Here is a 529,310-nt window from a genome sequence, read left to right as displayed (position 1 = left end):
TATAAGAGCTAGAGACTTGAATTTTTTTTATTTTTTTAAATGACCGTATATACAGCGCGGACGTCGAGTTTGCTTTTAAAATTCGATAAATCATCCCGTTATGTTTTTATCGAGTAAAAACATTCAAGTTCAAATCAGATGCCACAATAGGTAATTGTGAATGATTTTATTTTTTTTTAAATTTCTCAAATATTCAATATAATATGTAGATCATATGCTGAAAGTTTCATTAAATTCCGTTCAGAATTAATAAAAAATAATCAAATATTTGGCCAATTAACAAACGCACGTGCAGCAGCTTCAACAGCATCGTATGCGTGTGCACACATACATTCAAACTTCTTCTAGAAACATTCGTTGAATCACATCAGCTGTTAGTTTCGTTTAGTTTTGGTAGATGGCGCAGCAGCAGTGAATCTATTTGAGTTTTGCCAGCGCCACTAGCAGAAGTGAGGTGGCGTAGTGTGTTAGCTGCATGACGCTCGATCGAGAAGTCGCGGTTCGAATCCCGATCTCCCGATCGATGCAACTGATGTTAACTTTTTTAATTGTTTCGAAATATTTTTTGGTATTTTATTTATATTTTTATTTTCGGACAAAAATTAAAGCCAATTTAAACAATATTACATCGTAGGCTTCTCATTATGTGGATAACGTAGATTGTTTACGTAATATTGAATTAGCAGAGTTTTGTCAAGAACCTTCAACTGCTGGGCAGTTATCAACTCTGGCAGCTTACGATTCTTAAATTTTACGGCAAACATAAGATCATTTTCGTAGGGAAATGCGGCTAAGATCATTTCTGGCTTGAGACCGCGTTCGAAGCCATTATTGACAGTGGCAACAAGCTTCTTGTGTTTCTTTATCGAACGCAGCATTACCTTTTTTGTGACATTCGTGTTATTGACGCTGTCTTCTCCCATAACCACCGAGTTCAACTGACTGTTGCGTGGACGTCCCTGCAATAAGAATCAATGGTAGCTGGCGCATTGACACAAAAAGGAAAACTTACCCGCCGACGCGGTAGAGTACGTTCTGGTGGTTCTGGTGGTACTGCTCCTGCAATAGATGGAGCCGCAGCAGCGCTAGTAGCACTGGCAGCAGAAACCGCTGTTGGAAGACAAAATATGTAAAATGTATCCATATATTAATTAAATGTATACATATTAATTAAATATTTAAATTTAACACTTACGTTGCATATTCTGAGCGGGAGAAACCCTTCCGTCGAGTATCTAAATTAATTCACATTTAAAATAATTAATTAATTTACATTTAGTTAATATTCGAAAATGTAAAAATGTAAAAAATATAAAAAATTACCGATTCAGCTTTTAAATTTCGTTTTCCCATTTTATTGTAAGACGGTTAACTTTTACAATATATTTGAAGCTATATCAGCATATTTGAGTTGACATACAAGTGTGACATCAACCACGCAGACTACTAGATTGTTTGATGCTGAGCAAGGCACGAACATATTTCAGAGGTGCGCAAGCGAACTTTCGTTATCGGATTTTAAAAGAACTAGTTCGATTTTTATACCCTGAACCCATTGAAAATGGGAAGTCAGGGTATAATGGTTTTGTGAAAAGTATGTAACAGGCAGAAGGAATCATCGCAGACCCCATAAAGTATATATATTCTTGATCAGGATGACGAGCTGAGTCGATATAGCCCTGTCCGTCTGTCCATCCGTCCGTCCGTCCGTCCGTATGAGCAAAAGGATCTCAGAAGATATAAGAGCTAAAGAGCTGAAATTTGGCATGCATACTCGTGTATACCATAGGCAGAACAAGTTTATCTTATTTTTTTCGATAACTCGTCCAATAACTTTTTTATCGAGAATAATCGAAAAATCGACATTGTTTACTTTTAGACTTGGAGACTTCAAATTTGCGTTGTATATAAAGTTAATGGATACAAAGATTTTGAAACTTACAGAGTTTATATACCACGCCCCCTTCGCCCCCAATTTGTAAAAAACGCATTTCAAGTACTAGAGACTTGTGCTTAGGAATGTGCACACCATATGATTACGCTCTGAAGTTTCAATAAGATTGCATGTCTATAAAAGAAATTATTCGACAAATAAATTCTCATAATATTGCCCACACTGCAGCGCAGCCCAAGCGCAGCCGCTGCTAACTGCGCAGTCAGCAGGGCGCGTGCTTATAAGTGCATGTGTATGCATAAAAGAAGTCCAGAATGATTAGAATATTAGCTTGGAGAGTTCAGGGTATTTCCTAGTCGAGCAGTCTCGACTGGAGCCTTCTTACTTGTTTTTTTTTTTTTTTTTTTGTGACCATGGAACCGATTGTGGCCCACTCTTCCTGTAGCCATATCTTTAGGTAAGATATTGAAGATATCGATGTTTTGTGACCTATGCATTCTGCCTGGCCCCAAAATTTTTGTATAGTGGTCAGGTCTGGGGCTGGGGAGGTGTTTCCAAAAAGTTTTGGGTAACTGAGCAGTAGCCAGGACTCGATTTTGTTCTTGTTTTATGGGCGGTTGAAATAAAAAAAAAAAAAAAAACTGAATATTAATGTTATCTACTGTATGTATATATTGTTATTTTATATATTTCACAACAGCTTGTAATAATAAAAGATCTCCAATTACTTAAAGCTTCACAAGAACATGACAAATTCAACTTTAACTACTCAAAGCGTATTTCACAACTATTTGTCAACTCTCTCTCTCTCTCTCTCTCTCTTCCTCTCTCTCCCTCTCTCTCTCTCTCTCTCTCTCTCTCTCTCTCTCTCTCTCTCTCTTAGCGCAATCTAGATCTAAAGATGCAGCTGGCTGGCAGAAGACCTCCCAGTTAGCTGCCATGAGTCAAGCTTCTTAGAGGCATTTACACGCTGATAGCAACAATTTGAAATGTAAATGCGAGAGGCACTAGAAGGTAAATATTGAAATGTCTCAACGAGCGAGGCTCAAGGCGACTTTGTTGGCAGCGGCTTCTGTTTGTTTAGGCAGTTTATTATTTTTTTTATTCTTTATTTAGGCTTTTGTTTTTTGTTGTTGTTTTGTTTTGGTTTTCGTTTTGGTTTTTTTCATCACGACGCTAAACATTCGCATTTAAGCCTTTCACAGTCGCTAGACACTGTGATGGCTACCCTGATGGCAGCTAGCATATTTAACGTAGCCATCAGTTTGTTGCCAACTAATGCAAATAAATTGTGAACAGTCACTGCCAACAGCAGCAGCAGCAACAGCAACAGCAGCAGCAGAAAAACAAAACGAAAACAAAAACAAAAAGCACGGCGTGCTCATCATCATCCCGAAATGTTGTCGCAGTTGCAGCTTAAAGTCAGCGACGTCTTCGTCTCAGTAATCGCAATCGTCGCAGTCAATCCACAAGCGTCATCCCCATCATTGTCGTCGTGGGGCACAGTGCGGCAAAGATTTGTGCGATGCATTTGAACAACGCTTAACAAATGATTGCTGTGACATTATTACCCAACAACAACAGCGACAACAGCAACAATAAAAGTAACTGCAACAACAGCAACGACAACTACTGTAGCCAACCAATATGAATCACCCAAAAAATACCCTTTAAAATTGCTAGAAAGGCGAAGGGCGATTCGAGCTGAAGCTGAAAATTGAACATCGATTGATGGGCTTATAAAATTGTAATCGATAAATCATAGCTCATAAATGAAATCGATTTAAGTGGCGATATGGAACAGTTATTAGTTGATCGATAAAGGGCAATCGAATAAATGTATATGTTTATCGATGATCGCAGCTGAGTTCGATTTGCTTATTGATGAACAGATAAATATAAGATAATAATCAATCAGGCAGCTGAAATCGATATGTGAACGATATCATAAATATCAAAAGTCTATTCATATACATAACCATAATAGGCATTACTTATCTATATATAGCGAAAGCGGAAATTATTTTCCTAAAATGACATTTAATATCTATTGTCTATCGATACACTAAAATCGATTTTATTCATCGATCAACTTAAAGTAGTTTCAATTCGACAGTCCTTAATGGCAATCGCCGAATTCACAATATACCATTAGACAGTCAATATAGGATATCTACAACATGAGCAAACGTTAAGCTAAAAACGAATTCTACAATGAATGTAATTATCGATAAATAGCAGTGATTAAAATCAGCAGCTAGCTCAATATCAACAATCAGCAGCCGGAATTCCAACCGGTTCAAGTCTTGAGTTAGAATGAAGAATAAAATTAGTCAACAATGCGATTATCGATAAATGGCAAATAGCTAAAGCCGATAGCTGTATATAAATATGTTGGGATAACTATCTGAAATGCATTCAGCACTCGTATCAAGTCATTTGCAGGGTATTAAGAGGCCGTTTAAATTCTTTCTCTCCATTTGCTGCACTGCTGGGCTACCGTTCGCTGTTCGTGGCTGTCGCTGTTGCTGTTGCTGATGCTGTTCTCGTTTAGCTTTTGCATGTTTCCTCTTTGGCAACTGTCAATGTTATGCTGGAAACTTGAAAATTCAGCAGCAGCAGCAGCAACAACAACAACAATCAAATGTTGCTGTTTGCGTTTGTCGCTTCGTAATGATTTTAATGCCAAACATAAACAATTATTTTCAATTGCAACACATTCTTATTGTTATTTTGTACAAAGGCAATGGCCGCCATTCGATATTGCTGCTGTTGTTGCAGTTGCCGTTTGCCTCAATTGTAATCGCATGTGCGCGCATTTTGAAGTCAACGCTGCAGATGCCGCCGCTGCAACAGATGTTCAGAAGAGACGCTGTCAGCGCACAATTAGCGCGGAGCCAGCTTAGGCCTAGTATTGATAAAACGTCAGTCACTCACTCACTCAATCACTCGCATCACTCAAGCTACTAGTTGAAGACGGAGCGCGTGGCATGCCCGAGCAGAGTTCGTGGGCCAAGTCTTTTGTTTTGATTGAAAGTGCTTGAGCAGCTGGCATTTGTTGTTGTTGTTGTCGTTGTTGTTGTTGTTGAGCCGCAGCTTGTGCCGTGTTAATTATGCAATCGCTTTTTGGCCAAACGGCAAAGTGCGATTGGAGCATGCCACACGCATGCAGAAATCGCTGCGCAGCAGCAGAAGCTAGAGATACACATAGAGAATCTTGATTCTGCATGCTTGCAATGGGCAATATGAATGCAGTGACCGGACCTGCATGCCAAGTGCTTGACAAGAATACACCTACAACAACAATAACAACAGCAGCCAGCTCTTGCAATTGATCAAGCATGCTGCAAGTGACAGCAGACCAGTGTGCATATGTGTGTGTTTATTTATCAAGTCGAATTTTGCATACACTCTACAATTGTTTACCCTTTTTGGCTCTGTCAGTCTGTTTGAGCAATGCAAGCGAGCGAGCGAGAGGGAGAGAGAGAGAGAGAGAGAGGCAGTTCAAGCTTAACTCAAGCACAGCTCATTCCTGAAGCAACTCGCATTTTGATTATTTATTGTCTAGCGCTGTGAGTGACATAATAACTATTTTCCAAGTACCCAGATGTACGGCGATGCCTATGGCCTCAGGCTCAAGTGCCATGTTCTAAGTAATAGATGCTAAAGACATATTCATATGTGCGCCATGAGCGACTACATTGAGTTGTCGAGCTTGGCTTAGCTCTTTGTTTGCACTGGCTGTGCGGGGCTCTGTGATAATGAAGTTGATGATGACGATGATGACGATGATGATGATGTTGTTGTTGCTGTTATTGGTTACGATGATAACTCATGTCAATTATTATATAAGACTATTGCACGGTCCAACGCTGTCTCTCTCTCTATCTCTCTCTCTCTCTCCCGTGTTGTTGTCGGCGAAAGCCTCAAAGAGATTCAACAGCAAGAAAAAAATGTTTATATATATGTGTGTACAAGCGGTGGCAGCAAAATGCAATTGATTTTGTTGTATAATTTCTACAGCTTCATCTGTCGGCAGCTGCATTCAATTTATTGAAGATGCGCGGTGCTTTATTGCTGCCAGCGCTCCAGAGTCCAGATCTGAGTGCCGCGCGTCAAGTATGGCGAGTCAAGAGGCGAGTTGTTAAACGAGCTGCAAACAGCGACAATGCGACACAGAGGCACTAGCACACACGCACACACACACACACACACACACATACATACACTTGCACACCTCAGTTATTCATGTGTTTCGCAAACGAAAGACTTAAGACACGAACTGTTTTTTTTTTCTTTTTTTTTAATATGAGCAACGGCGGCAAAAAATAAATTTATAGGGCGCGCTCGTGTCATAAAATTTATCAACCATGATCTAAATTACAATGTGAGCTTGCAATTTTTGTTTTCTTTCTTCATGCATATAGTTAAGAGTTTGTACTTCATATATATATACTAATACATACATAGCTATAGTTATATACTTGTGTTGAGATTTTGCGCTTGTTATTTATGACTGACTCGCTAAGGACTTGCCGTGAATAATGCAAACAATAAACATGTCTGGCTGTCTGTCAGGTCCGGCAATGAATTGCTTTAATCAGTTGTCACTTCATGACCAGCATACTCGGTGCCCTCTGTGTGCCACCGCAGTGGGGCTCAAGTGGTGCAGAGTCATGGTCGTATCGTGTTCTATTTATGTAACGCCCCCTATAACGCTTGCCCCAGCCAGTTGCCCATATACATATACATATATTGTCTCCTATAATTGCCTCGCTTTCTTTTTCCACAAAGGACAAGGCAAAGCACGTCAGCTGTCAATTTTGACTTGGCGGATTCGTTAGATTCGTTTTCTTCTGTTGTCTCTGGCGCGAGCGAAAGTGGAAAATGGCCTGGATGATGTTGTGGCGGCGTTGTATGCGCCTCATGAGCCATGCAAATGGCAAAGCCAAAATACATACATACGTAGTACTCGTAGATGTTGACAATTTTGCATAGTATCCGAAAAATAACAACAACTAGCTGACAACAACAGCAACAACAACAACTGGCGCACGATTTGCTGTGGAGCAGGAAACATTTTATGCGACTGCAAATGCGGCTGGAGCTCGAGAGAGGCGAAGCGGAGTGGACAGCAGCTGAGCTCATTGCAACGTTAACCGGCCATGAAAGAGGAAATCAATGTTGCTGAGAAAAGCAGCACGACGGCCAACGAAAACAGCAGAAAGCAAAAGCCAACAACGAAAAATAAATCCAAAAAGAAAAGTCGCACGCTTTTACTGGAAAGCCAAACCAATTTCACTTGCCGTCTATTCAATTGCGTTAGTTATGAGTGCAACACACAGCAGCAGCAGCAGCAGCAGCAGCTGAGGCAGAGGCAGAGCCAGAGCCAGAGTCTAGAGACAACAGTCCAGCGACAACATAATCATGCCAATTGACAAAATGTGTCAACCCAAACAACAACAGCAACAACAACAACTCAGTTCGGAGAAGGAAAGCGTCTGTTGCACTTAACTGCATTGCAATGCCCCAAACAAATTTCCTGTTGGCCAAAAACGCGTAAATTGCCGCCCCTCTTGCTGCGGCGGCAACAGTTGCTGCCGCTGCTGCTGCTGTCGGTTAGCAATTTTTCACAATTTGCAATTATTGAATTTCTTCGATGACATCAGCGAGACTTCCTGTCATTTGATTTCGTTTCGCTAATGTGCTATTAATTTGCATTTGCATTTGCATTTGCATTATGTCGCAGCAACAGTTGCTGCCGCTAATTAGTTATTGCTGATGTTGCTGTTGCTGTTACAACACGATAATATTGCAGTTGCAACAGTTGCTGTTGCTGCCGCTGCTGCTGCTGTTGATGTGCCATTTGGCGGGACTTGCAGAGCTCTCGATTTAGGTTTGATGTATGTTAAGTGGAAGATGTCAGCTGAACTGGTTCGCAACTGAACTGGTTCAATTCGATAAGGCCCAAATAAGTAAAATCACTTTAACTGCAATTTCTTTTTGCCGACAGCAGACAGACGTTTATTTACAGATCAAGATATAATTGATTCACAATTGAACTGGTTCACAAAGTGGTTCAAATAATATGTCACGTAATATAAAGAGATATGGAATTGAGGAGATTAATTTAAGAGGAATAAATAAGTATGTGGTACATAATGGAACTAGTTCACAATGAAGTTGGCATATTTCATTTGGAAATATCAGAAAATATCCTGAAGCTGAAATATATTCTGTGTTGCGAAGGCGAATCATACTTACGTATGTAACTGGTTCATAATTGAACTGATTGGTATATATTTCAGGATTTTGCTTTTCAGCCAATTGTTATACCCTGAACCCATTATCAATGGGAAATCAGGGTATAATGGTTTTGTTGAAATGTATGTAACAGGCAGAAGAAGGCGACGAGCTGAGTCGATTTGGCCCTGTCCGTCTGTCTGTCTGTCCGTCTGTCCGTCTGCCCGTCCGTCCGTCTGTCCGTATGTTTGAACGCGTCGATTTCCGAAGATATAAGAGCTAGAGACTTCAATTTTTTTTATTTTTTTAAATGACCGTATATACAGCGCGGACGTCGAGTTTGCTTGTAAAATTCGATAAATCATCCCGTTATGTTTTTATCGAGTAAAAACATTCAAGTTAAAGTCAGATGCCACTATAGCTAATTGTGAATGATTTTTCTTTTTTTTTAAATTTCTCAAATATTCAATATAATATGTAGATCATATGCTGAAAGTTTCATTAAATTCCGTTCAGTCAAAAATTAATAAAAAATAATCAAATATTTGGCCAATTAACAAACGCACGTGCAGCAGCTTCAACAGCATCGTATGCGTGTGCACACATACATTCAAACTTCTTCTAGAAACATTCGTTGAATCACATCAGCTGTTAGTTTTGGTAGATGGCGCAGCAGCAGTGAATCTATTTGAGTTTTGCCAGCGCCACTAGCAGAAGTGAGGTGGCGTAGTGTGTTAGCTACATGACGCTCGATCGAGAAGTCGCGGTTCGAATCCCGATCTCCCGATCGATGCAACTGATGTTAACTTTTTTAATTGTTTCGAAATATTTTTACATTTTATTAAATGAGTTTTATTTATATTTTTATTTTCGGGCAATAATTAAAGCCAATTTAAACAATATTACATCGTAGGCTTCTCATTATGTGGATAACGTAGATTGATTACGTAATATTGAATTAGCAGACTTATGTCAAGCACCTTCAACTGCTGGGCAGTTATCAATTCTGGCAGCTTACGTTTCTTAAATTTTAGCGCAAACATTAAATCATTTTCGTAAGGAAATGCGGCTAAGATAATGTCTGGCTTGAGACCGCGTGCAAAGCCATTATTGACAGTGGCAACAAGCTTCTTGTGTTGCTTTATAGAACGCAGCATTACTTTTATTGTGACATTCGTGTTATTGACACTGTCTTCTCCCATAACCACCGAGTTCAACTGACTTTTACGTGGACGTCCCTGCAATAAGAATCAATGGTAGCTGGCGCATTGACATAAAAAGGAAAACTTACCCGCCGACGCGGTAGAGTACGTTCTGGTGGTTCGGAGTCTGCTCCTGCAATAGATGGAGCCGCAGCAGCGCTAGTAGCACTGGCAGCAGAAACCGCTGTTGGAAGACAAAATATGTAAAATGTATCCATATATTATATATATGTATACATATTAATTAAATATCTAAATTTAACACTTACGTTGCATATTCTTGGCGGGAGAAACCCTTCCGTCGAGTATCTAAATTAATTCATCATTTAAAATTAATTAATTAATTTACATTTAGTTAATATTCGAATATGTAAAAATGTAAAAAATATAAAAAATTACCAATTGAGCTTTTAAATTTCGTCTTCCCATTTTATTGTAAGACGGTTAATTTTTACAATGTTGAAGCTATATCAGCATATTTGACTTGACATACAAGTGTGACATCAACCACGCAGACTACTAGATTGTTTGATGCTGAGCAAGGCACGAACATATTTCAGAGCTGCGCAAGCGAACTTTCGTTATCGGATTTTAAAAGAACTAGTTCGATTTTTATACCCTGAACCCATTGAAAATGGGAAGTCAGGGTATAATGGTTTTGTGAAAAGTATGTAACAGGCAGAAGGAATCATCGCAGACCCCATAAAGTATATATATTCTTGATCAGGATGGCGAGCTGAGTCGATATAGCCCAGTCCGTCTGTCCGTCCGTCCGTCCGTCCGTCCGTATGAGCAAAAGGATCTCAGAAGATATAAGAGCTAGAGAGCTGAAATTTGGCATGCATACTCGTGTATACCATAGGCAGAACAAGTTTATCTTATTTTTTCGATAACTCGTCCAATAACTTTTTTATCGAGAATAATCGAAAAATCGACATTGTTTTTCAGCCTAATTTGAACACTTTTAGACCTGGAGATTTCAAATTTGCGTTGTATATAAAGTTTATGGATACAAAGATTTTGCAATCTACAGAGTTTATATGCCACGCCCCCTTCGCCACCAATTTGTTGCATTTCAAGTACTAGAGACTTGTGCTTTGGAATGAGCACACATTTTAACCATATGATTACGCTCTGAAAGTTTCAATAAGATTGTATGTCTATAAAAGAAATTATTCAAGAAATAAATTCTCATAATATTCCTCACATTGCAGCGCAGCCCAAGCGCAGCCGCTGCTAACTGCGCAGTCAGCAGAGCGCGTGCTTATAAGTGCATGTGTATGCATAAAAGAAGTCCAGAATGATTAGAATATTAGCTTTGAGGGTTCAGGGTATCTCCTAGTCGAGCAGTCTCGACTGGAGCCTTCTTACTTGTTATTGAAATATCCCAAACAAATATTTAATATATTAGATATGAAATTATTATATAAAAAATAACTATAATTCATATTCAATTCAAACAATTTACAGATGAACTGAGCTGGTTCCCATAGTATTTCAATTTAGCAATTGCAAAATAAGCAAAGGCTTTTAGCTAGCTAGTTCCAGCAGATGATTTTATCGGCTGAATTGGTTCATAATTTTTATACAGTAAATTTCCAAAAATTTGTAGCTTGGGCAGTAATAGAAAATAATTAGTTGGAGCTTCAACTGGTTCACTAAAGGTTTATTAAAAATATATTAGAATGTAACTAGGCTTACTTTGATCCAACTCTAGCTGGAACTGCATTAGATATTGATACAGTTAGCAGAATAATCTTTAGTTGATTCTAATCTTTTATCTACTTTGTGAACGGAGCCACAGATGATATCTGAATGTAGTTAGAGTGTAGAGGTCTTAATTTATAGCCAGATTGGTGCAAATTGAACGATCTATAATGATATGTTAATGGCCGAGCTATTGTATTAAATTGTTTTCAAGTTTGGCATCATAATATTTGATTTGCAGATTGCAGACGTTTATGGAGTCGAATGCTTTCATGCTGGCAAAAATGGCATTAGATTTGGCAAAATTTTGATGAACTGAAATGGGTTTGGCAAATCATGTGACGGCGGCGCGTTGCACAAATTCAAAAAGTATAATCATTTCGGCGCTTGACGCAAGCCGATGTTGCAAGAGCTCCGCCACTCAACGGCAAAGGCAGCGGCAGCGGCAAGTGTCATTGACTAATGTTGCATGAAGCGCATAAAGCAAGCAGCAAACCACAATAGCCAAAATCAAAACCAAAACCAAAAACAAAACCAAAAGCCCGAAAACTAAAACCAAAACCAAAAACCAATCTAAAGGCAAACAAAACAATAGAACCAAGCAGCTTCCAGTTGCGGCAACAGTTGCTGCGGTTTCTGATGCGGCCCAGGCCCAGCCCCAGCCCCAGCCGCAGCCGCAGCCGCAGCGACTGTTGCAGTTGCAGCTCCCAAAAGACGACCCAGCCACCGAATGGCAATTTTGATGGCATGCCTATAATTTAATGCGGCTTTGTGTGGCATGCATCCATACAAAGTCAGCTGAGCCGAAATGTGAATAGGTTGGCAGGGTCAGCCATAACTTTGCCAGCGCTGGGGCGAAGCGGATGGGCGAGGGCTGGGCCTAGGCTAGGTGCACAGCTGTTAGGCTGACGGAGGGGGATGGGAGGGTGCGCTGCTTGAGGCATGTGGCAATTAATTTGAGCGGCTGCCACGGACTGACATTTGCGGCAAACGTGAAAGGGCGCAATTTTTACAATAGAAACATTTGTCGCTAGACACCTCCCCCTGCCCAATAGCTGAAGCAGCGTCTCCAGCCAACCCCCCCTGGCCCGCCCTCGACCCAATCACTGCTGCCGATCAATGTGGCAACCATGGCGGACGGCGGCGATGCGCTGCGGCGTGCCAAAATGTTAAATGGGACAAGACGACAACGGTGACGGGTCGGCGCGAGAGAGACAGAGACAGAGATGGAGACAGAGATGGAGTTCGCGCGTTGCCTTTGGAGTCGGCCACTTGCCACACCAGCTGCAGCAACAGCGGCAGCAACAACAATATGTATGTGCAACGGCTGCCCGACTCCGGGTCGTTTTTTTTTTTCTTCTTGATTTTTTTTTTTTTTTGTAAATGTCAGGAAAAATATTGCCAAAATCTAGGCAAACGAGCTGCATTCCACAACGGCAACATTTAATAAGCAAAATGGGTTATTAAACAAAGCTTCTCCACCCTGTTCCCGCACCCCCTCCGCCCACCACAGCCAAGTCTGCTGTGAAGAAGCTGTGAGGCTCTGTGCAACAGCAAATGTTTTGTGCAATTTTTATTGCGCATAAACTGACCTTTTTCTCTTTTTGTTCATTTTATTTTTCATCTTGCTTCTTTTTTTTTTTTTTTTTTGCTCAAGGTTTGAGCAATGAGTGGGAATCTGCAATAGCTATGCAAAATAATAAAAGAAAAAAACAAGTAAGAAAGCTCCAGTCGAGACTGCTCGACTAGGAGATACCCTGAACCCTCCAAGCTAATATTCTAATCATTCTGGACTTCTTTTATGCATACACATGCACTTATAAGCACGCGCTCTGCTGACTGCGCAGTTAGCAGCGGCTGCGCTTGGGCTGCGCAGCAGTGTGAGGAATATTATGAGAATTAATTTCTTGAATAATTTCTTTCATAGACATACAATCTTATTGAAACTTTCAGAGCGTAATCATATGGTTAAAATATGTGCACATTCCAAGTTAAAATATGTGCACAGCACAAGTCTCTAGTACTTGAAATGCGTTTTTTACAAATTGAAGTCTCCAGGTCTAAAAGTGTTCAAATAAGACTGAAAAAACAATGTCGATTCTCGATAAAAAAGTTATTGGACGAGCTATCGAAAAAATAAGATAAACTTGTACTGCCTATAGTATGCATGCCAAATTTCAGCTCTCTAGCTCTTATATCTTCTGAGATTCTTTTGCTCATACGGACGGACAGACGGACAGGGCTATATCGACTCAGCTCGTCGTCCTGATCAAGAATATATATACTTTATGGGGTCTGCGATGATTCCTTCTGCCTGTTACATACTTTTTACAAAACCATTATACCCTGATTTCCCATTTTCAATGGGTTCAGGGTATAAAAATCGAACTAGTTCTTTTAAAATCCGATAACGAAAGTTCGCTTGCGCAGCTCTGAAATATGTTCGTGCCTTGCTCAGCATCAAACAATCTAGTAGTCTGCGTGGTTGATGTCACACTTGTATGTCAACTCGAATATGCTGATATAGCTTCAATATTGTAAAAATTAACCGTCTTACAATAAAATGGGAAGACGAAATTTAAAAGCTGAATTGGTAATTTTTTATATTTTTTACATTTTTACATTTGCGAATATTAACTAAATGTAAGTTAATTAATTAATTTAAATGTGAATTAATTTAGATACTCGACGGAAGGGTTTCTCCCGACAAGAATATGCAACGTAAGTGTTAAATTTAGATATTTAATTAATATGTACACATTTATATAATATATGGATACATTTTACATATTTTGTCTTCCAACAGCGGTTTCTGCTGCCAGTGCTACTAGCGCTGCTGCGGCTCCATCTATTGCAGGAGCAGTACCACCAGAACCACCAGAACGTACTCTACCGCGTCGGCGGGTAAGTTTTCCTTTTTGTGTCAATGCGCCAGCTACCATTGATTCTTATTGCAGGGACGTCCACGTAACAGTCAGTTGAACTCGGTGGTTATGGGAGAAGACAGTGTCAATAACACGAATGACACAAGAAAAGTAATGCTGCGTTCTTTAAAGAAACACAAGAAGCTTGTTCCCACTGTCAATAATGGCTTTGAACGCGGTCTCAAGCCAGAAGTTATCTTAGCCGCATTTCCTTACGAAAACGATCTAATGTTTGCCGTAAAATTTAAGAATCGTAAGCTGCCAGAATTGATAACTGCCCAGCAGTTGAAGGTGCTTGACAAAAGTCTGCTAATTCAATATTACGTAAACAATCTACGTTATCCACATAATGAGAAGCCTACGATGTAATATTGTTTAAATTGGCTTTAATTATTTCCCGAAAATAAAAATATAAATAAAATACCAAACTCATTTAATAAAATATAAAAATATTTCGAAACAATTAAAAAAGTTAACATCAGTTGCATCGATCGGGATTCGAACCGCGACTTCTCGATCGAGCGTCATGCAGCTAACACACTACGCCACCTCACTTCTGCTAGTGGCGCTGGCAAAACTCAAATAGATTCACTGCTGCTGCGCCATCTACCAAAACTAAACGAAACTAACAGCTGATGTGATTCAACGAATGTTTCTAGAAGAAGTTTGAATGTATGTGTGCACACGCATACGATGCTGTTGAAGCTGCTGCACGTGCGTTTGTTAATTGGCCAAATATTTGATTATTTTTTATTAATTTTTGACTGAACGGAATTTAATGAAACTTTCAGCATATGATCTACATATTATATTGAATATTTGAGAAATTTAAAAAAAAATAAAATCATTCACAATTACCTATTGTGGCATCTGATTTGAACTTGAATGTTTTTACTCGATAAAAACATAACGGGATGATTTATCGAATTTTAAAAGCAAACTCGACGTCCGCGCTGTATATACGGTCATTTAAAAAAAATTGAAGTCTCTAGCTCTTATATCTTCGGAAATCGACGCGTTCAAACATACGGACAGACGGACAGACAGACAGACGGACAGGGCCAAATCGACTCAGCTCGTCGCCCTGATCAAGAATATATATACTTTGTGGGGTCTGCCACGCCTCCTTCTGCCTGTTACATACATTTCAACAAAACCATTATACCCTGATTTCCCATTGAAAATGGGTTCAGGGTATAAAAAGCTGAAGAAAATTTCATTTGCTTCGCTCAATGCCAGCACGACAACAGCAACGCGAATTCCACACCTCGAATTGATCAGCTTTGGCAAATCTTCAGCCGGCATGGGAAATTTTCCGCGGCTGGAAAACACTAAAGTTTCTTTAAGCTGTTTGTTTTTCTCAGTTGATTAAAGAGAAAAATATTTGAGCTATTCTAGAATATATATGCTTAGGGATTGGCTTAGAGACAGCTATGAAAATCTTGAATTGATATTAGACAGGCGCTATGAAAGGTTAATTGAAGCTTAGATTATGAGCAAAATTAATTTAATTACTTTCAAAAGTTGCTGAAAAATTAAGAAAAAAATGGTTCACAAAATTTTATTTTAAATTCAATATTATTTTACAATTATTATTATCATTTTAAATATATTATGAGTGAATGTAATGTAATTCAAATTTGCACTTTTTGAATGTTTTAAGATCATCGTTTTTTTTTTATTCATTTTTTTTATTTTTTATTTATTTATTTATTATTATTATTATTATTATTATTATTTTTATTATTATTATTATTTTTTGTATTTTATTTTATTTTATTTTTATTATTTATTTTATTTTATTATTATTATTATTATTATTATTATTTTTTTTTTTTTTTTTTTGAGTACATTTAGGCTTTATTAATACATTATTCACAATTGCTCACTTATCTTATTCCTATAACATAATTCCATCAGACTCTGAAGATTATTATTATTAATTTTTTAAATATATAATAAATAAATGCAATGAAAGCTTATTAAGAAGTAAAAAAATAATTAATTAATAAAATTATATAGATAAATGCTGCAGGCAGAAAAGCTGCTTAGAAAAACCAAATCAAGTATAAGACTTACATTATTTATAAGGCCCAAAATACGTACATAGATATTTCATATCGTATATTTTTGTTGACAAGCGCATGATTTGCCACTTCAGGCATGTAAAAGATATCAAATTTGATCGCCTACAAGAAGCCCAAATTATGGCTATAATTCGCCAATTCGTTGGAAATGTGCAGTGATCATAATCAAAGCAAATGTCGAATTGTTGCACTCGGATCGCTTTGACATTCGGAACAGGCATTTAAGAGCGACGCGGACAGCAGCAGCGAGCATTGATCGGGGAATGTGGAGAACTGGCAAATGCATTATAATAAATGTCCTATGATTGTCACAGAGCTGTCAGATGTTAGCGAAATGTCAGTTACATGGCCGCTTGGCATCGATAGAGCTTCTAGCTGATCGTGGATCAGCGGTCGAGCTGATCGCTGATCAGTGATCGATGGCTGCTAGAAGCCAAATGGACACTTGACTGGGCATTAACGATTGATCTTATGACGGCCTTGACTTTCAAGCGACAGCCAGTGAAATGTCAAGCCAGCGGTGAGATAGAAAGAGAGAGTGAGACAGTGAGGGAGGGAGCTAAATTGAGACAGTTGAATGACATGGAAACACTGGCAAGTACACAGATAAAGCCGGGGATTAGGTAATGAAAACAAAAGTCAACAAAAACAAAGAGGCGAACAAGCAAAGCCGAGTCAAGTCAATCACTCGGACATGCCGAACAAATTGTGTATTTTAAACGGACTTATCCGGTTCGACAGGGACACGGACACAGAGCCAGACGCTGGCTGGCCATATGTGGGTTCAATCAAAAGCAATCGGCCGCAACAATCGATGCTCTCAAGGCTGAGCGATTCTAATTACCAGAGAACCTAACGAAAATACCTACATACATACATATACATATACATATATGTATGTATGTATGTGCCCGTATATGATATCGATATGAAAAATGAATACTTATCAAACACGACAAGCGAATAACAAACAAATTACCAACAATTGCCATTAAAATATGTTTTCATTAACGTTTAATTGAGTGGCCGAGAGGCCGAACTGCCAGCTGGTAGCTAGAAGGCGGAGGGATGAGGGGACGCAGCATATACGATTTTTATTTATTTTTTTTTTTGCCTATGCCATAAGCCAATGGCCAATGATTGTCAGCGTCGTCGAGTGTGATTGATTGATGTACGATAAGCGGCAGGGCAGCCAGCGACAGCAGAGATTGCGCAGCTCGGTTCATTGGAATCTAAGCCCCCCACATAAAGCACACACAGGCAAAGAGAGTGAGAGAGAGAGAGAGAGAGAGAGAGGCAGAAGTGGAGTAGAGCTGCCTACCCCCATTGTTATGGCTATGGCGCACCCAAATTTGGTGATTCTAAGAGCAACAACAACCACACGGCTAGCCGCTGCTGCTGCTGCTGCTGCTGCTGAGGCCACTTAAGCGCCCGCCGCCGAGATCAATTTGAGGCGATAAGATTAGAGGGCGGCCAAGCGAATTGTGTATGGAGCCAATTGAACGCCCACAGCGATCCCAAAATTTGCTACATAGAAGCATCGGACAATTTTTCACTACAGCTATGCACAGTGGGGCAAGCTGATGATTAAGCGTATAATTGTAATTTATGAAACTGACATAATTATATATTATTCAAGTTATATATAGGATGCAATTATACCAATTATAATATACAGTATAACTGTAATCTGATATGTCTGAAATTTAAGATTTATACAGAGCGTGACTCACACGGCAGACTTGGGTCTTAATCAATTCATTAAAGCTGATAATATCCTATACGAATATATACAAGAAGAGCTCTTCTTATATCCTAAGACTATCGTATATGTATATACATAAAATGCTTATATTATCTAACTCAAGAATTTACATAAATTCACACAGTTTTCTATGCCTTTGCTCCACGATGCCGCTTTGAGATCAGCTTAGCATAAGTACTTCTCTACACAACAAGAGACCCGCATATCTACTTCTGTGTACATATATACAGTCATGTGCATGTGTGTTTGTGTCTGTGTGGTTAGCCGCTTGGTTGGGCTCACAAAATAAAAAAAAAAAAGAAAAACAAATACCATTGCTGGGGATAGGTACAATGTACACACAAATAAGGAAGCAATTTGCCATGGCTCTGGGCTGGCGCGAGTAGGAAACGAAATCTAAGCCATAGATGCGAACAAATTATGCGAGACGGCAACGCCAACGCCAACGCCAAACGTGAACGCAATTATAAACGAAAGACTTAAGCAACGAACGCGCTGCTGGCAAGCTAAGAATTTTTTTGGCTTTGTGTATTACGGCGCCTTCATTGATTGCGATCCCGCCCTGCCGGCATACCAAAAGCTCAGCCGTTCGTATCCCCCCACAGATTAACTGTAGCTCGTACACCAACGCAGGTTGCCTGCCCCAAACAGTTGCCAATGGTAACGAAACGACGCTAAAGTGGCGCATGTCAAGGACATAGACGTGGGCAAAGGTGAGCCAAAAGCCAGCGCGCTGCATTCATTTGCATAACAAGCGACATGGCTAACAGCCAACAGCAAACAGCTAACGGTCAAACTGCCTAAGCAAACAATTGTGCAAATTGCGTCAAGATTGAGATTTGAGCGACTCGAGCACTGGAGCACTGAAGCACTGAAGCAAGGCAGCAGGGCCCATCAAGAGGTGCGGCTCACTCACCCAGTCACTCCGTCCGTCACTCAGACAGACTGCCAGGCCGTCAGGCCGTCAGTCTGTCTGCTCAGTATAACAATAGCAGCTGCATGTTGCATGCCACTGAGCTGCTCTTCATATTTGCGGCTTGGCTGCTCAGTCCCGTTGTATTAATCGCTGCTGCTGGCCGACTTCGCTTTGCACTCGTAGACCACATGAAGTTTTGCGTAAATATTTGCCATTTTTATCGATGATGCCCCATTGTTCGTGGTCCAAAGAATAATAATGGCACAGGCCGGGGCACGGCCAGACGTTGGGCAAATGCTCAGTGAGTTACATCAGAGATTCGCTGTTTCGCTGTTTCGCAGTTTCGCAGTTTGGCAGCCAGCTGAAGACAAAGCCTAATGAACTTCCGTTTTGTCAATGATTTTCTGTGTCAGCTGCCAATTAATGATTACGACTGAGAACTGGGCACAGCGCGCACATACAGCGAGCAGACAAACGACATTTCAGCTCACAGACAATGCACAGACGCGCCACGAGGCAATTAAATGTTACGTGAGCCCGGGCAGAAGACCGCGATTGGACAGTCGGATAAGGCCTTTATTACACTATAATTGGGTTAGGCATGAAAATGCGTGCCAGCCCCATACAATGAATGCATAATAAGCTGACCGACAACGAATTTATGTCTCTTTGCGTATAGAATCGGAATGGAGAAGCGACGAGTGCTTAGCTCATTTTGACTATTTCGACTCACTCTACACATGGCACGGATACGAATTGAGTCAAGCAGGCTGAGCCAATCAGGTCAGGCAAATATATATGTATGTGTACATTTATGTGTCTTTGGTTTTGGTCTCTTGCTCCTATCGTCTTTAGTCCCTTGTCGCTTGCCTCTGGTTTCTGGTCTTGGTGTTTCATATCCCTCATCCCTTTTCTCTACTCTCTTGTCTCAGTCGTTTGCATGTCCTCAGCCTCTCTCTCTCTCTCTATCTCGGTCAGTCTCACTCCCTCGCCATCTCGTTCGCTTGCACTTTCTTCTTTCTTTCCCCTTCTTCCCTCTCTCTATCTTTTTGACACCTTCTCTCTCTCTCTCTCTCTATCAGTCTCTGATTATCTTTTTCGCTCATGCTCTGCTTATCCCATTCTCTCTTTTTCTCATTTTTACATCTTCGCATTCACTCTTTTCCTCATCTCTCCCTCTTTCCTATTGTCTCATTCTGTTTTCCTCTCATTTTCCCATCCTCTCATTCGGTCTTCTCTCTCTATGTCTCTTTATGTCTCTTTTTCCCGTTCTCTCTGTATACGCATATCTCTCTCTCTCTCTCTCTCCTGTCTCTCTCTCTGTCTCTCTCTCTCCTGTCTCTCTCTCTGTCTCTTTCTCTCTCTCTCTCTCTCTCTATATCAGTTTCTGATTATCTTTTTCGCTCATGCTCTGCTTATCCCATTCTCTCTGTTTCTCATTTTTACATCTTCGCATTCACTCTTTTCCTCATCTCTCCCTCTTTCCTATTGTCTCATTCTGTTTTCCTCTCATTTTCTCATCCTCTCATTCGGTAATTTTCTCATTCGGTCTTCTCTCTATGTCTCTTAATGTCTCTCTCTTGCTCTCTCTTGTTTGTTCTCCTTATATACGCATATTTCACTCTCTCTCTCTCTCTCTCTCTCTCTCTCTCTCTCTCTCTCTCCTGTCTCTCTCTCTCTGTCTCTTCTCATCTCTATCTTTGTCTTCATCTCGCTCTATCTCTCGAAGAATTCTACAACAGATTTGATGTACTCTATATATTTGCATATTTCGCTTTACTGCAATCTATGTTTGGTTTTTATGGTTAATTGTTGAACTGTTAATAGTTGACAGCTTGCGTATTCAATGATAAAGTTGTTCAGCAAACAAGAACAACAACAACAACAACAGCAACAACAATCAAACAACAGCTAACACTAACAAGATACTTTATAATCAATTCATTTGTGTGCATATCACAGCCGAGTGCCAACTACTGCTGAAAAACCCCATGAATAATTCCTCAAGTACGAAATTCGTATTTGAATTTGAATTTGAAATCGAATTAAGTGCAGCATTTGCATACATTAAACGAGCGAATGATGGACATTAACATGAGCCGCTGCGCAGCGCGCTGGCAACTTAATTATGGAGTTTATAGCCGGGCAGAACTCGGCAGCTGAAGTCGAACGCCTACGCAGAGTTGCAATTGGAGAATGTGTCGCCCACGGCATTACGAATGGGGGGACTGAGATGGGCCGCAGCCAAAATGGACAGCAGGTCAGCAACAACAACAACAACAACAACAGAAATCAACCAAAATCAAGTTCTTCTCAATTACATTGCGATGTCTTCAATCTTTTGGGGTATTCGGCGCTGAAGTGCAGCACTTGACAACGCGATTAACTCGCTCGACCGTTGACTGCGACTGCGACTGCGCTGCGACTGCGACTGCGACTGCGACTGTAGCTGTGGCAATCTGCCCTCCTGCCCGTCACATTGCAGTGATTGTTGTTTTAATTAACGAGCTCGGCTGAAAAATCAATTGGTTTCGCTCAGTCGCATTCGCAGTCAAGATCTTTCTTGAGCCAAGCTGCCCCACTTGAGCATTGGATTTCATCTCTACGGCATGCTATGGAAGACATTGAATTGCTGCCGCTGCCGCTGCCGATGTTGTTGTTGTTGTTGTTGCTATTGCTGCTGCTCCAAATGTTTAATACACTTGCAATAAGTATTTGCTTTATGACTGCCGTTTGTTTTGGCTTCTTTATTAGCACAAATGAGCTCGCATTTGCTATTCGTGTAGTTACTTCATAAAGCCAAACATTCTCATAAACATGCCAAGCGAACAAGGCAGTTGCCACCGCACCGCCGCACCGCAGCACCGCCTGTCCCGTCAGTCAGCCGGTGGTAGCAAGGTTAGACAACTATGCACATACTTATTTGATTGAATGTAAACAGATCAAAAGATATGCGTACTTGAGCGAGCCTGGTTGGGATGAATACAAATTGAAACTCAAATTCAAATGCTATAGCCGACTCAAGCACGGTCAGAATAATGCGACGATAGATTGGTAGTCTATATGAAATTTATTGTACTATTGCAGATTTTCAAAATTTTGTATAATCAGAGCGCTTTCCCGAAAAAAGTGTAAAATTTGGTAGATTAGAGCAGAGCTACGATGAATGGAATTGATTTTGATTTGAATTCGAGGTGAGTGTTGATAGCGATGCGCAGTTAGCTGTTATGGCGGATACCGTTTGTGGCCATCAGCATCATCAATGCCAGTCGGGATGGGATGGACTCAACGGCTCTACAGCTCTACGGCTCTAGGAGAAGCGCATGCACTTGGCCTTCTGGGTGTATGTGACGGCGCCATATTCTTCGACGATTTGATCGATTGCAATCTTGTTGAGGTTCTCCAGGTAGAGGCGCGTCTTGCGCGACTGTATGATGTAGCTGATGACGTCGTGCATGTTGGTGAAGAAGAGGAAGCCGGCGGTGCCGCAGCTAAGGTCCAGATAACGGAACCGATTCACGTCGCATGTGCAGCCATCGTAGAGGAAATAGATGAAATCGCTGTTGTTGTGGAACCGGAACACCACATAGTTGCCCCAGGGCGCCATGACAAAGACGCGTTCCGCACAGCGAAATCCGGCGCGCAGTAGCTTACAGATGCTATCGTAGCATCCATTCTCGGAGCCAACAACGGCCATCGTTTCCGGTATACGCAGCAGAGCCGGGTAATGATTGGGCTGTGCGCGGGTCACATCATGTGGCCCGGTTGACTCGGGGCATGGATCCAATGGCTGTATCAGCTTCGGTAGCTCGGGACACACGGGGCACTCTTGGACGACCGGCTGTGGTATGGCAACAATAGTTGGCTTCTTCTTCTTGCCTTTTCCCTTGCCCTTGCCTTTGCCTTTTCCCTTTCCCATCTTACACGATTATCGCAAAGAACTGTATCTAAAACGTTGCCAGCAGCTAAATGCTCCTTCCCATAATGTTCGGCGGCAGTACCCAAAAGAAACTTCTATTACCTGCGAGGGAGAAGTGTGAGTGAGGGCAGCTGCAGCTGCAGCCATCGCGGCGACTCACCTGAAACTGGTTGAACGCGGCGAACGAAGAAATTTATTACGCGAATTGATTTACCGAATTTGGTGAAAAACTTTTGTAATTTTGATGTTGATTTTATTTTCGGACTTTTTGAATTTTTGTGATTTTGTACTATTTTATTTTCGTTGTACTTTGAATTTTTCAACCGGATGCCAAAAAAAATGAAAATTTTTCAGGAAATTTATTTTTCCTATTTTTTCCGAGAATTTTATTTTTGTTTGTACACATGCACAACCAGTTCTGATTCTGAAATAATGAGCTCTGCCTTTACGTAGACTGCCTCGAAAGGCGAAATTCCAGTGCCTACTTGGATTGAAATCGTAGTTTTGCCGAATTGCAGAGCATCCAAGCAGGCTGAGAGTGTTGAGGGGCGAGTCTCAGCTGGGTTTTCTCCTGAAGCTGAAATTGAGTTGAATTCATTTCTCAGAGTTTTCATATCGTATATATTGAATGGATGGCTTAGTTCTTCAATCAAATTCCATTCAAATAGCATTCAACTTGGCTGTGCCTGCGGCAGCATTCTAATTGAATTCGCTAGCTAAGGCCGCGCGATTGTTTACTTTGAGCTGGCCGACTCGAGCCGCATGCAGATGGCTGTCAGCGCATCAAGCTGCATGCTGGAGTGCAATTTAGTTGCCTGTCAAACTGATAACTCGCACAGTGTGGCAAGCGCATGCAAATGAGCAAATGACCAAACACGAAATGCCAATTAATTAAGCCGTTAGCCAAGGAGCTGCCACGGCCTCCGCTGCTGGCTGACAAATTCTTGAGAAATCGAATCGAACGTGAAGCACGATTGCAAAAGGATCCTCTAGCAACGGCAACGGCAACGGCAACGGCAACAACAACAACTGGCAACTGACACGCTAGTGACATCAAACACCACACACACACACACACACAGATGCATATGCACACAGAACGGCTGTGGGCAAATGCAAAAGTGAATGGCTGCGATAGCAATTAAAATCTGTTGGCGTTAAAGACCCTTGCCGCAGACCAAACTGAAAACAACAAAAAAAAAAAACTTTGAAAAGCATAAAAATAATTAATAATAAAAAAAATCACTTGCTGCAGGAATAGCTGACTAGAAAGAATTCCAGATTTATGTTGAAGAGACGAAGAATAAATACTCTAGAAATATTTCATAATGATTTATATGAGCTCCACAATTTTATTATACTCTAAACCAGATAATTTATATTTATATTTAATTTATATTTTCAATGTATTACTAATATTACAGTTATTAATATATTGCATTATACCTATAATAACATTTCATTTTATTAATATTATATATACATATGAGTATATGTATATGGGCTACTGATTAATAGAGCCAGTCGTAGTACCCACATGGCCTGAACTATATTTGAATCATATTTTATTTTTCTATCGAACAAAATTTGATTGATATTACAAAGATTATCCTTTATTTGCTTTCTATATAAATTGTATAACTCTAAAGGTACCGTTTTTTCCACATACATTTTCAACTTTAGGCCCAAACTGAGTTAAGCTGTAACTCACTCATGAATAAGGCTGGCAAGTCGTTACATATTTCCAATAGACATTTGATTAGCCATTCGTAGAGTATAACAAATAAGCAAAGAACCTGTTGCATATGGGCTCGCTCGTAACCACAATATGAAATATTGAACATGCAAATCTGCGCACAATGGCGAAAAATTATTTATTCAATTACCTGTGCGCAATTACCGAACAGCTGCTTGACGCCGCCTCCGCACAGTGGCTCGAAAACGATTTATAGGTAACTATAATTAAAGAAATGCAAACCACAAATTAATAAAAATTAAGTTTGGAAAAAGAATAATGTTTTTAATCCAAATTTAAATCTTGTATTTTAATTATAATAATATTCTTCTCAGTTTCAAACTATTTGCATATATAATTTCCATATATTTTGGTAAATTGTCTCAGTATTGATCATTATTTTATGTTAAAATATATTATATTATATTAACATGTTTCTTGTTCATCAAATATTTGCATATATAAATATTTAAATTATTAATAAAATATACTATTTTAACATGTGAGAAATTTTAAAATATTTACATCCAATATTTGCATATATAATTAAAATATTAATAAAATTTTTTTTTTTTTCAACATTTTTCCTATTCTTTCCAATATTTGCCTATCTAATTTCCAAACATTTTAGTCAATTGTCTCAACTGCTTTTCATAATTATGATTATTATTTTTTATAAAAATTTATTATACAATATTATTTCAATATTTTTCTTAATCTTCTAAGTATTTAAATATATTAATAAAACAAAATATTAATAAATATTTATTTAATTATATTTAACATTTTTCATATTTTGCTCAATATTCAAATATTTGCATATATAATTTCCATAATTTCCATTTTGGCCAATTGTCTCAACTGTTTTTCGCAACATGCAAAACTTCCTCGACTCTAACTTATTGCCACGAAATGTTGCAGCTACATGGCCCGCTGTTTATATGGCCTTATCCATATTTCTGCAGCTGACATAACTGTTAAAAAGTATTGGCTCTCCTTAGAGTTTTGCGGTATGCAATTTCAGGTTTTCCCCAGCGGCCTGTCCCACTGTGCAGGGGCAAGTGCCTGGCTGCAAATGGGATGGTGCAAGCTCAACTGGGCGCCAATCCACGACCCAATCCCACATCCAATCGCTGACTAAGCCCCGAAACGTGGCTCAAACTGGGTCCGCAGCTCGTCTAGACGAATCGGCATTTGCTTGCGGCTCGCTCTGGGCTGCCGGCGTTAATGTTTTTATGGCTGTCCGATTCGGCTTTGGTAATTTCTTATGCACAATTTGCATCATTAATTTGTTGAATCAAATATTGGCTGGTGGCTGGCGGCTGGTGGCTAGTGGCGATGGTCTGGCGATAGTGAGCCATGGTCAGCAGTTTTATGTGTAAGCGCATCTTGGCTGCCACCGGAAAAGTCAGCAGCCACATGCCACTGGCCAGGAATACGCGGCGGCTCAGCTTGCCACACAACCTGCGAGCCTAACCACAGGCAGCTCGCATTGCAGCATCGCGTTGGCAGCACAGCCAGACATGTGCAAATATGAACTGAGCAGCCATGTAGCCATTGGCGTCGTCTTGATGCCCCATCTTCAGCGTGCAGCCGACACCGACGTCGCACGGAAAGCAGACGGCAGACGGCAGAAAGCTGAAAGCAGCTGCAATGACAATGCAGCCAGGTTTCGCTGGATCTTTCGCTTCCGCCAGGTCGCTTGGGGTCTGCTCGCTGTCTGTTGTCGACGTCGCGTTGGCTTGTTCAACTGAAATTTGATTGCTTCATCTTCAACTTGATGCTGCCAGTTGCATAGAGCTTAGCTAATAGGCCAGCATTAGACGCCGCCTCGCTCAAGCCATGGGTCTCATATATATTTTGCGGTCTCCGTGTTTATTTTTCTATGGCTGAAGCGGCACTTGCCCATGAGTAGGACTCCGACTCCGACTCCCATTCCCCTATATTCCTCTCAAAATATGCGACTCCCAGCCTCATTATGTAAGCTCTCGCTGCTGCAGTCGTCGTCGCCGTTGCAGTTGCAGTTGCCGCTCGTAAATCCAGGTCATTGCAATGTGGGAGTCAAAGTGTATAAATATCAGACTTCCCTTTGAATGCTGCAGAGAATCGATGCGGCGCTATATGCGCTTGTTGGGACAAGTGTTTACTCTATGGACTAATTGATTGACAAATATTCCGCGTATTTGCGAATGGAAAAGAGAAAATAGAAAATGGGAATTTATTTTTTGACGTGTAAACAAAAGCTAACTCAGTTAAAGAATTTAATGGAGATACCCTGTAAAATCTCAAATATAAAATAATAATATAAATTATGAACTATGAAATGTAGAACATATAATATATCAAAAATTAAATGTAAAATACAAAATATAAAATATATATAATAAAATATAAATATAAAATATAAATATAAAAATATAAAATATAAAATATAAAACATAAAATATATAATATATAATATAAAATATTAAAAATCTAAAATATAAAATAGAACAAGTAAGAAGGCTCCAGTCGAGACTGCTCGACTAGGAGATACCCTGAACCCTCCAAGCTAATATTCTAATCATTCTGGACTTCTTTTATGCACACATACCTACACATGCACTTATAAGCAGTTAGCAGCGGCTGCGCATGGGCTGCACTGCAATGTGAGGAATATTATGAGAATTTATTTCTTGAATAATTTCTTTTATAGACATACAATCTTATTGAAACTTCAGAGCGTAATCATATGGTTAAAATGTGTGCACATTCCAAAGCACAAGTCTCTAGTACTTGAAATGCGTTATTTACAAATTGTTGGCGAAGGGGGCGTGGTATATAAGCTCTGTAGATTGCAAAATCTTTGTATCCATTAACTTTATACACAACGCAAATTTGAAGTCTCCAGGTCTAAAAGTGTTCAAATTAGGCTGAAAAAACAATGTCGATTTTTCGATTATTCTCGATAAAAAAGTAATTGGACGAGTTATCGAAATAATAAGCTAAACTTGTACTGCCTATGGTATACACGAGTATGCATGCCAAATTTCAGCTCTCTAGCTCTTATATCTTCTGAGATCATTTTGCTCATACGGACGGACGGACGGACGGACGGACGGACGGACAGACGGACAGGGCCAAATCAATTCAGCTCGTCACCCTGATCAAGAATATATATACTTTGTGGGGTCTGCCACGCCTCCTTCTGCCTGTTACATACTTTTCACAAAACCATTATACCCTGACTTCCCATTTTCAATGGGTTCAGGGTATAAAAATCGAACTAGTTCTTTTAAAATCCGATAACGAAAGTTCGCTTGCGCACCTCTGAAATATGTTCGTGCCTTGCTCAGCATCAAACAATCTAGTAGTCTGCGTGGTTGATGTCACACTTGTATGTCAACTCAAATATGCTGATATAGCTTCAAATATATTGTACAAATTAACCGTCTTACAATAAAATGGGAAGACGAAATTTAAAAGCTAAATTGGTAATATTTTATATTTTTACATTTTCGAATATTAACTAAATGTAAATTAATTAATTATTTTAAATGTGAATTAATTTAGATACTCGGCGGAAGGGTTTCTCCCGACAAGAATATGCAACGTAAGTGTTAAATTTGGATATTTAATTAATATGTATACATTTATATAATATATGGATACATTTTACATATTTTGTCTTCCAACAGCGGTTTCTGCTGCCAGTGCTACTAGCGCTGCTGCGGCTCCATCTATTGCAGGAGCAGTACCACCAGAACCACCAGAACGTACTCTACCGCGTCGGCGGGTAAGTTTTCCTTTTTGTGTCAATGCGCCAGCTACCATTGATTCTTATTGCAGGGACGTCCACGTAACAGTCAGTTGAACTCGGTGGTTATGGGAGAAGACAGTGTCAATAACACGAATGACACAAGAAAAGTAATGCTGCGTTCGATGAAGAAACACAAGAAGCTTGTTGCCACTGTCAATAATGGCTTTGAACGCGGCCTCAAGCCAGAAGTTATCTTAGCCGCATTTCCTTACGAAAACGATCTTATGTTTGCCGTAAAATTTAAGAATCGTAAGCTGCCAGAATTGATAACTGCCCAGCAGTTGAAGGTTCTTGACAAAAATCTGCTAATTCAATATTACGTAACCAATCTACGTTATCCACATAATGAGAAGCCTACGATGTAATATTGTTTAAATTGGCTTTAATTAATGCCCGAAAATAAAAATATTAATAAAATACCAAACTCATTTAATAAAATATAAAAATATTTCGAAACAATTAAAAAAGTTAACATCAGTTGCATCGATCGGGAGATCGGGATTCGAGCCGCGACTTCTCGATCGAGCGTCATGCTGCTAACACACTACGCCCCCTCACTTCTGCTAGTGGCGCTGGCAAAACTCAAATAGATTCACTGCTGCTGCGCCATCTACCAAAACTAAACGAAACTAACAGCTGATGTGATTCAACGAATGTTTCTAGAAGAAGTTTGAATGTATGTGTGCACACGCATACGATGCTGTTGAAGCTGCTGCACGTGCGTTTGTTAATTGGCCAAATATTTGATTATTTTTTATTATTATTTTTTGACTGAACGGAATTTAATGAAACTTTCAGCATATAAGCTATATATTATATTGAATATTTGAGAAATTAAAAAAAAAGAAAAATCATTCACAATTACCTATAGTGGCATCTGATTTGAACTTGAATGTTTTTACTCGATAAAAACATAACGGGATGATTTATCGAATTTTAAAAGCAAACTCGACGTCCGCGCTGTATATACGGTCATTTAAAAAAAAATTGAAGTCTCTAGCTCTTATATCTTCGGAAATCGACGCGTTCAAACATACGGACAGACAAACGGACAGACGGACAGACAGACAGACGGACAGACTCAGCTCGTCGCCCTGATCAAGAATATATATACTTTGTGGGGTCTGCCACGCCTCCTTCTGCCTGTTACATACATTTCAACAAAGCCATTATACCCTGAGATCCCATTGAAAATGGGTTCAGGGTATAAATAGAAGATATAAAATATAAAATATGAAATATGAAATACTAAAACAATATTATTAATACGCAAGGCTAGATCTTAATCTTAATTAGGAATACTTCATGTTTTATGGTTCTGGCTCGTCTTTCTTCTACCTCTTACCAGCACTTGCACTGAGCTTATATAAGGCGAATTCATGTTTTTAGTGTGTTCTGGCCATTAAAAAGTACTTATAAATTAGATTTATAGTTTTAAGTAAACTCCAATTACTTTCAAAACAATTCAATTAGAAGTTATATTAAAACACATTCTCTTTATCTTTGATCAAGCTCTGACTCAAATTCAGACACTTGAGCTATGTTCCCCTGTCTCTTTCTCTACGTATATATGTATGTATTTCATTTACTCAGACTCTCACTCGTTCACATTGTCTTCGCTCAGCTTTTAGCAAAGACTCGCACCTTTCAGAGCTTTAGGCGTAATGAATGAAGGCTTGAAAGCTGTTGCTGAATAAGTTCATGTTGAGCTTTTCGCAGGGGAAATTGCAATGTGTTTATGTGTGTGTGAATGTTTTTGTCCTCGTCTCTCTCTCTCTCTCTCCTGCTCTTTCCCTTCATCTCGGCACTGTGCGGCCCTCTCTTTCTATTGGCATATCTCTGTCTCTCTCCCTTTACATATTCATTGTCCACGTCTCGTTGAACTTGTTTCAATTGCTGTGATAAGAGCATTCGCACTGCCGCAACCAAAAAGAGTTGCTCCCATTGGCAAGCGGCGATGATGGAAATGTGCAGCAGCAGGCAGGGATGCGCAGGGTGCGCCGGATGGGAAACACTTAACGAGCTGCTCATGCCCATCATTGCGGCGACACATTGCCAAATACTTGCACCAAACTGGAGCAGTCAACCAGCCAAGCCAGCCAGCCAGGCAGCCAGCCAGGCAGCGCCGTGGAGTCTGTGCCCTGCCACAAATATAGAAACGGAGTCATTGGGTCAGGACAGCGCGAAAGCGAACGCTGCGAAGGACACAACCCATTCGAGTGCTCGCGACCCACTGGCAGGCAACAAAAAAAAATAAATAAAAATAAAAAAATCGAAAATAAATAAAATAAAAATAATAATATGGCAAGCGCTGGCGCCAACATTTATATTGCAGCCATTGAGTGGGCAACGGGGATGCCGGTGTGCGGGGCAGGTGAGCGAGCGGACGTATTTTGTTGGCCTGTGGCTGCTCGACTGCTGCAGGTAGCAAAATATGCGGAATGCAAAACGCGTTTGCACGCAAATCAAACATCCCCACCGATGGGGGTCTGTGTTTTTTGGTTTTTCGATGTATATACATAGTATATACATATATATATATATATACATATATATTTTTTTTGTATTTATTTGATTTTTGCCCAGCTAAAAACTGAATGGCATATTAAAAAAGTTTCAAGTGGCTGTCAGCGGGGGGAGGGTGCGGGGGGGCAGTGGCCAAAAGTATTGAAGGTAGCTAAACCGCTTGCACGCCGAACGCACGACACTCGCCTTGAGCACGCCTAATCCTAATCCCAATTCAAACGCCACCCGCACCAAATTGTATCTTTAAGTTGGCATCGCATAGCGTTGTATGTGTATCTATCTGTGTGTTCTTCTCTCTTTTTGATTTTTTTGGGTCTCGCCGTTTTACGAGTTTCCTGTTCAATGAAGTTGCACGTGGATGGCTAAAGAATTGTTTGTTGTCGTTACGCAGCATCAGCTCTACATACATAATGTAGGTCCTGCAGTCCACCAGCTAGCATACCAGACCCAGCTCCAGACCCAAGCCGAGGCGTGCCCCTTGAAGTTGGAGAAATGTAAGCATCTGCTAATGGAAAATATACATAAGTCTATATGGCAGAGGGCATCCGCCAGGGAGAGCCCTACGCCCCCGACCTTGGCCAGGTCAGCAGAATTTGGCAACAATCAGCTGGGCAAATGCCTAAGCCAAATTTGAGATATGCGAAACTTTAATTTGCCTATAGAGACTGAAATAAGGGAGAGGGGAAGAGAGCAAGAGTGAGTGGGACTTATCTCACTGTATTACCAAGTTAAGTTGAATGAAATTTGTATTTGATTGTAAAAAGGATTTTAGCTCCGACCGAACTGAGCTGAACTGAACTGAACTGAACTGAACTGAATCAGCTGCCAAGCTAAGCCGCTTTGGCCACACCACGAATTAAACCCACAAAGGGAGTTTTAAGAAAGAGACACAGACAATTTGCAATATTCGGTGAATTTAATGACAATGCGAAATTGTAACCAAACCGCAGACAAATTGTATTCTGGCCAATTGTATTGACGTCATTTTCGATTTGTTGCCGTCAACCGAATTTGGCAAATCGCTCCAATTGATGGCACAGCCACAAGTGCCGCGTCGAGCAATAAACTACTCAAAGGCTTTGCCCGAAAGCCGAGGGCCGTAAGTGGAGAGCTGAAAGCCGAGAGCAACAAGCTAAATAAATATAGCACTCGAAATATTGAAAGAAACGCAGACGAAGCCAGGCGAAGTAGCCCAAGTGCAGCACGACTACAAGCTACCCTGTTGCATAGGGGACACTGTCCTTAGACTTTCACTGCTTAAAGCTGACCTTATAGAGGCTGAGCTCCAGCACTTTAGCCCACTTGCCTTGGGTATGCCTTGCCATATGCCAGTTTATAGGGTATTCCATGTTCTGTGTCTACATGTACAAATAAATGATAAAAGATGCCAAATTGCCACCATTTTGCTTTTAGAATGAGGCAAAAATCACAACGCACAAGCACAAATTGACCGACAAACGTAAATAATGAACAACAGCCAAATACCCTAGTAATAAATATTAAAAAGAAAAAAATTACAAAAATCATAATCATAATCATAGTCACTAATCTAGGCATAACATATATACATAATAGAGTTCATCTCACGTAACTCTCAAGCACATAATACCCCACGTGTATATGATATAAGACAGGGTATGACGACACAGGAAAATGATTGGAAAGTTGGCATCACTTGACGATTTCTTTGCATGCAATTTACCAGTACGCAATGCTCTATATGTATATCTCTGCCTCTCTCTCCGTTGCCCCCTCTCTCTCTCTCTCTCTCTGTGTTATTTTAGGCGCAAATCCGTTGATGCGTAGAAATGCGCATAAGAAATATGCAAACATTTAGCTCACACACTCAAATAAACAAACATGGCGCCAGGCGCAGAGCGAATGCCAAATGTGAACCCAAAACGCGAACAAACATGACGAAATGGGAGCCAAGGCCAAGGCTGACGGGCGTAAACATATCAATGGCAATGCCGCTGAGGGACCCATATCACTAGCCCATCAGAATACCAAAGCAGGCAAGTTTCTAGTCATCCCACCACCCACCCACCAACCCACCAACCCACCATGCCACCATCCTTCGGCCGCCTCCCTAGCCACGCCCCAGCCAGTCCAATACAGGTGTTGATGATAAAGCGATTTGCGAATTCGCCAAACTGCGTGTCTCAGCGCAAAAGCGAATGCTTCGCAATGACCCGAAATCCTCACGTGCAGTGCGTTGGCATCTTTTTTCCTTTCCTTTTTTTTTTTTTTTTTGCTTTCTGCTTGTTTTGCTGGTCAGTGGGCAGTGCCCGTGCTGGGTGGGGCGGGGTGCTGGTCCGGGCGGTCAATACAGAGCCAAAAGAGTGCGCCCCCGGCTGAGCTGGACAAAAAATATATACAGAGGTAAGCAAAAATTGTTTGTACCCGGGCGACCCGGTGGCCATTCCGGCAGGTGGTGCAGAAGAGATAGCTGGCCGGTGGTGCAGGCGGTGGTGGCATAACTGAAGCCAGAGGCGGCAAACGCACTGAATGACACGAGCATGAGCGAAGCACTCCTCAAGCTGTGCGTGTGTGTGTGTGTCAGTGTGCACAAAAGAGACACGCCTACTTCTGACTGCACGCCTGGCCTGGCAATAACTTGGCTCTTTGCGAAAAGCGAAACCAAAACCGAAACAGAAGAAGCAAACAGCGCCAAAAGGCTCACTGTGGCGCGCACAGTGGTGCACGGTTGATGAAATTGAGTTGAGCTAAAGTTGGAGTTGTAATAAATGTATTTCGAGAGGGTTCTTTTTGATGAGAGCTGAACCGAAACGGACGAAGACAACGGCGCCACAGGGCACCCTTAAAGCGCACAGTGGTGCAAAGTTGATCAAATTCAGTTGAGGTTAAATTACATTCACAATACAAAATATAAAACGAGAATTGTTTTTTTTTTTATCAAATTTAAATCGAAACAGACGAAGCCAACTATGCTAAAGGAGCTCCCTGAGGCGCACAGTGGCGCAAAGTCGATGAAATTTATATATATTATGTATAAACTCAGTGTTCCTCTTTGATGGATATTAAATTGAAAGTGCAGAAGCAAACCACCTCCAAGGGATTTCTAGTGCGCACACTGGTGCAAAGCTGATGAAATTTAGTTGAAGTAAAGTTAGGAATATATGTCTTACCTAGAGGCGTTTGTGGCTGGATATTTATTGAGAAACAGTGGAATGACTTAAAAATGTAGCCTAGAATGCACAGTGGTATACAATTGATGAAATATAATATAAGTAAATTAAGTTTTTGAAGTACATTTCTAGGCAGTTCATTTTGAGGGAAGGAAAAGGCTTCCCCTGAGCTGACAGTGGTACAAAGCTAAAGAAATTATTGAGCTACCTGTGAGCATATAAAAATATGTTTATAAGTTTCTCTGACAATTCTTGCACAGTGGTGCAAATTTACAATGTTCATTCAAGTCGGTTAAAAAAAAATAAATTGAAAAAAAAAAAATATCTCAAAGCATTCATTCATTTATATTACACTTTGCCCCACTGTGCCCCGCCCCAGCTGGATTTGGCCCATTTCAAACGATGTGACATTGGCAACAGCTTCAATGTCATTTAGCCTGGCAAACGTTTACAGCTAATGTGTAATTAGGCAGCCAGGCCAACAACCACTTGAGCCGCCTGTAATGATATCCTGTGCTGCTTCCTGATTCGTAACAATGCCCTGCTCGCTCCCGCCCACGCCCACGCCCATGCCCATGCCCACGCCCACTCCTATTCTCTGCCAACCCAGGCAGCACCCACTAAGCAGGTAGGTCTCGAAATTTTGGCTGTGTAACGCCCGCATGGCTGCCAACACTTAGGGCAGGCGGCTCAATTATTTATAACATGGTATTATTATCACGCATACGCCGTGTAGCCCACATAGAGCCACAGCCAGCGCCTGGCCGTGCGATCTGATTGATGCAGACCATTTGACAATGTCGCCACCCTTGGCTTCGCATTTTGCTGTCACGGATAAAAAGCGAAAGAGCGAGGTGGAGAATGAGAGTAAAAGAGAGGGAAAATTGGCAGACGCCTGGCTGCCATGTCGTAGCACATTAATCATACGCCGCGTATGTCGCCAGACAGCTGATAAATGGAATGCAACTTAGCTAGCGCAAAATGCAGCGGCTGCTAACGCAAGCGCCATTTCCGGTGATGGCAGCCCACTTTCCAAGCAATCAACTACAGCGCATTCTTAGAAAACAATTTGGCAAATGGCAAAGCAACGCCAGCCAGCCAAACCGAAAACCCAAGCCGTCGTCCAGGCTATCCATAGCCAATTGCTCAACTGCAATACGTTTACTATTATATATTATTGTGAAAGATATGCATAAATGTAAGCATTTTTTGTTGAAATTCCTTTGCCTTGTCACACACGAATCTGTGTCACAGCTCAATGCTGTTCTTTTCCCATAGAGACTACGAAATTGTCATGACTTTTATATTTATTAGGCTAGATTTGTTTCGCAGCTCGGCTCAATTGCTTGACTAGAAAATACCCTGAGCTCAGTTGAAACTGTATTTAATATGTGCAAACAAGAATTACATGAATTAATGTATTCAAAATATTTTTAAACAAATATATATATAGCAATGCAATTATATATATTTCAGAAGTAGGCTCAACTCAGACTATCCTGAATTAAATTTGAGAATATTATACAACTGTCTTTAATGTGTGTAAATAATATATGTATGTATATGTTGTCTTATGGATTGAAAAGGTATTAAGCTTAATGTATTTCGGCTATAAACCCCAAACTAAATTTAAAAATGCCTTAAAATTGCCTTGATTATGTGGAGATCATATTAAAATAGATTTGTGAAAAAAATGTTGTTTTTTTATAATTTATTAAAATTTAAAAATTTATATATTAAAAAAGTGAATTAAATAAATAAAATGATATATCCTAATTAAAAATGGAAATCATATTAGAATAAAATAGATTTATGTTAAAAAAATAATAATAATAAAAATATATTAAATAAATAAATATTCTAATAAAATGTGAAAATCATATTAGAATAGATTAAGGTTAAAAAATAAATTTAAAAAAATTGTATATAATTTATTAAAACTGTTAAATAAACAAATACAGTATATATATTTAATAAATAAATATTCTAATTGGATTAAATGATGTTACGTTTCTTATGTAGAAATAAAAAATTACAAATAAAACAAGTAAGAAAGCTCTAGTCGAGACTGCTCGACTACGAGATCCCCTGAACCCTTGGAGCAATAGATATTTCAATAATTTTTCGCGTCTTTCAGCTTACACAAGAAACACGCACACACACACAGGCATACATATACACACACGCATACAGACACACATACACACACACACACACGCATACATACACAAACGCATACACACACATACACATACACACACACATACACAAACACATACACACACACATACACAAACACATACACACACAAGCACCCACGCATAAACACGCATGGGCTGCAGTGTGCGCTTACTATGAGAACTTAATTGTTTAATAACTTTTTTATGGACGTACGATCTTCATGAAACTTTCAGATTATGATTATAACATGGATATGCATGTAATTGCCAAAGCACAAGTCTCTAGTATTTGAAATACGCTTTTTACAAAAGTGAGGGTGAGGGGGTGAATTTAAGGGTGGGGGGTAAATTTTAACAAAAACCGAAATTGTATAAATTGCATATAAACATACATTAAAAATTTGGAGACTCTAGCAATAAAGGTGTAGAAGATATAATTTTATAACTGGTTTTCGATAAGGTTTTTTATCGATAAAAAAAGATCGGGATGAGTTATCGAATTTTAATGATAAACTTGATATGCGCGCTGTAATTACGGACATTTTAAAAAAAATTTGAAGTCTCTAGCTCTTATATCTTCTGAAATCGACGCGTTCATACATACGGACAGACGGACAGACGGACAGACGGACAGACGGACAGACAGACGGACAGGGCCAAATCAACTCAGCTCGTCACCCTGATCAAGAATATATATACTTTGTGGGGTCTGCCACGCCTCCTTCTCCCTGTTACATACATTTCAACAAAACCATTATACCCTGATTTCCCATTGAAAATGGGTTCAGGGTATAATAATAATAAAAGTAAAGAAATAAATAAACAGAATGTTATGAAAATCCAAGTATTTTTGTTGTTTATATTATTTATATAAGGCTCAATTGCTTGCTTAGAATAGAGCTGGCATTTATTATGGCGGCTTATTCCCACTCTTAACACATTTAAATCAAATTTAAATCAAACTGTATTCAAAGACAGCTTCCCTTAACTACCTCAACTCATCTCGGCTTAGTTACAGAATGTCTGCCACAACTGGCATACCCTTTTAGCCAATGGCAATTGAGTGCTTGCTGGCCCAATTTGTTCGTCCGTGTGGGCTGACATGAATAGTTTTGACAAGCTTTATATGAATTTGATAGATAACTGAATGCAGTTTTCTTTTGCTTTATATTCGGAAATATGCACTCTGAAATTGAATTCCACTGCAAACCTTTGACGCACCAACACATATTCACTTTGATCACATATTCCTCTTCAATGCATTTTGATTCGCCACGGCAAGCAGCAAACAGAGATTGAGTGATTTTTTGGTTTGGGCTTTGACAGTCGGCGGTCAGCCGCCGACTGCTTTAACGATGAGTGCAGCAGCAAATGCAGCTGATGCAATTGGCAAATGCAGGCGGAGTGTGCGGCCTCGCTGCTGTTCAGCGGGTTACCCAATAGCCAAACTGACAACTGGCAGCATTTCAGACGACAGAGCCAGAGCGAGAGCCAATGCAAATGCCACGGCAGCTAATTAGAGTCGGCTGAGACAGCGCTGCACAAAGTCAAAGTAACTCGAAGCTCAGCACTCGAGAGTGCCAGGCAACAGCAGAGTCTACGGAGAGTGTCTATCTGTGTGTGCGTGTGTGCGTGAGTGCGCGTGCAGCTGACATATGAAGACCGCATACATGCGTATCACATACCCGTCTACCATATGCCTCGCCCGCCCACAGTGGCTGTCTTGCCACGCCCATCTGTACACGTGCCCACGTGTCTAACTACATGATGTTATTAGCGTTAATTGCGCCTAAGTGGATTAGGTAGATTTTATGAGTTGAAGCCGCGCTCTCTCTCTCTCTCTCCCTGTCTCTCTCTCTCGCTCGCGCGCGCTTGCCAAGCCATCAAACCAAAGCCCCACTACCAAGGACTCGCACCAAGCAGCAGATGAACAACAACAACCGCAACAACAACAACAGCAATAGGCAATGGGCAACAATGTTGCTCGGCTGGCTGGCTGTCTGGCTGTCTGGCTGTCTGCTGGTTATGACAGGCCCCAGCAACGACGACAGCCGCTTTCTGATGTCGTTGACAGCGCTCGCAGCGTCCACAGCCCACAGGTGTTGCCCGTACAGGTGATGATGAATGCTGAGACACCAGCAACGCGTCATTAATGCTGTTGCTGTTGTTGCTGTTGCTGCTGTTGTTGTTATTGTTGTTGCTCGTGTTGCCTGTGGTACTTCCTCTGTGTTTTTAGCGCTGTTTAGCTTGTGACATTGACGACATGTCTACGATTTCCATGACGCTTCCGTTTCCGTAGGCTCACACACACACACACACACAGACACACACAGAAGCATAGGCGCGAATCTAGGACACGTGCCCATTTAACTGCCTTCGCCGAATGCGCGCCTCATTCTCAGTCTCAGTCTCAGTCTCAGTCTCGGTCTCAGTCTCGGTCTGCTGCACGATGTGTTTAATGGTATGCTTCGAATGCATTATAAATAGCTTTTGATATTTTATGTTTAATTTGGCAATAATTAATTGAATGCCAGGCCAACAGTCACGGCATTTTGTGCCAAAGGCCTGTTACGTTTATGCCTATTCCAATTTCGGGCCAAATTCTAGTCGGCTTTAACTCCAGCTAAGTCTCTGCTCGCATGCCACTCGGCTATGTAGCCAGCTGTCTGGCATGCCTGCGAATGTCTACAAAAAGTATATATAGATGATGTGTGTATATGTGCATGTGTGTGTGTACGTGTGTGTGCACGTGTGTGTTTGTAAGCTGGTGCGTGCCGCCATTAACTGCCGCTGTGATTTCCCATTTTTTCAAGCTGCGAGCACACATTTCGAGCGCAATTGCTTTCAATTTGGCTTGGAAATTTGGATTTCGGTGTCGCATTTAGCCTAAATACCCTGTAATCAGCAGAGCCTTGAAGGTGTATATAATGCGGGATTATTGAGTAGAATATGTAAAACAGAAGCGAGCTGCCTAAGAAGTTGACTTATCTAGGCTCATATTTAATATGAGTGGAATATATTTTAGAGTTATGCAACCCGACTAGCAGATACCCTGGAGCACCTTTAAGAGACATACAACGATTTAACATAGAATCCATCTATGTGAATATATATTTTCTTTCAGTGGTTGATTTTTAATATGGAAAACGGCCATAATCGACAGCTCAATACCCTGTAATGGCTTGAATGTTAATACTAGGCAGAATACGTCCATTTTTTTCGTAGAGTTGGCAGCACTACTCTATTTGACAGCTAACTTAACAGCTGATAGTTACTTTTACTTGAATCTGCTTCATCATTTCTTTATTATTCTGAGCACCAAGTGGAGAGAGTTAGCTTAGCCTCAAGATGCCCTTCCAGTGCTATTGAGCTAGTCACTCACTTCGCCAGGGAATCTCTTCGAGCACTTCATATCGAATTTCTGCGCACCTGCCTGCCGTATTTACTCTCTCGCTTCTGGATCTACGCGAAATACAAATCGCGGCTGTGGCACACCCGAGGGAGCATTCGAGATACACAAAGGCGCCGAGGCTATAATTCATGGCAAACTGCGAAATATATTTGAGTTGACAGTAATTCGACAGTTTTATTAATGACAGAGCTTAAAATGATTACGAATTGCTTATATAGAACTTGGACTGAAGCCCAAAGTGGCTGACTAGATGATGCCCTATACACAGCTCACAGCTGCAATGGATATTTTGTAAAGATATTCATTTGGAGCAGCAGCTAATAATTGCTCTACTCATAAGTTCTCTTAATTTTGATCGTCTCTTTAAGTGTATCATGTGCTCTAAGTGCACTCAATATATGCATAAACAAACGTGACATAAATATGTTTGAATATTATGCTGAACTCTCTTCACCATATCTACACCAAATATAATTTTCCTTTTCTTCAATTTTCCATTCATATGAAATATTCACAGATTAACGTCCTAAGCTGAACTGAAACTAATTCAATTTATCTGGTGGGCCTGTGGCATACAGCGCTATCCACATATCTTATGACAGAGACGGGCACAAGATGTCGTACAAACTCCAGGCAGTGATTTATGAGATATTCAAAAAGTGATATTATTGAACCAAATAAAATTGTTATTCAAAAACTGTGTTTTTCTATGATTTAAAAAAAAAAATAAAATTAAAATAAATAAGAAGAGTATGTGTCCGTCGAATATGGATTGCGCTGTGTTTATATCTATCTATCTTAGAAAAAACAAGTGTCAAAGATTGCAACTAAAGTGGAGTTAAAGAGCACAATATAAAATATACTTTTATCTATTTATTTCCTATATTAGTTCCACAGCTATAGCATAAAATCAATAAAATAAATATTTTTAGTCCGTAAATGATTGAAGTCGGAGTTGCCCAAGAAACTAGCTAGCTTTCAACAATATTTTTATACCCTGAACCCATTTTCAATGGGAAATCAGATGATGATTTTTCTTTTTTTTTTAATTTCTCAAATATTCAATACAATATGTAGATCACATGCTGAAAGTTTCATTAAATTCCGTTCAGTCAAAAATTAATAAAAAATAATCAAATATTTGGCCAATTAACAAACGCACGTGCAGCAGCTTCAACAGCATCGTATGCGTGTGCACACATACATTCAAACTTCTTCTAGAAACATTCGTTGAATGACATCAGCTGTTAGTTTCGTTTAGTTTTGGTAGATGGCGCAGCAGCAGTGAATCTATTTGAGTGTTGCCAGCGCCACTAGCAGAAGTGAGGTGGCGTAGTGTGTTAGCTGCATGACGCTCGATCGAGAAGTCGCGGTTCGAATCCCGATCTCCCGATCGATGCAACTGATGTTAACCTTTTTTAATTGTTTCGAAATATTTTTTGGTATTTTATTTATATTTTTATTTTCGGGCAATAATTAAAGCCAATTTAAACAATATTACATCGTAGGCTTCTCATTATGTGGATAACGTAGATTGTTTACGTAATATTGAATTAGCAGACTTTTGTCAAGCACCTTCAACTGCTGGGCAGTTATCAATTCTGGCAGCTTACGATTCTTAAATTTTACGGCAAACATAAGATCGTTTTCGTAAGGAAATGCGGCTAAGATACTGTCTGGCTTGAGACCGCGTTCAAAGCCATTATTGACAGTGGCAACCAGCTTCTTGTGTTTCTTTAAAGAACGCAGCATTACTTTTCTTGTGTCTTTCGTGTTATTGACACTGTCTTCTCCCATAACCACCGAGTTCAACTCACTGTTACGTGGACGTCCCTGCAATAAGAATCAATGGTAGCTGGCGCATTGACACAAAAAGGAAAACTTACCCGCCGACGCGGTAGAGTACGTTCTGGTGGTTCTGGTGGTACTGCTCCTGCAATAGATGGAGCCGCAGCAGCGCTAGTAGCACTGGCAGCAGAAACCGCTGTTGGAAGACAAAATATGTAAAATGTATCCATATATTATATAAATGTATACATATTAATTAAATATCTAAATTTAACACTTACGTTGCATATTCTTGTCGGGAGAAACCCTTCCGTCGAGTATCTAAATTAATTCACATTTAAATTAATTAATTAATTTACATTTAGTTAATATTCGAAAATATAAAAATGTAAAAATGTAAAAAAATATAAAAAATTACCGATTCAGCTTTTAAATTTCGTTTTCCCATTTTATTGTAAGACGGTTAACTTTTACAATATATTTGAAGCTATATCAGCATATTTGAGTTGACATACAAGTGTGACATCAACCACGCAGACTACTAGATTGTTTGATGCTGAGCAAGGCACGAACATATTTCAGAGGTGCGCAAGCGAACTTTCGTTATCGGATTTTAAAAGAACTAGTTCGATTTTTATACCCTGAACCCATTGAAAATGGGAAGTCAGGGTATAATGGTTTTGTGAAAAGTATGTAACAGGCAGAAGGAATCATCGCAGACCCCATAAAGTATATATATTCTTGATCAGGGCGACGAGCTGAGTCGATATAGCCCTGTCCGTCTGTCCATCCGTCCGTCCGTCCGTCCGTCCGTACGTCCGTATGAGCAAAAGGATCTCAGAAGATATAAGAGCTAGAGAGCTGAAATTTGGCATGCATACTCGTGTATACCATAGGCAGTACAAGTTTATCTTATTTTTTCGATAACTCGTCCAATAATTTTTTTATCGAGAATAATCGAAAAATCGACATTGTTTTTTCAGCCTAATTTGAACACTTTTAGACCTGGAGACTTCAGATTTGCGTTGTATATAAAGTTAATGGATACAAAGATTTTGCAATCTACAGAGTATATACCACGCCCCCTTCGCCACCAATTTGTAAAAAACGCATTTCAAGTACTAGAGACTTGTGCTTTGGAATGAGCACACATTTTAACCATATGATTACGCTCTGAAAGTTTCAATAAGATTGTATGTCTATAAAAGAAATTATTCAAGAAATAAATTCTGATAATATTCCTCACATTGCAGCGCAGCCCAAGCGCAGCCGCTGCTAACTGCGCAGTCAGCAGAGCGCGTGCTTATAAGTGCATGTGTAGGTATGTGTGCATAAAAGAAGTCCAGAATGATTAGAATATTAGCTTGGAGGGTTCAGGGTATCTCCTAGTCGAGCAGTCTCGACTGGAGCCTTCTTACTTGTTTTAATATATACTAATTGTAAATACATAAATTCGTCTAGGATTGTTCTAATTAATTCAATATAATTTTTGAGAAATACTTTGCTGATGGACTTTATAAGAAAGGAAATTAGTATTGAGTTGATTTCATATTTGTGGATTGAAGTATGCAATGCGTATACATCGACATCAGATTCTTAAAAGTCTTTAGCTATACCCCACAGCCACCAAGTAGCTGCTACTAAAACTTAAGACAGAACTACGGCATAGTTAACTGCACTATGACAGCTATGTGGTATAAAGTCTGAGATGAATTCCGCCTGCTGGCAGGTGAAACGAGCTCGGCATTGTTGTAGATGAGAGGCTTGTGGGCTGCAAGCCATTTTGTGTGCAAGGAAAGCCACACAAATGTCTTATTATTCGCAGTGCCTGGCTGGCATTTATTGATCTCATATGTGCTGCGGCCGGCCTTGTGCTGGAAATGTTGACCAGAGCTTTTGGTCGGGCTGAGCCTCGATGGCTGTCAATAGGTTGGAGCGGAGCCAAAGGTACGGTTTACGATGCACGGTGCCAAAATAGTGGCCCAGATCGATTGGCAACAAAATCAGTTGAGTAACTGTGCAACGTGGCGCCGTTTCCTGTTGTTGCATGCCGCACATTACGTATACGCAGTGTGAACTGCACCCCTTTCATAAATAGCGCAGCAATTGCCAACCGCCAACCGCCAACTGCCAACTGCCAACTGGTCGATGATGATTTCTCATACGCTCTCCACATGGCCACAGTCGCCACAGTTGAGTGGGCCGAACGTCTGTGCGTCGTCGCCTTTGTTTGTGCGCTTATTATTAGCCATTAGCTTTTGTTGCTTGCAACATTGATAAACAACTCTTGATTGAAAACTAACAAAACGCATGGCTCACTGCATATTCCGCACAATCCAGCGAGCGACCCAGCCCCGGCCCCCTTCAGCCCCGTCAGTCCTTGCTATCCCAGCGCACAGATGGCGTCCATTGTGCAGCAGATTACGGAAAACAATGTAGGCGTCTAAATATTTTACAGCGTGGCCCAAGCAACGTGGCACATGGTAGGGGCAGGGGCGGGACGGGGCGGGGCTGTTTTGGGAGGGGCAGCCAATTTATGACGCAGTGCAGCACTTAGAGATGGCCAAGCAATACGCCTGCCTACAGGCCCATTCCCCAGGCAACTAATCGGCTTTGCCGCCTAACCATGCAGCGCCGCATTTATGCAAGTGTGTGTGGATATGTGTGTGTGAGTTTAGGCATTCCATTGACAACTGCTGCAAATTCATACAATATGAAGCTGCTCTTGCAGCGAGCGAGTGCTGCCTCAGCTCATGTGCGCACTTCTGATTTACTTCTGTCTTGGTGTGTTTATGTATGTGTATGTGTGTGTGTGTGTGTATATGCGTGGGGTTGCCTCCTATCTAATATGACAGGACATGCTTCAATTCTTTAAAAACTTATTTATAGCTGTGACGTAAGGTCAGCTGCAGCTCTGCGAGCAATGTATGCATATGGGAAGAGGCTTATATACCTTGGATGTATGCCTGAGAGTATGGCAGAAAGAGCGGTAAAGCCAGGGACAGGGACCTTGAGGGGTCAGTGACCCAGTGACCCTCAGGTGTCAGTGACCTTGAGGGGTCAGTGACCCAGTGACCTTGAGGGGTCAGTGACCAAGTGCCCCTCAGATGTCAGTAACATTTAGGGGTCAGTGACCCAGTGACCCCCAGGTGTCAGTGACCTTGAGGGGTCAGTGACTCAGTGACCCTCAGGTGTCAGTGACCTTGAAAGGTCAGTGATCTTGAGGCTCAGTAACTTTGAGGGCCCATTGAGCTTAAAGGCCCAGTGACCTTGAGGTGTTAATGACCTTGAGAAGTCAGTGATCTTGAGGGGTAAATGTCCTTGAGGGATTAATGACTTCGAGGGGTTCATGACCTAGATGGGTCAATAACCTTGAAGGTTCAGTGACCTTGAAAGGTCGGGAGGGGTGGTGAGTGGGATGGGTAGCCAGTGGGAGGGGAAATGAGTAAAATAGGTATCAAGTTGGAGAGGAAATGACCTTGAGGGCTCTTTGACCTTGAGGGGGTGGTGACCTTCAGGGGTCTGTGACCTTGAGAAAAATTGCATTCAAAATATTTTCTTTGAGACCAATATTCGAAAATATTCTTTTTGCTCTCAAAAATGTAATTTATCTTAATGAAATTAGACATTGACGAGCCTAACTAGCTCAAGGCACGACAATAATATCTCGGCCCCATAATCAAAATATACTTTTCCCTTCTGATCGCCCGACAAGAATGCCAAATGTTTGATTTCTTAATGGGTTCTGGTGTGAGTGGCCAGCTTATCTCAGCTGCCATATCCTCAAGGCTTTAAGAAGTTGAGAGTATTTGGCCATGCCTGACGGCTGAGCAGTTTAGACTGATTTGTTTGCGATGCGATAGCCAATTAACAGCTGTGATTGGGCATAATTAAAATAATTTACTGCATATTAAATATGAACTCGCATTTGCAGCTTAAGCCAGCTAAGCATTGACCCATCTGCCGTGTTCTATTGCCTGGCGAGGCAGCATCTGAATTTGTCACTGTGGGATTATGCAAATACTCTGCACATACAAATATACATATCATATAAATTTATGCATGCCACTCTATTTATTTTATGCACAAATAGAAATCTATATGAAATATGCAATGTGCATTTAGTTGGGCACGTTTTGTAAAGTTTTCCTATTACTGCACCGACTCCTGCTCCTCCTGCTCCTCCTGCTTCTCCTGCTTCTCCTGCTCCTCCTGCTGCAACTGTTTATGCTCAGTTAAAGATGCTGTCAAATATTTTCATTGTCTTGACAGGGGACAGAAATGAAAACAGAAGCTAAAATTGAAATGTAGACGATATATATGTGTGCGCGTGTGTGTGGGAGCTCTGCTGTATTGGGCGTGTTCTGCGAAATCCCCTGGCGAGTGCAAAAGCTTAAGATTATGCAAATCGAAGTACAGTATGCAAAATGCAACAAAAGCCAAACAAGCAAACAGACAGCCATGATGCGAATGAGAATGAGGACGAGACTGGAAACGAGATGGGAGAAAAGCATGATGAACATGGCCTGGGCCTGGCCCTGGGCCTGGGCTGAGTTGGTGTGGGTTGGGGCTCGGCTCGGTTAGGGGAGTATGGGGCATGTGCAAACACTTTGTGCTGGCTAACGGCACGAATATTGAGTCTGCCGGAGTCGCAACAAACCGCCGGATGGCGATGGACGTCCGACCCGTTCCAAAAACCAGCCGAAGCAGAGGCTTTAAGGTTGGACCCTTAATGATGTCAGGGACTTAGGCGAGGAGATCAGCCGCTGCGCAGAGTTGAGTAATCAAAATGCAAAATATGCAATCATAAGGGTTGGGCTACCGTTAGGCACTAGAGTGTTTGGGTTGGGGCCTGGGCCTGAGGCTGTGGCTGTGGCTGTTGGCGTTGTCATTGGCATCGGCGTTAGCGTCGACGTCGACGTCGACGTCGGCTTATATCGCCTTTGATGACTAATTTTGTAATGTGTGAAAATGCGGTGCGTATACTTGATGCCGCAGCGAGTGGCTTAAAGGGCATCGGTTCGACACGCTCGATTCCGTTTGTCATTAATCATCAGATTGGCATATTTATTGAATTTAAAGCATAAATGCCGTCAAAGGCCACGAAAATGTCAAGATGCCAAAATGTGGCAGCGGCAGCAATACTAAAGGCAGCAGCAACAAGCCTCATTAATGTTGGCCCAAAATGTCAAATAAGTGAAGGATATTGCTTTATTTTATGCGATTTTATTCGCACACATACACACACACACACGCAACAATCACTCGGCTAACTTTTGGTCACATGCGTCAAATGCTGCCAACAGCAGCAGCAACAGCAACAGCAGGAGCAGGAGCAGGAGCAGCAACACGAATAGGGACAAAGGCTGGGCGTAAATTGAAGCAAAAGCAAAAGGCAGCAATAAGAACAGAAATGGGATGGAAGAAGCGAAAGCGAACAGAGGGCGAACACAGAAAGAAGTAAAGCAAAAGCAGCAAAGTATACGTGAATGTGTGTGTGTGTGTGTGGCAGTGTGTGTGTGAGGCATGGAAGCAAGCAAAATACAAATAATAATAAAAGAAGTTAATGAGATTGGAATACAATAAAACTTAAGCGTATTTTTTTTTCTTTTTTTTTTTCTTTTTGCTTTTTTTTTAAGGTTGAGTTTTACTCGACTTAAGCCAGCAAAATCGATTGTTGCTTTTGCTTTGGCTTTGCCTTAGCCATGGAGGAGCTGGGCTCAGCCCATAGTGAAGCAACAGAGAAAAAAAAAATGCCCCTTTTGTGTTTATGCGCCTCACTTGTTGATAACCTGATAACAAGTGTTGGCATTTTATTTGAAGTACTAAAAATAGTGAGAAATCTCGATTGAGTTTTTTATGAGTAAAGATGATAATTATAAGATACATTTATTTATTCCCAATACATTTAAATTAAGTAAAAACGTATATATATAGATTATACAAAACTGCTTGGTTACTTAAGCTCAGGAGTGCTCTGTTATAAGTGTTAGATGGGAAGTGTGAATATTTAAGTATGTCAATATATACATATATGTATATATGTCGTAGCTAACTGAGGATGATCTTTTTCCATGTTCATAGACCTATATATATAGCCATGCTCTATAAAGATTTTCCTGTATAGCCAGCCGTTCATCTTTTCTCTTACAGCCAGCACACTCGCTGCTTTTCAGCAAGAGGCCTATGCGCCATTTCACTCACTCTTAGCCACGCACAGATGCACGTTCAGCAACAGCTATATCTGTCTCACTCTCGTAGAGCGCCAGCTTGAGTATATTGAGTATATCTAACAATGAGACACTATGTTGGCTTCTCCGAATGAAAATTTCTAGTCTATAAGCTTAGTCTAATCTACTCTCGCTCTCTCTCTTTCTCTCTCTCTCTCTCCTTCTCTCTCTCTCTCTCCCTCTCTCTCTCTCTCTCTCTCTCTCCCTCTCCCTCTCTCTCTCTCTCTCTCTCTCCCTCATTTAGCTACACCTCGAGCTAAGTTCAGAGTTAAGTCATAAATTATCATTTATTTGATTACTATATATTTTACATTTTCTTTATTTTCATTTATTTAATATTGCTTTATTTCCCTTGAACAATTAAATGCTAGAAATTTATTTTCATACAGAAGTGAGCTATGGCCTCCCACCTGACATAATTATAGTTTTGCTAGTCACGGACTTTCCCAACTTAACGTGAGTTTCTTACTCACTATTATTATATACCTTATATATTAGATATAAGACTATATCGCAAGCCACTCAACTTTTTACTATCACATCATAGCAAATATCAACCGTTATTCAGGACTTTGAATCAACTACATCGAAACTAAACGAAGGACAGCTGCGCAAGTGTCCAGCACAAGTCCTGCCGCTGCCCACAACATATTGGCCACAATCTTGCACTTGACGCAAATCTCTGGGCCGCGAGGAGGTGTAGAAAGTGGCCTTCGTCTTGGCCGCTGATTGCAGCTGAGTCAACAGCAACAGCAACAGCAATAACAAAATGATGAATCATGGAGCTGAAATTTATTGGCAACGCTGCAAAGCTCAAAGCCTCAGCTCGAGCTCGAGCCCATGCGTGTCTGTGTGTGTGTGTGTGTGTAGAGGCTGGTCTGCTGCTCCAGCACTGCCCTCATTACGGCATTCAAATCACATCGGTTGTAACTACAGGCGGACGAGCCGTCCGGCACGGCATATAACGTGCCTTTGCGGTCTGCACCCGGGCAGCTGTCAATCTTAAACAATTTGCTTACTCAGTCAAGTATGCCAAACAATAACAAGCGCAAATGAGAAAAAAAAAGTCAATAGAAGTAATGAAAATAAAAGCTAGCAGACAGACGACAGCTGAATACACTTGCAACTAAGTGAGAAACTATTTGCCTAGCCTCAGCCTCATTCGCTATCGCTGTGCCTCTTCTTCTGCTCTGTGGGCGGGTCAAATGCTGTGGCACATTCGCTGTACCCATCTGCAGGGCATTCGCATGCCAAAGCCAAAGAAATGCGTGCCAAGTAATGGGCGTGGCACTGGGCAAAACAAATTCATTGCAGATGTCTAAACGACAGCTCCAGAGCCAAAGATGCTGCCAGCTCTCAATGCTGGGCACTAGCTGAATGGATGGATATGCTTCTCCAATTGAATGACTGACTGAATGATGGTCCAGCTCCTGCTCCTGCTCCCGCTCCTGCTGCTGCTGCTTACTGTAACTGTTGTTGCTGCTCTCACTGGTGGGCGTGGCTTTTGAAATGAAATGTCAAAGTATTGTTAGGAATTTCAGTAGCTTCCTTCCTGATTTGCTTCCGTCAGTGCTTCCGTCTGGCTAACGTTTCGATGACATGTTCAGCTAACAGACAGCCGATATCGGGCCGCCTTTTATAAGCGGCCAGTGTGGAGCACTTGATAGACGCCTCGGTATGCGTTGATTGCCCATTGGCATTTAATCTCAGCAGCACAGCTGCTGAATAGCTGGCATTTCTGACTAACTTTGGCATCTCAAGGGTCATTTGACGCCACACCGTGTCCAACTATCTGGCAAAGTCGTTAAAAAAAAGGCGTTCAATGCTTCGTTGACTGAGCCATGTACAACGATACCGCAACAGGAAAAAAAAACCAAAAAAAAAGAGAGAAAAAAAAAAGAGAATGCTTCATTGGGCGCTTGCAGCAGAAACCAGGTATTTTTAGCTAATATTACGTATACGCAGCATTAATTAAACTGTGGCCGAATGCCTGCATAAAGTGCACTTGAGTACTGGCAACAAATACAGTAAGAGCTCATAGCTATTTTCACATTTTTCTTTTTTCTTATCGCAAATATTTTGCGGTAAAAATAGTTGATGGAGACAAGCAGATATTACGTATACGCAATGTGGTCGAGGTGCAAATGGAATTGATATTCGTTTTGCATGCTACATAATATTTTCTACTTGTATAATTGCTTATTTCTTCTTCTTGTCTGTTGCTATTTCAGGCTTTGCTGCTTAAGCTCTCTTATAAAACGCATTTTGCAATGACTGCTAGATTTATTGTACTTGTATGCGGCGCACATCGATTGTTAAAGTCATGTACATAACGAATGCACTCCAAAATGCTTTTAATGCAAAAACATTTCAAGAATCCGGCATAAAATGTTCCTTCTGCTGAAAATTGAATGAAAATAAGGCAAAAACAAACACCGATGCTGCCAGGCAGCAGACCATAGTTGTTTTTCAACAGGAAATTTCTTAAGCCCGTGCGGTCAGCAGGCGTCCTTTGAAGACAAAGTGCTAAGGCTCACAGTGCACAGTGCACAGTGCTTAGTGCGAAATTTCAACAGCACACAGACGACCCAAAGTCAGACAAAAGGATGAAGATAGCCAGATCGACAGATTGACAGCTGGACATCCAGTCAGCCAGGCAGGCAGGCAGGCAGGCAGCCAGCCGGATGGCCAATGAGAGACAAGCTGCCAAGAGCATGCCCTCAATCGTGGCATTCCACAGATTTACATTGCCCACATGCTCTGCGATGTGCTAAGGCAACAAAGTTTTTAATTTCCAGCCCGTAATTGTGAGGCAGACCATGAGAACGACAATTGAATTGAAGCCCAGTGAAAAGTTTACGGACGCAACGGCGGAGGAGCCTAAACAGGCAGCCCTTTAACTTTGTTAATGTCGGCAGCTAGCGCTAATTACAGCGCCAACTGGCAATTTCCAGACTGGATGAGTTTATATGTACACATATAAATGAAATACAGAAAAATCTGCTTAAATTTGGAATTCAAGTCTCGATGCGCAGAGTCAACGCAACTCCAGATCATTGAAACCCACTCAGATAATTCCATTTGAGCACAGATACTCACACGCTCGACGGGCCGAGAAAGGACTGTAAATCGCATTTGAAAAGAGAAATGCAAATTCGCAGTTGGCAACTGGCACATGCCGCATGCCGCATGCCACATGCCACATGCCGCATGCCACATGCAACTACTTAGCTAAATGAGATGCTTAGTTGAGCTTATTTCAGATATCTCTTTAGCTCTTTAAAGAGCAAAGCATCGTTATCGAGCCATCTGCCAGTGCTCAGCGTCGACTCTTAGTAATTGTGTCCAGTTCGGTTCAATTGATAATCCGCTTTGACAGGACATAACAATTGCAACTGCTGCAGTAACAATTAATGTGAGCTGAAATCATGTACTATCTGAATCTGTTGTGTGTGTGTGTGTGTGTGTGTGTGTGACCTAAGTGTACTTGCATGACATGCAGCATTATTGCCGCTTGAACGCTTTGCACCCACAACACTGAGTTGCACATTTCAATTGTAATTAAACATGACATATTGGGGGGACGAATTGAATCGGATTGAGACGCTTAACAAAATGCCAAATGGAATTGAAAAAGGATTATTTCAATTATTTAAAAAATAAAAATATTTATTGTATTAATTATAAATTTAAGAAAGTGTTCAATAGTTTACAAAAAATAATATTTAAAAATTTAATAATTCAAATCATTATTTATTTTTTCAATTTATAAAAAGCTAAAAAAATTTTAAATAAAAATTTAGAGAAAAAATTTAATTTAAAACAATTTTCACCATATTTATTTGCTTATTAATTTTAGCTAATAAATTAACAAATATAAATTTAAAGAAACCATTTAATTACAACACAAATTTTAACAACAAAATCATGAAACTTAAAAAACGAATCATAAAATATTTACAAATTTATTTAAGAGTTGAAATAGATAGTTGAAATAAAATGATACTAAAAAAATTATTTTATTAATATTAATATAACTAATAATCTAAAAATATATTATAATATTTTTTACCAACAAAATTTTATAGAGTTTAAAAAAAAAACAATTGAATTAATATAGTTAATGAATAAACAAGTTTGATCGCATTTATGGAAATGAAGGATTTAATTAATAAAGAAATTCAAATTTAAATGAATTCGCACAATTATAATTCAAAGACATAAAGTTTGCTTTTGTGGAAAGTTCGCATCTCTTGAGATTTGTTTAACTAATCAGGATGTCAGAATAAGTTTAAGTTCTTTTAATACAATATTCTTGTTTAACCAGACGGTTAAGGCAGCAGAGCAAAAGCGATTTACATTCACTTGCCGCCTGTCTGGCATTTTGCACTCACTCCCACTCCCACCCCCACTCTCACTCCTCTGCCTCTCTCCATCTGCTTTGCTCTATCCCCAGTTTGTTTGCCTCGTCCTTTATTATGCTCTGCCCTGCCTCTAGCTCCCACTCTGACTCTGACTCTGACCCTGACTCTCTGTGCCGCATGTAAATGAAGTCTGCCTTTGGTTGACTCCCAGTCTAACCAACATTCATCCATTCATCCATCCATCCATCCAGCCAGCCAGCCTGCCAGCCTGCCAGCGAACCATCTATCTATCTATGCATCTATGCCCATACAGAATCCGACTGTCTGCGCTCTCTCCGCGTGTGTGGGGATTATATTAATGCCGTGCGGGTGCCACATGCCAAGTGGAAACAGTTCAATCATAATAAACTCGGAGTAAATTTTTAATGATACAAAAACATAAAAACAACAAATTTTTCACACGCACGTGTGTGTGTTTGGGTGTGTGTATATTTGACAGCATTTAAGGCAGCGCGTGATTAATTTAAATGTGATTTAAATACTTTGTCGGAGCATTGAATTATTAACGTAAGCTCAATTTCTGCAAACACATTTCAGTTGCCTGCCCAGGCCAAACTTCGCCTCACACACACACTCACACACGCAACCACACATACACACAGCTGGACTGCTTTACAATAATTTTATGAAGCTCGCATAAAAATTTCATTGGCGCTCGTTAAATATTACGTATACGCTGCGTACGCGCTTCTTGCATAGGTACATAATTACACACATATATACATACACCCTCACACACACACACACATATATATATATTTATATTTATCTGCACTCAAGCATATGTGAAAAAATGTAAAAATATATCCATTTGTACGTGGCGTACCTATAAAACTTAACGCGCAATTGATTTCGATTTCGTTTAATGAATTTTGCGGGTTCAGCGCAAATTGTTGCCACGCCCTCCCGAAACTGGGCCAATGAGCAGAACATATACATACATAATATACATATGTATATATATATTTGTCATGCAGTTGGCTGCACGCTAACTGAAGCAGATATATTTCAAGGAATCTATTTCTTAAGCTCTGAGGAGGCGCAACAAATTTCTATTTAATTTCCAATGAATTCTCCTTTGGTGAAAGTTAATTTTTGGCTGTCACATTTCATTTTGTAAATGCTGTGTTATATATAAATTAAGTCTAAGTCTTAATTATTGACACATCTAGTTGCAGAATTATTCAATTTGGAACTACAAATTGAGAGGAGGAAATTGAATGCAGAAGCAGAGAAATGGAACTAGTTCGAGGTTAGCTCGTGTTGGATATTTAGTGTTTGTTAGCGTGTTAATATATCGTATATATATATTAGGTATGTGTGTCGTATGAATACATCAATATAGTATATCGTATAGATATGTGATATCTGTATCGTATGAATACATAGCATATATCGTATATAGATATCGTACGGCTTTGATATTATTGTGAATATATACAAATGTATCGTACGTGACTATATCGTATATTCTATATATGGATATCATTTATCAACCTCAACTCCTGTGAAATATAACTAAATATGTGCCTATGCTGTCCCTCTTTCTCTCTCAATCTCTTGCCTTCGCTCTCTCACATTCACTTTCTCATTCTCTTTATCTCTTTATCTCTTTATCTCTCTCTCTCTCTCTCTTCCTTGACTTCTCTACTCTCTTGCACATTCCTTCCCTCTGTCTTGTGCAGTTCTTAGAATAATAAGAGCTCTTCCCTGTGCTTCTCATCTATAAATAAATTTCTACATACAGCACTGATAGATACCTTAACAGCTGAACAAAAAAAAAAATGAAAACATCAACGGCATTCGGGGCCTCGGCGGACTGCAAAAGCATTTAAAATTCTTGTTTATTTATGCCATTGCCACGGCACAAACGTTCAATTAAAATTTCAATTATTAGCTGGCGCACAGACAAACAGACAGACGGACAGACAGACAGCCAGTGGTGTGTTGTGGGTCAGGTCACTTGGTCGCCTGATGGTTGGCTGAAATGCTAAAGTGCTGGAATGCTGAAATACTGAATTGTTGGATTGATGGGACACACACAATGATGGGGCATGCGACCAGTTACAATTGCCACCCGAAATGTGTCCGCCATTCGACAAGAGTTAGGAGCGATTCGATGCGGAATGTAAATATTATTGGTAGACGTCAAAGTCTGAGTGCGGCTGGAATGTGAATGCTTTCTGAATAGATTGAAAGAATAGGGATGGGAATCGGAACGAGAATGGGCACTGGAACAGGCACGTTAATGGGGGTGGGGGGTGGGTGGAGTTTTGGTAAACACAGCCTGTCCCAGGGCACAAAGTCAGGCAACAGAAGCCAACGGCCCTGGCAGGCATCTAACTGAAAATGAAATCTTACGCACAGAGCACACAACAGCCAATACCAAAGGCAAAGTGCAAAAGATAGTTAATGCTGAAAGCGCCAAAATTATTGAAAACAAACTTCGTTGAAAATCCCTGCGAAAGTTTGCCTCGTGCCTGAAATTTGAAACGAATAGATTTTTAATTACAAATTAAAAGCAGCGGAAATTTATGCAGAATATATGTATGTATGTATCTGTGCATATATATGTAGCTATTGATGTTATAGATGCTCTTTATAATATATATACATATACGAGGAGTGTTCTTGAAGTTGTCAAGTAAAAGTGTGTGTGTTTTTTAAGAAATATAAACTTATGCATGAATATATATTTTGTATATTGTATTATCGGAACTCGACTGTACTCTTTTGTATTATGATGATGATGACTGCCAACAGAAAGCCTAAAAATCGAATGTCGAATATACAATACAGTCGAGTCCAGATAATTCGAAATGACAAGGGATTGAGAACAAATCGAGAACGATATTTTTAAGGGGATCAAGTTTTTTTTTTTCGATTTATCGCGATTTTCGATTTAGATGCATACAAATTATCGAGAGTCAAGATTTCTATATTTTCTGTAATTTTTGAGCACACCTCGTATCTGCACGCATCTAATACTAAAATCATTGAATGAACAAATTTATTAATTGAATAATATACCAAATGTATGTTTGCAATCTATTAAGGAATCATTCACACCCATACACACACACACACACGCATGCACACATGAATAATTAACAGACTTTCTATTAGCATTAGCTTTGGCATTAACATGAACATTAACAATGCCCTCGCCAATAAATCAGTTGCAAATCTGTGTGCAACAAATCTGAGATAAACAGCTCATATTAGCCTTAGATATACAGTAGAATCCGGTTATAGCGACACTCAAGGGACCGTCGATTTTACGTCGCTATACCCGGAGGACGCTTTAACCAGAAAGAATAAAAAATATTTGTTTTTTCATTTTTTTTACGGTTGCGATGTTCGTAATAGCTTTTACTATAAACAAATTAAATTTTTAATCAAAACAACCATTTTTTATACACTTATTTCAATAACATGGTATAGAAACATTTTTATGACGTCGGCATTGTACTTTGTCTCCCTCCCTCTCTATGTCTTAGCAGCATTTGTGGCGTTGCTAGGCACACAAGCAAGTGTATTGATCACTGATCAATACATACATGTATACATTTCTAACAGAGTCTTTTTATGCTGAAATTTGTTGTCATTACTTCGGGATTTTTTGTTATCACGTCGTAATAACCGGTGATTGACTCAAAAATATGAAAAAAAAAGCGTCGGCATAAGCGGATTGTCGTTAAAAGCGGAGACGTACTAAGCGGAGGCTCTTTCATATAAGTTTGTTTGGGGACCAACCAAGACATCGAATTTTCGTCGACATAACCGGTTGGGCGCTTTAACCTGTGTCGTTATAACCGGATTCTACTGTATTTAGTTTATATATGCTTTGCTTTCCATTATTGATATTGATTGTTCTGTTGGTCGTCGAGCGAGTCTAAGCTGCATCGATGACTTCACTTGGGCAGCTTATCCGGTTCGCTTATTTAAACTTGTAAAATCTATAATGTTTGGCCTACGCTTCGGCTCGGCTTGGTTGGCCTTTAAATCCACAGACATTGGCATTCAGCTGACATTGCAATCGTGCTGCAGCGCCGGCTGCTCTGCTTCATAATTACATTTTAATTTGCAACAAATCCAATTATGCCGCACAAATTTCGTTTGAGGCATGCAAAGTTGTTCATCCAATTGCCGCACATTTTCCCTTACACCCACTCATTCTCTCTCTCTCTCTCTTTCTGACTACCTGGCTATCTGTCTGTCTCTCATTTATCACGCCCTCTCTATCTCTCTCTCTCTCTCTCTCTCTCTCTTCACTTTTCCCATCAGTTAATACAGTTGAGGTATTTGCCTATCTACGCTTAAATACCGCTTAAAGCATTTGCTCTAAATGCAATTTGTGAAAAGTCCGAAAATTCTTGGAATTTCGCAAGTTTTGATTTTAATTCAATTATTTATTATTATATTATGATTAATATTGCATTATGCTGGACAAGAACAACAAATTATAGAGCCTAATAGAGAAATTGGCTTTAAATTACAAACTCGCATTCGCAGAGCCGAATTGGCAGCTAAAAGTCAGACGCAGTTTTTCATTTATAATTCAATTAAACATGCATTTCACATTGCATGCACAGCTGTGCGCATGCAGTACATAGTAAACATATAAATGTATGTATGTATGTATGTATATATACACGTATATAGTATATGGCGACTGTTTACATGTCGCACTGGCCGTGGCACTGCGCCTTGCCTGCGTATAAACTCGCATCAATTACAATAACCAATGGCTTATAAATATGCACACACGCACACGTGCCTGCATGGCTGTTAGTGTATGGGTGTGCGTGGGTGCATAGACATTCGGTAAATCTAATTTGAAAGCGACCCGGCGACATTTTGAGTCATTGAGTCACGTTGAGCTCGGTAAATCGTGATCTATGATACTCCCAACTAGCTGTAAATTTATCTATAGCACATACATAACAACTATATATATATATATACATGTATATAATATTAGAATCTATGTAGTATGTATGCCCAAAGACCATTTCATATGCTAAAATCCTTTTTGCCAGCTAAAAGCTGCTGTCACTTTTGACAAGGATGTTGTTGTTTTAAGCCTGGCATAAAAGTTGAGCCGACTGTCAATATATATTCAAAACGGTCCAGCTGGGCAGCCATTCCACATGTAATTATGGATTACCAAAGACGACAGCCCTGTCAACTAATTATGAAGTGCAGCAGCAGGAGGAACGGGTGGTTGATATTTATCTGGCATCTGGCAACTCTCTTTTTGTGAAAGAGCTTCCAGCTTCTAATGCAATTCACACATGAGAATACTCTTGGGTTAATTACCAAAACAGAGTTGTCATCCAACAGTAGATTACATTACAGTGTTGCCACCTCGTCAGCATCTCTGCTTGACACGCGAATCACAGCAATCGCAGCTTAGCAAGAAGAAAGAACCTAATCCACATTTGATTCCCATTTGATTGCCTGATGACTCGCCGTGTCTAGCATAGATGATGCATACATCTGACTGGGCACTAGTGACTGGTCCACATTAGCATTCACTTGACTTGTATTTCGTTTACCAGCTGAAATCATCATATTTGCCTTTTGTCAAGGTGCAAAGCTCTTAGCCAATGTCTGCTGCTTAGCCACGTTTCCTTTATGCTTGCTGCCGCTGCTGCTGCAGCTGCTGCTGCTTCTGTTGTTTGCTTATTATTGAATGGTAATGAAAATTTTATGATGGCTGCGCAAAAGGCAGATGAAGAGGAGTCTGTGGCGAAGATGTTATGGCTGTCTGTGTGTCTGCGTGTGTGTGTGCGTGGCCCGGCCAGAGCTCGGGCACGATAATGATAATGAGACAATGACGATGATTGATTGATGAGTTCTTTTGGCGGTTATTGTTGTTAGCGTTGCCACAGCTGGTTGCAGCAGCCAAAGAACAGTTAATTAGTGCAAGATTCTCGACTCTGACTCTTCTGCATATTTCGCATCAAAATGTTTCAAATGAAACGCGCCATCAGCTGAAGGCCCTTCATTCATTTTCCTGGCTTTTGCTGCTCTGCCTTTAGATATTTATGAGCACATAATAACTCTTTCAACTTGTAATACGGCCACGCCCAGGCACATGCATATTTAATTTTAAGCACACACACACACAAATACATTAATAGATACTCTCATACATTACTACCTTTTATGGCTGCCTGTGGCTTTTGCTTTTTGCCAGGCACCCACACCTCGGCTAAGGTGTTAGGGTTAACAGAATTTTATTTATACACACACACACACACACACACACACACACACAGACACACACACACACACACACACACACACACACACACACACACACACACACACACACACACACACACACACAGACACACCCACGCACAGACACACTCACTGTGCTCTGCCTGCGAACTGAGCATTTAAGCAACGTGACCTTTGATCGCCTGCTCTTCCTCAAACCAACCCCCCACCTGCCGCTCCCCCGCCCCTCTCTCACCCACTCACAGCCCTTCATTTGACGCTCGCTGGTGGGGAAACCCAAATCAAAATTTTTGGCAACAGAGTTGAACAATTTATTTTATTGTTGCTCAAATTAACTTAAACAACAACAGCTAACAGCATTTGCTTGACCTTTTTGTTTTATTTTGTTTTCCTTTTTATTTGGTCTTTAGTTTCGTTTTGGCTTTTGTTTTTGGCTCTTTTTATTATGTTGTCGTCGTGTATTTCACAATTTCCTGGCCGCTGCTCTTATCTAAACCGCAACTCCTGTTGCCTCTTTTTTATGTCCACGAACATCCCAAATTAGAGATGTTCATGAGCTGAAATATTCTGTCACATTCACTGGCGAAGCTCACGAGCCAGAAGTTTTTTTTTTTCGAAATCCTATGTAAACAGCAACCTCGCCCAGAAACTCGAGTCCTAATGAACTTGTAAAAGTCAAATTACAAGATGAGAAATACTACTAGGGCAAATCTTCAGGATTTCTTAAGAACATTTAGCACTTCGTTGGGATTAATGGATGGCTGACTTAGAGAAAGTGATTTTTTGTTGTGGCTGAAAAGGTGTTATAATGAGTATTATAATGGAACAAATATTTCTATTTGTAAAGGATCAATCAGGCAATAAGTCATTCATTCAGTTATAGTCAGTTAGTCAGTCAGGCATTGAAGTTAGTCATTTAGTCAATCAATCAGTCAATCAGTTAGTCATTCAGACAGTCAGTCATTAGCTGTTCAGTTATTCATTCAATCATTAAATCACTCAATCAGTTCACCACACAGTCATTCATTCAGTTATTCATTCAGTTAGTTAGTCAGGCATTCAGTCATTCGGTTAGTCATTCAGTCAATCAATCAGTCAGACATTCAGACAGTCAGTCATTCAACCATTCAGTTAGTCAGTGACCCCATCAGTCATTCTGTGATTTAGTCAGTCATAGTCAGTCATTCATTCAGTTTGTCAGTCAGGCATTCAGTCATTCGGTTAGTCATTCAGTCAATCAATCAGTCAGTCGGTTAGTCATTCAGTCAATCAATCAGACAATCAGTCAATCAATCATCCATTCAGTCAGTCAGCCATGCAGTTAGTCAGTGACTCCATCAGTCATACTGTGATTCAGTTGGTCATTAAGTCATTCTATCAGTTTATCACACAATCATTCAATCAGTTCATCACACACCCATTCACTTCACCACACAGTCCTCAATACTCTCGCTCAATCACTCAGTCACTCTGTCAGATAAGTAAGTCTTTCAGTTATTCAGTCATTCATTAAATCAATCTGCCTCTTAGTCAGAGATTCATGGTCAATTAATTTGCTCCTTTCACGCGCTCATCTCGATTTAAAGCTCTCAACTGGCGGTGTAACAGCAACAAAATTCTTTATTGTTGTCAAATGTCAACAGTTTAAAGTGTTCAGACACGATTTGTTGTTGTAGTTGTTGTTGCAGTTGTTGCTGTTGCTGGTGTTTGTGTTGCTGCTGCTCTTTATGCTGCTGGCGGCTGTCTGCTCTTTTATATGCAGAGCACAATGTACATCCATGAGTATTAATTGAAATTTTAGTGACACACCAATACGCATGCTCCCTCACACGTACGCATATGCGAGCCTTGCACACCAGCACCACCAGCACCACCCGCACCACCCACAGCAATCGCACTACGCGCACTACTCGAGCCACTTTTGGTAGCAACTTGTTGTACATTTTGTTTGATTGGTGGCTTTTGGTTTGTCTTCATGTTGCATGTGACTGCAAAGTTGTTCGTCAAATACCCTGTAAAAGGGGGACTCAAGTGGGGTATAACAGCTGTGCTGCAGCTATACAATAGTTCATGGAATAGAATGTATTTTAATCGCTTATGCTATGGCTTGCTATGAGTACTTTTCTGCCACCATCAATCATGATTGATGGTTGATCTCTCACATACACATACCCGCTTAATTCAAGCAAACTTTATTAACTCTGACAGTACAACTAGGGTATAGTTCCGTTTCCATCACAGATGCTGCTGCGCCTGGTCCTGCTCCTGCTCCCGCTCCTGCTCCAGCTCCTGCTGCTGCTGCTGCTGATGTTGATGCCGTTGTGGATGCTGTTGTGGTTATTATTGCTGCTGCAATTGTTGCCCCTAACTGTCCGGGCCTAAAATCGATACTTTATTTACCTGTTTACTCGATTTCCACCGCCAAGCGGCGCGTGCCGTTCCACGATTGTGTGGTGCCGCCAGCGCCGCCACCGCCGCCGCCGTCGCTGCCGCCGTCAGTAGCAGACGTCGCGACGTGTCGGTTGCAATTCGCATTCGCCACTCTGCCACCGGCCCAACAGCAATTAATGCGCCTCAACGAGGCTTTAGTCAATTTTAATATTTGTCCTTGCTGCGCCGCTGCCTGTCACCTGTCAACTGTCACCTGGCGAGGGCCCCTGATGACTATTGTCGCAACATGCCATTTGATTTGGCTCAAATCAATGCAAATAAACGTTTTGATTTAAGCTCCCACCGCTCGCAAACACCGTCTGCGGCACTACAACTATATCGCAATTATGCAATGCAGTTTATTGAATGGCTTTGAATCAATTTATAGTTTTATTTGCCCAGCGTGCTTTTGATGAATCGTTTGCTAAAAGCAGAAAAAAATGGTATTTGCATTCACTTTTGCTTTGTATAACTGGGCCGTATCAGGATTTTAGAAGGAAACAAGTAAGAAGGCTCCAGTCGAGACTGCTCGACTAGGAGATACCCTGAACCCTCCAAGCTAATATTCTAATCATTCTGCATACACATGCACTTATAAGCACGCGCTCTGCTGACTGCGCAGTTAGCAGCGGCTGCGCTTGGGATGCGCTGCAATGTGAGGAATATTATGAGAATTTATTTCTTGAATAATTTCTTTTATAGACATACAATCTTATTGAAACATTCAGCGTAATCATATGGTTAAAATGTGTGCACATTCCAAAGCACAAGTCTCTAGTACTTGAAATGCGTTTTTTATAAATTGTTGGCGAAGGGGGCGTGGTATATAAACTCTGTAGATTGCAATATCTTTGTATCCATTAACTTTATATACAACGCAAATTTGAAGTCTCCAGGTCTAAAAGTGTTCAAATTAGGCTGAAAAAACAATGTCGATTTTTCAATTATTCTCGATAAAAAAGTTATTGGACGAATTATCGAAAAAATAAGATAAACTTGTACTGCCTATGGTATACACGAGTATGCACGCCAAATTTCAGCTCTCTAGCTCTTATATCTTCTGAGATCCTTTCGCTCATACGGACGGACGGACGGACAGACGGACAGGGCTATATCGACTTAGCTCGTCATCCTGATCAAGAATATATATACTTTATGGGGTCTGCGATGATTCCTTCTGCCTGTTACATACTTTTCACAAAACCATTATACCCTGACTTCCCATTTTCAATGGGTTCAGGGTATAAAAATCGAACTAGTTCTTTTAAAATCCGATAACGAAAGTTCGCTTGCGCAGCTCTGAAATATGTTCGTGCCTTGCTCAGCATCAAACAATCTAGTAGTCTGCGTGGTTGATGTCACACTTGTATGTCAACTCAAATATGCTGATATAGCTTCAAATATATTGTAGAAATTAACCCTCTTACAATAAAATGGGAAGACGAAATTTAAAAGCTGAATCGGTAATTTTTTATATTTTTTACATTTTTACATTTTCGAATATTAACTAAATGTAAATTAATTAATTAATTTAAATGAGAATTAATTTAGATACTCGACGGAAGGGTTTCTCCCGCCCAGAATATGCAACGTAAGTGTTAAATTTAGATATTTAATTAATATGTATACATTTATATAATATATGGATACATTTTACATATTTTGTCTTCCAACAGCGGTTTCTGCTGCCAGTGCTACTAGCGCTGCTGCGGCTCCATCTATTGCAGGAGCAGTACCACCAGAACCACCAGAACGTACTCTACCGCGTCGGCGGGTAAGTTTTCCTTTTTGTGTCAATGCGCCAGCTACCATTGATTCTTATTGCAGGGACGTCCACGTAACAGTCAGTTGAACTCGGTGGTTATGGGAGAAGACAGTGTCAATAACACGAATGACACAAGAAAAGTAATGCTGCGTTCTTTAAAGAAACACAAGAAGCTTGTTGCGACTGTCAATAATGGCTTTGAACGCGGTCTCAAGCCAGACGTTATCTTGGCCGCATTTCCGTACGAAAATGATCTTATGTTTGCCGTAAAATTTAAGAATCGTAAGCTGCCAGAATTGATAACTGCCCAGCAGTTGAAGGTGCTTGACAAAAGTCTGCTAATTCAATATTACGTAACCAATCTACGTTATCCACATAATGAGAAGCCTACGATGTAATATTGTTTAAATTGGCTTTAATTATTGCCCGAAAATAAAAATATAAATAAAATACCAAACTCATTTAATAAAATATAAAAATATTTCGAAACAATTAAAAAAGTTAACATCAGTTGCATCGATCGGGAGATCGGGATTCGAACCGCGACTTCTCGATCGAGCGTCATGCAGCTAACACACTACGCCACCTCACTTCTGCTAGTGGCGCTGGCAAAACTCAAATATTTGATTATTTTTTATTAATTTTTGACTGAACGGAATTTAATGAAACTTTCAGCATCTACATATTATATTGAATATTTGAGAAATTAAAAAAAAAAAAGAAAAATCATTCACAATTAGCTATAGTGGCATCTGACTTGAACTTGAATGTTTTTACTCGATAAAAACATAACGGGATGATTTATCGAATTTTAAAAGCATACTCGACGTCCGCGCTGTATATACGGTCATTTAAAAAAAAAAATTCAAGTCTCTAGCTCTTATATCTTCGGAAATCGACGCGTTCAAACATACGGACAGACGGACAGACGGACGGACGGACAGACGGACAGGGCCAAATCGACTCAGCTCGTCGCCCTGATCAAGAATATATATACTTTGTGGGGTCTGCCACGCCTCCTTCTGCCTGTTACATACATTTCAACAAAACCATTATACCCTGATTTCCCATTGAAAATGGGTTCAGGGTATAAAAAAAAAGCGGTGTACGGTAAATACACTTTTTTTTATAGATTTGTGCTACAGATGGAAATGTTGGCTAGAAATCCTAATTCCCTGCTGCAGTCGAGAGTCTGATAACAATTTGAAAGCGACTTTGTTTAAGCTTGAGTTCAGTAGAATTTCAGAGCAGATTGAGTGAATTTCAAGCGAGTGATAATGCACCTGTTAGAGGGCGAGTCCTTGATGATGTATGGCAGGCAGCCATTGTTAAGGTAGACCCTTCCTGTCTATTATGGGAAGGAGTCAATGCTCCGAGCCTAAAGTCTTAATACAGATTACAAGCTTATTTCACCTAAGAAGTACTTGTAGACCAGGGATTTCATGGAACGAGACCAGGGCAGGGCAGAGATGCAACCTGGAAACCAATATAATTTTATATTGAGGACCTAGTGTGCCATTACTATCAGTTAATCTCCTGGTCCTATACCTAACTCGGTATAAAAATCATTTCTTTTTTACCATAACCTACATTTATGGTTTAATTATTTCTTATATATCTAATGAATGTATCTTACAATAATTTTTGTTGTAATTATATATTATGATTATTTACTATACTATAATAAGGATCAAATTTTCTACAATTAAAAAAATCTCAATACTGATTTATTTGTGCTTAATAATTCCAACAAATTCCCGATCATATTTAGAGTCTATGCCCACAGTGCAAAGCAATATATCCAGAAATTGCAGCTCTATTCAAATGATTGTGTTACTGGAGCAAATGGCAATGCTAATAGCAATGCAAATATTAATAACAATAGCATTGATAACATGAATTAGAGTCGCATCACTGGCACTAATAACAGCATCAGTAATCCGCTTTTATTTGAAATATATTGCGCATACGCACGATGCGCCCATGAAGGTGCATTTGTAATGCTCATCAAATTATACATATATTTATAAATGCATGAGTAGACGCACACACACACACACACACACACCGAGTGGCTTGGTCCAGCCGCACAGCTGTTACTGTCGCTCTTTTAATATACTCGAAGCGTGTTAATTATTGAGCCAGTGCTGCAAATGCGCATGCCATGCGCTTTGAATGCCAATTTTATAGCCGTGTCGTTGCGATAAGCGCATTATGTCAACGCGGTTCACGTTGGCGAACAATGGCAGCGACCCTGCCTGTGGCTGTCGCTGTGGCGGCAGCCAGAGCACAAGGCGCTGCCATAGATGGCTCGAGCCGAACTGAAGCCGGCTCGGCCGCAGAGCAGGAGTGCTAAGAGAATATGCATTATGCAACCTAATCGCGTATCCGACCTGTTTATCAGCTAATTAAAAAGATTTATGGCGCTGCAGTTGTAAACTCTATATATGATGGCCGCATAACAAGTAACAAGCGCAAGACGCCAACTGCGACCCACCAGCTGCCAGTCAAGAGCGATGCAAACACCTTCATTTACAGCCGCCCATATCACCTGCGGCCAGATGGCTTCATGCTGAACAAGGTTGAACTTAAAGTTATTGCATATAGTTCGTATGCAAAGCAACTGCTTGAAACTAAGTGCTTAAACATTTTAGAAACTAAAATGGTGGGAGGGGTGTGTGAATAGGTCAGTTTATTATTAGCTTGCTTTCGAATCTGGTAATATTATTTGCTAATGATCTATGTAATGATAATGATGTATGTATGAGCGAATATTGGCTTAAACTGTAGCAGACTTAAATGAGCTTTGCTTCATATGAAACTCTTCAGTGGAAAACTATGCCCCATTTAATAGACAATAACTACTTGGACTCTGCTTTGATTTGTGAATAGTAAAGTATTTATGAAAACTCTATAAACTGACTTGTGAAGCGTATAAAGGAAGTCTATACAAGACGATTTGTGCATAGCACTAAAAAGAGCTCTATGAATATGAAGCTTACAAGTGCTAGAAAATAAGAGTCTATGAGTCTCATTTTATATTCTATCTTAAATATAATATAAACGGACTGGTAAAGAGTATAAATGAAATCCATATAAGACGATTTGTGCATAGATGTTAAAAGGAGCTCTAAGAATATGAAGCTTACGAATTAGTAGCTAGTAAATAAAAGTCTATGAGTCTCACATTATATTCTATGCTTAGCACTCGTATAACTCTCATTGAGCCGAGCTGATTGTTAATAGCAACACTTCAATTTTTATCCAGTCACATGCCAAATATCAGCTCCTAATTAGAAATTTGCTATTTCCACGTGAGTTTTGGAAAACAGAAAAGAGTCTTTTGAAAACTGTTATCAATGCATGGCCATGCCATTCGTATGCCATTCATGTGTATGTGTGTATATGGGAGTAGCTGTTGCATGTGAGCTTTGCAGCGGCGAAAAGCTTTGCCTACTTTCAGGCTATTCAGCAAGCTTTCGCCACGGCATTTCCCCAGCCTGGTCCACAGCTGGCAGCGTGGCAGCGAGGCAGCGAGGCAGCGAAGCAGCGAGGCGGCAGCTGGCATTTGAATTTCGGTTTTTTTGGGGCTGGCCGTCGGACGGCCTGACTAACTGACAGCCGGAGCAGCAGACGGGCATTAGCACACACGAGTACGGCATGCACTTGTGGCGCTTGTGCCAAACAGCTAGCCCCCATAGCCCCAGCAAGCCCCCCGATCCCAATGCCAAGCGCCACAACCCCTTATACGCGCTGTGCGCACCTTCGGCTGGCCGCTCGGGCCGCGTCTGTGCCAGCCGAGCGACGAGTTTCGACTGTCGTATGGCAATCGCAGTGCCGTTGACTGTGGCTGTGGCTGTGGCTGTGGCCGTGGCGCTGCTTGAACGCATGCATCAAGTGTAACAACAGTTTAGTTTTTCCCGGGAACCTGAAGCAGTGTGTTGTTAAGCGCTGCTGCTCCAAGTGCGAACCAAGTGCCAAAGTAACGGACTCAGCAGCAACAGCAACAGCAGCAACAGCAACAGCAGCATTAACAACAGCACCAACAACGAGTACAACAAACAGTCAAAGGCTGGCGAATTTAGCCACAAAACTGAATTACAATCAGAGCCAAACTCAAATCGTGTTTGAGTGTTAATTCCAAAATTATTTTGTTTACTTTTTTTGTTGTTGTTCGCCAAACAAACGAAATTTGTTTTGAAATCATTGCGTGCATTTTTGATTATTTTTTTGAAGTGTTTCGAAATCCGAAGAGAAAACAAAACTCTAAATAGAATCAGCCGTTGGAATCCGAATGCAGCTGTGCTAAAAGCCAGGTAAATTAAATTAAATTTGAAATTAAAAATAATTATTTTCTGTGTGCTGTTTAAAAAATTCCTAATTGAATTTGAAGCTGAAGCATGCAAAACAAAATAGGAATTAAAAATATGAAAATTGTTGGAAATATGTTTGTTGAAAGTTTGAATGGTAAATAATTGTGTTTATGCTTGGATAAAATAATAAATACATACATATATGGGCAGATATTTCGAAATGAAGTTTGCTGTTTGTAATTAAGAATTTGCGGAACGAGCAAAACTGAGTTCCTCAACTGCAGAATTTCAAGTGGCAAAACTTTGCTAGAAAACCAGAATCAAAGTAATTTCGACATTCGACCAAAAACCAGACAGACCAGAGAGAGATATATGATGTATAGAGAGGTGTATGAGTGCTGAACTTTCTTATTTGTTTAGTCATGTTATCGTGGCATTCGCATGCCGGAACTGTGCAGATAATGTGGCGAGTGGCTACCGCATAATCGAACTAATCACCCGGCCCAAAACGATAATGTATTTGTAATCTACATAGATCATAAATAAACTCATCGCTTGTCATAATTAATTCAATGAATATTTTCTAGCTAAATGCGTATGAGTGTGAATGTGTGTGCGTGTGTGTGTGTGTGTGCGTGTGTGTTCGCTTGCTATAAATAATAAAGCCATTCAAATTGAGTTAGAGATTCGAGTGAAGTCGCCTTGAGCTGCTTTGGCTCTAGCTCGCTGCAGCTTGCACACGATTCAATTAATTTGCTCAACTTCTGTTTAGCTCGACGTTTTTTTCATTCTTCTTCTTCCACTACTTCTTCTTCTTCTTCTTCTGTTTGTTAAGCGCATTGCTCTAATCCACCTGTGCTGTGTGTGTGTTTGTGTTTAATGATTTATTGCTACTCGGTTATTGCTTTGGTTTATATCGCAACGCGAACGACCCCAATTCTGCGAGCTGCCCTTCAGGCAGCTTGTAAATGAGTTGCATCAACTCATTAATTAGAGAGAGATAGGGAGAGGGAGTTGCAATGCTACGGATAAACTTTTATTTTTTCATATATCAAAAAACGACTTGATGATAAATGCAATGCAAGAAACTATTTCAAATTTGAACCCAACTGTCGGCAGTTTTTTGTTAGGGTATGCGCACTTCGAATAAGCCACATTTGTTTCATAGCAACTTCCCAGCTGCTTGGTTAGAGTATACACGCTTCGCCTATACAACTTTTGGCTTTTTCTATGCCTTTTTTTTATGATGCATTGCTCATCTTTTACTTTTAATTTATTTACTGATATGCCAAACAGTAATTGCAATCGATAAGGTGATAAAAATATTTATACAATTTTTATTTGGTTTTCTATTGTTTTATGTTTTACTTTCCGTTCGCTTTTTTGTACTTTTGTGGTTATGTGTGTGTGTGTTTCTTTTTTTATATTTTTGTTTTGCTCTCACCGTTGGCCCAGTGGCACGATAAGGATAAGCGCAGCGCGAAGCATTACCGAGGGCCATTGCCAATGCCACTGCCACTGCTACTGCCACAGCCACTGCCACTGCCACTGCCATTGGCATTGGCATTGGCATTGAGGCTACATTATAGGTATTAGTCATCAAAAATAATCAGCAGCAGCGCCCCATTGTCATGCCCCATCATCATCGTCATCATTACCATTGGCACTGCTGCATGAAAATTGGCCGAAATTAAAGTGTTGCTGCCCGTGCTCACATGCTCTCTCTGCGACTGCTGCCAAAGCGGGCATATTAGTGCGCTGATCGGGTATTACACAGCCGAATGCACTCCATTCAAATACATGTTTTTTTTTTGCTGGCAAAATTTCAACAGTCGTTAAAAGTTGATGTATTCGAAGACATCTGAGTCTGAGCTCTTAGACCACAGAGATCTCTTAGGATCTCCGCTGGGCGTATATACATATATGTATATCTTTCCACTTGAGATGTGCAGGATGTTCTGCTTCATGTTATTTGGCAGCCTATTAAAAGCGCCATTTTATGTGTGAGTCGGCACGAAGGCAAATTCAATACAGGCCCAAAGCGACGCGTCGCTGGCTTTTATGGCCATTAGCTGGCAAAGTTTTTATCTCTCTCATGAGTAATCGCAAAGCCAATGGCTTGTGCACTTCTGATTAACGTACAAGCATCTCATTTTGGTCAGCACCAACGATTGCCAATCGGTAATTGCCGATAATTGTGTCGGAGTAGCTCTCTCCAGGCTCTGAGAGATAAACGCCAATGTGAATGCCATACTTCATCTTCCTCTCGGGCGACACTTGACTTGCTTTATACAACGATAGTCAAATCCAGTGTATCATATAAGCTGCCTGCTTGTACTTGAATTCAGTCTCATATGAACGAAGTCAAATCCAGGAATGTAAAGCAGACAGGCGCTTGGCTCTGGGCCACTTTTGGAGCCGAGCGCAGAGCTGACATCGACATGATTTGGTCATGTATACAGAAAGTTTTAATCTGCTGGTCCCTGGAGCAGACTTAACACTGAGCCACTCAGCCACTCAGCCAGTGAACCACCGAACCAACCGCCACCCGCCACCCGCCACCCGCTATCGTCCCCCCTTACGGACTGTGGCACAACTTAAATAACTAACTCATATTTATTTAGGGCATTAAACGCAGGTTGGGCTGCTCAAGTGGACGAGTAGGCGAGGCAGATTGACGCTCATATATATTCATATTCATTGTTAAAGAGTTGTGCACTTAAATGCTCAGTCTCACATATGAATAGGACGGCCAGACAGACAGACAGACAGACAGACGGGGCAGATGGGACAGGATACTGGCAGGCTGGCAAACAGACACTTCTTTGGCATAGAGCTTGCCATCAGAGGGGGCGTGTCTGTTGGTTGTTGGGGGCGTTGGTAGTTGGCCAAACACTAATTGAAACGCTTACAACAACCGCACACACCACACACACACACACACACACGCACACCACACACAGAGGCAATAAAGGCGAGCTAATGTGACAGCTGAAGGAGAATTGAGCACTCGTATGCCCAGAGACCCATGGAGGAAGCGTGGACTAGTGGACTCGTGGACTTGTGGACTCGTGGACTCGTGGACTCCTGGCTGGGCATGAGAAGCGCCTTTTGTCGCTGTGGGCAGCCGCAGAGCAACAAGTCAGAGCGACAGTTCATTAGGGATCAAATTTAAGTCAACACACGCACACGAAACTAGTGAAAATTGTCTCATTAGTACAAGTATGCACACACACACACACAAAGGCAAACACTCAGGCACACACAGAGACAGGCACACAAAGGAGGCCATAATTTTCAGGCAGTCGCCTGCTAATAAAACCGAGCAAAAAGTTGTCAATGCGGCCGTCGTCGCTGCCCCACAGACCCAACCCAGCCTCCGACATTAGGGCCCCAGCCGCCTTGGAGCACGCCAGTGGAAAACGTTTTCTCACCAAAAACAATCCAAAGTAAAACAAGTGAAGAAACCTAAAGAAAACAGAAAAAACACAATTGCACAGTGGAGCAGAATAAGTAGGCCCATAATACATTTAGCCTTAAAGCTAGATAATCAGGATGAGTTTAGCATGAATAAGATGAGTGTTTGCTACATAGTTGATTAATGATGCTCTATGTTTGCATTAAATAGTCAGAATATGAATTCGCATATAATTATTATTGCTATTAGTATTACTATTAGCATTGATATTACAATCAATATTTCTATTATTATTAATATTGATCTTCTTTTTGTCATTATTAGCATCAGTGTAAATAATTTTATATAGTGCCGTTAATATTATTATTATTATTATTATTATTATATTATTATTATTATATTTATTTTTATTATTATATTATTATTGTATTCGTTGACTCAATTACTTTTATCATTATTATTCGCATCATTATTATTTTAGCATAAGTGTTATCATCATGATCATTTTTTTAACATTATGCAGGATCTGTATAAGTGTATTTATAATGCTCACAATAGGGTTCATAATACTATTGTGAGCATTATAATGACAGATACAGATACAGATTCCTGTAAGTTTACTACTCTCTCTCTTTCTCTCTCTCTCCCTCTCTCTCTCTCTCTCCCTCTCTCTCTCTCTTTCTTTCCCTCACTCGCTCGCTTATTCTCTCACTGTCTCTGTCGGCTTGTCTATCACTCTTTGTCTCTCTTTTGCATTCTTCCCCTCTTTTTCTCTCTGCCACTTTTCATATCTCGATCTTTGTTCCTCTCTCTCCATTTCATCCTTCTCTCCCTCTTCCTCTCTCTTCCTCTCTCTGTCTCTCACTCATTTTCCTCCTTCTTTTGCTATATTCTCATTCCTCAGTCTCTCATTCTCTATTTCGCCCTCTTTCTCTCTCTCTCTCTCCTGGCCCTTCTCTACATTATTCTTCTTATCTCTTCTTCTTCTTTCCGCATCTTCTCTCTTCTCCATCCCCCTCTCCTTTACTCAGGTTATGTCTCTGTCACTTTCACTCACTGCTCCTCTGTCTTCTCCGACTCCCTCTCTCTCTCTCCCTTGCTCTCTCGCCGTCTGTCTTTTAATCAACTTGAACTCATTTGCATTCCACTGTGCACTATGGTTTGACTAAGTAAGTGTAGCAACGGCCCATAAGTGATAACGGTCTACGACTTTGTGCCTAGTGCGTATGCCAGCTAGTGTAAGTGCGTGCCTGTGCATGTGTGTGTATGTGTATGTGTGTCATTTGGCTGTTTGGGTCGTTGTCTCCTGTTTCTGCTGCTCAACTGCTTTTTTGTGTCCCGCTCCAGTGGCTCTAGTTGAGTTCAACTTGTCTGCCTGCCTGCCTGATTGTTGTAGCCACTGATAAGCGCCTGGTTGTTGGTTGTTGCTACTATTGTGTGTGTGTGTGTATGTGTTTGGGTGTGCCAGCTTATATGTATATGTATGAAATTGTTGTAATGCCTGCGGCGGCAGCGGCGCACTGCTGTCGACTGCTCTAATGCGAAACGTCAATGTTTGTGGAGCAGAACTCGCATACTTAAGTGTTGCTGCTGCTCTCTCTCTCTCTGTGTATGTGTGTGTGTGTGTGTGTGTGTGTGTGTGAGTGCGTGCGTGTATGTGTATCTGCAGTTTAAATTGCCTTTTTCATGTCATTCACAAGGCAGGCACAAATTTGTGCCAACACAAATGATAAATTTGCATGTGCCCATGTCTCCACACACACACACACACACACACACACACACACCCACACACACACACACACACAGAAGCAAACCATACGTAATTGTATTCATGTGTTTTGCATGCGTATTTGTATTTGTTTTATGTGTCATTTGAATTGTCTTGCTGTCGTGCTGGTTGCGCTTATCGCTTATGCCATGCCAAAAAAAAAAAAATAAACAAACACACACACACACTCGCACACAAATACAGAAAAACAATATCAAAAGCACAACAAAAGAAAATAACAACAACAACAACAAGAACAACAGCAACAAATGGCATGCATAATTACTTAAGCCCCCGGTTTTTGTCTGTGTGGAGCTTTGAGATTAAGCCCCGAAAATGCTCGGATATAGCGGTATACCGCCCTGATGGCCCTTAAGCCATCACATTAATTGCTTCAGCAAATAAGTCAGGTTACACACACACACACACACACACACATACACCTGGTATTTAGCTCGCATTGGAGTTGCACTTTATTTTTCACATGCAAATCGTTTTGGCTTAAATTGAGCGCAGAAAACAAACGACTAAATCCGCTGCAGTTAAGTATGCATGACTAAGCGTCGTTTACTTAAACTAACCCATATAGCTCAGTAGGTAGCTAGTGCATCCTCGGCGAGGATACAACACAGTTGGATTCACTCAATTGCCCTTTTTGCTGATAGATTCGAATTCAATCAACATATTTGTAGTAGAAAGGCAAACAAAATTAATTTTAATTAAGTAGCTGTCAAATCTATTATATTCATTATAAACTGAAGGGCCCGACAGCCATTTGACAATGTGTATACACGGCCGGGCTGCTTCTACTTATTAGTTACATTAGTGCTACATAGACTAACAAAACAAATTTTCAATTACAAATTATACAAATAATAAAAACATTGTTTTTTTTTTGCAGACATATACATATGAATATGCCTGTATCTGAGATATTTATTTTCAAATATTTTATGCACAATTGGTTGTGAACAATAAATTAATTTGGTATATAATATGTATTATGAAGATATTACTACAAAAAAGTGAATGTTTATAAAAGGAAAAAATGTGTTTGGGTAAAGGACTAATTTTATGAGAGGTTTGTTCATAAACGAGCTACGTATATTCGATATTCGTTGTACCATACGGCATATTTCATATTCGATATTCGCTTTTCTGTTTAGCCCCAACTTAAGCTGGGAAGTTTGGTCATTTATTCCAACTTTTTAATCTTTGCCTATGCCAAAAAAAATGGAACAAAGAATCTGTATCAAATGTCGGCATCTAAAACAAGAATCAGTCGTGCCGCAGCTTCTATATTCCCTAGAACTGGCCCTAAATGACTTTTTCTTGTTTCCCAAACTGAAAAGGGCCCATGAGAGGACGATGCAACGCTACGATTGACGAGAGAAATAGAAATACAGCAACAAAAAGCAAGAGGTCAACAAGATCCCAAAAAAGTATTTTTTTAAAAGCTTCGAGGATGACAAAAAAAAAATCGGCAAAACTGTACACCAGTAATATCACCTTGAGGCGCAAAAAAAATGTTCATAAAAAAAAACAAATAAATAAATTATTGTGAAAAATAAACCAAGTTCAAGTTATTATACCCTGAACCCATTTTCAATGGGAAATCAGGGTATAATGGTTTTGTTGAAATGTATGTAACAGGCAGAAGGAGGCGTGGCAGACCCCACAAAGTCTTGATCAGGGCGACGAGCTGAGTCGATTTGGCCCTGTCCGTCTGTCCGTCCGTCCGTCTGTCCGTCCGTCCGTCTGTCCGTATGTTTGAACGCGTCGATTTCCGAAGATATAAGAGCTAGAGACTTCAATTTTTTTTTAATGACCGTATATACAGCGCGGACGTCGAGTTTGCTTTTAAAATTTGATAAAGCATCCCGTTATGTTTTTATCGAGTAAAAACATTCAAGTTCAAATCAGATGCCACTATAGGTAATTGTGAATGATTTTTTTTTTTTTTTTAATTTCTCAAATATTCAATATAATATGTAGATCATATGCTGAAAGTTTCATTAAATTCCGTTCAGTCAAAAATTAATAAAAAATAATCAAATATTTGAGCTTTGCCAGCGCCACTAGCAGAAGTGAGGTGGCGTAGTGTGTTAGCTGCATGACGCTCGATCGAGAAGTCGCGCTTCGAATCCCGATCTCCCGATCGATGCAACTGATGTTAACTGTTTTAATTGTTTCGAAATATTTTTATATTTTATTTATATTTTTATTTTCGGGCAATAATTAAAGCCAATTTAAACAATATTACATCGTAGGCTTCTCATTATGTGGATAACGTAGATTGTTTACGTAATATTGAGTTAGCAGTCTTATGTCAAGCACCTTCAGCTGCTGGGCAGTTATCAATTCTGGCAGCTTACGATTCTTAAATTTTACGGCAAACATTAAATCGTTTTCGTAAGGAAATGCGGCTAAGATAACTTCTGGCTTGAGACCGCGTTCAAAGCCATTATTGACAGTCGCAACCAGCTTCTTGTGTTTCTTTAAAGAACGCAGCATTACTTTTCTTGTGTCATTCGTGTTATTGACACTGTCTTCTCCCATAACCACCGAGTTCAACTCACTGTTACGTGGACGTCCCTGCAATAAGAATCAATGGTAGCTGGCGCATTGACACAAAAAGGAAAACTTACCCGCCGACGCGGTAGAGTACGTTCTGGTGGTTCTGGTGGTACTGCTCCTGCATTAGATGGAGCCGCAGCAGCGCTAGTAGCACTGGCAGCAGAAACCGCTGTTGGAAGACAAAATATGTAAAATGTATCCATATATTATATAAATGTATACATATTAATTAAATATCTAAATTTAACACTTACGTTGCATATTCTTGTCGGGAGAAACCCTTCCGTCGAGTATCTAAATTAATTCACATTTAAATTAATTAATTAATTTACATTTAGTTAATATTCGAAAATGTAAAAATGTAAAAAATATAAAAAATTACCGATTCAGCTTTTAAATTTCGTTTTCCCATTTTATTGTAAGACGGTTAACTTTTACAATATATTTGAAGCTATATCAGCATATTTGAGTTGACATACAAGTGTGACATCAACCACGCAGACTACTAGATTGTTTGATGCTGAGCAAGGCACGAACATATTTCAGAGGTGCGCAAGCGAACTTTCGTTATCGGATTTTAAAAGAACTAGTTCGATTTTTATACCCTGAACCCATTGAAAATGGGAAGTCAGGGTATAATGGTTTTGTGAAAAGTATGTAACAGGCAGAAGGAATCATCGCAGACCCCATAAAGTATATATATTCTTGATCAGGATGACGAGCTGAGTCGATATAGCCCTGTCCGTCTGTCCGTCCGTCCGTCCGTCTGTCCGTCCGTATGAGCAAAAGGATCTCAGAAGATATAAGAGCTAGAGAGCTGAAATTTGGCATGCATACTCGTGTATACCATAGGCAGAACAAGTTTATCTTATTTTTTCGATAACTCGTCCAATAACTTTTTTATCGAGAATAATTGAAAAATCGACATTGTTTTTCAGCCTAATTTGAACACTTTTAGACCTGGAGACTTCAAATTTGCGTTGTATATAAAGTTAATGCAATCTACAGAGTTTATATACCACGCCCCCTTCGCCACCAATTTGTAAAAAACGCATTTCAAGTACTAGAGACTTGTGCTTTGGAATGTGCACACATTTTAACCATATGATTACGCTCTGAAAGTTTCAATAAGATTGTATGTCTTTAAAAGCAATTATTCAAGAAATAAATTCTCATAATATTCCTCACATTGCAGCGTAGCCCAAGCGCAGCCGCTGCTAACTGCGCAGTCAGAGCAGAGCGCGTGCTTATAAGTGCATGTGTAGGTATGTGTGCATGAAAGAAGTCCAGAATGATTAGAATATTAGCTTGGAGGGTTCAGGGTATCTCCTAGTCGAGCAGTCTCGACTGGAGCTTTCCTACTTGTTTTTTAAATATTTATTTAATGATATTTTTATAATAATATTTTATGTATGTAATATTATACATATATTTGATGTCTTTTAGCCATGTCAAGACTAAAAATAAAATTTCATAACTGAAGGATGAAGTTTTATAGAACCGAACTAACTAATAATTCGTTATATTAATCAAGAATATATGTATGTACATTCAAAGTAAACATACATAAATACACACATTTACAGTGAATACATTCCCGGGCAGCACAGTGAATTGTTCGTCCGTCCGCAGAGTCGCAATGTCTTCGGGCGCACGAGCCACAAGTGTTTGGCTTGGCTTAAATTGAGTTAGCTTCTACAAAATGGCGCTCATCAGATTTAAAGGCAACTCTGGGCGGCACGACACGCGCATCTCTAATCAAGCACGGTAGACGCATAATCCATTCAGCGTCGTCGTTAGGCTGCGATACGAATTCAAATTCGAATATCCATTAAGCTACTCCACGCAAGCAATTGAACGTCCATTTTGGGCCATGTCTCTCTCACACTCTCTCTCTCTCTCTCTCTCTCTCTCTCTCTCTCTCTCTATCTTTTTTGCTGTCCCTTTTTCTGTGTGTTTGTGTTTCCATTACCTTTTAACATTTTCATTCGGACTCTGATTGTCTGTTTGTTTTTCATCAGATTCCTTTGCTTTCTGATTCATTAGCATTTTTGTCGCATTAAAAATGTTTCGTCTGTGCCAGCTGCCCCAAAGGCATTTTGTTTATCTTTGTTTAGTTGCTGTTGCTGTTGCTGTAGCTGTTGTTGTTGTTGTTGTTGTTGTTGCTGCTGTAGTCGCCCGCCAGCCTGTTGCTATTATTATTATCATGCTGCATTGTTGTTGTTGCTGTTGTTGTTGTTGTTGTCGTGGCTGCTGCGGCAGTGTTTTGTTATTTCTGTCAATAATTTTGAGACCATGTTTTTGTTGGGCCTTTGTTCGTCTTAGATTTCTCATTTGGCAAGTTTCTCAGCAGTTTTTGTTTTTTACGTTTTTCTTCTGTAGTTTTCTGTTTGTTGTTTGTTGTTGTTGTTCAATTTGGGACTCTTCTTCTACCACTACTTCATCAGCCTTGACGGCTGCTGCAAGCATTGGCCAGGGTCGTTGCTTCATTGTGGCTGCGCGTTCCCGGCCGTCATCCTAATTGCACGTAAATTCGGCGCTGAAGAGCAGCAGCTCGCTGATATTGTTAGCATAAAAGGCAGACTTGCCAGCCACCTTGCTCGAGTCGCATCACCAGCAACAGCAGCAGCAGCAGATGCCTTCGGTGAGCAGCGCAACGACCTTCAGGTGCCACGATTTCAAAAATGGACAAATGCATGCGATGAATCCAAAATTCTGTACGAAGCCAGTCCAATTTCAGCCACACTTTGGCGCTTTTTAAGGGCGCCATTAAATACTTATGCGAACGTAAACACACACGCACACATAGCCACATACATGTATGTGTGTTTGGGACTTATAATAGCCTTATGGTCGCGGCGTTGTGCCATACACGTTTATGCTTTTCAATTCAGCCTCCCTGCACCTGACTCGAATACTTTCGACCGACCAATGGAAAGCAGATGTGTCAATGCATTTAAGCATATAAATACACACACACACACACATCTGCAGAGCTAATCTGGTATTTAGTAACGACAGAAGAGTAGGAATAATAAAAAAAATAGCAATAGAAATAAGCAAGCATATTTGTGTGTAGATTGCTCGACACGGATGTGGCCTGCATCGTTGGGATTATTAAAACTCTGAATATGTATTTGTGAGTAAGCACACCCACACACACACAGCTGTAGCTACACACATGCATAGGTGTGTAGCTGTATAAAAGCTGTCCAAAATGGAAAGTCCCGCACAATAGATTCTTTTGATGCTGCACAGCAATGCTGGCCACACTTTAAGCCCTTTTTAAATATGCTTTTAACTATATTATATACAACAACAACAACAATAAGAGCTACAACAAAGTTTTTTAGTTATTCTTCAGCAACTTTACTATGCAAGTTTGTGCTGAGAATGCAGCTATGAACTTTTTCCCAAAATTAACCTAATAATTCTCTTATCTACTGAAGCATGCAGCTGCACTCAAATAAGTTCGTTAAAATATACAAAATGTTTTGTTGGAATTTAATCTATGCGTTGCATTTAGACTTGAAAAATATACATTTTCTGTTTGGTAATTTTACATAGATTTGGTTTGCGATTGACGCCTTCTACACTATTATCCATTGGAGTTTTTCTTTTTCCCTTACTTTGCTTTGCTTCCTTTGAGAGACATAAATCATTCATATTGAGCGCACATTTAGCCCTCTGATCGAACTCTTTAACAATTATTGATGTATCTCTCTCTCTCACTCTCTTTATATATCTTTTCATCTATCTCTATCTCTCTTTAAACATCCTTCTATCTTTCTTGGGATATCTCTATTTCTTTCTGCATTGCGTCCTCCCTTCCCCATTCTTTCTCTCTCTGAATTGCTTCTTCTCACTTACTAATTCTCTTTTTCGCTATTTATCTGCGTCCATATACTTTCTCTCATTACTATATATTTCTCTAGCTTAATGTCGCTCTCTCTCTCTCTTTTCCGCTCTCTCTCTCTTTCTCTCTCATGTTTATTTATTTTACTCTACCAGTTGTTCTTTATTTCTCTTCGCCTGTCCTTTCTCATTCTCTCCCTCTACCTCTTTCTCTCTTTCCTTCTTTCCGTCTCTTTCCCTCTCTCAAGTCTTTGAGCTTCCTCTCCTTCGATCACTTTTTCCAACACTATCTCCCTCTCTTACTCTATCTCTCTCTCTCTCTCTTCCTCTACATATGTACATAAGTAAGTACTTTTTATGCGCTCCTCTATTTTTTATTATATGTACACACAAACAGACACACAAACATTATATGCATATTTATACAGTTTATATACCTGTATGTATGTATGTGTGAACACAATGAATATTTTTGTAATTTTCATTCTCTCATTCCTTTTTATTTTATTTTTTTCTTTGCTTGCTCACTTAACGGTTGTAAGACTACGCGGCCATCCATCCACATTATGCTTATATTATTTATTATAGCCGGCACTTTTATGGCGCTTGGCTATTCATCAGAAAATTGCATTGAGTAAACGAGCCAGGCTAATAAATAATCTACAAATTGGCCGGCAGGAAATATAATCTGCGAAAAGGTTGGGCCGATAAGCTATGCAAATCAAGCGTTGCATGTCGGGCAAATTGAATTATGTTTCGCCTCTTCCGCTGCTGCGAAAAAAGTAGAGAAAACCAGAAAATAATCGATTAAGAAAAATTTATAGTTCGCTTCCCTCTTTGAGATTCTCTTGAATGAAAAAACTAATAAGCGCAAGGTTGAATATATTCTACGATGTCAGTCCCTGTTTATTATTCCCATTATCCCATCCATATATATAATATTAACTGCCAAATCAATATATAATTTGAGCCAAAATTTCAGATCAATTGCCTTGCTAATGAAACTGAAATTGCAATAAATTGCCCCATCGAGCTGCATATCTAACTGGCAATTATGTAGCACTGTCTCTGCATTTAGCAAATGCAAAAATATTGAAATTTTAATTGGGTCACAGTCGGAGCCGTAGAAATGGATATATACATCAATTTTGCAATTTTGAAATTTTGGAATTTGCAATTTGATTCTGAAGTTGATGCCAAATTTGACCTCAAATTCAGCTGGCATGGAAACCGCAAAAACATTTGCTGCTGCTCACTGGACTTGCCATCAAGCAATCTATCTCTGCTGTTGGCTTGCGCAGACCGCAGGCAATTCGCAATGCAACTACTCATATAGCAACAGCAACAACAACAACAACAAGCACTCTATACACAGGTCTTGCAACTGTAATCCATTTACTCAACTGGCTGCAGTCAATATTTCTCAACTAGTTTAACTTGAGCAAATTTTTGCGTCTAAGCCGCAACGAAAGTTATCAAGAGCAGCTCCTCGGCAGCTGTGCTCCACCCCCCCAAAAGCGGCTTAAGACGCACACAACCACAGCCATCCACCACGCTCGCCCACTCACCCACTCGCCCGCATGCCAAACACCGAAACTTGGGCATGCCTAAGCACATTTAAGCAGCCATCCTTTTTTTGCTTCATATTATTTAAATTTTGAAATATTTATTTACAGTTTAACGTACCGTTACTTTTTAGGCACCTGAAGCCAGACTGGAGTTTAATTAATTTATATATCTACTTAAAGACATAACTAAGAAAAGATATTTTAGAGGGTAGAAAATATGGGCAAGGCTTAATGAGTTATTAAGAGAAGAGGCAGATGTTGAGGTCAAGATGCGTTTTAGTCTACTCCTAGTACAGGTGCGGGGGCCGAGAGGACTTTAGGCCTTAGCCAGGCCTTTAGAAGCAGCCATTCCAATCAGACCCAAGACTCGAGATTCACCACCGGAGCAAGCCAAAAAAAAAGGGGAACCACAAAAGTAAATAAAAATCAGAGGCTAGCAGCACAAGAAAACCTGCACAGTCTCAATATCCTCATGGCGCAATCGAATAACTGCTCCCACTGGCACTCCAGGCCGATTCCTTAAATACAATTATGCTCGTCTGCTGTGTGCAGTGAAAATGCCCCAAAAAGTATGCTACATATTTTGACAACATTATTCTCTAGGTGTTCACATGCCCAAAGCATATTTATATAAATCTACTAATACTTGTTGATAGCGTGAGTGAGTGAGAGAGAGAGTGAGAAAGAGAGAGAGAGAGAGAGAGAGAGAGAGAGAGAGAGAGTGGGAAAGAGATAGAATACTGGCTTTGTGCAATGATCAGATGTCCGTTGAGCTGTCTAAATGTGTATGTATGTATGTATATCTGCTTGTGTGTGTGTGTGTTTCTCTCTTTCTCTGTCTGTTTGTATGCATAAATGCTAAGCTAGACATGCATACATACACTCTAAAAATGATTGGGTGCTTTATGGAATTTCCTTATATATACATATTTTTTCCTGGCAGAAGCCTCTAAAATCGGAATAAAATAAAAATGTTTTAATCTTTTATGCTCACAACGGCTAATCTCAAAAACCTAAAATTTGACCAAAAGTTTGATTTTTCAGTTTTCAAGCTTCAGAATACAAAATTTTGCAAAATTAAATAAATTTGTATAGCTATTTAGTCCTAATTTAAATAACCCTAACTAAATATGCTTCTGTTTAGTATCATTTATTATGAGCTTAAACTAATTTTTTTATATTTAATTGTTATATTTAATTTTGATCTAAGCTCACAAATAACTCTTGATCGTTTCTCGGTGTCTGCAAATAGGTGTTTTCCACTTACACTTGAGAAAGAAAACTCAGTGAGCAACCGACTGAGTCGGCTCTTTTATAAGTTCGTTTAGGTTCGGCTTGCAACTGACAGCATAAAGACTTTTGCATATGTGTTGGTATGTAGGCAAGCATTGCGCTCGCTAAACACATTGAGAGCGTACGTAAAATGCTTGTGTGCATATGTGTGTGTGTGTATGTGAAGACCTCTTGCAGTGACTTTTCGAGTCAATGCATTGTGAGAGCGTGAATCGTATCGCTGCCGAAATGATGTTCGTTAAAAGCGGAACAGACCCAAGGCGCTCAACAGAAAACGAAAAGAAAGAAACGAAGGCACTCGCTCAGAGGGAGAGAGAGCGCGAAAAAATGAGTGAGTGTGAGAAAGAGAGAGAGTGTGTGAATGATTTTATCGGTTGACTTAGCTGATCGAGCGCAAAGAATAAAACGCTTAACAGTTATTTTCGAGCTGTGGCTTTAATTTTTTTTATAAACAATTTTACATTTTTTTATCAATTAATTTTACAGCTAAACGAATCAGAATTTTCAAGTCACTTCTCCTATTTAAATACTTGATTATATAATATATATTTAAATATTCAAAAAATACTTAGACCTTCAATAAATTGCTAATGGGCTATTTTATTATATAGCCTGGTCAATTCCTGCATTCAATCCTCGATTCTATTTATTGAATTCGTTTTAAATCAATTGAAATTGGTGTAAACTTTCGTTTGGGGTTGACGGCGCTTTCGATCCGGCCGCAAATGGCATGTGAAATGCCGCAATAATTGAATCAGTTTCAAGTGCAACTTATGGGGGCCGAACCGGAATGGGATTTTGGCTCCAAATGCTATTTGATGGCATTTAAATAATTTGATTTTTAGTTGTCGGCTAATGAGATCTGAAATCTGAGTTGCCGGACAACGTAATAACGTATGCATGTGCGTGCGCGTGTGAGTGTGTGTGTGTGTGTGTGTGTGCGTATGCATGTGTGTTTGTTGTGTTTTTTTTTTTTTTTTGTTGTGGTTTTCGTGGAATTTCGGCGTTTAAATGTGGTCTACACCCTCTACCTTGAGGGTGTGCTTTGGTCGTAATTCGGTTTGCATTATAGTTCAATAAGTCAAACACACGCACACGCACACTCACACATATACATGCTTAAGTATATGTTGTCAGTTTGATAATCTGAAATAATTTAACTAGAAATTCAATATGTGCTGAATAAGGTCGAGTTCCTTGAATCGCCATCGCCTCTGGCCATAATCTATGAGGAGTATTCATAGATTATGTCCATATACATCAATTTGGCTTGTATTAAATGCACATCCAGCACAATTAAATCAAATTCAATTTATTCAAATTGTGTTCTTCCTAAATTTCAATTCATTTAAATTTAAATTTGTCCTGTTATACTGGAATTCGGAGCTCTGGGTTCCTTTGTACAACATTGGTACAACTTCTGAACTTTACCAACTATTGCTCTTTGCCTTTGTGCCTTGTGTAAACTTTTCCCTTAAGTTGTTTTAATCGTTGGACCGCGCCATGCACCGGCCGTCCGATGGGGTATATTAGGCTGTAACTTTTAACTTTTTTCTGTAGCTTCCAGGCCTGATGTTCAATTAAGCCAAAACTCACGTAATTGATAATTAAGTCTTGTTTGATTCGATGACAATTAAGTGCAGGTATACGCAGGTCGTGCTGCTTAAAATTTAATTTGAAAAAAAAAAAAACAAAGAGCAAGGCGCAAGCAAAACAAAAACAAAATGAAAATGAAAATGAAAATGATGTCTGCAAAGCTGCCAACTGAGTTTTCTTAACCATGTGCTACTCATTTCTGCTGGCTGCTCGCCCTCTCACCCTCTCGCTCTCTTCGTCTCCCGTTATCTGCCTGTCTCGCTGCCTGTCTGTCTGTCTCTGTCTCTGTCTCTCCGTGCTGCGGGTGTCGGCTTTCAGCTACTTTTGCTCAGCTTGGCGGCCAACATAAACAAAATTAAGCAGCAGCTTTCAGTTGCACGCCCCACATAAATTTGTCTAATTACTTTGCGCACAACTTCAGTGCAGATGCCAACTGTTAAACTTTTCGCAAATGTTCTCGTTTTAAGTTTAATTATCTGAGCTCGCAGTGCACAACAATTCTTCACGCTTAACAGGGTATTTTCATATTTAAAAAAAAAAAAAAACAGAAAACAAAGAACTTTTCCTTTCCTTTTCGCTTTTACAACTCGAGTGACTGAGAAGTCTTACGCTTTAATTTTTGCCGGTCAGTTTTCCCAACAACTCAATCCAGCTAAGAACCAAATACAACACAAACATTTTCAGCTTTCTGTAGCTGAAATTTATATGGAATTAGCTTAAGCCAACAAGAATTTCTATCATTTGCCTGCGAGCCACAGCCTGGCTAAATCCAAAATTGAACTATTGAAATTGTTTTATTTTGCTGTTGTTATTTATATTTTCAATTATTAGAAAATTCTGTTTTGATTCCGTGAAAGTTTAGCTATTTTTGTGCCAAATTGAGCTTTATGCCTATTAAATACAAGAATTTAATTCTAGATTTCATATAAATTTTATACTCATTCAAGAAAATGAAATGAGTATATTGGTTTCAATTCACGAGAAATTTGGAATATATGCTCAAGTACACCCTCGATTTATAAAGTGTCAAGATCAAGTCGAGAAATTAATTTTCCGGTACCTCAGAAGCCAGCTGTAAGAGAATTGCTAGAGATTTGGAGCCATGCCACACCGCAAATGGAAATGAAAATGGATCTGAATGAGTGTTCTGCAGTTGATAAGGTCCGATGGTTTTCATTTAAGTTTCAGCTCACGTTCAAATCTGCTTTATTTAGAACCAATTCAGCTTCAATTTCAACTTCAATTTCAATGATGATTCTATCCAGTTGAAATTGAATTAAAATTTAAATTTTATATTCTTTATATTCCTATTTAAAAACCCTTTTAACAAATTTAAAAGCTCTATTGAAATTTATGTAGATCTTTTTCGTTATCTATTATCTTTGACCAAAAGTTAGTTTCAGCGGAGTCTATCAAAACCTCTGATTTAATATGCAAACTATGCCCTGTCTGGCATTTCGTACCAGAATATGCATAGAAAACAAATATAACGAAATGCAAATCATGTATAAATAACTAAATACACACAAGTTCCTTTTCAAGTTTTTGTTACTGAACTTGTGAAAGGGAAAACTAAAACTGATGTCGTATCGCATCGCTTTTGCACGTTAAATATAATTTGTATGCAAATTGTAAATCTTTTGCAGCTCTTTTGGCCCAGTCAAATGGTGCGAACGGAAGAGCACGCTGAGAGCTCACGAATTTTACGTGACAAAGAGCTATATAATTTTGGCCTTTAATCGAATTTGTGTCGTAAAACACGCATTTTATGGGTAGGAAAAAGTTCTGATTCTGTGTATAATTTCACAACACTGGCGAGGGTACTTCGCCTAGCACTTTCAGTATAGCTAGGGTATTTAGGCTTTAACTGCTTTCAAGCTAGCTGTAAATGTGGATGTACACATATATATTTATATGCGAGGTACATACATACTTATCTACAATTAAATAAGGCCCCGGCGTAACTATCTCGCTCTGGCTGCTGCCATCTCTGTCTGACACTGTTCAACACTTGAACAGTGTGTAATTTATGGCCATTTTGTTCTGCTTCATCTCCCATTTCTTACTTTTTTTTGTTGTTGTAGTTGTTGTTGTTGTTGTGTTTCTCGCACTCAACTTACGGAAATTTTCAATTTGCAGGTACATTTACATTTTCGTGGAGCTGGTCGGGCCACATAATTAAAACGAAACGAGAGCTACAAATATTTGCATAAAACGCTGTCGGGCTAATAAGTAATGAACTAAGCCAACTTAAAAAGGCATACAGGGCCCTGAACAAAAAACCATTGCAAATACAGAAGATACATACTACCCGAGTGTCCCTCCCGAAAGTCCCTGGCACGCATAAAGCATAGAATTTATTGAGCCAACGATTGCAATACAAAGGGCAACAGCTCAAAATATATTGAATAATCAAGTGCATTGCGCGACTTCTTTGAAATTTATGCAACACTGGAAATAGCGTCACAAAGCCAAAAAGGATAAAAATACGCAACAGCGAAAGAGAAACGTAGATACAGAAAGAGAGGGAGAGAGAGAGAGGAGAGAAAGGGAGATTGTGAGAGAGGGAGAGGGAAAGCAACAGTGGCAACATTGCCATATAACGGGATTTTTCGCCTGATTTACTGTTTGCTGTGCTTGCAGCCAACAGCGGAACATCAATCCCTTGCCAAGCCAGCACCTTTTACAGCAACAGCAACAGCAGCAACAACAACAACAACAACAACAACAACAGCAACAAAATGCGTGGCCGTCACTTGCGCCGACGTTTCAGCCTGCAGCCCTCGTTCATGAAGGATGACAGCGCCGAGGATAAGCCCAAGCGTGACAAGTAAGTTATGGCCTCAAATACATATGGTAAACAACACACACACACATGCACACACGTACACATACACAAGCATATTCACACTCACTCACATGCATAAGTTAAGTTACATGTCAAGCCGATCGACAGGCTAACCACAGAGCGCGTATAAAACTTTTCAGAAAATACATAAAATTATTTAATAATTATATTGGTTGCTATATATCTATATTTATAGTATAGTATAGATATTAGCTATAAGTAGACATTATTTACAAACTGATACATATATTGCTTTACTTATTGATATTTATCATTTAATATATATATAAAAAAAAAATAAATAAATAAATTTAAAAAAATTACAAATACTCTATAGTTAAGAGCAGAGAAAATTAAAAGCAAATAAATATGATAGCTACGTATACTTTACAATTTATATTATTTAATTAAAATTTTTAAATGTCACTATAGTACTTATGAAAAATAACGTTGCTTTAGAAAATATTTTATATAATATTTTATCATTATTATCAAATTAAAGTTATTTTTCCATTTTTTTTTTTTTTTATGTTATTTTGATTGATTTAGTTTGATTATTTTAAACTATTAAAATATTTTTTAAAAAGTAAATAATAATTAATATAATACTTTACTATTATTATTAAATTAAAATTATTTTTCTATTTTTATTTTGTAGTTTTATTTTACTTCTTTATTTTTTAGTTTAATTATTTTAAATAGTTAAAATTATAATATAATTATAAAAATTATAATTTATTTATAAAGAAGTTTTTAATTGAGCTCAATTTGTATTAAAATGTTTTCATTAAGTTTTATCCCACCCTCTGATATATGCATATATTAAAATATACCTACATTTATATATTATAATATTTTTTTAATTTATTTCAAATTTTTACATATTTATATTCTTTTTTAATTTTTCTGTCAGATTTTAAAGCTTATATGTACAAGAACTCACTATATTGACAGCAAAAATATTTAAAGCGCATTTTGCAGCATTGTTATACCCTGAACCCATTTTCAATGGGAAATCAGGGTATAATGGTTTTGTTGAAATGTATGTAACAGGCAGAAGGAGGCGTGGCAGACCCCACAAAGTATATATATTCTTGATCAGGGCGACGAGCTGAGTCGATTTGGCCCTGTCCGTCTGTCTGTCTGTCCATCTGTCCGTCTGTCCGTCCGTCCGTCTGTCCGTATGTTTGAAAGCGTCTATTTCCGAAGATATAAGAGCTAGAGACTTCAATTTTTTTTTTAAATGACCGTATAAAATTCGATAAATCATCCCGTTATGTTTTTATCGAGTAAAAACATTCAAGTTCAAATCAGATGCCACTATAGGTAATTGTGAATGATTTTTCTTTTTTTTAAATTTCTCAAATATTCAATATAATATGTAGATCATATGCTGAAAGTTTCATTGAATTCCGTTCAGTCAAAAATTAATAAAAAATAATCAAATATTTGGCCAATTAACAAACGCACGTGCAGCAGCTTCAACAGCATCGTATGCGTGTGCACACATACATTCAAACTTCTTCTAGAAACATTCGTTGAATTACATCAGCTGTTAGTTTCGTTTAGTTAGTGAATCTATTTGAGTTTTGCCAGCGCCACTAGCAGAAGTGAGGTGGCGTAGTGTGTTAGCTGCATGACGCTCGATCGAGAAGTCGCGGTTCGAATCCCGATCTCCCGATCGATGCAACTGATGTTAACTTTTTTAATTGTTTCGAAATATTTTTTGGTATTTTATTTATATTTTTATTTTCGGACAATAATTAAAGCCAATTTAAACAATATTACATCGTAGGCTTCTCATTATGTGGATAACGTAGATTGTTTACGTAATATTGAGTTAGCAGTCTTATGTCAAGCACCTTCAGCTGCTGGGCAGTTATTAATTCTGGCAGCTTACGATTCTTAAATTTTACGACAAACATTAGATCGTTTTCGTAAGGAAATGCGGCTAAGATAACTTCTGGCTTGAGACCGCGTTCAAAGCCATTATTGACAGTGGGAACAAGCTTCTTGTGTTTCTTTATAGAACGCTGCATTACTTTTTTTGTGACATTCGTGTTATTGACACTGTCTTCTCCCATAACCCCCGAGTTCAACTCACTGTTACGTGGACGTCCCTGCAATAAGAATCAGTGGTAGCTGGTGCATTGACACAAAAAGGAAAACTTACCCGCCGACGCGGTAGAGTACGTTCTGGTGTTTCTGGTGGTACTGCTCCTGCAATAGATGGAGCCGCAGCAGCGCTAGTAGCACTGGCAGCAGAAACCGCTGTTGGAAGACAAAATATGTGAAATGTATCCATATATTATATAAATGTATACATATTAATTAAATATCTAAATTTAACACTTACGTTGCATATTCTGGGCGGGAGAAACCCTTTCGCCGTGTATCTAAATTAATTCACATTTAAATAATTCACATTTAATAATATTCGAAAATGTAAAAATGTAAAAAATATAAAAAATTACCGATTGAGCTTTTAAATTTCGTCTTCCCATTTTATTGTAAGACGGTTAATTTTTACAATATATTTGAAGCTATATCAGCATATTTGAGTTGACATACAAGTGTGACATCAACCACGCAGACTACTAGATTGTTTGATGCTGAGCAAGGCACGAACATATTTCAGAGGTGCGCAAGCGAACTTTCGTTATGGGATTTTAAAAGAACTAGTTCGCTTTTTATACCCTGAACCCATTGAAAATGGGAAATCAGGGTATAATGGTTTTGTGAAAAGTATGTAACAGGCAGAAGGAATCATCGCAGACCCCATAATTCTTGATCAGGATGACGAGCTGAGTCGATATAGCCCTGTCCGTCTGTCCGTCCGTCCGTCCGTCCGTCCGTCCGTATGAGCAAAAGGATCTCAGAAGATATAAGAGCTAGAGAGCTGAAATTTGGCATGCATACTCGTGTATACCATAGGCAGAACAAGTTTATCTTATTTTTTCGATAACTCGTCCAATAACTTTTTTATCGAGAATAATCGAAAAATCGACATTGTTTTTCAGCCTAATTTGAACACTTTTAGACCTGGAGACTTCAAATTTGCGTTGTATATAAAGTTAACAAAGATTTTGCAATCTACCTTCGCTACCAATTTGTAAAAAACGCATTTCAAGTACTAGAGACTTGTGCTTTGGAATGTGCACACATTTTAACCATATGATTACGCTGAATGTTTCAATAAGATTGTATGTCTATAAAAGAAATTATTCAAGAAATAAATTCTCATAATATTCCTCACATTGCAGCGCAGCCCAAGCGCAGCCGCTGCTAACTGCGCAGTCAGCAGAGCACGTGCTTATAAGTGCATGTATAGGTATGTGTGCATAAAAGAAGTCCAGAATGATTAGAACATTAGCTTGGAGGGTTCAGGGTATCTAATAGTCGAGCAGTCTCGACTGGAGCCTTCTTACTTGTTCAATATAGTCATTATGTTAGTTGAAATGGAAATTTTTAAAATTTTTTTTAATAATGAAAGTTTGTTTATTAAATCGCTGATGCACAATGTAGAAGGTATATTCCCCGGAACGAATTGTTTTTTTAATTATTGCCAGATTCCACGGCACGCGTTTGCACTTGTCGTGCACCGAGAGAGTAAAGCAGATGTCACAGCAATCACAATATCTTATTAAAATCACAAAAAAAAAAAAAAAAAAAAAAAAACACAACAACAAAAAATAACTACAATAACGGGTGAAAGGAATCCGACAGTAAAATTGTTAAAGTTCTTGCAGATATTGAATTCCTTAGAGCAGAAAGAATTTTATATTACTTTTGCTGTTGATTTTTTTTTTCTTTTGTTTTGTTCTGTTTCTTTATTTTTATTTTTATTTATTTTTTTTTTTTTTCCTTACATTTATTTTGTTTCAAGTGGGAATATTACCAGTTGATGCCCAGGTGGATGTCACCTGCATGTCCGCAGCAACTGTCTAGGCCGAAGGGAATGGCGAGGGGCAGCCCAACGGCATTTGCCAGATTAATTTTTTTTTTTTTTTTTTTTTGCTCCCCGACAACAATTACCTTTTCGCAACGTTTCAAGTTTTGTCTCACTTTGTTGTTGTTGTTGGCGGTTCTTATTTAGACGGTAAGACGAGTCCCGACACCCACCCGAACCCACAGAGCATCCACAGCTCCGTCGGTCCAGCAGTGATAAGACATTCTACGGCTGATTTGCCAAGTCCCAGTCGCAAGCCAAGGACAGAGATTGGTCGGTTGGTCGAATGGCCGCAGCATTGAATCAAGGGACCATCTTTTGCATACTTTTCTTTTGTTTTGCCAGCCAAGTTAAGAATTTCAGCTTTGCTGCTGGTTTTTTGTTTTCCTTCATCTTGTATTTTCCTTCCTTTTTGCTCTGTTTTGGGCCGCATATTTGCGTTGATTATTTGCTCTCTTTTGTCGTTGCGGGGTTTTTGTTTCCCAAGTTTGGTTTAAGATCCGTCCGATGCTGTACAAAAAAAAAAATATATATATATATATATATATATATATGTATATATAGATGTATATATATAAATTATAAGTCGCTTAGATCAAACTGTCACTGCCGTCGCCTCAAAGCGCGATTGAGATTCCATTGTTCTCCGAGCTAGCGACTGCTGCTGAAGCTAAGCGGGCTAAAAAAAATTGAATTCAAAAAAAACTAAATCCGAATGCCAAATGATGATGAATTAAATAAAATGAATGAAGAGCCAGAAAAAGTTAAAACTAATTTACTGAAAATACGTGCACATTTCAATTCAATTTCATTCCAATCTCAATTCTGTTTAAAGTCTTATCTAATTTAATTTCGTATTCAATTCAGATTCAAATATTCATTAAACTTTGTTTTAATTTCATATCGATTCTGTTTCTGTTTCTATTCAGAAATGATTCAATTTTAATTCTGTTTTAATTTACTATTTCTCTGTTTCAATATAGATTCAATTTTATTTCAATTCTGTTTCTCTTCAGATGCAGTTCAATATCAATTGCATTTCAATTCTCTTTCAATCCTGTATCAGTTCAATTTCAATTCACTTTCTTTTTATATTCAGTTTCATTTCAATTCTATTTCAATTCCTGCATTTATTTGTATTCCAATTTTATTTCATTTATGCCTGCACTTAGATTCAACGCAATTTCAATTTGGTTTTAATTCAATTGCAATCCTGTTTCAATTCTGCTGCAAGTCAATCTCAATTTTGTTTCAATTTTGGTTAAACTATGCAATTTATTTTGATTCAATTCAATTCAGCTTCCATTTTGCTTGGATACAGAGTTAATTGGGCTCAAATTCCGTTTTCAATTCAGTTGCAGTTTCAGCTTTCACTTTTTGCCGCCTGTGAAACGTTGACGAAGACGACACAAAGGAATACTGAAAAATTGCAGTGCAATAAAAAAATGAAATTGTTAAATTGCGTGCAACTGAGCAGGCAGCTGCCGCAACAGTTGCTCCAAATATAATTCATTATAAAGCGCTGCTGTTAAAGGCAGACAATACATACCTTGACACACACACGCACACACACACACACACAGACACGCACATGCTTTAGTTTGTCTTTTATCTGTTGTCTTTGGTGGCGTCCTCGTTGTCCTGGCGGCAAACTGATTAATTTTAAATGTAGCGCACAGTTTTAATGAGTCGCTGAGGAGATTGAAGCGCTGCACCAGTTGCTGTATACTACCAAAATGAGACCCGGCGCCGCCGACCTCCCCGCGCCCCTTGGGTAGCTAAAGTAGTTATATATGTACATATGTATGTTTGTATGCGGACACACGATTAAATTAATAAACATGGAAAAACGAACGCAAAATAATTCAATTTAAGTTAACTCAACTTGCAAGTCAATTTTTCTGTGACGCTCACTTACTACATACTATCATCTCCCCCATTTCTCCCTCTCTCTCTCTCTCTCTCTTTCTATTGCTCTCGCTCACACTCGCTGGCTGTCAATATAGAGTGGGACGCAATAATGCTGTGGACGATGCCATTGGACCGGCAAATGCACGTCATAAAATTGTGGTCATGGGCGCGGCCAAAGTGGGAAAAACTTCGATAATCACACAATTTCTGTATAACACATTCACTACGAAATATAAACGGACCATCGAGGAAATGCATCAGGGTAACTTTTCAATTGCGGGCGTTAGCCTAACGCTGGACATACTCGATACGGCCGGCTCCTATGAGGTACGTATATACATACATATATTATATGTTGTGCATGCTGTTAGCTCACCTCTGCTGAGTTGCCTAAGTGAGTTCATTAAGTAAATCAAATTGCGTGTAAAGAGCTACACGAAAGACTCCCAGTTGTGTGTGTGCTGCTTTTAATTTTTAAATACCTGACTCTAATGGGTTTCAGCACCCGCATACCCATTCGCATGCAGTTAGTTCTCTCCATATATATATATATAAATATTTTTTTTTTTTTTTAATAATTCAGCACACTGCTTGGGCATCGCCGTCGCCGTCGCCGTTCATTGTGTCCAATGTATTCGCCTCTTCCACGCGAGCTCTGCTCGCAGCTTCTTCAGCTTTTGTGTGCAGCGGAAATTACAGCCTGCGATTCAATTTCGCTGCCACTTCCGCTAAACGCGAATTGAAATGCTTGTTCATAAAACTGAATGGCAAGTAACAAACGGCGACAGCAGGTGCCAAATGAAAAGAAATATGAATGAGTACACGCTCACACACACACACACACACGCACACACACACACACGCACACACACATACTCACTTTAGACATCCATCGAGTGCAAAGCAAGTCAACTGTGACTGCACCAAAAGGATGCTCAACTCAGCTCAGCTCTCGCAGCTCTCAGCTGGTGTCCTTGATGCATTTGCCCTGGCTATGGCAACTGCTCTAATATGTTTTATCATCAGCTTAAGTTATTTCACAGCCATGCAGTCGTTGCATCAATAAACTATATGTAGCTGCATCATCTGCCAGCTGAATGCTATTGCCAGGCTATTGCTATGCCAGCCTTTGATTAAACAACAGTTCTTCAAATAGCTTGACGCAATGCTCTACAGCATTGACAAGGCTCATCGTGCTGAGAGCATTAGAAATGTGCCTGGAGACAAATACAAATATGACTTGAGTGCATTTATAGTAAGAAAAACATTTAGATCTTATGCCATGGAGCATATTAAATAAGTATAGTTATATAATGATGCAAATATGCTATACTCGAGCATGCCTGATGTAGGATAAGGATAAACAGTTTGCAGCCCAATTTGAGATTCAATCAACCAACTGTTTAATAAACATATTAAAATAGCTAGTCTTATATCTTATTAAATAAGATACGCAGTGAAGAAAAGAACTCGTTTATCAAAGATCTTGAATGTTTTTAATCTGAAACTGAAACTAGAGTTTTCGATTTCAAGTTCTGTCTTTCATATTCAAGCTTCTATTCAAACTGAATTTCACTTCAATTTCACTAGCGAATCTATAACATTTTGAAATAAACATAAATCTAGAAATATTTTGACGTTCCATCCCATCAAGCCAAACATTACTCAAAGTAATATTTTCTTTCCAAACTCTTTTAAGCGGAAAAATGTTTATCTTCTTCTTATCGAATGAACATCTATTCAATTTGCTCACCAGCTGCCACGCACACACTCAGCTCTAAGTTTCTCCCAGCTTCTTCGACTGCGACTTCATTGCTCAAAGAATATTTCAAGTTCAGGTCTTGTCGAGGTCTAGAAAGTATTGCTGGTACTTTAAAGTTTATAAAGGCTGCTTTAGTTTGAGTTCCCTTTGGGGAAAACTATGATCAAACTGCTGCTGACTAAATGTCAGCGCATTCTGTTGGCCTGTGTGTAGTCTCATAAGATTTCTGAAAGACGAGAAACACAAAAAAGAAAAGAAAGAAAGCAAGCTGTAAGCGCCTATTCCCCAACAAACAAAGTTTAGCTTATTTTCTGCCAACTTTGTGTAATAATATTTTACACAGCTTTTTGAATAGTTTTCTTTCTTTTTTTTTTTTTTTTTCTTAATGGAAAACAAGTGGAAATGGAAAAGTGGAAGCTTTAGAAATCCATAACAAAACAAAATGAAAAGCATTTTGCATTTACAACTTCAGACAGAGAGGAGGAGAGAAGGAGACTTAATGTGTATGAATGGTAGCATATAATATATGCAATATACAATATATGTACATATATATGAAGCATGTTAGTGATTCTCTATATATGTATATATATAATATCGAGTTGTTGCAAGCCCTTATGCACATACATATATTTGACTGTGGCAACTGTTGCCTCACGAGTGCCGTCGCAATTTCCCCGACTCGACGGGCGGTAGACGCCAAAAGAATGTTACAAGTAACAAGTCGCAAGTACATGTTGCATGTGTGTATGTCTCCCTCGCTGTCTCCTTCGCCCACTATCTATCCGTCTCTTTCGCTCCGCGTGTGTCTATTTGAGCAGCAAATAGTTGTACGCGCTTGTAGCCACCCACGATGCCATTTGACAAGTTGCCCTTACATCGAACTGAAGCTTGTCTCCGGCCAAGCTAATTCCCACCATTTATATAAATGTAGCATAAATAAATATAAATACATATAGACACCACACACATACACACGTATATCTCATCTATGGCAGTCGCATCAATTATGCAGCTGCTCGAGTGTCGAAAGCCGAGCCTAATAACCGCACCTGAAATCAGAATTGACAAGCAGCTCAAGCCCATTGAGCAGGTCTCAGGTAACTGTCGCCGGTTCTGGTCTCTCACCTGAAGCTCTGCTCAATTTGTTATTAGACAACAATACGAATTGTGGAATTTAATATTTATAATGCGAGCTTAGGTTAATAATTGTATACCTAGTGTGCTGCCCAAGCACTTGTCAAAGTCAACAGCCGCATAATTGGCGCTTAACTCAATTTATAACTGCATGTAATTAATTTGAATTTTCATTATTCTAACCACTAAGATGTGAAGCTCTTGTAACAATAGTAAAACCAGCTCTAGCTTCAGACTGCACATATTTGTTGAATTTTATGCATATTTTACGGGGAAGAAATGTCTAGACCACATGTGCGTAGATAAATTTTATAATTCATGCAGTGTGAATGGCGTAGCGGGAATAACGAGACGGAGTTAATATACCCTTGGCCCAGCTACGACCGACTGTTCCGTAAGGTGCTATAAATTAGATGGAAAAAAATTTTTAACTAAAATTTGTGTTCAATTTAGATAAGCATTACAGTTAGTTATATATGTTATATAGGAGAGAGAGAGAGAGAGAGAGAGAGAGAGAGAGAGAGTAAAAATAACATATATTTTGACCAGCAAAAGCCTAAGAGTTAAGTCATGGTATCTTAGGATATATGATATAGCGAACAGATTTCATATACCAATATAATATCCATCAATACTAAGACACTAAAACACTACTAATAGTATGATGTCAATGCTAATTCTAATGCTAATACCACTGCCAATGCTAATGCTAACACTAGTATTAATGGTAATATTGCTAATGCTAATGCTAATGCATATGCTAATGCTAATGCTAATGCTAATGTTAATGCATATGCTAATGCTAATGCTAATGCTAATGCTAATGCTAATTATAATGCTAATGCTAATGCTAATGCATATGCTAATGCTAATGGTAATGCTAATGCTAATGCTAATGCTAATGCTAATGCTAATGCATATGCTAATTATAATGCTAAAGCTAAAGCTAATGCATATGCATACGCTAATGCTAATGCTAATGCTAACTCTAGTACTAATGCTCATACTAATTCTCAATGCCAATGCTAAATTTAAAGCTAATGGTTTATGCTAATGCTAATGCTAATGCCATTGGCAATACCAATGCTAATACTAATTCTAATACCAATTAATACTTATACTAACGCTAATCATAACGCGAATAATAATATCTATAGCGATACAAATACCAATGCCAAGGCCAATGCCAGACTAAATCCAATGCTAATACCAATTCCAACCAATGTCGATTAAGTACATATTGGCTTAGTCAATTTCCTCTGCAACATGAATTACATATCTTGAGCTTAGTACCTCCGCAGGGTATCATTACGTTGATCACTCTCGCCGCTTGAAATATTTTTGCCTTGGACTGCAGCTCGACTAAAAACAACCACAACAACAATAACAACATCAGCGGAAACTCGCATAAAATTTTAACACATTTACGCAGCGCTCATAAATTTTATGATGTGTTGAATATTCCCGAGGGCCCAGACACTCGACGACGAGCGCCACACAAATCGCATAGTGCCAACTACCCCAGATATGTGTGTGTGTGTGTGTGTGTGTGTGTGTGTGCATGTGTGTGTCTGTGTGTGTTGTCGCATATTTACACACACACACTCATCATGTACATATGTGTCGGGTTAGACCTCTGCGAGTGGCTAATAATTTACAAACTGCCCTGGGACTGGGCTAAGGGCAAACTGATTTCAGCTGGCATCGGGCACTAGTAAAACAAGAATTGCCCTTTGTTCGGGTCGAATGATGAGATTGAAGTGCCCATAACTAGAACACCATCAAATAAATCATATATCATATCACGGCATTCTCGTAAAAATTTATATTTCTTATTACAGTGATGTATTTTTACACACAGCCACAATATCAATAATTAATTTGTTTATTAATTAAACATAAAGCTGAGATGAGTTGATTAAGGTCGTCAATCACATGGAATGGCATAGTGTCAATAGCATATATTGAATTTGAATTTAGGAATCATGAATTGAACAGAAATCGAGAGAAGTTTGAAGCTGCTTGAGCACTTCTTGTTACTAGAAATAGGTCTATGGCAATTGTATTATGTGGGTCAATGGGTTAAATGTGAGCATTATAGATTTTGAGCACCTACCCTCCTCCCCTTAAAGCTGTATCGTATATCGACTTGTCCAGCTAGAACAGAAGCGATTCGACACTGAATATCCCCTGATAGAACTCATGAAAACATTTGCACCCTATAGGTGCGTGTGTATGTGTGCATGTGTTGTTACTAATACATATACATATGCTATATGAACAGTGCTCAATGACTCAGGGTAGCTACCATTCGAGCACTTTTGAGCACACTATTGAGAGCTTTCTTCAGTAAATTAATTTACACACATAGATAATACAAGCAAAAAAAAAAAATTGAAAATGTAGGGAAATTAATTAAAAATATATTTGAATAAAAAATACACTCACTGTTTATAAGAGGCTATGCTAAATAAAAGAAAAACTGCAAAAATAATCGAAAATACTTCCCGACAAGCAATTAAAATGGGTTAATGCCACAGGGAACGTCCGGGAAATGCAGTGCAGAATTCAATTGCAATCCAATTTATTTAAACAAATTGTCAAAGAAATATTCTGTTAGCTATTTGCTGTACTCATTGTTTTCTCTGACAGCCGGTGACAGAAATTAATTGAAATCCAACCGCTTCGTTTGTATGCAGCCTAATGGGTGTGCAGAAGTTATCGCATTTGCGGTTAACAATCCGAGGCTGAGCAATTTGAACAAAGCTCAGTTCGTTATTCTCATAAATTCGAGTATTTGATGTTTGTGCATTACGTATGCGTGCGGGCGCACAGCGCGTATGCGCAATCATTTTCAGCCAAGTAGCCGCAATAAACTGCATTCTGCGGTGACATTTAGCAAACAAAACCGCAACAACACACACACACACACACACACACACACACACACACTAACACATACACACAAACACACACATAGATAATCAGCTGCTAGCACTGGCTGCACGCTTATCGCAACGCCAGCCATTGCATCTGCTGGAAGCTGCCTCACATGAGCAGTGACTGTGCCTGTGTGTGTGTGTGTGTGTGGGCGTGGCAGGCAGGTTAGTGCCCATAGCTTTCACTGGCTTAGCACAAATGCTGGCAGTCATTGTGCGAAAGAACAAAAAACAAAAACTGTTGCAACGTGGCGCACGGTGCGTATGAGTTATTTCTTTTGCAAGCCGAGGCGAACTGAGATAACATACGCAGGATGTTTTATGAAAAGCACGCCATGAGTGCCCACGCAACAGAATTCAATTAATAGACCGCCACAAACACTATTTATTATTGTTGCAAACAAAGCGAGAGCAAACAAAAGCAAAAAAAAACAAAAAACAAAAAATGAATTAAAAAAGAGAGAGAAAAAAAAACATAGAAACCGACAGTGAAATGCCCTAGAGAGCAGCTTCATAAGAGCTTCACTCAGCTGAATTATTTATGCTATCGATACCTTACTAATTGCTATCGATAACTATAAGTCCTTCAACCCCAAGGGGCTCTAGCTCTATTTAAATGAAGGGCTTAACACTTTGAATACACAATGAAAACGAATTTCATTAAAAGTTATAAGAGCTTTTGTTAAAGAGATTAATAATGCAGCGAGGCGTGCTCGTAGAGTTGATACTAATTAACGTTATTTATGTTGTATCTCAAGTGAATGTCACCATCAATCACATCTCGTCGATTTTTTTTATGAGCTTCAGCAATGTAAATATTAATTTTGTAGCACAAATTGGAAATGCCAAATGGAGTGGAGCGATTTTTTGCTTCTCTCTTTTCAGTTTTATTTTACCGCGTATATATGCATACTTGTGTGCCTCACTGTTTGCTTACATCTGAGCTGTTGATTTGGGTTTTACATCGAATTATGTTGAATAATATTTTCTTTTTATTTTGTTGTATTTTGTTAGTTAATTTATATATTTTATTAACTCTGAAAATGTTTTTAAATAAATAATTTATTTTATAGCTAACGTGTTTTTATGAGTATACATATTGCATTATTTTATGTCTTTTTATACCCTGAACCCATTTTCAACTGTTAGTCGGCTTCTCATTATGTGGATAACGTAGATTGGTTACGTAATATTGAATTAGCAGACTTTTGTCAAGCACCTTCAACTGCTGGGCAGTTATCAATTCTGGCAGCTTACGATTCTTAAATTTTACGGCAAACATAAGATCGTTTTCGTAAGGAAACGCGGCTAAGATAACTTCTGGCTTGAGACCGCGTTCAAAGCCATTATTGACAGTGGGAACAAGCTTCTTGTGTTTCTTTATAGAACGCTGCATTACTTTTTTTGTGACATTCGTGTTATTGACACTGTCTTCTCCCATAACCACCGAGTTCAACTCACTGTTACGTGGACGTCCCTGCAATAAGAATCAATGGTAGCTGGCGCATTGACACAAAAAGGAAAACTTACCCGCCGACGCGGTAGAGTACGTTCTGGTGGTTCGGAAACTGCTCCTGCAATAGATGGAGCCGCAGCAGCGCTAGTAGCACTGGCAGCAGAAACCGCTGTTGGAAGACAAAATATGTAAAATGTATCCATATATTATATAAATGTATACATATTAATTAAATATCCAAATTTAACACTTACGTTGCATATTCTGGGCGGGAAAAACCCTTCCGTCGAGTATCTAAATTAATTCACATTTAAATTAATTAATTAATCTACAATTAGTTAATATTCGAAAATGTAAAAATGTAAAAAATATAAAAAATTACCGATTGAGCTTTTAAATTTCGTTTTCCCATTTTATTGTAAGACGGTTAATTTTTACAATATATTTGAAGCTATATCAGCATATTTGAGTTGACATACAAGTGTGACATCAACCACGCAGACTACTAGATTGTTTGATGCTGAGCAAGGCACGAACATATTTCAGAGGTGCGCAAGCGAACTTTCGTTATCGGATTTTAAAAGAACTAGTTCGATTTTTATACCCTGAACCCATTTTCAATGGGAAATCAGGGTATAATGGTTTTGTTGAAATGTATGTGACAGGGAGAAGGAGGCGTGGCAGACCCCATAAAGTATATATATTCTTGATCAGGGCGACGAGCTGAGTCGATTTGGCCCTGTCCGTCTGCCTGTCTCTCTGTCCGTCTGTCTGTCGGTCCGTCTGTCCGTCTGTCCGTCCGTCCGTCTGTCCGTCTGTCCGTATGTTTGAACGCGTCGATTTCCGAAGATATAAGAGCTAGAGACTTCAATTTTTTTTTTAATGACCGTATATACAGCGCGGACGTCGAGTTTGCTTTTAAAATTCGATCAATCATCCCGTTATATTTTTATCGAGTAAAAACATTCAAGTTCAAGTCAGATGCCACTATAGCTAATTGTGAATGATTTTTCTTTTTTTTTTTAATTTCTCAAATATTCAATATAATATGTAGATCATATGCTGAAAGTTTCATTAAATTCCGTTCAGTCAAAAATTAATAAAAAATAATCAAATATTTGAGTTTTGCCAGCGCCACTAGCAGAAGTGAGGTGGCGTAGTGTGTTAGCTGCATGACGCTCGATCGAGAAGTCGCGGTTCGAATCCCGATCTCCCGATCGATGCAACTGATGTTAACTGTTTTAATTGTTTCGAAATATTTTTATATTTTATTTATATTTTTATTTTCGGGCAATAATTAAAGCCAATTTAAACAATATTACATCGTAGGCTTCTCATTATGTGGATAACGTAGATTGTTTACGTAATATTGAGTTAGCAGTCTTATGTCAAGCACCTTCAGCTGCTGGGCAGTTATCAATTCTGGCAGCTTACGATTCTTAAATTTTACGGCAAACATAAGATCGTTTTCGTAAGGAAATGCGGCTAAGATAACTTCTGGCTTGAGACCGCGTTCAAAGCCATTATTGACAGTCGCAACCAGCTTCTTGTGTTTCTTTAAAGAACGCAGCATTACTTTTCTTGTGTCATTCGTGTTATTGACACTGTCTTCTCCCATAACCACCGAGTTCAACTGACTGTTACGTGGACGTCCCTGCAATAAGAATCAATGGTAGCTGGCGGATTGACACAAAAAGGAAAACTTACCCGCCGACGCGGTAGAGTACGTTCTGGTGGTTCTGGTGGTACTGCTCCTGCAATAGATGGAGCCGCAGCAGCGCTAGTAGCACTGGCAGCAGAAACCGCTGTTGGAAAACAAAATATGTAAAATGTATCCATATATTATATAAATGTATACATATTAATTAAATATCTAAATTTAACACTTACGTTGCATATTCTGGGCGGGAGAAACCCTTCCGTCGAGTATCTAAATTAATTCACATTTAAATTAATTTATATTTACATTTAGTTAATATTCGAAAATGTAAAAATGTAAAAAAATATAAAAAATTACCGATTCAGCTTTTAAATTTCGTTTTCCCATTTTATTGTAAGACGGTTAATTTCTACAATATATTTGAAGCTATATCAGCATATTTGAGTTGACATACAAGTGTGACATCAACCACACAGACTACTAGATTGTTTGATGCTGAGCAAGGCACGAACATATTTCAGAGGTGCGCAAGCGAACTTTCGTTATCGGATTTTAAAAGAACTAGTTCGATTTTTATACCCTGAACCCATTGAAAATGGGAAGTCAGGGTATAATGGTTTTGTGAAAAGTATGTAACAGGCAGAAGGAATCGTCGCAGACCCCATAAAGTATATATATTCTTGATCAGGATGACGAGCTGAGTCGATATAGCCCTGTCCGTCTGTCCGTCCGTCCGTCCGTCCGTCCGTCCGTCCGTGTGAGTAAAAGGATCTCAGAAGATATAAGAGCTAGAGAGCTGAAATTTGGCATGCATACTCGTGTATACCATAGGCAGAACAAGTTTATCTTATTTTTTCGATAACTCGTCCAATAACTTTTTTATCGAGAATAATCGAAAAATCGACATTGTTTTTCAGCCAAATTTGAACACTTTTAGACCTGGAGACTTCAAATTTGCGTTGTATATAAAGTTAACAAAGATTTTGCAATCTACCTTCGCCACCAATTTGTAAAAAACGCATTTCAAGTACTAGAGACTTGTGCTTTGGAATGTGCACACATTTTAACCATATGATTACGCTGAATGTTTCAATAAGATTGTATGTCTATAAAAGAAATTATTCAAGAAATAAATTCTCATAATATTCCTCACATTGCAGCGCAGCCCAAGCGCAGCCGCTGCTAACTGCGCAGTCAGCAGAGCGCGTGCTTATAAGTGCATGTGTATGCATGTGTATGTATGTGAGCATAAAAGAAGTCCAGAATGATTAGAATATTAGCTTGGAGGGTTCAGGGTATCTCCTAGTCGAGCAGTCTCGACTGGAGTTTTCCTACTTGTTTTTATTATATTTATTGCAGCTTATATATACCCCAATTCAATTATTATATGTGCATACAAAATTTTTGTAATATTTTTTTGTACAATTTTCATATTTTTTTAAGCCAATCGATTTACTATAGCCCCAGAGCTTTGCAGCACTTTCATATTAATGAAACAGAAATTCATCATTTAAGAAATGCAAACGTAATTATTAATTATAATAGACTGCTGCTGTATACATTGATGTAGATATAGGGTAGGTTTAGTCTACAGCTTTAAAATTTGACAATTTCAATTTAAATTCGACTACGAATTCCACATTCAATAGCTATTGATAAATGCTTACATTTGAAAAATAATAAAAATGAAAAACAATGAATAAAAATCAATGAAAGGCATATTTTATATAGTAACTAACCGGGTGTGCCCAACCAGCAAATACCCTGCACGCTGCGCAGCTATTCACCCTATAACATGTAAACTATAATAAGCTATCATCCCCCCTAGCTAACAATCAGAGATTTGAATGCATATAAAATGGTTTATAAACAGAAATAGATAAGGCTTTGTTGAACATTTCTTTAGGCTTTTCCCATAAATAAAATAAATTGAACATAACTATTATGCAGATCTTTGAATTCATGCATTGTTAAATAACATTTAAGCAACAAAAAACAATTCTGTGAAATCTGTGCTTAAATCGAGATATATGAAGCAAAACAAATTTTAATTAAATAAATAACTGTAAATTGATTACAAATGCATATAAATATTTAAGCACGATTTAATCCAAGCAAAACAAACAGCTTATGGCAATCAGTCCTTTATGAGGTCTACCACAGTTTTGGGGTGTAAATGAAATTCTCCGAAACTCAAATATTAAATAGAAAATCATTTAAATTAAATGCTGTTTGGGAAACTTTTTTTTTTTTTGTAATTAGCAGCACTTGATGGCTGAGCTATTGAAGTGTTTCAGTCATCAAGAGCAAATGAGGCTGCGGATATAAATTGTCGAATGAGTTTTATTTTAAGAAAATATATTTTAAGACTTCGAATTAATTTTTGCGTGTGAAACCATATAAAGAATATAATTAATTTAAGTATGTTGCTTAACAATTTCTTCGATTTCAATTTATTAAAAATAAAACATTAGCTGGTCGACTAAGAGATACCCTAACGTTTATGCTGAGCTGCAGTTTTAAATGCAGACAATAAAAGATATTCATATATAAAAGCAGATAATATAAAAATTAAAAAATTAAAATATTCAGGAATATGTAGTAGAAAATTATATTAAACAGAATCAAGAATATATAATGACTTTAGTAATAGGAAATATACTTTAAATGATATAAGACCAACTTGAGCTGTGTGAGCTACCTAATTTTCTATGTTATGAAGATGTGTACTAAAGACTGCTCTGAAACTTTGGCTCGACTAGCATTTGTAGCTAATTAGCATTTCCAACTAATTAACACATCAGCAAGACTCTGCACCGTCTCACAGAGCGCACCTAAATTAAAAATGGCAGCAAAAAACGCTTAATTCACCCACACAATGACAAACCCCATGAATTATTCTCTCTAGACGAGAGAGACAGAGCTACGAGCTAAAAGCTACAGCAAAGAGAACTACACCAGGCTCGAAACTCTAACGAAAGCCATTAGCCATAAATGGATCAAAATATGCAGACTGCAATGAACTAATGTGAACTGATTCTCAAATTTTGTACTTTTTCAAGCATTTTATGACTTAACAAAAATTAAATGTAGAACCAATTTAAAACCTTTTAAATAATTGTAACTTCGACTGTCAAGCCCTGTTATATCATTTGCATTTCAAAGAAACGTACAGAGAGACAGATCCTTATCAGGAATATATATACATACATACATACCTTATAAAATGCCCGATCTACCTGCACCCCCACACAGCTGCCGTACTTTCAATAGCTTCCAGGAAACTAGAAAAAATACCCCCACACACACTAACACACACACATGCACACCTTTGGCTGTCAACTGTTGCTTGGTGTTTAATGCAATTAAAAACTGTTCTCTATGTCGTTTCTAACTTGATTTCAAAAGTTCGCCAGGTTTTCTTTCTTTCTTTTTTTTTCTTTTTTTTTTTTTTTGTGTAACATGCTTCAGTTGTAGTTGTTTACGGTCGTTGATTAAATTAGTTAGCTGGCGCTAATCAAATTCTATAGCAAAAGCTCCCAACTTTTCAGGGCCAATAAGCGTGTATGCTGGAGCCCGGGGCTAACCCAAAAGACAATTGCAGTCGAAAACAAAACTTACGATTGCAGCTGCTGCCAAAAAAAAAAAAAAAAAAACTAAAATAGTAAAATAAAGTGGGGGAAAGTGAAGTGTGGCACACATAGACAATCAGCAGGACAAGTGGCAACAATTTCGAGTCCATTGAGAAATCAGAGAGCAAAACACATGCACAGTGCGAAGCCAAGCTCATCCTGGCAGTCGTTGTCCTTGGCTTGCCAAGCTGTCTGTGAAATGTGTAACGAGCGGAAACCGCAGCGGAGAGTGCTAGAGAGAGGGCTAAGGGGCGAGAGAGAGAGAGAGACAGAGAGAGAGAGAGAGAGCCAGTGAGATGTAGAGTGATAACATTGAGCAGGATAGCTTTTGGCAGCCGTCTGCCACCTGCCACCTGCCACCTGCCACCTGCCACCTGCCAACTGCCAACTGCCAGCTGACAGCATGCCAACCGTCCTGGTTGAGTGTGCATAAAAAAGGGTCGCTCATAGCCAGCTTCTGGCTGGGCGCTTGGCTAACCTATCGCTGCTGTCACATCCTGTGATGCCGAAGCAGCTCCTGCTGCGTCTCCTGCGGCTGCGGCTCCTGCTGTTCCTCTGCCATATGCATTCATTTCCAATGCAATAATATGCAATCATAACAATGCCAGCTGCAGCAACAACAAAAATAAATAAATATGCTAAACTAACAAATGCTCGACTAGAAGATGCCCTTTATATGCTCAGCCAAAAAAGAGCTGAGTTGGGAACTTTTACTTGAACTTTGCATGTGAAATGTGACGCTTTACAGGGTATCATACAATAGTTTCTATCATATTGCACAAACAGCACAAAAATTTGGCTTAAATAAATTCAATGCCATTTTTTATTATATATAAAGCAATTTATTGAGATGCTCAAACATGGACATGTGGACATCTCTCATGATCTATTTAAGAAGGTAAATGGAAAATAATTCAAGCATAAACATGATAAATGGTTTTTGTATAGCCATCGCTCTTTGGAGCGACGATTTCAGCAAAATTCGTTTTAGCTCAAACTGCTGTTTAAGTCTGGAGAGATACTTAAAGGGGAAGTTCGATGATCTAGTGAAAATGTATGAGAGGCAACAGTTTCTGCTTCACTCCAAGGGATACAACATTTGTTGCTGAACTGCTCAAGTGCGATGCCTTTTATCAAAAATTCTTGTTCTTATCTATTCATTATCAAAAATTTCTATACGCATGTCCATAGGCCTTGCTCCTTGTTCATATACCTCTATTCTCGCTGGTCGCAAGCTCCTCTCAACATCGTCAATATTGCTGGAAGATATGCGTATTATCTCATATTGTTCAGTTTTTTCTTCATTTCTCTATTTCCTCAATCGTCACAAAGCGTACCCTAGAAAAATTCTTTTAGTTTCAGGAGCTAGAAAAAGTCACTGAGAGCCAAGCCTAGGAAATGCTGTGGGCTAATGCTTCTGACTTAATATTTAACACAGATTCTTTAAATAGGCAAAAATCAAAGACGAGCCAAGATAATCCCAATGAATTAGCTGTCAATAGGGCCAAGCTTGTGCTCATAAATTAGAGTATGGAGTGCCAACATAGCGCCGAAAACTAACTATCGAATACAGGGCTGTCCATATTCGATGCACCCATCTGCCAACCCTATATATTTTGATAGAGACGTATAGGCTTAAGGCGGCCCTTTAAGAGATATCTTATTAACAACACAAATTGTGTTTTTCTTTGATTAAGAGAAAAAAAAACATTTGTGGGTCTTTGGAATATGGGCAACCTTGTATGCGTAGACCACAGAAACTTGACATTCGCAATAATTTTTTAACAATCCTCGTATATTAATAAACGCACTCTTTAAGCAAATCGCCTGAACGTACTTATTCAGTTTAGGCACAATTAGAGTATAGCTAGAATACTGCTAAATCTTTAGGTTCGACTAGCTGCAGTTCTAGTCTTAGTTCAATTATTAAATGGAAGCTATAAAGAATAGCTCTTTTTAGATTATACAATGTATTCTAAAATTACAAACGCTGAGCTTTCCCATTAGTGGCTGAAAAAATGGAACTTTTGTGAATCATGAACTTTGGAAACCATATATCGGCAACATGATGCACTCTCTATAAGCTGGCCGAGGGCAAGGGCAAAGTTTGTCCAAGGACCGCAGAATGGAGCAACAGCAGCAGCGGCAGCAGCGGCAACAGGCGCAACAGCAGGCGCAGCATATGCACCTGTGCCTTGTTCTGCCCGTGGCCTGATGTGAGCCACAGCCATTGTTGCTAGCTCTTTTCATTCCTTTCATTCCAATTTATACATACATTTTTTGCTGTTGTTGTTCGATGCCAGCCTTTCTATTAGCCAGCAGAGCAGCAGCAGCTGCAGCGGCTGCTGACGCACAGCTGTACATATATAGATAGCATTTGCCTTGAGCCTGGGCCTGTTGCCTGCTCTCTCAACGTGACTCCCATAATGACTGTGACTCTGACTGCGACTGTGACTGTGGCTGTGACTGTTGCTGTGACTGGCTGTGGCTGGGCCGCATGGCTTGGGCGCCCATTAGTGTTAGATGGAACGGCAAACAGCAACAGACACCAGATCGTAGCCAAAATGTTGCGGTTGTGGCCAGCAGACAGCCAAACATGTTCCCTGTCACACATTATAGAAAGAGAGACAGAGAGAGAGAGAGAGTGAGAGAGCTAGTAAGGGAGAGAATGAGTGTGTGTGATGAAGACAGCTAGAGCAAGGCACCCAGACAGCCATTACAACAATATATGTATGTATGTACATCTCTTGCATTAATGTCAGCTCCATCTCGAAAGTCTGTCTCTCTAATTCATTTCATTTGCGCTGCTCGTTTCCCCTCTTTCATTTACTTAATCAATTTGTTGCGCCATGCAGTGACTTTAAATATATTTATATGTAGATTTATATATATTCTTATATGTGTGTTTTAATATGTACATATTTACCTATGCAAACTCTAAACCTTTTAGCATCTTTCTAATAAATTGAGTACAGCTTTATTTCAAGTATCAGAAAAGAGTGTTGAATAACTTATTAAAACTTTTGCATGGTTTCCAACACCAAACTCTCAGTAGGCGCTATGATTTTGTCTGCTCCTTCGATTCGATTGAATCGATTAAATACATTGAAGATAGCTTTATGTGCTCTAAACTTCTGCTTAATCATGACTCCCCTCTCTTCACAGATTATATTCTAATGAATATAATCAGTGTGACTAACAATACTATCGGAAATAGAGTAGTCGCATAGGATGCGTTGCTGTTCTGCAAAACTCTATTTATGGTACATTTATACATGTTTGTATTAGTTATTTTCAGTACTACATAGGTAGGTGTTTCAGTGTTGCAAAACAATGACATGTGCAGTATTGCGAGTGTACATGACAGCAGGAGAGTACCTACCTATGTAGGTACTACATATCTATGTTTAATGCATATTCTCTTGCTATAATTTATACTCTTAACACTACACATGCCATTGTTTTGCAACACTGAAACACTTTTATGTTTTATCTCAAACCAGATTCTAGGTCTCTCTCTCGCTCGCTGTCTCTCTTTCTCTCTCTCTCTCTCTCACACACACTCCCTTTACAAAAAGTATATTATTTTCATACTAATGTTGACTATAGATCTTGCTCTGCAGCTTATACTCGTTTATGTAGTGACAAGAGCATATTAGTTTTATGTTAGGTTCGTCGAACAGTTAGATGTTGAAATGTGAAGGAATAAATCGAAAAGAAATAACAAAAAGAGATAAGCTATATCATTTGGAGGCGTGACAAATCTGGACATACCTCAATTTCTAAAGAGTCTACAGCTTGAAAGCTGAGTTAATCTATAGATTATATTCAACAACCCTTGAGCTTGCTACATATACATATGTATGTATGTATGTGTATCTATCACAATTTTAAGGCTAAGATTCCTATTCATATTCAGTACACAGTAGTATAGATCTATATACATGCACACCATATTCACATGAATTTGCCTTTGCTGAACGAGTATTAAGCAGTCGCCCATGCAGCTTATTCAAACACAAACGCATGTGTATATCTTCTTTTTTTTTTTTTTTTTTGCTGGTAAAAATTTGCTTAATTGAGTCCTGTACGGTGCATGCGTTCCGTCTCCCGGCGGACACATTGGCCCGGCCATTGTTTCAGCTCGTGCTGCTGCTGCTGCTGCTGCTGCTGCTGCTGCTGCTGCTGAAAGATTTAAGGCATAATTCACAATTTGTGTGGCCTACGTTGCACTCGCTTTGACCATTTGCCATTCTGAAATTCAGTTACAGGTCAGGTGTGTGTGTGTGCGTGTGTGTGTATGGGGCTCTCAAATACGAAACTTTTTTAAATACCACAAATGACGCATGTTTCTATTTGCGCTCTGTTTGATTGAAATAAACAGAGAACGAGGTAATAAAGTCATTTTTAAACACAGTGAAAAGTTAAATAAACTAAAAAAAAAAATTTAATTCAAATTTGCTATATAAATTTAGAAAATGTATTTATTCAAAAGTCAACTTTTGATATGCTAAAACAGCGTTTTAGAAAAACTGCCTGTGTTGCCTTTGGTGTATGACATAATAAAGTACACACACACACACAACACAAAAAGTCAATGGGAAAATGTTCAAGTTTATTTTGCAACTTGACAAACATTTAATGAGAAAAAGCGGGGGCGAAAGTGAAGTAGGGCCTTTAGTGCTTGCCTCGAAACGCTTAACAAAATTTACATTATTATCTGTCATTATTAAAATATGTGCATAAATGTGCGCAAAGACCTGTTTGTGTCTGTGTCTGTATGTGTGTGTGTGTGTGTGTGTGTGCATGTATGCAAATACAATAATAATATGCAAATTTTTAACAGCATTTTATGTGTAATTTAAGCCGCTTGTTCAACACTTTTCCCACTCACTCAGCATGTCTCCCGCTGTCTCTCTCTCTCTCTCTCTTTCTTTCTCTCTGCTCTTTCTGGCCGCTCTTCTTTGTGCCTTTTATCTATCAAATGTCAATGGGCGTTTTGGTAAAAATTGTAATGCCCGCATTTTCGCTTTTGGCAGTTCCCAGCAATGCGCGCCCTATCCATATCGTCGGCAGACGCTTTCATCCTGGTCTACGATGTCACCGATGCGTCCACATTCGAGGAGGTGCGGGCCATACGAGATCAAATACATGAGACAAAGGCAACCACAGCGGTGCCAATTGTGGTCGTTGGCAATAAGGTGGATCTGCTGGCCGAGGACAGTGAACTGCGCGAGGTGAGTCATTGCTCATTGCACAATATTAGCAACTCATTGTCATTACCATAGGCATTGCCTTTGTCATTATTAATTGTTATTATTGTCATTGGCATCATTAGTACTATCAGTTCTATTAACATTACCATTATTATTACTATTATACTAAAATAAAATAAATTTAAAATAAATCATAGCTGCTTATGATCATTAGTATCATTATAATCATTACTTTATTACTATTACCATTAAGATTTTATTTATTATTATTAACACATCAGCTATGATTACTGGCAATTTCATCATTATCATTAGCCTTTTATTCATTGTCCTTATCATTGGCATCACTATGAGGTTTAGTTCATTAGTAATATTATATTATGAGCATTACTATTGATATAATTTCCAATTTTCAATAGAAACAGCATTGCTATGACTAGCCTTTTATTAATTATCATTGGTATCATTATGAGGTTTAGTTTTTTAGCAATATTATTTAAATATTTATTGCTATTTCTCATTTTCATTACAAACAGCATTGCTATCGATGCTCTCGTATTATATTTATCAATACTTTCTTATCATTATCATTATTCATTATTATTGTTCAATATCCGATCATTATTATTATCATTACTGCTGGCATAAATATTATTATTACGCTTAGCATTAATATTGGTATTACTAATGTCATGCATCACTCTCATCATTAACAATATAATGATCATTATTTTCGTCCTTAGTATGGACGACAATGAGGCGCAGGGCTTAGTTAATGGCGTTGCCAAGCCGATGCTTTTTCCATTATTATAATTGTTATTATTTTCATTGCTATTATCATTATTTTTGCGTATATGCTTAACAATTAATTTCAAGCGCGCCTTGTGGCCCAAATGACAACAGCAACAACAACAACAACAACAGCAACAACAACAACATCGGTTCTAACTGATTTAATTTTTGTTGGCAAAAGCACTCAAAGGAGTGTTTATAAAACACACACCAATACACACAGACAAACACACACACACACACACACACATACACACACCAGTAAACACAGACAGCCCATAGTAATTCGTAACCCGTTTATAAGCTATGCAAATTGCTTTTGTTTCGGCCCAAGCAATTATGTAAAGTTTGTCAAGCGTGACCAGCTACGTGACGGCGGGTTGGGTGTCTAGGGGGACGTGTAACGTGGGTCGTGGGTCGTGGGGCGTAGGGCGTTGCTCCAGGCGGGCCTAGTGCCCGAAAACTGCAGCGAAAGTAAAATAGAAGCCAAAAATAAAATTTATTTTGTCTTATTTTTGTTTTCAACTTTTCGCAAGCCGAGCTAAACAATTCGCAGCTCCAACACAAATAGCAACTGATTTAATGATATCTTTATATATAGCTGTCTTTTGTTAGGCGAAATCTCTTGAACATATTTAATTGAAGGTAGAAATGATTCAACCAATTGCTTTCATACCAAATCTGAAATGCTATCGAAATGAAGAGCCGAATTTGTCCACCAAAGAAAATTGATTTCTCTTTACATTTGCTCAACAAATATGCCAGATCGTTGACACTTGGCATAGTTATAAGCTGCTGCTTAGATTTTCAGTCCAGCTTCGACAATTAGCTCTCATTAAACATACTGTCATGAGACTAGCCTTAAAGAGTAGTTAAAAAACTCGGGAATATCTTGAAACACTTTTGTCTCTCTGTCATTTATTTTCCCATTGCTGCTATGCGGTCACCCTTGACACTCTGTTGGCCACATCTGAACAATGTATGTGCCCTTCAAGTACATATATGTATATATATGTATGTGTATTGTGTGACACAAAATGCTAAACAAAGCGAGCTGCAATGAAATTTCATTAAGTCGTAAATGCTTCAACTATTCAAATGAAGTGTAAACTCAAAAGTTCAAAAGTCACGGGAAATGTGATCCCATCAAAAGTTGCAGCAAACCTTTTGTGCATAATTAGTGACAGACGTTGCAGCACTTAATAATGCCACAAAATTAGCACAAAATTGCAATAGAATGCGTAGCAACACCCATCGTGCACAGTGGGCGAAAAATATTGAAGAGATGTATTAGCATACAATGACAATAGAATGAATTAACTTATAAAAATATATATATATATATATATATATTCGAATTTATGTCTTAAATTGAAATATTATATTATACATATTTTCTGAAAGTTTTTTAACTACAAAGTGATTATTATTATTTATTTATTATTATTAAATTATTATGAGTTTATTTCATATTTTATTTTTATTTTTATTAATATATTTTTAAAACTTTATTTATTATTCAATTTCTGCTAGTATTCACAGAACTAATTTGAATGCAATTTAATAAACAAGCTAACAATATTGTCTGCACAGATTTACTTCAATTATATATTAAATAATCGAATTGAAGTCCGCAAAAGTTTCTATAAATGAAATATATAAAAAAAAAATAAATAAAAGTAAAACTACTAAACATTTGCTGGATTTGTAAAACTTTTGCCTCCAACTTGAGTGGAACAAAAAAATCACTTTCCAGTGGCTAAGCTCAACAGTTTTGTTGTTGGCTCGAAGTTTGTGGCGAAAGCGCCTGTGGATATGCAATGGCTATTGGTGCATTGTACACGCTATATGTACGTACATAAATATGTATATATGTACATGTATATATTACGCATACAGCTGTCCCCTTGCTCACCTGCCCCGGCCACTTTGACAACTTTTTCGTACAGTTTTTATCATCTGACGCCAACTTTTGTCGCAGTCGCAGTTTATTGCCATTTCTTGCATATCGTTTCATTTGACATACATCTACTATATACATATTTATTTGTTTGTATGTGCCATGTAAATACCCTGTAATCATATCAATTTGTGCTTGGCATACCCTTAATGATCATCGTTTGAGCCAAATGGAATTTTGTATTAGTTTATGCAAATTGAAAGCCAAGAAGGCCAGCTGCGCTGTCTGTTATTCGGCCTGTGGCCAGCTTAAATCATAAACTCAATTTAAAGTACACACACACTAAAAGAGGAAGAGAGAGGGAGAGAGAGGGAGAGAGAGAAAGGGAATAAGACTGAGGGCGAGAGAGAGAGAGCGACTCAAGTCAAATGCTGCACAATGTGCGTTGAATGAATTTATTCATTTTTTTTATTTCAATTGAATTTTGTTGAAAGTAGTTCGAAAAAATTATAATTCATTAGAAAAAATTTAGTAATTTAAATGGAAATTTAAATAATCAAAAAATAACTATATATAAATAAAAAATATAGGCATATACTTCATAAATATATAAAGATAAAATATATAAACATAACATAAATACAAAATAAACATAAACATATAAATATAAACATATATGCATGTATGCATATACTTCTTAGCTCGCAAATAACTCTTGATCGCTTCTCGGTGTCTGCAAATAGTTGTTTTCCACTCACACCTTGAGAAACTCAGTGAGCAATCGATTGAGTCGGCTCTTTTATAAGTTCGTTTAGGTTCGGCTTGCAACTGACAGCATAAAGACTTTTGCATATGTGTTGGTATGTAGGCAAGCATTGCGCTCGCTAAACACATTGAGAGCGTACGTGAAATGCATGTATACATGTGTGTGTGTGTGACTTTTCGAGTCAATGCATTGTGAGAATGTAGATCGTATCGCTCCCGAAATTATGTTCGTTAAAAGAGGAACAGACAAAGAGTGTGACCCAAGGCGCTCAACAGAAAACGAAAACAAACGAGGACACTTGCTCAGAGAGAGAGAAATAGAAAGATAGAGAGAGAGTGAGTCAGATTGCGAGAGAGAGAAAGATAGAGAGAGTGAGTGAATATGATTTTTTCGGTTGATCACGCGAATGGAGTGAACGAAAACTTTGTTTCCCAGACAAAATTATATGAGCAAACTTATACGATTAAAGCGTATTCCGGATATACCGACGGTGCCTTGAGCGTCGTTATAACCGAATTCGGCTGCATATCATATGAATCGAAATCAGTTACATACATAAATATGAATACAGGCAATATGCTCAACACGTTCAACAACCAACAAACGTCTCAGTGACAACTTTATCTAGATGAACTCAAAAACTAATAAAATGCCATACATATGCCCAGCATACATGCATACATGTATCTATATAAATATATAACTAAATCCCTGAGTGCCTCTCGAAATTTGCCTAAGCTCTGACTGTGAGTTTGCTGCTGTTAAGCAGCTGAAATAAATCACTCTCAGCTGTCAAATTAAATACAAAATAATTTAAAATTACTTTTCAAATCGTGCGACAATTTGAACCCTTTTTTTCTCCCTTTTGGTTTTTGTTGTTGTTGGTGGTGGTGGTGGTGGTGCTGCTGCTGTCGCCGTTGTTTCCTTTCTTTGGACAGCTCTTTGAAATTTTCAATTTTAATTTATTTGCAGTTTGGTCTTGCGAGTTGTTTAGCAGGAGGAGCAACAGCAGCAGCAGAAGCGGCAGAGTTTGGTCCACTTGGCTTGATATTTCATTATGTGCCCCATTTTCTTCCTCTACTTTTTTCTTCGGCTGCCGCGTGCCTTTTTTTTTTACCACACGCACACATAGGGAGAGTGTGTGTGTCGGTTTATTGTCAATTTAAATAGTCGAGACAATGAGAGTGTTCCCCATCTTCTTCTTCTTCTTCATCTTATTCTTTTTCTTTTGGGTGTATTGACTTTAACCGAGTTCTAATATAATAAAAATGCAAATTGCTCAACGCCAGCAGCGGAAAACTGTCGCGTTTTTTTCTTCTTCTTTTTTTTTTTTTTTGTATTTCATTACTGTTCCTTTTTTTTGGGGGGTTTTTTGGTTTTGGGTTTAGGTTAAGGTTTGAGCTTTTGGCTATCCCGCTCTGGCCACCTTTGGCAGCCAACATAGTCGTCTTTGTTTAACGAAGTGAACTTAACTTTAGTCTTTTACTATATGTATTTAGGCCATGTTTGGGACGCAGCGTTTTTGTTGGCCATTTTAAAGCCGTCGAACGCGTCGCCATGGCCAAAATGTAAAGCCGCCAGCTGGGCCAAGGCAACGTTTGTTGCCTTTTCATGTTTCAGCTGGTCGCTCTTTGGGGTTTGCTCATTTGGAAGAATTGGGCTTTTGGTTTTGTTTGGACGCCGGCTTAGTTTTGCAGCTTCAGTTTGGTTTAGTTCAATTCGATATATTTCGTTGTTTCGGCAAAAAAAGAAAAAGACAAAAAAAAAACTGAAAACGAAAAAAAAAATGAAGTCAGCATTTTGCCTTTTCTCTCGCCCCACAATTTCGTTTTTCCTTTTGCTGTCTGCTTCTCTATTATTTATTTTCACTTCATTCTTTTCTTTTTTCCTTTTCATCACTTACCACCGCAGCAATTCAGACGTCTATGTGCGTTGCCATGACCGATAAGAACTAGACCCGAATCGCCAAATGGACTCTCGCCACCTAAATGCTTTAAATCACTTTCGCTCGCTCCTCTGCCATTGTAGTCACTTTTTACTTTCATTTTTCTTCGTTTTTTTTTTTTTTTTCTCTGTCATTGAAATTGAATTCCATTCATACTTTTTACTTAAACATCATCGGATTTCGCACACTTGGTGGCTTTTTGATTGCGCATGCTAAACAACAATTGCATAGACTCTAATTTGCTTATGGCTTCACTTACACAGAACGATTCGAGTGGATCAAGTGATCAAGTATGAGACCACATCATTTGCTTAACTATATAAATTGTTCTCCCTTAGCATGACCAAGCAACAGGCTCGATTTTGTAGTACTATTTGAAGAATTTTAAATATACTATATCATAATTATTACAAAATTGCATTGATATTTATAGCTAATATAATGTGAGAGAATATATTATAATTATTAATACAAAAAAGAGCAGTTTAAAATTATTTGAAATTTTTTTTAATATTTTTGAAATATACTACTAATATAAAATATATAAGAGCAATTTAAAGTTATTTTAGCTCATGTTTTTTTTAAATATACTGACCTGTTGTATTTTAATTTTAATATCCTGCACCTATCAAACAAAATGAAAAATCATATACATATATATATATATATATATATATATATATATATATATATATATATATATATATATATATATATATATCTGTTCAGGGCAGACTCATCCGTCTATCTGTCCGTCCCTCTGCGCTTATTTATGTATGAACGCGTCAATCTCAGAGCCTATAGAAGTTAGAGAGAGGAAGTTTGTTTCAAAAAATCAATAACTATCCTCGTTGTAGGGTTATTTATATCTCCATCTTATATCTCTTTATTTCTCCAACATCCGCAGTGCTTGTATCAAAATTATGCATTTATATCTATATGTATTTTTTTTTTTTAATTTTTATAAAATTGATTACAAATGCAATGTAGATGAAAATATTATAAGTACATTTAAAATACTTTACATAAGTTAACGTAATTATTTTATTTTTTTTATTTTTAAAATGTAATGTTTTCTTCCGTATTGCATTTGTTGTGTTGTTTATTTTATTTATTTTATTTTTTTTTTTGTTTACCCAGGACGAGTAATGGTATTTTCCATGGCTAAGAATCAGCAGCTACTTTAGTTATTCTTAGCAGCTAGCTCTTTAAAAGTGAGCGAATACCCTGTAATATGTGTTTAGTTTCGTTACGATCTTAATTCATCTGAGCGCGGGCTTTTATACCCAGACTCATGCATATTTTCAACTCTTAAATCTAGTGCGACTATTGCTGAATAAAGCTCAGCATTGGTCTATTACACGTTATTATCTTATTGCTGAGTTTGTAAGACTTTGGTCTCTTAAATATTCTCATCTTATCGCTGAGTTTATAAGGCTCCGCGCTCTTCTCTTACATAATCTGTCGCTGGGGTTGCAAGGGTCACAGTTCATTTGTCTATTTTTAGAGTGCACACATTGGACACTTATCTCAGGCATATTAAATGTTATAGGTCTGTCGAAATTCCAGCTTATTGTACCTTAAAATACAACATGAATTTCATCCATCTTTCATGGATGGCTTCAGTGTGCAAGCAATTTGCCACACAGTTAAGTTTGAGCATTACGACTAAGATTATCTTAAAATAATAACCCAAGAAGCAGACACAGCAATGTTGCTGCAGGCGCAACATTCTAAATGTTATTGTCTGCATAACAGAGTCAATATTTATGCAAGTCATTCACAATGGAAGCTGACATTTGAAGCACAGCCGCTAAATTGAGGCAGTTATGTAAATCATATTCTGTTACTTCAGACATAATGCCACGAGTGTAGCTTTAGGAGGCCTTAAAAAGCAATGAAATATCTCAGCGTATTTTATTTTGTTGTCCAACTGCTCCAATTTGGTTGCCTAGCCTAGATCGTAAAATGAATCTGCTGTTGATGATGATAGAACAGGAAAGGTTCCGGGATAGAGGAGTACCCTATTATTATTATGATATACCCTGCTTGAAAATAATCAATTAGTACTTAATCGCCCTATATACATTAAATATCATTTTTTATAGTTATTTTTTTTATTTATTTTTTTTTTTATTGTGTTTTTTTTTTTGTGTAAAGTGAATTTGAATTTCTAAATCGTAGCATTTGAACAGTTTTGACTACTTGAGTTCGTGTGTGTTTATGTTGTTGTTGTTGTCTTTTTTTATGCTTTTATTTTTTTCCTTTGTGTAAATTTGTTGTACATACATAGATACATATACATATACACATATATATAAATACGGGTCTCACGCTTATCGATTTATATACATATAGATATACATATAAATAAATATACATACATATATGAAAATTAAATATATATATATATGCACATATAAATATATGCATGTATGTCATGTGCATGTATGTATATATGTATGTATGTGTATAATATGTCGTCTCATAATCATATGTAGGGTGTGTATATGGATACATATGCTTATGTAGATGCATTTGCTATGATTTCAAACACCGTCACTTCATTTCCAAACGTTGATAATGCTGCTAATTTTGTGGTGCTCAAATTTAGTTGCATTTCGACTTGCAAATTTTTTTGTTTTTTTTTTTTTTTTTTTTTGATTATTTTAATTTTTGTTCTTCTTCTTCTTTATAGATTTTGTTGATTTTCGATTCTTTTCCTAATTTATATTGAGAGGCCAGACGGGAATTTGTCTATTGTTGTTGTTGGCAGTGTTGTTGTTGCTATTGACGATGTTGGGATTGATGTTGTTGTTGTTGTTGTTGCTGTTGTTATTGTTGTTGTGATTATTATTGTTGTTGTTGTTATTATTGTTCAGGTTATTGAAGTTGTTCTGGTTGATGTTATTCATGTTGTTGTTGTTGTTCAAATTGTTACTAGCTTGCATGCTGATATTATTATTATTATTATTGTTACTATTCATGTTGTTGATGCCCTCGCTCATGTTGGCATTGCTAATTAGATGTGGGCCATTGCTGAAATAACTGCCGTTCTCCATTTGCGGCAAACCCCAATGATTTGCAGCCAGCTCGTGCGGCATAGCATTGTGCGACATATACCAAACGCGAAACTTTCCGGCCGGTGGCCCCGGAGCTGTATGTGGCACGAGCCCGTTGTTGATGAAGACGGGCGCCTTGAAGTTGAGACCGGAGCACGGCGGAAACTGTTGCATCTTGTTCAATTGTTGCTGTTGCTGTGGGTGCAGCTGTTGCTGCTGCTGAAGTTGCTGAAGCTGTTGCAGCTGCTGTTGCTGCTGGGGCAGCTGCAGTTGGAGCTGTGGTTGCTGCAATTGCTGCATATGCTGCAACTGCTGCAGTTGCTGCAACTGGAGCTGCTGTTGCGGCTGATGCTGTTGCTGTTGCTGCTGCTGCTGATGATGGTGCTGCTGCTGCATGATGTGCTGCTGTAATTGCTGTTGCTGCATAATTTGCTGCTGCTGCAGTTGCTGTTGCAGCTGCTGTTGTTGCTGGTGATGTTGCTGCTGCTGGTGCAGCTGCTGTTGTTGCTGATGCTGCTGCTGTTGTAGCTGTTGTTGCTGTTGCTGCTGCTGTTGTTTTTGCTGTTGCTCCTGTTGTTTGTGCTGCAGCTGTTGCTGCTGTATCTGCTGCTGCTGCTGTTGCTGCTGATCTTGCTGTTGCTGCTGCTGCTGTTGTTGTTGCTGCTGCTGCTGTTGCTGCTGTTGCTGCTGCTGCTGTTGCTGCTGTTGCTGCTGTTGCTGCTGCTGCTGCTGCTGTTGCTGCTGTTGCTGTTGCTGCTGGTGCTGCTGTTGCTGCTGTTGCTGCTGCTGCTGCTGTTGCTGCTGTTGCTGCTGCTGCTGTTGCTGCTGCTGCTGCTGCTGTTGTTGCTGTTGTTGCTGCTCCTGCTGTTGCTGCTGCTGCTGTTGTTGCTGCTGTTGCTGTTGCTGCTGTTGCTGCTGCTGCTGCTGTTGTTGCTGCTGTTGCTGTTGCTGCTGCTGCTGTTGCTGCGGCTGAGGGTGCAGTGGCGGCCACTGATGGCCAGGCTGTGGCCATGCTGGCGGTGCATACATAAAATACGAGCATGCTCCAGCAGAAGGGGGCGGCGGCGGCGGTGGAGTCGGCACCAATGCAACTGGAGTTACGACAATTCCCGTGGTTGGTGTCGAAGTTGATGCCAGAATTGCTGCTGCGGCAGCTGCTTGCTGAGCAACCAGCTCCTGCAGAGTCGGCTCATTGTCGTCCTGCTGCATCTGCCATTGCAACTGGCGTTTGAGCAGCCCGTGCAGCTGGCGCAGCTGAAGCAGCGTCTGCTGAAAGAGCTGGCGATTGGGCAGTGAGGGCAGCAGCTGATCAATGCTCTGCAGGAGACGGCGTGTCTGATTCTGCAAATTAATCAGCTGCTCGGTCAGCTTCTGCTTCTGGTCCATTGTCGGCTTCTCCTTGAGCGGCGATGACGACGGCGAAGACTTCTTTTCCGGCGAAGTGTTTTCCTCCAGCGAAGATTTCTTCTCCAGCGACGAGTACTCCAACGACGATTTCTCCAGCGAGGGTTTCTCCAGCAAGGATTTTTCCAGCGATGATTTCCCATACTTGTTACCGTTAGCCATCTTCGGCTCATCCTTCTGCTCGTCCTCGGTGAAGTGCCACGGCTCAAAGCGCTGCCGACGCTCGCGCTCGAACTGACGTTCGCGCTGCGAACGCAACCAGGCATCCAGCTCTGCACTTATCGGATTTTCAGCGTTCTGCGATTGAGATTGGGTTTCGATTTGTGATTGTGAATGCAATTGTGATAATGTGCGAGCGTTTGAGCTGCCTAATTCGATTTAGCAAAAGACCACGAGATACTTACATATTGCGGATCGCCGCGCCACTGAGAGGCCGGGTCCGTGGGGTCCTTGGTCGAACTTACGTTAATATTTAAGCTGTTCATGGCAGCCATACGCTCGGCCCGCTCCGAGCCAATTGGCGGTATTTTCTGGCTATTTTCCATGATGATTCGTTAATGATTTGTGCTAGCTTCAGAGTGGTACAAAACTATTGATGTCAGAAGTGGTTTTAATTGAAGTTAAATTTTCAGTGCCATACCCAAAAAGAATTCTAATCCATAGCCAACTAATGTCCGAGTTGCCTATTTAAGTCTCACACAAATCTATCTAAGCGTCATCGTTTTCATTCTGTTATCGATATCAAATAGCATTTAGCTGGCTATCGCTCATCTGTCAACTGTCGAATTAAAGCGACAATCAAGCAAATTAATTATGTTAAACGTGTTTTCTGGAATATGAAGATTTACGATATTTATGTGCAATTATATGTGCATGGTGTATCTGCCAGTTGGGTGGATTCTTTTTGAACGCGGTTTTTGCACTTGGTATGTTTCTATGCACAAGATAAGCTCTAAAATATACCAGAAGCAGCATCTGCACTTTATTCATGTGCTACATTTTTGTACAGTGATACAAAATAGGCGCACATATAAATATAAATAATAGGTCTTTCTCGCAACCTGAATACATTTTTTCCTCTGCCTCCAATCTCCTCTCTTGAACCCTATCCACTTTCCCTCTGGCCATCTCCATAACTCTTTTTGTCTCTTCCTTCCCATCTCTCTATCTTCATATCTCCTTTTCTCTCTCTTTCTCTATCTTCATACACCTTATTCTCTCTCTCTCTCTCTCTCTCTCTCCTCTCTCTCTCTCTCTCTCTTTCTCTAATTATCTCTCTAATTCTCTATATTGGTGTTTATATTGCACTCTATGTCTTTTTTTTCCACAATAATTCTTTCTATCTGTCTTTCTCTCTCTGTTTTTCCCTCCCTCGCGCTCTCTCTCCTCTCTCTCTCTCTCTCTCACTCTCCCTCTCTCTTTCTCTCTCCCGCTCTCGATCTCCTTCACTATATCCCTCGAAGCTTGCCCGTTCACAATCTGAATTTTTCTCTTACTTTGTATTTCTCTATTTATAGCACTTTATGCCCCACTCTATCGGACGCTCTTTCCCATTATCTCCCTCTCCCACTCTCTCTCTCTCTCTCTCTCTCTCTCTCTTTCTTTTCATTCGCTTTTACTGACGCCTTTCTATGAAATTCTCATTGCTGGCAATGAAATACAAGACTCTCTTTGTGTTCTAGCTAATTTATTATAGAAATAGAACGAAAAATATTTCATTTCATTTCATCTTCTTTGAGGACTTATAATCATAGAGCTTTATTCCAGGTATTTGAAAACGCATTTCCTCCGTTTGGTTACTCACAGTTATTGTTCTGTTGCAGGTGGAATATGCGACAACCGAATCGGTGGTAACTGTCGATTGGGAGAACGGCTTTGTGGAGGCATCGGCGGCCAACAATGAGAACATAACACAGGCAAGTGCTGGTGGCCTCTGGCAGTCCTGTTGGCAGTTCTGTGGGTGGTTTAGTTAGTAATTCGAGATGCTTTGTTATTGGCAGGTATTCAAGGAGCTGTTGGCCCAGGCCAAGATTACGTACAACCTGAGTCCGGCGCTGCGTCGCCGCCGGCAGTCGTTGCCGCAACAAATTGGCAACAATGGGCCCGGTACACCGCTGCACCACCAGCACCACCATCACCACCACCATCAGCAGCAACAGCAGCAGCAGCAGCAGCAGCATCAGGGTTCGTCGCACGGTTCCGGCTCCGGTTCGGCCTCCACATCGTCGGGCGCCGCCGGGGGCGGGGCGCATGGCTCCCATACGCCAACGCCCGCTCAACTGCAGCATCTGCAGCGCATCCAGGAGCGCAGCCTGGGCGCCAAGCGCAACTCCTGCACCATTTCCTAAGCCAATCAAGGCATTTAACTATGTAACTGTAACTGAAACTGAAACTGAAACTAAAACTGAACAAACGGTCTCCTACAAATGGTTTTCAATGTTTCACAAATAATAAACGTTTTACAATTTATGGATTTACGATCTTATGTACTCACGACTCAAGTGTACCTCTTGCTACTAACTTTAGTACCTATCTAGAGCAAGTTTTTCGCTCAGTCTAAACCACACACGCTAACCTCTATCCCTGTCTCTCTCTCTCTATCTCTCTCTCTTTCTGCCTCCAGTTTCGACTGCTTGCCTATTTCTAGCAGAAGCTAACTAAACTAAATTAACTACAAATTCACATTCTAATATTAATTATATATTTCTACAAATATACATATTAAAAAAAAATAAATAAAAAAACTTATATATAACACTCACAGATATTTCAACAATAACGAGCAGTCCCAATCAATATCTGTAATCTGTAAATACTTGACAATATCTGAAACATACAACTTGACCAAAAGCAAGCATTCTTCTTTCAATTTTCATTCGATGAATTCCCATGTTTAGTTAAATATACCACTTAGAGAACACAGAGAAGAAGAAGAAGAAGCAATTACAATTTTACTCAAGCTAAACATGTTCAAGTCTTAATACATATTTACACAGTTGCTATTTCTAACAATATTAACAAACAGAAACAAACAACACAAACTATTTCGTAAAATGCGGCGCCCCAAAGCAAAGGCGGCTGTTGAACCGCTCCTGTGGCGAAATATAGAAAGGGTTTTAGGTGTGTGCGTGTGTGTGTGTGTGTGTGTGTGTGTGTGCGTTTACCTAAACGAAATATGAAAGTAAATAAATTATATTAGTTTATTCAATAGAACTTCAGTTAAGGTCTGATTCTTCAACACTCTCTGCATAGCTCGACTATGATATACCCCACATCTAAAGTAATTAAAAAGAAAACATTTCATGCGAAAAATTCAATGAAAATTTTCTGTATACAAAATTCCAGTTCTTGTCTTATAAATGTTTTAATTTGTATTTACAGTTACATGATTTTTTATATGACACTTTAAAATACCCGGCCCTGCTTCACTGGAACCATATATAGGCGTGCATCTGTGTATGTGTGTGTGTGTGAGTGTTCGATCTTAGATCAGCCCAGTTGTGTAGAGTAGCACAGATATACATACATATATACATACAAATATTCGTGATCGTTTATCGTCTGTGGAAGATTTAAGCAAATGCATAGTATAATAAATATATAAAAACAATTTTTTTTATTTTCTTTTTTACTATTATGAGAATAAAATATATTGATGTTAGAATTTATGGTATGTGAGCTAGGCAAGCATAGTATGTAAACGACGGGTTAAGATTGAAAATGCAATGAAAACACCAAACAAAACGAAACTGAGGCCAAACATAGTAACCAAAAAGCAACTAGAAAAGAAATGGGAAACGATAACGATAACGATAACGATAATGAAAACGAATAAGTAAACGTAAAAGTAAATTGAAAGTAAAAGTAAAACAAAAATTAAATAATATAAATATATATATGTATAGTACGGGTACAACAGATGATATGATATGACAAATTGGATATGCGATATGGGAGCTGCTATAGCGTAATCAATATTATTTAGCATATATACAAATATAAATCGATGTGTGTCTCTGTGTGTAAGTGTGTCTATATATATATATATATATACATATATACATATATATTGGGGTATACGTATAAGAAATTTTTGTTGTTACCCTGTTATCGAACCAATTTAAAAAAGTAAACCAAAAAAAAAAAAAAAAACAATGCTGAGCTTACAACAAGCACAAAAATATTTAAAATGTATTATAAATGGAAAACTACAAAACTTCAAAACTTCTGGGCTACTTCATGCTATATATGTATATCTATAAGAGAAATCCAATATACATATACATATATATATATATATTTACAAGTCAAGCTCAATTGTTTACGATTTGAGCGCAAAGTGTTGAGAATATGTTTAATGAATAAGCGTGAATATCGAATATGTTACAATAACAACATAAAAAAACAAAATCCAAACTGAATTTATGTAATTAAAAAAAAAAAACAGAAATAAATAAATATACATAAATGCAAAATGAGATCCCGATTCAAATGGAAATTCCTATGCAAAAGTAGCGCGTATTCATGTGAATTACAACAATTACATATATACATGCATATATCTACTTAAAAGTACTCGAAAATTTATTGAAATCAACATGTCATAGCCAGTGTTCTGTGTATTTGATATAATTAGAAAAATTATCTATATATTGAAAATAAGACCAAAACCAAAACTTTTTTTTGGCATTTGAATATGCATAAGCACTATATGCTCTATCTCTCTCTCTCTCTCTCTCTCTCTCTCCCTCTCTCCCTCTCTCTCTTTCTATGTCAAATCGCAGCTAACTTAATAAGTTGTATACATTTCATTTGGCGTTGCCAGATCAATCAATTCGTTAGCTTTTTATGTAAATACATGTAATTAAAAAAAAAAAAAATGGAAATAAAAGATTTTGGATATAAAAAACAAAGCAAGGCCATACAGAATTGACTAGAGCGCCAAGATGTTGGCGCTAATTTAAGGCAAATACCAAATAAATTTCGCTATGGGTTCTTCAAAAAACTTGCTATATACTCGTTAAAGACACAAAAACTAATTATTTATTAATATACATTCATCTATATATGTAGATATATACCTATATAGATTAATACTTTATTCTGGAGCTTAAGGTTGTGTCCGCTGTATACGCCGCTGCAAAATTTACATTTTATTGATGTGAGCTAAAAAAGAAAATATATTTGTACTCATCATTTGAGAAATAGTTGCAAATCGGTGTTCGAACATACATACATACATACATATATCTTCCGCGGCTTACATTACGTTTCCGTTTTCTCCTAAGTTTTAAAGTTAACAATTCGTATATAAGAAAAAAGTATGTGGAAGAGTCGAAGCAAAAAGACCCAGATGCATGTTGTTGAGAACTAAATACAGAACTTAATCAATGGGTATGCATAACAATTATTAAAATATATTTAAAAAAATAAAAATAAAAAAAAAAAAACATGTGTATACATATGCGTACACACATTAATATATATGTGCATATATGCATATAAATATATGTTTAACAATACGTGTCTACTATGTATTATGTATAGAATATATATATTGAAAACAAATGTATTGAATAAATGGCAAAGCAACAGAATAAATAAAAAAAAAAGACAATTTCTTTAAAACGAAAATGACAAAGAAAACAAATTCACTTTGTGTGCATTAAAGTAGCCTATACTAAAGGCGGAAATGAGTTACATCTCAAGTTTATGTTGTGCTAACGGAAATGAGAAATTAGTGCAATAACAAAATGCCAGCGCATGCTCTCAAAAGCCGATTGCAATCAGTTTTGCAGCGACACGAAAGCTGCTTGCTACAAGAGCAGGCACCTTAAGTGCGGCTACGAGCTGCTTGATACGAGACGACAGCTAGCTGCCTCTAAACTATGTCAAATGAAATTTATTACTGTTTAAACACCAGTAAGGTGAAGGTAAGATTCTATGAACAAGAATTGCAGGTGAAATTTCGCACATAAATACATATACATTTGGTATGTGTGTATAATATATGACACCACGGACTGATAACAGAAAGAGGTGTGGCAACCTATATAAAAATCAATATAGAGGTAAATATCATATTCAAGGGAGTGTATGCCAGTATGGGTGCTCACGTGCGTGTGTGTGTGTGTCCGCGCAACAATAACAAACCTTAGCACAAGGCCAAACAAATAAGCGTACAATGTGCAAAAGTACCAAGCTCAAGGTTATCGCACTAGCCACAAGACATAGACGACTCGGCAATACACTACAAAGAATTATATATAATATTTATATATAATTTATCTATGCATATATGTATGTATATACATACATATATTTAATTTTTTCAGTTTATATATTTATTTTTATTAAATGAATTTGATATATGTGAAAGAAAAAACTTTCTTTTATATTTTCTTATAATTTATATTTTCTTCATATATTATATATATAAGAAAATATAAAAGAAAGTTTTTTACTTTCACATATTACTATATATAAATAGTATATAAAGTCCCATCATTTCATATGACTTCAGCTAGCACATATACCCTACTCTGGCGAAAGCAGGCCAAGCACGCCAGGACAGCCAATTTCAAAACAGACGCAGGCGCAGACATGACCACGCTGCGTATTAGTAATACTATCTAGGTTGTCATTGTGTGCTTGTGCGTGTAGTAGTAGTAGTAGTAATAGTACTCACGTTCTGTAGTTCTACGCAGCCAAGTCAATGACTGCCTGCTGCTTCTTCACACGTCTCAAACACTATAAGCAAAATGGACTCTGAACTAAAATCCAGGTTTACTATACAACTATTACCATATTTCTCACATCTCTATATATACTAAAAAAAATATTAATGATAAAAACGAATTTTAAAAATTATATATTTTTTATTATATTGATGAATATATATTTTTCTATTTAATAAAAGACAGAGTTTCACTACATTTTGCATAAAACATATACATATATAAATCAATCGTATTCCAGCTGATATATTCTAGCTATCGATTTTAATCGATCTCAGCAAATCGGCTAATGTTATCGATAAATGCACGTTGACTATGTGTAGATCAACACACATGTAAATTTATAGTAATTTCTACTTTTACTTCAGTTGTTATATGACTTACAAGTCTATCCCAAGCATGCCACATTCGTATGCACGAAAACGGTATACCCCACAGCTGGCCGAGGGCTAGAGCATTTTGAATTGCAAGCCTCAGCTGCTGTTGCTGCTGTATGTTCAAGTCCTACAGCCGTTTCAAACGGCAAGCGTTTATAGCTAATATTTGGATTTAAAAATAATATAAAAAATATATTGTAAAAGTGAAAAGTAAATTGCAAAAGGATTTGCCGAATCCTGCCGCAGCTGGTGAGTATGTAGAGAGAGTGGAGCGTATAAGTATATAGAGCGTTTGCTGTTTTGGTTATTAGGTCGCTGGGTCGCACATGTGCATACATATATATTACATATATATGTATATATAGATGAGTGTTTGTGTTTGGCCATGGCCAACTGTCAGAAGGAGACGAGAATCGTAACCGATATATGGCCAAAGCTGTAACCGGATTCGCGGCGCCCGGCTGTGCCCGGTCATTGTAATTTGGCCAGCAAGCGATTCGCAGCTCTCAGCTGGCAGCTCCAGAGTTGCCTTTTTTTTTTTTTTTTGCTTTTGTATTTTTGTTACACGCGCCACAAAAAACTGTTATTGTTTTCGTTTTCATTTGCCTTGTCGTCGTCGTGTGTCGCCGTCGTGTTCGGGCTCCTGGCTTCGCTTTCGTTAGCGTTTTGCTCTTCGCCCGAAAGTATGCAGCAAAATAAATTGCGCGTCATTTGTTAACTCAAGACGAAGTGTGCAAGTCCTTAACGAACCGGCCGGTAAATGCTGTGTCTGATGCTTATATTGTGCATGTACTTGTAATTGTGATTGTGACTTTATTGCTGTCCATTTGAGCACAACTGCCCCCGAACCTCGCTAACTCAGGCTTGAATAGTCTCCGTGGATAGTTCCTGTTTGAGCTGTGTCGAAAGTGTGGATGACTCAGAATAATAGATGGAGAAGAGATGAGAGGTGCAGAGTAGAGTTCAGTAGAGTAACGTATAGTAGAGTAGAGTAGAGTCGAGTACTATATTCTATAGTAGAGCAGAGTTTGGTAGAGTTGAGTAAAATAGAGTTGAGTAGAGTTGAATAGATTTGAGTAGAGCAGAATAGAGTAGAGTAGATTACAGTAGAGTAGTATAGAGAAAAGTAGAGCAGAGTAGAGTAGAGTAGAAAAATCTAATCTAATAACAGAGTAGAATCTAGTAGAGTGGAATAGAGTAGAGTAAAGTCGAGTAGAGCAGAGAATAGTGGAGTAGAGAACAGTAGAGTAGACTAGAATTAAGTACAGTGCAGAAGGGAATCAATCTGATCTACAGGATAAAAAGTATATAAAAATATGTATTATAAAAATACTTCTCATTTAATGAAAATTTACTGATAAAAATTGTAAGCAGACAAGAGTGGAGTAGAAGTGCAAAACATAATCAATCTGATCTACAGGATAAAGAGTATATATATGTATCATAAAGAAAAATACTTCTCATTTCATTAAAAATTTACTGATAATCATGGAATCATCATACCTAAAAATATAACCCTATAGTGATGCTGGCATTGTTTTCATGCTCGGTTTCTAATTGCTCTTTAGTTATATCGCTTCTAGATACCTCCTTTTTGCGAATTAAGAGACGTGCTTGAATGAGAACAGATAGGCACATATTATGCCATTTATCTCACGATATGGTCCCGAATGACTACTAATTTCAATTATCTGATAACATATCTTGACATTATACAGGGTGCGGATTTAAGTTAGAGTTTTGGTTTCGGTTTGCGGCTTGAGCTAATTATACATATTCATTATAGGGGACCATATTATGGAACCCACATGAACCGACATATGAAGTTAAGCAATATAAAACGATTTATAACGGTTGTACTCACACCCACACACATACACACCCACACATACGCACACACACACACATTTGTCGATAAACATGAATCCGATCCAATGATGAGGAACGGCTGACTAAGGAAGCTGTGACGTCTGGTCGAGCACTGATAACAGTAAGAGCTAAAGAGGCTATTCTTACTACTAAAAATTAATGCAAATGTAAATTAATATATATATGTGCATGCATATATAATACTACTATAATTGAAAGTATAAAATGATAAATACTACATAAAATCATGTATGCATGTTTGTACAATGGTAAAATTTATACAACATGTAAATAAATTACTTTTTTCGCGAAATATTATTAAATTCCGTTAAAAATTTTAAAATAATTTAGGATATCGAAGTCGTAACATCGTTAGCGATGTTGCTGTTATCTTAACATAGCTGATAACAGACAATCGATAATTAATAACAGCCAAATGCTGTTAGAAATTAAATAAAATCACAAATTAATTACAAATTACCAGCTTGTGCCAGAAAAACTGACCGCTAGCCCATTGTAGATTGTTAGCGACTCGCAACCTCCTCGGTCTTTTAAGCGATAAGAAAAATAAAAGGCGACTTTAACTCACATATGTGTATAAATATAAAAATATTTATACATATGTGCATGTACATATATATATATATATATATATGTTTATATGTATACTGTTCACATTTTTCTGCGGGCAGTGGTCCAGCAAGAAGCTGAGATCTTCGCAGAAGTATTATTTGTTGCTTAACATGACTGTTTGGATTTATCAGAACTTATCCTAATCTATATATGGAAAATATTATGGGCTTATGTAGAAAGCCACAAGTCGTCGACAGCGTTTTATAAAGCCGACGCTTGCCGCAGCTGGCAGCAGTTAACTTCGGATTGTCGACACATTCGCTTGGTGAAGACCAATACTTTTTTTTATAAACATAATCATGGCAAGTGAAAAATAAAAATTATTTCCATACTTTTTTTTAAGTGCAATAAGTGTTTAAGTTATTTATATGAACCGCATTGCATGTGAGTCCCTCATTTGGTGCGCTTAGCTGTTTTTCAATTTGATATTGCTAGCTGCCTTGTGAAGGGCTTACGTGTGTTTGTAATACAACAGAAATAAGCTGCATAGTGCAGAAGGATATAAGATTTATGCGAGTCAAACGGCTTAACTACTTTTCAAATTAACGTACACAAATTATTGCTGATTTCAACCCTGCGCATTAACAGTATTGCTCCTGATTTGCATAGAGCTGCTCCTCACTTAACATTCTGGCTCCACAATGCAAAGAACTCTGAGCCATTTAACAGAGCCAACGATAGCATCGAGCAACGGCATCGATTGTTGTGCAGCACTGGCTCCTAGAGCTAGAACAAAAATTTCATACATGTATATATAAAACAAAAGAATAAGTAAAAAAAGACGGACGCAACTGCAGTGCGCAAATGTAAAATGCCGCTGTGATTATAAATCTGGACGACGCAGCGGCAGCGGCGACCAATAAGCAATATCCACAACAACGTTGGCGGCGGCGTCGAGAACGCGACTCCTAACGCGCGTGTGTGTATATTTTTTGTTGTCAGTTACCAATCGTTGATTGTGTGTGCGTGCGTGCGTGTCTGTATGTATGTACGTGTGCATACATATACAAGTCGAATGCAAATGTATTTGTTATCAATAGAAAAACTAACTTTGGATGTTTGTACAACAGCGGATTGAAAATACATTTGACACACAGGTGCGTACCAGCTTACACGTTTCTACGTACAATACAGCCATTCCAAATATATATACATATCTATATTTACATTTGTGTGTGCATGTGTTTGCGTGAGCGCGACGCAGACGTGAACAATTCTCGATTTTCCACTGCAATTTCGCACTGGGCCTGCTCCGCGCCAGCCAACTGCACACATGCACACACAAACAGATGTACATATACACACACATATATATATACGTGTGTGTATATTAATATATACGAAAGCTTGCCAGTGTACGTGTGGGTGTGTGTGTTTTGTGCACGCGCAGGGCAACGCAAAAGTTTCAGAGCAGACAGCCGCAGTAAGCAAAAAGTTTTTCACGCAAAATCCAATTGACATTAAACAAAAAACATTCATTTCGCTATTGAAATTTGCACGGTATTTAAGTTAATTTGTGTGTACAACCTAATTGAAAACAACAGGCGCTTTTGCACAAAATGGCGTCGAGCTTTACATAAATTTATGTGGATACACACATGCATACAAATAGATGGAGAGATGGATGTGTTTGTGTGTGTGTATGAGTGTATACAGACAATTTCGTTAGATAATCCATTGGAGCCTTTATAATTTCTAACGGTAAATGTGTACAGACAAGTCAAAGCTATTATTATTGTTGTTATTGTTGTTGCTGTTGGCTTTGGCCACCATTGGCAGCGGCGCCGTAGCCATAACATCAATTTCTACTGCGAGTGTCCGTAATTCAAACATGCGCCGTTCCCTGCGCAACGTTTTTTCATATATATTAGTTCTTTTGTTTTTCTGCTGTGTCGTCTTGTTTATGTTTGTGGAGACATACATATATACATAGATAAATGCAATTCCATAGGGAATGCACATAAAAAGAATGGCTTGGAAAGAGAACGAGTTTACATGGCGTATGCGTAATTTGCATTTTTCTTCTGCTCAATATTTTCATCTTCCTTTACTCGCATTTACTGTTCTTATTTATCTTCATCAATTTCCACTCGTTCCATTTTAATTCCAATTCGAATTTCTTTGCCTGGGCATACAAGTGTACGCCTACATGTTTGTCTGTATGTACTGTGTATCTGTGTGTGTGTGTTTGTGCCTGGGGGTTGCTGGGCACAGCCCACCCTTGAAATGAAGGCCAGATACACACAGCAGCCGTGGCAACCGATAGCGCCTACTGTGTACTTTAAATTGGACACTACTGTTTACAGCTGAGTCTCTGATTGGTGTGGTGAGGGTGTCTCGAAAATGCTAAGCAGAAAATCTGATAGCGTGTACAGTTCCAATTGGAATTTGCTACATGGTTTTGTTTTACTTGAACACGGGGCATGCGTTAGCCATTTGCCGTTGCCGTTGCTGTTGTTTTCTTTTTTTCGGCTTTGTATATATAGTGTGCGCCGTCGCTGTTGCCGTAGCCGCGACCGCCGCATGCGTAACTTAACTTTGTTGTTGTTATTCGTATATTTCATTTTATTTTTCTGTCATCACTTTATCGCCTTATTGTTATAGTAGACGTCAAGTACACACAGACATACACTAAGTGAGAGCGAGAGAGAGAGGGAGAGAAAGAGCGCGACTACAGCGAGAGAGCAGGCAAAACAATAGCTATCGATTATTTATAATGTGCGCGTGTGTACGTGAGTATTCGTTAGCGGTGAGCGCGCTGACGCAGTGGGAGATATGCACACACATACACACACACACACGTATGTATATACATATGCATGCATTAAGAATAGATTCTAGGCGGCAGGCGCATGCACTTACAATCACAAACAGTTACGCGCAACTCGCTGTGAAAGCAGCGACAACGAAATACAAAAGGAAGAGAATATAGTAAAACAGAAAATCGAAACAAAAAAAAAACAGTGCGCGTTCGCTCGCTTTTCTATTTTGCCATTGCCATATAAATAGCCTGCCAGATAATAGAAAAGAATCAAAAGTGTGACCAAAGCGCAAGCGCCAAGTGTGACCCTCGCACGACTCTGCATATGTATGTACATATTTTTCTGCTTCCTCGATTGTTGCAATTCATTTCTGGCTCTTTGCCATATTTTACATGTCTCTTGTTTTTTAAATGGTATGAAATTCTAATTGGAAAAAATCTATTTGCTCTATCTTGAAAATACGCGCTGGCGCATTTGGAGCGATGGCTGCAGGCAGCGCGGCTCACACCAACAACACAATGAGCTACGTGTGTGTGTGCGTGGCTTTAACTGCCGTATTAAACGTTATAGCATGCTTCTCAGCGCATTTAACCAAACTTTGCGCACACACCCACACACATACACACACACACACACAAACATATTAGTGAAGAAAAACTTAACGCGAACGGAACATTGCGCACGCACCACTCAAGCAGAGTCGAGCAGTCGAGCAGAATACAGTGACAGCCATAAAAATGTGTACACATGAGTGCATGGAAAACAAAAAATATATTTATTAATCACAATTCAAGGAGTTTTCTTTGTGCTTTTACTTATAATAAAATTGTTTATTTTTACTTGAAAACTAAAACACACATTCTAATTCGCAATGTATTTCAGATATAATATTGATATATAACAAGACAATGTTCAGTAAGGAATTTAAAATATGTAGTTCTTATTGGTAGCACACTTTTTATGGCCAGCACTGTTGCGCTAGGCCAATTGTCTGCCTGGCACGCGCAAGTGAAACGAGCTTACCACATCAACTACCCCAGTGTAGCTGTTGTTGTTTTTGTTATTGTCTGCGTTGTGGCAGGAGGGGGGCTTTAACAAGGGTAGTGGTGGCAGTGCTGGTGGTGCTGATAGTGTTGGTGGTGGGTGGTGCAAGCAGTGCATGCGTAACCCGTAGCCATATGGCCATAATGTGTAGCATAACAGCGTCAGCGTAAAACTTCACGATTATTGCCCAAGCGCAATGCGTTTGCGTGCGCTGTTGTTGCTATTGTTGTTGATTCTTGCCGTCGCTGTCGCTGTTGCTGCTGCTGCTGCTGCTGGCGCTGCGGCTGTCGCTGCTTCTGCTGTTGGCAGTGCTTGCATGGGGGATGGTTGTGTTTCGCTTTTGGGGGTAGCTGCGCAGCCCTTTTTTGCCAACGTCTCGCATGCAAACACATGTACATACATACAAAAACACACACACACAGAGAGTGGGAGAGAGAGAAACCACAACACAACACAGATAACATCCACACACATAGTTGCATATATAGCTGTCTCTTTTTAATATTCCCAAAATTATGTTAGCGGGTGGATGGGCGTTAGGCTTTGCACGCATGCAAGTGACAGCTTTTGACCTGTCAAGAGCAGCTTTCGGAAAGCTTTTCAATGTGTGTACATCGGACGCAAACCTTAGTACAAAAATCAGTAAATAGCAAATGCAAAACAAAACAGAGCAGAAGAGAACGTAGCACGCAGTCACACATACAAACATAGCCAGAGCTTGCTGCTGTATGGTCATCTCTGTCGCGCACTCTATTTCTTGACTGTTGGCTGCCGTCTCAACGCGTCGCAAAGCGACAAAGTCGACGCATGGGCGCAGTATTGATTTTTAACTGCGTCGACGCCGCCGTCTGCGTCGTCGCCGTCGCAGTGACCGAAAATGTAAATGCATGCACACGGCGTCAATCCGTGGGGTGGTTTGGCGCAGTGTGGTCGTTTGTTCGCTTGCTCGCTCGTCGCTCACTGTTCGCTGCTCAGTGCTCACTGCTCAGTGCTCGGTGCTCATCGTCGCTCTCTTCGCTCTTCTTCGATAATATTGTCAGTGTGCGCCGCGTCGTCGCCGTCGCCCTCAACGTCGTCTGAGCAAACGCAAATAGAACTTCAACTGGGCAGGCGGAAAGGCAGCGCAGCGCAAAGCCAGCCGCATAGCAGTTTCAGCAGTAGCAACAGCGCCAGCGGCAGCAGCAGCGCCAACCCAATGATACACAACTGCCAACAATAACAATAAACTTCAGCTCGGAACTGTAACTATAATCATAGTCGCTTTAGCCGTTGTGCGGTGCGTATACAATTCGTACTCTATTTCGGTTTCGAATTAAATTTCGGCGTTAATTCTAGTTGGAAACTTGAGCAAAAACAAATCAGCCAATTGTGTTTATTCATATTTATTTATTTTTTTTTTCTTGTTCGAATATTGTGCATGTATGTGTGTGCCGTGCAGTGCGTTAAAATCGAAAATCAGCAAAAGGCAAGCATTATACAATATTAAGTATTTCATATTAATATTTTTGTTACACAAAAACAAAAATTGCAAACTTTGTAAAACCCAAAAACAAGAGACTCACAAATAAAATTCAACGCGCACGTGCAGCGACTGCTACCATATTGAAACTATATACTATGTATATGTATGTGTACACATGCATATATCAACTAATTTGTATGAATTTGTGTATGCACATACATTAACTGGAAAGTTTGGTGGACTAACCTGCTGAGTCTGCGCGTTATGGACTCCATTTTATAAATGCCTAAAAAAAGCATAGGTAGCAAAAAAGAGAGAGAGAGATGTGAAAAGGATATACTTAAAGTGCATTTCGTAAACCATTTTGTTTAATAAAAGAGACAGGGACAGTTATATCTACTCACATTTCATTCCAATTGGAATTCCAACTGGAGAGTTTGTTTAGACTTGGAAGCTTATAAGAAAACAAACACCAAGCGAGACGCAACATTTGATTAGGGGTTGTCTGGCAAATCAAGCTTGTCTATGATTTCTTTCTATGCTGTTTGTTATTGATGCTGTTTTTTGCAAGAGATCGGAGCATCCCTCGTTTTCTTTTTTTACTCGGTTAATAAAATCAAGATAAATGCTTATCAATTTAAGTATATATGTATTATATTTAAAACCTAAAAGACAACATTTGATAAATAGCTTGTTTGATACTATTTACACGTTACCTTTTCAAATATTTTTGAAAAATACTCATTATTAATAATTATAATAATAATTAGCAGTAAAGAGATATCCCTGTACATAAATAACATTTCTTTTCAATTCGAATGAACTGACAGTGGGTCGTTGCACATTTCAACACGTTCCTTTCCATTTCGTTCCTTGCTCTCGTAGGCATTCATTGGTTAAATTGAATTCATGTATGTACAATGTTTTTGATGTTCGTACTGACTTAATCATTAAATATGTATGTACTATATAGCGCACATAATTTTGTTTTTTGTGTTCTCGAATGTTGCGCATGCGCGCTTTTGACCTGATTCACTCATTGCTTATCAGCTAATTGTTTTTTATTTTCGTTGTTTGTGCTTTTTTTTTTGTCGTTTTGTCAATTTTGTCGAGCAGTTGCGCTGTGTGACGTACACCACCCGCCATGAGCATAGAAACAGTGTCAAAATTTGCATAACTATAATGGAAATTTGGGACTATCTTAAGCATATCTCTGTACTTGAGCTCGTTTGGGCTTTTGTTAAGAATTCTTGCTGTAGTCTACGTTGAAGCGAAATACATTTTCAAAATTTTTAAATAATTAAACTTTTGTCAAAGTCCTTGCCTTTTACCTATGCCTAGATCTATGGCTGTTGAGTTGCAACGCTTCTTAAAAAATTAAATTTTTTATATAGTCCCCAGAGATATGTATACTATTTATTATCCACATAATATTTTTGTAAAGCTATAGCTCACTTTTCATTATTTTTTTTGAGGTTCTAGCTAATAATTTGTATTTTTTCTTAATTTGCATATATACCTATATTGTATATTTGACTTAATATTTATTTCGATCCATAAGGATTTCAAACAAAAACCCACATTCTTTGGCTTTCAGTCTGTAAAAGTATAAGAGCTTATCCCTATTTAACTTGAGCACGTGTATATATATAGCTATATAAGCTTATATATCATTATTTATCTGCGTGGGTATGGAAGATATGGGAGTCCTTAGCTTCCATAGACTCAATTCTACAGATGATTCTATTGTAAAAGCTACAGGAATTCCCGAGTTCTATGCTATAAGAAGAGAGTACACGAGAGTATATATTTATTTATAATAATTATTATATTTTATAATTTTAGTATAGTATAGTATTGTAATTGTCCAAGTCTGTATCTCTAATCTCTCTCTCTCTCTATATATATGTATATATATAAATATATTATAGAGCAACATCCTCCTTGCTGCCCATACAAGCAGTTCTTAAAACAAATATATTCTTTTTACAATGAAAACGAATATAAAAGCCTATAATTAAAAAAAATAAAGAAAATAAAGTATTAAAACTGAGATTGATATAATATGAACTTCTTCGTCTACTCCTATCTAAAAAAAAAAGTATTAAAAATAAAATTATGCCTAATAACATATTTTAACTTCATGTTACAGAAGACAACGAAAACAGGAAACTAGGAAATAAAAAATACATTGCGCATGCGACTAGGGAGACCTAGCTTGGGAGCCGAGTTGACGAACGAATTGGCAGTGGAAAGCAACAGTAGCAGCAGCAGCAGCAGCAGCAGCAGCACAGCCAGCACCGTCAGCAACCACCAGCACCACCAGCAACCAGCAGGAGCAGACGTGCCACAGCCACCAAGCTGGCAACCACAAGCTATCGGCTGGTTGTGGCGCCGGCTGGCAGCCAAAGGAGCGGCGGGAATGTGGTCGTCAGCAGCGTCAGCGGTGGCGCCACCGTCACGGGCAACACAATTGTCACCACGGGCAACGGCAGCAACAGCTCCGGCAGCGGCGGCGGTGGCGGCGGCGGCCTGAACGTGACCACAATCACCACCACCAGCAATAGCTCGCAGGCGCAGTCGTCCTCCGGTGGCCAGAGCAATGGCACCACCTACAAGATCGAGATGCTGGACGATGACATGCAGAGTCTGGCCACGGATGACGAGGACGATGATTTGATTAGCAGCGAGGGCAGTCTGTACGATGGCGATCTCAATACGCTGGCCAACGACGATGTCGCCCACCAGCTGGCGGCTGCTGGGCCGGTGGGTGTGGCAGCGGCCGCTGCGATAGCCAGCTCAAAGAAACGCAAGCGTCCGCACTGCTTCGAAACGAATCCGTCGGTGCGGAAGCGGCAACAGAATCGTCTGCTGCGCAAACTGCGCGGCATCATCTACGAATTCACCGGGCGCGTGGGCAAGCAGGCGGTGGTGCTGGTGGCGACGCCAGGCAAGCCGAACACCAGCTACAAGGTGTTCGGGGCGAAGCCGCTGGAGGATGTGCTGCGCAATCTGAAGAACATTGTGATGGATGAGCTGGACAATGCGCTGGCCCAACAGGCGCCGCCGCCGCCGCAGGAGGATCCCTCGCTGTTCGAGCTGCCCGGCCTGGTCATCGATGGCATACCGACGCCCGTCGAGAAGATGACGCAGGCACAGCTGCGTGCGTTCATACCGCTCATGCTCAAGTATTCGACGGGGCGCGGCAAGCCGGGCTGGGGGCGAGAGTCGACACGGCCGCCATGGTGGCCCAAGGAGTTGCCGTGGGCGAATGTGCGCATGGATGCCCGCTCCGAGGATGACAAGCAGAAGGTGGGTGGGGTGGGTGTTCAACAGCCGCCCCAAATGGCAGAATCGTGTCTTATTAATCGCCCTCCCTCCCCCCAATTTCCCTAACTGACCACAGATTAGCTGGACCCATGCGCTGCGCAAGATTGTGATCAATTGCTACAAATATCATGGACGCGAGGATCTGCTGCCGACATTCGCCGACGACGAGGACAAGGTGAATGCGCTGATCTCGCAGTCTGGCGACGAGGACGAGGACATGGAGCAGCTGTCCAATACGCCCACCATACAGACGGTGCAAACGGTGACGCCGGCCACCAATCAAACCACCAGCCAAGTGAGTAGTCCACAAATCTCTCCAGACTCTCTCACAACAAAGCGAGAGAGAGTGAGTGAGAGAGAGAGAGAGAAATGGGGAATGGGGAAATCATTTAATGTACAAATAATATAATACGGTATTCCATTGCATTTATGCGCACCCATTTCGCGTTCCCTACTAACACACACACACACACACTCACACACTTACACACGCACACGTCCACACTCCATGCGATCACACCACTAACCCACAACAACAACAACAACAACAGCAACTGCAGCCACAGCAGGTGAACGTGGTGAAGATCAACAGCGCTGGCACAGTGATCACAACGCACACAGCCCAATCGAATACGCCAGCTCCGACGATCATCCAAAGCACGAACAATCAACATGTGACCACGACGGCCACATTGCCGGCATCGACTAAGATCGAGATATGCCAGGCGCCAGCGCCACAGCAGCAACAGCAGCAGCAGCAGCAGCAGCAACATCATCATCATCAGCAACAGCAGCAGCAGCAACACCACCACCAACAGCAGCAGCAGCAGCAGCAGCACCATCAGCAGCAACATCTGCACACAACCAGCAACAACAACACGACCACAGTGCACATCCAGGCGGTCAGCCAGTCGCAGCCGCAAACGATTCAATTGACAACGGCGAGCGGTACGGCCACAGCGACGGCTGTGCAGACAACAGCAGCCGCTGTAAGTGCATCGCAGGCGGCACAGGCAGCTGCCGCAGCTGCTCAGCAGCAGCAGCAGCAACAGCAGCAGCAGCAGCAATCGAATGCTGCTCAGACCGTAACCGCCCAACAGATAGCCAATGCCCAAGTTTGCATCGAGCCCATAACGCTGAGCGACGTTGATGTTCGTACTAATCTCTCTGAACTTGTAACTAAACTAGATTCAATCTTCAAACTTCAAACCCTAATCCAGCTGCTTGACCTTGGGCATTATGCACGACGATTTGATCTAAGCAAAGCAAAGAGCAAACCTTATATATTCTCTCTATACATCAATAGTGTCTGAAAGCTTTACCTATGTGAGTGTTAGAGTGAGCTACTGAAAGAGAAAGAGAAAAGATAATATAGATCTGAGATTGTTGTACATTCTTTAAGGAATTGTCAACTATTAGCTTTCTATGAAATCTAGAATGAAAACAGCAGAAGAAATCGTATTTTAGCTAACAATTTAATAGATTTATTTAACCAGAGGATCATCACTTTTGAAAATTGAAAAAAATAAAAATAAAAATAAATATTAATAAGGATATTGGAGAAAATACATTTATTTAGAATTTAAAGCCCGTTAGTTCAGTGTTAATGCGAAGATTTGTTTACGCAAATTCATAAAAACATTATTTCCAATTATTTTATTTTAAAATGTATTTTTGATTAGCTAGGAAAAATATTAAAGAAAAAATATGTATATAAATTTAAAAAAAAAAAAAAAAAAAAAAAAAAAAAAAAAAAGAGGTCAAAGAATTGAAAAAAAAAAACAATCAGATGAATTGAAAATTTAAAAATAAGCTAGGATTAAAAATTAACTAATTAAAAGTTAGCTAATTTTTCCAATAGAAGAAAAATGTATTTTAAAATTATTTAAAGGCATAAACTCAACAATTTTTAATAGAAATTCCTCAGCAGTCATTTTAATATAGAATAAATGTCAGATATAATAGATTTCCGATATTTAGCTCTCTTAATTCAATTAAAAACCAAAGTCTTTGAATGTCCTGCATAAAGCTCAAGTTCGGCGAATTTTGTTATTTATTTATAATATATTTTTCTTGAATTGTTATACATTTGTTTGGAATATTGTTATTGATTGATTGTTTTTGCATTACTTTTAATGTTTACTATTATAAATATAAGTATATATGTTTAACTCAATATCTTAACAGCAATTTTTTTTTTTTTTTTTTGTATTTTTTTTATGCAATTTTTTTTTTTTTTTCTCATTTGCAGCTGAATTTTATTTTGGTTTATCATTTCATGCGCTCAAAACAACAGAAATCAACACACACACACACATGTAAATACACCACACAACAGCAGCTCGAAACACATTGAAACACACAAAACGAAACACGCTACACAATAAGAAATACTTTAATTAATTTGCATACATTTTTCAATAATTTTGTTTGCATTGCATTTGATGTTCGTTGATGAAATTTCTTGTGTTTTTCTATTTTCTATTCTGTTCGCTTGTATTATTTGCTTTCCTTTTCCTAGTGGCTTCGTTAGCATAATGCCAATTATTAACATGCTCTTAACATTCTACTTAACAGTACACGACACAAACTGTCCTGTCGCAGAACGCCGATGGCACCGTCTCTCTCATACAGGTGGATCCTAACAATCCAATCATAACGCTGCCCGACGGCACAACAGCTCAGGTTCAGGGCGTGGCAACGGTATGTCCAAATGTTAATGATGATTGTCAATAACATTGTTTGCTCATCACTCACTATGCCGTTAACTAACATTGCAGCTGCATCAAGGCGAAGGCGGCGCCACCATACAAACGGTACAAAGTCTCGCCGATGTGAATGGTCATGATAATATGACCGTGGATCTGACCGAGGCGCAGGATGGCCAAATCTTTATTACCACCGAGGATGGGCAGGGTAAGTGCCATTTGAGTTGATGCACCTGTCTCTCTCTCTCTCTGCATGTGAATACTTACTTTATGTTGACAACCATTCGCAGGATATCCGGTCTCAGTGAGCAATGTCATATCGGTGCCCGTCTCCATGTATCAGTCGGTGATGGCCAACATGCAGCAGCTGCAGACGAATAGCGATGGCACCGTGTGCTTGGCCCCCATGCAGGTAGATAACAGCAACACACCAAACAACGACAGCAACAACAACAACAACAGCAACACAACCAACAGCAGTAATAGTAGTAGCGGCAGCCCATCTGCTGCCGCGCCCACCTCGCTGCTAGGCATCTCAGTAATCAACGCTGGCGCCATGCTAGGCCGGCGTCTTACTGGCAGCGGCGCTGGCGTCGCAGCAGCAGCGGCAACGTCCACTGCCGGGCAACAGCCGGCGCTGACGCTGCAAGCGCCGCCTGGCATTCGGTTCTACTGGGCCGCCAGTCCGGGTAGCGGCAGCGGCAGCGGCGCTGGCAGCAGCAATTTGAATGCTACCGCTAGCTTTAATCTCGCCAATAACAATAACAATAGCATGCTTACTAATAATAATAATAATAGCAACAACAACAACAACAGTAGCAGTAATAGCAGTAGCAATAATAACATTAAAATGAGGCTGCCCGTAGTGCTGACAGCGCCGGCGACGTCGACTGCGCAGCGGCGCCTCGAACCAAATGCGTCGCGGCGCACAGCGCAAAAACGCCGCAAGCTGAACAACAACAACAGCAGCAGCGCCGGCAGCAGCAACAACAACAATACTAACAATAATAGTAATAATAGTAAGCAAACTTTACGCAAAAAAGCAAACGACATAACGGTACCTGCTGCTGCTGCTGCTGAAACGTCCACCATACGCTGCGTGGACAGCGCCAGTCTGACCAATGCCAGCGGCGGCGCCGGCGTCGGCGGCAGCGCAGCCTTGCAACTGCAGCTGCCAACGAAAACCATTAAATTAGAGCATTTGGAGTAGTAGACTTTAAGCAGCCATACGCACATACTTGCCACGCCCACGCCCACGCCAAACGCCAATTTCCATCAATATTTAAAGCTAGTTACCATTGCACGTATCAAATCTAGTCAAAACGGCGCTGCGTGCACACAGACACACATACACACACACACACAAATACAAATACAAACACTTGCCATTTTTACTTACATTACACAAATACACACACACACACACGCACATCGCTGTACATACAATACACACACACACACACGTACATACATATATATATACAAATGCAAACAATTGTGAATGCCGACAAATACCAAAAAGAAAAACAATCAAATCAAATTCGAAACAAGTAACATATTTAGAATGCGATAGATTTGCCTTAGTAATCGATAAATAGCATAATCGATAAGTAAATATAGTTAATCAACCGTCACTAAACAAGCATGCCCCATCTCCCTGAATTGAATTTAAATTGAGCCAAAAATTTATATATACTTGAAGCAGTAAAACCAAAAAGCTAAAAATATTTAATGAAATCGAATTGCCAAGTTCCTAAAACCCAAAAACAAAAATCATTAAAACCAAATGAATTCATTTAATTTGTTTATGTTTTTAACAATGTTATCGAAACACAAGCCAAATATTAACCTATTTAGTTGATTAAAAAAGAAAAAAACACAGTTTTGATTTAATTTTTAATTTTCTTAGACTTTGTTAGTTTGGTTTTTTTTTTTTTTTTTTTGTGCAATCCATGGAAAATATGCAAATATTTTATTTAGTTTTATTTTGTAGTTTAATTTAAGTAGTTGGATTTAGCAAACAGGGAATTTTGAATGCTATTATGTTAATACAATCACTGTGAAGTAATCAAAATTTAAATTTAAAAACAAATCAAATTAACAAAGTAATACATTTATATATAGTCATATATTGTTGAAATCGTCCAACGTAGCCAATTTTGCATTCAAAATGTAGGAATTAATGTAATAAAACAAATTAAGAAAAAGAAAATTTTATTTAAAAAAAAAAATATATATATATATATATATATATATTTATATATATTATTATTATTATTATTATTGTGAATATAATTATCAAAGTCATGTGGCCAAAAATTTGTATGTGCATACATAAATTTTATGTTTTATTGTCATTATCATTATGATTATTATTGTGTTTTTATTACTAATTATGTTTATTATTATTATTATTATTATTATAATTGTTTTAGAGCAATTTTAGTTATGTATAAACAGAAAAGCAAAACAAATCAAAAACTGCGAATGAAACGCAAAGCAAAATCAAACAAAATTATTGAATAAATTCTTTATTGTTGTGATTTTATAATTATGATTTTTTATTTAATTTTCAATTCAATTTAAAAAAAAAAAAAGAAAAAAAAGAATAATTAATTTTGTAATTTCCTTTTTTTTTTTAGCAGCTCATCAAGAAATTTGTTAAATTTTTTATTGCTTGATTTTTAAGTAAGTACTCCATTTATTTTTTATACCTTCATTTATTTGTCATACGAAGCCAAACAACATGAGTAAATTTATGGACAAGCTCAAACAAACATATATAGTTGTATTGATGTCTGATTATATACATATATATTGATAATTGATCTCTTTGACAGGTGGAAAATGGCGATCAATTGGAAACCATTACCGTCTCGCCGGGCATGCATCAGATGATGATACAGGGCGGTCCCGGCCAGGAGCCGCAGCTGGTGCAGGTGGTCAGCCTGAAGGATGCGACGCTGCTGAGCAAGGCCATGGAGGCGATCAATTCGGGCAATGTCAAGGCTGAGGATACAATCATAATGGAGCAATAGATAAATTTGGCATCGAGATTGATCATGCATGTAAATGCTTGAACCATACACTAATACATTCATTTTTTTTTTTAATATATATGATTACACGTATATATATTTATGTGTACTATGTATTTATAGTTACTCGAATGTTTATTTATATTCATATGACGCATAAACGAAAATATTTTAGAAGTACCTGAAAGGTGTTGCTAAAACAAATAAGTCAACAAAAAGCAATTCTCATTTGATAATTCGTTACATTTGCCATTGTTTCTTCTTTTTATCGATCTGCAATTAAAAATTTATCGATTCTAGTCATCAAGTATTTAAACTTTTATTGTAACAATTCATTTATTTCGTTTTATTTTTTACTGTACAAACAGTTGAAAATGTCTTCGCATAGTGTAATAATTGAAGATTGCGTTAACTTTAATCAATTTTTTTTTGTCAACTCACTTAGTTCATAATGCGAAAAATAAAATCGAAAATAGTTAAATTCAAATTAATGGAGGAAACTCCAAGTTCTAAATAAAGCGTTTTTTGCGAGCCATTAGCAAAGGGCGGCGCACTTAATGTACTCATATACCTATACATAAATATTCATATATATATTTACTGTATGTATATAATGAATATATATAAATATTTATATTATGCATCTATATAAGAATTATGCCGAGTTACTTGTACGTATGTTATGGGCTTTACTAAAAATCAATTCTCATTTGCGTCTATGCATTAACTAGTCATAAAGTTAAATTAAAACGAAACAAAACAATTTATATTAAACTAAAAACAAAACACAATTGTAATTCATCTTAGGCCAAAAAGAAAGAAAAAAAAAACTCAGATAAACCCAATGCAATGTAAACAAGAAGCATCACTTTAAATTTAATTATTAATTATAATAAATAAATAAAATGTATACAAAATGTAAACACTCTTGTGCCAGTTATTTCAATGCAATCATTATTTATAAATACATATATACATATGTATTTATGTATATATACCATTTACATCATATATTCTACAAAAATATTCAAATAGCAAATCACTTGACTCATTCAAGGTTGTATTTTAAAGAGCATCACTATTATGAAAAAATTTTTATAATTTTAGTTTTCTTGATCAGCATCAATCAACAACCGAGTCCATAAGTCCACATCATCTGGTTTTATACTTAGACTGCACTAAAAACTCTCAGTTTTGGGACCACGTCACTTAAGACTAGGTTTGACCGAAACGGACTAAATCGATCCAGCATTGACCTTAGAAAACTCATATACATGGAAACCTTTCATTTATATTCAGAGTCCACTAAATTTGTTGTGTGAAAAATAAATGGGAAAGCTCTTTCTATTTTAAACTATATCTTAATATTGTTGATCTATTGTGTTGATATTATAGGACATGATGTCAATATATTAGTTCTAGTTTGCACATAACGAATCAGGAATCAGCAAATAGTAGTTCCCCAACTTCTGTATATCCACATAGATGTATTACCTATATTATACTTACACTTTTCATACATATTTTGTTTCCATAAATAAATATTTCTAGTTGATCGTTAAACTTCTTTTTTAATCAAAATTTGTTTTATAATTGAAAAAAGAAGTAGAGGAAAAACATATTATTGTTTACTTTATTATTAACGTTACTCGTTCATTATGAATTATTGTTGTTTATATTAATAGATTACACGCTATGTTTTTAATTGCTAACATTTGTAACGCATTATTATCAATATTATTGGTTGTTTTAAATATTAACTTGTACAAAAAGTCTAGACAACAAACGCAAGAACACAAAACATTTTTTCTTTATCTGTATATATAATTATATATATATAGTATATATATATTATATATATACGTATTACGCATGTATAACCCAAAAGTGTTTTAAGAGCACAACTCGATTAATAAAATATATATATATATATATAAAAAAAAATCAAACAAAATTTCACAAATTTCTTAAATTACAGTTAAAAATTAGGCTACGCAACAAACAAAATAAAAGATATAAAACAAACGAACGAACGAACGAACTGAAGGAAAACAAATTTACAAGAAAAGAACTGGAGTTATAAAATACTACAAAATTAATTATGTTTAATAATAGCTACGCAAAAATTTCGCTAAATAAAATGTGCTAACTGATAAGGCAAAGCGAACGAACACACTCTAACGGGACTTCGAGCCTTGTATCGGAATTCGAAATCGCATTGGAAATCGAGTCGAGCGCAAACAATGCTTAACGAAACTGAACAGAACTTGGTGGATGTTACGCGGGTATGGAGCTGTAGGGGTTGTCCAGGGGGTGGAGGGGGCTTACTCATTCATATATAAATATATATGTAATATATATAAATGAAGTATTAAGTATACGTAGATACACACATACCATAACGATGCTGGTCTTCAAAAATATCCGAAAAACTATGTATAAATAAATTAATTTCTATCTTCCGAATTGTTTTCAACTAACCTTGCAAATATTAACTCAGTGTCTCTCTAAGTGTGTGTGTGTGTGTGTGTGTGTATGTGTGCCATATAGCTCAGTGCTCAGCAGAGAAATGCTCCAGTGCCGCCTGACGGATTTGTAATTGAATAACAACTATTGTATTATATAATTGAGTATTAATTAATGAGGCATTCGCAATTGAATTCTTGTTTCGATAGTTTGGGATATCATTTTCGTTATTTTTCATATTTTTTCCGTTTTGATTATTGTTCAATTGTAACAACAGAATAAAGCTAAAATCGCGCTGTTCTCTGCGCTTCTCCTGACACTTCTCTCTCTCTCTTTCTCTATCTCTCTCTCTCTCTGTATCCAATTTTATTTGCCTTTTACTGTGCTAATTTAGCTTTGTTTGTTGTTTATCATTTTCGATTTTTGTTTTTGTTTTCGTTTCTTGTTAAAACGTGTTAATAGTTAGTGAGTAAATTTCGCTTAAAACAATATATATGATTTTGTACTCTGATCGCACTGGGTCTTGAAATGGGATCTGGATGCTGCAGTGTGTGGGGAGGGGAAGCTAGAGTGGTCTGAGGGTTGAGGGTGGGCGGTTAGGTAGCCAAAGCTCCAGCCGTGCACTGAATACTGAGCTATTTAGACTAAATAAATTAAAGATTGTAGCTAATCCATTGCAGCGCACAGGCCGCCACATTTGAATCTCCACCACTATTGGCTGCCGTTGCTCCTGCCGCTCCTGCTGCTGCTGTTACTGCTGCCGTTACTCTCACTGGACGCTGTTGTCGTTGTCGCTTGCTTGGATATCACTGAAATCGTGTGATGATGGACCGCATCGTATTCGCTCTTAATGTTGACCAGGAGCTGCTTCTGCTTCTGGTGCTCCAGCAATATGGCATCCATTTGCCTCTCGTATTTGGGCGGCAGTGCGCTGCACTGTCGCTGCTGCTGTTTCTGCTGCTGCGCCTCCTCGCCCAGCGTCGCCAGCTTCGTATCCAGGCTGCGCAGCGTATTGGACAGCACCGCACGCAGCTGCGCCGGCGGCGATGGCGCTTCAGCGGCCACCGTCTTCGGCATTACCGTTGTTGTCGCTGTCGTCGTCGGCGGTGTCGCCATTAGCCTCTGGAGCACACTGACGCGCGCTGCTGGCGGAGGGGATGTATTGCTGTTGGCATCATCCGGCAGCTCCAAGCTGCTGGCACTAGCCGGCGACAGTGTGGAGCTCTCACTCAGACTGATGCTCAGCTGGCGTGTGACGCCGCCGCCTCCACTGCCGTTCACAATGTTGCGCTCCTGCAGTTGCTGCTGCTTCTGCTCCTGTTTCAGCTCCAGTTGTTGTTCCCGCTGCTGTTTCTGCTGCTGGTACTGCAGATTTCGCGCCGACGTCACATTCACCACATTCACCGACTTCGATATCGAGTGCTTCACATGGCCAGGCGCGGGTGGCACAAGGGCCAGCGGTGCAGGGGACGGCGCCTGCTCATCGAATGTGCCCGTCGCATGGCTAGAGGCGGGCGAACTGCTGCTGCAGCACATATCATCCACGGCATCCATGTGGACGTCGGCACTGCCATTGCCATTCGCATCGGCAGCGCCACCATTGGCCTGGCCACCATTCGCGCTCTTCTGCAGATTCTCAATCAAGTAGAGCACAATACGCTCCAGCTGCTGGGGCGCCCGAGATGCCGGCAGATCGGGGCTGGTGTGCGTGGGTATGTTGGCCTTGATGATCGTCGAGAATTTGTTCTTCATCTCCTGCACCTTCTGCTTGCCGGCCTCCTCGTCCAGCAGCGTATTGACGCACAGAAACGAATGCACCTTGTTGCTGTTCTTGTCAATCTCCAGGAAGCCCTTCGTCTGCAGGTAAATAAAGTGTCCATTTCGCGATAGCAGACGATAGCAGCTCTCGCCATAGTCGCTGTTGCAGTCGTACATCTGCCTCAGTGCCACAATCACCCAGCGTACATCGTCCAAATGCATGAAGCTGAACGGGCTCAGGTTCCGCACCTGAAACACATAAACAAATACATCAACAAACAAACAAACAACAGCCACAACAGCAACAGCAATAAAATGCATTAATATTCGCCTAGAAGAGCTTTAAGCAAATGCGCAATAGACCGCTCATAGCAGCTTAAAGCGCAACGACAACAACTAGCAAATCTGTTATGCTCCGCTTGAAGTACAGTTTCTGGTCTATATCTAGACTAAATACTATATAAATAGGTATATATTGTAATTTTATCAAACAGCACAACTAGCTGAATCTATGTTTGCTATGCAACATTTGTAAGCACTGCTCTTCTACGCAATTCTCATCGATTTCTCTAAATCTAAACATAGACATATACATGTCTGCCCAGCGGAGTAACTAGCTTCGCATTACGAGATTTGTTTACAGCCTTTGTTGGTACTAGCTACACTTCTATGCAATTCTCACGCTCATCGATTTGATAAACAACTTGAAGTTTTATTTGAATTTATATATTTATGTAGTCTTGGTTTTATTTATTTGTTTTAATTTCCGATATTTCCTAACTGAAAAGCGTGTGCATAAAGAGTATAAACAAAGCTCGATATATTTATCTTTTTTTCACATACTTCTCATATGATCAATTTTGTTGTCGAGTGTATTGAAACTGGAGCTGTAATTTTTTTTATTTTGGGATTGTGTCTAATTTGGCGACTATTAATGTACGTAAATATCACGATCAGCTCAGTCTCTCTCTCTTTCTCTCTCTCTCTCTCTCTCTCTCTCTCTCTCTCTCTCTCTCTCTCTCTCTCTCTCTCTAAATGTCACTGTCCCTCGCTTCCGTCTACGACTCTTCTTTTTGTTTGACTCCCTCTTTCTTTCGCTCTCTGTCTTCCTCAATCTTTTTCTCTCTTCCTCTCTCTTTCTCTCCTTCAACCACCCCCTCTCACTATTTGTATGTCTGTTCTTTTCTCTCTCCCTCTCTCTTTTTCTCCTTTATCCACCTTCTTTCCCGCTCTCTCTCTCTCTAACTTCCTGTTCTTCTTTCTCTCTCCCTCTCTCTCTTTCTCTCTCTCTCTCTCTGTCACTCTATTTAGCCTTTCCGGCTGTGTTGACAAATTTCGTATATACGTATGTATGTAGTAGCAATAGTTCTAGAATGCTCCCTACACGCATTTAATCACGATTAATAATTGTGTTGATTAGTGTTAGATTAGATTGATGCGTCATGTGTGTCACTCACCTCATCCTTCATGTAGCCCGCCACGATGCCAATGCGCTGATCACAGTCGATGATGCTGCCGTCGATGAGGTGCCGCGTTCGGTATTCCAGCTGATACGGCTCCGGCTGGCGGCACATGAGGCTCAGGCAGGTTGACTCCTCGCGCATCACTCGCGCCATGGCCACCAGGACGATGTCGTTGCCGCTGATCCCATGCAGCGCTGCCTGTGCAATGGCATCGTGCTGCGGCAGGCAGGGTGCGGTTAATGTCGTCGTCGCCGCTGCCGCTGCTGCTGCATTTGTTGCTGCTGCTGCTGCGGCGGCGGCGGCTGCTAACATATTATTATTACGTGAGCGCCTTATCAGCTGCGATACGATTGGATAGTTGGCGGCCGCGCCACCCGTCACGGACGAGTCGCTGCGCCGAAAACAACCATCGATTTTGACCATCTCATAGTGACGCGTGGCTTCGGCACGGGTCGAGGCGCGGGCGAGGCGAATCGTGAAGCAGCGTCGATCGGCGCGCAGCCGCTCATCGATGGCCGCCATATGGGCGATGGTTTGGGGGCTGGGCGTGCGTGTTCGTTCTAGGTCCTGGTCTAGTTGTTCCATTTCCTCGTCATCGTCGCCTCCCCCACAACTGCCGCCGCCTCTGCCCCCACCTCCACCTCCACATCCGCCTCCACCATCATCTTCATCGTCGTCATCATCGTCGCTGGCCGACTGCGACTGTGTGTGCTGTTGGCTGCGACGTTGCCGCTGGCATTGGCGCTGCTGATAAAAGAGCGTCTCGATGTCACGCGGTATTAGCTGTTGACGCAACAGCGCCTGATCATCAGGATGGGTTATCTGCAGCAGATTCTGGCCGTACAGGTCCGACTGGCAGTGGCCGAGCAGCTGTTCCACGCTGCCCGACACGAGCACAATCTGCCCGTTACATGTGAGCGTCAGAAAGAAGCTGTCGAGCAGCTGCATCAGCCTATCCGTCAGCAGTGGCGTATCGCCAACGCCAATACCATTGCCATTGCCTCCGACAGCTTCTGGTCCAGTGGCGCTGCCACCGCCGGCTGACTTCATATTCAGCCGGCGTCGACGACGCGTTGCCGATTTCCCAAAGATGTACTGCAGCCGCAGGCCGTGGGTGGCAAATCGTAGCACGGCTGTCTTATCCAAACGCCGTGTCGATTCGGCCGCATGCGGCACCATTGTGGCCAGCTCCTGTATGCTCGCATTTAGCTTATCCCGCCGCTGCTTCTCGGCCAGATTACGCGCTTCTCGTCCATTCGATGCGCCGCTTCCGTCGTTCGTCTCACTGTCCCCGACGGCTGTGGCTGCTGTCATAACTGCGACGCAGCCGCTGCCGCTGTTCGCTGTGGCTGCAACTACTGCTGCCATGATGTGTGTGAGTGCTAATGTGTGTCTGTGTGTGTGTGTGTGTGCGTGTGTGCGGTGTGTGTGGGCGCTGCTATTGTTATGGGTGTAAATCGTTAGCTTGTTTTGATTTTGATTCTTACGTTTACGTTTACGTGTTCACGGCTTCCGAATTCGAATTCGAATTCGCTGATCTCCATGCATTTGGTGTTTTAGTTGGTATTATTATTATTTTTTATTATTATTAGTATTATTATTGTTAATTGGCGCGTTGCGGAAAATTGTCACTCTCCATAACTTTGCGGCCGTTGCCGTTGCCTCTCTGCGCTCGGCTCTGTTTGCGTTTTTCGTTAAAATTTGAGTTTTTTTTGTTGCTATTTCTTTTAAAGTTTTCAAGGTCTCGCTTGTAGTGTTGTTGTTGTGTTTGTTCTTGTTGTTATTGTTGCTGCTGCTTCTCTAGCTACTGCTGCTGTTAACCACCTTTGGGCTATGCGCGCGGCCCCCTTCCTCTTTCTCTCTCACGGCACACACACGCACAACACACACACACTCAGGCAGCGTATGTTATATTCCGTTTTATGGAATTTTTTTTGATTGCGTTGCGAATCTCAATCTCCTTTGCGTTGTGGCTTTGCCTCTCTTGTTTTTGTTTTTATTGTTTTCGTTGTTGTTTTTGTTGTTGTTGGTCTGCCCGCAAATTACGAACGTATTGGAAGCGAATCAATGGAAAGAACATACAATTAGTTTGTATATCGCACGCACTATTCGCACTATTTTGTTTATATTAGTGATTAATTGTTTATTAAACAATTATGTAGCTCGGCGACAATTGTGGCAAAAAAAAATAATAATAATGTATCGATATATCGATATATATATGTAGCATTATCGAGCTCAAAGACATATCAGTTCCAAAAGTTCCACCTGAATACAGCAAGCCAAATGAAATGATTTCCTGAATTGACTGTAAATTGTTTTTTATAAATTACTTATAAACATATACATACAGTAAACAGCTGAAAATTCTTTGACGTAAAATTTTAAAAACTCGTCATTGGTTTAGATTCGTTCTAATTGGGGGTGAACCAGTTCAAAACGATGACATCACGACTCCGATAATAATTCCAATGAGCACACAAAACACGCACGCACACACACATGCACCAAATCATCGCGTGTGTCTCTTCCTCTTTCACTATCTCCACACACTTGGCACATTTGCCAGCTGTGCACGTGAAAGCCGCTGTCACAGCAGAATTGGCAACAGCAACACCAGCTCAAACAACGCAAACGTAAATCATTTAAGTTATAATAATTGAATTCTGAATATTCCCAGTTATTTTAATAATAGGTCACCCAGCGTACCTAATACCTAGCATCCGACACAGACATGTCCAAGGCCAAAGGCAAGAAGAAAGAACGCTTCGATGAGGAGGAGGAACAGCCAGAGAAAGTTAGCGTCAGCGAAAAGAAACATGAAAAAGGTAAAAAGGGTAAAAAGGGAAAGCGCGGTGGCGGCGGTGACTCCAGTGATAATGAATCCCTTGCTGCCAGCAAGTTGTCCATTAATGATGCGGACGATATTGAAAGCTTAAAGTCGTCGCAAGGCAAGCAGCAGCAGAAGAAGGCTGCCAAAAAGGGGAAGAAAGGCAAGAAGAATGACGATTGGAGTGATGATGAGAAACCGGTGAAGTCAATGCCAACGCTCGACGTCGATGGCTCTGACGAGGATGCACCGCCTGTTGCTAAGCCAGCTTCCAAGAAGCAACAGCAGCAGCAAAGCAAGAAGAGTAAAAAGAACAACAAAAAGAAGGGAAATGATGGCTTTAGTGATGACGATGACGATGATAATGAGGATGCTGAAATTGCGGAAGACGATGAGGAAGAGGCGACGGTAACCATAGCCAAGCCGGCAGCCAAGAAATCGAAAAAGAAGCAAAAGCAACAGAAGAACAAATTTGCAATGAGCGAAGATGAGGAAGACGATGTGGATGAGAAGGAGGACGCCGAAGATGATCTGGATGATGAGCCAGAAGCTAAGACGGTCAAGCCAGCAGCAAAGAAATCTAAGAGCCAGAAGAAAAACAAATTCGAATTGAGTGATAAAGAGGACGAGGATGAGGATGACGATGACGACGTCAGCCCTTTGTCCAATAGTCAAGCGAGCCCCGTTGAGGAGGCAAAGTCTAAGCCAGCATCAGATGCGAAGCTAAGCGAGAAGGTTGCTGCACTCAAGCTCGAGGAAGCTGTGACGGAACAGCAAGGGCCAGTGGAAGCTGAGGAGGCAGCGATCACGCCCAAATCGGAGGAGTCATCGGAGGCACTTGGTGAATCCAAGGACAAGGAGAAGAAAATGTCGCACAAGGAGAAAAAGAAGCATAAGAAACAACAGGAATACGAACGCCAAATGGAGTTGATGACGAAAAAGGGCGGCGCCGGTCACTCGGACCTGGATAACAACTTCACCATGTCCCAGGTGCAGAAGACCGCCGGACAACAGGCGGCACTTGAGCATGCAGTCGACATCAAAATCGAGAATTTCACGATATCGGCAAAAGGTAAGATAATTTCACAACTTGACGTAACCTCTTAATTGAATCATTCTCTCCATTTGTTTTGATAAGGAAACGATTTATTTGTGAATGCCAATCTGCTGATCGCCCATGGTCGTCGCTACGGTTTGGTGGGTCCCAATGGACACGGCAAGACGACGCTGCTCCGACACATTGCCTCACGGGCGTTCGCCATACCGCCAAACATCGATGTGCTGCTCTGCGAGCAGGAGGTGGTGGCGACCGATAAGACAGCCATTGCTACCATACTGGAGGCCGATGTGAAGCGCACGAAGATGCTGCAGAAGGCCGATGAGTTGGAAAAGCAGTTCGCCGCTGGAGATATGAGCGTCCAGGAGGAGCTGAACGACACATTCGCCGAACTAAAAGCAATGGGCGCCTACTCGGCGGAGGCAAGAGCCCGCCGTATCCTGGCTGGTCTGGGCTTTAGCAAGGAGATGCAGGACCGACCCACAAACAAATTCTCTGGCGGTTGGCGAATGCGTGTCTCGCTCGCACGTGCTCTGTACTTGGAGCCAACTCTGTTGATGCTGGATGAGCCGACTAATCATTTGGACTTGAATGCCGTTATTTGGCTGGACAACTATTTGCAGGGCTGGAAAAAGACACTGCTGATCGTGTCTCACGACCAGAGCTTCTTGGATAATGTGTGCAACGAAATCATCCATCTGGACCAGAAGAAGCTCCATTACTATAAGGGCAACTATTCCATGTTCAAGAAAATGTACGTGCAGAAGCGACGCGAGATGATCAAGGAATATGAGAAGCAAGAGAAGAGACTGCGTGAACTTAAGGCGCACGGCCAGTCTAAGAAGGCGGCCGAGAAGAAGCAGAAGGAATCACTTACCCGGAAACAGGAAAAGAACAAAAGCAAGCAACAGAAACAGGACGAGGACGATGGTCCGCAAGAGTTGCTGGCCCGACCCAAGGAATATATTGTCAAGTTCCGTTTCCCCGAGCCCTCACAGCTTCAGCCACCGATTCTGGGCGTTCACAATGTGACGTTCGCGTACGAGGGCCAGAAGCCATTGTTCGTGAAAGCCGATTTCGGCATTGATTTGACCAGTCGCGTGGCCATTGTGGGTCCCAACGGTGTGGGCAAATCCACATTTCTCAAGCTGCTGCTCGGCGAACTGGAGCCACAAGAAGGCGAGCAGCGCAAGAATCATCGCTTGCATGTGGGACGCTTTGATCAGCATTCGGGCGAGCATTTGACAGCGGAGGAATCGGCGGCTGAATATCTGCAGCGTCTATTCAATTTACCGCATGAGAAGGCTCGCAAGGCGCTTGGCTCCTTTGGCCTGGTCAGCCATGCGCACACCATCAAAATGAAGGATCTTTCTGGCGGCCAGAAGGCGCGTGTCGCTCTCGCCGAACTGTGCCTTAGCGCGCCCGACGTGCTCATTCTGGATGAGCCGACCAACAATCTAGATATCGAATCAATTGATGCCTTGGCCGAGGCCATCAATGAGTACGAGGGCGGCGTCATCATTGTCTCCCACGACGAGCGTCTCATACGCGAAACGGGTTGCACCCTCTATGTCATCGAAGATCAGACAATTAACGAGATCGATGGCGACTTTGACGACTATCGCAAGGAGGTGCTCGACTCCCTCGGCGAAGTAGTCAACAATCCGAGCGTGGTGGCCAATGCGGCTGTGCAGCAATAATCGCTACCATATGAATTTGTCTCCTTCTATTTCGGCTGTTGCAAATTACTTCACTAGATAGCCTTTTTATATATATATGTGTGTGGGGGGCGAACAGATCCCAATAAAGCAAACACGAAATGTTGAATTTTTTGCAAAAACTCCTCCCATTTATTTAATTTAATATTAGTTGCGTGGATCTTAAATGAATTAACCATATCGATAGAATTGTTGAACATTATTCAGCAGCTGCGTCATCGTATTATAGCTATCCACATCGAAGTCTATATTTTCGCCACCAAATTCGATAATCTGCGAATCCGTTGAAATATTAGGGAAATATATCTCTAGCAAACAAATAATTACGTTTACCTCTTTGGCTCGTATGGTGTCGCCAGCGCTTGGAATCCCAATTACCTCCACCCATGAGCCTTGGGCGGCACTCAGCTCGCTGGGCAGATTGATCCGCAGCTTTTGATTATCTGTGCTGATAGCCAACAGCGTTGATCCGGCCACGCTCTCTACGCGCACCATGATGCTGACAGATTGGCCGGTAAACTGTTTCAGCATGCCGCCATTGACAAGAGTACGCGATTCAAATGGTGTATTCATTTTGTGAACTGGCACAATTTATCTATTAATACTGAGTGAACAAATTAACACAACAAATTCACAACAAATGCAAATGCGCACATCAGCGAAATAGCGCGAAACAATCGAGTAAAATATCGATTGCACGTCGATAGCTTTCGCACAAGGAAATTCCCACAAAAATACCATCATTTAAATATCGTACGTTGCGGACACTGCAAAAATTTAGCACATCTCAGAACATTTAGACCCTGTACTACCAAATAAATCCATCAATAAATAAAACTCGAGTTTTATGTGTTAAATGTGATTTATGCGTTTTATGTGTGTTTGATCTATTTAATTTTTTTTTGTGTTTTACAGGATTTATGTGCTTTATATGTTTTGTGTTTTATGTCCTCTATGTGTTTTACTTGATTTATGTGGGTTATACATATGTTTTATGTGTTACTGTTACTTGTTAAGTCAAAATGTGATTAAATTGCAATTACATGAGGTCTAGTCGCCAGTATGAGGAGGCTCATAATTATTCTCATCATCTAATGAAGAAGAAATATAATCGTGTGTTTGTGTTTGTTTGTGTTTGTATTTGCGTTTGTCGTGTTTCTTCTTCTTTTTCTTGTCCTTTTTAGATTTCTTGCGTTTTGGTTGATCATCTGTAGTGTCATCTGGAGTGTCGTCTTGACGTACTATTGTTAGATTTTGTAAGCTTTCGCAGTGGAGTAATTTGTATACTCCGCTAGACGCTTTTCTCTTTCTTAGAGTGGACGAGTTCTCCACCGATTCGGCTAAGTTCAACAACACAAGTGTCAGAGATCCAAAGTATAGTGGAGGAGTTGCAGTAAGAGCTGGTGCATAGCCCGAAGGGTCTGTTGGCGAGGGTGATGTAGGTTCTGATGAATCTCCATCAGTTGGCTTCTTGCGGAGTCTCTCCCAATCGTCGGCAATAACCCTCAATATATCTTTCCCATATATCTTAAACGGGCAATTATGTGCTTCGAAAAACTCCTTAGCTAATTTGGTGATCTCCTCCTCGAGCTTTTGCAACATTCTGTTAATAGTAGTCCGTTCAAGATCCTCCATGGGACTATTTCTTCGATTGTCGTGATCCGAATCGCTGTCATTGTCTTTAAGATCCACCAAGCGTTCCCAGAACTCTTTACGGCAGCCATATAGCTCATAGTCTCCTGTTGGTTTCGTAAAATTCCTTCAGCGAGTCCACCTCGTGTCCCAGCTTTTCCAGCGCACCCTCCCAGGTGCCGTCATTAACGATCATCAAGAAATCCTTTCTATATTTTACGTTTTGCATTTTTAAGTCCCAATACTTTTCGACTTCAATGCGCAGTTCCTGGATCACGGTCTTCGCAGTCGTCATATGCAGAGCATCGTAGCTTTTTAACTGTTGCTTCAGCAGTTCGAACGAAACAAGTGAATCATCGAGCTTTCGTATTCGGCTACTGAAATACTCGCATAGTGCCTGCATTTGGTCGACCTTCTCACAAAGCTCTTTGCGCAAACAGGAAACGTCATCATGTAATCCTTCAATTTTGTCGGTAGATTCCGTTTTCATCTCCATAAGTGTCTCAACGACGTTGGCTGTCAGACACTGATCTGTGTAATCAAGCAAGTTTTCCTCCTCTTCTGTTTCTGGGTCTATGCCAAGCACTTTCATCTCGTTCTGGATTGAATACCGTAGATTAAATACCTCATTCATGCGGGCCTCATGCAATTCCCGCAGACTCTGCACATAGTCGCGGATCGCGGACATTTCATCCGCCTTGGGCATTTTATTTACATAAGTAGCGAGGTTGCTCACCTAAAACACTGCATAACAATTTCTGCTGATCAAGCAGATTTTCGAACTCTACAATGCGCTTGGATAGTTCCTCACGGAGTTCAACAAGCTCCTTATCCATTGTTAGCAGCCAAATGTCCGTAGCCATGTAGTTACGTCTGTCCTTCGAGACTACTTTTAAATCCAGCTCGAGCTCCATCTGATCGATCTCTGTTAGCAGTGACTGAATTTCGTACTTAAGGGAGTCCTCCTTGGCACATGATGTATTTAATAATTCGCTATATAAATGCTTCACACGTATTGCCAGTTTGTCAATCAGCTCTAGAGACATAGCTTTAGCTTCGGTTGCTGCAGAATTATCGGCCATTTTTACGAATTTAAAAAGTTTTCATAAATATTTAAATTTAAAATTTAAACTCGAAGCTCAGGAGCAACTGAATGAAATTCTACAAATTTGTGTAAGCAAGTTAACTTTTTTTGACAAGCCTGCCTACTAGATGGAAAGCGAAATTGCAAAGTTTGAAAGCTGTAGCTATGTGACCCTCTTACGAAGTCGTTAAAATACTGACGTTACGAGTTCGTATTTCATCTACCACTGACCAGTGCATCTACTAAGACAGCCACACAGTATTTTTTGTAGCCCTGGAAGCAAGTGCTGCAAAATATCTTCTATCTCACTTATAAACGACATCCATGTGAATGTGAAATAATATTTGTAGACTTTTTGAATAAGTTGAAGAAACATGAATAATTATAATGCAGTATTTAAAAAAGTCTCGCATAATTGTATAGCGTTGCCAGCTTTCAAACATTTTAATACTGTTTCTGATCAAAGAAATAGTATTTTTTAAATGTGGCAACGTCAAGTTGTGTTTTCAAATTTACCGAAATATTCAATTGATGTTGGCGTCACCTTTAGACTGTTTTTTTTTTTTTGTTGTTAATTCCTGTAAAAGTTAAAATTCTAAATACATAAATATGGCCGAACAGTCAACAGCAAAGTCAACTATCGTAGATATTACAAGTGATCATGTCGATCGCCTATTTAGCAAATGGACAAGCATGTTTGATGAGACATATTGTCTGGAATTGATGGACAAGTTGGGAGACCGCGTGAAAAATTTCTATTGCGACCTGCTGACCGAATCAAATGAGAAAGAAAAGGCAATAATGAGCAACATCAGTGATCTGCTTGAGGAGGCCGCAGACATACGTCGCCTCTTGCACAAAAACTTGGATATTGGTGAAAAACCCGAGGAAATGCCGCTGGATGTTTGGCTGCAAACGCTGGACAAGAGCATAGAACATCTGCGAGCGGAGCTGCGCGAACGTCGTGCGGAAATTTGCGAATTGCTGCTGCAGCAAGATCAGCTCTGCGAAGAGCTAGGTGAGTGTCCGCTGCCACTGCTCGCCGATCCACTTCCAAAGCCAGATGAAATGTCATCCTTTTGCAAGCACCTGGAGCATCTGCGGGCAGTGCGCGAGCGCCGCCTGGAGGAGCTCTTCCAGCTGCGTAGTCAGATCAAGCAGGACATGATGCTGCTCTCCATAATGCCGACCACTCCCGCAGAGGAGCATTTGCTTAGTCAAGCGAATCAGCATCTCACGCCGAATATCTTAGAGAAGCTCAGACTCATGCAAAAGGAGTTTGCCGCACAGGTTCAAGAAATGCGCGAACAGATCGACGACATGCGCGGCAAGATTTACGAGCTGTGGGAACGTCTGCAGGAGTCGGATGAGTATATCATGCGTAGAGTGCGCTCTGCCGTCGATTATACTCAAGCGACATTCGATGTGTTGCGTGAGGAACTGCAGCGCTGCCAGGCGCTGCGTCGCAAGAATCTGAAGACCTTTATCGAGCAACTGCGCCTGGAGATCAAGAAGTGGTGGGACTTGACTCTGAAATCGGAACAGGAACGAAAACGCTTCTCCAATTTTTTTAATGAGTGGTACAACGAGGACTTGCTGGAGCTGCATGAGCTCGAGCTGGATGACCTGAAGAGCTTTTACACTAGCAACAAAGAGATATTTGAGCTATTTGCGAGTCGCTCTGAGTTTTGGGCCCGAATGGAGGCCCTCGAGGCCAAGGCCAACGATCCGAATCGGTTCAACAATCGTGGTGGTCAGCTACTTAAGGAGGAGCGCGAAAGGAAGGCAATTGGGACCAAATTGCCAAAGATTGAGCAACAGATTACAGAGTTGGTGAAAGCGTATGAGATGCGTAATCAGTGCCCATTTCTGGTCTATGGCGAGAATATACTAGATCGTATGGCCAACGATTGGGTGCGTCTTCGCCAGGCCAAGGAGCAACAGAGCTCTGCGCGCAAGCAAGGAGGAGCTTCGAACAACGGCAAAATGTTGCCACCTGCAACACCTGGGTCAACGGCTCCACGAACCCCCCTGTCGTTGAGGAATATGTCCGCAATGTCCAGTTCAACGATGTCGTTGCGCAAGACTCCGTCCACTCTGCAGTTGTCCTCGATGGCGAGCTCCGCAGCCAAGACCACAGGCAATCTGCATAAAAGGAAGCTACCCAACGGCGAAAACAGTTCCAGGGAAGAGACTCCAACTGCCAAGCGGAGTCTGATGAGAGCATTGAGCACGTTGAAGCCGTCGCCAGCAATGCGAAAGCCCAACCAGCGACTAGCTGTCGTCCAGCAGAAGCCCAACCAGCGACTAGCTGCCGTCCAACAGAAGCCAAAAAGGTCGCCCATGAAGAAGGTGCTCGTGTTGCAGAATACTATGCGCAGCAGCTCGGGTGTGGGGCGTCGTAGCGTGGGTCAATCCGGCAAGAAACGGCGCAGTAAATTTGACATACCCACTATTTTATATCCATCTAGCAGCGATGAACAGGAGCAGGAAAAGGAGCAGGAGCCAGATCCCGAGGATATCGTCAATTACAATAAGTTTTCGCCCAAAGTTCGTTCGTCCGAACTGCCACGTGCATTGACCACCCCGCGTTCTGCTTTCCTGGCCAACAAAGACCAGAAACAGTACGCGCGCAAGGAGCTGAACGAGGACCTTGCCCAAGCGGTGGAGCTGCCAGAGCCCAGACGTAGCAGAATGTGGGAGCTCAAGCATAAGAAATGAGATGAGCTCATTAATATAGAATGTACTTATTCCATTTAAATTCTACTTGATATTTTAAGTTTTATTGCTTTTACTTTATTGTTGTAACTTTTTGAAGTATTTTCGAGTTTTATTTAAATGCTTTTCTATATATACATATAAACGGATTTCTATGCATATCGATTTATATCTAAGCGAAACCCTGAACAAAAATTAAATTTTTAAGAGGAATTACTATTACTATTCAAATGTATTAATCCGATATTTCTGACTTAATAATCTTAGTATCTCTTAAGCAATTGAAGTGTCTTAAGATCATATATATTTATGTTTTATCTGCTGAATTTAGTTTTGCGATCTATATACATATGTCCACATATATATTGTCACAAGTAAGCTAAGGCATACCAATATCGAGAAGTAACTGGGAAAGACCAAATACATAGTCGTAAGACTAGTAATTCCCATACGATTGTCTCATACCGTTTCGGTTAGCTGGAGAACAGAATATCGAGAAATCCTACGCACGTCTGGGGCAGAACAATGTTGAATAAGTAACCAATATGAAATGATTTAGGTACTAAGGCTTGTTCAATATTAAATCTATAAATAAAACTAATATTCATGCTTTTCAATTGTTGTTGTTTTCTTTAATGTATTTACAGATTTCGTTAGATCATAAAGTGCTATAGCTATGTCTATAAGTTATACAAGCTTGTTTTTTAGATTTTGTTTAGATTAACTAGTATTTGACCATTTCATCCGATTCTGAACGGAATTACGTTTATGTATCTAACTATTATAATCTAAACAATTATCTAGTTAGTTTGCCTTGCGATTTCACTGGTTTAGCATAGTTAGCATAATCATATATTTTATAATATATATATATACAGTAGAGATCGCTTAGTGCAAACAAATAGAACTGAAAGTTTAAGGCGCGATTTCTTTTCATATATTTTACATACATATATACAAGGTCAACTTTTTATTTTGAGATTGGAATTGCTTGATTAATTTATGGGGCAACGACGGCTATTTGCTAGCATTGCTCTGTTGACTGTTCCCGCCATGATTGTACATCAGATGCGCTGAAAGGGAAATAGAGAGAGAGAGAGAGAGATAGCATTAGTTGCTGTAAATATGAGCAAATCGAATATGAGAATTTACCCATCACGACAGGCGCTATGCTGAAGGTGCCAAATGGTGCCGTCGCAGTTGTGCTCGTTGCATTTGTCGTTGCACCAACGAATCCGCTTGCATCGGCCAGCGGCACGGACACGGATACGGGCACGGGCACGGGCACCTGCACCGGCACTGGCGACGTTGTACTATAGGCCACCGGCGAATGCATTATGGGCGTGGCAATCGCCGCTGGCAGCTGGGTCGTAACAGTGGCCATTGGCTGCGGATCGGGCGTCGATTGCTGGTAACGTGCAGGCGGCATAACGACCGTGGTCAGATGCGAGTTATTGGGCTCGTCCAGCAGACCGGTGCGCTGCAGCCGACCCGTCTTCGTCTCAATGTGCTTGTTGTGGGCACTCAGGCAATGGTTGCGCATGTGATAGAGCTGCAGGAAGTAGGCATCGCAGTGGGGGCACTTGTACCGCTCGCCCGTATGCCGTCGTATGTGGGCCTTCAGATCGTTGCTCTGGCTGAAGCTCTTGGGGCACTGATCGCACTTGTACGGACGTTCGCCCGTATGGGTGCGCATATGTATGGTCAGATTGTAGGCACGATGGAAACTCTTGCCGCAGGTGTTGCACAGATTGGGCTTGGTGCCCGTGTGGTACCTGTGAGGGCCAATGTCATTAATCAGATCAGGCGACAGTTTGCCAAACAGTTGGGATTAGTGCGCTCTGGCTCACTTACCGCTCGTGTACCTTAAGATCTGTGGCGCGTGGAAATGCCTTGATGCAGTAACGGCACTTGTATGGCTTCTCGCCATTGTGCCGTCGCATATGGACGCGCAGATAGTCGTTGCGTGCGAAACTGTCGCCGCAAATGCAGCAGAGGAAGTTCCGCTGACCAGTGTGGGTCTTCTCGTGGCTACGCAACTGCTGCCGCTCCTTGAACGTCTCGTCGCAGCTCTTGCACGCGTATAGGAACTCCGTGTGGAGCAGCGTATGCTTGCGCAGGTAGGTCTTGCTGGAGAAACGCTTTGAGCAGTACTCGCACGTGTGCTCGCTCATTTGGAGCTTCAGCTCATTGCTGGCGTCGAGACCCTCGCCATTGTGCTTGCTCATCTTGTGCCGATCGAGGGCATCGGCACGGGTGAAGGCCGCATCGCAGAGCACGCACTTGTGCTCCTTATTGCCGTGCAGGCTCTGGACGTGCGCCTTCAAATGATCGCTGCGCGCGAAGGCCTTGGGGCAATGCGGACAGCTGTGCGGCTTCTTCTCCAGATGGGACAACTTGTGGCGCAACAAATGGCAATGGCGGGAGAAGGTGCGCAAGCAGACATCGCAACGATTCTCTGGATTTGCTTCCGTTTCGCTTTGCGTCTGTTTGCGTCGTCGGCGTCGCTGCTTGCCCTTTGTCGGCTTTTGCAAATACTCCCGCACGATTTCCACTTGAGTCAGCTTCGGGTTGTCCTCATCGAGCTCAGCATTGGCTTCCTCCTCATCCTCAGCTTCATCGTCCTCTTCATCAAGCTCGCTCTCCTCGTCAGCGTCTTCTTCCTCGTCGGCACTGTGAAACAGATCTGCTGTTGCGGCCTCCGTCTCATAGTCCTCATCCACCTTGATGCTGTCAGCGCGCTGCCGCTCTTGCTTAATGGATAGCTGCTGCTCACCGCCGGCGGCAAGGGGCTCCTCTGTACAAACACACAAAGTAAGAGTGTCTATGTGTCATAAGATTTATGTTCATACTCGAGGTTGACTCACCTTTTACCTCTGTTGAATATGAGCTCGAAGCTGGCTTCTGCTTGCTGACGCCTTCGGGCTCCTCCTCCGCATCTGTGTGAGCTGCAACCTTTGAATTGGATTTCTTTTTGCGCCTATCGTGATTCACTTGCTCAACTTCCGCCTCTGCCTCTGCCTCCAGCTCCGGCTCCAGTTCTGCTTCTGGCTCTGGCTTGATGTGCAGCCAGAGCGATTCTTTAGCCTCGGCATGCACCTCATCATCGCCAGAATCCTCATTGCTTGATATAGGATTCGTTGTATGGCATTGATAGCCACTCTCGTTATTTTCGTTGTCAGAACACACAGCCGGATCATTGAATAAGACAGCGGCCGATTCCAGCTCATCGCCGCTTTGCATTGTTGTCTCATCGTTAGGCGTCCACGGGGCAGCAGCCTCCAGCTCCTGCTGCCGCGGCACATCGTGGACTTTTCGCATATGGCGTATAAGATGATCACGTCGTGAGAACTCACGCTGACAAACCCGACATTCCAGACGCCGACGTAGCAACGGCGAATCTGGTGACTTTTGATCGTGCTGCTCGGTGAGATGGTTACGCAGCTGACGAAGCTTTTGAAACTGCTCGCCGCAGAGCCTGCACTTCAGCTCCTCCGTCTTCATGTGATGGCGACTGCGATGCAGGCGTAATTCCAGAATGTTTAGAAATTTTTCGTTACAGATCCCGCACGGCAGCATTGGTAATTGGTCAGTCTGAGTACAGACATCGTTGCTGTTGGGCTTGGTCACAGGTGTGCGTCCCAGCATTGCCACGAGCGAACGGTAGGCTTTCTCGGCGTCCTGCTTGAAGCGATACGCTTGGCAGGCGGCCTTGATGCAGGTATCGCACATGTGATGGGGCATCTTATCATAGCGCTCGCAGGTGTACCGCGTGCACTCGTTAAGTATTTGTGCAATGTTCGCGCCCTGCTCCACGGGCGCCTCATCGTAGATGAAGTAGAAATCGCCCACCTCGCGCAGGCAAACACGGCAGACGCGCTCCGCATCGAATTGGCCGTAGGTGTCAGGCATTGGGATTTTAATTAAAGTATCTGCTACAATCAAATAACTTCTATTATTGTTGCAGCATTGCGTTTTGTGGGTGTTTTGTAAATTATTTATGGGGTTTATTTTACATTTTCTTTCACTTGAATAAAAATTCACGAAGGTCTGGCACCACTTGTCTGTGTTGACAATACAGTGGCAACATCAAACGACTCATTAGTGTTGTATAAAACCACCATAGCGCGCATCAAACGCAAATTTGTAAACAAAACAAATTTTATTTTCTCAAATTTAACAATTGCACTCAAAAACTTTATGGACTTTATTTCTAACAGCCACATTTCTGACTTAAAATTTTTGCACCTGCAGCTCTATCAATGATCAATGTCAGTTTTCCATGGGTAGGCTCTACACAAGCAGCAGGAAAACTTCTATCCCCGTCTATGAATACGCTCTGTAAAGTAGGAAACAAATTATAAATAATATAACATATACATTAATAATTCAGATTTTTCACACCTTTACAACGTCCGCTTTACTGGCGCCAGTGACAACAAAGACCACATCGTTCGCATTGTTGATTAGCGTGAGTGTAAATGTTATTCGCTCTGGTGGCGGCTTTGGTGAATCACGAATCGGAATGACAAGCTGTTCGGCGTGTATCTGGAATTCAGGCCGGCCCGGAAACAAGGAGCATGTATGTCCATCCGGTCCCATGCCCAATAGCAACAAATCAAATATCGGACAAGATGAGCCAAATTCGTCGATTATGCGAGCCTCATAGTCACAGGCGCAGGCATCCAAGGAGAGTGCCGTGTCAGCTTTGATTAATTGGCTCTCCACAATGTTGGGTAGCTTGGCATGCATTTCAGTTCTGTATGCATTGAAGGTGGATTCTGCATCATCATCCGGGACATAGCGTTCATCGCAGAAGAAGAATTTCCAATTAGTTGTATCTATTTTACGGCTGATTAGAGCGCGGGTCAAGAGCTGTACAAGCGAGCCACCTGTTGATCGTAGTAAATGTAACACATTATTACTCCATTGACTTTGAGAATCAATATGTGCACCGCAAGGTCACCTTAAGTAGAGCTTATCACACACATACGCATGCATTTATACAATTGCACAATACAGTAATGTGATCCGCATTGAAATACGCACCTGAGATGCCAACTCGAAAGGTAGGACGATTTTTCAGAACTTCAGTCGAGCAATGATGCAGTTTGTCGCCCAAGCTTTGCACTAGTTGGTCCTCCGTTTCAGATACCCTTGCGTGAAACGGGCACTTTCGACTTGACATGGTTACACTTTACAAAAATTTACCGAATGATCTTTTCAAAAACAATTGGGAGTAAATGAATTTTGCTTGTTGTATTTTTGTGTGGCAGTGTTGCCACCTGGTCAACGTTTGAATGCGAATTGCACAGCACTAAAAACTAAATTTGAGCACAATCTAGTGCTGTAAAATAGCAGTACGCCATTGTCATGACATCTGTCATTCACACAAATACAAATACATATTTTGAGAGTTTCATAAAATTGCGTTGCAAATTCGCGCTCTTTAATTTTATTTATTTTTGTCGTGCAATATTAATTGCTAGCAACGGCCCGCGTACGTATGGAACGGACTCTCTTTTTTGTTGTGTTTATCGTGCTGTGAGCATTGCATATTTGCACATATCGACGGACAATCGAAGTAGCTAATACAATAACAAAAGCAAGAACAGCAACAACAGTTGCAACGTGTGTGCACGCAAAAAAAAGGCCTTGTTTATTATTTTTAAGACTGGTAGTATTCGCTCCACACCCCCCAATATCTTGTGTGTCCGTGTGGGAGTGTGAGCGTGAGTGTGCGAAATGCCTAAGCGCGGCGGTGGCGGCGGCAGTCAACGTTATAACAACAATGCTGGCAATGGAAACGGCAGCGGGGGCGGCGGCAGTGGTGGATCACGTTTTTCTGCTTTGAAAGATTATGATGGTAAGTTGTTCATGTGCTTAATTCCTGATCGATTCTTATCAAACAGAATTCTGCGTTCCATTCGCAGATGATGATCATCAGCGTCGCAAGGATCGCAACAAGCGCCGCGTCAGCTTCAAGACATCACAGTTTCCACACAAAAGTGATGTGAAACTACGCTTACAGGATGTCCGTCGCTGGGACGAGGACGATGATATGAGCGAAATGACAACCACTATCAAGGTATACCGCATTTGCATCATATTACATAGAATATTTCGAGTATAAATTCGAATTAATTTGCTTGCAGGATCGCCCAAGCTCGCGTCGTCGCGGCTCACCAATTCCACGTGGTAAATTTGGCAAACTAGTGCCCAATGGTGCTGGCTGGTATCAAGTGACCGTAAGTAACATAAAATATATATATCATAACTTATATATGTATATATAGTCAATTCCATTCAATAAGCTTGATTTAGTTTGTGCTGACGCATTTGGTAAATTATAACCATGAGATTATATTAAGCAATAGAAGTATATATACTAAAGATCATGTTATATTGATTGGCCAAAAGTCTGTCGTTCATTTATAATGATTACTCTTTTTCGATTGTATATCCCAGTCGATTGTAAATCTGTTATGAAATATGGGGTAAAGAAAGCAATGTCTGTTGGCTGATTGGTTGAAAATTTAGCACTGGTTAGTTTTACCTGCTTATCGCATAAATCGCGAGTTTATTGTCGTCATCTGCTCGGTCGGTCGCCTGCCTATAAAGATATACAGCAGCAGTCGTTGTGATAAACGGCGAGACTTTGGCATTAATATTAATAAAACTTTAAATCACAAACACACAAATCGCTTATCAAGCAGTTACTTACATTCGCCTACAGTCATGCGATCTTAATATCAATTAAGTACAAAACTTGTTTTCTAAGTACTATGCACGGCTCGTTTCTATTTCGATTAAGCATTATCAGTTTATTGGCAACAATAAAGCTGTTGGCTGTTTTGAACTAAACTCCAGCTAGACATGGTATTTCCTAGAAATAGCTGTGCTAACTGAAATAACTTTAGTTTATTTCACGATGAGGCCTTGTTAATTCACTTACATTGTCATATAGCAAAAAATGAATGTAATAATTGCACTCTAACTACAGTGCAGCTCATATGATTAGACTCACTTTTGATATGAGTGGTCCACTTCATATTAGATTCTCTTGTACACATATGCGAATGCCTGCGTGTGTGTGTGTGTCGGTTAGTTTAATTATTTAACAGCCCCCTTATAGTCCTCATGCTGATCGCAGTGCGTTTCGGTCACAGCGTGCGCTCCCAAGTGCTGGCAATGAACATTGTCGCCAGCTAATCTGCTATCTCTCTGCCAATGGAGGCAATAAAAACTCGTCAGGGCAGCGCTGTTTCCTTTTAGCCGCTGAAGCGCCGAGCTTTCGGTTGGCGTTTGTATAGAGTAGTTGGGTCATTTCATTGACGGCCGGCAATCGTTGAAGTCGCGCGCAGCCAACTATACCGAAACAAGCCGAATCTCAAGAGTAAATTGGACTCGCGCCTGCTCCACATATGTATTTCGCATTGTCGGGTATTATCGCTGGCGCTTATCTGAAAGCAAATATTGGTTGTCTTTCGATTAAGGGGCAAGGAAACTAAGCGTCTGTGCGTACGTACTACTACGAATTCCATCAGATCTGCACTGGGCAGATCTCACGGCCTAGGTGCGCGCGTGCGCTCTCTCTCGCTCGCGATCGCTCCGTAACTGGGTTGCCATCTTATCAGAAGAAAAGACAAAAAGAGAGAGAGAGAGAGAGTAAAGAGCTGTGCAATGAGTACGCTGGAAGCTTGGGACTATGCCATCCTGGCCGTGGTCCTCATCATATCTATAGGCATCGGTGTTTATTATCGGTATGTGGACAACAAACAGAGCAATACCACGGCGTTTTTTCTGGCTGATCGTTCCATGGGCGTAACACCAGTGGCGTTCAGCTTGATGGCCAGCTTCATGTCGGCGGTCACAATACTTGGCGTCTCCATGGAGATCTATCAGTATGGCACCATGTTCGTCATCATCAATATCTCGTATGTGCTGTCAACGCCCGTTGCCGCCTATCTAATACTGCCAGTATTTTATCGCTTGAAAACGGCCAGCGTCTATGAATATCTGGAGCTGCGCTTTGGCTATGCCACCCGTTTGGTGGCCTCGGTGACCTTCTCGCTCCAGATGATACTCTATATGGGCATTGTGGTCTATGCACCCGCCCTGGCGCTGGAGGCAGTCACCGGCCTCAATCAGATCTTCTCCGTGCTGATTGTGGGTATCGTCTGCACCATTTATGCCACAATGGGTGGCATGAAGGCGGTGCTCATAACGGACATATACCAGTCGATCCTGATGTTTGTCTCTGTCTTCAGTGTGATCATCTACACGGGCATCAAGGCCGGTAGCTTTGATGTCGTTTGGAAAGCAGCGCAGGAGTCCGGCCGCATTGACTTCACCAACTTTAGCGTAGATCCCACAACTCGACACTCCTGGTTCACACAGGTGCTCGGCGGCAGCGCAACCTACCTGAGCCTATACGGCGTGAATCAAGCGCAAGTGCAACGGCTGCTGGCCGTGCGCAATCTGCGATCAGCGCGCTCCGCTCTCTGGTGGTGTTTGCCCATCTTGTGCCTGCTAAGCCTCAGCACTTGCTTCTCGGGTCTGTGCATCTATTGGTACTACCGCAACTGTGATCCGCTGTTGGCTGGGCGCGTCAGCTCGCGGGACCAGATCATGCCGCTATTTGTGGTGGACACCATGGGTAGCTATACTGGACTGGCGGGTCTCTTTGTGTCCGGCATATTCTGTGCCAGCCTGTCGACGATCAGCACAGCGATCAGTTCGCTGGCTGCTGTCACGCTAGAGGATTACCTAAAGCCACTGATGCGCAGCTGTAGGAAACGCACGCTCACGGATCATCAGACCATGTGGTACTCCAAGCTGTTGTCGGCCTTCTTTGGCGCCCTCTGCATTGGCATGGCCTTCCTGGCCGGCTCCATTGGTGGCCTGCTGCAGGCGGCTCTTTCCATTTTTGGCATCATTGGCGGCCCCCTGCTGGGGCTGTTCACGTTGGGCATGTACGTGACGTCGGCCAATCAGAAAGGCGCCATTGGCGGCCTGCTACTGTCGCTAGCCGTTTCCTTTTGGATTGGCTTCGGTCAGCCAAAGCCGCCCATACCCAGCCTGGAGATGTCCATTGCCGGCTGCCCGGCTGATCGCAGCTATGCCGCCGACATATTCCTCCTGCAAACCGACACTGCACACTTCAGAGAGAGTCCTGAGCCCGAGCCCGAATCCTCGTACTTCTATCTCTACCGCATTAGCTACATGTGGTATGCACCCATTGGCTTCGTCATTTCCCTGTTTGGCGGCTGGCTGCTCTCGTACTGCATGGCCGCCTTTAAGTGGGACAACAATCGTCGCATCTACCACGACGCCGATTGCACGCTGATCAAGCACGATCTCTTTGTGCCGCCCATAGCCAAGCACCTGCAGCGTCGCCAAATGCCACGCCTAGTCGTGACCAGCACCACCAGCAGCGGCAGCGGCAGTGGCAGCAACAGGAGCAGCTACAGCCACAAGGAGTCCAAAAGCGAAAAGTCACACACACAAATCTAATTTATTGAACTCTTCAAGTCTTCTCTTTCGTTAGTTTTTTTTTTTTTTTATTAAGTGCAGCGCGTTTTACATTCGATTATGGAAAAAGCAGCTTAGTAATAATAAACAAAGATTAAAAAAAAAAAAATTATATAACTGATCCCGGCAGAAGCTTAGCCTCTGCTCTCACCCTTTTCTCTAGCTGGGAATCGGCTGGGCTGTGGCTGCCTCACGATTGTTGCCGGCCTCGTAGTAGTTGCGTCCCTGGGCCATGTGCCACAGGGCGAGTAGGCGTGTCAGCTCCTTGTAGCTAAGCGTATTCAAGGGCTTCTGCTCGGACGTGTTTACGCCCGCTGCGCGCAGCTGCTCGACGATGGTGTCGTAGACGTTGCTCTTGATTGGCTCCGGTTCCTCGTTCGTCTGTTGTTTCGGCGCTATTTTCAAGATGTGCGGCAGTTCCTGTGCGTGTGCTTGGCCTGGCTGGCCCTGCTCCATGGAGTCCAGCGAGACGAGCTCCTCCTCGTTGGCCATGGGCAGAGCTGTGCAGCTGGTGGCAGCCAACAGTGCCAGCAGGCCGATGGCCAGGCAAACGCAGTGCTTCATGCTCGCTCTTTCAGCTTTGGCTTAGCTAATTAATTAATTGATTGAATTGTACTTTAGATATGTTGTGGATCCGTCGCTGGGTCGCCTGGCTGCCTGCCTGTCGGAGGGTCGCGTTTGCACTGACAATACACAGAGAACTTAACTTTGCTGCCGTCTGCCGATCGTGGAATCATGAACGGACACGGAACCTAACAGTCGGCGGGGGCGATGGTGCGTTCCAATTTCTGTTTTCTATCAGTGGCCCCGCTCTCTTTCTCGCTCGCTCTTCCTCTCTGTTTATTTGTCTCTCTTCCCCTGCTACCCCATTCACAATCGACGATCCCCAGCGAGTAGTCATTGAGTTGGTTCCTCGTTTGACTTTAGGGTCGTTCTTGTTGATGTTCAAATTGTTTTTATCTATACATGTACTTGTACATAGCCACACTCACACTCACACTCACATAGATGTACATACATATGCATATCGTTCCCTTGTTTTGCATTTTCTTTAATTCGTTTTTTTGCGTCGTTTGGTTTGGTTTGGTTTTATTGGATTGTCTGATTTATTAATACTTATTTCTCTTTCTATATGTTATGATACATATATATGTGTATACATGTATATACATATATTGTATATATCATATAATGCACACAAATAGATGGGCTGGCAATTTTTCTGCCATCATCTAGTCTCGCTATTCCTCTCGCTTTCCGTCTGTCTCTCTTATACTCTCATACATTTATGTGAACATGTGTAATATATATATATTTTGTGTACAATCTTATCTTTAGTGAACTTCATTTTTTTTAAGTTAACGCAGAACATTTGTTTAGAATTGAAAGCTTTTATGTTGCATGCTTTTGGGCTGAGCTTTTAAATCGCACTTTCATTCGGGACAGCTGTTTTTTGACTAGGTGGCAACGTTGTCAACGGTTTTGGCAATTTAAACTGAAATTCAATTAGCACATAATTAAAATACAGTCAGAGCACTAAAATGCAACTTGAATAATTTATTTGCATTAATTATATTTTATTGTATAAGATGATTCTATTATTATTAGAAACTCTTGCTGCCAATTGCATTTTTATTGATAAGATATGTATATAGTATATATGTATGTATATATAACTAAGTTTTCTTTTGATTGATTGCTAAAGCAGGAAGTGCGCTCTCCATTCTATAATTATTTCTGAGCACATACAAATCTATGAATTTATAAAGAAAACAACAATTCCAATTACTGTTTTACTATTTGCATACTAACTGACAGCACATGCTTTACATCTCGCAGAGGCTAATTAATAATTGAATAAATAAAATATATACTATACATTTGTGTATATATTTGTGTGTGTGTGTGTGTGTAGATTTATGCACACGGTCTAAAGATAGCATTGGAATATTTTGTTTTGCTAGATTACTTTCTTATGGAGTGCAAAAGCAAGTGCATTTATGCGAGACCGCACGTGCCAGCCGACAGGTGGCGTCTTAGTCATCACATATACATAAGTATATGTATTGTAGATTAAATATTTTATGTGGTTGTTTTGAAATTGCTTTACATTTTCGCTCCAGGCCAAAGAAATTGCGCGAAAATTCCCGTTGCAAGAAACTGAGTCATAAGAAATCAAAACTTTTAGCACCGCTGTGTATGTGTTTCCTGCTCTCTCACTCTCTCTCTCTCTCTCTATCCTTGTCCCACTTACACTCCCACTCTCACTCTCACTTGGCCTCCGTTTTGTGCGCTCTTAAAGTTTTCTTCTCTGTGCATCAGCAGCCGCAGCAGTCTCTGATGTCATCGCCTAGCAATGCGCGAATGCGTGTGCAGCTCAGCTGCGGTAGGCGGGGCGGGCTGGGGCGTGGGGTGGCGTGGCGCGGTAACGGTTCTTATCGCGCCGGTAAAATTTACGTCTCTCTCTCTCTCTCATTTCTAACCATTATTTATGGATTTGGTTTTTATTTCGTTGATATCGTAGCCGGACGAATTGAAAGATGCCGCGCAGACAGTCTAACGATTTATCACTTGCATCTAAACGGTACTTTTTGTTGTGTCTCATTTTCCTTAGCTGTCAGCAATAAGACGAATTATTAATTATAAAACACATTTATATATACACACACAGACACAGACACACACACACGCATGCACGCACTCTCGACTCTCTTCCTCTTGCCGTGCAAACACACATGTCACAAATGTTTCATGAGCAACGAAACAAATAAATGTATATACAGTAAATATATATGTATGTATATATACGTTATTATTATTGCTTATTTAACAAAAATTATGGACTCAAGTAAAAAACAAAAAAAAAAAAGGCTAAGCAAATTGATATTTGGTTAAGGTTTTTGGAATGTTTGCTGCAGCTATTGCTTGACATCAGGATCAACAGCATTGGCTGCTGTTGTTGTTGTTGTTGTTCCTGTGAGTTGTTCTTGTTGTTTCCCTGTTGTTGTTGTTGTTGCTGCTGCTGCTGTTGGGCGCGTTAACGTAAAGACACCTGTGCTGCCCACATCATCCATGGGCTGTGCTATGATAGTCGATGTGGTGCTCTATATATATACATATAAATATATATACAGATGTTGAAAATGTTTAAATACATTTCTCATTTTATTTCTTTCTTTTTTTTCTGTCTGTAAATAACTTACGCCATTTTTGGTCTCTTCGGGACTCCATGAGCGCTTATCATCCAAATCCTTAGAGCAGCAGCTGCCCATTTTGTTGTTGTGTTTGAGTGGGTAGTTGGGTGGCTGGGTGGTTGAGCTGATGGCTGAGTTGAGTGGCTCGTTTGGCTGCTGTTGTTGCTTTAACCTCGCACGGTGTTTAACGAATGGCTCTGCGTTTGCCGGTGCGCGCTTGTTAGCCAGCCCAATCGGCTTGCCGAAGCAGAGTTTCACTCGCCAGTAGCCGTTGGCGTCGCTGCCGCAGCTGGCGTCGCCAACGCCATCACCGTCGGCGTCGGCGTCATCATTCATATCAATTCTATAAATTCATGTGTGTCTCAGCGCGCTCATATTCCTCATTGTTTATGTGTACAAAAAGAGGAATTTATATATACTAGACCAGCCCAGCCCCAGCCCATAAGCCCAAAAAAATAAAACCCATATGACTGATCAGACAAGCAGCCCGAGCAGCCCAACCATCCCATCATCCTCTCACTCTCTCCCACTCTCTCTCTCTCTCTCTCTCTCTCTCTCTCTCTCTCTCTCTCTCTCTCTGTCTCTCTCTCACTCTCACTCTCAATGTCAATCTCAATCCCAATCTCAGTCGCAGCTCCAGCGCATTCATTACCTTTAGACGACGACGACGACGACTCATGGTCTCGGCTATTCGAATAGTTAAGCTGATCAGATCTTCAAGTGTTATCAGCTGGCATTTGTTAAATGTTGACAAATACATATTTAACCATAACAAAAATGATCACATTGTCTAATTAAATTCGACAACAACAACAACAAAAGCAACAGCAGCAAGAGACTGACTAAGGCAGCAACTGAGGCGCTTTAGCATTTGGCTCTTTATCAATTAGCTCTGCTTGGCAATAGCAGCTAGACCCCAATAAGCTCGTTGATTGGAAAAGTTTAAGGACTTTAAGTCAGCCAGGCCAAATTTGGGCCAGGCCCCAATGGCTGGCCTAATGAGTAGTAAACATAATAAGCGAACACTAATGCTACATAATAAATATATTTATCGCATTAATGCGCAGTAAAATCAAAATCAAAATGAAATTGAGTGCGTAATGGGGTAATGGGCGTAGTGAGCTCACAGTGACTTATTTGATTACTATATACCCTGTAATTTGAGAACGGAAGGGTGGAGATCAGCAAGAATAATTAGGAAAATATATTGAAAAAAAACGTATATTATAGGAAATAATAGCAAGAAACGAGAGTTATAATAAAACGATCATTTCTAATGCTGATAATATAAAATAAATATATAATATATGCAATATTCAGATAAACTATAATGTCGATACTTACTATCTATAGTTGAAAATGGGGAAAAATATTTTGTTGATATATGAAAGATTGGCCTAAACAAGAAAATATATGTATAGTTATACTTGAGAATATATAATGCGAGTATGTACATAATGTGAAATGAATTTATTTATACATATATAAACAAATTACCATACAATGGAAAATGGAAAGGAATGGAGTGTAATAATTTGTATAATTGCAGGGTATTTCATAGTTGATCACTCTCTGCTTATTTTGTTGTTGTCTTTTTATCTATGATCACAACGAACTCATAGCTAGATACAATTGCGTGCAAATGTGTGTTTATGATATATAGTATATCAAAACTACTTCCAAGTAAAATTGGAACTATCTAAAAAAAAAAAAAACACCAACCTGCCCCAATTACTAAGCGTAAATATATGAAAGTATATATACCAAGTAAAGGTAGATAGATGTCTAAAAATATACACATATGCATATATGCATATATATGTGATGTATCTGCGTGTGCGTCATAATTATAATCAGAATGCTCATAATTAAATCATAGACACTTGAAGATAAGCGCACCCAAAAGTAATTAAAATACAAAGAGGCCCCAGGTCCGCGGGTCCCAGGCGAGTCACCATAGTCTAAATCGGAATTTGGCATTGGTATGCAAATATTGAGTAATTGGGAGTGTAGCACGTAATGAGCAACGTTACACACACACACACACACACACACACACATGCACACATTTACATTCATAATAAATAAAAAACAACAATAGCAGTAAAAGTAAAATAACAATAACGAAAAACCATGAAGAGACGATAAACGAGGCAAGTGAAATAGTTCCCATTGGCTTGTTCCAGTTTTGCAGTTATCGATAATTGAAAGTATATGTGTAAATATACATACATGCATATGTGTATGTATATCTATTTACACCCACTCACTCCAAGATTTCTGTTTGTTTATTTTGAATTAGATCACTTATACAGCATTCTTAATATAGACATATATTATACATCAATAATATAGATTGTACTTGATAGTGCGAGCGGCGATTGATGAGTGACTGATTGAGTAACCGACTGATTATGTGATTGGGCTAATGAATCGATTGATCGATTGACTACTTAGACTGATTGACCTGGCTTGACAAATAGACTAGCTGATTGAGAGACCGATTGAATATGAATAACATTGACTGACTAGTTGGCTGATTGATGAATTGATTGACAAATAGGCTGATTGACTGATTATGGAATGAACACTTGCTGATTGATTGATTGATTGACTGATTTCTTGATTAACTCACCAACTGATTGAGCAAATATTGTGTGATTAATTGATAGACAGGTTAATTGAATCTGACCGAACATTGACTGATTAGCTGATTGACTGATGTAGTGACTGAATGACTAGTTGGCGGTTATTGACTGTGATTAACTGATGTAGTGACTGAATGACTAGTTGGCAGTTAGTTGATTGACTGATAGAATAGCTCAGTAACTGCCTCCTGCAATGGCTGATTGACTGTCTGTCTGCTTGACCTACTATGGGCTGATTGACTGAAAATGCGATTTATTGACCTGCTTAGATATCTAGTAACGATTAAGTTCCCTTATTGATAGACATATTAATTATCTAACAATTTGATTGACTGACAGAATAGCAAAGCTCTAACTGGCAGAGTGACAGACTACATAATTGACTATTGACTGATTGAGGGAAGTGATTGAAGGCCAATTGAAGTCAAGTGAGAAACTCAATTGATTTAAAGCTCGCTTGTAATCTAATCTATAGACTAATTAACTAATTATTATTAAGCAGAGATAAGTCATAATCAATTTGCGTTTATGTGAGGCTCCAACAAAATAAATATTCATTTCCCTTTCTGTTTTGCAGATACAAAATGGCCAGATCTATGAGAAGGAGACGCTGCTGCGTGCTCTACTGGCTGCTATGTCGCCGCATGCTTTCATCCCACAATATTGGCGTACGGAGCGCCACTGCGTCATCTTCTTCACGGATGACTTTGAGGTGGCTGAGCGCATACAGCAGCTGGGAAGGCACGCACAATTGCCGGATGGCTTTCGACTGATGCCACGCGTGCGCAGCGGCATCCCCTTGGTTACCATTGACGAGGACTTCAAGGCCAAAATGAAGGCAGTGATGGCCAAGCGCTACAATTTACAGACCAAGGCACTGGATCTGTCCCGTTTCCATGCCGATCAAGATCTGAAGCCGTTCTTTTGTCCACTGTTCCGGGTGAATGTGATGAGCGCAGCACTGGACATCATTTGCGATAATATACCCGATCTGGAGGCAATCAATCTCAATGATAACAATATGTCCACCATGGAATCGTTCAAGGGCGCCGACAAGCGCTTGCCGCATCTCAAGATCCTTTATCTAGGCGACAACAATGTACAGATGATAATTTCTTAAACAACTTGTCGACTTCGACTCTACAAATATCATTTCTTCTGGTTGCAGCTACCATCGTTGGCTCATCTTTTGGTCTTTCGCAATTTGCCGATTATTGAGCTGGTCTTGCGCAATAATCCATGCCGTTTGCGCTACAAGGATCCGCAGCAATTTGTCAGGTATACTATGCTTTGAGTAATTTATTCTGCTTTCGAAATGGGACGCAGCCAGCGAATCATCAACGTTGCGAAACACGGACAGCGGCTAGAGGTCTTTGTCTATCTGCAAAAGCCTCGCCAGCAGTGTTCTTAATCCTTGTTTCTCTTCTCTCTCTCTCTTTCCCGCTCTCTTACCTTTGACTCTGCTGATTTGCTGAGCTCGCACTGCCGCAAAGCCATTTGGATTTGCCACATGGCACTCGCAGATTTAATTGTCCCTTTAGTAAGCAAATGCATTTGGGGGCATTGGAGCATTGAATAGAGCAACGAAAGTGGAGCCGAGCTTTTGGCAGTTAGCAGAAAAAAAAAATACAATGCAAAAAAAAAAATAAATAAAAAAAAAAAATAAAAAAATATTTAAAAAAAAAAAAAAAAAAAAAAAAAAGCCCAGTGAAAAAAGAACGACACATGCGTAATGTATAATATTGAACAGAAACACCGTCTACGCTATACTAACTGACATTTTGACGATATGGCAACACCGTACGCCAGACTTAGCCTCACACTGACACACGGACCTCGAACCGTGCATTGCGCTTCCACTATGCAGGCAGGCATGCTGCTGCGTAACGGGCCGCCTTGCGCTGGCATTGCGTTTGCCAGACAAGGACAACACGTCGTATGCCCCGAACAAGGCAACCCACATGAGCGCATACACGCACGCCCGCACGCACGCACACGTTGCACTCACACGGACACATGCACGCGCGCGCGAGTTCGCGCACGCTCGCTCCCGGCCGGCTCCATTGTGGGCCGTTGTGGCCGCCAATGTTAGTTTACGAATTGAGCTGCGCTGCTGTGTTGCTGTTGTTGTTGTTGCAGTTGCAGTTGCTGTTGCGTTAGCGTCGGCGTCAATGTTGTCGTTGGCTTCATCCTAAGGCACGGTGCGCGCGCCCAGCGGACAGCTAAAAAGCAAAACACTGACGATCAGACATGCACACACACACACTCTCACACACGCTCATCACGACTCCATTACCACGATCCATGCAGCTGAGAACACGACCTACCACCCACCCCCTACCCCAAGAGCTGGCGATGGCGACCGTACATAAAGCCCATCGACTGCGTTTCAGTGCAAGCCTTTCCACTCTGTAGTGATTGGCGGTGGGGGCGTGCCTAGTCTGCGGATGCAATGCTTAGTTGACAGCAAGAGACATACACACAGACACAGAGTCACACTCTCTCTCTCACACGCACACACTTATACAAACGCGCGCAATGTGGACAGTGGGCTGCGCGCTGAACTTTGGCGCGCAGCCTTTGGGTATTTGAAAAAATTTTGAAAAAAAAAAAATGAAAAAATATATAAGTATAAAAAATAAAAATAAAAAAAAATGGAAAAAAAAGTAAAAACAAAAAAACGGCCTAAAAGTTTGGCTCTGCTTCAATATTAAATTATTGCTAAAAACTCCAGGCCTTTTGCGCATTAGGGTTTTTTTTATAACCAGCGCCAATTAAAGCCAATTGCAATTGCTTCAAAGTTTTCTATATGCAATTCGAATTGCTTTATTATGCAAGCGAAACAGGTGCCAAAATGCATTTCGAAATGGCAAGGCGACAGTGGGGCAAGTAATTATGCATACACATGTGCATGTGTATGTAAATTGCCATTGAATTGCATTGATATTTTGTATATATATGTATTATTGTTTAACTAATTCATTCATTCGACATATATATACCTGTGTGTGTGTGCGTGTGTGCGTATGTATGCCGCATCTATACATTTGCGTGTACGTATGCATGCACACTGCACACCACTAATACAAAAACAACAACAACAACAACAACAACATCAAACAAAAATCGGATGCAATTCCAACTGCAAAACTATTTACAGTGAAGTACGACGTAAATTCCCTAAAATCCTGAAACTGGTAAGTGAAGCGAATCATGAGAATGCTGAGTGCATTCATTCATTAATTATGCATTACTAATGATGATGATGATGATGATACCACCGATGCTAATCATTATGATTTAGGATGGGGAAACGCTGCCGCCGCAGGTCCATTTCGATTTGAACGAATCGTCGGTGCTGCCACCGGCCAAGGCATCCTTTTTATGCGACAGCGCTGGCGCCGATGTGGTGCGCCAATTCCTGGATCAATACTTTAGCATTTTCGATTCGGATAATCGCCAGCCGCTGCTGGATGCGTATCACGAGCATGCAATGCTCTCGATATCGATGCCCTCCGTCAGCCAGTCGGGCAGGTAAGTCCGCTATAGCTCTCCTGACCTGACCTGACCCTCCTAAACTCATTGTTTGTCTCGCTGATCTAGTAGACTGAATAACTTCTGGAAATTCAATCGCAATCTACGACGCCTAAACAGCGAACGTGAAGATTTACGCATACGCCTTTTGAAGAGCGGACGGCTTGCCTGTGTGTCCACACTGGACGAATGGCCACGTACACTGCACGAACGTCGCACTTTCACGGTCGACCTGACCATATACAATGTGAGTCGCAGCAGTAGCAACAGCAGCAGCAGCAGCCACAGTCGGAAATTGTGCTAATCGAATCTCTCTTCTCTGCAGCCCCAAATGATGTTATTCACGGTGACCGGACTGTTCAAGGAGCTAACTGGCGATACGAGCGCTGGGACGCCCAGCAACATGCAGGCCTACGAGCTGCGCCACTTTATGCGCACCTTTGTGGTGGTGCCACAGAACTCGGGCTTTTGCATTCGCAACGAGACGATCTTCCTAAACAGTGCCACTTGCGAGCAGACACGCGAATTCAAGCGCACACAGCATCAGCCAGCGCCAGGCGCCGACATGGCCGTTGGCCTAACACCGATCGGGGCAGCAGCCGTGGCCGAGGGATCAATACAGAATCGTTTGCAACCGAGCCAGGCAGTGCCTGGCGCTCCTGTTGCCCTGCTGGCAACACCGTCTCCATCGAATCCAACTGCCGTGCCCGCTGGCGGCAATGCGGCTGCCCTCAACGATGCCACCAAAATGCAAATGGTGCAAGCGATGAGTGCACAGAGTCAAATGAATCTGGACTGGAGTCGCAAGTGCGTAGCCAGGGCAGCAATATAGCCATACCACACCTGTATACGATATATATTCCAAATTCACATTTATTGTTATGCATTTCAGATGCTTAGAGGAGACGAATTGGGACTTCAACCATGCCGCCTTTGTGTTCGAGAAACTGTTCAAGGAAAACAAAATTCCGCCCGAGGCTTTCGTCAAATAAGTAGCCCAAGAGAATACACACGCACACGCACGTATACACCTCCCCCAAAACACCAGCCAATACAACACACCCACGCACATATATGCAGTTTGAATAGCAATAAGAATATCCACATCATTTTAAGGATAAGCCTGCCTATAATACCACACAAGATTTGGGCATGTTCAAGAAAAGCCCTCACACAATAACACACAAGATTAAATTAGGGCATTTTCTGTTTGTTAATCATTTCTCTTTTTTTTTATATATATATATTTCTGTGTAATTTACATTTTAAGCTGATATACAGGAATTCTAGCAAAGTTTTTGAATGCTTGTGAATTCTATTATATCACATGGAATTGTTTGATTGTTTCCAATTTGTTAATCTTTCCTAAATTACACGAATTGTTCAAGTGTATTTAGAACATTTACGAAAACTTTTCGAGAATTGCTAAAAATGAGAAGATATCAACACACATATATATACACATATACATAAAATATAATTCTTATAAAAATAAACTTAGCTGCATTGAAAAAAAAAAGAATAATAATAATAATAATAATAATAATAATAAGGAAATGAGAGCAACAATTTTCTTAGGTCCTTGTAAAAAGTTATAGAAAAATTTTTATTTATCGACCTTGATCATGCAACAAAAAAGAAGAAGAAAAGAGCGAAAGCTATAATTTTTGATTTCGTTTTTTGCAAAACTTTTTTTTTTTAACTAGAAATTTTGTAAGTACCGAAACACAATATATATAAGCTGGTAGCATTAATACACCATAATATCTATACAAATATATATATATATATATATATGTATATGTATGTTTATATATATATATGTATATGTCTATATATAAAAGTCTCTTGAATTAAATGGCAAACCAGAGAAAATGTACTAGCTTGTAAGCGTAAAACTTTAGTCTAAATCATTCTTAATTATAAATCGTCTAAGAAATAAATATACATGTTTATGTAAAGAACAACATAGTTTTATTAATTTAAACTAAAATTATGGCTAAAAGTGTCCATTCTACATATATTAAAAAAAAAAAAAATTATATAATTAAAAAATAAATTAGCTAAAAGCTTAAGATAAATAATGAATTTTACCAGATTTCAATGTGTTGTTTGAGATTATGGGGTCACTCTAATTCCCCCTTCTATTTAAAATCCCAAATGCAAATTAGATCCCAATTACCCCTTCAATTTCAACTTTGAATCAATCAATTTTGAATATAGTGTATAGCATCTGGTCCACTCCAGTTTTCTCCTTCAATTCTAAATATTGTTCCCCCTCTTAGATAAATTCCATCAGTTTTGAAGGTCCACTCTAATTTTTTCAAGCTATTTTCCCCTTACAATGGCTTTTGCAGTTGTCCAATCAAAAGTTTCGTTAAATAACAAACTGAAATAAAAGTTTAGCCGGGACACCCACCAGCTGGGTGTTGCGAGCTTTATATCACTTGTTATACAAATGAGCCGACTGCAGCCGCTAGATGGCGACACACTGTCAAAGACGAAAAAGACAAAGAGACAAAAAGTTTATAAGATATTTGAAAAGCGTAAGCCGTACGTGATCAAAGTTGTACTTAGGCGCCCTATCGCACACACACACACATACTCTCAGACCTATGAATGGACATAACTGATTTGTCCAGACTAAACAATAGGACAAAAGGAACAAAGAGCTTTTCTAGTTTCTAACGCGCGGCACAGCTGCCGCCCATAGGACAGGCCTGGTCAACTGGTCACATGGTCAACTGGTCAGCCGGTCAGCCGGCCATCGCATTGTCCTTGCAGCATCCCAAGCGCAGGCGTCCTGGTTCCCACTGCTAGCAGTCCAGCTGCCGCAACTTGAAGATCTTGAACAATGGGCATCGAAAGGGGTTTCTGGGCCGGTTGGCGCTTTTGTTATTCATAATTAGCCAACGAATGTATCTTTCTTTGTTGGTTCAGACTTAAAATCAGTTTTTGGGTACAAGTTCGGCCGGCTTTACAGCTGCCAAACAAAAATTTTGGGCACTCAAACAAATTAGAAGAATGATAAAAGAAGAAAAAGAAAAACAAGTCAATCTTGTTGTAACTAACGGATAACAAAGCTTTTATGCAAGAGATTTCATTAGAATTTGATCACAACAGCAAACAGTATTCAATTCCTACAAAAGAATATGCAAGCATATGTAAATACATACACACATACATCCTTTTGCATGTACAGCAATACTTACTGCTTGCATGCATTCACATACACACAAACATACACTCACATATACTTATTAGGTTTAAACGCCAACCAACCAAGAGTCGCTAAGCTGCACTCAGGCACACGCGCCCTACGCCCACAGAGCTGCTCGTCTATACCTTTCTCGCTCATACACACGCCATCAAGCAATGCACGTGCTTTTGCGTTTGCTTTTGCGCTTGCTTTTGGTTTTTGCTTTGCTGTTGCTGCGCTTGCAAATTGCATTTCAGCTTACAGCGCTTGTTGTTGTTGTTGTGTGGATGTGGTTGCGTCGTTGCGTTTGCCGATTGGATATTGGCGTTTGTTATTGTTGCTGCTGCTTACAAAATGGCCGCTGCCCATTGCCTAGGATTGTTGCTGTAACTGGCTCATGCCAGTAGGCGCCATCTGTGCGGTGCGAGACCGGCAAGGCAAAGCTACAACTGCTTTTGCTCTTTCGCTCTCTCTTACAATATGCCAGTTCTCTTATACAGTCAATGTCAAGGCTTGTTGCTAAGCTCAGTCTTTCCTTACGTTTTTCTGTTCATGAACTTAAATTTGTTGCGCATCTGTCCATGCACTCACACACACACACTGGCATATGGCAAATAAATACTAACGCTAAATGCTATGTGTGTGAAAGCGTGTTTAGGGGTATTCAAGCTAAGTAAATAATGCGATTAAAAAGGATGAATTTAGAGTAAGTATAATTGTTAATGAAAATAAGTAATTAATAATAAAATGCGAATTATTTTAATTTATGTGTCTATATATACGTACATATGTATGTATATGTATATTTATTATTTTATAAACATGTACTTAGATACATAGCTATTTATTTTTTAATATATATTATTTAGTATATACATTTAACACGTTAAATATTTGTGTAAGTAATTGCTATGGCAAAAGTTCCATGTGCCAAATTCTCGCCGAGCTGCGTCGTTATCCTTATGCTGGCCACACAGGCTGGCAGAGGCCAGGAGCAGGAGCAGGAGCAGGAACAGGGGCAGCGGCCAGGAGACAGGGGATAGGGGACAGGGGGCTGTTGCAGGCGGATTGCCTGACTAAAGTCAATGATCGCATGGCTGTCGGGGCTGCAAATATGCGAAGAGCCGAAATGGGAACGGGAATTTTGGGTACGTGAAATCGCAATCAAGCGCTAAGGATCAGCGCGCTGTCCTGCCAAGGCGTCCCATAATCCTGCGACAGCAGGATCAGAGCACGCAGCACAGCGCAGCAAACGAAGGCGACGGCAGCGGACCGAGAGGATTCGCTCGTTCACTCGGAACATTTTTGGCAATTACCGAAAAATAAAGAAGCGAATTAATGCCAAGCGAGCGAGACAGACAGAGTGAGAGCGACACAGAGAGAGAGAGAGAGAGGGTGACAGCGAGTAGCGAAAGGGACACAATAAAGGAGTAAAAGGAGAAAAAAAAAAGAAAAGACTTTGCACCTGTCCAGCTAAATGCAAAAGGAACTCCACGACAGCCGGGGCGCAAAAAGTAAACGAAATTAAGGATAAGCAGTGCAAGGATCAACGGCAATTTCAACGAGGACAGCGCGCGTGCCAGCAACAGCAACAACAACCACAGCAGCAACAACAACAAAGTCAGCTTAATTTTGCAAAAGGTGCTCCAGTGCAATGGCCCGATCCTTGGCCGTCCCTCCGCTTGTGGGTGCACGGACAACTCCTGCTGCTGCTGCTGCTGTGGCTGTGGCTGTGGCTGCTCCTGGCTGAGCTAACTCTGTCTAAGCTTCGCGTGCCGCTCGCTTTTTGTTCTCTTTCGCGTTGCTCAGTCGCGTCTCATTGTTATGCATTTTAAATATGAATTTTTTATTGCCGCCAGACATGCAACATGCAGCGCGCAGGACAAATGTCCTCTCGGCTGTCTTCTGTCGGCTCGCCTTTGCCAGCGATCCTGCGGCCCCTTTTTCGCGTCGCGTTTTGTTTTTTCGCTCTTAATTTTTATTATTTTTTTGTTTTGTCCAACTAAATGCTTGTTAATACCCGGCGTTAATCAGCAGGAGCGCCCAAGGCGCTGCGCACTTGGGTGGCCTGCAGATGTCCTGGCCAGGGCCCAGTCGATCGAACGCATCATGCAGCCAGCCAGACAGCCAGCAGCAGCGGCAGCAGCAGCAGCAGCACCAATTGCCATTGGTTTGGGCAATTAAAAGGCCGCAATTCCGTTGCCTATTTACGCCCCTAATTAATTGCCATTAACACGCTGTGGGATTCCAGCCAACGGAGGCTCATCGAAAGCCCAATATGTATTTATAGCAAGTTAACATCCTTTTCGCTTTTGGCCCTCAACTCCTTTATTGGCTAGCGGAAGAGAGCTTTGTAAAATTTGCAATGTTATTTATCGGAAATTAGCCAAAGCCTTAGGCCTTCAGCCAGGCGGATATAGGCTGCGCGTGGGCCATTCGATTTCGAATTTGCTTTTAAGATTTCTATCTCAGCTTGATTTATATAAAGGCGAACCAGAAACTTATTAACTTATTAATTAGCAGCGCTCGTAGGGATTGTCAGCGCGAAGTTAGCTGAATATATGACTGTATACATACATATAACAGTGTATTCAGCTATTCTATTAAGCAGCTGGCATACTATATTATTGTTATACGTTTGTATAACAGGTATACCCACTAACTAATTTAATGATTTCCTATCATAATGTTGTACTGATATTCTGGTATATTATTAATGTGGCATACTATTATAGTGTTATACGATTATACTAGACTATAGGTTTACTACTAACTAATTGGCATACTAGTATGCTGTTATACTGATTTTCCAATATATTTGTATGCTGGCAAAGATAATATTTTACTGCCGTAGTAGTACACTGACGTACTCGCATACTGTTATACTCGTATGGTTATATTGCTACGATAGTGTCATACTAATATTACTATTCTAGAAAATTAATATGAAATAGGTGTACACTAATTTATTTATGTATGCACCAGTGCACTAAAGATCTAATATACCAGTCTAGTGAAATACTCTTATATTGTTATACTGAGTCAATTTCACATTAGTATATTGTTATACTTGAATACTAGAATTCTACACATAATCAGGTATAACGCTATGCTGGTATACTGTTAATTTGGCATATTATTGTTACTGTTATACTGTTATACTGTTATACTATATACTCTTATGCTGCTATACTGCTAAGTTGACATATTATTGCTACTGTTATATTATATAGTGTTATACTACTATGGTGTTACGCTGTGTTTAGCTCCACTCTTACTTATTGTATGAGAGTTTTACAATAAGTAAGAGTGGAGCTAAACAGCGACTGGACTTTGGGGATACACAGGCTTAAATCAAAACATTCTATGTCCATTTATTCAAGAGCCATCGATAAGTTTTTGTAATTTATGGGATTCAAGTTAAGCTTCCATGTTAGTCTATGACATAGACTCTACGTTTAGATGATAATTATAGCCTCTCATTGCATATAAAGTGCTCTCCAGAATTATTGCCTTACGGTATCGCTGACTAGCATAGCTACATAGGCATGTCTACATGCATTTCTAGACAGCAATATACACTCTATGTTGTCTGCGAATCTTCATTCATTAACGCAATTTAGTTACCGTCGATTGCAATTAAATATACTTCGCCATATTTCATTATTTTGTATATCTTATGGCCAGGCTTACTCTGGCGCCTCAGCACTGATACGTTCCACTGCAATTTACAGCTTGGGCTAAGCCAGCTGCGAGCTGCGAGCTGCGAGCTGGGGACTCGAGTCGTGGCTCTACTTTGACAACTTTTACCTGGCTGCCCCTAATTGAATGAACTGTTAATTGGTATTCTGTTTCTGCTTGGCTTGAATGGGTCAATTAAAGTGTTGCTGCTGCTGCTGCTGCTTCTTCTTTTTTTAATATGCCACGCCCATCTGGGCTGCACTGGGCTGGGCAGCCGATGCAGCGCGTGGCCAACGCGAGAAGTGGGGCGACAGCTGTTGCATGCCCCTGCGCACGGCCCTGTGCCCCTGCAGCGATTATGTAATCAGAACACATTAAGCGGCGATTAAGACACAAGCGATATGCAAAAAAAAAACCTACACACACACACACATGCGCACAGAGTGACGAGAGGGAAACGAGCAGCAGGAGAAGAGGCGCAGCAGCAGCAGCAGCAGCAGCAGGAGTAGGAAGAGCTGGAGTAGAGCAAGCAAATCCGAAGATCAGATTGCACATTGTCCTGCATAAATTGGACCCAGACCTGCGGCAACGACTCCGGCTGACTCTGTGCACTGTGGCACGCGCTCAAGGAGGCTGCAGCGCGTTGCAGCCAGGGGTTGAGGTCGCAGCGATGCGTCGCTGCCAGCACGCTTTATGCACTTATGCACAAACTGCAATGCCTGAGCTCCTTTTGCTCCTTTTGCTCTTTGGGTTTTTATTGCAGTTGCTGCCGCTCTTGTTGTTGTTGTTGTTGTTGTTGTTGTTGTTTTTGATCGCCTTTCGGCTGCAGCCTTTTCGTTGATATGATAATTATGAGAAACTGGCGCAGGGATCAAGTTGCATGCAACGCGAGGCAACAACGGCAACGGCAAAAAAAAAAAAAAACGACTCCTCTGGCTTGGCGAGCATCAATGATTCGGCTGCATTCATGTGGCATGCCACACTCTGTTGCTCAATAAAAAAAAAGGGAGCCACAAAATAACAAAAACCAAAAACAAAAACAAAAACAAAAACAAATAGCAGTTGAAAATGAGCCGCATTACCGTTAACCGTTAACAGCTCAAGGGTTGCCCCCGCCTCCCCTCACCTCCCCTCTGTGTCCCTCCCGCTGGCCGAAAAACAAAACAAAAAGTGAGTAAAATAAACAACGAAATTCGCGTGGCTCTCGAGTGGTGCCGAGTGGTGCCGAGTGGTGCGCAGGTGCAGCTGACGTCCCAGATAGCCGATGCTGACATTGATAAGTAAGCGGACACTCGCCGATTGTTGTTGACCCAAACACGCCCCCCTTCGCCGCCCTCCCGTCGGCCCCCTGGCTCGACCGTGCAGTCAGTAAGCTTCATGCCTTTGCTCATTGTATTTGAATTTTGAGTACAAAGAAGAAGCAGCAGCAAGGTGTTGCAGAAGAAAGACAGTGTGTGAGAGAGAGAGAGAGAGAGAGAGTGAGAGAGAGAGAGTGAGAGAGAGCTGCAGCCAGGATAACACAATATATATATTTACTTACTTGCCGCATATTGCATGCAGCACGCTTTCTTTTGCCACCTTTCCCCGGCGCTGGCTTCTAACAGGCTGCTCTACCGTTGTCCCGTTTTCCCGTTGTTCCGTTGTTCCGTTGTCCTGCTCGGACTGCTCTCGCTTCCTGTTGGCGTGAGATTGTCATCGAGCAATCAGCCGCGTGTCAGTCGACAGCATTAACAAAAAACAAGTAAGAAGACTCTAGTCGAGACTGCTCGACTAGGAGATACCCTGAACCCTCCAAGCTGATATTCTAATCATTCTGCACTTCTTTTATGCACACATACATACACATGCTTCCACACGCACGCATAAGCCTGCGCTCTGCTAACTGCGCAGTAAGCAGCGACTGCGCTTGGGCTGCGCTGCAGTGTGGGCAATATTATGAGAATTTATTTGTCGAATAATTTCTTTTGTAAACATATGATCTTAATGAAACTTTCAGAGTGTAATCATATGGTAAATATGTGTGTACATTCCAAAGCACAAGTCTCTAGTACTTGAAATGCGTTTTTTACAAATTGGGGGAGAAGGGGGCGTGGTATCCAAAATCTGTAAATTACAAAATCTTTGTATCGATTAACTTTATATACAACACAAATTTGAAGACTCCAGGTCTAAAAATGTTCAAATTAGGCTAAAAAAACAAAATCAATTTTTCGATTATTCTCGATAAAAAAGTTATCGGACGATTTATCGAAAAAATAAAGCAAACTCGTACTGCGTATGGTACACACGAGTATGCATGCCAAATTTCAGCTCTCTAGCTCTTATAACTTCTGAGATCGACGCACTCATACGGACGGACGGACGGACGGACGGACGGACGGACGGACGGACGGACGGACGGACGGACGGACGGACGGACGGACAGACGGACAGGGCTATATCGACTCAGCTCGTCACGCTGATCAAGAATATATATACTTTGTGGGGTCTGCCACGCCTCCTTCTGCCCGTTACATACTTTTTCACAAAACCATTATACCCTGATTTCCCATTTTCAATGGGTTCAGGGTATAAAAAAAATATATATATATATATATATATATATATATATATGTTCATAACTTGACCAGAACTTATTAAAAACTCATTGAGGCCAGGCCAGGCGTGGCCCATAGCAACAATGATCGATCGATTTCCCGAACGGATTCCCAAATTGCGATCTTGTTTGCTGATCGTTAATCATTTACCTTTAGTTTTAAGTAAACACGATCGAAATGTGCTGGAGCTGGATCGTAATAGAGATAGATATACATATATTTAACTATTTAAGATAAGTAACAGTGTAATGCTACCTCAGCCATAAACTGATCATTTGTCTTCACTATTCAGAATAAATATTCTATACTTGGGAATACCGATATATCAGCCATATCATATTATACTTCTTATAAAATGACAAACCATTGCTGATCGCTGATTTGATCATTGATTATTGATTGTAGTTGACAGATCATAGATCGTAAATCTTAGATCGTAGAGCGTTAGCAAATATTATTGATCTATTATTGATCGTAGATCCTAGATTGCTAATCATAGATCTTATGCACCATAGATAGTTGCTAGTCGACCGTTGATCGTTGACTATAGATCGTATATTGAAGTGTGTTGATCATCAATTAATACTTCTAAGTCGTAAAAGATCATTCAATGCTGCTTATAATGATGTTGAACTGTGAGACAAAGCTATGCAAACTACCTATGATTATGGAAAATAGCTTCAGCTAGTTAGTTTATATACCAATATGTAATATTTGACTATAAGATCAATGATATATAGCATTTAATGGGTTGTCCATGCTGATCCAACATGATCATATCGATCAGAGCAGAAAAAACTTTATGCGTTTCCCTTTTGAAAGACTCTATCCCCCTCTCTTACCCCCTCTCTCGCTCTCGCAGTATTGAGAAATCACGAGCTAAGCCAAAAACTAAATTTGGACTAATGCCGAATGTTGGCAAACATTTTTTTACGCACTTCCTCGCGCACGGGCCACAGGACACGGGACAGCGCACAAAGGACACGCACAGTTGTCGTCACATCATGAGGGTTGCAATCTAATGAAATAATAATAATATGTACAAAAAAAAGTTAAATAAATAAAATATATATATATATATAACAAGAAGAAGAGGAAGCAGCAGCAGCAGCAGCCGAAATCAAAGGCTCACACAACAATGCCGCCGCCGCAGCGGCAGCAGCAGCAACAGCAGCCAAGGGGGAGGCAAAGCCAACGCACGTTTATCATCCTTGCCGTTCCATGACGTTGCGATCCGTGGCCTTTGCGTGCGACAGAGATGGCAGGCGAACGCGTAACGGGACACTCGGCGCAGCTTTACTCTTTGGGTGGTGTGCGAGCCACACACCGGCCAGACATAGCTGTGCGTGCGTATGCGTGTGTGTGTGTGATGTAAGACGCAACATGCTCGCCAACTGCAGACATCGGACACATTCGGGCGGGATGCGCCGGCATAGCAAAGCGACTTCCAAATTCGAATCCAACTACGCACTAAGACCCAAACCGGGGGTGGGTGGTTGTTTAATGGGCTGCGCTGGGCTGGGCCGAGCCGGGACGGGCTGGGACGGGCTGGGACGGGCTGGGCTGGTGGCCCGGCTCCGGATCAGGGTAGTAGCAGCGACGGCTGTAACATTCCATTCCAATCCATGCCATACGCATTCAGACGCCTTGCACACCCGTTCCTGGGGTTGAAAAACTACGCAAGTCGCGGACGCATTTTCCAAAATGGGACGATAGCATTTATTGGAAAGGGAATGTCTACAAATTTATATCAATGCTGTATGTGTGTGTGCATGTATGCGTGTGTGTGTGTGTGAGTTGGTAACAACAAAACAGGCAAATCGTCGAATGCCAAGTTTTTTGGGGTGCGCATCGGATTTAGCAAAGGGCATCGCAAAATGTGAAAGAACCAGAAGAAGCAGAGGAAGCAAATGAAAACGAAACCGAAACCGAAACCGAAACCGAAATGTTGCAAGGTCACTGTTAAACTTGGTGGCAGCACCTTGAACACCGTCAAGCACACGCAGCTGGAAAATGTGTTAGAAATTAAAAAGAAGAAAAAAACATTATGATAGATAAAAGACAAACACCAAATATTTGTAAATAGATATTAGAGGTAGCCCAAGTGGAGAATGGAACTGAAACATTTCAGAAATTTTTGATTTGACTTTTTAAGTGTAATTTCATAATCTTGTGGATTTTTTTAAATGAACACAGATTAATCGATATATGGACAAATAAGGAGATAAATATATAAGGGTTAATAATAATATATAATGGTTATTACTTTTAATAAAGTTATTATTATTACATTACAAATGAAGTTTCACCTAAGGTAGATCCCAGATAAAGAATTTTTAGTATATTGGATGGTATTATGATTATGACTATGAATGATACTATTATTCCATTAATAAGAGTTTAAAATCAAATCAAGATCTTCTAATATACTTAAGCTAAAGCCAAGTATATACAATTAACTGTATCAATCATGATTTACGTCAATCAGTTGATTAAAATTTCATAACTAATTTGTTTTATTTTCCAATAAAGATCTGATAGCTCGCTACGAAGGGATTAAGTTGTTTTCTGTCTTTTCTCCTTATAGCACCTATATCTAATTATGTATATGCTATCACAAACCGTTAACTCATTTTCATTGTAGCTAACCAATATCAATATCTGTTTAATCTATCTTTAGGTTTTGGAAAAAGATACTTTGATATACATACTCGTATATCTATATCGATATAATATATATTTGGTTGCGTACTCCTCTTACTATACATATATATAAAAATATCTACACATATATTCATACATATAGATATGGTATACTTATAGAAAAACTCGTATTTATAAAAACTAAAATCTCATTTTCTCTCTAGCTTAATCTATCCTGGTAATTCCACAATTCCTAAAGATTCCTAGCATCCTAAATTTTAAACTAAACCTTTTTTGCTAAGAATATATTTCAGATATTCTAAAAGAATGCAATATACTCGTATGTAATTCATATATTATTAATATTGTTATTATATTACTTTAAATGCATTTTCATATGTAGGTAATTTCTGCAATTATTATGCACAATAAATTAAAATAAATTTTAAAATATGATATAAATATTATACAATACAAAATTATTAAAGTTCAAGAATAAAATAATTTAATAATATGAAAAATCTAGTTAGATTACCAGGGAATCCAAACAACAAAGTTCGTAGCTCTTTAGCACTCGATGTCCGAGAGATATGCTCAACCGACATTTAGCAAATTACATCAATACTCTGAGAGCCTCGCTTGATCTAAATATAAAGCTAGAAAATGGAACTTGCTTCAGCTTTTAAGTTGAATCAAAATATATATCTAGATCGCATTAAAAGAGCTTAAATGTATTACAGAGCAGACTCTGTGATTCCAAATTTACATATACATATGTATGTATGTATGTATATCTGCACATCTGCATAAATCTGTATATAGAATGTCTATGTGTTATCCAAATTACTGATTATCCACAGATCCACCAAGAATTTGGCTTTTTAATGAGCTTAATGAGGACTGCCGCTGTTCAGCGTTAACATGGGAACAGTAAAAATCAGAGTAGAACCGTTAGTTACAGCAGCAGCAGCAGCAGCGGCGGCAGCTGTAGTAAAGCGAAACTAGTTGCCGGTGGGCGTTTGGCCACGTGGGCACAGGTGAATCCACTCGAAGCTCCTTTGAGTGCTTCGACAATTGCTAAATAAAAAACAAGCATAAAATGAAGAAAAGGAAAATAAGAAATTATAGCGGATTCTCTGATAAAGCCACGGCAACTCAACAGCAAACGTAAACGTGGCTGCCAGGCGAAGCCAAATACACTCACTCACTCACTCTCGCTCTGTCGCTCTCACTCACACACACACACACACACTCATACGCAGAGACACTGACACGTGTACATAGGCAGGCAGCTGAATTTTCCGCATTTTCCATAGCAGCTAGCGTTGTGTCTGTGAGCTGCTATTGCCAACGACTGCGACTGCGACGCCGACGGCGACGGCAACGGCAACGGCGGCAGCGACAGCGGCTATGTCTGCCTTTGCCACCCTTGTGGCCAACAAGGGCTATCCTGGCGTTTTCGTTTTCCACGCGTTGCTTTTCCTTTTATTTTCCGTGTGTGTTTTTATTTCTCTTCTTCTTTGTGGCTCCTATTCCTGGTTTTTCGTTTTTGGATTTTCACGACAACCTCGACAAGAAAACTCGCTCTCACCCTCTGTGTATGTATGTGTGTGCCGCTCCCGCTCGCTCTCAGCGACAGCGACGTCAATGTCAACGCCGGCGTCAGCGCCAACAGCGCCGCTGGCGTCACAGCCCACAAATGCGAAGCCAATTCACATGGAAAATATTCGGTTATCCGTTTGGAACATTGGCGGCGGTGTTTTAATTTCTTCTCTATGTTTTTTTTTTTTTTTATTATTTATTTTTATTTTCAATGGAGGAGCACAGGTCAACAGAACTGCTACGGTGGCTGCTATAATTCTATGTACATTGAATACTTTTATCAAATTTAAATAAATTAAAATGCAATTTATTTTGTTTAATTTAATTTTTCAAATCGAAAAAAATGGGAATTTTCCAAAAAATTCTAATAATAAATTAAAATATTATAATATAATATTGTTATAATAATATTTATAGATAATTGAAAAAATGCAATATATACATATATATATTATACATATATATATTTATATTTATTTTTTAATTTTTTCTCTTTTTTGTAAGTTTTAATATTTATTTATTAATTATTATGATAATAATTATCAAATATTAAATAAAAAAAATTTTTTTTTAATTAAATTATATTTTATGATCTATTTTTTGAATGGGCCACTAATTTAATAAAATAATAATAAATTATAGTAAATCAATTTCAAATTATTTTCACATATTTTCGCACATCAAAAATCATTTAAAATTTGCACACAAAATTTAGTGGCATCTTCAACTAATTGCAACATCTGCCTATCATACGACGCTCAACTGCTGCTAAGCACTGTAGCCTAAGCTGATAGCAACAATAACAGCAACAACAGCAAATGCAAGGGCAGAGGCAAAGGCAAAGGCAATGACAACAAGCGAGAGCAACGCCTGCTCAGCGACTCGACTCGGACGCCGTCGAGCAGCCGACTTTGTAAACGGATGGACGGATGGGCGAACGGACGGATAAACGAGCGGATAGACGCCCGCTTACACGCACACACCGAAACGACTGAGCGTACGCATACACACACACACACACATACGCACACATACATGCATATACGCACGCAAAACGCTCACGCACAGGCACCGTTACATACATGTCGGCCATTTTGATTTGACGCCGCCGCAACGACAACAAGAACAACAAGCAGAAGAAGTAGTAGAATAAGAAGAAGAAGAAGAAGAACAGCTCACGCACAACTTTCACTGTTTGTGGATAGGAAAAATGCGACGGTGACTTCGCTGCCAGCGACAGCTGCTCGGCTGCTGCTGTTGCTGCTGCCTTCGCTGCTGCTGCTTCTGCTGCTGCTGCTGCTGCTGCGACTGCGTGGATTTTCCACAGACATTTTCATTGAAACGCATTGGCGTCGCTGGCAGTTTACTCGTCGCCGTGCCGCGCGTTCGTTCGTTCGTTCGACTCTCAGCTCTCGAAACCGAAAACCGAAACCAAGCCAAAACCCAAGAAAACAAATAAAGAAAGAAAGCAAAGCAAAGCAAAGCGAAATAGTCAACTAGCAAGCAAGCAAGAAAGCAAGAAATAATCAAGAAAATACATAACAAAATTTATTTTTCGCCGTCGCCGTTGCCGTTGCCGCCGTGGTTGTCGTCGTTGTTCTTCTTCATTTTTTTTGTCTGTTGGAAGAGTGCAAAAGTGAAGCAAAAGCGATAACGATATTGATATCGATATCAATGCCGATAGCGATAATACGCACGCTAACGCAATCCGAATAACCGTAATCAATTTAAAACAATTGATAATTTGTAATTGTAAGCAAGAATTTTCCAGTTTTCTTTAGCAGCGACGTCGACGGCGACGGCGACGCAGCCGCTGCCGCTGCCGTTGCCGATGCCGTCGGCGTCTTACGCACTCGCACGCATCGACTGCTGTCTCGCTCACACCTAACAGCCTAACAAACAGCCACTCTCTCTCTCTCTCTATCTCTATCGCTCTTTTTCTCATTCTCTCGCGCTCTCGCTCTCTCATGTTGCCTCCTGCCTCCTGCTCCTAGCGCTGCTGATTCTGTCCGCCGTCTTCTTTGTCACCTACGCAAAAATCAATAAGCTTCCCTTTACCAACAAATACAACAACAACAACAACAACAACAACACGAATATATCCAAATTCTTGTTGTTTTCCTTTCGTTATTTTGTTTTCGCATAAAATCAATCAAATTAAAGATTTGGTGCCGCGCCGTTTTACAACACTGGCCCGGTAGCATGATAGCGTAGGAAGTGGGTGGACGGAGAGGTAGATTGGATTGGATTCTATTTTGTTAGAGAAACTTAGATAGCATTTGTTGAGCTGTTAAATTTTGAAGTTTTCCCAGAACATTTCATCAATTCATTTTCACTCGTCAGTTTCAATTTTTCACCCTCAACAACAAAAATTCTCCAAAATAAAAATCCAAAAAGTAATTAAAAGCCATCCATTAATCCAATTCAATTTTATACACCTATAGATAGATATATTAAAAAATATATAAATATATATATTTGTAGAAATTGATATATATTTCTTTGTATATATTTTAATGTATTTATATATAGTTATAATTATATATATTTGATATATCTCTTTACATTTTCATTCCATTCATTTAGACAATACAATACATATATACATATACATATAAATATATGTTTTGTATATGTATGCAGATAGAGGTACCTGATCTTATCTATCTTTCCTTTCGATCAAGTCCATTAGACGACTATTAGACACTGATCAGCCAACATCAAAATCGCAAGTGGGACCCCAATTTCAAATCAGAAGAAGAGTTACAAGAAACGAAAAAAAAAAAACAACAACAAAGAATACCTAATCAAAGCATCAGTGAAAAAAAAAAAAAAAATCAGCAGTCGCAGCAGCAGCGAGCGAGCGAATGTTATAGAAGAGGAAGTTTTGCCAAAGACACGGCGACAGAGAGACAGAGAGACAGACAGACAGAGAGAGAGAGAGAGACAGACAAACTAGACAGACAGTTCAGACAGATATATAGTTATACCTATGTATATGTATATATCACAGTACCGTTAGGCCACACAAAACGCACGTCATTGGAATTTGGAAACTGGCAATTGGAAGACTGGAAAACTGTGCAACAAACATTTGTTGTCACTGGCCGCATAGCGATCTATTTATTTATATATTGTTTTCTTTTCGGAACAGCCAATAGACGCCAAACAGTCGGCAGCAGCAGCAACAATCAGCATCAATCGCCATCAATCAGGCAGGCCAAGCAGTCGCTCAATCAGTCAGTTAACAGTAATCGGTAAGTAGATGCAATGCCAAATATAAATATGTATGTTATGTACATCGTTTGTACATCATTATGATTATCATTTCATAACCATATCATATACATATGTAGAGCTAATAAGGAAACGAGCGTATATCAATCAAAGCTTCAAGCAAAGTGTGCATTAAATTAAATGAATAGATGCAGAGGTACATATGTATATATTAATATAGATATATGTATATGTAAATGAAAAACATTTTGAAATAGTTTAAACTCTCTTAGATATCAATATATTCGCAAAGGTAAACCAAAGTCTTTACAGTTCCTTATAAATCATATTCCATCATATTCTATACCATATACCTGTATATGCCGCTGTGTTCATAAAGATATTGCTCAACATAATTTAATCGCAATATTTTGAAAACAGCTTGAGGATAATTGCAATTTAAAATTTTTTGCATTATAAACTTGTGAATACTCGCACTTAGTGGCTTTAGAAAAAAGTAAAGGTGATTTAGTTGTTCCAAAAAATATTAGTTGATTCATATAGTATATCATATACACAGATATATTACTTACAGAGTAAAATATATAAAATTAAACTAATCCCAACTAGGTTATGCCCTTGTTCATGGAAATAGTAGTAGTTGAAGCTACTACTATGGGAGGTAGTATGGGATAGTAGTAGTTATAGCTACTACTTTAGGTAGCAGTATTAGTGTATCTACTACTATTTCTATAATCCCAAAAACAACTTGATAGCATATCTTCATATATTATCGTTCATTGTGCTTAGATAATGTATATGATATATGTTTTCATTACTCATTCAATGATGCTTATAGAACCAAAAACTACATATATATTTACATATCTTACATGAAAGATTAATTACGATAGAATCCGGCTATAACGACTCCCTACGGTTGTTGATACGAATATTCTGGTCCCCAGACAAACTTATAGCGTCTTCCGGTCCCCTGAGTCTAGTTACAACCGGATTCTACGATATTTTCATTTAGTTTGTTTTGTCTAGAGCAATACTACTATTTTCCTTAGAACAACTTTATATACAGTAGGATTCGGTTAGATCGACGGTCCCTTAAGCGTATACCCGTAAGAGATTATAAATATATTATATATATAAATATCCATTGAAATACGATAATGTGGTCTATTTAAAATTTCGCTTTAGCTAGACTTTAATCTAGTGTTAAGTCGAGAGTAAAATATTGTCAAGTTCTGATATATAAATGAAAGTAAAGAGAGACACTCAGAGAGAAAGAGAGGGAGAGTGAGAGGTAGAGAGATATGTTTATTTTTCATGGAGATATAAAATGTACTAGTGCTGTCATGAATACAGTAAAGACTAACTAAAGCGAGCACAACTATTTCTTTGTAGTTAAGTTCCATAAGAGTCTTAAGAACTATTGCAGAATCTCTCTATATTACTCAGATAAATACATACATATATACGTGTGTACATGCCTTCTTCATCCATAGCCCTTCATTGAGTTGCTCTGTTCAGCTTTTCCTGCTCAATAATCTCCTGATGAGCTCAATTTGGGCGCACATTCTGAGCACTGACCGAAGTTTGTTTTATGTAACAGATGCAGCAATAAACTGTGGCATAGAGTTGCTGTCTGTTGCTGCTGCTGTTGTTGTCGTTGTTGTTGCTGTTGCTGCTGCTGTTATTCTGGGGCGTTGCATTCGGGAATTGTTTCTATTTTAAATGCCGAGTAGGTCGATGGCGCGTGGCATGAATGAATCTGAAGCTGTCTGGTGTTTGCCCCAAGACACGCCATCCCCTGCCTCTCTGTTCCTTCACTCTCCACACACATTTCTCGCTTGGATCTCGCTTGGATCTCGCTTGTGTAATCCGCATAGCTGTGTCTAAATTTAATGCATTTTCAAGTTGTGTGGGTATGGATGTGTGTGTGTGTATGTGCTTCCTCTGCATGGAGAGCAGCGCGAAATGTTTTCAAAACAATTTAAAAGTTCAATAGCCGCACACGAGCGAATGCCGCAGAGCGCAAGAGAGAAGAGTGTGTGTGAGAGTGAGGGGTGGGGGAGAGGATGGGATACTGCACAAAATTAGATTCGTATTTCCTTGGGGCGCACATTCCACAGACGCGGAAAACGCGCGCTGCCCGTGTGACCAATCACACACACAGACACACACACACACACACACACAGACACACACACAGACACAGACGTACTTAGAGAGTCATGCTCCACTATGTCCACTAATAGGATCAGCGAAAGCTTTTTCTTTGCGCTGTCCGCCAGCTGGACGGCGTAACTGTACCGCCAGCCAGCAGCAATTCTATAGGAGCAAGGGCGCGCGCGCCGCTTCCTTTCAGGCGGCTGTCCTTGAGCCTGGCGCGTTCGCTTTCGCGTCCTTCTAATAAGCTCGAGCAGCAGCAACAGCTTCTGCTCGCTCGCTCGCTTTACCTCTCTCTCTCCTCTATCTCTATCTCTCTCTCGCTCACTCTATATATCTGTCTAGCTTACTTGTGAACTAGTTATATAATCCTGTACAGACTAGTTCTATCTGCTATGCTCCCCCCGCACCGCCCCTTGGCCCGTTTTAGCTTATTGAATTACTCGTCTCTCTGTGTATGTGTGTGCGTGTGTGTGTTTGCTGTCTGTACTTTTTTGGCTGGCTTGTATAATTGTTTAATGTCCTGTTTTCTACAGCTTGTGCCGGCGCTCGTCCTGGCCCCTTTCATCCTGTTGCTGGTCTTTCGCTCTGGCATTGCTTCACACGCTACGCACAATAGATGCAAACGTTTCTTGCTTTGTTTTTTTTTTTTTTTTTTTTTTTTTTGTCTTTGTCTGCTGGTTTTTATTTTTTATTTATTTTACTTTTTTTGTCAGCTATCTGTGCTGCTTCTCGCTGTCAGTGTCAAGGCTGCAGGACATGGCAACTGTTAACTGTTCACACGCCATCACTACTCTCTCTCTCTCTCTCTCTCTTTCTCCCTTTTTTTCTCCATTTCTTTCCATATGCCTTGTTGCTTTGCTTTGATCAATTGCTTATGTTTTCAAGCGCCACACTTAACATTTTCAGCATTCGCCATTTTGCTGCAGCCAAAGAAATGCACGCACAAGCGCATGCATACACATGTATACCCACACTTATACACTCAGCCTACGCTGTCATTTGCTTCACTCACCTTTTCACACTTCGCCCGCACTCACACAAGCTCTCACTTCTTCACTCTCCTGCTGCTGTTGTGTGGGTCTCTCTCTCTCTCTCTCTCTCTCGTTCTAGCTAACAGCTGTTTTAGTGCAAAAGCTTTGTTAGGCTTGACACATATATATGTATACATCTATATGTATGTACATATGTATTTATGCATGCCTATAGTCGATTGCATTTGAATTTACACTCTCTCACACACACACACAATGACAGCTCTGCGCTTTGCCATTCGCTCAATTATTTGACTCTTCGTCAATCGTTGCGCTGATCTGCTGCCCGAAGCTTCGCTTTGCCCGCCTTCACACACCCACACACACCCACACACACGTACACACAAACTTGCCTGCTTGCACTTCGCATTGCAATGCCCACATAGCACTATGGGGAATTTTGCCGTTTTTCGGGTATTTAGTCATTTTTGCGAAGTATGAAAATTTATAATTTTTTTATGTTAACATCTTAATAAAACTCCAAACTTTAAGGTACTGTACCCAAAATGTTGAATAACAGTCCACTGTTAAGCCTAACAGCTGTTAAAGTCAGCTGTTATCTTCGAAAAGCATTTGCCTTCAGCTTACAATTTGTGGTAGCCGATTTTCAAATCATCGTTATTCAATGACCAGACATTATTTTTGAGAAATTTAAAAAGGATATGAATTTTTAGGGCTTCTACTATGCGTTGGCTTAAAAACCAATTGATGTTTGAACTTATTTTAATCATTTATTGTATAATTAGCAAATGTTGTCAAATTTCATTTCTTGTAAATAAAATTAAACTTTGCAAAGACATATAAAACAGCCCCAGGGGCGCACCAGTGTAATTCCAATTGCATGTTATAGAGTAATCAATTGGAATCTTAGTGCCTTTGTCTCAATGTGCACTTTTGCGCACAACCGGCGCAAATCAATTTTTAGCAGGTGACTATGAGCTGACCTGTGTGATATTTGGCTCAATGAAAAAGGCAACTATAACCAAGAAATAGTAATTTAGATTTTTTTTAAGGCGAAACTAAATAAGACTAATATTGATTCAACTTATTAATGATATTAAAAAAGCAAAAGCCGCTTTTTTGCCAAAATATAAATGCCAAATGGAAGAAATGCAGCAGGAACAAAAACTAGCTGAGAACTATGAATGACTGCCTATGACAGCAAATGTTTATAAAATAATTGTTCATTTGAGGCAGATTATGGAAAATACTGTTCATCCTGTAGGCATTTTTGGCAAGGCAGCGTCTAATTTGCACAACCAGGTCTATAAATCAGACTAATTTCATCACGCATAGAAGGATAGCAGAATCCATAATTTCGCTGATGGTTGATAGAGCAATGGATACATCTGATCAGATTATTTCTTCAGCAAATCTTTAGAAACGAGTTTGAAAGCATATAGGTCGTTGACTAATGAAGTTGTACGTCTTGTATTATGTAAAGTTGAAGGCACAATAAAATCAGTTGAAGAACCCGAATTTTTTCAGCGGATCAATATTTCTGGCTGATCTGGAACTCGAAACTGAAGAAAACTAATTTCGATTTTATGAAAGTTCGACTGTTTTCAATTAAAATTATTATTTTAAAGTATAAACAAGCAAAATTCTTAAAAAAAAAAAATTTTTTAATACAAAATTTTAATTAATTTTTTTTGGGTGGGCGGTGACACGCCCATTTTTCTAAAATATATTTCTGATGGTATACATATTAATAATACAAAAACCGGATCAAAAAATCTGGCTTAGTTTTCAAGTTATTAATTAATACCCGATAATTTGGATTTTTCCCCATAGTGCATAGAGAGCACGCACATGCTGACATACAAAAATATAAGCGTTGCCATTTGTCAGGCCTATGTCTGGGTCTCGCTCTTCTGCACACACACACACACATGCACACAGTACGCATTCGCTTTTTATTGCATACTTTGCAGGGTTGCTGCTGCAGTTGCTGCGCGCGCCATTTTTGTGTTGCACTTGTTGTGCAAGCAGCCACAAGCACACACAGACACACGCAAAACACACGCACCCACACAAGCGCACACTCACACACAGATGTATGTGTGCAGCTGCGGCGACTGTTGCAACTTGAAATCAAGCCACTAAACGAGTCGCGTTCGTCTATCATTCGCCGACTGACGACGGCCGATTGCTAACCTCAGCACCACATCCCCTGCCCCTCCCACTCCCCATGCAACTCTTTGCCCTTTTGCCGGTTGCATAGCCAATGCAAATTGCACGCCCACTGAAGCGGCCGGCGCACCCTCTGCAGCCAACGTCGAACCCCTGCTCAGAGGCTGCAGCGTGCAGGGATTGTGTGCTCAATATGCAGGCCATTGTGCAGCAACCCCCTTTTTCTACATATAACCTTTAACCCCCGGGCATGATGCCTTTTGTATCATCCACACGCACACACACACACACATAGAGAGCGAGAGGATGCACTTTTTTGGTTTGTGTCTTGAAATATTGGCAAATAAAAAGGCATGAAAAGCTTTCAACTTTAATTGGCTTCACGCCTGCTCTCACTCGCACTCGCACTCGCACTACCTCACTCTCACTCTCTCTCTCACTTTATCAGAGTCTTTCTCCTTCTCTGTGTGTCTGTCTGTCTCTGTTCGTTTCTTTGACATGCATTTGCCACCCCTCGTTTGTCGCTTGTGCTCATTAAACGTCAATTAATGTCACCTTCAACAACTGCAATTGCAATGCAAAAAGAAGTAAAAGGAGAGAAAAAAAAAACCGAACGAAGAGGCCCCGCATCCCTCGCTGCCCCTCCCTGCCTTCCTCTTCTACACTTCTTATCCTGCCTCATCCTGCTCCTGCTGCTGCTCCTGCTCCTGCTTCTCGCTGATTTTGTTTTGATTGTGACGCGTGCTTTGCTGTCACTTGGCTACCCCTGCTGCAGCCCAAGAGTGCGAGTGAGACAGCAAGTGAGAGAGACCAACGATGCCAAGTGCAGTTGCATGTGCAACAAGTGCTCTTTGTGGCCCATGGCAAGTGCCTTTCAAGTGGAGCCAATGCCTCTCGTCTGCAGTTAATATCTGCCGAGTCCTCCTCTTGCTCTTATCATATTATCCGTGTTCCTCATATTCTCACATTTAGTTACTGTCGCAGCAATAATTTCCAATTTCGAGCTAACCCGACTGCTTTGTTTAGTGCCACGCCTCCATGGGCGTTTGAGTGCCATTCCGATTTCTTTTAATCTCCTTCTTGAGCGACTCTCAAATATGATTTATTTATAATAGATACATACATTAATATATACATACATACACTAATTTATACATATATACATGCATGCAAACATATATAGTTTCATTCAATTATTATTCAACTATTGCCCTGAAAACCTTACCAAATTTATTGCAAGGATTTATTTCTTTTTCAATTAAATCATTAATTAAATTTAATTGTTATTTTAGCAAGCTATAAAAAAAAAATTGTATATAAATTTAATTTTTTGATACGAAGAAGCAGCCAATCTTAAACCTAATTTAATTAATGTAATGCATTCAATCAATACATAAAAATTCACGCACACAATAAATTATTAATAAAAATACTAGTAAATTAAAATATGCAAAAATATATTAAATAATAATATTTATATAATATTTCAAATATTAATTTAATTTTAAAATTCCATACATACATACATACAATTTTCGTAGGTTACAAAAAAATAAGTATTAATATTCATAAAAGCATTTGAAAAAATTTAAATTAAAATTAAACGTTTTAAATACATATCGGTATGCATATAGAAATTTTTAGTAAAAGAACACACACACACACACACACACACACACTCATTTTTCATATTTATTTACTTGGAACAGCTGTTAGGCTTATAAATGGTATTTCTTAGAAGTCTTAAATACATTTACATAGATAATTATATTCTGATATTAAGTCATGTATTAAACATTTTTAATTTTTTAATAGTCTCATATATTATTTATGTGTACAAACATTTATCACATATGTATATCTGTATTTGTATATGTACTATATACTCATTCTTATTCCTGTTCCTTTACTTTGCTATGTGGCAAACGAATTCAATAACTCATCAATTACTTAATATGTGTGTGTATTGTATGTACAAACGTGCATATGTATGTATCATATATTTGTCTATATATATATGACTGTGTGTGTGTGTGTTTAGATACAATCTTGAAAGTTGTTTCTTCTTCTTAGCTGCAGCGCTATCCTCTTGCATAGCTTTGTTGTTTTATTATATTTGCTGGCATTCGCACACGAGTTTCAGCTGTTGAATACCCTGTTGTTGTGCAGTTTGAGCGGGTCTATATACTAAGAGCATTAGACTGGAAATGAAAATCTATTGAATCTATCAATGTACGCCCTTAATGGGTATGTGTGGGTCGAGCACATTCGTTGTCAACAGACATATGTATGTATGTATTTTAGCTTATTCTATTTTTTATTCGCACATTCCAAAATACATACGTCTGCTTGTATAGACATACATATGTATGTACACATACATAAATACATATATGAGGTTCAATTTGCCTTCGGTGCTAACAGCTCGAAACACAGTGCTCACAGTTCACTTCCTTTGCTGCTTCCTTTTTCTTTTTAGAGCTTAAGCGCCGCCATCGTCGCCGTCGCCGTTTCTGTTGCTGTTGCTGATGCCGATGCCGTTGTCGTCGACGACGACGTCGCCGCATTAAATTTTTTGGCAACGCCAACGTCGACAGCGACGTAGCGCTACATAATCCTAGCATCTGCTCACACACACACACATACAGTCACACATGCTATATTCCCAATACGTGGCCAAAGCTCCCGTTTCCAGTTCCAGGCTGCGCGCCCCGTTTTTGAGTCGCAAATCGGCTCCGTATCTCGACTCCGAGTCGGAGACCGAGTCCCGACTCAGCGTCACAGCTTCGAGTCTTTAGTCGACTCGAAGTCTGAGTCCCATGGTTTGAGTGTCTCTGAAGCTCAACCAGAAATGAAATCTTCTTGCCAAATGCTATTTATTTTATTTAACTCAATTCAATCACATCATTATATAAATTATTAATTTGGGTATGTTGGTTCTCTGAATTGTTTTAGCTTTGTGTCAATTTTGAGTTAAAATTTTGAGCTTGAAATTTCGGTATTTAGTCCCAAAACTAAAGTCACTCGGTTTGCTAAATTTGGCATTACTACTCGACGAGCAGTGTTCGTTCTCTTTTCGACTCACTCTCATTAAATTTCGGCAAAAGCACACAACTCACTCACACTCACACGCATACTCAGGCACACATATGAGAGCATATACTAGTGAGCGTTGTTGTGTTGTCTTTCGCTTGAATGCGGTCGCGGTCGATGCTGTCGTTTTCACTGTCGCTACTGCTGCTGCTTCTGTCGCTGCCACTGCGGCTGGCACAGCCGTTGTGCAGCTGTGCTTGTATGTGTGAGAATTGAGCATAGGAATTTCGGGTAAGGCAGCGGCAGAGCGTTGGCGGCCGAAATATACTTGAGTGGAACTGTTAAGTGATAAATGTTACGCACTCAATGCTCTGTTAGGCAGCGCTAGCTGGCGTTGTTGAGCCCGTTTTTACTCTATCGCATTCCCTCTCACGGTTATTGTGCTCTTCTTCTGCTGGTGGTGCCGCTGCTGTTGCTGCTGCTGCCTCTGCCTCTGTCGCTAGCGACGGCAGCGTCGACCGCCACCAGAATGAAGCATTCACGTCGTCGTCGTTCGGTCATTTTAGTCATTTTGGAAGCACAATTCCTTTCCGTCATTTGTATTTGGAACGTCGCAGCAGAAAGAAGGTCGTCAAAAAGCATTATTGGCAAAAATATTTTCGGCATTTAGGCAAAGCATAAAAAACAAAAAGAAAAAACGAAACGCAAATAAAAGTTGAAATATGCATTAACGTGTCCGTCGTTGCCGCCGCCGTCGTTCATTGTTTTTTTTTTCCTCTGTTGTGTTTGTTCGTAAATAGTTTTATTTTCAATTTTCGAGAAACCGCAAAGTGATCTTGATCTGCTGTTGCTGCTTCTACACTCGTTCGTTCGTTCCTAAACGTAAGCAAAAGCAAAAAAAGAAGAACATAAAAGAAAAAATGAAATGAAATAAAATAAAGAGCGCGCACAAAACGTTCAAATCAAACGAGGTCCCACACAACCGAACATTAAAAAGGTGGAAAAGCAAAAATCATTCAAAGCCAATAACACACACATGCACACACACATACGTATGTACGCACATACCAATGCTTGAGCGCTGCAATGTTATTTTACAAATTTGCCAACAACTTGGACAAGAAAGTAAAGGAAAGATGATTACCGTTAAACTTGTACTTATTTCTGTTACGTTTTATAATTAGCAACAACAGAAGAAGAAGAAGAAGCAAAAGTAAAGTAGTGTCGTGTTGGCGGGGGACAGCGGGGATAGTCGTCGCTGGGCGCAGCATAGTGGGCAAGCAGAGAGGGCGGGGCAGCAGCAGCTTTTGCTTTTTTGATGTCGTTGCTGCCGTTACCGTTGCTGCTGCTGCTGCTGCTGCTGCTTTTCGTGGCATATTTTTTGTTGTTTGTTTATGTGTGCGTGTGTGTATGTGCTTGCATAGGTGTGAGTGCGTGCGCGTATTTGCCGCCCGCAGCTTTGTGTGTGCGTGTAGTGTACCTTTTCCTTTACAAATCTAAAAAAAAAAAAAATAAAAAAAAAAATAGAAAAAGAGAAAAACCAACTAATTTAAACTGTGTTTTGCCTTTTCCAGTTTTAACTGCTATTTTTTTTTTTTATTTATTTATTATTATTATTTTTTTTTGTATTGATTCAGTGGCAAAAAATTACATGCAAAATTTATATATATTGTTATATTAATTTTTACATAATTTTAACAAAACGACAAAAGCAAAAAAAACCGCATGTATAATTCAGAAGACGCTCGCTGCAAAGTCAAAAAAACAAATGCAAAATACAAAGTCAAAGCAGAAATAACAAACACAAAAAAGTTTTTTTAAACACGCTCTGACATCATCTGAGCAAAAAAGAAAAGGAAATAAATTACAACAAACAGCGGCAGCAACAAAAACAACAGAATCAACTACAATTGCAATCGGCGAAGTAAGCAATTAATAATAAATAAATAAATACATAAGTCGAAAGCCTATTTACAACAAACAAACAAAATAGCATAATAATTATTTTTGCCATTTTTGGGCTGTTCTATTTTGTCTTTTCGTATATATGTATGTATATTTTTTTGCGTGAAATAACTTTTTTTTTTTTTTTTTTTTTTTTGTGTTGCTTTCGTGATTTTTGCGTTTTGCCTACTTATTCACCACACAAACAAAAAAATGCCAACAACAAAAACAATTGCCAAAAAAGAGACACCAACGCACACACACAGGCCAAGATCAAAGTCAACATGACGACGACGGCGACGACAACGACAGCGTCGACAGCAGATGCAAAGCTTTCTCTCTTAGTATTTCACGCGTAAATCTCTTTTAATGGTAGTGCGGCAAACGCTCAGCGCGCGCCCACTCAATGGCGTCTGCTGCTGCTGCTGGCTAATGATAAAAGCAATGGCAAAAGCTTTGCAGGTCGCTTCTCACTCTCTCACTCGCTCGCTGGTTGGTAAGCCAGCAACATGTGTTGCAACGTGTTGCTTACCGGCCGGCCGGTCTCTGATCGTTGTAACAGCTGTTGCGCGCATACTCTCTCTCTCTCTTACTCACACACCAGCGTAGGGGGTGGCTCAATATTGAGCTTTCACGTAGCTACCTTTGTTTGTGTCTTTTTATTCTGCATCTTTTCATATTGCTATCGCATTCGCGTGCATTGTATGACTGAGTATGCATGGCCTAGCCAATTTTTCTGCCATTTTACATATATGCTCTGATCACACATGCACGCACTCGAATCTGTATGCCAAATGAGCTTTTAACATAACAGAGCAAAGCTTTTAGCTAGCTATTTGATTGGCTAGGGATATTTTTTAAAGAAAATCGCATTTTTAATTCATTTTTAAATTTCTTCCTACGTTTCAGGTTTTCACCCAATTCGGCCAATCACACAGTTTCTTTTCTTGATTTCGGACGACAACAAAAAGGTTTTCTTCAAAATTCACTTTTAAAAAAGACATCAAAGCCGAAATAAAATAAAGAACAATACAAATATATCAAATCAAGCGCGGACATAATAAAACCAAGCAATGCAACAGAAACAATAATAACTATCAAATTAAAACAACTGTTAAAAAAGAAAAATTAGAAAAGTCCAACAAAATTTCTGTTAGGTCTCGAAACCAGAAACGAAAAACCCTTTAAACGACGAAACAAAAGAGAACAGAAACCGACACAAGGACATGAGTCAATGCAAAACCTAAGCGCCAAAATTCAAATAGCGAAACGTCCTTTTGAAGCATTCCACGACCTAAATTCGAGCTGCGAAAACTTTAAACGGAACTCAAAACTCTCTAGATCAAATACAAATTATACTAAATCCAAAATTACTCAGTGTTTTTCGAAAGGCGAAACGTGACTTGTTTTTCGCCAAAGAGTTGTTAGATCAACGAAAAAAAAAAAAAAAAAAAAAAAAACAAATAACAACCAAACGAACACAATTGCCATTATCTATCCTATATTGATATATATATATATATTCATATATTATATATATATATATAAACGTGCTCTCAAGAATTATCCTGCGCAAAGTAGCCCCCGATCCAGATCCCATCAAAGCAAGCTACAAGGAAAAACTAAACACAGCAACAAGAAGAACAAGCGCAGCAGCAAAAGCGACTCAAATTCAAGCAGCAGAAGCAGTAGGTACAGTTTTTTTTTAAAGATGGCTTCCGAACTGGATCAATTCGCCGATTTGGAATTATCAAAAGAGGATCGCGAGCAAATCTTCGATCCGCCATTGGATCGGCAGCAATTGGAAGGTGCTGGCACCTCAAGGTATTTATCACAACCAATTCTATCATAATACTCAAAAGAAAACAAAAATGAAAAACAAGGAACTGCCCGACCCCCAGTCCACGCCCCCGCCTTTAACCCCCACCTTTTACCTCCAACCCCAAATCAACGCAATAATAATAAACCTCAATACCAAAACTTTATGAATTATATTATATATCGTTCATCATTTCTTCTGCATCAATGTGTGCTCTCTCTTTCTCTCTGTCTCTGTTTCCCTTTTACATGCATAGTTAGTTGTGTGTATAAGCTTTTTCCGTAGAGTCCTTAGCATCGTCTATGTAGTTTTTGTGGTCAACCTTTGTAGCGTTGTCTCTCTCTCTCTCTCTCTCTCTCTCTCTCTCTCTCTCTCTCACTGCCTATACATATTTAAGGAAATTTAATCTGCTTACAGTGAATCAGTAAGACCTGCCTAAAACGACTTAAACTTATTCGTCTGTTAAATTTTATCTGCTTGCCTGTTATTGTAATACCTATCTAAAGTGTCTGAAATATTACATGAAGCTCTTGCGAATTTTAACATTCAATTTATTCTCTATGATTTGTCGATGATTTCTATCAGATTTAGGGCACAAAATGCTTTGGTTATCCCATAATGTTTTGATATAGGGTACACAATTTTGATTTGATAGTATATGTATATAAATATACAAGAACATTATGGTGTAATACATACTATAAAATTAAAATATATATTATAATTACATGCACATGCTGTCTCCCTCACTGGCTCTCTCTTTCTCTCTAAATACACAAACATATATATGACACTCTTTCAAAATGGCGCCACATCCTTTTAACTACGCCTTGCCTCACGCTTCCTTTGGCGTATGTTATCTCAGCTGTAACCCCTAACCCGTAACCCTAAACCCAAAGCAAGAAAAAAAACCCTAAAACTTACCCCACCCTCTGCCCAGCCCTGTCCATCGATTGCTGAGCTAGCAAACCAGTAAAGTGATCCTGGACTTAGAAAGAGGTCGAGGCAGGGGCAGGGGCAGAGGGAGGGGGCAGCTCCTCTTGTTGCTGCTCGGCAATCCACAATTGCACAAATTATCACGCCAAATAACATGAAACTTGCCTCTGCCGCGCACTATGTGTATGTGTGTGAGTGTTAGTGTGTGTGTGTGTGTGTGGCACACCCGCTTGCTGCTTGAGTGTGAGGAGGATTTTAGCTGCGGCAGCTATTTGGCCGCCTACCTTTTAGGCTTCCTGTGGCCCTCCTTTCGAGCATCTACAACGCTGCTAAATAGCAGCTAATTTCCTGTGATAAATTGGGCATATCACCCAAAAAAAAAAAAAAAAGAAAAAAAAAATGCAGAGAAAAAAGCTCTCAGGCCCAAAACCCTAAACCAAGGAGAAAAAAAGGAGTAGAAAATAAGAAACCCAACTCAAGCAAATTCTCGACCCTCATCAGCTTCCGGCCGCGCCGTCGCGTTAAGCTCAAGTGGTGTAAGTAAACACTGAGCCAGATCAGATCAGAGCAGAGCAGAGGAATAGGAATAGGAATAGGAATAGGGTCACTAGCAAAAGGATCTACCTGTGCAACAAGGTAAGCCAAGCCAAGGCGAGGCTAGCCAACAGGCAACACCCCTCGCGGCCAGGCCCAGGGAACTGTCATGGTGCGTGTGACAGCGTCAGCGCCAGCGAGGATCGCACAGATCACAGAATGCGATCGCTGTAGGTCCTGCTACACGTGCAGCGACAACTCCTTTAAGCAGATCAGCATTAGTGCTTTAGATACATTTCTAACAAATGCAAAAAAAAAAAAAAAAAAACTGGATCAGCTTGTTCAATCAAATGATCGTAGCAGATCATCAAAACGAAAGAATATAACTGCAAAGATCGTGCCGTTTTGCTTCTAATCCAAAATAACACTAGCTAAGGCTATCTCTACGCTTGATTGCTTTGTGATTATTCCAGTTGTTGCCTTTGAGGACCTGTTGTCTCTGGATATAATTCAAAAGCTTTCTATGTAAATCCATTTCAATACAATGCTCGCTTGAAGAACTCTTTTATATTTGTATATGATAATTAGATAAAGCTATAAATGCTCTATAATAAACCTACTTTTTAAGATCAATTATACGATTTTGTTTAGACATCGCTAAAAGTGTTGGCTTATTATTATTAATTAAGGCTTTTAAGGGTATTATTTACATTTAACGAGCAGCAAAGCTTTTAAGAGCCCAATTCATATTTAACGATCAGTTTTTAAAGCTCTTTGATTAGCTTCCATTTTAAGGTGAATCATAATGAGTTTATATTATTTAGCCATGGCTAGAAGCCTTCGCGTTTGGCTATGAAGCTCAAAGATTTTAAGAGTTAACTTCATATGTAACGATCTATGATAAAAACTTCGTTATTACATATATCATCATTGATTTTATTCAAGTCATTTGCTTAGCCATGACTAAAAGTATTCGTTTTTGAAACGAAATGGGTCAACTTCAGCTAAAAGCAAAGCTTTTAGGCCTGGCTTGAATCTCATAATGTCAGACTGCAATCATTGAGCAAAGCTTTACGATATATGTATTTCCTCGTACAAGCTTCTACGTGTATGCAAAAGCTCTTGGGCCATTCATGCATTGGCTACTAGAACAACAATTAGAACTAGAGCTTGACTATCATTGCTTCAAGTTCAGCTGCAAAGCCGAAGCTTATTGAGCTGTGCTTAAAGCTTTTCGTAGTCGTGTTTGTGTTCTGGTTCTTGTACTTGTATCTGTGTTAAGCGTACGCGCTGACGCATGCGCGATATTGAGCGCATGTTAAGCTGCTTGTTGCGACAAGAGCTAAGCTGCGCGTCAACGTTGACGTCGGCGCTCGCGTCGACTTTAACGTCGACATCGCTGCTAGTTAGCTTAGAGATGTGCAAAAAAAAATGGTACTAATTTCTAATAGTGGAAACACACAGCAAACAGCTAAAGCTACACACACATGCGCACACACACATGGACATACACAAAGGCAGCTTGAAATCTTTTTCTGTAGCCTTCCGCTTAATCCGGCAAAGAAAACATGCCGCAAAGGCAGCAGCTCCGCAAGGAGTTTGCTTAGAAAATGTGCCGAAATATTGTGTATATAAAGTGAAGGGGTTGCCTGCCATGTGATCTATATATGTATATATATATATATATATATATATATATATATATATATATATATATATATATATATATATATATATATATATATATATATATATATATATATGCTTATAATCAGGTTTCGTCGCCTGAGTTGGCGTTGATCCTTAGATAATTTGGTACCCTCTTTGTTGCCATTATCATTGCTCCTGGCTCCTGGCTGCTAGCTCTTGGCTCTTGGCTCTGACATTTTCCCTCATTTCCATTGGTCTGTTCGCATTTGCGAAATAAGTTTCTCACAGCCCAACCCAAGAATTTCTTTCGCCTTCCCCCTCACCCTGAAGGAATCTTTTTTCTGTTTTTTTTTCTTTTTTTTTTTTTAATTATACGCAAGGATTTGGCTGCTGCCCTCGTTCTGCGTCTAATGTTTGTTCACTTGAAGATTGCCGATGGAGATGCAGATATGTGAGTAACTGAGAACGGAGAACTGAGAGCCGTTTGCCAATTTGTAGTGAGTGAGCGAGCGAGCGGGGAGTGGTCAAGAGGGTGGCGGAACGAGGAGGAGGCAGGAGGCAGGCAGCGTGCGCATCCTTTGCATCGCGCTGTGTTCTGTGGGCTCGAAACTTCTAATCACAGCCATTCACCCCATTTAGCTGCTGCCTTTTTGGCTGTCATACATATGCGTGTATATGTATGTGTGTGTGTGCATTGTATCTATGCCTCTTTGTATCTTTTGTGCCTTGGACTGCTTTTGCAGTCTAATCTAGCGCAGCGATCGCTTGCTGCCAGCTTCTTTATTACCTCCGATTTGATTGTCATTCGATTCGATTTAATCATCTCCTTGTCTTTGACACTCGAATCCCTTGGCCATTACGCATACGCCTTGTGTGGCAGCAGCAGCTGCTGCTGCTGCTACTATTTTTTTCATTCCAGCAGCACCCCCATATCCCCTCCCGCTGCCTCCCTCACTCTCTCGGTCTATTCAAAGCAAACTCGTTTCGCATTGATCAAAATTTATAGAAGAAAACAAAAAGTAAAAAAGCAAAATACAAATCCCCATCAAATGCGCCTTTGAATGAGAAATCAAGTACAGGAGCCAAAGCAGTGTGGGTCAAGGGGCAATGGCGAGGGCGGCGGGGGTCAAAGAGTATGTCCCATATGCTGTCGCATGTGTGTGTGCGCTTGTTGCTCAGCGGAAGAGTAGAAGGACGTCGAGTTTTTGCTCGAAACAGGATGCAAATATTGAAGCAGGCCAGAAACAAATTTCAGGTAGACTCTGTATGTGTGTGTGTTCATGTGTGAGTGTGTGTCAGGTAAAGCAAATGCAAAAGCAAAGCTTAGATTTAATAATGACCCTGGCCCTGCCCTAATGCGTCCTGCTTAGGCGCCTTCAGAAAGCAGCAAAAGAAGAATGCAAATATTTTTTTCAATAAACATTTAAGCTAAGCTATCACTTCAATGACAATTAATTAAAATTGCAATGACAATTAGGTTCCTTTCGCTAACTAAGCTAGATTTAATGATTATTCACACTTGGTTAAATTTGGCGGGAAAATGGCCAGATAGCCAACAATGCGCGGCAAGTTCAATGCGGCCTGTTATAAATAGGTACACACACTACACATGTACGTATGTAGGCGTGTGTGTATGTATTCTTCAAGGCTCTAACATAAATTGCCATCTAGGCTGCTGGCGCTGATTTCGTTTTTACGCTCTCTCTCTCTCTGCCTGTGCCTTCGCTCTCTTGGTCTATTTTCATTTTCCGTTAATTCGTGCATTTGTTTCCTGAATTTTGCTCTACTAATGCGAAATCTCTTCTATGCATATCATGGCGTCTTATGCGTCGGCGCACATGCCCTTATACATATACACAAGCTATGTTTGTGTGTGTGTGTGTGTGTGTGTGTGTGTCTGAATATGTGCCTTACTTGATTCTCATGGCTCTTCTCACGTTCCGCTTGTTTGTACTCATTTAGCGTGCGTTTGATCCACATTATTTCGGTTTCGTTTTTTCTCTGTAGTTTTTTTCCATTTTAATTCTTCTGTTTTTTTTTTTTTTTTTTGTTCCCTACTACATTTTTGTGTGCTCCTTTTTGTGTTTGTGTTCATTAGAAATTTCCAAGAATTCAGCGACACACAACACACACACATACACGACAAGATTCGTGTTACTGCTGGCTTAGTTTTTCAAGAATGCTGCTGCTGCTGCTGCTGCCGTTGCGGCTACCGCAAGCTGAAGCTGAGCAGACCAAAAAGGAAGCGAAAGAGTTTCTGTACCTTGTCACTGCGGCGACGGCGAAGGCGTCGTCAACGTCGACGTCGACGTCGGCTACTTTTATTCAAGCATCATTATGATGTTGCAGAATCAGCTTACCAATATGGATGCGTGTGTATATATGTACATATGTATGTAGTAAGCGTTTGATTAAAATCCTTATCATTTTTACATTTTTAAATGTTCATCAGGCTAAAGATTACAAACTGTATTCACACACATACATACTTATGTACATATGTATATGTACACCCATATGTAGATGTTCATTATATAAACATATGTACATACAAATATCGTTCCCTCTCTCACTCCTATAGCTTCGTAGTATTTGGTGCGCTCGTTGACCAACTGTCGCGCGACACGTGCAGAGAGAACTCCCGAAAGTCTTGTAACTCGCGAATATTCCTCCAAAGGTTTTTTATTTTTATATGTATATATATATACATATATATTTGTTGCATTTTCGAGAACAATTCGGCTTTTGACTTTCTTCTACCGTTATTTCACCGGTTGAGTGGCGTTCACTTTCCACACTTGGCAGCGGCAGTGGCAGCTGCATTCGCGGCGTTGATCAGCAACCCTTTTTCGCAGATCCTTGCATTCGACACGCACTGCAGCAGGACAGAAACAGGAGCAGGTAGAGCCAGTTGCCTGGCCATTGTTATTGTCCTTGCGAGGGAATTGATAAGGGAAGAAAGCCTTTCACTGCCGCCGCAAAGGGTTGGTATCCTGCCGAATTATTGCCACTTGGGGCCACACTTCACCAATTTGCCATATTTCCTGCTGCTCCTCCTCCTCCCTCTGCCGGTACTCTACGTTTTGGCCTAAGAGTTCATGCCACTTTTATCTTGGTGACAGCTGCCATTTGAATAGCTTTTAGCACACTGTTAAAAGCTCAGCAAAGCGGACATGAGAATATGTATGTGCCTCTCTCTTCTCACTTACACACACGCACAGTCGCTCAGTGAATGTTAGTGAGAGCGCAAGAGCGCCAAGAGCGTTGCATTAAATGCCAAAGGCAATAACAGTGAGAAATACACACACGCACACGCAGACATGTGCACTGATCTATTAAAATGTTAGGCGGGGAAGCTTTTGAGAGCACGCGTGTTTCACTTTGTTCCACACTGCTCTGCTCAGCTCGCCGTGGCGCTGCTCTGCTCTGCTCTGTTCCTTGCCTGTTTAGGTGACGTCGCAGCGTGCTGTTAGCTGCTGTTGCTGCGCTGCACGTTATCAGCAATATACGATCAAAAGCTAAACAGCGGTCGGCCAGCCGGCTGGTTGGCTGTAAGCGTGTTCGCTACTCTTGCTGCCGCTGCTGTTTATTGAGGCCATTGAACTACCAAAATAAAGTCGAAATTTTTTATTAACCTTAAGCGGTTGTTGCCTGCCCAACTGCTTACAACTGTTTTTACCGTTTTTCTTTTATTTACTTAGTTGTGAAGTTTTGCCCGCTTTTGCGGTCAACATAACTAAGTATATGCAGACATGTATACATATGCGCATGTGTATATGTTCACGAGGATGTGTCAAACATACATATCATGCATACATACATATGTATGTACGTGTGTACATTCGTATGTTCGTACATAACTCTGTTGTCAGTAATGGCGCCAACAACACCGGCGACGTCACTGTTAACAAAAATGTACATAACATAACATCAGCAGCTACAACAACAATTGACCGGAAATAACAAATAAATGAGGCAGGCGTGCACGCTGCCACAAAACAAAGCAGAGCGCAAACACACATACGCACAGTCGCTTACATACGCACACTATTGTCCGCATATTGGTACGCATGCATTTCGAATGCGAATGCGTGACGTAATCGTGGACTGAATTGTTGCATTTCAGTGCAGAGAAAAACCAGAAAAATACGTAATCAAAACTCAATATGAGGAAAGAGAGAGAGAGAACGAAATGGCACTTGCATGCACACAATCAAATCAAATGAATATGTGTTTATGTATTTGTGAGAAAAGCGCAACAATTGAAAGAGAGCACAAGAGTGAGACCATCGCGCCAGCGCCGACGCCGGCTATTGAGCTTCAAAAGACTTCTGCTGCTGCGTTCTGTGTGTTAAGCTTTTGTCGCGCAACAGGGTTGTCTTCAATCTGTCAATATTGGCACTAAGTGCCCAATCATAATTGATCATGCAAAGGGATAATAGATCTTAATTTAATTTGTTTATTTATTTTTCTCCAATTTAGTACTTTGATTAATATAGAATTTAAAGTCTGACTTTGTATATACATGTATGTATGTATGTATGTTCTATATAACAACATAAGTTAAATGGAACGTGAACGCTATAAACTGTTGCCCATATCTGGCTGCACCCCATACATATGTACATATGTACATATGTATGTATGTATTCGCATTTTTCCCACTTTTGTGTTCAATGCTGCTCTGCTGTTACTTTTCGTCGTTTTCCCTTTTTTTTTTTTTTTTGCAAGTGTTGCGCGCTAATCATGTAGTTGTTGCCTCGCGGTACCTCGCCTTCATTTCACTTCGCCAACACAACAGCAAATCCCAAGCAAGAATAACAACAGCAACGCAGCGCAAGAAGAGCAATAGCGGCGACCACTTTGGCGTTTATTGTCGCTTTGCAGCCGCGTAACCGACGGGCTGCTTTCCTCTCTCACTCTCTCATACTTACTCACTCACTCACTCAATCACTCTGTCTCTCTTAACGGTGCTCCAACGCCCGGCCACTTGCGATTTTGCTTTACTGTCCCATCAATTCGCCGCCGTTGTGCGCCTTGCTCTTTGCTGGGCCTGTTTCGTTTTCAGTAGTTAAATGCTCTTTGCATTTTGCGGTCGTCTTATTCGGAAATACGCGACGTAGTTGGCAAGCAACAACAAATATATATATACACATATACATATATAAAATAAAATATAAAAAAAAGAAGAAATATATAACAGCTCGGCAACGCGAAGCAAAAATTATAAAATATTTTACGCCCGCTATTAGTGCCAGTGTCTGCGTGTTGTTTTTACTTTTTTTTTTTTTTTTGTAATAGTCATTGGTCGCTGGTCGTCGTGGGCGCAAAAAAAAAAAAAAAAATACAAAAATTGTGCTGCGTTGTGTTCTTCGAAATTAGCTTAAAGCTTTTAGTGATATTTATAATAGAAGAGCAGCAACAACAAGTAGAAATAAGTTGTGAAAAGTGAGTGATGATAGTTAGATCTTTAAAGAGAGTAGAAAATAGAAGAAAAGAAAAACGAAAAAACTAACGAACTGGCCGTTTTTACTCGTTGTTTGTGTAGTTTCTATTATTATTATTTTTTTTTTGCAAATTGACTTCAAATTCTTTTTCCCTTTTTGCCCTCACCCATGCAAATCGTCACGCATGTTTGTGTGTATATGTGTGAGAGTATGAATATGCCCGGTTGAAAAAGGGACGGACTCGGACTCAGGCAAAAATGGCTACACATGTTTTACCGTTATGACGTATACGACATGCCGGCGTTGTGTGTCTAACGGTTTTTTTTTTGCTCTATTCGAACGTCTCATTTTGCAATTCGCTTCTTAGTTTAGTATTGCATCGCTAGACGTCGGCTATTATTGATGAACGCGCTTATATCAAGCAGTGAATGATATTAAATCAATTAAAGTGATATACAGAAAGTATTCTTTGACTAGTTGCACCCAGCCCAAAAGAAACACCGCCAACAACGACAGTCAAGTAAACTGACCTACTTTGTTCGACTCTGACTTGTGTAGTCATTAATCGGAGTCTGTGCTCTGCTCTGGCTCTCTCAGTTTTATGAGAGTAGAGGCAAATTGAGCATGAACATTGTTGATCTGCCTGCAGTTTTGTTTTTATTTTTGCAGTGCAATTCAGCTCTCTTATACTTCGGCCGCATTCGGCTGACCCGAATTTATAGCACTGCACAATGGCATTCTTCGCTCGTGCGTCCATGCTCCAAGTTGTTTGAAGAAGGGCGAGCGGCAACAGTATTCATTGCTCTACATACTACCCGCTAATTAGTTAGACATGCCTCACATATGCATACTTTTGTGTGAATGTGTGTAAATCAGTGCGTCTACCAATTGAAAGAAGTTTAAATATCGCTGCAATCATAATTTAAATATTCACATTTATCGATAGGCATACAATATCGATAATTTAGCACGTGCACATGCAAATTGTGAGCATGCGCCATTCGCTCAATATTGCGATATATTTGATTTTGTTTCGCCTTCTCTTAACTTTTTGTGAGTCAGCGTTTACATTGGACTCATGTTGCTGTGCAGTCCATTTCTATTGCCCCTCCTTCCCTCCTGTTGATGTGTCCACAAATTGAAAGCACAAGACAACGAATCAAAGCCCATACGCGTGACTACAAAAAAAGTGAAGCAAGCTGGCAAGAAGCAGCAGCAGTGCTAAAAGATGAACAACTATAACAACAACGAGAACGAAAACCGACACAAAATAAAATCATAATCATATCAGTAGCACAAATTCTGCGTGTGATTAACGAAGTGAGCGAAACTGAGGCTACCGAAGTGTTCGTAGTGAGCGAGATTGAAGCTACCGAAGCGTTCTCTCTTGTTCACACACACACAACACATTCATTTGTAGCCGCGTAGGCATGCGAGAGATTATGTATATATGTGTGTGTGTCGTGTTTAACGCACGAAGTGTACGAGCTCCTCAGTGGCTGTGCGACTAGCGTTGGCGTCATGATCGCGACGTTTTCAATTGTATTTGTAATTCCACTTAACGCGCTCGCGTTCTCTTCGGTCTCTTATACCTGTATATGCGTATATATGCGTGCGCGTGTGTGTGCATTTGCGTTGCCTTTTCTCCCAGCTTTGTAATGCATCTCTTTTAGTTAGTTGAGTTGATTTTTCTATGAAGTAAAGAAAAGGCAAAACAAACAGAGAAAAAGAACGACAAATAAAAAAAGTGAGAGCAAAAGCTGTGTGTGTATATGTATGTGTAGAAGTAATATACACACATACATACATAGATTTCCATACGCACAAACAAGCAGAAAATTACAAACACGAAATTGCAGCAAAAGCAGAACCAGAAACCGATACTGAAACTGAAACAAGAAAAAAACTGAAAATGCACAGCAACAACAGCGGCGGCGGCGGCGGTAATTACCCCAACAACAACCACACCGGCAGCAGCTATAACAACAGAATCAATATCAACAGTAATCATTATTATAATCATCAACAACAAAATACAAAATTATTACGTGTTTATGATCGGTGAGTGTTTTTGAATAGTGTCTCTCTCTTCTTCTGTCTTTGTCTATCTCACTCGCTCAATGCTCATTATTGAGCGGAAATGTGTGTTTTCAGTGTTGGCAAATAGCTAAGTTTTGCTACCAACAGTAGATCAGTCATATTAGGTGTTGCCAACTTATTGAAAATCAAATTGCAGGGGGGAACAAATTTGATTTGATTTGATTTAACTCTTTTTTTTTCACTCGTAACTCTGCACTCATTCACAACATATTTGTGTTTGTATTTGTGTCACATTGCTCATTAAGTAAATATACCAGATTAAAATAAATGAAGCAATTAAACTCCCTCGTATACCCTTACATTGAGTACATACGAATTGCCTAGTGAGATTCGTATATATTTATGAATATGTAAATATTTTTCTACATTTTCGAATTGCTTATGTAGTTAATGAAACTAAAGTTGTTTAGGTTATAACTATTTTATCATATGGATGATACATATGTATATCTAATTAAATTGTTTGTAATGATATAAAGATAATGATATAAAGAGTATTGTTGGGCGCTGTTCTTTTCTCACTATAATTTGTGACATTACTGCTATGGCTTGCCGCATGCCCCACTAATGAGTGCTGCAATTGGTAAATGACCCATTTCTATTTAACTTAAGAACTGTCAAAGCACTAGAAAAAAAATACGTTAATAGCAGAGAAGCACAGTGGGAAAAGCAATTGCAACAAGGGCTAAGCAAATGCAAGGGATATACATATACAAGCATACATACATATATATTTGTTGTGTGCGGCTTTTGCCGGGCAATTTGGGTCAAAACGGCAACAATAACAAAAATGCAACGACAGCCTGAAACAAGTTTCGAGTATATACTGTAATATAGTTACAAATACATATGCACTTGTATACATATGTGTGTGTATAGCCATATGTTGACAAAGACTAGCGTCAGCTAGCCACAGCTGCAGTGGGAGGGGGGCAATAGATAAGTAACGCAAAAAAGAAAAAAAGAAAATAGAATAAAATCGAAAACAGCGAAAGAGAATGAAGCTGCTGCAGCTCTTTGTAGTGTGCATTAGCAACAGTAAAAACTAACGGTAGCTGACGCTGCAAGAGTGACGCGAAAGCAACTGGTGGAGGAGTGCACTGGTACTGGCTAAAGGCAAAGCACCAGACACATAAATATATACATAGATATGTATGATATATATGGCAATATGTGCACGCAAGTATGCGTCATGCAGTGCAGCGATCTATGCTTGTATAAATGTAAATAGGTCTTGATATGCCTATGGATGTATGTGTGTTTTGATGTAAATAAATATGCAGGCGAATGCAAATGCGCAAAGAAAAACACAAACAGCAAAGCAAAGCACAGCACAGTACAGCAAGCGCAGCTGTAGAAGGCGGCGATGCAACAGATTTCAGACATTTTCATTCATAAAATTAATAAAAACAGCAAAAACAAACAACGAAACGTGCTCACTCACACACATGAACTCACAGATGCATACATGTCTGTATGTATGTATATATTTATATATATAGAGAGAGAGCATGTACGCACCTTGTTCAAAGTAACTCAAAACTGAATGATGCAACACATGTGTGTATAAGAGTGCGTGTGTGTGAGCAACACCTATATATGTATGCTAAATATAATAAGACGCATTCACACCCATGCACATGCACACACACACATACATACATGTGTGCATTTAATGCCAAAATAAACAACACAGAATGCAGTCGAAGTGTGAGCGTTGACGTCAGCTGCGCAGCCAGCGTACCGTACGCGTGCGTGTATGTGTGTATGTGTAAGAATGCTTAAGTGTGTGTGTACATGCGGACGTGTAGCATATTGATTGCGAGGCGCAAAGGCAGAGGGCCGCGTGCATTGATAACAAAAGTACAAGCGCGCGTCTGCGTTCAGGTGTGTGTGTGTGAGTAGTATTTTGCGCGTGTGTGTGAGCTTTTGTGAGCGAGTGCGAAGCAGCAGAGGTCATTGCTTAGTAGAGGCGCCAGCACGAGCGTCAGTCAGTCACATGTCAAATACAATTATAAAAAGAGATTACTCTCGCATTGCACCGACTGTACAATACTCTATCTTTATCAATTGAAATGCATACAAATAAATGTTCATGTTAGCAGTAGTCGGCATTTACTGCTAACTTTATGATTGGTATAAGAATGTTTCACATGTGGTTTTTATATTTACTTAACAGCCACACAAACGTGCTACAAAACTAATATGCCGCTCAGCCCATTCGGCAGAGAGCGTATAACTACATTAGCAATTTGCCCTCTCTTTAGTGACAGACATTATGGTGAGAGTGGGAGAGGGAGAGGGAGAGGAGAGCAAAAGAGGGAGTAGGTGCAAAGTCCTCTATTGTTGCTTAAGCACGAGGCGACGTCAACGAACTGCAGCAGTGCTGACATTTACATATTTTTGAGGCTGTGCCAGCCATATGGGCGTGGTGGGCGTAATGTGGGCTTACCTCTTCTCTTCGAACTTAAATACTAAAATAACCCGCGCATGTCTGTGACATGTGACGCATGCGCAGTTCTGCTCAAACTGTGCGCAACAGTTGAACAGTTTGAGAGGAAGCGGCATAAAAAATGCAAGACAAGCCAAAAGCGCAAAACTCTCAACTCCGAGCAAGAGTCGAAAAGGAAATAAAAAGCGGCGGCGGCAGCAAATTATTCGCTGTCGTTTCGACTTCAATTCCTGGAAAAACAAGCAGTGAAAAAGTAGAAAAAAAATAAGCTTCAGCACACACAGAGATATACTTCTGCATATACATATTCAAAAAAAAAAAAAAAAAAAAAAAAAAAAACAGCAATAGAAAGAGCAGGAATGAATACAAGCTAAGAGAGAGTCGTGCAGAGACGCAGAGACGGATAAGAGACATACATATGTGGCAATGGAATGCGCCTTGTGCTGCTGCTGGAGAAGAAAACGGCCGGTATGTGAAACTGGCGTTGTTGTTGCTCTTGTCGGCTTTGAAGATTGACAAACTCAATTCGACGGCACACACAAACACAGCCACACATACATAGCTGCATGCATCTATGGCCTTTTGCATTGCCAATTCGCCTTGTGGTGAATTCGCCCTGTGCTTATACGCTCATTCTCTCTCGCACTCTCTTATCGATCAGTAGCGGCGCGCGCTTTCATTCATAAATAGAGTTGCCACACGCTGTGAATTCGCTGGAATTGCGGAAAGCTTTTTTAATTGAATAAGAAATTCTAATACGAGAGATTATTAAATATAAATATAAATATAAATATAAATATAATATAAATATAAATATAAATATAAATATAAATATAAATATAAATATAAATATAAATATAAATATAAATATAAATATAAATATAAATATAAATCTAATATAAATATACATATACATCTAAATATAATATAATATAAATATAAATATAAATATAAATATAAATATAAATATAATATAATATAAATATAAATATAAATATTATTTTCATAATATCTTTGATATGTGCAGAAGGGTATTAAGACGTCGATCTCAATTCTTTATAATTTTACTTCTTTTTTTGGGTTTTGTGGCGACGCTGGCTGCGACTGGAGTGAAATTACTTCCAAGAAAAATAAACACGATATTAAATGTGCAACATTCCAGTCGACGGCGGCGGCGCTGATGGCAGCAGCAGCCGATCGAGATTTTTGCAGTGTTGCTGATCTTGTATTGCTGTTGTTGTTGATTTTGCAAAATGAGAATCGAGTTTTTGCTGTTAGTTAGTATTTTGCTCGAGTTGTCTGTCAGCCTGGCTGCAGTTGCGATGCCGTTATGGCAACAGGATGTTATCAGTCTCCATCTCTCTCTCTCTCTCTCTCTCTGTCTCTCTTTCTCTTGCGCGCATATGTTAAGCTGCATATATTTGCTATCTATGTTTTGTAATGCTCTCTTTGTGAATGTAAATGTAAAATGTATGTAAAAATGTAAAATTCATTTATTTATATACATGTCATTTGCCACGCCCACAATTAGTTTAGTTAGAGCTTTAAAACCGTCGAAGGCCCAATATATATATATATACATGTTTGTTTTGCTTTCTCTTCTACTCGCTCTCTCCTCCCTTTCTCCGACCCTCTCCTTTACTCTCCCCCTCTCTCTATCACACATTTTGTCATTCGAATATTGTTGCATTATCATTCATCATCGTCACACCGACAGCACACAGCCCCTAATATTGCAAAGAAAAATGAAAATACGAATAATTTCAAATCCAAATCAAAATAAATTTAAATTAAAAAAATATATATATTATACCCAGATTTACCATTGAAAATGGGTTCAGGGTATAATGCAATGAATTAAATCCAAAATCAATATAAATATAAAATTTGCGATACTCTATTTAAATCCAGCATATCGAATCCTTGCAGTCTCTCTTATAATATTCACGCTCGCTATCTCGCTCTTTAGATGTTAGTTACGCTGCTGACTCTTTTACTGACAAACTGCTCTCTCCTTTTCCTTTCTATTTTTGTTTTGTCTCTTTTTTTTTATTTTAAATTTTTTAATTTTGTACAAAAAAAAAAAAAAAAAAAAAAAAAAAAAAAAAAAAAAAAACAATTGTACCCTAACTGAACTTTTATTTTTGTTAATGTTTTCCTTTTTTTCCTGTTCTAATTTTTCTTTGTTTGCTTTTGATTTGTTTCTTATTTCTTATTTCTCTTTTTGTTTTCTTTCTTTTTTTCGTTTTGTTTTTTGTTTTTGTGTGTGTTTTTACGCTATTTTCTTCACAGTGTTACGACATCAAAAATCTTAATAAGCGGCATACCGCTGCAAACACGTTTCGAAGACATCGAACCGCTACTGAAGCCCTATGGCATCGTCAAACAGTGTGAGGCTATTTCTAGTAAGGATCAAAATACTCAAACAGTACATATAACATTCGAAAATCCTGAGCAGGCGCAAAGGTATATACATTCAACAATACAAAAAAAGTATATATATATATAGAAATAAATTAAACGAAAAACCATCTATAAGAAATTCGAAACAAAAAAATTATCAAAATTGACTTAATACAAGATTTTTGAGTTTTCACTTGGTTCAAAATCTCGTGTTAAGTGTCGAGCATACATACATATGTGCATACATATACACACATATATATATATGTATGCCTATATAGATATATATATGTGTATGTGTGTATATAAATGGGAAATTATCGAAAGCTCGCTGATTTTTCCGTTATTTATCAATTAGTCTCATCGAAATTCGAACCTCTCAATATGCGTATGTATGTATATGTGATGTATATGTATGTATATACATATGTATATGTGTATAGTTATTGTAGATCAAATCCCATTCAAATCTCAGTAGTATCTTACTTTTCCACCATTTCGTGGGTTGAGGGGTGGGGGAGGCAAGGAGACATGGCTGTGACTGTGGGGGCGGGGTCGGAAGTGGGGGCTGTCGTGTGTGTCTAGGGCGTTTTGTGATTTTAGCAATCATATATATGTGATATATATATACATTGCCTGTCGATCTGATCCTAATCGTTATCTGATTATATATATATATGTATATCAATTTATATATATATGTGTATATACACAACACTTATGCATACATACATACGTACATATGTATATTCATCAAAACTGTCCCCTTCTATCACTTTTCTCACACTGATCGAATTTTTCTCGTCTCTTCTCTTTGTTTTCGTATCATATTTTTTGTTCCGTTTTTAATGCTTGTTTATTTTTCTTCCGTTTCTGTTTTGTTTTCGCTGTTTGTTTTTGTCGCGTCGTCGTCTCCCATAGAGCTGCTGGTGGCCTGAACGGCGTCGAATTCGAGGGCAGTAAACTGCACGCCGAGCAATTGGACAAAAATCAACGCCGAAGCATACGCAATCAGCGCAATCCGTATCCGGGAATGCCGGGACCCGGCCGCCAGGCGGACTTTCCGCTACGCATTCTGGTGCAGAGCGAGATGGTGGGCGCCATCATTGGCAGACAGGGCACAACCATACGCACCATCACACAACAGAGTCGGGCCCGTGTCGATGTGCATCGCAAGGAGAATGTTGGCTCCCTCGAAAAGTCCATTACGATTTATGGCAATCCGGAGAACTGTACCAATGCGTGCAAGCGCATACTGGAAGTTATGCAACAAGAGGCATTGTCCACAAATAAGGGGTAAGAGAAGCAATATATTATAGAACGATCTATATATACTTAGACTTATATCTCTCCCTCCCTCTCCCTCTCCCTTATGTTGCAGTGAGATCTGCTTGAAGATACTCGCCCATAATAATTTAATTGGTCGCATCATTGGAAAGAGCGGCAACACGATTAAACGCATTATGCAGGATACGGATACGAAGATAACCGTTAGTTCCATCAACGACATCAACAGCTTCAATCTGGAGCGTATCATCACGGTGAAGGGCCTCATCGAGAACATGTCCCGTGCAGAAAACCAAATCAGCACCAAACTGCGCCAAAGCTATGAGAACGATTTGCAGGCAATGGCGCCTCAGAGCCTCATGTTCCCCGGTCTCCATCCCATGGCAATGATGTCGACACCGGGCAACGGCATGGTCTTCAACACAAGCATGCCGTTCCCCTCGTGTCAAAGCTTTGCCATGTCCAAGACACCGGCCAGCGTGGTGCCACCGGCCTTCCCCAACGATATGCAGGAGACCACGTTTCTCTATATACCAAACAATGCAGTTGGGGCCATCATTGGCACCAAGGGCTCGCACATACGCAGCATAATGCGCTTCTCGAGCGCATCCCTCAAAATTGCGCCCCTCGACGCCGACAAGCCGCTGGACCAACAAACGGAGCGCAAGGTCACGATTGTTGGCACACCGGAGGGTCAGTGGAAGGCGCAGTATATGATATTTGAGAAGATGCGCGAGGAGGGTTTCATGTGCGGCACGGACGATGTGCGCCTAACCGTTGAGCTGCTTGTCGCCAGCTCCCAGGTGCGTAAGCCGATATAGAAGCGCATGTAGAAGCATAGATTGATCCATGCTGTAGTAGCTTCAGTGAATTGGTATATTCCATATATTTTATACATTGTATTTCCGTTCATCCTTCAGGTCGGACGCATCATTGGCAAGGGCGGACAGAACGTGCGTGAGTTGCAACGTGTGACGGGTAGCGTCATTAAGCTGCCAGAGCATGCGCTGGCGCCACCCTCAGGCGGCGATGAAGAGACACCTGTGCACATCATTGGGCCATTCTACAGCGTTCAGGTAAGACATTGAGTGGAGTCATAGTAATTGTAATAGTGCATGAGTTATTTAACAATTGTTTAATGGATTTTGCAGTCTGCACAGCGACGAATTCGTGCCATGATGCTATCGACAAATCCGCCACCAGTGACCAAAAAACAGAAGGCTGCCAAAGAACAACAATTGCAACAACAACAACAACAACAACAGCAACAGCAACAACAACAGACATTAGCCGGCGCTGCGCCAAGTGGGACTCAACAGCAGCAGCCGCAGCAGCAGCAACAACAACAGCAGCAGCAGCAGCAACAGTCGCCGTCGCAGCAGCAGCAGCCGCTGCCGCCGCAATCACATCATCAATCGTCGTCGGCGTCGTCGGCGCCACCTGCGCATCATCAGCAGCAGCAGGCGTCGTCGACAGCGTCCTCACATCAATTGCAGCAGCAGCAGCCGTCGCCGCCGCCCGGCAACAATGCATCGGCTGCCACCCAACAACAACAGCAGCAGCAGCAGCAGCAACAACAGCAGCAGCAGCTGGCGAGTTCACAGCAGTAAGAAGCTGCAGCAGCCGTGTGTGGGACTGGGGCAGGGGCAAGGGCAGTGCAGAAGAGTCGGGCAAAACTCAACTGGAACAACAACGTCAAGAATTTACCATAATGCCAATAGCAAGAAGACAAACCTACATTTGGATTTCTTTGAACTTCAATCAGGCAACAACTTGCAGTTGTTGCAACATCAGCAGAAGCAACATGAAGATCAACAGCAACAACAACAGCAACTCTCGTCCCTCTGCAGCTCAACAAGAAGAGCAAGAGAATTGATAGTAATGCAACAGCGAATGAGCAGCCAAAGAGCAGCAGCGCAGCGCTCTCTAGCAGCTAGGAAGGAGAGCGAGAAGGCAATGTGTACAACTGTCAAATGCTTGCTTATCAAATAAAACACAGGGTGTTCCCAGCATGAGGCGCCTAAATGTTGAATGGCAACGCACTGAATTGTTGTTTCTCATGGTGTGACTGCTCAAGTTTTTGAAATTGTTTATCATTTCTATTAAACAACAAACACACAACCAGACACACACGCACACCACACACACATACCACACTTACCACTCATACATAATTGAAGAGAGATAGATGCCCGATCTTTATTCAGCAGCTTTTTACCACTAAGCCAGTCCCCCTCTGCAGATGAATATTTTGCCTCATGAAAAGAATGAGGAGGAGAGTAACACACAACAAAAAGAAACACAACTAAACAAAAGTAAGAAAAAAATGAAAGAATTAACGAAAAGAAAATTCAAAAACTATGCCCTACGGCAGTAAATTCTTTTTTTTTTTTTTAATATATTTATATATATGAATATATATATATAGAAAACACATAAAATTAAACATTTTTATGAATTATTTTATTTTTTTTTTAAATCCTTTTTAGTAAGCGTAAATTAAGTGAACAAACACAAACAAACAAGAAAAAAAAAAAAAGAAACGAAAGTGAAAAACAAAAAGAAAAACTAAAACCAATCAATTGGTTTGTGTGTGTGTTTTATAATTGTTTTCTCTTTAATTTTATTAAGCATATTGCATTTGATTTTGCATAAAATTTGTAACAGTTCATTGTATACAAATCAGATAGAAGGACAGCAGCAGCGAAACAGAGAAAGGAAAACAAAACAAAATTTAAAATTGTATTTTATAATTAAATACTAATACTATATTTCGTATTTGCTAATTGAAAACAAAAACAAACAAAGAAAGAAAATATCCCAAATTTCAAGCAGGTGTCAACTTTAGCCCACCTTTTAATAAAACAAACAAAATCAACAACAACCTATAAGTAGATTAAAAAACTACAACTAAACTTAAAAACCTCACATAAAACTAACCTAAAAGAAAGGGGAAACCAACTAAAACGAAAAATAAATCAAAACACAAAAAAATGAAAAAAAAAAAAAAAACAACTAAAAATGAATGTAATGAAACGTAAATACCATAAATTATACAACACACAAGTGTTCAATTCGAGGGTCGAAATAAGAGTTTTCCATAGGTGTATATATACACACACATACAGTCCAGTCTCACACAAACACACACACACACATTTATACATATGTATTTTATCTGTACTCTCTGTGTATAACAGCTACGAAGCAACTGTTATACCCGCCAAGTCGAGCCAGCGATGAGACGCAGACAACTTTGTAGTATAACTTAACTGAAAAGAAAAAACAAAAACGAAAAGAATATTACAATACACACACACATATATATATATATATAGTCCTACGAATATATAGTTTATATTTAAGTTGTGTCTCTCACCTAAATGCCAAGCAAGCAATGTTAGTGTACAGCTGTGTATAATAGTTTTCGAGAATTGAGAATTTGAGATTACGAGTATATATATGAAACTGAATTGTTACTATTGTTTGAGCGAGAGAGGAGGAGAGGGAGTCGAAGATAGAGAGCGAGAGAGTGGTGGAGAAGGAGGAGGAGAGGAGAGGAGAGCATTGTAATCTGTTTGCCTTGAAACAAAAACAAAAACAAAAAATAACGGTGCTGAAATGTTAATTTTTATATAACGAAAAAAACAAGCAACAAGTGTTACATAAAAGTGTTATATTAAAAGAAAAGTTATAAAAAAAGAAGAGAGAAACGAGAAACGTTAACTAACAAGCTGTTATATAAATCACAACATATGTATACCTATATATAACAACACATTACAATATGCGGCCCCATTTCAGGCCCAAACATGCTGTGGCCGATATGCGGGCCAAATGTCACTTTTTTTTTTCTTTTTAAGATTTCATTCATAGTTTAAATGTTGGCGTTTCGTACATACATCAATGTACATCAATGTACCGAACTTGTCATTATTATTTCGCATACGTTTTCTTTCCTCTAATTTACACAGCAAACATAAAATAGGTGTATATGCATATACATACAAATATAGTGTAAAACAGTTAATTTTCCATAGCTGCTAAAATCGTAACTGAAGTAACTGAATCGGAGCAACAAACAATCAAACAGGAGCCAAGACAATAGCCCAATTTTGTTGAAATAGACATAGAAATAGAGAATAATAACGTGAAATTTTTTATTATTATTAACCACTTATATATCTTCTTTTTTTTTATATACATATTTTACAATTTTTTTGTTTGTTAAACATTACATTACATACATATTACATAAACAAGCATCTTTAATTACATAAATACATACATATTCACATAGATTAATCACTATATTCCCTTTTTGTTTTCTTACTGCATTAAGTTAGATATATATCCTATATATATATGCAGACTATATATAAATATATATATATATAGATCTGTAAAATATATAGATTACAATACAATAGACAGTTAACAGCTCGGGCTTTGCGTTACTTTTGCCTGTATAACACTTGCATTTTCGACTGTTATATTCGTGCATTTATAACTGAATAGAACAACAACAACAAAATCAACATTTCGGCCAGAAGAAAACTAAAAAAAGAAGAAAAAACCGTTTCATAACAGACAAAGATTCAAATTCAAATTCGAAAACTCAAAACATTTTAAGGCAGATTTAGGACAGAGTTTTTTTCTTTTTTTATTTTTATTTGTTTGTTATACATATAACACAACAAGAAAGAAAGAAAGAAAAAAATGGAAGAAAAACATACGGAAAGATCTATTGACGAAGATTGAAAAAGTAATTCAAATACCTCAATGTAAGTGCATTATCTTATATGACAAAAAAAAAAAAAAAATTAAGTAAAAAAAAAAAAATACAAAACAAACTATAAATGTAAAGCAAATCAAATAAATGTTAAAAGAGCAGGAAAAGCTTAAGAAAAGAGCAACCTAACGAAATATATAAAGTATGAGCTGAACAATTGCAGAAGAAACTGAAAAGGAGAAAAACAAAAAACAAAAATAATTGAAAATAAAATAATCATAAAGAGAAGATAATTTTGATAGTTTTTAAGCAATGAAACTAAAAGAAAAGAAGAAAATAACCTGATATACATACATATAACATTAAAAGAAACAAAAAGAAAGCGACGAATATAACAGAAAACAACAGTAATAACAACAGCAACAACAAGAGCAACTCTGAGCCCTGAGCGTGGGCGAAAAGGATAGATGCTTTCCGCCGTTAACCAACACTGCACACTAAAGAGAGATAGACATATAGCTCGCTCAGATGTGCCAGCGTTGACGCCCTGAGTTGCATGCCAATTGAGAGTACGCCGGACAGATCCAGACATAGAACCAAAACTCAGACTCAGAACCGAAACCAGAATCAGAACCAAGAACCAAGAACCACGAACTACGAACCACCAGACCCATTATGGAATAAATCAAGTGAAAATTGTTAATGTTTTGCTATTTCCTATTAAGAAGGAGGAAGAGATATAGATAGAAAGAAAGAAAGAAGGAAGAAGAAGAAGCAGCTGCTATACAGTTCCATATATAACTGAACGTTTTGTGTAGCTTGAGTAAATTTGGAGCATAGGAGGTGGGCAGGTTTATTATGAAGTGTGTATATACAAAGGAATTTTTTCTAGGCATAACAGTAATATTTATAAATATTTATATATGTATGTATATATATATATATATAAAAGTATATGTAAAACTGATGAAAAACTTGTTTTGTTATGATTGAGAGTATATATATATATATATATATAAATATATATACATATATATATAAATTTTTTTTTCGTTGGCGTCTTCGAGTTTTGAGTGTAGCGTATAGGAAAAATGTCCAAAGTTGTCAATACAAAGAGCATATACTTATATACTACTATATAGCAAGCCCAAATGAATGACCTATGATGATGTTAGTAAACATATATGAAACTCTATATATGTGAAAAAAAAAACAAACAAAAAAAAAAAAAAGCGTAAAACGAATTTTTCTAAAAAATTCCAAAAATATAAACTAGGATAGAACATGGCAATGTTTTTGAACTTGCATTGTTTTTATTTTGCATAGAATTCCAAATGCTGAAGCAAGAGAAAAGAGAGAGAGAGTAGGTAAAGCTAGAAAGTGAGAGAGAGAGAGAGAGCAGAATGGTTGAGTTAACTAACTAACTATTGACTATGTGAAATGCTCTGTTTAAGATATAAAAGAATACCAATTGGGAGGGGCTTAACAAGCACTATTACAAATAATAATAAACAACAATAATAATAATAATGAAATAAAATTAATAATAATTATACATGATGTGAATGATGCAGCAAGAGTTGATTGATTGACCAGAGAACAATCACAAAATGTGAGTTGGAGAAGCGTGCGCGTTGAAAACGACAGCGAGAAAGAGAAAGAGAGAGTGAGAGAGGGAGAGGATACAAGGTTTAGAGAGCAGCAAAGAAATTATTTTTTAGTATTTAGAGGCTATTTTATATCGTTATTAAAGAGAAAGTGAAGAGACAGAGAGAGAGAGAGAGAGAGAAAGAGGGAGAGTTGGGGTTGAAGAAAATTAAATTTTAGCTTGCAAGTTGAAAAGAAAACAATAAGAACAAACGCTGGTATGTGACATTGAAACAATTTGAAGGAGAAGAAGAAGAAAACACAGAATGTCGCTAGTCGGTTCGCAACAACAGTTATTAGAAACGGTTAGCTTAGGCACATGGGTGGTGGTAGGAGGCGGGTGTTGTCTTTGAAATTTCAAAACATGATTCAAATGCCTTCAGCTCATTTTATAACGGATTTGTAAGTTTTTGTTAAAATTTGCTATAATTTTGCTCATTATATTCTTTAAATAATTTCATGTTTATCAATTGCATTTACCTAACACACATACGTAAACACATACACATGCACATGCATACACACACATGCACACACACATACACAGAGACATGGACAGACAGCCGGACCGACAGTTCGTTTCACAAGCCAAGCGAATTTTCCATTTTCTTTTCACACGAGAGACAACAACAACAACAACAACAAAACGACAACAACCAACAACAACAACAACAAGCGAAAGTTAAAATTTAATTTATCTAAAAGTACTTTTTGTGTTGTAAGTTGTGCCAAGTACTGATAACGTTTAAGGTGTGATAAACTCGTTTTAAAATTTAACAACTATTTAAACTATTTACTGCTAAAAAACAAAACGAAAAAAAAAAATTAATTATGAATTTAAAGAAAAATTTTATTATTTTTTATAAAATGCTTTCGATGTACATTTTATGATAAACACACACACATAAACCTACACACACGCACACACACACAGCAGCACACCCAGGACTTCAAAAGTACTTTGACATTTGATTTGACAGCAACAACAACAACAACAACAACAACAAAAGAAATGCTTTGCGATTACAATTTATTATTTATTTTATTCATATGTATATATATACGAATACGAGTATATGTATGTATGTATATGTATATATACATATCCATTTATGTATATATATGTATGTATGTATACTATTATTTTTTTTTTTAATTTTTAACGTAAAACCTTTAAAAGTTTAAACTCTAAAGAAAACAAAAAACAAAACAAAAAAACAAAACTAAAAAAAAACTTAAAAACACTTAAAAAATGAAAAAAAAAAAAAAAATGAAAGAAAAATGAAGGGAAAATACTTTTAAAAAGGGCATATTTTTTTATATACATATATTTACATATTTACATAACGTTTTTAGCGGTACAAACATCGTGAGTACAAATCAATATTTATTTTGTTTTTTCGTTTGTTTTTTGTCTATTATAAAGAAGGAACGAGAAGAAGAATTTAGGGATTTCCTCAAAACATAAAAAAAAAAGAATATTTTGTTTTCAATCGTTAGGCGACAGTGAAAGAGTTTTCAAAGAAAAAAGATAAAATGGGGAAACAGTTGAGAGACACTGGAATACGCACTCTTTTTTTTTTTAATATTATATACGATGATATAGAAAGATAACGATATAATGCGAGTTTTAACGTAGGCTAAACGACGACACGCATAGCAAGTTAACAGCCGAGCAAAGCAGCAACAGCAGCAGCAAATAGCCCAAAAAGCAGCCAAATCAGCCAAATCTCACATGCAAGATGAAGAACGAATACGAATGACAGTAACAAGAGAAAAATATTTAACGAACATAAAATACTAACTAAAAACACTTAAGTACTAAAAATAATGGTATTCAAATTGTGAAACTCCGGAAGCGCAGAGCACGTCAGAAGAACGAAAAGAAGATGAAAATACAATAACAAATGAAATAAACAAAAATTGGGGGTTAATTTTGTTTAAACAAAAAAATAATACTAAAAGAAAATAAAATGATTTTGTTTGCAGAAAAGTTGGACGCAAAATAAAAACTGAACACCAAACAGTAAAAATGAATTCGAAATGAAACAAGAAAAGCGAAAACAATAACAAAACAAGACAAGAAACTAATGAAACAGCTGGACAAGGTCAGAGATTTAGAAGCATTAAAGTTAAGAGCAGAGTACTAGAAACAGAACCAAAACAGCAGACAGACAACAACAGCCAGAACCGTTAAAAACTACCCGGATACGACACAACTGTACTAAACAATAACAAAAATAAAAAATAAAAAAAAAAACAACAAATACCACTTAAACGTTTGGCATATGAACCACAATGCATGGAAGAACGTACATAAAAAATATTTTATAATAATTAAACAGTTTAAGTTGCTGAGCAAGCAACTAAATTTGAGAAGCAAACTATGTGAATGTACTAAAAAACACACACACACATACATATATTTTTAGCATATAAGAAGAAGGCAAAAAAAGAGAATGGTGAAAATATGAAAACAAATACAAAACACAAAAATAAAAACATAACTGAAGCAAATTTTTTGTCAGCCGTAAACGTTTTACATGTACTAAAAACTTGGTAAAAAAAACTGTAAACTAAAAAAAAAAATAAAAAATAAAAACAAAACAAAAAAATAAAAAATAAAAGCAAAACAAAAAATGTCCACACACCACTACCCACATATACATACTATATATTATTGAAAAATGTTTGATTAAATGATTGACAGACACACACATATATATACACACACACACACATAGAAATTTGAAGCGAGCCCTAAGCTAATTTCTCTATATAATTCAATATTATATTTAACAAGCAAATAATCGAAATGAAACAACAAATATTAGGCCTGCTTTTGTGTATTTTCCAGAAAAAGTATAAGAAAAATAATAAAAAAAATAAAATAAAAAAATATATATATATAAAATATATATATGTAGTGTGCATCGAAACAGCAAAATTTATAAAGCAGCAAAACGTCGGAAAATTTTAAATGAAAAGAAAAGGAAATATAATTTTAATTATTAATACTTTTTTCGTTTCGCTGTTATTTTTTTGTTTTTGCCCTTTGTATATTTCGCATTTTTTTTTTAACATTTTCTATATAATGTAATTTATATTTGTGTTTAATATTAATTTTTTTTTAATTGTAATAAATTTACACGGTAATCAACTGGAGACTGAGCTACAACATATATTTAGTTACCGTTATGTTTATTGCATTTAAAAAAGAAAAAAAAATACAAAAAAAAAAAAAAAAAAATAAAAAATGGCAAAGGCCAGCATAACACACACACACACACCTACACACAAATCAATCTTATATATATGTATATATATACATGATATATGCATATTATATATATATATATATATATATAGTGAGTTTTTATGAAATGATGTCTTAACTGAATTTGGTTCGCTCTATTCATTTCTTATATAATATTTTGTTAAGTAAATTCATTCATTGCCTACGCCATTTTGTTGTGCATCACCCTTCACCGGTGACCTCTATCCAGACACCTTTAAAACAGTAAATATTGAATTCGTAACGAAATCCAGCTAACGGTTTGCCTGTGTGATAGTAGTTTATAATTAAAGCCGTTTGCTGGATCCACCATCTGCAAATCATAAAAAAAAACTGAAAACAAGAAGAAGCATTTAAATGGCGAGCCAAGTGAAGAACCATAAACATATATACATAATCCAAAATATATACACATATAATAACATGAGAAAATACACATACAAATATAGATATATATATATATATACACAAATATATATAAACAAAAGAGAAAAAACGAAAAAAAAGAACTTTAAAATATTTTTATTTTTACTTTAATTATTTCTAAAGTACATACGTATCTGTAGTTAAAAAATTTTTTTTTCGTCGTCTACATTTTATTTGTTAAGTTCATTAATTAATCTACATAAATAAAAGATAATCTACAAAAGTGTAGGCGACCTAATGTATCTACATTGTACATTGTATCTACATTACTGAGCTAAACTATCTATAAATATTTTAAATATAACAAAACAACAACAAAAAAACAGTAAAATATTATTAAAAAAACCAAAAAAAAAAATTACTTCTTTTTATTTCAATCTTTATTTTAGATTCTGGGTTTGCTGATTTTCTTTTACAACTTCAATTGATATTGAAGTTATCATATTTTAGCTCGGATCCAGTTTTTGCAAACTTCCTATTTTTTTGCCATGATTTTTATATTTTGATTGATTTTTTAGTCTTTGGCCAAGTCCAACACAATTCGGTTATTTTTTAATTTGTGTTTTTCCCCCAAATTATATTTTCTCTTCTCAGTTTTCCGACATTTCCAACACGAATCTCGTTTACAGCCAAGGACAAGGCAGCGCACACAACCAACCGACCTCGAAATGATGCCAAGAAATGTGTGTTTAGGGCCAAACGCTTTTACTATGATGGAACTCTATGCAAATGTACCCGAGATTCTATTTGATATATAGTATATATAATATATGTATGTGACTAAACTACTGTAACTACTACTATATACCACACGAGCCGAAAACTCAACAATTCCCCTACCTAAAGCAAAACTTGTCTAAATTATGAATTTATTACATGTGTAGCATGTGTATCTGCAAAACTAAGGCATAAAAATGTAAAAACTAAAACATAAGGAAACACTGAAAAATAAAAAAATACAGAATACACACAACAAAAAATAAAAAAAAAATAAATAAAAAAAAAAAAAGAATCCAAAAGGTGTATAAGTACATTTATATATACATTTATACGATACATACTATATACTAATTAAAAAAAAGAGATATGCAAACTAAAAATAAATAAATAAATGAATAAACTACCTCAGCTTTGAATATTTCTATAGAAATGTTATTAAATGTATTTGAATGGCAAAAAAGATTAAAAAAGAGAAAAAAGTAAAATAAAGAAACAGAAATGGCAAACAAGTTTTAGAGCTGCATTTATATACATACATACATACAAACATACATGCATACATACTAGTAACAATACTATTTATACTAAGTGTACGTACATTTTGCATATTCCTATATAGCTAAATAAACATAAAGGCAAAATGGGTCACTAAAACAAAAATGAAAAATAAATAAAAATGAAATCCTAAAACAAATTCATATATAGTATATATATTTGTATACATAAAAAAGAAAAAAAAAAAAAAAACAAAACAAAACAAATAACAATAATTTTGCGTCCATTTTTGTTGTTTCCTATACAATGATAAATTCTATGAAAACAAACGTATTTAATTACATATATAATTGTTTTAATGTGTGAACGTAACCAATCAGCAAAAGTAATCAACCAGCGGCAGCAGCCAGGCTCTAATGATTAATGGAAATGTCTATACTACTTACATATATCAACTCAGTGTATGTTTGTCTCTGCCACTAAAAAAAAGAAAGAAAGAAAGAAAAAAAAAAAAACAATGCAAAAATAACCATAAACACGCAAGAAATAAATAATAAAATTACATTAAAATATATAATTAAAAAAAAAGAACCTTATCCATAAGAAAGCTTTCTCGGTGTCAGTTGTGTCATAGTTTAGATTCAAAGCAAAATTAAAAATTTATTAAAAAAAAACTTCATAGATTAACCATTGATTTGCAAGACCTGCACACCACTGTGTATGCCATGTAGACAAAATTACACACTACTAAAAAACTAAAGACAGTGTCCAGGCAACTTTATTTAAACAGTCCCAAGCAGTGGTCTACTTTATCTAAGCATAATTACGAATGAAAACAATTATATACATGTGCGTACATTAAGTCCACTAACATTTTTCCTTTTCGATGTAATTGATTGTTAAAGACACTTAGGCGAAATGCGAAAAGCCAACACAACAACAACAACACACAACAATACAATAAACATTAAACATTAAACTACTTTTAAACACATACACCTCAAACATATTAGTAAATCAAAAATCAAAAATGTACACCCACGAATACATTACATTCCCCACATCAATCTAATGGCAAACCCAACTAAAATGTTAAACAAATAAAGATAAAGTAAAATTTTTGTGAACATGTGAAAACGAAAAAAAAAAACGAAAGGAAATTTACCCAATAAATGATTTTTCGTATACACTTACTTGGATATTATTTCAAACTTGGCGCCAAATATGCCCGATAAATATGATAAGCTATCGATACATCTGTTTATTAGCGATAGTTCTGCCTGCACTCAGTGATGATTCAAATCACATATAGCAGCTTGCAATACTAACGGCTATTCACATTATATTTAAATTATCCAATAGCTTAACGAATCACTACTCGTTTTACACATTTGAACTATCTTGCAACTAAACTAAAAGCTAAAATTCATATATTCCCCGAGCTTAAGGCTCAATGCGTTACAATTGTTTGGTTGGTTTAGTTTGGCTGCAGTGCAGCCCTGGATTCATTTTAACCGCCGTCAATTTAAACATGGCTGTACAAACACAAAATAAAAACTTTAAGCTATATTTAGGTAAAATATAGCACAGGCCACTGTATGAATGTTGCTAAAAAAAATTAGACATACAAATGCGAAAACTCTTAAATTTGGTAATTGTGCATTGTGTGCCATTAGACCATTTTAGACCGTTTTGAGATATTTGGTCACCCTGTGAAGTACTAAAAGTATTGATATCGATTTCGTTACACATCGATGACCATAGTAATCGTCCCAAAGAAAAAGCATAAAAGCATAAATGTATTTACAGTTTACAAACAGAAATAACTATAACAACAGCATAGAGCGGAGCGCTTTAAATATAACGTAAATAAAAAAACCAATAGCAATAAAATCATTCTGTAAGCTAAAATAGTGCAATATGACTTTTGGATTTTAATTGCGCGCGCTATAAAACTTAAATATATATGTGTTTCTAACTTATTTGGCAGGAAGAGTCGCCTTTTGTCGGCTTAATAGAACAAACGTGTGTGTGTGTGTTAGTGTGAGTCTGTGTCTGTGTCGGTCGCTGTGTCTGTGTCTGTGGCTGTGTGCGTGCGTACAATACATAACAACAAAAGAGTGGACAACACCTTGGCGACGCTAACAAATTGAATTAGGAGCTTTAGAGTGTAAACAATGCTGACTGACGTATATGGGCATATGTCCATCTTTGTCTCCCCATCCTCAATGAAGCAAACAACAAGTAGACGTTGCGCCTGCTGTCATTTGGGCTATTTATATGGCGATTAGTATGCTCAACGAGGAAATGAATCGAAAATGGGGTGGGTTTTGGTCATGGGGAAATTGTTGCCGGGCAGGTCGATCAAAAGGCATTCCATATGCATAGAGCTGCATATATGCTATGCAAGACTCTCTGTCTGTGTATGTGTGTGTACTTGTCTATTCATGCATAATTCATAATCAACGGGCTGAACTAAACTCAAATGTAATAAATTAGCTCAGATACACTGGCTGCCAGCGGGAAACAAGAAGCACAGGTTCCCAGTTCTCGTTCTCGTTGTTGTTGCTTTTATTAGTATTATATTTGTTTCGTGCTTTTATTTGTGGGACGCAAGAGTAGATTCCACCCACTTAACAGCATGCAAGCAGCAAAAGTGGATGGCACTGGCTGCGCCTGACCTTGGAGCAAATATCGACTCTACGTATAAGCTTCATATATATTCATATATGTATGTGTATATGTACAATTGTTCATCAATCTATTCAATGCAATCTGTAGACAAATGCAAGGCTTTAAGGCGCACTTCGTTGCTCCGACGTTTCGATAGATTGGACTTTGAGTCGTTATTAAATAGTATCTCAGCTTGTCGTACCACTCTCACGCTAGTCGCCTTGATAAGACGACGACGATTGAATATAATGCATTTGAAGCATATACATACATATATAGTATTGTAGCAACTATATAATTATATATGCATCGTGATATATGCACAAATGTTTGCTAAATCTACACGCTTTAAACGACGTATTTAACCTAATGCTCCAGCTGATTAAATCAGTGAACTAAGCTTATCATCACAAATAATGGCCAACAAAAAAAAACGAAAATTGTGAATTTTGTCACAACAAACAATGAGTAAAAGAATTTTAATATTTCCTTGATTAAACTATTATTGTCAAATTATGCAATTCTTTGAATTCAAGTTTTTAAATTTAATATAATATACACCATAATATTGCATAAGTACACATTTTTGAATATTCAAACTGATTCTATTTTTATTTGTAATTTCTCTTTGAATTAATTTTGTTTGATAACATATGCAACCAAACACTTTGCCAATTTGAAGTGAATTGAACAATTTCTTTGTTAACAAATTAATTAGGCAGCTAGATTGGTAAGGGTAGACAACAGATAGGGCTTATCAAATTTCGCTTAGCTAATCCGGAATCAATTCGACATCGTCGCGACAAGTTCGATAAGGTAAACACAGCAAACCAATTGAGCTATAAACATAAAAAGTCCAATAATATAATGGTATATTGCGCTATCTATCTATCATAAAGGGGATTGGGGTTTGGCTACCTTATCAGGCTCCAGTGTCAATCATTGGGCCTATTACAATCGAGCGATATATCAATATACATAAACAAAATATGTGTAGAATCAAAGCGAATGGTATTTAAATAACAATAATCGACAGAACCAGCTGCTGAAAGCAATCCACAGTGCAGCGAACGGGGCCAGCTGCAGAGCGAGCTGAGAGCGGACGATGAATAATCTACTGCAGGATATACAAAACAAATACTCATTTCTGGATAATCTATTCAGTCACGTATGGAAATGCATTATTCGATCGAATCTAAAGCTCAAGCTCCAACTGCGAAATATTCAGTGGAAGAATGCCAAAGCAAAGCCCGGCTGCGCCTACCAACCCACAGAAGTAAGCCATATTAAATAAACCTAAGAAACATACATAGGAATTTGTATGCAAATATAAATATATATATATATATATGTATATATTCAAATTGATTTCCTTTCAAAGATCGAGCAAGTGGCAAATGTTATCACCCATGGCATTTGGATAGTTCCCGCCGTTTTTGCCGTCATCAAGCTCTTTGAGCGATCCAACAGCTATAGCCAATATTTAGTCTCATGGGTCTATGGCACCACGCTCTGTATGCTGTTCACAGTTTCCACATTTTTTCACTGCTCTTGCTACTGTGCCGAACATAAGTGAGTTTCGCCAAAATATATAGCTAACCTGTTCCACTTTCTACACAGTTTATTTCTTCAGACCGCCAAAAAACTACAATGCTTGGCCCACATTCGGCTGGCAGACGTATCAGGGTCTAAAGAATGTCTTGCATCGTTGCGATCGTGCCATGATCTATGTGTTTATTGCCGGCTCATATTTTCCCTGGCTGACGCTGGAGAATACCGACCATTCTGCTATACTCTTCTGCATGGAATGGATTATTTGGCTAATGGCTGCAATTGGGATTGCTTACCAACAAGTAAGATAAGATGCGAGCGTTTCTCAATCGATCGAGCTTCATTTCATCTTCATCTTCATTTTGGCCTTGTCTTGCGGTTTCGTTTACTTACAGCTCTACCACGAACGCTACAAATGTCTGGAGACCTTCTTCTATATTGTCATGGGCCTGGGTCCGGCGCTCGTTGTCATGCTCACGGGACATAATTTCAATGGCATGTTGCAGTTGAAGTTCGGCGGTGCCTTCTATATACTGGGCATTATATTCTTTAAGTCAGATGGTCTGATTCCCATGGCGCACGCCATTTGGCATCTGTTCGTGGTGCTCGCCGCCGGCTGTCATTATTATGCGATTTTAGTAAACTTATATCCGAATGACTCCAATCATTTACAAACTAGTAGCTAAGTTAATGCTAGGTATGGGCATAGCTCACGGCTCACGGCTCCAAGGACCTTATCGTTGAATGTACTTAACTAACTGACCAACGGTTCCATTAATGGTAGATGGTGACCCACCAAAACTCTATTTGATTACGTATTTTATTTTTGAAGTTGTTTTTTTTTTTTTTTTAAATATTTTTTTTGTAATGATAGTTTTTGAGATAACTGAATGTATTCCTTCCTACCAACAACCCATATAAGTTACTGCTCCAAAATTAGCCAAATTTTGTACAAACTTTATAGTATTTAATTAATTTGTTTTTGTGTGGTATGAGTTGAGTTTTGCAAACGGATTTATATATTGTACGATAGCTGTAGTTCTAGATGTAGTAAGTTATAAAATTTGTTAGAATAAGGTAACGGATTCTGAAGATATTCGATAATGAAAACGTATCTTGTGATCAACATCTGCGGTCTTGCCAAAGATTGGAATGGAAATTATTAATTCTCAAATCATATATAATATAAGAACGTTCATATATATATATACATAAATATATACGTATATATATGACCGATTTTCTTGTAGGTAGACCAAACACCTATACACATATATATATATTTATTTTTTTCTATATATAACATATAACTAGCTCACATATGACAATGTGTGCTTTAAAGACTAACAAAGTGTACAAACTCCAATAGTAGAACTTGAACTTCAACTTTGACGATTAAATTCAACGCCTTTCAAAATACTGGAAGCCCGCCTAAATAGTTATATAAAGACCTATGTATGATATATAATATATTGCAAATATAATTATAGTTATAGAACGAACATAAGCTTAACGCGAGCCAATGTTTGAGTGAAGGTGTTAGTTAGCCAGTCTGTTGTTCAGCGTGTTATGTTACTAAGTAGATAATTGCTCAGGGAATACTTATGCAGACCGCATTGGTGCTGTCTATCGGCGGTGTATGATTGCTATGGGGTGCAAAACGAATTCATTGGTTCGTGGTTAACGCACTTAACTTGTATACACAATTGTTTTTGGATGTTTGGCGAATTCCGAAGTGGATTATACAATGAATTATTGCTGAGCAGAATTTATATATTACAAAGGCATGAAATGAATTATACATTTGTAAAATTACTTAAATATTATATATATATATATACTACGTATACACATACTAGATATATCTATGAATCTATACAATAAATATATTCCTGGTATGAGAGATCAATCAACATTGCATATTGTTTTAATGGGCATTTATTTATTTGGAATATGGGTATTTGCATTTTATGTTTTTGCCATTAAAATGTCTTCGAATATAAAAATGATTATTCGTTTTTTTCTGTTGGTTATGATATACATATATTTACACAAATCATATAAGTCAAGTGATTAATTACTTCAAAACAATTTGAATATGCCAAAGCGCGCCAAATGTTTTAGCAGTGCTGTAAAATGCCAAAGACTATGATCACCAATATTATCGCAAATCTACTATCGGCACTACCACTAGTTACTATCGATAGCGAAAGGGAAATAAGGACAGCATAGATATACTATGAGTTGTTTATGCTTTTCATTGACAGGGGAAACATGATAAAAGCAGGCGTTGACACATATTTTGCAATAAAACATAAGCTCGGGGCTGTGTTATAAAATCTGTTTTTGTATCAATGGTGCCTTGCTGTCACATTTAAGTATAAAAAGAAAAAATATTAAATTGATCCCGTTCCAGTGCTCAACTGAAAATAAAAAATTCGCTCGTGATATCGATATATCGATATGCTGTTACCATATCTCAAAGCATATGAACAGTTCTATTTAATGGACAAGGAGAGGAAAGCCTATGATGCGCTCTTACAAACAGTAAATAATCGAGCGCGATGCTCCTCTGCAGCGGATGCATGCCTCTATCAGCGTCAATTGCAGTTCCTGCGCAACATCGAGAGCCAGACGCCCGCAGGGCCATATGGCGCGAGCACGGCGGCGCAGCTTGCACATCTGTTGGCAGAGGAGGCGCTGGCGGCCAGTGGGCAGGGCGATGACTCAGTTAACCTGGACGCATGGCTGGTCTGGCTGAACGAGCTGCTCGTGAACCGAAAACAACAGCTCGGTGAGACGAAGCCGATTCTGGAGTGGCTCCTGCAACGAGTGGAGCAGAAATGCACAGTGGATGCGGTGCGCTGCCTGCTCCCGCTAGTGGAATCACTGCCAGTGACCGGCGCGCTCAAATATCTCCCACGTTTCGTTGCCATTCCATACCCGCGCAGCGTGGAGGCGACGTTGCTATTGGTGCTCTTCCAAGACAGACTGTTCAGCATGTTCTGCACGCCAAATAGCGAACAGCAGACTAAGGAGCTACAGCTAAGCAGCCAGCTGGGCAATTCACTGCTGCAGATGCACTACGATGGACGCTTGGCAGAGATAGCAACAGCAGGTGACACTCAGCCGCATGCACAGCAGGAGCAGGAGGAGCTAACGATGTTGCTGGCCCACTCACTGCAGCTGCTTCAGAAGATAGCCAGCCACCATGCGGACTATGCCATACAGTATGCGCCGGAACTATTAGGCCTCGCCCTGGCCAACGTGCGATGCAGGGCAGATGGTGGCGCGACGGCGAAGGCGGCATATCAATTGCCACATCGGGTGCATCCCGCCCAGCAATCGGCCATCTATGGGCATGACGATGGGGACGTGGACACGGCTGCTAGCAATCAGAATACAGCTGCTACCGGCAGGCGCGTCAAGTCGCGTAAGATGCGTTCGCTGACTAAGCAACGGAATGGCAATTGCAATAACAATAACAATCTCCAAGAAAACAAAGGCGCCAGCAACGCTCCGGGACACGAAGATCGGATGAAGCTGCTGTTGCTGGGTAACAATGAGTACGGCTGTCGTACGCCGAGCGGCGACTCTGAGGGCGGCTGCACGCCCAGCTCAGACGGCGCCGGGCCACAGGTGGCAGGCCAGAAACAGCAGCGCCAGCGCCAGGTGAAGCTGCGCATTGCAGCACTGCAGCTGATGGGCGCCGTCACCAAGCAGCTGCCCCGCCGCACCCTCTATGGCTACTGGCATGTGCTCTTCCCGAGTGGCGGCGGCGATGGCGGTGCAGCCGGCGGACGCGATAATAGAGATCACCTGCTGTACATTGGCGCCAGTGATGGCAACGTACGCTGTCGCGCCCTGGCACTGCAGCTGGCTGCACAGGTGTTGTACGGCTCCAAGCCTTATCTCAGCCAGGCTAGCTGCGCCCTGGCGCCGAGCAACTACACACCGTTTGCGATGAGTCTGGCTAACAGCGTCATGGAGGCGTATCGCCAGCTAGCCGGCATACTGGAGCGCGAATTTGTGCCGCCGGTGCTGACGCAGTGCCTCAAGTGCCTGGCGGTTCTGGTGCAGGCTACTCCGTTCGAGCAACTGCAAATGGGCATCGTCTATGAGTTTGTGCCACACGTCAAAATATTGACGCGGCATGCCGACACCAGCGTCAAGGTGTCCGCACTGCTGGTCATGGAAATGCTGGTGGCCACGCCACGACTGACCCAGGAAATGGCCTGCGCTGTGGGTTTGCCGCTGAAGGAGCGACGCGCTGTCAACATGTTGCACGCATCGCCGCGCCACAATGCCCATCAGGAGCAGGTGCAACAATTTGAATTACTTTACGACTCCGATGCAGAGGAGTTTGAGGATGAAGAGGAGCCGAAGGAAGAGATAGAGGAGGAGCACGAGGAGGAGGAGGAGCAGGGCTCACCTATGGCAGCAAAATCAGCTGCAGCTGAGAAAACTCCCATTGTTTTGCCGCAGGGTCGCATTCCACGCAACTCGTGGCTGCTGCGCCTCGTGCTGCGCTATCTGGACTGTCCGATGAGCGCGTCGCCGCTGCGCGTCGAGTGTCTGCAGGTGCTGCTGGCCATGACCACACACTTTGGCCTGTTGCGCGAGCATCTGGCGCGCCTGGCCGATGTGCTGTGCAATGCCCTGCAGGACAGCTCGTGGGATGTGCGTCTCTATGGGGCAAGAGCCTTGGACGCCATTGGCTTCCAAATGGCCCGCCTTGCCTTGGAGCAGACAGAGCCCAGACCTGAGCAACAGCAGCAGCATTTGAGCTTCTGGCTACGCCTGCTGCCTACGATCTATGATGCTTATTCCAATGCCGAGACGGCCACGCTGCGGTGTTCCTTATGCGATGCACTCTCCAACATAGGCGGCTACTGCTTCGAGCGCCTGCCCCAGGCGCAGCGCACCGGGCTGCTGGCCTTCCTCTTGGGCTGCAGCAGCGACGATGCAGCGGACAGCCTGGTGCGAGCAGCGGCCGTGCGGGCGCTCGCTGTTTACGTGTTGCATCCGACGATGCGCGATGATTTGGTGTTTGTGGAGCATGCGGCAGAGCTAGCGCTGCAACTTATAGGCGACGCTCAGCTGGCTGTGCGGATCAAGGCCGCCTGGTCGCTGGGCAACATAAGCGATGCACTAGTGCAGCCCGAACGACCGGAGGAGCCCCGTGAGAAGGAGCGCATCTCGCAGGCACTGCTCGGGCGCCTTATCGAAGCGGCTATTCTCGCCTGTGGCGACCACGACAAGGTCCGCGCCAATGGGGTGCGTGCCATGGGCAATCTGCTGCGGCTGCTGTCCGGCGAGGAGCACGCGCTCATGCAGCGGGCCATGGCCAAGCTGTTGGATTGTGCGCGCGCTGCGGGCAGCGCCAAAGTCAAGTGGAATGCCTGCTATGCCATTGGCAACCTGGTGCGCAATCGTGCAATATTCTCAACGAGCGCCAAATTGGCGGACACGCTGTTCGCGGCGCTCAGCCAGCTGATTGTGCAGCACGCGAACTTCAAGGTGCGCATCAATGCCACCGCCGTGTTGCTACAGATCGAGCATAGGGCGGACATGGGCGTGCATTATGCCAGCATGTGGCGCTCGCTATTGGCGGCCATCGAACGATCCAATGCTCTAGACTCCTTCGAGGAGTACAACCATCGCGACGGACTACAGCAACAGCTCTGCCTGGCCATGGCCCACATGATCGAACGAGCGCGCGCCGACGATCTGGCGCCCTGTCGCGATGCGCTCGAATCGCATCTGGACGTGGTCAGCAGCACCTGGCGGCGTGTCGCCTATCGCATTGTGCCCGAGCAGGCGACGCCACTCTTCACCTGCAGTTCCCTGCTACAGAAGCGCCTAGGTGCCGCCGCCCTCACGGCGGACCAGCGAAGCGCCCTCACATTCATCAGCAATGCCTTGCGCGTAGAGAGCTAACTCAATTGCCAGTTAATCGTATTACCTACCAATGGAATGAATCCCTTTTTTACGTAACCCAAATAACAAATCATTTTTCACCAATAAACTTAATGCGAGCAAATCGAGATTTGAGTTTCGTCTAATTCTTTTGAATGAGTCCAAAAACTGCTGCGAATGGCGGATGGCTTAGCTTCAGATTTGTTTAAATTATATTTTTTTGTAAGAGTTTTTATTTAACGCATAAATGTGTATACATGATTTTTGACAAAAAAAAAATTATATTCTACTTGTTCTAGTTGTTGATTTAAAGTGTAATCAATCTAGTGCGATAGTTGTTGTTAATTTCTTTTGACAACAACAGCGAAAGTTGGCGCGTCGATGTTGATGACAGTTGATTGTTAAGCTTTTGCTAGATTTAATATTACGTTATATTATATTATATTATATTATTTCGCTTACCGATAGTAAGGCTTAGCATGCACACACATCATAAACCGATCAATGTGTGTGCTGGGTATATACTGTATACATACATATATTTAGAATAAGCATAGATATATGTATATGTATATGTATATGCAAAGGTATATGTATAGGTATATGTATATGGATGACTCGCAATAAAAACTATTAAAAGGATGCACACGTATTAAATTAAACAATAAGTAAAATGATAACCGTTTTTGCTGTCATTAAAAATAACATTGCAGATGCCTCCATCGTGAATTTCATATATCTGGCATTTCAGTATGAATTCACCCCGCCCTCTCCCGCCCCACGCCCCATTATCCCCGTGACCCCCACAAATTCTATATCCTTGTGACCAAGGCTCAAAGCTGCTCCTGTTCCAACTGTTTTTACTCGTCTTGTTGTCTCGCTGTCTTTTTCCGTTCGGCCTTGCGCTCATCGAGAATCGCCTGCTGCTCCATCCTACGTCGTTTCGTGTCAATTGGACTTACGGCGTTGTCATCGAAATCCAACACTCGCTTTCCAGAGCCAAGCACAATTTTGTTCATATAGTCCAGTTTCTGTAAGAGATTCGATGATAGCGACGCATTTCGATGGCTGCGACAGTCTGCTTACCTTGGACGGGCTTGAGCTGATCACGTAGACAAGCTGATCCGGCGACTGCTGCATCTCATTCTTAGACATTTGTTTGACGTAAAGCGAGTGGTTGTGTATCAGCTTCCTGGGCACCATTGGCCGCTCAGTGGGGTGTGGCGACATCAGGAGATTTACATTTTTCTGAAAGCCAAATATTCCAATAGTGATTCAAATGATCCAATAGCACGGGATTCATACAGTCAACATACATCACCATTCTTAGCAAGATAATTGGTGCAGAAGTTTTTCATCTCCGGCACATATGTAAAGTTGTAAAAATGGATAATATCTTTATGCTCATATTCGCCGTTCTCATTGACTTTGATGAGCACCTCACGATAGACACTATTTACCGCCTGCGGCTGGTTCCGATACGCCTTCATAATGTCACTAAATTTGGGTCCCTCCATGTTCGTTACCTGAAATCGACGACGTCGACAGGAACATTCAGATAATAATAAGAGCCAGCATGAAAGTGAAGAGAGGTGTTACAATAGAGATATCTCTTAGAGTCATATCTGATTGATGATGATGTGAACTGTGATTACTTACTCTTATATAAATATATATTGCACACATGATTATTTGGTCGAGATGGCGATCTTTCATTAGATCAGTTTTGTGTGTGATCGAATGATCAAATATTGTCCAGATCTCAGACTGCTTCTCGCCGAGGCTTAGCTCGGAGCAAAGTTTTCCGATACGCAGCCAACCAAGCAGAAGGATTTTGCGCAGAAATATCTGTAGTTGGTCAGCTGCCTTGTCAGCGTTCACCTCACTCCAACCGGGCAGCGGTTTGGGCGCATGGTCTATCATCTCCCAAAATGGCGAATTGCGCTTCCATACCAATCGCTCTAGGCATGTCTCCTCGATGGAATTAAGATGCTTGACCAGACTGCGTGTAAGGCAGCCCTCCGGTGTGCCATGGATGCCATTGCGTACAACAATTTCGATGATCTTATTAAATTGGAAAGCGTTAATACTGAAACAATCCAGAATCCAGGGGAACTTCAGCTCCGTGGTGTAGGCCTCGAGCACCAGCTCTGTGCAGCAGGCCATCAGCGTCCTAATGCAGATGTCCAATGAGATCTTGTGCACGATCTGTGGCTTAGTCGTAATCTCGTCACGGAGTATAGGATCGATCAGGTAGAAGTAAAGCGATTTGGCCATACGAAATCGATTTCTAGCCTCGCTACGCATCGGAAATTTTTCCACAAACTGCTCTTCCATTTCTCCAATTGTTTGCAGCATCTTAGCAATGGCCGCTTCGCCAGCCTGTCTTCTATAGAGATCATGTTATATTTGTATGAATGAGACACTAAATTGGAGCTGCTTTGAGTAACCTACTTGACAAAGTCGGTGGGCTCGGTTATGTGACTGACTGTGGCGCTCAGTTTCTTTACATTGTTTGTGGCATTGGCCACCGGCTCGAACTTCTGCTCGAACATGACGGGCTGCGCGGGCAGGTCCTGTTTGCGTGTCAACGGCGTCACGGGTTGACGGAGCGCCTGTTCGTTAAGATTGTTGTGCTCGCTAGCGTCGTGCTGATAGGCGCCAAGAATGCGTTCGTCGAACTCGCCGACGCTTAAGACATACTGCTCATAGCTGATATTCAGAGACTTAAAGTTTCGCTCAAAGTTCTTGTTCGATATCAAGCCGAGCAGCGTCTCCTTATTACCCACGACGGTCTGTGGATTCATTAGAGATTATTTGACAGTTACAATATGACAAGTTGTCAAAATGACAGTGTGTTGACTGCATTACATTCGTCTGAAAAAAGCTGTCCATAATGTTCCTAAAGACGGTCGCCTTCATATCTTTGGCTTCGTCGGTCATCTCGCAGAAGTAGGCAAGTATACAGTGATTTCGGGCTTGGGTCTCGTCAAAGTCCGGCGAGTTCCAATTGGATGGCAAACCCTCAAATTTCGGATTGATGAGATCAGTGCGTTTCTCGGCCAGCACATTGGCGTAGATGAGATCAATGCAGCACATCATTAGATTGTACGATGTGACCAGATCAAGGGTCGTTGTTGGCTTCTGATTCTTGGCGCACAGAAACAGACGCCAGCAGATATCGTCCAGCTTGATATAGGAGCATTTGCTATTGACACGTCGTTGAACAAATGGCATTACTTTAAATGGAACAAAGAGCACAAATGCGTGCATACCTGTTCTTCGAGTGATTCTTTTCGTTGGGCGGACATAAAAAGACTTGATCAAAGATATCTCTGTACTTCTTGTAGATCGTGAATGTGATGCTAAATTTGCGCTCCAGCTCCTCCATTTGCTGTGCAAAGGTGTGGGGCATATTTGCCATGTCGCACCACAGTTTGATCTTCTTCTTGAACTCGTAGATGCTGCAAGTGTAAATGTATATGTATATATAGAGAGAGAGCGAGAGAGAGAGAGAGAGAGTGTCAGAGGGAGAGTGTAGAGAAAAAGTGGGCCAGTGATTAATTATGATAACAACATAGCTACTTACATACATAAATATGTATTAAACTACGCACCTCATTTGACAGCAACGCAGCAAATTGTTCAATGGCACACAATTCCCCATTACGACTGCATTTTGGCCACCCACAGTGGGCGTGGTCGATTGACGGCAGGCCACGAATAGAGCGCAACAGAACCAATGCAAGATCTCCCCCTGCAATGCAAAACAATATACATAAATACGTGCGCATGTATGTGTGAGTGTGAGTGAGTGTACAAGGGAACCGTGCGGGTGGCTGTCTGCATGTGTATGTGTGTGTTTTGTGCGACATGGGCATATCTGCGTTTTTGTATGGATTTCAGACCAGTGACCATTACGTACGCACCTCTAGTGAGTAGTGCTTGAGCACTTCTTTGAGCATTTTGAAAGCCTCGGATTCGGTTTTGATATCCATATTTAGGTCACGGCAGAGACTCTCAAATTTTTGGCGCATCGGTTCGAAGTAGTCGTCCATTGTGGCGCCAGCGCTGGTCACAACTTCAGCACCGACCTCCTGCTCATGCACATCGTTGCTCATTGTTGTTGTTGTTGCTGTTGCTGTTGTCGTTATGGTGTCGTCGTCGAGTTTAGCTTAAACGCAACTGTAAATGCGACTTGTTCACTAATTCTGCTTTTTTTTCTGGGCTAGAAATAAAATGTTGCTGCTGACGGCAGCAACAGCAGCGGGTGCGGCCGCGGAATCAACTTGGAAAATGAGCGCGCGACAGCAACAACAACAACAACAAAGACGAAAACGTCGACGATACTTTTCACTTTGCTACAGCGCAACGGGCGCATCGAGTTTGCTGAATATTCGTTCGAAACGCGATTTATTGTTGCTCAATGCGTTTTCTGTTTTTGCTATTAGTTGCGTTGGTGGTGATGTTTGACTATCATGAGGGCAGCACTCTACGACGTATATAATTGTGTGTAGATTTTCCTAAAATAAAAAGGCGGGAAGACTTGGTGTTGCCAGACAAATTTGTAAAGTGCGCGCTGAATTTGTTTTGGCGCCAAATGCAGAATTTAAGATTTTACATACAAAATACTGCCATTAAGACAATATAGCATGTAATGGTACTATTTTGTCAGTACATTATATTTGGAGACCATTAAAATTAAAATAATTATTTTCAAAAAGTGGCAGCACTACACCACATAATGACAGCTGTGCTCCAGAGATGGCGGTAACAATAGCGCGAACAGCTGTCTGAAAGGCCAATTTATGTGCTAATCAGGTTCAGCAGGTTCTCAGTGGCGTAAGTTTGAATATATATGTATGATGTGGCGGTTGCCATACCAAACAATTTGTACTAAATCCATGGTCATATTCAGTTGAAAAACTTACATTACGATTACTTACCAGCTTAATTGATTATGAACCAAAATAAACTATTGCTTATGACTGTCTTATTGGTTATCGAAATTGAGTTTATAATTTCCAATAACTTGAAATATACACAAATAACGGGATTCGGAATCTAAGCTTTGTAACCATTTTTCCTTCCCTACTTTCCGTTGGAAACTAGCGGTCTATGGCTGAATGCTACAAAATGTTTTATACGCACGAGACGGTCAGCTTTTGTCCGCCAACGCAGCTTCAACAGTTTTTTGAACGCCTCCCGCTTCTGTAGCCAAACAAATTGGCTCAGTGTGTGTATATATGTAAGTAAGTGTGCTGCTCCCATATACACAAAAAACAATTGCATTTGTGTTACATTATGTTTTATAAATATGCTTTTATTATATTATTAATTTGTTTTGCAAGTTGTTTAATTATTTTTGGCAACATGTTAACAAAAATATTTTATCGAAATAAACATGTAGATGGTATCATTTAGGTGTGCGATCTGTTTTTGTGTGTGGAATGCTTGGGTTATATTTTTGTTATTTAATGTACATTGTTTTTTTTTTTGTTTTTTGTTTTTTTGGTGGGTTTTCTATAATGCGATCATTAATTGATTTGCAGTCGCGCGATAAATGTCGTTGTGCATTTGATATGGTTAGTTTGAAGTTTACTTTTAGATAGTTTAATTCCTTTGCATTGGCAACGTTCCATATGCAATAATATAGTAGTAGTTGTAGTAGTTAGTAGTAGTAGTTAGTAGTAGTATTAGTAGTAGTAGTACACTGTGTATAATATTGTTGTGGTTGGGCTGTATTAGACGGTAAGCATGTGGAATGTATTGGGCGGTTGGCTGTCTGTCTATCTGTCTGCTTCGACAGCAAGTGAATGGACGACTCTATGAGTAGTGAACTACGAAATACAGATATATAAGTACATACACATATAATGCTATCAAAGTCAAGGATCTTATCGTATTGCATTTATGCAGCGCCTGCTGCTTCATAAACCAATTGAATTTCAATATCTTCTCGATCATATTTAGTTGTTTTATTGTTTACAAAATTTGTAAATGCATATGCTTTTGATTTACATTCACGTGTAAATGTTGTTGTTCTTTACAAAATGTGGGCTTTTGTTAAATATATATAATTATATACATATATATATTTCTTTGTTAAATATATATATACATACATATATACTCTTCTTGTTGAAATATTGAATTGCTGCTCTTTGCGCGTCTTCTCCATACGTGCAAAATGTTACAATTAGATATATATATATTTATATATGAATATCTTGTTTTCCATTAATAATTAGATTATATACATTAAAAGGTAAACAAATAAAAAAAAGTTTGTTTATAATTAAGCAACAAATACAAGCGTACAACAATAAATTAATTAACTTTTGCCGTTACTTGGGGGGGTTTCTTCTTTTCTTTTTTACTTTTCAAATGTATTTCTATATATACATATATGTGTGTGTACACATATATACATATATATATATAATATATGTATGATAGATGTATGCCTATAAATGTTATATTGTTATTATAGTTGTGTATTGATTAATTTTATGATTTTCTTTTCGCTTTCTGTGCGTCTCGTTTGCCAACTTCAACTTTAACAAAGTTTTCCATTTTCATCTTAATTTTTCATCACTATACAATTTCATCTTGATTAAAAAAAAAATTGATTTTCTCGCAACTTGACGCTCTTCTATGAATAGTTCGTAACGAGTTCTATTTGTTGTTGTTGTTGTTATTTGTTTGTTGTTGTTATTTGTTTGTTGTTGGTATTGGTTGCAGTAAATTACTAAAGTAAACTGGCTTTTATGGCTTAGACTTAACACTTCACATAAGGCTTAGAGACTACAGTTAAGATTAAACATTACAGTAAGCATATATACATACATATATAAATATATATATATATATATATATATGCATATACATACATGTATAACTATAACCATTTAAGCATTAGTTATATTTGCGTCGCACTGTGGCATTTCCCTCTCACGCTCGCTCACTCGCTCCATCTCATTCTCTCTCTCTCGCTCTCTCTCTATCTCCCTCTCAGTTTTTATACAATATTACAGTTGCGATTTTGGTTGGCGCTCTAACATGACAGAGACTTGGGCTAATGCGGCTTACACTACACTAGGCTAGACACAGTTCTGGAACGAAGCAGCTGGAGCGGGTTGGATGAGGAGGAGGGGCAGAATGCTGCAGAATGCAAACTCTAGTGGTATGGCTTCAGATGCTCCACATAGTTCTCTGGTATCAGACCCGTCTTGCCATTCAGCGTGCCTTGCAGCCAGCCAGGCTCATGGGAGAATCGCACTGCAAATGATTCAAACTATAGTCCAGGATTCCAATCCGATCTGATCTGAGATCTGAAACTTACCATTTGTTATAATCTGATTTGGCTCAAAGGATAGTTCGCCCTCGCTCTCACCCATGCAGGCATACAGAGTACGCACGCGTCTGCAATGGGATATAAATAATAAGATATTGTTTATGATAGATGATATTGGAGTAACTTACGCTGTGCCCGCGGATAGATCCCGCTTGATTTGGTTGATGTCACGATTGCGATGCATTTTGGTTGGCGCATAGTCGGCGCTCTCGTTGGTCGAGCCGCTACCGTTGCCGGGGCCGGTGAGGCTGCCCATGCCGCTGCCCCCGATCATGGATGGCGCCGCGGTGGCCGTAACAATGTCATCACAGGTGCTGCCAAGCAGTGTGGACAGTGACGATGTCTGCGATGTGATTGGCGGATAGTCGATCGAGCTGCGTGCGTTCAGCAAACGCGTCACATTGGCGCTGCTGCCGCCGCCGCCAGTAATGAGGGCAGCGCCTCCACTGCCACCACCCACGCCGACTCCAATCAGGCCATTGTTGGAGGAGAGCGAGTCGCAGACGCTCTCATTGGAGCTGGATGTGGAGGCGGCTGCCACCGGTGAATAGTGCTTGGCCTGGCTGTAGGCAAAGTGACTGCGCTGCACCGGCGGATGCTGCTGTGGTCCGCTGCCAATGACGGCGCTGCTGCTACCAGAGGTCTGCAGGTGGCGCTCCTTGCGCATTGTGGCCGTGGGCGGGGAGACATCGTTTAGGCTGAGACGATTGCTGCTGGCGTTCGTATAGATGTGACTGCTGGACGCCGACTGGGGCACCGGTGTGGCCGTGGCCATTAGATAGTCGGCATGCCGCAGATTGCTGCTGGCCGTGGCCGGCGTCGCATGATGCGCCTGCAGCGCTGCCCCACCATTTGTGCTGGGTCCACCGCCGCCGCCCAATATGCCATAGACGGCGGCCGCTGCATCCGTGCCCGAGGAGCCGCTGCGACGGCCGCCGAGCTCGCTTTGCGTCATGGCGTGCAGGTTCTTCATGCTGCCCATTTGGGCGGGCCGTGCACCGTTTGTCGCATGCGCCGACACCACCGTCAACGAAGAGCCACCGCCGCCGCCGCCGCCGCCGCCATTTGTGTTGCTGCTGCTGCCGCTGCTGGTGACGCCGCCGGGCGGTGTGCTGTTGCTCGCACTGGCCGGCCCATGGGCGTAGATCATGCCATTTGGAATATTCTGCAAGCTGGACGACATTGTGGGATCTGGATAATTGGATTTGGCCAGCACACGGTACACCTTTTGCTCCGGCGAATACAGCGAGCTGCGTCCCACACTCCCGCCACCGCCACCACCACCTGTCGATGCGGCCTTGCCCACCTGTGAGGCACGCGGCATTCTCGTCGGCGGACTGCTGCTGCTCGGATGCAGATTGGCTGCTGAGACAGCGGCATTGACAGCTGTGGCTACGCCAGTGCTTGGATCGTTCTTGAAGATGCGCTCATAGTTTTCGATGAGTATGTTGATGACAATATTGTTGAACTTGATGTCCAAAATGGCGGCGACCGTCTCCTCCAGCGGACGCAGCAGAGTTGGCCCAAAGACAACGCCCAAGTTGAATACAGACATTTTGTTCTTCTCGTATTTGCGCGAGACTCTGCAAGTGAAGCAAATGATGATGATGATGATGATGATGATGATGATGGTGATGATCATTTGAGATATATTCTTGTTCAGCTACTCACTCTGTTAAATGCCTGATGACCATGTCCAGCATTTCAAAGTTTGGCTGCGGCAGCTTGTAGACCAATTTGTGAACCTCGTTGACGCGCTGATTGAGGCTCTCTTTCTCTGCAGAGAGAGAGAGAGGGAGAGAGAGAGTGAGGTGATGAGTTGGTTAACAGTTTTTGATAGTGCTACTCGTATATATTTGATCTCTTACTGGCTGCCTCGATGAAGCCGCTGTGATAGTGATAGGTCATGAGGGGCTCGTTCAGATTGCGCAGATACATCTTGAGGGCGCTGGCAATGGTGTTGCTCTCCATGAGATCGCGATACTTGTCATCGGTGAAGACATCCTCGTTTTCCTTGCGCTCCATGCCGAGCGAGAGCAGCTTGTTGATTTTGGTGCCGACGCCGCTCTTCCGATAGATGCCCTCGTCCTCCAGACCGCGGCCCTCCAGAATTTGTATACATCGGCGTACAAACATGAAGCCGGTCTCATCCAGTTGATAGGCCTCAGTGGCTTTCATTTTACCGGGCACCAGATAAGTCTGCGAGAAAGAGACAATGAATTCGATTATTTCTGGATGAGCGAGCATTTTGGTTGGGCTACATACCGGCTCCGTGCCATCCATGGCGCTCAGCCAGGAGCGATGATCCTTCTCGCTCAGCGCCTGAAATGTGTAGACAATGCCCGGCCTCTCCTTGAATGTTAGATCGAAGCAGAAACGCTTCTCAAACTCCGACGCCCGACGCTGGCACGAGAACAGGGTCAGCTTCTCGTCCTCACGCGCCTCGGGACGCGTAAAGCTGTGGTTCATCTGATTGAACTGGAGCATTGTGAATTCGCGCTTCTGCTTCTTGAATGTGCAATAGTATTTCGTCCATGTTGCTTTGAAAGGCTCTAAAAGTGAGATTTTCAGAAGGGAACCTAAGAATCGTTTGCAGTTTGCAAATTGCGGTTGACAGGCAGTCGAGATCAGTGTTGGTGGTTGGTGGTTGGTGGTTGTGGTTGAGTGGGTATTGGTTGGGTTGTTTTGTTTATAGTTTTTTAGTTTTTAGTTGTTTGTATTTGTTTTTTGTTTGTTTTTGTTTTGTTGTTGGTTGCAGAGTCGAAGTTGCAGTTGATACCAAAAGCACACGGATTAGAATTTTGTGGTGTTTTTGATTGGATAGAAAATAAATAGAATTCAAAAATACACACAATAAGAGAGAAGACCCATATAAAATGTATCACAAGAAGTTAGTGCAAAATGACGAGAAAGCAGAAGAAGGAGAAGAAGAAGAAGAAGAAGAAGAAGACAGCAGTTTTCAGATAAGATGTTTTGTGGGTGGTTGACGAATGAGAAAGCAAAACATTTATCGTTAGACTTCAGGTTAAGCAACAGGCAAGAGACAACATTTAACATTAACATTAACATTACAGATGACACACGGCTAGTTACCCTGTACATAGTGTATTGCAAGCGATTTGACAGCCCCCAGCAAATATTTGACTGAAGTTTGACTGATCTTCTACGGAACTATTTGTCAAACTTAGTTTAATGCTGTTAAATGTAATCTTAGTTAAAGTTTGACAATTAGTTCGATAAAAGAAGAGCCAAACTCTCTAGGAATTAGGTTATGAAGATGCTATACTCTGAGGTTGTTAACTTAAAGCCTTTATCCATTAGAATATGGATGCATGTTGTTTATTAATAATATACTCCATCTGTTAGTTAGGATCTGCATAGGCATTGATATCTCCTTGGCTTCATGATTTATATGAAGGGAATTGCTGTTTACTCAGACTATGAGTGATATGAATGATAGTCCGATAATGTAAGATCGTAAAATTTCCATGAAAGATCGCTTTCTGCTGGAAGATCACTATATGTCTGCAGCTATTTTGGAGTATTTGACCTTCAAGCAAGATAACAATTATCATTGAGCTCAACTGTGTTATACTAGTACAGTTAGTTATTGAGTTAATCCCAATAGAATGAAACCTTCAAAACTTTATTTTAGTTAGAACACCTCATCCATATATGAAAGGTTTAGTTGACAAATACTAGATATCTAGCTAAAGTAAGACTGATTAAACTGTAGCCATAGCCATGACATGCAGTTACTTTCTATATCGAATAAGATTTATGATTTCAGTGGTATATATCCTATATATAATATTTGATTTTGTTAACATGCTGCCTCATTGCGAAAGGAATTAGTTTTTATTTAGTTTTTTTTTTTTTTTTTTTTTTTTTTTTTTTTTTGATTTCGATTTTCACAAGAAAAACTTACTCTTTTCCATCAAAAACAAATAGCCGCGTTTGGTGAAAATCTCCTCCGACTTCTGCAATGCAAAAAGGATTTATGTTTACTATATAATTATAATTCGAATGTATATTTAATGATATTTACCGTACGCTTTTCCATGTACTTGGTCTTTAGCTCGGTGACCTTTTCGCGAGCTTCCTCAAAATTTTCGCGAGTCTGGCAAAGGTAATGCAAGATAATATGAGCTAAGCAAGTTAATTAACATGATTAGGCGAATGACTACAGACCTTTTGGACCTTGTGCCTCAGATCCTGCAAATAGTCGCGATGGTCCTCGGCCTGCTCGTGAGCGGTGTGATAGAATACCAGCCAGCCAGATATGAATGCCAATAGTATTTCGACAAACTCGAATTTGATGCGTTCCTGCACTTCCTGGATGCGCAGTACATAGCTGAGCGACTCCTGAATGTATTCGCGCTCATGCATGCCCAAACTGGCATCGGCCTGCCAAAAAACACCGAGATGGAGCAGCGTTAGCGTAGGATATATGCATGCATTCGTATTTGCAGAATAGTCGTTGACTATGTATGTATGTATGCACATGCACATGTGTATGTATGTATGTATGCATGTATGTATGTACTTGAGCAGCAGCAGAGACAATTGAATGTGCCTGCCGCACGCACTTTGACCTTTGCGGCCGGCATTTACGTATGTTTACTGTTGCACAGGTGGTGCGTAGGTGTCTCTATCTGTGCCGCTCTGTTTGCGTGCGCCTGTGTGCGTTTTAATTACGCCTACACGCCGCTGCCACAGACACGCACGCATACATACATAGATGTGCCTGTATGCCGGGACAAACTTTGCAACATGGCCCAACATATCAACGGACATCGAGCTGAGAAACAAAAACAAACTATGTTTGCGGCTATGGCATATGAATATGGGACGCATTGGCTCGTAACAAATGACATTTAACATTTTGCAGCTTCCTTGTGATTTATCAGTTTATCTGTCGCGCTCTCGCTCTTCTTCGCTCTCTCGGTCTCTCTCTCTCTCTGTCGCGTTCTCTCAGTTCGGATTCTGTTGAACTTTGATATTTGATGTGCTGCCTAAGCATAATTGCAATTGATGTGCATACAGTTTGAACATTTGACATCTGCAAAATCTCCACACACACACACGCACACGCAGCGACAGCGACACACATACACCAAATGTCATTTCACAGTTTTTGACCTTGATGTTGGGCAAGTTTATAATCAAAAGTGACATTTCCACTTGTTAAAGCTAAGTAACTATATAAGGCAGAGGGATCCAAGTTTTTTGGGGTGAGTGTAGAGCTTGCCTTATATTCAGGGTATTACTATTATTTTGCTGAGCCCAACTGCATATGTATGTGTATGATCCACGATCATTTGCCATAAATTATATTTTCTTAATAAATTTGTAAGTTTGAATTCACCAATTATCAACTTGTTTCTGAATGAAATCGAGATTGAAATTGAAATTGTATTCACTCATCTAAAGCTTTCAGCTAATCATTCAAATTGACAGCCGAAGAATAAATAAATGAAATAAAACTAAATAAATAGTTAAATCTGTTTGATTTGCTCATTCCATTTGATTTGTGTGGACAAATGCGCTTGCATACAAACACCTGTTAGTGGCCACACGACACACACACACACGCACGCACACGCACAGACTTGCCCAAGGCTTTTATTATTAAATTGGGCACATTTGCGGGATTAGCTGAGACACTTACCACAAATACAAACGGCTGCCGCGCACTGCATTTTATCAGCTCAATTTGGAACTTGGTGCAGCAGCAGCAGCTGAAAGTTCTGCGAGCTGCGCAGCTTTGCAGCTGGCATATATACGGAATGTATACTATATACTCTATATATATCGCCTTTACATTGAAATTGTAGTGAATTATTAATTAGAAATACAAATCAAATTGATACGCAGCACTGCAAAATTTGTTAAGCCACACACACACACACACGCACACACACATCGACAGCGACAGCTAGGGAAACGCCTTTGAGCACTTGTTATTGTTTTTGTTGATTTTTTTTTTTTTTTTTTTTGCGAAAAATGTTTGTTAAGCTGCTGCTACTATTGCTGCTGTTGCTGCTTCTTCTTTTTACGTTTTCCCTTTTCATTTAGCATGCTTTCAGGCGTTCGCACGGCGAGCTCGACGCCCACGTCGCGTTGGCTCTCGCATTTATTTACTTTTGCTTTGCATCAATATCAATTTTATAAATTTTAATACAATTTAAACTTGGACTACGTGTTTTGGTGTTTTTCTTGCTGCTAGCTGAGCGAGCTGGTTGATTGGTTGATTGGCGCTGCTGCTGCTCCTGCTGCTGCTGCTGCGTGTCGATTTAATTTAGTTTTTAGTTGTTTTTTTTTTTTTTTTTTTTTTTTGCTTGCTATACGCATTCTTTCCACACGCACACGCACACTCACGCATACTCACGCACACTCACACACTTACGCACACAATGGAAGCTGAGCGTGTGGCGCGCACATGAAAATCCTGCGCGACTTTGTTGTTATTTTAGCAGGGCAATTCGCATTGGATTGCCAAAAAATCAAAAACAAAAAAAGCACAAGCCTAAAAACAAAAACAAAATCGGCCACAGCGTAACAGGCCAAAACAACAACAGCTCCACAAAACCAACACAAACACAAACACAAACCCAAACAGCAACAGCAGCGAGCTTCGAGCTTCGAGCTTCAAGCTCCACGACCAGCTCCACCGAGCATCTCCACGAGCAGCTCCAGCTGTGGCCTCCAGTGCGTGGGAGAGCGCCTGCGCTTTCTCTAGCTTCCTTTGCGGCCCAACTGTATTGGTTCAGTTCCGAATCGGGTATACGCACATAGACGTATATATTAATATATATCGGAACTTTTTACATCCTCATTTTTAAAGCAGCTAACTAAAATCTGCGAGATTATACTAATTTTGATCGACAGGATTTTCTATTGTAATTTAAGCAACTAAATATATAGACATATGAATATATATGATTTCTGAACTTCTTACATAGTTATAATCGGTCTTCAATTAACATATATTAAAGATCTGATTTATTATTTATGGTTTCTTTAAATATGAAATGCAAAAGTCAAAAGAAATATATAAAAGTATCTATGGATTTTTCTCAAACTGTTATACAGCAATGGGTATCTGCTTGTCTATCAACTGCACTTTCATTGCTTTGGGTTGATTTTCAATCAGGAAATGGTGTTAGGAGCTGCAAAGATATACCTTTCTAGAAATAGCTCTATATGCATATACACATACATACGCACACACATATATATATATATATATATATATATATATATATATATATATATATATATAGCCTGATCTAGGTATGCCCCTCGGCTCGAGCAATCGAATTAGCACAGTGGAAAGCGCAAATAACCAAAACAAAAAGAATAATGAAAACATTTTTGCACTTGTTGGCAGCTTGGACAAGTGGCAAATTGCATGTTACAGTTGTTGTTGTCGCTGTTGTTGTTGCTGCTGTTGCCACATGTCGTAGTAACTGCAACAAACGACATTTAAGGGTCGTTTGTGTCAACAATAATAAACACACTCACACACACACTCACACACACACTCACACACACACTCACACACGCACACACACACACTCACACAATGACCGCACACACTAAACGTAGCATACTTTTCAGCACAATGTGCTGTGCGCGTCTTCTCTCCCTCTCACTCTCCTTCTATTCGACTCTCTCTCATTACTGCGCTCTCTCCTGCTCGCACGCACGTTTGCTCTGGTTTAGCAAAGCACACGAAAGCTTTGCCTAACAACTATCGATTGCTGTGCTGGTTTGTGTTATCGATATATTTTGTAAAAATCTAATTTTTAATTGAAAATTCACATATGAATTAGGCTAAATTTAAAATATTTTTAAGCCAAATGCTCATAAACCAGATATTTTATGCACATCGATATATGCTTTACAAACAATATCGATAACAAGCAAAGCATCATAGCCAAAGCCGCATTTATGCTTTAAAGCTCATTGAAACATAAATACAAATATATGTGTATATATGTATGTATATGGTCAGGTATATTAGACTCTAGGTATGCAAGTGTGTGTGACTGTGTGCGTGTGGGATTCCCTCGGAAAGCCATCGGCGTTTTGGCATTTTTGCGTGGGCCAAAGCACAAACAAAAAACATTTTGCTACTGTCTGAACCTTTCGCCCACATTTGGCGGCCGGCAAACGTGGCCGTAACTAAATATAGACGACAGCATCTATTGTGGCAGATACTGTTACAGTTACATCTACGCCCACACAGGCAGGCAGGCCGGCAGGCACGCACGTTAACGGTATCTTCGTTGCAGAATTTATTGCCGTGTGTCTTGAAATTAGCGAGCGCCCGCGCCCAGTGCCAAATTCTGACATTTGCCAGCAGGATGCTGCGTGGGCAGCAGCAGCAGCAGCATAAATGTCGGCTTAAAGCAAATGCTTAACGCTTTTCCTTTTTTCCATCAATTTCCTTTCAGTTTGCGCAGTTAGCGAAGCGGAAATTGCCCAAGAAAATGTGCCTGCACCTGCAGCAGCAAATAAGATTTTCATTCTTCTACCCAAATGGCGTTCAACAACCCCTCGAAGTAGCCAGACCCCAGACCCCGGACCAGTCCAATCAAGGCGACTTTTCATACCCTGCTAACCGAAACAGTTCGTGTCGAAAAACTGCAATAGTAAAATTTTGATAAGGCACAGCATCCAACGGGCAACGCATTACCTTAACGAGGGGGGAGGTCGCTGTGGTGTGGGGGGACGGATGGCAGTCGAGCCATTTTGGGGGTTGAGCCAGTGTCGCAGAAACTTGTGGGAGAAACAAACTCTAAGGTACAGTTGCTTAAGGAAAATGCAAATGCAAAAATGCAAAGCCAAGTGAAATATTTGGCTAGAAAACTATCTGAAAATCGATAACAAAGCCAAATACTTGGCAGTAAAATGGGATTATGGAAAATATACTGTATAATATATATAGAGCAACGATATGATTATATATTGTGAGACCAGAACTTGTGCATTATAAGATATGGTTTTAGATTTTAGATGGAAGATCTTAGCATATGAAGGTTTTAGAACATGAAGTTCTTACCTCGAATAATAAAGCTTACATTTATACAGAGGATATTAATTTGTATTGATCTTGACAATATATTAAGATAAATTTGAATTTTCATAGCAATGGACTTTCTATAATATATTATTGGATCATAACATAGCCAAAACTCATTAATACAGCAAATAGTTGACAGCGAAGTTTTCTTTGTCTAAGCTTTTCATTCTCAAAACATATTTCTATGTACAGGTACAGGTATTATATATGCATATATATTACATATTTATACATAATAAGAGTATAAAGATAAATTCACTCGTTTGTAAAAAGCAACATCGACTAACACCAAATAATAAACTTTTTTAAATTTGTTCATAAGAAGTAGAAGGAATAAGCATAATTTGTTAAGCTCTTCTAGCTGCTGCTGCTTCCTGCTTCCTGCTGCCTCCGCCCGCTGCTGCTGGGCCCGGTCTGTAGACTCTAATAGGCTTTACATGCTAAGCCCAGCTGGGAGACGCTGGGAAAGCGCCTTAGCAAACTTTGGAACGTAAAACAATTTAAGCGAAAAATATATAAAGTAAAGCAGAAAATATCACAGCTTAAAGGGGCAGAGCTATAGTAGGCAGACGGGAAAACGGGCTGTGTGTGTGTGTGTGTTTGGTGTTGCAACAATGACAACGAAGCGTGACTGATAACGAAATTGTGGTGCTTATGCAGACGACAAACGACAAACGACAGACATCAGACAACAGAGAACAGTTAAACAGTCAAGCAACAAGGCCGACCGGCCGACCGGCCGGCTGATTGTCTGGCTGACTGCCTGCTTGGTTAGCCGGCATGGAAACCGACGCGTCGCAAGGGTGTGAAGCGGAAAATGTTTGAAAATGCCAGGATATCAAAGGCAGGTACACATGCCCATTGGCTGGCCGGCTTAGAGCCACGCGACAGAGACGGCGACGACGCGGGTTACGTGACACGCATGCCAAAGCATCAAAAATCAATATTTAGCCACTGGCGGCCGCAGCGGCTGCACCGCCCATTTAGCCAATCGAAGAGCACCCACTCGCGCCACACTTGCAACACTGCAGCCGCTGTTCAGGTTGCTCACAAATTGTGGCTTGATTGAATTCACTAAGTGGCTCAAATCGCTTTCAGCCATCCAGGCAGTTAACCACCTCAACGCTTAACGACATTTTCAACTAATTTCGAATCGATAAATATTGTTCGCCTGCATTATTGATAGAGCCATTTATAGCAGTGACATTCCGAAGTGTGCTTTGATGAGTATTTAGAAATAAACTGACCCTGGAGTATATATGTATATAAAGTAAATAAATCTGTTTTTGAAGGACTTAGAGGACTTAGCTCAGCTTCATTCGACTTATTTATAAAGTTAGATATAGATGTGTAAAAGTTAAAAATCATAGTGCTCCAGTTGGGCGTGCACGACTAGAAGATACCGCGCTGCCATTTCAATCATTCTAGTTCTATCAAAGTTGAGCCCAATTTAATTAAATTTAGTTATCAAACAGCCCCAAATCTCAATTACTAAAAATCTTCCAAATAATCTGCAAATATTTACAATTTCAGTACTGGAAGACACATATTTATAATAAAAATGGAAAGCCTCCCGTAAATTCCATTCCATTCCAAATAAATAAAACCAACAACAACAACAAAATAATAGCTGACCCAATTGGAAATTGCAGCTGGCTGGTCTTTCCTAGGAACGCGTGCCAATTAGATTAATATGCAATCAAAAAGCTGCCAATGGCTCAGGCTATGATGATGCATCAGCCGAGTTCCGTCGATGCGTTGGCCACACGTCGGGTCCCAATGCATCATCGTTTCGTTTACATAGCTCACCGGGGGCCCACCCACCGCAGCCTGTTTACATTGGCCGCACTCATTGCAAGAGAAGCAAAAGCAAAAGCAACAGCAACAATAAAGAATGGGTAACTGTTTACTTTTTGGCCGCACTCATTGAATAGGTCAAAAGCGTACAGAGTGGTCCAAACGGTTCACGAATTGATTTTTGTGACTGTCCAGCCACACGGCCCACTGTCCAAGTTCATTGACCTCAATCAAAAATTGTTCTACAGGTCAACTAGACAGATTTTGGGTCAATGACTTTTCGCTGAGCATCCCAGTTGCATTTTAAGGATTTTTTTTTTAGCAACGAAAATGCATGGAAAGGCAAATTGTAAAAGTTATCTTTTGATTCCTTTTTATTTGAATTTTTCTTTCTACAATGTGCTTGGCTCAAAGCTCATCTTATATGTATACTACTCTCTAGAAAATCAAATCCAGCTGTCAAGAAAATACCTTCAATATTACTTGACTTGGCCGAAAGCGTTCAACATTTACTTAACTGATTTCCAGTTGGATGTTTTCTATGCTCTTACTTAATGTTCATAAAATGTGTTTGCACTATATATATGTATATATATATACATATATGTATGTATATGCATATAGATTTTAAAATGCATGACCGGAAACGTGCTGGCCACAAAATGGGAGCTCGGTGCGCGCATGTCTGGCCATGGCAATATGCAATAGTTACTACGGCCAGGATCAGGCGGCAGGGGCTAGAGTGCGATGCGGAAGTGGGCAACATTTGGCCAAAAAAAAAAAAGAAGAAGAAGAAGAGCTTTACTACATAGCTGCTGTAGCAACGAGCCAACGAGCCAACGACCACCCTCAACAAACACATACAGAGGAGCAGAGAATAACACATTATATACTGTGCCAGTTAAACTTGACAGCCAGAGCAACCACAAAAGTCCAGAGGCAGCAGCGAGCGCAGAGTAAATAGCAGCAAATGCAACGATTGCATGCCACATTGTGTATACGAATTCCTAGGCGATGCACACAGTGAAGACTGGCTAAGCCAGCCGCAGTGAATAGCTGACAAGCGACAAAGCCGATATTGGTGATGGAATTCAGAATTCAATTCAAAAAAAGTGAAGAAGAAAAAAAATCTCTATTGCAAAATGGAAACTTAATCTGAAAATGAATTCATTTTAGAAGAACTTTGTTCAGTAGATAGTATAATATTTAGTATCATTAATTTGAATACTAATCTGCCTATATAGAATGAAAACCAGTAATATTAGAAAGGCTTCTCTACTGAATTTTTACTCATTCTCCAGCAAAAATTCTGTTCTAGAGAAGTTTAAAATACAGGTTTACAATCTATATATTCTATATTTACATTTATACATAAATGGAACTTTGGAACTTTATACTATTTGTATAACATATATTATAACATATCATACAAATATCAAGTTCCATAATTCATATTCTACTTTACTGTACATTTCAACAAAGTTCGTAGTTTTTCCTGTCTCTCATCTACCAGTGTCTACTGTACGTTATATTGATGCAATTTGACGTAGGTCATGGAACTTTGCCACTTTTTTTTTGCGCTAATAAAACTCTTCTTCCTCTTCTATGTATATGCATTGTGTAAGTAGTGGAACCAACGAAAAACTGTTGGGGCTTTCGGGACTCTCGAGGGGTGGGCGGTGGTGCAATTGCAGTTGGATCAGGGCGTGTACCGAATACAGACACTAAGGCACACAGGACGCTAGGATAAAAGTGTAGACGAATTCTATTTGTTTGGCTGTTGGCATTTTCGTACAGCGCCAAGTTTCAAAGCAATTGGATGAAATTTGTCTACGATTGCTGTGAACGAAATTGGAGAATTTTATGACTTTGGGCGACTCTCACCTCTTGTATCGTGTTCTCTGGCTTTTTGGTTGACATGTTGAGGAAGCGCTCCTGTGACTGACAGAACTTCTCCGTCTTCTTGTCAAACTTCTTTTTGTTCTCTTTGACACCGCCGATTTGTTTCTTGCGAAAATCCTCCAGCGATTCAATAATATGTTTATCCGCAAGAGTTAGCTGCAAATTGTGAAATGCATATAATGAATATGTGATATATGTAGAGTATATAATATGGTATGCTATGTATATAATATATAATGTTGCAGCACCCACCATTTTCTCGCGTTCATCCTCGATGGTGCCAATAATCGCACCGAAGCGCTTTAAGCTCTCACAGATGACGTTCTCATCGTCGGTCTGAGCAGTGCCGATGCACTCAAAGTTGAAATCGTTTAACAGAATGGCCAACTGTTTCATTCGTGTGGAAAGCACTGCAACAGTAAAAAAAATCACCAGGTTAGAGAAGCTACAAATAGTTGTTATAATTAATATGTAAATATGTATTTATATCTTTTTCTATGTCTAAGTCAATGTCACTTTATTAATCTCTATCTCAATGTATATCCTATTTTCTATTTTCTATCTTTTATGTCTTGTCTCCCATCTATTATCTCTAATCTTCCATATCCTATCTCCTATCTCCTATCTCCTATCTCCTATCTCTTATCTCCTATCTCCTATCTCCTATCTCCTATCTCCTATCTCCTATCTCCTATCTCCTATCTCCTATCTCCTATCTCCTATCTCCTATCTCCTATCTCCTAACTCCTACTCCTACTTCCTATCTCTTATCTATCTCCTATCTTCTTTCTTGTATCTATACAGTATAACTATATCACTACTTTCGTTCACATCTATCTGCATCTAAATCCTCATCTCCAGTCACCTCTACATCTATATCCGTATCAATATTGATTAACATCATATGGACTTTATGGCATTCACTTCACTGATTATTATTATTATTTTGTTTTCATCATTTTTCTTTATTCATTTTTTTTTTTTTTTTTTTTTGTTCGCTTACGCATTAAATTTGCTGTTTTGCCATCCTCATTACACAGACTCCTGGCCATTATTTCGCTGCCCACTTTCACTTGCATTAATTAGCCATTTCTTTTCGCATCGCTATTATTGGCAAACTTTCTTTTCTCATCACTCACAGCAGATTATGCAGGATGTGCAGCATTAAACGCTTAGAGTGTGACAATGGCCATTAAAACGTCACGCAGTCACAACTTCAGATTCAGATTCAGATTCATATTCCAATTCCGATACATACACATATAGAAGGAATGATGTTCGATTGGTTTGATGAGTCCGTCGCCTCGAAGTATCATCACCAGATCTGCGATTTCAATGGCCAATTAGGCATGCTGATAAGCCGCCCAGTAAGCCATTAAAAATCTGTGAGACTTACAACTATATGGGATCGGGCAGTTCGGATATGTGTTAGCCCCTGTCAGCTTTTGATGGGCATACAATTTTTTAATAGCTTGTCTTTTGATTAAAAACCATAAAAAAAAAGTTTAATAAGCCATAAACCAAATGAGTGGGCCGCCTCAGCTCAGAATAGCTGCTGTTTCTTCGCTCTTCTTCTTTAACCTCTCTTATTGTTTTATCTCGCTCTCGTTCTCCCGCTGTCCCTCACTCTTTGTTTCTCTCCATCTTTCTTTGTCTGGAATTGTTGCTTCTGACGATTAAAAACTTCTAAACTTTCTTTGGTTGATTTTTTTCTGCTTCTTCTTCTTCTCCTTCATCATATACGAAATTCGTTTAGTGTCTGATTTGTAGGTGAAAGTTTTATCGCTCGGAACATTTACGATAAACAAAAACAACAAGAAATCAAAAAACCATTTCACGTTGCGTCGGAGCCTAGCGAAACATTTTTCATGCATATTTATTAGCATTATTATTATAACAACGATTATAATAATGAACATTTTCATATCGTTTTCACATCTCGATTCCTCAATTTGTCGTCGATTAATCTTAGACATCTATATATTACATTGTTAGTTATGCCCTGTAGTTCAGCTATTATCTAGTCTCAAATGCAGCTCAATTCAAGGTCAACACACAAATTGAAAGCTTTAAAAGATTATAAATTTAACAAAACAAGTAAGAAGGCTCCAGTCGAGACTGCTCGACTAGGAGATACCCTGAACCCTCCAAGCTGATATTCTAATCAGTCTGGACTTCTTTTATGCACACATACATACACATGCACTTATAAGCACGTGCTCTGCTGACTGCGCAGTTAGCAGCGACTGCGCTTGGGCTGCGCTGCAATGTGGGCAATAATATGAGAATTTATTTGTTGAATAATTTCTTTTGTAGACATACGATCTTAATGAAACTTTCAGAGCGTAATCATATGGTTAAAATATGTGTACATTCCAAAGCACAAGTCTCTAGTACTTGAAAAGTACTAGTACTAGTACTTTTACAAATTGGGGGAGAAGGGGGCGTGGTATCCAAAATCTGCAAATTACAAAATCTTTGTATCCACTAACTTTATATACAACCCAAATATGAAGTCTCCAGGTCTAAAAGTGTTAAAATTATGCTGAAAAAACCAAGTCGATTTTTCGATTATTCTCGATAAAAAAGTTATCGGACGAGTTATCGAAAAAATAAAGCAAACTTGTACTGCCTATGGTATACACGAGTATGCATGCCAAATTTCAGCTCTCTAGCTCTTATATCTTCTGAGATTCTTTTGCTCATACGGACGGACGGACGGACGGACGGACGGACAGACGGACAGGGCTATATCGACTCAGCTCGTCGTGCTGATCAAGAATATATATACTTTATGGGGTCTGCGATGATTCCTTCTGCCTGTTACATACTTTTCACAAAACCATTATACCCTGATTTCCCATTTTCAATGGGTTCAGGGTATAAAAATTACTAGAAATATCGTTAGTAAACAAATAAATTATATATATACAAAAATAAATAAGTATATGCTTAATTATTTAGTGAATGATAGTTGAAAGATAGTTAAGTATATTGCTGTAACCTGATATCTCTCATAAATACTAATATAAGTATCTATAAACAATATAAGTATCTATAAAGATAAATGCTTCCTTTTTATAGCAATTATAATTGAGTTATGACTAAATCATCAATAAATTATATATACTCATTCAATGTATTCAAAAACTCTACATTGTTGGAATGATCGAATTTTCCTGTTCTGCAACAATTATAGATGTTTATATATAAAGAATTTATTAATTCCAACTTTAAGACGGTCTCAGACATAGTTTTTCTCACTCGCCACGCCCCTAGGACATTAAAATTTCTCTTGTTGCTGGGCCAGTCAGACTTATAGACATAGTAATACTAATAGAATTAACCCATTGAAATGGGGAAATCAGAGAATAATGGAATATAAGAGAAATGAACATAAGGATATATATTATACATATAGGTATATATGCAAAGCATTTCGCTTGAGAATTTGTTGATTATAAATTAAAGTTTATTGCCATTATTCAATGCGATTATCTAGAATTTATTGCGATCTATGTGGATATTTAATGTGTTCATAACGATTTATGAAACTTTTTTTTTATAATTTGTTAATTTATTGGTTAGTAAATGTATGCTAATTGTCATTCGTCTAATATGTTTTTAGTGTATAAACATGTAAATGCAAATGTATTACAAATTGTTTATTATAAGCTCATAAATAAAGAAATGTTAAATGTGTTATTTCATAATGAAATTAGTATATACATACATACATGTATGTATATTAAACTTCCGATATAAGAAACTATACATATATTCTTGCTTTTAAGACTTATCCTCCTCAACGAGTTGAATACGCATTAAAATCAACGCTAAAAGAAGCTCAAAATCTTTAAATAGGTCACGCACACAGATACCAAACTTTAGAGTACGGATCCAGATTTTAGCATACGCAGCATCCAAAAGCGCAGACCCAAACATACGCAATGCTACAAATATATATACGCCTTATACATACAGACAGCAATAACAAGAAATACACAGCGAAAGATTCTGGGCAAAGAGAAAAAACCCAAATTGTTTATGTCGAGAACTCGACCATAAAATACCCTCATATATGTATGTAGGTATACATATACATATATATACATATATAACAAATCCAAGTTTATTAATCATAAGCTGTTGACTCAACTTTCATGAATGTCGCAAAGAGGGGCGTTTCTATTATGTTTATCACTAAACTTCGCCGTTCAACTCAGTCGAGCTGCATGAAAATAGCTGCAAATAATTATATATTCATACTAAATAAAAATACACATGTATATATAGTAGAACAAACATGTGTATTTGCACCTATACGCTGTACGCATATAGCCCATGCATTTATTATTACAGGGTATACTGATGCAAAGAACTCATCGAAGAAAGCAACCTTCATGTCTGTTTTTTTCAGCTTTAGCATATGCGCATGCGCAGCTTCGGCGTTGGCGTTGGCGTCTCTGTGAGTTATAATACCACTAGCAGAGAGTATGCACGATTTCCTCTTAAGCTACGTAATGTCCAAGCGAAAAGAGAGCCAACTCAGCTGCTGGGTATAGACAGTATATGCATATAGTGGAATATATGTATATACATACATATATAACTGCAATCAAAATATTCTTCACGAAGTATTTTACTGTTAATGGGCCGAAAAATGTGTAAAATAATTTCAAGATTTTCGGAATAGATATTTTGAAACAATCAGAAACTCATATGAGTCTTTTAGGTATAAGATATGAGGAAAGAATATATATATATATATTTGACTGGAACAAAGCCTGTGGACTCATGGTATATAAGTGAGGATCACTTGACTAGACCTTTGTAGTTATTTGAGTTTCAATTATTCATAATATTTGTTTATTTATAAATTAATCATTCGTATTATTCATAATTTCAATTGATAACATATTCCGAGAATTTGTTAAGTTGGCGAATATCCCCTATAAGATCACTTCCTACGTTTGCCAACAGCTCTCTCTTTCTCTCTCTCTCTCTCTGCTTTATAGCTTTAACACTCAAGTACGTCTAAGCTCTATCTTCTAAGGGTATTACATATTCGTTATGCTCATACCTTGCTTTTTTTTACTTTAGTATTTCTGTGTTTATTTCCTTCTGCTTTGTTCGTTTTTGGCATGTTACAAATCTTTCGACATGGCTAAGGTCATTTCTCTTACTTTGGCCTACATATGTATCGTTCATATTTGGTCTTACTTGTGGAGCGTGGATGCAAGCTTCGGCTTGATCCAGCAGCGCTCTGTGCGAGAGCCGAGAGCTGAGCGTGGCTCGAAACGTTTTATGACATCAGAGAAAAGAGAAGCTGCTGCCGAGTTCTGTGCCGGCTCTGGCTGACGCTTGATTAATTGCATAATTTCAGTTTAAATTACACAAACAATTCATAAAGCGAAATTATTAATTTAAGCACACACGCCCAGCGCAGAATAAATGCAATTTTCATTTTATGTCTGCATTTATTTATTTTATATGCTGTGTTTTTTTATTCTGTTCCATTAATTTCAGAGTAAATAAATCGCAGCCCAATTGCTCGTTAGCATTGTGAGTTATGCATGTAAATATATATATATATGCACATATATAGGTAGATTATATAATATATGAATTTAATAATACATGACAATCGATTAAGCAATCAACGATAAGCACTCGCTCTACACACACGCACACGCACACACACACATACATATGCAATTATTATCGTTACGCTTTTATCAACAGCAACAAATGCAAACAAAATTGCAATTCCTATTGCATAATCAGTTGATTAAGCAAAACATATTTCTAATGGCTGTAATTAGTTTTCTCTGTTTGTTTTTGTTTTTTTTTCCCCCCCGTTATGAAATAAATTAATAATAGTAAATTATTCTCTTGTTGCTCAACTCAAATGCAAATGCAAATGCAAAACAGTTATTCATAAAGTCCCCATAATTTGCAAAAATATTCAATTATATTCTCATTTCATGCAATAGATGTGAACAAATAATTTAGAGGTAAAAATCTATGGAAAATACAGGGCATCTGAATAGTAGTAGCTCTGAAACTGTAGATGACAGAGTTTTTAGCGATTTGATTTAGTTGTTGGACAATCCTTTGAAGGAGCTTATATCTGATTTCAGTAAAACGAAAACTACACAGAGCACATATACTCTTTCACATCTTGAACGAGTATCTTTAAGATTTGCAGTGCTGATTCATCATAGTAGCAATAGTGCATATAATATAAAAGTAAATATTATTATATATGTATATCAATTTTCTAAATATAGAAATACTAAAAAAAGAAAAGAATAAATGTTATATATTTATATTTACTTTATATGATTAATTAACTAAGTCACCGATGTTATCAGAAGAGTCCAAGTTATAGCTAAAGTCGACTATGGCACACCAACTGCCGTTGCATTTACCGTACATTATGTGCATTTTGTTTTAGCTTTTGATTTTGTATTTGTTTTCGCTCTTTGGTTTGCCTCGCCTTGCTCAAATACCCTGTACTCTGAGGCATCAGTCAGCCTCTAAGCACATACATATATATATATATATATATGTGATTCATATATGTTGGTGGACAATCAGAGTATGACCTCTCAGCACGAGCTTGCCTATGAGTCAAAGTACGCTGGCGGAGGGAGTGCACTAGCCAGCTGATTACAGGGTATCCCTTTAAGAAGCAGCTAAGACTGGTGTATTCTTGTTGTTGTTGTTTTTGTTTTGCTGCTTTGCGGCTGCTTAACGCATCGCTGCATCATTGCCGCCGTTGTAATTGTTGTTGTTGTTGTTGTCCTCGTCGCTGTCGTCTGATAAACCGTTAGCTCGACTCTACGCTCTTAACACCATTCAGTGCTGCAGCCGCTGCCTCTGCTCCTACCTCTACCTCTGTCTCTGCGTCTACCGCTGCCTCTGCTGTTTCACCCGTCTTTGCGTAGTCATTGCGAAAGTGCAGCCGCCCTCGGGGCTGGGTCCAACTTTCTGCAGAGGCAGCCAAGACCAACCGTCAACCATCAACCGTCATTGTCATTTGTCAAACGCCACGCGGCGTTTTATGGAATGCACAAATATACACACAAACACACACACACACACACATACTCATGCATACAGGCGCACGCACGCACAACAACAGAGCAGCACACAATGCAGCGCACAGCAGCAACAACAACAATTGCATGCATATACAAAATATATATATATATATATATGAAAAAATATGAAAAAAGTATGAAAAAAAGAGAGCGAACCCTAAAAAAAATATAACAGAAAAAAATCATACTTTAGCGGTACCTTAATGCAAAAAGGGGCGTTGCCGTGCTGCCAAAGTGATTATGAAAAATGCACAACACGCGCAACGAGCTGCTGCAACAACAACAACAACAACACCACCATCATCATTATGATAATCAACAACAACAACAAGAACAAGTACGGGTAAATAAATCAGAAACTCTGAATGAACCACGGAGCAGGACCCGCAAAAGGAACTGTGAAAATTAGCCGAGGCAGAATAAACAACAAAAGCAAAAAAAAAAAAAAAATGAAAAAAATTCGTTTTGATCGATGTTCACGCTTTTGCAAAAGTCAGTTCACATTATCAAAAATATTATTCAAAATTATTTGCATTGTTAATATGCAGGCATCAAAAACAAAAACAAAACCATTAAATATCTGGGTAAACATGATCGACTTTTTGATATATTGAAGTTCAGTTTGCTAAATACATCAAATATATATTATGCAAAAATATATGTATATTATTAACACATTTAAAGCTAACATAAGTTATGAAACGATCATACAGCAAATATGGCTTCTGCAGTTCACTTTGTGCTTTAGCTAATTGCATTTTGGGCTCTTTTGAGTTCAAGCTTAATTAAAGATCACAAATCGAGATTTATAAATTTCTTTCCCTTTATCCCCTTTTCTCTTGTATTTATGTTTTTGTTTTATTTTATATGACCTGCATTGCTTTATCTTTATCTCACTCTTCCTTTGTCTGTCCTTCTCTCTATATAGCTCTTTCTCGCTGTACATATGTCCTTCGTTTCTTCTCTCTGTTTCTCTCTATATCTGACTCCAGCTAAGTCTTTATGTGTCGTCCTATTTCTTTGTGTGTCTCTCTCTCTCTCTTCTGCCTCTGTTTTTCTCTCAATCTCTCTTTATCAGTTTCTATATGCAGCTCTCCCACTCACGCTTTCTCTATTTCTCTATATTTCTAAGTCTCTGTCTCTTCTCCGTCTGTTTATGTCTCTCCTTCTCTTTATTTATGACTATTTGTCTATCACTCTCTTTCCCTCTGACTTTCATTCCTTCTCACTCTTTTTGCACTGCATGTTTCTAAAACTCTCTATGTCTCTCTGTGTCAATATTAATGTATCATTTTCTCACTCTCTCTCCAAGCCCCCCTCTCTCTCTATCTATATATATCTTACTGTCTTTATATTTAACTCTCTCACTGTCTATTTGTCTCTCTTTCCAATTCTTTTCCTTTGTCTCTTTCTCGCCCTCTCTCTTTATACTCCCCCAATTCTCTCCCTGTCCCCCCTTTCTCCCTTCCATTCCACTCAATAGCCCTAATTACATCGCTTGACATTCAATCTGTTGTCCAATGAAATTTGATACCAATCAAATTACCATAAATCACTTTGCCACACTTAATACATTATTTACTACTTATCGATATAGCCAAGTCTAATGAATTCTCGTAAACGCACGTAATAAAATACGTTTCACAATTTTTTACTTTTGTATTTTTTCAGTTTCGCAATATGAATAAAATTAGAGATACAGTTATGACCAAAAATAATTCTAGGCACACAACTCTATTCAAGATGAGAGAGAGAGAGAGAGAGAGAGAGAGAGAGAGAAAAAAACAACTAAAAAGTTTACAAAATTCATAGCAACAACAACAACAACAATCATCAAGTTTCATTGAACTTCTGTTTGTTACTGTTGTTGTTGTTGCTTTTTCGGTTTGAGATATTTTGCTTGAATGTTTCGGTCAAACGAAGACTATCTTTAGATTTTACGAGTGTGTGTGCCTGAGTATGGGTGTGTGTGTATGTGTGTGTGTATGTGTCTATCTATCACAAGTGCACAACATGTCAAAATAATAAACGAAAATAACTTGTCACTTGTTGGCGAGGCGCAGAGTGAAAGAGCGACAGTTAAGACAGTTTAGACAAATGGACAGACAGACAGTCGCACAGAGGCGGTTGGCGGTTGTATTGCTGGGGCCGTGTGTCGGGGGCGTGGCATGATGTACATATGTCATTGCTCCCGGTATTATTAAATGGTCACTGTATCTATTGCCCTCTCTCTGTATGTGTATGTGTATGTGTGTGCGTGTGTGTGTGTGTGTGTGTTGTCATCGGCGCTTGTCAAATTGTAGCCTAGATTTGATTTTTATTTGTTTGTTCTTTTCATTTTCGAGTTTGACTGCGCGTGCGTGTGTGATTGCCTGTATCTGTGTGCGTGTGTGTGCATTTGATTGACGCGTGTAAATTGACACCAAAAAATTGGATAGAATTCAATGTCTGGGACTCAACGGCCCACGGCCCACAGGCCCACAGGCCCACAGTTCACTTGTTTATCATCAAAATCATAATCATCAAACAGCAGAAACTTATAATTCTGTTTCGTTTTCTATAATTATGATTATAAGCGAGCTAACCGAATCAACGGTTCTTTTGTAATCTACTTACATTAGCGGTAATTTTGGTTTCTCTTCCATCTCCCTCTCACTCACGCTCTCTTTTACTGTTCATCAGACAATTTGCTCTCTACATTATCTACGTACATATGTATGTGTGCGCACTTGTAGTGTGGCCAAATTTAATGAACTTTTCATTTTGTTGCATTGCATTGCTGTTGCTGCTGCTGCTGTTGCTGTTCCTAATTTTTGTATTTTTTAAGAACTTTTAATTGGATTTACCTATTAAGCGGCAAGCAAGCGCCTGCAAGCCGCGCACAATTGATGAAAATTGTTAAGCTCTGCTCTAATTGGTTTCGGCTACCTCCATTCTATACCAAACCGAGCCGCAGCCGCAGAAGCAGCTACAGCTACAGCCACAAGCACGGCCATAGCTGAAGCGCTGGCTTCGCTTTGGCCACGGCAAGGGGAAGCTGGGGAATGCGATGGCATAGCTAATTAGGCGTAATTAAGTGCGCCGCGTACAGCGAGCGTTGCGACCCACAACAACTCGCCTGCAATAGCCGCCGCAAAGGCCAAGCCCAAGCCCAAGCCCAAACCCAATCGAAATCCCAAGCTCGAGCTCGAGCCGAAAAAGAAGCGAGACCTGCAGTTGAGGATCTAATTGAAAGATAGAGACAAAGTGCAGCTAGTTCGGAAATTACCTATTGGAAAAGCGAATAGTATTTAGTTGCGATGAGTAATGCAAGGCAAGAACAAGAAGACAACTGCTAGATACCCTGTAGACAATATAAATATGCATGAATACAGATTTTACATTTTCTCAAATCATATTCATTAAGAATAGTATTATATGTAACTACTTAAATATCAAATATTTGTGTGCAGCACAGAATAGAATATATATTCCACAGAAATAATATTATATAACTACTCTGATATCAAATATATAAACAAATCAAAATTATATGAAATACTCGTAAACTAAATGCAACGTTTGGGCGTTTTTTTTTACGAATATATGTACATAAATAAATAAATAAAATAATATATACATAAATACATAAATGTAAAACATAACATAAAATTAACCTAAAGTTTTTTTTTTATGAGAAAAATTTAAAAAAAAAATTTTACATTTTTCTCAAAAGTTTCGCAATTTGTAAAACAAAAAAAAATATTTATATTAAATAAGAAGTATATATAAATTAAAAGAAATAAAAATAAATATGTAAAAATATATGTTTCCCTTTATATTCACTTCAGACTATATTCTATATATTCTGTTTATCAAAAAATTTCACTGGTCAAAACCTAGTGCCCGATCACCCGATAATTTTAGCTGTTGATTATGAAACTTTGATCAAAACCTCTTCTTCTTCTCTTCTTCACTTTAAGCTTTAGCAAATGTCACAATAAATTTACGAAAAGAAGAAGACTTCAATATTCTCACATGAGCTGCCCGCAACAATTTTCACTTTCTTTTAGTATATTTAGGTATAAAACCAGCACAATATTTCCTATAAATGCACAAAGAGAGATATGTATACAATTACATATAGATATAGATACATATGTATGCATATAAACATGTGTGAGTTCTGGTATTTATCTATGGATGCGTTGCTCTGATGTTTCAATGGGGCGTATACTTGTTATTTATTGGTTCCGGATAAATACATTGCTCGACTTGGCGGCTACTTAATTTTTGTAATTGACCTGCACTGTCAGTGACGCCAGCAGAGGCAGAGGCAGCAACAGCAGAGGTAGCACCACCGAGAAGCAGAGCTGCCCACGGGGCCCAAAAGGTTGGCTCGTTGATCCACTTTCAGTTCCGTTTCATGGCTGTTGTTGTTGATTTGGAAGAGTTTTTGCAGTCGACAGTCGTCGGCATCTTGTCATCAGTGTCAGCCTTAGTGACAGCCAGCTCAGGCATAAGCCGAAGCGGTACATCAGCAAGAAAGTGAGCGAAAGAGAGGCATAGAGCAGTCATTCAGTATTGCTGCCACTGCTTGTCAACAGCAGACAGCGTCTGCAGCAGCAGCAGCAGCAGCCACCACTGCGCCCATTCTGGCCAATATAGGGCAATAATACTCCTCTGCTATATGCATATTTGTAGGGTATAGACGTGAACCTAAAAGGGGTTTACTAACTAATCGAAATATTCTATTATTAATGGGACTGTGATAAATGGCAATTAAAATTTGTATATACGAAAAAATATTTAAATAAAATATTGTACATCTATTGGGTAGTCGAAAAACTCTTTTGATTTAATAAAGTTTATTAAAAATATTTAAAAATATGATTTGAAGTTTCATTACAAATACGAAAAGACTTTTTCGACTACCCAATATATTGATAAATTCATTGTAAAGTTGGGAAAACTAAATATAACTAATATTGAATTTTTTATAAAATAAAAGAGCTTTTATTTTATAAAAAAATCAATATTAGTTATATTTAATTTATTTATTATTCATTTATTATTTTATTTGAATTTATTATCAAAGAAAAAAAACACAAAAATTCAAATTTAAAGAATTTCTAAATTTTTGATTATTTATATTATTATATATTATTTTATATTATTATTTATTATTTTATTCAAAACATTTCTGCTAGAGCATTCACAACTTGAGTATGCTGCAGCTGGCAAGTGAGTTTCTAGTTGTTATTAGCTTTTAAACTAAGAGCATTGTATATTGTATTGTATATTATTGCCTGTTTCCGTTATGAGGTGCTCTGAACCTGGAGGTTGAAGGTGTAGGCAGAAGGCAGAAAGGCAGACGCCAAAGAGACACACAACAGCCGGAGAGAATAAAACTACAGAAAATTAAATATATACAGCAGACCGAGTTGATTGGGGGCAGACGCCGATGACGTTGACTTGACGATGATGATGTGAATGTAGATGTAGATGTGAGTGTGGATGTGGATGTGGATGTGGATGATGTTGCGGCTGTTGATGGTGACGCTGTGAAGTGCACTTTTATGCGAATATATATACATACATATTTACATTATATATACATATATATATATATATATATAAATATAGCAAGCACTTAGACAGCTGGGCGTAGGTCGAGCACACACCTCTCTTTAGTGCCGTTGTCTTTTCATACTCAACTCAATTAAATTAAATTGTGTCATATATACATACAGATACACATACCTATATACACATTTATGTATATGTATTTGTGTTTAGGGCATATCAGCATTAAACATGTGCAATAAAACCCGCTGACAATTATGGCAAATAATGGAGTGCGGATTAGGTCATGCATAGCCAAATGGCCAACGACTCTAACGGAGCAGCAACTGTAGCTGCCGCTGCCGCCGCTGCTACCGCCGCTGCTACCGCTGCTGCTGCTGCTGCTGCTACTGTTATTGCTGCCAATGACCCAAAGCGTTCAATGAACGTCGTACGCAACAATTCAAAACAACAAAAAATCAGGCATTGACATTGTGAGAGCCGTCGCATTGCGTAAAAGATACAAAAAAAAAAAAAAAAAAAAAAAAAAAAAAAAAAAAAAAAAACTGCAAAGCGAATTTCAAACGTTGCCTCGCGGCGGCTGTGTTTTCATTTTTGTTCAGACGAATGTCAAAGCCACAGCTATGTCCTACCCAACCCACACACACAAACACACAATCTGTCTCTCTCTCTCACACACACACATTACTACACCCCACTTTATGTTTTTGCACTTCTGTTTTGGCTCACAAAATGCGCCAAAGTGGAAAATCGTTTACGATCATAAAACCGATAAACGCAAATGAGAGGGAGAGAGAGAGAGAGAGAGAGAAAGACAGAGATACGAGATGAGGTGCGATCTGTAGTTCAAAAACTGGGCATGGCACGTTACTGGGTACACTCGCGGTTACTCGTTTATATTCATTTGGTCTGTGGAACTAGTTTTTGCTTGCTGTTCTTCATATTGTTGTTGTTGTTGTTGTTATTGTGCTCTAGTCTATACAAATTGATTGTAAGTCAGTTGTAAGACTACAGCGAAACCTTGCCAATGTCAAATATCGCAGATAATCTGTAGATAATCCTTAAGATAAATTGAATCTTATAGTAAAAGATGCAGCTACTGTTTGCTTCAGCTAAAAAATGCTCTCAAATTCTGACATAATTTATAATGAATGTTTTAATTCTATAATATATATAGATCTATAGAAAGTTTGGCAGAATATGATATATGTATGATATGATATGTGTATATATAGAGCGAAGGACTACGCCATGAATGTCGAGATAAAAGACGGCATCTAAGGATTAGCTGAAGATTATAAAAATTATGTTTAAGCGTTTCGAGGATTTCTTAAATATGTAATGGGGGACTTTTATGATAGATTAAAGATAAATATAATTTAAAAAAAAAAACGCAAAACTCTTTTGGCAGACAATTTCAGCTTTTTACCAATGCAATTGCATTTAACTCTCTCTGTCTCTCTATATCCCTCTCATTTCACAAAAGCAAAAGTGAAATTTAAAAACACACAATTTCAATACAAATATAAAAACAACAAAAATTAGCAAAACAACAGCCATAAAAATTGTCAACGCTTCTAAGCGCCCCAAACAAATAAAAGTGAAAATATTACACACGAGCTTATAGCTAGTTATTTGTTGTTGTTGTTGTTGCTGGTCTCTAATTTGAATACTAAACAAAGAGCCACAGCAAAAATGCAGCTTAAAAAAAAAACGACAAATTTAAATAAAAATACAACAAAATATACAAAAAATATGACAAAAAGTAACAGTGCTCAAAGTGGAAGTAGCCGACTAAATGATACTGTGTAAGAAGTAAGCAAACTAATTTATACTTTTATTATGTATTTGTTAAAATTTTTGTAACAAACTTTTTTTGCCCAAAATCTCAAGGGAAATGTGAAAAGATTATTGTTTTTTATTTTATTTTTTTTTTTTTTTAATATTGAGCTCTTTCTGGATATAAATTGCTCTATACCAAGGAGCACCTGTTATTTTGAAGAGAGAAATAGATTAAATAAAAGAGTTCGGCAAGGGCGTACTAGAAAATATCCCAGGGTTTATGGGGAATTGTTGAAAACTATTTCAATCTTGTCTTACATTTATTCATTATATATGTTTGTTATTATGGGGTAAGACATCTACATTTTTTTCAGAAAATAATACAATAATAATAATACAATAATAATATATAATACGTAATATATATGTGTATTCTCATATAAATCATTATCTAACTGGCCAACAATAACAGTACCATAATCCATGCTTTTATTAAATTCAGTTTTCTTTGATCATAATACCCTAATGTTCACCCACTTACCGCTGTGTACAGGGTATTTAAGATATGCGAGTCGCATAACATGAACTTGCGCTTTTTATTCGCCCATTGGCTTTCTCGACTCGACTCGACTCGACCGGTCGGTCGGTCGGTCGCGCCAGCACTTTGACATTTGCACACATGACCGCACTGAGCCGCCCAGCCACGCCCCTTGCCCACTTAAAGAGCGAAAATGAAATGCGGCCAAGCCGACTAAGCGGCTACCCTGCTCTGCCGCCGCATGCATTTAACGTTGCACGCATCTTAAAGATACTTTTTTCTCTATTACTATCTAGCTTTTGCTGTTGCCGTTGCTTCTGCTTTATCTGCTTCTGCTTCTTCTGCTTCTTCTTCATTATTGCTTGACTATTTCACTTGGCAATTAGTCGGCCATTTTCATTCATAATTGCCACATGACACGCATAAGTAGCTGCCTCAAATGGCAACCACATCTTCCATCTTCCATCTGCCCTCTTCCATCTGCCATCTCCATCTCCTTCACTCAGCGCCAATCTTCAATTCAAACTGAGCTCATCTCATCTGCACCTCAGCGTGGCCGACGCCAGCGCCAAACCTCATTATGATCATTAGCACAGCTCTAATGCCATCAGTCTGTCCAGCTGTCAGCCCAGCCAGTCATTCAGTCATTCAGTTTGAATATATTTGTATCTTTAGCTATTTGTATTTGAATCTCTTCTTCTAGTCATGCGACTGGCACTCAAACTCAACTGTTTTCAGAACTGAATCTGATATTATGTATATAATGAATGAATAGTATATATTTAGTATATATATGTTCTCGTAGATGCATTCTTAGTCAGAGATAAGTTATATATATTATATATAGATCATATATCATATATCATATATCTATAGATAATATACAATGCATAAATGCTAATATATATATATAAGAAGAATCTATCTAGAAAGTAGTTTTATCTTTACTAAAGACTGTTTACTGTCTTTAAATATTCTTTAAAAATATCTTATCATTAAATTTGACAGCTAATTAAAATTTTGTTGTGTTAAGGACGTAACTTAAATGGAACTATGAATGAAATAACATAGATCACAATTTCTCTCAACTCAGTAACTCATCAACTAACTCTAAGTTTAAGTGTAAAGGGTATTCAATCAACTAAGCACTCCAAATAGTTCTTCAAGATTTTATTTTCATTTTGTTTTGCTATTATAATAATTATTTCGATTGCATTTCGTGTGCTCGTTTTAACAAATTGATTTTTCTTTGTTTTACTTATTTACTTATTATTATTTTTGATTTTTTAATTCTTAAGTTTGCTCTTCGTTTGTTTTTAATTCTTTTGCTTTTGTGGCCTTTGGCGATCGTGGCCCAAAGTGTCGAAAGAACAAACGAATAGAAGCCAAGGTCTATGGCTCAATTAGAGCATAATCATGCCCAAAAGAGACAACAACAAAATTAGAAAATTAACGAATTTTGAATGCCCTTTCAAATGACGCAACATCTCCGAGAGAGTTGGCTATATAGAATCAGTTAATATGAAATGAATAATCAAAGATTTGCACTTCCTTTTAAACTTTCTAAGTTTAAGGGGAATGCTAAAAAATATATGTGCTTTACTGCCTTGTACTTGACTCATAATTTATGTTTTTTTTTTTTTTTTAATCAGATTAACATTGAGTCAAACTATTACAATTGTCTAGAGTCTAGACCTTTGAGTTAAGTCAAAGATTAATTAAATGCGAACGCAATTCCACGGGGCATTGGAGTTGACCGCCGTCGCAAGCATTGTGTTACACCAATGTACATGTCCATATATACATGTTATATACAGTGTATATATATATATATATGTTATGTATTATGTGTAATATCTATTGTCAATCCCAGCGCAGTTGCCAGTTTCGGAATAATAATAATAATGATAATGATAATGAAGACAACACGCAGAGCAGACAGCGAACAAGACACTTGCAAAATTAATAGCTCCGTTTTGCATTGCCAATTGCTATTAGGATGAAAGGGAGCACTATAGAGAGAGAGAGAGAGAGAGAAAAAAACAGAGAGAGGGGGAGAGAGAGAAAACCAATAGGGATATACAAAGAGAGAAACAGGAAAGAAATAGCAGAGAAAGATTTATATACAGAGAGAGAGAGAGAGAGAGAGAGAGAGAGAGAGAGAGAGAGAGAGAGAGAGAGAGGGGGGGAGAGACAGTGAGGTAGTTAGGCAGAGAGAGAGAGAGAGAGACAGTGGGGTAGATAGACAGACAATCATTCAGAGAATCTTTTAAGGAATGTTTTAAGAAAAAGTTCGCAGTGTCCGGCTAAAAAATACCCAGAATATGGAATATCTTACACCATATATTCATGTATCCAAAATATAAAATATTTCTGTATACATTAAGCACAAAATCGAAATACCAAACTTCATAGCTCTAGCTCATACAGATACTAAATCAACATGATTCGACTCACGTTGTACTCCTGATCAAGTATAGATACATATATATTTTATGATGTCGGCCACATGCCTGATTGTTTTTGGGATTTCCCACGAGCGCAGGGCATAAATATTAAATTAATAAAAATACAAATTAAACCACAAAATACAGGCCAACACAAATAAATGCTATAAATAGATTTAATTTTTAATATTTTTTCGTTTAATTAATATCAGCTAATGGTTTAGTCAGCTTGATAGATATACTGTTTGAATGCATAAAATGTTCTTGCTGTTCTAGGAATCATTAAACATTTTAAAAATTTATAATAGTTATACAAATATTTAATATTTATGTTTTAGAAATTTCTTAAGAGTGTTTCTAGCTTTAAATCTTCAATTTTATTTGCCGACAGTTGAGCCTTCGATAGCAGATAGTATACGACTATTTCGCTGAGTGTATATGAATATACATAGATGCAGATTTTAGGTAAGCCCTTGGCCGCCCTTTCTGATATTGATGTGCTGTGCTTGTGCTGTGCTTGTGTTGGTGGTGTTAGTTGTGTTGGTGTGGGAAACTGAAATTCAAGCATGGCCAATGTTATTTTCCATTGTTTTGTTGCTGCATTTTAATTAGCAAATGCAACTCACACGACAGCGTCACACTACAAAAGCAGATATACATATATATATACACACTCACACACACACACATATGCATGTATATATAGTATATATGTATATATATACATAGATACACACTAGTCTGTCGGCCAAGTTTTAGCCACAAAACGCAGTTGCTGGCAATTGTTGTTGTACATTGAACTTTAAATTGCTTGCCACACGAAAATTGAAACGCACGTAGGACCCAAGAAATGCTGCGGCCGGCAACATGTTGCAACATGTTTCTGCCGTCGTCTGTCTGTCGATCCGTTGGCCCCTTGGTCCAGCAACATGTTGCGTTTCAATCGTTGTCCGCAACATTCGCAACAACAACAACAACAACAAAAAGAAATTGTAAATGGTAAGTGGTAAAATGTAAATGAAAATGAGCTTGTAATTTTCAAGCAGGAAAACAATTGCAGCAATGCAGGCAGGCAACAACAACCTCAAAATCAATTAAAAAAAGAAAAAAAAAAATTGCGTAAAAGCTTAGCAGCCACAGCAACAAGAAAATGAAAAACGATTTGAAGTGCAACCTGGCAGCCAGTCACTCAATCAGCGACCCGAATTGCATGCAATCGTGTTTATGATCCGCCACCACTCCCCACTCTAAGCTCCCTACTCCCGCCTTCCCCTGCCCCTTGCTCCACTCACTCCACCAGCAATCGAATCGAATTGCAGCTTAATTGTTGTCATAAATATTGTATTACAATCAAACAGTAAATCAAAACTGATGTAAGCCGGAAAACCCTGTGGGAACTGTTCTCATCTGAACTTAATCCAGCTACTGCTTTATGGCACTTGAAACCACTCTCGAGCCACTTCAAGCACTAAGCTAAACATATACACAATTTTGTCAAATAAATTGAAAAAATAACATATGTATACAGCAATTGGTTATAAGATATGTTAGCTATTAGAACTTAGCTAATAAATGTATCGATTTCAATTTATGAGAATCGCATAGAAGGAGACTATATAGAGAAGTGTTTTCATAGAGTTTAGTTATTTAAGTACCGAAACATAACATATAACATGTACAAATAAACTAAGTGCGTCTGTCTGTCTGTCAGTCTCTTCGTTCGTCCATCTATCCATTTGTCTGTATCCATAAGCACGTCGATCTCAGGACCTAGAAGAGCTAGAGACTTAAATTAAATTTTTTAAAAAGATCAACAATTATTTTCGTTAAATGTTAACATTTTTAGCTTTTCTATGCATTGTTCAATTTTGTATTTTTTTTGTTCATCTCATTCGTCTAACAGATTTCTGTTCTCCTTGTTTTTTAAAGCAAAGGGAAGTGAAAAGTGGGTTTTATGAAAAAACATATTTTCATTTTGGCATTAAACTTTGAAAGTCTTTTTCCTAGTTCAGCCACAAGTTTTTTAATAACTACTAGCTAGATAGATGCACAAATATATATAGAGATATAAGTGCATTTATATGTATGTGTATGTGTGTAAGTATATATACATACACTAACATTTCTGTGCATCTAGCAATGGAACAACGTGGACATTTTTGCAAGCATGTACATATAAATATATATACATATATATATATGTGTGTGCATGTCCAAATTTACATAGCTATATTGTCTACCGGGAGAGCTCTGGCAACATTTGCATGCAAAACGCAATAGCGTCTGGAATTTTTAGCATTGTAGACAATTGGCGTCTGTGTGGATTGTTTAGATACTTTTTTTTTTTTTTTTTTGTATCTTTCTTTTTGTGCCGAGACGCAAAACTGAAAGCTGAGCTGCGCAGTGCATTGACACGTTCTGCGTTTGGCTTTGCACTTTAATCGAGTATGGCAAATATTTATAGATAACTTATCACAGTTGGATGCGCTACAAGCGCTGGACTATACTTGTCAACGGAGCGCTAAAAGATACATGTAAAAGATATATTAAGAGCCATTCCTAGAATACAATACAACATTGGAATTTTCCAAATTTTCGAGAGGAAGATAGAGTATATTAAATTTTGTTTTTTGTTCTATGGATTTGTAGAGATTTCAGGCAGTGAGAAAAACCTATATCTTTTATAGCTATGCAGATGGAACACAATTAGTTCAATAGCTGAAGTTTTTCATTGCATTGAGGGGCGTGGCCCATAGACCCAGTTAGATTGGAGCTGGAGCGAGCATTACGCCGTCGTTGACGCCCGTTCGGCATCGTTCTCAGTTTATTTTTAAATTTTTATCAGCAAATTGTTGCAGTCGCCGCTGACGCAGCGTCAGTTCGCATCTTTCTTTCAATTTCAACTATGCGCTAACAATAGCCACAATGAGCACTAAGAAAAGTGAAATACGAAACGATCAGCTGAATACACTAACTGCTGAGGAGTTATAGTGCAGCAGCTCGAAAGAATGATATTAAAATTAATGATCATTTATCTTAATTATTTACAATATATAAAAATGTACGTCTATCCTATTTATATTCTAAGCAAATTCTAGTTCTACACATATCAAACCAAATAATTGATCAGTTAATCTATTCTTCAGCCTACTTGGCTTGTTTTTCTTTAGTACCCGAAATTGTCCCTTTGGAAGCATCGTAATTATTATTTTGGACTGAAAATCTATTAGGCATTCTCCATATCGCATAACCAGATCGAAAACAAAACTATTTGCATAGGGTATTTAATCTACGGCTCAATGGACAGCTGTTCTTTTGCTTATTTTTATTGTTTTGTGCTCTGTCAGATCTATGGCTGTCCGTTTTGTTTCGTCTCGGTCGCGTCTCGTGGCATTCCGACAGCGAGTCGCATTACGCAGATAAATAAGCAAACAAACAAGCAAATGACAACAACAACAGCCACAGTCACAGCAACAACAACACAAACATAATGAAAACGCAATGCGAGCAACTGATAAAGTCTCATCGAGATGCGAGATGTCAGAGTAAAAGACCTGCAGTAAATTTATATATATATACACATACATACATATATCTCTGTGTGTGTGTGTGTATAGCTAAGTATTCACACATATACATACATAAGCATAATCTCTCTCGTCTGTTGAGAACAAATTATTTGAAGCCTATTTCTTCATACATTTTGTATAGAAAACTAAAGTTATTCAAGGCCACGCAACAGTCAATGGAAGAAGAAGAAACAGATATGCCCGCACCTTATCTAATGTGGACAAAACATACAATTTATGCGTGATTAGCATTAACGTTAGCAGAGCAAAAGTAAGGAAAAATCGAATATAGAAATTTAAATAATTATATTATTAAAAAAAATCGAATATTTTATTTATATAAATACAACATGTTAAATTGAAAATTGAAAATTTAATTTTGGTTTATTTATTTATTTTCAAACATTTTATGGCTTAAAATGATAACAAAAATAATATTACATTATACATTTTTATACCCTGAACCCATTTTCAATGGGAAATCAGGGTATAATGGTTTTGTTGAAATGTATGTAACAGGGAGAAGGAGGCGTGGCAGACCCCACAAAGTATATATATTCTTGATCAGGGTGACGAGCTGAGTTGATTTGGCCCTGTCCGTCTGTCTGTCCGTCTGTCCGTCTGTCCGTCTGTCCGTCTGTCCGTATGTATGAACGCGTCGATTTCAGAAGATATAAGAGCTAGAGACTTCAAATTTTTTTTAGAATGTCCGTAATTACAGCGCGCATATCAAGTTTATCATTAAAATTCGATAACTCATCCCGATCTTTTTTTATCGATAAAAAACCTTATCGAAAACCAGTTATAAAATTATATCTTCTACACCTTTATTGCTAGAGTCTCCAAATTTTTAATGTATGCTTATATGCAATTTATACAATTTCGGTTTTTGTTAAAATTTACCCCCCACCTCTAAATTCACCCCCTCACCCTCACTTTTGTAAAAAGCGTATTTCAAATACTAGAGACTTGGGCTTTGGCAATTACATGCATATCCATGTTATAATCATAATCTGAAAGTTTCATGAAGATCGTACGTCCACAAAAGAAGTTATTAAACAATTAAGTTCTCATAGTAAGCGCACACTGCAGCCCATGCGTGTTTATGCGTGGGTGCTTGTGTGTGTATGTGTTTGTGTATGTGTGTGTATGTGTTTGTGTATGTGTGTGTGTCTGTGTATGTGTGTGTGTATGCGCTTGTGTATGTATGCGTGTGTGTGTGTGTATGTGTGTCTGTATGCGTGTGTGTGTATGTATGCCTGTGTGTGTGTGTGTGCGTGTTTCTTGTGTAAGCTGAAAGACGCGAAAAATTATTGAAATATCTATTGCTCCAAGGGTTCAGGGGATCTCGTAGTCGAGCAGTCTCGACTAGAGCTTTCTTACTTGTTTTATTTACATATTATTTAATTTATTTTTTATTGGTATGTTTTACTAATTCATTGCAGGGCATTTGCGTAGCTAGATAGCACTTGCCATCTAAAGCCTACACTTTACCTGTTTTGCATACCTGCTCTATTTTTTTTTTTTATTTATTTATTTATTTTTTTTTTTTCATTAACAAAAAAATAAAAATAAGAAAATTAACGTTTGTTTGTACAATTAATTTCAAGTTAATTAAAAGTTGTAATTCACTAAGCAAACACCTGAAGTCTGTGTGCAAAAATGAGGCAGAGAAAAGAGAGAGAGAGAGAGCGCGAGAGCGAGTGAGAGAGCGATCAAGCGCCAGGCAGATGTAAAGGTAGGGGCTGAGTGAGTGAGAGGGAGATAAAAAAAAAAGAAGGCAGCGCCAGACACTTGACTGACAACCTGTTGATCTTTTGTAGTTTTTGGCGCAGCAATAGACACACACACACACACACACTTACTATGCATAAAGACAGCGCTGGGCGGACATGTGGCATGCTAATTAGTTGTTTTTGTTGTGCTTGTTGGCGCTGTTGCAAAATGGTCAATAACAAAAGTCAGTCAAATGTCAAGACAAAAAAATAAACTAAAAACTTCATCAAATTGCAACAGTTGCAATCATTTTATTTATTTTCCCTTTTGATTTTCTCTTTCTTGATTAAAAAAAAAAAAAAAGAAACTCAAATGAAACATAATCTTCTTACGAAAGAACTTATGATGCTTATGAAATATATATATGAATATCATACTATCAATAACTATTTATTAACCATATTTTATAGGTAAACCTAGCTAATCATTTGAAATGTTTTTAGCATATACTTGCGGGCTTGTTAGTGTTTTATATTTCATCGGCAGCTTACCTGAAACGGAAGAAAGGAAAAAACACATTATTAGTTATAATGTTTTAATAAATGATATGGGTTCATAAGCGCTATATACTCTATAAAACTGTTTGAGAGCAAGCAAGTGCTTGACTAAGAGATAATAAAACTAAGACAGACAGAAACGGAAGAAGGAAAGAAAGAAAGAGATAGAAGGGCACAGAAAGAGATAGCGGAGTAACAAATAGACAGAAGAAGGAGTAGATGTACTAAATTTATAATTACACTTAGTAATATATTCTATATATGCTGTTCCTGTTAAGGAGTAAGACTAACTTTAGGCTTGAATTATTATGAGAATGTCTTATAGACTTATATATAATATATACTAAATACATATGAATTTATGGCATGATTTATACTATAAATCCATTTCATAATTATAACGGCCATTCGTTTATGAATATACATAAAAGATACTACCGTGGCAACAATCTAACTGGAAATCTGGCTTGACATAAGCGTTACTTTGTTGTCACACACACACACAAGTGCACTTTCTCTCTTTTTTTCTATATTCGCCAATACTAACCACGACGACCTTGACAATGCCTTTTGTATGAAGTAAATATGTATGTGCGTATAAAAAAAAACAAAAAAAAAAAAAATATATATATATATATATATATATATATATATATATATATATATATATATATATATATATATATATATATATATTTATATATATATGTTTATTTGACACATATATAATTAATAAAGACAACAAATTATATATACTTTTGTTTGTGAATGCATTGTTTCATGTACAATTAATTTAATTTTTTTTTTTGGGTGCTGATAATCAGAATACAAATTAAAATAAAAATTGCAAACAAAATAAAATAAAAATACAATTGATATGCCTTATTTGTACATGCACAACTATAATATATATTTATGTATATTTTTTATATAATATACATATATACATATATGTATGTATTCAAATGCTGTGTCTGTGTCTGAGGACTGCGTCACCGGATGTCAAAAAAAAAAAAAAAAAAAAAAAAAATTCATATAAAAATTTATATATATATTTATATGTATATATACTTATATGTAGTAATTGTCGAGTGCTAACAGCTGATATTGATGCTTCCCATATAAAAATTAAAGAGCATTAAAAAAGTCAACCAAATGAAAATGAAAAGAAATTTGTAAGCATGACGGAATTTGTCTGACTGTGTGTGTGTGTGTGTGCGTGTGTGTTGTTCAGGGTCAACTGAAACAGACACACATACATACATACACATTTCACACATATTTATAGAAACGGGCTTATCTTACATTGCCTTATCTGGCTGACCAGGCGAGAACAACTCCCAAAAACTCAGCAAACCAATAGAAAAACGAACACGAAAACACCAACAACAATTTACAACAACGACAACAATAACCGATCGCACAAGAAAGTAAGAAATTACAAATTTATGGCGCATTCATTGTCATCGACGCGTCGACTGACATTTTCTCTCTCGCTCTCGCTCTTCTTGTCTCTCTCTCTCTCTCTGATCTTTGCCATGCATCTGCTCAAGTCTCTCTTTTCTCTGGCTCTATCGCATTCTTCTTCGTTCGATACTCCAGCGTCAGCCTCAACCACAGCTTGAATACGGCTTGCAATGAGTCATAGCAGCTAAGCAAGAACAACAACAACAACAATAAGTCACAATTGTTGGCAACGTCGTCAAGTAGCGCAGTTGAGATCTTGCGTCTCATTATACTCAAACAGAGCTACTCTATAAAAACATTGAAGAGCTGATGAGCCAAGAATTGAATGCCTGCGCATCTGTTCTATATATACATATACATATGTATATAGTATATATGTATATAATTATACTTAATTTACTATAAACTTGAAATACTAGCAAGTATCGATACTTTTCCTATACAATTGCATTGCGAGGTATCTTCGTCTGCCACCCTTGCCTAGATCATTCTGACTCGTTTTCACAACTTTGTTTTTGGTGCTGTTTTTATTTCGTTTTCTTTTTAAGTTTTTTGTTTTGTTTTGTTTTGTTTTTGTAGTCAATTGCCGTAGCGTTGCCGTTGCCGCTCGATCAACCTTTGCAAATGACCCAAATTTGGCGCAATATTCACAATCGCTTCGACTCCAACTTCGACTGCGACTGCGACTGCGACTGCGACTTCGATTTCGATTTCGACTCCAACTTGGACTTCGACTTCGACTGAGGCTTGGAACTTGGCACTTGGCGCACTTGTCGTGCAGCAGCAGTTGAGCGCGTTGCTTGGTATTTGGGTTTATTGGGGTTCGTTTGGATCTCTTGAACTGCGTTTTTCTTCTCTCTCTCTCTCTCTCTCTCTCCACTGGCTACACTTACAATGGGAATTATAGTTCTGTGACGCTATACGTGACGCATAGCAGGGGATGCTCAAAGATAGATGATCATTATCAACGGAGTTGAGTAACTTTTGCATATTTCATATCTACTCTATACATATTTAGACTTTGATAAACATATCTGTTAGTTAGGAATGTAATGTCAAATATGTACTTCTTGATATGATAATATTTTATTTTTTTCTTATCTAATAATCTACATAATATTGTTATTTTATCACTAAACTCTCTGGTCCAGCATTCAGTATTCAGTCGCATGTACACAGCTGTAGCGGAATCTTATTGACATTGCTATACTCTATAATAACAGAAAGCTGCATAGAAGCAATGCGAGCAATTCTAAAACGTTTTTCTGACAAGAAAGTCTTGAAAATTAGAATATATTGATTCATATTGAGATATTGGGCTGTAAACAAGAATATCTATATAGTCGAGTCCCGAAAATTCGAAATGGCAAGGGGATCAGTTTTTTCTCTACTTACACAGAAATTTAAATTATCGAGAAAGATTTTTTTCAAGGGGTTGGATTTTTTTGTAATTTATCGCGATTTCCGATTTAGCGGGGTACAAATTATCGAGACTTGACTGTATATATGTATATATAAGTACATATATACCGTATATCAACTCTCAAGCAGTTTGAATAACAGCGTTTCCGTTACTAGCTATAGCATTTCGTGGTCTGCCACGCCCCTCGTGGGAGCTGAAGTACAGTGTTAGCACCTTATCAGCCAAAAATGACAACGAGTAAATTTTTCATATTACAAGCCCCTTTCTTTCTCTGGCTTAAGTTCGGCTAACCAATATACTCATTTTAGTCGATGAACGAGCATCAAAATCGAATCATTCCCTATCAATATCTCACACATGATAAAGGGTATTCACCCTTCAGCATGGGTAGCTTTCGCAGTTTAGGCGCTTTTGGTGTGGTTAGCCATGTTGTTTCGACTTATTGCTCAGCGGCTCAGTGGCTCATACAAAATTCTGTTACAGTTTCAATATTGTTGTTGTTGCTGTAGTTGTAACTAATTGAAAGTTAATTTGCACATGAATGCAACTGTGAAACTTTAGAGGTACGCTTTGAATGTTAAATTGGCTTGCTTTTTTTTTTTTTTTTTTGTTTTTATTGTTGTTTTTCGACTGGTTTTGCTGTCTGTTTACTGTTTGTTTAGCACTTTTACTTTTTCAATTTCATTTGCAATTATTTTGGTCAACTGCCACAGCGGCTGCCCTTCACCCAATCGAAGGTTGTGTGGTGTCTAAACCTTAGCCACGCCCCCTCATGTCTGCCTGCCTGCCCGCCTCTCCCCACACCGTCTTGTTTCGACATGGCCGTCGATTTGTCGACTTGTTGTTAACTAGATTTCACCTTAAATGTTATTTGGGTTTATGCATTCAGCTGAAATTTCGTATGCAACAGCAGTAAGAGCTACTGCTATAGCCTGACAGAAAAGAAGGTACGAAATTTTTGTTAGCCACGATTGATAGACAGCCGCAATTTATTTGCTTTAAGAGAGATTTTTTTTGCTTGTAGTAGCAAGCATCTATATACCATATAGTTATATGTACATATAGATGTATCTATAAACTGATTTAAGCGGATATTCCATGCCAGCCAGATTTAGCTATTCACAGCTTTTAGCTAGAAACATGCAGCTTTCATCCGTTTCCACCCACTTTCCACTAGTGCGAATTTTCGCAAGCTAAAGCTAGCAGATTTTTGAAAAATGTTAAGTTGTTAACATTTTCTCCTATTATTATAAGTATATTTACAGAATGCATATTTAAATGTAAAGCCGTTAGCATATACTCTTATTATATTTATAGAAAGAATTTCCAAATCGTTAACGTCTTCGCTTAATATTATTAATAAACTTACAGAATGTTAAGTCATTAACATATGCGCTGATTATTATTGACATATTTACAATACGAATGTCGTCCAAAGACTATCCTATGCTGCCTTTGGCTTATGCAAAACAGTTAGTGGGTCAGAGGAAAAAATATAAAATAGCTACCAAATGTGGTCAGACATGCCGATGGCATTATCACACGAGACGACAACAATAAACACACAGAGATATCAAAAGCTTTTTCTTCATTTATTAAATTTTTTGTTTTTTGGTTTCTGCAGAGCGAAATTTGGATTTTTTTTTTCCAGTTAGTTAATTGACTTTGTCTTTATTTGGCCAAGATTGAATATCTAAGCTGACATTACCTACGCGCGCGCGTCCATTTCAGATGCAGCACACAGACATGCCTACATATACTTAGGTCTTACATACATACATATTCATACATACACATATGCTTAAATAGAGTTGCCTGTTGGCTATGAGCAAACAATCTACGCCCATACAGACGAGCGTGTTTGGTGTGTGTGTGTGTGTTTGCTGTTGCTGTTTCTTTTTGATGTTTGCCAAGGATTTACCTAATTCAGTTTTTGGCATATGTACACACATGTGTGTACATACGACATATATGCACACAAACATGCATAAAAAGCAGATTATAATTAAAAAAGTAAACATTAATCATAATAAATTGGCTTGAATATATGTACATATAATACCCTGTGGTTATTTATGAAATTAAAAATGAGTTATATCTGCATATATATCGTATAATAATCTCTTGTATATATCGCAGCATTATCAAGTCGTTTGTAAGACTTCCGCCCATGCCTGAGTATCTTGTAGTCGAGCATTGCTCATTAAAACTCTCACTTTTCTATTTACCATTGATATCGGCGTAACTCTCATGGTACAGTTTGAATAATCTCTATTTTTATATACAACAAAAGTCAGGGGCATTTCGATACCGTGACATCAGCTCCATGCCCAAACTAGGGCAATCTTTTGTGATCGTTCTTGCTGTGGATATTGTGTGTGCAGCCAACCAAAAGTAGCGATATAGAAAATGATATACATATACGTATATACACACAGATACATACATTTATTTATATAAATTTATATATTACAAGCATGTATTTTGAAAAGATATGCGATTCTTTGAGCCATTCCCTGATCTGATGGCGGCATGATCTCATATATAAATTGTTTTCCTATAACAAACAATTTGATGCCATTAAAAAAACATCCATTATGAAAGGTACGTATCGGTTCGATATGGCTAACTCAACTCGCCTAAAAACTTTTCCCGTTGCATACATTGGCACACATTCAGTATACCCATTCTCAATGAATAAGGGGTATCAAAACCAATAATTTTTGTAACAAAAACTTAGATACTATGATAAGTAAGAAACTCTATAAAAAGTACATAAAATGTATATTTATGACCATTTATGGCTCATAGTATATATTCTACCATAGAAATAGATCTACATTCAGCCAGCCAGAAAAAACAGCTAAAATAAACTGCAAATTTGATGGAAGATAAAAGATCTTTGAGGAAGTTGTTTAACATAAATCACTTAAATTCGTTTCAAAAGATCTATAACAAAATCTGAAATAGTTCTCGACTTCCAAAGAGAAACATCGCTAACAAATTACAGCTTTACGCACACACTCATAGATAGTTCAATGATCTATAAAAAAAAAAAAAAAACAAGTGTTGAACATTGTAAATATTGAACAGCATTTCAAATGCAATCCACACAAATATCAATAAAAACTATGCCCAAAATCCGAGCAATATTTTCGGTATTGAACTATAAATAGCAATAGGAGCGCATGTTCACCTGGATGAAGCAAGTACCTGTTACACCACTAGTCACCCACCAGATAAACCGCAAAACAATTCTCTAAAATATATGAACAATAGCACAGATATATATATTTGTATATACATATGCCTATAAAGATAGATGTATTTAAGTTTTTGTTTTTGCCTCAAAGTGTGATAAAAGAATGCCGCCAAGAGATGTATAGGTGTATGTGTATATGTGTGTGAGTGGTACTATATCATATCATGGCATAACGCTAAACACTTGGTACACATTGGGAAAAAATCTATGAAGCGTACGAACTGAAAAGAATTTCACGTCTGCTCAAAAACCATTTGGTCAGAGGCGCTGCTGCTGCTGCTGCTGCTGCTGCTGCTCTAGGCAGACCCGGAGACGGCAGCAGTGGTTGATGCTGTTACTGCTGCTGCTGCTGCTGCTTCTCTTGTTGTTGTTGTTGTTGCCACACACATTTTGCGCCAAATTTGAGTCGAAACACATGCATGCAGCTATACCCGCCGCTCGCCTGCCAGCCGCATATTTAAATTTAGTTTAGATATTCTCGCATCTTTGTGGGCATACCCCCTAATACACTTCCCAAAGAGTGGGTATATATGTATATTTTTATACTTATATTTATATTCATATTCATATTCATAATCATATTCATATTCATATTCATATTCATATTCATATTCATAATCATATTCATAATCATATTCATAATCATATTCATATTCAAATTCATACTTATATTCATACTCATGTTCATATTCATATTCATATTCATATTCGTATTCATATTCATATTCATATTCATACTCATATTCATATTCATATTCATATTCATATTCATATTCATACTCATATTCATATTCATATTCATATTCATATTCATATTCATATTCATATTCATATTCATATTCATATTCATATTCATATTCATATTCATATTCATATTCATATTCATACTTTATACTTATATTCATATTAATATTTTGATATTTTATTTACATTTTGATATTTTATTATTCTCAAATTACAGGGTATTTATCTACTAAATATTATTTCTACTGATTTTGTGCTCCGATATTTGAACAAAGTAAAATGAAATATCTATAAAAAAAATTATTTCAATCTATTTTTTATATATATTTATATATAATTTTTTAATGTTTTTTCATTTGTTTTTATTTTGCGCTGTTTATGTGTGTGTGTGTGTGTGTTTTTTTTTTTTTTTTTTAAATAATGTGTCTGCATATAAAGAAATGGGAAAGTTTTTGTTGTTAAATTGCGCTGCCTTCATTTGCACTAATTTCAAAAATAAAGAAGGTAAATTTCATTTGTTATTGTTGTTGTTGTTGTTGCTGCTGTTGTTGTTGTTGTTGTTCTTGCGATGAAACGGAAATATGGCCATTGAAGACTGTTGTAGTTTTTTTTCTTCTGTCTATTTTTTGGTTTTTGTTTGATATCATTGTTGGAGAGACGAAGGCCGTCCCGTTACTTATATGAAGTGCTAATTGTTAAAACACTTGAGGAAATTTAGTTTGTTTTATTTGCATGGGCTGTGCGTGTGTATGTGTATATAATATATCTGCATGTGAGTGTGTGTGTGTGTGTGCGTTACTTAGCGTGTCTTTTTTCTTTCCTACTGACGTCAATTTCATTGGGATTTTTACGTAGCTCTACGATATAGCGATTGCACTTTAGATCAGATCAAAAACCAAATTTCTTTGTTTCAATTTAATTTTTTATGCTTGAAGTGTCTTATAAGTATATTATTATACTCATCAATGAAAGTGAAATGGGTATATTGGTTTTGTGCAATGCTGAAACTGAAATATATGTATTATATACAGATACAATTCACAAATGGAATCATGGCCAATTGAAATGTAATTGATTAGCTTTCTTTTCTCATAGAACAATATTGCAAAATATTCATATTTAATATTTATTTATTAGTTATTTTCCTAGTTTTTAATTTATTTAGTTTTTCATTTTCATTCTGAAAGTCAATGCTACACAAGAAAATTATTTCACCCTCTACAAGAAATATTGTAAATCAGGGACAAAAACATATGTTTCTGACATGTTTTACACAAGATTTTCTAAACTTTCTATTGATATTATTATGATAGAAGCAGAAAATGAAAGTGAAGCACGAATAAAAAACAAAAACATTAATAACAATAATAAACAAAATGTAAAAACGTTGTTGTTTTTGGGAAAGTTCTAAAGATGTTGACAAGTTGAATAAAACAAATAGACAGACAAAGCGAGACAGAGAGAGAGAGAGAAGGTGCAGAGAGAGCAAGAGAGGAAACCAGTGTTAATATCGCAACGTTGATAAATCCGCAATTCGAATGCGCAGACATCAACAAAATCAAAATGTATAGAAAATAAAAAAAAAAAATAAAAAAACACAATATATATATACATACAAATACATACATATTTATACAAAAGAAAAATATTAAATATAAATATAAAAAAAATGTGTATGAAAATAAAGAAAGAAATCGGTGAAAACTTTGCATTTTGTGCAATGGCACGTATTGGGATGAAACAGCGTGCAGAAGCAGTGTGTGTGTGGGGGGGAGGGAGGGGGTGTTGGCAGAGGCGTGCCCAAAGAGGGGCGTTGGCAGGGCTGATGCACGCAGAAGGGGTAACATGGAGCTGGCGCACCCACGTTGCGGCGATGCTGCGGCTCTGGCACGTGTGTGTATGTGTATGTGTCCGTGTGTGTGTGAGCAACTGCACTTGCGATTATCAGACACACACACACATTGACTGGGTAAGTATGTGTAGGTGTGCGTGTGTGTGGCTGGAGTTCGTGATGAAAGCAAGCTGAGAGAAATAAATAAATACGCGACAAAACACAAATAAGAGGCTGCTGTCACACACACACACACACACACACACACAGAGAGACACATATATACACTATATACTTATATTACAGTTATACACTAGTTGTGCACACAAGCCATAAGTTTGCATTATTCATGCTTTTGCCTTTTACAAATGTCTCTTAATATATATATGTACATATATAGTATATCGTATATAGTATATATATTTCTACAGCCCGAGCCAACATTGAGTGAACTTTACTCAGTAATAAAATTAATGAAAATAATGCATTATTATAATAATAAATATTAAATGTAATTATTATTATTATAGTTGTTTGCGCTACAAAAGCGACAAGAATTTTTCTTTGGCTATATTTCGACTTTAATGCAATATTATCAAAATATATTTATCGATCAAAATTATTTGAAAAATGCTTTATGCATGTAAATTTATTGTAATTGAAAATGTCAATCAAGGAATATCGATGTCGAATTGATTCTATTGTAAATTATATCCAATATATCTTTATGTGATTTATTTATAATACTTTAAGCACTTTTTACAATACATCCAAAATTCGAAAAGCCTTTAAATAATTTCTTTACAAGCCCTATCAATCTCTTCGATTCCAAAATGGCAACTTATCTCGTAATCGCCTCAATGAATATTGATCACATTATCTATATAGTCCAAAACATACGTAATATCTTAAGAGCGCTAATGACGTAAACAAAATAATCAACAAAATATATTCACATATACATATATATATATACTTGTGTATATGTACAAATTAATTAAAACGCTTGCAATCTATTAAGATATTACACTTAGAAACCTGTCAATTTGAAGTGTTGTACAGAAACTCGTTTCGAGTCTTGTATTTTGCATGATTCTGGTTTGAGGAGGTTTGAGCATGTGAGCAGCTCAATCAAGTTTATTGATATCAAGCTCATTCATTATCATATGTTCATCATTTATAAATACTGTATTGTTTACAACTAACACGCGTTTACCAACACTGACAACAGTTTGTAATATTTTCTTTGTTAATATTTGATCAAGTTTTTCCCCAAGGCACTTTAGCCCATTTGTTCTTCATACAACAAGCACGTTTACCAACACTGTTATATTCTACATTTTGTCTACTCAGCCCTGGTTTACCAACACTGATATATGTCTTATTTTCATATATAGTATGGCTCTCCATGCGTAGCTCCACAATATTCTTTTTGCATTGCATAATTGCTCTAATTTATTTCTACATATTTATGTATGTGTATATATAACATATTGAAATATTGATTCGATTTTGCATTTGCGTCAGAGCCCTTTATCGGAATATTTGAAATTCATGCTTTTGTTATTTTTAACAATTGATTTTTGTATACTTAAATATACATTTCTGCGCTTGTTGTTATTATAAATTTTCAACTTTTTTTTTTTTTTTGGTTTTTTTTTTGGTTTTCTTTCAATTCAATTCATTTCATTTCATCTCAAGTGCTGAAACATTCATTCATTGGCACGAACTGCACGCATCTGTTGGCCATATCATATTATTTACCAATTGACCAATTATTAATAAAAATATTTCAAGCGAGTCCACAGAATTGTTGTGCTTATTTCGACATTTTGGATAAATATCACAAAATTAACAACAACAACAACAACAACAGCACAATAGTTTCTAAATTCACAAATGACAATGGCAACAACAGCAACAATTTTACAAGTAACAAAACGTTCAAGTTACAACTTACAACATGGTGAAAGATGTAAAGTACAAATTCCCAGAGATCTGTTGCTCAGTCTCTCTCCCTGGCCCGGTCTCTTCCTCGCCCACCCCACCTCTCTCACTCTGTGTGTGTGTTGTGTGTATATCTTATGCGGAAATGTTATTCGCTGTTTACAAGAAAATTGTTTTAACATTTTGTTTGTTGTGTGCATCTTTCCCCTTTATATATATATACGAATATATTTGTGTATGTGTATATATACATTTTTTAAGTACATGCCCTTTATGGAAGCTGTAAATTACACAAGCTAACCGAATTTAGTAACCGAGAAAACTTTTTCGAAGGTTTTCCATCAGTTTCGTATTCGAATCGAAATTTGAGACTTATCGATTTGAGTTATTCAAATTTACATCGAAGTATATTCTGCAAGCCTGCTCTGAGTATAGTTTAACTGTAAAGTATGATTCTTGGTAGTTAAGTTTAATCAAAGTTTGTTCACATGTGTTATTCTTGCGTTTAAATTTAGGATTTTTATCATATTTGAAATACCGTTAGCCGTGTTATCAATAACACCAAATACCAATTAACAGCTGTACAGCTGCTTTTGAAAGCTTGAATCATTTCAGCTATGTTACTTGTGGAATTATAATAGAAACAACAACAGACGAAATACTTTTGTATTTAAGATATAGAAAATTCAAAGAACAAGAAATGGTATATTACATATATATTATTATACAGTTATGTATATGTTATAATGATGTAATAAATATACAAATATTTAATTAGTTTTTTTCTTATTTATACTTAAACATATTTATATACATATTTATAATAAATAATATGAGAGTGCTCATTGTTTTTATACCAAATCTACTCGATCTTTAGAGTACCTTCCTGTCGACTCTTCTCTGTTTCATTTCTTCAAATTATTTTTACTGGCTTTTGGCATATGGTTTACGAAATCATATTTGGATATTACACGGTCTAAGCCCTCATGCTCAAAGTGTATATGCATATGTGCGTGTGTGTGTGTGTGCGTGTGTGCGTGTGTGCGTGTGTACACCTCTACTCTTTGACAAACCGACTAAGTGACTGAGTAAATGAGAGTTATGCCAGACGCAATCTGTGTTCGTATGTCACAATTAGCCGCCGCTCTGCACTGACTGTAAAAATAATTTTTTGTGTTGTTGTGTGTTTTGGTAGACATGCAAATGTCATCGCATTTGTATAATAAATTAAATTGATGTTGTTTTGGTTGTTGTTGTTGTTGTAGAAATTACAAAACAACAACAACAACAACTACTACTACTACTACAACAACCACATCTATAATTAAGTAGTTAACTAGTTAGTTATTTGCCGCGTTACTTGTTTGGTAAGTTGATTATAGACTTTGAGCACACGAAGCAAAAACTTGCTCGCTCCAATTGTCGCTGATTTGCGAACGATTAAAAATTAACAAAACTGAAGAAAACAAAAATGAATCAAACTTAATTGCAGAATATTCATATATACATATTAAAATATGGTCTTGCCAAAGAATATAAATAAACAAGTTAAGTACAAGTCTGGATTATCATAATGATAACGATCTAAACACGATTTGCCATAATAATAGCCGTCCCTAAGTGGGGCTCGGGGTATCTGCTAGTCTAGCACTCCCGACCAAAGTACACTTACTTGTCTCACATTTAAAGGCTACTTGGTGCATCTAAAATCTTTAATCCTTTACTCTGTCTCTCTAAATTCAAACTCTGCAATGAGATTATCTAGCTTCATCCATGATCTGAACAGAAACTGCCAGTATAATAATTCGAGGTATCTTCTAGTCGAGTACTCCCGAACAAAGCACTCTTATTTGATGTTAACAAACAAATAGGGTATCTGACACGTTTACTACCTCCACTCATATTCCAATTCAGCCCTTTAAAGCCCGCGACTCTCGCTCTCTCTCTCTCTCTCTCTCTTTCTCTTTCTCTCTACGAGCTCGAACTTTGTGATGAATCGAGATATTTGATCCTATAATAAACATTGTACAAAATACATTTCATGCATCGACTGCTATAGCCACACACACACACATATATAAACTTGCTACATTTTTTCAGGGCGTGCATTTGTCGTCTACAATTACCACGCCCCGAAAGCCGCTTGGGTCACTGGGGACAAACAAATATATTTTATACGTTTTAATTGCAACAAATCGGCTTAAGACAACTTTGCCGGCTCGGCGCGTGTATTGGGTGTGTTGACCATGCCCAAGACAGTAAACCACTCTGGGGCCAAGGACAAGGCAAAGGGTTTAGCGTTCTTGTTGTTGACATCAGTTTGCAACAACTGCAACAATTATAATACCCTATACACATTGAAATATCCTATTATACATGGGTGTGTAACAGGCGAATGAATAGGTCTCGCCCTATCTGCCTATAATAGAAATATACTCCTCTATGTGGTCAGCATTATAGTCAGTTTGCCATCAAAGTTAGCAGCTTATTCAATCTACTCTACAGCCTAAATTATCTGAAATCGATAATTATCGATATACAAATTTGCTTCTTTATCAGATCAAATTGAGATTTGTAGAGTAAAAGCTCAGCCTTGATTGCAGGATATCTAGTAGTCCAAGTCTAGAGTGCATTTATTTCTTTTCTCTGTTAAGGTTTTTATGTCTGATGGACATTTATATATATACATATAGTTTATATGTACATATATTTTTGTTTTATCATTTCACTCCGTTCATTGTACGTTGCGTGGCCGCCAGAGATTGTGGAGTCATATGGTTTTTCTTGTTATTTGGCTTTTAATATTTATGAGCCGATGTCTTTTGGATGCCACTAAAGATGATAATGTTGTTGATCATCATCATCATGGGATGACTAACACACAAGATCAACAGCAACAGCCAACAGCATCAACTTCATTATGATCGAGCAGGTGAAGCTTAACTATGCCCGGCCAGACTCAACTCTTTCTCACCTCTCTTTCTCCACATCTTTCTCTAAATAAGTATGTCTGTCTGTCTGCCTGTCCGTCCGTCCAAAGCATTTGTCACTTTCACATTAAAAGAAGTTTGTTTGCCGCTCTTGGCTCAGCTTTTTGATTAGCTTTTAGTGGCGGCCTTTGTTTTAATGCCTTTTGCAAAGAGTGCATCATTAACAATGCGAAGCTGACGTCGAGTTCAGAGAAATAGAGAGATATATTTATATGTGTGTCTAGGCAGAGCTTTAATCTAATCGAAAGTGTAATAATATTATCAGCGCAAAAATATGAATATAGAAACAACAAACCTATCTTATCAGAAATTTCAAGTTTTTAAGATCATTGTAAATAGCATAATGTAATTTATAAGATTTTATTATTGTACTTTTTTTTTAAGGTAAACAATTTATTAACAAATAAGAAAGAAATGCTACAAATTGATTGATTACATATATCTTTGATTTATATCTTGATTTTAGCCAAGTTTCAAATTCTGTTAAACACTATAAATAATTTTTAAAAAATATATATCAATTCGCATATTCTTTGATGTAGAATGTAGTAAAATGTTTAGAAAGTTTGCATAAAAAAAAAAGATATAGACAAGAAAAAAAGCTAGAAAATTTTCTTGTTTCTTTCGACGCGTGCTCGAGCGTCTATCAATTCCTAATTTTATGCCAAACATTGACTAACGAATTTATTTGACTTTTATAGAAAGATGAAACGTTTTCGAATAGGAAGAGTGAAAAAAATTTAAAAAGTTTAATGAATTTATAGAAGACATTTGTTTTTTGGCAGCGCTCTAAAAAACAATTTTATATTTATTATACTCGCTCAGCACAAAGTGAGAAGAGTATATTAGAAATACTACTGAAGGAAGTTTAGACATATATGGAATCTAAACTGTTATATACTCACGTAGGGTTATTTCAGTGTTTCATTGTATAACATCTGATATAACAGAAATGTTACATTTTATGCTGCTAGAGAACTGACATCTGTTTTATATGGTGTGGATCCTGGACCAAATCGTCTATAATTTGATACTTCATTTACGTTTCAATTAAAAACTTTTGACATGTCTATTTCTAATCAAATTTCTGCTATATAGAAGATATTTTAGTTGAGAAAAAAAAAAAACTAACAGCTTGAACTGAATTTGAAGCTGTTAGCTAGGAAGATATTTCAACTATTTTAGGATCTTGAACGTGTCAATTATGCCCCAGCTGCAAAGTTCTTTTGGTATTGTTAATTTCCATTGATTTGTTTAACTTCAAATGAATCTCATTGCGCATTCGCTGGGCATCTTTTTGCTTTCGTCAATTCGTTATTGGCTTTGCTTCTTGGTAGTAAAGGGCTGGCTGGCTGTCAACTTCAAAGGCGAAAAGTAAAAAGCAAAAAAAAAAAAAAAAAACGTTTTTTATCGCTTCGCAGAAGCTACTTCTTCGAGTTGTTGTTGCTATTGTTGTTGTTGTTGTTGTTGTTTTTAGGCAAGCTAAGCGACTCACTTTGAATGGAATTCTGTTGTACACAATTTAGTTTTGGGTTGCCTTTAATGCCTAGAACTTTGTTAAGTTGAAGATTGTAATTATCTTATCTTTCAAATGAGATTACATTATTTATATGCATGTGTGTGTGTGTGTGTGTGTCCGTGTGTGTATTTACTTTGCTATTCGTTTCAGAACAGAATACAAAATTGCAAACAGTTTGTCCAAAAAGCTTTTGCGGACCTGCCATAAAAACCAAAAGTCTTTTTGTCGCTATGACAGAAACATAAATAATGCTGCCGTAAGGCAAATGAAACTCTTTAAGCTCAAGTGATACGACTGTGCAAGTGCGAAATTCGATAAGTGCAAAAATTAAACACAAATATATATATGTACATATATATATATTCACATTTATACTTTTATACATATATATCATTGATGTGTTCAAGTACTTGTGTTTGCATTTGCATTCGTATCTGTATTTGTATGTGGAGCAGGCGTTCGAGTAAATATTTAACCTGGCTTTTCTTTGCCAAGCACTGAATATCAATCGCTTTGGCTTGCCCTGTGGCATTTCGCTTTCAGGTGCTAACTTATCGAGTCGCATTTAAGACTGATTGTTAATGATGATAGCCTAAGTGTGTCTTATCGATAACTAAAATAGAATTCCATTACGTAATCATAGAGTTGAAGCCAACTTTACGCATGTCACATGCACAATAATTTCACAAATCGATAAGTATCGATCAATGACAATAAACACACATATCGATTACAGCTGAAAGCCATAAATCATAATAAATATCAATAATCTTTAGTATATAGCTATCAGATTGAAGATAATTATGTCTACACAGCTTATGTCTCTAAAGACATTTATCGATTACTTTCATTGAAAAGTGCTAATAGCTGTAATATATCGCGTCTCTATGAATTTCACTAGCAAATGCTAAAAAATACGTAGACAATAAATAATTGTATATATACATTGAGTATATATCCACTCGCACTCTCGGTACTCTCGGCACCTTCAAAATTAACCAATTCACAAAAAACGATGAGCCAAACAATCGCTTTGCGTGTCTGTCGCACACTTTAGATAGCTGTGCTCCAAAGCCGAGCCAAAGCAACAGGTAAAAAGAAAACGAAAGAAACGCCACATATACGCGATTTGTCAGGTGTGGGTAGCAAACAAAAAAAAAAAACACAATGAAGAAGAAGACAAAGAGCCGAGCACTCTACTCGAAAGTGCACGACCAAAAGATACCAAACGCACGTCGCAAGCTGCAAGTAACGGTGCTTCTTCTTATGTGGGATCAGAGCCAACTCTGAAACTATAAGCTATATAGAGTTCTTGAAAGTTCAACTAAAATTCTAGCTTTGCTAAATGTATCGATAATTTGATCAAATATATAAAAGCTTGAAGAAGAATATCATTATTCTTCGATTATTTTTAAGTTTCGATACCTCAGGAAATTTATATCAAATTCATAATGCGAATAGACTTCTTTTCTAAATCTGTAGAGTATTGCCCAGCGGGTAGCCTTGTTCAACACAATTAACAGTTGCCAGATTTTTGGCAGGTTTTCGTATTCGAAGCCAAGGGCAAACACCTATTACCTTTTGACAAATCAGTCCCAAAAAACAAAAACAACAACAACGCAGAGCGAAGAGAGCAAAGGGTAAAAGTGACTTGGAAAATTGGGAAATTAGGAAATGGGGGTATTTGGGAAGGGGGCAGATCTCGTAATTGTTAATCGACTAATGCACTGATTAGCCTGGCTAAAGAGATACGTACACGCATTTTAGTATCCAATGGGGAGGCCTCATAGAGATCGGAGCCGCGATACCCGCAGTTAGACAATTCGACTGCCAGCTAAAGGTGCGTCATATGCCAAGGGGAGTGTAAATGGTGGCGATGGGCCGAAGGGTGGGCCAGAGGAGGTGCGGAGGGGGACAGCGCTTGTCAATCAACAAGCACCGCCACTTCTATGGCTTATCTAAAGTAACTTACGCGCCGCTAATCGATTATTCTGTATTTTGTATCTGTGCGTGTCTTTCTTGCTCGCCTCAGACAGCCAGTGAAAGAGAGCCAGAGAGTGCAAGAAAGCGAAAAAAGCAGGGAGAGAGAGAGAGAAAGAGAGAGGGCAAGAGAGATGAAGAATGTTGTGGCTGCTCTGTAGCTGATAAGCTGCGGCATTTCCAACAGAAACTGGTTTCTTGGCCATGCGGCAGGGGGCGGCAAAAACCGATTTCTCAAGCTGAAAGCCAACAACGAAAAATAAAAACAAAAAAAAAAATCAAAAGTAATCTAGTCAATGATGCTCAAACGAAAGATACCCTCCACTTTAGATTTTATGTCTTTCTAAATTACTTCTCCTTTCATTAAGCTCACAAAAATAAATAAATATATTAAAGAAATTCTTTAGAAGTTAAGAACAATTTCGCATTCAGTTAACGAAACACCTATATCCATTATTCTTTTCGATCAGATAAAACGGCAGCATCAATTTGAAGTCAACTGTTTTGCTTTGCATATAATTGCGCAACTTTATGGTTACCCTCGCTTTTATATTTTGTCTCTCTGCTTAGTCTTTTTTTTTTTTTTTTTTTTTGTTTTTTATTCATTTTTAATTGGCTACAGGGTATAAAAAATCAAATGATTCATACAAAATTCAAATGTAAAAACGATGCGTTGTTTAGTTTCAGCGCCGGATATCACAATACATATATATGCATATACATATTTGTGTGTGTGTGTAAATGTGTGTATTGTTGTGTGCATGTATATGGCCAAAAGACCAAAAAAAAAATAACATTGTTGCTTTTGGTGGCCGAAAGATTGATCGCATTTCAAACAAGCCAGGCGATCAAATTTTATGCACACATAACCACAGCGCTGAAAAGCCGTTAACATTTTGCATACACAACACATACACAGACACACACACACATACATACCTACATGCACATATTGTTTACATTTATATTAAATTGCTCAGCGTCAGCATTTAGATGATTCGTGAATTCAAAGAAGGAGTATATTGATTAGCCAAAGACTTTTGAATAAAATACTTAAATATATCTTCTACCAGTTTTGCATCTGTTGACTTCTGTTGACCTGGCCTAGGCGTGATTCACAAATTTTATTCAAAAATATAGATTTTCTTATATGTATATATTATCTAGCTCTTAAAATTTATGAATGCGTATGTTGCAGTCGGTTACCCCCTGTAGCGATGTACTTATTATACTTTTCTCTAAACTTATTTTTGAGTTTTTGATTTAAAGTCTGCATTTTAGATTTATTTACGAACGTTTTTTTTTTTTTTTGTTTTATTTTTTTTTTTTATTCTCCGCAATTTTAAAACTTTTTTTTCTGGAATGCGTAAGTGATTCTATTTCAGTTTCTTGGCTTAGAGCCTAGAATTCAATGATTAAAGGTTTTTCTTTTTATTGTATCTTATTTACTATATTATAATATAATATAATCAATTATAATATATTTTGTTATTTATTTTTATTTTTTTACTTTTTCTTCATTTCAATTTTTTTACTTTCGGTTATTTAATTCATTTTCATCAAATTAATTTTTATTTAATTTATTATTACTATTTTTTTTTTTTTTTTTTTTATTTCAGCTTTTTTTTTTTTTTTTTTTTTTGATTTGATTTTTTTTATTTTAAAATATGAATTATATTATATATATAATAAAAATTATCATTCCCTAAATAAATATAAAAGTATTTAAGACTTTCATTTGTACAAGGTAATTAAACTATTTCGGTATACTTTTAATAGTTCTATATGATATAGTATTTCGAATTGATACTATGCCAAGAACTGAGAATATATACAAATATAAAGACTAATAACAGTTTGCATACAGAGAGAATGGAGGAGGAGGGAGAGAGAAAAGATTACAGCTATTCATTGTTGATCAACTCAACTGAAGGCAATTACATTAAGCTGGATTTCAGCTGAGTAAAAGAGCCTAACCCATTATATAGAAATCGAAATGAATCTCAACAACTAAAAATTCTTTAGATATGAATGGCTGCAGCAGCCTTGCTATTGCGTTAGATAATTTTTGATGAGCTGCTGTTAAAGCCAGCATAATATAATCATTCATATGCAAATGGCTCGGGCTTACGGCCGATCTCAACTCTATTCTATTTTTGCTTGGCCATAAACTAGAACACTTTCGAGAACTGGCTTTTCAGACTCTTTGCCACGCCCAAGAGAACAATTTCCGAAGGTCGCTTTGGATTTTATATATGTATATAAATATATATATTTTTTTTGGGTATTTGCATTTGAAACTAGCCTCGGCGTTTGATAACTAAATTTGTATATATGTATATAACTGATTTGACTGTTTATTTTTGTTTGCTTGGATTTTTTTGTGGTTGCTTTATAATCAAATTTGTCACATTGACCCATATATAGACCTCAACTCGTCAAGTCCAATAACACGGTGTGAGCTCTAGAGTCAAGCATTCGAATCAATGCTTCAAACTATTTACAAAACAAACACACGAATTGAGTTCTCGATGTTGATTTAGCGAATGGCATGTTTACCATACCATATGAATACCCTAACCATTGAATAGTCTAGAGTATTTGCCTGGACAAAGTAAATAGGGAATTTTAAGAACTTTTAATATTGTTTAAACGTGAATTCACGCTTTGATAACTCCCCTATGCTTATAGTAAATATCTATATATCTGCCCATCTATAGGGAATCTTCAAGTCGTTATGAGAGTGCCCCCAGTATAGACGACTCTTGCCTGATTCGTATTTACTTGGGGTGTCGCTCTGTCTATTTTGCTGGCGCAAACATGGAAAAGGTGACAAACCTTATGAAGCTAATGAAGCTGACAAAGCCGAAAACAACAAATGAGCAACAGCTACAAAACCAGTACTCAAAAGGCAAACTGAGCTGTGTGTGTGTGTGAGTGTGTGTGTGTGAGTGTGTGTGTGTGTGAGTGTGTGTGAGTAAGTTGAAGTAATACAAACTTGGACTTGATTTGCTGTGATTTTGGCATTTTCGTTTAAATGCGTTCAATGGCATTCAAAAGCGTGTGCGAGCTGCCTGCCGCCAACTGTGCAACAGGCAAACACTGTTTATGCAACACGAGCTATTAATTGTATATGAGTTGCCATATATGTTTACAGCCACAGCACTGCAATCAGCTAATCAGTCAGTTAATCAACTAGCTCACTTGTCACGAATACATTGTAGTTTGCCAGAATTTACAAGATGAGCTTACTTCAATTACAAAGTATCAGATTATGCGTATCGTATAAACTCTACTTCAATACTCATTCCCGAGTTGAAAGGGAGTATATTAATTTAGTGTATATATATAACATTGATATACTATATATACATGCACCAGCTGGAGGCGTATCAAACATCTGTAAATATTAAACAAATCGTATATTAGCCAATCTTACTCATTTTCCCAAAGCCTTATCAAATTATTTTCTAGCCATTCTACAGCAGGTGTATACTTAAGCCTAGCTCATCCATTGCACACAGTAAGTATTGCTTACAGGGTATTTACATGACATTTTGCAGCTGAGCTAACTTTATATGGTCAATGCGTCAATGCGACTCGACTTGTTGCCTTATGGGAAATTGAAATTGAAATCGAAATCCATATCGGAATGGACAGCCCCCCACATTAATGTCAGATAGCGCAGGCCAGGCACATTTTTATTATTACTGTGTGCTTACATAATTAGTCGTAGTCAAGGTTAACCTTAACGTTAACTAAATGGTCAACTGCTTGAGGCGTGCTTATCGTACAAAAAAGAAAAAAATGCCAAACACACTTCAATACGATCCCTTGTTCCGATAGCCCAGGTACAGTACCGTGTGCCATAGTATGCAAAAATGCTTGTACTGCACATCGATAAGATTGCCAGAGTCTATCGATATTGTATGCACATACATTTAAGTAGTGTAAATCTATATATGTATATATACATATATATATATATAAGCACGATCGCTATTGACTTATTTTTAATCAACTTGAACTTGGACTTGGGTGTGGTCAACCTCTGCGCCATAAATTAGCCGTGAATCACTGAACTGATTGAGAATCGACTGCGGCAATAAATTCGATCAATTCAAATCCACTTTGGACAGTGGAATGCAGGTGGAAATGCACATAAATAGGGCCAAACATATATGTTATACTGAAGAAGGTTTGGTATAACAATTGATAAAATATTAAGAAAATAGATATCTCATTTCAAATTAATTTATTCATTTTAGTTAATTTTAGTTTCATAACAAATTCCCTGTACATCAAATCTATGGAGCAACGTTCAGTTGCTCTTCACGAGTGTTTACTGTACATTGTATTTACACCTGAGCACAATCGTAAGGCTGTGAAACTTCGAAAACCGCATTGACTTGATCAATAGACATAAAGGTTTTTATGAAAATAGAAAATGTTCACGCAGACCTACACACACACACACATAGGAAATGTCAATGTGTGCGTGTGTGTGTAAAGATTTGCATACTACTAGCACCTGGCTGCACCTGTTGCTGCTGCTGCTATTATTGTTGCTGCAATGCAATTGTTTTGTATTTTTAGTGCAACAACAACAAAACCGAACAATAAACATGCAATCGGTTCTCGATAAATAAATTACACACACATACATACCCATACATGTGTATGCATGTAAATCTAGCTGCACACACACACACACACACACACACATGATATGCATATATCTGTGACAAGAGGAACAGTACAAAAGAGTGAAACTGCCGTTAAAATGTACACGCTAAAAATTGATTCTATGTGAGCTCGCTCTCCCTCTCCAGCTCCCCCTCTCACTGTCTTTATCGTTCTCTATTTCACTTGCCTCCCCTCTTTCTTCTATAACTACTTGGGAATTGTTGCTTTTGTATTGTTTGTTGCTTTTATTTGCGCTACTGGTTGACCTTGACAGGCATCGACAAACACACAAATACACACACACACACACACACACACACACACGCATACAAGCACACACACGAACACAGAGCGGCACAGCGAGCGAGCGCATTCTCACGCACGAGAGCGCACGTTCGCTTCACTAGCAGCTCGAAGAGGCGCGCGAGCAAGAGCGAGAGGGCGAGTGTAACATTTAAAGGTTTACCATTACCATACGTAGTATGCGTGTGTGTACTCACCTTTTGCGGCACTCATTAGATCTTTAACCTCTTTGATAATGCGCTTGATCTGTTGACTAGTGTGATCCAATTCCTTTTCGTGACGATTCAAATTATCACGAAACTCGGGACTATCGACGATGCATTCCTCAAACTCCAAGGGCTCCAGGCCGCGGCGTATGTCTTTGCCGCCGCCCATTTTTGTTGTTTTTGTTTTTACTTTTGATGCTGTTATTGTTGCTGTTGTTGTTGACTTTGCTGCTGTGCTGCTGCTGAAATTTGTTTTATGCTTAATCTTATTGTTGATATTGTTGTTGATGTTGTTGTTGATGCTGCTGCTGTTAGGATTGCTGTTGTTGTTGTTGATATTGATTTGGGAGGCGTATGAATTGCTGCGCCGAAAGCGACGGCGCACAAAGTAAATGTGTTTGTTTTTTAATTTGCTCTTTGCTGCAGCTGTTGCTGCTGTTGTTGTTGCTGTTGTTGCCGTATCGCTGTTGCTTTGCTGCTGCTGCTGCTGTTGTTGTTGTTGTTGTTTGTTAGTAGCTGTTGCGTTATAATTGTTGTTGTAATATTTCTTTTTATTAGTATTCGCTGTCTGCGGCTCATTAGTATTTAGATTTGTATTAAAATTAATATTATTAATGTTGTTATTATTGTAATTATTTTTGTATTGCGTCTGCTTCATAATTTTAAGCGAAAACAAAATTATTCAATTAAATATTTATTTATATATACATGCGTATATATATATTTATTTATTTATTTTATTTTTTTAATCGGCACAATTGTGTTCTTTTTTGTGTAATTTATTAAATTTTTTGCACTTTTTTATGATTTTGTCAAACGAAAGAAATGCAAAACAATTTTTTGCGGCACTGTAAAAACAAAAGGAATTATAATTAATACACACACACAAGGCACATGCTACAAACACATAACAAAAAATAAGTATATATGTATATGTATAAAATTATTATAATACCAAAAAAAATACACACAAAAAATTTGGATTTTCCATTTAAGCAAAACGTGCAATGAAACAATACACAGCCTAGGCATAGATATAAAATGTATATAAAAAAAATAAATGTATGTATATATGCATGTATGTATGTATGTATGTATGCATGTAGTTATGTAGATGGCGACTGTGTAAACAATAACAATAACATTAATAATAATAGCAAACGGCTGCCGTCTTTATTATAACAAAAACACAAGCAAGCAAAAAAATAATAATAATAAATAAAGTAAATATAAAAACACGCAAAGCAAAGCTAACCACAAACATGTGGAAAGGCAGTAAAAATAATTGCTTGTAGTACTAACTTTTTTTTCAAATGCATATGCTCAATATGAGAAGAATGCAGCAGCAAACCCAACAACAACAATAACAATAACGGCAGGCAGAGCTGAGCAGCGAAGCAAGAGCGAGAGAGTGCGCTGGCTAAGCTACGCAAAGAGCGGCTCACGCGTTCACTTGCTCACTCAGTCACTCACGCACGCACAGATGCTGCCAGTGCTGCTGCAGCGCAGCCGAAAACGCTAAGGCACAATTATGTTTATGCGCTGCACGTAGTCACAATCTATTGTTGTAATACTTTGTATGCAAATAGAAATTCAGCAAAATTCGCGAATTGTGAAATTTATGAATAAACTTCGATCGTTTTTTATTTACATATTGAACTTTCTATTCTATGCTGAATGCAAATGAATAATTGCAATTCTGATCGTACTATCGGACACTGCATAAACTCAAAAATGTATAGCGAAATTTATGTGGCGGCCGCTGGTGTTGCTGCCCTGCTTTCGTTATTGTTGTTGTGGTTTTTGTTTTTTGCTGTTGCGGCTGCTTGCAATTTGACTTTGGTTTGCAGTTACTTTTTGGTTTCCGTTTGCTGCAACTAATTTCATTTGCTAAAAATCAAATTTCGCTCAGCTATACAATACACACACACACGCACACTAAACACTCTGACACTCGCACACTCACACACACAGAAACATGCATTCGCCGTCGTTTTTAGCAGAAACTTGTTGAATATGTACGTAAAAAAAACTGGTTGCGCGACATCAACTACAAGGCGCGTTCAGTTCGGCATACACAATACAGAGACGTACATACACATACACACATGAACACGCACACCTTCAACAATTGAAATTGCACTGCATATTTGCGTTGTTTATATTTATATTATTTTTTTATGATTTAAGATTTCTTTTTTTTTTTTTTTTTTTTTTTGAATAGTTTTGCCAACTTGCACATACGCTCATATACACTCTCTCACAGACACACATGCACAATACAGCGCGCACTTTTGGTCAAGAAGTGCGACATGAACTTTATTTTCTCACATGTGTATTTCCACAAAACGGGAGAAAAAATGCAAAAAAAAATATATATATGTGAAGAAAAAAAGTGGGAAATAATTAAAGCAACAAAATTACACACTTCATTGCATAATTTCAGCTGCTGCTGCGGCGGCTGCTGCTGCCATTTTGATACGCGCGATCAAGTAAATACGCGTATTTCAAACGCAACACCGCGGCACACACACGAAAAAAAAAACAACAAAATGCAATTGTTGGCCCGTCGGTCGCGCGACGTCGTTGTCCGTTCACGGCAAAAATCCAACAAGACATAATCTGAAAACAACAAAAAAATAACAGCACACATCCACAGTCGGTGAAGGTTACGCCGTGCACCAGCCGCTATTCAGCGTTCTCTGAGAGCGTAAAACTACAAACATCTGACGTCATGTTTGACTGTTGACAGGTGCATACATTAACAAAATTTTGTAACGGCAGCTCTCTAACTGTGGAAAATAATCGTAATATTTTTGTTCATTTTATCGAAAGATCGTTAATCTTATAAACAAATTATTTCAATGAATTTAATTTTATATGTGACGTCACGAGTACAGCTGTTACTCTCCTGTAATGCTGCTGTTATTGTGTTGCCTGATTGTAGTTTTTAACATAGCGCGCCACTATTTTTTCCTAATGCGTTTAAGTTGGAAATTGTTGCATGCCAATCCAACAGTTAATTAAATAGCAAACAATCACGACTTTCTGACATAATATTACTATGTAGTTACATTGATGCCAGCAAATTTGTTTTTGGACTCTGTTTACTTACTAGCCGGTTTGTAGAGATGCTATGTAACAGAGCTATCGATAAGCGTCGTTTACATATTCTGTAACATTCTTCATGCATGTTAACACAACGAGCTTGCAGTAGTTGCCGCCAGATGTCTCTTTAGTAATTTAAATTTGACGGTGGAATAAAGCCACAATTTTCAAATCTTTGAATAGCAATCATTCATATTTATTTATTTTGAAATAATGAAAGGCCAGTCAGGTAATTGATTTTTAAATGTAATTTATATTTTGTATATTTTCAATATGTATATAATAATAGCAATTACACAAAATAATATTAATAGACAATAATAATAATAATCATAATAGTACAATAATGATCGGTATATATATATTTATTTATTCATATAATCATTATATCGCAGCTCAGCGATATCAAAATGAAATCATACACTCAACATGCAAACATACAAAAAAAAATTATTATCCATATATATATGTATGTGCATATATATTACAAAAAAAAAATAATAATAATAATAATAAAAATAAAAAAAAATTATTTAATAAACAATGCAATTTGTTGGTGAAATAATTAGTGACACTGCTAGTTTTGATTTGAAATATAATCATGAGTTAGAACAAAGAATATATATAAATGTATATATATTTTACGTACGACGATCGTCGATCGATTGGGCAGAAAACATAATTTAAATAATAACAAAATAATAATATATATAAATATATATAGAAAATACATACATAAAGGATATATGCTTGCAGTGGCATGTTTCTGTTTTTTTTTGTTTTTGTAATTTGTTTTTTATATTTTTTTTTAATTTTCTATTAATGCTTATATACCGTTAGCATATAATAATAGTTCGAATTGAATTTCGCCTTAATGTTTTTGCTTGATTCGTTATGCGAATTGGAAAGTTTGCTAGTATATGTATGGATATACATATATATACATATATGTATATACATACATTTATGTGTATGGATCGTCGATCGTTTTGTGGAACGCAAGAAATTTCTAAATTTAAAATTGTGTTAACGTTGCATTCTTATTATTATTTAATATACATACATATACATATAAACATATACATATGCATATATATTATATATAATTTTATTATTTTTTAACGTGCTACGTTAATGGTTTTGTTTTTCGCTTTATTTTTAAATTTTTTTATTTGTTTTTATGCTCGTTTCTTTTTGTTTTATTTATTTTTTTTTTTCACATAAATTTAATATAATTTGCTTTAAGTTAAAATCTTTAATTCTTTAATTAGTAGAATGTTTCGTGAGTGTGTTTTCGTTCAACTCCTTTTTATACAAACAATTACAATTTTATTCAATTTCGTTTAGTTTTTCAGCATTAATTAGTGTGTTTTGTGTGTGGTGTGGTGAGATTTGGCAAATTTGCATTGTGTGGTGAATGTTAGTTTACACCATTCGCTCTCTTCTCTTCTTTCAAATTCACATCGTTTTTCGCTACTCGTCTTGCCAAATGTTGCTTATTTAATTAAATACATTTTAAACATTAACTGTGCCTGCTGTTTTTGCATTTTCATAAAATTTTTAAAGTTTCCTTTGTTTTATTTTATTTTTTTTTATTATTTTTTTGTTTGCCAATTGCAAAAGGTGATTTATGTATTGTTTTTACGTGTATATAATTTTCCGGTATCGTTTTATTTTATTTTTATTTTTTTATATTTATAATTAATAAATTTTATTTATTTAATTTGTATTTTTCTTTGCATTTATGTATATATATTTATATATTTATACGTGTGTGTGTATGTGGTTGTTTGTGTTTTTGTTTGATTTTTAAATGATTTCTTTTTGTTTATTTTTTATGCTTAAAATATAATAATTTTAATAATAATAATAAACTACGACCATTTTTGTTTTATTAAATATTTTCTTTAGCTGAACACTAGTGTTTTGTTGTTTCTTTCTTTGTTCATCCTTATTTTTTTTATTTTGCTTTTATGTGATTTTTTTAATTTTAAGCTTTTGTTGTTGGCGCTTTTGCTCTGTTGTTGTTGTTAGGCTTTCGCTTAGTTGCTTTTGTACCTGTTGATTAGCGGGGAATAGAAAGAGAAAGAGACCATGTATTAGAAAGAGATAGCATGAGGCAACAAAAAATACAGTTTTAGTTTAACTTTTGAATAAATGAATACAAAATCAAATGCAATTAAATATTTGTTCAAAAGTTCAAACAGATTTTAGAATACAGATACAGATTTTAATTACAGTTGAATAAATTACAAAAAAAATATATATATATAAAACAAGCAACTAACCGAATTATGGTTTCTGTCAAAGGCAACTTTGTGTGTAGCTCAACAATATGAACAAAAAAATATATGGATATATATAAATATCTATATATATGTATATATTTGTGTGGTTGTATATATATATATATATATGTATACATAAATATATACACATAATTCACTACGCGTGTTGTTGTTGTGTTGGTGTATTGTTGCTGTTAAATTGGTCGTTTTTGGCGCTCATGCAAAAGGTTAATGAATGCGACATTCAGTTGTAGTAGTTGTTGTTGTTGTTTAGTGTTGTTGTTGCGGCTGCTCATGTTGTTGTTGTTGTTGTTGATGATGTTACAACTACAATTATGTGGTTGTTGTGGTTGTTGATGTTGTTAAATGCCTACATATACTGATAGCCCATGTTGCGTCCTGCCGCTGCCGCTGCTGCTGCTGCCGCGGCAACAGGTGGATAATTTGGTGCATATTGCTGGGGTATGCCCATGGCTGGGCCAGCTGTTATCATCAGCTGCGGCTCCATTTGTATTATGTTTTTATGCTCCGTTGTATCATCCTCCTTCTCGCGCTGCGCCTCATTCAGCTCCAGTTTATCCACCTTGGTGGTGTACTCGCGCAGCACCTGCCAAACACCAAACAGAACAACAACCATATTATTATAAATTGTTATTTGATTTGTAGTTGCCATTTCGTTTCGTTTTACCTGTATCAAGTAGGGCATGGCAAAGTCCATGATTTTGTGTTTCCATGCCAGTTCCAGGATAACATCGGGACGCAGCAAATCGTAGCACTTTAGAGCAGACGAGATGAATGTTATAGATTACAAATTGAACAGTTTATAGAGGCAGTGCCAGTGTCTCACCTGATATAGACATGCCGCAAAGCAATCGTGTGCATTGCGCTCCAGGAACCAGCCCAACAGCTCCTCGGCAATTTCCTGTTTACCAGATTCGGCAGCATACTCCATAGCATCCTTGTACAGTTTGTCCTTTTTGCATAGCTCAACGCTCTGCTTCCAGCGATTGTTGCCTGTAGATTTAGAGTATAACATATATATTATATTAATTATATATGATATATGATGTTATTATAATATTCCCATTCCCACCTTTGTAGAGATAGGCCGCAATGCGACGGAATTCGGTGAGCTCGTGCTTCTCCAGCTTCTGCGCCAGCGCAATGGTATCGAAGTTGTCAAATCCATCGATGGAATTGCGCAAGCCCTGGTAGTCCTCCTCATCGATGAGCAGACCATTCAGAGCCTCATTGATGGCCTTGTTATTCAGCGATTGTACGGAACGCAAATAGGGTTTCACCAGCGGCAGATATCCTGTCTTCGAGAAGTAGTTGACGGCACGGGTGTGATCCATGCGTGGAGCCAGCACCAAGAGCATGTCGTTCAAGAGCAGCGGCTTGTACTCCAAATAGAATTCCGTTGCCTTGTAGTAGAGCTCAATGTTGGCCACCTTGGTGATGATGTCCTTGAAGTGGCCCTCGCGCCACGCCTCCGTCGGATGGGCCATCATGGCGAGCACAGCATTATCATATTCCTCATATTTGTCGTAGAGAAAGACCAGCTCGGACCACAGATGCGCCGATTCGGCGGCACGCAACACCTTGGGTATATTGACGCGCGACCAGAACAGCTCCAGATGCTCGCGCATCTTCGATGGCTTGAACTTGGAGTAGAGTATTGCCAATTCGCTGAACATGCCCATGTGGGCGCGCTCGAGACCCAGCGCCGATTCCAGCAGCGCAATCAACTCCTCGAAATAGCCACGATTCTGATAGTAGTTAATCAAATCCTCCAGCTCATCGGCATGCACCACAATATGAAGGCCGCACATTTGCGCCAAACGGAACTCCTCAGCGTCCACACAGGCGAAGCAGACCTCCTTCCAGGTGCGCGTCGAATTGGCCTTGCGTGCCGAGTCGACGGCGCCCTGGAACTCCTTCAGATAGACCAGCGTAATGGCCAGACGGGCAAAGTTGCTGACATTGTTGTACAGCAGCTTGGCCGCATCGTACATGCCATCGCTGAAGCAGCGATCGCCGATCTTCTGGATGTCCGCATGATTGGGGCCCGAGATGAACTCCTCGAGATCGGCGAGGCGTCCAGTACGCGCATAGGCATAGATCAATTCGCTCTCAATGTACGATTCGCGTGCCTTCTTGCGTGCCATTTGCAGATAGCGCACCAGATCATCCCAGGACTCCACCTTGCTGGCAACATCGACAACGTCCATATAGGCGCTGGGATCATCGGCCTTGATGTACGAATCGATGGCCTCCTTGACCAGGCCCTGTTGCAGCTGTGCCTTGGCCAGCTGTGACCAGACGGCCGGCTCGTTGCAGCGCTCGGCAAACTCATTCGCGCGCTCCAAGTTGTTCACCTGATCGATCAGCACCTGAATGGCCGAGGTGTTCACATCGAACTTCTTGAAGATGGCGAAAGCCTCCTCGTACAGCTGATTGCTGATCGCAATGTTGGCAATGTCTGGTGCATCGTAGTTGTCCAAGCGATTGATGTAGTCCATGACACGAGTGCGATCCGCCTTGATGGCGGTCAGGATCAACAGATTCTGAAGATTGCGATGATCGCTGAAGACGGACGAGTCCAAGATGATCTTCTCGAGCAGTTCGATCAGCTCGTTGGGCAAATCGGCGGTCATGAATGCCTTGACCGTAACAGAGATATCATCGGGATCCTGTGTCTCCGACAGCGCTGTCTGCACCACCTGATCGATCAGTTGACGCTTGTAGGGATTTGCCTCCGACAGCACCTCGGCCCACAGCTCAGCATCGCGACGGCCAACCAGATAGCGTGCCTCGCTCTTGAACAGCGAATTCTCATTGCAAACGGCGATCAGTTCACGATCGCATTGACCCCGTTCATAGGCGACGCAGGCCAAGTGCGGATCACGCTTCTCACAGTAACGTCCGACGACGCGGCTGTCGTAGTATTGATTCTCCTTGAGGAATCGCTCCGGATTGTTGTTCGAGTCAATGTAGATCTTGGCCAGGGCATTGTGGGTGGCCGGCTCAACGCAGCCCTCATGGACGCGCGACTCCAGCCAGGGCAACAGCAGTTTCAAGCGATTACGCTTCTCCACCTCCTCCACCAGCTCATCCGTGGAGAACTGACCCTTAACGACGAGAATTAGGTTCTTGATGATATCCTCACTGCAATCGACATCGAGCAGACCGCCCACCACAACCGGCAAACGTGATGGATTCACCTTCTGCACATAGATCTCAATATATTTCTGGAGATTGTTGCGGTACAGATAGAGCACCAGATCGTGCACGAAATCGAAACGATCGCAGACAATAATCAGGGGCAATTGATCAGTCAGCTTGGCCTCCTTCAGGAAATTCTTGACACGCTCGGGATTATAGCAATTCGATTCGCGACAGATGCGCTCCACCTCCTTGATCTGATTGGTTTTACAGGCCGCCTGTATGTACTTGAAGTGCACCTCCGGATCCTGCGAGAAGTTCACAATGCTGCTCAGGAAATAGAACAGGCCATCGTAGCTCTTGAAGCTCTCAAATAGATCAATCAGCGCCTTGGTGGTCAATTGCTCGTGATACTTGGTGGCGATCTGCACACAAATCTGCAAATTCTGGCGCAGATTAGCGGTGAGCATGGCCTTCAGGCACTCCAGTGAATCCTCCACCGAGAGTGTGCCAAAGAAACTGACCAGCCACTCGGCATTCAGCATATGCGTATGGACAACGGCGCGCTTGATGTCGTACAGATCCGTATAGTGTTCCAGGGCGCGCTGCAGCAGGCCGGCCTTCTCGCACAGCTGGGCGATATGGGCGCGATCGTAGTGGGTGAACATGGCGTTGCCCAGAATGGCATCAGCCACCTGCGGTGCCGACAACAGATTCATTTCGAGCAGACGCGTCTGCAGTGCTCCCTCGGCGGGACGATTATGCTTGAGGGCATCCAGCAGAAAGGCGGTGCATTGCTGCACCATCGAATGCTCCATAAAGATGTCCACGATCTGATTGATGTCGGCCAGCGGCTCCTCTTCGGCCACCAGCATGGAGGCAAAGCCGGCGCCCTGCTCCGGATTGCTGCGCATCACCGAACGCAATAGGAATATATAGTCGGGCGTGTAGTTGACCTTCTTGGCATAGAGCACGATCTTCTGGAATTGGCCCGTTTCGGCAAAGCATTGGATCACCTTGTTGGGCACATTGGCGCGCAGATAGATGGAGAGAGCGAGCGTTAGATCCGATGTCTTCACCAAGTCACCCAGCTCCTCGCTGCACTCGAGCTTCTCCTCCTTCAGCCACTTCTCGCAGAGCTGCTTCTTGCCCTGCAGGAGCACGGGACGACAGAGCTCCAACGACTCGAACTTATTCAGTTTACCCTGATCGAGCAGGATGCCAAAGTACTGCAAGAGCGGCGGTGTTGTCGAACCGGCTGGCGTTTGCACCTGCTGGAAACGTTGAATGGTCTGCGGTGTGCGTAGAATACCTTTTGGGGCCAATGCAGCCACCTTGGCCGCCTCGGCGTATTGGCCAGCGCCAAAGAGCTTATTGAATTTGCGCACAAACAGATCCTCAGCGCCAGCCAAATTGTTGCGCACGGCCATGCGCAGGGCGAGATCGGGATTCTGGAGCACCGTATTGATGTAGGGTATGATCTGTTCCTCGTCGACGGTCACGGACAGCACCTGGCCCTTGCGATTGACGCCAATGATGCCGCCGCTGGCCTCGTGCGGTGCGGTCACAAAAATCGTATCGGCCGATATGCGATTCATGTAGATGCACGTGGCCGTTTCCATATCGTACAAATGGATATATCCATATTTGGTTATCAAATAGATGGTATCGTATTTGGCGGATACTTGCATCGCAACCGGAAAATCATTTTGTGCCTCCGGCGGAAAGAAGACATCGACCGCCTTCTTCGGGAATGGCTGATTGCCATTCGGTGGCGTTCCCACCTCAATGATGTGCAGCTTGCCACCGGTTGCGGTGCGCACGGCGAAACAGAACAGCGTGGTCGGCTCCTTGTTGCCCTCGATCTTGAAGGTGGCAAAACTGGCGGCATGTCCCTCAATCGCTTGCGACACCTTGCGCTCCACCGAATACAGTTGCATGGCGCCAGCGACACGGCTGGGCAGCGCCGAGATGCCAACGAGCAGCAGCCACTGCTGGGAGGCATTGCAACGATAATTGATGATCTGACAGCCATTGAGCGAGGAATGCCTATCGAACATTTTCTGTGGCATCGAATCGCCCTCCATCGACCAGTGATAGACGCTCGTCTCGGTGACCAGGGCGAGCGTATTCAGCGATATCCATTTCCAGAATACCACATCCTCGTTCATCGTGTGCGCCTTCATTTTCGACTTCATCTCAATGTTGAAGATCTGCAGTGTCTTTTGCGCTGCACAGAATTGAATAGAGAAACAAAGTTGAATTATCCAAGATTTTGTCCCCGATTGAAATGAATTTGCTTACCTTTGAGCGCAATCACCTTGCTAGCCGGATTCATAATGGCCGAGTCCGCGGATATGGGACGGCGCGTCGGATTCGATGAGTCGTTCATATCAATGATGACCACCTGGGCGGTATCGTTCGTCTTCTCCCGCACACAGATGAACTTATCCGACTCCATTGTGAGCGTGCTGAATGAGAAGGAGTTCGGATTGATGCCGACATTTGTGAGCTGCAAAGAGTAGCAAAGGGGAATATGTATTCAATACTCATTTCATATTGACTTTCAATAAACTAATATCTAGACTAGACTAGACTAGATTATTATCTATACTAACTGGATTATTTGATTATTATTCAAGATCTTCAAGCTTAAATTGAACTATCTATTTATTAGTTGATTATAGATCAGTCAGCAAATCGGAGAGTGAGAGATATTTAGTCACGTTTTGCGTGAGCGTTCGCATGCACTGAGACTGAACCCAAGAGATCAGCATTATCATTAGCATTAATCATGATGCTGTGTGTGCCACCCTCGTCTATTTTGCTAGCGAAATCAAAACATTTCTATAAAACGCAATTGGCACACTAAATATATATGTGCATATATATATATGTATATAAAAAAACAAACCCTTTGCAAATTCGCCTCTTGTTCTACAATCTAAACGTTGATCGTCTGGTCAATACTTAAGGTGTAAACAGCGGCGAGAAAAGTTCAAGGTTTTGCGATCGATAAAGCACTCTCCCTCTCTCTCTCTCTCACTCTCTCTTTGAAGTCACACACACATCAGTCAGTCCCACTCTCTCTCTCTCTCTCTCTCCATCTTGATCATTTTATCGGTAATACAAGCAAATTTTTATATATATACACATTTTTTGGCGTCTGTTATACGAATATATTTATGTGTATAATTGTGTGCGAGTGGAAATTTAGTATAAATGCAATGCACTCAAACAAAGGCAACAAAGAGAAATTGCGAAGAAAGCAACAAGGCAAGCAAAAAACATGTGTTCTCTATGCAGCAAAGAAATTAAATCAAATGACGTTTTAGCATTTAATATTTCTATTAATACGCTTTCATTTGAAATAAGCCAAGAATTGAATCGAACAGCTTGTGAACGCCTCTCTCTGCGATTTTCAGATATGAAGAATATCACTCACATAAGCTGAACTGTATTTTAAGATCAGTTGGGAGCTATCAAATAATCATAATCATAATGATCACCTTTAGCTCAATTAAAGTTAAGCTAAGTTCTATAAGCGGAATGCACATACAGCTGTGTCCATAAAAATAGTAATCTGATCAACAAATTTAGAGCTAGATTTATATATAGAAATATATTTTAAATATATATAAATATAAATAACACATTTTTATTGCCATATGTTTCTATTTGCTGTGAACAAATTGTTGAAATGCATATTAAGTTAATTTTCCAATAAATTAACTTTCTGTGCAAACAAAAATTCATATTAGGCCTAGTATTTATATTAAGCGAGCATCGCAGCTCAACTTGAAATTAATTTCTCAGTGCAATGCTTCGCTTGAGTCGCGTTTCGCTGATAAGAAAGTACAAGAAATGCCTAATTATCAGTTAAATGGTGCCTGGTACATACACCCCATAAATAAAGCAGCAACAAAGAATAAACAAAAATAAAAAGAATAAACAACAAACAATTCATCAAGAAATTTATTTTAAATATAATCAAAGTATATAAATAAAACTCTAAAATATATATGAGGCTTGCATTAACCAAGTTTACTTTATCACATATTAATCTTCTTTTTTTTTTCAATTATATATTATTAATATTATATATAATATTTTGTATTTAATAATTTTATATTAAACATATATATATAAATAATTTTTAAGTAACACACATACTGCTAAAGCAAATGAAAGCCAAATAGAAAGTCTAAGCTGACTAAACTAAAGAGAGACAGACAGAGAGATGGGTGGAGAGAGCGCTAATGGGAGAGAAACAAAGAAACATGGGGCGTTAATTGTCAAAATGTATAGGCATTTGTATGTGTATGTACAAATACATACATATGTGCATGTGTTTGTACACGTCAATGCACGCGTATCGATTTGTTTGTCTAATTTTTTGGCATTGAAATAGTACATTTTTTGTGTTAATCAATTTGCAATGTGACCAAATGCACTCACAAATAACTACAAAATACTAAAAAACAATGGGTCACAATGTAAAACCAAAATATAATAAAATAATAAAGATTGAATGTCTGCTGAATAAAATATAAATGTATATTTAATATTCTAATGCCTGCATATGCTGCCGGTTATTTTATTTAACTTTTTTTTCACAAAGCTTTTTCACCTTATTTGTGTCAATTACAAATTAACATATGGACGTTTCACACTTAATGCTAGATATGACACGCACACACACATGCATATACACATACATATGTGCACACACACGTATAGAAGAAGATCTGATGCGTGCTCTATAATCAAATTTAGTTTATACGCCCCGCTTAGAGCTTGGACAGCCAATGAAACGGAACACGATTTTGGAGTAGGCTACCCCATACATATATATAAGTGCTTTAATGGGTGATAGGCAGAGATTAAAAATATACTTAATTCAACTACAATGATTAACGCAATTTATCAGATTTAATTTAAGCTCACAATGTTCAGCAATAATATATAAACATGCATAAAATCAACAGCCCGTTAAATAGAATATTATACTTTATGTGAGCGCTTTACGCCGAGGCCAAATCAGGCCAAAGATTAGATAAACAACATCACGCAGAATGAGCCGCCCTTAGGCGTCTGATATGTAAGTATGTACGTATTTTGACATGGATACAAGTGAAATTAACAATGACGCTTCGCTGACGACAATACATACATATGTATATATGTATGCACATATGTCTGTATGATCAGAAGCATACATGCACGAACGCTCATAGTAACTGTAAATATCAGTGCCTACTCTGATTACTTGTGCATCTCACTTGTGCCCACTGTTGCTCTCCTTCTCTTTCGCATAGAGACATGGCAACGAGAAGAAACGGTTTAAAAAAGATCTTTGATTTATTCAATCAAAGCGACAACACCGAGCAACTAAGCCTAAGTTACAACATGCTTTGCTGTGGTGAATCTGGCTTATGTGTGCACATCTGTGCGTGTGTGTGTGTGTGTTTATATGTGCACAGTGTTGCCGAATCAGCTATTTTGTAGCTAGATCTGGCTACTTCTTGAGTCCGATTGCTACACAAATTTTCAAACAGCTATTAGCTACAAATCTGGCTATTTTCAAATATATATATATAATAGGTAAGCTTTCTAAAATGTTATGCAAAATTCATTTCTTATCAGTTTTTATACCCTGAACCCATTGAAAATGGGAATGGTTTTGTGAAAAAGTATGTAACGGGCAGAAGGAATCATCGCAGCTGAAATTTGGCATGCATCATATTTTTTCGATAACTCATCCGATAACTTTTTTTATCTAGAATTATTTTTTTTTTTTTACTATGAGTATAGCGTTCCACCCAACTACCTTAAAAAGGCAAATTATAAAAGCGACAATGGTGAAAATGACGAGTTGGTGGTCATAGATGAGATATTATAATAATTAAATTAATAAAGTTGACTTTTTATGAAAAAAAACGGCACTGTTTTCTTTTTTGCTACTTTTTCAGCTATTTTAGAAGAAAGTTGGCTACTTTTAGCTACTTTCAGCCTTCGGTTTTGCTACTTTTGCTGAAAAAGTTTCGGCAACACTGTATGTGCATGGTGTTTATTTCACCACAGCAGAAAAACACATTGGATTAGTGGGAGTAATATATGTACATAGGTATGTATGTAGATATATATGCATATGAATAGCGTAACATACTGTTCTTGTTTGAACTCCTCCAACCACCTGCCTTTGCTTAACATAGTGTGGCCAAATCAGATAATATTAGCAGTGGTCCACAAATTCCACTTTAAACGATGCAACCGTTGCCTCTGCACCGAAACGAAAAACAGAGAGCCAGAAGTTCGTTGTTACAGAGAAACCGGTTTAGCAATATACCAATACCAATACAAATGCATTGAAACTTCATACATATACATATGCGAGCATGTGTGCGTAGATGAGCCGGCATTTGTCACCGGCAGCAAATGCTATCTCTACCTCTGCCTCTGCTTCGCATGCTCTTTCATTTGAAACCTACACACGCACACACACACACATACATATACTTTTTATAACACCATGCATATGTTATGTGTTTGCATTTTGCATGCATTTATAACAGTAAAACAACAGCAATCACGCCATAGATAAAAACTGAGCGAAACGGAAAGACAGAGAGAGCAGAAAAAGAGAGAGAGAGAGCGCAAAATCTTCCAACTGGAGTAAGTGCCGCCTTTTCTGAACGAGTTTATCGACAACACATTCACCCAAGTCAGTGGACAAGAAACAGCAATTGAGAGCGTGAGAGTGAAAAATACTGATGGCTGTCAAGCGGAGGGCAGTCAACAATCGGAACGCGGCTGGCTGGCAGAGGCGTTTACCGGCTTGCATGAGTGACTCATTCGACCATTTCGTAAGCCAGAAAAGTCAGTGAGCGAACTATAGCGCAACGTTTTCGACTAGTTTTTTTTGTTACCAACAAATTTCATTTAGATATTGGACAGTGATTCACAGCTAGATAATTATTCCCTAATAAAATTTAAATGCAGTCGAATTTAATGCTCTCATAATACAAATTGATTAATTTGTATTAATAAAAATATATCGAGATCGAGTGCTTCAGTAAATACATATACATATATATAATTAGTATATTTATTTTGATATGTGTTTAGTTCAGGCACACATGAACTGCAACCACGGTGCAATGTATTCTTATAAGAATATGCTAAGCGGCGCTTGGGCGTCTCAACAAGTGGTTTTTCCATGCACACTGAAGACTAGAGAATCTGACTATATGCCTCATTCAATGGAATTTGGGGAATATGAATACTCTTACCATAAACAAGTATAAAGCAAACACTCACCTGTAAATGCTCTTGAAAGCGTATGGGTAACGGTTGCGTCATCTTGACGGCCTGTTATTTTGGCTCTCTGGTTGGGAGTTACGACTTGTTGTTGTTGTATGCTGTTCTTTGGGTCTCGTTTAATAGTTGTTCTTATTTTATTTTCTTTCGAGAGAGATAGCACACGCACTTTTTTTTGTTGTTTGATGAGTGTTAGTAAAAAAAATCGGGAGAGAATGCGAATACTGTTGTCTGCGTCAACGTTAACGTTGACTTTTGTTTAAGTTTTTATTTTAATTTATTTAATTTTTTATTTTGCTGTTTGATCTTGTTTTCTTTTCGGTCGTTCGTTGTTATGGTTGCTGATGTTGTTGTTGGTTTCTTTATTTTGTTTCGTCTCGGTTTAGATTTTTAGCAATTTCGTTTCGCGTTGCTTGTGAAGACACACCAAAAACTGCGCAAAGAAAGAACGAAAAAAAATTGTATATTAATTAATTGTGCTACAAGATATTTGTTGCTTTTGTTATCACTAGAAAGTGAGGCTGCAGCGGGCTCCTCTAAAGCACTTTTAAAAAAAAAACTCGTAACGTAACGTTCATCCCCCCACACAAACACAAGCACATACACATATATATGTACAGAGAGATACTCGAAAGCACTACCGAATTTAAGCGAAAAAATGCCTTGTTATATACTAATTTTTATTAGGAATCAATCAAGAAATTTATTTACTATTTGTAGTATTATTCACTTGAATTTCCACATATTACTTGCGCACGACCGTTTGTCGGCAAATACAACAAAATATTAATGAATCGACACCGCCGACAACACTGACAGACGACAGACATAATAACACAAGTACGAGTCAGTGACAGAACGGCCCCTGTGGTGTGTTACAACGAAATACACCACAGCTGCGAGTTGTCGTTTCGTGCGCTAGTATTGGTGCATGACAAAGTCAAATAATGAAATGTCAAAATGCGCGCCGTATGAGTGTGACCACATATACACTTATACAGCAAACTTGTATATTAAATACGCCGTTCTAATAAATTTTGATTGTGCCTAAAAAGAAAATAAAAGGCAATTACAATATCCCAGTAAGTCCCTCATCTGTCTTAATGTGAGGCAGCACCACTGCTTCTTTTATAGCTCACCACACTGTCAGCCATGTTGAGTTGCGCTCCGACACACTTACTCATACACACGACACACTTGCATGTTTGCCCATACACACGCACACACACACACACACATATATATATACTCACGCACACGCATTTGTGTAAGTACGTGTGAAGTAGTGGAAAAAAAATTTGCTCTATGTACATACATATGTATAAAACACACTTTTTGCATTGATTTTTGCCACGCAGCAATATTAAGAACTTTGATGATGCAGTTTGGCAAACTAAATAGTTAAAGCCCAAAAGTTACGCGCATATAACAAGGCAAAGCATCGCAATTGCTTTGAACACGCATGCCACATAAACAAAAAAAAAATCGTTTTGTTAGCATGAAAAACACCGCCCACTAACATTTGGGTTCAGAAATACAGTTTTCTCTTTGCAAGTGTTGTGCCGCCTGTTCGCCCAATATTTCTTGCAAGTGCATTATCGTATAATATAATATTTAATATAATTTCTTGTTTAGTGGCAAACTAGTCAAAAAGTTGTTATTTCCCCTATATTTTTTTGCTGCTTTTTCGAAGGAGGCGGAAGCGTACCAGTTTATTGTTGTAGGTTAACAATTGCACGTCTGCACGAACACACGACGATACGATTCACATTTAACATTTAACACATTATTCTTATTCGTTAGAAAATACACGAAAGAGCAAAAATTACATTGAAAAAGAAGTATGAATGAGACGACGTTGGTCACTGCAAGCTAGGGATGTACGACAAATATATATCGATATAAATAAATTGTAGCGATAACCGATTGCCTTCAAAGCCACATGCGATAGACATCGAATAAATAAATATAAGAATATATAACCATTTTATACCTGCAATTGCCAAATTTTATATAGTTTCTTATGTGATACCACAACGATGTGACGTTTATTTAGGCGCATAATTTAATAAATCCACTGTTAATTTATTTATCGTGACTAACGTTATTAACAGTATCGCTCCACAAATTAACAGAACAGACTCCACAATAATCTGCAAAACTCGGTCTTTAAAAATAACACGAAATATCGGCCATCTCTAAACTCTCCAAGCCGAACAGTGAATGAAGTTGGCGGTGCGCAAAAGTAAATTTTACTCAAACTTTCAATTTATAAACGCATTTTAAGGAAGAACTCCGCATGAAGGCTGTGCACGCGATGTGCATTTGAACAGTTTATAGTTATTGTTATATCCACGTTATTGTTAAAGCAAGCACTGATAGCAATTTTCCACAGCATTCGTTGGATGTTTAAAAAAAAAAAACACGCGCGTTGCGCGTCGTATGAAACATATTCAAAAGTTGTTTGCTGTCTATGTGCATGTGTGCGTGTGTGTGAGCTTGTATGTATATTTGTATGTATGTGCGCTGGCTTTATTAAACATTAACATTGCGAAAAATCAATACATAAGTCCCTCAGTGCTTGTGTGCTGTGCACCGTGTGTGGCATTTGTGCAAAAAATTGTGTTAAACAAAAAGGATAATCCAAGGATAACGCCAGCAAGCGGTGCTTGGCGGTAGGGGCCAAGCAACACGCGCCCAACGCATCCAGAACGAGGTAAAAACATTGTCAATACATACATATGCAAGCATGCATGCTGCGTGTCGGTGTTTATGTGTGTGTGCGGATATGTTGATGTAAATATGTGTGTATATATGTACATCCTTGCAACTAAATATAAACAGTCTGCGATGTCGGTGCCATAAATAAATAAATCGCATCAAATAGAAACAAACATTCTTTGAATATAAATATATAATAGAAATATGTATATGTATGCAATATGCATATAGACAGATATGATCGTGTTGAATTTTTGTTTATGTTGTTATTTAATTGATGATGCCTTTGTCTCCACATGAATCGCCAACTTCATTTCAAGCAGCTAAATATGCATAATTTGCGCCTGACGCGACGCTCGGCCCGGCTTTTTATTTATTTAATTTTTTCCTTTTATTTTTTGTGCTGCAGCAGCAACTCTTGTGATTTATTTTGCACACACACACACACACACACATACACATACACGGATATGCATAGCCTCAGAGAGAGGGAGAGAGCAAGAGAGGCATTTTACATGTGTTTGTACTTCCTTTAGCTGCTGTGTCTTTGTTGTTGGCGCTTTTGTTTGTTATTTCGGCATGTTCGCACTCCTGTGTGCAAAAGAGACAGCGAACACACGCTGACTCTCATTTTTGTATTTGCCTGCATTTTGCTCTCCTGCTGAGTTTTTGCATTCACGCTTCTGATTGGACTGTATATGTGTGTGTGCTGTCTTTCGAGCGGCAAAACAGCAAAACGAAGCAACTATTAGTGATATTCCTGCAAGTGCATGAAGCATGTGTCTGTATATACATGTGCATACATAGAATGGATTTTTGTGGTTTTACTAGAATTTACTTAATAAATTTCTTAGCCAAACAATAGTATTATGTTACGAAACCTAACACTAAACATAAATATTTATACAATATATACACATAGCGCTCAAATGGTACGACCCAAACTTGTTAAAAGACCTTCAAATTTTGTATTTCTATTTGATTTCGTTCATTTTAAAATTAACGTCTGATAACAACAGTTATAAGCTGACTGCTATGGCTGCGATCCAGTGTTAATATATCGATAACATGCAGCAACTTCAGGTGTCAGCAAATTTTTTTTTTGCATTTTCGTCTCTTACTGTGACAGTTTAGTTATTTATTTATTCTTTTCTACTGCTACACACGCCGTCTTAGTGAATGTACTTGTTTCATAAGAACTAGACTAGATTTTATATTAATCGAGTTTGGATTGTTATCGCCGTTAAAATGCTGTAAAAGCAAATATAAAGAAACATGTAAACGCTAGCAGGCGCGCAAATTGAATTATTTAAATATGGATGTATGTACATATGTATGTGATAAATTTGTAGGAAGTTTTCCACCCCTAATTACTAGAATGTGCTACAACAATTACAAATTCGTTCTCGGTTGTGCTGCTCTTATTTTTTCTGTCAACTTTAGCGCTTTGTTGTTGCTGTTGCGCCTTAAATGCTATTTTTGTGTTACAGTCTCCCTCTGTTGTCTTCTCTGGAGTAGCTTACATACATACAGCACACTCATAGATGTGCATGTAAATATATGAATGTGTGTATTTAAGTTTTTTACTGTTTCCTTTTTCTCAAAAATATGCTGATTGTTTTTGTTGTAGTTGCTCTTGCCAATTTTGCTTTGGTCTTCCAGAACCAGAGAGCCAGCATGCAGGCACTAAGGGTTTATGTTCGTGCTCTCTGACATCTCGCTCTCTCAAAGAAAAAGGAGTTTGTTTTTGGTCTTTGTTTTTTTTTTCTTGTCTGAGCACAATTTTTGCACTTGGCCAATTTACAGTTTGCATTGTCAAATTAAACAACAGTCGCAGATGTTATAAAAAAAAAAAAAACAATTTTCTATTAAATTGATATATACTATAATAGATTAACTACTTAACATGACTATTCGTCCAATTTCAATTGTTTTTAATAGTTCTCTCATCTAAATACTCATTCAATAACAAAGCGCTTGGTCAGACGATTGGTGTTTTTGCTACTTTTTATTTAACATACATACATATACATATGTATATATATAAATATATATACTTACATCAATAGATATATATGTGTATATATGCATCCCTTTTTATAGTCTTTTTTTTTTTTAATAACACTATCCGGCAAATATACATCTGTGTATGGGTAGGATGAGAACCAAACAGGTACAATAACATTGGCACACATATTCTGAAATCAATTTTAAGGAAGTAACGAACTATAACTTCTCTTAGAATTTAAATCTACATTTGTAATTATAAGCACTTTTAACATTATTACAATTTATGTATCTAAAAGGATAAATGTCATAAGTATTAATTTTTAGTGACATTAGATTATGTAATTTGAAACAATTACAAATACAATACCTTGTATACATGCATTTAGCATAACTCACATACGATAGCTGTCAACATTTTGAAATTGTTTACATTTTAATGCTAGCTCATACCACTGTGCTGGCTGCCTTAGTCAACTTCCTTCGCTCAATTTCATGCTCACTGCGCCGACTCGCTCTTTCAATTTCTCTCATTCTGTGACTGCGTTTGTGTTTTTTGCATTTGTGTGCGTGTTCCATGCTCCCTTGTTTTTTGTTGTTCCTGCTTTGCTCGCTGCTTCCTTTCTGCCTTTGTATAATTCGAAAATGCTAAAGTAAAGTGCTCAAAATTGCTCTGCTCTGCAGCAGTAGCGGCAGCAGCAGCAGTAGCCGAAGCAGCATATTTTTGCGACTCTCCCTCTTCTTTAACCGCAAAGGCAACGGCAGCAAGCAGCTGCCTGTGTGCTTTCCTGGCTCGCTCCATCGTCTCCATCGTTGTCGTTGCCTTCATCGTCGTCGTCGTCGCGTCGTCGGTTGTTGTTATGCTTGATTTTTATTACTTTACTTTTTCAGTATAATTCTTTGTCTTTTGGCGTTTGTTTAATGCAAAAAAAAAAAAAAAAAAAGACCAAGACAAGAACCAGCAGACACGCACACACACAGACATACATACTTATGGACGCGGACACACACACTAGCGCAAAAACTGAAGATACCAAAAAGGAAGAAGCACAAACTACATTAAGCACAGACACAGGAGTCTGTACAAAATAAAATTTTTGCGCAACGCGCTGTGTCACATTGCAAAAAGGGCGAGAAATTCACATTTAACAACCAAAACTAGCGAAATTCCAACTTAACGTCAATATTAATTATTAATTATTCAACTGTGTGCTGGCAGTGCTAAAGACAATATAAAATACCAAAAACAAAACAAAGAACTAAAAATCAATTTCAAATTAACTTCTTTGATTGTAAAATTTTTTTTTTTTACAATTTTTCTTTAGTTGCTTTGCTTTGCGGAGCTAAACGCTCTTTGTTTTTTTTTTTTTTTTATTATTTTTTGTTTTTGTTGAATTTAGTTTTATTTTCATTTGGCGCTCGCATGTGGAGGCCAAGCGAGAGGACATATAACAAAAACAACAAAAGAATTTTGGGTAATATTACAAACCTAAAGAAAGTTTTTAAATTGAATCTAATCGTCCTTGCTTAGCTCTGGCTACACAGTGTGAATCAAGTGAATGCATTTGAAGTTCATATAGAACAATTAAATGAATATAAAACAATATTATAAATGTACACATTATGAATTATTCATATTTAAATATTAAATGAACAACATTCGACTGTTTCTCATTAAATTATTTCAGTTCAGTGAGTGTATGAATTGCATGTAATTGTTATCGAATAGGCAAATGAATGTTTGGAATATAACGAATGCAGGGTTTTAAAAACCAAACCAAGTTTGCATTGAATAGCTTTAAAATAGCTAAATTAATATTTTATATTATTTTTATAATACTTTGATTATTTGATATAAGTGAAAGCAATTCTATTTAGTTATTCATAAAATTCATATAAAATGTATATAAATGTATATGTATAAATGAAAGTGAATACTTTGAATATTCGATATAAATGAACAGGAATACTTTGAATATTTGATATAAATTAACATGAATACTTTGAATAAACGAAAGAACGCCAGTCAATTTTTTGCTTATTATAAAGAATATATATGTATATTTTAAAATTAAAAATGAATATTTATCAAATAATGATTGTAAATGAATATTGAATGAATGAAATTAGTCACACTTCTATTCGCTCATTTGGATGAATATCTAATAGGCATTCAAATATGTATATAAGGGATTTTTTTTTTTTTTTTTTTTAATATGATTCGCAAAAGCGTTTGAATACTTTGAGTGGTTCAAATGAATGATTTGGATGCATTTACATGTATTGAAAAAATTGGTGAATCATATTAAATTTCTATAGACCATTGCTGTAGTATTCATTGAATATTGAATACTATTTAATTAGTTTGATTGCAATTTGTTTATATTTTAAAATAATCTTAATTTCCTATATATTTGTATCCTTGTAGATCATCAGGCACGAATTGAGCTTCCTTTAGAGCTTCCATTGGCGCTGGAGTTGGTCGGCGATTGTGAATTGAGCGAGTGTTGGGGGCAACACCAGCAACGAAGACAACAGCAGCAATAGCAACAACCACAACAACCACAACAACAACAGCAACAACACGATGTCCGCTGCCACACAAGAGTTTTGCGTGCGTTGGAACAGCCATTTGGGCAGCATTGGAGCGGCCTTTCCGCAGCTATTGGCTGGCCAGAGATTCGTGGACGTGACACTGGCCTGCGAGGGCCATCAGGTGCATTGCCATCGGCTGGTGTTGGCCGCATGCTCCACCTACTTTGAGGCCATATTGGCCGAGAATCCGTGCAAGCATCCGGTCATCATATTGCCCAGCGAGATCAAGCTGTGGGAGATTCAGGCCCTGGTCGATTTCATGTACAAGGGCGAGGTGAATGTGACGCAGGCTGGCCTGGGCCAACTGTTGCGCTGTGCCGAGCAGCTGCGTATACGGGGCCTCTATGGCTCCGAGGCGGCCATCAACTACAAGCAGCTACAGCAGATGCGCCAGGATATGGCGGCGCAAGACTCGGCAACCGCAGTCAAGCAGGAGCAACAGCAGCAGCAGCAGCAGCAACAACAGCAGCAGCAGCAGCAGCATATGGACAGCACTGAGACGGATGATACGGCCACCAATTCGACGACATCGACAACAACAACAAGCACAACGGCGCTGTCTGCCAAGCAACAACAACAGCAGCAGCAGCAACAACAACAGCAGCAACAGCAACAATTGCTACTGCAACAGCAGCAACAACTGCAGCAAAAGGAGCATCGTCAGCGCCAGCAGACGAATGGCAACAATACGTTGCAATTGCAGCTCTTACAACAGCAGCAGCAGCAACAGCAGCAACAACAGTTAAATGCGGGCTCATCAGCGGCCGCATCAAACAATTCGAATGCAGCAACCGAAGATGATTCAGCGGATGATGCGAGCAACAATTGGAACGTCTATAGCGAGAACTATGAAGACTTTGCGAACAACAAGCTGAATGCACATCTGCTGCAGCAGCAACAACAACAGCAGCAGCAGCAGCAGCAACAGCAGCAGCAGCAGCATTTACAATTGCAGCATCATCTGGACTCGACCATCGAGGACGATCACAACTATGTGGCTGCGCATGATGAGGACAACGATAGCAGCGGCTTCGTTGGCAATGTGGGCAGCACCAGCGGCCTGGCCAGCAATGTGGCTGGACTGTCGCTGAGCATGGACGCCGATCTGGATACGTCGGCAAATACGTCCGGCTCCTCGCTGATGCATAGCTCCATCGATGGCTATACATCGTATAAGCGTGTGAGACGCTCGGAGGCGTCGCTGGCCCAGGCCGCCAAATGTGTGTCCAAGGGCGAAACCTTTCAGACAGTGAGCAACATGTTCAACATACCCGTCTCCACCATACGCTTCTATATGGCCCGCAAGGGCATCTTGCCGAAGCGCAAGCGTGGCCGAGGCGCCTCACATGCCGGCAGCACCATCACAACGACAACCGGGTCGGGCAACTCACCGGCTGCGGCCGCAGCGGCGGCAGCAGCAGCAGCGGCCACCATGGCGGCGGCCACCACATTGGGCAGCCTGTCGACAGCCGGTGCGCATCATGTGCCCCATCATTTGCCCCTGGATGCCATACAATTGAAGCGTCTGACTAATGCCAGCGGCGGAGGTGGCGGCGGCGGTGGTGCAGCCGGCAGTCCGACAACGGCAACGGGCACAGCGGCGGCGGCTGCAATGGCAGCAGCAGCAGCAGCTGCTACGTCATCGCCAACAGCACAGCGACTGGAGGTGGCAACGGCGGCCGGAGTGCCCTTTCATCTGCTCAGCGATGCGGCGGCCTTTAAGCTGAGCGAACAACAACAGCAGGCGCATATAATCTAACCATGAGGTTGGCTTCGCTTGCACTCAATCTATATGTGAGGCGTGAGAGGCGTGAGAGGCGTGTGAGAGTGAGCCGAGCTCTGTGGGACAATCGAAAGCTATTGCGGAATGGGGCCGAGATGCAGCTACTCATTGGCTAAGATACAACGCGTATATACGTACACACACATATATATATATGTATACACATACACCTGCATAAAGCTGCACACACACAAACACACACGCTCACACACACTCATGCGTAGTCGCTTTAAAAGCAATTCTCAACCTTTAAACACAACTGTTCCTCGAGGAAGAAAGTAGAAAGTAAAGAAGAAATGCAGACATGCAACAGTTGAGATACAGTTAAATATATATATATATATATACATAAGTGTATATAGTATATATATATAGACATGTCTCTATTTGTACCATACAAAGCATACGCATATAGATCTAACGTATGTTTTGTATCTTTGGCAAAACACCTCTAACCCGCCCCTAATTGTATGTATCGCTTATAAGACTTAGGATTAGTTTTTACATTGTAATATAGTGACATGACATTGTTTTCTTTCATGCCGGCGATAAGCTTCACACAAACAACAACAGCAACAGCAACAACTAACCCCAGTCCAACCCAACTCAAACAACCAACAACAACAACAAACACATTACATTTTGTGCAGTTAACAGACAGTACAATAATAATTAATAAATATGATAATTATAGAAAAAATCAAGCCAGTTGCCTGCATATATACATGTATATATATATAGATATATATAACATTACACATAAACTGGGCACAAATAGAATGGTGTTTTTTTTTTTTTTTTAAATTATATATACATATATTTGTTTTCAATAGTCATAAATGTAAAAGAGAACTGTATAAAGTCAACAAGAAGAAGAACAACAACAAAACACACACACGAATTCATTTAATAACAACAGCAACAACAACAACAACAATCACTAGCGCTTAAGACAGCAATTTAGCTGAGAGGGAGAGACAACAACAAGCAACACAAACCCAACATTAAGTAAACATTTGATATACTTTATAAGCGAAGCAACAACATTGATATACAGTATATATAAATATATATATATATGTATACTCAATATGCCATTTCATGATATCTGATTTAGTATGTTTCGCAATCTGCTTTGTAATTCATAAGTTTCGTATAAAGACTTGAATTATAATTCTGATTATATTATTAATATTATTATTATCATTATTGTAATTATTCGTAGCTAACTGAAACGATCAACGATATTGTTTCGCGTTGTGCATTTAAGCTGTGTAAAGACTTGCAAAAGACTTTTTTCTACATCGATTTAAGTTGCTTTAATATCCCCAAAACTTAAGACTTGTATAACTATTTTTTCGTATTTTAACTTTTTTGGTTTTTTTTTTTTTTTTTTTTTTTTTTTTTACACATGCAAAAGACGTTTATATAATCGATTAATATATGTATATTGATATTTAACTATATATATATATCGCTGCGTTCATAAAAATATTAGTGTGACTAAACACTAAAATGTTATAAAAAAAAATAAATAAAAAAAAAATGTAACTTAATTTATAACAATAATGAAGACTTATTGTTTTTCATTTAGTTGTTGATATTAATGAAGTTTATAAGTTTTTTTTTTTCTAATTTTTTTATTTAACATTTACTGCTCACTCACACTAATATTTTAATAAACGCAACTGTATATATATACTATAAAATATATATATATATATAAATATATATTCCTGTTTTCGGCAGCATTATAGCATTTTATACAATTTATACAACTCAAGCACGGTCTCTCTTAAATGTTTGCCATATTCGTAATTTTACATGTATTTAATTAATATCATTATTATTATTATTATACAATTTTTTATACACACTTATTTTATTTACAAATCAAATGCAATTTCAAGACTATATTTTTTGGCCATATGATAAATTGATTATTTTTAGCATATTTTGGAAAGTTCATTACTTTTGGTTAACCAAATTTAACTGCAGTTTCGAATTCGATATCGAATTTCGTGATGATCTCTGAAAAGTCGTATATATATATATATATTACGAAATGAGCAAACTAAAGCGATATATTATTTTGCAAAAAGAAAAAAAAAAAACAAATACCTCGTATACATTGAGCATAAATAAATAATAGTAAGCCAGAGCAAGTGCACAGCATTAAAAATATATTTTAAAAAATAAAAGCAAAGCAAAATAATAGAAAACAGATAAGAAAAACAATAAACAAAAGCGAATAACGCTTATTTTACACATTAAAAATAAAAAATAAAACAAATCAGCTGCAATTAAAACAAAATTAATTGTAGTTGTAAATAAACCGAATGTTGTTACAATAGTCAAAGAAAACAAAGTAAAACAAAAACAAGAAAAATTATAAATAATAGTAAGCCCATAGCAAGCAAATATATATCTATATATATATTTTTTTTAACAATCAATTGTAAAATATGCAAAAAAAAATATTAAAAGTTGTGCTGCGGCTTTTGCTATTCAAGAACTGTATCTATTTTTATTAAAAAAAAAAAAAAAAACAAACAAACAAACAAACTTAACAAAAGCAAAGAAAAAACAAAACAAAACTATTTTGTTTTGGCTGCGTTAAGATCTACTGAAAAAAAAAAACATGGAAAAAAAACGAAAAAAAAATAGAGAATAATTTAAAGTATAAAAGTTGCGGGACTTTAGCACCCAAACATATTCAAATCAAATGCAAGTATTATGTATCAAACACAAACAAAATTAAGAATATAAAATTGCAAAAGAATATATATGTATGTATTAAAATATATATATATGTATATATTAAGTACATATATAGAATGTATAACTAAAGAAGAGATAATTATTAAACCCGATAAGCGATAAGCGAGCGTGAATTATGTTTAAACGCGAGACAAAAACAAAAACAAAAAACAACAGTTAAATTTATGTATAAATTATAAAATGCGAACAGTAAAAACAGATGCTGAGATGCAGATGGTATTTTAAATAAAAATTGCAAAAATGAAATGCCGAAAACGCCTATTGAACTTAACGGTAATTAACGGGTTCCATTGCAATGCTGGCCAAGATCTCGGATAGGTCATTGCAATAGCTTTCTGAAGATGCCTAGGAATTAAGGTATTGTAGATCGGTTCTACTGTAGCATAAGCAGATCAAATTCAGTTTTCCAATAGATCGATAACAGGCAATCGATTACAAATATTATTGTTAATCCTTCACTGAAATGGGTCATTCAGATAGAAGCCTAGTCTGTCACTAGGTTTCTATGGAGTTGTACTAGGTTCTTAAGAGTTAGTCTTGTTTGGAATTTTCCTTGCTTAAGTATATTCCATTTGTGTTTTACATCTATTTCACATACATATATGTACTCATGAGAGACGCTATATAGGAAACATGGAAATAGCAGGGGAGAATCTGAAGATAGCCAAAATATGAATTGGATGTTGATATAAGCAAGTTTCATGGGGATTACTATGTAGATTATATATACTTTATAGGCTCTGTCACATCTCTATCTGCCTGTTACATAGATTTCTGCAAAAAAATATCCAATTTCCAGGGTATATACATATAAGAACAATACTAAGATCCGAGCAACTCCTGGAACAGACCTCGCCTTTCGTAGTTAAATAAAATTTTATAGTATACTTATCCCATACACACAATTTTCACGAATTACCCAATGCAAAAATGAAGACAATTGGCAAGGAATTTGTTTAAAAGTGTTTGTTTTATTACATAGATATCATTCGCTTTGTGAACACATACCTCGTACATAGATAGTTATGAGTTGTATGCGTTCATGTAATAAGGTTAGCCCTTAAATTGTTGTTTAGAATTTTACGAATATGTTGTTCAGACCATCTCTATAATTAGGGCTAAGGGGTATGGGCGGGTATTGTATATATTTTAGGGGGTAGGTAGGCTTGGGCAGGGGAACAGGGGAACAGGGGGAGGGCATGGCCTTATCAAGGAAGTGGTAGTGCATGTGTGTGTGTTGCTTAATATATATAAGATAAATTGGTTACAATATATTTTATTTTACTTTATTTTTGTTTTTGCTGCATGTGTCGAACGCGAATTCGAATTTCGAATTTCGCACTTCGAATTACATCAATTAATTAAACACATGCATTTACATATGCATTAAGTGTTGAATTCATAAGTTGTATATATGTATGTATGTATGCATATATGTATGTATACATATGTATATATATTTGAATATATAAATTCATGTACATATATTAAGTATATGAATATATATTATTATTAATATTATAATTTTTGAATGTGTGTGCATTGTTTGTTGGGTTTACTTAAGCTCTAAACATTTCATTTAAATAAGTAAATTGTTATTTATTTTTAAATGTTTTCAATTTTTTTTTTCTTTTTCTTTTCTCTTTTCTTTTTTATTTAATTTTGTTTTGTCCACTGCGTACATTGATTTCCAGCGTGTTGCATGAACACGTTTAAATTTCTCATTTGTTTTCTTTGTTGTGTTTATTTGTTTTTAAATCTTAAAATCATACATATTGCATGTATGTATGTATGCATGGATGCGTGTATATGTATGTTTGCATGTATGTATGCATCTGTATATGTATGTCTAAATGCACGCTCGTTCGAAATGGCTAAGAATCTGCATTCGCTTACACAAATTGTATTTGTATTGTTTCCATTCATTTGTTTTTGGTTTTTGTTTTTACATGTTTTCTTTTCTTTGCTTACACAACAAATATTTAGTTATATATGTATATAAAAAAAAAAGAAAATTATTTACGAAAATTTTCTCATGTGTTAATCCCCATTCAAATGAACCAAATGTGATTAGAAGTGTTGTGTGTGTATGTGTGTGTGTGTGTGTGTGTGCAAGTTTTTTCTTTTTTAAACTAGTTTGTATAAATTGTTGGCTTGCTTTTGAATATTATAATATTTAGTTAGTTCATATTTCGAAGTTTCTCATTGTTGAAAGTTCACTTTTTGTTGTTGGCGAAATACAATCATGACAATAATAATTAACTCTTGTATATCGATTATCGTCGTCAAGTGTCATCGTCAAATGTCATTGCCGATACAAATGGTATATATATATATGTGTGTGTGTGTATGCGTTCACACATGCATACATATGTATGTATGTACTTATGTTATATTGTTACGAGCAATGTTAACATTTAACGTATGTATCTACGTATTTCTACACATTCCTCTTTTTGTTATTATTTTGTAACTGTATCACAATGGGTTTTCTCTTCTTTTTCATGTCGCGTTCTCAACTTCATTCATTCTTGCAATTTTTTTTTTATTTTTCTGTTTTTTTTTTGTTTTTTTTTTTTTAATACATTTTTTCATTTGTTTTCCTATTCCCTTTTCATGCTTCAGTTCATACCATTTTAGCTATAATGAGGCCAAAATTTGAAAAAATTTCAAAGTTTCAAAATTTTCTTTTCTTATCACTTACAATGCTGCTTTAGTTTTTTATTTTTTATTTTCAATTTGTTGCTGAATTTATGTGTAAAATTATTTTTGCTGCATTTAACTTTGGCCCTTAACAGTAGTTTGTTTCTCTGAGTGTGTGTGTGTGTGTTTGTGTTGATCTATTTCAAAGTGTACATGTGTGTGTGTGTGTGTGTGTGTGCATTTTGGCAATTGTGCGCTGTCGAATTGTTTTTGCTTTATTTAGCTTTGTTTAAATGCATTTTCCACTTACTTCATAACCAGCGGCTGGCTTTTGATAAATGTATGTATGTATGTAGTATGTATTGTATTGCATGTAGATATATAGAGGGTCTCTATACATACATACCTATGTATGTATGGCATGTACATATGTATGTGTATATACATACATATAAAGGCATATACATATACATATATATGTATATGTATATATATATATATATAGAGAGAGAGAGAAACAAAACGGTGATTTAAACATAAGATATACACGACGCTTGAAGCAAAGTAAACAACACACAAAAAATGATTTTGATTATCAAAATACATATTTATATAATAACGGCATATATTTTTGTTAAATTGTTTCATCTTATTTTGGCTGCTTGTTGCGTTTTTTGTATTTTTCTCTTTTTTTATATTTTTTATTTTGCTTTGCTTTGCTTTGCTTTTTTTGACTTACTAAAAAAAACACGAAAACGAAATGTTCGCGATACGTTGTGTTACGTTACGTTCTAATTACGTGACGTTACGTTGCACAAATTTGCTTGTTTACTTTTTGGGTTTTTTTTTCTCAAAAATTTGCATTTTTCATACTTTCAAAAATATATGTTCTATATATCAGCTTTGTATATGTACATACATATATATTTGTAAAAATATATACACATATATATATAGATAAGAGAGAGAGGGAGAGAGACCGAGACAGACACAGTAATTGAAATAGTTTCAGAAACAGAGAATAATTATATGTGTGTGTGTAAGAGAGAAAGAGAGAGAGATACTGAGTGTAAAAATCAACTTTACAAGTTGCAGTCAAATTTTACAATTTTTTTTTTTGTTGTTTTTCAATTTTTTTGTTGTTATTTTCTTCGTTGCATCTTTTCAGTTTTTTTTTACGCTTAAATTTTATCAGTTTCAACTTTTTCTCTTTTTTTTGTTTGTTTTCATTGTTTCGTTTAACTCTGTATGGATATGCGCGTCTATAAATGTGTGTGTGGGTGTGTGTTTGTGTGTGTGTGTTTACAACAACTTATAGGTAATACAATACAAATATCGCACTTTGAAGGTTTTATTTCTTAAAAAAAAGAATGTTTGCCTCATGTCATCCATAATACATATTAATAGCCATAAAGTATTGGCATTGTTGGCTTAGCCATCATCAGACATTGTCTATATATATATACATACATACATACATATATAAATGCATATATATACATATACATGACAATAATACAAATACATAACATATAAATTCAGCCGTTGTCTGGCTTCTGTCGCTGTTACTTCATTTGTTTTCTTCTTTCTTAGTTTCTTTGCTTCTTCTTCTCTTTTTTTGTGTGTTTTTAAATTGGTTATTAATTAGTATTTTTTATAAGTCTATCACATCATCACAATTAGGTTGCATTAAAAAAAAAAAACAAAAAACAAAAAACAACAAAAAACCCAAACAGGGGGCGGTGGGTAGCGGGCTGCCAATCAGATCGTAGGTCCTGGCTACCCACCTGGCTGCACACCTGCAGTACCTGGGCGCATTTTTTTCTTCTTATTTTTCTTTTGTTTTCGTTTTCACTTAGTAACATTGTGTATACATATACATATAAAAAATAATATAGTATTTAGTTTTCAGCTTCTAAGACGAACAAAAATTCCTTCGTTTTCATTTAAGCATATGAGAGATTAACAAAAAGGAAATTAAAAAAACAAAAAAACAAAATAATAATAATAATTATAATAAACAATGTCTTCCACTTATGGTATTCGATTATATAGATATATGTATATATACATATATATCAATTGTGCTTACACACATATATATATATATAAATATATAAATATTTTTGTATGTATTTTCGCTTCTTTTAAATGTAATTTTTGTTTACAAGGAGATCCATGTGGTGTGATATATACTTGCTTTTCTATGTTGTCCCTATCTGATTAAGTTGCTAAAGACAATGTGTGTATATATATATAAATCAAAATATATATATACATATATATATGTATATATATATATATATATTCTTGTATATGTATATATAAAGAAATTTTGCTGTTACAACATACGCTATTCTGTCTGTCTGTTTATCTGTCTCTGTGTCTGGGTGTGTGTGTAGTGTGCGTGTGTGTGTATGTATTTCTATTCACTTGTGTCCTGTCTCTTCTTCTTCACTATTTGTTCACTATTTTCTTTGTACTGATTTTCCACTTTCGAAGGATAAACTTAGAAAATTGTAAATACTAAAATATTATAAATGTTTTCATCTTTTACTCTTTATCGTTTTGCGTTACTGGCAGAAGGCAAAGCAACAACAACTGGGCAACAATTTGGACCAAGTTAGCTAACTTATTAACTGGGCTCAAAATATGGACTCCTACTGTATGTCATGTCTGTCCGATCTACCAAAGAAATCGAAAAGTTTTGACAAAAACAAAACCAACTCGATTGAATGAAACTACCAAATTTTTCACCAAAGAAAAACACAAATAAGATTGTTGGAGTCGGGCGCTACCGACTGCAAAATACTCATTCAGCAATTGATATGAATAGAGGATGACAGCATTTAGTCATTTAACTGACGGACGGACGGACAAACGGACATATACTTATTTGACTTTTGTGAATGAGTATAATAAAGCAAATAATTTGATATATGTATATATATATGTAATTATGCATTCCTGTTTTGCAATAATATTATTATTTTCATTATTATCACTATTATCATTATCATTTGTTGTTGTTTTTTTTTTTAATTGGCTGTTGATTGTGTTTTGTATTTGAATTAACTTGTTCCATGTTATTTTTGCTCGTTTAAATTTTTTTTTTAATATATGGATGAATGTGGCGTATTTTCTTTTTCTTATTTCTGTTGTAAATTTTCTTATTAGATTTTGTATTTTCTTCCAGTATTTTGAATAGAACTTTTGATTTTGGCGATTTTGTATATCTATATAGTAGTTTTACACACGGAATAAGAAGTTCAGTGTAAATATTATTCATTTAGATTTAACAAAAAAAAAAAAAAAAAAAAAAAAAAAAAACGTAAATAAATAAAAATTAAATTAAATTAACAGAAATCAATTCGAATTGCGTTTTCGCCCTTCCGATATTATTTAACTTCAAAATACGCATACCAAGCACAATTATATGCATGATTATATATATGTAGAAATATAACAAAACAAAAAAACACAATATAATATATATAAGTATACATATATATATATGTATATATATATATATATATATATAAATATTATTTGAACAAAGTGTTTCTGTTTTCTTTCCAATACATATTTCATTGTTTGTTTCAATTCGTTTTACATACTTCTATCAAAGCAGCGCTGTTTTTCTTTCTATATTTTATTTACTTTTTACGAATTTCTAAAAATTTCTTTTCAATTTTTAAGTTCGCTTTTTTTCTTGTTTGCAATTTTACTTGTTCGAAAAAAACGTTAAAGCTGCATTTCGCTTTGAATGTACGCGACTGTGTGTGTGTGTGTGAGAGAGATAGTTTGTCTTAGCGTGTGTGTGTGTGTGCGAGTGTTTTTATATTTTCAGCTTTGTTGAGTATTATTAGCTTAGTTTGTTATTATGGAAATATTTTTGTTTGTTTTCTTTTATAATTTTCGTTTTTATATATATTATATAAGCAAACCGTTAATTTCATACCAACCAAGTTAAGGAAAAGGTTTTCAAAATATTCTTTTCTCAATTTGTAGCTTTCTTTCATTCTTTGTTTTTCATACAATTTTTGTGTGTTTTTCTGTGTGCATGATTTTCTTTTAACTTTTCGTTACTGTTATTATTATGAACTTTGATTTTCGTTCGTTTTTTAAACAAAAGAATTATGGTTTATCTTGTTGGTGATATTGCTATAGACGCTCTATGTGTTTATAGCACCTTAGAAGTTAGGATTTCACAATTATGCATAACAAACGGTATGAAAAGGTGAACAAATCATGTAGGTCTATGTGTGGTGTGTGTGTGTGTGTGTGTGTGTATGGGTGTGTGTGTGTGTGTGTGTGTGTGTGTGTGTATGGGTGTGTGTGTGTGTGTGTGTGTGTGTGTGTGTGTGTGTGTATGGGTGTGTGTGTGTGTGTGTGTGTGTGTGTGTGTGTGTGTGTGTGTGTATGGGTGTGTGTGTGTGTGTGTATTGAAGCTAACAAAAAAAACTAATTTAGAACAAAAAAATTAAGAACTTTTATAATCACTCAACTTTGGAACATTCGAAAAACATGCAATTTGTTGCGATCGCATTAGAATGCTTATTAACTAGTTTACTAGATTAGTTACTTAGTTAGTTAATTGCTGTTGTTGTAGATGATGATGATGATGATGATGTTGTTGTTGTTGATGTTATTGTTGTTCTGTTGTATCGAGCGTTGCTTTAATGTTTGTTGTTGTTGTTGTTGTTGGTGAACCAACTAGGCGGCTAGTGACGTTGTCATTGTGGAAGAGATAGAAAGAGAGAGGGAGAATTAAACAATAACTGAAGCTCAACTGTAGAATCTACTTACCTAGATTATTGTGGTTGTTTTTTACAATGTTGTCGTTGATGATTGTGTGTTGTTGTTGTTGTTTGTTGTTGTAGCTGCCGCCATTTGACTAACAAACAGTCTGTGTATGAGAGTCTGTTATGTGCGTTTGTTATAAAACAAATAATAAATATAAGTGGACATGTAAATCCATATGTTTCTGTGTGTGTTGTGTATATGTAAGTGTTTACATATATAAATATATATATATGCAGATACACATAAAATGTATCAATGTATATATGCGAAAATAGTATGTAAAAAGGGAGTTACTTGTGCTTCTGCAAATATTTGTTTTCTATTCATATTCTGTCGTATGTTTCATTCGTCAATTGTTGCCATTTGAGTCCGCGTTGTTCTTGTTGTTGTTGTTGTTATTGTTAATATTATTTTTAAAGTTGCTTGCCCTGTCCATTAGCAACGTTCTGGCCGTTGCCTTTTACACTGTTAGTTAACAGCGCTTCGACTGTTAACAGCAGTGCTGTAACATAGAATCGATTAAATCGTACGATTTTGATGTACGCATATATATCTTTGTTTTTTGAGCAGACACAAGCAAATAGACATATCCTCTAGATTGCATATGTATGCTCTTTATATAAATCAAGTGAGTTTCATATATATATATAATATATATATATAAATAGGCATATCGAATTTGTATACGTGATTCGAACGACTCGAAGTTTCGAGTCCATTCTTAATTATGACTTTTTATTAAATCGCGTATATAAGTGTGTGTGTATAAGTCTGTATGTCAGTGTGTGTTTGTGTGTGTCTGTATGTCTGTAGTTGTATGTTGTTGTTGCTGTTGTTAATTCTTCCTCTTCCTTTCTGGTTCTGCCACCTCTTCTGCTAGTTCTTGCCGTTGTTTGCTTGGTTACATCTCTTACATTTGGGTATTGCAGTTTTTGGACTCTGGAAAAAGACAGGATTTATGGGCGAACCACCTTAATGCTGGCCAGCCTGCTCAATGGCAGCGCCCGGTCCAGGCCCAGCCACGGCTGGTGCAAACTGATGATGCTGTGTCGTATAGTAGGTGGCCGGCATATTGAACTGGCTGGCATAGGGATTGGTGCCCGGCGCAGCGGCTGTTGTCAGCACGCCGGACGCATCGTACATGTAGGCGCCCGGTGCGGCCGCCACCTGTGCACGTCCAGCTCCACTGGCAACAGCGGCCGCCGCAGCAGCCGCCACAGCGGCTATTGGTGGTGAATTGGCCGGCGTATAGTGCACCATCGGTGTGGTGACACCAGCGGGTGCATACTCCTTGAATGTCTTGTCATCGGCGCCAGGATGTTGTTTTGGCTTCTGTTGTTGCTGCTGCTGCTGCTGTTGCTGTTGGGCCTGCTGCTGTTGCTGTTGGTAGTGTTGCGGCTGCTGTTGCTGCTGCTGCTGTTGGTAGTCACGTTTCGGGTACTGCTGGAAGCGCGGCATTCCAGTGCCAGTGGCCGCTGCATTTGGCGGCACGAATTGTCCACGGCTACGATAATTGGGCTGCATAAATGCGCCGCCCTGCTGGCCCAAATGCGGCTGGCCGGCATTCACGTGCGCTCCACCAGCTCCGCCGGCAGCTCCGCCAGCCCCATTGTGCCCCATAATGGCACGCGGTCCGCCATTGTTGAAGGGGGCGCGCGGACGATATGTGGCGTTGCCGTTGCGATTGGCACCATCGAGACCCGGCTGCTGATTGAGGGCAGTGCCAACGCCTCCACGATTCCAATTGCCAACATTGCCGGCGATGCCATTGGGCTGATAACTGTTGCCGCCAGCGGCATATTGCGGCTGATAGCCGGTGCGATTGGCGTAGCCATTGTTGGTGCCGCCGCCGCCGTTGTTGCCCGCCTGATAGTTGAGCGGATTGCTGCGCTGCTGATAGACATTGGCCGTGTTGCTGCCGCCGCCGCCGTTGCCGTTGCTGTTCCAGCGCTTGTTGCCGCGATAGTTGGCCGAGTTGGGCATGGCGCGTGCCAAGTCGAGCAGCTCCTGGGAGGGCGTCTGTCCGGCCTCCTCCAACACCGAGATCAGCTCACGGGCCTGCTTGGCATTGTCCGGCGTAAAGAATGTGTACGCCGTGCCCAGCTGCTGGCACCGTCCGGTGCGTCCAATGCGATGCACATAATTCTCCGACGAATTGGGATAATCATAATTGATCACATACTGCAAATCCTCAACGTCCAGGCCACGTGATGCCACATCAGTAGCAATCAGTATATTCGACTTGCCATTACGGAAATCCTTCAGCACAGAATCGCGTTCACTCTGCGACTTGTCTCCATGTATCGATGTGGCTACGTAGCCCTCGTTGCGAATTATCTGCAATATGTCCTCCACCTGCAAATTGACAATTGTTTAGAGTGCTGACCAGTTATGCCTGATATCTAGCTATCTATATATACTATATCATTATCTAAATCAGCCCCATTTTGATTTGGCTCTAGTCAGTGAATCAGTGGACAAACAACAAATTGTCATTTGGTATAACGAATGGAAATAGCTAGACTATGCGAAGGACTTGGGTATGAAACATCATAAACTATATACTGCCGTAAGATATACTAAAATATATGCTATTACAGGTATTCTATATTATAGTATAATTTATTTACTAAAATCTTGAACTTGGCTTAAGCTTCGGAAACCCTCTTTACAAATACTAGTACATTGGATTTATTTAAACTCTAACCTTAACTTTAACTATAGAGTCCCTAAATCTATTTTCCTTAAGCTTCTTTTACCGATTTCATCTGGATCTATTATATAACAGTAATATAATTTATAGTACATTTGATGTAAGCTATACTTAATTCTATTTGCCTGAAACTAATTTATACATTAGAAGAAAACTTGTACAATTGAGTTAAGATCCACTGGAATCGATTTCCCTGAAATTGCCTTCTCTTTTCTTCCTTTTGATAGTAAGGTTTATTACCTTATCTTAATTTAAGCTCAAAACAAGTCGACTGTGCTTAAAACGTCTTTCCTGAAACTTCCTTTACAAATTTGATACTAAGGACTCGACTTAAATCTATTTTCCTAAGCTTTCCAAGCTCCAATTTCCTGAAACTTGCTTCCTTACTCACCTTGATTTTAGTTTCCACAAATATGATAATTTTGTTGGATCCACCATTATTGGATGGCGACGTGATCTCCTTGAGCAGTCTAACCAGGAGCTGCGGCTTCTCGTTCTCATTGCAAATCTCGACAATCTGACGTATATTGTGATTGGCTGACAGATTCATGGAGCCGATATTGATTTGAATGTAATCATTGAGAAAATCACCGGCCAAGGCCTGCACCTCCTTTGGCCAAGTGGCCGACCACATCACAACCTGACGATCCGGACGTATCTGTTCAATGATCTTGCGTATTTGGGGCTCGAAGCCCATGTCGAGCATACGATCGGCCTCATCCAGGACCAGATATGTGCAACGCTGCAAATTGGTATTGCGATTCTCGAGGAAATCAATTAGACGTCCGGGCGTCGCAATGATGACCTCAACGCCGCGCTCCAAGTCACGCGCCTGCGGCACCTTGGAGGAGCCACCGAAAATGCATGTGTGACGAATTTCGGGCTTGCACAAATGCCCATAGTCCCGCACAACCGACTGAATTTGCTGGGCCAGCTCACGTGTGGGAGCCAAGACCAAGGCAATGGGTCCCTCGCCTCGCATCAACGGCGGCTGGTTGCTGATGTGCACAATGGCAGGCAGCATGTAGGCTAACGTTTTGCCGGATCCGGTTTGGGCAATGCCAACCAAATCGCGTCCACTTAAGGCAATGGGCCAGCCCTGGGCCTGGATGGCCGTTGGCTTTGTGAAGCCTTGACGCTTCATTTCATCAATAATGTGCGGCGGAAGGGAGCTCTCCTCGAAATTGGCCACCGGATGGGGTAGCTCGTTGCCCGACACGGTTATCTCCAGCTCATGGCGCATCTCGGCCACCGCCTGCTCGCTGCGATTCATCGTATTAGGATGCATGATATAGAAGTCCTTTTGAAATGGTGCCAAATTCTCCCATTGCGGCTTCTCCAGATTGCGGCCCGGATTCTTGGCCTTCTCGCGTTGCAATTCGGCGCGCTCCTCCTTCGACAGCATGCCCAATGCGGCTGCATTGTAATTGGCACTGCCGCCGCCATGATAGCCGCCGCCATTGCCCAGGCCATTGTGGGGCTTCTGATAGCGTTGCGTATAGCTTGGATTCTTGGTGCGCGGCGGACCTTGGAAGGCGATGCCATTGGCGCTAGCGAATGCGCCATTCTGCATGGCATTGCCGCCGCCGGCGGCGCTGGTGCGATACGGATTGCCGCCGGCGCCCATGCTAATGCCATTTTGGATGCCATAGGTCATCACGCCGTAGGGCTGGCCAAAGTGCATGCCGCCAGCAGCGGCACCGCCGCCGGCACCATTCAGAGCCGCAGCATTGCCAGCGGCTGTGGCAAAGTTATTGCGCGGATAGAAGGGACGATCGTGGCGCGGTCCATTGCCGCCGCCAGCAGCTGCGCCGCCGCCTCCGTTGCCATAATAGCCGCCCGTGTGCTGCTGCTGAACGCCGCCAGCGTTTGGTGCATATGCGCCTGCGTACATGGTTGTTACTCCAAACACTTCCGTCTCTGCGTATGTGTGCGTGTATATGTGTGGGTGTGAGAGTATGTGTGCGTGCGTGAGTGTTAGCTGTGGTATTGTGTGGGTGAATTCGCGTCTGTATGTGTGCGCGTATAATTGTGGATGGCTGTTTATTTTGCTTTGCTGTTTACTAGCTTTCCTTTGTCCGCAGCTTTCAAGTCCGCCTATTTATACAAAAAAAAAATACAAAATAAATCAAATATTCAATTACAATCAATGTTATTAAGGCATGATATCCGTTTTCAATGAGCTCGGGGAATATAAATATCCCTGCACTTGACCGCAATAAAATAAAATATCGAATAACAGTGCTCTATTAAATAACATTTGTTACACTATTCAACTGTCGGCCATCGCAATGCATGTGAGTGTGTGTGTGTGTATGTATGTAAAGCTGCTCTACGCATACATCCATATGAAAATATTTATTTAATTTGAAACTTTACACAGAATAAATTGTCATCATAAACAATATGTATAATTTGATATGTATTCATTAATTGTTTACTATGTCAGAAAATAATAAGAAAATACAAGCAAAAATTCTCATAAATTTAAGGAACTCATAAAAATATGTTGTTCACATAAGATTAAAACAATACACAATAATTACCCGTTGTCAAATTTTAATATTCGCTTATGTCAAATATTTAAAGATCAAGTTTAAAATTTTTTTACAATTTTCTTTTTAAGTTTGTCCTGTCAACTTCAATCAACGTTTGCTGAGTTGTTTGACAGAGGCGGATGCGGTGCACATGTATGTGTGCTGTTAATGTTGACAAATTACACACATAGATGTATGTTAGCCGATATGTATGTATATGTGGGCTATTTGGACATGCTACTTTAACAGTTAACATGCCGTATGCACTGTTTAAACTTTGCTTGCAATTTGTGAATATGAAATAAAACAAACGATTGCAGAGTCAATGCTGTTAACATTAAATTAACATGTGACATGGCTACCGCACAAACACAAACACACACATACGCATACAACAGAGTCCCAACTGTATTTAGTGTATTGAATTAAATTTTTATTCACTTGGAATTGGATAAAATCATGTGCTCGCCGGCACCTAAGCGGCGTATGTCCTTTGCAAACAGTATTATATACAAACATCTGAGCTTATTTATATACGCATCTACATACATATGTATACGTAAAAATATACCTTTGAACGCGGAATTGCACTTAAGTGTTGATTAGTTTAGTTGTTTGTATGTCTGCAATTGAGGCAAACAGCAACAACGACGACGACGACGACGACGACTACGAGAGAACATTCGTTGCTGTGTTGCTTAATTCCATAAACTGCATGTAAAATGTACCATAACGGCGAGCCCCCTCCTGCCTCCCTCTCTCACTCTACCATTGACTTATGCGGCATAACGCTCGCGCAAATAAAAAAAATCAATACAGCATCGCCAACGGCCGAGCAAAAGGGAAGAAAATATGAACAGAAAGAGAGCAACACGCAGAATGGCACACAACACTAACGTTTACACATACACACACATACACATTTACTAACGGAGCTCTGTGTATACATATATGTATCTACATACATACATAGGCACAAATCGTAGCACATTTACTTACCCTTTATTTTTGTGTTAGTTGTTGACTTTAAATAATTTGGAGCTACTTTGAAACGTTGTACAAAATATTTGTCGTATTATGGTCGTACTAGATGCGGTCGCGTGTAAACTTTTATGCGGATTTCGAGAGAAATTTGTTTTTTTTTTATGTCGATTTTTTTCGTCGTCACGCCTAGTGTAAGAAAACTAGAGCTAGAGCTTGAAATTAATTGCTTTTAACACTGAAAACTAACTTTAAAGCTAACTAAAAGTGTACTTTGTTTTACACTATGTTATGAAAAACTAAAGCCTATTACTTTTCTTGTGTATTTGTATATATATTTTTACAACAAAAAAAGTTTTGCAAGATGGTAATTTCAGCAATTACCACCAATGTGAAAGAGAGTTGCAAGCGCAATCTGTTATCGTATTTTCAAGCGATAGTTATCGATTTGGCGATATATATTGTATTTTCTGTTGTGAATAAACCTGCAGTTGCGATGTAAGCCCGTATTTTAACGAGTAAGCGTGATTCTCAGTGATCAGTCACCGTGATAAATAACTGCCTGATATTCGAAAGACAATGCGCACCCATATGAATTAAATCTTTATTTACCTATCACAACATTTAATCTACATTTAACAATTTGCCCGACTTCAATTGGAGGCCAAAGCAATCAACAATTTCCGGCGATTGGCATCTAGCCTATGGAGAAACTTCTGTACGCGCAGGCTATAGAATTCACTGGCCTTGGCCAGTTGTGCGCTATGAAGGCGTTCGCCACGTTTAAACCGCTCCATCCGACATCGATCGCACTGATAAGCCACAATGCTGGCTAGGAAGTTCCAGATAGTTATCTGTGGCCACAACACATCCGTAAAGTACAGCACAGATGAGCTCAGCTGAAAGAGATGAAATTTAAATCCAACTATCAGCGCTTATTAAATGGGATATCTAGAGCAAACTTTGTTCAACACAAAAGAGACAAAATAGCTATAGTCTATTCGAGATTTGCTGCAAAATTATGCTTACTCTCTCATTTGGTCCCATAAATTCTGAATTGAAATTTCTCACGTCTTAGCAAGGAATCAGAAATTTTATGTTGACAAAGGTTGTTCTAGATATTAGTTCCTGTGGATTCAGTTTGCTTACCTGCCACATCATAAAGTCGCTCAGACGCGTCTCGCCGGAGGTGCGGAACACCATGTCCGGCGGCGGGGAGTGACGTGTGTAGAGGCATTCCTCAAGCAGTCGTTCATTGATATCGGACGGATGCAATGGCTCATCATCGGCGGGCTCGTCGCTCTTGAGCACAGATTCGACAGCCTGGGTCATTTCGTCGCGGGAAGTATAGGCAAAGGCGACATTCAAGAACAGCTTGTCATTGTGCTCGGTACGCAGCATAGCCGTCGCAATGTGGCGCTGCAGATCTTCGGGTAGCAAGAGAATGTTGCCAATGACACGAATGCGTATGCCGTGCTCATTCAGGCGATTGGTCTCCTCCAGCAATTTGGCAAACTTCTCTCGGGCCAGATTGAACAGACCTTCGACCTCTTCGTTGGAGCGCTTGAAGTTCTCGATGCTAAAGGCGAACGTTGTCACCTCCTTGATGCCCAGATCCACACACCAGCGCAGCACATCGGCCAGTTTGGAGAAGCCACGCGTATGACCCTCGATCTTATCAAGCTGCTTGGAGCGGGCGAATCGTCGATTTCCATCCATGACAAATGCTATGTGGTTGGGTATTCTGCCGGTTAATTGCAGAGTCTGCAATGCCAACTTTTGTAAACATGTATAGCGGTAATCCGAAATCCACGACATCGTTCCTAGCCCGTTCCAAATACACCTTGTGACAGTCAAAAATAAATTCTTATCGAGTGCAACAGTTGCAGTTAGACATTATCGAATATACAAGTTTTAATTGCGATAGATTTACTATCGATTGCTTATGAATCAATTTATAAAATAAATACATTTTTCTGAGTCATTAAAATGTTATCATAAACAAATTGTACAAATATATATTTTATTGTACTGACCTTTGAAATAATCACTAGATACTTTCTTTTAACTGCATAGGCCCTCAAATGGTGTCGATTGCTTAGCACCGAATTAAAAATCAAATATCTCGAAAATAAGCCGTTTAAAAATTATAATTTTTAAACAAGAAATAAATATTCTCGTCGACAATATTCCAAATCGCGATTTATAATTCACCGATAGTTTTGTATTTGGTGCGCAATCATTTTCTATTGCAACCGTGGGCAGATTTTGACAGTTCTCATGCTTATTGTGAATTAAGTGGCAACTCCCCTCTGACAGCTGCTACATAGCCTTCTTTTTTAATATCCGGTTCACGCAATTGGTTCGTGTTGTGACATTCTCTCGATTTTAAATACAGAAAAAAACATTTTAAGCCCTAACTTCAAAACAAAAACATGAATAGCACAATAGACATTAAGTGCAATATAATTACCGCAGATTTGCGGCATAATTTCCTGTTTTTGTTTCGATTTGCTCCAGCCGCCATGGCAGCTTTTTGTTTTGTTTTTTTTTTGGTGTGCCATGTGCCTAGCATATGAAGAATGTGAAAATACGATTTGTTGAACTATTGTGTAAATGCTTCTTCCCAACAGTTGCCGATCGTTCTTAATTGCTGCAGAATGGCTCCCAGGAAGGCTAAAGTTCAGAAAGAGGAAGTGCAGGTCTCGCTTGGCCCACAAGTGCGTGATGGCGAGAACGTTTTCGGCGTTGCCCACATCTACGCCAGCTTCAACGACACTTTCGTGCATGTTACCGACTTGTCCGGTCGCGAAACCATCGCACGTGTCACTGGTGGCATGAAGGTCAAGGCTGATCGTGATGAGGCTTCCCCTTACGCCGCCATGTTGGCCGCTCAGGTTCGTCTTGCCAATATCGATATGTGTGTATAGAATTTGCAATAATAATATTGAATTTGGCTTCTTTTAGGATGTGGCTGAGAGGTGCAAAGTTCTGGGCATTACTGCTCTGCACATTAAATTGCGCGCTACTGGCGGCAACAAGACCAAGACACCCGGACCCGGTGCCCAATCCGCACTGCGTGCCTTGGCCCGTTCATCCATGAAGATCGGTCGCATTGAGGATGTTACACCTATTCCATCCGATTCCACACGCAGGAAGGGCGGTCGTCGTGGTCGCCGTCTGTAAATTTTGCAGCATACAATGCAGAAAATTATGCACATTATGTTCATGTATTTGTATGTTTCTAATTGATGAATACATTGTAATAAAAATCTAAAACACCGATATAAGCTTTAGCTTAAGTTGTAAGAATGGTGAGAGCAGTTCTCCGCTAGGCTAACACGTCAGGTCATGGGCATTTAATTGGAGCTAAAAAAGGCAAGGCTTCAAAATATTCAAATGGGTGCTAAGCATTCGCAGCTAGCAGGTTCGCCCTTCTGGCTAGTCATTCCAATAATTTAATAAATGGTGCATATAATTTACAAGCGTAGTGGCCGTTAGAAACACAAGATTAGCTTACGGCACTTGGCCGTGATCAGCATACCTGCGACATATATTATCGATACCTAACATAATATCGATATTGTTTAATTTTTTAGAAATCTACCATCCCTTTAAAAGCAAGTCGGCAGGCGACAGTAGGTGTTTGATTCTCGTGCCGGTAGTTGTAAATAGTTTAGTTTTTAATAATAATAATGAATGACGTTAGCCTGCGCGTATCAGCTTTAAAGCTGTGCGCGCATCCAAAGCGATTTAGCGAGATGCGCAACGCACTGGTCCCACTGCCGTTGAAGTGGCAAAACTGTGAGTACAAATAGTGAATCCACAGCGAATTGCTGGCGACTAACGTGTCTTTCACACGACACGATGTCTAGCAACAATCGACTATGTGGAGGAATTCGCTCAGGCCACCAATTGTGCCAAACAGCTGTCCATTGTGAAGGATGCGTTTGAGAATCCCCGTTCATTTCCCTTTCTGGCCGATATCCTATTCGTGTGCCCCCTGAAGCATCCCGTGCGCGGCGTTGTGACCAGGTATGGGATTTGGTTATGATTTCAGCCCCATTGGCATTTTGCTAATTTCCCAACCTCAAACTCGCAGACTATTCTCAAATGCCGAGTGCAGCAAACGCTCCCCAATCACTCACAGCAGGGAGCGCATATTGAGCGCCCTACGTGGTGCCCTACGCGAGGTGTCCGTCAATATCAACAGTAGCTGCGCCTTCGCTGACGACATGAACGACCTCTTCGTCTCGGTCAGCGGCTGTCTGCAGAGCTTTCCGTTTGGGCGCGATGCGCTGGCCCTGGAGATTTACTGCTTCATACCATTGGTGCCCAAGGCTATGGCCCTCTTCTGGGGCTTATTAAGGTGAGCTGGCAGTCAATTAAAAAAAAAATTGTTTGATGGCATTGTTCTAGCTGACAATTTGACAGTAAGTTTTTGACTTTGACAGCTCTTCTCCAGGATGTACCAGGCTGACTTGCAGTTATTACGAATCATCATATTTGACAGTTGGCTTTACACTTTGACAGCTCATCTTTGTGAATTAAGAGGCTATGGAAATTTAAACAAGTTGCCAAATAGGTTTAACTAGGCGTTAACTCTGCAGTCAAATGAATTTAGCCATGTGTTAAGGAATTATCCTTAACTACTCTCTCATCTTATCTCATCTTATCTATGCTTATTAAAAAACTGTCAAATTTTCAACTAGCTGAGAAATATTGTCATAGCATACCATCATGGTTATCCAAAATTTGGCTCCATTAGGCTTTCAGTGGGTATTTGGCTGACTTCTTATGAAATTATTAGATTTTATTGTATTAGATATTAAATTTTCTTTAATTCTCTTCAAATTGCTTTGCCATAACGAGGTTAATTATTGTAGATATAGACAGACATAGTTAAATATTTGTCAGTTAGTTGATAATTTGAAAAGTATTTTTTGTTGAGTATAGAGCTTATATGATTTATCAGAGACCTTAGCTTTCCCTTGTTAGGGACAACATTGCATGAAATCCAGTTTCAGATCTTGAGATCCAGATTCGCATTTAACTCTAAATTTGCATCTCTTTATGTTTGTATTGCAGTGACACAGGCACACAGATCTCTCCGACTCGTCGCAACGAGTGTTACTTATATCTGCAGAATCTGTTGCGCTTCCACGTCAACTTCATGACTGAGTTTAAGTCGGAGCTGATGCCTGAACGTTGCAGGCCATTGAAGTCTATTGATGCGATTGCCGAGCAGGCATCCCGTAGTGTGGATACGCCGTGGGATGTGCGCGCCGTTGCCGGCCTCGCGATTGGCCATAATGCGCGTCTATTTGGTGATTTTGCAAATTATCTGCTCAAGTGTCAATCTCTGAATGAATTTAACGATTTGCCCATGAAGGCCGCATCGCTGCTGATGCTGCAGAAGAGCGACTACGGCACCTGTGCTGCCCAGGCACTGGATATACTGAAGCGCACCTTGGAGCATGTCGATAGCGCCAGCAACGTTAGCAACTTTCTGGTCTATTTGTCCAAGCATCTGAATACCTATTCGAAATCGTTGGGCGGCATTAAGTTAACTGATCGCCCTCAGATCATGTACAGCCTGATATTGGCCATGTTGATGCGCTTCGCCTTGCAGCACATCTCGAGCAACATCGAAACGATACGCCACATGTGCGCCAGCCTGCTGCATCAGGTGCTCCAGCACAGCAAGGCGGCCGGCCAGACAAATGTCATTGCCCAGGTCTATGCCCAGTACGAGCGCCAGCGCATGCCGCTGCCATCCGTTTGCCTGATGCTGCAGCAAGTGGTCGAGGTGTTGGGCGTCCAGGCGGTGATGATGAATTGTCCAGGCATCTTTGACAAAATGTTTCCCGTCCACCTGGGGCGCGAGGACAGCGTGAATGCGCTGTTCAAAAGTAAGTCTCTCTCTCTCTCTCTCTCTCACACACACACACACACACACACACACAAGTTCATTCACATCAAATCGAATTCAATTGCAGGCATGATGACAGTTGCCCACAATGAGGAGACATCCAAGGAATGGAGGCGCCTGTGGTGTTCGCTGCTTTATAGGGCAGCTGTGCCCTGCGACGATCGCTTGGTCTGCATTGAGCGCCTGATCAAGGTGGCCGTTCACCTCGATGATGAGGTGCTGCCCGAATTGATGAAACAGCGCCATCTGTCAATCAGCACCAAATTGGCAGCCATGCTGACGGCACGTCGTCATGGCCAGCAGCGTATGGTCAAGGCGCTGATGGCCGATCATCTGGATCAGCTCAATGCAGCGCTGGTTGGCGTCGATGACAATTCGCGGCTGTTGGCCCTCTCCTTTGTGGTCGATACGCCCCGGCTGAGCGAGTCATATACGCAATTCGAGCTGGACTCGATCATTACCTATATTGAGCTGAATGCCAACAATCCCAATGCCCATATGCGCCAAATTGGCCACGGCCTCTTGCAGAAGGCGGTGAAGCGACTGGAATATAATCTGGCCCAACAGCTGAAGGACAAACCACTGGCCGTAAATGAAGATAACATGCTGATCATCTTTGTAAACAAGCTCGTCCACTTACTGGCCATGAATCTGTTTCCCACTGCCAACTACGGCCGGCGCTGGCTATCGCTGCGCGTCCTGGATGATTGCATCGAAATGATGGAACGTCTCAATTTGCCCTGGAGGCAGCGCATGCCGCCACAGTCGTGGCCCTATTTGGATTACTGTCTGCGCGACAGCTATGAGCACAACAAGGTGCAGGCCGCCCTGCTGTTGGCCAAATTGCAGACCTGCTGTCCGTATGACCCAATGGACATCTTGGAGCAGCTGAAGTCGGTGCGTGTGACGGACTCGTCCACGGCCGTCTATCGCCTGCAGGTGTACTGCAAGGCAGCCGAGGTGGCGCTAGCGCCGCCCCTTAATGATGATGCCGTCCTGCCCAAGCATCATGCACGCGATTATGCCATCCTACGGATGTGCATGGACCATTTGCGGGAGGGCGCTGCCGCGGCCGAAAGCGATTTGACGGAGGCGGCCCAAACGAATCCGTTGTATGGCCTGCTCTTCGCCAGCCGGCATTTGTTGCTCCAACTGGAGCTGAAGCCACTGGCCGAGGATCAGCTCTGGTTTGAATATATTGAGGATCTGCTGAACATCTGTGTCACAATCACTAACATTATGCTGCCCATTGTGGGTAGTGATTCGCCGGAAGGTATGGTCCCGGGATCACAGAAACCAACGGCGAAACCAATCTCGGATCCCGATACTCAGGCCGAATTGGATACGCTGTCGCTGCTGCCGCAGATGGTGTTGCTCAGCGCCTGGCGCAGCATCAAGGAGATCGCCCTCATCATGGGCGACTTGGTGCAGCGTGCTCCGCTCCAGCAGGAGCGTAAACACAACTATTTGCTCAGCCAAGAGCAGGTGGCGTTGATTGGTGAGCAGTTCATATTGCTGCTGGCGGATGTCAAGCATCGCGGCGCCTTCGAGCAGGCATATGTGGGCTTCACCTGGCTCTGTCGTCGCTTCTGGCACAGCGATGAGCCGGCCCTAAGCCAGCTGCCGCCCAAGTGGATGGAGGAGGCAATGCGTCTGGTCACTGGCATGGGCGACAAGGAGCTGTGCTCCACACGTCGCAGCGCCGGCATGCCCTACATGCTGCAGGCGCTGATCTGCACGGAACTGAAGCTGGGCACCCACAACACCTTCAAGCGGAGCATGTCCTTGCTGCTGGAAGTGTGCGAGCGTCGCGAACTGGGCGCTGATGCGGCCATTGCACGCAGCCATGCCATGAATATCATGCGTGCGCTCTTCCGCTGCAGCGAACTGGCCGATGTGGTGGGCGATTTTGTGGGGCGTGGCATTGAGTGCGCCCTGGAGAGCGTCATGGCGGAGGAGTGGAACGAACGCAACAGTGCCACACTGATGCTCTCAGCGCTGATGGTGCGCGTCTTTGGCGTGGAGCGCGCTCGCTCCGACAGCGGCGAGCTGCACGTGCGCAATCGCATGACCGGACGGATCTTCTTTACGCGCTATCCCAAGCTCTTTGATTACTTCCATGCGAATCTGAAGAAGGCAGCCGAACGCTGTCGCGCATCGCCAAAGGGGGGCCAGACGGTGCAGTTGGAGGCCATGCTGCAGCTGCTCTATCGCCTCTATCCATCCTCCATGGAGGGAACCGAATCTAGCCTGAATGTGTGTGCCACATATATATCTATATATACATATATTTATCTATATCTATATCTATAACCATTTCCGTTTTCTTTTGCCTTTTAGCTCAGCGTCTTTGTGCCCTTCCTGGAGGCGATCACGTGCGTGAACGATAGTACCACACGATATCGCAGCTGCGAGGTCTTAGCCAACTTTGGGAACACCACCTTGGCCTTTGAGAGCATTCGCCGCATTTCAGCGATGTTCAGTGTGATCAACTTCAAGCACAAGAGAGTGAGTGTCTTCTCAGAATATTTCTAGACATTTCTATATTGCGTACAGCTGCAGGAGTATTTATTACTTATTGCTTATCTGTGGGAATAATTGTAACTTGCATAAGCACAAAGGACTCTGGGAAAATGGGAAAATCCTTGTTCTTATATATACCTTGACTGACTGCATATACTACTATAGATTTAATATAATCTATCTATTTAATAATCTAAGATGAGAATTCCATCAATAGATCTCTTCTGTTGATTTCCTCTCTTTAGCATATACATGGTTTAAATTGAAAGAAAAAATTCTATTGCAGATTTTCGGGTAGATCAACGACTCCTGTTTCACATATAAGCTTGTAGAGGGTATACGAACTATGTATATATTATCAAGTCAAGAGTATCAAGTCGAGTACTTTTAGTTTTCATTTTAGCTCTTCTCTTCTTAGCCATGTTCTCTTCTAAAACACAAATCTACTTTCATTATAATAGTAAAAGTTCTTCTCTTTCAACACTTCGATATAATATCTTTATAATCATGTTTTCCAGACTTCGATCTAATATAATTATGATTACAAGAATATAATTTTTATTTTACTTTTTTTTATATACAGTTAACTTATAATGTAAAATTATATAAAAATCTAATATTTAGCCAGTTAACCAGTTAATCTCTATCCAGACTCCCATCTAATATCATTATGATATTATCATTAGATAATCAAAGTTCTCCCAACACTTCTTAAGACTATATTATCAAACCTTTGTCTGCCTACTCCTGCTGGATAAGCATTTCATTTAATGCAATATTGATATTAATATAACATCTCTATATATGCTTGCAGGGCGAACCCTTGCCCAAGAACATTAATCTACTGCACGGCAAGGTGTTGCAGCTGAAGGAGCTGTACCGCGTTGCACGCTGGCAGGATGTGCGCCTGACCTGCACAATGATGTATATGATGTCTGTGATCGCTGTGAAGATGTTGAGCCACGATATGTTCATCTTTCGCACCATAGTGATGGTGTTGACGGACGCGTTGGCGGATCTGCAGGAATGCAAGCATATTGGGGCAGCGGTGCTCAATGCCTTGCTCGCCATCTATGAGCTGAATCATTTGGCGATCTATCGACACTGCGAGGAATATACCGTATCGCCGAAGTTCTTTGCGATTTTCGCCCTGCATTTGCACCGGCTGACCCTGCAGCCGGATGGCCTCCTGGAGCACATGTTTGAGATGTTGGTGCGACCGGATAATGTGCCATCGAAGCTGGAGCACGTGAAGATCGACTTGTGGCTGTATACGCTCATCCATCAGGCCGCCTCGGGCACCAAAGCACGTGGCCTTATCGAACCCTTCGAGCTGAAGCATTTCGATTTCGATCCGGATGTGGTGACCTATTACAAGACGCTGTCGCGCAGCCAGCGCTCCAACCTGGCTACCCAATTGCGTCAATCAAAGGCGGTGCGGCTGCATGCGATGAAGATGGCCGGAATCATTGATCGATCGGCACATTGGGCGCCGGGCCTGTCGTGCCGTGTGTTCGCCTTCCTGGCCCTGCTGAATGACATCGATCTGTCGATGCTTCAGTTGTTGAATCGTGGCGGCTTCGATGCGGAGCCAGGCGTCACCATTTGCCTAACGCGCCTCATCATGGACAACGGCATGCTGAGCAGCTATCAGTATTATTGGGTCCCACTGATCCGTTACACTGTGCATAACTCGTCGCCCAAGAGGCCGGTCTATATGCGTTACAGATCCGCCCAGCTGCTGGACCGAATGACCGTGCATGTTCAGCAGATCATCCACTCGGATGATGCGTTCATGATTGGCAACTATATACGTCTGGTGCTGCAGCTGCTCGTCGATGAGTCGGAGATGGTGCGCAATTATACATCGGAATTGGTGTCCAGCTGCATGGGCCTCTATTTGGGCGGCGAGCGGGCGCTGGAGAGTGTCTTAGAGGTCAGTATGCTGCCCATTGAGGCGGAGAAGTTCTTTTTGGAGCACATGCTCGAGGCCCTTCAGCGCTACAAGACGAACGGCAATTTCCTGATCGCCTGTTTCAATTTGGTTGTGGAACCATTCGTCAGTGTCGAGCTCTTGTTCAATCGCACCATCGAAGAGGCGCCATCCAAGTTTTTCAGTGGCGATGACGAAGCCGAGGGCGAAATCTTCGATAAGCAGGAGGTCAATCAGTACTGTGAGGGATTGCGTATTGCTTCGGTCGTGGCGAAAAGTTTCAATGTCGCATTCCCAAATAATGAGGAGCTGATGAAGGCTCTCGATGCCGTGGAAAAACTGTGCTCATACAAAGGATTTACCGCGGAACCAATTCCTCCGAGAATCATCGCCTAAAACGTACACACACACACGCACACACACACACACACACACACAAAAAGCAAACACACGGAGGCTACACCATTAGTACAAACACACAGAGTGAAGGAAAGAAAGAATGAGAACAAGAAACTACAAGCTGCATTTAATTCCAATTGGAATTGTATTATAAAACACACGCATTTATAATGCACATAATACACTCACACAAACGAATATAATTAGAAAAATGATGTCGAAGACATTGCATTCAATCCCAATTGGAATGTTAGTATAAAATACTGCATTTTTAATATTTGAAAATCGTCATATATGTATAGATGATAGATAGATGTAGAAATCATTTCGTTTCTGTTTGGCGCTCAACAAATTCTCTAATTCAAATTTCCCAAATCATGTGTTCTCTTTCTAACTCGCGCCAAGCTCATTGGTTTCTTTTCGACCAAAGGAAAGGAAAGAGGAAAAGAAAACATTTGTTTTTGTAGAAAATTTTGAGCTTATATCTTATATATATCATGTTTTGTCGTTTTACACAAATACTGTATTTAAATCAACAATCACTTGTTTAGAAACATTTAATATAAATAATGTGATCAATAATGCCGATTTAGTATACACAAATAAAATCAAAGCATTAAATTAAATTAATAAATATTTTTTTTTTATAATTTGTCCTTAAATTTACTTTTAAAAAAAATCAGGACTGTTCGATAATACAGTTAACAGTTATTTCCGTGCAGTTGACTGTATGGTGAAAATGCACTATCGATAGGCGTGCACTGCTATCACTGGCTTTGACAACATCCCAAATGGTTAGCGATGTATCGCTGTGTTTAGCCATCGCTAAAGAGAGCGCCAGTCTGATAAGATGCTCGTGAGCGTGTGTGTCGAGCGTCCGCGTTAAAAAATTTTTTCGCTGCGTGTGCGTGTGCTTTGGCAACGGCAGCTGCTGCTGTTATTCTTAAAAATTTTTGTTGTTTTTTTTTTCTAGTTTATTGAATTCTGAATGTGTAAATGCAAATAACAAGAAATGCATATAACTACTCTGCAAGGCAATTTACTTCCAATAAGAGAGTTCTTCTGCATCATTAAATTGTGTACGCAAGCGGGCGGGCGTTCGCCCTAATGCTCGTATTGTGTACATATGTGTATATGGCTGTGTGTGTGTGTCTGTTTGTTTCTGTTGTTGCTGTAAATTTGCTTGAAAATACAAATCTAAATTCCTACAATTTATAAATGTGATAAAATAACTGAGAGTTTTTAATAGAGCTCGGCTAATAGCACTCCAGTGTGTATCTTCATAGTTGAGTGTATGTGTGCGTGCGTCTGTTTTGTTGGTTGCGTTAATTTCATTTTTTTTCTTTTGTTGATGTTTTAGCAATGTGCCCAATGCCCACAATGTGTCTGTATATGTGTCTGTGTATGTATACGTGAGCAAACTACGCGCACAGTGTTGCCATATCGTCTCAATTGAGCGAGCGTAAACAAATATCTTGTAACTTTTTAACTTACTTGCATATGTGTGCGTGTGTGTGAGAGAGATTTCGTCTGTGCGTGTGCGTGTGCGTATCTGTGAATGTGTAATTGTGTGTACGTGAGTGTTGGCGCATTTGCATAAAACGCTTGCAACAGCCGCTGCTGCCGCCGCCGTCGTCGTTGTAATGCATAAATTATGACAAAATCTTTTTTGAATAAAAAAAAAAAAAAATAAACGTGTTCGTTTATGTCGAGTTACTAACAAAAAAAAGTGTTGCATATTTTATAGGCCATCAAAATGCAAGATCACTGAGAACAATCACAATCAAAAGAGTATCAAATCAAAATAATAAAAACAAAAACAATTACTTAAAGTTAACAAATTCATAAATTGCAAGAGCACAGCGCCAACGCCTAAGCGGCTCATCAAGCAAATGGCGCTGCTGCTGCCAATGCCTAGAAATGGTTTTGGCTTAAACTGTTACTGGTATTCCCAGCTTACCTAAAACGAAAACAACAAAAAATATTACACGCAAGAAAAAAAAACTATAAACAAACAAACACTGAGTGCGATAGAGACGGAGTGAGAAAGAGAGCGCGCGCGCCCGCCCGCCCGCCAGCCAACCGCAAGGAAGGCGCGAGTGCAAGCGAGCGAGAGCTTAAGGTAAATATCTCTGCATGTAACTGTAACTTTAGAGCTTGACTTGCAGGCTTACACACATACACACACACGCGCACATCGATGTCAAATGTGTCTGCGTGTGTGTTAGGTGAAGAGAGATCCAGCTTAAGCCAGCGCAATTGCCTGAAAGCCAAATCCAAAATTATCTGCTTACTATAATGTAGTATTATTAAGGCATTATGAGGAGCTACTAGTAAAACAGGTGTTAATTAGATTAACAGGTATTATTTGCATTACATTAAATACATTCATTTAGATTCTGCTATCTTCTAAGCGATGCTTATCTTAATGTTAGGCTATGATATACTACGTATCAAGTAGATAGGCCTTATGTAGATGATTAGGAATCTATGTATGTATATGTATATATGCATGTAGTGCTGTATATACAGCATATAGTTTTATATAAAAGTGTTCATGAAAACAGTAGTACACATATATGTACATATACGTTATATATAACATGTATTTATATATATATTTTTAATTTTTAAATTAGAATGCATAGTAATATTATAAAGTGTGATACCAATAAAATAAAATACATATATATATATATATATATATATATATATATATAGATATATATATATATATATATATATATAGATATATATATATATATATATTTTAATTAAAATTTGATTTATATATATCTATATATATATATATATATATATATATATATATATATATATTTTTTTTTTTTTTTTTTTGCTTAAATCAATTTTAATTAAATCAATTAAGAATTTTATAGAGATTTAAATTTATTTAATAAAAAAAATAAATTAATTAAAATAAAATAAATAAAAATAAAAGAAACCGTATATATTGTATATATGTAGTAAATTTCATATAGTACTATCATATACCGTATATATTGTATATGTTATGCAGTATATTTCATATAGTATTATCATATACGCTATTCTTCACTTAAAATCAATTTTAAAATTGTTCAAACCCATTTTAATAAAAGCAAAAAATAAATATTCAAATTTCTTACTGGAAGAGTCCTTTGTTAAAATGTCGTTGAAATCCCGTGTCAGCTTGGAAGCTTGCCGACTTCAACTAACATTTTCATTGTTTGTCACGCGCTGACACTTGAACCAAAAAAAAAAAAAGTGGGGGAAAATGAGAAAAGTGAGCGGAACGTAATTAAAAGTGAAGCAGAGCGAAGTGAAAAGTTGCTTTAATTCAGCTGTTTCCTTTGGGCTAGTAGAAAATGGGAATGCTCCATCAGACATACATGTATGTATGTATGTATGTATGTATGTATGTATGTATGTATGTATGTATCTTATGTAAGTCTAAGAATGGAAGTTAAAGATCTACTGTGATTGCTGAGCACTGATTGTTGCTTGATGTGGATCAGGATAGAAAATGATAAGCCTGAAAGACTGATAAACCTTTTTTATGTCTGTATTTTGATACTCGTTCAGCAATTGAAGAGAGCATATTAGTTTTATGCAAAGTGTGTCAGACTGACTATGATTGATTGCTTTGACTATGATTGATTGCTTTGACTATAATTGATTGCTTAAAACTAAAGATTCCATAAATACGTAAAGTTGCTTGTGATGAGCTTTTTCGAACGGTCTGGTATCCTTAATGGATGGCAAGAGCAATACGGGAAGAAGAGTTGGAGAAGAATATTTATAGAGGCATGATATATACGCTGCTGATTAAAACACGTATATACATATGTCTTAAGTAAACCAAACTAAAGTATATATATATAAATATTTTTTTTAGTAAATAACTATTTTTAATGAGGCTTTTACTCATAATTTTGGGTATCATTTCCATAAAAACTAAAAAGAAAAAAAAAACTCAGCTGTTTAGTGCCTCTATCATAGGCTCCACAAGTTCTGTTCCCTTCTTGAATGCCGAATGGAAATTCCAGCATTCTTAGATAATCTTAACCTGTATAAGCATTTCTAGTCTGTCTCTAGGTCCGTCCTTCCTTAAGTTTTAAACTTACTCAAATGACACAAATTAATTTCAAATCATTAATTGTTTAAAATTCATATCAAATATTTATATATTTCAAATATATAAAATAAGCCACTTGTTGGCGGCCTTCTCGAATATTCTCGAGCTCGGTAAAAAAAAAAAAAAAAAAAACAGTTTGAAAGCGCATGTCAAAAGTTTTAGTATACAGTGTAGCTAGACAGTTTTCGTACTCCAGTTAATTTGAATACGATAAATGCAAAAATACATAAATATGTAAATATTAAATTAATTACCTTTATTAAAGATGAAAAAAAAAAAAAAATAAATAAATAAAATAAATAAAAATAAAGAAAAACAAATAAAAACAATAATAAAAATAAATAAACAAAAATAAAAACACAAATATTTATATTTATATAAACAAAAATATATAAGATATCAAATTAAATTATACCTTTATTAAAGATAAAAAAAAAAAAAATAAATAAATAAATAAAAATAAATAAACAAAAATAAAAATATAAATATTTATATAAACATAAATATATAAAATATCAAATTAAATTGTAAAATTAAATATATATATATATTTTTATCTATCAATATCTTACTTGGACTCGAGTAGTTCATATATAATATTATAATTACGCTTAACATATAAATTGAAGCTTTCTCTCGCGCATTTCTTCTTTATTCACATTCACAATCTTCTCTCTCACTCTCTCTCTTTCTGTTTGCTTTACTCTCTTTCTTTCACACACCAGTCTCTTGCTCTGGGGCAGCGCATAGGAAATGGGTCCGAAGAAGCGTTCCAGCGTTGCTGAGCGCCAGCAGCGCGCCACAAATGCTGCTGCCGCTGCGACGTCGGCAGCGACGTCAACGGCAGCGACGTCAACGGCAGCGACGTCGACGGCAAAGAAGCGCAGCATTGGCAAGCAGCAGAAGCTAATGGACGAACCGGATGATAAAAAGAGTAGCAAAGCCGAAGCAGCAGCAGCAACAACAACAACAACAGCAACAACGTCAGCAGCAGCAGCAGCAAAGCGACAGCAGCAGCAGTCAACGGCATCAAGTGCAATAACAACAACAACAGCAGCAGCAACAGCAACAGTTGCTGCTGCAACAACAACATCGACAACAACAACGGCAGCTGATAAAGCCAGCAGCTCGACGACACTGAAACTGTCCGCAGAGGAGCGGCAGGAGGATGGGAAGGCGCGAGCCATCAACAAGATGCTGAAGAGTCTGGACATCAAGATCCATGGCTTTGACAATCTGTTGCCCAGCGGCGAGGAGCGCATAGGCGAGGGCCTCAAGTCTTCCATATCGGAGAACGTGAAGACGAAATCGCGGGCGGCGGCGGTCAAGGTGATAGCCAGCCTGAATCCGGGCAAGCCGTTCAATGTGAAGCGCCAGCGGGTGGACAACGAGTCGAGCCGAGCGGAGAGGGAGCGCGAAAGGGAGAAGGAGAGGGAGCGCGAAAAGGAAAGGGAAAAGGAGCGTGAAAAGGAAAGAGAGAAGGAAAAGGAAAAGTCCAAGGAACCGGAGGCAGTATTAGGTGAGCCAAAGGATGCTCATTGCGATAGCAAAGAATCTCCCGGCGCCAAGGGTGCCAAACAGTCGTCCAAGAAGGCCAAGCTGGAGCCGCCGACGAGCGGCAGCAAGGGATCAAAGGCGCCGCCCAAGAAGCAGCAACAGACGCCAACGTCGCAGGCGGCCGAGACGCCGGCAGCGAAAAAGGAGAAGCTGCGCGCTGCAGCAGCTGTGGCCAGGGGTGGCAAAAAGTTGCAAGCAGCTGCAGCTGCAGCAACAACAACAACTCCAGGTGAAACCGAGTCCAGTAAAGCCAAGACACGCACCCAGCTGGACTCCAATACGGAGCTGGTACAGATGGAGCTGGAGGAGATCAATACCACACAGGCGCCTCTAGCGGCAGCCACGCCCACGCCAGCCCATACGCCCACGCCGGCAGCTACACCCACGCCCGCAGCCACACCCACGCCCACGCCGACGCCGACGCCAACGCCCACACCCACGCGCACACCCACACCCGCATCCGCATCCGCATCCGCATCCACGCCCATTGAGTCAACGCCCACGGGCAGCAGCGCAGCAGCCGCCACAGCGGCGTCGGCCAAGCAGCGGCCCAAAATCAAGTACAGTAAAACATCGGCGAGCAAGGCGCGACTGCAGCAGGCCTGCAGCAAAACGGCGCTCGCCAACCTGAACGCGGCCAAGGATATTTACGACTTCAAGTCGGGATCGGAGGACGAGGAGCCGATCAAAATGGTGCTGCCAACGCTGAAGGAGCTGCGCGACTTTTCCGACGAGGACAACAAGCCGCTGAAGCAGCTCGAGCAACGGCTGCTGGCCAAGGAGGCCAAGGAGGTGAAGGAGTTGAAGGAGTTGAAGGAGTTGAAGGAGACGGCGGAGCAGACGACGGCAACTGTTGCAGCTGTGGAGGCGCCGCCTGAGCCGCTGCCCAGCGCTGCCAAGGGCGGCAATAAGAAGCAGATTAAACGTAAGCCAAATACGCCCACGCCAGCGCCGGCAGCGGCAGCGGTAGCAGCAGCAACAGCTGCTGCAACGACGACAGCAGCCGCTACAACAGCAACAGCTGCTGCTGGCAAAAAGAAGCCAGCGGGCGGAAAAGCGAAGCAGCCAACGCCGCCGGCAGCGGCCAGCGAGAGTTCCCGCTCGGAGAGCAGCGACTCGGAGGACGAGAAGAAGCTGAGCAGCTACGGGGCGAAGCGGCATCGCATGGCCTCGCTGAATGCGCTGGCCAAGGTGCAGTGCCTCTACGAGAACGAGTCGCGCACGGCCCACGAGCTGGGCCTGTCGAAGGCGACGCAGCAGCCGCCGCGCATACGGACGCTGGACGGCAGCGATGATGACAACAATCGCGGCGATTTGCCGCCGGACAAGGATAAGGACAAGGATAAAGACAAGGACAAGGACAAGGACAGAGATCGCGATCGAGACAAGGATAAGGATAAGGGCAAAGATCGGGATAAGGGCGATGCGGAGAAGGCCAATGTGGCTGTGGTGGAGCCACGGCGAGAGCTGCGCCATGTGACGGGTGGCCGTGGCGTGGGCAAGCACTGGGAGCTCGATAGCGACAGCGAGGCGGAGGAGCTGCAGCTGCAGCGTTTCCAGCAGCAGAAGAAGAAGAAGCTGCAGAAGAAAGCGCCCGCCAAGAAGCCCAACGACACAGAGTCGAAGAAGAAGGCGAACAAGAGGGTTCAGCTGGAGGACAGCGACGATGCGGACGAGGACAAGGACAGGGACAAGGAGAAAGACAAGGAGAAGGATGACGACAAGAGCAAGTCCAAGGACAAAGACAAAGACAAGGACAAGGAGAAATCGAAGCCGCCACCCAAGCAGCTGCCCAAGAAGCGGAAAAGCGCCTTCCACGAGGAGCTGATTGGCGACTACAAGGGCATATTGGCGCGCAAGCGCATGGCCAGCCTGAATGCCAGCGCGATTGTGGCGGCCACGTACGAGGTGGAGCGGCACTTGGATAAGAATCTGGCCAGCGATTGCAGCAGCTTCGAGAGCTACGACGAGCTGGAGATTAGCAAGCCGACGGTGACAAAGGCATCCGCATCCGCATCCGCATCAGCATCGGCATCCGCATCCGCGTCAGCATCGTCGTCTAGCAAATCGAATGCGTCGAAGGCAGCGCAAGCACAGCAGACCGAGGTGCTGCACATCAAGAAGGAGCCAAAGGAGCCGAAGGAAACGCGCGAATCGAAGGAGGCCAAAGAGCTGAAGGAGCTGAAGGATGCGGCGCTGAGCAACAAGCCGCAGAGCAACATGATCGAGGAGAGCAACGATTCCAAGTACTCCAAGGAGACGAAGGAAACGAATACGGATACCACCATCACAACGACTGGGTATCGCGGCGACTCGAGCAGCGCCAAGGATGCCAAGGACTGCAGCCGTCCGACCTCATCCAGTGTGGTCATCGTCCAGGACACGGACGTCACCATCACCGGCGTCTATGTGAATGCCAGCAACGGCGCCGCCCAGGAGGCCTACTGCAAAATGCAATATCGTGTTCAGTCCAGCGTCACCGAGGAGCGGCTGCTGCGACCCGGCTCCGTGGAGCCACCCAAATCCTATACGCCGCTCAGCGCACTCTCCAGCATGCTGCCGCCGGGCGCCAGTTCCGGACTCAGCGAGGGTGAGTACAATACCTGACAATATCTTCATAATCTGGGTGATTAATTGGATCCATTGGTTCTCGTTTATGCCCTGTGGAGCCAATGTCCTTTATAGCAAAATTCGAAATTCTATAAATTTCACACGATTCCATATTTGAGATTTGGAAAATCTAGCTCTAAAAATGCAGGAGCTATAATTTTATAACTAGTTTGCGATACGGTTTTTAATCGCTAACAAAATAACGGGAGTAGTAATCGATTTTTGGAAATAAACTCTATATGTGTGTGGTATATACAGACCTACAAAAATAATATCAAGTATCTAGATTTTATATCTTCTGAGATCGACGCGTTCATACATACGGACGGACGAACGAGCGGGCGGACGGAAGTACGAACGAACGATGGAACGAAAAGATAGACAGACGAACGAAAGGACAGTCAAACAGAGAAATAGATATGGCTAGATCTATTCGGCTCATCGCCCAGATCAAGAATATATAAATTTTATGGGGTCTGCCCAGCCGCCTTCTGCCAGTTACATTTCATTTCGAGATTTCCCATGTTCAATGGGTTCAGGGTATTAAAAATAAATAAAACTAATTCATTTGCAATTTTGACATCCAGAAAGATCTCAAACTTTCTCTCGCCAAAGATGAGATCAAAACAAGATGTGGCATATATATATATATATATCTGTATATCTATCCATCTACTATATATGTGTGGAATCTTTTTAGACAATTATTATATATATAATAATTGTCTAAAAAGATTCCACACATATATAGTAGATGGATAGATACACAGACAGAGGAGTATTTGTGGACTGAGTTCACTGTAGTTCCAGGCTCTTAATTACAGTTACTTTTAGTTGATTTGAACTTAACTTTTAACTGCATAATATTAGCTGAAAGCACGAAAAATTACCATATATGATTTTGAAAATGAGCGGAAACCCCACTGACTCAATCCCAGAATCATAATCCTCCCATCATCATTAGACCTGTTGATAGTATATGTACATATCTGATATCCGCAGATAATACCCATTGATAATATATACAAATGCATACATATATGTACAGGGTTGTCCATATTCGACGGACCCATCTCCCTCATCCCGTATATCTTCTGACAGAGATGCCAGATCGCTCATTAATATGCCGAATTGTCCAAGCTGATTTTTCCCATATATATAAAAATTATTCTCTGATCATTGATAACACTTACTATATCTATCTATCCCCTATCTATATCCTTCCACAGCTCACAGCTCGCCGCCGTTGCCAGTGCAGGCGCCGGCTCCGCATGTCCTGCTGCCCGGCGAGCCGCTCAGTGCGGGCATGTACCATGCCCCGGATCTGGGCCTGCATACGGAGCACATGCCGCCGGATCATCATGGACCGCCGCCGCCGTCGTATGCAGCCGCTGCGGCTGCTGCGGCCGCTGCCGCTGCCGCCTACCACGCCCACCAGCTGGCGCCCGCGGGCAGCGGCGTGCTGCACATGCACCATCAGCATCAGTATGCGGCCGCCCATGCGGCGCATGCGGCGCACGCCCATCACTACCAGCAGGCGGCCGAGTATCATGGCGGTCCGCCACCGCCGCCGCCTCATCACTACGGCGGGCCGCCGCCCCAGGGGCATTACGGTCCGTTGCCGCCGCCGCCGCAGGTGGGTCCGCCGGCCGTGCCGCCGGACCGCTGTGACGTTGGCTCACCGCCGCCCTCGTATCGGGCGAGTGCATATCCGCCGCCGCCGCCCGCCGGAGTGCCACCGACACTGGGCGGCGGCTCGAGCGCCTTCTGTGCGCCCAATCCCCATCATCATCATCAGCAGCACCAGCAGCAGCCGCCCCCGCATCATGATCCCAGCGGTAAGTCCCCAGCTACAAAGCGACCAATATTTTCCACATACAAAACTTTATCCATGGTTGGCCAAAAAACCCCCCGAAAAAAAAAATATACAAAAAAATCAATTTCAAATTTCGCCTTTTGTTATATTCGTTAACAAGGGAAGGGTATCAAAAGTATGCAGACGTACGAACTATATGCAATACCCAGATGGAACTATTCGACTGTGGGCTAATACGCATACAACTACATATGCACGTGTAAATATTTCGAGTGTGTTCCATTTCCAATTTGTTTCACATGAAATGGTTAAATCGTATCAATACTATTCAGAAATGATTTACTTGATGTGTGTTCCATTTCCACTTTGTTGCACACAATCTAAGGAAGACGTTCTTTATGTATTTATGGAATCTTATATCTTTATACTATGTAAAAGGCAGCTCTCTGTATACCATGCTTAAAATCTGTGCCATTTTCAATTTGTACCACTAGAATACAACAACAATAAACACATTTAAAATGGTAGTGGGAATTTTCAAGTTGCTTATAATACATGTTTGTATTATACATATATACATACCTTTGAAGTTGTTCCATTTCCATTTCATTTCCAAGTTAACCCAAGTTAATCGAGATGCTTTTTTATGTAATTGACTACTGTATTTGATCTATAATATATATACACATTATAAAAGAAGCTATATCAGCTTATATATGTCCATATAAGTGTTCTATTTCCACTTTGTTTCCCATGTAATTAGTACATATTTTTCGCTAGATACATAAGAGAATCCGTAGTACATTTTAGAATAATATAATTTTGGCTGTTCCACTTCCATTTTGTTTCTCAAGTCCTGATAGCCTGATATATATAAATTTGTTAAGCTATATGTATATATTTACTTATGTATGTGCTCATTGTCAATTGTCACCAAACTAAATACCATACGCTCGCTCTTCTTCTATCTCTTTTGGCCGTATTTTGTCAATAAACGCTTCAGGCTAAGCTCGATGGCAAATAGTACTAGAAATAGAGAGCATTTGGCTTTCGACAACAAATGGCATTCTCAGTTTTCAGTTGGCAAAGGGCCAAAAACTTGAACATTGTCTTGCCACGCCCCGCATGCCACGCCTGCATTGATTTCAGTTATCAGCAAACAATGAGCGGCAATTTCTGGTGTTTCCAAAAAGTTTTCAACACAACGCAGAACTTGGCCCGATTGCCCGCCAGGCGATGCCCACTTTTTGGCTCTGATTAGTTATTAAAGAGCCTTGCCAAAGCTTTACGAACTTCAAGGGTTATACGAATGTGTGTGTGTGTGTGTGTGTGTGTGTGTGAGCGTCTTGTGTGTCTGTGTTAGTTGCCATGGGCAGTGCTCATCTGCAGTGCTTGGAGATGGCTGCTTGAAAATGTAAAGAAAAAAACAACGGTGCATATATTTAGGCGCGCGCATAGAAACTGAAGCTGTGTGAATGTGTGTGTGAGTGTGTTAGTGTGTATGTAAAAGTGTTGGCCAAAGCCGGAAACTGTAAGCAGGCGAGCAGCAAACGGAAACCGAGACCAGAGACCAAAGAATGCAAGCAAAAAGTAAACACGCTGCATTCGCTCCCGCTGCCGCTGTCGCTGCCTCAGTCGCCGTCGCCGTCGCCGTCGCCGTCGCCGTCGCTGTCAGCAGCAGTTAGTGCAGCTAGCGACGGCAACTGCGGAGTCAGCCAACCTCCATTGATGTCATTTACCTTTTGGTACAGACACACACACACACACACACGCGTACACACATACATATATATACCATATAAATATAGTCATATATACATACATATACATATAGCAACACCAGAAAAACTATGCGCCATGGATTTAAAGCCAAGCTAACACTGTCTAAATTTCAGCAGCTGTAGATGATTTATTGAGTGGATTGGCCCAAGGTTAATGCTTGGTGCTTTAGTTATCGCTGTCTATCGATAGGCAAATCGATTATTTATAAGCGAAAAATAGTGAAAGGCCGTTCTCGCTTGATCTATGACCAAGGTCTTGATTAATTATTTATGCATCGATTTATCGATTATTATTATTCTTTTAACACTTCCCACGCCCTTTGCCCCGCCATTCGATCAATAAGTCATAAGCTTATGACACATGTGCGGTGTCAATCAGTTTAAAAATTGATTCATGATGACACGTTTGTGCCTGCGTTTAGAGCGCTTGCAGTCGTCCATTAAGCTGTTATTCAGTTGGTGTTGATTGCACTCAAACACACGCACACGCACACGCACACACACACACACTCTCTCTCTCGCTTCGTTCCTCTCGCACGCCCACTCTGTTAAGTAGGCTAGCGTTTCGATTGTCCCACATACACACGCATGTATGTACGTATGTATGTGTGTTTGCATTTGTATATATATATACTTGTTGTATGCACATATATGTATGTCTGTGCATGTCTTTCATTATAATCCTCACATCCATTCATTTATCCTTGTCCATTCGTCGCCATGTCAGCCGTAACTGTTTGCAGTTTACGCTTTGCCGACAGTTGATAATTCATTAGCACATGTTCTATTTGACGTTCGTTCATCCATGCTGAAGCGCGCGCACACAGACACGCACACACACACACAGACACACACACATGCACGTACGTAAAATTGAGAGCGCAATGCGCTGCCGTTAGTCCTGACGCCCTGACGCCCTCAAAAAGCTGCGGTCGCTGCCTCTGCTTCCTTTGGCTGCTGCGTCTCTGTTACAAACTGCTGTTAAGCGCCAGAGGGACAGAGACAGAGAGAGCGAGAGAGAGCATAAAAGCGTCCAGAGAGTGCAGCAGGGATAGTTTTGTTGGTTTTTTTTCTTCATATTCTTTTTTTTTTTATTATTATTATTCTTTCTTATTTTTTTTTTTGATAGTGCCGGTTGCCCGGCGTCGTCTGCGTCGAGTTACGTTTTAGTGCTCATTTAGACGTCGGGACGACAACGTAACGTAACGAATCGGCGACGGCAAACGATGCCGACGACGCGCTTATGATGGTGTTTATCGTATGATGAGCGGGCGAGTCATGAATTGCATTGCGTATACGTAACGTGTGCCGCGCGTGCTGTTCACAGATAATTGTTGTTGTTATTCTTTTTCTTTTTTTGTTGCTGTTCTGTCTGTTATTGTGCTATGTTTTGTTGTATCGCATATAGCTGCCAGCAAGTCAACAACAACAACAACAACGATATTTACAAAAACAACAAGAGCAACAACAAATGGCAATTATTGTCATGCCTGTTCGCTACTTTTGTCGGCTTGTTTCGGTTGCCGTCGTTGTTGCTGCTATTATTTTAATTGTTATTAAACAAATGCCGCAGATTGTAAATCACATACGTACGTACGTGAATATGTATGTATGTATGTATGTATAAAATTATATGTGTGTGTGAGTGCTTGAAAGAATACTCGTTGCCGCGCGCGCCGCCCCGCCCAAAATGCCGGCCGGTTTCATGCTTCGTGTTTCGCTGTCCGCGTGTTGCAGTCGGCTGATTCGAATCCAGGAGCCGCCATCGCCGCAGACGTTGAATGCCCCAAGCTTAGTGCTGACCGCAGATCTAATTAGCGTTGCATTTTTCAGTTAATTTTAATTGAGGCTGATTTATAAACAACGCAATTTTTTAACTGCGCCGCGTTATTCTCCTTCCCACTTCTGCCATCACATAGAAAAACACACACTCTGTCTTTCTCTCTCTTTCTGCCTCTCTCTCTGTTTTTTTTTTTCCCCGCTTACGCTTGTTTTGTTGCTACAGAGGTTTTTTTTGTGTGCATTCCTTCTATTCTATTGAGAAAAAGATAGAAAAGCATCCGGATGACGACATTATTGCGATTGCGGCTCAAAATTCTCTTCGTGTATGAAAAACAGGCGACAACATTGTCGTAAGCGTGGCAAATGAAACAAAATGAAATGAACAAAATGAATATATATTATCTTGAAGCATTTATTTAATATTACAAAAAAATATTTAATAATAAATAGTTATTTACTACATATAAATAATATTTCATATATATATAATAATTATAATTAAATAATATTTATTAACTATTACATTCATAAAAAAAATTATGTAAAGTTTAACATAACATAATTAATGTGAATTCATTATATTTTAAGCATATATGCAATCCTTAAAACTATATACATATATGTATGTACATATATATTTTTTTATAATCATCATCTCTTAATGCGTAGACTATATAGAGATATAGTTTTTGCAGTTGCAGGCCAATAATTCTTATTATTTTCAATTTGATCAGCTAACATATGCAAATAAAATAAAATAAATAATAATACATAAAGTAAAAATAAAAATAATTAAATGAATAATAAATAAATTAAATAATTTATATACAAATTGCATCCCTCATTGATGTCGTTACGCTTACAAAATCATTTGCGACGCATTTGTCGGGTGACATTCTGACTTTTATTCGCTGCATTTGCCGTCTTTAGGGAAGTCACTGCAGCAGCAGCGCCAGCAGCAGCAGCAGCAGCCGCAGCAGCGAGCGACAAGTAGCGGCTCTTGCTGCGCTCTTCACTTTTAAGCGCTCTCTTTTTCACATACCGTTTTGACGCTCTCGCATCTTGCACTCTCTTGCAATGGCGCGGCTCTCGAGACGTTGAGCTTTACGCTGTGCGCCGCATAAAAAGCTAACGGCAGAAAATCGTATCGCATCGCTGTCGTCGTTTGTTTTAGTTTCAGTTTTTTTTTGTTGCTGCTGCTGCAGTTGCTTTTGTTGCTTTTGTTGCTTTTGTTTTATATATGTATGTATATATGTATATGTATGTATGCATTAAGAAATTTTTTTTTTTTACTAATTTCTTTTAAGAATTTTCTTGAACAATTTTCCTGCTGCTTTCGTTGTTGCCGTCCCGGTTTTTATTAGAAGACGTTGGCAGCGCTGGCAACTCGTTCGAGTTTTTTGTTTGGCATTGTTGTTGTTGCTGCCGATGCTGCCGATGCTGCCACCGCTGCTGCTGCTGTTGCTGGTTGCAACTGCTTTTTGTGCTGAGTCTGTCACCGTTTAACGGTGCTTTTCGGTCAAGCATGTGTGTCTCTGTGTGTGTGTGTGTGTGTTTGTTTAGAATCTCTTGCAAGCTTGCATAAAGTTGCGCCAGTGGGCGGTGTCTTTTGCCTGCTTTACTTAAAGTCTTTGCCTCCTTTGGCTTTATTTTGCTCAGCGCTCGCTTTGCTCTTAGCTCTTAACTGTTATCAGCTATCAGTGCTAGTCACACACATACAAACAAACACAGGCACAAAGCTTCACATTTAACTAGAGCGACAGAGGCAACAGCGCAGAGGGCGGCAGCCAGACTGAGAGAGCGAGACAACAATGTGGAAAATGTAAACAGATTCATTGAGACAACTGGCGCTGACACATTGCAACAACCAATTCTCGATTCCACTCGCCTGCCGCACTGCCCCTGCCTCTGCCAGCCGTTTGCATTTAGGCCACAAAAATGCCATCGCTGGCAATGTCCAAAAAAGAAAAAAGCACAAAATGAGCATACGAAACAGCAACAAGAGAAGAAAACAGACCACAGCGAATAAGAAGTGGAAGAAGACCAGAGAGAGAGAAAAAAAAGAAGCGCGTATGCATTGAGAGAAAAGCAACGTCAGAAGAATGTGAATGCGAACGGGAATGCATATGTACGTACATACACATGCATATATATGTATGTATGTACATATATTGAAAAATACAAATTTCCTCGGCCCCTCTGCCCGCAGCCCGGCTGTCTGCCATCAGCTGGTGGCCACAGGCGCAGCGAATGTTCGACAAATAAATTTCGAAAATTCGCGTTGAAAATAACTCAACGTGACACATAAAAAAGTGAGTGTGGATTTGCCAGGAGGCGGCCAGAAAGAAGACGGCAGAGTGAGAAGGAGCAGCAGGAGGTGGAGGAGGAGGTGGAGCAGGAGGAGGTAGAGGTAGAGGAGGTGGAGGAGGAGGAGGTGAGGTGTCATGCAACTGGGAGAAATTTAGGAGACATGATAGCCAGCCTGGCTAGCAACCAAACGTGACCTGTTCCATGTCTCCATGTCGAGTCTGCCTAACTGACACAATGATTAGCTCTGGCAGTTTATTAAGTCCACAGCAGCGACAACATAAACACATAGAGGCATGTGTATATGCGTACACACACACACACACACACACACACACATACATATATATGTATATGTCACTTGTGTGTGAAACTTGTCTGAAAGCGTTGAAACTTTTTTGATCTAGCACTTGGATAAAGAGAAAATAAAATCGAAAATCAAGTAATACCTCTATAAATGTGCCTAATATTAAGTCAGTATAAATATTAGATCAAAAAACTATTCAAATCAGGCAATACCTATCTAGATTCTAGATATTTCATTTACTATATATGATAATACAGGAAGTACAAATTTAAGTGATATAAATCATAATGATATAAGCATATAATATTATAATCTTATAATAATATAATATATGAAATCGCGTATTACCTATCAGAGTTCATAGTTTTTTATCTATTCTAAATATTACATTGAATAATAGTTATCGAATATTTTGATAGAATATCAAGTAATACCCATTTAAATTCTACATTTGCCACGTCTATGGATCTATAGGGGATCTTAACGTTAACTGTTAATTTAGGCAACTGTTATGGTAGCTCTATTGTAAAACGGCTTTATACCTGCCAATAGGTGTGGCACATACCTATGTCTACCATATAGTCGTGTTCTTCCGTTATCCACTCTAAAATACATATGTATATACCAGCTTTCAACTCTTTAGATGCTTATAGTATTTCTCGATCTATCATCTCCCCAAGGGCGTAGTCTCGTCTACTAATAGAGTTTTGTCTTGTTTAGAGGGGAATAGATTTGCCAAAGTTCAAGTCTCTGTGGTTACTTTTTACAGTAGCTCTAAAACTGTCGAAAATGCAGTAGGATGCATATATATACATATATATGTATGCATGTATATACCCTATTGCATGTCCACATATTGATTAACCATTGAATTGTATAAATATTGAATCATTTATATCACATTTGAAACTCTTGCCAATACGATGAAAAGGCCAATTCAATTTGGAGTTTAGTTTTTCTGATTGGCAAGTGAAAAAGGCCAACTGAAGCGAATTGCATTTAACCCAATCAAATTGCTGGCAGTCAATTTGAGAATGTTGAGTGATGAACGCAATTGAAAGCCACAGTGAAGCAGCGTTAAAGCGGACGTACATCAAAATGGAGCGAATAAAAAAAAAAAAAAAAAAAAACGAAATAGAAATCGAATTTACATTCGTTATTTATGTTGGTGGCCTTCAGTTAGGATGCTGCAAGCAGCAGAGCAGCAGAGCAGCAGCAGCGCAGCGACAGCTGTTGACTTTTGATGAAAAATCCAAAGGGATTGCAAGGACACGCACACACACACATACACACACACAGCAGTAATTGGCCCACTATGCGTGTGCGCCCTTTTGATGGGCCGATTGCTCCGCACGCACATTTCAATTTTGCGGTTCATGGCTGTCGCTGATGGCTGCGTTTCCGTTTCCGTTGGCGTTGGCGTTGGCCATTTTGTTTGTTGTTTGCTTTGCACCTGTTTGATTCCGCCCCCACACTCACCCACTTGCCCTACCGCACTCCCTCCCTATGTGAATGAGAAATTTGTTGAGCTTCGGGTCGTGCGTGTGCCTCAGCTCGTGAACAATTAACTGGCCATTTACGACTGCTGGCAGCATGTATGTGTGTGTGTGTTTTGTAAACATCGCACGCACCCACCCACACACACACACACTGACACTCCTCTACTCGCTCACACTCGCACACCTTGAAAGGTGTCAAAGCTTAAAGTATTGTTGCAAAATCTGATTTGACACGCAAAGGCAGCGAGCAGCGAATTCAGCAGTCAAAGAGAAAGAAACAGTGAGAGAGAGGGAGAGGGAGAGAAGGGCAGCTTAGAAGTTGCCAGAAATCGTTTAAGAATTAGTCAACTAAGCTTCAACGGACAATAATTGCCGTTTAAATATTTCAGTTAATATGTTGAATGGAACTTAGCTCAGGAATTGAGATGCAGAGGAATTTTGGAGAGGATTTAGAGAGATTGAAAGATGAGAAGGAAATGGGAGAATAGTTAGTGAAGATAGATAGTTGATGACGGAAATAGAGAGACAAAAAAGGAGAGGGGAAGAGGAGCCGTAGAAGAAGAAGTAGTAGAGAAGTAGGATACGGAGATGAGAATGAGAATAGGATGGAAACGGAAAAGCTCAAGATAAATGCGAGGAAAATAGAGTGATGAGTGAGAAGGCAGAGAAACAGAAGGAAGTGGATGAGCAAGGGATACAGGAAACAAAACAGAAAGATGAAGAGGAAGGCGAGCGGACAGGAAGAGACAGAGGAAGAGGAATACGAATAGTGCAAAAGATGAAAAGGAAGAGAAAGGAGAGACACGAAGAAGAAGGAGGACGGGAAATGGAAAAGTATTAGGAACATATTAGAAGAAGAAGAAGCGGAAGATGGCGAAGAAGAGAAAGAGGATGAGAAAGAGAATAAGTAGAGAAAGAGGAAAAGCAAAGAGAATAGCGGAAGACGAGAAATGACCAGTAGGAACAAGATGAAGTGCAAAAGGAAACGAGAGGAAGAAAAATTTTGAGAAAAGAGGAAGGGAAATGCAAAAAGAAGAGCGATAGGAAGGTAAAAATATTCATCAACGAATCGGGCTTCGCAAAGAAGTAGATAGATAATCTGAGATACATATGAGAGAAAAAGAGAGCTAGAGGAAAGTTGATATATTATTGATATATTATGTATAAAGAGAGAAAATATAGTAATAATAAATAGATTAGAAGAAATCGAGCGAGAGAAGGGGGAGAGGGGACGGAAAGAAGGAGAAAGGAGACATATGTAAAATCTGGAAGGAAAAGACGATGCGTGTGAGAGATTTTAATTAAAAATTATTTAAGAAAGTAATATGTATATGTATATATGTATGTACTTACATATTTCAAAATCAAGCGAATCCAATTTCGCTCTCCTGATTCAATTCGTGCAGTTAATCGCATTAAATGCAAAATTCAATAATGAATTCATATTTAATTGAATGATTCATAGGCAAACTTTTAATTATAGTAAGACAGAGTTGGATAACTCCGAGCTGAATTGAATTGACTTGGTCAACTGAAAGTTCAGCAGGAAAAGGGGAATGAAGAGGAGGAGAGCGGAAGCCTTTGTGTGTTCGCTTTCAGTTCAGTCAGTTTTTCTGTTGACGGAATGCGCAATTCCACGAATCTGTTTGCCCAGTGATCCAGGTGGAGGCGATGGGCGGCTGCCCGTACCCGTGCCGGTGCCCGTAGAGCTCGCTGAGCTCGTCGTTATTTGCTATCGAATTTTAACTGGATTGTTATTGTCCTTTCGCTGACGCTATGCCAAAAGGGTTGCCAGCGTTATCAAACCCTAAGGGCCTTGACATTTTTGAGCCCTCTTTGGCCTCGTTGGCATTTTCGCGTTTTCACATTTTCACGTCCTTGTTGCCTATTTGCGTTTTTTTCCGGCTTTATTTTTTCTTCTTCTCTTCACTTTTTTTTTTTTGTCCGTCTGCAGGCAGAAGCCGTGCATAACGCTTTGGCATTGTGCGCGCCAGCATCCTAGAATCTGGCATCTGCAGCCACCTTCTTTGGCTTTTCGTAAGCTCCACCCCGCCGTCCCGCCGGCCCCTCCCCAACGCCCCATTCAGTCGCCTTTCATCCATTAGGGCTCATTGTCATATGCAGGTTGTTAAGGCAAATACTCTGCCTTTCGTTTGCTTGACTTGACACGGCAAGCGAGCGAAGAACTATGCACAGGAGGAGCTCTGTGTGTGTGTGTGTGTGAGAGAGTGTGTGTGTGTGAGAGAGTGTGTGTGTGTGTGTGTGTGTGCTGGCAGAGTGCAGGATAATTGCAATGACGTCGCATTAGCGTGCTCATTGTGCATTGCGTGCGTGTGTGTGTGTGTATGTGTGTGTGTGTGGATGCCAAGTGTGGAACGTATGATTGCGAGCGTATAGAGCGTGCAATTAATGACATAAAGCGGTGATGTGAGGGCGAAAAGGCGTGTATTCTGAAGTGGATTCTATGTGGATGCTATGCGGCACCTGTACATCTGTGTATTGTGAAGTGGATCGTATGTGGATGCTATGTGGCACCTTTACATATGCATATTATATGTATTGCTAAGCGGATTCTATGTGGATGCTATGTGGCACCTATACATCTGTGTATTGTGAAGTGGATCGTATGTGGATGCTATGCGGCACCTATACATCTGTGTATTGTGAAGTGGATCGTATGTGGATGCTATGCGGCACCTATACATCTGTGTATTGTGAAGTGGATCGTATGTGGATGCTATGTGGCACCTTTACATATGCATATTATATGTATTGCTAAGCGGATTCTATGTGGATGCTATGTGGCACCTATACATACATAGGTGGATCATGTGTATTGAGAAGTGGATCGTATGTGGATGCTATGTGGCACCTATACATATGCCGAACATATATATTGTGAGGTGTATAGTCTGTGGGTGCTATGTGGAAGTTATATATAGTGAATTTCGAACAAGACGTACATGCCGAGCACATGGATCCTAAACGGTTTCTGTGGATCCTATCTCAGACGTGTGGAGTCCTCTATTCGGATCGAATGTATATTAGTAGAATTGCAAAATGTAACAGTAAGAGGTTGCATGTGGATCGCATGTGGATCGTATGTGAAAATTATGTATGATGCACAGATCACGCGGAACGAATGTGAATTCTACGTTAAATTTAGGAAATTTTCTCATGGGACTTCATCTGGCTCTTTTCTTGAAAATTTATTCAAATCTTGTGGATCATATGAATATATACATCTTATATGTATACGTATATATGAATTAAATATCAGTCGCTTACTTTTCCTTACATTCTTCTTAGCACAAAATAAGCCCAACGGATATTTAGTATCTTAGTAGGTATTGACGAAACTCGAGCTCCCATCTTCTGGGCTGGTTTGGGAAGTATTCATTCTACTCTAGCTTTCTGCTCAATTCACACCTAAAATATAAAAAAAAGTTTAAATTTTTTATTCGTATATTATAAATTTATTTATTCGTGTTTTCCAATTTTTGTCTTTGTTTTTGGTTTTTTTTTTTCTTTTCGAAAAAGTTTTTGAAAATGGAGTTGAATTATGGTCCGATTATTTTAACTGCGCTTATTGCCGTATGTGACCACTACTGGGGCATCACGCTCACAGAGCCGGATATGCACGAGCCGGACATAACGTCGGTGATGTTCATTTGTTCGGTGATTATGATCTTGATGCATCCATCGATGGTAGTGCCCTTCGGTTGTCGCGCGGGCATCTTTCTGTATGTGGGCCTCTGCCTGGTCATACACTATCTCGTCCTGGCATATCCGTGGACCTGTTTCAATCGATTGCTCGTCAAGCTCTTACCTGAAGCGGTCATTCTGCCCTTCTCGTGCCGCATGCTCGTCTCGACGGCCATGATGATCATCGCCATAAGCCACTGGCGCCGTCGCTCTAACGACGCCATCAACGATGCCATCAACGAGGTGTACATGGAAATCCTTGGCAATGGCGGCTTCTTTCCATACATGGACATGTTCCCACTGAACAGTGGCATGCACTTCTGTAAAATAGCTCGATTCTTCATTAACAATTGCAACCGTGACGATATCGGCGTACATGTGCTGGCTACCGAGAGCAACGATCAATTCATCTGCTGTGATATGAATAATACCATCATGCCCATACCTGTCGAACCGCCGCCATTGCCAAATATCGATCAGCTACGCGATGAGATCAGCCGCTGCTTGCGCCAGTCACCTCAACTTGACTGATGCGATTGCCAGCAATTTTTCTTTTATAGTCGTTACTGTTGTTGTTGTTTTTTTTACAGTAAGTGCTCGCCTGCTGCGTCGCACAACATTTTCATTCAATCCGCACTCATTCCACAGGCAATAGGACCAGCTCAACGCCAAGTCACATCTGATGTTGACTCTCATTCTGTGAATTCCGTGAACTCCATAAATCCGCATTTTAACCAGCTCTACCATCTCAATACGCGAGCTTATCAAGCCTGGGAAGGCAGGCTTGTGGATAATTAGGTCATTTTTAGTCGTAGTTTTTTATACATATACCTGTTTTTTTTTTCTAACATTTTTTCATCATGAACCTTAAATTCGGACGGACAAAATTTTCAGTGTAATAGTCACTTAAGCATATGGATAGATAGCTCCCCTAAATACGTATAGACACCTTTGCCACAACAGCAAAAATTCCTTGATAGTACGATATATATATATATTATATTGGAAGCATATCATATTATCTAATTATGCAAAACAAAATGAATAAAATTCTTTGTCTAACCTTAGACGGTTTTCGTTTATTGTTATTGCCATGCATCATCATTATCATTAGCATTATCATCATCATTAGCATTAGCATTAGTGTTGCTGTTGTTTATGTGAGGCCCGCCTGCAGTTTGGTAGGCGTCGATAATTGTTCTATTAGCAAATTAGCTGCCTGACGGCAGTCGCTGTAGCTGCGGCAGGTGCAAAGCTGCACAGGTAGTGAGCGACAGCTACAGCAGGTGCTACTGCTGCTGCTGCTGCTGCTGCTGCTGCTGCTGCTTTAGCTTTAGCTGCGGCTGCCAACTGGTCCGTGGCTGAGCACGCCCACTGCCACTGCAGCCAGTTTCTGGCTATTTGGGATTTCGTGTCCTTGTCAAAACTCAATATTTTGTGTGTCAAGGTTGACAGTCGCTGCCAAGAAAAAAAAAAAAAAAAAAAAAAACAAAAAAATTAAAGAGGGGAAAAGAAAAGAAAACCTGCTGAAGCGTCTGTCAATAAAATCAAAGGGTACTCGATTCGATTCCATTTGATTTGATTCGCCTTGGAAATGTTCGCCTTCTAAGGAACTTAAGCTTTAAATGATATATGTTATGCATATGTTATATATATGCTATGCATATGTTATATCTATGTTATGCATGTTATATTTATGTTAGGTATGTTACATATATATGCTATGCATATGCGCTGCCTATGTTATATTTATGTTATGCATATGTTATATATGTATATGCTATGCATATGTTATATCTATGTTATGCATGTTATATTTATGTTAGGTATCTTACATATATATGCTATGCATAGCTATGCTTATGTTATATTTATATGTTATGCATTTGTCATATCTATGTTATGCGAATGTTATGTATATGTCATATCTATATTATGCATATGTTATATTTGTCATATCTATATTATACATATGTAATGCATATGTTATATCTATGCTATGCATATGTTATATCTATGTCATATCTATGTTATGTATATGTTATATCTATGTTAGGCATATGTAACATATATGTTAGGCATATTGTCATATATATTTTATATGTATTTTGTTGTCATATATATTTTATGGAATATGTATGTATCTGGAGCTGAACAATTGAACTATGTGTTATGTCTACAATACACGATTTCTCTTAGGGCTATGCTCCATCTCCTTTTACTCTCGCTCAATTTAGCCTCAGGTTGCTCTACTTTAGCCCTCCTGGGGGCGCTGACAGGAACTTGTCATTCATTTTCTTGGCAGAGTCGACAATTCTGATTATCAGATCACTTAATCATTTGCATGGGTGTCCTCTCACTCACACACATACTCTCTCTCTCTCTCTCTCTCTCTCTCTCTCTCTATCTCTCTCTCTCTCAGTGTGCTTCTCTCTCCCTGCTCCATGGCCGATCTTCATGGTTGGCCTTTGCACGCTTGGCCGCTCTGTCAGTCTGGCTTTTTCTATGCTCGCTCATGGACCTGGCGGCAGACGGGCATATTAGTTGTATGCAATTAACTGGAGCTAGCTGTAATATTGGTATATATAAAGTTAGATATCTGTATCTGTATATCGTATATACCTACATATCTACATATATATATTATGTATCGAGTAATTTCAGTTGAATTGCTTTTAGCTCTTCGAGAACTGTGAGCGAGCATTGTCTGGCTGCCAAAACTTTGCCCACATTTGCTTACTATTTGGTTTTCCTTCCACTCTATCTTCTTCCTCTTCTTCTGGTTTGCCTTTGTCCCTTTTTGAGGCTTTCGTTCTCACGGCGCTGCGCCGTGTGTGTGAGGCCAACAAATTTTCTGCCCATGTGCACCTAAGCGTGACCATTTTGACATTATTATGCGCCATCCCTTTCTGGCTAGCGCCCCCTCTCTCTCCCGCTCTCGCACTCCTTTTATGCATATATCTTTATATGCTTGCAGCTTTTCTTTCTCACTTCTTTTTTGGGCTACGTGTGCGTCCACTTTTCATTTCCGTTCTGCTTTTCTGACTCTACTCTGACCAGTGCAAGACATGTGTGCCAAAAAAAAAAAAAAAAAAAAAAAAAAACAGAAAAAACAGAAAAAACAGAAAAAAGAAAATAAAGACCAAGCTGATGAAGAAGAAGAAGAAAAATCTCACGATGATCTGCAAAGTCCGCGTCCACTTTCAAATCGTTGCAGCGACTGCAACTGTGAATGTAACTGTAGTAGCGTTCGCTGCACTTATTGTTGGAGAGACAATGCCCGAGCATGGGGCATGGTGCATGCGGGGTGCATGGTGAGCAGTGGAAGGGGGGGGGGGGGGGGGGGTTGTCAGCGGGAGGCATGCGGTATGCGGCACGCGGCGCTGCGCTGCGCTGCTTTGCTTGTTTTAGGCTTTCAAACAAGTTTGCCAACATGGTCAAGAGCAGAGAGGCAAAAAAAAAAAAAAAAACAAAATCGAAAAAAAACTGTTTTTGGCGAGCGGAACGTGAGGCTAGGCTATAGGAAAAAATAGAAAAGAAATTAAATATAAGCAACATGCACTAAAGATGGGGAAGTCCCCTTCCCTCGCTGCCTTCCCCTTACATTCCCCCCTCAACGCTCACTTGGCAATTACAAACAATGTAGAGGAGGCAAGTGCAGCAGGAGACGGACGGCGGCGAGGCAGGGGCGCTTTGGTTTGGCTACAAGTTGTGGGCCTGGCAATTTCACACAGCGTCGACTTTCACCAGGCAACGCGAAGCTGCCCTTAATGTCCGAAAATGCAAAAAGATACAAAGGCAACAACAACAACAGCAACAGCAACAACAACAAACGTATCTGGCGTTGGGTCAAGGGCAGAAATTCATATACATTTGGTGAAATGATTCACCTTTAATGGATATACTTTACATACATATACAGACACATATACACATATACATACATATATACACATATACATACATATATGCACATATACATACATACTATATAGTCCCATGCATGACTCATTCACTTAAGTCAACCCTCTGCCGCCCCCCCCCCTTGGCCCCGCCCTGCTGCTGCTGCTGCTGCTGTTGTCCCCCACCCCCTACCCCCCCTCCTTCCCTCAAATACACGCGGCACGCGCGCACTCATTTTACAGTAGCTTTTTTTTACTCCATTTCTCGCATATGGCTTCTCTTCTAAGTATGACCAAAAAAAAAAGCCCCGAAGAAGAAGAAGAAGGAGCAAAAAAAAAAAAAAAACCCAACCAACACCATCGGCAGCAGGTCGCTTATCTTATCAAACGAAAATGTGCAAAAATAAAATGTGAGAGCAAAAAAATAAAAAGAATGGAAACAAAAAATCAAATTTGTGGAAGAACTTCAGTTGACAGCTGAAAAAATGGTTTGCCAAGCCGAATGCTGAATGCGCTTTAAAGTAATATTATATAGAGGGCTGATCATATTGATTTATCGGGTATATAGGCGAGATGTTATATTTATGAAGAAAACAAACATAGAAAGTGTTTTTTGAATGACTAGATAAAGATCTATTGTCTAGGAAACAGTTGCTTGTGCTAATTGAAATTTAGAGCGAGAATGAGAATGAGAAGGCGTCTGAGTCTGAGTCTAAGACTGAGCCTGAGACTGAGATGGAGACTGAGACTGAGACTGAGAATGAGAATGAGACTGAGACTGAGACTGAGACTGAGAATGAGAATGAGAATGAGAATGAGAATGAGAATGAGAATGAGAATGAGAATGAGAATGAGAATGAGAATGAGAATGAGAATGAGAATGAGAATGAGAATGAGATTGAGACTGAGACTGAGACTGAGACTGAGATGGAGACTGAGACTGAGATGGAGACTGAGACTGAGAATGAGAATGAGAATGAGATTGAGACTGAGACTGAGATGGAGACTGAGATTGAGACTGAGATGGAGACTGAGATTGAGATTATGACTTATAGTAATGGGATTTTTGTCTCTATTCTCTATTCTGCATTCTAAATAAAAAGTGAATTGTAATTTATTTACTATTATTTTCATGAACAGAATCCAAATATTTTCCTTAGTAGCATGCCACAATCGGTGACCAAATGTGAATACCCGGCTCAAAGGGTAATTTTCCAAGACATTAGCAACAGATTCGCTGTTCGAAGAAAAAGCGCAGTTTATCTTTATCAACAGCGACAAAAGCTAATAAACATACAAATATATATATATACATATATATATATATATATATATATATATATATATATATATATATATATATATATATATATATATATATATAAATAAACAAAATAATAATAAAAAAAATAATTAAAAAATCAAATCAAATGCGCACAAATTTACGCTGCTTTATGGCAAAAGTAAATGTAAAATAAAAAAACACGACCATAGGTTACTCTCTTTTCTTTGAGTGTATTGAAATCAAAATTCTAATTGGCTATAGTTTTACTGAATGAATTTAGCTACCAATATACCCTTTTGCAGAGAGCGCATAGGGTATTTAAGCTGAGCAAAACATGTCAAAGCGTAACGAGACCTAAAACAAAACAATTAAATACAAAAACAAAAATGCAAATGCTCAGACACTAATTGATGTTGGGATTTTTGTGGTGACATATGTCAATATGAAATATATATACAAATACTATATATATTTAAACGATATCTATCTATCTAGCTAAATATATATGCGTCGATTCGATGCGCATTCGAAGTTAACTTCCTGTTAACTCGAAATGGCGAAATTGCCACTCTAAACATCAAACGGCCCAAAGCGATCCCAACTGAATGGGATCCACATCTTTATGGCCATGTCATAAACTTCTCTCCGAAATCATATTAAGCTGCATCAATTTTATTGCCACTTGTCTAACGAAATGTTGTGTAATCAAATGCATGAATGAATGCCAAAGTCCAACTGAAATTAGCTAATCGAAATGCTAATTGAAAGTGAATGGAGAAATGTGACGGATTTCGATATAGATCCATAATATATAACTACATTCAATTCTGTTTGCAGAGCTAGAGCTTACATGACAATAGAGTTTATATATAAGATAAGAGTTTCCTGTTAAGAACTGAAAGCATTAACATAATATCTATATATATATCATCATATGGTCATCAAAAGTATTTTGCTGTGGGCCAATGCAAACGGAAAATGATCACAAATCCTTTACAGTTGCTGATAACGCTGATCATGATGATGATGATGATGATGATGTCGATAGGAACTCCCTGATGACATTTTTGTTGGCATGTCACGAGGCGGCGACAATGGCGCTTCCTTCCTCTTGGCCACTGGCCGCCCACAGTCGTAGCCGCTGCTACAGCCACAGCCATAGCCGCAGCCGCAACCACAGCCTCGCCGCAGTCACAGCCAAAGCGGCTGCTGTTTTTCTATTTCTTTTTTTTTTTTTTTGTAACGCTCAATTGCTTGACCAACACACGAGAGTGTGGTTTGATGGTATGAGAGCGCGAGAGCGTATGTTCGGCTCTCGGTTGTGGTATGCGTTCGGGTCGTTCGGTTGACTCAGGCGCTCGGGTGCACGTCCTGCGACCAATCAGAAGCGTTCGTGTCTATGTTGTCGTTGTTGCATAACGCGGGCAAAATTTACAGTTGCCTGCCCGACTACTTGTAGTGGACCACACAATGTAAAAGATATTACAATAGCAGCAACAACAAAATACGACGACCGCGCTCACACTCGCACGCGAGTCTCGTTTTGCTTTGGCTCTCGCTGAATGGTGATGTGGTCGGCTCGCAAGCAGCTTGCTCTGACAGCTCTCTCTCTCACCACTGTTGCTGCTGTTGGCTGTTGTTGTCGTCGTCGTTGAGGCGTCGTGTCGCCTCGTCGCGACGTTTTTAGGCGTTACGCTCAGCGTGAATGTTTTCAGTGCTGCTCTACCTGTCGACTCGCTTACAACGTGCGGAAACCGCTTTAAAACGCGACGACGACGACGACGACGCCGCCGCGGCCGCAGCAGCAGCAGCGACGTCAGTGTAAAGTTTTGCGCGTTACTTTGACGTTTGTGTTTCGCTTTTTTTTTTGTTGTCGGTTTTTTTTTTCGCGTTTCATTGTTTTTGTTTTTGTTTGTGTTTTTATTTTTTTGTATTTTGCGCAGACAACAGCAACGCAACAAAGTGGCAAAGTTTTCGCCTCAACCGTTGCTCATACGCCCCGTCGCACACACACACATACACACACCAGTCCATAGAGATACACGTACACACAATATATTTGCGCGTGTGTGTGTGTGTGAATAAATATATACGTAAATATATATATGTATTTGTGCTCTGACAACGGCGACGTGCAAATTCATTTCGAGCGCGAATAAAAAAAAGAATTGTTTTTGTTTTGTGTGTTTTGCTTTTTGTATTTGGTGAAAAGTGCGCAACAAATGAAAATGCGCAAACAACATAGAAGTGCATAACAAATAACAATAACAATAACAACAACAACATCAACAGCTACAACAAACCAAAACACAAATAATTATTAATCAAAAGTAAGCCTACACAAACAACACACACGCACACAGTCGCATTCACACTCATATGCATTCATACATTCGCATGCAGCCACACACACACACACATACTCACACACACATGCAGCGCAACAAGTTTGCGCCTGACAAAATTTCCATCGCTTATTTGGCAATTTTATTTCGTCGGCTGCTGCAATAGCAACAATTAGTTTTTTTTTTTTTTTTTAGATATATAAATATAACTGTACACAGTTTGCTGATATTTTGCTAAAGAAGCAACAAGTTTTTTAATTCATTGCAATGCATCCAGGACAGCAGCTAAATAATTGCAATTAGATTTCAAAACGAAAGTTAAGTTGTCAAGCTGTTTAAATCAATTAAAAACATACATACATACAAACGCGCACACACGCATACAATACATACTTATGTATGTACATAATAATTTGCACTTGTATTTGCTGCTTTCTGATAATGAATGGAATTTCAATTTTATTTCTTATTAATTTTTTTCCCGCTAAATTTGACGCGATATCAGCTAAGGCAGCAGCAGCAACAACAACAACAACAAAAACAACAGATTCCAAAGTGTCTGTGAAATATGAATAGAGTTTAGTTTTTTGATTTTGTGTTTTGCTCGCTGTTATTTTGCGTTAGTTTTGCCATAGAATACACTCAGCGAAAATTGAGACCGTAAATTCTGAATATATGGAAAAATTATTTGTCATAATTTTGAAATTTGTTGAGATTGAAGAAGATGAGAGTGAACTAGAGATAAAGAAAGGAAATTATTCAGCAATGATTTTAAAAAATTCGAATATGGTTTAATAGGGTTCCATATTTGAGATCGGTTTTAAACCACTGAAGATTGAGAATGAAAAGCACAATACACACACATACATATTCATACATATTTAAATCGTTAAAAAATCAATTTCAATACCAATTTTACCAATTTGAGTGCCATAAAATACCCAATTTTATACATAATTATAAATCTTATAAGCATATTTGTTTATTCGTTCCATAACCATTTTAAAGCAAAGTTTGAAATTTATCCCTCGTAAATAAATTTTTTAATGGGAAATTCGTGAGAATTATTATGCAACTCCCGAAAGCTTAAAGATTTTGCATAAGCAAATATCTTTGATAAACATTTATTTTCGCATTCCCAGAGATCAGAACAATCAATTGCACTCATAAGTGACTCTCAATGAAATGCGTCTCAAGTGTTTGTAAATGCGTTTCTTGTTGTCAATTCCATGCATTTCATATAAGCTCTACTTGTGCCAATTGGAATTATCGTCTGAGAATATTGTGAGCTTTATTAATGCTATAATATATACGATATGGGTTAGCGCTATGTTTCACTTATACATAGAAAATAGGCTTCTGTATCTTAATAAATATGCATATATGACTGTGGAGGAATGATAGCTTATTATTATACGTAGAGCCAGTCACATCCATTGAAATCGTACGAGAGTTACGATTTCCAAGAATTTCTATTAAGGGGAACACGATTATTTTATACACTTTTTAGATAATAATTTTAACAACTAGTTGATTACAGAACCAATTTATATGGGTTCTGTTCACTTTGTTTGAGTACAACAATCTATGATTCCTCATCCCATAGATTCTTTATTCATATAAGCCGGCTCCAAATATATTTGTTGTTTTGCTATTATGTTGAGACGTTTTCCGATCAATTTATTTGTTGTCATAGGGATGATTGTTCTGGAATGTTTCCTTGACCTTAATATGTATGAATCTTATATACACGTAATTTCGTGCTGTTCAGTTCTTCTTCACTCGTAGTACCTATTTGTCATGGAAACGATCGTTCTATATGTAATTTATATGCCTAAGTTTATCATATCAAGATATTCTGATCTTCATATATATTTTATTTTCATAATACTTAACTTCCATTTTAAGTCTTCTAAAGCATAATTATAGGATATATACAAATTACTTATGGGCTGCATATCAAGCTTATAATTAAATATATACTACTTTCCAGATGTACACACGCACACATACATACATACATACATTATTTGGGAACTCATTCATTTAAACTCCTGTCTCTGCTCTACTCAACCTTATGTTGCCGTTGTTGTTGCACACCTTTCGCAGCCTTGTTGCTGCTGTTTGTGTTGTTGTTGTTTTTGTTGGTGCTTGTGCCTTTGCACTTTAATTCCTGCTTCTTATTTAGCATCTGCGCCGGGTGTTACTCGAGCCACATGGCAGACGCAAACGCACAAGCAAAGCCAAAGGCAAACGCAAACGCAAACGCAAAGGCAACACGACAGAACCTCCAATGTCAATAAGAAACAGCAGCAGCAGCAGCAGCAGTTGTTGTTGTTGCTAGTCACTCAGTCAGTCAGTCAGTCAGACGACAGCCTGCCTGTGCACGCGCGCAGGACGTGCACACACATACAAAAACAAAAACAGAAAAAAAAAGACCCACACACACACACACAGGCACAGGCAAAGGCATAGAGTCGCACGCACAGTCACTGTGTGAGGGAGAGGGACAGCAGGCACACGGAGACGCATCAGCCAGAAAGCAAGCAAGCATTCTTATACTCATCCTCATTCTCATATTCATTCATATCCTTATGGTGGCAATTCCTGCTGCTGCTGCTGTCGTTCGCACTCGCAGTTGCTCTCACTGCTCGCTGCTCGCTGCTCGCATTCCCTCTTCCCCCATTCCTTCGTACGCTCTTTGTCGCTTACTTGCACGGCGCTTATCCGTTTCAGTTGCTCTCGCTTATGAATGGATTGCACTTAAGCCGGCAGCTAATATGTTTGCCAGCCGTTTTACCGTTGCTTGCTACCTGCCCTCTCCAAAGCCGCTGACCCGCTCTCGCTTTGGCTCACTCTCTCGCTCTTGCTCTTTCCCTTTAGCCTTTTGCAATTTGTTGTTGCGTATGCGTAATCGAGAAGCAGCAGCAGCTAGGAAAAAGCTGTTGCTTCAATTTCATGTGATGTGACGCAGTCGCGTAGACTGTTGATATCATCATTATATTCTTGCTGCTTATCATCATCGTAATGATGGTGATCATAATAATAATAGCAATGATGCTCATTACAGTTTATGGTGAAATAAAAATTTTGAACACTAAGTAGAAATTGCAAATTGATAATTAAAAATTGAATTAAAGCATTCTTTTTGATTTATTGATAATATTTGCAGTTAAACTAAGTATGTATATGTGGCTTTTATTGATATTGATATGAAACTTTTGGGTATTACCGCATTATTATTATTATTAATTATTTTTAGTCATGCTCTGTATACAATGTGCAACAGAGTATATAGGTTTTGTGTGGCTGTAAAAGTGAATGAATGTAGTGAAACACAAATGCATATATTATGAATAGATTATTAGATGTATCATGTATATCTAATTTATATACATTTCAAAGTCTAAGCATCACTCGACATTGATCATCATTTATATAATACAATTGCATTGCTTACAGGGTATTGTGCAGTCGTTGTCCTGCTCTTGTGTCTAGTGCAGGACTTTTCAATTTTAAGGGTTGTCCCGTTTTTTCGTTGCTCAGTTATTGGCATTGCACTCTTATACACTCACAGCTGTCAGCTGGTCTTTAGGGTTATGTCTTATGAGCTCCTTTTCGATTTGTGTGTGTGTGTTTTTTTATTTTTTTTTTTTTTTGGTATTTGGAACTCGTTTCTTGCGCACATTTTGCGACGTAGCTTAAAAATGTCCTTGAGCAACAAATGTTGTTGTTGTTGCTTGCTGCTGTCTCCTGGCACAGCCCCTAGGCTGACTTTATTATGCTTATTCTTAATCATATTTTCTGCTTTTTTTTTTTTTTTTTTTTTTTTTAAGTTGTTTTTAGCTATTTTTGTTGTCTTTTTGCTATGGGAACCGCTCGCAAAAAAAAAGAGAAGCAAATTTGCATTTTAAGCGCAGCAATCGCAAACACTCAATGGGCTCCCGTCGATATGTATATATATATATATGTATATATATGCACATACATATATAAATAATATATATATATATATATATATATATATATATTTCTTTATATCTATTCGAAGTTGACTCGAAATCGACTCGCATCGACTCATAAATAAACATGCAGCCATTCAGATCCGACTTCGACATATCTGTGGCAATACTGCAAATGCAATTAAACCGTTGTTATTGTTGCTGTTGTTGCTGTTGTTGCTGTGTGCTGCGCAATTGCACGGCAATGTCAGCGCTGCAAGTTGAAGCCCACTTCACCTAGCCCGCCGCCTCGCCCCCAAAATGACACTACTGTCGCCGCCCCCCACCTCGCTTAGTGTTAATGTTAGCTCTATATAGGGGCATGCGGGCATCGATTTAGATATTATCGGGGCGTCGCTAAAGCCACTTCGCTAGCTCCAAAGTTTGCCTCGCATTTGCATTAAGATAAGCATACATATGTACACTACATATACAATACTATATATATACTATATATTTAGATATATGTGTATGTATATATAACATTTGGATTATTCAGTTTTATGGACATTTTTAAAGCGAAAATTTTGCTTAAAAAAATTGTTAAAATAATAAAAATAAAAAATCCTGTGATCATACAGCACATTCATATAGATCCATCCAAATTATATAAAATAGCAGATATTAAACATTATTTAAATTTATATCAGTTTCGTATTTTCAATCAAAATTAAAGATCCATTAAATTATATTAAATATAAAAATCTTGGTAAAAATTTCTCGTTCGCAATCAAACTAAAAATTTATACAAACAAAGTCATTCCATATTAATTATAATTTTAATAAATTTTTATTTAAATTTTCAGTTGAGTGTATATTAAATGTATGCACAAAGTTCTATTTTAGATACATTGAGTATATTCTGTATTCGTATTTCTCATATCATTCCATATTGGTTTATACCCCTAATATACATATATCGTACGAATTTACAGGACTGATCATACAATGTTGATTAAATCTCTCTCACTATACATATACATATGTATGTTTATATATATGTGTATATACATATATATCCCTCAACTCTCATTGTTATGCTTAAGTCAGCTTGAAACTGTGAAATTCATTGGCTTAACACTTAATCCTATAAGTATAAATTAGCGTTAATTTATACCTATATAGCATATATATATATGTATATATATTCGTAGTACTTCCACTCTGGCTTCAGGTCGGCGCTGTTTCGTCTTTCCAATCGTATTTGTCTTGTTCGTTGTTCCTTTTTGGATAACTTCTACTCTGGCTGTGCCTTTCTCTTTTGCTCTATGTCTTTCTCTCATTCTGATTACAAATTTTCCACTATGGAATGCAAATCAACTCTCGCAACGCTGCCTGCGTCTTCAGCTCCGCCCACGTCGCACGCCCCCTTAAAGTCAACTATCGCCAATGGGCAGACACATTTGTTGTTGTTGTTGTTGGTGTTTCTGGTGTGTGACCTTCGCATAGCAGCGCGTCGTCACCAGCTTTGCTTATTATGAGCATTACACTGAACAAAAATTGATGGTTTGTCAGAACTAAATGTTGAACAATGATAAAATGCACTTTTCACAGAGAAAAATTCTTAACTATATAAACAAATTTTTGACGGCGTGAATTCTTCAGTCAAATTTTCTTTGGTTTTCATAAATTAAGTTCAAGTTGTATTTTTAAATGCTAAATTTCTATGCTAAAATTGACAAAATGCTAAACCTCGCTTAGTGACCGCCACATAACATTCCAATGCTAAAATCACTTAAAAGCAAGCTGAAATCATTTACATAGCTTTCAAATGTTAGCTGACCATCTTTACATACCAGCATGCTGCTCAGCTTACAGCTCTGGCATAATTGCATAACTGTTAGCAGAAGGGTTTACAGTGCTTGCAGAGATGCTGCAACAGCAAGTGCTTAAGCGCTGTTAAGTGAACTCCTTTAACATAAGCTGTTGCTCTTCTACAGCCTCTGTAGACTTAACAGCTGACTGTTAGCTTAACGAAACTAGAATAGATTATTTGCTTGGCATTGGAACTAAAGCAACTATATTATATTAATCTGTCAACTTTCAATTCTCTCGGTGTAGTTTAGCCTTTGCGGCTGGTATCGTAGCAAGTCCACGCTGTATCGCATAGTTTCGTATGTTAATTCGCTTACAGTCGGCGGCATCGCATTCGTCAAATGCTACTTTACGCTATGAGCCCACTCGTTGAACGCTGCCGGCAGCAGCGACCGAGGCAGTGGCGGCGACAGCACAAACCGGAAGCCAGCGCAAAAAGCGTCGAACAGCGACCCAAACATGTTTTCCGTCAGCCCCACTAGCCCCCCTCCTGTGTGGCCCCCCGGCCATGGCCCGTAGAAAGTAACTCGCTTTATGTGAGTGGCGGCCGGTCAGCTAATGTAAGTGTATGTGCGAGTGTGTGTGTGTGTGTGTATCTTCAAAATATGAAGTGCTATTAAGAAATATCATTTTAAATTTCGTTCAGCTTTATACTGAGTGTATATAGAATCTTCAGATACAGATACAGATACAGATACAGATACAGATACAGATACAGATACAGATACAGATACAGATACAGATACAGATACAGATCAGATACAGATACAGATACAGATACAGATAGATACAGATACAGATACAGATACAGATACAGATACAGATACAGATACAGATACAGATACAGATACAGATACAGATACAGATACAGAAGATACAGATACAGATACAGATACAGATACAGATACAGATACAGATACAGATACAGATACAGATACAGATACAGATACAGATACAGATACAGATACAGATACAGATACAGATACAGATACAGATACAGATACAGATACAGATACAGATACAGATACAGATACAGATACAGATACAGATACAGATACAGATACAGATACAGATACAGATACAGATCATGATACAGATACAGATACAGATACAGATACAGATACAGAGATACAGATACAGATACAGATACAAGATCCAGATACAGATACAGATACAGATACAGATACAGATACAGATACAGATACAGATTACAGATACGATACAGATACAGATACAGATACAGATACAGATACAGATACAGATAATACAGATACGAACAGATACAGATACAGATACAGATACAGATACAGATACAGATACAGATACAGATACAGATACAGATACAGATACAGATACAGATACAGATACAGATACAGATACAGATACAGATACAGATACAGATACAGATACAGATACAGATACAGATACAGATACAGATACAGATACAGATACAGATACAGATGCAGATACATTTGACAGCAGATTGACAGCCTAAATTTGATTTATGTATAAGACTTCTGCTGTCTCATTACTCAACTTTGTTTTACATTCGGGGGTGTGAAAGATCTAGTAAAGATCTAGTACACATATCTATATATAGACTGGCAGCAGCTGTTGTCATGCAGCAGTTTGACAGTCAGCGGTGTGGCACAGTTTGAGCAGCGCAACAGAAGAACTGTGGCGCCTGTTGCAAGCCATCAAAAAGTAACTCAAAGTTGCGCCGTTTGTTTATTATACAGAAAGAGAGAGAGAGAGAGAGAGAGAGAGAGAACTATATTGGGCTGTCGAATCACTTAAGTGACAACAACAACAAAAACAACAACAAGCTTAAGCAACTGCAACATGTGATAAATGCAACATAACAAAACAAATCAAAACAACACAAAGCAAAGCAAAGAAAAACAAGAGAAACACTTCAATCAAAACGTGTGCACAACAAACAACTAACAGCAGCAACAACAACAACAATCTAAACAACAACAACAACATAAACAACTTGCAACAGCAATCAAAATTTTTGTTGCCCCGCCCAACAATGCACGAACATTTTACCATGTGGATTAACTTTGGATTGCCCTTTTTTAAATGTTTGTACTTTTGTTATTATTATTATTACTATAATTTTCTTCTGCCTATGCTTTTCCATTTTCCCATTTTCTGTTGTATTTTCTTACATAGTTTTCCTTTGCGGGTTTTTCATGTTTGGCTTTTTGTTGTTGTTGCTGCTGCTGATGCTTTTAGCTGGCCCATAAAACAGACAAAAAACAAACAAATAAAAAATCATAAAAAAAAAAATCGCGTGTTTCGCATTTTGAAAAAATCATAAGAAATAAATAAAATAACCTTGCACAGCGTTTTTTTTTTCTATTTTAACTGAAAAAAAAAAAACTAGCAGAAGAAGAAGCAGCAGTAGCTGTGCACATATAGTTGGCACAAATAGTTGGCTCTGTTTATCATATAGTGTCATAGAGCGTCGTATGGAGTCATATAGATTCGTATATGACCTGAGCTGTTCGTCATGCAGTTGAGATGGGCTTTAGGTATTCTCGAACTCTTAATGCGTAAATGATTAAAATAAATCGAAAAGGTTTCTTTCGATTAAGTCAAGCTAATCTTATCAGAATATTGGTCTTCGTCTTATATGCATTTGGACTCTACTCCTCACGCTTGCTTTGATGACTCACATTTTCCGGTTAGTTTTTTGTGCTACCATTTTTCCTGAGTCTCTGGGCCCAGTTTACTTGACTTCTCTTGTCGGCTTAGTTATGTCGCCTATTGCTTTGATCTCGAAGCTCACTTCATTGATCTACGTGTCTCGAATAATTCTTTACGTTTAGCATTTGCTCAAATTGTCACTGCTTTAAATTTCACAATAAAGTGAATCAATTCCAGAAAATTTGCAATCGAAAATAGCCTTATTATTTGTTTTTTAATTAAAATGTTTTTATTTTTTTTTTTAATTTAAAATATTTTTTTTTTCATTTAAAATATATTTTTTATTTTTTTTTAAATTAATTTTTTTTTTATTATTTTTTAAAATTAATTTATTAATATTTTGTTTATTCATTTTTTTATTAATATTTTTTTATTAATATTTTTGTGTATTAATTTTTTTTTTTCAAATTAAATTTTATTGCCTCTCTTTTAAAACATTCTTATTTACTTATTTTGCTATTATATGGTAGTAGCTGTTAAATTTTTTAAAATTAAAAATATTTTTATCCATTTTTTTATTAATATTTTTTTTTTCATTTTTTTTTAATAATATTTTTTTTATTAACTTTTTTTATTCAAGTTTTAAAATATTTTTATTTATTTTTTTTTATTATTATGTAGCAGTTGTTCATATTTAAGTAAGCGCTCGGAAAATTGCACATTTGATATAATAAAAATTTCACAACTGTCAATAGCTTAGCTGTATTGGTTCAGTATGTCGACGTATATATATATATTGATATAGATATATGTGTACATATCTAATATATCTATATATTGTATGTGCATATATAGATGTATATGTTTATATATGAACATATTAATTATGAATGCAAATTATATCAGCTTGTAGTTAATTGTTAATTGTGCAATACAATTAGGCGCACGTGTATTCTATAGCATAAGGAGTATATAGTAGCAATAGCTCAAAATGAGCAGTAAAGCTAATAGAGATGATGTCTTTAAAATACCATCTGTCAAAAATGCATTGACTTCATATTTGTGTATACAGTATGTCAATAATGTCTTCGCACAGCAGAAAGTTTTCCCTGCAGATTTTTTGAGTGAAAATAAAAACAGTTATTATTAAGAAACTATCCCCATATATGAACTCGTTGATCTGATCAGCTATTAAAGCTAGTGACTTGAAATTCTTTGTGTCTTCCTATGCTTTACATTATATCGATTTTAATTTAATCGATTTGAAATGTTATCGAGCTGCAGCTTTTAAATAAGATCTCGTATATCTCTAGAATACAGACTAGAGTTTGTATCTAGTTTTATGTATATTTTATACAATTTTGGTATTTTAAACATTTTTTATATATTCTATATATTCTGTTCAAGGACAGGCTTGGGGATAGACTTCAGCTGGGGTTTCTATGAGATATTATTGAATATTTCAGATTCAAGGAGTTTTTAACAACAAATTTAAATGCATTAATTAAGCAAATTATGTCAAACTAAAATATATGAAAGTAAAACCATATTATATTAGGCCTACTTTGCATATTTATTTCTAGTAATACATATGTATATTTATCGATATGTATGTATTATGCATATACCTGGCTGGCTTTGACAGCTTTCAGCTTTGCGTATTTTTTGCATAAACTTTTAAGGTTTCTGTCGAAAAGTTGTTGTCAAGCCAAATCGAATCTCTTGAGCAACTTGGCCTAAACTTTGCATCAATTCAATTAAGCGGGCATGTGTGTGTGTGCAGGTGTGTGTTTGCGCGCGTGTGTGTGCGTGCTTGGCCGCAAAATGCTAATTGGAATGTGTTAATTTGATTGGCAGGCTGTTTTGATTTTGAGCCGATTGACTTTTTTAGACCATGTTAAGGCAACGACACCTTGTATATGATGTTATCCAGATTTTCGTTATGGCAATTGTTGCTGTTCTCCTTGTTGTTGTTGTTGTTGTTGCTGTTGCTGTTAGTGTGTTGTTCGTCTTCTTCTTGTTTTGGCACAGTTCAAATCCAATGAAATAACTAAAAGCGACAACGAAGCTAATGAATAAATATGAGCCATAAACGGGCAGCAATAACTTTTTAAAACAGCAAAAACGACAACAACAACAACAACAACAGTAGCTGCAGCGGCAAACTAAAGGCAATAAAAATCGCGCATTAAAATGGGCAACATTTTGTAAATAGATACCCTGTAATTAGAAAATAGGTCATGCTCGAGGCAGGCTAGCTGATAAGTTGTATATTAATTGTTTATTTTGAACATTTCTTGTTTATAGTTTGCTAACGTATAAGATCTTGTTTTTGGTGTCTACAGGGCATCGCAAAGTCGCGCATGCGCAACGATCAAAAAATCTATTTTGCGTTTTATTTGCTTCTCTTTTTTCGCATGTGGCTGTTTAGCTAGCCTATAAGGCACACACACACACACACCCTAACAAACACACACACACACACAGACAGATAAATCATGCAATCTCTTTTACTACTTTTGCAGCTTAAAAACAAATAAATAAAATTAAAAATTCCGAATGAAACCAAAAAAAAAAAAGAACAGTGAAAAATCGCGTGTGTGAAAAAACAACGGAAAAAAACTCTTTGAAAACAAAAACAGAAAAAGAAAAGAGCAATCTTTGTTGAGCGAGCTTTATAGAAGAGTGGGCTTACAGAATGTGTGAAATTCAAGAGAGGCGGAGAGAATAATTGAGTGTGTGAGTGAGAGAGTGAGCGAGAGCAGCGTAGGACATTTAAGCAAATGAGTGAGTGGGCGTGCGACTGAGCGCTAGTGCGTGTGTGTGTGTAGGGCAGACGCAAAGAGAAAGACAGAGAGAGTGAGAGTGAGAGCAGAGCAGAACTGAGCTGAGCAGAAGAAGAAGCAGAGCAGCACTAAGAGCAGCTGTGTGAGTATTTTGGACAACGTAACAATATTTCTGCGTCTTCTGTCTCTCAGTGTTGTTGTTGTTGTTGTTGTTGTTATTATTATTGTTGTCCCTATACTTGATGTACCTTTACGTTACGTTCCTCTACTTGCTGTTGTTGTTGTTGTTGTTATTATTATTGTATATGCGTGTAAATGTGTGTATATAAATTATCTCTCGTTCCTTATCTTTGTACATCGCGGCGGCACAACTGTTCATTTCAGCTATGCCAGGCCATTCATACATATATACATACATATATATGTATATGTATGTATGTATAATTGTATATCACTTTAGCTCCGTCTCATTGGCTCATCTCCCTCCGCCTTCTGCACTAAACTGTTTTATTTCCTTTACATTTTTCAATGCTTCACTCATTTGGCAAATTGTTTCTTTCTCTTGTGCTTCTTATTTTGGCCAACAAATTTGCACCTGTCTGCAATCATTTTATTTTGGAGGGCAGTTCCTCCATGCCCCACGCCCCATCCTCCATGCTCCATGGCTGGCAGAAAGGAAAACCGTTTATCATGATTGCGATTACATTTGATTCCGATTGCCAAATGAATTTGTTGAAAGATGAAAAAGAAAAGAAGCGAGAATCAGAAAAAAAAAAAAAAAAACAAACCAACAGCAAAAAGCATCACACAGCATCTAGAAAAGTATCTCACGCTCTTCTACATGTTTTATTGAAGTACATTAAGTCGGCGCGCAAATTGCCTTTTAGCCAATTTGATTGCCCTCAAAAACTTTTCAATTTATATGGCCCGAAGCGATAAGTAATCGCACCATTCAATCGATATATGTATGTTTCTGTTTCCATTCATTCTTTCATCCATACATTCATTCACTTATTTCGTCAAATTAACTTCTATGCGATTTATTTTATACAATATTTTTTCCTTTTTGTAAATAAAATTTAAAATATTTTAATCTTGAATATTTGTTAAGTTGTTGGCAAGTTATATTTATATATATCATGGATCTTGATATAAGTTCCGTTATTTCTTTTTGTTTTTTTTTGGACTCGAGTTATATGAGTATTCGAGTATGTCATATATTTGATTAGCTATCTATAAACTATATAAAATCTTAACTGATAACTTTTCGATTTTCGTTTGTTATATAGACCGTAAAGCTTTATAGCTATCAATGCGGTAAGACAATGAATGTAAGACACAAGAAATATAGCTTACTTTTTCTATAGCTGTCATATATGAATTTGGGCTTAAGTTTTTGAAATCTCATGTAGGTTTAGCGCCGTGGTATTCTATTTTCATTCATTTAACATGCTGTTACTAACTTAACATTACTGTTAATGTTGAAGAAAAATATATATACAACTCATAGAATTTAAAAAGAAATATATTTTACTCAGCTGAACTTTTATAGTAATTCTTAAAATATATCCCATGTATACCTTAACTAAATTCTATGCTTAGCCGTTTGTATATACAATATATCATTTGAAGTTGAATGTTTCTTAAATGCTTCTTTTAAACAGTAAAACTGAAGCTATCTTGTGTAAATCAACTTCTTTACCTATTCTTCTTTGTATTCTTAAACTGAACATTTTTGGAATATTCTAAAAATTCCTTATATGTATTTAAGTATAAGCTGAAGCCTTTTAAGAGTTCTTAGAGAGGTGTATTTATGCCACACTTCTTATTATTCTACTTATACATTTTCTCTTATCTTTCCTATCCCTGTGCTCTTCTGCATCACCTGTAATGACACCTGCAAACTGTCCTGAATCGAACTCTTTTGATAAACTACTTAATATGTTGATTTTATCTTTGCAATCGCTCTTCAGTTTGGCCTTAGGGCAAAATGCTTTAAGTAAGGGTATTTCATAGTCGACGTGTTGCTTGTTCGCGCTATCCTTGTTCCTTTTTCCTTTTTTGTTTGGCCGCCTCAATCGCAGCTGGCTGATGATAATGATGATGATGATGCTGCCGCTGATATATTTGACTGCGGGCCATGAACGCCCGTTCCTCGCACATGTTGTCAGCCGGCAACACAGCTGACAATGTTGGCTTGTGGCAGGTGCCACAACAAACACACACACACACACACGCGCACGCATACAAACGCACACAGATACATTGAGTTACTCGCGCACAGCAGGAGCCGAAAAACCGCAAGTGAACCAGACGGATGGCACTCACCTTTATGTATATTTGTGTTACCTGTGTGTTAGGCTCTGCTTACCTGTTGACCGGCGGAGCGTTGCGGTCGGCCCGCTTGCAATTTAATTGAATTTCATTTTAGTTTCTCGAGCGGCATTTGGGCAACGCCTTTGCCAGTTGCTCATGCCTCATGCCGCATGCCGCTTGCCTCATGCCGCCGCCTGCGTCCCAGCTGCCGCTTATCGCTCGCTCGATTTCAATATCATTTCATGCCGCAATTCCTTTGCCTCGTCTCGTTGCTTATGCCACCTTTTCTTCATTTTTTTTCTGTCTTCTGTCTGTTTTTCTTTTTTTTTTTTGCGTTTCCTTCGTTTTTCAGCTGTTAATTCAAAGTAAATTATGTATTTTGCATAATTACAATATTTGACTTTTACTGTTGACTGCACGCCAGCGTCCAAGCCAAGTTGTGCGACCATATCAGGGGCTGAGGAGCAGAGGGGGGCAGAGGAGGCGTGTGCTGGTAGCGCCTGCTGTTACTGCTGCTGACTTATAAACTGAGTTTAGGCCATTCCTGTCTTTTGTTCTGCTGCTGCTGCTAGAATACCCTGTGATTAGTTGCAATTGTGTGACAAGAGGGGTATATTAGTGAGCTATGTGTGTGGGTGTAACATTCGTGCATGTGTCATAACAATGATATGCGAGTGTTATATACATATATATTTTTAATTCATGAATAAAAATCTAGAAAAAAATAAAAATAAAAAATATATATACATATAAATAATATATCTATACATATCTATATCGGAATAGCTATCTATATCTATATACGTCATCATATGCGATACAGGGTATCTCGCAGTCGACTATCCTCGGCTCACTCAACAAGGCCTCCTTTGAATGTGGCTTCCGTTCATTTATCTTCTTTATGAATTGCTGATGTTCTTATAATGATTGTTGTTGTTGCCATTATTATTGTTCTTGCTGTTGTTGTTGTTGTTGCTGTTGTTGTTATTACAGTTGCTGCTGCTCATTGTGCGCTGCCTAATTTGCTTAGGAAATTCACAGTGCCAACTGATGTGTAATATCTTCTTAGAGCAGGCAAAAAAAAAAAAAAAAAAAAAAAAAAAAAAAAAAAAAAATCTAGAAGACACGAAATTGAAATAAAAACTTTAATTAGTTTACTTTATTGTTGCTAAGCAATTTATTAGGTATTCCTATATTAACATACATGCAAATTTCTGAAACAGAGCTAAGAACAGGGTATATTTGTTATATATACATAGATCGTTATCAATATATATCGGATTATACTTGAGTTGAGCTGGAATTGAGAATGTTTTTTTCTTATTTATTATATACATTGTATGTATGTATTGATTGATCATGTTATATGTATAGCTTGTATATACATACATGCTATTCCAGATCTGGCTCTCTATATCTGGATCTGGATCTCTATAGTATTCATGGAAATAGTAATGCTGCACCATACAAAATTTTAACCAAATGAAACGGTGCTTGTTCCGATAATAAATCATGATTAGCCCACCTTTTGCTTGAAAACGAAGGCAAAGAAGAGAAATGCGAAAGCAATCCCGTTACTTTCAGTCGGAAATCAGTTTTTGGGTTTTGAGGATCTTGGAGATATGCCTTAAAAAACATTTGTTCATAGATTTAAAAATATCAATGAATAATTATGTATACTTATATACATGTCCTATATATATATCCTTGTTAATCATCGTATTTACTTCGTTCAGTTTATATGATATTTGAAGAATTACTTGAAGTCTCTCAAGAATCTATATACGATCTTAAGCTGTCGTTTATCATAAAAGTAATAAGTATTTTGGGCATGGGAAATATGTAAATGCATATGTGCATGTATTTCTTATCCTATATTCGACTTTGAAACTTTAATATATTTATGTTTTATATGATATATAATAATTTTTCTGACTCTCGAATATGTAAAATATGAAATTTTCATCTGAAACTTTTGATTTGCCATAGCTGTAACTGTAAATGTAACTCTAAGCTCTTTACTGAGTTCTTCTATTATCTCTGGGTCCAGGCGGCCAATCGATGGGTATTTGTGTGCGCGGTGCCTCGATTGAGATCGTTTGCAGCGATTGCAGCCAACGATTTTTTTTTTTTTTTTTTTTTTTTTTTTTTTTTTTTTTTTTTACCTTTCACCCAGCAGCGATCGATCGATGCTTGCTATAAATTCCAATGCTTGTCGTTCGATGGCTGTGAAAGGAGAAAGTTGTTGCTGTGCAATAGTGCAACAAGCGGCAGGAACGCAGCGTGGATGCAACAACAAAAGGCTGTGGCTTTCACACGCTGCTGCTGTGGCGGCTGCTGATGCTGTCCATTGATGCAACAGGTGCAACAGCTGGTCCAGTGGGCGATTTGCTGCTGCCCAAAGAGGGGGCGTGTCACGTTTTTGCGTGCACTTAATTGTGCGTAATTATTCACTTTAGTTGTTATGCCAACGAGTGGCGGCCCTTGCGCCCCAAACATGGCTCTTAATTGGCTTAGTCGTAGTTAGTTAATTGCACAACGGACGAGTTTTCGCGCCTTCCCCTTCCCACTCTCCTTCCCTCCTTCCCTGTGCACTGGCCCTCATACCACAGCGTTTAGCCTTGGTCCATGTTAAAGGTGTCTTACATGTGTTGCCGCCTCAAGTGTTTGCTTTCATTACATTTTCATTATGTAGTTCTCACGTGATTCATAATCGGCCCATTAGCGATAACTAACTGGGTTAGCATCAAGCGTAAAGAAAACGATTTAAAGGCTCAAACCGTGCACACGGCTTTAGTTAATTGAAAAGGTGTTCAAGGTATTTTGCTTCGCTTTTCTTATGAATGCAGCAAAGATAACATCTAGTAAAACTAGATCAACTTGAAAACCAAATAAGTTCGTATTTAATATTAGCTATATACATATTCATTTGAAGCCAAATGAGAAAGCAAAATGGTTTGAAAAATCTGTTGAAAAGTTAATGTGAACACTTTAGCAATAAGAATTCCTTCAGTGTACAGCAAATTCTTATTGGAAGCAGGTTTACGCTCTTTTGAACTTTATTTTGATTCTTCGTCTCTCTCCTTCTCACGGCCTGTTGTAGGTCAAGTGCAAGCTTTGACAAATTGTTTGTCTATTTGCGTCTTAAACAATTTTGTTGCATTTGACAGGCGCCGACATTAAATAATAACACCTGACAGCGGCACTCAACTGCTACAACCACTTCCCCACCACCACTACCACCGCCACCACCACTAACACCATCACCTCCCCCATTCCAGTCAGTCTCCTCAGCTACCGTTGTAACTCCCCACACAGCTGTCAGCATAAACGACGAGTGACTCGCTCACAGTTTTCGTTTGCCTGCTTTCTCTCTCTGTCTCTCTCACTCACTTCTATGTGTGTCTGCATGCGTGTATGCACACAGCACTCTCAAACTCTCACGCTCTTGCGCTCTCACTCCTCTTTTTCGATACTTTCTTGCTTCGGTGCCCTTTGGAGCTTATGAGCTGAGTAAATGTATTTCCGAATGTCAAAAGCTATATATAGTATACCTTCCCGTATATTTGTATATTTATGTGTCTATCAACAAAACGGTGGGCGGGGCGTGACGGGGCGGTGCTGGGCTGGGCTGGGTGGGTGCTGTTGCCGTTGACAGAACGTCATCATAAGCTTCAACAGCAGCAGCGCATCATTGTTGTAATTTGAAAATTCATAGTTGTCGTGTGACGTCAGAGCGCAGACAGCCGAGCCGTGGGAGTAACACAAAGCGAATAGCGCTGAGAACCAAATATTGTGAGTGTACGCAGAACGGTGCTGCGTTGTTGGTTTCCTTGCTTCGTTTTGTTTCGTTTTGTTGTTGTTTTCATTTATATCTATTAGTTTTTATTGTTGCCGCCACTTCTGGCTGCGTTTGTCTACGTGCTTTTAAACATGCTGCCTCTGCCGCTGCCGCTGTCGTAGTCGTATGTCATTGCACATTGGAGGAAATGCCAACAAAATGCAGTCATTATGAACAAAGCCTGAAGTGTTATCAATATATATATATATATATATATATATATATATATATATATATATATATATATATATATATATATATATATATATATATATATATATATATATATATATATATATATATATTTATTTGATATTCTAAAGTGTGGAACGAAAAAGAGAAACTAGTCTCTGTGTTAGGAAAATTACTTGCATTAAATTGCGAAATAAAATGTTAATATTATAATTGATATTTAAATAATAATTCTAGGATTAGTATGGCTCATTTATAAGTAGAAATGCTTAGCGCAAGTAACCTAATTAAATTAGCATATCACATGCAATACGTATTGCACTGGGGAACTGGCAGTCTGTTTCCACTGTGCGATGTCAGCGTGTTGTCAATGTTCACGCCTAGCAGCCCAGACATTTTGTTGTTTCTTCTTTTTCTGCTTTTTGCTGTGAAGTTCTGCCGGCTCCGTGTATGTGCGTGTGCATGTGCGTGTGCTTGTGTGTGTTTGGCTTCTCGATTTTTCTGTGCAGAGAGCGCGTAACAGAAGAGCGCAAGAGAGCAGAAAAGTCGAAAACTGTTTGTTATTGCTGCTGCTGCATTGCCATATGAATGCAAGTGTGTGAGTGGGAGTGAGTGTATGTATGTGAAGCCAGTCAATGGGACAAATACAAACATAGATAGACACATGCACGCGCACGTGCACATACACACACACACACACACACACACGCATATATATATGTATATTTATGTACCTATGCTTTTATATATGGCTAGCTATAATAGGACTGCAGTCAACCGCACGTCGGTTGGCGCCACCTGTCGGTGGCTTGCCCATAATGCCTGAATGTATTTACGAGTGTGCAACCGAGAACGCAACACCCTTCGGTGGCGCCCAGGTTGATCAACTATTTAACAAGCAGGTGACTTTTGCACTTCTGCCACCTGTGCTTGCAATGGGGCTAAAAGTTGGGGCTAGCTTTAATGTCGGAGCAACACAACAACACTTTAACATCGCGTCGAAACGAATAGCTTTAAACGCACCTTAAGAACCCGACCATAATTCAAATATTTAAATCCACAACAAAAAACAAAAACAAAAACAAAAGAAAAACGCGAAAAATAATCGAAACAACAAATAAACGAAAAAAAAAAGAACGAAACCAAATAAAATATTTTACAACCTTGTTGCAAGTTTTACGAGCCGTTCGCCTTGTGCTCTACTTACTAAAATGAAATTGCGCCTGTGTTTTATATATTTATATATCTATATATATAATATAAATGTCCATTTATTTTTATAGCAAATAAAATATGGAAATATGAAAATGAATTCAAAGCAAAATCAATGGAAATGTGTCGAAACAGAATCGTAACGAAATAGTTGCCTTAACAATGAAACTTCCTTGTTGACATTATAAACGTACATAAATACATACCTATATATACAAAGCAGTAAATAACATTTATATACACGAAATATTATACATACATATATACAAATATATATACAAACAAACGAACAAACATATATATTTTTAATACAATAATTAACATACAAATAAAATAATTATTGTAATATATTAAAAAACAAAAACAATAATTATTAAAAATAAATAAATTTATTAAATAAGAATGATAAATTATAAAAGTAAAGTTAAAAATATTGACATCTATGAAAAAATTAAGAAAAAGTGAAAAAAAATAAATAAATCATAATAAAAGTAAAATAAAAAAAAATAAAAAACAAATTTAAAAAAATCAGAATTATTAATACAATAATAAAATTCATGAAAAAATAATATTAAATAATATTAATAATATCAAAATAAGAACAAAGTGAACCATACAATTGTAAAAATAATAATAATATAAACTATAAAGTAGTTATAAAAATAAAAAATAGTTATAACAAAAATATTTATCAAATTAAAAAAAAAATACAAAAATTAAAAAAAAAAATAAAATAAAAAAAGAATAAAAAAGTAATACAAAAAATAATAAACAAATATTATACAAAAAAATAATGAAAATAATAATTAATAAAAATAAAAACAATAAGAATTAAAAAAGAAAACAAAAAGAACAACAAAATACTTGAAAAGAAAAAAACATCATGCGCCTAAAAGAGACCACAAAAAAATCACCAACGCTGCTGCCGCTGTCCGGCGAGCTGTTCAAAACGCTGCGCATATCGCCGCCAACAGTTGCGCAACAGCAGCAGCTGCACCAACAGCAGTACCTGCAGCAGCGCTGCAGCAGCGTCGGCAGCACCAGCAGCAGCGGCACCTGCGAAACGGAACGCTCCACACTGTCATCGTCATCGGCGCTGTCGCCGCTGGCTGCGATGGCTGCGATGCCCACAATGCCCGTAACGATGCCCACGATGCAGACGATGCAGACGATGCATGCGATGCCCACGATGCCCGCCGTGACGATGCCAACGCTGCCCGCCAATGTGGATGAGGCAGCAGCCGCTGCTGCGCTGGCGGCCAACATAGCCGAGTCGTTTACGTTTCTGCAGCAGCATGCGGCGCATCATTTTCGCGACATTTTGTATGCGGCTCACATGCTGGGAAGAGGTACAAGGGGCGGGCTGAGTGAACGGGGAACGGGCGGGCGGTCAGTGGGTGGTGCTGGGTAGCTGGTAGCATTATGCTAGGCTAAGATTGTTGCACGACCAGCTCGTGCTCCTCCGTGAGGCCGAGCGGCTGGCTTAACTAGTTTTTGTTAGCCGTCTTTGTTGTTTGTTTGCTTGTTTGTTTGTTGTTTTTTGGCCAACCAACCAGCCAACTTTCACTTTATGCTTGGTTGCCGCATTTCACTCGAGCTCCAGCAGCTACGCAAAATTTTTTTTTACTGATTTCTGATTTCGGTTTTTTTTTTTCCGTCTCATTGCAGGTTATTATCAGCCGGCGGGTCCGCTGATCTCGCCGCATGTCATTGCGCCACCGCCACCGTCAGCCACAACAGCAGCAGCCGCTCAGGCAGCGGCAGCCGCAGCGGCGGCCGCAGCAGCTGCAGCAGCAGCAGCGACAACACCAACACCAACATCAGCAGCAGCAGCAGCAGCTGGTGTGCCACAGCCAATCAAGAAGCTAAGCGAGGACGAATCGCCGACAAATCCAACCAGTGCCGCACAGACTCAGCCGCCAGCGCAGCAGGAATCGTCAGCCGCGGCAGCAGCAGCTGCAGCAGCAGCGGCAGCAGCAGCAGCAGCTCACCAGCAACAGCAGCAACAGCAGCAACAACAGCAGCAGCAGCAGCAGCAGCAACAGCAGCCGCAACAGCCACAGCCACAGCCGTATCCGGGCGCCAGCGCCGTGGCGGCTGCTGCAGCGGCCGCTGCCGGTCATCCGGGCGTGCCATATCCGCGCTCTATGCACGCGGCCCAGATGCACTACTCGACGGCATATCCGCCCAACTATTATTCACCGTATCCGGGCGAGGTCATGTGCTATTCGCCGCCCGCCTATCAGCCGTACTTCTCCAGCAAGGTCTATCAGAGCGGCCCGCCGCCGCCCACACATCCGGCTGCGCATCCGCCGCCACCGCCGCCGGGCGCGTATCGACGCTATCCGTATTATCAGCACGCTGGGCCGCCGCATCCGCCGCCGCCGGAGCTTTACGAACAGCAACCGCCGCCACCGCCGCCGCAAGGTGTGCCCCAGCCGCCGCCGCAGCAGCAGCAGCAACAGCAGCAGCAGCCGGTCTCGATTGCCGCAGCGGCAGCAGCTGCCGCCGCCGCCGCAGCTGCAGCAGCAGCGGCCGGTGCCACGCCCGCCCCGGCCGGCACCCAGCTGGTGCCCGCCCACCAGCACCAACAGCACCTGGAACATTACCCGGGACCGCCCAGCTACTACGCCGGATACAGTCCAGGAGGCGGCAGCGCCGCCGGCCAGTGCTACACGCGCGGTCTGCAGGGTCCGTATATGGGTAAGGAAAAGTATGGTTCTTGCCACCTAACCAATCCACAGATGCACCCAGATACTCAGAGAACTGATTAGAGCTGCTCCTCATATGCTAGATCCATGTAGAGCCCTCCAAACTGATTGGAATGGAGTGTGTCCAATTGGAGGCGGAAATGTTGTCAGAGAGGCAATAACAGTAAACAAGAGTTCTATAGAGGCGAAAGAAACGTTCACACAAAGGAAAGACAATTCTAATAGGATAATCGTATCCAATTGGAATAGATTATACTGTCAATGATGTGATATTAAGATATAGATAATCGACAACAACAACAATTTCAACAAATTTCACAAAGGAAAGTCGAATGGGAAAGAGATGTGTCCAATTGGAATATTACAGATTAAACAGAACTGATAGTTGTATGATAAATAGGCCATATTAGGATAGTTAGTTAATTATTAGGTACTAGAATTAATCTAAAATGAACTGAAGCCTTCGGCTTTCCAAGATACAGTAGAATCCATTCATAACGACTCCGCTCACAGCGTCCGTACGGTTATTGCAATGAAAATTCTGTTTCCCAAACAAAGCAAATTTATACGGTTATAGCGTCTTCCGAGTATAGCGACGGTTCCTTGAGCGTCTATATAAGAAAATTTTGCTGACAATAATTAAGGATACCATTTTCAGGAAATGTTTCAATTCTGAATAGATAAATTTACTGGCTTATATGTGATGATGATTTTGAGGAAATGAATGTATATCGATGGCAAGAAGGGGGTTAAACAGCATATGAAATATTAGAAAAGGTTTTTCAATAGAGGTCTTTCAATAAAGGTCCTTCAATGGGGGGTTATCAATATAGGTCTTCCAATAAAAGACTTTCAATGGAGATCTTTCATTATAGGTCTTCTAGTAGAGGTCTTTGAATAGGATAGTTGCTGTAACTATGAGGGATTAACATAAACATAAATCCAATTGGAGCCCAGTGCTAATATGAAATTCTTTCTTTCAAATATTACAGAGTATCCGCCGCAGTGTCCGTGTCCAATGCAACAATCGTGTCCAAAAAACGTCCATACTGGGCCTCATATTGGTAGCAACAGCAACAGCAGCAGCAGCAGCAACAGCATCAGCCACAACAGCAATTGTTCCACGCAGAAGACGAGCAGCAGCAGCAACAATTTGCTGCTGAATGCTACGAGCCACAGCAGCAACAGCAGCAGCAGCAGCAAGAGCAAGAGCAATATGCCTGTGCATGGCAGCATGCCGAGCAGCGATGGCAGCAACAGCAACAACAGCTTGACTTCCAACAGCAGCAGCAGCAGCAGCAGCAATATTTTAGCAGCAACAGCGATAACAACGACAGCAATAGCAACATTAGCAACATCAGCAACAGCAACAGCAACAGAAACAGCGCTGACTACCAGTAGAGGCCCAGTTAAAAATGGCAACAACGATAAGACAAGGACAACTAGCAGAGATACGACAACAATGACAACGACAATGCCGACGGCAACGGCAACGGCGGCAACGAACACAACAGCAACAGTTGCCTCCGTTGCAACATCGGCCACAACGACCACCAACAACATGGGCACCCAATGCCAGATGCTGGTCAAAACTGAGCTCAAGAGCGACGCCGAGTGCCAGGTGACCAAAATGCAATACGAGGCGCATGTGATGCCGCCGCCAACTCCGCCGGAGAGCTACTGTGCCAGCGACGACAAGTTGCTGGAGGAGCAGGAGCAGGAACAGGAGCACGAGCACGAGCACGAGCACGAGCATGAGCTGGAACTCGAGCAGCGGCAGCAGCAGCACCATCAGCAGCAACAATTGCAACACCTGCAACAGCAACAGTTGCAGCAGCAACATGCCAAGGATATTGAATCCTATGACTTAACGGGCAGCACGCCGCCGCCTCCAGTTGTGATGCCTCGTAAGGCGCGCATTGGCAAGAGCATGGCCAGGGAGATGGTCTATGCGGCGCAACAGCAGCAACAGCTGCAACAGCAACACCTGCTGCAACAGCAACTGAAACATAAAGAACAGCAACAGCTTCTCAGCAAACAGGCTGAGGCCGAACCACAATTGCCTTTTGTACTTAAAGCAGAAATCAAAGCGGAAACCAAAATCAAAATCGAGCACGATGAGCTAGCGGCAGCAGCAGCAGTTGCCGCTGCCTCAGCAGCTTTAACGGCGGCCACATGCAACACACATATCAGCAAAATGCCCGATCTGAAGCCCACAATTAAGACGGAGCCGGAGCTCGACTTGGCCATGCAAAAGCCACAGCAGCTAGAGCAGAACATGGAGCAGGAGCAGGAGCAGCAGCAGCAGCAGCAGCAGCAACAATTGCCGCCTAGCAGCAGCAGCAGCAGCAGCAACAGTGGCAGCAGCAGTGTTGCCAAGCAGCGCATCAATTTGCTTGCCTCGGCCACGCAGGGCAAGAAGTCAAAGCCGCACAGCTACAAGAGTCTGATCAAGCAGGCGGAGCCAAAGAAATATCTGTGTCCGGGCCGTAAGTTCGTGCGGCGCTACGGCCGAGCGCCGGCCAAATATGTGAAGCGCCGGCAAATGTTGCTGACGCAGCGACAGCAACGTTTGCGTCGCGAGCAACAGCAGCAGCGCAAGCAGCAACAGCAGCAACAACAACAGCAGCAGCAGCAAGAGCAGCAGCAGCAGCACACGCAAACAGCAGCAGCAACAGCAACTGACGAGGCAACAGCAGCAACAGCAACAGCAACAGCAACGGCAGCTGCAGCAGCAACATTGGCTCTGGCCAACAGTTGCTCGCCCAGCGCCTCGCCGAAGCGCGCGCGTCCGCGCAAGCAAGCGATTGCCGCACTGCATCTGCTGGACAGTTTGGATACGACGCTGACGCGTGGCTATTTCAGCGATCCGGAGCTGAACAGCAGCAGCAGCAGCAACAGTCGCAGCACGGCCAACGTTGGGCTCTATGCGCCGGCCTTACCGTCGCCGCTGCTGGCGCCGCAGCCGCAGTTGCAGTCGCAGTTGCAGCCGCAGTCGACGTTGGCGAGCGAGAAGCGCTCCAAGTCGGAGACGAAGAAGCCGCTAACCCAAGCGAATTGTGCGGCCAGCGCTGTGTTGGCGTCGCTGGCGACGACGACAGCAGCGACGCTGCCAGCGCAGTCAACTACCTCAGCTGGCGTTGAGCCGCCGGCCAAGAAGGCGCGCAAGCAGCCGGCCAGCAAGGCCAAGGCCAGGCCGGCAACGGCCAAGAGTCGAAAGGCAGCGGCAACAGCAGCAGCAGCAGCAACAATAGTTGCTGCAACAGCAACAGCAACAGTTGCTGCCGAGACCAACAACAATGAGTATCAAACGGCTGACTTGCAGGTGCAAAAACTAAATGCCACGCCCACAGTGCCAGTTGGTGCTGTTGCTGTGCACGAAATGTTGCCAGCAACAGCAGCAGCAACAGTCGCAGCAGCAACACAGTCGCAGCAACATTCCGATGAGCAACACAAGTTCCTGGTGCCCCACAAGCCAATTGAGACACCAACAACGCTCACAGCGCCCACAACAACAGCAACAGCGACAGCAGCAGCAGCAGCAACAACAACAGCAGCAGCAACTACAGCATCCGCCGCAACACGCCACGCCCCAACGGCAACGCACACGAAACGCGCCCGTTCGCGTTGCAAATTCGGCAACCGCAAGAAGCAGCGACAGCGGCCCAGCGGCGTCAGCCACGAGCTGGACGAGACTCAGCCGCCGGCAACGCGGGCCAATGTGGTGCCCAAGTGGAACAACGGCTGGATGTGGGCGGGCAAGGCGTTTCAGGGTGCAGTGTTTCTCAATGTGAGTGTGTACTGTAGTTCAGTTTGAGCTTGAAAATGACAGCCTATCTCTCTCTCTCTCTCTCTCTCTCTCTCTCTCACTCTTTCACTCTGTAGAGCGATGATCCGTTGGTGCTGCGCACCTGCTATCCGGCCATGCGGCATGTGGAGGGGGACATCATACGCACGCGCGACTGTGTCCTGCTGAAGGCCAACGAGGACAACGAGCTGCCCTATGTGGCCAAGGTGGCGCATCTATGGCAGAATCCCGAGGATGGTAAGCGTCAAATAGGTTCCACAACTCCATTGAGCAGTCATGCACTGAGTTAGGCCCCAAGCGGAACTAGTTCATTTATAAAATATCTCGAATTGCAATGAGAATCAATCGATTGAACCAGGGCATTATATTATTTGAGCTTGAACAATGAACTGGTTCATGTGTGTTCAACTAGTTTCATACATATAAATGTGCAAGTCATCAAATGAACCAACTGGTTCTTTTTTTATTACTAATTCTTAATTATGAATTTCTAATCAGTAATATATGTGATATATGTATAGGTATAATTGATATACTCTAAGAGCTGAACTGAACCATAGTGAATGATAATCACAAAATATATATTCTGTTATTTATACCTAAATATTCTGATGAGAATTATGTGACTAAAGGGAACTAGTTCGTTCATTTATACAAGAGCAGAACCAATGATTTATCGTGAGCACGAAATAGATGTTTTTGAAAGTAATGTTTAAAGGAAAATAAAAATGAACTAGTTCTTTTGGGTCTTTCAGTGTGCGAACAATTTAATTCATTTCTAAGATTATATTTTAAGTTTAATTTATATATATTTTTTATTTTTATTTTAATTGTAATTCTAATTTAAATTTAAGTTTAAAATTAAATTTTTGTTTTAATTTTATTTCAGTATTTTTTTTTTTTTTTTACTGAACAATTTAATTAATTTGTGAACAATTTAATTAATTTCTAAGACTATATTTTAAGTTTAATTTATATATTTTTTTATTTTTATTGTAATTGTAATTCTAATTTAAATTTAAGTTTAAAATTAAATTTTTGTTTTAATTTTATTTCAGTATTTTTTTTTTTTTTTTTTTTTTTTTTTTTTTTTTTTTACTGAAAATTCAATTTACATTTAATTTTAATTTTTATTTCAATTTCATTTTACTTTGTATTCATACATATATTTTTTAGTTATATTTTCGTTTTAATTATGATTATGAAAAATACTAAACTAGCTAATGAAATGAAATGATTTTTAAAATTATTATATTAATTTTAATGTCAATTTTCATTTTGATTTGTATTTCAATATCATTTTAATCTTCATTTTAATTAGATATTTTTTATTTTTACTTTTAATTATTATTTAAGAAATAGTAAACTAGTAAACTCATGACACGGAATATTTAATTAATTTTTGCTGCTTTTCAGGTGAAATGATGATGTCGCTGCTGTGGTATTATCGGCCAGAGCACACGGATCAGGGCCGGCAGCGCAACGACTGCCCGGACGAGGTGTACGCATCGCGGCATCGGGATCACAATTCGGTGGCCTGCATCGAGGACAAGTGCTACGTGCTGACCTTTAGCGAGTACTGCAGGTGAGTGGCCCGATACCATTTGAGTTTCGTTTCACTGATTCCAATGCCATTCGTACCCTGTGCAGATATCGACGACGTCTGCGCGCCGCCGAGGAGGATGTGGAGGATGTGAGCATTGTGCCGCGACGCACCAATACGAGCAATTGCTTTCCGGTGCGCACCGTGCCGGACCAAACCAATCCGGAGCTGGTGATGTTCTGCCGGCGCGCCTACGAGTTCCGCACGCGCCGCCTGCTCAAGCTGCCGCAGAAGAATGCGCTGGTCTGCAGCTAGCGCCGGGCCTTGTAGGGCTATGCCCTCATGGAGCATCCAATCAGAGTTGGGAATATGGACGAGCGAGACGAATGCGGCATATGTGGACGGGGATCGGGTCCAACTATGTCGCCAACAACAGTCTGGATGAAGGCCTCTCATAGGCTAAGACAACACACACACACACACACACGAACACGAGCACACACATACAGACGACCAAAATGGGGAGAGCAAAATGAATGAATGGAATTGGATGCAGCACACGCAGTTGAATTTCAAGCAAATCTTTTGTATTACATAACTCCTTATTTATTACAACAACAACAACACAGACACACACACACACATACACCACTTGTTATTAAGCTAAATGTATTTATTATGATTAAGTTTAGTCAGCAATCTTGTTTCAGCTCCTTATTATTCTAAATGTGTATATGCTTTTATGATTTGTTAACTCATCTACTTATGCTTATTTCCGAGACTCTACTCTATTCAAAAAAAAAAAAAAGGAAAAATGAAACATAATTAACTAATGCTCAGGCAAACACTTTGCGCACACACTCTGGCGACTTCAGCAACAAACGAAGGGAACAGACTTTGAGGAGAGTTGATAGAAGAGAATAGAAAAAAAAAACACGAAGAAAAGAAAAGAAAAAACTGGACACAATTCTACGAGTTGTTGGTTTTTTTGTTGTTAGTTTTTGTAAGCGAAAAAATAAGAAGAAGAGAAACTGAAAAAGAAAACAGCAAATACTTTTTTTTTTGTTTTGTTTTTAATATTATATTGAGCAAAATACTTTGAGAAATTTGATTTCTGCAACAAATTTAATTTACATATATACATACAAACATATATATAAATATATAGACCAAATTAAGTACATATACTAAATATATATTATTTTTTTATACCAACTTAAGAACACACACACACTTATATAAATATATATATACAAATATATAATTTATACATTTGATGCAAGTACTACTATAAAGTTAAGCTACAGAAATCCTTAATGAACAGAAGCAGCAGCAGCAGCAGCAACAACAACAACAAGTCACATACATTAACAAATGTACTTTAAACCTTAATATACATATATATATATAGAAATCTTTATATATTTTACATATTATTTAATTTTAATAAATGCTTAGCGCTCTTAGTTTGAGAATCCTTTGTTTTATACCAAATACAAAATAATTTATGCACCTAATTTAGACACGAACACACACACACACACACACATACACAACTACATATATGCACTTGTGTATTATCTATATATTATATATATCATTATTTTTTTTTCTATTTTTTTTTTTGTATTTTGTTTGCTATTAAAACAAAATCCCATAATAAAAATACATTTTTAATCGAACCAAAGCGTTTTATGTTTATGCCAGCTTCCTAGAGTTTTTCAGCTATATATATACATCTATGTATGAATATATTTTTTGTTTAGAGAAATATTTCATTTAAAATACATTAAAGATTTTAGAGATTTAAATATACATAAATATATATTTTTTTTTAAATATATATTTCTTTTGACATATTTTAAAAGGCATTTTTTTTTAAATAAAAACAAAATATATTTTGTAGAACAGAATTAAAGAGGATATCTATTTATGGTTATCTACCCATTTTTGTTTTAATTTAATTTTATTTGTTTGAAATATTCAAAAACAATGTTCGAACATATTTCAATAACCTTTATTTATTTAAAAGATTGTTGTATTTTTTTTTGTCCTATTTTATGCAGAATAATTTACATGATTTGATCTTGGTTCAGAATGAAAAAATGTTTTCAGCAGAATATTTAATCTTTTGTTTTTGTATTTAGAATTTTTCCCTATTTGTTCTATAAGAAAATTGAAATTATTTTTGAATAATCGGAGATGTTTATACATTTATTTTAATAAAATATACTTTGAACCGAATAATATAAGAAAACAATCTACTTCCACTATTCTTTAATTTTATTTATTAAAAATGTGACACAATTTGTAGTACTTCATATCTAATTTTGAGTTAAACATAAAAAATATCAAGAATATTTTTATTTTAAAATATCTCGTAAATTTTTAATTTATCTGCAAGAATTTGGGGTGTGAAAAGCGGCAGTAAAAGAAAACTAGTAGCGGGCATATATAGTATAGAACGTACATATTACCAAAAGTAGGCGGACTGCAGTAGGCGTATCAATGAGCTACATATATATACATATGCATATATGTATATACATAGATATTTATATATATGTCTGTGTATGTAGGAAAGTAGAGAAAGTAAAGGGCATAGAGGAAAGCAAAAACAAAGTGTGTGGCTTAGACAGGTTAGCAATAGGAAGCGTTAAGAATAAACATAGATACACAGACACACACACACACACACACACACACACGCAGACAGACAGATGAACATAAATACAATACATATATATACTATATATAGGGAGCATTGCAAACATATGAAACATGTATACCAAGCATATATATATATATATATATATATATATATATATATATATATATATATATATATATATATATATATATATATATATATATATATATATATATATATATATATATATATATATATATATATATATATATATACAGATATATACATATATATCAAATAAGAACACTGTTTACAACTGGGGACACCATTTGGCCAATTTGGGGCAGCCAATGGTGTGCAGCACAATGTATTCAAATGCAGGGGAAATGAATTCAATTACAGCCATGAGGTATACATAAAGAGAGAAAGAGAGAGAACGAGCCACAACGTAGCCTAAAGTATTGCGAATTATATTTGTATACCCTATACATACATATATACATACATATATACATACATATATACATACATATTATACATAACGATACATCAGTACATACACACATACACACTTTCATGCATACATACGAGTACACATGCACACACACATATATTGGGCACAACTGGCCAATTATACAATACATATACAATAAAAATACTAATATATATATATATATATATATATATATATATATATATATATATATATATATATATATATATATATATATAAATTTATATATATATATATATATGCATATATACATATATAATTATATATAAATTTACATATATATATATATATATATATATATATATATATTTCTATACATAAAAGAAAATCAAAGAAACAAGGAATAGTCCCAAAAAAAGTTCATATATTTGTACAATAGTCAGTAAAGTGGAGCAAATATCGGCACAAATGTTGGGTACAGTTGAAACAAAACACACATACACAGAAAAACACACCCACACACACACACACACACAGAATGCCTGAAGAAGAAAATACCAATATACAAAAAATTTAACGATAAAAACTAAAACAAAAACTAAAAAAAAAAAAAACAAAACTAATAATATGATGAGTAAATGAACAAAATTTTATGGTTTTTGAAACAAATGTTATCGATTAATTGTAGCCTGTAGCCAAAAGAAAATGAATATGAAAAGAAAACGCAATTTCGCAATTTGTTTCCCAAAATTTCTCCCAAATAGTTAAATGCCTGTGCGAGTGTATGTGTGAATGCAGTGCGCATTATTGACTCATTACTATTATAATTGTCATGATTATTGTCATTATTATTATTGTCATATTGAACAAGTTGAATTTTTGTGCCACGCCCATTTAACATTTACCACGGGCCGTGGTCGATGTTTATCGCAAATAACTATACAAAAAACAAAAAAAACAAAAACAAAGACGAAGAAGAAAAAAATAAAAATAAAACGTTTTTTTTTTTTTCCTCAACAAAACGTTTCCACAAACAATGCTAATGAGAAATGGAAGTAACAAACGCAATTAGCAACTAAACAAAAGAAAAGCAACAAAAGCAAAATCATAACACAACAAAAAATGGTCAATAAAAATCAAAATATTGTTTATTAGACAAATAAATGTATTTTTTGGCAAACTGATTTTCATATGGGACATCGGGTGTATGGGATGAGAATTGCAGGTATATCATCTCGGTGCTCTTCTATGCAATTCTCAAATGATGGTCTACCCCACTGAGTCAGTCACACCTAAACTCACTCTGCCTTTGATTAGTGCGAACAGCTGTTCTCAACTCAATTGGAGTGAAAGTATAATATATCAATATCAAAAGCTGGGCCTGTCGTAAAGCTCATTTAGTTGCATTCGTGGGCAATAGCTGATTAGTCGTAGTGTGCTGGCAGTAATCCAGTATTCTATACCCGGGGTAAGCATTGAGAAATGTCCATTATAATAAGAAGAATAGCAATCATAATCATTATCATTATCATTATTAGCTTCTTCATAATTAGCAATAATATTATTAATTAATACTAATATAGTTTTCATAATCATCATCACCTCAACAGCATCATCCAACAACGATTTTATAATTGCTGTCATTATCATTATGATTATGATTAACAAATTGTCATTAGAATCATTTGATAATGAATTTATATCTATATCAATTTAGTTTTTCAAAAGTACTAAAAAGATCGGAGAATTCTCTCACAACTTAAGCTAGCTCTTAATTTAGTTAAATACTGTTATTTAGCATACATACTAAGCTCAGCTTTTTTGCGTAACTGAACTTGAATGACAATGATTGCTAATTGTTTTTGTCTCATTATTTTTTTTATTATTGAGTGCACTTGGAACTTTTTCAAGTTCAGGCAAATCGGTTAGGGCTAGGCTAGGCTACGCCCGGCCTAGTACTTGAGCGGGAACCGCCTTCATTGCTCGAGTTCGAGTTCGAAGCACTTCGGACGTCACGCACGCCCACAAGGGGAATCACAGCCAAGGCTGATGGGCATCCAATACACGTACCGCTCACAGCTGACAAACGCTTCACGTACAGTTCTATTTCAGGGCGATGATAAGGGGGGGGGGGGGGGCGTGGTGCGATCTAGGCTGACATTGATGTGTCGAGTCGGGCTCTCTGACGCATTCTGCGAAGCGCAAACCTCAAGCTTCAGCCGCAAATTAAAATTTGTTGCGACCGCAATTAAGTTAATCGCGCTAACATTGTTGTTGTTGTTGTTATTATTATTGTTATTATTATTGTTGTTGCTTTGCTTATAGCATGTTCTCAGGCTTGTGCAAATTGCTTATTCATATTTAAAGAAAGTCAACAATTCGTTTTCATGTTCTCACAAACGCAGGCCAATTACCTTCCTCTTTATACAAATCAGTGAAATATACCGAAGCTATCTATATATAGTTTGCTTTGGATACCCTGTGAAAATAGCTACTGGGTTGCTCGACGCTGTTTCAGTTGGGAAGAAGCTCGTCAAGTCTCATATAAAGATCGTTTCTCGTTTCGGGTTGAATCTGTATTAGACTATTTTAAACTGTTATATACAATGGCTCGAATCATAAATTCAAACCTCATTTAACTCATGCCTAATTTTCTCTGGTATCAGAGGGAGTTTGAGCTTACAATGTTATAAACTGTTATACACAAGATCTTATCATATTATAGGCTGAAACACCATTCAGCTTGTATAACAATTGGTAAGCCTCTCTTTAAAACTGTTATAAGCTGTTATATACACAATTTCAATTCACATTGAAGATCTATGTATTGTCTTGCATAAGAATTGAGTTCTTTGAAACTGTTATAAACTGTTATACGTGTCATAATCAACTTTAACTCTGCAATGCAATTTACTGCTTTGCCTGACAATTGGTTGTCCCTTATTTCAAACTGTTATAAACTGTTATACACAGGTTCGGTAAGTATAATTCGATACTAGAATATCTGGGCAGCTACCCACTTTTTCGCTTTCAGTAGATGAGTTCATAATAAACTGTGACTCAGTGTTGTTCAACAGGTGTTTGCTATGCCAAACAAACTCTTCTCTTAACGCCACTTGAATATGTGGCGATGTTTTCATTTTTCTATTTTGGCTAATTAGTTGGGCGTGTTCTGGGCATTAAATCATTTATATGGATCCATATGCTGTTGGGTCTGCTGTCGTGCTGAGTGTCGCTCAAGTCGTGCAGCTGTATGGGAAATTAGGAAATTTGTCATTCGCGTTCCACTAAATACATATATATGTACGTACATATGTACATATATCTCACGGAAATACACATAATGAGTGGGCTGAAAAGAATGTACCGAACGTATTACTAATATGTCATGGAACATGGGATAGGGCTAAATACAACATGAGAATCATGACTTTGATCTTCAATCCCCATTATTATTCCTATAAATGTTATGGATACTTAAGATTCGATTATTATAATGCCCTCTCTATTAAGTTGTCTCGTAGATCTACTTTAGACACTTTGTAAATTCCAATTCGACATCTTATAATCAGCTCTACAATAATAGCTATGATCATGTTGTCTAGTCTTTACACTGCCCACAATTAGATCGTTCAGCTTTGATGTCTGTCTGTCGAAAAAATGTTAAGCATGGAAAATGTGCACTGGGAACGGTGTTAATTACGGTTTAAGGTACAAATACTTTTTATTGCCCTGCACGTCAAGTATTCTATCTCTCTCACTCTCTCTTTTCTAAACACTTTTTGGCAATTAAATGAAAAGTTTTTTACTTTTAGTTTCAATTCAAGTTCATTTTAGACTTGAGGAGAGTCTAGTTCACTTCACACTTGCGGGTGGAATTAGTACAGTGAGTCTATTAGAAAAAGCTAGCTGAGGCTTTATACTCGTATAAGGTAAGTCTAGACTGGATTGAGTTTATGGCTTAGAAATTTTTGAAAAGTGTTTTGATATGTAATCAAAATTTATATGCATACTCGAATCGAGTTATTTAGTATTTGAATCGAGTTATTTAGTTTTAGGTGTAAAATTCAATTTTCTATCAAGTTATAGAAGTTATAGAGGCAATGCTACCTCGAAAATGTAATGAAATATAAAGCTCTTAAAAAAATTGACAAGACGTACTAAATTTATTAACAGTAACTTGCTAATTTTGACTTAATCAGCTGTTAAAGTATAGCTATACAAAATAATATCACACTGATGGGTCACCCTCTAAATTCCGTTCAGCTGCTAATAACAGAGTATTTAAGCGTCGCATATTGCCGCTTTGCTGAATTCTCAATACACATCTCATATATAAACAAATAAGATGAAAAGATGTAAATATTAGAAAGAAAGAGGAGTAAACAAATCTTTTATATAACCATTCGAAGAAAACATTTGCGATGAATTTCTGTTTGGTTTAATCACCTCACTCCATCAGCACGTAGTTCCAATGATTATAGCAAAATTAATTAATAGCTGTGAATTTGAGTATACCCTGAACCCATAGAGAATGGAAAATCAGGGTATATTGGTTTTATGAAAATTCATGTAGCAGGCAGAACGAGGCGTAGGTGCCATAAAAGTATAAATATTCCTCCGATCGTCCATATGATCGCACCGATCTCGTAAATGACAACAGCGTAAGACTTGAAATTTTGAATGTAGGCTCGTCTATACTAGATCTAGTACAAAATAATAATTTGATCGATAAGCATTGCTAAAAATCGATAACTTGACTTGTTCTTTAGCATATCTGACTACAGTAAACGCTGAAAATTTCAGATCGACTGCATTTGCTGCATTGCATTGTCAGCTCTTGGCGGTGTTCAGGGTATTTTCCAGTCGAGTAGAGACGTTTAGCAATATTATTTGCTCCGTTGCTCGCTTCCTCTGTCTCACTCCCTATTAATTTGCTTCTCGAATAAATCCCATTACTTTAGAAGTTTCCAGACTATATTCTCATATCAGTTGGAGTGAGAAAATTCGATCACATGCCTTTTTTTGGTCATTTATTGCTCACAGTTCACAATTTGGTATTTCACATCTATAAATAAGGCTTAAAAGTAATATTAAAAAAAAAAAAAAAACAAAATATTTTATATATATAAAAAAAGTTATCAACTTTAAGATCTCGCCGCCAGCAGTGCTAGGCACAGGGCCACGCCCACTGACGCTGCGGTCGCTGCGGTTGGTGAGGCGCCGTTTCTGTAGCCATAGTTGTTCAGATAGCCGGGCGGCGGGGGCATGGGCTGGCCACCGTTGTAGGAGAAGGGTCGTCCATGCTCGTCGGTGCCGCTGACGTAGTAGGCGCCATTGCCGCCCGCCCCGCCGTAGGGGCCACGCGCATCGATGCCCGCGTAGCCGTAGCCATACTGAGGATCAGTGCTGCCCAGGCTGCCGGGTGGATGCATGCCGGGTGCGCCTCCGGCGTGGGAATTCGACCAGGCACCAGCGCCAGCGGCATTGCCCGCATTCCAGGTGACGCCGCCGCTCTGGGCGCTCGCTGCGATAACAGAGGAACAGAGGAATGGAACACGTTAACACTGATAATCCTTGTTGGCATTCGCTAGAGCTGGAGCTGGAGCTGGAACTGGAGCTGGAACTGGAACTGGACTTACCTGAAGCGAGGCAGGCGATCAGCAGACAGCATATTCCAATACAACTCCGACGATCGGTTAAAGACATGTTTCGGCTCTGGCCAACTAACTGCAACTAATTCGCTGGCGGCATCACGTCAACGGTTTTAAACTGGTTCCCAAGCCCACCCCAACCTCTGCCCCTCGCTCTGCTCGAACTTGTTTTGCTTGCCTGAACTGCGACTGCAAATATTGTTGTTGTTCAGCGAGTCATCATCATTGTTGTTGTTGTTGGTGTTGTTACTTTTAATTGTTTAGCTGCTCATTGCTATGCCCTTACCAGCGGGTATAATCGCCGTGTCACGAAACACGAATCGGCGCAGCGATCAAGATAAGCCCCAACGAGCCGAAATCATTGCATTTGTTTCATATGTAGGTTTAGCTATAGGTATTGTATATTCGATATGTAGTTCATATGATCATCAGTTCTTCTTCTTGTTTACTCATTGCTCATTATTCAGAATTTAGACTAGGGTATACATATGTACAATATGTATATACTATATAGGCAAAGCAAAAGGGAATATTAATAATAGCAATTGATATCGATATCAAATTTGATATGTGGATTCTGTAAGCAAATGGTACTGACTGCTTACTACTCGCTCCACTCTAAGAATTGGGGAACGTGCATAAGAGAGAGGGAGTGAAAGAGGGTAAAGGAGAGAGAGATAAAGAGAGAGAGAGAGCGAGATAGAACAGGAGAGAGCAGGAGATTGAGAATGAGGAAGAGATAGAACAGCCGATGGATAGATAGGGAGAAAGAGAGAGAGAGAGAGAGAGAGAGAGAGAGAGAGAGAGAAGAGAAGAGAAAGATAGGAAGGAACAGATTGAACAGGAGATGGAGAGAGGGAGAGAGAGAGACAATAAGAGAGAAAGAGAAAGAGAGAGAGAAAGAGAAAGATGGCGATGGAGCAAGAGATAGATTGGAGATTTATGTAAATGAATATACATTCATATATATACATATATATATAGAGTGGAACTGAGAGAAAGAAAGAGGGCTAGGGGAGGAGCATGAGGTGGCGAAACGAAAAAGGAATAGGAGAGATATGGAAATCAAAATGCGAGCTAGAGTAAGCGAGAGTGTGAGAGGCAGAGTGAGGAAGAGATAGAGGGAAGAAGAGATGCGTATATATGTGTAGGGATAGAGAGGTAGAGATAAAAGAAAATCAGTGTGCTCGCTTTCCCCTCGCTCAACGATCATTAGAAAAAAGTATTCAAGCAATTGAAAGTCTTTCGATGATGAGAAATTCTAAAACGATACATCTTCGAGCAAGAGAGCATCACATATTCCGCTTGAGCACAACAATTTTGGTAGATTGTATAAAGTACTCCATAAAGTAGCTAGAGCTCATCACTTATAGAGCATCGACTATTCGACTTTCAAGGCACTGCTGTTCTTACATGATTTTTGTTTATGTTTATTTTTGTATTTTTACAATACGAAACACGCAAATTTTTGTGTAAATCTTTTGTTGTTGTAATCTGTACGAATTTACGTGAGATACGCGAGTTTTTTTCCGGTATAGAACACGTTAATTTGTTGGCTCATTAATGATATGCATGACGAGGCGATGAGACGAGAATATGAGAACACAAACATACATACATACATACACACATAATACATACATACATATACGGCGATATAATCTGCATATATTTGGGTACAGCTGCTACAGTTCTCTCCATATTGAGAAGCTCGAGAAGCGTATTTCGTATGGCAGCGATAAATATGGCGGCTATATGCGAGGCGGAATGCACGCCCACGCATCCCTCGGATTGTATAATAAGCAAATACAAGCAAACAATTGCCAGGTATTACTCTTACTTTTACTTTTAGATTTGAAACAGCCGGACTGGTTGACTTGTTAGCACTTTTCGACCGCCAGAGAGTAGGGGTAAGAGTAAGAGAGAGAAAGGGAGAGGGACAGCGAGAGCTAGAGCGAGAGCGAGAGGGTGAGAGAAACAATGCGGCCGCCTTGTTGTTCAGACAAATATTTGTGTCTCTTGTTGAATCACGAAAATTTGTTTACTTTCTATGCGACTTGTTGTTGAGGCGACTTTACGTGAACCTAGGCTGAAATGACAACATAAATAGGTCACTCCACATGTCAACAGGTACAAATTCGCAGCGAGCTCGTAGCTGGCAATGGCAATGGCAATGACAATGACAGCTCCGCTGTCTCTGCTTAGCAAAGATCTTGGCTATGAAATCGATGTATGATTGTGCTCTGTGAGAATCGCAAAGAGAGGCTCACGCTAAAAGCAGCTCCACAAACTGTTGCTACTGGCAGACTAATCATGAGATTGTCTTCTGCTTAAGCTGTTTGTGTCAACTGCCTTTCTGTGTGATTCTCATGAATTCCAGCGCTTATAAGAGCTACAGCAACTATTGTCGATTATAAAATTGACGACTCTCAGAAAAGCTGATAGATTTCCAATGAAAACTTACCATGCCGTACGCATAAAAGTCGCTTTAATTTTTACTATTCGCTAGATGAGGCGTTGTTACATACGTTCATTTGTATACTGCTCTGCTATGCGATTCTCAGTCATTCAATGCGGACTCAAACTTTGTTTATACAAGGAGTACAAGTAGTATAGCTATTTGGACAATTGTTTCGACTTGCTGGACGCCACCTGGTGTATATAATTGCCTATATTTTAGCCTGTTCTCAGGAATTCAATGAAAGCCACAGACTGCTTATGATTAGCTTAAAAAAGCTACATTAACTTTAACTATTGGCTATACTAACTGCATAAGCTTTTCAATTGAATTTATAGGAATGGGCACCCCTAGTAGTGTTTACATCTATAATGCCCTATAATGCCACTAGAGTGGCTCTATAATGCCATTCTTCTGAATCTGCAGATTTTAGGTTTTCAGAACGAAGACATACGTATATTCCAAAGAACGCCACCTAGTGATTGTCAGCAGAAACTGCGTTGATGTGGCAACACTGGCACAGTGCTGCCATCCGCTCTGTGCTCTGCCAATGCGCAGTCGCGCTTCAAGGCACCGAGTCGAGTTGCAATCCGAAAGCGAATATGGATGGCAATATTTCGTTGGGTTCAGCTCAACTCTCGCGACGACGGCTTGCCAAGTGCTAGTCAGCTAGGCTTGTTGAGTTCTATTTTTTTTTGACTACACTACTGTGTGCGAGTGTGTGTGTGTGTGTGTTTGCTTTTGTTTGTTTCGTTTTTACTGCGCGTTTTTCCGTGCTAGCTTTTCACAGCGTCGACTCTCTTGTGTGTGTGTGTGTGTGTGTGTGTGTGTTGGTGGATTTTCGCTTTTCGGCTTGATAGTGACATTGCTCGGCTCGACCCGCTGCCAAGTTAGCTTTTGGAGGCTACCATCGCCGTGGCTCTGGTGGTGGAATTTCAGTTGCAGCCCAAGCGCCAGCAGCGCCAGCCAAAACAAGAAGCATTTTTTTTTAACACTAACTATTTTGGCTGCCAAGTTGAAAATTATAAACAAAATGTGGTGGCTCGAGTAAAGCAAAAATAGAAAAGTACAAAAAATCAACAACAATAACGTGCATTGATTTGCAACAAAGCCGAAAGAAAAAAAAAAAGAAAACATTTACAAATAAACAAAGGCAAACAGAAGAATGTTTTCAAGTGAAAAGAACGCACAACTTTAACTTAGCTATAAGTAGTTATTCATAAAGAGCAATAACAGCTAACAAATAACAACAACAACAGCAACAGCAACAACAACAACAAGAGAAGCGAACGGCAGCAACAGTGAAAGAAAAAATTCATTGCATCTATTCAGGCGCATAAGGAAAATGAGCGCAAAGGTAGGCCAAGAGCGCGCGCTGCTCTCCCCACTCTCCATGTGTGTGTGTCTGTGTGTGTGTGTGTTGCCATGTTTATTGCAGTAGCAACGCTGCTGTTGGCCAAATGGCTTGGGTTCTCTTAATTGTCTAAATGAATTTATGACAAATGCAAAATTCTTAATTGACTTGGCCAATTCAATTAGCGTTGCACTAGCTGGCCACGCCCCCTAGAGGGAGCTAGCCGCCTCTGATTTCACCTTGTTGCTCCTGCAAACGCCACCCACTTCCCTGCCTGGAGCCAACATGTGGTACATACATAAATTGCAAGTCCTGCACTGGGACTGGAGCCTGTCGAAAATTTGAGCCAAGACATATGTCTAACATATGTCAGACAATTCAAAGAGCGAGAGAGAGAGAGAGAGAGAGAGAGAGAGAGAGGAGTGGGAGAGTGTGAACGGGACACTGAATGAGCTTTGCTTGAGGGAGTGAGAGCGGGCGAGAGAGCGAGAGAGAGCTAGGATTATATTGGATATCCAGCAGAGTTCAAGTTGTTCGAAATGCAATTTGGCGCATGAACAGCTGCTGCTGCTGTGGTGGGAATAGCAATTCAAATCTTGAGCACTGGAAGCCACACCAACCAAGCGAATCGTCTCATATATTATATATAGTGTGTGTATGTACACATACATATATAAAACATGTTCATATTTTGCGCAGCTCAGTAAAGTCCATATATTAATCTGTTCTAATACCCTGCCTGACTCTCGCTTCCTCTCTCTATGCTAGGACAAAGGGACACTAATGCATGTGCTGCTATATACATATATATATATGTACTATATATCTACTATATCTATGTACATATATTTTAGCCTTAGTTTCCTTACTAGTTTGCCTACATCTTTGGCAATATTTATAGAATTTGCAGCAGCTTTTCGACATAAACATTTCAATTTTATTCGCAATTTTGGTTTTCAAGCTCAAAATAGAATTTTTTTGTTGTTGCAATTTTTGAAATTATTTTGAAACGATTTTTACACATTTCTTGGTATTCGGCGGTTTTGTATAAACAAAATAAAACTTTGATTGATGGAGTGATTATTGTACAGCTTTTGAGCTAAAGTATTTCGAATTATTTGAATTGTTGACTCTTGAGGCAGCCTGAAGATTTGAGATACTGCGTAGATTAATTGTTGGTAAATCAATTTGATTGATTGATTGCAAACTTCTCTGATATGTAAACAGATTTTCCGCACGCTGGAAAAAGGAAAAGCAATGGATCTGCGGAACGGCATGATTTGATTGGTGTGAAAGAAGTCTATTTGAGTTGAGTTGCTGGAGAAATCAGTCTAGAAATACCCATAAATTGGGCTTTTCGGAAACCAGATCTGAGTGGATACGACTTTTAACAACAATTGAGCTCTAGATAGACTTCTTAGTCTTATGAGTCGGCAATGTGTGCAAATTTTGATATGTTAATCAAGTCAATTCGCTTGTGAAACTTGAGCGGCTATCAAGCAGTCGGTTAAGCTCGACGTCAACGATCTGCGCTTGTTGAGGATGCATATACATATATATCATAATAAATATAATATATGTACACATATATCTCTTCAGCGCTGAAGATGCTCAGCAAGTGCTGCGCGCGAATTATAACTTAAATTATTCACTTCCGCTGCAAGACTTTTTCATTGGACCGAGACTCAAATTCTAATTTCTAAATTCCAAATTTCTGGCCAGCGAATTTCAATTGAATTTCTGTTTACATTCAACATTTCGCATCGGCTCTGTTTACCGAGCAGCGTCAAGCTCTGGGCAAATATAGCTGCCAAAGGCCCGGTGCGACATATGTAAGCCTGTCGTCTCACTGCCGCCCCGCCCTCGCCCCCTACGAGGCGGAAAAACAAAACAAAGCAAAACGAAACGCGCAAAAAAGGAAAACTGCGCAACAGTTTTCATTCGGCTGATGGCGTCGCCGATAAATGGCATATTGTAAGTGAGTGACTGTGTAAATACAGTAGACACTGCCTAAGTGAGCATGCAAATGGAATGGAAGAACGGAAGAACATGCTCTTCTATGCAATTCTCATTAGTCGAACGCAACCCTGAATTGACTTGAGCGCGGTTTGTCGTCTTTTAGTGTTAAAATGGGAAATTTGTATTATTACAGATATGATTATAGCTTAAATTTGGATATTAATATTATACATATTTTAATTGATAACGATATTGAATATATGCAATCTAATAATCTCTAGTAAAGCTAGTATTAATACACCTATTAGATGTCTCTTGAAGAAAATCCAGCTGGAAATACCCTAATGGGTTCCGCTTATACTATAACGAGCTTTTCATAGTATGGGTAATGTACAGTATTAATAATTGATCGACTTTCTCGATTAAATCTATATTGTTATCTATTTTTTGTTTGCTCCAAGAGGCCTACCTATGAAATATTGGCATTCTTTTTGTACGATTCTAGCACATACAGATTATAACCGATAATAGAGTTTCTATGCTTAACTTTCAAGATAAAAGTGTCTAAATTTTAATTAATATCTATTTCTTTCGTGTTCGACATGCCCTAATGAGTATATGAAAGAACTCGTTTCACTATAAAGCCTAAGAGTAAATATAACAAGAGTATAAATTTCACACATAAAACTAATATGCTCTCTTCACTATTTGAGCGAGCATGATTCAAACTGTTTGCCAATTGTTAAACAGCTCAACAGCCAATATGTTCGTCTCATGGGAGTGTTCACTGTAATACTGCTGTCCTGTCCAGTGTGTGCGTGCGCGTGTCTGATGATATGATAAATCTATGTAATTATTGGACATAAATCTATTTACTTGCCACACCAAACACTGTCATTACGGATATATGTATATACATACATACATATATAGATATAGATATACATAGATATAGATATAGTCATATATAATAATTATCTCTTGTGTATTTGAGTGTTCGGGCTCGGATTTTGTAAATATTAGCCAAGTGCTCGGATGTGCCAGATATAAACAATTGACGCACCCCAGATATAGATGAGATATACGCTTCAATTGCCAATGGGCAATAACAATGATTATAATGCGTTCGATCGATTGACAAAAATTCCTTCGAGTTAACAAAACAACAAATAATAATCGAGTTGAGCAGAGAAGGGTAGAGCACTTACACACACACACACACACACACACACACTCACCCACATGTGATGTGTATGTGGTTACAAGAATTGAGTCAATTAATTTGTTTATAGTGCAAAATCATTTGAATGCCAGCAACGAAACGATGAGCCTCTATGGCTCCAGATATATTTCGGCTATATAGCAACGGGGTAGCCGACATCGGCACTTGGCATCGGTTGCCATCGGCTCCGGCTGCGTCGCTTTAGCTATAGGGCCTCAGTGTTCATTCAGTGTATATTCGACGGTCATGGGATGAACATCGGATATCGTGCATACGCGTTATCTCTGGCGCCCCTTACAACATTTCTACACACACACACACACGCACACTCTCACTCACTCTCACTCACTCTCTCTCTTTCTCACTCACACTCTCATTAGCTGTCTCTCTCAGAGCAAGTTGTAGGCGCGCGCCCTGCAAATAAACAACAACACTGAAAGAAAAAAGTCCAATAAAAAACCAAAACAAAACGACTGAAATAAACAAAACAAAACCAAACTGAAGAAGAAGAAGAGTTAAGAAAACTTAAATATTGTATTCAATTAATTTGCGTTGCCAAATTTGTTGCTGCCTTTGCCTAATTGCCCAAACATGTGGCTCACCGATTGCGGCACGGTAGGTGTGAGCTCTGCCTCTCTAAGTGTGTGTGTGTGTGTGTGACTGTGTGTGTGTGCCCAAATATGTGGCTTATCGCTGCACTGAGGACAATTGCAAATGGTTATTAAGTTTTTATGGACCTGAACTTGTAGCAATAAAATCGTAAGCAATTTATATCCAGATTGCCCAATATACATACATATATATGTATATATACATATAGATAAATATATCTATGTGAATAATAAAGGAATAGGCGAATACTTTATTGGTGGCCATTGTACTGTTTTTTCTTTTGTAATTTATAGGCATTATAAAAATATATTATATGCACTATATATCAAACATTTGCTTAATAAGTTGCACATATGTACGTACAGCTGTGGCTATAAAAATTTTAGTGGAACTGAGCTGGATAGCGAAATTTAATGCTCAAGTAACTTAATATCGATAGCTAGATTGTTAACAATTAATTCATAATTCTTAAGTATATATTAATCGTAATAGTCGTTTCAAAATTTGTTAAAATTAAATTAAAATTTAAATTTAATATTGAGTTTATAAATTTATTTTTTATTAATATTATTCATTTTTTTGTAATTTCTTTTTTATTTGTCCTATAGGTTTATTAATTTTTTTTTTTTTTTTTTTTTTTTTAATTTTTGTATATGGATTATTTTCCCCAATTATATTTATTATTATATTATAATTTATATTTCATATAGCTCTTGATTAGCTCTATAATTGGTGCGTTTTCAAGATAATTACAGAGAGTCCAAGGTATTCACACAATAATAATAAAAGTATAATTTTTTTGAGAAAAATGTCGTTACATATATTGAAATTTCATTTAACTTCATTATCATGTTTTTATTGCCCTTCAATTAATTTGTAATATCAGTTCTCCATTTAAATAAATATCAAAGACTCTCAATTTTTGTATTCCAATTTTCAACTTGGGCAAACGCAGCCAACTTAACGCTCTTGAGTTTTTATATCACTGTCAATTTCAATTTTTAATTTGTACACTGGAAATATTGGATACATATAATATTACACATAAATAATATTACATCATATAAAATACAATATATAACATTTCGTATGAAATATTTCCGATTTAATATGTGTGTAACTAGCTTATTGACTATGCACTTGATGCATGCACATTGTAGCCATAGAGCCATAACATAATCATAGTAACTGCGGTCATTACTTAATTACAATTAAAATAGTTCTGGACATTAGGACTCGACTGGCAAATACCATAAGCAAAGTGTGTTGCCTTTTGAATAGACACTCCTTTTCCTTTTATATATATAAAGTGGACGATATGTACTAAACTTGGTCAACTTAATTCATTAAATGTGCGTAATATATTTTAGTAAATTATGATTGATATAGGTTTAAACATTAAAGAGTTTTTCGGACTATGGAAACAGTTGATGATTGAGTACAACAAATGTACGAGAATGAGAATAGGCATATAGATATATGCATAAGGCTAATGCTAACCCCCATCAAGATCTTATAGACTCGCTGTAGTTCGCTTTGCTTATTGTTGACTATAACTAATATACCCTCTGTGGTGATTCCCAGTGTGTGCGGGGTATACTAATGATGTTTCAGACGATAATTACAACATTGCTTGAGTTAATATTAGCAGAATGTATATGAATGAGTCGATGCATATGCACTCAAGTCCCTCCTTGTACTACTCTACTATATATTGAAGAGTGAACCATAGTTGATGCCAGTTGCAGCAAGATTTTACTGTATGCCATAGTTAATAATTATCAGAGTAGGATTGCTAAAGAAGAACTTGAAAGAATGTATAATTGGACACCCATGTCTTAATCTATATACATATATATGTATATACATCTTTATATATGCACATCTGTTTATCCCGTCTGCTGTCGTCACTTTCTTTTCATATGCAAAATACCTCAAGACACTGAACAAAAGGATTGACACGACTTACATTACATATGCACATACATATGCACATACATACATACATATATGTATACAACCCATATCTAAATATGTAAGAACTGAAAATGCCAAAGCAGAACATTCGAGCTATTGACACGACAGTGTGTTCACACACACATACCCACACATATACAGATCTAAATATATAGGTGGCAAAAGAAAAGTGAGAACTGAGATATGCACAGCAGATAGAATACATAGAGAGCAGCACTTCAAAGAGGCGACCCTCGACGTTGTAGTGCCGGCGCCAGTTGGTAGATAAGACTAGCCATTATCAGATGTACTACAGTAAACAACAACAACAACAACAACAAACAAACAAACAAACACTCGAGCACTGCGCTGGCCAATTAGCTAGGTACACTGCGCAATGTAGGCTAATTAGATTTTCGCATATTTATCCAATGGGTACTTCAAATCTGTGCACCTTTGCAGGTAAACATTTGCATACGCTTACACTCGTCTACTGCATGAGCAGAGTTGATTGGCTTTCTTTGTTTGTCTTGCGATTTCATTCATTATATATATTTATTATTATATTTATGCATTACAATTATTTCTCTCTTTGTCATAGAAACAAGAAAATCACATATTAAAACAAGGATAGGATTTGAAGCTTAAACAGTTTCCTTTTAGAGCGACATATCATGTATAGATATCTACATCTATTATATATAATTTTTGGGGGGTGTTACAGATGTTCTCTCTCAATCAGTTTTACATTTGGGAATTGTTGAATTGCTCCATATATTGGAGGAACTCTATATAATGTTAGAGCACATTATGATTTTGGACTTCTCTACCTAGAGAGACCTACAAATAGAAAACAGATATAACTTACAGTTAAATCATGTTGAGCTGTTCTACAGATAAATCGACATATCATATAGCTCAATAGTAAAGTCTATAAAAAATTGACCAGTCTTACAGATAGAGTGCACCAGAAGTGTTGCACATTGGGACCCAGATCTTATGTGTAAAATACTGTTCATGTGCTATACGGTTAGACCCAGAATTTAGTGGAAAGGTCTATGTAATGTTAGAGACAAATCTTGGATACATTATAGAATGTTGTATAGCTGATCCACAGATTGAATCAGATGCTATATAGCTCTGATAATTTTAATAAATTTAATTTTGGCTTTATACAAATTTGAGTCGATTAAGCTGTACTTGACTTAGTTTTGTGGTGCCCTTAGATATATTTGATATTCCCACGAAAAAGTGCATTAATCAAGTACATTTGTTTACAAGTTCTTCAATTTAAAGTTGATTATATGTTATGCATATCCGGCCATGAGTGCCAGCTGATGCTGAGATCTCGGCTCGACTTGCAATTCGCATGCGGATAATAATGGACTTCAATGCGCTCCCATCCGACTGTGGCCAGATGGCGATCCAGTTCAGTGCGCGCGTGCACCAAAATAATTCGGATTATACATACATACATATATACATGTATATATATATATATAGAGTGGCTAATCGAGCGGCATTGTGTTGTTAATATTGTGTTCTGATCTCTTTTGTGGTCTCTGCTTTGCATCTTACAGATGACACGCTACAAACAGACCGAATTTACGGAAGATGATTCAAGTTCAATTGGCGGCATTCAGCTTAACGAGGCGACCGGCCACACCGGCATGCAGATACGCTATCACACGGCGCGGGTAAGTACAGACACACACAAACACACACACACACGATACACACGATACACATGATACACATTCATATGGTCAGCCGGCAGCGAAAGCAATGCCATAATTTATCCACACATCGTCCCTCTCCCTCTCCGTCGCACGGCCTGTCTTTCTCCATCTCTTTCGCTGGCAATGACCCAAAAGCAGCGTCCGAGATTTGATTAGCTTGAAGGTTACGACTGCTCGCATCGTATATGTATGAGAGACTCGCAAATTTGAATGCCGCACTCTAGCGGCTCTTCAAGGCATTTACAGTTTCTCATTTTACAGTTGTAAAATAACTTAATAGCTCTCATATAAACTACATACAATGGCCTAGAGATTAGGCTTCAAGTCAGAATTGAAGATCTTTGAGCAAACCTGATTAACTTTTTAATACGAATCATTCTAAGAGACTATATATATCCTTAACTCTCTATGATATATATAACATATATAGAATATAAACAGAACGTATAGAAAATCTTTTCTCATTTCTGATAGATTAATCAATTTTCTGTTCAGTTCTGATCACTTATAATCGGAGAAGGAATTTAGTTCCCTTTAGCTCTATTCCAGCTAGTCTATTGCATGGAATTCTAAAAATGTTTAAAATGTAAAGTAGGTTAATTATATATATTTACAAATTTTATAATTGGAAATTTTCTTCAAAATAGAAGTCCAGTCTGCTTCCAGTTTAACTATTCTATTGAATTCTAATTGGAAAAGTTTTACATATATTTTATTAAAATAGTTTCATTATCAACAAGAATATATATACTTTATGGGGTCTGCGATGATTCCTTCTGCCTGTTATATACATTTCTACAAAACCATTATACCCTGATTTCCTATTTTCAATGGGTTCAGGGATAAAAATTAACTTTTCATAATTGGAAATTTTCTTTAAAAGGAATGAGTTAGGGCTTTCTCTCGCCTTATATAAAATTCTAAAATTTATATCAAAATAATTTTAACATCCCAAATATTCCCTTTCAATAGGCCACCTGGAATTGGCGTTCGAGAAATAAGACCGAAAAATGGCTGCTGATCACAACTTTTGTGATGACTATTGTCATCTTAACGCTGCTCACCATGATACTATCGAATAGTTCCGATAATACCAATCACGTAGTGCACGTTCAGCCACATAAGAAGGGTAAGTATTTGGATAACAGAGATACTCTTGAAAAGAAATTTGATTTATTATTTGGGGTCAAAACCTTTCTTTATATACTTATAAATTATATAGTCTCTATATATCGCACTTGCATTTACATGTAGCCTGTATATAATTTCAGATTGCTTGACGGCGGATGAGTTGCCCTGCCTGAACGAGCACTGCATCTTTGCGTCGAGCGAGATCTTGAAATCCATAGATGCGAGCATCGATCCCTGCGATGACTTCTATGGCTATGCTTGGTAGGACTAGCTGTCGTAGCTCGTAGTACAAGTGTATAACAATCCTTGCTTCAATCCTTCGCAGCAATCAATGGATCAAAAACAATCCCATACCGGAGGGCAAGTCCACCTGGGGCACATTTGGCAAGCTGGAGCAGATGAATCAGCTGATCATTCGTAACGTGCTGGAGAAGCCAGCGAAGACGTTCAAGTCGGAGGCGGAGCGCAAGGCCAAGGTCTACTATGAGTCCTGCCTGGATGTGGATGAGCACATGGAGAAACTGGGCGCCAAGCCAATGATCGATCTGCTGAAGCAAATTGGTGGCTGGAACGTGACGCAGACCGGCTTCAATGTGACCAACTGGAAGCTGGGCAATACCCTGAAAATACTGCACAACAAGTGGGTTGGCCCGGACCTTCCGAAATACCCTTTATGAAATATCCTAACTCGATCTTATTGCAGATATAATTTCAATTGCCTCTTTGGCTGGGCCATTGGGGAGGATGACAAGAACTCGACCCGCCATGTCATACAGATCGATCAGGGCGGCTTGACGTTGCCAACCGCCGACTACTACAACAACAAGACGGACATCCATCGCAAGGTGCTCAGCGAGTACATCGAGTACATGACCAAGGTGTGTGTGCTCCTGGGCGCCAACGAGACCACAGCACGCATCCAGATGGAGGCGGTGATCAATTTTGAGAAGAAGCTGGCCAACATCACCATACCGATGGAGGACCGACGCAACGAGGAGGCCATGTATCATCCCATGAAGCTGAAGGATCTCATTAAGCTGGCGCCATTCCTCAACTGGACGGATCACTTCGACAATGCCTTGCAAATGGTGAACAGGCGCGTCACCGATGAGGAAATTGTCGTCGTCTATGCGCCCGATTTTCTCAAGAACCTCTCCAACATCATCCTGAACATGCAAAAAACGGATGCGGGCAAAATGTAAATATATATGTATTTCTTTTGTTTCTATTATTTCCTATTTTGAAGCATTAACTGTGGAACTAGTTATGGGAACATTTTATGGAAGGGATCAGTTAAAAGCTATGGCTAGCTGTATAATTACTCAATCATTTTAGTATATTACTCTTTACTAGAAATACAAATTTTAATTTATTCGATGAAGAAGTTTAGTTTAAGCATAAATTATAAATGATGATAGTATTACTCCTTAGATGTTAAGCTCAAGTTTTGATGTCCTTCAGCATACTTTATTTATTAATTTACAAGTAAGTAACATAATAATATCAGATATACAATATAAAGGGTGTGTGTAAACAGTCAACAGCACGAGTGGTCAAGACTAACATGAGATAATCTTACTGTTAGGCAAATGTTAGTTATTGCTAGTTAACATAAAGCTAGTTTTCCATATCTCTTGTATGTTAGTTTAACAGCTCAGAAATCTGTAACAGTTGACCCTTTCCCGATGTCTGCTAATGCATACAACTGCTGCTGAGTGCGAGCGAAATGGCTATTGAGGCTAATCAGAGAGTCAATTGTCAGCGTACGAAGAGAAGCAACTAGAGAAGCAACTGATAATGTAAAAAAACAGCTCTACGGCAATTCAATATTAAGCATTGCTAGGACATGTATAGCTGTTAACCGTTTTTCGATGTCTGCAACACTCTACACTCCGAAAGAAATCTTAGAGAGCAACCGATTGCATCGGTTCTCACTCGACTTCGGCTGTGATCGGTTAACAAACGGTTTGTTGTTGTTTTGCTTTGCACTCGTTGTTCGCTGACCGTTTGGTTGTATGCATGTATATGTGTATGCATTAGCATCACGATTGAGTGATAGTGTCTTTTAACACTGCATTAGCATGTATGCGTGTGTGTTATCAACGTAAATTGAGCGTGTTTTGTGCGCTTGCATTGAGTTATTTCTACACTTACGAAAGTTAGTCGTATTGAGTGTGTTTTGTGTGCCACACGAATAGTTTCACTCAAGGCTCTCAACGAATATAACAGAAGCTGCTTGCTCAGAGCAAGAGCGAGTGAGCATTACATTTTTCGATTGAGTTCGCGAACCGGGTATAGGGAATCAAGCGGTTAACAGTTATTTGCAATGTTTAGTTTAACATTTTCTGATTGCCAACAAATTCCGCTCTTGCAGCACGCTGAACAACTATCTGATTTGGCAGGCGGTGCGCACGCTGACCAGCTGCTTGTCGAAGCCCTTCCGGGATGCGTACAAGGGCGTGCGCAAGGCGCTGATGGGCTCCGATGGCGGCGAGGAGGTCTGGCGCTATTGCGTCTCTGATACGAACAATGTGATTGGTTTTGCCGTGGGCGCGATATTCGTGCGTCAGGCATTCCATGGCGTGTCCAAGCCAGCGGCGGAGCAAATGATTGGCGAGATACGTGAGGCCTTCAAAATGAACCTACAGAACCTCAGCTGGGTGGACAAGCAGACGCGCGAGCGCGCCATTGAGAAGGCCAACGAGATCTCAGATATGATCGGCTTTCCCGACTACATCCTCAACTCCGAGGAGCTGGACAAGAAGTATGAGGAGCTGAATATCACAGCGAATGCGTACTTCGAGAACAACATCCAGGTGGCCATCTACAATCTGAAGAGCAATCTGAAGCGACTGGACCAGCCGGTGAATAAGACCAATTGGGGCATGACACCGCAAACGGTGAATGCCTACTATACGCCCACCAAGAATCAAATCGTCTTTCCCGCCGGCATCCTGCAAACGCCCTTCTTCGACATCAACAACCCCAAAAGCCTGAACTTTGGCGCCATGGGCGTGGTCATGGGCCACGAGCTGACCCATGCCTTCGACGATCAGGGCCGGGAGTACGATAAGTTCGGCAACATCAATCGCTGGTGGGATGCCAAGAGCATCGAACGCTTCAACGAGAAGGCCGAGTGCATTGCCAACCAGTACAGTGGCTACAAGCTCAACGGACGCAATCTGAACGGCAAGCAGACATTGGGTGAGTCGATAAAGTAATGCAGTGTCTAGCTCGAAGTGCTACAACTGAAAAGATCTTCCATTCCATAGGCGAGAACATAGCCGACAATGGTGGCTTGAAGGCGGCCTATCATGCCTATATGAAGACCAAGCTCGATAAGAATGCGGACGTTCTGAAGCTGCCCGGCCTGAACTTGACGCATCCCCAGCTCTTCTTTGTCTCCTTTGCACAGGTGAGTGCTGATATATGTTTAGCTGATGTATTGGATGTAAATGTGATGCTCTTATTAGGTCTGGTGCTCCAGCACCACAGATGAGACCAATTTGCTGCAAATGGAAAAAGATCCCCACTCGCCGTCACAGTTCCGGGTCATTGGCACACTGTCCAACATGAAGGAGTTCGCCGATGTCTTCAACTGCAAGGCCGACACTCGCATGAATCCGACCAAGAAGTGTGAAGTCTGGTAAAGCGATCAATTCGAAACTCAGATCTCACAATCTATTTTTCCCACACACACACACACACACAAACGAGACAAGTTGAAATATCAAAGAGAAGAATTTTACAAACCGCCGCTCAAAGAAGAAAAACTAATAACAACACCAACTACTACTCGCAAAGGCAATGTTTGATTGCCATGTAGCTTAGATAGTTATTTCGTTCCGAATGTGAGCTAAATGTCCTTTCGTTGCCAATCGATGGGCCTGCAAAGTGATGAGAGAGCCCAAGGAATCCCAAGAATTGTAAAAGTCTATTCAAGCCTTTTGTGGGATCTGTCGTAATTCCATATATGCCAGATGTATGATGTATGTAGTGGCTTACAGGTCCATTCACTAGTTATATAGTCGAAGGCAATCTACTGCCACAAATTGAACTGAAGTTATATAAAGTTTTTGTTTATAGAAAATAGGAGACATGACAGATCATATAAAATTTGAATATGCTTGATCAGAATGATTCTTATATTATATCTATCTTATTCAACTATAAATATCCGATTCATAAGCACAGTCTGAGGTATCGCCTAGTCGGTTCCTCCCGACTCAAGTATTATTATATGTTTTTTTTTTTATACAGTTCAATTTGTTGCAGCTTATCGTCTTAGACTCTATGACTAACTAGTGAGTGGGCCTGTAACTCAGCATCTATATCTTAGATCCACACTTCATTCTACCTTTTTCCAGTCGACAATACTTTATGCTCCTTGGGTTACCCTGTGGTCCACAGTTTGGGAAAAATATTCCTAGAGTTCGTCTGTAGCTCGATGTGAACTGAATCTGTTTCGCGACTGTGGCAATTGCTAGATCCCCATCTAACCCGGAGATCCTCAGAAACCAGTCAGCCTCAGTTCATTCTCAAAGCACTTGGATGGAGATATTCCTCATAGTGAGGTTGCAACTACAATAACCTAACTATTCTCGGCTTTGATTATCGAATTCACTAGGACTCTTTTAGTTTACTGTAGCTCTGATAAGAGATATATAGAGATTTCAAATGCTTTGCAAGCCCATATATACGATTCTTGCGGCTAGCCGCGGTCAATTTTGATTTGTATTATTTAGTACTAAAGATAGAAGAAAAACAAAAAACAAAAACAAAAACGTCAGTCATTGTGCCTAAGGAAATGTGAAAGATAATCTGACGATAAACAACCTATTGCATACTTTTGGGAACGGGCGCTGAATCGACTTTAAGCCGAGCCGGCGCCAGAGCCGAGACTTAAATGAAGAGCGAAAAGAGAAACAAGAGAAACTTTTTTTAATTGCGCATTACGAACAATATCTATAGAGGAAATTACTTCGTCTTTGTCCTAAGTTACCTATAAAAATAATATATAATATAAATAATATATATATATAAATATAAATATAAATGTATGTATGTAGTAGATATAAAAGAATTTGTAAACCGCAAACAGTCGAGATAACGACATAACTAGCTATGGATAGAGTTGTGTGTTCTATGTAAACTTAGTTAAGTGAGATTACTACGCAAAGATTTAGTGGACGATATTTGCGAGTGATCGATAACAGAATGGAAAAAAGAGAAAACAAGAAGAAGAACACAAATCACACAATATCCAAAGATTTATATAAACTATATTTAGATGATTATCAGAGCACAAATATGTGTGAACCAAAGTTTTTCCAGAAACTAAGCTTTCTATGCAAGTGTGCATGTGGGTGAGCGTGTGAATGAGTATGAATGCGTGTGTGTGTGAGTGCAAGCGAGATAGAGAGCGCACATATTTGGTGCAGTTATTTCTGCCTTTTCGTTGCCAAACTCTAAAGTGCGAACAATATACCAAAAAAAAAAAAAAAAACGAAGAAGAAAAAGAATAAAAAAAAGCCGAATACACTTTTGTATTTTGTGTATAAATATATGAAATATACCAAATATACTAAATATACTAAATATTCTAAATATACATATAACTAAATGTAGATTGAAATTAGTTTCAGAAATAACGGGAAACATAAAACAATTTTTTTTTTGTGGCTAGAAAAAGTTCTAAATACATAAGTAAATAAGAAAATTAAATATATATATATAGTATGTATATATGATATATACTAAACAAATGTTCAGTTTTGTTATATTTTGCTTTTGTTTTTGAAATTTTTTATTTTATTTTATTTTTTTGAAGATCGTATATCAAATGTGACCATAGAAGAACTCCAATCAAATGCAGCTGCATTTTAGCCTAGATCGAAATATAGAAATATAGAACATGAGAATCACGGAGAACGCATTTGCCACATATCAAATCTCAAGTGAATACGTACTAGAATGATATGTGTGCTTAGTATTATATATGACATAACAATATCGAACAGTATATATACATATGTACAAACGGGTATATATATTGCACAATGAGAACACCAAACGTATGGAATTTATTTAAAACTCCTTCAACTGTCAGATAGTTAGATATTCCAAGTTGTAAGATATCTCTAACATATACATACATGCATCCGATGGCGTTTTTTTCAGAGCCATCATGTCGAAATACATATATGAAATAAATGTAATATGCTAAACGGTACCAAATCACATATTTCTTAGCTATAATACACAATAGATAACTATAATTCGAGTAGATATATATATATATATATGAGTATATCCATCTATATACATATAGACATATAAATAATAGATGTTTGCCGAGATCTGTCTTAATTCAACAATCGCTAGGATGAAATTGTCTATGTGACTTGCACAAATATATCGATAACTTGCATTTGTTTGAACGTTTTTTTTTTTTTATATATAATATAATTATTATATTTCTATACAGATATATAAATAAATATATTCAAAACTAAAAACGAATGCATTTAAAAGATTCATTTAATAATCCTGTATGGTTTTCCCTTTGTTGAGAGTGAATCAGTTTACAGTTTTTACATGATGTAACTAAGTAAATGCATACATACATACATCTACATTGGATGAAATCGTAATGATTCTATTATTATATATATTATATATATTTACATACCATACATACCCACATGCTTGTACGTGTGTATGCCGAGATGCAAACAAATTATTTTTATTGTCAATGAAACATGAATAAACAAATTAAATAATATTGTATACATATGAATGCGAAATAAATTCAATAACTGAGTGTGAAATGCAATTTTATTACTGCCCCAACAACAACAAGAACAACTATTATATACAAATGCACACGCTATATATGTATGGCTCATATATGTATGTATTATAAACCTTTCATATGTTCCTCTGATACTATTCTTCATATACTCATATGCGAGGTCTGTTCAAAAAGTATCTTGAATCTACGAAAATGGAAAAACAGGGTATATTCACTTGGCTAAAATGCATGTAACAGGCTGCATGAGGCGTGGCAGATCCAAATAAAGTATATCAGGATGATGAGTTGGGTTGATCTAGCTATATCCCTCTGTTCGTCTGTTGGTCTGTTCATCCGTCAGACGTGAGACCTAGAGAGCGAGATACTCTGTGCGTGTGTGTATGTGTATGTATTGTCTGCTATGTAGACAAGAGAGGGATGATTGGAATAATATAAGTGCCTTGAAGACGCCAGGGCATCTCGTAGTCGAGCATTCTCGACTAGAGCACTCTTCCCTGCCTGTAGCCTAGTTTGGGTACTCATAGCCCCCGTTTATGACGACGAATTCGGGCTCTTTAAACGCTCAGCTCATTTTTGGCAGTCATTTTGTCAGACTCGTTCTCGCTTTTGCCTATTCCAAATAATAAAGCAATGAAGCTGTATCAAATTTGTTTTTTTTTTTTTTTTTGGCCAAAGCAACTCACTAATGATGTCGCAGCCAACGCATGCCGCTGACTTGGCCGCCGTTGACCTTTTCGCGGTCCTCAAACCCAAAAAGGCTATGAAAGGACGTTGCTACGCTACGATTGAGCAGATAAAGACGTCAGCGCAGTAGAAAGTGAAGAGGATTAGAAGGAATGACTTTTCGAATATTGGTAAAAGAAAACCTTGGGCCGAGCTTGTTATGGATTACTCTGACGGGCGCAAAATAAATATATTCCCAGAAATAAATCAATAATTCTCAGAACAAATACAAAATTCGCAATACTTTTCAAGCAGACCTCGTCTATTTTCATTTTGGCTGTAAATCACAATTAACTAGGTCGATTGCATCTCTCGTATGCACATTCGTATATTTGGTTGAGGTAGCTTTTAGTCGAGCATACCCGACTTGTTCTCTACTATTATTATTATTATTCATAGATTTCTTGAACTATATGCCTCTGATTTGTTAGCTGAACATTGTTATTATTATAATGTGCCGAGTGCAGGGTATACTTATGTTTGGCATAGTTATTTAGCTGCGAGAGAGTGAGAGAGAGAGAGAGAGAGAGAGAGAAAGAGAGAGAGAGAGAGAGAGAGAGAGAGAGAGAGAGAGAGGGAGAGAGAGCCGTCTGTGACTTGGGCCCACATTAAATTACTTAAAGTGGTCGAGCCTTGATTTTGGGGACAAAAAGTTCCAATAAAAAAAGCGCAAACAAGCAAGCACACACACACACTAGCATACACACACACACACACTTAAATAGAAAATGCCTGCAAATTGCTTACATAATAAATAATAATAATAGCGTGCGATTTTTGGCGCAATTTAAATTTATTTATGGCGCTTGTTGTGGCTGCCCGCTGCCCCCCCTGGACGCCACTGGATGCTCAACTCAGACGTGGCATGCGTCATGTCGTCTGCACACACACACACACGCACGCACATATATGTATATGTGGAGCTGTGCTACCTGGCAGCGAAATGTGCCATTGCCATCGATTTCAAGTTGATGTCAGCCGGACGGCTTTTGGGTTCGGGCGCATTTTCTATTCTTATCATTGCGGCTGATCCTGGTCGCCCGGCAACGTGCACAAATAACATTTAATCTGCTTAACTAGGCGGCGCTGGAGCACTGGCAGAGCAGGAGCCAGGAAAGGCAGCTAGATTGGTGTCTCTGTGCCCGCCTCCTGCCTTATCGCCTTTGCCCACAGAGGGGGGGCTGGAGCTAGGCGGAGCAATTGGCTGTCAACCCAAATTGTAATTATACAAGGCGCACTTAGTGCCAGCAGCAAACTCATTCGGCTCGTTTATGATGTCAGTGCCGAGAAACCAATTGCCAATTTGTTTACTTTTATTTCACATTCCCCACTAAAGTTGCCTCCATTAATTTGCCTTCATTTGCATTTGATTTTCATTTTCATTTGCGTTTTCATGGCGGCCCCATTTAATTTCCGAATATTGTCAATTGATTCAATAAATGTAGCTTAACATCAAATTAGTCCATTTGCTTAATACAAATTTATATACAATTAAATAAATACATGTTTACACACATATACATATACACATACATATGTGCATAAATTTAGTGTGTGCTCGTTTAATCTATAATTTAGTGAGTTCGCTTAGCGCCTGAGGTAGCTACATAATAAGCGATTGGGGCATCGCGTTGGCTTCACATCTACAAATCTGTTTAATTTGCCCAATTCGACAGAAGTTGGATTCATTCACAATTTGGAATGAGAGAAATGCCTTCAGGCTCAGGATGTAAATGCATTCGGCATAGGCACAAGTGCAGTATTAATAGGCAGTGTCATTAAATTATGTTAATTGGCATCAGAAATTTACTTGATTTGGTCTGTCCATCCGTCAGTATGTCCGTCCGGTTAAGCGTTCGCTTGTCCGTTCGTCCATTTGTTTATCCGTCCGTCTGTCCCTCCGCCCGTCCATTAGTCTGCATAGCTATGGCTTAGTCCGCTTGCCTGTCCGTTCGTCTGTCCGTCCGTCCATTCATCCATTCTTCTGTCCGTCCTTCCATTCATCCGTTCTTCTGTCCGTCCGTCCATTCATCCGTTCTCCTGTCCGTCCGTCTATTCATCCGTTCGTCTGTCCGTCCGTCCATTGATCCGTTCTCCTGTCCGTCCGTCTGTTCGTTCGTCTGGCCGTCCGTTTGCTTTTCCGTTCGTCTGCCCGTTCGCTCATCTGATCATTCCTTTATCCGTATGTCTGCTATCCGTTATTCGTTTGTCTGTCCGTCCGTTCGTCTGCCCGTATGCCTGTCCATTCCCTTATCCGTCCGTTCGTTTATCCCTTCGCCTGTTCGTTCCTTTCTCCGTCTGTCCTTCCATTTCATAGTTCGCCCGCCCGTCCATTCGTCCATCCCGTTGTCCGTCCGTCTGTCTGGCCGTGCGTCCGTTCGATCGTCCGTCTACCCGCTTGTTTGGGTTTATTTAGATAGATATGATTGAAATAATCGATCACTTGCTTTACTTTTTATGGAATCAATCTGAAGCTCTTCATTTATGCGAGAACAGGTCGTGCGTTAGGGATATACGAGTCTGAAAATTGAGCATATGGAAGTATTACGAAGTATTACATCTTTTTGGTTATCTGACCCAATTGAGCTGAATTTAAAATAATTTAGTAATTGAGCTAAAAGTACGAGACTTAAGCGAGTTTGCTTCGTAACAGGTGAGCCAAATCGCCAGATGTGATTTAAGATCTTGAAGCGAGTGAAATGAATATGCCCATTTAGTTAAGCGAATGAGCATGAAAATGAAACTCCATTTCGTGGCGATAGAGACCATGACAGCTAATAGCAATGGAAACAGACAGCTGCAAGAGCAAACAGACACAGCCTGACAATGGGGCAGACAAAAAGTTGTAGAAGAAGAAGGAAACTCTTGTTGATGCTGATGAATTAAATATATATACGTGTGTACAATATATCGATATACTATATGGCTGTATATCCACTAACCAAATAGGACAGCCGATGTCAGCTCGAATGAGAAGTGGTTTTGTTTTAAGCACGAGATGTTGAGCAGCGAGCAGGAGCAGAGAGCAGGAGGCAGCGAGCAGGAGGCAGCGAGCAGGAGGCAGCGGGCAGGAGCAGGAGCAGCGAGCAGGAGCAGAGAGCAGGAGGCAGCGAGCAGGAGCAGAGAGCAGGAGGCAGCGAGCAGGAGGCAGCGAGCAAGAGGCAGCGAGCAGGAGGCAGCAAGCAGGAGCAGAGAGCAGGAGGCAGGGAGTGAGCAGGAGGCAGCGAGCAGGAGGCATCTGCCAGTTCTAATGACAAGTTATTACTATATTATTGATAAGGGGAAGGAACTCTTGAGCTTTGTTGCTCAACACAAACTTTGAAGTTGGAGTGCAAAAGGTGTGTTAGCATTGTCCACGCGTGCATTCAAATGCATTGAGTGTTTGCCCTGACAGTCAGCAAAATGTGCAGAGTTAATTAATGCAATTGCAATTACAATTAAAGCCAACAGCCAGCAACAGCAACAGCAACAAACACTGAAAACGAAACCAAAACCAAAACCAAAAACTAAAATCAAATTCAAATGCAAATTCAAAGCCAAAATCAAAACCAAAAACAAATCCAAATCCTGGCCGGACATTTGACGAATGTGCTGACTCAGCGGACCGTGCCGGCTGGCAATCAGGCGTGCATTATGTTGACACGCCCACCCGTACAGCATGTCATCAGTGGGCTGAAAGGGTTAGGGGTTTGGGCTTTTGGTAGAGGGGAGGAGGGGGAGGGTGGGATGCGGCAGTTGACCCCTTTTTTGGGCAAAGTGAAATAATTTGCCAGCGTTGGCGGCATTTCATTTAAATATGTTAATCAGGGGCCAAGTAATTAAGCAAATTAAATGTGCCACGCCCCTGGGCGACGTGCACAACGTGCCTACACCTCAGCAGCACCCACATGCCGTTAGTTAACGCCTTTCGCCTCGGCTCGACTCGACTCGACTCTGCCATGTCAAGTACTAATTTTTGCATGTTGATTTAAATTAACATAAATAAACGCACATTGTTGATGCCTATATACACATATACAATACATGCACACACACATGCACATAGATGCGTGTAACTCTGCTGGACATATGCATATTTAGGGCACAATTTCGTGAGGCCTTTAAATGATCTGCATAATTTGAATTGTCAACAAGTTATTATGAAATGGTCAGCCCAAGCCCCACCCCTAGCCCCAGCCACGCTCCAGTCCCGCCTCAGCCCCGCCACATTTGTGTGAACTGATTCAGACGACCACCACTGCCACGCCCACAGCTGTCAACTGTTGGGCCGCCCAATGGAATCGCAACGATGCGAAATTGATTTGATTTGAAGTGCTTCAAACATTGCGTGCAAATTGCACATTTGTTGGCAAAACTTTGTGGAAAGAATTAAAGCGGAATATTCGCTGAAAATGCGAATGCCTGGGTACAATAAATATTACCAGAACTTTGCACTCTAGCATACTATTAAGGTGGCTTTAATATTATATTAGTAACTTATAAATAAATATAAATAAATATATATATTTTTGCTTATAATATATTATGTAAGTTAAGACTATGGACAATCTAAGGAGGCTGGAGAGTCCAGTTAGACATTCAAGGGGAGAACCCAACCAGTAGAACTGATTTGAGGCAGTTCATATTCGGACTAGAGAGAGTTTAGATCTATTGTTAGTAAATTATATAAAATATATTATTTCATTGAACACAAAGTTGTTTATATTCACAGGAACCCAACACAGCGTCGCCAATCACTAGTGGTCTAGTGCGGGAGCGCTTAACTTAAATATATATATATTTATGTTTACAATAAACAAAAATATATATTTAATTTATTATACATATATACAACATTTATGCATATGTCGTATATACCAATACGTTGTAGGACACCATTTACACAATATTCTGCCGAGATATAAAGAGAGAGAGAGAGAGCTGTATGTATAGCATTAAGTATGTACAGCATAGGGCTCCAATTATTTCGATAATCAAGAGGAATGCAACCAGAAATTGTGAGTTCGACAGAGCAAGTTGGAAATGTGACTATAACTTAGTTTATATACTATTGAATTACTCTAAACGAATATGAACTGAACCTTATACATGCATACATGTATGTATGTAGGTTGTGTTCTCCTCTGGAATGTTTCAGTGTAGAGTAAGGTCTCTTTGGGTGCGTTTAATTTATATGCCCATATTTATAGACGTTTGTAACTGTGCTCCACAACGAGCTGCCTGTGCTGCTCTACTTCTGTACATTACTTGATCTCTCTCTCTCTCTCTCTCTCTCTCTCTCTCTATCTCACTCTCAGTGTCTTTCTCTATCTGTGTACCGTCCCTTAATTCTAGCTGCTTCTTCCATACTGCTCGCAAGTAACAACACACATACACACACGCATTGCTTTTTGACAAGAGGCTCACTTGCCATCTCATTCTCTGTAAGAAACTTCGTGGACTACGCTCAGTAGCTGCTATGTTTCTCTCACTCTATAAGAAGAGTGCTGCCAACTTGATCAATACTTCGAGCACTACTTCCAGCACTATTGCACTACTTCATTGCTGAGCAGCAGCCATGCTTACCCCATTCTCACGGAGTGCCACATTGAGTCAACTTGAGCAATACTTCCAGCACTATTGCACTACTCCACTGCTCAGCAGCAAATAGCTTATCCAACTCTCACGAAGTGTCAATATCGGTACAATAAGAAGAGTGCTGCCAACTTGAGTAAGAGCTGCAAAGTGTGACTTCCAACACTGCCTAAAAGCACTATCCAACACTAGAGAGCACACTATGACATCATGATATATATACATACATATAATATTAATTTATTATGTATATTATATTTCTATTACATTTATTTGATATTTTTGCTTAGTCCCAGGCTACATTCCCTATATAAATGCATAAGGCCGAGACAAACTCAATTTGCATGCTCCTCCACACTCAGCAGATTGCTTGTCTGCTTGTAGAGCTTTAATTATCTTATACAAATAGTAATTAGTAGCGCCCATGGGAGAGAGCGTGTGAGAGAGAGAGAGCATATATGCTCATAGTGCAGCATCAGCTGGAATGCTTGCTAGTTGCCTGAAATACTTATATAATTAGCAGGCAACAATTACAAATTGTATTTCGCGACTTTTGTGCTCACAATTTAATTGCAAAATTGTTCGCCAATTTTTGAGGCTAGCTGGCTGCCAATGGCATGGGCGTGGCAGCAGGTAGGCAGGCGGCGAACGGACTGTGGTGTGTGGTGTGTACGGGCGCTGGCTGCTGGCTGCTGGCTGGCGGCTGGCGGCGGTTGCAGGGGAGGTGTCGGCGCCTGAACGACAAAATGAGATTTTAACCGCAAACAGCAGCAAACAATTTCTGCTTTGGCCCGTGACGCTCCATGCTCTGGCAATAAAATAACAATCAACGCAAGCCGCGGCCGTAACGCGGTAAAGGCGTACTGAGGCGCCGGGCGTGGCCATGGAGCAGACAAAGTTTGAAGAGCTGCCTGGCGGGGCGGTCTGGCTGGCAAACGGTAACCAGCATACTCGACCGACCCAACAAACCCCGCCCGAAACCCACCCAACCGACAACGATGTCGAGGCAAGGGACCCCACCCATCGTCGAGGCAGAACGCACTTTATTCTGACCCAGCAACGAAAAAGGCAGCGGCCACCCCCACACCTTAACCCAACTTCCCCCCCTCGCCCCCGTCGCCCACGCCCATGGCGTTGTTACAGAATTTGTGATTTTCATTGCAAAAGTTGTTTCAGTTCTTTTGGCTGTTGTTTTCGCAAATTAATGAAATAATTTCAATCTCTTAATTGAAGTTAATTGTCCCTGGCTGGCTTCAAGTTTCAGTTACTAGCATGAAAAGATACGATAATATGTGAGAAATAGGTTATGTTACCTACTGAACGCAAGTGAGATAAAGGAGTAGAAAGAAACATACAGATAACTGTAACTGGCTCGATTTGTGTTTAGGACTTTACCCCTTCAACAACTGACTGAGGGGTACAAAAGTCACTGGAAGGAATCTCTACCCAGTATATCTGAAATCTCCAGTTTTTATGAAGGTATCAAGAATACATCGGCATATATAGTTGATGGGGTCTGGCTCGTTCCTCGAGTTAACTTCTCTATTGAATTAAACGAATCATTTTAATGCTCAACCAAAACCGTTAACATTGTATATTTCCATAGAACATTTAACAAAGTTAAGTTTGGCAATTTGTGTTTCTTGAACAAAAGTCAATCAAAAGTCATAAATTTATAACACGAACAGATTTGATGATGTTGCCCCTCTTCCAGCAGTGATTTATCTGAAAATTCATCAGAATTCGTTTTTAAAACATGTTTTTCTCCTCTTTTTTTTGTTTTGTTTTTTGAATTGCTTGAAACTTATTCAAGTGTTTTTGTTGATTGTTGTTTCCGTTTCTGTTGCATATTGAAATTTTAATTTAAACTTGAATTTTGAAGTCCCGTCAAGGAGCTTAATTATTTGCTGATGATATTTGGCTAAGAAAAATGAATATGTAAAGAAAAAAATAAATAAATAAATAAATAAATAAAAATAATAATAATAATAAATAAAATAAAATAAAATATTAGCAAAATATCCAAAATAACAAATCTGAGATCTATGTAGAAAGTTTCAACTGTATATCATATACACTTCGCGTCATCAGGTTAGCGCCCCCCCTTACACTCATTTTCTTTTACGTTTTTCTCTTTCCCTATTGCACGCAACTTCTTGGTTTTTTTTTTATTTCATTATCATCATATGAGATGTCTCTCATACCAAAAAAAAGCGCGAGTGAAAACCCGTTATATTTTATTTTCTATTCTTTTCTATTTTCGCAAAAAATGTGTGCACTTATTTTGCGTCATCAGATTAGCGCCCCCAAATGCAATTGTAATTATCTTGCTTATTTTGGCAATTACACTCACCAAATTTTTTGTGGAGCTCAAAGTATTCAATATATTTATAGTATGGGTAAAGAAACAGTTTTATCTTTGGTTGAAAATCAAAGATTGAGGCATACTTTGAATCTAGACTATGCAACCATAAAATTGCTGAAAAAACAGGAAAAAACAGAAAACTAAGTGTCAATTTTCTTACAAATAGAGAAAACTATGGAAAAAACTATATAAGCGGCAATAATCAAGCGATTTCAGAAGGAAATAGAAGAGCATTAGTTCGGGAAGCTTCGAATTTCCATGAATCGACCACCAAGATTAGGGATAAAATCGGTGTTAAGACGAGCTTATCAACGGTCCAAAGAGCAATAAGGAAAGTTAATTACCTAAAGAAACAGAATGTAAAAAAAAAGACACCAGTCGATATGCTGAGAAAAGAAATACGCATTAATTTTGGCCGGGCGAACATGACGTGGTTTATCCAATGGCAGCATGTTGGCTTTTCTGATGAGAAAAATTGAATTTGGAAGGAACTGATGGCTAAATTTATTATATCCATGACCTACTCATAGAAGAACATTATTTGGAACGGTTTCCAAGCCGTTGCGGCGGGGGGGTGGTGTGGCATTGATGTAGGGTGCAATATCTTACTACAGCGCTTGTAAGCTTCAATTTTTGACATCGCGCATGAACGCATAGGACTATAACACCGTGTTTAAAACTGCTGTTCCGCATTTCTATAACCTGTCTGAAAACCGGCATTAGATTTCCCAGCATGATAATGCTCCAAATCCAAATCCAAATCCCTGAAGTCCTGGATTCAGGGCCAAAAAATTGATCTCATGGAGTGGCCACCATACTCACTCGACCTTAATATCATTGGAAACGTCTGGGGATGGTTGGTCAGGAAAGTATATGAGTCCGGAAAGCATTATAGTATAAAGACAGAGTTAATCGAAGGTGCTGAACACGCTTGGTCAACCATATCCTTGAATAATATTGAACAACTTTATAATTCCATTCCTAATCGAATTTTTGAAGTAATTTCAAACAAAAAACGGCACTACGCACTACTAATATTACTTAAAAATAATAATAGCTTAAAATACAGGTGTTCTTTTTGGTCATTAACTTAAATAAATTGAATTTAGCGCAGGGGGCGCTAATCTGATGACCAAGTTTTTGTTACATGTTTTTTGTACATTTTACAAAAAAAATTATTTAAAAATAATCCTTATTGTTACAGTAGCCATTCTTTTTGTATTTTAAAGAGAAATAAATGGAGTATAATGTAAAAAAATTTCAAAGATGTAGCTCTGATGGTTTAGATTTTATTTAGCTTTGAGGTTGAGTGTAAAGGGGGGCGCTAACCTGATGACGCGCAGTGTATAACATGCATATATATCATATATTCTATGTATATCGTATATATTACATATATCATATATCTCATATAACATATACCATATATATCATATATCTCATATATAACATATATATCGTATATACCATGTATCGCATATAACATATACCATATATATCATAGATACCATATACATATATCATATACAACATATATACCATACATATCATATATCTCATATATAACATATATATCATATATATCATATATAACATATATACCATATATATCAACTATACACTGTATATCATATAACATGATGATTAATGATATGGAGTGTTAACGAAGACGTCTATTCAACTTACTTGTTCTCCTGTAGAGGCTGTCCTATGGCTACGGCCCCATCCTGGGACACTTTGTCAGGCGACAGCATTATGCGACGCGGAGTGCGACGCTGCGGATTTTCGTCATTGTCAGTGTTAGAGTCAATTGTGTTCTCATTGTTGGTGTCATTGTCATTGTTAGTGTTGATTTGATTATTGTTATTTTCGGCACTCGGTGCCTGTCCCTTGGGTGTCGAGGTGTAGGGCGAGGGTGGGACCTCGTCCAGCTGATTGTCGGCATCGGCATCAGCGGCGGCATCGGCGGCGGCTGGCGAGGCCTTTGAATTGTTGTGAGCGCGACGACGGCGAGAGCTGGCCTGCTCCCTGGGCTTCGGCTTGAGGGCGATCTTGTTGGGATCGAAGTAGCTGTCCAAGACGGCCACCAGCTCGGTCTTCTCGCTGTCGGTTAGTCGGCCGATGGGCTCCAGTGTGGTGATGAGTCCCTGGATGCGCAAGTCCTTCCAGATGTCGCTCAAGATGGTCAAATCGAGACCATTTTCGGCGAGCGCAATGCGAAACTTGACGGCGCGAACACGCTGCACCGTGGTCTTGAAGTAGTTCACGAACAACGGACGAAACGAGTTCTGACGCTTCAGTGTTGCATATCCCTGGTCCAATTCCAAGACCAGCGAGTCAATCGTCTCCAGATGGGGCTTCAAGACAGCAAACAGATGGGTGATGGTCGGCTCACGGTCGCACAGCTCGGCGGCCACATTGAACACCAGCTTGGCGCGAACACTGGCGCTGCCAGTGAACTCCTTGGTGTAAACCTCCTCGCCCTTCTCCCTGGCCAGGACGGCCAGCAGGCCGCGCACGCTCAGGTATGAGCGAGCCTTGCCACTGAGCATTGACTTGGCTATCTCGTTGGTATTGACAAAGCCGATGACCATCTTGCCGAACTCTTTCAGCAAATTGAACTTGATAACCGACTGCAATATCATCAGTGGTATGAACTTGCGCTCCTCGTGATAGACAATCACAATGCCCGATGTGAGGGCGCTCTGCTCCTGCAGCCATTCGACAAACTTACGGAAGCCCGACTGCTCAGACTCCGTTTTGATGATCTATTCAAATATTTAGCATGAAATGTGAATCGTTGGCAAAGGGGAGAATTGCAATGGAATGCCATTTGGATAGCCCACCTTATTGGTTAGCATTGTCTTGAGCACACGGCGCCCCTTGAGGCGAGTCACACGCACCTGATGGCGCAGACGCGCAGCCGAGTTCAGATTTATGGCCGGCATCATGTACTGCTCGTAGCGCCCGAATGGCGAGAATACGGCCAACTGGAATATCTGCAAAATTCACAATTGCCATTCACAATGTCACGCACAGAGCTCAGAGTGCCCCCCTCCCTCCCAGCTGCTCACCTTGTCGCAGAGGCGACGTCCAGTTGTGTCCAAGTCAACGGCCATAACCTTCAAGTTCATGCGCCCCTTGCTCTTATCCTTTCCATCCTCCACAGCAACGTGATCCTCGACGATATCCGGCATCATTCTACACTAATCGTTCACTGGTTTTCGCGAAATTAGTTTTACTTTTCAATTATTTTCAGCTTTTTTTCACAATTCACAAATTTCTGGAAATTTTTATTTTTTATTTTTTCAATTTAATTCGATTTTCTTAGCACAACCGCCTCGTAAGACTTTCACAATCGAAGTGATTCAGATTTGGTGCTGCTTTCAAAGGAGAAAAGAGTGAGCCTAGAAGCAAGGCCTACTAGATGAATTTAGACGTCAAACTCTCAAAGCACAATGGGATGAAAAGGCATATTTCACCACAAATTCGATACGATAGAAGAATACATGTAAAAAATATAAAAATCTATATTATATAACAGTTGTACATATATAGCCCATTTATTTTGTAAAATACATTTACTCAGTATAACAATTTATGTGTAGCTCAAAGCAAAATGAAAAGCTTTCGTATATTAAGCTGCACATTTATTTAGTATGAGCCCGTTTTGTATAACAGTTTGAAATGTGATATATATGTTCGGAATAATATTATATTATTATTATATTGATTGCACAGGAATGTGTAAAGGTCTATATCTCTGTATCGTATCGGTGCGATATTACGCTTTTGTTGAAGGGATTTGTACTTGTACTATGGGATTTCTTGACGCAAAAGTGTTGAGAAAACCTGTCGTATTAATCGATTGATTTAGTATTGTAGCGACAATTAAAGGATGCAATGTCACTAAGAGAGAGACAGCTATAGCTGTTGCTGAACGTGGGCCCAGGTGGCACTGAGTGAGAGCGAGACGGCTAGTTAATTCCTTCGCACAGAGTTGCTATGATTTCGATGAACAAGAAAATGCGACCAGAAATAAAGGGTTTGACAAAAGAGGAGAAAAGAAAAACACTTGGTCAAGGACTATGGAACAAGAAAGAGCTTCGTGAAAGAATTAAGCGATTCTCGTTGGTACGCAAAATTTTAATGGAAGGCAAGGTAATAAACGTAACGCGACGACATATAGTATAATTTGTGAATAGTAAGTAGTATAACGAATTTTATGGTGTATGAGTATTTTTATTGAATGTAGCTTACTGGTATAGCTAGTGGGCATAAGAGATACCTCGTATATCAGTTGCACATTTATATTGTATAACAGTATAACAAATTTATTAAGTATAATAATTTATTTAAAGCAATCAGTTGTTGTAGAATAGCTGAATAATTGCCAAATATAACACATTTTTTGGTATAACAGTTATTTTTCAAACCACAATTAGCATGAGTGCTGATTTAAAGAAAAGTGTAAAATATTGTATATAGTAAAAAGTGTGTATGGTATAACTAATCTATATGAAATCACAGTCTATTACATATATTTAGTATAACAGTTTACTTGCATACATAACCAGCGTAAGAATTTCATTATATTGCAGTTGCATGTTTAATTAGTTCAACAGTTTATTGGTATAACAGTTGTATAATAGTCAAATTTAAGCACAATGCTTGGTTGTTTTTTATTGCAGTTGCATATTTATTTAGTATAACAGTTTTTTTTTTAATTTTTTGCTCATTTCTTTTGCTGATATTTATTTGTGCCATTTATGTCATGGCTAATAAAATTGGCTTTAATTAGCTGCGCGGCCAACTGCTTGGAGTGAATCGGTAATTGAGCCATAAATTCAAATATTTATTGCATTGGCCAATTTTACAAATTGTGTTCTGTTTCAGCGGTCGCCTTGTGGTGGCGCAAGTGTTAAATGGTGCTCTCAGCTATCCCCCATCGCCCCATCTCCCATCCCCATCCCCCATCCCCATCTCACTCCATCTCTCGCGCTCGCTGCTCCGCGCTGGCGGCTGTTGTCTGTGTCTTGGCTCTGACAATTTTCAATTAAGTTCGGCTCTGGCCCAAAAGTGTGCAACACATGTTTGCACTCAGCTGCGCACTAGACGCCCAACTATCGTCGTAAAGGACGCCCCACTGTACATAATAATCGGATGACTTTGGTATAAGTTAAAGCAATGTGCACTCAGCACTTAAGCACTCACGAGCGTATGTAAAATATATATGTATATACACATATATGCATTTATATACATATATATATACATATACATATATATACTCTCACGCGTCACAGTGAATAATTCAGCAGCTCGCTGCCAAGGCCCATCATCAAGTGCTCCACAGGAAAATGAGTTACTTTACATAACTAAGTAATTGGCGCGCCTCAGTGACAGCGCGGCTCAAACGTGGAATTATTATAAACAAACCATTTGGCGGTCATAAAAATATGCGTGGAAAGACAGAGAGAGAGAGGGAGAGAGAGAGAAAGAGATATGCAGAGTAAAAGAGAGAGCAGATAAAAATGAGATGAGGCATAAAAAGCGGCTGGAAATTTCTTCATTATGCAGAGTCGGGCCCGCAAAAATCGTCCGAAGTGCCAATTGGAGCTGCAAAAAAAGTATAAAATATGAAAAATATTTAAATGCAATAAAGCAGCGGCAGCATCTCACATAAGAGACGAGACGACGGACAGCAGGACAGCGTAGCTGGACGTTAGCCAGGGTCAGGACGAACATGACACACTATATCGACCCTTCGCCTCTCTCGACAATAGAAGATTAAATTGTATCTTTTTTTTATACTCCATCATAAGAGTAAAGTGAGTACATTAATTTTGTGCAATGTCCGCCTGTCCGTCCGTCCGTCTGTCCGTATGAACTTAAGTCATTTCGTTGAGACTTGAAATTTTGAATAAATACTCAAGTGAGCCCTTAAATTATTCTATAAAGTGTTCCGCAATTCGCCCCCCTAAATAATAAGAAAAATACATATATACCAATTGGGGGCGTGGCAAATCGGAAAATAGATCTAACAGCTCTTGAGCCACGAACGCGTATTCTGCAGTCGGATACGCTCAACTGCAATGTTTCTGCTTGATTTATGTGCATTCATGAAAAAATGTTTACAGCATCGTAACAGATGTCGCGCAGCAACAATAAATGTATTTATTTTTTCTTAAATTAATTATTAAATATTTGCAATTCATTTTATTAATAAACAATTTTACTTTTATTATATATATATTTTGTGTATGCGTGTTGGTAAAATTAATATTGGAATATGAGACATAATTAATTTAAATTTATAATGTGCATATATGAATATGCAAAGTTTATTTTTGAATTATTACTGCATCCATGGACATAGGCAAGGATAAATGCGCAATAATTTACAGAATCTAACTATTCAAAGGTTTTTTCTTTACAATGTATGTAGCCCATCCTGAAGGGTATATGCATTGCGAATCTGCTGCAACAGCCAAGTCGAGGGGCGCCTGGATCTAGGGATCAATAAGAGCTGAAGCCATGCAGTTTGACAAGTTTCTGCTTTGATTACAAATTTTGCAACTAAAGTCATCCAATTTGTCTATCTATAATAAAAAGTAATCCATAATTAATCTATATAATCTATAATAAAAATGTATATAAATGAACCATAAACTTTTACCAGTCTGGGGATATCGCTGTTCAAATGAAAAATATATATCAAATATACGATTTCAGGGTTTTTCGAGTTCGACAGACCCATCTGGCAACCCTATAGATTGTGTCACAGACGGACACAGCCGCAAGGCGGTCATTTGAGAGATTTCATATTCATTATTAACCACATACAAATATTGTGTTTTTCTTTGATTAAAAATGAAAAAAACTTGGGTCCGACCAATATGGGCAACCTTGTAGGGTTGCCAGGTAAGTCTGTCGAGTATTGACAGCCCTGTATATATCATAAATTTCTCTTTTGCTGCCTTCAAAGAAAGCTCCAGCAGATAAAATGCATTGATACATATATTTTTTTTTTGTTTTTTTTTTTTTTTTTTTTTTTTGTGATCTTCTATTTCTTATTTGATGCCGTCTTTATCTGTTTTGTATCCAAGAACAAGAATAGCTCACAGGAGACGCAGTCGAAGTGATATATTGCCGGCAGCATCATTAATGAGCTGCTTTTGGCCAACAAATTTGATATAGCTTTATTGCTTAATTATTTGGAATAGGTGCAAATCGAAGAAGAGCCAAATAAACGAACTGAGAGACAAGTGAGAGAAATGTAATGAAAATGTGTTGAAGTGAGCTTTAAATGCCTTAAGGCAGTTAGGGTATATGCTAGTCGGTCGCACTGCTCGTTATGCCCGCGTGCTCAAAGGAAGTTCTTCAAAATGCTCGGATATGACTTTACATCAATTTGGTTTCTTTTTTCGCCCAGCTGCAGCTGCTTCGCCCTAGGCGTTGGCTTAAGTTCACATTAAAGTTCAAATTGAATTCTCAAGTTTAGTTGCAAGCCTCTTCGTACTTCCTTAAGGAATATTTTAAATAACTGAAATCATTTACAGGCTCTCTCTATCTCTCTCTCTCGTTCTCTCTCGCTGCCTTTGAGGCATTTCTATATATATGCATGCCTCTCTCTCTCTCTCACTCTCTCGCTAGCTGGAATGTGTCTTGACAAAAGGCGAGCTGAGATTATTGTAACGTTTCATTACCGCGCGCAGCTCGTAATAGAAGTCTTAACTGCGTGTACTTATTATTCTAGTTATGCCTGGCCTTTTAACGGCACAATTCATAATGAAAGACACTCGAGCAGTGGCTGCAAAAGGAACTGTGGCTTAGGGCCGTGCCAAGAGATTAGGGCCCTTCATTCACCACCCCCATCCCATCCAGGCGGGCATAATCTGCTGCTCTAGTCGCGCTCTGCTTTTTGTTGTTTTCGATTTGTAAAACGTAGCTCTCTTCTCCAATCCAGGTGCTTTGGCGCCATACAATTTCTCATAGTCCTCGAATGGACACAATGAGACAGGCTGACGGGGGCAGTGGCTCCAGGCAGAGGTCAGCTGCTTGGTTAAGCTGCTGCAGCATGTCAACTGGTTGAATTGGTTGGGCTTCTGGCAATGTGACTGCATTCAGCGGGCCAGTATCCTGTACTTTCACCTGCTTACCTGCTTGCCTGCTTACCTGCTTAGCTGCTCACCTGTCCGCGCTGCTCGCAATTGAAATGCACTTCAAGTGAATGACGGCGTTTAATTTGCTGGCGATTGCGGCTTACGTTTCGCATTAGCTCAAATTGAATGCCATGCATTTTTGATTAAGTTGAGCAACGCTTTGAAATTGCCTTTTCTCTGTGCGCCATCTCTTTCACTCTCGCCCTCGTTGTCTCTCTTTCTAATCAGCCACACAATTGTGTAGCTGCTGTCAGTTATACACAATGCCATGAATCCCCAATGCGGCCCCGCCTCACGCCCATTCGCTCACATAATTGTCGCAACATTTCTTGCTTCAAATTCTATTTTCTTATTCAATGAAAATCGATTGTACAAATATTGCTCGCTCATCACAAACTTCAAACAATTTTTCGGCACTAAAAAAGACAGTCAGAGGCGCAGAAAGAGAGAGAGAGAGAGAGAGAGAGAAAGAGAGTCAGTCAGTCAGTCAGTCATTGCCGTTGTCGTTGCTTTTGTTGTTGACCTTGAATTGGATTTTACAGATTTTTGCGGCTCCTCAATTAGTCCCGAAATTTGTGTTCATTCCTTTTGGTGTGTTTCTGCCTAATGGAGTCACTATATAAAAGTGGAAACTTTGTCGAATAATTGGCTATAATTAAAATTCATTTAACAATTTCAAATGACAAATAAAATTGTGTAAAAATTTACCATAAATATTTCATCTCTATGATATAAATTCTAAATTTAAATTGAAATTTCTGATATGAAGCTGAGAGGCTGGGAAAGAGTTTCTTCAATGTGAGTAATGTGATGTATATAGGCTTAAAAGCTTTAACAAATTGAAGAGTTGAAACTCTTAATCATGAAATCGATAGATATCGAATGGAATGTGTTATTGCTAATTGTATTCATAGCTTTGCTTTGCGAGTGGAATGTCATTTTAGATATGTACACTCAAAAGCTTTAATTTTGAAGCTGAGAAGCTGGAGAAACGTCTCATAAATGTGCCCTGAGAATGAACTATCTATATATATATATATATATATATATATATATATTAAGCAAAGTTAGGCACTTTAACGATTTTATTAGGAAGCTTGAAATCGATTTTAATCGATTTGCATTCACATGCTGATTTACATTGAAGGCTGAACACTTACTGTAATGATTATAATTTTTATAGCAAAAAAATTAAAAAATAAAAATTATTCTTTGAGTAATCAAAAAAATATTTTTTATTATTAAAATAAATTTTTTATGATAAAAATCAAAAATAATTATTACAGATCAAATTTTATATAATAATCAAATCATAAGTCTTATTTTCAATTTTTATAATACAAATTATTTCAGGCTTGTGGAATAATTTATCGATAGCTATAGACAAATTGCATCTTTGCATGTTATAGGGAAATACTTGAATGCATTTGAGATAGACCCTCCTTTGAACCTGACTGACTAACATTTGGGCATAGATAAACTTCTCTTCTCTTCAGCGAGCAAGCCATTAAAGGCTATCTAAATTTCGTCTGTTATCGATTTAAATCGATTTCTAAAAACTTGACCTTTGCCCTTGTCTAGGAGGAGCCTCAAATGTCATCAGATTGACTGCCACTTGCGAGTAGGAGGCATTTAAAACATGTAATTCTCTTTGCACCTGCTGCCACAATGGCAATTCCAATTGGAAATTCAATGCCCCGCCAATTGGTTAAGCAGACGACTATTAGTTGGGTCTCCATTGTCTCGTATCGCATTCGCAAGGGGGTGGGGGGTAGCTCTAAATCAAGCTAATGAACTGTTAATTGGATGGAGAGGCCTGCTGTGTGCTGTGTTCTGAGTGGAGCTGCCAGTGTTGCCAGAGTTGCCAGCATGCGGCACTTGACTGGGGCTGTGCCCCACCATTTTTGAGTGCGTGAATGGAAATCAATTTGGTAAATAATTAATATGCCCCAGGGAGTGGGCATTGCCGCAGACAGAGCTGGTATGATTCGCTCGGTTTATTTATCAGCCTAATTGCATTACACTTTTGCGGTTTTTTTGGGCTAGAAATTGAAATTAAATATGAATCAAATGGCGACAGAGGCGGGGCAGTGTGTGGAGGGCGCCTCTGTGCGCGGGGCAGGGCCTCTTTAAATGACAAGTGGAATTAATTAATGCTCATTATAGTTACTCGCAATTACCCATTATCATAACATACTCTCGCAATGAATTTCAAATATGCGAAGCTCATTGACATCATTTTCATATTTAATTACCTAATGACAAATTGACGCATTCGATGAGAGGTCAGTGGGTCGCTCGCACTGAAAAATGGTTTGTGATTTAAATCAGGCGATTGTCTGGGCAGTTGAACAGTGGCACGAGGACTCAAGGACTCAGCTTTAAAGTTTAGATGACTGCATGCCAGTTATATTGCACTGAAGGTGTAGATTCCTTATGGCGCATCCTATTTTGCTTAGAGCTTTGATCTGCAATAGTAAACATATTTAGCTTAACATCCTAGTGCTCAATATGAAAGTGAGTCGAATAGCAATAGTCCATAGCTCATAGTTCTTAGTCTCTTTTTATATACATTTTTATAAAACAATACTCACATCTTTTATAGTATCGTTCACACTCAATTTTTAAAATCATTATATATTCTTTAAAAGGACCAAATATTTCTTGTCGTATTGAAACGCGAAGTTGAACTGTAAGTCATGTCAAAAAAAAAAAAAAAAAAAAAAAAAAAAAAAAAAATAAATAAAAATAAAAAAATAGATTAAATAAAAAAAAAATAAATAATAATAATAATAATAATAATAATAATAATAATAATAATAAAAAAAATAAAAATAAAAATAAAACTGGAAAGCATTCACAATAATAATATTTAATAATAATAATTTTAAATAATAATAATAATAAATTTTATTCAAAATAAAAGCAGAGAAAATAGAAATTTATTATTTTTTATTTTTATTTCTATAGCCCTTTAATTTGGGTTTCATTTAATTTTTTCCATAGTTATTTATAATTTCTTAAATACTAAAATTGACAATGATATAAATTGAGTTCAAATAGAAACTTAAATAGAAAATTCTAGTTTCAGCAAAAACTTATCTTAAGTTAGGTCTCAGAATCTAACGAAAACCTTGAGGCTGTTGAAAAAAAAAAAAAACATAGCCGATATATCGCTAAGCTAAGCACTCTCTCCCTAGAACCCTGTCAATTAGAGATACTAGCGGTGTCTAGCGGTGATGAATCGACCTGGATTCAATAAAATTATGAGGTTTATATATAGCTGAGTAATTTGGTAAACAAAAAATAATGTAGTTGATATACAACAGAATAATGATAGTAGGAATAGGCCTACAAACTCTCCCATCATAGTAAGAGCTGAGCTCGACTGATTGTGTTTTCCCTTTGAATGTCTGACTGGAAACTCCAGCCTTCTAAGATAATCTGAGCCTGCATATATCATAATATATGCGAGTGCAAAAGGGCTCTGATGAAAATATTTCGGGCAACTTAGGTGGCTTTGAATTTGTTCTGTTCCTGCTCACTCTTTGTTGACACATAATTATAGTGACTGTACAAATTTAAGCAAGATATACAAAATAAAATTTATTTAAAATTAGTATTTGAAATTAAAACAATACGCGGCACGTTGTAGTACTTTACAATAGTCAATTTCAATAATCCATTTAACAATAATCAATTGGTCAGTTACGAATTAGCTTGCTTATTCAGCTAACCAAGGATAATTTACCTAAAATTCTTACAGCGCACAGGATTCACTGGAGTAAAAAGTATCTCTCATCATCTCTCTGGGCACTCGATATCATCGCCAGTGTGAAACTCTGAGGCAGACCACAGTCTCCAGCTAATCGATCAGTTAAGCCATTTGGAATTTCGACTAGCCCATACCGAGCCACGCCCACGTCCAACGTCACAACGGTCAAGACAATCGATCCGAGCATAATCGCCTTTCGCTGCCCGAGTTGAAAAAGCGAACGGCAGCCATAGAGCGTTGATGAATGAGCGATTTATCAATCCATCCGAGCTGAAACAAGAGGCATTCACTTGAAAGTGACTGCTAAAGCTGCTGCAACTTTAATAGACGAGGAAACTTTCACTTCGCTTCGCAACTTGCAACGGTGATGGATCACCCGCACTTTGTAGAGCCGTCACAATATGTTGTCACGCGGCTCTGCGTCTTAGCACTGTACATCGTCCCTATAATGTGCTTGAACGTTTTCTTTTTGCTGCTCCTGCTGCTGCTGCTTGACTTTGCTGCTCCTGCGTCCTGATGCAGTCGTTGTGGCAACATGCTCGAAAATCCTTCCCTAACAAGCCGTATTAAAAAGTTCCGAGTACGAATGCAAAATGCACACAAACACACGTACACACATGCACACACGTGCATACACATACATACACACAGGCATATGCATATATCACAGTGCGCTGGCAAAGATTGAGAGAATAGTGGCGTGCGATGTGGACCTGGGGCTGGCTGGATGGGCTTCTCTAGCGCCCGAGACATCTTATTACGTTGTTTTATGGGCTACTAAGAAATCAAGCATCCCGAGCCACTGACCCGCCCGGCCACGCCAGCCACCAGCCGCCAGAGACTGAGAGTGTGTGGTGGGCCCAGTGCCCAGTGGCAGATCTTGTCCAGCTGCAGCGTGGACCCTCTTGGCCAGCAAAAAAGATTAATGACTTTTATAAAATTTATTATTGCACTTGCCGCCACAATGACGTCGCTGCATTACCTAGTTGCCCCTTGGCGTACCAACGCAGTTCCACCGCCGCTCTCCACTCTCCACTCTCCATTCGCCGCCGCCTCCTTGGCCGCGTCCTGCTGCTTGACATTTGAAAATCGTTGGGAATTTTCAATAGGGCTATAAATTTGCCGTTGCTCCAGCTGCTGGCTACCCCTTCAAGTAGCTCACTTATTGCGCAATTGCCAGTGCACTGTGTCACACACACACACACACACACACGCGCGCACGCATTCACATACATACACATTCAGTCCTTCAATCTGACATTCAAATTCTGCTCGGCTTGCCATGGGCAGGCAGCACGTTTCAGCTCAGCTCTCAGCTGTATCTTGGCTTAATTAAAACCAAGATGTTTTACAGTCTTCATCTATTCTGATTTGGCTCGAAAAGAAAACTCAATTGCATTCCACTGGAGCTTATATAGGGTGTTTTTTTGTTTATTAAAATGTACGGCTTGAATCCAAATAGTTTATATAATGAAGTTAATTTGTAAAATTAATGGAATGGGATTTATTGGACACAAATTCGCTGTTGCTTTGACAGTTTGTGGATTATCACTCGAAGGGGGCCTATGCTGATGGGTCTCTCTGCATTTAACCAAAAATAGACCATCTTGGATAACGAAATGTTTCAATTTCTGTGCAAATCTATTCATAATGGAATGCCAAAGCAAACTCAACAAAAATCAATCATCAGCAAAACATAAACAAGATCTAACATCTATATCCATCTACATGTTAACCAAGATACATTAAAACTAAGAGCAAGAAGAAGAACAATAGGCAAGATTGTTAATATTCAGTTAGGTAGACAAACAGTTCCACAGTTGGCCATATTCAGGTCTATCCAATTCGTTCTTCCATTCACATTCGCAGTCCACCAATATGCCCACTTTGCCCATTGCCACGGCACACAACTAGTTCCGGAACAATTTCGCATGTTTCGCATATATGAACACAACGCTGAGTGTTGGCCAATGGCACTGTTTTAGCCAAATTCTTGATTGCCGTGCTTGGTCTAGGTGTGGTCAAGCGCTCGATTTCGTATATATGCAACAACGGCAATGTTTGATTTTGATTTTTCCCATTTTCTTTTTCTATCTTTTTGGTTTAAAATTCGAGTGCCTTTGTTGCTCTCCCAGTTGGGAGTTTCGGGCATCGATCTATTTCTGGGCAGCCGTAACTCGGTATCAGCTATCTGCTGTGCTCTCCATTGTGTTGCATTAAGTGGCTGGTTGTTGGTCTAGTTGGTCTATGTATAGGCTATACACACAACAGCACACACACACACACACACAGAGAATAACACTCACATGTATTTATATAGCGCTTCGGTTGGTGTTTTGGGCTGTGGCAAAGGTTCAACGATTTTTAGTTAAAAATCATTCGAGTGGATGAACAATATTTATTGGTTTCCAAGCGCCAGGCTCCATGCTTCATGTGACTATTTATATATATATATTTGAGTGTATATAAGTGTGTGTGTATTTGTTTTTGGCTGTCTATAGTCCAAACTTCCGGCTTGGTAGTGTCAACGTACAAAACAACTAACAGCGCTGCAAACAAAAATAAATTAAAATTGGAATGTTCGTTGTATATTATAATCCTTAAGCCTTGCTCTGATAGATATACATATGTATGAGTATAGATTTGTATATAAAATTGTGTCAGTTTGTTCACCACAATTGGCGATTGGAATGGCAAATGTTATTCCAATTAGACTTGCTCTCTTTCGCATTGAGCTCTCACAGAATAACAATTTCTAATTGCTTCTCTTCGTTCACTGCCAATCATCGCGAGCCTATGCGAATGGCCTCCATAGCCGTCGTTCTCCCACTCAACAGCTGTCGGGATTGCGTTCAGCAACAGCTATAGTTGTCTCTTTCACGCTAACGGTGTGACAATTAAATAGTGGACACGAATCAGAAATGGGAAGCATTTAGCTAAGACGCAAACTCACTCGGATAAAATTTTTACGACAACTCAAGACAACTCAGCTCAGACTGACACTAATACTAACGCACTGAAAAAAGATTCTGCTAATAACAGACTGCTATGAATAAAACATGTACGTTGAGCTCTTTAAAATAGCAGTGCGACTGAGCATAACATACGGAACAAACTTAATAAGTGGCTTAGTAACTCAATGTTAACATCTTAGTTAATGAGTATATATGTATTGTAATCTAATATGCATATGTGAGCTACATATCGATGAATACAAATAATCTATCGAATAAGATCTGCTGTAGTAGTAAGAATATAGTAATGAAAGTATTAAGAATATTATAACTAAATACAGTTAACAAAGTCAATAGGAAATTAAATCAATAATATATTTTATTAAAAATTATAAAATTAATTTTAAGTTAAATAATAATTATCTCACACAAGTTAAATACTAATTGAAGTCTCAACTGACTGAAAAATAGGAGGAGGAGGATTATCTTTTCATTGTAATAAAAACGAATCAATTTGTGTTGTTGATCCAAGGGAGCCCCATCATATTATATATGTATGTACACAATGAATCTGATCGCCAGGTCGAATAGTATTCCAATAAAGCTGAAAAAAACGAATCAATTAATCGATTATTCTCCATAAAACAGCTATCGGGTGAGTTATCGACAATAATCAAAACGCAGAGAGGGGGAGAGACCTTGAAAGGGTAATATCCTTGAGGGGCCGGTGACCTTGAGGAGGCGGTGTGCTTGAGGGGGTGGTGATCTTGAGGGGGCGGTGTCCTTGAGGGGGCGGTGGCCTTGAACGGGCGGTGGCCTTGACCTTGTCAGTGACCTTGATTCTACATGTCTTTCCATAGGGGGCGTGGCAAACCGCAAAAGTGTATATCTCCTACAGTTCAAATTTGGATAGATGATAGATTTGGATTGTGCAGTTAGGTTACCGTTAGCTCTTTCTTAGAACTGGCCAAAAATGAGGTGGCTACGCCTAGTAGGGGCATGGAAAATCGGGAAAACTGCATTTTCTACAGTATTAAAGCTAAATTAGCTACTAGATTGTTGATGGGATGTGAATGAGTATTCTGCAGTTGGTAAGGCCCAACTGCAACGTTCTCACTTGTTATATATGGATACGTATATACATATATATATCTATCAATTATTGTGCATTGTATAGTTGCTTGATTCATTGAAAAATTGTTGAGGCTTTGCAGCAGGTGTGGCTCAAACAGATTCGACCGTCGCATTGCTTATGTTCTTTGATGGCTTATTCGATATCCGTGCTGATGACGGCGTCGATTGCGACAATGAGGCAACTCGGCGCATTCCACACAAATGCTTCAAATAAAAACATAGCAAAAAAAAAAAAAAGAAAAACTTATTTAAGTCCATCAGAGAGGTAATTTCAATGATTCCGTGTGGGCGTTGTGGATTTTCCTTTGGCTGCTCGTTTGCCATTTGGGCAATGCAATGTCGGCTTTGTGGCTGCGCGCTTTTTTTCCACTCTCTTTCTCTCTCTTCTTCTTCTGCTCGCAACGGCCTATTCACTGTGCGAGTGTGTGTATATGTGTGTGTGTGTGTGTGTGTGAGTGAAACGGGGTAAGGCTTGGGGGTGGGCAGCTGTTTTATGGCTTCCGTCGGCGTCAACGACAACGGATTGAAGCTAGCAGCACTATATAAAAACGCCAGCTCCAACCATATATACACACCCAACCCACCCACACACCCACCCACACACGCATACATAAAAAAGCAAAAACAACATACTACAAAGTTCAATCGAGTCAGTCAACAATTGGCACACCCGAACACACACACACACACACACACACACACAAATGGAACACACACAAAAAGTGTCTGCATGCTGTTGTTGTTGTTGTTGTTGTTTTTTATTTCGGTATAACCAAAGTCAATTGGGTGTCTGTCTCTCTCACTCTCTTCCCCTCTCTCCCTCACTCTATTTGTATCTGATTGAGAGCTGTGCGCCGTGTTGGTTACGGCGTGTGCCGGAGAGAGGTGGAGCGGGAGTAGGGGGCTCTTTGCCAGCTGGCTGAGTATGGAGGTTAAATTTTTGGTCGGCTTAGTGCTTAAATACATTTGATTGTAATTCGCTTTTAAATTCGATTCGTTGCGATTTTGTTGCGATTTGTTGTTGGACTTAATGGTGCGACATCTGAGCTTCTTTCGGTCCGGGGCAGCGCTCGATTCGCCGCTACATTACGGATTTCGGGCTACAGTTCGGGATCGGGACACGGATGCGTATCGGGGCCATCGCATATACATACATATATTTTTCTCTTTCTTTTCCTTTCTCTTTTTTTCGGGGACTGCTGTGCGTTTATGTGATTAATGCGGGTCACCCAAATGCAGACAGTTGCCAAATAAAGGCACACACACACACACACACACAGGCACAAATACAAATGTAATAGATATACATGTATACTATGTGTATACGTAGACTCATATACATATACTCATATGTGTTTGTGTCTCTGCATTTATTGCAGCCAGTTTTCTGCTCCAGTTTCTCTTGGCTATTTGTTAACTTGGTCTGGCCCCAGCCAAGGAGCTCTGCTCCCTGCTTCTTGGAAGCGACTGCGAAATTATTTAGGAGCGTTTTCATGGTAAATATAGACTCACTTACGCAACTGTTTGCAGGCTGCTTGCGTTGGCAAATGTTATATATTTAAATATTTCATATATTTATATTGTTGTTTTCTCTGGCTACACTGAACTATTCTGATTTTTATCTAGAATTCAAGTGAAGCGAGCTCATTCTGCTGGCCAGCAAGAGGAGGCGTGCCAGCACTCATACAAACGATATGCACATATTTACTGCCGATCAGCTTGGTCAATACAGTCTGGTCTGCCTGCCAGACTTTGACTATAAATAATTCGGATCTGGAAATAGGGGCATCCACAAATACTTGTGCCTTAGAAGCTGCAGCTCCACCTCATGGGCACTTGGCTAAGAGCGAGCATAAAAGTTAACCCCAAGCAGGCCATTTGCGACAGCTTTGCGCTAAGAAGAGGGCAGTGTCCTCCTGGCCGTACGATACCAGGGACTTGACATAAAGCTAGCCTGGAAAACTCATCTGACTTAGAGAAAGAATCAGCTCAATGGGATGCTGAGGAACTTTGGAGCATTCTGACTTATCGAAAAAAGATCTATCCTGAGATTACTGAGACCATAGTGAAACCAATGTGTTGCTCTGGGTTTCGATTATGGGGCTTTGCGTGTTACTGGGTATATCATAAAGAAATCCCTAAACAATGCTCTTTAACTCTACTCAAACAAGGAAAATCACTACAAGCTCAGAGTTCCTTGGGTCCATCAGAAGATTTCTAGATTAACCAAAGCCTGAAGATAGGTAAAAAAAATTTTAAAATGATTCTAGAGCGAAAGTTAACAAACAACTCCGAAGAAACACTGAATAGGAAGTGGAAAAGCAGCTCTTCGTAGTATTCGAGGTATTTCCTACTCGAGCACCCGCGCCTAGAGCAATCTTAAATATTCCGATATATATATATGGATACTTTGTTTTCAAAAAATAAAAGGATTGGGTGCCGCTCTGATCCATTAAAAATGTTGCTCATTTTGTATGAAAATTTGTTCATTTCGCTTCAAATATGAAAGGAGAAACGCAGCGATTATTCATATATTATATGTATGTTTTTATAGGCATGTTAAAAACTTGTATTTATAATATGACAAGCTTAATGTGTGTATAAAAAATATATTATAAATATGTATGACAGAATGAAACATAAAACAAAAAACAACAAAAAATTATGTATGTAAATTAGTTATTTATAAACTTTTTTATTAGGCTGTAAATTAGTTAGGCCAAGCTCTTAAAAATATGTAATATAACATTGGTTGTCTATCCTCTTTCTCTTTCCCACTCTCTCCCTCTCTCTCTCTCTCTCTCTCTCTCTCTCTCTCTTTTTCTTTACTCACTTTTGCCAGAGCCCAAAAAAAAAAAGAAACTTTCGATATGTTTAAATTGTTGCTGCAGTTGTTTTGCTTGTTAGCTCGATGTGGTGCATTTTGTTGTTGTTGTTAGTTATTGTTGCTTGTTGTTTTGTTTGGCAAGCAAGTTTTACGGCATGTCGCCCGCATCGAAGCCTTGGGAGCTCGCTCCGGTCCCTGCTCGAGCTGCAATTCCCAGCAAACTCTCAACATGCCAATTTCTCTCTCTGGTTTTTTTTTTTGTGATTTTATTTTGTTTTTCGTTTTTCCTGGGTGGCACAAATCATTTTCAAATGCTGAAGTTTGGCAAGTTTGAGGCAATAAAGTTGCTGCTGCCACACCTACACGTGCCACGCCATGTGGCTGCCACAGGTTCAGCCCTGCGTCCCTTCAGCTCTTCGTCCCGTCAGCCTTCCGTCCCTTCAGCTTGCATGCAACTGTTTGGTTTTATGTTGCTGGTAATTTCTGTTTTAAAATTGTAAAACGTAAATTTAATGGAACGTTTAGGTGTTGTCAGTTTGTTGTTGTTGTTGCTGTTGTGTTGCTCGTGTTTATTGTTATTTGTACAACTTGTTTTTAGTGTTGCGTGGCTACACATGTGTGCCAATGAATTAAGCAGGAGCAGCAGATCGAGTTGTAGCGACAGCAGCAGCAGCAGGAGCAGAAGGAACAACAGCAGCAGCAGCAGCAGCATCAGGAGCAGGAGCAGGAGCAGCAGCAATAGCAGTTGCAATTGAAGAAGCAGTAGTAGCAGGAGCAGAAGGAACAACAGCAGCAGCAGCAGCAGGAGCAGAAGGAACAACAGCAGCAGCAGCAGCATCAGGAGCAGAAGCAGGAGCAGCAGTAATAGCAGTTGCAATTGAAGAAGCAGTAGTAGCAGGAGCAGAAGGAACAACAGCAGCAGCCGGAGCAGGAGCAGCAGCAATAGCTGTTGCAATTGAAGGAGCAGTATCAGCAGGAGCAGGAGGAACAACAGCAGCAGCAGCAGCAGGAGCAGAAGGAGGAGTAGAGGCAGCAGCAGGAGCAGCAACAGCACCAGAAGCAGTGGCAGCATCAGCAGAAGCAGCAGCAGCAGCATCAGTAGCAGCATCAGCAGGAGCAGAATCAGCAGGAGCAGCAGCAGCAGCATCAGCAGCATCAGCAGCATCAGCAGGAGCAGCAGCAGCAGCAGCAGCAGCAGCGGCAGCAGCAGCATCAGCAGCAGCAGCAGCAGGAGCTGCAGCTTAGTTCGAATTAAACGCAGCTGCACATAGAATCGCATCAAATTCTGATCGTATTTTACAGTTGCATGTGAGAGTGTACATATACATAATTAAATACTGTTAAATACATGCTCATGCATACATCTATATACATATATGCAGCTGATACATATTTCAGAACATTTTCCGAGTCTTGGCGCAAATTCCCATTGATGCGCCGTCTCCTTCCAATCCCATTCAATTCATATAGCCTACACACACACAGGCACATTCGTGTTCGTGTTCGTCTTGATGTGGCTTCATTGTGGGCACTCCAGCCATATGCACAATGTAAATTTAACGATGTATCGATGTGTGTGTGTGTGTGTGTGTGTGTGTGTGTGCGTGTACCTGTGCAGAGGCAGCCCAGGCACCTTCGCCTGCTCCAGCTGCCATTAATGTCTTGCTGCGTCAAATTAATTTGCGGCTTATCGAAGCCGTAAAAAATCTCTAATCCACTTTGCGTAAATAATCATGAGCGTCAATTCAATGGTTGTCTGTGTGTCGCTGTATGTGTGTGTGTGGTTAGCATATTTACTTATGTATGTGACTTGAGCCAGCCGGCGTTGCGCGGCTGCAACTTTGTGTTTCGCTGTTTTGTCACAGTCGCAAAGATAACTTTTTCTCATACCTCTCGATGTTGGTAAAAGTTGGGGTAGATTAGTTTTAATCCATGTACATATGCAGCACTCTGTAAAGTTGTTATCTGGCATTAAATTTTCTTAGGGCTAACGTTAATTAAGTCTGTGCAAGCATATTTAAGGCTTTTTCATTGTTCTATATGTGAAATAAGACCTTTCCATATGTCAAATTAAACTTAAACTCAGACTGCGCCATAGATAAAATCATCTCAAGATATTCTATATTTTTTTCACTTTTATTATTCCCTATATTCGTTCATTATATATTAGATACACTTTATCTATGTCCTATCTAAGCAATCTATTCAACTCAAAGCCATAAAGTCGAAGCCTTGTAGTTAGCATATGAATTGCTCTAAATATTTGTGATAATCTTATCATTTCATATTTTTTGCAGGGTATTGAACTGTGCGTCATGCTCTGGGTGTGGTAAGTTTTGTAGGGGCTAAGGGCTGGCAACGCCAACACTGTTGGCGATAACACAACAGCAACATGAACACCACAGCAAATAGTCAAAGCCGCCCATCGGCCCCCCCATCGAGACACATTGGGCCTCCTTATGGCACACCCATCTCCACCCTCCGCCGCCCCCTCAGACAGTATTACATTTGCTGTGCCTGCCGCCTGTCTTGTTCGAGAGCGGACGAAGCAAGAAAATGCGTTGGCGGCAGACAGCGAAACAGTGTTGCGAGTATAAATTGCAACAAAGTTCGATGGTCAGACAGAAGCGACAACAGCAACAGCAGCAGCAACAACAACAACAACAGCGACAACTACAACAATAACATTGGCAATATGCGCCATTTGAAAATATTGCTGGGCTGCCACAATTTTTGCCACATTTGTCAGTTTCGCGTTAGCCCAAAAAGAACAATAAGAAGAAGACAAATAGGAGTGTCTGGTCGGGCATGATCGACTGAGAAATACCTCGAGTTGTGTGCAGTTTATTTGAAATCGAAGAGAAATGCGGTTCCATAATAACGGAAGTTCTATATCAATTTTATATAAATTATTCTAACTATATTGTATATAAGAAAAACGGATTTGATATTAATTCTACACTAGAACTGATCTATATCATATGTGTGTATATACATTTATAAATATCTAAGTTAGGAGTTGTTAGGAAAAGATCTCTTCATTTCCTTTCCCTAATGCACTGAGTTGAATTTCAAAGACAGATCTTCTCTTATAGCTTCCCTCCTCACATTACAGGGTATCTAAAAGTCAATGTCTGGCTATATGTGTACATATGTGTTTGGGTGTCGGAGCGTGTTAGTTAGTGTCAGCGTATGTCAGTTGCAGTTGCCATAAAATCTCAGCTCGAACTCAATCAGCAGACGCGCAACTGCGAGGGCGCCATAAGCGAATTGCAGTTGCTCGGAGCGAAAACAAAAAGTGGCATGAAAACAAATGCCCAACTTTGGTCATCCTGTCAAAGTCCGAGCTTATTGCACGGCATCTTGATAAGGCCAGCGACAAGCCGCGCCTCTGGGCGGCCGGCGAGGGAAACTTTTGCTCAACTTGCAATCGCTTGCAGAGAGATAATGAAATGCAAAGTTTGACTTGGCAAAAACTCTGTCACTATTGAATTATAGATTACGATATAAATATTGCAAATATTGCCGCTCTATGCGATTCTCAGGAATTGAAGCAAACTTTCGTTTCACTTGAGTCGAAAGTGTTAAGTAAATTTCTCTCTCTCTCTCGCTCTGTTAATTTCTTTTACGGTTTCTTACAGTTGCCTGACCTTAGATTTCTTCGATTCCCCCTCTCTCTATCTCTCTCTCTCTCGATGCCTTCCTTTCTCTCTCTGGCCTTTGTCTGGCTAAAGCTAGTGTCAATACCACAAATTACATCAAACGCAGACAAACAGATACTATCTAGCTTTGGCTATCGTTCCTGCATTGATTTTGTCTGGGTTTCTCTTCATTTGCCATGTTTTTCCAGAAAATACAAAAAGAAAAGTGGAAAATTTGTTGCTTGTGCGCATAAAATGAAATGCAAATTTTGTGGCATCGGGTAATTAAATTCAACAAAAATTAAATGCACACACCTAAAGGCTGCCAGCACACACACACCCACACACACACACACACACATTCACACATATACAATTGTATGGGGAGCCACAGTCATATGGCGTCGCACACATATCGTGCGCAGGCATTGAAAAGAGATTTGCATTTTAGCCAAAAAGTTTTCAAGGCAAAAAAAAAAAAGTAGATGAAAAAGATATACATATACATACACACACATACATATATAGAAGTGTTTGTGCTTGTTTCAGGCTGTTGATGTCCCAGCAAAGTTTACAGCGCTGAAAACAAAAGCAAAAACCAAATAAATAAATTCTGGAAAATTTGTGTGCGGCTCGAACGTATCTTTGGATTAGGCATAGTTTAAACTTTGTGTAGTTTGTTGTTGATTTTATTGGACCAAAATTAATATGGCGTATACGCAATGTAATAAAACGTAATTGGTCCAAGCAAAACTCCAGGCCAGAACCACTTTCGGCCCCTCGATGGGTCCACACGTGGCCATAAAATGTCGAGCCAATTATTTTGGGATTAAAGATTTCGACTCAATATGTGAGTGAGCGTGTGTGTGTGTGTGTGTGTGTGTGTGTGGGGGCGACTGTGTTATTGCTGCTGGTGCTGCTGGCCAAGGCCTTGGTTTAGCTTTTCAAAATTTCATGGACTAGCCTGGCCGGGACTGGCTGACTGGGTAGGCTGCTCTGGCCTAGAGGCAGCTGTGAAGAGCACTTCAAAGTCATCATTTGGCCAACTAGCGTTGAGCCGTCTGTCGGCCACCCGCCACCCGCCAACCGCCACCCGCCCCCAGCCTCCAGCCTACAGCCTACAGCGCCCAGCTTTGACCATGACTAAGACTCCTAATGCGTATCAATTGCAAAAGCGTCGAACTTTCCGAAAACTTGCACACTTCATTAGGCACATCATTTTTCAATATGCTAGGGATAGTCGAGACGAACTGCTAAAAGTCTAATCAATTTTCGGAGTTGCCAACTCTGATGCAGCAATGTAAGACTTGCTCTTAGAAGACGCTTGTTTATAGATGATAATTAGAAATGTATTACTATATTAATGTATGTAATGTAATAATACTGATGTGTAAATAAAGCGTTTAAGTATGGTTAATTAATTACACATTACTCATTACTCATTATTCTCACTTTACTCATTACTCATTACTCAATACTCATTACTCATTACTCATTACTCATTACTCATTACTCATTACTCATTACTCATTACTCATTACTCATTACTCATTACTCATTACTCATTACTCATTACTCATTACTCATTACTCATTACTCATACTCATTACTCATTACTCATTACTCATTACTCATTACTCATTACTCATTACTCATTACTCATTACTCATTACTCATTACTCATTACTCATTACTCATACTCATTACTCATTACTCATTACTCATTACTCATTACTCATTACTCATTACTCATTACTCATTACTCATTACTCATTACTCATTACTCATTACTCATTACTCATTACTCATTACTCATTACTCATTACTCATTACTCATTACTCATTACTCATTACTCATTACTCATTACTCATTACTCATTACTCATTACTCATTACTCATTACTCATTACTCATTACTCATTACTCATTACTCACTACTCATGACTCATTACTCATTACTCATTACTCATTACTCATTACTCATTACTCATTACTCATTACTCATTACTCATTACTCATTACTCATTACTCATTACTCATTACTCATTACTCATTACTCATTACTCATTACTCATTACCATTACTCATTACTCATTACTCATTACTCATTACTCATTACTCATTACTCATTACTCATTACTCATTACTCATTACTCATTACTCATTACTCATTACTCATTATTCATTACTCATCACTTCGTAAGCTGAATAATAAACACTATCAATACTCCACTTAAACTGATTTTATTTCCATTTGGCTTCACTTAATCGATGCCGGCAACTCTCGGCTATTAAACTAAATGGCGCACAAATTTCTTGAGTCACCCTAATGCGAGAATTTTATGGCTCTGCATTTTAAATAATTTTTGGTCTCCACTCCAGCACTCCACTTGCTTCTTGCTCCTATCCATCTCCCACTACTCCTCCAGCTCCAGCTTCACCTGAGTAACATATTTTAGAGCGTTTTATCAAAGTGCAGCTCGCATATTTTTTTCCTGTTCTTTTCTCTCGTTTTATTATATGTTTGTTCGTTTTTTGGCAAGCAAAGTTGAAAATTTCATTAATGGAAAACTACGGTTGGGCGTGTGTGCTCTTCGGGCTGGCTGCTCTGCGCGTCGTGTCTGGCTGGCTAAAATAAAAGACGAGCAAAACTTAGTTGATATTCCAATCGTGTTTGGCTTAACTTTAATAACTTTTCAACTTTTTGCAGCTCGACTTCCTTTTGTCTACTCGGCTCGCGACATGCTTTGATTACTACTTACAATGTGTGAGCTCCGTCCCAGTTGGCCGTCGCCAGTCACCATCAGCTGTGATCTGGACAGAGCCACTTGCCGCAATCTAGGAGCAATGCTCCTGCTGTGGCGTTGCTTTGCGTTGCACTGCGCTCGTTTGATTGCCGCTTCTGACGTTGATGGCCGCTGTTGACTTTCGGGGCTGGGCTTGATTTGTGTGCCCCAAAAAGCTAAGCTGTGCAAAACTTGCTGCTGTTTGAGTGACGGCAAGCGAAGCAAAAACAAGTTCACTGCAAGAAAAGTCGCACAGCTTTCAAATGCCATGAGCCAGATTTTGGATAAGGCTAGGCTCATGATAATGGACGTACTAATGATATTGGTATTCATTAGAGTGTGCGTAATAGAAATTGTAATGATAATAGTAATGGAAATAGCACTCACAACAATAATGGGAATGAATAATACTAATGATAATGCTAATGCTAATGCTAATGTTAATGCTAATACTAATGCTAATGATTTTATTGATAGGTAATGAATATGCAAATGCTATTTCTAAAGTCGATGTTATTGCTAATGTTAGCTCTAATAATAATGCTAATGATTGTGATGTTGATAATGTTAATGAGTAGACAAGTTTTAATGCTTATGTTAATGCTGATGCTAATGCTAATGAATATGATAATGCTGTTGCTTATGCAAATGTTGTTGCTAACGCTCTTGTGAATGCTATTAATAACGCTAATGCTAATGTCAATAATAGTAGAACTACAATGCTAGGAAAATTGCTAATTATAGTGTAAATAACAATAAAGCAAATCATAATATTTAAGCGAGAGCAATGATGTTAATGGTAAGGGATATGAAAGTAATCATGGCAATGATTATATAGCATTAATATTCCAATATAGCATTAATATTCCATATAGTAATATAAATGATAATAATGACAATTATAACATTAACAGTTGTAGGTGCTGTCACTGGGGAATTTCTTGCAGTGTAGTCAGATTCGGCATCTTCTATGAGCAAGTTGGTCAAGTATTAAGCGATAATGAAGATAAATAACTCTAAAAGAAAAATACCTCAATTACAAACTTTAAGCGCACTACTTTTGTAATCAAATGAGCGATTATCAAACTTTTCATGGCCATGGGCCGCAGCAGCTGCCGCTCGCTCAACCCCAAAAAGCTAAAAGTGACAGCCAAGTCATAAAATGTAAAATGGCCAATGGAAGGCACTCGACGACAGTCATACTCGAGCGGTTGGTGGGTTGGGCTGGGCAGCGGCAATTGCCCAACTTACTTCATATACTCTTATATCTCTATCTATCCTTCATCATCTGTTCCTTCCTCCTGTTTTTTTATACTTTTTTTTTTTCGTTCAGTTTTCATGCAGAACGAAGCAAAACCACTTGCCTTAGTCGAGCTCATCCCGCTGGACTGATGAAGTGCCCAAAGATTAGTCGCTGCAGTCAGCCGCAGCAATCTCGGCTTAAAAATAACTAGAGAAGTTGATTTATCTATAAGATATTAAATTTATCTATAATTCAGATATAATAACTGACTAATATAGATTTATAGCGGCTTGCTTGAGTTTAAATTTGCATAGGATTTATTCATTTTCAATCAGATAAATAAGATTGGTTATAGAATTTATTACTTAAGTTGAATTTACAGTTTCCTAATATTGTAGAACATTTTTGTGTAGCTCTTATTTAACATAAATTCTTGATCATTTACCAGTTCCAAAAAGCAGAATACTTTGAAGTAACGATGCTTAACGTCTATTAATCGAGCATATCGATAAATGAAAAAGATATCTGATTCAATTAAAATCATGATAATAATAGACTTAAGTTATTGGATAAGAAATTTAAAATACAGGCTTTGCTCTCCTTAACGGGGCTCGTCAATATAGTACAACGTATAATAGCTCACTCATACATCACACAGCATAGATCGCTGTTATAATACAAACGGTATTTAACGCTTCACTAAGTTCCAATTAACAGATAATATTATTTAAAGTTCTATCTATAGATGAACTCTATGGATCGCTGTAGTAATCCCAGCAGTAAAGCTTGTAAATCCTGTGACATCTTATCTAGTATGGTATACTATATATTGTATGCTTCAAGCCTCTAGATTCACGAAGGTTGTCCATAAGCGCAAATGGACGGACGGACAACAAATGGACTTCAGAATCCACTTCCCACTTCTTATAGATGATGATTATTATGCTCTGCTGAAATGAAATTTCTGGAATAATTCTATAAATACAACACAATATTTATATGGATATTCAGTAGAAATCTTAAGACCTTCCCCTAATATGTCATAACTTTTCTGCTCTTCTCGTATGTGTGTAAAAACCATTTACTTCGCTTTTAGTGCAAGTTAATTATGCTTTAAGAAATTTTCATCCCGGCCGAGTCACTATCAGGTGTCATTGAACCCAGCCAGTCAAGGCACTCCTTGACGCCCTGGCTAAGGGTCATATTTCACGAAACGCTTAGCTCTAAGCACTGCGAGGGGGCAGTGTTGTAAGCCGTCGCAGAAACTATTTTTGAGCCGTATGAAAGTGCGGAGAGCAGAAAGCGGAGAGCGGGAAGCAGAGCGTGTCTAAGAGAAGTTTCTGCTTTTGGGGGCTTCTTCTATTTGGTTGTTAGGGCCGAGTGGGCCAGTTAACTGGCTGCAACAAGAACTGTAGCTGCTGAGTGTTTATTTTCAGATACTTTTGGGCCGGCCAGTTGGTGCTGATGTTGATGTTGTCGCTGTTGCTGCTTTTGCTGTTGCCGTTGCTGCTGCTGGTGCTGGCAGTCGCTGGCTGCACAGCTGTCCTGGCCGGGTCCAAAGAAATCTATTACCTGTGTTTACAACAACAATAAAATGCTCCGGAGCATAAACAAAATGTCGATGCGATGCGATGCGATGCGGGTTGTAAGAGTGAACAGGGGAGGAGGCTGAGGAGGAGGCGGAGACACTGGCAGCGGCAGACTGCAAATGGCAGGCCATAAAAATGTTTGCCATAGGTGGCACAAGGTGCGAAAGGGGCAAAGTAAAAAACGAGAAAAGAGAGAAAAAAAAATAGAAACAGAAGTGAAAACGGAAATAAAAGAAACATCGATAGGGAAAAGTCAGTAGCAGCAGCAGAGAGTGGGCGTTTGTATGGCCGTGGGCGTGGCACGCTAGAACATATTTAAATAAATTCCAATTCACACACCCAGCAAAAGCAGAAGAAGAAGCTGAAGCTGAAGCTGAAACTGAAGCGAAAGCGAAAGCCAATAAATAATGTTACTCGTAGCTGCTGCGTAACGGGTAAACTTCTCTAGATACAATATCTGAGCTGGAGGGCAGAGCAGGTGGGTGAATGGAGGGATGGGTGGTTGGGTGGTTGGGCCAACTGGCGCTGACAGTACACGGAGTCCAGGCTGGCTTCACATTGGCACTAGCATCCCGATGATTGCCGGCTTTTCCTTCATGTTCGCCATGCAGCATGTGGCACCTGTACTGCTCACCTGTCTATCCGCATTTGTATACATTTTTATTGCCAACAATTTTATTTTGATAGTTGCTCGAGGGCTTGCCACAGCCACAGCCCCAACCAGAGTGCGGGGCGGCAGCAGCCCGCAAAACTCAAACAAAATGGTGTTGCAAAACAAATGGCGTCTTTTACGGCAACTTTGAAGGTGCACGGCAGGGGCTGAGGTGGAGGGGGTGCGAGTGGGGGGGTCAGCCACCCCAGCCACTGCGTGGCCTGTGTGTGGTGCTCGGTAAGCATGGGAGCAGTGGAGGCAGCAATGCAACTGCCACAGCGCGTCCCTGCTCATAATTTGGTTATACGAGTATGTGAATGCTATATTTTAAAGGGCTGCCCCACATAGCCCCCGCCCCTACCCACCACACCACGCCTCTCCACTGCCACCACCCGCAGCTATAACAGTGATATAGTGGAATGCCCTTGTGGCAGCATATTGAATTCTGTGCATAACGAATGCAATTTGTTTGATTGACTGTTTGATTGAATGAAATTGCAACAAGCGGAATCAGATGATGCGCACTTGTGTGCACCTTGCTCTGGCATTACCTCATAAATGCTCTGCCACGCCCAGCTGGATGGTAAACGCCCCTTTGCATGAATTTCGTGTGTGAAGAGCAGTTGCATCTATTATCTATTATCTATTATCTATTATCTATTATCTATTATCTATTATCTATTATCTATTATCTATTATATATTATATATTATCTATTATCTATTATCTATTATCTATTATCTATTATCTATTATCTATTATCTATTATCTATTATCTATTATCTATTATCTATTATCTATTATCTATTATCTATTATCTATTATCTATTATCTATTATCTATTATCTATTATCTATTATCTATTATCTATTATCTATTATCTATTATCTATTATCTATTATCTATTATCTATTATTTATTATCTATTATCTATTATCTATTATCTATTATCTATTATCTATTATCTATTCAATTAGCAATATTGTCACATACTTCGTTGGGTCACGCAAGTCGCTTTACGGTAGTTCCCAGGACCTTTCAGCCTCTCCACAGGACATGCTGCGCATAAGAAGTGTATGATGAGGCAGACAGGACGCTGGCTGTCCTGGAGGGATACCGGCAGCAGCAACCATTAATAGACCTTCATTTCAAATTCAGGCTTGCAAAGGACATTTCCAGTAATGCGAGCAAAACTAAAGTTGTTTTCTTTTTTATTTATTTACTTTCTTTTGGGATACGGTGCTGATATGTGGGTTTTATGACCCAAGTACGCTGCTCAATGGATATAAGTTAACATAAAAATGTCGACTTTTGGAATTAACTGAGACACTCGACCCAAAATGGCAAACAATTTGAAATTTATTTCGTCAATTGTGGGCCCAGCCCCACTGATTGATTGACCGATTGATGTAGTTGTCTTAGTCAATAATAGATTAGGACCTGTCCAAAGCCATTATGAGCAAACAGCCATGCCAAACGCAAATCTCAATTGGCTGGGCCCCAACTCAAGGACAGAACCGCAGTTAACATACATACATGCATGCATACATATATCTCTGTTTGTATATAATTTATGGAATTGCATTCTTGGGACTGTATACAATGTGGATACATTGTATGTGAAATAGGCAGCTGCAGCAGTCGACGATATATCTCGCATTTAGTTAGTTTGCTTGGAATGGGAGTGTGTGCGTGTGTGTGTCTTGGTAATACTTAATATTGCATATTGTATGCACTGCAATTTCATTAATTTAATGAATTAAGTTTCGGTTGTCGGGCTGTCGGCACTGTTTGACAAAGCAATCGCAATCGCAATTGCAATTGCAATTTGAGCCGCTGCGGCTGTGGCCCAGACGCCTTTTCATTATGATATTCCATTTAATTATGTATATCTACGCAGACGCCGGCTCGTGCCGAATCGAGAGATGCACGCGCACACAGAGCGACTCGGATTACTGCTTAATTGTTATTTTAAGCAGGCTTTTAATAGCGAATCATTTAAGCACCCGTACCGAAAGCCGACTCAATGTCTCTCTGCTCGCAGAAAAGTTCAGATTGAGGCTGATTTAAGATATGTGCACATCATAGGGATGCCGACGAAAGCATTCGATTTTTTGCTTACCAATCGATTTTCCTTTCTTTGACGCATTGCATGTGCATCTGCTTGTAGTTGTTATGCTGCCGGGTATTTTGAAGTCGAGCAGCTGCTGCTTTGCTTCGCAGAAACAAAGTTGGCAAAGCAATTGCATTATGCTCTGCTCTCGCATATATTTGCTCGGCAATTATATCTATTTATGCACTTTATTGTTCAATTGTGCAAATCCAAATGAACTCGGCGCTTAACGGAAGTGAAATTGAGCATTTTGTGAGCTAATGGGCTTACGATTTGATACAAGATTCGCCTCGAGTGTGCTATTGGCCATCTTGCTATGTTTGATGAAGTAAAATGAAATTCTGTTTTCCTGAAGTTTATGTAGTGGAAAAAGCAAGAGATTTTCTTTTGAATGTATATTAAGAAAAACCAAAAATATTCAGCTTAGACATTTGGCTCGCAAATCTAGTTATCAAATCTCAAAAATCCGACTTGATAGAGTCTAGTCTAGCCTATTCCAGTTTATTCCAGCCTATTTAATTCTACTCTAGCCTAGTCTATTTCAGTCCTGTCTCCTGTCCAATCTCTTCTAGTCTAGATTTTCGGCTTTCCATCGACATTTGTTTAAACAATTTGCACAGCTCGAACAAAAACTAAAACAAAATAATGCTGTATCAAGGGGACTTTGGCATAGCTTATCTAAATCCACTCACAAATGTGTAGTTCGATTGTAAAATATCGACTCGCATGCAGAGTGGAAGCCATATCAAAAACGACTCAGCTGTTGAAAGGAAGAAAAATGAAATGTTTAAGATTTATTGAGTCTAAGCAGCAGCAACTGCACAGATGTTCACTTCATTTTTCAGCATATATACCTCATATGGCAAACACTGAACTGTTCAAGACTAAGCTGCAACTGCAACACACACATAGACACACTCACATTCATAATGCTGACATGGAAATACTAATGTAAACACTGACAAGGCAAACTGCCCTCAAAATGGCCACACATTGAGGTTGGCTACGCTCTTCGAGTGACCTGAGTCGTCCGCATTCTGCTCTGCTCTGCTCTGCTCCGGTCTACTCTGGTCTGCTTTGCCTGCGGCCAGCAGGTCTGCTACCACCTGCTCTTGTGCTCCGGCAAACATATTAAATTAGTCATGAGACAAAGCTGAGACGGAGGCCTTGATTTGAGGTCGCCATACATGAATTTGGATGGGCTTTTGATTAGATTGATTAGCTGGGCACGTGTGTGGGTTAGCCAACTAAATTAATAGACGAATACGTTGGCCAACCTGCCGCTGACTGTGTCGAATGACAATTGTACACAGCTCTTATGCTAATGATATTATGTTGATACAATGATACACATAGATATGAATGTATGTATTTAGATGAATGCATATGAATATATACATAGTATGATAGTCTTAGGGAGGACTACCTATTAAAAGCAAAACTTGATATATGCTGTTAGTTGAACAATTCTAGTAAAACTATCATTATACATACATATGTACATACACATACATAATTTGAACGTTACACAGTAAAACGCTGTTAAGCACCGCTGTTAAAACTTACACATTCACTCAACTGTGGTTAGGCGCTTCTCGATGCCTGCAAATACATACATACATAACTATGTAAGTGCCTGTCTCTCACACTCTGAGAACAGACTCAGAGAGCAACAGATTGCAACGGCACTTTAACGAGCTCGTTCGCGAATCGCGATCGGCTCGCAATCGTTTTTCGAAGTTCTGCTTTGCTCTGATTGTCCCCCAATCGTTAGCTTGAGCGAAATGAAGCGTATGCATTGGTATGTGTGTGAGTGATGCCTTCGCTTAACATATGTGTGTGCATGTAGGCGTGGGTGCAAGTGTGAAGAGCGTTTGAGTTTTTGAGTTATTTTACGAACATCAATCGCATATCTCCCTAAACGATGTTCGTTAAAGAAGCGTCAAGCACGAATAGTTTAACTCAAGGCGCTTAACAGAAACAAATGAAAAGTAATGCAGTCCCTTTGTCAGAGCGAGAGCGAGTGAGTGAGCAAGATATTTTTCGGTTGACTACGTGAACAGAGCGTAAAATGTTAAACGCCCGACTGTTATTACGAATTATATACATACCTACATACAGGTATGTGTGTATTCAGTTCTGTAGGAACAATATTTGAGGTTGGAGTTGTGGGTGTGAAAATGTCGGCTTCCGTGGGCTCATTCTCTCTCTCTATGGTTCATCTCCAAATGTTCTTTTACTGCTCTCACATTCTGCTTAATTGAAAGGGTTTCTTCTGGCAGACGGCTACGATAGGTGCACCCTATAAATGCCTTTCCAAGTTCTTAGCTTCTATAATCCATCAAATGTAAGATAATCGCACTGCAACGACTTGCCAATGCTTGTTGACATTTCTTCTCTTTATCTGTCTATCTCTTTCTAGATCCATTAAATATACTGTAGACTATATACTAGAATAGTCTAGTAAGAACTATAATTTAAATTTGAAGTGGATGCAGTCGAAGTTGCTTCACTCGCTGCAGCAGCAGCCAAAGCGCTGTGAGTTTGACAAATTTATTATGCCGCCTGCGGGCGACCAAACAACAAAAAGTTGCAGCCAAACAAACATTGAGTGTAAGTTGTACATGTGTGTGCGAGTGTGACAGCAGAGGGCGGGGCTTGACATGCACACATGTAGAGACGGTAAACATGGCATACGATGTATGCTAAACTAAAGGTTCTGTTTGTCAGTGTCAGGTTTATTAAAAAGGCACAAAATGCGAGCTCTCGCCTGTTTGTGAATATAATTTGTGGAGCCCTTTCTCCCTCCCTCTCTCTCTCTCTCTCTCTCTCTCTCGCTCTCTCTCTCTCTCTCTCTCTCTGTCTGTCCATTTAATGTATTCATATGCATATAAACAAATATAAATTACACAGACAGTCGCACACAATTTTGCCTTTTATGCAAATCTGTGAGCTGTGACAAAAAGCAATTAGCCGCAGTTTTTACAGCTGCAATAATACACACACACGCAGGGATGAGTGTGTGTGTGTCACAGGTTAAAATGTCATAGCAATCGCAACAACATTCGCGCACATCCTGTGTGCATATTTGAGCAGACAATGCCTAGAAAAATGATTACTGTGGCGCACAGATTGTGTTGCCCGTTGGTGGTGCTGGGTGGCGCTTGCCCTGCTGGCGGTGCTGCAATTTAGTAACCTGGCCACCCCACGCCCGCCCGACCGCCCGCCCACCCGTATATTGCACAAATGTTGAGATTTTACGCGCATTTTTACAATTCGACTCTGGCAGCTGCAACCGCAAATTCCCATTTGCTGGCAGCCCTCGACAAGCGATTGATCACCAAATGAATGCCATAAATTTATCAGAGACCTCTGGCCGAGTCCAGTGCTCCTGGCAGTCCCGCACCCTGGCATTCACACTCCCCCTCCCCCTCTCACTCGCACGGGCAGCTCTCATTATGACGGCAAATTGCGTAGTGAATGTCAGTGAGTGGCCCGTTTGATTCTCAGCTTAATGTTTTATGGCATATTTATCGTGTTTAGGAATTTCAACTCGACTCAATTTGCATGATAAATGCATGGCGGTTGGGTCGCCTACTCAAGTGTGTGTGGGCGCTAAATAATAACTCTAATGCCACCCCAATTGCTGTTGCCGTTAAACTATGCAAAATAGTTTACATTTTTCATTTCAAAGCCGCGTATCACGTATACGCCGCATTGCCGCGCGCTGTTGACGTCCGACGTCCGACGTGCGACGTTCGACTCTTTGGCGCCCCACACACACACACACATACATCTGGCAGCGTCACGCGATCAAATAGTATTTTGTTAACAGCTCAAAGCTATGCCGAGAGGGTAGCTGCAGCAGCAGCAGGAGTAGCAGCAGGAGTAGCAGCAGCAGGAGTAACAGCAGCAGGAGGAGTTACGTATGGTGCGTGCCTGGTGCACTCGTCGCGGTCTGGTTCTAGGTCGGTGTCTGGGTCGGGATCGGGTCTGGGTCACACAGGTGGATTTTGTTGCGAACTGACTCGCTGATTTATGCCGCTCATTAAGTGTTGGGTGGTGCGATGCAGGTGGCTTCAGGTGGCCTCAGGGCTATAATGAGCTTAGCCTTAGCGTGCAGCGTGTATTAAGGCAACACGATACGAGCGCAGCACACACACACACACAGACACACACACGCACAGAAATTTCGCCAGCCAAAGGCCAAAGGCATGGCGTGTATCATGCACCTGGGTCAAGGTTATTAGAGCGCCAGGTACACGACGCGGCTATGCAACGTCTCCGATTTCGACTCCGACTCCGACTTCGTCTTGGTCTTAGTCTTAAAGTCTGACTAATGCCCGCCATACATCGCGTATGCGTAATATGCAAATAACTGCATGCTAATGGCAAATGGCAACGGCTAATGGCTAATGGCTGATGGCTGATGGCTAATGGGTAATGGGTAATGGCTAATGGCTAATGGCAGGCGACTGTCAACTGCTGCTGCCATGTGGCGTCGTGCCCTTCAAGTTGCAGTCGAGTGCTGGCCAAACAGTGAGCGAGGGCATTTGCCAACAGCCTTGCACTTCACACTTCCTTTTTGCTGACGAACTGGCTCAATGACTCACTGAATGACTGACTGACTGACTGTGTGACTGACCGACTACAGTAGCTGTTGAGGCTGCCGAAGCTGAGCCAAAAAGTTGCTGTAATTAAAACATTTTCCAGCTGCCGCTTCGACCGCATCAATAATCACTTTATCTCTGGCTGCAGACCCCTGCTCGAACGGCAAACAGCAAACAAGTCGCACTTATTGATCCTTAAGTTGGCTAAGCAAATATTTTCACAAGACTTTCACATTTCTGTGCTCCTCCGTTGCTCCTGCTGCTGCTGCTGCTCCTGCTCCTGCTGCTGCTGTTTATTGAAACTTGAGGCCAAGAGCTAAGCCAAATGTCGCCGCAGCAATGGATTAAACTGAATAGAAACAAGTAATCCATTTGCTGTCACATGTTTAGAGCGAACACACTGAAAGAGTGCACAGCTTACGTCAGCTGATAGACTAAAAGAGCTGGAGTCAGTTTCTTATCAGTAAATTCGTTATAGAGTGAACTGATAAGCGTGAAACTACTTCTAATTAATTTATTTCTGTTCTGAAGTATTAGGTTAAATATTTGCCATTTGGCTACAAATAAAATAGAGTTGGAGTCGAGTAATTATTTCCTTAGGAATGATGGGATTTATTTGATTGACTTCATACCATTCCTGATTGATATATCTGAGTTGTTTTTTAGGTTATGGAAACTATTTTATTGCTAAAATATTAAATGCAAAAATTGAGTGAAACTTCAGCTTCGCTACGCTTTGATATTAGGCTATGTTGAGGAACCATTTGTCGTTTTTATAGTATTTTTTGTAATTTTCATTTTAATGTCCATCTGCTGATATCAAAGCGTGCTCTGCTATCGACATAAATCATCGCATATATCGAATACATGGATTATATAAGTATGTAAAGTATTGAGAAAACCAAAGAACGGTGCTAGAGTTCTGTAAACTAGCATTGGCTTAAACTTTTAATGTATAAGAGGAAATAAATAAAATTATTTATAACGATATAATGTACATAGTTCGTAATGTATGCTTAAAGTCTTTACTCCATTGCAACGTCGAATCCTTAGTAACTCGAACTTCAACCAAGCCAGCTTGAAATTGAGTTTCCATTAACTACCATATGGACAATACTAGGAGGGGTCTTTCTTATAGATTTCCAAGTAGCAACAGGAGTTCAAGCAAGAGTCCGACAGTCGGTACGACCAGAGCTGACATAAAGTTGTTTTACCTACCTCAACTCATAATACTGGGAGGAGCCTTTTATAAAGATTTCCAAGTAGCAGCAGTAGTCCAAGCAAGAGCCGGTGCTTTAGACTGAGCTGACATCAAATCCTTATACCAACTCAACTCTAACTCTACCTTTCTCGATATGCCATAAGCCATATGCCATACAGATGCCTAATAGCATGTCCATCATTTGCCATTTGTCTTCCCCCATTCGTTCAACTTTTATCATACAAAATTCAAAGTAAAAGTCGAGTCTACAGACATCAATGGAGAAATGTGTGCGGCTAATCATAGTTGGCCCTGGGCAGAGTCCCTTTGACAGTTGACAGCGAGAGCAGGGGAGCAGGAGCACCATGAATATTCATTACTCATTGAGCACTACAGCAAGTTGGAGCTGCAATATTTAAAACTATTTCGCCAAAAAAAAAAAAAAATTTAAACATAAAAATTTCACATTTTCTATCGAGTCCACAGCCGCAAGATAAATTAATCGGAATGATTCGCTTGCCCTGCCCGGATAATGAGGATGAGACGAAGCGTCGCATTGCCGATGTGCGCAACACATTCATTCTGTTCGGAGTCATGGTTTTCATCATACGTTTGAGTGAGTAAGCCATCTCTCCCCTCTCTCTCTCTCTCTCTCTCTCTCTCTCTCTGACTCTCTCTGTCTTGCTTTTCTCTCAGCTGAAGAGCTATAATATTGAAATGCCTTTTTCTTGTATTTTTAGTGCCGCCCGTGCTGCGTTTCATAAATATTCAGTAGCTGCCGCTCCGCTCCTGCCCAGCTTTAAGAATACCCAATCAAAATTTCCGCGAATGAAGCCAGAAGAAGAAGAAGAAGAAGAACCCGACGCAAGTGCTGCTAATTCCGCTGGCCACTTTATCCGCGTTAATTAATAACAGATAAATGAACATATGTATATATACGTATATATATATATATCTGTGTGTATATGTATATACCGCTCCTTGGTCGAGGCTCTGACGTCACAGCCGCAGCCGCAGCCGCCGTTATTAAGCAAACTTTTTTATGGAGCCTCTCGCCTGCCCCCGTCGAATGAGCGAAAACGTTTATGAACCGCGCCTCAGCCTCAGAGGCCATGAAAATGTCATTAGCTGCCAATTGTTCCTTATATCTGCCACGGCGAGGGCAGCTCCAGAAATTACCCGTTCCCCTGCTCGACTATTTAACACACAGATGCAATGTAAATTCGCGATTTCAGATTAGAATTATCGTTTGGCAACCGCTTGACTTGCCCGTGACTTGATGCAGACATCAATTTGTATTCATTTCGATTCGAATCATTTGCAAAAAGTGATGAAACTCAATGTGAAGCTAGCAGGAGTTAATTCTCCCTTCTTGCTGTCTTGCTGCTAGCAGGAGTGTGCTACGCTTCCTCTCTCTCTCTGTCTAACAGCTTGCAGGGACTTGCTTCTATCTCTCTCTCTCTCGCTCTCCCTCTCTCTCTCGCTCTCCCTCTCTCTCTCGCTCTCCCTCTCTCTTTCCCTTGCAGCTAGCAGGAGTTGGTTTCTCCCTTATTGCTGTCCTGCTGTTAGCACAAGTTTGCTTCTCTTTCTCTCCCTGTCCTATATCTCCCTCCCTTCTCTAATATACCTCTGTCTCTTACTCACTCTCTTGTATTATCAGCAGATTAGTTATCTTACTCTCTCTCTCTCTCTCTTTCTCTTTCTCTTTCTATGTCTCTTTCTCTCAATTTTTCTCTCCTCTCTCTTGCAACTATCAGGAGTTGGCTCTCTTACCTACTCACCGTCTTGCAGTTAGCAGTTCTCTTCCTCTCTCTCTAACTCTCTTGCAACTATCAGAAGTTTGCTTATCTCAGCCTCTCCCTCTATGCTTCTCTCTTTCTGCCCTTCTTTCTCTTGTGACTAGTAGTAGTTGGCTTCTTTTCCTCTCTCTATCACGCTCTCCCTTTATTTCTCTTGCAGCTTGCAGTAATAGGCTTCTCTTCTCTGCCCGCTCAGGCAGTTCTCTTTCTCCCTCCTCTCTTATGCAGCTTGCAGTCTTTTGCTTTTCCCCCCTCTCAAGCATCGCTCTCTCGCTTACTCCCTCTGTGTGTGTGTGTGTGTAACTCCCTTAAGCTTAGATCACGCTTCACACTTTCCGCCGCAGTTAATTTTACGCACTTAGTCGCTGACACTGCGCTGGGCACCTTAACGCGTTTTAAAACTTGGCTAAAAGTATGTCATTTGCTTGCACGCTTCTGCTAGATGGTGCTCAAACTTCGGCTCCGCCAGAAAGCTGCCAAGGATAACGAAACATGTGCACACACGCACACACACATAGGCATATTTATGTGTGTGTGTGTGTGTGTGTGTGTGTGTGTGTGCGTCGTTTGATGTATGTCGCCTTTAAGTTGTTTACGTACAGCGGCTGAGTGGCAGCTAGCTGTGGATGTGTGTGTGTGGGTGAGGATCTGGTTGGGGAAGTGGCTGAGGAGGGGCAGCGCTGGCTCCTATTGACTTGACTGTCATATAGCCGGGCCTATTAAGGCGTCGAAGCGCGCTAAAGTAGCGCGCATCAGCGACAACCACACAACCAGCAACAACAGCAAGCAACAGCAACAACAACAACAACAACAACAACAACAACAGCAACAATGTGAAGAACAAGCGCAACAACATTAACACTCGCGACACATTTGCGTTGGTCTATTTCTTTAGGCTTTCAAGTTGAGTGCCTTACATTGTCAGCACCCCCCCCTCCCCCCTCCCACCCTCTTCCGCCCCCGCGGCACGCACGCAGCTAGACCCCATTTGACAGCACTCATAATCCAATATGAGTGCATATTAACTTTAATCAGTTGGCGCACGAGCAAGCTGCCAACCTGCGCGTGTGTGTGTGTGCGTGTGTGTGTGTGTGTGTGCATGTAAAAAGAAAATATATACAGCAACAGACGTTCCACTTAGGCATTTTTAAATATGCGCTGCGTCTTCTGCTCTGTCAGCCACTTCTAGTTAAATTTAAAGCCGCGTCAAGTCATGCCATGTCAATACGTTATATAAACGACACGCAGCGTACGTCCTTACAGACAACCACCCTAACAACCCCCCCCCCCCCCCTATGCCCCTCTCCTTTGTGCCACGCCCATGCGCTGCTTGGGGCTAGATATACAGAAAGAACTTTGCAGTTTATGTTGTCGTCGGGGACGTCTTGAATATTTCAATTTCATTTGGCCTACACGTGACAGGTGTGTGTGTGTGTGTGTGTAAGTGTGTGTCAGCTAACTGTGCATGTACGCGACTCTGCCCTGATGTTTATATTCGTATTTGTCACTGGGGCATTTCATTTCATTTGACACTTTTAGCGTTAATTTTCTTCTTTTTCTCTTCGTTTTCTTCTTCTTTTTTCTTCTTTTTTTTTTTGTTTTGAGCACAATTTTACAGCACATTTTGGGCGCGCATCGCCAGAGCTTTTTTAATAGCTTCCTTGTGCGGCATTCTCGCTTATGTATGAAATTCGCATTCTGCGAAATATTTCGATCAAACTTGACAAATGCAAGAACTTAAAAACTTCAGTTCAAGTCGAAGCTACGATTATTGTTTTGATTAATTTTATGATTATTCATAATTGCAAGTTAAGCTATGCCTAGCGTGGGGCTTTTATTCACTCGAACAGCTTCAGCTTATGGAAAGTCCATGTTTGCTCTTAGACTTAAGCCAGGCATCTAGGATTAATGCTAGGCTAGAGATTGACTGATGGATATTCCATTTTAGAGGAATTAAATGAAGTAAGTGACGATCAACTTGCATATGCGGTATATACTACATTTATCAGCTCCACATACATCAGGAAACAATAGTTGCCTAATACAGAGGCCTACATCGAAGGTGCTATGGGGATTACTAAGAGTAGACTCTTACCTTCATTTCAACATGCCTTGAAAAGACCTTAGAGTACAGCACTACGCATATACATATAATAATAATAAAAATAATAATAATAATAATAATAATAATAATAATAATAATAATAATAATAATAATAATATGAAAAATAATAATAATAATAATAATGTAGCAGGCTAGTAAAAGATTTAGGGGAACATCACTATGGTTAACCATCGATAGATACACATCTATCGATAGTTAACTATATCGGTGTCTGGGGAGGTCGTCGATACGTGACGTGCCTTTTTGAGTAATAGAAGAAGAAGAAGAAGAAAGGGATCGGCAGATTTAGGCTTGACTGGAATGTGAAAATAAGAAAATTAGAAAATAAATAAAAGGCCTCCTACAATAATAATAATAATATGATTATATCATATATGAAATTAGTTGCAATAGTGAATCATATTACTTAGCTTTTTCTATATATTTAACGATCATACAGATATATTCTATACAATGTTCTCTATTCTATATGTTCTATATTCTAACATGCAGCTGTGGAATGCCTACGCACCTTAACAGACTAAGACTCTTGCCTCGCTTGACTCTCCTGCTGATATCCTACGTTATCTCTCTTAGATTGTCCTCCAAAACAACCTGAAGTTCGGCCACTCATATTAGAAGCTATATATAACTGAATGCTTATCCAGCTAGTATATCATAGAGGCCTGCCTTGGTGCCATAGAAGGCAGTTGCAAGTAACTAAAATACTTCCCCTATACATACATGTATGCCCATGGTAGGCGAGGCTTGGCTGATCAAGATAAAAGCCTGTGGGCATCCTCTCTAGACATCTACACACACACACACACACACACACCCCTTTGCAATTGAGCTGCAGAATGATTTTGGTCTTAAGCGAGCATGGGCTAGTCAGTAATGCCCGACAGAGCCAAGCAAATATTTGGGCATATGATAAGCCAGACATATAGATAGGCATATGTTGCTCTCAGCTCATCTAAGCTCGCATCACTTGCTCAATTAATTCGTAAATGAATTTCAAATACAAATTCAGCTTAATTAAGAGAAAAATGCGAACTTTTCTGGTGTCAATTTTCAATTATCTTGGCGTCTGTTTGATAACATTCACGGCGTTATACCTGCGCTGCTGTTGGCCCGGCTGAAAGTAACTGTTTGGCAACAAATGATGGCAAGTTTTGGTTTTGTTTATGTTGCACAGAGACAGAGAGAGAGAGAGAGAGAGAGAGAGAGAGAGAGAGAGAGAGAGAGAGAGAGAGAGAGAGAGAGCGTGAGTGAGGGAAAATCAAAAGGAAACCCTTTGATATGGCTGCTGCGTACTTCGGCTCGGCGCCAAATTCCAGCCGGCCAACATTTTCCGACTTGGCGCAAAACAAACACAAAAAAAAAAAAAATAGGGGAAAAAATAAAAAACAAAACAAACAACAACAAACAAGCTGAAGAGAAACAAGAACAGAGCCGAAACACGAGCTGCAAATGAAATTCGGCTACCCTGTAGTAAAGAAATATGAAAGGAACAAGTTTTAATAGCAAGTCAAGGTAGTTGAGCAACGCGGAGATACCCTGCAGCCTAGGCAAGCATGCAGAAAGAAGAAGAAGCAGAAGAAAGAAGCAAAATCTGCAGCTGCATCTTCTATGCCCATCACATAAAAGAAAATCACTATCAGGGAAATCTCATAAATATATGTATATATCTTATTATTTATCTATTTCTGAACCATCAACTATTTTACAGGGTATTTGCCATAAGCAGAGCATTTCACTCGCAATATATAGGCGAAAAATTTTCATTTTCATTTTGACTAAAAATATTTAATTAGTCGACTTTGGTGCAGTCTGTGCGCCACGCCTCCCCCTCTGCCCTCACCGCCTGGCAGGGTGCCTCCCCCAGCGCCCCTCAACTGCTTCCGGCAGCAGACTCTATCAACAAGCAGAAAGACAAACAGAACGCATTAAATTTGGAACACGAGACATGAGACGAAAGCCACGAAAATCGCAAGAGTTGAAAGAAAAAGTAGAATTTTCTATAAAAATGGAAACTCGAGCACGAACGAAAGAAAGTCAAGCAATATGAAATGTGCCAATTGAAGTGCCAACTCGACTCGTGTATGCCCTATAAAATGGGATATTGATTGATATGTTAGATATGATATTGATATTGATTTGCTTAATATGTGAGGATTGTTAATTTATTAATAATAATCAAAGATAAGGGAATACATGTATCTAATATGCAAAGTAAAGAGATTAAATATATGATATATGATATGATATGTAAGTATATGATAAATTTGGTATTAATTGAATAGGGAAGGTAGCTTAAATATGAATTCATTGATATGTGAGAATCGAGAATATATTAATAATAAATATATATATAAATATAATAAATAATACGTATAAAATATTAAAGAAATGTAAATAAAATGTATATGAAATATATAAACATAAAATTATAAAAATATTGTATATTGTATATAATGTACAAAAATGTACATAAATAATAAAAGACATTTTTAGAAATAAAATTTATATGGTATATGGATATTCATAAATTTGTATATAAATATAAATAATACATACATAAAATATATACATATAGTCTATATATATAGTATATATAAATATATTTAATACATATATAAAATATATATGTATATACGATCGTCGTATAATTTCTGCATTATTCGCGCCACAGTTTGAAAATTTTTGTTTGCTTTTGCTCTATGACTTGCCTTTCTCCATATATTTCTCAACTGGTACATTCATGCTGCTGCGGAATGACTTCAGTTTCCCTAGGGTATATCCCATATCACAGTTAAGCGAGCAATAAACATAATTTTGTGCAAGTTTTGCTTTAATCATTTGCCTTTGTGTTTACATAGTCACACACACACACACACACACACACACACACACACACACACACACACACACACACACACACACACACACACACACACACACACACACACACACACACACACACACACACACACACACACACACACACACACACACACACAGACACACACACACACGTACAGTAGCTCTCACGTGTGTGTGTAGTCGCCCGCCTCCTGCCTCCCACCTCCTGCCTCCCGCCTCCTGCCTCCCGCCTCCTGCCTCTCAGTGCTCTACGTGCTCAGCCTGCGCTCGCTCTACACATGGACGTAAATCCCTAATTCCTTTCTGGTGTTTCCTTCTTCTCGCATATCATTCGCTGTGCTCGCTCTGCTGTGGGTCGTCCCGCACTCGTGCAGTCGTGCATCCCTTTCGGCCCTGTCACGTGCAAGCGGCGAGCAGCATGTGAATATGTCGGAATCGCACCTTCCCAATATGCAATATGGCAGAGCATCCGGTGCGTCTATCTAAATAGCTGCGAATGAGTCCCAGGCGGAAGTGGCAAGAAGCAGTGGCAGGGGCAGGGGCAGGGGCAGGGGCAGAGGGGCGGTCGGTCTGAGTGGGCGTGTGCTGTAGCAAATAATCAGCGGCACATTTTCCATTTTTAATTACATTCTAAGCCGAGTCAACATTTGTTTGTCTGTCACTTCCGCTGCCGAGCCTGCATCCTGCTCCTGCTCCTGCTGCCGCTGCCACTACGCCGGCTCCTTCTAGCGGCTGGTCGTCCCCAAAATTTGTGGGTCTCTGTTTGTTCGGGTGGGCTGAGTTAAGCCGGCGACGGGGCAATTTTTCACAATTGCCAAAAATAAGTACATGCTAATGTCACGCCCCTGAGCACGCCCACTTATTAGGGCTGCTGCTGCGGCTGTGGCTGCTCCTGTCTCGGTTTTTTACTAATTAACAAAGGATTTCTGTTTGCGCAACGTCGCTTTCATTTTCTTTCGATTTGCGACGCATTACAAAAATGTCGCACCAAAGGCAAAGGGAAAAAAGAAGCGACAACACAGAAATAAGTAGAGAGAGAAACGAGGCAGAGGCAGAGAGACGAAGCAGTCAGATAATGTGGATTTTCACAGGCTGCGCATGGGGCGTGGCACTTCCGCCCACACAAATCGCGACTCGCGAATAGCACTGACAAATTGAGTTAGCGATTGCCCAACAGAAACGGCAAATATAAAGGGAGCAAAGCTTTTAAGGCTGTTAAGCTGATATCTCAGCCGAGCCCCTGCCGCCCTTCGCCCCTCTCTCAGCCTGCCTCGGACCCCGCTTCAAGTGCCCTGGTTAAGCAATGTGTGTCCTCAGCTCAGAGAGGTTCCTCAATTGGAAGCAACAGGCATTTCCAGCTGTCAAACTCGACCGACAACAGCTACGAAAGATCCCTTAGAATGGGAGATGAAAAACTATTGGGGATGCTCTTCATAGGGTATGGGACATTTATGCCTTTGCAGGTGCAGCTTCTGTGCTCTGTGCTCCGATTTGATTTGTTTGCTTTGTTTAAAAAATTAGTTAACAGGAATTCCTCAGTTTAATGTCAGGATTCACATAGAACTACGAAAGATCCCCCAGAATGTGAGATGATAGATGAAACTATTCATAGGGTATGGGACATTTTTGCCTTTGCAGTTTTAGCCTTGTGCTTCGATTTGTTTTGTATCTTTTCTGGACACCATTTGAATACATTTCAAGAGTTCCTCAGTTAAAGAAACATCCTCGAGAATGTGAGATGACACTATTGAGGATTCTCTCCATAAGTTAGGGAAAACTTTGGCCTCTGCCCTTGGGCTCCGATCTGATTTGTATTTCTTTTCGTGGACTTTATTTAGCTTTGTTTGAATACATTTTCAGAGATCCTTATGAGATGCGTAATGAAACCAATAAGAATACTCCCCATAGAGTCTGGGACATTTCTGCCTTTGCAGCTGTAGCCTCTATTTTTACCGTTATTTTAATAGATTTGAAGTGTTTGTTAGTTAAAAGACTGAATTCTGTATAATCTTACATAAATGATTTGCATTATCCCACTCAGTTTTTCCTCCTCTATATTTTCTAGCCAAAAACTGTATTTTATCTATTATCAACATATATACATATGAATTGAATATTTATCTATTAATCGGACTATTTAAAGATATTTTTCTGCCTTAAATTTATATTATTTTCCCAATTGGAATGTCATCTCCAACTAACACATCTCTGCTTATCGGACTCTTCGCGCTTCTCAATAAGAATTCATGTTGAGGCAGTTCCTTCTCAGCTTAAAGCCGAACTTCCTGTGCTTGTCCAACTGCTTATTAACATGCATAATATAAATTTAATTTTAATTTATATTTATAATTTAATGTATAATACATCATGTACATGTGATATTAGTCATAGATTCCCGTGTTAACTGCACAGCTATCCATAGTTAATTCGAACTCACCCCAACTGCCTAGCCTCGAGCGTGTGCAATGCTTTGTCCTGATTTTCCTGGAATAAATTAGTCGCTGGACTAAGTGGATGGATGTGCGTTGCGTCGTTGGCTAAGCGAGTGCATGGATTTCCATAATCAAGGCGAGAGCCAAATGACGGCAATGCTAACTAGCTGTGGGACCCAAGGCGCCATCGATGGGTCATGAGGAGATGGCAAGGGTAGGGGAGGAGGAGGGGAGGGGGAGGGTAGTTGGTCGCATCGAGTTGTTGTTGTCTTTCGGCTTTCGACTTTGGGTCCCACTGGGCCGGGGCAGCGACTGAGATTTGGCTGCCTGCAGGCCAGGTCCGAGCCGGGCGCATACGTATGTATGTATGCATGTAGGTGTGCTGACATTCAAGGGAAATGAACAAGAATTTTCTCATTTCCTTTTGGCAGAGGCCGAACGTCACTCGCATTTAATGTTGGCTCAAGTTAAATTCCTGCAGCGATTCGATTGTGGAAATGCAGAATGCTCAGCGAAACTTGTATGCAACAGTACTTCGATGTGTGTGTGCGTGTGTGTGTGTGCGTGTGTGTGTGCGTGTGTGTCATGCGTCATGCTGTCGCTGCTGTCAACAGAGTCATTATTGTCATATTATTGCCACCCCGGGCCAGCAGCGGCTGCCTCGACAAAGTTCGGCTTTTGCAGTGCTGCAAAGTTTCCTAAGTACCTGAGAGAGAGAGAGAGAGATAGATAGAGAGAGAGAGGAGAGGGAGAGGGAGAGGAGCGCCACGTCGAGCCCGAGTATGATAATGATGTTGATGATTGTCATACGCCAGCCCGCGCACTCCACTTTGCTGCTTGCCGCCCCACCGCACTCCCCCCCCCCCCCCCCCCCGCTCCAGTCCCCTGTTTCGCCACCTGTCAGGCTGTCACTCGCTCACCTTAACCGCGACATGTTCTGTCTGCAGTTATGTAGTTAGTCGGTTGACTATTAACCACCCCGCCCCGCCCAAGCCCAGTAAATCCTTCAGCTCCTTATGCCGCCTCCTGCTTTCGTGCTGCCTTCTGCTACCGCAAGCAAAACACGCTCCTGCTGCTGGCTGCTGGCTGCTAGCTGCTTGCTGCTTGCTGCTTGCCTCTAAGTAGCAAAAAAGTTGTCATGCAAAACATTCACCTAGTTACAGTTTCGCCGCCTCCTGTCAGGTGCGCCGGCTCCTGCTTGAGCAGCAGCGCCAGCCCCTAATAGACTGCGACCAGGCCACACGTACGTAATTGTTCGCAAAAACTTTGCGTTCAGAATATTTTCCGAAAGAATGTGAGAGAAAAACCTGATGGCTTGGCAGCGGGCTTATTGCACGCTAACTGGATAACTGGATGACTGTAGCCCAGCCAGCCATTGTCTCCATAGCCATCGCCATGGCCACGCCCCCACAATTGCAATGAAAATGTCAGCTAAAAGTCAATTAAAACTTTGCCAAGCTGCAAATTTAATAAGCCTCAATTAATAGAATATGCCAGCTAGACTCAGCTGTGGTCTATGCCAAGCACTTGGACTCTAGCTATACATACACATACATATATATATATATATATATATATTCATATATATAATTATACTTGCTGATCAGAAGTCTGTGAGCCTAGCCCCCCTCCCTCTCAGTCACATTTACCCTTTGACTAACGGGGCGGAGTCTAACCGAAAGCAATACATTATGAGACTTCAGCTGCCAGCCGTATTCCACATAGGATTCCACGCACATTTCAGGTCAAGCCGGTGCCCCGAATGGTGTCAGTGGAGTGAACGACATTCATGAAGTGAATACTTGAATATACATCGACTGCGATTACGAGTGAGAGTTTTTGACTTTCGTGTAGCTCGCGGCTCAAGCACAAAGCGGGTGAAAAATTGTTGAAAAAGTAGCAATTTCCTTGATTGAAGCTCATCAGCGGAATGGTTGAGGATGAGAGTGAGAGAGAGAGAGAGAGAGGGAGAGCGAGAGGGAGAGAGTGGGCTGGAGAGACAGTTGACGCAGCTGACTCTTGAGCTAGCCGTGATGCAGCCCAAGTGGGTTAACCAGTTGGGAATCGCAACAGGATCAAGGAGTCAAGGCGGTGCGGGTAGTGGAAATTGGGCTGCTTCAACTGCCACTTGCGCAAACATTTCCGGACGCCATTTCGCATCTGCCATTGTTAGACTTTTATAAAAAATACACATATATATATATATATATATATATATCAGATATATATATATGTACATATCTGGGCACTTTTTTGAGTGACTTGGCTGCTTTGTTTTACTTTTACTTTTACTTCGTTCGGCGCGCTCTTTGGCTACATTTTTGTCTTAAATGATTGCCATAAAAAATAAGTGCACATTATTGTAACAGCGAGAGCTGCACACACACACACACACGCACACACGCACACACACGCGCACACAGTGAATGGCAGCCAGGCACTTTACAGTTATCCATACGCGTAGTGTAACAAATGATTTTCACAGCATTTCTGCTTTATGTGCTTTTTAGAGCAGCTACGTGGGGCGAGTCGCGAACCATCAGAACTCTTAAGTGATTTACATGGCTTACTTTACGGAAATGCAATAAAAAGCAACCAACAACAACGACAACGACAACGACGACAATAACAACAACAACATCACTAAACCAATATAGCTTAGCAAAAATTCTAAAGAATATTCTCGTGATTCTTTTTGGGGGCTTTCAAGTTCTCGACTTGCTTTTTATTTATCGTAATTTAATATTCATTCATTTTGCTATTTTTAAACGTGCCCCACGCTGGCCCCAGTCCCGCATGACCCGCACTTCCCGCACCTCCCGCACTTGCCGCCGCTGCCCCAGACACCGGGCGTCACGTATTTTTAGCCGGGAATGAGCTTAAATATTTGCTGATGCGGCTTTAAAAGGTTCGCCTCAGTCTCAACTGATTGCTGAACGCAAAGTCGCCGATTTCTCTGCTGTCCAAGAGGAAGAAAAAGGAGAAGAAGGCGAAGAGGAAGCAAGGTGTGAACGGCATTCAAATAGGGTTGCCCTAGGGCAACGGCAGCTCTCATTATGCCACAGAGACAACTGAAAAGTGATTCCTTCAGGATGTGATTATGCATTAAATATATTAATATTTATATATTTATATATACATGTATATACTTAAATACTACTACTACTAGTATATATATCTCCACATATATGTGGAACATCGTTACCATATCATCATTTACTTTTAGAGTATTCCAGTATCCAGTATCCATAATGAATGATAATGAAAAGAAAATATCATTGATTTGAGAGACGGTGCTTTGTCTTGACCTACTCTCAGTTTCCTCAAATGGATACGATTTTTTGAATACAATATATAGTGGCTGTTGAAGGTTTCTCCCCGATGAATATTATAGCCAAAAATCCAACTGACCTGCCTGGTCAGCTCTATGGCGATCACTCCCCTCAGCTGTTGTTCGTTTCATGTTTCATGATATTTCATCGTCTTCTCATGCTTCTCATTGTCTTACATAACGGTTCCCAAATTTAGATGAAACAGCTGCAAAGTTTGAAGTTCAAGCACAACTCTCAATTTCGATTCGATTATTGTTGGATTATCATATCGATAGGTCCAACACGTTTCTTAAATATCTTAAAAGCGCGAACAATCTTAGTTTGAGCTCGTCTAAAATTAGTTGCTGGATTCTTAGGGTGTTTCTCCATATGGATGTCTGTACATAAAAAACATTTCAAGCGTCTGATCTACTCTTCCATTTGAAGAGAAAAAGGAGAGTTGTACTGCTTTTACCTATATGCATATATTAAAGAGATCATACAAAGATAGGGAGAGATAAATAATGAGAGACAGAGATCATCCTTAAAATTCCCTAAATTATGCATAAAATGGCTTCATTGAGGAATGGATCAATCGTTAATATACCAAGTTTTAGGAGCCCAAGCTAAGGGACCGAGGCGAATATGAAATGGATTGAGACCAAATGAAATATTGATGTGCTGATAAAGTTCATTCCAGATGTTCCATGTTCCATCTCCCATTGCAGTTACACTCTGAAAGCGTTGCCACTTTTTGCCAATAGGTATGTGGAAAGGCTTTAAACGTCTTTTAACACTGGATGCTGTCATAGATATCATATTGATAAGATCGTCTATATAAGAATTAAGAGAAAATATCTTTTTGAGTATTCCAAGTTCATTTCAAGAGTTTGGCTGAACAGTTTGAGGGTAAATATCTTAGAGTGATGCGAACTAAACGCATTTGCTTTGGTCAGAGAAATCGCAACTTCAATCAGAGTCTGAATCAGAATCGGCTATAGGTGACGGCAGGGGCTTCAGTTAAACAGCTTTCACTTGGAGCTCATTAAATGTTTCGCGTCTGCTGATCTATTATATTCTATTTAAATGCAAATTTAAATGGAAATGCATTAATAATTAGTTCTCGCATCAATTGCGTGCCTGATGCGGTCAATAAACGCTCCGGCGCACGTTGCGTATGCACAATATTCCGCATACGCAGCGTAATCAATGCCAGAGCAAAAAAAAAAAAAACCAAAACCAAAACGCAAAACACAAAAATTTGACCGAAAATTTAATTACAATTAAAAACAATAGAAGCAAAAACAAAAAGAATAAAATCAACACAATTGTGTAAATAAATAGTGAAATTAAAATTTAACTCATATCGAAATTCTAATTGTGTTTGCTTTGCTTATTGAAAACAAATTATAAATATATATATTTAATAAATAAATATATATGTGTATAAAAATAAACAAAGCCCAGCAGAAGAGAAAAACAAGTAAGAAAGCTCTAGTCGAGACTGCTCGACTACGAGATCCCCTGAACCCTTGGAGTGCTAGCTATTTCAATAATTTTTCGCGTCTTTCAGCTTACACAAGAAACACACACACATACACAAACACATACACACACAAGCACCCACGCATAAACACGCATGGGCTGCAGTGTGCGCTTACTATGAGAAATTAATTGTTTAATAACTTTTTTTGTGGACGTACGATCTTCATGAAACTTTCAGATTATGATTATAACATAAATATGCATGTAATTGCCAAAGCACAAGTCTCTAGTATTTGAAATACGCGTTTTACAAAAGTGAGGGTGAGGGGGTGAATTTAGAGGTGGGGGGTTAATTTTAACAAAAACCGAAATTGTATAAATTGCATGTAAGCATACATTAAAAATTTGGAGACTCTAGCAATAAAGGTGTAGAAGATATAATTTTATAACTGGTTTTCGATAAGGTTTTTCATCGATAAAAAAAAGATCGGGATGAGTTATCGAATTTTAATGATAAACTCGATATCCGCGCTGTAATTACGAACATTTTACATAAAATTTGAAGTCTCTAGCTCTTATATCTTCGGAAATCGACGCGTTCAAACATACGGACAGACGGACAGACGGACAGACAGACAGACGGACAGGGCCAAATCAACTCAGCTCGTCACCCTGATCAAGAATATATATACTTTGTGGGGTCTGCCACGCCTCCTTCTGCCTGTTACATACATTTCAACAAAACCATTATACCCTGATTTCCCATTTTCAATGGGTTCAGGGTATAAAAATGTAAAAACAATTCACATAATATTTGTATTATTTTAAAGGTAGTTTTGCATAACGGTAAACAGCAAAGTCGTACAATCGATATGTGGTCATAAAAGTGCCACAGACAGAGTCGAGCACACACAGAGAGACACCCACACACACACATACACACACACAGGCGCATCATGCTTAATAGTATGTGTTATAAAAGTAAGAAACGTGCACACATTTTTTCGTGGGCAGCCGCACGCACTTAAAAGCATCAAAGTAACTCACACACACACCCACACAGACATAGGCACGTGTATGTGAATTTAACATGCTTTACAATAATACACATAGAGAGAGAGAAAGAGAGAGAGAGAGAGAGAGACAAGCACACATACACACACACACACGACATCAAAATCAGACAATTCTCTGCGCATTGAAAACGTCAGCAACATGCACTGAAATTTAGCTAAAAACAAAATGGTTTACACACACGCACACACACACACAGAAGCATACACTCACCATATCTGCTAGTGGCAGAAAAGCCAAAAATTTGCTTACCAAATTCAGCTTAAGTTTTAGTTGAACTTTTGACTAAAATTCGAGATGAATTCGATTTGTATTGTAATTAATATATTAAAATTGAGAGAGAGAGTGAGAGAGAGAGAGAGAGAGAGAGAGAGAGCGAGAGAGAGAAAAAGAAAGAAAATGGGAGCGATAAAGAGAGAGATAGAGGAAGTAAGGGCTAGGAATGGAAGAGGAAGGCAGATAGATAGAGAACGAAAAGGGAGATAGAGTAAAATATTTATGCAGTATGTAGTAGATCTTTTCAATGAGATCAAGAGGCATGGCATTAGTGTTTATATACCATAAATACATATAGGTCTACAGATATGCGAATATATACTAATATATATAATAAGCTATCAAAATACAGGTACTCTTATATTAATATACATATCATATCCTACATATCATATCATAATCATATGTTTTTTATATTTTTAATTTTTTGTATACCCTGAACCCATTCAAAATGGAAAATAGGGGTATATTGGTTTTTTGAAAATGTATGTAACGTACAGAAGAAGGCGTGGCAGACCCCATAATGTATATATTCATATATATATTCTTGATCAGGGCGAAAAACTGATTTGACCCTGCCCGTCCGTGCGTCTGTCCGTGTGTCTAAGCTCTGACAGTTCGAGTAAATGTTCAAAATGTTCAGTAACGGTAGTTATGGTGTTTTTTTGTTTTTTGTTTTTTGTTTTTTTTTTTTTATGTATTACTCTTTGCAGTTATGTCAAATCTAATACTTTGATATATGCCACATTTATAGAGACACTTTTCCATCTAATCAACCGTGGTGCTTTTTAAGAATAATTCTTTATAACTGTGTCAAGTAATATACTGTGATATATACCTCATTTGGCCAGACGACTAGGCTCTGCAGTCAACTGCCGTAGAAATATAAGGAGAAGACCCGCAAGACCTACTGGATCGGGTCTTGACCTAACACCTCCAGATTTGACAAGAATATATGCATATAATATTAATTATAATATAGCTTTTAAGTAAATAAATTTTTGTAAATATCTGTTTAGATTAAGTTACCAATTAGGTAGCGGTGCGCTAAGCTGTAAATAAATACATTTTATAATTTCTCTTTTAAAAAAAAAGAAATTTCTCTATCTAAAACTTATCACTTACACTTTTCTTATTATATTTCATACTATGCATCCCATTTCCTGTTACTCACTGTATGTCTATAAATACTCTGTAATACTATTATAATATATACACACACATACACATACATGTATACCTGTTACTCTGGGTGCAGCAAGCACCTTTATATAAATATTGATTTCGTCTTCAGTGTGTTACACATTGCGTGAGATAATTTCAATGCCCCAAGCGACTCGTTGTTGTCTTACGCCCACACTACCACTACCACTCCTCCTCCCTTCCTCTCCCTCTCCCTCTCCCTCTCCCTCTCCCTCTCTCTCACTCACACTAAACTAACCTCGCCATGTTATTCAACTTTCTGTTGCTTCCAGCGACCGCTGCGTCGCCTTGTCTACGTGTCCTGCTGTCCGCTGCCTACGTGCGTGCATTAGTATTGGTATTGAGGCCGTGCTATCCGTGTGTGTGTGTGTGTGTGTGTGTGTGTGTGTGCCTGGCTCATGTGCATATGTATATGTGAGCCCCAGACTGAGCCGCGTCCGATCACGAAGCGCATAAATGGCGTTTGACACGTGACAAAAATTTTGAATTTTAATATTTTTCCCATTGTGCTTGTCTCGATGCGTACGTGTGTGTGTGTGTGCGTAGGTGTGTGTGCCTGCTCAACTGAATTTCATTTCCCATTTGCCCCAACCATCATTGTTTCTCGCCAACATTTCGCAAATACACATATCCAGACAGAGATGCGCGCATCCAATGCAGCTCCAATTGCGAACGGCCGAGAAATTAAACTCGTTTCGCCATTCGCCATTCGCGGCGCGGCTCAGAATTTGTTTTCGCGTTGCTGCCATTTGGCTAAAATGATGCGACACGGCCTAAACTGCGTGGGCCATTGATAGAGAGGGAGAGAGAGAGAAAGAGGGAGACAGAGGACAGCCTCTCGCAGCCTCTCGAGCCAACTGTTTGCCTGCCTATTAAATATTATGCCAATGCTGGGCAATAACCAACAACAACAACAACAGCAGCCACAACAACAACAACAACAACATGACAAAGTTACCTTAACGCCACATTTGGCATTGCCAACGTGGCAGCAAATAAAAGTTAAATGAAATTGAAACTATGCAAACTGTTCTCTCCAGTGGGCTCGACTAGCAGATACCCTTTACAGTGTGCTCAGCTAACATTCCAATCAAGCAAGACACACACAAGCACGAGCTCTGCTTGCTTGGGCAGAGCTTGAGCTGCGGCTCTACGCTGACTGATTATTTCTTGATTAACTTTTATTTTCTATACAATTTTTAATTTCAGTTTTCAGAGCATGAAAATGACATTCAAGTCTCTGGAAAGGCATGTAAGTTTTTCTTTGTGTGTATTTGGGAAATTGGGACACGTATCTAAAATCCGAAAATTCTTATATATTGGTCTGTAATACACGAACCTACACAGCAAATATAAAATGTGTAACTCTAATGCTATCCAGGGTACGCTTCAGAGACCAAGTCAATCTATCGATTTTTATCGATAAGAAAATGAGTTTGACCTATCGAAAAGAAAAATGATGAACCAAATAAATAAGCCTTACAAACAGCAAGTCTTTGGCTTTTGTTGTTAGAGAGAGAGAGAGAGAGAGAGAGAGAAGCGTCAACAAACGGACGGACAAGTGGAAGAGGGGAGAAGCTAACAGACGGATATAATTAGATCGATACAGGAAGTCTTTTTAATCAGGAATATACACATATCGTACACAGAATATAATATGGTATATGCATATATTTTAGATATGATATGGGGTCTCTCTCACGACCTCTTCTCTGCCTTCCAGATCAGTGATAAGCTCTACATATTAGCTGTGCAATGGGATTTCTCTCACGCCCTATTCTCTGCCCATTCACAAGACCTTCATAGCCAGAGTTTCCGCTCTCAATGATTTCGAGGGTATTCGAACAGCGTGAGCAGCAGCAGCACGTTCTATTACAGAAGCATAATACCAGCTTGTTCTGGTACAGTTTCCGATAGCCGATTATGAAGTCGCCCAAATAACGAGTTCTCGGCGTGGTTATATTTACATTATTTATTAAACGTAGAAATATGATTTGGATAATACATTTAGTACCTAAACAGCTAAATCCCAACAAATGTAAAGTGTAGACTTGTGAAATCCGTGTTTCGTGTGTACTCGAATTTTGGGAACGCTCCCTCGGCCAAAAACGAATAAAAGATGCTATTTCGATTGTCGACAACCTCTTGAGTCAGTTGAATGCTTTCCGTAGTGCTGCGAGACAACACGTGATAGACAATGGCATACTTTCAGATAGTTCACATGGACATGTGCATGTGTGAATGTGCGTGTAGATATGTGAATATGTATCAATATATATACATATGCATCTATATGTGAGTAGATAGCATACATATGTATATATATTCTATATATATGTATATAAGACTACTACAGATTGTTATCCTTAAGCGATTCTGTCTATTTCTGTCCCTTTGTCCGTTCCCCTGTCCGTCCCCTTGTCCCGCCCCTCGTCCGGCCCCACTGTCCGCCCCCACGGTCCGTCCCCGCCGTCTGTCTCCACAAAGCCGCGGCATCCTTACTGCCAGCTTCTGCTATCTCCGCTGCGCTTGATGATGGTTCTGCTGTCGCGCGAATGCCTATTGCCCGCCTCCATAATCTCGGCCATGCTGAGCACCTTGTGCTCCAGCTCGGGCTTGGCGGCTGCCCGCGGGCGTCGCACGAACCTGGTGTTGGGTATGTCCTGGGCATCGGCATCGCTGTTGCCGAAGAAGCCATCGTAGAGCACGTAGTTGTTGGCCTGGGCGATGGTGCGCACCAGGCCGTAGTGCTTGGCCAGGAAGGCTGTCATCATGGCCGACGGGCGATCCACGGCGCACTTGCACAGGGTCAGATCGAGGTCGCGCAGCATATTGTCGAACAGGCGCTTGCCCAGGCCGCGGCGCTGATGGGCGCTGTGCACGAAGAAGTCGAGCACGGCCGGAGTGCCGATGCGGCTGCGCAGCTGCCCGCGCTCGTCGAACAGATAGAGATCCTTGGGGCCCATCTTGAGCAGGCCGGTGACGACGAGCTTGCCGCCCTCCTTCGCCTTGCCGGCCATCAGGTAGATCGTCTGATTGCCATTCATCTGCCGGGCACTGGTCACCGATGTGTGCAGGCCCTGCGCCTGGGCCGACAGCAGCCCGATCCTGTCAATGATCCAGCCCAGCTTGCGCTTGGCATCGCAGCACGCCTCGGGGCTGCCCACGAAGCCCTCGGGCAGCAGGTCCGATCGCACCTTGATGATGTCCTTCTCGAACAGCGGCTTCAAGTCAAAAGCGCACTCCATGCTACCGCTGCTAACTTGAACGAAACACAACAAACAAGAAACAGCTAACAAAAATTTAAACACAATACGACGATATTTCAGCGAGCTTGTCAGTTATTTGCGAATTGAATAGAAAATTTATTGCGTTAGTTGAAATTTTATCATTGGGAAAATTAAAAACTGCGTACTGGCCGAAATCAAATGAAATTGTAAATTGTGCTCGAAACTCTGAGCGGACACTAGACTAAAAACACGATTGTAGGACTACTAGATGGAATGGAATTGGATACACAAAGCAACGCCTACTGGACCATGAAATGAAAACTAAACTAAACGAAATACACGTCATTCAGGTGTCAAAATCTAACTGATGAAGCTGAAGGAAATTCACGTCGTTCAGCTGTCGTTTATCCATGGCGAGGCAGATGGGGGACTCATGATATACGAGTACTTTACTATGCGAGCAATTAGGGCAAACACCTAAACATATAGAGGGTGCTAGCCAGATCTGACCAGCATCAATCACTCCTTTAACAAATCAACTGTAATGATCTCAGGCACTACATACGCCGTTCCTTCAGGATGATCTTCATTTGACATGCGCACACTCTATATTAGATACCATTTAGCTTGAGGTAACTCTCTCTCTCTCTCTTGGAATACCACAAAACTCACTTGATATCATTCAAGTTGTTGCACATATATATCTCCTCTATATATGACGATTAGAGTGGTATATATCAACTTTAGAGGCACCCCAGTAAACAGCCTCTACCGACAACTATTACGCCTTTGCAGAAATATAAAAATATTCATATAAAATTAAATCAATTGATGTATGCACCGTAAAAGCGTAGGGGGCAGCCGCTAGAGCCGGTAGAGCAGAAAATAAACTAAGTATAACTCAGTTTTGGAGTTAGGCTCCTCCGTAAACAGCCTCTACCGACTATTATCACCAATGCAAAAACATGCAAACATTCATATAAAATTAAATCAATTGATGTATGCACCGTAAAAGCGTAGGGGGTAGCTGGTAGAGCCGGTAGAGCAGAAAATAAACTAAGTATAACTCAGTTTTGGAGTTAGGCTCCTTCGTAAACAGTGTCTACCGACTATTATCACCAATGCAAAAATATGAAAACATTCATATAAAATTAAATCAATTAATGTATGCACCGTAAAAGCGTAAGGGGTAGCTGGTAGAGCCGGTAGAGCAGAAAATAAACTAAGTATAACTCAGTTTTGGAGTTAGGCTCCTTCGTAAACAGTCTCTACCGACAACTATTAACACCTTTGCAGAAATTTGGGCACCTGAAAATATTCATATCGAATTTATTTGCACCGTAAACGCATATGGGGTAGCCGGTAGAGCTCGACCGAAGAGCTCTACCTCGAATCACATATGTCAACAGAAATTCCTACACCCACAGTCTATGGTAATAATATACATGTGCGTATGTCTATGCATGACACGCATCAGACATATGACATATATACATATATACGTATGTATGAATGCATATGTGTATGTTCGATGGTAATAATTAGCTTTTGCCATTCGGAGATGCTATTAAAAATTCTAAGAAATTCAATTCGTTTGAAGGCAAAAACCAACAGCGGCACGAATCATATCTGATTATGCAGTACATGTCGACTATATATAGATTGTCATCTTTTGGGATATGGATATTATTTAGAATTGATATCGAACCAAGTGGTATGTGTGCGAACCCACCAAAATATGAAAGCTAATTGGCTGAATCAGTTAAAGAACACGGCTGGCGCAGTCAGAGTATCCCTGGAGGCTCAACACAGCGGCGCAAAGAAGGACACGGTGCGGACTCAAGGATACCCTGTGAGCAGAGCTGATATATGTATAAGGTGTCCAGGTCTAGTTTACCAGGCTATTATTACAGGGTATATCAGCTCATTGAATATATTTTAATCTTATATTTTTTTTTTTTTTAGATTTTGCTCTGCCAACTCATAATACCCTTCTCGACCCATTCACTGGGTATATGAATAAACATAATTATTGTGGTAATAAGCAAAATTAATGTCAACGTTTGTTTTGCTTCCTCCTAATGGAACTGCGGCACGCTGAAAATTATGTGTAGGCAAGCGCAATTAATGAGATATTTTATGTGATGAATTCAACAACGGCTCGGCTCGGCTCGGCTCGCTTTGGCCTGAAGTGCGGATGTGTGGGAGCATATTTTCAATGGGATATACGATTGACTTCGAAATTAAATTGAAAAATTCTAACTGAGGGAGAGCTTGTTGTCGCTCTGACAAGCTCTTGAAGCACTAAAGCCTACATACCCACTCACTACGCACCAAATGAAGGCGGTCTATTGAGTGGACATAGAGTCGACGGACTTCTCCTCCTCCTGCTCCATCGACTTCACTTGCCTTAGTCGCTGTCTTCCTGCCAGCATCAATTTTCAATTACTTAATGTGTGTGCCGACTGCCAAGTGCCGCGACGAGACCCGCGTCCACTGCCTGGACTTAGCCATGGACTGGGATAAGTGTCAGAACTGGAGTTGGGAATGATCTAAGCAATTATACCCTGTATTTGGGGAAAAGGTAGGGAAAGGGGAAAGAAGAAAGAAAAGTGGGTCAAAGAGAGTCAGATAAGCCGAGGTGAGAGAGAGAGAGAGAGCGAGAGAGAGTGAGAGGGGGGGGGAGAGGGATAGAGAGAGAGAGAGACTGATAGAGACAGAGAGACTGATAAAGAGGGGGAGAGAGCGGGAGAGGGAGTGAGAAAGAGCGAGACAGAGAGAGAGAGAGTCAAAGAAAGAGAGCGAAAGAGGGAAAAAGAGAGAGAGAGAGACTAATAGAAAGAGAGAGTGGGAGAGACAGAGAGAGGGAAAGAGAGAGAGAGACTGATAAAGAGAGAGTGAGAGGGAGAGAGAGAGAGAGAGAGAGAGGGATACAGAGAGAGGACGGAGAGGAGAGAAGAAAGTAAGAGAAAAAAGAGATAATGAGAAATAGAGACTGAGGGAGAGAGGTACCTTAACGAATAAGAAAAATGGAAAATAGAGACAAGGAATGAGTGAGAAAAGAGAAGAAGAGAGAGAGAGGGACAGAGAGTTATATGTAGAAATAAAAAATTACTGTTAAAGAGACAAAGACAGAGTTTAAAATGAGAAATGAGAGTTACGAATAAAAATCGCAGAGAAAGGTGACAAAAATAGTTACACCAAAGATCAAAAGAGAATGAAAAAGAAGAAGAAAACCATAAAAACCGCCGAAGGAGGAAAGTAAAGACTTAAAATATTGAAGGTCTGCACAAAGGGCCGCAGATGGGTGCGAATTATAGAGATTATTTTTACTATAAAGAACTCTGAGTCACGCACGAATATAAAATGGGAAGCGGACGGCCCACGGAATACCCTTTTCAGGCATTTTTAATGGGTGCACAAGAAAATATTAAACAGTAGCAAAAATCTCGCGAAACAAACGAAATGGGAGAGGCGAGGAGAATGCGAGAGAGAAGAAGAACAAAAATGGAAGGAAAATCAAATAGAATTACTTAGCACACATTATTAAAAAGCAAATACGTGGAGCGACAGCGGGCAGCGGGCAGCGGGCAGCGGCAGGAGGCGGCTGCGAGGAGGCAGCAAATTACGAGCACCACTTGCACCACATTCAGTTTGCCATTTCGGGGCATATTTTGACAGAAGAGTTTGGCGGGCGGGCAGTCGGTAGGTCGGGCGGAGGGTTGCTTGGGGGGAGGGGCGGATGGAACGTGGAAATGCTAACAAAGCAATAAATTGCCACTAAATCTAATTTGTGGCACTGGCAGCAGCCGCAAAAACGAAAAAAATATAGCGAGAGAGGCAGACAGAGAGGGAGAGAGAGAGGGAGAGAGGGAGAGAGACTGCCGCCCACCAGGCCGCAGAGAGCATGATACGATCAGGGGGGCACACAGGCTGGCGGGCAGGGCAGGAGTCGGTTGGGGCAGTCGGTGGGGGCCGTCGAGTTGATTGCATTAAAAACAACCGAAAACGTGCCGTGAAATCATGTCGTGAGCGCAGTGCAGCCCGTCGGGTGCTGCGGGCAGTCGGGGGCGGGCAGTTGCGGGGCTCAGCCAGCTGATGAGCACTTAGACGCACACTTTGCCGACTTCCGGCGGAAGCGAGCGCATAAACTTGGCAAAGCCGCACGGCATTCGCCAACTGCCGCTAACTTTTTGCATTGCATACTGCAGTGGAACTTGCTCGGCAGCAGGAGGCGTCTGCCTGCTGCCATCCAGCCACCTGCACCTGCAGGAGTTACGTGGAAAATGCTCTCGGATTTCCACAATTTACCGCGTAAATTTTTAAAATGTTTTTGCGGCGATTAGCGCGCAATTAGATGAACTGAAATACATCTCATTCTTGCTGGCTCCCTCTCCCTCTCCCTCTGCCACGCCCTCTCTCTCCTTCTCATTCTCTCGTGTCACCTCACAGCGGCTGCATAATTGCGCCCTTTGGTTCTTCAACTTTGTCCTGCATATCGAATGCAGCGCGTGGGCGGGGCCGCAATTGAAAACATTTTATTGCAATAAATATTTAAATGCTCTCGCAGCTTGGGGCCTGCTCCGGCTGGGGCTCTGGGCTAGGGCCTGGGCTAGGGCCTGGGCTAGGGCCTGGGCTTGAATCAGCGATAAGCGAGCGGCAACATGACAAGCCCGCAAATGCTCGAAGTGTCAACAGCAACGACGACGACAACGAGGACGACTCGGGGTCTCCTGCCGGGGGCGCAGCGACCAAAATACATGCCAGCAAATCAACGCAGCCAGGCCAAATAGCAAAGCGGCCCGCAAATAAATAAAATACAAAAAAAAAAAAAAAAGAGGGGAGGTGAGAAAGGAAGAAAAAATAAAATGAAACGGCAAGAATAAGCGTAAAAGTGTCAGAGTTTCTCTGGCAGTTGAAATAAGGGTTAGACACCTAATTCAATGCGATAAGACAATCTGGGGGCTTAGCATATTTGTTGCATGCGGCTGTGCCACCATCTCCCTCTCCCTCTCTATCTCTCTCTCTGTCTCTTATGTAACTGTTTTACTTTGCTTGTGCCTTGGTGACTTTTTGGCTGCGACAACGAACCCAAAGCCCCCAAGCAACCTCGAGTTGTTTCTTGTCCTTGGCCTAGGGTTTCGGGTTCAGGTTCAGCATTTCGATACGGGCTTAGATGTGAGCTTGAGCAAGGTTTCAGCTTAATAGCGAAGCAATGCTTTCCCATAAGTCCATCTCTCGTATATTATTTGTTATTGTTCCATTTACATTCATATATACATACATACATGCATATATGTTTATACATATGGGGCAACGTATTCATCCACAACTAATGGAGCTTCTAAAGTGGACAAACAATTGAATCGATACCTCAAGACTCGATACACATTTGCGAATATATTTCACTAATAGACAACCTTGTTATCTTGTTAAAAAATATCCAAGTTCACTTTTAATGAAACGTTAAAGTCCAAGCTAAGCTTATCTTCTAACAGTCCTATATTTAAATCTGAAAGAAAAAAAATACATATCAATTATAGTTGTATCGTATCTAGTTCCGAAAGTACTTGCAGTGAGCTGCTGTTTCAAATATCGATTGCATATTCTATAAATTCATTCAGGTACCCAAGTCACACAATTTTAATAACATTATATGAATAACATTTTACTTTCAATTATGTATAGAATGAGGGATGCTAATAGAAGTCGAGTCGAAGTGATTCTTGATCGAATAGTGCTTAGGCTTAAAAACGAAAGTGAACATATCGATTTTCGATATCGATAAAATGTGATGAGCAGATTCAAAGTTGGTGTGAATTTATATGGACCGAAACACAGACGTATGTATGGATGTGATTATGTATGTACAGTAGAATCCGGCTATAACGACTCCTCTTATAGCGTTCGTATGGTCATTGCGACGAAAATTCAAGTCCCTAGATAATTTTATACGAGTCAACTATATAATATATAGCTATATGCTACAGTATCTTCCAGGCATAGAGACGCTATAAGCGGACTCTACTGCATGTACATATATACTCCTGCACACGAGAATCATATCCCGTATGCACATTTCCCGTACTCTTGGCCTACCTGGAATCAATCGAATCGGAAATGCTAATAGGTGGAACTAGTCTAAACACAATTTTTCAATTTTTCAATTTTTCAAAACCGACATCAGTATAAAGTGGCAAAGCTTGTTTGAAATGTCATTTGAGTAGTTGAATCTATGCTGCAGTACAATAAGCCCTATGACACACACGCTCTCGCTCTCTCTCTCTCTCTCTCTCTCTCTCTATCTATCGCTCCTTGGCATGCATTCCGCTGTCGCTGCTATTATAATGTAAATCCGTAAATCTCAGTGAAATATGCGCGATATTCGCTTGCCAATCAAAACTGCAGCCAGAAACTGCAACCAATTGGCAGCCGCTAAGGCATTGCGCGTGTTAGGCAATATAAAGTCGCACGCTGAATACCCTAACGAGCAGAGACAGAGAGACAGAGACAGAGGGAGAGAGAGAGAGAGGGAAGTGCTAGAATCCTGTTATATTGACTCAATTTTCTCCATCTTCAAGGCGTTGCTGTTGCTGTTGGACTTCAAATTGTGGCAGAGTGAGTGACATAGCCAAGGGACTTCCATAGTGGGAAAGGTGTGGAAAAGCTAATGCATTTCAAATGCCTCTGAGCATGACGCAGCATCACTTTATCCTGCAGTCGCTCACTCGTTGATGGCTTACCCAAGCGTGATTTGGCGCATATTTCGATTAGGAAGCACAAAATAAAAAGCCAACATAAAACGAGAGACAGCGAGAGAGAGAGAGAAAGAGAGAGAGAGAGACAGAGAGAGTGAGATGGCTGGGAGCTGGATGATGCATTGAAAATGTTAAGTGGAGTGAGTGGCTGTCGGTGCGAATGCTGATGGGATAACAACTTGCGATGACAAGGATATCAAAATTAATAAATAATAGTTCGCACAGTTGCAGCAGCAGCAGCAGCCGCAAGACGACAAGAAGCTACTTGTAGCTGTCACTTCAAATGGAGGACAACAGCTTTTGGCTATTTTTCGGCCAACCCTTGACCCGAATCGCACAAGCGCCGACTGCTGTCTGGCCATGCTCATTGCACTTGCTTCCGACTCTCTGGCTCGAGTCGGGGCGAGGGACAGCAGTCAATTCATTTTTATGTAATCTATTGCCAGCAGGACGTATAGCTTCTGTATGTCAGGCGGCTATATCTATTCCGTTGAGCTGCAGAGTGACGATAGTGGCGGATGAATAGACAACAAGTCTCAGGAGGAGAAATTTGTTGATATATTCTCAACTATAACTAGTGATGGCACGATATGTTGCAAGATAATCGATTGTTTTGCTGTCGTTAATCGGAGCCATAACCGATTATTCCAAAAAAGAAACGCGTCGCTCTTTGGAGTATTTTCGCCGTATTTCAGTGCCAGCAGAGCTCATTATATCCTGAACCCATTGAAAATGGGAAATCAGGGTATAATGGTTTTGTGAAAAGTATGTAACAGGCAGAAGGAATCATCGCAGACCCCATACAGTATGTATATTCTTGATCAGAATGACGAGCTGACTTGCTATAGCCCTGTTCGTTCGTCCGTCCGTCCGTCCGTATGAGCAAGCCGATCTCAGAAGATATAAGAGCTAGAGAGCTGAAATTTGGCATGCGTACTCCTGTCTATCATAGGCAGTACAAGTTTACCTTATTTTTTCGATAACTCATCCGATAACTTTTTTATCGAAAATGATCGGAAAATTGTCTTTGTTTTGGACTTATATAGCTCATAGCTCACTTTAACTATGTATTTATGTTTATCAGATATCTATATACCATATAGACATACTTAATTCAAATACTGCTATATATGTATGTATATATCTGCTCGCATATTGCTCATACGCCATGTGGCAAGGGGAAACAGCAACCGCAGGACATAAATTGAAGTTTGTGCAAACACATTTGCAGCTCTTCGCATGCGTGTGTATTATGGTCACACCCACAATCACACACACACACACACACACACACACACACATATTCGGCACAAGACGCAAAGGAAACTTAATTAATTATACGCAACGCATTTGGCTGAGAGCCGAAAGTTTTGTCTGACCGCATTATGCACAAACTTTCTGGCAGCTTGTCTTGGCGCGGCAGGTGTGGAATGGTCAGGTGTTGTTGACGCTGCCCACAAGCCACCGACACCGACAGCTCTGACGGGTGCTGAGGCATAATGTATTGCACACTCGCTCCTCTGCTTCTTCCTCTGCCCCCGGCTGTTGCTATTGGCATAGAGCGAAGTTGGCCTGGTACTCGGGATAGCGGGCATCTATCACTGCCACTAAAAGCACTTGTATGACACTATCAGTTGGATAATACATCGATCAATCAATCAATCAGTGCGCTCAATCAGCTGCTCAATTTGCTAGCAATTCAAGCCTTCAAATGAACTTAGCTTCTGACCAACATTAGATCTATGCCTTTGAATGCAGCTAAGACTTGAGGAGCTTGTTCCACAAGCAAGCTTTCAGCAGCTTTTAGATCCAAAGCTCTCATGAGCTTCGCAGTCAAAAATTGTTAGTTATTGTTAGTTATTATTGTTATTTAGTTGAAAGCTTTAAATATATATCTAATATGAGGAAGCTGAATATATTTATAATAATATATATGTATGTATTGGTGCTGTAAGTAATATCGTTATTCGTTTACCTCTGCCTTTATTCTACGTACTCCCAATGTCGCTCAGCTCTTTTGCAAAAAAATTCAATTAAAATACATACAAATTGTTTTTTATTTTTATTATTTATTTATTATCTTTTTTTTTTTTATTAGATTCAAAATTTTCTTTTATTTTTTTTGTTGTTCTGAATTATAATTTATTATTTGTTTTTTTTTTTTTTTTTTTTTTTTTTTCAAAAGAGATACCTATTTAAGCTCATGTTTTCAGTTTAATAAATGATCTCCTCATTTATTAACAGGAGTCTGGGGCAAAGTCCCTTTACTGACCTCTTCTGTCAGACTCTCTATTTCGGATCGAATTCTTATTACATGGCAACTCTATGCGAACGAAATATTTAGCCCTCTTGCTTTCACTCAGCTAGATCCGTAGTCGTAGTTCCTAAGAAATTAAGAATCGACTTTGTCGTGACTTTTGATACAGACAATGCTACAATCTTTCATTTCTCCTCAAAAGATACAGTTATATATCTACAAAAACTTTTCGTTTTCTTAATGGACAAATATTTTGCGGATTATGCATAAAATTTGCTAACTGTCTCTGACAAATTAAGCGAGATATTCAAAATTGAAATTCACTGAGTTATCCTGCAGATAGAAATCTTTCTTGCAAATTTTACTTAATACTAAAAAATATATATGTATATGTGGCGGTTATTTCTGAAGATTAGATAAATTTTTGCAGTACAGCGTGTCTCTGCACTGTTGCCCTTCTTCTTCTTCTTTCTAATCAACTGCCTGCTTTTTCACTAGCATGTTCGAGTATATCAATCTCAACCCAACTCGTCAGGACCACGCTCGATATTAGTGTTAACTAACATCATACTACAATATAAATATCACCACTAACCATAGAACCATAGAGTCATAGGTTAGTGATATCACCCAATAATATGCATGAACCTATCGTATATATCGAGATATCGATAAGATATTCTATTCGAATAATGCTATCATCTCCGACATATACATATACATATATTTGCTGTCATTTTTTATTTGGAGCAGAGTAAATCAGAGTTGAATAAGAAGTAAATATTGATGTCCTTCAATTTGCTCAACAATATGGAAAATAGTTGAGATTAACTTAGTTACAGTCAAGTGCATATAAAAGCGAGTAAAATTTCTCGAGCCATTGCAAGGAACTTGAGTAAATCTCAAATGTGGTATTTCAACCACTTTAGTGTGGTTTCATTTATGACAGCTTGAAGAGAATTCTGCGTTTTTGCTGGCATTTTGGTGCTCTCAAGTGATTAAAAGTTTAAATGATAGCTATATAAAAACTGTAAATATCAATACATACATGAAGGCAGATAAGTATGTGTCTCTCTCTCTCTCTCTCTGCCTCACTCTCTCTTTCTCTCTCTCTCTCTCTCTCTCTCTCTCTCTCTCTCTCTCTCTCTCTCTCTCTCTCTCTCTCTCTCTCTCTCTCTCTCTCTCTCTCTGTGTGTGTGTGTCTGCACTTTAACAGCATCAGTTCATTTTCACGCGCCACAAAGTCAGTCAAGTGGTTGTGGTCCTTGTTGTTGTTGTTGCTGTTGTTGCTGTTGTTGCTGCTCGCATTTACCAAGCATAGCGAGCATAGAGCTCTCGCATGCCCACGGCCAGCAGATACCCTGTAAACAATATCAATCTGTCAATATGCACACATAAAGCAAACATTTGCATTTGATCTTTATATATTTTTCGATTTTCTTAAATGTTTTTCGTCGTTGTTTTTCTCTTTGGATACTTAACAAATATTGCCATATGCATAGCTAAAGCTTTGTGCTGGGCTGTTGGTCTGCTGGGCTACTTGTTACAATATTGACACAGAGTGTTGCAAATAGTAGCTATCCAGTTGGTATTTGGATACCACTTGCTGTGCCCAAAGCCCAACCCTGCCCTGCCCTGCCCTGCCCACCTCAGCTCAGCTCAGCTCAGCTCAGCTCAGCTCAGCTCCAGTCCAGCTGCTGCTGTGGATGGAGCCAGCCGAGCACGAAAATATTGAAATACATGCTCCGTAGACATAGCGCTGTCCGTTTCCATATATTACCTTAAAGTCAAAACACACACACACGCACACATATACAGTCTTGCGGCAAGTTAAGATGAGCTGGCAGTGCAATGAAGTAGAAAGACAAAAACCTTTTAGGCAATGGGTTCGGCTTCATATTTTTCTTTTTTTTTTTTGCTTTTTCTTTTTCCTTTTCATTTTTTTTTTTTTTTTTCTGTTTAGACTGTGAAATTTTATAAAATTTGTTGGGTGTGCAGTTTACCGGGCGTAAAGTTTTTAAGCGTAAAGCTGAAACAGCTCTGCCGTAATCCACATGCCACATGGAGCCATGCTTGATTGCGCCGCGGCCCGCCTTGGATGCCCCAGCCCAATCCGTGGGGAGCCCCAAAGGCGCTTGTCAGCGTCAGCTTCATACTCAGCTTCATCCTCATCCTCATCCTCATCCTCATCCTCATCCTCATCCTCTGCTTTGGGCCGAGTGCGAGTAGTTGAGCGAATTTTTGAAAAGGAGTTGCGCAAGGCTGTCGCTCGCTGCACGTTGTTAAAATATTTGAGTTTTATGAGGCAGGATAGGCCGTCAGACAGACAAGGATACTATCTATGAGTATGCGTGTGCTCCGATAGAGAATGGCTTTCACTTTCACTTGGGCCGCGCTGCTGGCAGAAACATATTAATATTTTGCTCTTAACATTGAAACTATTTTTCGATTTGGCTTTGGTTCGCTGGCGCTATTTGTCCGACTTCCGGCTTGGCCCTTGTGGGTTGGGGCTCGGGGCTCGGCCTTGTTTGCTTAGGCATAAAATTTTCAACTTATGGCCAACTGGTTTGGCCTAATCAAGACCCGAAACCTGCGGCAAATGGCTTTAGTAACAGCCGCTTATCGGGCATCAGGACTGTTTAATATTTATGCGGTTCCTCTACGGCTGTCCTCGGCTCGGGCCGGAGCCGGAGTCGAGGCGGACATCTTTTCCCAGCCAGAATGAAATGCAATCAAAATAACTGCCAGCAAACAAATTTGACTCGTTGTGTTTGCGCCGTGTCCCATCTGTGCCCATTCCCCCACACCCCTTCCTCTCTCTCGCTCTCTTTTCATTTCATTTTTTCTCCGTTTATTCTCTTTTTTTTATTTTTTGTTAGCTGCCTTGGCTCACCTTCATTGTCACCGTTGCCATTTTGCACCTGTAATGCGAGACGTCAACAAAAACTTTTTTTTACACCATTTTGTGAAACGCATTCTAAGTTACTTGCTTCGTCTCCCCCCCCCTCTCCCTATCTCTCTCTCTCATTCTGCTGTTCTCGCTTGCTCTTTCAGAATATTTGCCATTTTGTGTTGCGGCATGAAACATTTTTTTGATAATGTCACGTGGGCTAAGCAGGGCCAACTTGCGCCGCTTAAGCCTCACAATTGGCGCACTTGTGGCCAACTAAATGGGAAAACCAGGTGCCCCAATCATGATCCCAATGATGATGACCATCTACACGACAATGATGATGATGATGATGATGATGATGTAGATGATGTGATGAGTTGATGCTAATGCCTATGCGATTGCGACTGCGGCGGATGTTCATGATGATGTTGATGATGTTGTTCTTCACACGATTAAGAGTTGAATTGTCAACTAGACTGTCTGCCTGTCTCTCTGTCTCTCTTTCTCACTCTCTTCAACTCTCACACAATCTCTTTGTCTGTGTTTATCCCGCTATCTATCTCTTTGTGTATATCTCTAATTAGCGTTTTTCTCTCACTTTACCACTCATTACCCATTGCACTCATTACCAAACCAATTTGATACCCATTTCACTATTCTCCCCTCCCACTCATTACTCATTGCACTCATTTCCCTTCCCATTCATATGACCACCCACTTATAACCCCTCCCACTCATTTCCCTTCCCACTCATTCCCATCCCGCTCTTTACCCCTTCCACTCATTTTCCGTCGCACTCACTACCCGTCCCACTCATTTCACTCCTCCCACTCACTACCCATCTCATTCACTACCCATTTCACTCAATACCCGTGCCACTCATTTCACTCCTCCCACTCACAACCCATCTCATTCACTACCCATTTCACTCACTTCTCCTCTTATTTACTGCCCCTCTCACTCACTACTCTCTCTCCCAGGAAGGTAGTTTCATTGAAAAGCCTTTTGCTAGCAGGATTATGCATCGAATGCTTAAATGAGTTTGGCTTTGCCTATGCATTTACTAGGTAATCACCAATCGAATGACAAAGGAAAGATGAAATACTGTGATTAGTTGCCTAAAACTCAATTAGGTTGGAGCAAAGCAGCTCAGTGGGGCCCAGTGTGAAAACTGAGACAAACTCGAAAGTCAAAAACCTGATCTGGCAGTGACACAGAGAGGGTTGCCTTTAGTCCATCACCTGCTAAGCTGCTGTCCAATATGCACTTTCTGTCTGCATTTCTTTAATGCGTATTTCGAGCACTCATCAATATTATGAGCTGGGGCCGTGCTTATCGCAGTGCATATTGCATATATCAAGAGTTAATGGTAATGTGTATACACCTGTTGTCACCTGTCTCCGTAACTCTCATAGTGTTGCCTTCCCTATCCAAGGCGTTCGTTGTTTCCTCCCACTCGCTGCAGTTCGAAATGACTCGATGCAATCGATGGAATTGCTTTGATATATTATTCGGCAAGTCTCTATCTAGCCTTAATAAATTAAATTAAGAGAGTGAGAGAGAGAGAGAGAGAAAGAGAGAGGTAGTCTCTCACTATCTTAGTCAAAGCAAATGAATAACTCGTACAACTGCTATATTTACTTGCGTATGGCTCAAGCTTCTGTAACTGCGTATGTGTCGGTGTGTGTGTGTTTGCGCTGTGTGTGTGTATGTGCTTGCATTTGAATGGCTTTTCTAAATCAATTGCAAAATCCCAAATCACTCCAAGATGTGGAACAGCAGGCGAAGCGTTAGCTGAAACGGCCAAAGGCAGCCAAAGTATATTGAAAAGACTTGCAAGCGGAGTCCTTAGATGTGTGTCCGTATGTGTGCTGGGGGGAGGGAGGTTGGTCTCCTGAAAATGGGAAGTGAATAGCCAAAGTGGGTCTGCATTGCAATCCAGCCTACTTTCCATGTGAGCTGGGAACTTCTGAGGAAATGCCTTTAACGGCATGCGTGTCGCCCATTCATGCATATTTGCTTGAAACTTGTGTCTGATAGGGCGAAAGGGACCAAGAGAGGGAGGGGCAGGGGGAGTGGGAGCTGAAGTCTAGAGTGTGTGTATGGCATTTGCTACTACTTTAGCTTTTACAATCTAAACGTTAATGGTCTGTCAATTATCGCCACCCAGTGAATGTAGCGATAAGATATCACCCCAGGCATAAGACGAACACACACACACACACACACACGCACGAACACACACATACAGTTACTCCCAGTGCATGCCATGCGAAGCTTTGAGGTTAGGGTGACGCTTACGGAACACTTTAGTACATCATTTAGTGCGAATTAGTTATGGACACAGTCAAGCCACGCCCCTTGCCCCCCACACACAGCTGGCTGGCTCTCTCGGAATTCAATGCTTATGAGCAAGCGGCGAGAGGGGGAGCTGCGGTGGAAGCAACGTCTGTTCCATTGGACTTCTTGGCTCTTGGGGTCGACCGTTCGGTTGCCCTTTTTACATTTGTATTTATGAGCAATGGCTGGGCGCAGCGCGGCCACGATGATGCAGACGGGCGGACTCGGGCCAGTTGTTAAGCACACCATAAAATGCTACAGCCCGGCTACACTGAGCCAAACAAAAAGTAAGCGAAAAGTAGTGAAAAAAGAAAAGTCGCCTGCCAAGGCCTAAAAATCAAAGGGCAAAGGAAGCTGAATGCAAAACAGGCGGAAATTAATTGCATTTCAGAGCTGTTAAACAAATGTTCTCAATTGAAAACGGACACAACTAGTATTAGTATAGATGTATATATGTAAATATGTTTATGTATTGGTGTTACTATTTATTTATTTGTATGCATTTATATTGCTGGAATTGGAGCTGGAAATTCGATTTTCGTGTCTAGTGATCCAGCTAGAGACTCTTCATAAATACAGAGTAGACACACACACGCACACACGCACACACGCACACACACACATTCATACATTCATTCACACTCACAGTCATCGCCTTGGCCTTGGCATCTGAATTGGAGTGCTTCAAGTATCCATTAGAAGCTGCTGGAGGGACACACGAAGCAACAACAATAGCAACAACAACAACAACAACAGCAGCAACACTGGCCATAGCAAACTTCTATGCATTTATCTATTTAGACGCTTTTAGTTACGTTTTTGGTTTCTCGGTCTCGAATTGATTTTGAGCAGCCATTGAGGCTTGCCCTTCGTCCTTTTAGCAGTTACTTAAAGCTTTGTGCTTCGCACCGCCCCGACCCGCACCGACCCGCCCACAAGGCAATGCCTTTGCTGCTGTTGTTGTCGCTTCGTATGTGTCTCGTGTTAGTATTTTTATTTCTTTTCATGCTTATTGGAATTTTATTATCAGCTCATATAAATGCCATATAATGCTGCCAGTGTATATACACATACATGTATATGCATACATATATATAGAACTACTTGGCCTGAATGCCGAAAATGTTGTCATATTAAATCCCCGAAAAATCTCGCATTGCGTGAAAAACAGCGAGAGAGAAACTTGAACTGTTCGATGAGCCACAAGCAGTTCGTGTGTGGTTTCAGCTGCTGCAAAGTTGGATTTCCTATTGATTTCTCAAAACTTATATTCCTTCAATCAAATTTAATTGTCACGCAAAATATGGTTCGGTTCGGTTGGCTTTGGTTTGGTTTGGTTCGGTTTGGTTTGGCTCTGTTATCAGTTAACGACTTGAGCTCAAGCATGTCTGGGAGAAATATTCGCCTGGTCCAAGAAAATCTAGTGTTTGTGGTTGCATTTACAGCGTGCGGTTCCTTCTTCTCTCTTCTCACTGGCAGCACAAGCAGGAGAGAGGAGAGGGGGAGAAGGAGGAGGATCGCCTCTGGCTTAAATTTCAGCGTACTATTCTGTCAAATGGAATGGAGCAAACGAATGGAGCAAACGCTGCTGCTGAGAGGAAGCGCTCTCTCCTCCTGCTCTCATCTATTCAAATCTCACTCAAAACCTTTATTTGATGTCTGGAATACATTCTTACTAAAGACTTCAGGACTCCTCATTAGATGATGATATGCTGATTGAGCAAAGTCGAGACTGCTCGACTAAGAGATACCCTGAACCCTCCAAGCTGATATTCGAATCGTTCTGCACTTATTTTACGCACACATACATACATACATACATTATTTGATGAATAATATATTTTGTAGACGGACTATACTCATGAAACTCTCAGAACGTAATCATAATGTTTAAGTATGTGTATATTCCAA

The 529,310-nt window shown here is 39.4% G+C and overlaps 35 protein-coding genes and 6 long non-coding RNA genes across 107 annotated transcripts; 21 read left to right on the top strand and 20 right to left on the bottom strand.

Annotated features, from left to right (window-relative positions):
• Positions 1-9,010: 9,010 nt before the first annotated feature.
• On the bottom strand, positions 9,011-10,355 carry LOC149267934 (uncharacterized). Its single transcript, XM_089474647.1, has 4 exons — positions 9,739-10,355; positions 9,609-9,648; positions 9,429-9,523; positions 9,011-9,375 (listed from the first exon to the last, which is right to left on the bottom strand). Exons 1-4 carry the CDS (start codon positions 9,766-9,768, stop codon positions 9,040-9,042), a joined length of 501 nt encoding a protein of 166 aa, XP_089330773.1. The 5' UTR covers positions 9,769-10,355; the 3' UTR covers positions 9,011-9,039.
• Positions 10,356-13,171: 2,816 nt separating this feature from the next.
• On the top strand, positions 13,172-14,386 carry LOC149267933 (uncharacterized). The gene is made up of 4 exons (XM_089473995.1): positions 13,172-13,639; positions 13,728-13,767; positions 13,853-13,950; positions 14,004-14,386. Exons 1-4 carry the CDS (start codon positions 13,610-13,612, stop codon positions 14,337-14,339), a joined length of 504 nt encoding a protein of 167 aa, XP_089330121.1. The 5' UTR covers positions 13,172-13,609; the 3' UTR covers positions 14,340-14,386.
• A 7,403-nt stretch (positions 14,387-21,789) lies between these two features.
• Positions 21,790-23,103, bottom strand: LOC108618415 (uncharacterized). Its single transcript, XM_018014411.2, has 2 exons — positions 22,818-23,103; positions 21,790-22,759 (listed from the first exon to the last, which is right to left on the bottom strand). The coding sequence occupies exon 2, from the start codon at positions 22,655-22,657 to the stop codon at positions 22,049-22,051; it is 609 nt and encodes a 202-aa protein (XP_017869900.1). The 5' UTR covers positions 22,658-22,759; positions 22,818-23,103; the 3' UTR covers positions 21,790-22,048.
• A 4,875-nt stretch (positions 23,104-27,978) lies between these two features.
• LOC149267932 (uncharacterized) lies at positions 27,979-28,605 on the top strand. The gene is made up of 2 exons (XM_089474983.1): positions 27,979-28,167; positions 28,221-28,605. Exons 1-2 carry the CDS (start codon positions 28,036-28,038, stop codon positions 28,554-28,556), a joined length of 468 nt encoding a protein of 155 aa, XP_089331109.1. The 5' UTR covers positions 27,979-28,035; the 3' UTR covers positions 28,557-28,605.
• Positions 28,606-66,183: 37,578 nt separating this feature from the next.
• LOC108618315 (ras-related protein Rap-2b) lies at positions 66,184-122,141 on the top strand. The gene is made up of 6 exons (XM_089473527.1): positions 66,184-66,663; positions 84,878-85,568; positions 91,542-91,773; positions 109,072-109,269; positions 120,941-121,033; positions 121,118-122,141. Exons 2-6 carry the CDS (start codon positions 85,480-85,482, stop codon positions 121,463-121,465), a joined length of 960 nt encoding a protein of 319 aa, XP_089329653.1. The 5' UTR covers positions 66,184-66,663; positions 84,878-85,479; the 3' UTR covers positions 121,466-122,141.
• LOC149267931 (uncharacterized) lies at positions 87,789-88,212 on the bottom strand. The gene is made up of 3 exons (XR_016271099.1): positions 88,061-88,212; positions 87,943-87,982; positions 87,789-87,857 (listed from the first exon to the last, which is right to left on the bottom strand). It is a non-coding gene; the product is annotated as an uncharacterized LOC149267931 (long non-coding RNA).
• LOC149267930 (uncharacterized) lies at positions 117,282-119,867 on the bottom strand. Of its 2 annotated transcripts, XM_089473526.1 has the most exons (3): positions 119,758-119,865; positions 119,522-119,688; positions 117,282-119,414 (listed from the first exon to the last, which is right to left on the bottom strand). In XM_089473526.1, exons 2-3 carry the CDS (start codon positions 119,660-119,662, stop codon positions 117,375-117,377), a joined length of 2,181 nt encoding a protein of 726 aa, XP_089329652.1. In that variant the 5' UTR covers positions 119,663-119,688; positions 119,758-119,865; the 3' UTR covers positions 117,282-117,374. The 2 variants fall into 2 exon arrangements, with proteins under 2 accessions (XP_089329652.1, XP_089329651.1); XM_089473525.1 differs by having other exon boundaries at positions 119,522-119,867.
• Positions 122,142-131,471: 9,330 nt separating the features above from the next.
• Positions 131,472-132,348, top strand: LOC149267929 (uncharacterized). The gene is made up of 2 exons (XR_016271385.1): positions 131,472-131,821; positions 131,988-132,348. It is a non-coding gene; the product is annotated as an uncharacterized LOC149267929 (long non-coding RNA).
• A 3,919-nt stretch (positions 132,349-136,267) lies between these two features.
• Positions 136,268-144,000, top strand: ewg (DNA-binding protein Ewg). 12 transcript variants are annotated; one of them, XM_089475934.1, is made up of 7 exons: positions 136,268-137,313; positions 137,408-137,626; positions 137,883-138,482; positions 139,909-140,034; positions 140,112-140,247; positions 140,330-140,451; positions 142,880-144,000. In XM_089475934.1, the coding sequence occupies exons 1-7, from the start codon at positions 136,627-136,629 to the stop codon at positions 143,075-143,077; spliced, it is 2,088 nt and encodes a 695-aa protein (XP_089332060.1). In that variant the 5' UTR covers positions 136,268-136,626; the 3' UTR covers positions 143,078-144,000. The 12 variants fall into 12 exon arrangements, with proteins under 12 accessions (XP_089332060.1, XP_017872324.1, XP_089332063.1 ...); XM_089475932.1 differs by having other exon boundaries at positions 136,491-137,322; XM_089475931.1 differs by having other exon boundaries at positions 136,491-137,322; positions 137,883-138,506.
• Positions 144,001-144,683: 683 nt separating this feature from the next.
• Positions 144,684-150,995, bottom strand: Met (Methoprene-tolerant). Of its 2 annotated transcripts, XM_089475926.1 has the most exons (3): positions 150,264-150,995; positions 148,759-150,199; positions 144,684-147,550 (listed from the first exon to the last, which is right to left on the bottom strand). In XM_089475926.1, the coding sequence occupies exons 2-3, from the start codon at positions 150,130-150,132 to the stop codon at positions 146,255-146,257; spliced, it is 2,670 nt and encodes an 889-aa protein (XP_089332052.1). In that variant the 5' UTR covers positions 150,133-150,199; positions 150,264-150,995; the 3' UTR covers positions 144,684-146,254. The 2 variants fall into 2 exon arrangements, with proteins under 2 accessions (XP_089332052.1, XP_089332051.1); XM_089475925.1 differs by having other exon boundaries at positions 148,759-150,994.
• Positions 150,996-151,103: 108 nt separating this feature from the next.
• On the top strand, positions 151,104-154,491 carry LOC108620028 (ATP-binding cassette sub-family F member 1). The gene is made up of 3 exons (XM_018016888.2): positions 151,104-151,400; positions 151,460-152,666; positions 152,733-154,491. The coding sequence occupies exons 2-3, from the start codon at positions 151,499-151,501 to the stop codon at positions 154,349-154,351; spliced, it is 2,787 nt and encodes a 928-aa protein (XP_017872377.1). The 5' UTR covers positions 151,104-151,400; positions 151,460-151,498; the 3' UTR covers positions 154,352-154,491.
• RPA3 (Replication protein A3) lies at positions 154,474-155,077 on the bottom strand. Its single transcript, XM_018016890.2, has 2 exons — positions 154,703-155,077; positions 154,474-154,642 (listed from the first exon to the last, which is right to left on the bottom strand). The coding sequence occupies exons 1-2, from the start codon at positions 154,940-154,942 to the stop codon at positions 154,541-154,543; spliced, it is 342 nt and encodes a 113-aa protein (XP_017872379.1). The 5' UTR covers positions 154,943-155,077; the 3' UTR covers positions 154,474-154,540.
• Positions 155,078-156,098: 1,021 nt separating this feature from the next.
• Positions 156,099-156,707, bottom strand: LOC108618316 (protein regulator of cytokinesis 1-like). The gene has a single exon (XM_018014289.2). It carries the CDS (start codon positions 156,705-156,707, stop codon positions 156,099-156,101), a length of 609 nt encoding a protein of 202 aa, XP_017869778.2.
• An 867-nt stretch (positions 156,708-157,574) lies between these two features.
• On the top strand, positions 157,575-160,420 carry feo (fascetto). The gene has a single exon (XM_018017049.2). The coding sequence runs from the start codon at positions 157,695-157,697 to the stop codon at positions 159,804-159,806; it is 2,112 nt and encodes a 703-aa protein (XP_017872538.1). The 5' UTR covers positions 157,575-157,694; the 3' UTR covers positions 159,807-160,420.
• Positions 160,411-163,869, bottom strand: LOC108618375 (uncharacterized). Of its 2 annotated transcripts, XM_089476018.1 has the most exons (4): positions 162,671-163,868; positions 161,658-162,600; positions 160,956-161,578; positions 160,411-160,876 (listed from the first exon to the last, which is right to left on the bottom strand). In XM_089476018.1, exons 1-4 carry the CDS (start codon positions 163,713-163,715, stop codon positions 160,821-160,823), a joined length of 2,667 nt encoding a protein of 888 aa, XP_089332144.1. In that variant the 5' UTR covers positions 163,716-163,868; the 3' UTR covers positions 160,411-160,820. The 2 variants fall into 2 exon arrangements, with proteins under 2 accessions (XP_089332144.1, XP_089332145.1); XM_089476019.1 differs by lacking the exon at positions 160,411-160,876 and having other exon boundaries at positions 161,168-161,578; positions 161,669-162,600; positions 162,671-163,869.
• A 77-nt stretch (positions 163,870-163,946) lies between these two features.
• Positions 163,947-165,128, bottom strand: Pgls (6-phosphogluconolactonase). Its single transcript, XM_018014389.2, has 3 exons — positions 164,853-165,128; positions 164,208-164,695; positions 163,947-164,142 (listed from the first exon to the last, which is right to left on the bottom strand). The coding sequence occupies exons 1-3, from the start codon at positions 164,989-164,991 to the stop codon at positions 164,017-164,019; spliced, it is 753 nt and encodes a 250-aa protein (XP_017869878.1). The 5' UTR covers positions 164,992-165,128; the 3' UTR covers positions 163,947-164,016.
• Positions 165,129-165,182: 54 nt separating this feature from the next.
• Positions 165,183-180,797, top strand: sbr (nuclear RNA export factor small bristles). 2 transcript variants are annotated; one of them, XM_018014366.2, is made up of 10 exons: positions 165,183-165,669; positions 165,737-165,891; positions 165,959-166,051; positions 175,757-176,278; positions 176,348-176,457; positions 178,340-178,376; positions 178,484-178,713; positions 178,786-178,960; positions 179,039-179,520; positions 179,606-180,797. In XM_018014366.2, the coding sequence occupies exons 1-10, from the start codon at positions 165,549-165,551 to the stop codon at positions 179,703-179,705; spliced, it is 2,025 nt and encodes a 674-aa protein (XP_017869855.1). In that variant the 5' UTR covers positions 165,183-165,548; the 3' UTR covers positions 179,706-180,797. The 2 variants fall into 2 exon arrangements, with proteins under 2 accessions (XP_017869855.1, XP_017869853.1); XM_018014364.2 differs by having other exon boundaries at positions 178,783-178,960.
• On the top strand, positions 167,119-169,446 carry LOC108618379 (putative sodium-dependent multivitamin transporter). The gene has a single exon (XM_018014369.2). The coding sequence runs from the start codon at positions 167,487-167,489 to the stop codon at positions 169,317-169,319; it is 1,833 nt and encodes a 610-aa protein (XP_017869858.1). The 5' UTR covers positions 167,119-167,486; the 3' UTR covers positions 169,320-169,446.
• LOC149267928 (uncharacterized) lies at positions 169,302-170,287 on the bottom strand. Its single transcript, XM_089476021.1, has one exon. It carries the CDS (start codon positions 169,899-169,901, stop codon positions 169,497-169,499), a length of 405 nt encoding a protein of 134 aa, XP_089332147.1. The 5' UTR covers positions 169,902-170,287; the 3' UTR covers positions 169,302-169,496.
• On the bottom strand, positions 172,116-172,785 carry LOC108618406 (uncharacterized). Its single transcript, XM_018014404.2, has 2 exons — positions 172,541-172,785; positions 172,116-172,441 (listed from the first exon to the last, which is right to left on the bottom strand). Exons 1-2 carry the CDS (start codon positions 172,607-172,609, stop codon positions 172,256-172,258), a joined length of 255 nt encoding a protein of 84 aa, XP_017869893.1. The 5' UTR covers positions 172,610-172,785; the 3' UTR covers positions 172,116-172,255.
• Positions 180,798-194,681: 13,884 nt separating the features above from the next.
• Imp (IGF-II mRNA-binding protein) lies at positions 194,682-231,984 on the top strand. 11 transcript variants are annotated; one of them, XM_018014361.2, is made up of 8 exons: positions 194,682-194,831; positions 195,022-195,692; positions 206,886-207,800; positions 223,207-223,380; positions 224,239-224,613; positions 224,699-225,407; positions 225,525-225,680; positions 225,756-231,984. In XM_018014361.2, exons 3-8 carry the CDS (start codon positions 207,688-207,690, stop codon positions 226,212-226,214), a joined length of 1,986 nt encoding a protein of 661 aa, XP_017869850.1. In that variant the 5' UTR covers positions 194,682-194,831; positions 195,022-195,692; positions 206,886-207,687; the 3' UTR covers positions 226,215-231,984. The 11 variants fall into 11 exon arrangements, with proteins under 11 accessions (XP_017869850.1, XP_017869852.1, XP_089331658.1 ...); XM_089475535.1 differs by lacking the exons at positions 194,682-194,831; positions 195,022-195,692; positions 206,886-207,800 and adding exons at positions 215,968-216,363; positions 218,036-218,109; positions 218,222-218,423; XM_018014363.2 differs by lacking the exon at positions 223,207-223,380 and having other exon boundaries at positions 194,683-194,831.
• LOC149267927 (uncharacterized) lies at positions 204,629-206,768 on the bottom strand. Its single transcript, XR_016271260.1, has 2 exons — positions 206,235-206,768; positions 204,629-205,528 (listed from the first exon to the last, which is right to left on the bottom strand). It is a non-coding gene; the product is annotated as an uncharacterized LOC149267927 (long non-coding RNA).
• Positions 231,985-237,634: 5,650 nt separating the features above from the next.
• Positions 237,635-242,052, top strand: LOC108618392 (monocyte to macrophage differentiation factor). 3 transcript variants are annotated; one of them, XM_089475540.1, is made up of 5 exons: positions 237,635-237,784; positions 239,629-239,868; positions 239,974-240,164; positions 240,226-240,445; positions 240,539-242,052. In XM_089475540.1, exons 2-5 carry the CDS (start codon positions 239,698-239,700, stop codon positions 240,827-240,829), a joined length of 873 nt encoding a protein of 290 aa, XP_089331666.1. In that variant the 5' UTR covers positions 237,635-237,784; positions 239,629-239,697; the 3' UTR covers positions 240,830-242,052. The 3 variants fall into 3 exon arrangements, with proteins under 3 accessions (XP_089331666.1, XP_089331668.1, XP_089331667.1); XM_089475542.1 differs by having other exon boundaries at positions 237,676-237,819; XM_089475541.1 differs by lacking the exon at positions 237,635-237,784 and adding an exon at positions 239,311-239,408.
• Positions 242,053-242,362: 310 nt separating this feature from the next.
• On the top strand, positions 242,363-246,190 carry LOC108618363 (HEAT repeat-containing protein 6). Its single transcript, XM_018014337.2, has one exon. The coding sequence runs from the start codon at positions 242,607-242,609 to the stop codon at positions 246,081-246,083; it is 3,477 nt and encodes a 1,158-aa protein (XP_017869826.1). The 5' UTR covers positions 242,363-242,606; the 3' UTR covers positions 246,084-246,190.
• An 82-nt stretch (positions 246,191-246,272) lies between these two features.
• On the bottom strand, positions 246,273-250,590 carry Rbf (Retinoblastoma-family protein). Its single transcript, XM_089475412.1, has 9 exons — positions 249,992-250,590; positions 249,680-249,819; positions 249,338-249,526; positions 248,934-249,270; positions 248,517-248,857; positions 247,722-248,451; positions 247,379-247,588; positions 247,149-247,310; positions 246,273-247,093 (listed from the first exon to the last, which is right to left on the bottom strand). The coding sequence occupies exons 1-9, from the start codon at positions 250,181-250,183 to the stop codon at positions 246,923-246,925; spliced, it is 2,472 nt and encodes an 823-aa protein (XP_089331538.1). The 5' UTR covers positions 250,184-250,590; the 3' UTR covers positions 246,273-246,922.
• A 763-nt stretch (positions 250,591-251,353) lies between these two features.
• Positions 251,354-314,481, bottom strand: Graf (GTPase regulator associated with FAK). 2 transcript variants are annotated; one of them, XM_018014342.2, is made up of 13 exons: positions 314,279-314,481; positions 311,842-312,698; positions 266,462-266,619; positions 266,192-266,365; positions 257,611-257,826; positions 257,468-257,539; positions 257,348-257,399; positions 255,685-255,998; positions 255,288-255,618; positions 255,091-255,196; positions 253,548-255,002; positions 253,408-253,487; positions 251,354-253,343 (listed from the first exon to the last, which is right to left on the bottom strand). In XM_018014342.2, exons 2-13 carry the CDS (start codon positions 312,506-312,508, stop codon positions 253,243-253,245), a joined length of 3,726 nt encoding a protein of 1,241 aa, XP_017869831.2. In that variant the 5' UTR covers positions 312,509-312,698; positions 314,279-314,481; the 3' UTR covers positions 251,354-253,242. The 2 variants fall into 2 exon arrangements, with proteins under 2 accessions (XP_017869831.2, XP_017869832.2); XM_018014343.2 differs by having other exon boundaries at positions 255,685-255,971.
• A 2,145-nt stretch (positions 314,482-316,626) lies between these two features.
• On the bottom strand, positions 316,627-329,690 carry Chc (clathrin heavy chain). Of its 10 annotated transcripts, none has more exons than XR_016271242.1 (8): positions 329,440-329,622; positions 327,732-328,164; positions 322,716-322,923; positions 318,340-322,641; positions 318,094-318,260; positions 317,935-318,021; positions 317,247-317,853; positions 316,627-317,016 (listed from the first exon to the last, which is right to left on the bottom strand). XR_016271242.1 is itself a non-coding variant. In XM_089475396.1 (8 exons), exons 2-8 carry the CDS (start codon positions 327,771-327,773, stop codon positions 317,001-317,003), a joined length of 5,055 nt encoding a protein of 1,684 aa, XP_089331522.1. In that variant the 5' UTR covers positions 327,774-328,164; positions 329,561-329,690; the 3' UTR covers positions 316,627-317,000. The 10 variants fall into 10 exon arrangements, 9 of the variants coding, with proteins under 9 accessions (XP_089331522.1, XP_089331520.1, XP_089331526.1 ...); XM_089475396.1 differs by having other exon boundaries at positions 317,621-317,853; positions 329,561-329,690; XM_089475394.1 differs by having other exon boundaries at positions 317,621-317,853.
• A 198-nt stretch (positions 329,691-329,888) lies between these two features.
• LOC108621001 (uncharacterized) lies at positions 329,889-339,398 on the top strand. Of its 10 annotated transcripts, none has more exons than XR_016271244.1 (3): positions 329,920-330,447; positions 334,888-337,305; positions 337,391-339,398. XR_016271244.1 is itself a non-coding variant. In XM_089475418.1 (3 exons), the coding sequence occupies exon 3, from the start codon at positions 335,047-335,049 to the stop codon at positions 336,811-336,813; it is 1,767 nt and encodes a 588-aa protein (XP_089331544.1). In that variant the 5' UTR covers positions 331,556-331,773; positions 332,610-332,625; positions 334,888-335,046; the 3' UTR covers positions 336,814-339,398. The 10 variants fall into 10 exon arrangements, 9 of the variants coding, with proteins under 9 accessions (XP_089331546.1, XP_017873559.1, XP_089331544.1 ...); XM_089475418.1 differs by lacking the exon at positions 329,920-330,447 and adding exons at positions 331,556-331,773; positions 332,610-332,625 and having other exon boundaries at positions 334,888-339,398; XM_089475417.1 differs by lacking the exon at positions 329,920-330,447 and adding exons at positions 331,556-331,773; positions 332,556-332,625 and having other exon boundaries at positions 334,888-339,398.
• A 7,134-nt stretch (positions 339,399-346,532) lies between these two features.
• Positions 346,533-353,729, bottom strand: mahe (maheshvara). Of its 3 annotated transcripts, none has more exons than XM_089475409.1 (4): positions 353,317-353,729; positions 350,172-351,877; positions 347,071-349,422; positions 346,533-346,985 (listed from the first exon to the last, which is right to left on the bottom strand). In XM_089475409.1, the coding sequence occupies exons 2-3, from the start codon at positions 351,672-351,674 to the stop codon at positions 348,040-348,042; spliced, it is 2,886 nt and encodes a 961-aa protein (XP_089331535.1). In that variant the 5' UTR covers positions 351,675-351,877; positions 353,317-353,729; the 3' UTR covers positions 346,533-346,985; positions 347,071-348,039. The 3 variants fall into 3 exon arrangements, with proteins under 3 accessions (XP_089331535.1, XP_089331537.1, XP_089331536.1); XM_089475411.1 differs by lacking the exon at positions 353,317-353,729 and adding an exon at positions 352,889-353,081; XM_089475410.1 differs by lacking the exon at positions 353,317-353,729 and adding an exon at positions 352,327-352,480.
• Positions 353,730-353,888: 159 nt separating this feature from the next.
• On the bottom strand, positions 353,889-355,483 carry Dhdds (Dehydrodolichyl diphosphate synthase subunit). 2 transcript variants are annotated; one of them, XM_018014383.2, is made up of 3 exons: positions 355,335-355,483; positions 354,448-355,164; positions 353,889-354,197 (listed from the first exon to the last, which is right to left on the bottom strand). In XM_018014383.2, exons 2-3 carry the CDS (start codon positions 355,114-355,116, stop codon positions 353,952-353,954), a joined length of 915 nt encoding a protein of 304 aa, XP_017869872.1. In that variant the 5' UTR covers positions 355,117-355,164; positions 355,335-355,483; the 3' UTR covers positions 353,889-353,951. The 2 variants fall into 2 exon arrangements, with proteins under 2 accessions (XP_017869872.1, XP_089331551.1); XM_089475425.1 differs by having other exon boundaries at positions 354,448-355,141; positions 355,335-355,474.
• Positions 355,484-355,518: 35 nt separating this feature from the next.
• Positions 355,519-356,588, top strand: LOC108618407 (small ribosomal subunit protein uS11A-like). Of its 2 annotated transcripts, XM_018014405.2 has the most exons (3): positions 355,519-355,660; positions 355,932-356,195; positions 356,266-356,588. In XM_018014405.2, exons 2-3 carry the CDS (start codon positions 355,959-355,961, stop codon positions 356,482-356,484), a joined length of 456 nt encoding a protein of 151 aa, XP_017869894.1. In that variant the 5' UTR covers positions 355,519-355,660; positions 355,932-355,958; the 3' UTR covers positions 356,485-356,588. The 2 variants fall into 2 exon arrangements, with proteins under 2 accessions (XP_017869894.1, XP_089331552.1); XM_089475426.1 differs by lacking the exon at positions 355,519-355,660 and having other exon boundaries at positions 355,903-356,195.
• Positions 356,589-356,893: 305 nt separating this feature from the next.
• THADA (Thyroid adenoma-associated protein homolog) lies at positions 356,894-364,735 on the top strand. The gene is made up of 7 exons (XM_018014331.2): positions 356,894-357,102; positions 357,174-357,333; positions 357,401-357,667; positions 358,387-359,210; positions 359,298-361,486; positions 361,571-361,738; positions 362,568-364,735. Exons 1-7 carry the CDS (start codon positions 356,994-356,996, stop codon positions 364,080-364,082), a joined length of 5,232 nt encoding a protein of 1,743 aa, XP_017869820.1. The 5' UTR covers positions 356,894-356,993; the 3' UTR covers positions 364,083-364,735.
• Positions 364,736-364,875: 140 nt separating this feature from the next.
• On the top strand, positions 364,876-423,719 carry Hers (Histone gene-specific Epigenetic Repressor in late S phase). 11 transcript variants are annotated; one of them, XM_089475381.1, is made up of 9 exons: positions 364,876-364,989; positions 365,833-366,207; positions 368,946-372,367; positions 373,617-374,225; positions 413,603-414,637; positions 415,638-418,435; positions 418,531-418,690; positions 419,870-420,038; positions 420,104-423,719. In XM_089475381.1, the coding sequence occupies exons 3-9, from the start codon at positions 368,974-368,976 to the stop codon at positions 420,309-420,311; spliced, it is 8,373 nt and encodes a 2,790-aa protein (XP_089331507.1). In that variant the 5' UTR covers positions 364,876-364,989; positions 365,833-366,207; positions 368,946-368,973; the 3' UTR covers positions 420,312-423,719. The 11 variants fall into 11 exon arrangements, with proteins under 11 accessions (XP_089331507.1, XP_089331511.1, XP_089331508.1 ...); XM_089475385.1 differs by having other exon boundaries at positions 364,911-364,947; XM_089475382.1 differs by having other exon boundaries at positions 364,923-365,119.
• Positions 380,186-390,810, top strand: LOC108618398 (uncharacterized). Its single transcript, XM_018014394.2, has 2 exons — positions 380,186-386,173; positions 386,233-390,810. Exon 1 carries the CDS (start codon positions 385,429-385,431, stop codon positions 386,113-386,115), a length of 687 nt encoding a protein of 228 aa, XP_017869883.1. The 5' UTR covers positions 380,186-385,428; the 3' UTR covers positions 386,116-386,173; positions 386,233-390,810.
• Positions 423,720-424,419: 700 nt separating the features above from the next.
• Positions 424,420-448,015, top strand: Nep3 (M13 family metallopeptidase neprilysin 3). 7 transcript variants are annotated; one of them, XR_016271243.1, is made up of 10 exons: positions 435,938-436,362; positions 439,896-440,012; positions 441,027-441,183; positions 441,326-441,446; positions 441,511-441,825; positions 441,889-442,383; positions 443,560-444,389; positions 444,458-444,600; positions 444,659-445,174; positions 445,553-448,015. XR_016271243.1 is itself a non-coding variant. In XM_089475414.1 (9 exons), the coding sequence occupies exons 2-9, from the start codon at positions 439,896-439,898 to the stop codon at positions 444,833-444,835; spliced, it is 2,355 nt and encodes a 784-aa protein (XP_089331540.1). In that variant the 5' UTR covers positions 424,420-424,568; the 3' UTR covers positions 444,836-448,015. The 7 variants fall into 7 exon arrangements, 6 of the variants coding, with proteins under 6 accessions (XP_089331540.1, XP_089331539.1, XP_017869943.1 ...); XM_089475414.1 differs by lacking the exon at positions 435,938-436,362 and adding an exon at positions 424,420-424,568 and having other exon boundaries at positions 444,659-448,015; XM_089475413.1 differs by lacking the exon at positions 435,938-436,362 and adding an exon at positions 426,893-427,032 and having other exon boundaries at positions 444,659-448,015.
• LOC108618464 (uncharacterized) lies at positions 428,117-428,903 on the bottom strand. The gene is made up of 2 exons (XM_018014485.2): positions 428,743-428,903; positions 428,117-428,627 (listed from the first exon to the last, which is right to left on the bottom strand). Exons 1-2 carry the CDS (start codon positions 428,807-428,809, stop codon positions 428,248-428,250), a joined length of 447 nt encoding a protein of 148 aa, XP_017869974.1. The 5' UTR covers positions 428,810-428,903; the 3' UTR covers positions 428,117-428,247.
• Positions 448,016-455,858: 7,843 nt separating the features above from the next.
• Positions 455,859-460,064, bottom strand: LOC108620309 (maternal protein exuperantia-like). The gene is made up of 4 exons (XM_018017215.2): positions 459,736-460,064; positions 459,508-459,660; positions 458,348-459,429; positions 455,859-456,217 (listed from the first exon to the last, which is right to left on the bottom strand). Exons 1-4 carry the CDS (start codon positions 459,859-459,861, stop codon positions 456,193-456,195), a joined length of 1,386 nt encoding a protein of 461 aa, XP_017872704.1. The 5' UTR covers positions 459,862-460,064; the 3' UTR covers positions 455,859-456,192.
• An 8,132-nt stretch (positions 460,065-468,196) lies between these two features.
• Positions 468,197-470,060, top strand: LOC108620684 (uncharacterized). The gene is made up of 2 exons (XR_001916385.2): positions 468,197-468,529; positions 468,593-470,060. It is a non-coding gene; the product is annotated as an uncharacterized LOC108620684 (long non-coding RNA).
• A 23,065-nt stretch (positions 470,061-493,125) lies between these two features.
• On the top strand, positions 493,126-494,637 carry LOC149267926 (uncharacterized). The gene is made up of 2 exons (XR_016270994.1): positions 493,126-493,967; positions 494,092-494,637. It is a non-coding gene; the product is annotated as an uncharacterized LOC149267926 (long non-coding RNA).
• Positions 494,638-512,419: 17,782 nt separating this feature from the next.
• On the bottom strand, positions 512,420-513,169 carry lky (leaky). Its single transcript, XM_018014390.2, has one exon. It carries the CDS (start codon positions 513,167-513,169, stop codon positions 512,420-512,422), a length of 750 nt encoding a protein of 249 aa, XP_017869879.1.
• Positions 513,170-518,628: 5,459 nt separating this feature from the next.
• LOC149267925 (uncharacterized) lies at positions 518,629-519,344 on the top strand. Its single transcript, XR_016271200.1, has 3 exons — positions 518,629-518,775; positions 518,840-518,994; positions 519,056-519,344. It is a non-coding gene; the product is annotated as an uncharacterized LOC149267925 (long non-coding RNA).
• Positions 519,345-529,310: the final 9,966 nt, after the last annotated feature.

The sequence above is a fragment of the Drosophila arizonae genome, chromosome X, assembly GCF_054131065.1.
Source record: "Drosophila arizonae isolate 15081-1271.41 chromosome X, UAZ_ARI_1.0, whole genome shotgun sequence".
NCBI lineage: Eukaryota > Metazoa > Arthropoda > Insecta > Diptera > Drosophilidae > Drosophila > Drosophila arizonae.
Note: the sequence above shows the minus strand (reverse complement) of the source record. Positions and strands in the feature narration are given on the sequence as shown.

What these genes read in the sequence shown, in the direction of transcription:
- LOC149267934 (XM_089474647.1), bottom strand. Translation starts at nt 9,768, where the DNA reads ATGGGAAGACGAAATTTAAAAGCTCAATTG. An exon ending in TCCCGCCAAGAATATGCAAC is followed by an intron (nt 9,524 to 9,608) that starts GTAAGTGTTAAA and finishes GTCTTCCAACAG; the next exon opens with CGGTTTCTGCTGCCAGTGCT. An exon ending in GTACTCTACCGCGTCGGCGG is followed by an intron (nt 9,376 to 9,428) that starts GTAAGTTTTCCT and finishes TTCTTATTGCAG; the next exon opens with GGACGTCCACGTAAAAGTCA.
- LOC149267933 (XM_089473995.1), top strand. Translation starts at nt 13,610, where the DNA reads ATGGGAAGACGAAATTTAAAAGCTGAATTG. An exon ending in GAAATTTAAAAGCTGAATTG is followed by an intron (nt 13,640 to 13,727) that starts GTAATTTTTTAT and finishes GAATTAATTTAG; the next exon opens with ATACTCGACGGAAGGGTTTC. An exon ending in GTACTCTACCGCGTCGGCGG is followed by an intron (nt 13,951 to 14,003) that starts GTAAGTTTTCCT and finishes TTCTTATTGCAG; the next exon opens with GGACGTCCACGTAACAGTCA.
- LOC108618415 (XM_018014411.2), bottom strand. Translation starts at nt 22,657, where the DNA reads ATGGGAAAGGGAAAAGGCAAAGGCAAGGGCAAGGGAAAAGGCAAGAAG.
- LOC149267932 (XM_089474983.1), top strand. Translation starts at nt 28,036, where the DNA reads ATGGATACATTTTACATATTTTGTCTTCCAACAGCGGTTTCTGCTGCC. An exon ending in GTACTCTACCGCGTCGGCGG is followed by an intron (nt 28,168 to 28,220) that starts GTAAGTTTTCCT and finishes TTCTTATTGCAG; the next exon opens with GGACGTCCACGTAACAGTCA.
- LOC108618315 (XM_089473527.1), top strand. Translation starts at nt 85,480, where the DNA reads ATGCGTGGCCGTCACTTGCGCCGACGTTTCAGCCTGCAGCCCTCGTTC. An exon ending in ATACGGCCGGCTCCTATGAG is followed by an intron (nt 91,774 to 109,071) that starts GTACGTATATAC and finishes CGCTTTTGGCAG; the next exon opens with TTCCCAGCAATGCGCGCCCT. An exon ending in AGGACAGTGAACTGCGCGAG is followed by an intron (nt 109,270 to 120,940) that starts GTGAGTCATTGC and finishes GTTCTGTTGCAG; the next exon opens with GTGGAATATGCGACAACCGA.
- LOC149267930 (XM_089473525.1), bottom strand. Translation starts at nt 119,662, where the DNA reads ATGGAAAATAGCCAGAAAATACCGCCAATTGGCTCGGAGCGGGCCGAG. An exon ending in GGCGCGGCGATCCGCAATAT is followed by an intron (nt 119,415 to 119,521) that starts GTAAGTATCTCG and finishes TCTCAATCGCAG; the next exon opens with AACGCTGAAAATCCGATAAG.
- ewg (XM_089475929.1), top strand. Translation starts at nt 136,627, where the DNA reads ATGCTGGACGATGACATGCAGAGTCTGGCCACGGATGACGAGGACGAT. An exon ending in CCAATCAAACCACCAGCCAA is followed by an intron (nt 137,627 to 137,882) that starts GTGAGTAGTCCA and finishes CAACAACAACAG; the next exon opens with CAACTGCAGCCACAGCAGGT. An exon ending in TACCACCGAGGATGGGCAGG is followed by an intron (nt 140,248 to 140,329) that starts GTAAGTGCCATT and finishes AACCATTCGCAG; the next exon opens with GATATCCGGTCTCAGTGAGC.
- Met (XM_089475926.1), bottom strand. Translation starts at nt 150,132, where the DNA reads ATGGCAGCAGTAGTTGCAGCCACAGCGAACAGCGGCAGCGGCTGCGTC. An exon ending in CGGGCTACATGAAGGATGAG is followed by an intron (nt 147,551 to 148,758) that starts GTGAGTGACACA and finishes TATGTGTTTCAG; the next exon opens with GTGCGGAACCTGAGCCCGTT.
- LOC108620028 (XM_018016888.2), top strand. Translation starts at nt 151,499, where the DNA reads ATGTCCAAGGCCAAAGGCAAGAAGAAAGAACGCTTCGATGAGGAGGAG. An exon ending in TTTCACGATATCGGCAAAAG is followed by an intron (nt 152,667 to 152,732) that starts GTAAGATAATTT and finishes TGTTTTGATAAG; the next exon opens with GAAACGATTTATTTGTGAAT.
- RPA3 (XM_018016890.2), bottom strand. Translation starts at nt 154,942, where the DNA reads ATGAATACACCATTTGAATCGCGTACTCTTGTCAATGGCGGCATGCTG. An exon ending in ACACCATACGAGCCAAAGAG is followed by an intron (nt 154,643 to 154,702) that starts GTAAACGTAATT and finishes ACGGATTCGCAG; the next exon opens with ATTATCGAATTTGGTGGCGA.
- LOC108618316 (XM_018014289.2), bottom strand. Translation starts at nt 156,707, where the DNA reads ATGCCCAAGGCGGATGAAATGTCCGCGATCCGCGACTATGTGCAGAGT.
- feo (XM_018017049.2), top strand. Translation starts at nt 157,695, where the DNA reads ATGGCCGAACAGTCAACAGCAAAGTCAACTATCGTAGATATTACAAGT.
- LOC108618375 (XM_089476018.1), bottom strand. Translation starts at nt 163,715, where the DNA reads ATGCCTGACACCTACGGCCAATTCGATGCGGAGCGCGTCTGCCGTGTT. An exon ending in ATATTCAACAGAGGTAAAAG is followed by an intron (nt 162,601 to 162,670) that starts GTGAGTCAACCT and finishes GTGTTTGTACAG; the next exon opens with AGGAGCCCCTTGCCGCCGGC. An exon ending in GATCTTAAGGTACACGAGCG is followed by an intron (nt 161,579 to 161,657) that starts GTAAGTGAGCCA and finishes TGGCCCTCACAG; the next exon opens with GTACCACACGGGCACCAAGC.
- Pgls (XM_018014389.2), bottom strand. Translation starts at nt 164,991, where the DNA reads ATGTCAAGTCGAAAGTGCCCGTTTCACGCAAGGGTATCTGAAACGGAG. An exon ending in CTTTCGAGTTGGCATCTCAG is followed by an intron (nt 164,696 to 164,852) that starts GTGCGTATTTCA and finishes TACGATCAACAG; the next exon opens with GTGGCTCGCTTGTACAGCTC. An exon ending in GTAAAGCGGACGTTGTAAAG is followed by an intron (nt 164,143 to 164,207) that starts GTGTGAAAAATC and finishes CCTACTTTACAG; the next exon opens with AGCGTATTCATAGACGGGGA.
- sbr (XM_018014364.2), top strand. Translation starts at nt 165,549, where the DNA reads ATGCCTAAGCGCGGCGGTGGCGGCGGCAGTCAACGTTATAACAACAAT. An exon ending in CTGGCTGGTATCAAGTGACC is followed by an intron (nt 166,052 to 175,756) that starts GTAAGTAACATA and finishes TCTGTTTTGCAG; the next exon opens with ATACAAAATGGCCAGATCTA. An exon ending in GATCCGCAGCAATTTGTCAG is followed by an intron (nt 176,458 to 178,339) that starts GTATACTATGCT and finishes AACTATTTACAG; the next exon opens with TGAAGTACGACGTAAATTCC.
- LOC108618379 (XM_018014369.2), top strand. Translation starts at nt 167,487, where the DNA reads ATGAGTACGCTGGAAGCTTGGGACTATGCCATCCTGGCCGTGGTCCTC.
- LOC149267928 (XM_089476021.1), bottom strand. Translation starts at nt 169,901, where the DNA reads ATGAAGCACTGCGTTTGCCTGGCCATCGGCCTGCTGGCACTGTTGGCT.
- LOC108618406 (XM_018014404.2), bottom strand. Translation starts at nt 172,609, where the DNA reads ATGGGCAGCTGCTGCTCTAAGGATTTGGATGATAAGCGCTCATGGAGT. An exon ending in CCGAAGAGACCAAAAATGGC is followed by an intron (nt 172,442 to 172,540) that starts GTAAGTTATTTA and finishes GTATATATATAG; the next exon opens with AGCACCACATCGACTATCAT.
- Imp (XM_089475532.1), top strand. Translation starts at nt 218,275, where the DNA reads ATGCACAGCAACAACAGCGGCGGCGGCGGCGGTAATTACCCCAACAAC. An exon ending in AATCCTGAGCAGGCGCAAAG is followed by an intron (nt 223,381 to 224,238) that starts GTATATACATTC and finishes CGTCTCCCATAG; the next exon opens with AGCTGCTGGTGGCCTGAACG. An exon ending in TGCTTGTCGCCAGCTCCCAG is followed by an intron (nt 225,408 to 225,524) that starts GTGCGTAAGCCG and finishes TTCATCCTTCAG; the next exon opens with GTCGGACGCATCATTGGCAA.
- LOC108618392 (XM_089475540.1), top strand. Translation starts at nt 239,698, where the DNA reads ATGAATAATCTACTGCAGGATATACAAAACAAATACTCATTTCTGGAT. An exon ending in GCGCCTACCAACCCACAGAA is followed by an intron (nt 239,869 to 239,973) that starts GTAAGCCATATT and finishes TTCCTTTCAAAG; the next exon opens with ATCGAGCAAGTGGCAAATGT. An exon ending in TTGGGATTGCTTACCAACAA is followed by an intron (nt 240,446 to 240,538) that starts GTAAGATAAGAT and finishes GTTTACTTACAG; the next exon opens with CTCTACCACGAACGCTACAA.
- LOC108618363 (XM_018014337.2), top strand. Translation starts at nt 242,607, where the DNA reads ATGCTGTTACCATATCTCAAAGCATATGAACAGTTCTATTTAATGGAC.
- Rbf (XM_089475412.1), bottom strand. Translation starts at nt 250,183, where the DNA reads ATGAGCAACGATGTGCATGAGCAGGAGGTCGGTGCTGAAGTTGTGACC. An exon ending in CAATATATATTTATATAAGA is followed by an intron (nt 247,589 to 247,721) that starts GTAAGTAATCAC and finishes CGTCGATTTCAG; the next exon opens with GTAACGAACATGGAGGGACC. An exon ending in TCAGCTCAAGCCCGTCCAAG is followed by an intron (nt 247,094 to 247,148) that starts GTAAGCAGACTG and finishes AATCTCTTACAG; the next exon opens with AAACTGGACTATATGAACAA.
- Graf (XM_018014342.2), bottom strand. Translation starts at nt 312,508, where the DNA reads ATGAAGCAGACGCAATACAAAAATAATTACAATAATAACAACATTAAT. An exon ending in AGTACATGGAAAAGCGTACG is followed by an intron (nt 257,400 to 257,467) that starts GTAAATATCATT and finishes TTTGCATTGCAG; the next exon opens with AAGTCGGAGGAGATTTTCAC. An exon ending in CCATGGATGGCACGGAGCCG is followed by an intron (nt 255,619 to 255,684) that starts GTATGTAGCCCA and finishes TCTTTCTCGCAG; the next exon opens with ACTTATCTGGTGCCCGGTAA.
- Chc (XM_089475396.1), bottom strand. Translation starts at nt 327,773, where the DNA reads ATGACGCAACCGTTACCCATACGCTTTCAAGAGCATTTACAG. An exon ending in CAAGGTGATTGCGCTCAAAG is followed by an intron (nt 322,642 to 322,715) that starts GTAAGCAAATTC and finishes AATTCTGTGCAG; the next exon opens with CGCAAAAGACACTGCAGATC. An exon ending in TTGCGGCATGTCTATATCAG is followed by an intron (nt 318,022 to 318,093) that starts GTGAGACACTGG and finishes TCTGCTCTAAAG; the next exon opens with TGCTACGATTTGCTGCGTCC.
- LOC108621001 (XM_089475420.1), top strand. Translation starts at nt 335,047, where the DNA reads ATGTCCGCTGCCACACAAGAGTTTTGCGTGCGTTGGAACAGCCATTTG.
- mahe (XM_089475409.1), bottom strand. Translation starts at nt 351,674, where the DNA reads ATGTACGCAGGCGCATATGCACCAAACGCTGGCGGCGTTCAGCAGCAG. An exon ending in TTGTGGAAACTAAAATCAAG is followed by an intron (nt 349,423 to 350,171) that starts GTGAGTAAGGAA and finishes GTCAATTTGCAG; the next exon opens with GTGGAGGACATATTGCAGAT.
- Dhdds (XM_018014383.2), bottom strand. Translation starts at nt 355,116, where the DNA reads ATGTCGTGGATTTCGGATTACCGCTATACATGTTTACAAAAGTTGGCA. An exon ending in GCGACTTTATGATGTGGCAG is followed by an intron (nt 354,198 to 354,447) that starts GTAAGCAAACTG and finishes CATCTCTTTCAG; the next exon opens with CTGAGCTCATCTGTGCTGTA.
- LOC108618407 (XM_018014405.2), top strand. Translation starts at nt 355,959, where the DNA reads ATGGCTCCCAGGAAGGCTAAAGTTCAGAAAGAGGAAGTGCAGGTCTCG. An exon ending in CCGCCATGTTGGCCGCTCAG is followed by an intron (nt 356,196 to 356,265) that starts GTTCGTCTTGCC and finishes GGCTTCTTTTAG; the next exon opens with GATGTGGCTGAGAGGTGCAA.
- THADA (XM_018014331.2), top strand. Translation starts at nt 356,994, where the DNA reads ATGAATGACGTTAGCCTGCGCGTATCAGCTTTAAAGCTGTGCGCGCAT. An exon ending in GCCGTTGAAGTGGCAAAACT is followed by an intron (nt 357,103 to 357,173) that starts GTGAGTACAAAT and finishes CACGATGTCTAG; the next exon opens with CAACAATCGACTATGTGGAG. An exon ending in TCAACTTCAAGCACAAGAGA is followed by an intron (nt 361,739 to 362,567) that starts GTGAGTGTCTTC and finishes ATATGCTTGCAG; the next exon opens with GGCGAACCCTTGCCCAAGAA.
- Hers (XM_089475381.1), top strand. Translation starts at nt 368,974, where the DNA reads ATGGGTCCGAAGAAGCGTTCCAGCGTTGCTGAGCGCCAGCAGCGCGCC. An exon ending in CCCGCATCATGATCCCAGCG is followed by an intron (nt 374,226 to 413,602) that starts GTAAGTCCCCAG and finishes GTCTCATTGCAG; the next exon opens with GTTATTATCAGCCGGCGGGT. An exon ending in AGGGTGCAGTGTTTCTCAAT is followed by an intron (nt 418,436 to 418,530) that starts GTGAGTGTGTAC and finishes TTCACTCTGTAG; the next exon opens with AGCGATGATCCGTTGGTGCT.
- LOC108618398 (XM_018014394.2), top strand. Translation starts at nt 385,429, where the DNA reads ATGGAGTTGAATTATGGTCCGATTATTTTAACTGCGCTTATTGCCGTA.
- LOC108618464 (XM_018014485.2), bottom strand. Translation starts at nt 428,809, where the DNA reads ATGTCTTTAACCGATCGTCGGAGTTGTATTGGAATATGCTGTCTGCTG. An exon ending in GATCGCCTGCCTCGCTTCAG is followed by an intron (nt 428,628 to 428,742) that starts GTAAGTCCAGTT and finishes CTGTTATCGCAG; the next exon opens with CGAGCGCCCAGAGCGGCGGC.
- Nep3 (XM_018014453.2), top strand. Translation starts at nt 436,339, where the DNA reads ATGTGGCTCACCGATTGCGGCACG. An exon ending in CTGAAAATACTGCACAACAA is followed by an intron (nt 441,826 to 441,888) that starts GTGGGTTGGCCC and finishes ATCTTATTGCAG; the next exon opens with ATATAATTTCAATTGCCTCT. An exon ending in AAAACGGATGCGGGCAAAAT is followed by an intron (nt 442,384 to 443,559) that starts GTAAATATATAT and finishes CCGCTCTTGCAG; the next exon opens with CACGCTGAACAACTATCTGA.
- LOC108620309 (XM_018017215.2), bottom strand. Translation starts at nt 459,861, where the DNA reads ATGATGCCGGATATCGTCGAGGATCACGTTGCTGTGGAGGATGGAAAG. An exon ending in AGACAATGCTAACCAATAAG is followed by an intron (nt 459,430 to 459,507) that starts GTGGGCTATCCA and finishes ATATTTGAATAG; the next exon opens with ATCATCAAAACGGAGTCTGA. An exon ending in CAGCCTCTACAGGAGAACAA is followed by an intron (nt 456,218 to 458,347) that starts GTAAGTTGAATA and finishes CATTTTTCTTAG; the next exon opens with CCAAATATCATCAGCAAATA.
- lky (XM_018014390.2), bottom strand. Translation starts at nt 513,169, where the DNA reads ATGGAGTGCGCTTTTGACTTGAAGCCGCTGTTCGAGAAGGACATCATC.